The sequence below is a fragment of the Oncorhynchus mykiss genome, chromosome 23 (assembly GCF_057628025.1).
Source record: "Oncorhynchus mykiss isolate SJ-2025 chromosome 23, ASM5762802v1, whole genome shotgun sequence".
NCBI classification, from domain to species: domain Eukaryota; kingdom Metazoa; phylum Chordata; class Actinopteri; order Salmoniformes; family Salmonidae; genus Oncorhynchus; species Oncorhynchus mykiss.
The window spans coordinates 4,168,283-4,744,998 of NC_143044.1; the positions used below are offsets into that span (position 1 = coordinate 4,168,283).

Consider the following 576,716-nt stretch of genomic DNA (forward strand, 5'->3'; position numbering starts at 1 on the left):
GTAAATATATCACTAGCCACTTTAAATAATGCTACCTTATATAATGTTACTTACCCTACATTATTCATCTCATATGCATACGTATATACTGTACTCTATATCATCGACTGTATCCTTATGTAATACATGTATCACTAGCCACTTTAAACTATGCCACTTTGTTTACATACTCATCTCATTTGTACATACTGTACTCGATACCATCTACTGTATCTTGCCTATGCTGCTCTGTACCATCACTCATTCATATATCCTTATGTACATATTCTTTATCCCCTTACACTGTGTACAAGACAGTAGTTTTGGAATTGTTAGTTTGATTACTTGTTATTACTGCATTGTTGGAACTAGAAGCACAAGCATTTCGCTACACTCGCATTAACATCTGCTAACCATGTGTATGTGACAAATAAAATTTGATTTGATTTGATTTGATTTGGATCTTCATAACTAGCTAACTAGCTAACCGCAACCCCGGATGATTACTCCTGGCTAGCTTGAAGCTAGCCCGGACAGAGCTCCTGTGCTACCACCGAAGTATACTCCTGGGCTACAATATCCGGACCCAAAACCGGTCTATCGATGTCACCGCATGAAGAGGCATAAACAGACTCACCCCATCGCGACGTCCCCCAAAGGCTAACTTTCTAGCCCTTGCTATCTGCTTGCATGCTAATTCGGCCTGCTAACAGCTAGCTTGTTTAGCACCGGTCCGCTAACTGCTATCTTGTTTAGCCCCGGCCTACTAACTGTTAGCTTGTCAGCACAGGCCTGCTAACTGTCTGAATCGCCGCGTCCCAAACACTCACTGGACCCATATTTACTTTCAATCTCTTTTCGATTTTTAAATCGATTATACCTTCCGGTAACCTGCCTCACCCAATGTGATACGGAATCGCTAATTATTTTTAATTTTTAGAACACATTCAAGAACCTCCAGAAGCTAACCAGCTAACTAGCTACAATCTATTTAGTCATTGTTAGCCACTGCTAGCGGCTTTTACCTTCTGCACAGCCAGTCAGTTTTGTTTAACCTGGATAATACTCGCCAGTCTAGCTTCCCTGCCCCATCCACCGCTGCCCCCTGGACACTGATCACTTGGCTACATAGCTGATGCAGGCTGGACTGTCCATTAATCACGGTACTCCATTCTGCTTGTTTATGTTTTATCTGTCGGCCCCAGCCGCACTCAGGCTCTGTGTGTAGTTAATCCGACCCTTCCCGCCTAGTCAACGCCATTTTACCTGCTGTTGTTGTGCTAGCTGATTAGCTGTTGTTGTCTCACCTACTGTTTTAGCTAGCTCTCCCAATTCAACACCTGTGATTACTGTATGCCTCGCTGTATGTCTCTCTCAAATGTCAATATGCCTTGTATACTGTTGTTCAGGTTAGTTATTGGTAATAGTAATAATGTGCAGGGGGAATGTAATATCTGATACCAATGTATTCTACTGTTGTAACACAGTGATTGTGGGGATTGTCCATCTCTTCCTGACTATCTCTGTATTACTGTATTTTTCTATCAATCAATCAATCACAGAGTGCTTTACAGATACCCAGCCTAAAACCCCAAAGAGCAAGCAATGTAGAAGCACAGTGGCTAGGAAAAACTGTCAGGTGAACTTGCCAAACACAACATCTACATAGAGACAACCTGGATAGTGGCAAGCCATTTCAAACTGCCTTGTCATATAGTCGAATTAGGTCATTCTGAGATTGCAGCTTGTGCGTGTGCGTGTGCGTACGTGCGGGCGGTGTGTGTGTGTGCGTGCGCATGTGTGTGTGTGTGTATGTGTGTGTGTGTGTACACAAGCTTGAGAGAGAAAGAGGGACCCGCTGGTCGTGGAACCAAATGGCAGTTTGTGTTTGTCAAGAACAGTAGCTGATGCCCCCAGTGCCTCAGCGCTGTCCCCACATTTAAAACTGTTTGAAGAGCAGTGAGAGGGCGAGCACCATTCTATTCCACCCTGAGGATCTTGAGATTCTCTGTTCCAGGCTTTTCAGTCTAATCATAATTAATTTACCCGTGTCATCTGCCACCTTTGAGCATCTACTTATTCCGGTGGTTAAACCTCACATTGTGGATGTGATATGTATTCCACTATTGACTATTGATTAATCTGCCAGTCACGGAGTACAGCTTTCAGGCAAAAACAGTTTAATTGAATCTAAAGAGCAACAACAACCCTGCCAACATTAACAAGTAATAACTGTATCAATCCAAATGTGACCTATTGGCAATTTGTTGAAAGACCACATCTTTTCCCATTAGATTGATTTTGACCGCAAATATAACCAGCCCGGGAGAAAGGGAAGGCAATGCTTGAGTGAGTGAGTGAGTGAGTGAGCAATAATAAATAACATAAAAGGTGGTGGCATAGTAGGTCAACAGAAACATAAGTAATGCATAGGCAGGAACATACATAGATATATCTGTCCTGTCTGTCTGAACTACAGAAGGCTGAGGAACAGAAGGTGAGAGATGATGAATGAGTTACAGGCTGAGGCGATGACTGAGGCAATGACCAGCCTCTGAAATGCTTTACAATTACAGTTAATTTCATCTTTACTGAAAAACTTTGAGAAGGGGTTATACATAAAACATAAAACATCACGTGCCTCACGGACCCAACACGCCCATCAAATAAACATTTTGGGAAAATTGTGTCTCAGTCATTTCTATGGAAGTTACTTAAATGCACATCAGCCTTAAAGTTCACTTCCATATGCAACATCTTTCAAGATCTGTTTGTTTTGCCGATAAACAATACACACTCTTATCTCCAGTGACAAACATGAGCACTCATGTCATCCAGACAGACTTCATTTGATGGTGCGTTTGGATGCTATTGGAAACTCAGACATCTGAGAGCACAAGCCCAAGGGAGCTTAAGTATGAAGTCAGAGACAATAATGATAGTAAAATAAACTAGAACAGATGTGCAGATGTTGCCTGTAATTCATGACTTCTGGTTGGGATAAGTACGTATGGTCACTGTGGGGACGACATCATCGATGCACTTATTGATGAATCCGGTGACTGAGGTGGTATACTCCTCAATGCCATTGGATGAATCCCGGAACATATTCCAGTCTGTGCTAGTAAAACCGTCCTGCAGCGTAGCATCCGTGTCATCTGACCACTTCCCTATTGAGCGAGTCACTGGTACTTCCTGCTTTCGTTTTTGCTTGTGGTAAGCAGGAATCAGAAGGATAGAATTATGGTAAAATTTGCCAAAAGGAGGTCGAGGGAGAGCTTTGTATGCATCTCTGTTTGTGGAGTAAAGGTGGTCTAGAGTTTTTTCCCCTCTAGTTGCACATGTGACATGCTGGTAGAAATTAGGTAAAATGTTGTAAGTTTGCCTGCATTAAAGTCCCCGGCCACTAAGACCGCCGCTTCTGGATGAGCATTTTCTTGTTAGCTTATGGCCTTATACAGCTCGTTGAGTGCGGTCTTAGTGCCAGCATCCTTTTGTGGTGGTAAATAGACAGTTATGAAGAATATAGAAAACTCTTGATAGATAGTGTGGTCTACAGTTATCATGAGTTACTACAATTCAGGTTGGTAATACCTCAAAACTTCCTTAATATAAAGACAGTTTACACCAGCTGTTAATGACAAAGACACCCCCACCCCTTGTCTTACCAGATGTAACTCTTCTGTTCTGCCGATGCACGTTAAACCCAGCCAAATGTATATTATCTGTGTCGTCGCTCAGCCACGACTCGTGAAACATAAGATTTTACAGTTTTTAATATCCCGTTGGTAGGATTGTCTCAAACGGAGATCATCCAGTTTATTTTCCAGTGATTGCACATTGGCCAATAGAACGGATGGTAGAAGCGGGTTGCCCACTCGCCGACTTATTCTAACAAGGCACCCTGATGTCCGCCCCCTGTATTTCCGTCTTTTCTTCATGCGAATGAAGGGTATTTGGATCTGGTCTCAGAGAACCAGTATATCCTTTGCGTCAGATGCATACAAAAAAAAAATGTCAGTCCAGTTTGAGGTCATCGCTGTTCTGATATCCAGAAGGTCATAGGAGACGGTAGCAGCAACATAATGTACAAAATAAGTTACAAACAATGCAAAAAAAAATACACAAAATATTACAGTTGGTTAGGTGCCCGTAAAACGGCAGCCATTCCCTCCGGTGCCATTGCATTCACATACCAGGAGGTAATGCAGTGCTTTCCCTTCTGGGCAAATCCTCTGCACCTCCCTCAGGGTTTCCCTCTGCCCACTGGCTCTGCTGTTAAGGGAATAGTAACAGGTAGCACTAGAAAAATCCCTCTGAAGATACTGTTAAACAACAGAACTCCTGTATCCCCAAGACCCCTTGCCACTGTCATGCCTCCTATAGAGAGCTCCCTACCTAACAAGCTACTTTTCTCCACTTTTGGCAGCCCAGAAGATGATGTTGATCCACTGTTTTTCCTATCTAAGTGTAATGATTTCCTTTCTATCCAGCCCCTTACTGACTTGGAGGTTCTTGCCACCCTCTGCAGTGTTCTCCATGGTACAGCAAGAGACTGGTGGGAGATAGCCCATGAACATGTGTCAACTTGGGAGGAGTTTCAAAAACTATTCCTCTCACACTTCCTCTCAGAGGACTATGAGGATGAACTGGCAGAACAGGTTTGTATCAGAGTCCAGGGTGAAGCAGAGCCAATATGGGACTTTGCCTTCTATCGAGTTCAATGTAGGAAAAGGAATGCTGACATTACTGAGCAGGAGATGGTCAAACTCATTCTTAAGAACATGGTTCCCGGCCTTGCCAGTCAACTTAGGGAACATATGCAGGATGTGGATGATCTGGTGCGTCTCGAGACTCAGTTTGAGAAGGACTGGAAGCACCATGTCTGTCAGATGATGAGAGGTGGCAGCTCTCCCAGATGTTGGAGTTGAACGGTGAGGTCTGTACCTATGGTAATTCTTCAGTATCATATTGTGAAATAATAATGTAATGAAACAGAATCATTAAAAGCTTTAAAAGAACCTGTAACCGCACCTGTATAGCATAAGAAAAGCCATTATACAAAATAAATAGACACACATTGTAATCCAGATGCATGCCTGGATAATAAATGTCATAATCAATATAATGAATATACTTATGACTATAGCCTGGTGGGTGCTGATATAATCTATATAATGAACATACAGTGCCTTGCGAAAGTATTCGGCCCCTTTGAACTTTGCGACCTTTTGCCACATTTCAGGCTTCAAACATAAAGATATAAAACTGTATTTTCTTGTGAAGAATCAACAACAAGTGGGACACAATCATGAAGTGGAACGACATTTATTGGATATTTCAAACTTTTTTAACAAATCAAAAACTGAAAAATTGGGCGTGCAAAATTATTCAGCCCCTTTACTTTCAGTGCAGCAAACTCTCTCCAGAAGTTCAGTGAGGATCTCTGAATGATCCAATGTTGACCTAAATGACTAATGATGATAAATACAATCCACCTGTGTGTAATCAAGTCTCCGTATAAATGCACCTGCACTGTGATTGTCTCAGAGGTCCGTTAAAAGCGCAGAGAGCATCATGAAGAACAAGGAACACACCAGGCAGGTCCGAGATACTGTTGTGAAGAAGTTTAAAGCCGGATTTGGATACAAAAAGATTTCCCAAGCTTTAAACATCCCAAGGAGCACTGTGCAAGCGATAATATTGAAATGGAAGGAGTATCAGACCACTGCAAATCTACCAAGACCTGGCCGTCCCTCTAAACTGTCAGCTCATACAAGGAGAAGACTGATCAGAGATGCAGCCAAGAGGCCCATGATCACTCTGGATGAACTGCAGAGATCTACAGCTGAGGTGGGAGACTCTGTCCATAGGACAACAATCAGTCGTATATTGCACAAATCTGGCCTTTATGGAAGAGTGGCAAGAAGAAAGCCATTTCTTAAAGATATCCATAAAAAGTGTTGTTTAAAGTTTGCCACAAGCCACCTGGAAGACACACCAAATATGCGGAAGAAGGTGCTCTGGTCAGATGAAACCAAAATTGAACTTTTTGGCAACAATGCAAAACGTTATGTTTGGCGTAAAAGCAACACAGCTGAACACACCATCCCCACTGTCAAACATGGTGGTGGCAGCATCATGGTTTGGGCCTGCTTTTCTTCAGCAGGGACAGGGAAGATGGTTAAAATTGATGGGAAGATGGATGGAGCCATATACAGGACCATTCTGGAAGAAAACCTGATGGAGTCTTCAAAAGACCTGAGACTGGGACGGAGATTTGTCTTCCAACAAGACAATGATCCAAAACATAAAGCAAAATCTACAATGAAATGGTTCAAAAATAAACATATCCAGGTGTTAGAATGGCCAAGTCAAAGTCCAGACCTGAATCCAATCGAGAATCTGTGGAAAGAACTGAAAACTGCTGTTCACAAATGCTCTCCATCCAACCTCACTGAGCTCGAGCTGTTTTGCAAGGAGGAATGGGAAAAAATTTCAGTCTCTCGATGTGCAAAACTGATAGAGACATACCCCAAGCGACTTACAGCTGTAATCGCAGCAAAAGGTGGCGCTACAAAGTATTAACTTAAAAGGGCTGAATAATTTTGCACGCCCAATTTTTCAGTTTTTGATTTGTTAAAAAAGTTTGAAATATCCAATAAATGTCGTTCCACTTCATGATTGTGTCCCACTTCTTGTTGATTCTTCACAAAAAAATACAGTTTTATATCTTTATGTTTGAAGCCTGAAATGTGGCAAAAGGTCGCAAAGTTCAAGGGGGCCGAATACTTTCGCAAGGCACTGTACTTATGTCTGCAGCCTGGTAGAGGCCCCTATTATTTTTTAACCAAACTGTCACAGTTGCGCCACCAATATAATCGGTTCAGTGATTTGTAGAGACGGGAAAAAGCCAGCCTCAAAGAAGAACTTAGGGTGGGAAAACAATAGTGGTGCGAAAACAAAAAGAGTTGATCATTAACATAAAGAGGAGTAACTACCATACAGTGCCTTGCGAAAGTATTCGGCCCCCTTGAACTTTGCGACCTTTTGCCACATTTCAGGCTTCAAACATAAAGATATAAAACTGTATTTTTTTTGTGAAGAATCAACAAGAAGTGGGACACAATCATGAAGTGGAACGACATTTATTCTGTGTAGATTACAGGAAGCCATATGCCATAACAGAACGCAATGCCTACCCTCTACCAAACATCAATGACATGCTGGAATCTCTGGCAGGAGCAACCACCTTCAGTAATCTGGATCTGAACAGTGGATATTGGCAGGTGGCAATGGATCCCACCAGTTAAGAGAATACTTTCTTTGTCACCCCTACTGGTTTCTACTCCTTCAAAGTCATCCCTTTTGGTTTGAAGAATGTTCCAGCAACCTTCCAAAGGCTGATGCAGATGTCCTAGGAGATCTGAGGGGGGAATATTGTGTATCTGGATGACATCATAATCTCCACCTCTGTCGCTGATCATCTACAAGACATACAATTCGTCTTTGACAGACTAAAGTCTGTAGGTTTGACCCTGAACTTGAAGAAGTGTCATTTCTGCTTACCGGAACTCAAGTTCCTTGGTCATGTGTTTAATGCAGAAGGTATCCATGTAGATCCAGCAAAAATTGCAGAAGTTTCCAATTCCCACATCCCTGAAGGCTGTTCAGCTCTTCCTGGGTATGGCTGGATGGTACCACAGGTTTGAGCCGGACTTTTCAAAGGTTGCTGAACCACTCAACCACCTTATTGAAGTTCCAATTGACCCCTGCATGCCAGAGCGTGCATGGACATCCTAACCTGAATGCTCATTTCATAGTGTACATGGATGCAAGTCAAAACAGGACTCAGAGCAGTCTTGGCTTAACAAATAGGACCTGGAACAGAAGGTCTTGCCAATGCAAGTCGTACCCTTAATTTTGCAGAGGAATTATTCAACGACTGAATGGGAGTGCCTCGCTGTGGGCTGAGCTTCGGAGAAATGGGGCTGCTACTTGGAGGCAAAGGTCTTCACCGTTGTCACAGACAACACTGCTCTGCAATGGGTTCTGGCATCAGGCAAGACCATATTTGCTGGTCTATCAGACTTCAGAGGTTTGACTTCATCATTGAGTATCGCAAAGGAAAACTGAATGTTGTACCGGATGCCCTTTCTCGGATTACAGAGACCGTGAACTTCTGTCCTCCATTGTGCAGCACTTACACTACCACTAAGTGTCTGGATGATTCTTTCCCTCTGGATGATGAGAGTGTGTGGAGAGCACAGCAGAATGATGCCGCCATCATGGCGATCCACTAGAGTGGAGAAGAAGACTCGAAGAGACGTTTCAATGAGTAGTTCAGCATTTTTTATTTTATTTACCAGGAAGGGCTCATTGAGATTTGACATCTCTTTTCAAGAGCGTCCTGGCCAAGATAGGCAGCACCAAGTCATTACACAATTACAGACAGACAACATGAAAAACTACAGGTAATCTAGTAAAAAAAACATAGAATTCACAAGAGTATAACAAAATCATAAAACAGCTAATTAAAAACATTGACAGGTGAGGAAATCAACATCAAAATCCTTCCTAAAAACACCAATCGGGACAAGTTCTTCCTATTTTGTAAGGCATTCCAAGCCGATGGCGCAGAGTACACAAAGCCCTTTTACAAAATTCAGTTCGGACATTTGTAACAGTTAGCAGGACAATGTCCTGTGAACGAAGAGAGGACCCAACACATTTCTGAACAATAAAATGCCCAAATAAAAAAATTGTAGTAAACTCAAAATGGCTTTGTAAATAAAAGTATACCAGTGACTGAGCCTATGATTGACTAGAGAAGGCCAGCCAACTGTGGTATATAAAGTGCAGTGGTGCAAGGGTTTTGCAGTTTTAAATAAATCTCAATGCTCCATGGTAAAGGGTGTCAATTGATCTCAAACACTGAGCGGAAACATTCATATATAAAATATCCCCATAGTCTAGTATAGGCATAAATGTAGCTGATACTAACCTCCTTCTGGCATCAAAATAAAATCAGGCCTTATTCCTAAAATAATACTCCAACTTCAGCTTCAATTTTTTTGTAAGTCGTTGAATATGCAATTTAAAAGAGAGGACATCATCAATTAAAATTCCAAAATATTTATATGAGATTATAGTCTCACTGACAGATATGTGAAAGGTTCAGAGGTTTATTTCTTGCTTTAGAAAAGACCATTAGTTTAGTTGTCAATTTTAAGGATAAACTTCAATTGACACAAGGCATGTTAAACTGTATAAAAAGCCGTTTGGAAGTTCTGGAAAGCTTCTGTGAGAGACGAGGCACAACAATAAATAACAGTATCATCAGCAAAAAGTGAAGTTGGGCATTTTGCAAATTTTTGTCTAAATTATTTATATAAATAGTGAATAAGAGGGGACCAAGTGCAGAGCCCTGGGGCACACCATTACAGACAGACAATTTAACAGACATGAGCCTATCAAATGTCATGCTCCAAAAGACCTACACTCGACAATCTCTGCCTCAGTATAGCATGATCAACTGTATCAAAGGCCTTTGAGAGATCAATAAAAAGTGAGATGTGGGAAATCGTGAGCTTCTTGCAGTGAGCATGGTGTTGGAGGAATGGAGGCATGGGCTGGAAGGGGTAGAACATCCATTCATCGTATGGACCGAACATTCAAATCTGGAGTATTTCCACACCGCCAAACGCCTCAACTCCAGGCAAGCTAGATGGGCCCTGCTGTTCGTACCTGGAGGAGAGCCTGGTCGGCCCTCCTCAAGACCACCTCCAGGTATCGACAACAAGCGGATCGCCATCGGACCCTGGCTCCCCGGTATCATCTCGGGCAGAAGGTATGGCTATCACCCGGGATCTGCCCCTCTGGGTGGAATCCCGCAAACTCTCCCCCCGGTTTATTGGCCCGTTTCCCATCTCTAAAATTATTAGTCCCTTTGCTATTTGTCTTCTGTTGCCCCGTACCCTTCATATACACCCCACCTTTCATGTGTCCCGAGTTAAATCCATGTCTCATAGCCCTTTGTCTCCTGCTTCCAGGCCCACCCTTCTCCGCCCTCTCATCGACAGCCAACCGAGACACGTCCTGAGTGTTTGACCGCGGGGCAGGGGTTTCCAGTACCTGGTTGACTGGGAGGGTTATGGCCCGGAGGAGAGGTGCTAGGTCCCCGCTAGAGACATCCTGGACCCAGTCCTCATCGCCGACTTCCACCGCCGGAACCAAGGTCAACTAGTAATGCCCCCAGGTAGGGCGCCAGATGGCGCCCCTAGAGGGGGGGGGGGGGGGGTGTACTGACACACCCTGATCTGTTTCACCTGTCTTGGTGATTGTCTCCACCCCCCTCCAGGTGTCACCCATTTTCACCATTATCCCCCGTGTATTTATACCGGTGTTCTCTTTTTGTTCGTTGCCAGTTCATGTTGTTTGTCAAGTCAACCAGCATTTTAGTATCAGCTACTGCTTTTCCCCAGTCTCTTTTTTCACATCCTCCTGGTCCTGAGCCATCCCGCCTGACCACTCTGCCTGCCCCTGACCCTGAGCCTGCCTGCCATCCTGTACCTTTGCCCGATCTCCGAATTACCGACCTCTGCCTGACCTGAGCCTGCCTGCCGTGTTTTACCTTTGTCCCTGTTGCTGTAATAAACATTGTTACTTTGACACGATCTGCATCTCGGTCTTACCTTCATACCTGATAGGACAGAGCAGCCCAGTCGCTAGGGATTGCCTAAATACAGACTCCTTTTGTCATACTGTATTCAATATAAGGCATCCAGACCTTATGAAAGTTGCACAGTTTAGGCTTACTCTTGTAATAAATCAAATATAATGATACCTAACTTGCCATTTCTAACATCCATTGTGACATTGTGGGATGACCAACCTTCAAATGAATGGCAATGCATTTCTTAGCCGCTATAAATGCTTGGTTACATAATTTCTTCTTATAACAGTCTCCAGTATCAACATTTCCAAGCAAACAAAAGCAGGGAGAAGAAAGAACATGTAGACATGCTGAGATAAAATAACATACTCTTTGCCAGAATTCAGCCAGCCTTCACAAGACCATAACATAATGAAATTTGTCCTCTTTCGTGTTTTACAGCTCCAGCAGAGGAATTGCATTTCTGAGTGCATGTAATTCAGTTTCACTGGCATTAACAGTAATACGTTCTATGGATGGTCTTAAACTGCAGAGATGTATGTCTAAGATTATATGAACATGACTAGACATTCAAACATATCTGTATCAATTCATCATCATTTATAGCTTCTACCAGGTCTTACACACATTTTTGTTTTACATGTTTTGTGTCATCGGGAAAAGCCTCTATCAACCCTTGATACAGTTTGGAAATCAACTTTGGAGGTTTATCAGACTGTCTTAAAATGGTTTCCATCTTTGAAGCATATGGCTTGTCCAGTGTTTGCTGCAAAGAGAGAATAAAGTTATGTACCTGCCAAAATTCACCTCACCTCCATCACAGACTGGTCTTCCCTGGCTGCCTGATCCCCCTGAAACCCCTGTCAACATCTGATCCTCCTAAAATAAGCCTTGACAAAAAATGACCTTGCTGTCTTTTTATACAAGAATAGAATCAATGGTTCTATAATTGAAATTACCATTATTCCCAGATCTCAGACTGTAGCTTTACGCTTAAGCTACTGTCCTGTAGCTACTGTACCCATAAACTTAAAATTGAACTTTGTATCATTCACTAATATTGTTAATATACTGTACTGTAATATATACAGCAAAAGTCATATGAGCTCCATAAACTGATCTTCCCTGGCTGTCTGACCCTGCTGGGACACCTGTTACCATCTGATCCTGTTAAGACATGGTGAGCATAGTGTTGTGTACTCAACATGAAAGTGAAGCCTGTAGTGCTGTTTAATACTGTGTTTGTGTGAAAAGTAGGGAATTAGCTAGGGAAACTGACCGATCAATAACGTCACATTGCTATGCTGACTAATAAAAACACATTGCCCTGAAAAAAAGTCAATATCTTTCTTCAATATTTTGGCCGCAATTTCAACATTTGATTCAGGTCTAGTGAATGAGTCCAAAATAATAGCTAACGTTAGCCAACTTTTGGCCAGCTCTCTAACAGTACATCAACTGGTGAAAGCTAGCCAAGTTAATTTACTTCTGTTGAAATGGGACAAAACAAAGGCTACAATTAATTTCCTTACAAACAACAGCTGTTAGATAGTTATAATAGCTAGAGGCTAGAGCTGAACTGGCTATGGTAAGTTAGCTACTAGCTAGCTAATTTATTCACCTCAGTAAAATGTGTATGGATTGGGTCTCCAATCTCTAGAGGGAGCCTCTAACCCGGTATGAATAGCAATGGTGAGAGGATAACATGTACACGGCTCATTTCCATCCATATCTTTTCCTATTAGTTATGTGAAATTTACCTGACTTTTCAAATCTCGGCACTCTGCATGTCTTAGTGCTGTTTTCATTTTAATGCCTCCTCGTTTGCTCTAATGTCCCTATGGAACTGGATCTCTGAGTGGAAAAAACTGTATTCTCACATTCGTTGCTTGAGTTTGATACATGCACTGAGACATCCCCTGAGAGATTACAGGATAAACCTTTTGCCATTTTGCATCTACGCACGCTTCTACTTGTCATCTTCTAGGAAATCACTTTTTTGCTGAGAATTCTAGACTGATTCTCAGACCTATTCATGAGTGGATTTGCTTCAGCGATGGAGATCTCTTTTATTCAAAGTTCATATTGAGATGGTTGAGAAAGAAGTGTTGCTCTATTAAAGTTCAAATCAACACCTCATAGAGATTGGCTGTTTTGAACAGTAGCAAGAGAAAGAAATGTCTTAAACGGTAAAAGCCCACTGGGCACACTGGTTGAATCAACATTGTTTCCACGTAATTTAAATGAAATTACATTGAACCCACATGGAATAGACATTGAATTGACATCTGTGCACAGTGGGAGGTCATTAGATTATTGAGGAACGTGGAATGTGGGGGAAAGTAACAAAGGCCTTAGGATTCTGGAAGATGCATGCATCAATCAGGGAAGTAAGAGTCCTTAGACCCCTAAGCCAGAGGAGCCTGGAGTGAAATGGCATATCGTGTTGCGGGTGATTAACTATTGCAAATGTGTCTCTGAGCAGTGGAAAAAATGGGACATAGTCACGCTTGGATTCTTATGTTTGATATTGTTCCATTTATTTAATTTCAGCCATTACAATGAGCCCGTCATTCTATAATGTAGTTCCTCCCAACAGCCTGACTCTGACAACATGAGGACAGGCTAATCCTGTCTGTCACACTGCCAGAGTCACTGCAGCCCCAAGGACCAGGAGCAGGAAAAGGAGAAGAAAGCAAGCTCTCTTATACGACTCAGAAATGATGTCTAATATAATGCACATTTCCCTCTCCTAAATATTTGTTTGTTTGTACTTGTGTAGCAAGAGGTACATGGGGACATAGTAGGGATGGCTAGTGGAGCAGAGAAATGTGAAGTTGAGGAGGGGCCCGAGTGAGATAAAGGCTTTCCGTGTCCACGGGTGAAAGGGGAGAGTGTTACATTATAATAGGCATGCATCTGCTAGGATACAAATGACAAAAGAGGAGCCTGCTGCTTGAAGGGTGTGTGTGGGGAGGGTATGAAGGGGGCTACAAATAAGTTATTTGGGAAAGCACTGAAACTCTATGATGTCAATCATTTTAGAGTGAGGGATGTGTGTGTGTGTGTGTGTGTGTGTGTGTGTGTGTGTGTGTGTGTGTGTGTGTGTGTGTGTGTGTGTGTGTGTGTGTGTGTGTGTGTGTGTGTGTGTGTGTGTGTGAGAGAGGGAGAGTGATCAGCAGAGATTAAGAGAGAAAAGATAGGGAATGGACATGCATACACAAAAGCAGGCGCCGTAACAGAATCTTTAGAACATCTAGCTCTTTCCGAAAATAACTGTGGGTCACAAGGCTGAGAAAGTCTTCAACGTGTCTGAAAGCACAGCAAGACTGAAATTAATCCACCTTCAAGCTTCTAGCCTAAAAACATGAATGGACTTGCTTCAACCCAACAGATGTGAAAGAAATAAGTACTATTGATAACTTCTCGTGAGAGGTTGCGTTCAGTAAGATATCAACTGACTATGTCGTTTATGATGAGGGGGGACAATTTATGTTTTAATGAGCATGGCCTTATTTCTATTACATCATGTTGGATGACTGTCATTCATATTCCATTCACCAAGTTCATCAACAACATGTCAGTACAAGCTACAAGAGCTCTGATCGGTTGGAGGACGTCCTCCAGAAGTTGTTCCTAATTACTGTGTAAGTCTATGGAAGTGGGGTGAGAACCAAGAGCTTAGATTTTGCATTGAAGTCAATGTACCAAGAGGAGGACAAAAGCTAGCTGTCCTCAGGCTACACCAGGGTGATACCCTACAGAGTCTGTTGAGGCTACTGTAGACCTTCATTGCAAAACAGTGTGTTTTAATCAATTATTTGGTGACGTAAATATATTTATTATAGTTTTAATTAAAAGGGATAACTTTTTTAATGTTTCACTATTTTTCATTTTTATGAAATTCACTGAGGAGGATGGTCCTCCCCTTCCTCCTCTGAGGAGCCTCCACTGGACCCCACAGACCTTAAATTTCCCTTGACAGGAGAGAATGTGAAGGTGCATCTTGTGCTTCGCTGTTGTGATGCCGCTCTCTTTCATATCTGGAATTAACACAGGGAGTTCTATACAAGCAATCTACAATCCAATTTGTTGATGATTTCCCATTAATCAAAAATACCTTGGATGTTACAGTGACATGGTAGATGGGTCATTCCATGAATTGAGTGCCTTTTATGTCTTTCAGACATTATGTGTGTTGATAAAACACTCAATTTAACAATTGGATCATATACATCTACACTCTAACAAAATAACTCCAATAGGGTCGTTCCATGTCATTTCAGTAAGCCATGACACCCACCATCTCAGGTTGTTCTGAAATCGTTTCTGTAGTTAAAAACAGATACGATTTAGCATTCTTGTTACATTATTTTGTTGAAGTATAATTTGATCCCTGAGATATTAAGCTAATTGATTGCACCCAAATTGGCCATTTTAATTTATAGGATTCATATGATATTAAATAAATATAGTAGCTAACATCCAATTTGAACCAAACTTTTCTCTAACAATGAATAAGACATGAGACATCAAAAGCCATCCATGAACCCCCCACGCCAATCCCAACCCAACAACAAGTACACAATAACAGTTCTCTATGTCTGACAAGTAGCATGGCGCTGCAGCTGGGAGTATTGTTTATTCATCATTCCTTTCTTAATTTTCTAATTTAACTGTAAGATGTAAACATTGTGCTTTTTATTGTTCCTGGGGGATGTTGCCATAGTGATGACGAAAAGATACCTGTGTTTCCCGGAGGCTCTTCCTGGAGGCTGTTGCCATAGTGATAACCAAAAGATACCTGCGTTTTGCAATGTTGTTTTACTAATGTTCAGAGAAATTAGTTATAGAAGTTAGGTTTAAGTTCCATCCTACATCGTGATATTACCAGGTTCTAGTTTTTGAAAAACCCAATTCTAACATTTAATCCTATCCAATTGCCAAAATCTGATCAGATAACTTTGAAAAACTGGGCCATGGTGTGGAAATCAGAGATTACTATTCAGGAACACCTTTCTGCTTCACTTGCCGCCCTCTAAACATGCATCAATAATGAACCATCACATAAAGATGGAAACATAAACATATAAATAACATATAAATGTGACACGTGCCAAATGAATACATTTTCTCCCATGAGGAAAAAAGTTGACTAAACAGACTGAACACGCAGTAACCACACTCAGTCCTTCTGTCTCTCATTCAATCTCTAACTCACATATACAAAATGTTTCACATAGACCCATACACACAGAGAGATAGTCGTACAGAGACATGCACTTGTACGCAAGGACGCATGCAAGCACATGCTTGCACACACACACAATCATGGCAGGACCGAGATAAGGTTGACCAAGATGAATAGTTAATTGCTGACTGTTTTAAAATGCACTATAAACTTCAAGGTTTTCATTTAATTTAGTTGTGTGCTCTGAACGCTCAGAGAGCAAAACGCTCTGAATTTAGGAAAGGAAAATCTGACAATGCTCTGAATTTACGAACTTCCAGGGCGCACTCTAAGCTCTGGCACCCCAGAATTTACAAACCCACCCTATGTTAGCTTTATCCTCAGTTAGATATTGTGTTTTCACTTATTGCATCTGCATGCTTGTTATGTTCTCCCTGGTGCACTCGTCCATTTATGACGTGAGATGGCTGCTCGTTCTAAATAGCATAGACCAAATCAGAATGTTTGTAAGCCATTCTGGTAGTTCCGGTTTTCCATTCATTGAGGAAAGGCTAGATACAAAGTTACATTGCCTTGGATGCAGCTGCCCTGTATGCTATCCAGAGCCATGTATTGTATTTGTATGTATTTTATTCTAAATACATAACCAGCCAGCTAGCTCTATTTGCAATGTTGGATAGATAGCTAATCGGTTCCATTTATGGAAATAACAACATTTATCTAACGGCATTTTAATTTTAACTTCACTCACTGACATTGCACAGCATACATGTTTGCAAAAACAGCAGCTAACTAATATTAGCTAGCTCATCAGTTGCCCCCAACTACCTAGCTAGTTAGCTAGCTGAGTTCCAGTTACTGTCTTGTTATTTTTCAACTATCTTGTTGGAACACCGAATGACCACAAGCTGCCTTGCCAGTGGGTGCAGGTAGCAAGTATCAGTGTGTTTGATGCCATTCCATTTGGTCCTTTCCCGTCATTATTATGAGCGTTCCTCCCCTTAGCAGCCTCCACTGATGTCAACCTGTAATCATTGCCATATAAAAGTTGTTTTCCTCTGCTAGCCATCGAGTTACCAGGTTTGTACAAGTTGCCTGCTTACTAGTAGCTAATGTTACACACAGAAAACAACAACATCTGGGCCTCGCGCCCAGGCTCTGTCGGAACTGGCCGCGACCGGGAGGTCCGTGGTGCGACGCACAATTGGCCTAGCGTCGTCTGGGTTAGGGAGGGTTTGGCCGGGAGGGAACATCCTTGTCTCATCTCGCACCAGTGACTCCTGTGGCGGGCCGGGCGCAGTGCGCGCTAACCAAGTGTGGCAAACCTCTTCAAGGTTAGGAGCGTTTGTCACAAATTAAGTGGTAAACTGTCACCAAATCACCCAAGAATGAGAGTTATTTCGAACAGGACAGTACCTGTGTGTTTGTTTTTCCGTCCTGGTCCACCCAGGCCGTAGGCGAGGTCAAGGATAGCAGAGTTCGGTACACAAATCGGGTTCTCGGTAGGTCCAGGTCCAAACGCCAACATGTAAGTCCAAAACAATCCAGCTCATACACGGTAAATCCAGCCAATCTCTATTGTCTCTTTCTCTATTGTTCATAGATCCTTCCAGCACTCTCTCTCCCTCTTCCTGGTTTTTCTTGACCCTTTATCTGTGGGTCGGCTCCACCTTCTGAGGGTTCCCCTTGCTTCTGGGACTTGTAGTTTTGGCGGTCGGCCATTTTGTGATCTGTAGTTCTGACAGGGGTGGCCATTTTAGTGATCTGGCAGAGCCCGTTAATTAGTTCCGCTCTCACATATCTGCCATTTATCACTCAACCCCCTTCTTTGCCACACATCTCTCCCCCTAGATCCGACCCCCTAGGTCGGGCTACCGCAGCAAAATATGTGTGCATGCGGGATAACCCGTCCACGTTTCCCATTTCCTTCCCTGCTCTGTGTTTCAAGTCAAAATGAAACGGTTGGAGACTCAAAAACCACCGCATCACCCGAGCGTTCTTCTCTTTAGCCCTATGCATCCAGGTGAGTGGGGCATGGTCACTGATGAGGGTGAAGTGGCGCCCCAGCAGGTAATATTTCAGGCTTTCTAAAGCCCACTTTACTGCCAGCGCCTCTTTCTCAACGACTGAGTAGTTGGTTTCCCGTGGTTCCAGCTTCCTGCTTAAAAACAGGATGGGGTGTTCCACCCCTTCTACCTCTTGGGATAGCACTGCTCCCAAGCCGACCTCTGAGGCATCCGTCTGAACCACAAACTCTCTCTCAAAGTCGGGTACCACCAGCACTGGATTACAGCAGAGAGCCTCCTGTAATGTCCTAAATGCTTTGGTGGCCCTTTCATCCCATTTGACCATGTTTGGCCCTCTGGCTCTAGTCATGTCGGTAAGTGGGGTGGCCACTGTGGCATAACTTGGGATGAACTTCCGGTAGTAACCGGTCAGCCCTAGGAAGGCTCGAACCTGCTTCTTATTTACTGGTTTCGGCCATTCTCTAAGTGCCTTCACCTTCTTACGTTGGGGTTTGATTAACCCTCTTCCCACAGTGTACCCCAGATACTCTGTTTCCTCTAACCCCACATAACACTTGGCAGGGTTTGCCGTGAGCCCTGCCTTTCTAAGGGCATCTAACACTGCCTGTACCCGGGGTAAGTGGGATTCCCAATCTGGGCTGTAGATCCCCACGTCATCTAAATAAGCTGCGGCGTATGCTTTGTGCGGTTTTAGGACTTTGTCCATGAGCCGTTGAAAGGTGGCTGGGGCCCCGTGTAAGCCGAAGGGCATGACAGTGTATTGAAACAAACCGTCAGGTGTTGCAAAGGCTGTCTTTTCTTTGGCCCTGGGGGTCAGAGGAATTTGCCAGTACCCTTTTGTCAGATCAAGGGTCGTAATGTACCGAGCATTACCAATTTTCTCCAGTAGTTCATCTACTCGGGGCATCGGGTAGGCATCAAACTTGGAGATTTCATTTACCTTCCGAAAGTCGTTACAGAACCGCAAAGACCCATCGGGCTTGGAGACCATCACAATTGGGCTAGACCACTCACAATGTGACTCTTCGATCACTCCAGCTGTCAACATTTTCTCCGTCTCTGCTCTAATCGCGGCCTGTCGAGCCTCGGGTACCCGATATGGCCTCATGCTCACTTTTCTCCCTGGTAGGGAAACGATATCATGAGCCGTAACCTCAGTTCGGCCAGGTACCTCTGAAAACACATCTCTGTTTTTCTGGATCAGGGTCTTTACTTCCTGTACTTGTGCTGGGGACAGAGTGGGTGAAATATTTACTTCGGCTGTCTCCTGAGTGTGTGTGGGGTATGTGACCATTAGTGTTTCTCTCTCTCTCCATGCTTTTAACAGGTTTATGTGATAAATCTGTTCCTGGGGCCGTCGACCTGGCTGTCGGATCCGATAATTGACTTCTCCTATTCTCTCCAATACTTCATATGGTCCTTTCCATGTGGCTAGTAGTTTACACTCTACCGTGGGGATCAGCACTAACACCTTATCTCCCGGTTGAAATTCCCTCAGGGTAGCCTGCCGGTTATAAGTGTGCCGCTGGTGCTCCTGTGCTTGTCTCATGTGCTCTCTGACGATGGGCATGACTGTGGCTATCCTGTCTTGCATTGCCGTGACGTGCTCTATGACACTAGTATACGGGGTGGATTGGTGCTCCCAGGTTTCCCGGGCGATGTCTAAGATTCCCCGGGGATGCCTCCCATATACCAGCTCAAAGGGAGAAAACCCCAGCGAGGCTTGAGGAACCTCTCTAATGGCAAACATCAGATACGGCAACATGCAATCCCAGTTTTTCCCATCCTTCGATTACCTTCCTGAGCATTGACTTCAGGGTTCGGTTGAATCTCTCAACCAGCCCGTCCGTCTGAGGATGGTAAACCGATGTCCTCAACTGTTTCACCTGCCACAGTTTACAAAGGTCCGCCATAAGGCGGGACATAAAGGGGGTCCCCTGGTCGGTAAGGATCTCCTTTGGAACCCCTACCCTGGTGAACAAGAGCACTAATTCCTTTGCAATATTTTTGGAAGCCGTCGTCCGAAGGGGAATGGCTTCTGGGTAGCGAGTGACATAATCTAGAATGACCAGAATGTATTGGTGCCCTCTGGCGGATTTGGGTAGTGGGCCCACTAAATCCATCGCTATCCTCTCAAATGGCGTTTCGATTATGGGGAGTGGCACTAACGGGCTTCTAACAGCTGGTCGGGGAGCTGTTAACTGGCACTCTGGGCACTCTCCACAATGCCGAGCCACTTCAGCTTGAATTCCTGGCCAGTAAAACCTCCTTACAATCCAGTCTCGGGTTTTATCGATACCAAGGTGTCCACCCAGAATGTGCCCATGAGCTAGATCCAGTACTGTCCTCCGGTACCGAGTGGGAACCAACAACTGTTCCACCACATCAACCCCTATTTTCGAGACTCTCTACACCAAACCCTTTTTCATGATGAAGTGGGGAAAACTATTAGGCATCATCCCAACATTTATGGAAGTACCATCTACGACCTGCACATCTGCTCTGGCTTGCTGCAGGGTTGGATCCTGGTTTTGGGCCGTCCCGAAATTAGTCAAGGACCCTGCCAGGTCTGCTGGTTCTAGATCGTCGTCCTCTGGATTCAGATTGACCCCAGCCCCACTAGTACCGGGCTGTTCGTTATCAGCTAGGTTTGCCACTTCATCCTCCTCCTCCCCTACTAGCACCTGTGATGTTGTCCCCTGGGAGACCTATTTTCTTGGCTTTGGTTGAAGGCCCCATGCTTCCTCCTGCTTGGTCAGGGTTGTTGGCTTCTCAAATATGCCATTCTTGTGGCCTAACTTCACAAAGTTAGGAAAGTCTCTACCCAATATTACATCATATGGCATCTTTGGGACCACGCCGACCTCATAATCCAGCAGACCGTCCTCTGTTTGTATGCTCACTAAGGCCGTGGGGTACAGACGGGTATCCCCATGAATGCATGTAACACTGATATCCTGTCTTGTATCCAGTTTATGATTCGGCACTAGGCTTGCAACGACCAGGGTTAGCATACTGCCGGAATCCAGCAGTGCTTCAACCTCTTTCCCTTCAACCTTCACCCTGCACATATGTTTGTTTCTTGATCTTTCAAGTACAGTGGTTACAACAGGACATGCATACCGTATATCATCTTCATTTTCACAGAGGTTACATTGCATTGGCTCTTCTTTAATAGGGCAGTAGGCTGCAATATGTCCCGGTTGATTACAATTGTAACAGATAATAGGGGTTCGGGGGGGGAGACCCCCTCGACACCCAGTCCCGGTTTCCGTTTTTTCCCTTAGTGTCTCTGCCTGATTCTGATTCTTTCCTCATGGCCCCATGCTGCTCTCTTCCCCCTCTATATGTTGGGACAGCCTTACCCTGTCCGCTGGTTCGCCCAGGCCTGGGGAACGGGAATCTTTCCTCCTTTGCCTGCTCAGCTGTTCCTGCCGTACAATACCGTTCCACCAGGCCCACGAGATGGTCGGCGGAAAGTACCTCGTTCTGGCCAACCCATCGTCTCACTTCTTGGAGTAGACCTCGCTGAAACTGGATGAGTACGATGGCCTCGACGATCTCGGCGGATGACCGGGTCTCTGGTCGCAACCATTTCCGTGCCAGGTGAATCAAGTCGAACATCTGTGTTCGTGGGGGTTATCCCGGTCGGTAGGACCTCTGGTGGAAGCGGTGTGCCCTCACGGTATCGGTCACTCCCAGTCTAGTCAAGATCTCTCCCTTTAGTTTATCGTAATCCTGTCAACTCCAGGTCGAAATATGCTTTTTGAGCATCCCCTGCCAGGTATGGTGACAGAAGCCCTGCCCATTCTTCTTTCGGCCACTTCTCCCTCTCTGCCGTCCTTTCGAAGGTGGTAAGATATGCTTCCACATCATCCTGTGCTGTCATTTTTTGAAGAAAATGATTGGCCCGCCTCTGGGTATTTGCAGCTGGTAATTGAGCCCCAATTTGGTCCGCTAGCCCCTTTAGGCCTTCTCTTAACTCCCGGGTGTTTCTCTCTTGCTCTTCTCTGAGCAGCTGGTTGGTGCAGTGCTGGACCTGTAACGTGTCCTGATACATTCGCATTGCATCCTGATGAGCTACGGATGGCACTGTGATAGACTACATCCAGTTTTCTGAGTAGAGTGTTAGAGGCTATTTTGTAAATGACATCGCCAAAGTCGAGGATCGGTAGGATAGTCAGTTTTACGAGGGTATGTTTGGCACCATGAGAGAAGGAGATTTTGTTGCGAAATAGGAAGCCGATTCTAGATTTAATTTTGGATTGGAGATGTTTGATGTGAGTCTGGAAGGAGAGTTTACAGTCTAACCAGACACCTCTATCTGAGAAGTAGTTGGTGAACCAGGCGAGGCAGTCATATGAGAAGCCAAGGCTGTTGAGTCTGCCGATAAGAATGCGGTGATTCATCGAAAGCCTTGGCCAGGTCGATGAAGACGGCTGCACAGTACTGTCTTTATCGATGGTGGATATGATATCGTTTAGGACCTTGAGCGAGGCTGAGGTGCACCCATGACCAGCTCGGGAAACCAGATTGCATAGTGGAGAAGGTACGGTGGGAATTGAAATGGTCGGTGATCTGTTTATTAACTTGGCTTTCGGCGATTTTAGAAAGGCAGGGCAGGATGGATATAGGTATATTACAGTTTGGGTCTAGAGTGTCTCCTCCTTCGAAGAGGGGGCTGACCGTTGCAGCTTTCCAATCTTTGGGGATCTCAGACGATACAAAAGAGAGGTTGAATGGGCTAGAAATAGGGGTTGCAACAATTTTGGCAGATCATTTTAGAAAGAGGGTCCAGATTGTCTAGCCCAGCTGATTTGTAGGGATCCAGATTTAGCAGCTCTTTCAGAACATCAGCTATCTGGATTTGGGTTTAGGAGAAGCGTGGGGGGGGGGGTGCAAGTTGCTGCAGGGGGTGCTGAGATGTTGGTCGAGGTAGGGGTAGCCAGGAGGAAAGCATGGCCAGCCGTAGACAAATGCTTATTGAAATGATTGATTATCATAGATTTATCGGTGGTGACAGTGTTTCCTATCCTCAGTGCAATGGGCAGCTGGGAGGAGGTGCTCTTATTCTCCATGGACTTTACATTGTCCAAAAACTTTTTGGAATTAGTGCTACAGGAAGCAAATTTCTGTTCAAGGTCAGTCAAGTCTGGGGTGATATATCTATATCTGTTCTTAGTTCTACTTATTTAAGATGGAGAGGAAAGCACATTTGAAGAGCAACCAACCATCCTCTACTGACGGGATGAGGTCAATATCCTTCCAGGATACCCGGGCCAGGTCGATTAGAAGGGCCTGCCGGCTGAAGTGTTATTGGGGGCGTTTAAGAGAGATGAAGGATGGTCGTTTGACCGCGGACCAATTACGCACGCAGGCAATGAGGCAGTGATCGCTGAGATCCTGGTTGAAGACAGTAGAGGTATATTTAGAGGGCAAGTTGGTGAGGATGATCTCTAAGAGGGTGCCCATGGTTACGGATTTAAAGTTGTACCTGGTAGGTTCCTTGATAATTTGTGTGAGATTGAGGGCATCTAGCTTACATTGTAGGACAGCCGGGGTGTTAAGCATGTCCAAGTTTAGGTTACCTAGAGGTACGAACTCTGAAGATAGATGGGGGGCGATCAATTCACAAATGATGTTCAGGGCACAGCTGGGGGCTGACGGGGTCTATAGCAAGCGGCAACTGTGAGAGACTTGTTTCTGGAAAGGTGGATTTTTAAAAGTAGAAGCTCGAATTGTTTGGGCACAGACCTGGATTGTATGACAGAACTCTGCAGGCTATCTATGCTGTAGATTGCAACTCCGCCCCCTTTGGCAGTTATATCTTGTCGGAAAGTGTTCTAGTTAGGTTTGGAAATTTCAGGATTTTTGGTGGCCTTCCTAAGCCAGGATTCAGACAAGGCTAAGACATCCGGGTTGGCGGAGTGAATAAAGCAGTGAATAAAACAAACTTAGGGAGGAGGCTTCTAATGTTAACATGCATGAAACCAATGCTTTTACGGTTACAGAAGTCAACAAATGAGAGCGCCTGGGGAATGTTCCAGAGGACAGAGGAGGAGTAGGATAAGAGTACGGCTAAAGGCTAAAAGAACTGGACGTCTAGTGCGTTCGGAACAGAGAGTAAAAGGAGCAGATTTCTGGGTGCGGAAGAATAGATTGAAGGCATAATGTACAGACAAGGGCATAGAGTGACGATGAGAGAGGTTTTGTCTCTATAGGCACCATTTAAGCCAGGTGAGGTCTCCACATGTGTGGGGGGTGGAACAAAAGGGCTAGCTAAGGCATATTGAGCAGGCCTGGAGGCTCTACAGGGAAATAGACAAAAATCACTAACCAAAACAGCAATAGACAAGGCATACTGACATTAGGGAGAGGCATGTGTAGCCGAGTGATCATAGGTTCCAGTGGGTAGCTAGGCGAGCTGGAGGCATGGCGATTCAGACAGCTAGCAGGCAAGGGCTAGCAGGCTAGCTGATGGGCCTCAGGGAGATGTCGCAACGGGAGAGCCTGTTGAAACCCCCTCGGACGGTTAGAGGTATTGAAGCCCAGGAATTGTCTGATGGATCTCTTCGGCTAGCCGGGAGATGGGCCTAGCTTGTGGCTAGCTCCATGCTAACTGGTGCTTGCTTCGGGACAGAAACCCCATCAGACGGTTACGTCGGCAGACCAGTCGTGATGGATCGGTGGGGCTCCATGTCGGCAGCAAAGGGTGCAGGGCAATTGGCAAAAGAGGTAATTGAGCCCAGGAATTGTGTGATGGATCTCTTCGGCTACCCGGGAGATGGACCTAGCTCGAGGTTAGCTCCAGGCTAACTGGTGCTTGCTTCGGGACAGAGATGTTAGCCAGGAATAGCCATTCGGATATCAGCTAGCTAGCTGTGATGATCCAGAGTAAGGTTCAGAGCTTGCGGTAGGAATCCAGAGATGTGGTAGATAAAAAGCAGTCCAACATGCTCTGGCTTGATATCGCACTGTGCAGACTGGCAGGAATTGATCTGGCTGAGGCTGGCAGATGTCTGAGTTAATGGTGATGACCGCTAGCAGTGGCTAACTGACTACTAGCTAGTAGCTAGTTAGCTGGCTAGCTTCTGAATGTGGTTCTGGTTCTACAGTATAAAAAATAGAAGATCCACACCACATTGGGTGAGGCGGGTTGCAGGAGAGTATGTTCAGTCCGTAGATGGAAATTGAGATTAAAAATATAAAAAATATATACAAAATGTGTACAAAGAAAAACGATATATACATGAGTGTACTGATACACCATCCAAAGTTTAATTTAAACTTCACCATGCACAAAGAGATATCGTTTTTTTGACCATACTGTCACGCCCTGGCCATAGAGAGGCTTTTATTCTCTATTTTGGTTAGGCCAGGGTGTGACTAGGGTGGGCATTCTAGTTTCTTTATTTCTATGTTTTCTATTTCTGTGTGTTTGGCCGGGTGTGGTTCTCAATCAGAGGCAGCTGTCTATCGTTGTCTCTGATTGAGAATCATACTTAGGCAGCTTTGTCCCACCTGTGTTTTGTGGGTAGTTGTTTTCTGTTTTGTGTTTGCACCAGACAGAACTGTTTTGTTCCACATTGTTATTTTGTTTCAGTGTTCAGTTTGAATAAATAATCATAAACATGTACCACGCTGCGCTTTGGTCCTCTTCTTCAGACAAGCGTTACACATACCAATAAGGTGCCCTTCTTTGTGAGGCATTGGAAAACCTCCCTGGTCTTTATTGTTGAATCTGTGTTAGTAATTCACTACGCGACTGAAAGACCATGCAGGTAATTGTATGTGTGACTAGGTTATCATTCAAATAATGTTAAACACTATTATTGCCCACAGAGTATGTCCATGCAGATTATTATGTGACGTTTGGGACATTTTTACTCCAGAAATTATTTAGGCTTGCCATAACAAAGCAGCCGAATACCTACTGACTCAAGACATTTCAGCTTTTCATTTTTTATCAAAAAATATTATACTATATCATGTAAATTGGTGGAAAGGAGGGCTTGAGAGGAGGAGATGTGCAATTCTGCATCCTTCTTCTAACACTATGTAATGTATTCCATTGAAACCTTTCATAGGCATTCAAATGCCTGGCCTTCACTTCAGTCTCTTGAGAGGCCAGCATTGTTCACGCTTCTTTGGCCATGTGATTGCAAGTGAATTACAAATTACAGCAGGCCCCACAAACCCATTCAACACGGCGGTGACGGCGCTGTCCTGACATCCTGTGATGAAAAGTTGACACAGGCACATTCGTGTCTGAAAAGAATATGCTAGTACCTTTATCTCGCAACACACTTACACTCAGCAGGCCATGGTCTGTAATCAGCATCCCATACTTAGTGCCTTCAGAAAGTATTCACACCACTTTACTGTTTCCACATTTTGTTGTGTTACAGCCTGAATTTAAAATTGATTGAATTGAGATTTTGTGTCACTGGCCTACACACAAAACCCAATAATATCAGTGGAATTGTGTTTTTAGACATTTAGACAAATTAACCCTTCAGACCCCAATGGAATTTGAGAATGCTGCAATAGATTACTGATCATTTTCAAGATAAGCAAATTTTCTCACACATTTCAAACAGACATAGCTCAAAAACAAAGAACAACTGACAATGACAAGTTAACTTGGACATGACGCCACATTCATGTCAATAGGAATAACACTTATTGTGTCTTCCATTGTCACGGATAGCCCGGTACTGATGCTCATTCTGTTCACCAGTTCCGGAGGTCTACGTCACAGGCTTTCTAGGCTTCACTGAACGGGATTCATTATCATCAACCCCGGACTGTCTTGTCTGAATACACACACCTGGTTCCCATTTCCTCTGATTAGTTTGTTATATTTGTGCCCTCTGTTCCGCCTGTCTGTCGGTTATGGTTCCCATGTCCGTTGGTCGTGTGAGTACCTACGCCTTGGCACAGCTGTTATGCTGCGTGCTATATATATATATTGTGTATTACGGGTATTGTCCCGTGTCGTTCAATGAGGTTAACCCTCACTCTTTTGTTTGGGTACAGCCCAGTGTTTTTGTATACGTGTTTGTTTTGGGCGTATTAAAAACCCCTATTGTGTATTCCTGCGCCTGTCTCCAAAATCCTTTGTACCAGCGTGATATCCATTGTGTAAAGATACTCACTATCAAAAAACAATTAACACTCATTAAAACTAGAGTATTTAGAATGTAGTAAATTTGACCAAATTACTCACTATATTATACTTAAATATTTAAACAATCATCCAAAATGCACGTAAGGATGGTGACAGGTGTGCGTAATAATGAGCAGCCTGGTGACCTCGAGCGTCGGAGAGGGAGTATACGTGACAGCATCCTGTTACCATCCTTGAGATGTTTCTACAACTTGATTGGAATCCACCTGTGGTAAATTGAATTGATTGGACATGATTTAGAAAGGCACACATCTGTTTAAATAAGGTCCCACAGTTGACAGTGCATGTCAGAACAAAAACCAAGCCATGACATTGAAGGAATTGTCCATAGAGCTCTGAGACAGGATTGTGTCGAGGCACAGATCTGGGGAAGGGTACCAACATTTTTATGGTAGAATGGCCAGACAGAAGCCATTTCTCAGTAAAAGGCACATGACAGCCCACTTGGAGTTTGCCAAAAGGTACCTAAAAACTCTCAGACCACGAGAAACAAGATTCTCTGGTCTGATGAAACCAAGATTGAACTCTTTGGCCTGAATGGCAAGCATCTGGAGGAAACCTGGCACCATCCCTATGGTGAAACATGATGATTGCAGCCACATGCTCTGGGGATGTTTTTCAGCAGCAGGAACTGGGAGACTAGTCAGGATTGAGGCAGAGATGAACGGAGCAAAGTACAGAGAGATCCTTGATGAAAACCTGCTCCAGAGCGCTCAGAACTTTAACTCTACCTACATGTACATATTGCCTCAATTACCTCGACTAACCGGTGCCCTCACACTTTCACTCTGTAACAGTACCCCCGTATATAGCTTCACTGTTGTTATTTTACCGGTGCTCTTTAATTATTATAATTTTTTTTTTTTTTTACTTCACACTTCTTTTTCTTAAAACAGACTAAATTTGCTTTTCTTTCAAAAACAAGGACATTTCTAAGTGATCACAAACTTTTGAACTGTGGTGTATTTGGAAAGCTGACAGCTTGAGAGGATCTGCAGAGGAGAATGGGAGAAACACCCCAAACACAGGTGTGCCAAGCTTTTAGCGTCAAACCCAGGAAGAACTCGATGCTGTAATTGCTGCCAAAGGTGCGTCAACAAAGTACTGAGGGTCAGAATACTTATGTAAATGTACTATTTCAGTTCTTTATTTTTTATAAATTAGCAAAAATGTCTAAAACCTGTTTTTGCTTTGTCATTATGGGGTATTGTGTGTAGATTGATGAGGGGATTTATTTTTAAATCCATTTTAGAATAAGGCTGTAAACTAACAAAATGTGGAAAAAGTCAAGGGGTCTCAATACTTTCCAAAGGCACTGTATATCTATTGGCTGGTGGTTATGTTTAAATAACTCTTGTGGTAAACACGGAAAACACACTCAGTCTTTCAATAGATGAAATCCAAGAGCCCTGAATCCACCATGGACCACTGATTCTGTCCTTACATGAGGAGACTTCGACCTCCACAAAACATCCCCCCTTTATCCTCAAATCACTGGCTTGTGCATACACTGGCTGTGCCTGATATGGCAAAACAAGGGAATAACTGGGTTAAATCTAATGGTATAAACAATACCCAATGACAGAAATAAATTGTCTGGTATTTTACTCTTTGGTTATCAGTCATTGACCTTCATTGGAAATCTTAATATTAGATTTTGAGTACTAGGCTGTATCACAATAAATTGGAATGCATAAAGGAGTAGGAAGGAAAAATGTTATGCATCTATCAAGGCTCAAGGCGAGACCCAAATGCAGACACAGGAGGCTGATGATTGGAGTCTTACAATGTGTATTAATCCAAAGCAGTAGGCAAGAGAATGGTCGTGGATAGGCAATAAGGTCAAAACCAGATCAGAGTCCAGGAGGTACAGAGTGGCAGAATGGTCAGGCAGGCGGCTATAAAGTCCAGAAACGAGTTAATTTACAAAATGTATATGTTCCAAATTCTTGCTAGGTGGCTAGTGTCAGAACAGAAAGTCTTGTAATTTCTGTTCTATGTTCTAATACTGTTATTGCATCAAATGGATGTTTTATGCAACAATAGTTTTTTTTAGAACACTCATCTGCGTGTGGACTGAAAGTGGACCTCTGGGAGATTTAACACTGACAGTGGATTTACGATGGAATGGTTATAATACAACATTCAATTCCATGATTAGTGTCTGTGTGTCTATCTGTCGTTAACCGGGAGAACCAATCTCCAGTTTCTTTAAAGAAAGGATTTAGTATTCTAGGTTGCATTAGTATTTTTGTACAAACAAGCAGTAAACGAACTAGAGACAGATATATGGCGCCATTTATATCTTGAGATCTGTTGCATGAGAGCAAAATGTGTCTTTGTATAAATTCTCTCATCTGTGATTTGTCATGAATATTCAGGATGGATTTTGCTATAAAATGCTGTGGCTTAGTCCTGCTGGTTGGGAAGCTCCATTACTGCAGTAATTAAATAATAAAGTTTACTTATTTTGAAGAAATGTAAAAGTCTCTCCTTTTGATTACAATATTTCCAAGACACTAGGTGGCTGTTTGCTAGCTGGCTAACGTTAGCTAGCCTAGGGGTTAGGGGTTAAGGTTAGGGCAAATGTTAGCTAAAAGGGTTAAGGTTAGGCTTAGGGGAAGTGTTATCTAACATGCTAAATAGTTGCAAAGTAGCTCAAATGTAGTAAGTAGTTGAAAAGTTGCTAAAATGCTAAAGTTATCCGTGACGAGATTCGAACTCGCAATCTTTTAGGTTGCTAGACGTTCACGTTATACGTGAAGAGTGCACGACAGAACCTTTTCCCCCTCAGGAGACTGAAAAGATTTGGCATGGGGCCCCAGATCCTCAAACGGTTCTACAGCTACACCATTGAGAGCATCCTGACCGGTTGCATCACCGCCTGGTATGGCAACTGCTCGGCATCTGACCGTAAGGCGCTACAGAGGGTAGTGCAAACGGCCCAGTACATCAATGGGGCCAAGCTTCCTGCCATCCAGGACCTATATAATAGGCGGTGTCAGAGGAAAGCCCATAAAATTGTCAGAGACTCCAGTCACCCAAGTTATAGAGTGTTTTCTCTGCTATCGCACGGCAAGCTTTACCGGAGCGCCAAGTCTAGGACCAAAAGGCTCCTCAACAGCTTCTACCCCCAAGCCATTAGACTGCTGAACAATTCATAATATTGCAACCGGACAATTTACCCCCCCTTACATTTACTATGTTATGTCTAGTCTATGAGAACAGGCTGAGCAATCATCACCCATAAAAACATTCAAAGGTGTATAATTTTTTTATATGAATCTACAAGAACAAATAGGAATAGCTGATAGGCCTAGTGCATCATTGCATATGAAAGAACAGTGAAGACATTTTTTATTTTTACCTTTATTTAATTAGGCAAGTTAAGAACAAATTCATATTTACAAAGACAGCCTACCACGGCCAAACTCGGACGACGCTGTGTCAATTGTGCACCGCCCTATGGGACTCCCAATCACGGCTTGTTGTGATACAGCCTGGAATCAAACCAGGGTCTGTGCCTTAGACCACTGCGCCACTCGGGAGCCCCACAGCTAAAAAATCTTGTTTATGGACAATACAATTATCCTGCCTAGACTAGCCCACAACACCACAATGCAATGAATAATTGCATTAGAGTACAACATCCTAGCATATTCTAGACTGCATTGAAAATGACATTTGAATAATGGCGCAAAAGCCCTGTGATTTGAATGTTTCAATTGATTTGGATCAGTTGTGGTTCTACTCAACAGTATATAAGGTCTTGAAAGATACAGTAGCAGGCCAGTATGGCTGTATTTTTACTTCTGATACTGAATGCGCTGTCTGTTGAAGATCATTCTCCCAAGTCATCCTATAATAATGTGGCCACATATTCTCCAGGCAGGCCCAGTTATTCGGGAAAGTTTAATACAAGCTCTGCCTCCTCTCCAATCCGAGCAGCTATTCCTTGTGCACCTATAACTTAACTCTTCAATATAGCCTAAATATGTATAATTTACCTTTTAAAATGTATTACCTTTTATATGTGGCATACACAACCAATCACAATGATTTCATCTGATTAGGCTACTTGAAAAAATCTCCTGTAGGCATGTTCATCCAAAATATAATTCCAGCGTCCTCAAAATGGCTTGACATTAACTATGGTTCCATCCAACCTTTTAATGTGAGTAAAGTAGCTCACATGTCTGGTAAAAAAAATGTCACCACATCATGGGAAAGCATGCAGTTTATTAGGCTACAGATTAAGTAAGTTATGATGAACTTCACAGGGTGGTGAAATTGCACAGTGATGAGGTTGATGATCCTTTCAACAAATATCTAGGGTCTTATTCTTGCTCACAAGATGATCGATGCTTGGTTGCCCTTTGACAAATAAAAATAACCTCACAATTTTTTTCCATAATAATCTCATCATGTAGTAGGCCATACCTGCACTGTATCTGCAAGCTGTTACTTAGATGGCACGTGCCAATACCAGAGTGGGCACATTCGCTATACCTACGTCAATGCCAGAGTTGAACATGCGATTTAATTCTACTTTAATTTTAAAGCGTAGATTTTTTTTATTCAGTACATTTAACCTCAAAATGTATCTGTGTGTGCACTACATATTTACGCACAGACTTTTATCTGAAACAAGTCAATTGGATGGAAACAGCTCTGATGGGAAAATGCTCCAGGGTTTCCCTTGCCCGGTAATTACCGGGATTTGGCCGATAAAAAAATAAAAGCCAATTTAAATAAAATTGTAGCAGGCCAAATTGTCCAGGAGAGGCTATCTATAATAGCCTACACCCTGGATTCGTGCTTCAGCATCATACTCTCATGCGTTGCACACACATGCGCCTGCTACGGAGGAGAGCGAGAGCAGCAAAGGAGCCTTGGCCTAGGCCACTGTTTATTGTGAAGATGGGGGCCTTTTCCATTGCAGTAAAACATACGTTAGAGGAACAAGAGTATGCCTATAGTGAAAAGCCTACAAGGGGAATTTAATATAAATTGTAATATTGTAGTGGACTAAGATGAGAAGAATGCAGGCTACTGTGCAACTCCCTATTTAAGCAGGATGACATTTTGGAACTAAAATATATTTATAATAATTTGTTTTATCAATAGTATTATCATTGTGTGTCTGTCATGCACGTGATTGAGGACCCAAAAGCGGTTTAACAAAAACAGAGTTCTTTAATGTCGAAACACAGGTAAGACATAGATCCTCTTCAAATGGATATGATGGCAAAATAAACAACCCGCAGAGAGGGCGACAAATGAAACAAAGTCCTTCTGAATATCACAGAAGAGTTCCCCTTCTAGCAGCAGAGGAGAATAGCTGGGTTAGAGTCCTCTTCTAGCAGCAGAGGGGATTAGCTGGGTTGTAGAGGACAGAGGTACCTGATCACACGTAGCCTCAGATGAACAGGCAGATTCCGACAGGACAGGACAAGGTTGAAGCAAACAAGACGATAGTTTGGTTCTGGCATGAGAAACTCAAACGAGAATCTGACAAAGACAGAAGCAGGAACAGAGAGAGAAATAGAGACCCAATCAGAGGGAAAAAGGGAACAGGTGGGAAAATGGTGAACGAGGTAGTTAGAGAAGACAAGGAACAGCTGGGGGAAGGAGGGGAAGAGAAGGCAACCCAATACGACCAGCAGAGGGAGACAGGGTGAAGAGAAAGAACAGGAACAAGACACAACATGACAATACATGACAGTGTCATTGTTATTATTGTAATCAGGCATATTGTACATCTTACTGTAGAAATTATTGTTGAAAAAAAGTATAGGTTGGAACTGTTGTTAAAATACAATAAATCATTTTTATTCTGAACTGGAATAAACTGATTGATCACATCACACAGATGTAGACCAGAAAACACACTTTTGACTGGTGACTGGTTGAAGTTTTCAACAAGCAGGGTTATTCTGGGCTCAGTTTGTGAAAGTGCAACCCTGAGGTCATGCTCAGCATTGAGTCTGTTTCTTTACTTGTTTCTTAAGAATGCTTTCGGAAAGTACTCAGACCCCTTGACTTTTTCCACATTTTGTTACGAAACAGACTCATTCTAAAATGAAATAAATAAATACAAATCCTCAGCAATCTACACACAATACCGCCCAATGACAAATCGGAAAAATATGTTTTTTAAGTTTTTGCCAATTTATAAAAAATAAAAAATAAAACTTATTTTCAATAAGTATTCAAACCCTTTGCTATGAGACTCAAAATTGAGCTCAGATGCATCCTGTTTCCATTGATCATCCTTCAGATAATTCTACAACTTAAATGGACTCTACCTGTGGTAAATTCAACTGATTGGACATGATTTGGAAAGGCCGTGGGAATTGTCCGTAGAGCTCAGAGACAGGATTGTGTCGAGGCACAAGGTACCAAAAGATGTCTGCAGCATTGAAGGTCCCCAAGAACATAATGGCCTCCATCATTCTTAAATGGAAGAAGTTTGGAACGACCAAGACTCTTCCTAGAGCTGGCCGCCTGGCCAAACGGGAGAGAAGGGCCTTGGTCAGGGAGGTAACCAAGAACCTTATGTTAATGCATGCTCTTCAACCGATCGCTGCCCGCACCTGCCCGCCCGTCAAGCATCGCTACTCTGGACGGTTCTGACTTAGAATATGTGGACAACTACAAATACCTAGGTGTCTGGTTAGACTGTAAATTCTCCTTCCAGACTCACATCAAACATCTCCAATCCAAAATTAAATCTAGAATTGGCTTCCTATTTTGCAACAAAGCATCCTTAACTCATGCTGCCAAACATACCCTCGTAAAACTGACCATCCTACCAATCCTCTACTTCGGCGATGTCATTTACAAAATAGCCTCCGACACGCTACTCAACAAATTGGATGCAGTCTATCACAGCGCCATCCGTTTTGTCACCAACGCCCCCTATACTGCCCACCACTGCGACCTGTACGCTCTCGTTGGTTGGCCCTCGCTTCATACTCGTCGCCAAACCCACTGGCTCTAGGTCATCTACAAGACGCTGCAAGGTAAAGGTCTGCCTTATCTCAGCTCGCTGGTCACCATAGCAGCACCCACCCGTAGCGCGTGCTCCAGCAGGTATATCTGGTCACCCCCAAAGCCAATTTCTCATTTGGCCGCCTCTCCTTCCAGTTCTCTGCTGCCAATGACTGGAATAAACTACAAAAATCACTGAAACTGGAGACACTTACCTCCCCCACTAGCTTTAAGCACCAGCTGTCAGAGCAGCTCACAGATCACTGCAGCTGTACAAAGCCCATCTGTAAATAGCCCAAACAACTGCCTCATCCCCTACTGTATTTATTTATTTATCTTGCTCCTTTGCACCCCAGTATTTCTAATTTGCACATTCATCTACTGCACATCTACCATTCCAGTGTTTAATTGCTATATTGTATTTACTTCGCCTACATGGCCTATTTATTGCCTTACCTCCCTTATCTCACCTCATTTGCACACATTGTATATAGACTTGTTTTTCTACTGTATTATTGACTGTATGTTTGTTTTACTCCATGTGTAACTCTGTGTTGTTGTATGTGTCAAACTGCTTTGCTGTATCTTGGCCAGGTCGCAGTTGTAAATAAGAACTTGTTCTCAAATTGCCTACCTGGTTAAATAAAGGTGAAAAAAAAAAAAAAAAAAAAAAAAAAAAAAAATGTTATATTTCACTTTACATTTCTTATAATTTAGCAACCTCAACTGGGGCAAAAGCTAGCCTTCCAACAGGTCAACGACCCTAAGCACACAGCCAAGACAACACCAGAGTGGCTTTGGGACAAGTCTCTGAATGCCCTTGAGTGGCCAAGCCAGAACCCGATGTAACATCTTTGGAGATACCTGAAAATTGCTGTGCAGCAACACTCCCCATCCAACCTGACAGAGTTTGAGAGGATTTGCAGAGAAGAATGGTAGTACTCAGTAAGACTCGAGGCTGTAATCACTGCCAAAGCTGCTTCAACAAAGTGCTGAGTAAAGGGTCTGAATACTTATGTAAATGTGATATTTATGTTTATATTTTTATAAATTAGCAACAAATTCTGAACCTGTTTTTTGCTTTGACATTATTGGTTATTGTGTGTAGATTGATGGGGGGAAAAGGCTGTAACCTATTTCATTTGTCAGTTTTGAGAGACTCATTACTAAGCAATTCCCTGCACAAAACACATTGCTGGCGCTCCTCGTTATTTCTCAACGTGTGTATTAAACCAAGACAGAAAAACTCGTCGCTGTATTTGCGTTTCATGACAATTGAGCTCAGTCAGAACTTGTTGCTAGTTTGAGTCCATTCGATGACAGCGGTGAGTGATGACGAATGGGAATGACAAACCAGTGGCTGACAGCGCATAATAGGTTGATGAACAACAGCACTGCAGCGTGTGGGTCGCGGAGTGATCTTAAAGAAAACTGCCGGAAAAAGATCCGATAATCTTCCACCCACTCGCGCAGCTGCCAAATTGAGCAGTCACCGACCAACCATTAAAATATACGCGCGACCCATACTTTGAAAGGCTGATATAGACTACTGCTCATTACGCACCAAAAAAAAACCATAACAGCCCATAGATGTAGCTATGTTAAAAAAATATTACGTGACCACCGAAAGCGAGATGGAGATCTGTACATTAGAAGTGCATTCAGTCCTTATATTACGGTAGCATATGCTGCAGCAAAAGTAGGGACCACAATGGAATTAACACCCCGATTTTATTGTGCAATCCCGGTCACTTTTACAATTATTTGTGTATACAAACTCAGCAAAAAAAAGAAACATCCCTTTCTTTCAAAGATAATTCGTAAAAATCCAAATAACTTAACAGATCTTCACTGTAAAGAGTTTAAACACTGTTTCCCATGCTTGTTCAATAAACCATGAACAATTAATGAACATGCACCTGTGGAACGGTGATTAAGACACTAACAGCTTACAGATGGTAGGCAATTAAGGTCACTGTTATGAAAACTTAAGACACTAAAGAGGCCTTTCTACTGACTGAAAAACATTAAAAGAAATATGCCCAGGGTCCCTGCTCACCTGGGTGAACGTGCCTTAGGCATGCTGCAAGGAGGCATGAGGACTACAGATGTGGCCAGGGCAATAAATTGCAATGTCTGTACTGTGAGACGTCTAAGACAGCGAGACAGGGAGACAGGATGGACAGCTGATCGTCCACGCAGTGGCAGACCATGGGTAACAACACCTGCACAGGATCGGTACATCCAAACATCACACCTGCGGGACAGGTACAGGATGGCAACAACAACTGCCTGAGTTACACCAGGAATGCACAATCCCTCCATCAGTGCTCAGACTGTCCGCAATAGGCTGAGAGAGGCTGGACTGAGGGTTTGTAGGCTTACGGCAGGTCCTCACCAGACATAACTTGCAACAACGTCGCCTATGGGTTTTGTGTCACCAGGGGTGATGGTCGGATTCACGTTTATCGTCGAAGGAATGAGCGTTACACTGGGGTCTGTACTCTAGAGCGGGATCGATTTGGAGGTGAAGGGTCCGTCATGGTCTGGGGCGATGTGTCACAGCATCATTGGACTGAGCTTGTTGTCATTGCAGGCAATCTCAATGATGTGCGTTACAGGGAAGACATCCTCTTCCCTCATGTGGTACCCTTTCTGCAGGCTCATCCTGACATGACGCTCCAGCATGACAATTCCACCAGCCATACTGCTCGTTCTGTGTGTGATTTCCTGCAAGACAGGAATGTCACTGTTCTGCCATGGCCAGCGAAGAGCACGGATCTCCCATTGAGCACGTCTGGGTCCTATTGGATCGGAGGGTAAAGGCTAGGGCCATTCCCCCCAGAAATGTCCAGGAACTTGCAGGTGCCTTGGTGGAAGAGTGGGGTAACATCTCACAGCCAGAACTGGCAAATCAGGTGCAGTCCACGAGGAGGAGATGCACTGCAGTACTTAATGCAGCTGGTGGCCACACCAGATACTGACTGTTACTTTGATTTTTAACAGATTTTCAATTGTTGTATTACTCTTTGTTGACTCTCATTCGGGGGATTTTAATTATGAAAAGCAGCTCTGTTGTTTGAAAAGGCTTTGTCTGGTATGATTATCAAATTCCATGGTTTTACACACTTTGTTCAGGGACACATTATTCCATTTCTGTTAGTCACTTCTTTGGAACTTGTTCAGTTTATGTCTCAGTTGTTGAATTTGCTGAAAATAAACGCAGTTGACAGTTAGAGGTGTTTTTTTTTCCTGAGCATGTCTTTTTTTTACTGACAAATCAAATCTATCAATCAATCCAAACTGTGCAGGCAATTTGATGAATGGAAAGAGACATCTGTTACAAAACACCAAAAACATTTATTGACATTCAGAGATTGTCAAACAAAGCTTTCGATTTGGGGACGCTTACAAGGTAGGGAGGGGTGTGTTTTCTGTTTGTCGAGATTGACATAGTCTATTTATTGCAGAGTTAAAAACGCAAATCATGTCGGTCTGTTTTGTTTATTGGTTGTGTGGTGCATTGGCACAGAAACCTGTTGGTGGAAAATTTTATTTTCCCCTAGCTGATCATTGCCTGCTACCGGCTCTAATGATGAAGTAATTAAACAGGCAGGGACAGTGAGCTCCTCTGTGGTGGTCTGCGAATCCCGAATTTATTTTTTCTTCGGTTAATTCTACTGAAGGGGAGGGAGTTCAATTTATTTTAAAATACAAGGGGAGGGTCGTGTGAAAATGTAGATATGTCCCGAACACAACTTTACCCGTTTGGAGGTACAGTACAGTGGATGCCAACTAATTATAGTGACGGATGGAGACTGCTGGGGATGTAACTCCTCGAGAAATACTCTACATTTGATCCTTCCATCATCAGGAAAATTGCCCTGTTTTCTCAAAAGAGCTTTCGCACGTTTAACTGGTTTAGAGCAGCTTTAATAATCAAACTGCAGCGCAGAAGATCTTCCCTCCTAGCCACGCTAGACAGGTCATCGCGCACAATGTTTGGGAGCGAAGTTATTCAAGCAATAAATCCTGCGAATTTAGCTAGCACTGAAAAAAATACAGAAGAATATATATTTGCGGTTGGTAATTACAAACTCCTTGCTTTTGCCATCGGAACAATCGGAGTCTTCGGATTTTGCAACAATATTATTGTCATCGTGCTGTACTACAGATTCAAGAGACTCCGGACGCCCACAAATTTGTTAATAGTAAACATTAGTATAAGTGACGTGTTGGTGTCTGTCATTGGAATTAACTTTACGTTTGTTTCGTGCATCAAAGGCGGATGGGTCTGGAACTCGGCAACATGCATTTGGGACGGATTCAGCAACAGTTTATTTGGTTAGTAGTACTTCAGTCCTTTCTGGGTGTCGCGCCGAGATTCACATATTAAAAGCGCAATCTGAAGATCAAACAATAACAAAGCTGATGATATATTCTACAATAATTAATGAGTAGCCTATATATAATTTAAATAAATTGATGTAGAAATTCTGCTGTTGGGACAGCTTTCTGAAAGCCCTAACAGTTTGTGGGCACCATAATAGTGCAATTAATGTATTGTTTAGTGTCGTGTTGTGTAGTGGCTTTGCTGGCATAGCACAACACAATGCCACAGATCTCTCCAGTTTTGAGGGAGTGTGCAGTTGGCATCCTGACTGCAGGAATGTCCACCAGAGCTGTTGCCAAATAATGTAATGTTAATTTCTCCACCGTAAGCCCCCTCTAATGTTGTTTTAGAGAATTTGACAGTGCGTCCAACCGGACTCAACTACAGGTCACCCGACAGCTGATGAAACTGGAGAGTATTTCTGTCTGTAATAAAGCCCTTTTGTGGGGAAAAACTCATTCTGATTGACTGGGCCTGGCTCTACAGTGGCTGGGGGTGCAGACACGGGTGTGCCTGGGAGGGCATAGGCCCACCCACTTGGGAGCTGGATCCACCCATGGCCAGTGTGGAAATCCATAGATTTGGTCCAACAACAACAACTTTAGCATATTAGCAACTTTGCAACTACTTACTACATTTTAGCTACTTTGCAACTACTTAGCATGTTAGCCAACTTTAACCCTAACCCCTAGCCTAGCTAACGTTATTCAGATACCTAACATTAGTTTTTGCCACCTAGCTAACGTTAGCAACAATAAATTGGATTTCATAACCTATCATGGGTTTTTCAAGTTTGTAACCTATTGTGATTTTGCAAATTCGTAACATATTGTACAAATTGCAATTCATAGCATATCATGTGAAATGGATGATGGACATCCACAAATTAATACATATCATACGAAACGTAACATATCATACTAAATTGAGTGTCCTGTATTGTTTTTTCTAAATTGCTTGTATTCTTTGTTGCCTTAAAGCGCTTTGAGATTTTTTTATGCAATGAATAGTGCTATACTAGTTGAATCAATTAATATTATTATTATTATTATTATTATTATTATTATTACTACTATGATCCAAATTTGCTTTTGAACAGATCAGTAAAATGTGAAGGATTTTTTTTAAATGCACAAGAGTAGCCAAAACAGCCCAGAATATCATTCAATACCAGTGTGCCCTACAGAAGAACAGCCTGCACCAATGCAGAGACACTGATAAAGATGCTGTTTACAATTAATTATTATATATAACATATATATATAAAACAATTCATTATAATTAGCCTACAGGCACTCTAAATCCCCTCAGAAAAATAGTTGAATGCTAGAGATTATTGATACCATATTCATTTACTACAGCATGTGAAACCACTCACACATTATTCAACTCTAAATTTAGATGACTATCTAAGGACATCCTGCATCGGTTACACCTATTGCACTCATGCAGCGTGGTCCTGTCAGTTTGACCTGTACTGACACCTTATGTATTAGTTGTGTTATTGTGTCCAGTAACACTGTGCTCAAACAGCTCCCTCTATAATGCAATGCAGCTGTGCTGCAACACTTCAAATCAAATCAAATGTATTTGTCACGTACACATAGTTTGCAGGTGTTAATGCGAGTGTAGTGAAATGCTTGTGCTTCTAGTTCCGACCATGCAGTAATATCTAACAAGTAATCTAACCTAACAATTCCACAACAACTCCCTTAAAGGAAAGGAATTAATATGAATATGTACATACAAATATAGAAATGAGTGATGGCCGAACGGCATAGGCAAGATGCAGTAGATGGTTAGAGTACAGTATATACATATGAGATTAGTAATGTAGGGTATGAGAACATTATATAAAGTGGCATTGGTTAAAGTGGCTAGTGATACATTTAATTACATCAAGATGGCAAGATGCAGTAGATGGTATAGTGTACGGTATATACATATGGGATGAGTAATGTAGGGTAGTTACAGTGACTAGTGATAAATTGATTACATCAATTTTTCCATTATTAAAGTGGCTGGAGTTGAGTTAGTATGTTGGCAGTGATGTTAGTGATGGCTGTTTAACAGTCTGATAGCCTTGAGATAGAAGCTGTTTTTCAGTCTCTCGGTCCCCGCTTGATGCACCTGTACTGACCTCGCCTTCTGGATGATAGCGGGGTGAACAGGCAGTGGCTCGGGTGTTTGTTGTCCTTGATTATCTTTTTGGCCTTCCTGTGACATCCGGTGGTGTAGGATGTCCTGAAGGGCAGGTAGTTGATTGTTGATTGGACCAAATGTCTGGCAAAAGTAATTGCTGTACAATGGAGAAACTGAATGTAATTAAAGGGGATTTACACAAGAAAAATAAGGTGTTCCTTTTTTTCTTCCAGACCTTATGGATGGACTTCTGATGATATTTAAGCATTGACATGGACTCAGACCATCCAGACCACTCAGACCAGCGTTGTTTCTCTATGAATAATTGTAATATTAAGAGTAGAACACAGAATTAAAAAAATCCCAAAACAGGACAAATAAAACAGAGAAAACAGAATTCAGGAAAATACCAAATATTATTTTACGGGTCCCCATTAGAGTTGTTTATTAACCATTAGCTGGGTATATTGACAGAAAACACATCTCTTGTACACCAAGGACCTGGGGAGGTGTTTTGGGGGTGGAGGAGAGAAGAAAGTACCTACTTTAATGGCTATCAAAAAAATTGTAGCTTGTGACAAGTTACATTTTCTATGCTAGAAAAGGTTGGAGACCCCTGCAATAGGATATTTATATTTATGATATTGAATATCGAGTATATTGAGAAAATATTTGATTGAGGACTGAGTAATAACTGTAATAAAATCATCATCAGGTGGGTGCTTACATTGGTCCTATATCACACATAATCATGTGAATTGGAAATTAGTTTTTTGCATATCCAAATCTCCCTGAGACACCCTCTGAGGTTTCACTGTGACCCTGGAGCAATTCATGTTAAGTGTCATGCTCAAGGACACATCGGCAGATTTTTAGACAGCTTTTAGCCGACCTTTCGGTTACTGGCCCAACGCTCTTAACTGCTAAGCTACCTGCCGCCCCCCAAGATAAGGTATACTTTATTAGTCCAGACAGAAATGTATCTTCTTCTTTTACCCAACCCCTCCGATACACACACATACACATACACACAATCGGTTAGAGAGGCTAGAGCAGTGGGCAGCCGCAGTGCAGCGCCCAATGAGCAGTTTAGGGGGTTAAGTTAAGTTCAGATATTGATGCCAGCAACCCTCCCTGTTCCCGGCTCACTCCTGCCAGATTTCTTTCCTCTGTCGGCACTGGGATTCAAACAGGAAACCTTCCAGTTGCTGGCCCGCTTCTCTAACTTCGGGGCTACCGTGTAGAGAACAACAGTGTAATAACCAATAGACAGTAACAATCAGGGCCTACCTATATTATACTAGATTCGCTAGTCATTACTCAGCATCACCACCCATCTCCCTCCTTTCCAGGCATCGTGTCCATCATGAGTCTCTCTGCCCTGGCCTATGAGCGCTACATCCGGGTGGTCCATGCTAAGGTGGTGGACTTCCACTGGGCCTGGAGGTGCATCACTTACATCTGGCTCTACTCCCTGGTCTGGACAGGGGCTCCTCTCCTGGGGTGGAACCGCTACACTCTGGAGATCCACCAGTTAGGCTGCTCTCTGGACTGGACTTCCAAGGACCCTAACGATTCCTCCTTCGTCCTCTTCTTTCTCCTGGCCTGCTTCTTCGTACCAGTGGGCATTATGATCTACTGCTACGGGAACATTCTTTACACAGTGCAAATGGTAAGAACAAGGACAAGGCAGTCTTGCTGTCGCTTTCTCCCATTTTCTTCTATTGCTTCATGTTTTAATATGGTGACCCTTCGCTAAGCCAGTCCCCGCCCCCCTTGGTTACTGTTGCAACCTAGGACAACAATTTCCCGGGAAGCTTAGTTCTCCATTCAACCACTGGCAAAATCCCCTCGCAATGATCTCACACTGTCTTTCTAATACACAATTAAATTAAACACGAACTACCCATTGCTAATCAGGAAACTTTTGGGTGTGATGTGGTGGACTGTCATTGTAGCATAATAGCTGAATATACAAAACAGATGACCTGGGACATGGACTTATCTCAGCAGAGAGGGCTAAAAACATCTGTCAAACTTTGATTTTGGAATGTAATATCCCTTCAACATACTGCACTGATGAACTAAAACAGTCAAATAAACTCTCTGTAAACGTTCACAATAATGTAATTTTGTCACTTGTAGCACTTAATAAATAAAAGGCATACATCAAAGGTAGGCTAGTACTTACATTCATCAAGGATGCAAGACAAACAATGTGAACTCGACCAAACAATGTCAAAATGAGGTAGTAGCCTACAAATGAAATTCTAGTGCATGCGCTTGGGGATCTGTGGCCGATGCCAACATTAAGCACCACTGAATGGACAACGCCTCAGGTGTGGCTCCGCTACGCTGACAGGTATATCAGTAAACCCACTATCTCATGCAAACGGATACGTAGACTACATAATGATGTCATGGGACAATGTCATGGTCCTCTGTGGCCTCATCTTTTTAAGCAATAAGAAAGACTTATTTAAGCAATAAGAAAGACAATAAGAAAGACGATAATAAGAGACTATCTTCTCTCCTACATTAACAACCACAGGATCAAGCATATCATCTTTCATTAAAGATCCTCTCTTTATCTTCTGTAAAGGTCCGACAGAAGTTAGCTGACATTCACATGCAGAGACAATCTTATTTTTTTGTAGGGAGTGCATAATGACATATAACCCACCCCTCAATTCCTCAGGGCATGGACACTACAAGGTGTTGAATGTTCCACAGTTATTGCTGGCCCATGTTGACACCGGTGCTTCCCACAGTTGTGTGAAATTGTCTGGATGTCCTTCGGGTGGTGGACCATTCTGATACACACGGGAAACTGTTGAGCGTGGATAAAACCAGCAGCATTACAGTTCTTGACACAAACCCATGTGCCTGGCACCTACTACCATACCCCGTTCAAAGGGACTTAAATATTTTGTCTTGCCTATTCACCCTCTGAGTGGCATACAAACACAATCCATTGTCTCAAGGCTTAAAAATCCTTCTTTTACCTGTCTCCTACCCTTCATCTACACTGATTGAATCAATCAGGGATCATACTGTAGCTTTCACCTGGTCAGTCTATGTCATGGAAAGAGCAGGTGTTCTTAATGTTTTGTATACTCAGTGTATAACTGGAATGTTTTTTGTTGTTTTTTACATATTCTAATTAGACCATTTTAGTGAATGATGAGATTCTTTCCTATTGTCATTCCCAACAGCTCCACTCCATCCAGGACCTTCAGACAGTGCAGATTATTAAGATCCTGCGCTACGAGAAAAAGGTGGCCGTCATGTTCCTCTTGATGATCTCCTGTTTCCTGGTGTGCTGGACGCCCTACGCCGTGGTGTCCATGATGGAAGCCTTTGGCAGGAAGAGCATGGTCACCCCTGCCGTCGCCATCATCCCCTCCTTCTTCGCCAAGTCCAGCACGGCCTATAACCCTCTCATCTACATCTCCATGAGCAGAAAGGTGATGGGACCTCTCACCTGACACACTAATGCTGATAGCAGAAAGGCTTTGAAACCAGCCTTTTCCCAAATTTAAAGGGAAACACACTTCAAAATCAAAGTTTATCTGATGTTTTCAGACCTCAATGTAGCATAATAGCTGAATATATAAAACAGATGACATGGACAAAATACCACTTTTGAGGGCTAAAAACATCTGACAAACTTTGGAGTGTAATGTCCCTTCAACATACTACACTGATTAACTTCAACAATAAAATAACATCTCTGTAAACGTTCACGATAATGTTGTCACTTAGTTTTGCAGTATGGCTTGAATATTAAATCAAATCCAATTTTATTGGTCGCATACACATATTTAGCAGGTGTTATTGCGGGTGTAGTGAGATGCTTGTGTTCCTAGCTCCAGCAGTACAGTAATATCTAACAATTCACAACAATACACACAGATCTAAAAGTAAAATAATGTAATTAAGAAATATATAAATATTAGGACGAGCAATGTCGGAGTCCGGAGTATAACTATATATACAGTACCAGTGAAAGGTTTGAACACACCTACTAATTTGTACTATTTTCTACATTGTAGAGTAATAGTGAAGACATCAACTATGAAATAACACATATGGAGTCATGCAGTAACCAAAAAAGTGTTAAACAAATCAATAAATATTTTATATTTGAGAATCTTCAAAGTAGCCACCTTTGCCTTGATGACAGCTTTGCACACTCTTGGCATTCTCTCAACCAGCTTCATGAGGTAGTCACCTGGAATGCATTTCAATTAACAGGTGTGCCTTGTTAAAACTTCATTTGTGGAATTTCTTTCCTTCTTAATACGTTTGAGCCAATCAGTTTTGTTGTGACAAGGTAGGGGTGGGATACAGAAGATGCTCTCAATGACAGAATGCTCTCAATGGTTCATCTGTAAACGTTTGTGATCTTGTAGGATCTTAATTTGAGCCAGTTTGCTACAGCAGGAAAGTAATCCTACAGCAACAGGAAATTCACAGTAAACGCTGCATATGCCGTCTCAATCTGAAGCTACCTTAAAATGTCAATCGCCCAACAACGCTTTGAACGAATTGACTCGAACACTTAATGTTAAAGCATTACCATGGTGTCTCTTATTTTTGGAAAAGTGAACAAATACTTCCATTTGAGTAACACCACTCTTCCCTCTCTCTTTTTTCTCCTCTTCCTCCTGTTCCTCTGGCAGTTCCGGCGCTGCTTGCTGCAGCTGTTGTGCTCCCGGCTCTCGTGGATTCAGCACAGCGTCAAGGACCGCCCCCTGGCCCGGAGCATCGAGCGGCCCATCCGCCCAATCTTCATGTCCCACCGAGGGGATGGGGAACGACCAAAGAAGAGGGTGACCTTCAGCTCCTCCTCCATCATCTTCATCATCGCCAACAACGACATTCACCACCTGGACACCACCTCCAAGAGCGGCCGTATGTTGTCAGAGGTCATCCAGGTGCGGCCGCTGTGACAGAGCATTATGGGTACTGCAGTACGTCATGCTACACCCAGGCCACCATGGGAACTGACTAATCACCTCCATCTAACACTCTGTATACCTCAGGACTTCCTCTCATGATGCAGTAAACCTGGAGGTGTTTCCTCTCAAAAGCCAAAACACCTTTTTGACCCAAGACTACTGGAAGTGTTTAATGTCCTGTTCTCAGACTGTCTCGCCAGGAAACACTTTTTCTACCAACAGTTGTGGTAAACAAATTATGTAGCTGTGAATTTGTGACGCATCTCTCTCAACTTGTACCCTGTTATTTTCAACAGCGCCTATGTAATCGTGTCAGCCAGCCTTCGACATAGTCTCATCCTGAGTTTAGTTTTTTTGAACAGGACCTCCTGTGTGATGGCGGAGGCTAGCAGTGTTAATGGATCAGTGATTGGCTGAGGAAGTGATGTTGATAATTATTATTTCCCTGGTTGGCAGCAGTGCAGTGCAGCAGTGCTGAATGACTGATGGGAAAAGCCTTGCAAAATTGCAGCAGCACATTCTGCACAATACTCTCTCCGCCTTTATTGTATCTGGATGTGAGAAAGAGATCCTATTTTAAGAAAGCCACAGATGAGATGTATTTAAAAAAAAATAAAAACAAAAAAAATCTTCCGAATTTAATTGTCACCACACTCGCTAGCGTGATAAGTGCAATCACTGTGAAATGACATTTTGTGGAATTATTTACGTAGAATAATATGAATGTAATTAAAGAGGGAGGAGATTGTGGTCAAGATCAGACTGCTTCCACAGGCGGCAGCGATAAGAAACTCCAGCGGCTCCAGGTTGCAGACGGAGCTCCCTTCATAAGCCTCCCGAGTCATCCCCTATGAGTAGAGTTGATGAGGAGATGATCTTATTCAGCTCTATATAGGCACCATGTCATGTGGTGACCTGAGACTGTCGTAAGAGCAAGCCAATCATCAGCCTAGCTAGTAGCTACCACTTTGAGCTTGACATTTACAGTAGAATTATAGGCCTGGTTTATCCCACAGAAAACGTTTTTCATAAAAATGTGTGCGCCTTAGATGTTTGTCCTTTTTCACTCAAAACATGTTATGCTGTGTGAAGGACTCCTTGATTAAGAAGTGAGCAAGTGTGAAAGAGCTCAAATTCATGAATTAATCAAACAGGTTTTGCAAGCCATAACTCTGCCACAAGCAACTGCAAATTCATTAATTCAATAACACTCACATCAAGGCAAATTGTATTAACAATGTTTATAACTTTAATGATAAATAATTATTTGTCAACACGGGTCATGCAGGCATGCCTACTACAGTTGTATTGTTGGGCAGTAACATTGTGATCATGGCACAGCATTAAGATGAGTGGCAGGGTAGCCTAGTGGTTTGAGCGTTGGTTGAGTAACCGGAAGGTTGCAAGTTCAAACCCCTGAGCTGACAAGGTCCAAATCTGTCGTTCTGCCCCTGAACAGGCAGTTCCTAGGCCGTCATTGAAAATAAGAATTTGCTCTTAACTAGTTAAATAAAAAAGACCAGAGTAACTTATTTTTGCTCATATCCTTGATAACAAAAAAATACTGTGGTTTTAATGTACTGGCCTCGAACATTATTTACTGTATTTATGTTTGATTCAACACACCCACAAAAAAAGCCACTTACAGTGCCTTGCGAAAGTATTCGGCCCCCTTGAACTTTGCGACCTTTTGCCACATTTCAGGCTTCAAACATAAAGATATAAAACTGTATTTTTTTGTGAAGAATCAACAACAAGTGGGACACAATCATGAAGTGGAACGACATTTATTGGATATTTCAAACTTTTTTAACAAATCAAAAACTGAAAAATTGGGCGTGCAAAATTATTCAGCCCCTTTACTTTCAGTGCAGCAAACTCTCTCCAGAAGTTCAGTGAGGATCTCTGAATGATCCAATGTTGACCTAAATGACTAATGATGATAAATACAATCCACCTGTGTGTAATCAAGTCTCCGTATAAATGCACCTGCACTGTGATAGTCTCAGAGGTCCGTTAAAAGCGCAGAGAGCATCATGAAGAACAAGGAACACACCAGGCAGGTCCGAGATACTGTTGTGAAGAAGTTTAAAGCCGGATTTGGATACAAAAAGATTTCCCAGGCTTTAAACATCCCAAGGAGCACTGTGCAAGCGATAATATTGAAATGGAAGGAGTATCAGACCACTGCAAATCTACCAAGACCTGGCCGTCCCTCTAAACTTTCAGCTCATACAAGGAGAAGACTGATCAGAGATGCAGCCAAGAGGCCCATGATCACTCTGGATGAACTGCAGAGATCTACAGCTGAGGTGGGAGACTCTGTCCATAGGACAACAATCATTCGTATATTGCACAAATCTGGCCTTTATGGAAGAGTGGCAAGAAGAAAGTGTCGTTTAAAGTTTGCCGCAAGCCACCTGGGAGACACACCAAACATGTGGAAGAAGGTGCTCTGGTCAGATTAAACCAAAATTGAACTTTTTGGCAACAATGCAAAACGTTATGTTTGGCGTAAAAGCAACACAGCTCATCACCCTGAACACACAATCCCCACTGTCAAACATGGTGGTGGCAGCATCATGGTTTGGGCCTGCTTTTCTTCAGCAGGGACAGGGAAGATGGTTAAAATTGATGGGAAGATGGATGGAGCCAAATACAGGACCATTCTGGAAGAAAACCCGATGGAGTCTGCAAAAGACCTGAGACTGGGACGGAGATTTGTCTTCCAACAAGACAATGATCCAAAACATAAAGCAAAATCTACAATGGAATGGTTCAAAAATAAACATATCCAGGTGTTAGAATGGTCAAAAAGTCCAGACCTGAATCCAATCGAGAATCTGTGGAAAGAACTGAAAACTGCTGTTCACAAATGCTCTCCATCCAACCTCACTGAGCTCGAGCTGTTTTGCAAGGAGGAATGGGAAAAAATGTCAGTCTCTCGATGTGCAAAACTGATAGAGACATACCCCAAGAGACTTACAGCTGTAATCGCAGCAAAAGGTGGCGCTACAAAGTATTAACTTAAGGGGGCTGAATAATTTTGCACGCCCAATTTTTCAGTTTTTGATTTGTTAAAAAAGTTTGAAATATCCAATAAATGTCGTTCCACTTCATGATTGTGTTCCACTTGTTGTTGATTCTTCACAAAAAAATACAGTTTTATATCTTTATGTTTGAAGCCTGAAATGTGGCAAAAGGTCGCAAAGTTCAAGGGGGCAGAATACTTTCGCAAGGCACTGTAAGTTATTTTCTGGCATGTTGACCTCACATGGACCTGGGACAATAATATGCCACAAATTATTTGGAATGTTTAATTACTGCAGCATGACTGACACGAGTTGGATGTTGGTTAATAATGGTTAATAACACTTGAGTAAATGAGGGACACAAAGTATTTTTAAAGTAGGTGCTTCCACACAGGTGTGGTTACTGAGTTAATTAAGAAATGAACAGCCTATTAGGGTTATGTATAAAAATGCCCAGTTGCCCATTATTTTGGTTACCATGGCTAGAAGAAGAATTATCATTAACTTTGAAAGAGGGGTATCATTTTGGCAGTTACCTGTACATTAACACAAAATGTGCCACACAGGCCTTCAATTACAGTCAATAAAATGTACATTATGAAGAAATTACATCACAGAACACTGTATTTTTCCATCTTGTTTGTAGCTCCGTTTTCACCCCTTTATCAAGGGACTCTTGAGGGCCTGCAGCCTGGTCCACAGCTGCTCGATGGAGATGTTTGGCATGTTAGGGGGGTATCTGACAAGAAGGTAGGAGCCCCCCACAACAGATGCAGCCACACATAACAGGCCTTGGTTGATCACCTGAGGGGAACAAAATAATTCAGTTTCTTAAAAATTGGAAATCAAATGATCTTCCATCGTTAAGACTATTTAAATATTGAAAATGTGGGCTACAGAAAAACCAAATAGCACAATTTGAGTTTTAAAAGCACTAGAAATGAGCACAAGGTGAAAGGAAATTAAAAGTGAAAGGAAATGTTATGAGAATAAAACAAGAAAAGTGTTGAAGTAACAACAAAAAAAATCAGATGACTGAAACTTTAGTCTCAGATCGATTGTCTATAAGCCAAGTTAACCTCCCCTTTCATGTAAGAAAGTAATGACAATCATGCTTTTTTGGAAAGAGCATAATTTGGTACATATATTAAACTGTGAGATTGACCAATTCCAGTCCCCTTGCGTAGAAGGACTGAGAAACTCAATTTTGGTGACTTTTTAAGAAGACATTCTATTACAAAATGTATGAAAATCTAACTATACTGACACCATCTAAAATATAATTTCCACCTCCAAAAATGGGCCAAATAACATATTGGACCATGTACAGTTGAAGTCGGAAGTTTACATACACCTTAGCCAAATACATTTAAACTCAGTTTTTCACAATTCCTGACATTTAATCCTAGTAAAAAAATTACCTGTCTTAGGTCAGTTAGGATCACCACTTTATGATTAATTTCAGCTTTTATTTCTTTCATCACATTCCCAGTAGGTCAGACGTTTACATAGACTCAATTAGTATTTGGTAGCATTGCCTTTAAATTGTTTAACTTGGGACAAACGTTTCGGGTAGCCTTCCACAAGCATCCCACAATAAGTTGAGTGAATTTTGGCCCATTCCTCTTGACAGAGCTGCGAGTAACTGAGTCAGGTTTGTAGGCCTCCTTGCTCGCACACGCTTTCTCAGTTCTGCCCACACATTTTCTATAGGATTGAGGTCAGGGCTTTGTGATGGCCACTCAAATACCTTGACTTTGTTGTCCTTAAGCCATTTTGCCACAACTTTGGAAGTATGCTTGGGGTCATTGTCCATTTGGAAGACCCATTTGTGACCAAGCTTTAACTTCCTGACTGATGTCTTGAGATGTTGCTTCAATATATCCATATAATTTTCCTACCTCATGATGCCATCTATTTTGTGAAGTGCACCAGCCCCTACTGCAGCAAAACACCCCCACAACATGTTGCTGCCACCCCTGTGCTTCATGGTTGGGATGGTGTCTTCAGCTTGCAAGCATCCCCCTTTTTCCTCCAAACGTAACGATGGTCATTATGGCCAAACAGTTATATTTTTGTTTCATCAGACCAGAGGACATTTCTCCAAAAAGTACGATCTTTGTCCCCATGTGCAGTTGCAAACTGTAGTCTCACTTTTTTATGGCGGTTTTGGAGCAGTGGCTTCTTCCTTGCTGAGCAGCCTTTCGGGTTATGTGTATATAAGACTCGTTTTACTGTGGATATAGATACTTTGTACCTGTTTCCTCCAGCATCTTCACAAGGTCCTTTGCTGTTGTTCTGGGATTGATTTGCACTTTTCGCACCAAAGTACGTTCATCTCTAGGAGACAGAACACGTCTCCTTCCTGAGCAGTGTGACGGCTGCGTGGTCCCATGGCTCCCAAGGATGAACCAAACTTGTGGAGGTCTCCAATTATCAGAGGTCTTGGCTGATTTCTTTTGATTTTCCCATGATGTCAAGCAAAGAGGCACTGAGTTTAAGGTTGGCGTTGAAATACATCCACAGGTACACCTCCAATTGACTCAAATGATGTCAATTAGCCTATCAGAAGCTTCTAAAGCCATGACATAATTTTCTGGAATTTTCCAAGCTGTTTAAAGGCACAGTCAACTTAGCGTATGTAAACTTCTGAACCACTGGAATTGTGATACAGTGAAACAATCTGTGTAAACAATTGTTGGAAAAATTACTTGTGTCATGCACAAAGTAGATGTCCTAACCGACAAGAAATTTGTGGAGTGGTTGAAAACGAGTTTTAATGACTCCAACCTAAGTGTATGTAAACTTCGGACTTCAACTGTATATAGCCTATGCATGGTCTATATTATCAGATGTGCTATTAGCAATAAGCATTATCACCTGTTGCCCAACTGAGGCAGCATAGTGGTTATAAAATTTACAGGCTGAATCATGGGGTTTGTCCATCTGCATTTACCCTATTGGACACAACATCCTGGTTGTTATTATTAATAATCATTATTTTCAATATGAATATATAAATTATTATGAATTATTATTCACTGGTGGGAAAAATGGGTTTCTATTACAAAGTAGGCTGTCATTGCCCTTTTAAGACGCCATTGCCCCTTTAAGAGCTCTGTTGCACAGCTGCAGGTTCATGCTTGAACTGCATTTGAAAAACAATGCCAGGCACGCAATTAAAAGGAGTAGAGAAATACATGTGGTAGCAATGGAAAACTGGGATCTGCCTCTCTTTTTAACTAAAGGTCAAAACTGCTTTCAAAATAAATGTTCCAAAACTGCTTTTGCATGAACTGTTTGGGCTGCAATCCTGTTAACGGGATGATATGACAACAGCCAGTGAAAGTGCAGGGCGCCAAATTCAAAACAGAAATCTCATAATTAAAATTTCTCAAACATACATCTTATACCGTTTTAAGGGTAGTCTTGTTAACCTCACCACAGTGTCCGATTTTAAATATGCTTTTCAGCGAAAGCACCACAAACGATTATGTTAGGTCACCACCAAACCACAATAAAAACAGCCATTTTCCCAGCCAAAGAGAGAAGTCACAAAAAGCACAAATAGAGATAAAATGAATCACTAACCTTTGATGATCTTCATCAGATGACACTCATAGGACTTCATGTTACACAATACATGTATGTTTTGTTTGATAAAGTTCATATTTATATAAGAAAATCAGAGTTTATATTGGCGTGTTACATTTACTAGTTCCAAAAACATACAGTGATTTTGCATAGCCACATCGATTCAGCAGAAATATGCATCATAAATGTAGATGATAATACAAGTTATACACATGGAATTATAGATATACCTGTCCTTAATGCAACCGCTGTGTCAGATTTCAAAAAAACTTTACGGAAAAAGCAAACCATGCAATAATCTGAGACGGCGCTGAGAACAATAGTCAAATTAGCCGCCATGTTGTAGTCAACATAAACCATAAATTACATGCTAAATATTCCCTTACCTTTGATGATCTTCATCAGAATGCACTCTCAGGAATCCCAGGTCCACAATAAATGCTTGATTTGTTCAATAATGTCCGTTATTTATGTCCAATTAGCTACTTTTGTTAGCGCGTTTGGTACACCTATCCAAACGCTGGTGCTGGTTGACCATTTTTGCGGTTATATTACAGGTCGAAGAAACATTTCAAACTAAGTACAGCATCAATCATTAAGATGTTTTTAACATATATCTTCAATAAAGTTCCAACCTGAGAATTCCTTTGTGTCTTTGGGAGGAACGGAACGCAGGCAGATAACATGTGCTATGCGCGTGACCTGGAACTGGATCTCTGCCAGTAGTCTGATGCATTCTGTTCTTATTCCGTCCCACAACACAGTAGAAGCCTCATTCACATTTCAATAGATGGTTGACATCTAGTGGAAGCTCTAGGAAGTGAATCTTCATTCATATCTAACAGGGATTTCAATAGGCAATGGTTTGAAAATATATCAACCTCAGATTTCTCACTTCCTGTTTGGATTTCTTCTCAGGTTCTTGCCTGCCATATGAGTTCTGTTATACTCACAGACATCATTCAAACAGTTTCAGAAACGTCAGAGTGTTTTCTATCCAATACTAATAATAGTATGCATATATTAGCAACTGAGACTGAGGAGCAGGCTGTTTACTCTGGGCACCTTTCATCCAAGCTACTCAATAGTGCCCCTGCAGCCATAAGAAGTTTTAAGAGTGTTTTCCTGCTATTGCATTAAGAATTGTTGTGCATTGACTGCTTGTCAGAATCAATGATTTATGTATACACTAGATGACTAGTAAGGGGCGCTGAGTCGAATCTACCTTGCCTCCATCTTGGCACTCCCCCACTGTTGTAAAATATATTTGGGAAGCTATAGAAATGTATTTATTAATGTCTACATTCATTTTTACAACATGTATTATATTGGACACACCTGAATGCATATGTTTCAATTATATTATGTGAGCTAAACATAAAATAAAAAAATAAAAAAATACATATATATATATATATATATATATACACAGTGCCTTGCGAAAGTATTCGGCCCCCTTGAACTTTGCGACCTTTTGCCACATTTCAGGCTTCAAACATAAAGATATAAAACTGTATTTTTTTGTGAAGAATCAACAACAAGTGGGACACAATCATGAAGTGGAACGACATTTATTGGATATTTCAAACTTTTTTAACAAATTAAAAACTGAAAAATTGGGCGTGCAAAATTATTCAGCCCCCTTAAGTTAATACTTTGTAGCGCCACCTTTTGCTGCGATTACAGCTGTAAGTCGCTTGGGGTATGTCTCTATCAGTTTTGCACATCGAGAGACTGAATTTTTTTCCCATTCCTCCTTGCAAAACAGCTCAAGCTCAGTGAGGTTGGATGGAGAGCATTTGTGAACAGCAGTTTTCAGTTCTTTCCACAGATTCTCGATTGGATTCAGGTCTGGACTTTGACTTGGCCATTCTAACACCTGTTTATTTTTGAACCATTCCATTGTAGATTTTGCTTTATGTTTTGGATCATTGTCTTGTTGGAAGACAAATCTCCATCCCAGTCTCAGGTCTTTTGCAGATTCCATCAGGTTTTCTTCCAGAATGGTCCTGTATTTGGCTCCATCCATCTTCCCATCAATTTTAACCATCTTCCCTGTCCCTGCTGAAGAAAAGCAGGCCCAAACCATGATACTGCCACCACCATGTTTGACAGTGGGGATGGTGTGTTCAGCTGTGTTGCTTTTACGCCAAACATAACGTTTTGCATTGTTGCCAAAAAGTTCAATTTTGGTTTCATCTGACCAGAGCACCTTCTTCCACATGTTTGGTGTGTCTCCCAGGTGGCTTGTGACAAACTTTAAACGACACTTTTTATGGATATCTTTCAGAAATGGCTTTCTTCTTGCCACTCTTCCATAAAGGCCAGATTTGTGCAATATACGACTGATTGTTGTCCTATGGACAGAGTCTCCCACCTCAGCTGTAGATCTCTGCAGTTCATCCAGAGTGATCATGGGCCTCTTGGCTGTCAGTCTTCTCCTTGTATGAGCTGAAAGTTTAGAGGGACGGCCAGGTCTTGGTAGATTTGCAGTGGTCTGATACTCCTTCCATTTCAATATTATCGCTTGCACAGTGCTCCTTGGGATGTTTAAAGCTTGGGAAATCTTTTTGTATCCAAATCCGCCTTTAAACTTCTTCACAACAGTATCTCGGACCTGCCTGGTGTGTTCCTTGTTCTTCATGATGCTCTCTGCGCTTTTAACGGACCTCTGAGACTATCACAGTGCAGGTGCATTTATACGGAGACTTGATTACACACAGGTGGATTGTATTTATCATCATTAGTCATTTAGGTCAACATTGGATCATTCAGAGATCCTAACTGAGCTTCTGGAGAGAGTTTGCTGCACTGAAAGTAAAGGGGCTGAATAATTTTGCACGCCCAATTTTTCAGTTTTTGATTTGTTAAAAAAGTTTGAAATATCCAATAAATGTCGTTCCACTTCATGATTGTGTCCCACTTGTTTTTGATTCTTCACAAAAAATACAGTTTTATATCTTTATGTTTGAAGCCTGAAATGTGGCAAAAGGTCGCAAAGTTCAAGGGGGCCGAATACTTTCGCAAGGCACTGCATATATTTTATATATATATATTTTTTTTAAATCCTTAAAGTATAATGAGATTACTAATGTTACTGTCCCCACTACAAAAAATATATAATACTTCAAACGTAATTTTGTCCTTTTAATTGAAATACTGTAGAAAGCTTCTCAATGGCCAATACATAGCATCAACAATCCATGGTTTATATACATTGAGTATGGCAAACATGAGGAACAACTTCCTAATAATGAGTTGTACCCCCGCTCTTTTGCCCTCAGAACAGCCTCAATTAGTCGGGATATGGACTCTAAACGTGTCAAAAGTATTCCACAGGGATGCTGGCCCATGTTGAGTCTAATGCTTCTCAAGGTTGTGTCGATATCCTTTGGGTGGTGGACAATTCTTGATACACACAGGAAAGTGTTGAGCGTGAAAAACCCAGCAGCATTGCAGTTCTTGACACAAACCGGTGCAATGTTCAAAGGCATACATCGTTTGTCTTGCCTATTCACCTTCTGAATGGCACAAATACACAATCCATGTCTCAATTGCTCAATTGACTCGAGGCTTAAAATTGATTCTTTAACCTGTCTATGCTTTATCTACACTGAATTGACGGGGATTTAACATTTGATAGGATCATAGCTTCACCTGGATTCACATGCTCAGTCTATGTCATGGAAAGAGAACGTGTTCTTAATGTTTTGTATGCTCAGTGTACGTCATTGGTCAGAATACATGCTTCCCTCAAATGGCCCTCCCAACTTCCTTGAGAAGCTACAGTAGGCTACACACCGCTGTTTGAGTTGAGCACTGTGGTGGTGCACATTATAGACTACTTCATTCCCTTCATCTGAACATCGGAGTGTCAGCAACAATCACGCATGTCAGTTCAGTGCACACAGCATAACAGACTAAATCAAATATTAGAGGATACATTTATTTGGGAATATATTTCGCAGAACATACATGCTTCTGTCTATATTAGGCTATGTCATTTCCAAACCATCTCCAAACCTTTTGTCTATGGCTATTGTCTAAAAGCCAACATGAAATAAAATCAAACAAAAAAAATAATTTCGATTTTCAAATAGATTTCAGTATTCATTGCAAAATCCCTCCATCCTTTTGCAAGTTACATTGATGTGCTGTGCATGATGTTCTCAAAGCCAACAATTTTCTCTTTCTTTGCATCTCTCCCTTCACTGACACATGCCTTTCAGTCTGTACTTCAGTAATGTTTTAACGAACCCCCCCCCCCCCCCCCCCCACATCCATTTGTTATTCTCTTTATTAAATAGATGACACGTCCTCAAAGACGCCAGGTCAGACAATTTGAGGCAGTGCCAGGGCCAACAGGCTCGACGAGTAACCTCAACCCCTGCAAATCATCATGGCCAACCACCATACCAACATCTCTTTGTCAGACAGGGAACTACATCTTCTTTTTGGTTGCAACTAGAAAAGCGCTGTGTCCCTCTGGTTAGAATCAATTCCCTTTTTCTGACCTTGCTTTTGAAAAGATTTTTGTAAAAGCAGTAGTACTGTAGGTTAATGGATTGCGCAGTTTCAAAATGTCAGAAAGGGCACACAAAGAACATTCCAAATGCATGCACTCAAAGACCCTTGTACAATGAAGAATGTACAATGTCATTTCTTACTTTGTCTTGCCAGTGCCAGCGTTTTACTGCCTCATGGTACCTTGTCCTAGTAAATGTAACCTGGGAACAGGGAATGGTGAAACACCGAGAGACATTAAGAGAAACAAATATAGAAACACACAGAAATAGACTTTTAGAATCCTTCACAGTAATGAAAACTTAAAATCGTATTAAATGTACTATCAATTGGAGTGAAATGTATTACGAAAAAACTTGCCATGGTATATAAGGGGATTACTGTCCTTGGCATAATCATGTGGAGGAAATTGTCTACGTATTTTCGGAACAGGAACCATTTGGAATTGACATGTGACCGCATCTAAAAAAAGATACAAAATACATCTGTCAGAAAATCGAGCCACCTGTGCTCTGGATGAATCCGATTCATTACATGTACCCATCATACTGAAAACCCCATTATTTCTCCTGTAATACATGTCATTTTCAAAATGACCATATACCCACCACTTTGACATGCATTACCTGCCCTTTTTAACATTTCACCTCCACAAACACCATGAACAAACAAGCTCATTAAAAAGGGAATTGGGTGCCAATTTTCTCAATTATATCTATAGAGTGAAGGCTACATTTAGCTCTGTAATCAGGTGTTGTTATGGTTCTAATGGAGTCTTGCCAAGGTGCTGCGGCTGTGTGTGTCACGTGCGATCTCGGGGAAGAATGGCTACACAGCTAATGTGGCAGTATACAAGGGGAGGGTAACACTTAAGACCAATTACCGTCTTTGTGCACAGAGGGATGAATTAAAGGATGGACATTTAGTGAGAGCCTGCTTCCTGTCAGCATGTGATGTCGCATTGGCAGCTCGCCTGCTGTCAATTACTCCGGACTCAATCAACTCAATCTCCCCAACCTCTGCCCAAGCAGAGGGAAATGTTTGTACACCCCTCTGCTGTGCCTGTGGACAGTCTCTCTGAACATCTTGGAAGACAGTAATCCTTGATGCTAATTAGATGGCAATAATTGTCATAACCGAGGCTGCAAATCACATGGGATTCAGAGAACCTTTGGTTTTGGTCTTAGTGTTATCTTGTCTTCTTGGTGCCACTAATTCATTCAGTGTGGCATCACTAAATGTTGGAGATTATACAGATTAATCCATCTATTAAATCACACACTGTATAAGCCGTCTTTGAGAAATGATGTTGAATCGATGAGAATGGCCGTTAAAGCTATTGATTGATGCAGACAGAGGCCAAGCTAAGTAGATAACCTATTACAGATATGATGTTCAGCTCACATTATCTCTTTCATTGATTAAAATGGTTGACGCCATGGCTACATTATCTAAACAGAGCTTTTTCATCATAGAGTTCTCCAGATCCAGTGTCGCTGAAATCAGGCGTGCGTGCTCAGAGGTGCGTGCTTAGTCCCCTCCTGTACTCCCTGTTCACCCACGACTGCTTGGCCAAGCACAACTCCAACACCATCATTAAGTTTGCTGACGAAACAACGGTGGTAGTCCTGATCACCGACAACGATGAGACAGCCTATAGGGAGGAAGTCAGAGAACTGGCAGTGTTGTGCCAGGAAATCAACCCCTCCCTCAACGTGAGCAAGACAAAGGAGATGATCGTGGACTACGAGAAAAGGAGGGCCGAACAAGCCCCCATTTACATCGACAGGGCTGTAGTGGAGCGTGTTGAGAGTTTTGGTGTCTACAACACCAACAAACTATCATGGTCCAAACACACCAAGAAAGTCGTGAACAGGTCGCGACAATGCCTTTTCCCCCTCAGGAGACTGAAAAGATTTGACATGGGTCCACAGATCCTCAATAAGTTCTACAGCTGCACCATCGAGAGCATCCTGACAGGTTGCATCACCACCTTGTATGCTACAGAGGGTAGTGCGTACGGTCCAATACATCACAGGGGCAAGTTTCCTGCCATCCAGGACCTATATACTAGGCGGTGTCAGAGGAAAACCCATCAAAATAGTCAAAGACTCCAGTCACCCAAGTCATAGACTGTTATCTCTGCTACCGCACAGCAAGCGGTACCAGAGCACCAAGTCTAGGTTCAAAAGGCTCTTTAACAGCTTCTACCCCAAGCCATAAGACTGCTGAACAATTCATCAAATGGCCACCCGGACTATTTGCATTGACAACCCCCCCTTTGTTTATACACTGATGCTACTCGCTGTTTACTATCTATGCATAGTCACTTTACTCTGACCTACATGTACAAATGACCTCGACTAACCTGCACCCCAACACATTGGCTCAGTACTGGTACCCCCTGTATATAGCCTCATTAAAACGTCATTGTTGGTTAAGGGCTTGTAAGTAAGCATTTCACGGTAAGGTTGTATTTGGCGCATGTGGCAAATAACTTTTGATTTGTATAGTTTGATCACTGTAGTTGTACTGTGCCTGGCAAAACTGGGTTGTATTCATTAGGCACCAAACCGTTGAAAACATACTGAAACAGGGAGTAGCTACTTGGACTTGCCCAATAAGAAATGGTAATTTCCGTTTCTGTTGCAAAATGTTTGAAAACGTCTGCCCTGATGAATAAGACCCTGGTAATGGATCTTGTACTAAGCTAAATGGGTACTCAATTACTTCGACGTAGTTGTACATGGCCAGGTCTGCGATGGCATGGTCGTCTGGGACTCGGACTCGAGTGTACTCAGGCAGAACAGCACCTGAAAGAACCAGAATGAATATAATAAAGTATATTATATCTTTTCCCAACATCCACAGACACACACAGGTACATGAAATGAAACATGTATATTCAGCTCCACCAACAAAACAAACCCCTTTAGCTGGTTGTTGTAGAAGTACTTTGACGTCAGGGGAAATGAATTTGAATGCTATGGTCCTCTGGCTGCCAAAGTACATTTGCTGTGCCATCTGTAATGTGCAGTGTGTTCACTCACTGAAATCTTCGTTGAGCTGGTCCATGATTTCGTTGAAAACAAGGCAGTCTTCAAAGCCCTGGAAATAAGCTTAGTTAACTATTTGTTTCAAATGACGTTGAATCAACAATATTTTGGAAATGACATTAAATCAAGGTGTCATATTTTATAATAAGAATAATAATGTGTGTCCTGTCCAGGGGGTGTACTCGGGACAGAAACAGGCACCCCTGCTGCGTATGTACAGTGCCTTCAAAAAGTATCCATGACTTTTTCCACATTTCATTCGGTTACAGCCTGAATTCAAAATCGACTATTTTTCTCACCGATCTACACACAATACCCCATAATAACAAATAGAAAACATGTTTTTAGAAATTTTTGCAAAAGTATTGAAAATGTAAAAAAAAAAATCCTTTACATACAGTGCCTTGCGAAAGTATTCGGCCCCCTTGAACTTTGCGACCTTTTGCCACATTTCAGGCTTCAAACATAAAGATATAAAACTGTATTTTTTTGTGAAGAATCAACAACAATCATGAAGTGGAACGGCATTTATTGGATATTTCAAACTTTTTTAACAAATCAAAAACTGAAAAATTGGGCGTGCAAAATTATTCAGCCCCTTTACTTTCAGTGCAGCAAACTCTCTCCAGAAGTTCAGTGAGGATCTCTGAATGATCCAATGTTGACCTAAATGACTAATGATGATAAATACAATCCACCTGTGTGTAATCAAGTCTCCGTATAAATGCACCTGCACTGTGATAGTCTCAGAGGTCCGTTAAAAGCGCAGAGAGCATCATGAAGAACAAGGAACACACCAGGCAGGTCCGAGATACTGTTGTGAAGAAGTTTAAAGCCGGATTTGGATACAAAAAGATTTCCCAAGCTTTAAACATCCCAAGGAGCACTGTGCAAGCGATAATATTGAAATGGAAGAATTATCAGACCACTGCAAATCTACCAAGACCTGGCCGTCCCTCTAAACTTTCAGCTCATACAAGGAGAAGACTGATCAGAGATGCAGCCAAGAGGCCCATGATCACTCTGGATGAACTGCAGAGATCTACAGCTGAGGTGGGAGACTCTGTCCATAGGACAACAATCAGTCGTATATTGCACAAATCTGGCCTTTATGGAAGAGTGGCAAGAAGAAAGCCATTTCTGAAAGATATCCATAAAAAGTGTTGTTTAAAGTTTGCCAAAAGCCACCTGGGAGACACACCAAACATGTGGAAGAAGGTGCTCTGGTCAGATGAAACCAAAATTGAACTTTTTGGCAACAATGCAAAACGTTATGTTTGGCGTAAAAGCAACATAGCTGAACACACCATCCCCACTGTCAAACATGGTGGTGGCAGCATCATGGTTTGGGCCTGCTTTTCTTCAGCAGGGACAGGGAAGATGGTTAAAATTTATGGGAAGATGGATGGAGCCATATACAGGACCATTCTGGAAGAAAACCTGATGGAGTCTTCAAAAGACCTGAGACTGGGACGGAGATTTGTCTTCCAACAAGACAATGATCCAAAACATAAAGCAAAATCTACAATGAAATGGTTCAAAAATAAACATATCCAGGTGTTAGAATGGCCAAGTCAAAGTCCAGACCTGAATCCAATCGAGAATCTGTGGAAAGAACTGAAAACTGCTGTTCACAAATGCTCTCCATCCAACCTCACTGAGCTCGAGCTGTTTTGCAAGGAGGAATGGGAAAAAATTTCAGTCTCTCGATGTGCAAAACTGATAGAGACATACCCCAAGCAACTTACAGCTGTAATCGCAGCAAAAGGTGGCGCTACAAAGTATTAACTTAAGGGGGCTGAATAATTTTGCACGCCCAATTTTTCAGTTTTTGATTTGTTAAAAAAGTTTGAAATATCCAATAAATGTCGTTCCACTTCATGATTGTGTCCCACTTGTTGTTGATTCTTCACAAAAAAATACAGTTTTATATCTTTATGTTTGAAGCCTGAAATGTGGCAAAAGGTCGCAAAGTTCAAGGGGGCCGAATACTTTCGCAAGGCACTGTATATATCCCTGAGTGGTTTCCTTCCTCTCCGGCAACTGAGCTAGGAAGGACGCCTGTATCTTTATAGTGACTGGGTGTGACTAGGTTCCCTTCTTTGCAATTTATTGGAAAACCTTCCTAGTCTTTGTGGCTGAATATTGGTTTGAAATTCACTGCTCGGCTGAGGGACCTTACAGATAATTGCATGTGTGGGGTACAGAGATGAGGTAGTTATTAAAAAGTCATGTTAAACAATATTATTGCACACAGTGCAACTTATTATGTGACTTGTTAAGCAGATTTTTACTCCTGAACTTATAACAAAGGAGTTGAATACTTATTGACTCAAGACATTTCAGCTTTTAATTTTTTATAAATAAATAAAAACATACTTCCACTTTGACATTATGGGGTATTGTGTGTAAGCCAGTGACAAAAAATAAAGAATTGAATTCATTTTGAATTTAGGCTGTAACACAAACATTTTGAAAAAAGCAAAGGGGTGTGAACACTTTCTGTTTTTACTTCTTTAAGGCACTGTATGTGCTAAGAGACACAGTGAAACCATGACCTTGGCCCTATGACCTTGCTAGCGCCATGCTCGTAACTGAGCCACACAGGACCGCGCAGGTCTCATATCTTCCATCCTCCTCCCCCTCATGCTGTTCCCCTCTGTATATACTGCATATACTTCGACTTACTGCGTTCATCCCCTGTCCATAGAATGGCACCACAGCGTGGGCTGCATCCCCCATAAGGACACACTTATCACTAAGGTGATATGGAGAGCACTTCACGGACACCATGGCCTGGGCTGGTAGATGGAAATAATCCCTCTTAAGAGCATCCCTGTGAAAGAGGGTAGCAGAGAGACACACAATGACCGCTATGAAATTGATATGCATAGTGTATGGTACATGCTGATTTCTTATACAGCTACACTGCAGGACCTTATCCATGCGCTCTTTTCAACCATTGTATCTAATGAGAGAAGAATATGTTCATACTCTCCGGCCTTGCATTGGCAGAGGAGGGCAGCTAGGATTAAAAAACAAACACATCAGCTAGTTGTGTTATATTGTAGGTGTAACATTCTTTATTTCAAAAGAAATTACATAATTTAACTGTGGATTTAAACAGCGGGTGGGGGGGATCTAAAACCAAACAGCATTTAAGCTGTTTCTCCTGCTGCCTTTCAAGTCAAGTCAACCCTGAAAAGACCTATACAGAGTTACACACCTCAGCTGCAACATTCTGTTCAGCACAATAAAAAACTCAGCTCTCCAGGCTATGTAATGGTGGGTCAGTAACTTCACCCTCGAGATGATGGATGTGGTTTGACCTGCCCTGATGCAATAAAAAAATGTAAGTGGGCCGGAGGGATAAAGGGATAGAAAGGAGGATAGATGGAGGGATGGAGGGACACGGGGAGGGGAAAGTCACTTACGCTCCTATTAGTGGGATGGCGTCGGGAAAGTATTTCTGGAAGAACTCAATGACCTGGTCGCCCGTGGTGACATTTTCAAACTCGTCAAACGGCATGAAGAGTGTGCAGGTGAAAGTCTTGTCCTGAGAACAAACAGAATGGAGATTAATGCAGTAAGCCTAACAAATGGATGCTTCACACGAACTGATGGATGTGGCGCAGCGAGATGGTAATGGTGGGTGTGTTAGCAGGCCAGCCTATCCTAGAAGTCCTAGGAGTGTCGCTACCTTGGCGGCAATGCAATGCATTTTTGCAATGCAATGCATTTTTCACCATCCTCCCAATGCACCCTTGAGCTGTACTGAGTGACAGTGCGAATGTACCCTTGAGCTGTACTGAGTGACAGTGCTAATGTACCCTTGAATTAGGTGCATTAACCTGGCTACACTCAAACAGAACAGCTGTTCCTCTTTCGCTGAATAGGCCAGAACTTTAATAATGGTATTAATAGTAGCAGCGGTGGAGGCTGAGAGGTGGGATTACTGCCTATCTGCTATAAATGCTTTGCTGACATTTTGTGGGAGCGTTCACCTCTGTTAAAAAGTAGGGCTCGACCTGTGGGACCCAGAGTAATTGAGAAGTGAAGATGTTGGTGAAAAAGTTTAGTGGATAAAAGTTTATTTGAGATAAAGTGAATGTATAGATCTGGACCAGGAGAATGATTTTTTATTTATTTTTATTTCACCTTTATTTAACCAGGTAGGCTAGTTGAGAACAAGTTCTCATTTGCAACTGCGACCTGGCCAAGATAAAGCGTAGCAATTCGACACATACAACAACAGAGTTACACATGGAATAAACAAAACATACAGTCAATAATACAGTAGAACAAAAGAAAAGAAAAAGTTTGTATACAGTGAGTGCAAATGAGGTAAGTTAAGGAAATAAATAGGCCATGGTGGCAAATTTTTTTTATTTTACTAGGCAAGTCAGTTAAGAACAAATTCTTATTTTCAACGACGGCCTAGGAACAGTGGGTTAACTGCCTGTTCAGGGGCAGAACGACAGATTTTGTACCTTTTCAGTTCGGGGATTTGAACTTGCAACCTTTCGGTTACTAGTCCAATGCTCTAACCACTAGGCTACCCTGCCGCCCCTCTTAAGTAATTGCAATATAGCAATTAAACACTGGAATGGTAGATCGGCAGAAGATGAATGTGCAGGTAGAGATACTGGGGTACAAAGGAGCTAAATAAATAAATAAATACCAGTATGGGGATCAGGTAGGTAGATGGATGGGCTGTTTACAGATAGGCTAAGTACAGGTGCAGTGATCTGTAAATGGCTCTGACAGCTGGTGCTTAAAGCTAGTGAGGGAGATGTGAGTCTCCAGCTTCAGAGATTTTTGCAATTCGTTCCAGTCATGGGCAGCAGAGAACTGGAAGGAAAGAAGACCAAAGGAGGCTTTGGCTTTGGGGTTTGGGGGTGACCAGTGAGATATACCTGCTGGAGCGCGTGGTACGAGTGGGTGCTGCTATGGTGACCAGTGAGCTGAGATAAGGCGTGGCTTTACCTAGCAGAGACTTGTAGATAACCTGTAGCCAGTGGGTTTGGCGACGAGTATGAAGCGAGGGCCAACCAACGAGAGCGTACAGGTTGCAATGGTGGGTAGTGTATGGGGCTTTGGTGACAAAACGGATGGCACTGTGATAGACTGCATCCAGTTTGTTGAGTAGAGTGTTGGAGGCTATTTTATAGATGACATCACCGAAGTCGAGGATCGGTAGGTTGGTCAGTTTTACGAGGGTATGTTTGGCAGCATGAGTGAAGGATGCTTTGTTGCGATATAGGAAGCCGATTCTAGATTTAATTTTGGATTGGAGATACTTAATGTGAGTCTGGAAGGAGAGTTTACAGTCTAACCAGACACCCAGGTATTTGTAGTTGTCCACATATTCTAAGTCAGAGCCGTCCAGAGTAGTGATGCTGGACGGGCGAGCAGGTACGGGCAGCGATCGATTGAAAAGCATGCATTTAGTTTTACTTGCGTTTAAGAGTAGTTGGAGGCCACGGAAGGAGAGTTGTATGGCATTGAAGCTCGTCTGTAGGTTAGTTAACACAGTGTCCAAGGATGGGCCAGAAGTATACAAAATGGTGTCGTCTGCGTAGAGGTGGATCAGAGAATCACCAGCAGCAAGAGCAACATCATTGATGTATACAGAAAAGAGAGTCGGCCCAAGAATTGAACCCTGTGGCACACCCATAGAGACTGTCAGAGGTCCAGACAACAGGCCCTCCGATTTGACACACTGAACTCTATCAGAGAAGTAGTTTGAGAAACCAAGGCTGTCGAGTCTGCCAATAAGAATGTTGTGATTGGCAGAGTCGAAAGCATTGGCCAGGTCGATGAAGACGGCTGCACAGTAATGTCTCTTATCGATGGCGGTTATGATGTCGTTTAGAACCTTGAACATGGCTGAGGTACACCCATGAACAGCTCTGAAACCAGATTGCATAGCGGAGAAGGTATGCTGGGATTCGAAATGGTCAGTAATCTGTTTGTTAACTTGTTTTTCGAAGACCTTAGAAAGACAGGGTAGGATAGATATTCGTCTGTAGCAGTTTGGGTCTAGAGTGTCACCCCCTTTGAAGAGGGGGATGACCGTGGCAGCTTTCCAATCTTTGGGAATCTCAGACGATACGAAAGAGAGTTTGAACAGGCTAGTAATAGGGGTTGCAACAATTTCGGTAGATAATTTTAGAAAGAGAAGGTCCAGATTGTCTAACCTGGCTGATTTGTAGGGGTCCAGATTTTGCAGCTTTTCAGAACATCGGCTATCTGGATTTGGGTAAAGGAGAAATGGTGGGGGCTTTGGCGGGTTGCTGTGGAGGGTGCCGGGCAGTTGACCGGGGTAGGGGTAGCCATGTGGAAAGCATGGCAGGCCGTAGAGAAATGCTTATTGAAATTCTCAATTATAGTGGATTTATCAGTGGTGACAATGTTTCCTAGCCTCAGAGCAGTGGGCAGCTGGGAGGAGGTGCTCTTATCCTCCTGGACTTTACAGTGTCCCAGAACTTTTTTGAGTTAGTATTACAGGATGCAAAATTCTGTTTGAAAAAGCTTGCCTTAGCTTTTCTAACTGCCTGTGTATATTTGTTCCTAACTTCCCTGAAAAGTTGCATATCACGGGGGCTATTCGATGCTAATGCAGAATGCCACAGGATGTTTTTGTGCTGGTCAAGGGCAGACAGGTCTGGTGTGAACCAAGGACTTTATCTATTCCTAGTTCTACATTTTTTGAGAGGGGCATGCTTATTTAAGATGGTGAGGAAGGCACTTTTAAAGAACAGCCAGGCATCATCTACTGACAGGATGAGGTCAATGTCATTCCAGGATACCCCAGCCAGGTCGATTAGAAAGGCCTGCTCGCAGAAGTGTTTCAGGGAGCGTTTGACAGTGATGAGGGGTGGTCGTTTGGTCGCAGACCCATTACGGATGCAGGCAATGAGGCAGTGATCGCTGAGATCTTGACTGAAAACAGCAGAGGTGTATTTGGAGGGCGAATTAGTTAGGATGACATCTATGAGGGTGCCCGTGTTTACTGATTTGTGGTTGTACCTGGTAGGTTCATTGATCATTTGTGTGAGATTGAGGGCATCAAGCTTAGTTTGTAGGATGGCCGGGGTGTTAAGCATGTCCCAGTTTAGGTCACCTAGTAGCACGAGCTCAGAAAATACATGGGGGGCAATCAGTTCACATATAGTATCGAGGGCACAGCTGGGGGCAGAGGGAGGTCTATAGCAAGCGGCAACAGTGAGAGACTTGTTTCTGGAAAGGTGAATTTTTAGAAGTAGAAGCTCAAATTGTTTGGGTACAGACTTAGAAAGTAATACAGAACTCGGCAGGCTATCTTTGCAGTAGATTGCAACACCGCCCCCTTTGGCAGTTCTATCTTGGCGGAAAACATTATAGTTAGCAATGGAGATTTCAGGGTTTTTGGTGGTTTTCCTAAGCCAGGATTCAGACACGGCTAAGACATCTGGGTTGGCAGAGTGTGCTAAAGCAGTGAGTAAAACAAACTTAGGGAGTACGCTTCTAATGTTAACATGGGCATGAAACCAAGGCTTTTACGTTTACAGAAGTCAACAAATGAGAGCACCTGGGGGGTGGGAGTGGAGCTAGGCACTGCAGGACCTGGATTAACCTCCACATCACCAGAGGAACAGAGGAGAAGTAGGATAAAGGTACGACTAAAGACTATACGAACTGGCCGTCTAGCATGTTCAGAACAGAGAGTAAAAGGAGCAGGTTTCTGGGCACGATAGCATAGATACAAGGCATAGTGTACAGACAAAGGTAAGGTAGGATGTGAGTACATTGGAGGTAAACCTAGGCATTGAGTAATGAAGAGAGAGATATAGTCTCTAGAGATGTTTAAACCAGGTGATGTCATCGCATATGTAGGAGGTGGAACAACATGGTTGGTTAAGGCATATTGAGCAGGGCTAGAGGCTCTACAGTGAAGTGAGACAGTAATCACTAACCGGGACAGTAATGGACAAGGCATATTGATATTAGAGAGAGGCATGCGTAGCCATGTGAACATATGGGTCCAGTGAGTGGTTGGGCTAGCTGGGGACACGGCGATTTCAGACAGTTAGCAGGCTAACAAGCTAACAGTTAGTAGGCCGGAGCTAAACAAGCCAGCAGCTAGTAGACCAGGGCAAGCTAGCAGTTAGCAGACCGGGTTAGCAAGCAAGCAGTTAGCAAGGGCTAGCAGTTAGCAGACCGGGCAGGCAAGCTAGCAGTTAGCAGACCGGGTTAGCAAGCAAGCAGTTAGCAAGGGCTAGCAGTTAGCAGACCGGGCAGGCAAGCTAGCAGTTAGCAGACCAGGGCCCGGCAGTTTAGCAGTTAGCAGACCGGGTTAGCAAGCAGATAGCAGGGGCTAGAAAGTTAGTCTTTGGGGGGGTGACGTCGCGATGGGGGTAAGTCTGTTTTTGCCTCTTCGTGCGGTGATGTCGATAGACCAGTCGTGGAATTAGTAGGGTTCCAAGTTGCTCTAGGTAGCTAGCAGGCCGATATTGTAGCCCAGGAGTATGCTTCGGTGGTAGCACAGGAGCCCTGGCCGGGCTAGCTTCAAGCTAAATTGGTGCTTGCTCTGGGATGGAAACGCTAGCCAGGAGTAGTCATCCGGGATTGCGGTTAGCTAGTTGTGAAGATCCAGATGAAAATGTTCAGTTTGCGGTAGGAATCCGGGGATAAAAATAACAGGTCCGTTATGCTCTGGTTAGAGTCACGTTGTTCGAACTGGCGAGAGCTTTCCGAGCTGAAGGTTAGCTGATGACCGCTGGCAATGGTTTGCTGACTGATATCTGGTAGTTAGCTGGCTAGCTTCAGTTGAGGGATTCCAGATCCGAAGTAAATCTAAATACTTTAGGAAAAAAAAGCAGATCCACGCCACATTGGGTGAGGCGGGTTGCAGGAGAGTATTTAGATGAGGTTTAACAAAATATTTTAAAGGATATGCGACGAAAAATATGTAAAACGATATATACAAGGGACACGACAGGACAAAGACGTCTGACTGCTACGCCATCTTGGATTAATGATTAATGATGTTCAGAGGTCAAGGGTCAAATATCCCTGTTTACACTGTGACCTCCTGCAGGTGATTAGCCAGTTTTGCAATGTGACATATACATTTGGTAAATAGTTTTGGTAAATGGAGCCACAATGCTAAGGCGTCATTGGCACCACTACACTCTTAAACTCTTGATGGTTGCTAGGCAGCGCCAGTTAACCATCCTCCTGCCAGTTCTAAACTTTGCGAGGCATGTCACTTCTCCCATCTCTTTGCATAGCCCACCACTAAGTATGCACTGTTTTCTTAACAACAACTGGATTGTAACGTTTGTCGTCGGAAGGAGACCAAGGTGCAGCGTGGTAGGCGTACATTCTTTTATTTAAATGTGCCACCAAGAAAAACAATACAACGACTGAAACCGCTTCACCGTGCAAACTACATGCACTCACACAGAGACAAGCTCCCACACTGAAGGAGGGGAAAAAGGGCTGCCTAAGTATGATCCCCAATCAGAGACAATGAAAGACAGCTGCCTCTGATTTGGAACCACACTCGGCCAAACACAAAGAAATAGAGAACATAGAATGCCCACCCAAATCACACCCTGACCTAACCAAACATAGAGAATAACAAGGATCTCTAAGGTCAGGGCGTGACAATGATTCAAATATTGGAATAGAGTAGGCTAATGCAATTGAAGGCTCAAATCAAATTGTAGCTTACTGAAACTGCCAAAGTCATTTGAAGCAATATCCTAACCGTATGTGGTCAATTAGATGAACATTTCAGCACTGTTTTGATTGGGACAGCACCATCGTGCTGCTTTGAAACAAGCGTGGGGACTTGTCTTGATAAATCAATGAAGGTCCGATTTCACTGAATCCCCATTTGGACATTGTTTAGGCTATGCTGGTTTGATTTGAATTAGGCTGTGGAAATGTTAGCTAAGTTGAGATGAGTGCTGCTCATGATCATCTTGTCAAGTTTTGCTCTTCACAACGCATCGTAGCCTAGGCCTACTCCTGTCCACACACAAAAAAAAGCCTGTGACTTCACTGACTTGTCTCAATCAATGTGATTTTGATTCACTGAACCTCAGTCTGCATAGGCTATTTGGTTAACTGGTTTCCCGCTGGTCAAATAAGTGGAGGTGGTATAGCTCATCTATTCATTTGCTCATCTATCACTTATCAGAAACATGTAGCATTCCATAATGTAGCCCAAAACAAGTGTAGGCCTCTTATTTTGCTTGATTGCATATAGGCAACTCCAAAAGCCTGCGGAGGTTGTGAAAAATGAACAAAAGTTCCACATGCTTTTGAAAATAGGATTGCTATTATTTTCTTTTGGAATCATGATGAAGACACTCTCAATGTAAGACCCTATGCCTGCTCCCTAACAAACAGGAGTGGGTTAGAAAGAGATGAGGCTTGGACTCGGCTCCACACATTTCCATGACACAGCGGTTCCACACATTTCCATAACACAAGTGGGGAAAAATATTATTTGTATTTTATTCTGATATATTTCATTATATTCTTACAACAAAATATATGTGTGTTGACTACGATTGGGTAGGTGTGTCTTGTCTGTTTAATGAACAAAATAGTGTTACATCCATTAATTTGGACGTAACATAATTAAACTAACAATATACAATTCTATTGTTCTGAAAATAAATGTTATTAGTCTTGTAATGTTTATTAGTACCTGCCAAAAAGCCGGGTGTACACAATGATTTTGGCCTCAATTTTGCTGTCCCAGACAAGCTTTTGAGATGGTAGAAAAAAATCCCTGTGTCGTTGCCTACTCGGGGTACCCGGCCGTCACCAACGTTCATTTAATGTGAGCGAGTCAGAGATGCAATCTGAGGGCTAGTGAGCTAATCTTTGAGCAGTCGCAGACATCCCGATATTTTCAAACATGTCTTCAATGCTCAAAATCTGCACAAAATCTGCAATGCTCTTGTAGTGTGAGATGTGCAACAACAAGTTTTGAGAATGGTTATCCAGCAATAGCCAATGAGAGCTTGCCAGGAAGAAGCCAGTGAGATGACGTTGTTTCACATCCCCCAGAATGTGTAGAATCTCGAGCAGGAGCCATACTTGCCTTTAACCAAAGCCAAAGACAACGTGTTCACAAGCAATGTTATTCAATTCAAAATGTTGGCTATATTTTAACTCTTGTACGGCAAGCGTGAATGTCTGACTGAAAACGTCTAAGAGGCTGCTTTGAGCCACAGCTCATTGTAGCTACGTTAAATCTAATCACATCATTACATCATTGTTTCCTCGAGACAGCGTGGTATTGAGAATCCTTATGTCCAAGTGAAGAATCTTGTAGTGTGTGACGCACTGTCTGTGCCACATTGTTAAGTGCGCGCACCACTACAATGGCAAGTAAAAAAAATATATTAAAAAATACAGGAAAGACGGTTGTTTAATGTGAGAGGCTCAGTGATGTTAGGACTTTGAAAGTCGTGTAACATACACCCGGCTTAAATTAAATAATGGATTTATATTCAATGTATTTATTAAAATATACGCTCACCCACATCTGCACACCAGTGTTACCATTTGTCTCCGGTATGCTGGCATGCTCGCACGGCACATGCAGGCAAGAATGTTGTTAAAATGGGCCTGTTTGTAAGGGGGTTAAAGAAAAAGCAGTATGAGGCCTCCCGAGTGGCGCAGGGGTCTAAGGCAATGCATCACAGTGCTTGAGGCGTCGCTACAGATCCGGGTTCGATCCCGGTCTGTGTCGCAGCTGGCCACGACCGGGAGACCCATGAGGCGAAGTACAATTAGCCCAGCGTCGTCCGGGTTAGGGGAGAGTTTGGCCGGGGTGTCCTTGTCCCATCGCACTCTAGCGGCTGGATTCTGGGTTAAGCGAGCAGTGTGTCAAGAAGCAGGGTCGTGTTTTGGAAGACACATTGCTCTCGACCTTTGCCTCTCCCGAGTCCGTAGGGGAGTTGCAGCGATGGGGCAAGACTAATAAAAAGCACTATATCTCTTTAGTGACATTTTCTTATACTGTATTCACTTCACAAAAGCACCTCTCCAACATGTTACCTTACCTACCTTCTATTATCAAGTAGAGCACATGATAATGAAGCTGAGAGGATAGATAGAGTATGTCGAAGAGGGTAAACAAACACAGTGTTCTATTTATACTCACCAAGTTGGGCAGAGCAATCATCATGAATGTGTTGCGTGGCCATATGTGAAGATAATTAGGCTTCATGGCAAACTGGGAGCAAAGTAAAAGAAATTATGGCATTATAACAGCATAAAGAAGATAAACACATTATACACAACAGACACAGTAGCATTGCATTAACCAAAAGTTGATCAACAAACGAGATGACACCTGATACCCTATGAAATACTATGTTGATACAATGAACATTCTCTGATTAAGGTTGACTGACAGAAAGATAAGTTATTAAAATAAATGTGCATCTGACTGGTAGTGTGCAGAGACTTTTTCCTGTTGATACAATGAACTATAAAAACATATCCGTTCAGATTTAGGTTCAAATAGTATTTCATTTCAAATACTGGTGGGGCGGTTGGGTAGGGAATACACTTTTGGGACTATAGCATTGGTTCCATTGCACCACTAAAGCTCATTGAAGCGTAGCTTAAATATTTGAAAGAACATTTAAAACTATTTGAAACATGGGCTGTATTAAAAAAATTACTTAGAGTAGGAGTGCTGATCTAGGATCAGGTCACCTCTGTCCATATAATTTTATTCATTATTATCTAAAAGGCAAAACTGATCCTAGCACTGCTACTCCGAAACTGTTTTTGAATATGGCCCCTGATCTGATCCTGTGCCATGTTCTGAGCATCAGAGGGCCAACCTCTCCATTGATGGGGGGCATGGTGAGCTCCAGGTACCCATGGGGGATGTAGGTCTGACTGAAGTTGAAACGGCTCTGACGGAGGAACTGTTTCCGAATGGCAGAGAATGCTCCATCACACCCCACAATCAAGTCTGCCTGGATCTCCTCCTTTGCACCATCAGCCCTAAGACACACCATACAGTACCACCAACATCATTGAATTAAATGTGATCATTTAAAAAATTCAATGTCAATAAAGTTGTCAGTTTATAATTCATTTTAAATAGGTAGAATGTTAGTGAATAAGCCCTAAATTAATAATTCACTGTGCGGCAGTGCTAATTCTCACAGCGGTAGGGAGGTTTTACTGCTTATTTGGTTGTAAATTGTATGACACAATTACCTCAAGGCTACCCAATTTCAGACCAATAAAAAAAGTTATGCATAGAGGCTTAAAAGCAACACGTATATTATGACCCTATGACACATATGGTGTTGGACACACACTAGGCACCATGCAATTAAATGCAGGAACAAAGTCCAACCAAAAACAATAAAACCAGAGCAAGGCAACTTTAGAAAGAGAGGGAGATATATATATATATAGAGAGAATGTGTGTGTGTGTGTGTGTGTGTGTGTGTGTGTGTGTGTGTGTGTGTGCATGCGTGCGTGCGTGCGTGTGATTACTAACTATTTACCTGAGAAAGGTCATCGCTCCTGTTTCAGTGCTCCAGTTGAGTAGTTTGTGGGCGAAGTTCAGCTTTGTGGTTGAATACGTTTCTGCCGCTGCAGTTACAGATCAACACATTACAAAAACAGACTTACATGACACAGCAAACATTGGGCAAAACCTTACAAAAAAAGGGGGGGCAAGAATTGACTACATTTAAGCAATAAGGCACGAGGGGATGTGGTGTATGGCCAATATACTATGGCTAAGGGCTGTTCTTAGGGGGGTTGGGGGACCATTTTTTGTTAATTCCGTGCAATTCTACACATTTTGCAATGGGGCGGAGAGAAGATTTCACAATTTTATAGCAGATTTCATGCAATTTTACACATTTTGCAATAGTGTGGAGAGAAATGTTTGCAGTTTTTAATATGATATTTGAGTGAGACTGATCAAAAAAATCTACTGGGGCCGCCATCGACTACGATAACAAGTTTATATTGCTAAATTAGTTTAGTGACCAGCTATCTAAAACATGTAAGCCGACATGGGCTAATCGACTGACTATCAGTGACTGACATAACAAGAGAAAAACTGCTGATTCACAACCATATTTCTAAATTGCACTTTGTGTATTCTACTATTCTAACTGGCAACAAGTTCAGACCCAGACTGATCAGAGGGCCTTCAAAAGGAGGGACGCTGCCAGTTGCCCATCCCTGATATGGACTATTAGAAAACCCATAAGAGAAACCGCTATGTGTCTCATTAGTCAGACGAATCATGCTCTCACTAACCTATTATCTCTACCCCAAGGCTGTGGAGCTTCATTTAACATATTTTTAGGCCTCAAAAAATACCTTACATTTCAAGTTTATTTGTTGTACAGGATAAACATGGTATACACCGTCTAACACTGTGGATTGATCGCAGCATTCGCGCAAAACTGAAAGCGCGAACCACTGCTTCTAATCAGGGCAAGGTGACCGGAAACATGACCGAATGCAAACAGTGTAGCTATTCCCTCCACAAGGTAATCAAACAAGCTAAGCGTCAGTATAGAGACAAAGTAGAATCGCAATTCAATGGCTCAGACACGAGAGGTATGTGGCAGGATTTACAGTCAATCACGGACTACAAAAGGAAAACCAGCCCCGTCGCGGACCACGATGTCTTGCTCCCAGACAAACTAAACAACTTCTTTGCTCGCTTTGAGGACAACACAGTGCCACTGACACGGCCCGCTACCAAAACCTGCGGGCTCTCCTTCACTGCAGCCAATGTGAGTAAAACATTTAAACGTGTTAACCCTCGAAAGGCTGCCGGCCTAGATGACATCCCCAGCCGCGTCCTCAGAGCATGCACAGACCAGCTGGCTGGTGTGTTTATGGACACATTCAATCAATCCTTATCCCAGTCTGCTGTTCCCACATGCTTCAAGAGGGCCACCATTGTTCCTGTTTTCAAGAAAGTGAAGGTAACTGAGCTAAATGACTATCGCCCCGTAGCACTCACTTCCGTCATCATGAAGTGCTTTGAGAGACTAGTCAAGGCCCATATCACCTCCACCCAACCTGAAACCTTAGACCCACTCCAATTTGCTTTCCACCCCAATAGGTCCACAGACGACGCAATCGCAATCACACTGCCCTAACCCATCTGGACAAGAGGAATACCTATGTAAGAATGCTGTTCATCGACTACAGCTCAGCATTTAACACCATAGTACCCTCCAAACTCGTCATTAAGCTCGAGACACTGGGTCTCAACCCCACCCTGTGCAACTGGGTCGTGGACTTCCTGACGGGCCGCCCCCAGGTGGTGAGGGTAGGTAACAACATCTCCACCCCACTGATCCTTAACACTAGGGACCCACAAGGGTGCGTTCTCAGCCCTCTCCTGTACTCCCTGTTCACCCATGACTGCACGGCCATGCACGCCTCCAACTACATCATCAAGTTTGCAGACGACACTACAGTGGTAGGCTTGATTACCAACAACGACAAGACAGCCTAAAGGGATGAGGTGAGGGCCCTTGGAGTGTGATGTGAGGAAAAAATAAACTCACACTCAATGTCAACAAAACAAAGGAGATGATCGTGGACTTTAGGAAACAGCAGAGGGAGCAGCCCCCTATCCACATCGACGGGACAGTAGTGGAGAAGGTGGAAAGTTTTAAGTCCACTTCACGGACAAGCTGAAATGGTCCACCCACACAGACAGAGTGGTGAAGAAGGTGCAGTAGCGCCTCTTCAACCTCAGGAGGCTGAAGAAATTTGGCTATCACTCACAAACCTATACAGATGCACAATCGAGAGCATCCTGTCGGGCTATCATTCAGAAGGCGAGGTCAGTACAGGTGCATCAAAGCGGGGACCGAGAGACTGAAAACTATGGCAACGAATCCTTCAGCACTAACATGCTCCCGGGCAGGCTAACTTAGACCAATGAAATCAGATTCCTCCGTCTCGCAAAGATTGCGTCATCATCCCCTTCATTTGACGACGACGACTGATAAAATATTTTATTAATCAAATGTGTTGTTGTGTGTCAAAAAATGACAATGTTACATAATGCATTTGAAACTTCATGCACATAAAACTTGTAAATAACTTAATATCATTATTTTATCTATAGGAGTGGGAAAAAAGGTGCTTGTGCATTCATAAGCACACCAAAGACGGCGTTAACAATAAGTAATACAATAAAGACGCACTTCAACAAGCCTATTTAACACCATAGCCTGCTGAATTTGCAAGCTAACTTTTCTTTCATTTTGATTTCGGCACAAATTACAAATGTGGCACTGACTCGCCCATAGATAGATGTTTCAGCATTGCCTCAATGAAGAGTCTGGCGTTCGACTAGGTATGTGCGACATCCAGGCGCAGTTCCAAGCCTACTAGAGTTAGCGGCAGGCGGACAAGCAATAGCCACTGTTGTAGTATGGATGAAGCCTAAACTGGAATGTGAATCTAACTGAAGCTGGCAAGCTTTAGAAAACCCAGAGTAGATTTTTCTTCAATCGAAGTACACCCCTCAGGCATTATGGGAATAAGGATTTTCATTCTCCTACCTGACAACAGTTCTTTGTTGAGGTTGGCTCTGTCGACAGACAGGATGTACTGAAAAGAGAACAGGCATTACCTCTCAACTACACAGAATAATGTGACGCTGTAACACTGACACTACCACTTTTTTATACAAAAAAATACTTATGAAAATGTCAACAATGAATACATTTGAAATACATTTAGAAGCAATGCTCGGGAGTCTTAAAACATTCAGTGACTGAAATGTGAGTGGGATTCGGGGAGTCTGTCTATTGTCTAGTAAGAATTACTGAGTTGATAGCTAGAGTAAGCTTTGGTTCAAATCATCTTTTGAAGTGTTGAGTGGATGGGATAATTGATTTAGCGGAACATCCATTGGAAGTGCCCTTTTTTTATCTTGTCCTTTCTACTTGAACAATTTGGTAGAATAAAATCCCTCTCTTTCCCACGGAAGAAATAAATACTTCTCGATATTAGCTACCATGTCTTCTCCCTCCACCCCTCTATCCATCACCACTCTCTGCCTAGCCGACCTCACCTAATTATTTTCCAGAACTTTTTTACAGTATATGTCTGATCGTGTCTTCTCATTTGTTATTCACTTTTTCCTCATCTACATTTTTTCCCTAACATCCTGTCTTCCCACTTCTCTTAATGAAGGATTACTGAGTTTAGTGGGCTACTATGAAGATATTTGCCTAAATAAAGTTCCTCTTTAAAGACAGAATAGAACAGAGGTTAACCCCTTTCTAAAACACGACTCCCAACAGCTCTGTGTACACAATAGGGCTCCCCTCCATCATCATATTGCAGGGTACCTGTCCTGAGCTGAGCATCACCTTTAATATGGGGTGGAATTACAGCTCATGTCATCTATCATAGGTAGAACCAAACGGAAACATGTGACAATGTTGGGAAGTTTACACCACACAGGACAAGACATGTGTTCAAATATTATCATTTCAAAATTTTAGCTGTGCTTGATTTAGCTTGCTTGTTGAAATGGTACCAATAAAAAATTCAGAAATGCAAACATCACGCACCTGGCACTCCAGGCAGTCTGAGGCAAACGCTTAAAGCATCTGAAAAAGTGCAAATACTATTTGAAAAAATGTCTGCAATGGTCACGGTGGGCTGGTGTACATTTTACAGTATTGTCTGAAGTCAAAAGCTTTGTAATAGATGAAAGAGTTTCCTCTCAAACTAAATAACACTTACCTGTGGGGTGACAGGTACAATGTGCTTTGTTTCAGGTCTGTATTATGACCCTCCTTGACCTCAGCAGCCAACCAGTGCAGACATGAGTTCAAATACTAGTTGTACTCTTTCAAATACTTTTAAGCATTTGCTTTAGTCTGCATGGAGTGCCAAGTAGGCAGGGTTTGTACTTTGGCAATTTTTCTATTGGTTCCATTTCACAAAGCAAGCTCAATCAAGTAAAGCTAAAGTATTTAAAATGATAGTATTTGACCACAGGTCTGGTTCATCTCAAATGGTCTAGTCTAGTAAAGTCTAGTAAAGTCTAGTAAAGGCATAAATGTAGCTGATACTAGCCTCCTTCTGGCTTCAAAAGAAAAACAGGCCTTATTCCTAAAATAAAATCCCAATTTCAACTTCAATTTTTTTGTAAGTTATTGAATATGCAATTTAAAAGAGAGGCCGTCATCAATTAAAATTCCAAGATATTTATATGAGGTTACAACCTCAATCCCCTTGTCCTGACAGGTAGTAATAGGTGAAAGGTTCAGAGGTCTATTTCTTGCATAAGAAAACACCATTAGTTTAGTTTTGTCAGTATTGAAGATAAGCTTCAATTGACACAAGGTATGTTGAACAGTATAAAAAGCAGTTTGCAAGTTCTGGAAAGCTTTTGTAAGAGACGAGGCACAACAGTAAATTACAGTATCATCAGCATAACAATGAAGTTGTGCATTTTGGTGCTCAAACACATTAAGAAGGAAAGAAATTCCACAAATGAACTTTTAACAAGGCACACATGTTAATTGAAATGCATTCCAGGTGACTACCTCATGAAGCTGGTTGAGAGAATTCCAAGCGTGTGCAAAACTGTCATCAAGGCAAAGGGTGGCTACTTTGAAGAATCTCAAATATAAAATATATTTTGATTTGTTTAACACTTTTTAGGTTACTACATGATTCCATATGTGTTATTTCATAGTTGATGTCTTCACTATTATTCTACAATGTAGAAGTGTGTCAAAACTTTTGACTGGTACTGTAAAATAGGTGTTAATTTGAAATGAAATTAAATCAAGGATTCTGGGATTTAAATAAAAGCCTGCTTTGTTTAGGGGATTTTTGAGATGATGAATCACACAAACCTCTTTGCCTTTGCTCCTTGTTGCAAAGAAGTGTAATGATTAACAGAGTCCCTTTGGGGTGGAAGAGGTCCTGTTGATTCAGTAAATCTGAGGCCATTGACCATTGTTTGTGTCTCAATGCACTTTCTATGATGAAAGTCTACTAAAGTGGTGAAGTGACATTTGCATCTCTTGCCTTTGCAACCATGATTTTTATGGTTGCAAAGGCAAGGGATGCAAATGCCACTCCGATTCAAGAATGAAGGAGCGCAAGCTTCTTTCTTTTGCACGAGTGAAGTGAGTTCGGAAAAACTGAAAGTATGCATCTTAGAATTAGTTTTCACATACATACTTTATATGTCCGAACTCAGAATCAAATAGTTTTCACAAAAATAACATGGTCGCTGTGTTAGAACGTGTGTTTTGATTGCTGATTTTCTACATTTATCAAAGTCCCATCGGGTAATCTGATTACAGATGTGTCCATGTAAACAGGATTATTAGGGGAATCGTTCTTCTTGCAAAGCATGTAAACGTTTTAAATCAAATAGTTTGATTTAAAACGTTTACATGCTTTGCAAGAAGAACGATCTGACTATTCATAATAATCGTATCATTTTGTGCATGTAACTGTACTCAATGATGTATTTAAGAAACTGTAATTATACATAAATAATACAAAAGGCTGACAGACTACTGTGCTACAAGGTAATGGTCATACTTTGTCTTGCGTGCAGAATTAATTCTTAATCTATCGAATGGGAGTTACAGTGTGGTGTGTCTAGGCGTTGCCGAAGCAGAGTTACCTGTCCTTTCTTGCCATAAGGAATGGGGGACTGTGTCCCATTCAAGGAGTGGATCATTCTGGAATGCATGGGGATTCCTTTGGAGACAATCTAGAGAAGAAATCAAACTGGTCAGATCTGCTCATGGAATTACATTGTCAGTGTATAACATGTGTAATAACATGATGACATGATGAAGACAAGCATATTGAAAAAGGAATCCAGCACTAAATCAAATCAAACTTTGTCACATGCGCCAAAACCATCCCTTAACCAACAATGCAGTTCAAGAAAGAGTTAAGAAAATAATACCAAATAAACTAAAGTAAAAAATCATAAAAATAAACAATAAAATAACATTAACGAGGCTATATACACAGGGGGTACCGGTACCGAGTCAATTTGCATGGATACAGGTTAGTTGAAGTAATTTGTAGTTAGGGATAAAGTGACAGCATATTGTAGATAATATACAGCGAGTGTGTGTGGGGGTGGTCAATGTAAATTGTCCAGGAGGCCATTTGATTAATTGTTCAGCAGTCTTATGGCTTGGGGGTAGAAGCTGTTAAGGAGCCTGTTGGTCCTAAACTTGGCGCTCTGTACCTCTTGCCATACGGTAGCAGAGGGAACTGTCTATGGGTGACTGGAGTCTTTGACAATTTTTGGGGGACTTTCCATTGACATAACCTAGTATTTAGGTCCTGGATGGCAGGAAGCTTGCCCCCAGTGTGGAGTGCGATTGAGACTGCGGATTTGTTGGGGCGGTATGCGAATTGGAGTGGGTCTAGGATATGCGGGATGATGCTGTTGATGTGAGCCATGACCAACCTTTCCTACCAACATGAGTGCTACAGGGTGGTAATAATTTAGGCAGGTTACCTTCGCTTCCTTGGGCACAGGGACTATGGTGGTCTGCTTGAAACATGTAGGTGTTACAGACTCGGTCAGGGAGAGGTTGAATAGGTCAGTGAAGACACTTGCCAGTTGGTTATCTCACAGTCGTCCAGAACAGCTGGTGCTCTCATGTATGCTTCAGTGTTGCTTGCCTCGAAGCGAGCATAAAAGGCATTTAGCTTGTCTGATAAGCTCACGTCACTAGGCAGCTCACGTCTGGGTTTCCCTTTGTAGTCCTTAATAGTTTTCAAGCCCTGCCACATCCGATGAGCGTCAGTGCCGGTGTAGTAGGATTCAGTCTTAATCCTGCATTGACGCTTTGCTTGTTTGATGATTCATCTGAGGGCATGGAGGGATTACTTATAAGCGTCCGGATTAGTGTCCCGCTCCTTGAATGCGTCAGCTCTAACCGTTAGCTCGATGCCGGTGTTGCCTGTAATCCATGGCTTCTGGTTGGGATATGCACATACGGTCACTGTGGGGACGACATCGTCGATGCACTTATTGATGAAGCCGATGACTGAGGTGGTATACTCCTCAATGCCATTGGATGAATCCCGGAACATATTCCAGTCTGTGCTAGCAAAACAGTCCTGTAGCGTAGCATCCGCGTCATCTGACCACTTCCGTATTGAGCGAGTCACTGGTACTTCCTGCTTTAGTTTTCGCTTGTAAGCAGGAATCAGGAGGATAGAATTATGTTCAGATTTGCCAAATGGTAGGCGAGGGAGAGCTTTGAATGCATCTCTGTATGTGGAGTAAAGGTGGTCTATGTTTTTTCCCCTCTGGTTGCACATGTGACATGCTGGTAGAAATGAGGTAAAATGGATTTAAGTATTAAAGTCCCCGGCAACTAGGAGCGCCGCTTCTGGATGAGCATTTTCTTGTTTGCTTATTGTCTTATACAGCTCGTTAAGTGCGGTCTAAGTGTCAGCATTGGTTTGTGATGATAGACGGCTACGAATAAATAGACGGCTACGAATAATATGGATGAGAACTCCCTTGGTAGATAGTGTGGTCTACATTGCGCACCAGTTGTTATTGACAAATAGACATGCACCCACACCCCTCGTCTTACCAAACGTAGCTTCTCTGTCCCGCCGATGCATGGAAAATCGCGCCAGGTCTATATTATCCGTGTCGTCGTTCAGCCCCGACTCGGTGAAACATAAGATATTACAGTTTTTAATGACCCGTTGGTAGGATGGTCTTGATCGTATATCATTAATTTAGTTTTCCAAATATTGCACGTTGGCTAATAGAAAAGATGGTAGTGGAGGTTCATTCACTCGCCTACAAATTCTCAGAAGGCAGCCTAACCTCCACCCCATTTTTCTCCGTCTTTTCTTCATGCAAATGACGGGGATTTGGGCCTGTTCCCGATAAAGCAGTATATCCTTTACATCAGACTCATTAAAGAAAAAATCTTTGTCCTGTTTGAGGTGAGTAATTGCTGTTCTGATGTCCAGAAGTTATTTTTGGTCATAAGAGATGGTAGCAGCAACATTATGTACAAAATAAGTTGCAAAATAAGTTACAAACAACGCGAAAAACCAAACAAAATAGCACAGTTGGTTTGGAGCCCGTCAAACATCAGCCGTCTCCTCTGGCGCCATTATAGTTCTATAGCAACAACAATTGGCAAAACATTTAAAACACATTTAAAACACAAAACCGTTCGGCCATAGTTCAGGAAAGTGGATATTCTTGGCTCTAAATATGGGCTACCTAAGTTCATTCTGTCCTCATCATGACTGACCTTGAAGGTTTACTTGAAAAGCTGGCAAAGCCCAGGCTCTCTTCCCAGGGGGCATGGGCACTTTGAATATTTTAGGAATTCAATTTCCCACAGTGGTAGCCAAGAAGGACAAAACAGAACAACATACCGTGTCTTCCATTCCCACTTGTTTCAATGCCTGGCGACCCCTGTGAGATAGAGCTAGATTGATGCTTCTTCCCTTGACTATTTTGGCTTGGCGGATATCTGGTCAGGATCAGAGATGGAGAGATCAAACATTCAGGTATGAGGATCCTCAAGTCTAACATACACAAGCTACTAGTCAATTCAAATGTAATTTCACTGCATCTGATGAATGCTTGTGAAACCAGTGTTATATGCCAATCATAACTTATATTGAAATACATGTTTAGATTGCTGTTTGATTGCTATCAGGACAGAACAGTGGATCTGGGACGATTCTGGCTGAGCGTCGGGGCACTCGGCTGAGAGTCAGACTTGGCCGACGTCATGTGGCCCGAGAATGGGCCGCCTTCGGCAGTATTACTTATGGCTAGGATGTGGGGATTGAGTTCGGGCCGATTCCGGTGTGAGTTATCTGGCTGCATTATGTAATTAACATTTCATTATTTATTTTTCATTATTTTCTCATTGTTTCTGTGATCAAAAAATAAAATGATCGTTTAAATTAAATACTTTAAGAGTCCTGTGTAGTATTTTAGTATTTTGATACTCTGTGCAAGGCAATTGATAAGCATTAAAAACTTTGTGGATGGAGCCTCCTGAGTGGCTCAGCGGTCTAAGACCCTGCATCGCATTGCAAACTGCATTTATTACAGATGCTGGTACGAGAGCCGTACCGGCCACGTTCGGGAGACCCATGAGGCAGCGCACAATCGCGCTGTAGCGACTCCTGTGGCGGGCCAGGCGCATGCACGCTGACACGGTCACCAGGTGTATGGTGTTTCCTCCGACACAAAATGTTTTTTTTTGTGGATGGGTATAATTTGTATGTATAACATTTAGAATAGTAATATTTCAAATTTCTAAAATCGACTAATTTTGTATACATTTATTTCAATTTGCATCGGGCCGCTTCTGGGGGGATTCTGGAAAGATACCGGCAAAGTCGGCCCGATGTACTTGGGCCGCTTCTGGGCCAATTGCTCATTGCTAGCGGTGATTGTGCTTTGTTGTTAGGAATATTGTAATGACTAATGACTGCATGCAGTGCATACTTCCAAAAATAGATGGACTACTGTGCAGCTGTTCAAAATAAGAGGAAGCACTTTATATGTTGTGTAATCAAGTGTTTACCTTCTCGAGATTCAAAGACCTCTACTTGAAAACCTCTTTTTGCAAAGTAGCAGGCATTCAAGGCGCCGACCTGAGAGAGGGTTGATTGCATTAGTTCATGGTGCAGGCAGCATCTATTTTCATTTTTATCACTTGTGATGAAAATGGAAATGGATTTTAAAAAATGTACATGGTTTCTGCACAGCAATATAAAAGGAAGAGATCAAAACAATCATATTAACCTTAAGGCACTTTGCTTTGTCAATGGTAGGCTACAACAAGGACCGAGTAATTTAAAGTGTCAATTACTGTTAGGCTTTACTCTTCCTTACATGATATTGCTTTAAGAGGCCTGTAAGGAAAGTATAAAAAAAATGATACTGTTTGTTTACAACCAAAATACTGTTAGCTCAGACCTGCCTTTTTCACCATCAACCCTATTGAGTCAATGGGGCCATCTGCAGTTTAGCAAATTGGCAACGCCAAAAATGGTCCTATAACCTCAAGAAAATAAGGCTCAGATTACACTTAAATAGATTACATTTATATTTCATTAATAGATTACACATAGATTAGATAACCTTGTCACAACATGAACAATTTTTCATTACAGCAAATATCAGCAGCCTGTTTACATTATTCACACTTCCATGTTCACTTCTTACCAAACCACCTCCCACCACAGCCACCACTTTATTCTTGCTGGTTGATTTGCTGTCATTGGTTGAATAATCCATTGTAGTTTATGTCGTTATACTGGGGGCTTGCAGTGTCCGTTTTGCCTTTCAGTGATCTTGGACACTGAAATAAATTACTGCCTGAGCCGATTAAATTAAAACGTTTTTACTGTGACACAGGGTTTTGAGGGAGGCGCGACCCGGATCTCATAAATGTCGTCCTCGTAGTGGTTGGTTCGCTTTTCCTCACAATGCAAACAAAACAGAGAGACAGTTCAGAGTTGAGGAATTTCCCATGAGCAGCTGAAGCGCACACACCGCGCAGAGAAACAGAAAGATTACAAGAGCCGCTGGATTTACACACCTTTTACTAGGAACTGCTATGTGAATGATCTGATAGGTGATTATGTTGTAGTAAAAAAAATAATCACTTCAATAAAAAAAATGTCTGTGGTCCAGAGTTAGTAGTTAATCGCTAATCAATCTTGTGAAAAAAAAGAGCATAGATCCCTAATGATGCCTATACAGAGTATAATTTACTCTGAAATTCAACCATTGGAAGCTGGTTTCATTTAAATTGCTCATGCTGTATTATGATGAACTTTTCAGAGACAAAAGAAAAAATATCCACAGAGACAAGGCCTGCGCATTCGCCCATCGCTGGGATCGATAAATATGAGTCTGTTGTTCCCTCTACTGGTCATGTAAGCATAAAGCACCCACACACATTTCAGGGATAGGAACAATTATTTTTCGATTCGTATGGGTTAAAACATTTCGCAAACTATTTGACATTGGAATTTTAAAAGGATACTGTTGCAATAGGCCAGTGATTATGAAACTTCTCCTCGTGGACCCCGGAGGTTTCACAATTTGGTTGTAGGCCTTAATTAGCTCACCTGATTTTTAAACGTTGCGAATGCACACAAAAAATCCCTAGAACATGCGTGCGCCAGTTTATGCAAATGTTGGCATTTATAAAAACTGAAATTGACGTGAGTGTGCTTATCCTCCTGCAAACTTCAGACCATGCGTATGCAGTTTCTAGTGGTTTAACTATTGCGTTGCAAGAAGGAAAAATTGGCCTAGTAGTAATCTTGTGCAAATGAGGAATGTACACTGAGTGTACAAAAAACGGACCCCTGTGATGTAAAATCCACGCCAATCAGTGTAGCTGATGGGGAGGAGACAGGTTAAAGAATGATTTTTAAGCCTTGATACAATTGCCAGAGGGTGTATGGGCAAGACAAAGGATTGAAGTGCTTTTGAACGGTGTAGTATGTGGTGACAGGCGCACCTGTTTGAGTGTGTCAAGAACTGTAATGCTAATGCGTTTTTCACGCTCAACAGTTCTGTGAGTATCAAGAATGGTCCACCACCCAAAGGACATCCAGCCAAATTGACACAACTGTGATAAGCATTGGCGTCAACATGGGTCAGCATCCCTGTAGAACGATTTCGATACCTTGTAGAATCATTTATTGCGCTGTACAAAATGATATGTACGTTGTGTCGCAGCAGTAAAACCGAACGAAGGAAACAGTGCCCCTCTGTCTCAGTATGTGTTGCCCATGTATCTGACGCTGTCTGGACCTAAATATTATAACATGTAGTAGCATTTGATTGATTGATGCCAGCAAGCGTTTAGCCTCCCTTGAAAGATAAATAAATAAAACAATTAGCCAATCAGCGTTGAGCTGAGATCAACTGTAGGTTGTCCTGCTGCATTAAAACGCTCCCCAAGGGAGGCCAGTGTGGATTTGGCTTCAGACCAATCAAATCACTTTCTTTGCGAACCCTCATTTTCAGAGAGTCTGTTTCTGGTCTGCTTAAATTGTTGTCCAACAGTAGCTAGCTTGTTAAATTGGCCCTTTCCTAAGCCATGGATGGAGATGGAGATTTGGGACTTGTGGTTTTGACTTTGTTCTCTGTACAGGACAATGATTATGATGGCGATTCTGATTGAATCATAGATTCATATGTTGTGTCACTGGCCTGAGATACTGAAGTTCGATATGTAGCCCAGACGTAGCCTAGTAGCGTAGCACCCGGATTATCAGCGTATTCAACAGCATTTAAGGAATATATTACCTTCAACAGTGTTAAGGAATATATTACCTTCAACAGTGTTATCTCGAGATCAAGCCATCAATGTTTTGTGATTATTGGTGTTGTAAAAATGTTAGCTAATGGGTTAGCAATTAGCATGTTTGACATTTCAGTGGAAATACTACTACTATCAGCTTTTTGTTAAGTAGTTAAGAAAAATAAATACATCCAGTATTATCGGCATACAGTCCCCAGTTATTGGCCACCTTACTATTTTGTTCAATTACAAGATATATTCATTTAATTTTGTTTAAAAAAAAAGACCCCAACCTCATATCTGAAGTGTTTACTGAATATTTGACTAGTTGGGTAGTATTCTGGTTTAAAAAATTATATATTGCCTAAAATCCGTTAGCTATATTTGAGGTAAAAAGTTGGATATTAAATTATTTGTGGTCTGTCGGCAGTTGTATTTTACAATATACAGTGTGTCTCACTTTTTTTTTTAACTCTTAAAACCTAACTTAACTTACATAAATTGCAATGAAAATCGGTGGTCAGCTAGCTAGAAGGGTATCTTTAGTCGCAAAACTTACCGTTATTTTCCAGTCCACTTAAATATTGAGCTCAAGGTTATTTAATCCTCTAACCCCTAGAGTGTCCGAAGTTAGGGGGTGTCTGATGTTGGGGGAAAATTAGCTAGGCTCTCATTAACTGACTAGCTTGACTTAGCTGGTTCATTGTTGCCCATGCAAGAAAGTCATGCTAGCAAGCATTTTAGCTAGGTAGCCTCAACAAAAACTAAAAGTGTACTGTATAGACCATTTTGCCAACATGAAAGAGAGGAGGGCATTGGCGTTCAAGTAGTAGGGTGAGTCAACATTTTTTGTTTTACTTGTGCATGCAAGTGCATACACACAGAAATCAGTACCATGGACAGCCACATATTTAGCAATATTGATTGGACAACATTTTTTGTTGCCATCTTAAAGTTGTTTTCACTGTATTAAACTAAGCATATTTAGCCTTGTTTATTTGATAATGTTTAAGTTGAAATGGTGCTGGAATAGCAGTGCTCCTGTTGTCTTTGTGATGACTTGCGGTAACTCTGTGGTTCTAAATCAGTACTTGTTTAGTAAACTGTCAAAAACATTAACTTGCTTGACCATGCTGCAGGTGATAACTGTTTGTATGTAATATATGCTTTGTGGACTTCACCGATATTGTGATGAACCAAACGTATGTGTAGTTGCATTTATTCGACCACTGTGTGACTGTCTTTTTGTTGTCACGGCCTTATTGTATATCACAGTGGGGTATGAACCGCTAAGTTATGTAGCAAACAACGCAATTATGACAACATAGTTTGTAATAAGGCTTGTTTACTGGCTTTGCTTGGCTTCCACAGTGATTTTACCTATGCACCGCTACTACAGTTTACACTCAGAGGAGTGTAGCTGCTCATTTGGCGACCCTTATAGAGTGACTCATCAACTTATATCCAATAGTTTTTTTCATATTGCATATTGTACCATAGAAAATGATCTGTACATTGTGTCGCTGTAAAAGGGGGGTATTTTCTACTCAGGAGAACTTCAGCTTTCCAAATCCACAGAGTTTACACCGAGAGGAGTGTCGCTGCTCATCTGTTATTCTTGCTACACTAAATGACCAAACATATGTGGACACCTCCTCGTCGAACATCTCATTCCAAAATCATGGGCATTAATATGAAGTTGGTCCCCCTTTGCTGTAGAAATATTTTCATTTGAAGTTTGTTGTTTCTAATTGAGTTTTTTTTGCAGGATTATTATTGAAATAAGATCATACTTTTCTGCTACCTGCTGTGGTTCTGAACTGTTATACATTACTAAAAGTATGTGCTTATCAAACATCTCATTCCAAAATCATGGGCATTAATATGGAGCTGGTCCCCCCTTTGCTGCTGTAAATAGATGTTGGTCCATTGCTGCGGGGACTCCATTCAGCCACAAGAGCATTAGTGAGGTCGGGCACTGAGGCCTGGCTTGGAGCCGGCGTTCCAATATACCCCAAAGGTGTTCGATGAGCTTGGGTTCAGGGCTCTCTGTAGGCCAGTCAAGTTCTTCCACACCGATCGTGACAAACCATTTCTGTATGGACCTTGCTTTGTGCACGGGGTCATTGTCATGCTATAACAGAAAAAGGCCTTCCCCAAATGGTTGTCACAAAGTTGAATGCACAGGATTGTCTAGAATGTCATTTTATGCTGTAGCGTTAAGATTTTCCTTCACTGGAATTAAGGGACCTAGCCCGAACCATGAAATACAGCCCCAGGCCATTATTCCTCCTCCACCAAACTTTTCAGTTGGCACTATGCATTGGGGCAGGTATCGTTCTTCTGGCATCTGCCAAAACTTGGTTTTGTCCTTTGGACTGCCAGATGGTGACGCGTGATATCACTCCAGAGAATTAGTTTCCACTGCTCTAGAGTCCAATGGCAGCAAGCTTTACACCACTCCAGCCGAAGCTTGGCATTGCACATGGTGATCTTAGGCTTGTGTGTGGCTGTTTGGCCATAGAAACCCATTTCATGAAGATCCTGATGAACAGTTCTTGTGCTGAGGTTGCTTCTAGAGGGAGTTTGGAACTCAGTATGAATTGTTGCAATTGAGGACATGATTTTTACACACTTCGGCAATCTCGTTCTGTGAGCTTGTGTGGCGTACCACTTCACATCTAAGCCATTGTTGCTCTTAGATGTTTCCACTTCACAATAACAGCATTTTGTTGACCAGGAGAGACATTTGACTAACTGACTTGTGGAAAGGTTGCATCCTATGACAGTGCCACGTTGAACGTCACTGATGTCTTCCTGGCTGTGCGCTTGATTTTATACACCTGTGAGGCTGAAATGGCTGAATCCATTCATTTGAAGGGGGGTCCACATACTTTTGTATATTGTGTAGGTCTTGTTCTTGCTGGCAGAACGGAGGTGTTTTTATACTTGTGAAAAAGTATTTCTCTATAGGTCTATGCATAGTCCCCTTCAACCGGAACATTCAGTTGTTAGGGGGCTTGTTCGACAGTGCATGAGCCTGCCGACTGACTGATCTACAAAGAACCTTGCATTATAAATTAACTACTCATTATTATTTGTAGATCAGTCAGTCACAATTACCCATGATACATTACGGTTTTGAGCCTCTCGAACATGGCTGGGGACTCCGCAAGAGCTAGGAAAGGAGTGGCTTGATCCAAACAGGCTGATTAATCGACTTACTGATCTAAACATGACACATCAATCAAAACCATACTTGTCCACATGTTGTATATGTTGTTAGTTTAAAATAATAGTATTTTATTTTAGTAAATACCACTGACATCAAATAAATCACATAATTCATGATCTATTACGTGACTCTCTGGCGTCCATTGCATTTGTCTATTACAACATGGCGCCGTAAAGATCGAAGGTTTCTCTGACTGTTGTCTATCCGAATTATGCTGCAATGTTTTAGCCGACTGGCCCAGTTTACAAGACACCGTCTGATTGCGGGGAATAGTTTGTACTTTTATCAAAGTGTTAGGTGAGTGTTAAATGTCAGATACTATCCACTTCAAAAACTCGCATGTAATGAACAAATATTTACCAGCTAACGGTAGCTGAAACGTTACAGAATGACCCTAGTTAGCTAGCTGAAGGGCTGACTAATTAAGCATTAGCAGAAAAGCATTCACAGCTAGCTACGTATACAAGTAGCATATCAACTTTGATAGCTAGCTAGCTAACCAAGGACACGTATAGTTATGCACTTGATTTGAAACCAGCCAGCCTAGCTAGCTGCCGGATGCACCTGGCACCAACTACACGCTAAATATAGCTAATTTAGCTAAGTAGGACTCAGGGCAGACTAGCCAACGTTAAGGTTAGCCAGCTAATCTATGGCGGTTTCCGGCTATCACAGTGCGGCTTGTTAACTTGCAAATCTTAAACCAGCCTCGTAAAAATGCACTGTTGTGCTGTAAATACATTTTAAAGGGTATATTCGGATATATATTTTTTAGTTTTGTAGCTAGTTAGCTTAGCTAGTTGGAAACATGTAGCTATCAATGCAAAATATCGCCTAGCCCTAGACAGACTAGTATTACTGTTCCAGCTGTAGCCGGTAGCCGATAGTGGGCGCTAGATCTGCACTGTCTAGGTATGAGTGCCCAGCCGGTAATACACTCGTGTCCCCCGTGGGATATAGCATCCTACAATCGGTACGCCATTAAAATTAGGTAAGGAGGAAAATTATGCCTTTGCAGCCTGAATAGAGGATGTACGAGCTGGTCCACGGTAACGCTCCTCATCCAACCTGTATCACAACCGGCTGTGATTGGGAGTCCCACAGGGCGGTGCACAATTGGCCCAGCTTCGTCCGCGTTGTGCCGGTGTAGGCCGTTATTCTAAATAAGAATTTGTTCTTAACAGACTTGCCTAGTTAAATAAAGGTAAAATAGAAGTAAATACACTTCTGTTCAAAAGTTTGGTCACTTAGAAATCTCCTTGTGTTTGGAAGATTTTTTTCCATTTAAAATAACATCAAATTAATCAGAAATAGTGTAGACATTGTTAATGTTGTAAATGACTATTGTAGCTGGAAACTGCTTATTTTTTTAAATGGAATATCTACATAGGCGTACAGAGGCCCATTATCAGCAACCATGGCACGTTAGCTAATCGTGTTCCAATGGCACGTTAGCTAATCGAAGTCTATAAAAAGCCAATTGATAATTAGAAAACCTTTTTGCAATTATCTTAGCACAGTTGAAAACTGTTGTTCTGATTTAAAGAAGCAATAACACTGGCCTTCTTTAGACTATTTGAGTATCTGGAGCACCATCATGTGGGTTTGATTACAGGCTCAAAATGGCCAGAAACAAAGATGTTTCTTCTGAAACTCGTCAGTCTATTCTTGTTCTGAGAAATGAAGGCTATTCCATGCGAGAAATTGCCAAGAAACTGAAGAGCTCGTACAACACTGTGTACTACTCTCTTTACAGAACAGCGCAAACTGGCTCTAACCAGAATAGAAAGAGTGGGAGGCCCCAGTGCACAACTGAGCAAGAGGACAAGTACATTAGTGTCTAGTTTGAGAAACAGACGCCTCACAACTCCCCTACTGGCAGCTTCATTAAATAATACCCGCAGAACACCAGTCTCCACGTCAACAGTGAAGAGGCGACTCCGGGATGCTAGCCTTCTAGGCAGAGTTCCTCTGTCCACTGTCTGTTCTTTTGCCCATCTTAATCTTTTCTTTTTATTGGCCAATCTGAGATGCAGCTTTTTCTTTGCAGCTCTGCCTAGTAGGCCAGCATCCCGGAGTCTCCTCTTCACGGTTGATGTTGAGACTGGTATTTCCAGATACAATAGTCATTTACAACATTAACAATGTCCACTGCATTTATGATCAATTTGATGTTTAACTGGAAAAAATGTGCCTTTCTTTAAAAAATAAGGGCATTTCTAAGTGACCACACTTTTGAACGGTGGTGTATTTGGAAAGCTGACAGCTTGAGAGGATCTGCAAAGAAGAATGGGAGAAACTCCCAAAATACTGTTGTGCTAAGCTTGTAGCGTCATACCCAAGAAGACTTAATGCTGTAATCGCTGCCAAAGGTGCTTCAACAAAGTACTGAGTAAAGGATCTGAATACTTATGTGAATGTAATATTTCCAGTTTTTGTTTTTAAATATTTAATTAGCAAAACTTTCTTCACTTGTTTTTTTTTTTCTTCCATTATGGGGCATTGTGTGTAGATTGAGTTTAAAATTCTTATTTTTTTAACTCAATTTTATAATAAGGCAGTGGAAAAAGTCAAGGCGTCTGAATACTTTCCAAAGGCACTATGTGCCTGTTGAATGTATTTATTTGCAAAAATCACTTGCATATGCTTGTTAGCATGGTATTGGTCCGCTGTCATTCTGTTGACTGAATGCTGACGTCTGCTCGGGGTCTAAATATGGTACTTCAGTTTGAGTAGTTCGTCTACCTTGCGTCATTCAAAATTCTCTCCACTACATTCCCCCTACATGTTAAAATCAGTCATTGTAATTACCATTAATCTGTAAATTGCTTGTCCAATCAATTGAGAATTTAGTGCATAAAATAACAACATTCTTTCCTGTGCTCTACAGGCTTGTGTTGTCTCTACCCCTCAGAATGACAGACCCGGCTGTGAAGAGGGTAGTCAGTGAGATCGTCCGCTCTCCAGAAGACAAGCGGGTCTACAGGGGCCTGGAGTTTAACAATGGCCTGAAGGCCGTGCTCATCAGTGATCCCACCACAGACAAGTCCTCAGCAGGGCTGGACGTCAACATAGGTACAGTATTCACCCACTCCACTTATCTAGGCCGGAGGCAGCCTCCATGACCCATTCTCAATAGAGACCCCCCCCGGTCTCCCCTCTCATTATTTCCCTACAGGTGTCTCCACCCATCTCCTCATCCTGTAGCTTCTTTATCTGTATCTTTTATTTCTTTGTTTCAAACCCCCATTCACATTCTCCGCTATTCCTGTAAATTATGCTGCCACTTCTCTTTTTCGCTCCCTAGTTTATCTCCCATGGGACTACATTGAAGAGGATCCTTTATCACACTCTTTCATCTGCTTCTGTTTTTTATCCCTTATTGTTTCAGGGTTTGAACCACCTCTCCAGTGTTATGGCTGGCAGCGTCTAAACATATTTCACTTTGTTTTCCTTTAAGTGCAGAAGTGTGCGAATGCGAAGCAACGTGTAGATTAACTGTGTTCGACTCTTATGTGTACCAGGTTCTTTGTCAGACCCAGGGAACATATCAGGCATTGCCCACTTCTGCGAACACATGCTGTTTTTGGGCACAGAGAAGTACCCCAAGGAGAATGAGTACAGCCAGTTTCTCAGTGAGCATGCTGGCAGCTCCAATGCTTTCACTAGCGGTGAGCACACCAACTACTACTTTGACGTATCCCACGAACACCTGGAGGGTGCATTGGACAGGTGAGTGAACCAACAGGGTCATGTTCAATAAGGCACATGGTGTAACTTTTTTGCAAAACAATCGTTTCTTATTGGACGAGTTCAGGTAGCCCCGCCCTTTTCAGTTTATTTTCTTCCGTTTGGTGCTTTTTGAATATGACCCCTATTATGTCGTGGTAGAAATTCTCCCATTTTACTTGACGGCTTTGGGTGTGCCACTGTGATTTGATTAGGCGTGTGAAAACCATCTGGACACCAATGCAGATCAATATTTTAAATATTGATAAGCTTTTCAAACACTCATGAACAAAAAAGTAATGTTCCACTGGAATCTGTGACCTGATTTTTGGAAGCTGTTTTTAAATCCATATCATCAACCTTCATACCGTTTTGGGGCTCCTGAGTGGCGCAGCGGTCTAAGGCACTGCATCTCAGTGCTAGAGGTGTCACTACAGACACCCTGGTTTGATTCCAGGCTGTTTCACAACCGGGCCGTGATTGGGGGTCCCTTAGGGCGGCGCACAATTGGCCCAGTGTCCGGGTATGGCCGTTATTGTAAATAATAATTTGTTCTTAACTGACTTGTCTAGTTAAATAGAGTTCCAATTGAAGGAGGGTGGTTGATAACGGGTGTATAGGGCTACCTGATTAGTAATTACAGGTGTATAGTCCAGGGCCACTTGAATATAGAGCTTGCTTATGACATGTCAGATTTCTGTATCTTCCAGCTATGTTGAGTCTGTAGCTGCCTAGCTGCAGAGGGCATTTACTTTGGCCAATTCACTTAATTGCGGTCGTTTTCTTTTGCATGGCAGTTGCTCGTCCTTAGGGCCATTCAAATAGCTTTGCATACAGGTCTGTGAAATGTCACTGCTGTCTATTGAGTCTGCTGACGAACAGCCTAAAGTTGAGAAAAGTACACCTCTGAATTCAGAACGTGGACTTTTCCACATGTTACTGCAATTATTAACCACTGGCCTGGAAAAATAAATAGCACACACCCCTAACCCACCATTTGCTTAATCTTCACTAATGTTCCTGTAGGCCTTCACCAGGACACTCAAGTTAATTTTAAAACAAATCATCCAACAGCCCTTTACAAAAAAAAAAATCTAGGTAGCCGAATCTGCAGTTTTTGCTTATATATGTTAACTTGTTAAATGAATGTCTTGTCCTTTGTGTGTCTAGGTTTGCTCAGTTCTTCTTGTGCCCGTTGTTTGACGAGAGCTGTAAGGACCGTGAGGTGAATGCTGTGGACTCTGAGCACGAGAAGAACCTGATGAATGATGCCTGGAGGCTGTTCCAGCTGGAGAAGGCCACTGGCAACCCCAACCATCCATTCAGCAAATTTGGGACCGGTAAAAACCCCATGCCACCTCGCGTACTATATACGAATTCAACATAACCCAGCATGTATCCACAGTCATGTTCATTAGGAACCAAACAGAACGGGGCTCTACAGTGCGACTATTTTACTCGCATATGAGCTTAATATTTTGCTGTGCGACCTGGAATTTTAATCTGGGAGCACCAGTATGCCCAGAAAAATGCGTGATTCTAGCTTTATTACCAAAATATTTTTCATTGTGCTCCTAAATTTCTTTGTGTGCGCATACATTTTTTGACTTGGGCATGTACGTGCTCGTTGTAAACAAAAAAAAGAAAGGGCAGCGTAGAGCCCTGCGGAAGACAATGGACTGGAACTACCAGGACTTCAGTTTCCTTTTCTGTTGCAAAACATTTTGCTACAGTGTGCCGTTATGAACATTGCGTATAAAACCCCTAAATCCTTCTCAGCCTTTTGTTTTGGAATGTGCTGACTCATCCTCTCCTCCTTAATTGTGTTCTCTTACGATTGGACTCCCAGCCCAGGAGAGCCAGCTGGTGGCAGCGTTTAGTTATATAAGCTTTTTTTCCAGTCTAATAATAGAAACAGGATCAGCTCGGCCGGAACACTTATTAATGAACGAGTGTTGGAGACATCCTTGACAAAAACATAACATTCTTAGAAATGCTTCGAGGGACACTTAACCACACATTAATATTCAGATGTGGACATTATGGGGCTGGAGATAATTAATAATTAGCTTATAAAGTAAATAGTTCAAAGGGAAGTTCAACACATCTCTCCAGATGTTCTAAATGTGGTGTGTGTCTGTTATTTGTTTTAGAGGGAAATGCCCAGCAGCTAGCCTGCCACAGAGAAAGGGCTAGGTTTAGGCTCTGGTTGTGTAACGTAAACTCTCTCACACTTGTAGATCGCCTTGGTCCGTACAATTGGCCTTATTTTAGCGCCCCAAAAAACGTAATACTTCCAGATCAACTGTAATGCCAATACCATTGTAAAGCACAATTTCTCCCCTTTCCAACAAAGTCCATGCCGAGACATCCACGCTGCCCGTTTCTGTATGATTCAAGAAGGCAATGAGCTCCGTCGGGTCTTTTTAAAAATGGCGGGTGGGGAAGCGAAACCAATGCGTGATAGTGAGAAGGAGAGATGTCGTCGTGGGAAATCCAATTTATCACCTTATCGCCTCTAAAATGTAAATAAAACACTATAAAGAGTTTATATAATGTGTCATTACATACCTATTTGAAGGTTTGTGTTGAATTTGAATTGGGTTTTCAGGGTGGTGATAAAGTGATCTTCAGACGTAAACGGTGGCTTTGAGAGTCATGATTGCTTGCAGTGATGACGCAGAAAATGACTAGGTATCCCCCTTATCCCCGTCACTGTCCATTTCTTGTTTTTAAACGATGAGAGAAGTGCAACACCTGGTGGAGAGAGATTGTAAGACTTGTGGAGAGAGATTGTAAGACTTGCAAACTGTTGCTTTATGCGTGATGTACGTTACGGCATGTCACGATGTAACGGAGGGTCAGTTTTTTTCAACTTGTCTCCAGTACTATAGAGCCGTTACCATGTCAGTCAACGGTTGAATAGAAACGTAGTTCACACCCCAGATTTTGAAGTCAACAGTTGCTACAGTCACATTAGTTTTATTTGCAGCCTCGTTTGAATGTCGCGGTTGCGCACATTTGTACGGAATGGGGTGCGTTTGAGGTAGGCTAATTAGCAAAGCGCTAGCCCATAGAGGACAAAAGTGGTCAGTGTCACTGGTGGCCTTACTCAGAATTGTAATCGCATCACTGTGCGGATTCATTTTGTTCACACATTGGTTTTCTTGGAACAAGCTTGTTGCCCTTTTTATAACTGGATGTATTCTCCCTCCCACTGTGTACTGTTTCATGAAGTCTTTGATGGTGACTATTTTGGATCTGTGACAGGGAGTTGTTTTTCCTCCAACGCATCATATGATACAGATTATATTTGTTTGTCCAATAAGGTCAAGCACTCGCTGCACTGTATATTACGAGAACATTCCTTGCTGATGTACATTTAGTTGACTAGCTGGTTAAGTATTATATCTGGTTGATTTTTCAGGTAACAAGTTGACTCTGGAGACTAGGCCATCAAAGGATGGGATCGACATCCGCCAGGAGCTCCTGAAATTCCACTCCACCTACTACTCCTCCAACCTCATGGGACTGTGTGTGCTGGGGAGAGGTGAGTGAGTGTCGTACGTGCCAGCGTCCACATCTGTAAGAGAGCGTTGCTGCTTGGATCAGTGATCTTAAGACTGGTTAAGAGGCAGATGAAATAACCTGTCAGCTGTGCAGATCTAAGATCAAGTAGGAAGTGCTTTTTCTAAACACTTCTGGAACTGAGCCCACAACACTCAAGCCAAGGCCTGCAGTCATCTCTTTGTGCAGCCCCCCCTCCCCATCTCGTAGACTGGAATAGTCTTTTACGGTTGCAGTTATTTCCTAGGGATGTAACGATTCACGAGTACACACTGGTCTGTGGGACCCCAAACCGATCCAAATGTAGCATGCATCGGTCAGTAAATCGATTAAAACGTTAGGATTCGACAGTTAACTTTATTGTTGCTCAAATTACATTCTTTCTACCTCCTGAAATTACCTTTTTATTTTATGTGACAACCGCGTCCTATCATTCAGTGTCGAACTAAGCATGTAATTATGTTGAAAGTCATTGATCTACAAGTTATTTTGTATGCCTAACAACCCCAGGCACGCTGACAAACGAGGGGTAGGCCCATTCCTGATCTGGCACATCTGCATTGTCACCTTCAGGATTCAAATGTTTGTTAATTGGCTTGCGCCATAGCTGCGGGAAGATGTTTAGGGGTGCTGGGAATTCTGGTCTGGGGGGGGGGCATTTCTAGTAGTAAAGGCCCAGTGCACTAATTTTGTGAGAATGTTTTTATTTTTTCCCCCCCAGAGTTGCTGCAGAAGGCTATTGGTCCGCTAAATCAGGCATGGCCGGCCCGCTCATTAGGCAGTATTAGGCGGTGGCAGTATTATGGTGGCAGATTGAAGAAAGAAGCTAATCTGACCAATATAGCACCCCCAACAACACATCAAACCTCACATAATTCTGCCCAAAAACAATAAAACAATTATCTCAACCAGTGGCATATGGGCTTTTTAGGTGACGCTGATGCCGCCCTGTGATAAGCAGTGCAGGGAAGCAAAATATTTTGCTGGTCCATTTCCAGCGCACCTCTGCAACGTTCCATCCAGAAAAATGATCTAACATAAATAATGTAGCAGATATAGTAGGCTATATGGTAGAAAGGGTATGTGACCATTTCTGTAGCCTACAGGTTGGATATAAAATGTATGACAATGTAATGAGACAGACACTTTTTACATCATGCAAGTTTCTCCAATTAAATAGCCTAACTTAAATGGTGCCCAATCAAATAAAACTTATGCTGACATGTTAACACACATATCCTAAAAAGGAAGATGGATAATCAGGCTACTCACTACTGCTGTCCAGGAGTTTCACCTTGTGGGATAAATTGACATGATCAGTGGTTTCAAGTTTGTATCCATCAATTGTTGATGGGCTGATCATAGCAAAAAAGAAAAAAATGTATGCATTTTCCTCTGTTTAAACACATTGCAAATAGGCTCAGGGTAACTCCTGATAAAGTTTTATAGCTGATATTGCGCTTAGATAGCCAAATTGATTAGTCACATGAATCAGGACTAATAAAGCCAATGCCTGTTTTATAATTGTGGAAAAGTGTTAAACAAATCAAAATATATTTGAGATTCTTCAAAGTAGCCACCCTTTGCCTTTGACAGCTTTGCACACTTGGAATTATCTCAACCAGCTTTATCTGGAATGCTTTTCCAACAGACTTGGAAGGAGTTCCCACATAATGCTGAGCACTTGTTGGCTGTTTTTCCTTCACTTTGCAGCCAACTCATTCCAAACCATCTGCATTGGATGTATTTACCATATCATATGGAAACTTTTACCTTATAAGTAGACATAATTGCAATAGATTAAATCCATCCAATAGAGTAAAACATTGTTTTAGTTATGAATTGAACTTTAATTAAATTAGTTGACTCTTCACATTGGATGATTTCACTGAACAACAAAAGAAAGGGAATTATTGAATGATCCATCGCATCTCCCAAAAATGTTTTCAGCATACATCTGGGAAAATTATAGTTTAGAAACTAAAGCTTTAGTTGTCTTCCTCTCAGGCTTCCATGTCTTCTCCCTGGACCTCCTCAATGTCCACCTCTTGAACATCAGACTTTAAGGCCTCATCTTTACTGTCACTTTCCAACCTTGAGGATGGCTTATTGCAGGGGTGTCAAAGTCAAATGGACGGAGGGCCAAATAAAAAAATCAGCTACAAGACGAGGGCCGGACTGTTCGAATGTTCATTGAAAAATTTTTAAATGACGCATATAGTCTAGTGAACCTAATTGAACCTACTGAAAACCTAACAAATATATTACAATATGATCAGATAAATAAAGCAATATTTTCTTATGGCTCTGTCAGTAATCTTTAATTTTCAACAGACACAAAAGACAAATTTCCTTTATATAAATATCCCCATAACATGAACATTAAATGAAAGAAACCGGTATTCAAGGCACCATCAGTAGACTATATTTTCTATTTTAGCAAAAGTGGGCTAAATTTACTTCAAAGAAAAAACAATAATAGCAATTTTCTATCATCCACTCAACTGAAATATTTTAAAAATATAATTGGATTGAAATACAAAAAAATAAAGTGCAAAAATCTATTAATCAAAAACAACACTTTGTTTAAGGAGAAGTAACATGCAGTGAAAACAAATATTAAATTTTAACTTTTAAACTTGAACTGAGTAAAAACTCTAAATATGTGATTGCACAGTAATGTTCACTTGTTTGAGGTTGAGGGTGATACTTGGTGGTGTCCCATCTTTTCCACAAGTTCATCAATGTTCGGGGTAAGGCTCTGAGCTGAAGAAATCCTCAGAATTGAGTGGAGGTGTTCAGCAGTAAGTCGACTTCTGTGTGATGTTTTGTTCAGGTTCATCAAAGAAAACAGTTGTTCACACAGGTATGTGCTGCCAAACATAGACAACGTTTGAGCAGCCTGGATGCGCAGCTGGGGCATTGTGCCGGGGAGGAAACGGGCAAACTCCGCAGCACCCACTGCCGCATATTTTTCCCTCAGTGCATCATTGCATTGGAGGTCAATCAACTCCATTTGGAGGTTTGGTGGTGAGCTTTCCACGTCAACAGCAAATGGGTTACCGAGCAGTTCCAACCTGCTTTTTTGTGCTTCAAAGTCAGCAAATCGGCGTCGAAAGTCAGTGGTAAGCATACCTATTTTATCAGCCAACTGTGTGCTCGGGAACGCACTGGTAGAGAGCTTCTCTTTCATGGTCTGGCAGCTGGGAAAGTGGCTCAAATTTTCTTTCCGCATCTGCGTCTCCCACAGAGTCAGTTTGGTTTTAAATGCCTTCACTGTACTGTACATATCAGAGATGACACGATCCCGACCCTGCAGCTGCAAGTTTATTGCATTCAGATGACTCGTAATGTCACACAGAAAAGCCATTTCACACAGAAACATTTCGTCTCGGAGTTGTGTTGTGTCTTTCCCTTTGCTGTCCAAGAATAGACAAATCTCCTCACGAAGCTCGAAACATCTTTGAAGCACCTTTCCCTGGCTTAGCCATCGCACCTCTGTGTGATAAGGCAAATCACCATGCTCCGTTTCTAACTCCGTCAGAAATGCCTTGAACTGGCGGTGATTCAAACCTTTGGCTCTGATAAAGTTAACTGTGCGCGTGATGATGCTCATTACATGCTCCATTTTCAAGGCTTTACCGCACAACGCTTCCTGGTGTATGATACAATGATAAGCTGTCAGCTCACCTGTCGCGTTTTCCTCTTGCATCTTTTCCCGTATCTTCGCCACCAGTCCGCTCCTGTGTCCACACATCGCAGGTGCTCCGTCGGTTGTCAAACCCACGAGTTTTTCCCAAGGCAGCTCCATCTCATTTACACATCTTGACACCTCTTCATACAAATCATGCCCCGTAGTTGTGCCATGCATAGGACGTAAAGCCAAAAACTCCTCTGTCACGCTTAGGCTGGAGTCCACTCCGCGGATGAAAATTGACAACTGGGCAATGTCAGAAATGTCGGTGCTCTCATCCACAGCCAAGGAATATGCAATAAAATCTTTTCCCTTTTTCACAAGCTGCTCTTTTAGATTGATGGACAACTGGTCTACTCTCTCGGCAATGGTGTTTCTGCTCAGACTCACATTTAAAAAGAGTTGCCTTTTTTCTGGGCAAACTTCGTCACAAACTTTAATCATGCAGTTTTTGATGAAATCCCCCTCCGTAAATGGCCGGGCTGATTTAGCGATCTCTTCTGCCAAAATAAAACTGGCCTTGACAGCAGCCTGGCCTTGTGATTTGGCTTTTTTGAACAGAGCCTGTCGAGATTTGAGGCCTCGTTTTAATTCCTCTGCCTTTTGTAGCCTTTGTTCCATGTCCATATTCTTGTTTTTGTCCGCGTGTTTCGTTTCATAATGTCGTCTCAGATTATACTCTTTCAGTACCGCCACACTTTCTCCACACAGAAGACACACAGGTTTTCCAGCTACCTTCGTGAACATATACTCCGACTCCCACCTTGTTTGAAACCCCCGGTTCTCAGTATCCACCTTCCGTTTTGCCATTTTTGATGGGTATCTGAAAGTTAATTTTACTGTGATGCTGACGACTGCTGTGCCAATAAATATTGAAATGAAGCAGCCTACTGCTCGGTGCGTCACCTTTGCATTGTGGGAAATGTAGTATTGGTGCGTGTAAAAGATCTGCGGGCTGCCGGCTTGCTGCGGGCCGGTTCTAATAATAAATCAAGATCATCCCAGGGGCCGTAAAAAACCTTCTTGCGGGCCGGATGTGGCCCGCGGGCCTTGACTCTGACATATGTGGCTTATTGGCTCAAATTTTTTTTTTGCCTGGATGGCCACCAATTTTTCAATCCTTGTGTTGGTCAGCCTGTTGCGTGCTATATTTGTGTGTGTGTGTTCCCAAACAAAGACCAGCTGCGCTCTGAGGTGGGTGATGTTGGTGGGATTTGGGGGATGATGGAGGAAACAGGGGAAAGAGTCTCAGATCCACAAAGTCCTCCACTTCAGACCAAGCAGGCTTCATGTTCGAAGCAAGGTCATTGACTGCCTTCAGCTCATTTGCAATGTAGAGACCGGTATGTCTGTTGTCCCATGTGTGTGTGCTCTTGTGCAATACTGGTTGAGGGGTGGAGATGATGTAGTTAATTATTCCTTGTCCACAAACATTCAACCACCCATCAGAGAAGATTGCAATACAGTCTGCTTTCTCTATGATTTGCTTGACCTTCACTTGAGCTCTGCATCCAGCCAATGAGTAGATAGAGCATGTCTGGTTGGAGGGGTGTATGCTGGGCAAAGAACATTCAGAAATATCTTCCAATACACATTGCCTGTGAGCATCAGAGGTGAACCAGGTGCATACACAGTTCGAGCAAGACATTCATCAGCATTTCTCATTGAGTCAAAAAAACGTATTTATAAAAAAGTTATTTTGTTGGCATTTACGTATGTCCCCATTACCAGTAAAACATAATCAGAACCTATTTATGTCACAATAGTTGACCGTGTTTTTACATAGTGTAATCAATTTGCAATAACTATCACTCGTATTGCATGTCACAACGATTCATCTATGTATGCTATGATGCTGGTAAAGTTGTCTCGTGCAACTACAGTGCTGGTCATAAAAAAAATCTACTTAGCTCATGGATGCAAACTATGTTCTTCCCCAAAAACATAGCAAAACGACATCTAGGTGTCATCTAAAATAACCCTAATTTATAGGACAGTTCTTATTTGATTAATGGTGGTCAGACCTTCTATGTGAAGCTAGCCACAATAGTGGACTTTGCGGTTAGCCATTAAAAGTATGGTATAATTCTACTATTTGTATTCATTTGCATCACTGTCAATTACATTAGCTTTGGGCAACAGGGTTAAGTAGCTGGCTAGCTATTTATTTTCATGAACTGAAGTTCAATTTAAGTAGGCAAACAAGTGGCAACCTAACTAATAATTACTCACAAGGATTCCTAAATCATTGCTAAGAATAATGAAAATGACTGCAGTGTTTATTGGTCATTGTTTTCAGGCTGCTTGTATTGGTGCTAGCTAGGTACCAAGCTAAAGCTAGCTACCCCAGAAGTTGCGGTTGAACAAATTATGCGTTATTACCAATGCGGTATTGTAAACGCATAATTTGTGGCCGGTGTTTGCTTTTTTGCAGACTTTTTTGTACAGCTTTGACATTGCTAAGGTATCTTTTTTGACACGCAAAGACCCAAACGGCATTCCATAGTATGAATGTGGTGAAGCTAATAGCAGTGACGCTATGACTATGTAACTCTGGTAGGGCAACATCTGAAAAATAGCACACTTGGTAGTGTGTACTGGTGCTTGTCCAGTCAGTGAAGGCCAACATCACCCACGACAAAGAACAGTTGATTGTCAAGGGCAGTGAATTCCATTATCTTCGCTTTTAATGGATTTCGCCTTTGAGTTGTCTCGCCAAAATGATCTTACTCTTTCAAATGACTGCTTGACTTGTGGGCTAGGTTAGGAATGCTGTGTTGCATGTGTAGCACAAACTTTTACGTGTTGGCATTGCGTTATATAGGTATGCACGGTAGCTTTGACATCGGTTTTTAACATTGGCGTTAAACTAGACAGCGGGCCGATACCGATGTTGGCATTTTTAGCTAATATCGGCCGATTTCCGATATGTTCACCGATATTTATTGTGCACCCGCAGACCATCACATTGCCTCCACCATGCTTGACAGTTGGCGTCAAGCACTCCTCCAGCATCTTATTTTTTTCTGGCTCACAAATTGTTTTTTTGTGATCCGGACAACTCAAACTTGGATTTGTCTGTCCATAACACTTTATTCCAATCTTCCTCTGTCCAGTGTGTGTGTGTGTGTTCTTTTGCCAATCTTAATATTTTCTTTTTAATGGCCAGTCTGAGATATGGCGCTTTCTTTGCAACTCTGCCTAGAAGGCCAGCATCCCGGAGTCGCCTCTTCAATGTTGACGTTGAGACTGGTGTTTTGCGGGTACTATTTAATGAAGCTGCCAGTTGAGGACTGTTTCTGTTTCTCAAACTAAACACTAATGTACTTGTCCTCTTGCTCAGTTGTGCACCGCGGTGTCCCACTCTTTCTATTCTGGTTAGACAGTTTGCGCTGGTCTGTGAAGGGAGAAGTACACAGCGTTTTATGAGATCTTCAGTTTCTTGGCAATTTCTTGCATGCAATAGCCGTAATTTCTCAGAACAAGAATAGACTGATGAGTTTCAGAAGAAAGTTCTTTGTTTCTGGCCATTTTGAGCCTGTAATCGAACCCACAAATGCTGATGCTCCAGATACTCAACTAGTCAAAAGAAGGATAGTTTTATTGCTTCTTTAATTAGAACAGTTTTCAGTTGTGCTAACATAATTGCAAAAGGGTTTTCTAATGATCAATTAGCCTTTTAAAATGATAAACTTGGATTAGCTAACACAACATGCCATTGGAACACAGGAGTGATGGTTGCTGATAATGGGCCTCTGTACGCCTATGTAGATATTCCATTTAAAAATAATAAGCCGTTTCCAGCTACAATAGTCGTTTACAACATTAACAATGTCTACACTATTTCTGATCAATTTTATGTTATTTTAATGGTCCAAAAATGTTTCTTTCAAAAACAAGGGCATTTCTAAGTGACCCCAAACTTTTGAACGGTAGTGTATGTATTTTAGAATAAAAAGAAACAGAAAAGAGCTACTAAGCACAGGCAAAGTCCAAGAGGAAAGCCTCGTTGTCTGCTTTCTAACACACTGGGCGATGAATTCACCTTTCAGCAGGACAATAACCTATAACACGAGGCCAAATATACGCTGGAGTTGCTTGCCAAGACGACATGAATGATTTTGAGGTGCCTTGTTACAATTTTGACATAAATCGTCTTAAATCTATAGCCATTATATATCTTGCCATCTAGCAATCAACCACCAACTAGACAGAGCTTGAATAATGTGCAAATATTGTACCATCCAAGTGTGCAAAGTATAGATTCGGGTGTGAATTCTTAAGTAAATTGTTATTTTCAATAAATTGGTAAAATGTTAACATGTTTTCACTTTGTCATTATGGGGTATTGTGTGTAGATGAGGAGAAAAAAGTAAATCAACATTTTCAGGCTGTAACAACAACATGTGGACTAAGTAAAGGTTTATGAATACTTTCTGAAGGGACTGTACACCATATACATCATTTAATCTCGCTTGGACAGATCCAGCTCCGAGAGGCCCAGCTCATGATCTCCATCAGCAGTAGATTTTAATTTAGAATGTAAAATTAATGTGTTTTTTTTTTTCTCCAGAAAGCTTAACGTGTAAATAGTTGTATGAACAAAAGATTCAACAACTGAGACATAAACGGAACAAGTTCCACATTAATTGAATATGTCCCTGAACAAAGGGGGGTGTGGTTCAAAATCAAAAGTAACATTCAGTATCTGGTGTGGCCACCAGCTGCATTAAGTACTGCAGTGCATCTCCTTCTCAAGTACTGCACCAGGTTTGCCAGTTCTTGCTGTGAGATGTTACCCCACTCTTCCACCAAGGGGGAAATGGGGGGGAAATGGCCCTAGCCCTTACCCTCCGATCCAACCGGTCCCAGACGTGCTCAATGGGATTGAGATCCATCCTCTTCGCTGGCAATGGCAGAATACTGATATTCCTGTCTTGCAGGAAATCACGCACAGAACGAGCAGTATGGCTGGTGGCATTGTCATGCTGGAGGGTCATGTCAGGATGAGCCTGCAGGAAGGTTACCACACGAGGGAGGAGGATGACTTCCCTGTAACGCACAGCATTGAGATTGCCTGCAATGACAACAAGCTCAGTCCCCCCCAGACCATGACGGACCCTCCACCTCCAAATCGATCCTACTCCAGAGTACAGGCCTCGGTGTAATGCTCATTCCTTTGACGATAAACGCAAATCCGATCATCACCCCTGGTGAGACAACCGCGACTCGCCAGTGAAGAGCACTTTTTGCCAGTCCTGTCTGGTCCAGTGACGGTGGGTTTGTGCCCATAGGTGATGTTGTTGCCGGTGATGTCTGGTGAGGACCTGCCTTACAACAGGCCTACAAGCCCTCAGTCCAGCCTCTCTCAGCCTATTGTGGACAGTCTGAGCACTGATGGAGGGATTGTGCGTTCCTGGTGTAACTCGGGTAGTTGTTGTTGCCATCCTGTACCTGTCCCGCATGTGTGATGTTCGGGTATACCGATCCTGTGCAGGTGTTGTTACACGTATTCTGCCACTGCGAGGACGATCAGCTGTCTGTCCTGTCTCCCTGTCTTGCTGTCTTAGGCGTCTCACAGTACAGACATAGCAAATAATTGCCCTGGCCACATCTGCAGTCCTCGTGCCCCCTTGCAACATGCCTAAGGCACGTTCACACAGATGAGCAGGGACCCTGGGCATCTTTCTTTTGGTGTTTTTCAGAGTCCGTAGAAAGACCTCTTTAGTGTCCTAAGTTTTCATGACTGAGCTTAATTGCCTACCGTCTGTAAGCTGTTAGTGTCTTAATGACTGTTCCACAGGTGCATGTTCATTAATTGTTTATGGTTCATTGAATAAGCATGGGAAACAGTGTTTAAACCCTTACGAAGATCTGTGAAGTTATTTGGATTTTACGAATTATCTTTGAAAGAAAGGGTTGTGAAAAAGGGATGTTTATTTTTTTTGCTGAGTTTAAGTACGTATCGAATCGTCTTGAAAGGGAAAGATGCACATTTTCTATTTCCCCTCAAATACTCCCCACCTGCCCCAGTATATGATTCCTCAATAACCCTGGTGTTCAACTTTCCACAGATGAGCCATGATCCAATAAGCAACTGGGGATACAGTTGGCTGTGTCACTGCTGTGTTCATTACCAGTTTACATTTAGCATTTTCTGACACCCATGTCCTCTACAGTGAAATGAAATAAGCTGCAATTGGCAGCCAGGCTTATGATGGTATGACCTCAAAATTAATGGCTTTCACAACAACAGACTGTCTGGTTTGTAGCGCATTTTGCTAAGCAATATTGACCTCCCCTGTTGCTGTACATTATTCAAAACTAATTTACAGGATGATAACAGTCCATCCTCATCTACATGTAATTACATGCTAAATTACAACTACAGTAAAGGAAGCGTATCAAGAATGTTATAGCAAACACGTTTGTGCTTTTAAGTGTTTTGAAATTTGAATGGTTTGAGTTTGAACCCAGGAAGATTGTGTATTTTAATAAATTAAACATCTGTCCCCTTTTTCTCGTTTATAGAGTCATTAGATGAGCTCACCACCATGGTGGTCAAGTTGTTTGGAGAGGTGGAGAACAAGAATGTACCTATCCCAGAGTTCCCTGAGCACCCCTTCCAGGAGGAGCACCTCAAGGTGAGCTCCTTAGTTTGTGCGCGCACACACACTCCAGAGTTTCCGTTAGCCGGCTTTTGACCATAAAATACATCAACTGTAAAGCCGGTAAATAAAACTGTTGCTGTCCACAATGACCTGGAGAATTTGTTTTATTAATTGATGGAAATACCAATCGATGTGTATACGTTTGACCATCATGCTTATCGGGCTATAGGTTCATTTGCATAAGTTTGTGGAATTAAATTGGCCTGTGTATTTGCGTTAGTCATTTATCTTTTTTTTCAACAGCTGTCACGTGCGTAGCGCCGATTTTGAGCGGGATTTCTCCAATTCCTCAATTGGTTGCTGCTGCAGTAAAACATGCTTTGATAAGCCCGTTCAGTGCGTAACAATCCTTAATGCAATCACAGGTTAACAGTTTCGGTTCATGATTAAAAATAGATTTTTATTTCTCAACTGGTAAAATTGAAGCACGTCACCCACCACTTTAGGAGCTTTTGATTCTAAACATTCCAAAAAAAATTTTTAAAGGAGCTAATCATTGATTCCTCTGGCTAATTCATGCTTTCTGGTGAATACTTTTGAATGATTTTATTTATGTGTAGACTGGAGTAATTATATAGTTTTGGCAAAGTTACTTCCCTATTGGAACCACCGTTATGGTTTTCATAACTTTCTTTTGTTGTCCAGAAGGCAAAGGGACAATCCTAGTCATATTAGCAACCAAATCCAATTTTTTGGGATCTTTAGATTTCCCCCTCTTTCAAACAGAGATTTTCATCTCTGTCGTATATGGAACTGCTTTCAGGTGCGCTGTTTAGAATGGTGTTTTCCAGCAAATTGCATTTTGGCAAATGTTAGAATATTTGGTTTTGTTGGCTGCTTCATTACATGAGTGGCATGTTCTGTTAGGCAGCATTACCATAATCTAAATGTGATTTATGTCATTCTGAGCACGGTGGCTGGTCACCCCAAATGCATAAGGGTCTGGTAAATTTCTTAAGTGCCTGTAAATCTTCCCGGTCACGTTGTCCGGCACCTCATTGTCCTAACGGAAACCCTGACGCACACCCACACACACTTTAAACTACCTATGCTACTTTGCATACAGTGCATTCGGGAATGTGTTCAGACCCCTTGACTTTCTCCACATTTTGTTAAGCTAAAATCGATTTTAAATGGTTTTTCCCCCACCAATCTACACACAACACCTCATAATGACAAAGTGAAAACGGGTTTGTAGAAATATTTGCAAATGTATTACAAATAAAAGTCAGATACCTTATTTACGTAAGTATTCAGACCCTTTGCTATGAGACTCGAAATTTAGCTCCGGTGCATCCTGTTTCCATTGATCATCCTTGAGATGTTTCTACAACTTGATTTTATTTATTTTGCAATCATTTCTAAACTTCTTTTGCTTTGTCATTATGGGTAATTGTGTGCAGGTTGATGAGGGGGGGGGAGAAAACAATCCATTTTGAGAATAAGACTAATTTAATAAAGTGGAAAAATTCAAAGGCTCCGAATGCAACTGAGTTGTGCAACTGAGAATCCTATTCATAGTCTCAATTCAAATGTCTCCGTCCTAAACCCCCCCTCCCCACAGCAATTCTACAAAGTGGTGCCTATCAAGGACATTAGGAACTTGTATGTGACGTTCCCCATCCCAGACCTGCAGAAGTACTACAAGTCCAACCCAGGCCACTACCTGGGCCACCTGATAGGACACGAGGGCCCAGGAAGCCTGCTGTCTGAGCTGAAATCCAAAGGTAGGCCAGAGGGCTGTGATTGAATCTTGGTTTTAAGATTTAGGGCTTGATGGAATGGTAGAAATATTTGTAAAAAATTGTGAGTTTAATAAATTATGAGTTTATACTGACAATACATTCTGTGTATGTGTAGAATTGTTTATATTTGAATTGACAGCGGTGGCTATGCCCTTTATTCTTGTGCAGGCTGGGTGAACACACTGGTCGGCGGCCAGAAAGAGGGAGCGAAAGGCTTCATGTTCTTCATCATCAATGTGGACCTGACAGAGGAGGGACTCCGTAAGCATTTTAGGATCTCGGGGATTGTTTAGTTTTGTCTATTTTGTTCACGTGTGTGTATGTGCCCACACCCTCAAGTCAGAAAGGTGTTTATCTATGTGTGGTGGTTTCTGTTTCAACCCTGTGAGCTGAAGTGTCATTTTGTTCCTGTAGTGCACGTGGATGACATCATCTTCCACATGTTCCAGTACGTCCAGAAGCTGCGCACTGAGGGGCCTCAGGAATGGGTCTTCCAGGAGTGCAAGGTGAATACTGCACTGTAGTACCATTCACTTCTAATCTGCCTGAGCTCAGTCCACTCACTATACAGATTCATTCAGAAAGTATTCAGACCCCTTTTACTTTTTCCACATTTTGGTATGTTAGTCTTATTCTAAAATGTATGAATTTGAATTTTTTCCCCTTATCAATCTACACACTACAGCATAATGACAAAGCAAAAACAGATCTGGCTGGGCCACTCAAGGACATTCAGAGACCGAAGCCACTTCTGTGTTGTCTTAGCTGTGTGCTTAGGGTTGTTCTGTTGGAAGGTGAACCTTTGCCCCAGTCTGAGGTCCTGTGCGTTCTGGAGCAGGTTTTCATCAAGGATCTCTTTGTACTTTGCTCCTTTCATATTTCCCTCGATCCTGACTAGTCTCCCAGTCCCTGCCGCTGAAAAACATACCCACAGCATGATGCTGCCACCACCATGCTTCACCATAGGGGTGGTGCCAGGTTTTCTCCAGATGTGATGCTTGGCTTTAAGGCCAAAGAATTCAATATAGGTTTTATCAGACTAGAGAATCTTGTTTCTCATGGTCTGAGAGTCATTTAGGTGCCTTTTGACAAACTCCAAGCGGGCTGTCATGTGCCTTTTACTGAGTGGCTTCTGTCTGGCCACTCTACCATAAAGGCCTGATTGTCGGAGTGCTGCAGAGATGGTTGTCCTTCTGGAAGTTTCTCTCATCTCCACAGAGGAATTTTGGAGCTCTGTCAGTGACCATTGGTTTCTTGTTGACCTCCCTAAGGCCCTTCTCCCCCGATTGTTCAGTTTGGCCAAGCAGCCAGCTTTTGGTCGTTCCAAACTTCTTCTAGTTAAGAATAATGGAGGCCACGGTGTTCTCGGGGACCTTCAATGTTGCAGAAATGTTTTGGTACCCTTCCTCAGATCTGTGCCTTGACACAATCCTGTCTCTGAGCTCTAAAGACAATTCCTTTGACCTCATGGCTTGGTTTTTGCTCTGACATGCATTGTCAACTGTGGGACCTTATATAGACGTGTGTGTGCCTTTCCAAATCATGTCCAATCAATTGAATTTACCACAGGTGGACTCCCAAGTTGTAGAAACATCTCAAGGATGTTCAATGGAAACCGGATGCACCTGAGCTCAGTTTAGTCTCATAGCAAAGGGTCTGAATACTTATGTAAATAAGGTATTTCGGTTTCTATTTTAATGTTTGCAAACATTTCTAAACTGTTCTTGCTTTGTCATTATGGGGTTTTGTGTGTAGATTGACGAAATAATTTAATCCATTTTAGAATAAGGCTGTAACGTAAAATAGAATCTGGGAAAAATCAAGGGGTCTGAATACTTTCCAAATGCACTGAAGCTGTCTTAGAAGCCAGAGTATGTGTTGTCAGAAAACAATCCGTCATTAACATTTTATGTATAGCCCTTTTTACAAACAAAATAAAATCAGAACGACGACTGAGAAACTTACTCAAATAGGCCTTTTGTCATCCTCTTAGTTAAACTTCTGTTTTTAACAGTACACGTGGATGAATTATCTTGTGTTGCTCAATTCTCCATTGTATGTAATAGTACTGTATTTTTATGCGATTGACATGTGACTTGTCTCTCTTCTTCTCCACAGGACTTGAACACAGTGGCCTTCAGGTTCAAAGACAAGGAGCGGCCCCGTGGCTACACCTCCAAAGTGGCTGGATTACTTCACGTAGGTGGCGCTCTCTATTTTCTTAAGGTCGTCTCCACAATGATGCACTGCACTTCCGGGGCTCCGTTTGATGACTACGTTGTCTGCCAGTCTCTTATTTTGTGTATAAAGACTTAATAGATTCAGCCCCAATCTAAATTAAACTGACATTCCTGTTATTATCAAAATATTATGGTATTAAGGCAGTCGGACCGGGGTAGGATGTCCAGTGTATTTTTGTCTGTTGGGATTCATTATTGTGTGCATCTTTTTTTTGTGTGAAATTAACACCAGTTCTGTATTCCTGTGCTCCAGTAAAGTGTTCCCCTGCATGTGTTTGTCAAAGGCCTCCCCATTGTTAGCGCCTAGACCTGTTTTTTTTTTTTGTCCTCTGTTTTGCAGTACTACCCTCTGGAGGAGATCCTAGCAGCAGAGTACCTGCTGGAAGACTTCAGGCCAGACCTGATAGAGATGGTCCTGGAAAAGCTGAGGCCAGAATACGTCAGGTCAGTTACAACTCTTCACTGGGTCACTAACCCTGTTTACTCTGCTCTCCTATACCATTTTCACACTATTATACCCATCCGGATGAACCATACTGCTAGCTTGGAGAGAGAGAGAGATATATTTTATTTATTTAAAAAAAAAAAATCATTCCAGCATGGTTTCAGCAACTGTTGGATGCAAAATCAGACCCGCGCAGTAAAGATTGGCTCAGCTAGGTCAGTTTTGCTCAGTAGTGTGACATGGGTACATGATAATACACTTAAGACGCCTCTGTTTTGAAGATCCTTTTATATGGTAACCCGGTGTTTGAGCAGATGTTGCAGTCCATGGTTACAAACATTCAGATAAGATGACACTGTTTAAAAAAATGTTATTTAACTAGGCAAGTCAGTTAAGAACATTCTTATTTACAATGACGGCCTACCAAAAGGCCTCCTGCGGGGACGGGGGCCTGGGGTTAAAAATAAATACAATCACAACAAGCGAGAACACAACACTACATAAAGAGAGACCTAAGACGACAACATAGCAAGGAAACAACACATGACAGCACAACATGGTGACAACACAACATAGTAGCAGCACAAAACATGATACTAACATTATTGGGCACAGACAAGAGCACAAAGGGCAAGAAGAAAGAGACAACAATACATCACACAAAGCAGCCACAACTTTCAGTAAGAGTGTCCATGATTGAGTCTTTGAATGAAGAGATTGAGATAAAAACTGGTTAGTTTTATCGAGTGTTTGTTGCAGCTCGTTCCAGTCGCAAGCTGCAGCGAACTGAAAAGAGGAGTAACCCAGGGATGTGTATGCTTTGAGGCCCTTTAACAGAATGTGACTGGCAGTACGGGTGTTGTATGTGGAGGATGAGGGCTGCAGTAGATATCTCAGATGGGGGGGTGGTGTGTGAGGCCTAAGAGGGTTTTATAAATAAGCATCAACAAGTGGGTCTTGCTGATGCTGAACATCAACTGAGTAGACTTGAATAACAACCAACCAAGGTCATACATGTTGTTATACAATCATTAGGCTAGTAGTGGAGCCATTAAGTCATGTCATTAACCATAAAATCATGTAGGGTAAATCTAAATGCGATCTTACATTTCTCATTAGTCATTTTCATGGCGGATTTACCTCAACATTCACCTAAACTTTCCACTGCTGAATTAACTGCTAGAGAACTTTCAGGAACGGTTTTAACTTAAACACTGGGGGAGTTCAATAACACATTCTGCAGTTTTACTACCACCACAATCGCTGCTTCTCCACTTCAGTCACTGCTAATACTAAAGTCCCTACTTCTACTATGATTACTTCTTCTGATACTGCTAGAATCAATGCTACCATTTCTACAGTCACAACCACTACTGCTACTGCAGTAAAAACTACTACAACTTCTTCCGCTACCATTTCAAATGCTTTTATACAGTTGAAGCAACCACACATTTTCTTTGGGAAATGTAACTTTTCTAGTTATCACATTGGCTGGCTGTCTGCACCACTTATGTTTTAATCACATTGACCCTACAAATTGTAATTGACTGGAGCCTCCCGAATTTTCCTATACCCAGTGTTATTATACAGTTGAGTCGTAAGGGCAGCTAAAAATCTAGCGCCAGCTGCTCAGGGAAAATGGAGTGTGTTTAACTTCTAACCGGTCTGATGTGGGTTTGTAAATGCCGATAATAATGAAACCCGTCTCTGTTTGTCCTCCCATCTGCAGAGTCGCAGTCGTCTCAAAGTCGTTCGAAGGGCAGACGGACAAGACGGAGGAATGGTACGGGACTCACTACAAACAGGAGCCCATATCTGAAGAGATCCTCAAGGTTAGACTGACACACATTCAAACTCGGCAGCTTTTCCATATACTCATGGGTGGTGTGATTTCACACGTCCTCTCCTCATCATGCTTTGTCGGAGATGTTCCTCCCTTCAGACCTTCTCCTTTGGTGCAGGAAAGGAAATGGGGGCACAATGAAATAGGCCAGATTTAAGATTTACCCTGACTGGGCATCTTTGTAAATCGCCCACTGGCAATGCTTGAAGGAATCTTCAATGCATCCACTTGCTGTCACACATTCCAACATTAATCTAAGGTTTATCATACCATGTGTAAGAAAACAAATGGCTTATGGGTAAGGTGCTGTTGATCCACAGTCAACATCCCAGTGGTGAATGATGTTTAAAGCCGCAGATGTTTGCTTAAGAGTTTGCTGACTTTTTTTTCCTATTCGGTGCAAAAGCAGCGTTAGGATGGAAATGTAAGATGTTTTGGAAAAATCCATTTGTAGGCAGGCTGACACTAGCACTGTGAATGTTCTCAATTCACCTTTCTGGAACAATTCCCAGGGCCACAAACTCCCCTGACCTTATGAGGTTCCAAAAGCAGAAAAAGCTTTTGTGGAAGGTTTTAATACTCCCAAAGCCAACGCTGTACATTTCATGACCTTTTAATGGTGTCTTTCTCCTAAAGGTTTCCACACAACTATCTAACCACAGCCAACCCAACAGTCTATGGATGTTTTTTCCTGCCTGGTGTGTTTTAGGATTGAGCAGTATCCAGATTTTCACACCTTTTTATACTGTCCTTGTGCCATACCAGGGTATATGGCGTTAACGTCATAGGTCACAAGGTGGCGCTTTTTGTTTTCAAACTCAAAAAAATCCCAAATAATGTCTACCAGAATGCTAACAAAGTACTAGAGAATTCCCATAGCGGATGCTAGCTAAATCCTAATGACCAGAAGCGAACTACACTGAACAAAAATATAAACGTAACAAGTAGTGTTGGTCCCATGTATCATGAGCTGAAATAAAAGGTCCCAGAAATGTTCCATACGCACAAAAAGCTATCTCTCAATTTTGTGCACAAATTTTTTACATCCCTATTAGTGGGCATTTTTCCTTTGCCAAGAAAATCCATCCACCTGACAAGTGTGGCATATCATAGAGCTGATTGAACAGCATGATCATTACAAAGGTGTGCCTTGTGCTGGGAACAATAAGGCCCCTCTAAAATGTGCAGTTTTGTCACACAATGCCACAAGATGTCTCAAGTTTTGAGGGAGAGTGCAATTGGCATGCTGACTGCAGGAATGTCCACCAGAGCTGTGAGCTGTTGCCAGATAATTTGATGTTCATTTCTCTACCATAAGCCGCCTCCAACATAATTTTAGAGAATTTGGCAGTTCTCCTAACCGGCCTCAACCTCACATTTAACCACGCAAGCCCAGGACCTCCACATCTGGCTTTTTCACCGGTGGGATCATCTGAGACCAGCCATCCAGACAGCTGATGAAACGGAGGAGTATTACTGTCTGTGGGGAAAAACTAATTCTGATTGACTTGGCCTGGCTCTACAGTGGCTGGGGGTGCAGCCATGGGGGTGCCTAGGAGGGCAGAGGCCCATTCACTTGGGAGCTAGACCCACCCATGGCTGCGCCCCTGCCCAGTGGTGAAATTCATAGATTAGGGCCTAATTTATTTCAGTTGACTGATTTTATATATCTATCTATAGTTAGTAAAACTGTTTCATTTATATTTTTTTCAGTGTTTACAAAGACAGACAATCCAGCTCAAAGTTGTACAATGCTATCGGAAAGTATTCAGACCCCTTAACCTTTTTCCACATTTTGTTAGGTTACAGCCTTATTCTAAAATGGATAAGAAAAAAGTCCTCAATCTACACACAAAGCGAAAACATGTTTTAAGACATTGCAGAATTATAAAAAAAAAAATCTGAAATACATTATTTACATAAGCCTGGAGAGGCCTGAAAATAGCTGTGCAGCGACGCTCCCTATCCACTGACAGAGCTTGAGAGGATTTGCATAGAAGAATGGGATAAACTCCCCAAATACAGGTGTGCCAAGCTTGTAGCGTCATACCCAAGAAGACTTGAGGCTGTGAACTTTCTGAATGCACTGCGTTTCAAAAGTCTACTCCGTTTGCTGCACGCACAAAGCAAATATTAGACAGCAGGAATATTGATCCAGGACGGGGAGTTGTTTCTGCTGTTGAACCTTACAAGTTAGCCACTTTGCGAAATTGAACCACAGCTGGACAGTATTCAGTACAATTTAGACGCAGATTAACCTTAATATTTATTGTATCTATTTATCTATTGTAACTTGATCAACTTGTGCCGACTCATGAAGCTAGCTCTCTTTGTAAACAAAATACGTGACTGGTGAACGACGGTAAGCTTCGTAATAAAAAATGTGACTTGTAATTAAGAACGCGATCTGTTATCTCGTAACCTCTAGATAATTACTTAAAAAGAAGCTTGACGGTATTGAAAATTATACCATGTGTACTGTAAAACTTCAATTAATAGCTCTGGCATTAATTTGCTTAAGTCACTGAAAACAACAGGTGCTTATTAGAGACTATTCTATTTGAGTCAGGGATCTATTTCCTTAATGCCCACAGCTTTTGCTCATTTGCATAGTTAATTGTTTTATTCCATCATTCACTTCCAGCATTTTAATACATTTCTTAATTTCCTGCAATGTCATTTACACATTAGCTAGGTTTCCATCCAACAGATTTTCATGCAAATATTCAAAAATCTGCATAAACCACATTTTCTCACCAAAGATGTTTCCATCAAACTCACTTAAAAAGGCTGTGATGATAAAAGGCTGTGATGACGTAGTGCACTTAAATAACTTTTGTGGTTAAAATCCCATGTACCAAAATGGAAATATTTAAATGGGTTTCAATCGCTTTTTCAACTCTACTGATGGTTTTGTCACGAACTGTTGCGTTATAGCAAATGTGCCCACTCTAGCCTTGGCTACCTACCTATATATGTGCACAAGTGCCAAGGCTACCTATATTTTACAATTAATATCATTTTTGTTTGTCAAACGGGAGCCAAGCATCGATCATCATGTCACCAGAATAAGACCCTTGTTTTTTATTGGAAAAGAGCATCAAGCTCATCACCTTGCACATTCACCACCCTGTGAAGTTCATTTATTTATTTAATCTGTAGCCATTTCTCGCGTAATTATTTCACCGACACACAATGATCACATCGTCGAACAAACATTGTCTGTTGGTTATTATAAAATTGTACCGGCGTTTCCTGTTTCCATCAGCCCAGTAGTGACTTTTCATGTGTCAGATAATTCAGCCACATGAAAGGGTTGCCACTAGAGGGCAATCGGCCAATTTTCTGTGGGTCTGTACTACCGAAGTTTACTGTTTTTTTTTTTTTGTGTGCTTGTTAGCAGTTCACAGCTGCTAGCAGTTTTCTTACTGACGCTAAACGGATGATTGCAATTTGTCATTACTGAATTATTTAATTTAACAAATCAAACCATGTAACCTCGTGAACAATTCATTTAAACACCTGGTGTTTATTTGCTGAAATGTGTGCTGTTGCCTGACTATTTAAAAGGAACAGGCAACTATTTGAGTCTGCGTTTTAATTGACTATTTCAAAATACCTGCGTATACACGGTATACTGTCAAAGCCTCGTGTGTAATCCCTTTGGTCATCACTGGACATAGTTGGTCCTGTGTCATGTAGAATCTGTCATGGGCAGTTGGTCTGGAGAAGAACTACCCATTGCATCATCTATAGTTCATTGGCTGTAGTTGGATAGGTGTGCAGAAGCCTTTAGTCACCTATCAATAAACTCCATACCTAACCCTTGACTGAGCAAGGAGGACTCGCTAACTCGTCTGTGTGTTTCAGAAATGGGGAAACGCCGACTTCAATGGCAAGTTCAAGCTACCCATGAAGAACGAGTTCATTCCTACCAACTTTGATATCTACCCTCTGGAGAAAGACTCTCCCTCCGCCCCAACTCTAATCAAGGTAAGCCTCTCTCTGGATAAGAGTATCTGCTAAATTACTCAAATGTAAGATGGCGGGATGTTGCATTATCAAAGTGTTGTCACTTCATTCGCCAAGAAGCTGACAGACCTGAACACGTCGCTGCATGTTTCAAGTGTCTGACTCGGTTCATATGCTTTCATATGGTAATGTGGAAATGGTGACTGAAGTTAATGTTCGGAATTTAGTCAACAACTGTCGTTGTTACGGTGTTCAGATCGGAGGACGTGTGTGGTGGTAACTACTGCTGACCGATTTGGAGTCTCTTGTGGAACAACTCTTTTGAGCTAAGCTTCGGTATTTAATTTTGGGCTGCTGTTCACCCCAATAAAGTACAAAGGCAGTAGTAGAGGTTTGATCGATCTCTTTTCAAAGCAAGTATATGATATCAGACTGCCCAACTTTTTTCAAGCCTTTTCTTATCAATGGCACCTGCTGCTAATGCTCATCTTACCATGTTATTTTTTTTCTAGGACACTGCTATGAGCAAGGTGTGGTTCAAGCAGGATGACAAGTTTTTCCTACCAAAGGCATGCCTGAACTTTGAGTTCTTCAGGTTGGTAGACAAACCACAGCCGTTGAAGTGTATGAGATGTGATATGTAATGTGTTTAAACTTTTGTCTTGTTTTCCTCATACAACCTATTGTAGTTATAGTACTCAAATACTGCAGTTTGAATTCATATTACGAGGAACCCCATGGAACCCCACTTGTCCTGCCGATCCCTAATTTTGAATGAAGGCAACACTAACTGTTTTTCAAGGAAAGCAAATTGGAGGGAGAGTTCTAACTGTGGCGTTGTAGCTACTGTCATTCACCAGTGCCATTTTCTCTACAGCCCGTTTGCGTATGTGGACCCCATACATTGTAACATGGCCTATTTGTACCTGGAGCTCCTCAAAGACTCCCTCAACGAGTATGCATATGCAGCCGAGCTTGCAGGCTTGAACTATGACCTCCAAAATACCATCTATGGGATGTATGTAAGTATTATAATTTCCCATCGCCCTCACGTCGCCGCGACCCCAAACCCACCCTTGTTCCTCCCTCAACCTGGGCCTTTGTGTCAGCCCTGGCTGCAACATCCTCTTAATCTTTTCTTTCCCCCTCCCTCTCTCAAAATCACCTCGTCGGAAACGCTAGAGTTGTCGGTTTCCCCGTTCGTACTGGCACTGTTTTGGATTTGAACGTAAATTGTCATTTGGTGAAGTAGTTCCCTGTCAGAAAGAGGAACAGTATTTTTCTATCAAAACTCTTATACAAAGGAATGGGAAATGGACACCTCAAGATGCGTCCACGCTAGAAGTAGTGGCCTTTAGCGACAAAGTACTCCTTCCCTCCTTGGTGGACAGAAAGGCCGGTCGCGAGGCTGCATATACATACTCTTCTTTATCAGTTTCCCCTGCTCTCTGTCCTTTTTTGACAACCTCATCCCACCTCCCCCACCCAACACTCATGTCTTCTTTTTGTTTGTCTTTTTATTTTTTTTGTTAGTCGCTACCTATACTCAGACCCCCTGCACTGCAACATGACCTACCTGTTTCTCAGGTTATTGAAGGATGATTTAAAAGAGTATACATATGCAGCCCGCCTTGCCGGGCTGGTCTATGGCATAGCCTCAGGGATGAATGCCATCCTCGTAAGTACAGCGTCCGTCTGTCTGCCCCCCTAATGGCTAGGGGGACGAGGGAGGGCGCCAGCTTGAAGCTTTGAGTGTGCAGGACTGGCTTTACCGTTCCCCTCTATCTACGTCCTCTTTTTGTGTGTGTTTCTATGTTAGTCTGTCTGTGTAGGAAGATGGGGATGTACTAGAGCCTCCCTTCCTATTAGTGGTGGGAAGTTCAACTCTTTTTACTGACTCTGGTCTTTTCAACTCATTCAGTGAAAAGAACAACTCTTTATAATTTGATTCATTTGATTCAGTAATGCCCAGAGCATGCAGTCCCCCCTACTTGTTCACCATAGGGGGCTTCTTGGAGCTTTCATTGGTGACTGAGACTTTTATACAAGTGTACTTCTAAGAATGTACATTTTGTTGATTACTAGGCATACAAATACAATTACTTATCTTTTTGAAAAGGTCTAGTCGTGACCGTAACCGGACTAGATTGTCAACCACTCTTGGCGGAATGCAATTGCTTGACTACCAAGGGAGAGCAGCACAATATCGTTCACGAACTGCAGCCGCCCTCCGAAGGAGTTTGTTGAGCTGATGCAGACTGTGTATGTTTTGGTTCTACAAAGCTGTGTCCATTGATAAACTAACAACTAAAATGAACGAGTCTTGAGTCAGTAAAAAGTTGTTCAAAAATAAATAATATTTTGTCGACTGCACATCACTACTTCCTATGTCCTGTCTATGTGCCCACTTGTGGTTTCACTGCAAGGATAGCCACATCTAGTCCTCAAGGCATGCCGTTTAACTGATATGAAGTTGAATATTAACTTTCCATTCATCAAATACGTCTCTGGCAACATGGACTAAATTCAACTGATAGAGTTCATATTTGAATCCAGACCTTGTCAGCAGACTGCCTGTCTTGAAAGACACATGTTTGGCTTTGTTAATTTCACCGAATCACTCCCAAAACACACCACAACTAATACACCCAGATAGAACTTCATACATTCTTTCACATTTTGTTTAGTTTATTTTAATGCATTGTTAGCAGCCAGTTTGAAACTAATTTGCTGTCAATATCAGCCAGATAGTAGAACGGTGTCTCCTTCACAAGTCATAAAGGAATTAAAGCCTCTGACAAATGTATAGGTACTGTGAAATTCTGCTGACTCATGATTCCAAAAGCAAGTTAGACTGGAGCTGGCATTGTACACATAGATAATAGCATTCGCAAGATTTTATTTGAAAATTTGCCCTCAACACTTTTCAGAGGTTAGTATTGGAATGAGGTTTTGGTATGCGTCTGTGAAATTGCGAATCAAGATGCCCAATGTGCTTGTCTTTTCACTGCTCATCTGTAGCTTTGGTTTGTGGTGCTTTTGGTTTCCCTCTTTTAACTTAAGCAACTGACTAATTTCACGACTGACGTTTGCCTAACATCCAAACTAGGCCCACATCTGTGAAATAATAGCTTGTGTGCAGAATAAAGCGGTCCTACTCACTACTGCTATGTGATGTCAAGGTCATAAATAAGACTACTTAAGAATAGGGTTATATAGGCTAATCACTCATGGGTTGATGCTACATACTTAGGAAATAATGCTTTCTACATTCCAGCCAATCACACATGCCTTGCTAACTGTATGGATGGGGTGTTTTTCCTCCTATATATTAGCTCTTCCAAGCTCCGGGAGTAATAGAGTTGAGTCAGCACAAACTGGCTGGGGGCTCGTCAAGGGTAATGATGTTGGAAGAGATTAGAGTTAACTGGTGTCAGTATGTGTGTGTCAGGGAGAACGAGAAAGGGAGGGAGAAGGTGATTTTTTTTTCCGAGAGCAAAACGCTGCAGCCTGAGGCTATTGCGGGTTCATGAAGGGGCCAGAAGGTTTGGAGGATGCACAGCCGAGTTTCATGTAACCTTGACCGGGCTCTGATCACGCACAGTTTGACACACTACAGTCGCATGCACACACACAGCCACTCACTTGCATCGGTTATTGGTAGCTTGTCACTGAGCTAGATTAATAAAGGGAAATGCATTTGCAGTAGATTGTAATGCACAATGCTTGCCGTGTAGACCTTGAGGGACGAGTTGAGTAGTTCACTACAGACCCATAAGGATGTGGCGGTCACTACATTTTGTCGGCCGGCGATTGTCATGCAAATATCTGACGGACTTGCGGTAATTGACTGTTAGTTAACATAAACATGTTTCGCATCTCCGGGTTACACACACAAGCCACCGATGTGGCTTGTCTAATAAATCTATTTAATATAGCTTACACGTCACAATAAAACCATTTTATTTATTTCAGGCAGGTCTAAAGAAACACGATATGAAGAAAATGTAGCCTATTTGAGAAGAACAGAATAGATATAGTACTACATTAAGGAGTCGTCCTTAATGTAGGCCCTGCTATGGCTGTGGGCTACACTAGTTCATTTAGCAGCCCAAGATCTGCTCAGAATTCCCGTGGGATTATTTTATAGCAAGGACAATACAATTGAACGTAGTTGAATAAAATGGAAAGGATATTTTTTTCCCAAACAATGTGGCTGTTCTGTGTTGAGCGATTAACCAAAAGGACAAACAGGTCCTCCTATATGCCCAATTTGAGTTATTTGAGCAACTTTAGTTCTGATACAAACGTTAGGCCATATGTTTTGATTTCTAATACATTCTAAGGCTATCGCAGTTGGAAGATGTTTGTGCTGCCTGCGCTACAGACGTCTATATCGGTCCGCTACAACAGGACTCGTAAAGGCCCAGTGCACTTCTTTTGAGAGATTTTTTTTACTGTTATGATTTTTTGGGGGTTGGGTTCAGGGGGTGCTTCATCACCCGTACTTCCCGCGCTATGTCTAAGGCTGCATGATGCAATGATGATGATGATGCAAGCCCGCTGCTGTTTCTTGCGCAGCCTGCACATAACTCTCGTTCACAAATTTGACAAGCAAATATGCTTGATAATATTCTCACCCATCAGACTATTCTCAATTGAATCTGGTCTTTACATATAGTCGTCTAATATACAGTGCATTCCGGAAAGTATTCATACTTTTTCCACATTTTGTTACGTTACAGCCTTTTTCTAAAATGCATTAAATGCATTTTTTCCTCGTCAATCTACACACAATAGCCCATAATGAAAAAGCACACTTTTTTTGTGCTAATTTATTAAATATGAAATATCTGAAATGCCTTATTTACATAAGTATTCAGACCTGTTGCTATGAGACTTGAAATTGAGCTCAGGTACATCCTAGACAAGCAGGTGAGGGTAGGTAGTTCCTTACTAATTAGTGACCTTGATTAATCAAGTACAAGGGAGGAGCGAAAACCCGCAGACAACTCGGCCCTCTGTGGAATGAGGTTGACGTGTCTTAGACAGAGGATGGGCCAGGGCAGGACTGGAGGTTTGGGAGGGTGGTCTGAAACATTGTTGTCTTTTAGTTTTACTTTAGCTTACTCATCCACACATTTCACGGTTTCCTACAGGTGCTTTGACACTCACATTATGCCTACCTTTTCACTCTTGCCCTTTTCCTTTCGTCTCCTTCCCACAGCTCTCAGTGAAGGGCTACAATGACAAGCAGCACATCCTGCTGAAGAAGATCATTGAGAAGATGGCCAACTTTGAGATTGATGAGAAACGCTTTGACATCATCAAGGAAGCGGTAAGCTAAGCATCCCCACCCACACACACCCACACACACATGTACTCAGGCTATGATATTACCCATTATATCAGATCAAAAGTTTATTTTTATTTTGTGATATTGTGTTTGACCCCATGGCACACCAGAGCTACCTTCATATGGGCGGCAGTTAGCCTAGCAGTCTCAGGGAGAGTGGGATATGCAAAAAAACTATTCACACATGCCTAATAATACAGACTTGTACGTGTGTGAAATGGGACAAATATAAGCACTTACCAAATTTATAATAATATTGTGTTTGACTCTTCAAATGACTGAATTTCGACCCCTGGTTGCCCTTGACCCTTCCTCCAGTATATGAGGTCACTGAACAACTTCCGGGCAGAGCAACCCCATCAGCATGCCATGTACTACCTGCGTCTGCTGATGACAGAGGTGGCCTGGACCAAAGATGAGCTCAAGGAGGCCCTGGACGGTGAGCCATTCTCACACAAACACACACAAGCGTGCGCACACACACTCCCTTCCTATCTCTCTGCCCCTCATTTGAACGCTGAGCCAGTTTTTGAGCTCCTCCCTGAGCTGCAGTCATTTCTCCGCAGTGAAAGTCTCACCGGAGGAAGGGGAGCAGATGTACTGTCTGTACTGTTCAGTATATTATGTTTTCTCGATGGAGCCTCGACAGATGTCCTGTGTGTCACTTGAGGCTCAGTTCACTTTCTGTCTGGGTACAGTGCAATGCAACCTGTTCTCATTTATTACCTCAAATAAACTTGTCCCTATTTCACCTACCCTAGTGCCTATGTGTTGATTTAGTGCCCCTGTTCCCCTTCTCTGGGTCTCCATCCTCAGTACCCTGTGCCTGGTTTTTAGACAGGCTACTGCTCTATCCTCCCTTTCCTTTCCCAGTTACCCTGGCTGCTCATCCATCACCTCTCATCACTAACTGAATGAATCTGGGTCAGAAGATGTGTGAATTCAGATGGACCAACCTACGCAGAGAGGAAGTGTGTTTTCTGCAGGTCTCCAAGCTCGTATGAATGTGTGTGTGTGTGTGTGTGTACATTTCTGCCCTATGTGGTGGCAGGCAGAGTCCACATGACTACAATGCTTTTGATTCTGTTCTAGCCTGATTATGATAACTCTGATTGCTTCCATCTGAATGTGTCTTCTAGATGTCACTCTCCCCCGCCTCAAGGCCTTTATACCTCAACTATTGTCACGGTTACACATCGAGACCCTTCTCCATGGCAACATCACCAAGGAGGTTTGTTTGATGTTGCTACCTTCGTGTGGACAGACTGTTGTATTATTTTGTTCGTTATAGGCAGACAAAGATAGATGCGCGTGCACACACACAGATATTATATGTGTAGAATGTGGATTGGTTCTATAACTGCTTATAAAGTCAGCCTCTCCACTCCTTTATAGGTTTTAAGTGGAATCCGTATGCCACAGAACCGTCACACACCGTCAAACCCTGATAAGATCCTCAGATCAAATCACAGACTTTATATAAGATCCCAGCTGTCCATGAACAGTCACCCTTATCTCTGATAATGATGCCCAGTGGAGAGGTGTCACAGTCTAGTGGAGAGGGAATTAATTGGATGCACCAGCGGGGGCAATGGTCCAGTTCATCACTATAAAGACTCACCGTGCTCTGCAGGGCTCCTATTACCTTAGATGGAGCTTGAACTGCGTGGACAGAATATTGTAGCAGTGTTGTTTACGATTCAGTGGCAGGCCCTATAGATGGGCATCTGCTATTTACCCTAGAAGATGTGGGAAACGAGCGATGCGGATGATAAGAGGAATCTTAACACATTTTAAAGGTGGATTAATACACTGATTTATATCATTTGCACCCCTCTCACGTTTATCTTTTCTCCCTTTCGCCAGTCTGCTCTAGGCATGATGCAGATGGTTGAGGACACGCTTATGAATCAAGCCCACACCAAGCCCCTCTTACCAAGCCAGTTGATTCGCTACAGGGAGGTGCAGGTGCCAGATGGTAGGTCAAGTGCCCTGTCCATCACTCCCTTCGACCTCCTGTACCTGCCAGTCATGCCCGTCCCCATGGTGACCCTGCTGAAGGTTTCTTACCCAACAGTCTGGCCTACATCAGGACCTGTGCTTGTGTAACACCTCGGTGTCAATGACCCTCCAATGTCCTAGGGGGAAAGGCTCACTTAACCAGGGGAAATGGACATCACTGGGAAATACAATACACCCACTTTTTTTTCCCCCTCCCTTAACCTTTTACACACCCTACACAAGACACCGCACAAAAACACACCTGTGCCACACTTTTCCTGATGACATTAGGTAACTTGAGCATGGGGAAGAAGAAAGCAGGGCTGTCTGGGCCACCTGGAAACATCCTGTGTCCTGCTGAGGGATTTGTTTCGGGCCTGGATCCTTCCGGACGCCAGTCGGGGACAGAAACACAATTTATATCTTCCCAACAGAAATGTTTTGAACAAGTTTAGAACTTTCAGACACAGACTTCTACTGCTTCCACTCATCTTATGGGATTGCTAGTGAAAAGCTTTTGGCTCATTCTCTCCTGTCTGGAGACTGGCGTGTCATCAATGTCCTCTAGATTAACTCTATATATAACTTTCCTGTACGATGCCTTTTAAATCTCTCTCTGTCCAAATATGTTCTTTAGTAATTGCATATTTACAGTTAAGCCGGTGATTCATCAACCAGCGAGGTCGTTGCTTATTCCTAAATGCATTTTTTTTTTTAAGCCTCAATGGTTGCCAAGTCATGCATGTAACGTTTTACACTTTGCATTAGGGTTAGCTGTTTGAGGCCCATGACTTCTGTATTGCATGTTTGGTGAATGCGTTGTTTTGAAGATTGTGATGCTGCAACTACATGTGTAAGCCCTGGGTCATGTATTTATTAAGCACCAAAGTGACAAACTGGGAGCGACAACCTGGACAACTTGTCCAATAACAAACACTTGTTTTCCGTTGCAAAACATTTTCCATTGTGCCTTAATGAATAAGATGCTGTCTGTGCCTTCCAGGTGGTTGGTATGTGTACCAGCAGAGGAACGAGGTGCACAACAACTGTGGCATAGAGATCTACTACCAGACAGACATGCAGACAACCCACGACAACATGCTGCTGGAGCTCTTCTGTCAGATCATCTCTGAGCCTTGCTTCAACACACTGCGCACCAAGGAACAGTTGGGTACGACCACACATGCTCTCTCTCTCGCTCACACCGGTGGAGACCGGTCCAGGAAGGCAGTGGGGAATGGACCTCCCTTGGAAATGTCCATCGTAAAGTACTTAAACACACAAACTCAAAACCTTGCTGTGAAAAAGGAACAGTATACAGTGCATTCGGAAAGTATTCAGACCCCTTGAATTTTTCCACATTTTATGTTACAGCCTTATTAAAAGCATACCTTATTTACATAAGTATTCAAATCCTTTGCTATGAGACTCAAAATTGAGGTGCATCTTGTTTCCATTACTCATCCTTGATGTTTCTACAACTTGGAAGTCCAACTGTGGTAAATTCAATTGATTGAACATGTATAGACAGGTGTGTGCCTTTCCAAATCAAGGTCCCACAGTTGACAGTGCATGTTAGAGCAAAAACCAAGCCATGAGGTTGAAGGAATTGTCTATAACGCTCCGAGACAGGATTGTGTCGAGGCACAGATCTGGCGAAGGGTACCAAAAAATGGCTGCCGCATTGAAGGTTCCCAAGAACACAGTGGCCTCCATTCTTAAATGGAAGACGTTTGGCGTCACCAAGACTCTTCCGAGAGCTGGCCGGCCTGCCAAACTGGGCAATCGGGGGAGAAGGTTCTTGGTCAGGGAGGTGACAAGAACCTGATGGTCACTCTGACAGAGCTCCAGAGTTCCTTTGCGGAGATGGGAGAACCTTCCAGGACAACTGTCTCTGCAGCACTCCACCAATCAGGCCTTTATGGTAGAGTGGCCAGAAGGAAGCCTCTCCTCAGTAAAAGGCACATGACAGCCCGCTTGAAGTTTGCCAAAAGGACTCTCCGATGATGAGAAACAAGATTCTCTGGTCTGGTGAAACCAAGATTGAACTCTTTGGTCTGAAAGCCAAGCGTCGAGCTCATCACCTGGCCAATACCATCCCTATGGTGGTGGTGGTGGCAGCATCATTCTGTGGGAATGTTTTTCAGTGGCAGGGACTCTGAGACTTCAGGATTGAGGGAAAGATGACCAGAGCAAAGTACAGAGATCCTTGATGAAAACCTGCACCAGGGCGTTCAGGACCTCAGACTGGGCCGAAGGTTCACCTTCCAACAGGATAACGACCCTAAGCACACAGCCAAGACAAATCAGAAGTGGCTTCGGGACAAGTCTCTGAGTGGCCCAGCCAGAGCCAAGACTTGAACCAGATCGAAACCTGAAAATAGCTGTGCAGCGACGCTCCACATCCAACCTGACAGAGCTTGAGAAGATCTGCAGAGAAGAATGGGAGAAATTCCCCAAATACAGTTGTGCCAAGCTTGTAGCGTAATATCCAAGAATACTCAACTGTAATTGCTGCCAAAAGTTCTTTAACAAAGTACTGAGTGAAGGGTCTGAATACTAATGTAAATGTGATATTTCAGTTTTGTATAAAAAATTTGCAAAAATGTCTAAACATGTTTTTGCTTTGTCATTATGCGGTATTCTGTGTAGATTGATGAGGCAAAAATCAATTTAATCCATTTTAGAATAAGGCTGTAATGTAACAAAAGGTCAAAGGGTCTGAATACTTTCCGAATGCACTGTACATATAGGTAACTGCCAAAATAAAGGAAACACCAAGGCACAACAAAGTGTCTTAATAGAGCATTGGGCCACCACGATCCACCACAACATATTCAATGCGCCCTGGCATAGATTCTACACGGTTCTGGAACTCTGTTGGAGGGATGCGACACCGTTCTTCCGCAAGAAATGTATTAATGGTGGTAGAAAATGCGCTGAGGCGCTGCTCCAGAATATTGTTCAATTGGATTGAGAACTGGTGAAACTCTCTCTCACACACACACACACACACACCCTTTTAATCCCTTTTGCTCATTTGAGATCCCTCTTTCAGAGTCACTAAGATCTCTTCTAGCCATGGAAGCCAAAATAATGGGAAACTTGGATGTTAATTGCTAAATTAACTCAGGAACCACACCTGTGTGGAAGCACCCGCTTTCAATATACTTTGTATCCCTCGTATACTCGTGTTTCCTTTACCTGTACATGCAGTTAAACACCTATAAAGACATGTTCCAGAATTCACAGTGCATTTTTCCTGACTTTTACTTTGCACACTCCTCAGGGTACATAGTGTTTAGCGGTCCACGGCGCGCTAACGGGGTCCAGGGCCTGCGCTTCATCATCCAGTCGGAGAAGGCTCCCCACTACCTAGAGAGCCGGGTCGAGGCTTTCTTAAAAGCCACAGAGAAGTCTGTGGAGGAAATGAACGATGAGGCCTTCCAGAAGCACATCCAGGCCCTGGCCATCCGCCGCCTGGACAAACCCAAGAAGCTGGCCGCCGAGTGCGCCAAGTACTGGGGGGAGATCATCTCCCAGCAGTACAACTTCGACAGAGGTGAGCATGCGTAGACGCTCATTGAGCAACACTGCATACCGTTACCTGAGCTGGAGGCCTAAGATGTTTTTTTCCCAAGTGAAAGCTGTGGGGAGTTTGAGTTACTGTCAACTAAATGGATATTCCTCCTGACACTGCTAGGAGGCCTTGTTATCTGAAAAGGTGTTTTGAGTGAGATGAAGTTATCAGACTATTGACATTCTGGAGGATCTTCGAGTTGAATGTTGTTGCCACCTCAGAGCTACCTGCTGCACCAATTAGCATTGATTAGGCCCCAGAATAATCAGCACCCCGAGCACACCTGAGTGCTGATTTGCTGGAAATTTGCCGTAAACCCCTGTGCGTTCCAAGTAGAGGGTGATGATAACCATGTTTTCATTGTTGGAGGGATCGGAGACTGAGCCGCAACAGTCTGCACACCAAGAAATTGATAGGAAGTGGAGCCTAGTCAATAGTGGAACATTGTACAGCCAGATCAGTGTGGCTGGTGATGCTGTAGAGCTATTGTGTTGCACCTTACGGAAGCTTTTTATATAGATATAAGAAGGTAAGAGGAATTCTTATTTAAGAGTTAAACTATTATTTATTACATGTTATTCTTCTGGTGATGAATATGCAGGAACTTTGCCTCTAGTTCTGTTCTACGTTCATGCAAGCATACAAAACAGTCCCCCCCCCTGTTTAGGTCTAATCTGTAGTGATATCTCAAATCATCCACTGTTAGTCCTAAGTGTTTTCTGTTTTCTAGATAACATTGAGGTGTCCTACCTGAAGACGTTGACTAAAGAAAACATCATGCAGTTCTACCGGGTGAGTAGCGCTCTCTCCCTTTGCATTGCATACCACTTAAATTTCAGGTAAAGTCATACTTTCTCACACAAGCGGTTGCCAGGATGATGCATATGAGTTGCGTGCTGTTTTCTTACACCAATTGAGTCCTATGGTAAAAAGTATGTGTGCACATGTGCGTGCAACTGAAAGATGGCACCCTGTTTTATTTATTCCCCTCCACCACTCTTCAATCAATCAAATGTATTTGTAAAGCCCTTCTTACATCAGTTGTCAAAGTGCTGTACAGAAACCCAGCCTAAAACCCCAAACAGCAAGCAATGCAAGTGTAGAAGCACGGTGGCTAGGAAAAACTCACTAGAAAGGCCAGAACCTAGAGAGGAACCAGGCTGAGGGGTGGCCAGTCCTCTTCTGGCTGTGCCGGGTGGATATTATAACAGAACATGGCCAAAATGTTCATAGATGACCAGCGGGGTCTAATAATAATAATAATAATAATAATAATAATAATAATAATAATAATAATAATAATAATAATAATAATAATAAAAATTGTGGTTGTCGAGGGTGCAACAGGTCAGCACCTCAAGAGTAAATGTCAGTTGGCTTTGAGTGAGTGAGGTGAGTGAGTGCCAACCAAACAAACTTGCAGGATATAACCCCACCCACTTTGCCAAAGCACAGCCCCCACACCACTAGAGGGATATCTTCAACCACCAACTTACCATCCTGAGACAAGGCCGAGTATAGCCCACAAAGATCTCCGCCACGGCACAACCCAAGGGGGGGGGGGGGGGGCGCCAACCCGGACAGGAAGATCACGTCAGTGACGCACCCCGCCTAGGGACCGCATGGAAGAGTGCCAATGACGCAGCCCCTGTAATAGGGTTAGCGGCAGAGAATCCCAGTGGAGACAGGGGAACCGGCCAGGCAGAGACAGCAAGGGCGGTTCGTTGCTCCAGTGCCTTTCCGTTCACCTTCACACTCCTGGACCAGACTACACTCAATCATAGGACCTACTGAAGAGATGAATCTTCAATAAAGACTTAAAGGTTGAGATCGAGTCTGCGTCTCACATGGGTAGGCAGACCATTCCATAAAAATGGAGCTCGATAGGAGAAAGCCCTGCCTCCAGCTGTTTGCTTAGAAATTCTAGGGACAGTAAGGAGGCCTGTATCTTGTGACCGTAGTGTACGTTTAGGTATGTACGGCAGGACCAACTCGGACAGATGGGTAGGTGCAAGCCCATGTAATGCTTTGTAGGTTAGCAGTAAAACCTTGAAATCAGCCCTAACCTTAACAGGAAGCCAGTGTGGAGAGGCTAGCACTGGAGTAATATGCTCAAATTTAATATGCTCAAAGTCAACATTCTGGCAGCCGTGTTTAGCACTAACTGAAGTTTATTTAGTGCTTTAGCCGGAAAGTAGAGCATTGCTGTAATCTAACCTGAAGTGACAAAAGTATGGATACATTTTTCTGCATCATTTTTGGACAAAGTTTCAGATTTTTGCAATGTTACGTAGATGGAAAAATCTGTCCTTGAAACAGTCTTGATATGTTCGTCAAAAGAGAGGTCAGGGTCCAGAGTAACGCCGAGGTCCTTCAGTTTTATTTGAGACGACTGTACAACCATCGAGATTGTCAGATTCAACGGAAGATCTCTTTGTTTCTTGGGACCTAGAACAAACATCTCTGTTTTGTCCGAGTTTAAAAGTAGAACATTTGCAGCCATCCACTTCCTTATGTCTGGAACACAGGCTTCCAGCGAGGGCAATTTTGGGGCTTCACCATGTTTCATTGAAATGTACAGCTGTGTGTCATCTGCATAGCAGTGAAAGTTAATATTATGTTTCCGAATGACATCACCAAGAGCTAAAATATGTAGTGAAAACAATAGTGGTCCTAAAACGGAGCCTTGAGGAACACTGACATTTACAGTTGATTTGTCAGAGGACAAACCATCCACAGAGAAACTGATATCTTTCCGACAGATAAGATCTAAACCAGGCCAGAACTTGTCCGTGTAGACCAATTTGGGTTTCCAATCTCTCCAAAAGAATGTGGTGATCGATGGTATCAAAAACAGCACTAAGGTCTAGGAGCACGAGGACAGATGCAGAGCCTCGGGTAGACGCCATTTAAAGGTCATTTACCACCTTCACAAGTGCAGTCTCAGTGCTATGACGGGGTCTAAAACCAGACTGAAGCGTTTCGTATACATTGTCTTCAGGAAGGCAGTGAGTTGCTGTGCAACAGCTTTAAACATTTTTATAAAGGAATGGGAGATTTGATATAGGCCAATTTTATTTTTTTTAAATGTATTTTTATGTATATATTTTTTATTATTATTATTATTATTATTATTATTATTTAAAAAAAATATTTTCTGGGTCAAGGTTTGGCTTTTTCAAGAGAGGCTTTATTACTGCCACTTTTAGTGAGTTTGGTACACATCAGGTGGATAGAGAGCCGTTTATTATGTTCGACATAGGAGGGCCAAGCACAGGAAGCAGCTCTTTCAGTAGTTTAGTTGGAATAGGGTCAATTATGCAGCTTGAAGGTTTAGAGGCCATGATTATTTTCATCAATGTGTCAAGAGATATAGTACTAAAAAACTTGATTGTCTCCCTTGATCTTACGTACTGGTTCTATTCAAAGCTGTGGCGGTGACACTGACACGGTGCGCTGTGTTCGCGGAATAATAACAGTCATAATGAGGGGTTGCGTCACTGCCAGGGTGTTGTGTGTTTCAAGAGGATAAGGGTGCCAAGGATACAGAGGCAATGAAAGACTTCCCATATTTCTACGTCAGCAAAAGCAGCACAGGCCCCATGCAGAATATTTTCATTGTGTAATACATTTCTAATTGGGGGTTCTGAGTGTGTAACTGAAAAATATAACTGATGCACTGTAGGGAGATGAGTCACAATCGCTCGTGGCTCTCATTCATGCCACTGCTCACTCTGTATGCTACAAATTCTGATCTTAAAGAGATATTGTGAGATTTAGGAAATTAACCTTTTTCTACTTTTTTCTCATAGATACCATTTTTATGTCTGCGTATCGTTTGAAGGAAGTTATCACAATGAGCATGCTAGCTGTTACCATAGACCTCATGGCGCTAACGCTAGTTAGCAATTAGCAACTTCAAACTACACACAGCTATAACAATGGTATTCATGAGTTCATCTGACTCTGGGTATGAAAAGTGCTTACTTGCCAAAAGATCGCACTATCCCTTAGTGTTTCTCGGCAGAAATATTTGTTATAAATAACCATTAGTTATTTAAAAATATATATTTTTGGGAGGGGCAGGAACTATTTAGCAGCAGTGGGGTGCCGCTGCTGAATTAATATAGGGGAAACACTGTAATTAATTTTTCTAGGACAGTGAACTAAATAAAGGCTACTATTAAATGGTCTGTCTCTTTTCTCTGTGTCTATCAAAATCCTGTCCTTTGCAGGATCTGTTGGCGGTGGACGCACCAAAGAGGCACAAGATGTCTGTGCACGTCCTGTCTAGGGAGATGGACTCCTGTGAGTATTGTACTAGTGATGGAGAGTTTTTGGGTTGGAGGATATACATTTAAATTGGTTTGTTAGTGTGAATATTTAGATTTTGACTGTTTTTAACAGTTATGTTGAATTGTCTGTCTTTTTGTTTAGGCCCCGTCGTGGGAGAGTTCCCTGCCCAGAATGATGTCAATCTGGCCCCTGCCCCATCCCTGCCACAGGTAATGTGTATTCACCTTTCTTTGTGTTCCATTAGCACAGCAGTGTTGGTGTGTAACATACTGACCTGTCCATCTCTCTCTCTGCAGCCTACGTTGGTGCAGGACATGACAGAGTTCAAGAGGAGCCTGCCCCTCTTTCCCCTGGCCAAGCCATTCACTCACATCAACTTCATGGCTGCCAAACTGTGAGGACCAAGCAGCATGGGAGGTTGCTGGGGGACCCTGCTCTGTCCCTCTCTGCCCCCTGTGGTAACTGGAGTCTGGAACACACTCATCTGACGTGTGTGTAAACTGGAGAGGCCACTAGAGGTGCTTGGAAGTGCGTGTGATTCATACAACTTAGCTGTGGTTCTCATCATAGCTCAGTGTGATAGTAGAGGTCACACACAAACTCATTTTTGTTTTAGTCTCATCGAAAACCCCACCAACACACATTCCCGACATTGTATAGAATGTTTGTAGAGGAATAGAACTGACTTAAAGAACCTCAAGGCCAGAACCCTGTAAACCAGTACAAGTACCCCTTGATACTTCATGATGGAAGTGTTTTTATTCAGCTTAGCCACAAGGACATGCTGCTGTGGTGAGAATAAACAGTTAGTTAATGATTATGGTGTTGTGAAGCTGTTGAAGTAGGTGGTTAGCTCTGCAAGGGTGCACATTTAATTTCAAACACGCTGGACACATACATTTCTCTTATGTACTCGTGCGATGCGTCGGCACGGTGACAACTGGCCGAATTGTTATCACGAAGACACTTTGTGTTTAAATAATGACTGTGCAACACACAATTTTAGACAATTTCTGTTTTATGGCAAAAACAATGATATCAGCCTTATGGAAATGTTTCTGTTTTAATCCATAATGTACACCTTTTGAGATCTGACTTCTTTTTTATTTAAACTAGTAAAATGTCGGGGCCCTTTTGAGGAGTTGTTTTAAAACTGCTTATTTGGTGGAAAGGCGTGTTCATGAAGCTTTTTTTTAACTAGTGTTTTCCACAGGGTTGTATTATCTGAGCATCATCTCAGGGTACCTCAATCTTTTGCTTTCTGCTTTTATTTGAGATTGAAGAAAAATAAACATTTTAAATGTCTGTATTTAATTGTTTCGGGTCAAATTTGTTTTATAGCTTATATTATTAACATTGTTATTTTAATCAAGTGTTTGACTACTGATTTCTTGCATAGCCCCCCCCATCTTTCTCCATTTTGAGACTTAGCTTGTGACTTTGAAAGGGGGGTGGCGATTGGTCATTCTCTGGCAGTGAAAGTTTTACAAAGCTGGAGCAATAGAGATTTAACTCTATAGCTGGTGCATTCAGCTGGATGCACAGCACAGCAGTGTGTGTGTGGAGTTTGACAGTCAGCCAACTGCACTTTGTCTCTGTGGGTCAGACTTGGAACATGATTGTGGCGGCACGCTTAAAGACCCACTGGGCACACTGGTTGGATCAGCTTTGTTTCCATGTCATTTCAATGAAAATTACATTGAACCAACATCTGTGCTCAGTGGGGATGCTGTCCTTCAGAAAAATGTTAAATAGGACTGTTTTAGAATGTCTGGTGGGGTAAACTGATTTTCAGTCTAGTATTTTCTCAGAAAACCGGTTTTTAAATAATCATGTTTTGGCTGTAGGGGTTCAAAAGAGGCCCATGTATGGAGGGTGAAGTTGTAGTTAGGCCTGTTTCTCAATATGCACTTCTCACTAAGCAATAAACTCTTCTGAATTGGAGAGCAGTGTGGATTTAAACATAAATGGTCTCGGTACTGTTATGTAGAGGGGACACACACTGCACTGCGTTCTCGGGTCCTTGCTCTCATCCAGCCTAAAAACGGACACATTGATATTGAAAAGCGTAACTGGCTGTTTTCTGTGTGGATTTGAGTCATGTCATTGCCATGTCTGTGTAAAGCATAGCCTGGACTCAGGTGTTAACAAGCTTTTCTAAGTCAAGCTGGCGCCAACCAATATAATGCAGCAAATATCAGGTTTATGTGCTCTCCCATACGTTCTCATGTTAACTTAATGCTGCATTGTTTTAAAGGAGGGATGATGATAAGTTATCAGTACAGACTCAAATAAGGGAATAACTAGATGTGGGTTCACTTTGAGAAACTGGGTACTATTCATTTGACTGAAATTACTGAAACCAGAAGGGACTACCTGAACTTGTCAGATAAGAAATGCTTGTTTTCAAATGGTGTGCCCTAATGAATACCAGCCTGATCATTTGAAACTGTCCTAATGGAAGGAGTTTCTGGGAGACTCAGTTGTAGGTAAGCGGTTACCTGTGACATAAAATTTGATTTGAAACTGCTGTCAATTGGCTGATTGGTTGGTGCAGACATGTTCATGGCTCAGTAATGCTGAAACGTTTAGTTTTTATTTCCTCCTGTGTGATTAATAAATGACTATACTGGAACAAATAGTTAAAAGATAGACACCAGTCAATGCAGGATATGTATCCCAAATATGACTGCCTCAGAAGAACACACTATGCTAAAGTAGTATAGACTCATCTTTCACCCATATACTATGAAATAGTGATTAATTCAAGCTGTTTTTGAGCCATATTAGCCCCTTGTTCATGTTTCTGAAATTTGGATTGAATCAGTCCTACAATATATATAAAAATGTTATATTTATACTTGAACTTAGTCGTAAGATAACTTCCGACGGTGTGCTTACGTTTGATTCATAAAAGATACTGAGCATAAAAAACTTTCTTTAGTAGGTTGTAAGATCTATAAATCTCAAATTAATTTACAATCAGTGATTTCCCCTTATAGAATGCTAGCACAAATGAGGGTTTAGTCAGGAATGGACTAAAAGAGAAAAGCAAACTTTTTGGAAGATGAGATCACTTGTGGCAGGATGCGGCTGAATGATGGCTGTGATATCCACGAACTGTCACTCATTTCCTCCTGGAATGTCCCAGTAGCGAGGAATCGCAGAGTGGACAGTACTTGGACAGATACGGGTATAGCATGATGACAGAGTATCTTCCTTTCCAGATTAGGGGCTAAATCTGCGCACAAATCTAACAGAACATTTATTGGGAGACGATAACGATTTATAAGCCATGGATCATCATGCGCAAAAAAGTAATTCCGGTCTCTGAAAACTCTCCCTTCTAAAGCATGGTTTTCAATGTTTTCCAATAACGCAAGAACAGGCATGTTTACTTTTTTTTCTAATTTGACACTATTTATAGAACATCGCATCCCGTTTTTAATTCAAAACACCTTGCATCTGGCAATTAATTCCTCACTTTTAATTGATCATTCCTAACAAATTGTTCATAAAGCTAGTGCAATGTTCACCACAGGCTTGGATGCTTATGGGTCCCAAACAGCAACACCCCTACATAACCAGCAGGTAAATTACCTATGTCAAGTCTAGACTTTAAGTAGAGAAGACCATTTCCACATCAAAGTACGGTTTTCTAAATAACTTAAATCTGATTTATGCAGAAAACCATGTGTAAGATCAAAATTGATCTTAAATCCGTTCTATAAACGAGGCCCCCGGATTTTAGCATGAACACATCCACTTCAAGGTTTGAAAAAATACATTTATTCACAATCCACCACGAAACTATAAATTGAGAAACAATGTCTGTACAATACAATTAATAACTTCAATGTCACTTTTGGCATAATATATTTTCTTTAGAGTTAATGTAAAAGCTGAGTTGACCACAGCAGATTATTGGAGCATGTCTGTCTACCAGGCACAGCTAAAAGAGATGTGCACAATAATATTAAATATTCAAATGATTGGTTTATGGCCTTTTTCACACACGTAATGTACAGTATACTGGTTATACCGCACTTTTAGAAGAAAGAGTAGTTACAGAATGGGTTATTACGTGACTGCCTTGAGCATATATATAATATATATACACACACACTAAAAAACAAAGCAAGTGGTGGCGTCAGCAAGGAAATATGTGGCGGAATATGCGATTTGGGTTAAAAGAAGAGACACAAATCTCACCTTTATTCAGTGGACATGTAATTTTATGCTCTCATTTAGAAGGTAATGCGGCACGTGTCAGGTCTATATCATCCACCCACCTCCACATTGCAGGCTTGCACATCACATTCTCTGTCATCTCATGAGTAGAAGACAATTACACAAAATCAACTACAAACAGAACTAATGACAACACTTCTAGGCATTTGACAACAAAAAAATACCCTTGAATGTTTTAGCTGATACATATTGTGCAATGAATGTATGTACAGACAATCACACTTATGTTTGTACTGTGCTTCTAAATAATTGAGAGTATGTATATTGGATATTTACCAATGGAAACGTGGCAACAGGAGCAGGTAAAAAGTTATTTCCCATTCAAATAATCATCCTTTAGTGATAAAAAAATCTAATTTCTCTTAAAACGCATTCAATACAGGGAAACAATGTTCCTCATTGGCAAATTTCAAAACTGCAAAATTAACAGTAAGACAATTATTTATAAAACTTTCCTGTCTAATAATTACATGTGCCCCAGATGTATCTTTTTAAAGTACAACCAGCACTGGTTACTTGATTAAAACAAACAAATATTGCTACAGCAAAATAGCAGTTACAAGTCACATTCCACAACAAAAAAAAAGAGCTCCTGTGTGGAATATACATGAGCACTCTCTCTGTGTGTGTGTGTGTGTGTGTGTGTGTGTGTGTGTGTGTGTGTTTGCACGCACGCATGTCTGTATCAGTGTTCTTGTCTCGTCTCTTCTCCTTTGAATGTTTTAAAAACAAAATAGAACATGGTGATAATCATACAGCACGAATGTCAGCCGCATACGACGATGACTCCCTAAAGAGCAGAAACAGAACGAGGTGAGGCGAGGCTACTTAGAGAGGTGTAAGAGTTTGGGGGGCGCCAATGATCCCTAAGTCCGTCAATCTGTCTGTCCGACAATGTTCCTGCTCAGAGTTCACCGTCATGCTCCGTCCACTCCCCCTGTGTATCAATATGTCTGTCTGTCCATGCCCCTTCTCAGGCCTCCTCTGCCTCGGTAAAGTTGAGGATCTTGCGGTGGGCTTGCCTCTGGTACTGCTGCTGTTTGAAGTACACCTTGAACGCTCCCTTGACAGCCACAAACGCAATCCCACCCTGCAGACAGGACAAAAATAACTAAGGGTAAAGCAGAGTGCCAAAGAGGGGTCACCAACACTCGGCTCATGCGTCAAATCATTTATCTTGCTGCTCTGTCTGGTTTTTCTATTTGCTACACAAGATACACTGATTGTACAAAACATTAGGAACAGCTGCTCTTTCCATGACAGACGGACCAGGTGAAAGCTATGATCCCTTATTGGCGTCACTTGTTAAATCCACCTCAAATCAGTGTAGATGAAAAGGGAGGAGACAGGTTAACGAAGGATTTGTAAGCCTTGAGACATGGATTGTATGTGTGCCATTCAGAGGGTAAATGGGCAAGGCAAAACATTTGAAGTGCCTTTGGTAGTAGGTTCCAGGCGCACCGGTTTGAATGTGTCAAGAACTGCAACCCCTCTGTGTTTTTACACGCTCAACAGTTTCCCATGTGTATAAAGAATGATCCACCACCCAAAGGACATCCAGCCAACTTGACACAACTAAGTCTACTTTGTAGAGTCCATGGCCCAATAAATTGATGTTCTTAATGTTTTGTACTCTGTGTAGTTCTCTAATACTGTAGTAGCCAGGGAATAAACAGTATATCCTTAAAACGGTTCACTATAACCTGCCCTAGGACAATACATGTACCCCTCTGCATGTCAGTGCCAACAAAGCCTCCATTGAGTAATTTACTAATAGAACCATGAGATCAGGTGGTTTTGTTGCTCTAATGCTAAGTGAGTTTAAAGGGAACTTGAGTGTGAGTGTTTGCGTGGGGCAGGGGGGTTGCAATGTCCAGAGGGGGCAGCGCGGGTCATATGACAGACGAGCTCTGCTACTCTGGTTACCTGGCTGTCAGCGCCCTCTCAGGTGTGTGTGTGGGGCCCACAGGGGTGGCGGATCACAAGGAGACATAAAGTCCTGGTTTTATTTATTTTATTTCACCTTTATTTAACCAGGTAGGCCAGCCGAGAACAAGTTCTCATTTACAACTGTGACCTGGCCAAGATAAAGCAAAGCAGTGCGACAAAAACAACAGTTACACATAAACAAATGTACAGTCAATTGTACAAATGTACAGTCAACACAATAGAAACATCTATGTACAGTGTGTGCAAATGTAGAAGAGTAGAGAGGTAAGGCAATAAATAGGCCATAGAGGCAAAATAATTACAATTTAGCATCAACACTGGAGTGACAGATGTGCAGATGGCGACGTGCAAGTAGAGATACTGGGGTGCAAAAGAACAAGAGGATAAATAACAATATGAGGATGAGGTAGTTGGGTGGGCTATTTACAGATGGGTTGTGTACAGGTACAGTGATCGGTAAGCTGCTCTGACAGCTGATGCTTAAAGTTAGAGGGAGATATAAGACTCAAGCGATTTTTGAAATTCGTTCCAGTCATTGGCAGCAGAGAACTGGAAGGAAAGGCAGCCAAAGGAAGTGCTGGCTTTGGGGGTGACCAGTGAAATATACCTGCTGGAGCGCGTGCTACGGGTGGGTGTTGCTATGGTGACCAGTGAGCTGAGATAAGGCAGGGCTTTACCCAGCAAAGACTTATAGATGACCTGGAGCCAGTGGGTTTGGCGACAAATATGTAGTGAGGGCCAGCCAACAAGAGCATGCAGGTCGGTGTGGTGGGTATTATATGGGGCTATGGTGACAAAACGGATGGCACTGTGATAGACTACATCCAGTTGTCAAGTTGACTACAGCCTGCCTTGCAGGGTACATTCCTACATCCTAAATTCATGAGGAATAACTACTAATTAACTTACAGCCAACTGCCAGCTAACGCACAGTTACATCAAAATGGGCCAGTAGCGGGTAGGAGCTAGTACAGGTATTGCCATTGCAAAAAAAACCTGCAATCACTAATATAGGAAGAATATGTTGTCAAAATAACTACAATGGCCAAGACCCCACGCCTACTGTCTGTGTGTATGCCTGACAGTTTGGGTTACTCACCAGAATGGTCCTCTGCAGGTTGGAGTTGACACTGCTGAACATGAGTTTGCCCACGATGGTGGCGATGGTAGGGAATACCAGGGCACCACACAGGATCCTTGTGGCTGACACGTGGTCTGCCAGGGGGCTGGCCTCCGCCGGGATACGAGGCACCGGACACCCAATCCCTGAGAGAGACAGAGAAGAGAGGGCAAGGTCAGGATGGGTGAGGTGCATTGTGGGTGTTGTTTTGCTAGTACATCTTTACACAGCTGGCTATGTTACACAAGACACACATTCATCAAGTGATGAGAGAAAAAAGGTGTGCCAGCCACTGAGTAATATCTGCACCAGTCTGTGCCAGTATCTTTATTTCGGGCAGCCGAGTGGGGGGTAAAGATGTACGCCTGCTCTTGCCCAGCAAGCTGAGACTGCAGGGAGAAAAGGTTGAAGGTTCCAGCTGAACCCTGGGGTCCGGTTTCTCCCCACATCAATCACTGTCCCTGATGATGAGTTCAGTGGAAAAACTCACTGCTACTGGACCTCCACATCACCACCACAAGCCCCAATGGACAGGACCACCTCTCAGCGTTCTCATATCCCCACACACACACACTGCTCACGCCACAATCATCACACAACATTACAACAACCTTTAACACTGTTAGCATCCTCCATCAAGTACATAATTACATCTTCATCACCCACACTTCATTATACACACACACACACACAACGAATTCACGGAATTCCACCCCATTGTAGTAGAAGACCGTTGCTGCAGAACGGTTTGCATCCCTACCAATGTGTCCGTTCTGACCTGGGAAGATGCTGTTGAGGATCTGCAGCTTGTTGGAGTACTTCCTCCAGAGGCGCAGCACGTAGTCTTCCCAGCGGATCATCTTCCCCAGGATCAGCATGACGGGGATGGTGGGCAGGCCGATGAGCAGGAACAAGGGGTCTGCCCGCTCCATCACATCCAGGCCCTCCTTATGGCCCACCACCTGGGCAACCGGGACAGAGCGGACACCGTGGTGAATATGGATAGCTTGACGATAAGGTGCGTCTGAAATGGCACCCTGTTACCTATGTAGTGCACTGCCATTTCAAAATGCAGCCATAGTCTAAATCGATCAACACGGCCACACTAGGAAGACGACGAAAGCCGTCAGAAGACAATAACGTTAAGGATAAATATTGTGGATTTAACCCTCAGTGTGTGTGTGTGGGTTTCCGTCAGCCAGGTAACTGACAGCTTTTCGCCGATATACAAAATTGTTGCCGGCCAAATTGACTGGAAGAAAAATCCTACCGTTATTTTTTATTCATAGATGGAAAAATCAGTCGATGTAAATACATTTGACATTTATGCTTATCGGTCTATAGCAGGGTTCCCCAACTGGTGGCGTGGGACAAATTTGGCCCATGGGTGGCTTTATTAGCCTCCCCCAGGTTTTCTGAGCAAATTTGTATTTATTTTACAATTGTTGGATATAAAATACTGTAAAAACACCAGGAAATCAGCTCCAAATGATTTACATTTTTGAAATCTGTTCCCAACTATTCCCACGCATAATAAAAAGACGCTTACATTTGTATATGATCACAAGGTCATCGTGCATCTTATTTATCACACGCGCACAGCGTACAGAGCCTATTTTGAGCGGAATATCACTTGTCAGACAGCACTAGAACTGCTGTTGCAGCTCCTCAGCTTGTTTGCTGCTGGAGTGAAACGTGTTTTTAGAAGTCCAGTCATTGCGCAAGAATTTTAAATGCAATCACGTGTTTAACAGTTGTTTTATTTCTCAACTGGTAATTGAAGCGTGCCTCTCAACTGGAGGCAGTATGCATTTTGAAAACATATACTTAAATAGCGACTGCTCCTAAAATGCAACTTGTCATTTACAAATTGGCCTATGTGGCATTGATATGAGCCAGAAGGATTTATTCTAGTGTCAACATTTTCAAAAAAGTGTAAATAGTTTGGTCATGAAGTCAGTCTCGTCCAAAACAGATATATTTGCGAGATAGGAAGAAATTGGAATGAAGGGTATCGTAACAGTTTTCCATGGGTTGGGTTTAATGCTGCCCACAGCTGGAAGCACCTAAGTAATCATCAATTCGGAGCGCAGCTGCATTTGACCCATCAATTTGGTTTGACATTCTATATCCCCATGGGGCTAGTTACATTGTGTAATTTATTGATGTCCCTAACAGGGATTAATATTTTCCAGAAAATCTACCAAGTTTCAATACCGAGAATAATAAAAATGTATCCCTAGAGTCACAGGAAGTACTGCAAAAATCAGATGTCCCCATTTGTTTAGCTTTGTTTAGTTGGATCCCCATTCACTTTTGCAGAAGCATCAGCTACTCTTCCTGGGATCCACAAAACAAAAAGACAAGTAACAAAACACTGACACTGTCACACAAATTTAAAATACAAAGATACAACAAAAACTATGCAAACAATTCAATAAAAATAGCGAGGAGTGTGTGTGTGTGCGTTTGTGTGTGTCCCCTCACAGTCATCGGCGTTCCATAAGATGTTGTTTAATCCGGTTTTTTTGTAAGTAATTTTGCTGTTGCTAGAGTAATTGGAGATGGAAGGGGGTTCCATGCGATCATGCCTCTGTATAATATGGTGCGAGTCCGTGCATTTGTTTTGGACTTGGTGACTGTGAAGAGACCCCTGGTGGTGGTATGTACGGGTGTCTGCGCTGAATGTTATTTGATTATGCAGACAATCTGGAATTTTAGTCACAGTTATATTTCTCATAAAAACTAGAAGAGAAGCAGTTAATCTCTCGTCAACCCACAACCAGGAAAGATTGGTGTGCATGTTGTTGATGTTAGTTCTGTATGTGCAGTTAAGGGCAAGGGCGTGCTGCTCTGTTCTGAACCAGCTGCAGCTTTGCTAGGGCTTTCTTCGCTGCACTTGACCATATTACCAGACAGTAATCGAGATGGGACAAGATCTACAATGTTTGTTCTAATCTACAATGTTTCTTTGGTTACGGTAATTTCTGTTAATGCATTCAATATATTATTATTTCATTCGTTTAATGTTCTCATTGTCAGAGTGGACACTTTTGCAGATCTCACAACATATGCTACACTTGTGAGAAACAAGTTTTGGTTTATTTAAATTAAATTTACGGGTTTTGGCAATTTATTCATTGTCTTTTGTTTGGAGCACTCCTGTCAATGTTGAGTAAGGACACGCACAGTTTGAGATGTCATAGTATTTGACTAGTATTGTGAAACTTCTCAAAGTATTTTTTATTCACCTCAAAACAGCAAGTAAACAAAGCCTGTTAAGAATCCATTGAGAATGACAATAGTTCCTCAATGTATTTGAAAAATATTCACAACTCTCTCCCTTTTGATAACCACTCGGCATGGAAGGGAAAAATGTAATGCTCTGATCCAGTGGAAACGTCATAAAATACCGGATTATTTATTATCCCTTGAACAAATAGCCTTCAGCTGTGTCTGTCCCGAGCTCACTGGCGTGGGAAACTCTAATGGCCCAGAATATTTTATACAATGTCGCAAGTTTGTTTGCGTGAGCTTCGGGCCGACAGTTGATACGTGTCCAGCAATGGGATTTATAGGATATTTATTTTTTTCAGGATATTTTCTACCTGCAGGGTGCAATGTTTTTATTTGTTGGCTTTATGTAGGCTACTTTTACATAGTTGGCAATGGCAACAGAAGTTACTTTAAGATTTTATAATTTTCATTTAGATAGAATGTAGATTAACCACAGACAATGACTTTGAGATAGACTATTATAAATTAAACTGTTCCACAAAAATTAGCATCTGAAAATCACAACAGGCATGCAGATCAATCGAAATGGTAAGATAAATTGACACTCCAAATGGAAAAGGGCGCCAACCCCTGGTGTAGCCTATTCCTGGCAACTTCAGGTGTGTAACGGCAGAATCTGCGAAGGCCAACGGGCAGCGGGAGGAGGAGGGCTGGGAACAGGCTTTTTTCTTCTGGTTAGGCCATCTCGATCTCTGGCTCCCTCTTGAGTCATTGTGGGTTTTATTAAAACACATAGGGTGTCTCTGTATATGGAAAAATACATGTCTTGGTCGACCAATATTTTGTTTTAGTCAGGGACAGCTACTACAGTTGATTTGTGTGTAAAAAACACAGAACATATTCTTATAAACAGGGGTATGTCCATTTTATTTATTTAACCTTTACCTGGTAAAATAAATACATATTTTTATAACAGACATACACCTCCCCATCTTCACAACAACTTTGCCAATATGACTTGACCATGATAATTGAACATCCAATGGTATGCCTATGAATGTAGCTTCCTTAACTTGATCAATGGTCTCAAACTTTATGGAAAACTCCACTTGAGGTTTTAGGTCTTCAAGAATGTTTTGAACCAAATACAATTATTTTAGTTTTATTTAAGACCCGTTTATTATTAATCTCCCATTCTGACACTGACTGTAACTGCTTATTTAGAATTTCAGTGAGCTCACTGACTTTGGGTGCTGACATATAGTGTGGAATAATCCGCATAGTCATTAATTCTAGCTTTGTGTAAGACCAGTGGCAAATCATTTGTAAAAACAGAGAAGAGTAACTGCCCAAGGCAACTGCCCTGCGGGACACTGTACTTTACATACAGTGGGGAGAACAAGTATCTGATACGCTGCCAATTTTGCAGGTTTTCCTACTTACAAAGCATGTAGAGGTCTGTAATTTTTATCATAGGTACACTTCAACTGTGTGAGACGGAATCTAAAACAAACATTCAGAAAATCACATTGTATGATTTTTAAGTAATTAATTAGCATTTTATTGCATGACATAAGTATTTGATCACCTTTATTAACTGCACCTGTTTGAACTTGTTACCTGTATAAAAGACACCTGTCCACACACTCAATCAAACAGACTCCAACCTCTCCACAATGGCCAAGACCAGAGAGCTGTGTAAGGACATCAGGAATAAAATTGTAGACCTGCACAAGGCTGGGATGGACAACAGGACAATAGGCAAGCAGCTTGGTGAGAAGGCAACAACTGTTGGCGCAATTATTAGAAAATGGAAGAAGTTCAAGATGACGGTCAATCACCCTCGGTCTGGGGCTCCATGCAAGATCTCACCTCGTGGGGCATCAATGATCATGAGGAAGGTGAGGGATCAGCCCAGAACTACACAGCAGGACCTGGTCAATGACCTGAAGAGAGCTGGGACCACAGTCTCAAAGAAAACCATTAGTAACACACTACGCCGTCATGGATTAAAATCCTGCAGCACACGCAAGGTCCCCCTGCTCAAGCCAGCGCATGTCCAGGCCCGTCAGAAGTGTTCCAATGACCATCTGGATGATCCAGAGGAGGAATGGGAGAAGGTCATGTGGTCTGAAGAAACAAAAATAGAGCTTTTTGGTCTAAACTCCACTCGCCGTGTTTGGAGGAAGAAGGATGAGTACAACCCCAAGAACACCATCCCAACCATGAAGCAATGAGGTGGAAACATCATTCTTTGGGGATGCTTTTCTGCAAAGGGGACAGGACGACTGCACCGTATTGAGGGGAGGATGGATGGGGCCATGTATCGCAAGATCTTCCAGCACGACAACGACCCGAAACACACAGCCAGGGCAACTAAGGAGTTTTAATGCAAAAATATGATGGTTCACTGTGCAATGTCAATTCACTTCTGAGCTTTTCCACTTCACTTGTGAAATAGTCATGGAAATGATTGGCAATATTGAAAGGTTTTGTTATAAATGACCCATGAACTTAATTAAACGATGGAGATGAACTGGGTTTTCTGCCCATTTAAGGGAGTAGCTTAAATAATATAATTTAAGGTGTGCGTAAAACCAAGATATGGTCATATGCCATGATTCTGAGATAAGAGGGGTTTGGAGCTGATTTCCTGGTGTTTTTACAGTTTTTTATGTCCAACAAATTAGTTTTGCTCAGAGAACTTGGGGGCCCAAATAAAACCAGTTGGGGAACACTGGCCTAGGCTCTAGGACAGGAGATTTCCCTCCTGCCTCTGAATTGTTACAGAATTCATGTCTGTGACAGAGATACCTATGTAGTGAATTGTACATAGGCCTATCAAATGTGATTATCTTAAGAGTCACATTGACTGCTCAAGGAAGCAAGCAAAATGTTATAGGCTATACAGTAGGGGTTTACTAACTGCATTTGGGTCACGTGTGCAGTCCGGCAGTGTCAATAACACATGTGTTTTGAATTTATGGCGACCTTGTACGAAGAAAATACGCTAGGCTAAATGCTTCAACCTGTTTGCATAATGTGCTATACATTTTTGGGGTAATTTGCTGCTGTGCATGCAATTCCACAAAATACATTACGTTAGTTCGACTTTGGGGAAAATGTTGTAATTTCCCAGGTCTTGTCATTTTATTTTTTGGGGAAATGTGACAGGATCCTGGATTACCCATGTTAATCCCTGGTCCCTAACTATCCCTAGAGATAGTTTGACTTTGGATAGCCTAACTTTGCCACAGTCGCACACCACCCGGCTGAAGCTAACTGGCAAAATAATTTGGCTTACCCTTCCCACAGACATCCACATCAAACCACACCACGAAACAAACTCACATTTGAATTCAGTCATGGCCGGTAGCGTTTCTTAATTAACCAAATCTAAAACGAGGCTAAATCAGGAAGTGCAGACACCCTTTAATTGTTTGAAACCTAAACGTATTACTTCATATTATGAGCCTTGCTTCAAAGTAGCCTAGGTAAAAATCTGATCATAGAAAAGTAGAGGCAATTCCTTTCATAAAGACTTTCTCATATGCCATTGAAACCAGTATTTCTCTCCGTTTCTTTTGGTTTTCATATCAACTTTCTTTTGTTGCCCGGAAGCCAAAGGCACAAGCCTTGTTAAACTCAGCAAAAAAAATAATGTCATTTTTTCAGGACCCTGTCTTTCAAAGATAATTCGTAAAAATCCAAATTACTTCACAGATTTTCATTGTAAAGGGTTTAAACACTGTTTCCCATGCTTCTTCAATGAACCATAAACAATTAATGAATAAGCACCTGTGGAATGGTCGTTAAGACACTAACTGTTTACAGACGGTAGACAGGACAGATGGCTGATCGTCCTTGCAGTGGCAGACCATGTGTAACAACGCCTGCACAGGACTGGTACATTCGAACATCACACCTGCGGGACAGGTACAGGACGGCAACAACAACTGCCCGAGTTACACCAGGAACGCACAATCCCTCCATCAGTGCTCAGACTGTCCGCAACAGGCTGAGAGAGGCTGGACTGAGGGCTTGTGGGCCTGTTGTAAGGCAGGTCCTCACCAGACATCACCAGCAACAATGTCGCCTACTGGCACAAACCCACTGTTGCTGGACCAGACAGGACTGGCAAAAAGTGCTCTTCACTGACGAGTCGCGGTTGTGTCTCACCAGGGGTGATGGTCGGATTCGCGTATATCGTCAAAGGAATGAGCGTTACACCGAGGCCTGTACTCTGGAGCGGGATTGATTTGGAGGTGGAGGGTCCGTCATGGTTTGGGGCGGTGTGTCACAGCATCATCGGACTAAGCTTGTTGTCATTGCAGGCAATCTCAACACTGTGCGTTACAGGGAAGACATCCTCTTCCCTCATGTGGTACCCTTCCTGCAGACTCATCCTGACATGACCCTCCAGCATGACAATGCCACCAGCCATACTGCTCGTTCTGTGTGTGATTTCCTGCAAGACAGGAATGTTAGTGTTCTGCCATGACCAGCGAAGAGCCCAGATCTCATCCCATTGAGCACGTGTGGGACCTGTTGGATCGGAGGGTGAGGGCTAGGGCCATTTCCCCCAGAAATGTCTGGGAACTTGCAGGTGCCTTGGTGGAAGAGTGGGGTAACATCTCACAGCAAGAACTGGCAAACCTGGTGCAGTCCATGAGGAGATGCACTGCAGTACTTAATGCAGCTGGTGACCACACCAGATACTGACTGTCACTTTTGATTTTGACCCCCCATTTGTTCAGAGACACATTGTTCCATTTCTGTTAGTCACATGTCTGCGGACCTTGTTCAGTTTATGTTTCAGTTGTTGAATATAGTTAAGTTCAAACAAATATTTACACATGTTAAGTTCGCTGAAAATAAACGCAGTTGAGTGGAGAAGATGTTTCTTTTTTTGTTGAGTTTATTAGCAACCCATTCTAGTTGTTGCATCTTTAGATCCCCCCGCTTTCTAAGTTTCTAATATGGAACTGCTCGCATCAGATGCACTTCGGCAAATGTTTGAAAATGATATTTTATTGGCTGCTTCATAACAGGAGTTGCCTGTTCTGTTAAGATGAGTTACCATAATCTTTAAATGTGATTTCTGTCATTTTGAGTACCATTGGTGGACGCCCTTACGGGTTACGCATCCAATGCATATGTGTCCCGGTAAACTTCTCAAATGGCCGGTAAATTAAAATCTTCCCGGTCACGTTGTTTCCTTACGGAAACCCTAGTGTGTGTGTGTGTGTGTGTGTGTGTGTGTGTGTGTGTGTGTGTGAGATGGTCTCACCTGCATGACAGTGACAGCCCCGTACGTGACGGCGGTCCAGTAGATGGAGCCCACCATGATGCCGGCGGCGGCAAAGGGACAGGCCTTGGAGATGAGCCGGTCAAACAGGTCTAGTACATACACCACTGGCCCTGGAGGGAGACAGGGACATAAGAGTTGAACATAGACTGCACACACCACTTTGTGTGTGGAAAAAGGCTATACAGCATTTGTTCCAAATTGTAAAACAAGGTCGTACAGGCTGTTCCCCCCCCCCTCTATGGCCTGGGTCATATTCTTTAGGGTAGATCGCGAGCTTCCAGCAGCTCTCAGCCCACTTATGAGTAGCTGGTCAATCAAAACTGCAAACTGTCATTAACAAAGCTCCCGGCTACGATCCAATCAAAGCAACATTGACGTTCTCACCCCTGGTTAGCCACTATTGGCTTAAAAAGCCAAACGTAACACAATATCTGCCAATAAAATGTCCAGCAATATTGTTCCCGTCTGTCTGTTTGATGCGCGTGTTTGTCTATCACTCTGTATGTAGCCAGTTAGCGATGCTAATGATAACCATCTTATGGGTAGACAGGTTTTCCCCCCAAAACCTTCTCAATTAAATGTTAGCTGCAAAGGCGGCTTACCTGACAGTACAATATCTACTACTTCTAGATTATTTCATCAAATTGGGCGGCGGATTGTTTTGCAAACTCTGCCACGATGTGTGCTGCAGAAGTAACAGCAGAAAAGTCACTAGACCGACACATTCCTCTCTTGCTAGATGTGTAATTGAAAAAGGGTAATTACACTTTGTGTTTCAACCAAAAGTGGTCTTCTGATGTGACTTAAGCGTTGCCATGGATTCAGAACATCCATTTTTGTTGTTTCTCTCTGAATAATTGTAATATTGAGAAGAAAAACTGGGGGGAAAATATCCCAAATCAGGAAAAATTAAATAGAGAAAACAGAATTCATGAAAACACTAAATATAATTTAATGGGACCCCCTTAGTTTTTTTTACCAGGTATATTGACAGAAAACGCATCTCTTGTATACCAAGGACCTGGGAAAAAGTTGCAGGGAAGAGGTGAAGAGAAGAATGTGCCTATTTGAACGCTATAAAAACTGAGTAGCTTGCAACATTTCATTTTCTCGTGCTAGAAAAAGGTCGGAGACCCCTGCATTAGAGGCACACCGTAGAAAACAGTTTTGCTACAGAAAACCCTGTTTTAATGTTGTTTTCAATCTCAGGCCTTTTCGTGTCAACTCATTTCATTTGAGCATTTTTCCCCACTTATTTTAAATACTAGAATGCTACAAATAGCTCATGCGGAGGCGGAGTAGAGCACCAGTAAAAAAACAGAGTACTAAACAGACAACACCTCTGCAGTTTGGGAACGTCTCGCTCTCCAGCAGGGGTCATAAGATGGTTGCTGCTGTCCTGGTGGTAAAATGCTCAGTGTACGTACATTGTACACCATCCACCCTTCTCTATCTGACCCTACCCCGTGTAATTTACCTCCAATGAAAGTAGCCCTACTTGAAGTGCAATGAGGAAAAACATACACACAGTGAAAACACATGGCAGACACATATGCCTACATACACACTCGTGAGATATTCAACGAGAAAGGCAACTTCAGCAGTAAAGAAAAGCACACTGAATAAACAAAGAACAACAAATACGCACACACCCCCCCGAGACATTCTTAAAGTACAATGAGCAAGGTGACTGAAGTTCAGCCATGAGGAAATGATGAAAAGAATGAGCTTCCTTTAGCATTCCTGTTGTACTCAGAGCAAAAGCATGCGAGGTATTGGGTTTGACTGGGAAACATTGACACTGGAATGTGTAGCGACAGAGGCTCAGGCAGAGAGGAGAGGAATGGATTCTCAATATGTCCTGAAGGACCAAAACTAGTTTTTAGATGAACGCTACCAATCTTACTATGGCTGTGGAACACCTTCACAACGCGAGAGAGAGATAAGTAATCGCTCTACCCTAATAACAAACCTGTGTCAAAGACCAGATCAGGCAGCCACCCTCTGTTATATATAGGCTAGTAACCCATATTTATATATCTTGTATTTTATCCAAATGTTTAAAAAAACAACAGAAAAACAATACTTAGTAACAACTATGTCAACTGTCTAATAATATTAATAATACGACTAAAACTTCGATTAACAGCATAAAACTACTAAATAATAACTACAACTACCTATACAAATGAACAAATATCGTCACATATGTCCCCTTGTCAGACACACAGTCAAGTTACAGCCATGACCTCCATCTTCCCTTATTTTTCTTCCTCATTCCACTCTCGCATTCCAGAGCACTCAGGGGAAACCATGCAATATTTACGGGGACGGGAGACAACCTCCTCTCACCACACAGGCCCATCCAGATACTATTAATACCAGCAGCAGGAGACCAGTGGAGAACACTAAAGGGAGAGAGGGGACATCAGTTCTCTGATGCGATGTAAAGGATTGTCCTTATCAGGGGCTAAAGCTGAGCTCTCGGTTGAAAAAGAACCTAGGCTATACCTCGAAGGCTTTCTTGGACAACATTAATGCTGCGTCATTTTTTTTTGAGCAGGGCTGTGTTCATTTCTTTTGCAACTTAATTCAGGGTCATGTCATGAATTGAAAACCTCAAGTAGAGGTTTAAAATTATTATTTTCTTCTATATTGGGTCGACCGAGGCAACAGCATCAGTTTGACATTGAATGTGGAATGTTTTCGTGATCCTCAACTAGGCCAATGAGCTGATTACGTGGCACTGGTCATCGTGGCACTACAGTCCACTGTTAACACCCTCCGCCCCCATTAACAATGTTCCAGTGCCTTTGCCCTACATCTGGGATTTCAGACAGAGACCAACTCAGTACATTGACCACTCCTCTTGTTACTACGAAGGGAGTCGAGAGACTTTCTGGTATGACAGAATTAAATCCCAGCAAAGCGTCAAGCAAAAATCAGCCAACTAATTTCAATTTTGGGGCGGCAGGTAGCCTAGTGGTTCGAGCGTTGGGCCAGTAACCGAAAGGTTGCTGGATCGAATCCCTGAGCTGACAAGGTAAAAATCTGTCGTTCTGCCCATGAACAAGGCAGTTAACCCACTGTTCCCCGGTAGGCCGTCATTGTAAATAAGAATTTGTTCTTAACTGACTTGCCTAAAAAATAATATATATAATTAAACCCGTTGGTCACATTTGATCAGGTCAATGATTGCGGTGGCAATGTAGCCTAGTGGTTAGAGTGTTGGACTAGTAACTGAAAGGTTGCAAGTTCAAATCCCCGAGCTGACAAGGTACAAATCTGTCATTCTGCCCCTGAACAGGCAGTTAACCCATTGTTCCTAGGCCGTCATTGAAAATAAGAATTTGTTCTTAACTGACTTGCCTAAAAAATAATATATATAATTAAACCCGTTGGTCACATTTGATCAGGTCAATGATTGCGGTGGCAATGTAGCCTAGTGGTTAGAGTGTTGGACTAGTAACTGAAAGGTTGCAAGTTCAAATCCCCGAGCTGACAAGGTACAAATCTGTCATTCTGCCCCTGAACAGGCAGTTAACCCATTGTTCCTAGGCCGTCATTGAAAATAAGAATTTGTTCTTAACTGACTTGCCTAGTTAAATAATGGTACAAAAATAAAAACCACCTGTCCTGGAATTACCCTAACCACCACTGACAATGTAACCAGTGCTGACGTATGTCTTTTATATTGTAAGGAGGTGCCCCCTTCCACTGTGCCAATGAACTACTCCTAGGTCAAAGTGAGTAATGCCAACCAGTCAGTGTCATGCTGGCACATGTCCCTTGTGAATCAGGATCTCTAATTGGCTATGTTTAACTGTGTATTTACTGTTGGCTTCCATGACTGTATGGTGACAGTCTTTCTCCCTCCCTCTGTGATATAGGAGCAGGGTCACATATAGGAAGCCGAAGTCCGGCTCCTTCATGACCAGTATCTGTGACGAGGGGGGCCTGGAGCCGATCTACGCCGCCATGCCCAGCAGGCATTGGCAAACACCTCAGAAGGGTGATTACCAATAAGACAGCGCATGACAAGTATTTAGTAATATCACCCCTTCAATACCTATGTCACGCATCAACTCCTCCTCGATTTTCTACAGATGGACAGAACAGATGCTTTGAAATGGAGTCCTCTGACTGAAATACAGGTTGACACTGATGTCCGAATTGGGAGAGACCTTGCACTTCTTAGCATTAAAATTAAACAAGACACGTATAACTTTTTATATGTATTTTGCTATTATTTAATTGAATGGTACTATCAGTAAGGGGGTTACCCAGTGTATTCCTACAATATTTTAGGGAACTCCTGTCTTATACAGGACACCATACAGGAAGGTGTATTTGTTATATTACATTGTTATATTAGCAGAACACAGCTTCTACAGTATTATGTGAAGTATGGTTTATTCTACATGGAACTGTTACACTTCGTTTAGAATAGCCACATACAGTTGAAGTCAGAAGTTTACATACACCTTAGCCAAATACATTTAAACTCAGTTTTTCAAAATTCCTGACATTTAATCCTCGTAAAAATTCCCTGTTTTAGGTCAGTGAGGATCACCACTTTATTTTAAGAATGTCAAATGTCAGAATAATAGTAGAGAGAATGATTTATTTCAGCTTTTATTTCTTTCATCGCCTTCCCAGTGGGTCAGAAGTTTACATATACTGCCTTTAAATTGTTTAACTTGGGTGAAACGTTTCGGGTAGCCTTCCACAAGCTCCCCAAAAAAGTTGGGTGAATTTTGGCAGATTCCTCCTGACAGAGCTGGTGTAACGGAGTCAGGTTTGTAGGCCTCCTTGCTCACACATGCATTTTCAGTTCTACCCACAAATTCTCTATAGGATTGAGGTCAGGGCTTTGTGATGACCACTCCAATACTTGACTTTGTTGTCCTTAAGCCATTTTGCCACAACTTTGGAAGTATGCTTGGGGTTATTGTCCATTTGGAAGACCCATTTGTGACCAAGCTTTAACTTCTCGACTGATGTCTTGAGATGTTGCTTCAATATATCCACATAATTTTCCTACCTCAGGATGCCATCTATTTTGTGAAGTGCACAGTCCCTCCTGCAGCAAAACACCCCCACAACATGATGCTGCCACCCCGTGCTTCACGGTTGGGATGGGGTTCTTCGGCTTGCAAGCATCCAGCATGCACTTTTCCCACCAAAGTACGTTCATCTCTAGGAGACAGAATGCGTCTCCTTCCTGAGTGGTATGATGGCTGCGTGTTCCCATGGTGATTATACTTGCATACTATTGTTTGTACAGATGAACGTGGTACCTTCAGGTGTTTGGAAATTGCTCCCAAGAATGAACAAGACTTGTGGCGGTCTAGAATTTTTTTCTGAGGTCTTGGCTGATTTATTTTGATTTTCCCATGATGTCAAACAAAGAGGCACTGAGTTTGAAGGCAGGCCTTGAAATGCATCCACAGGTACACCTCCAATTGACTCAAATTATGTCAATTAGCCCAACAGAAGCTTCTAAAGCCATTACATAATTTTCCTGTGCTGTTTAAAGGCACAGTCAACATAGTGTAAGTAAACTTCTGACCCACTGGAATTGTGATACAGTGAATTACAAGATAAATAAACTGTCTGTAAACAATTGTTGGAAAAATAACTTGTGTCATGCACAAAGTAACCTAAAGTAACCTAACCAAGTTGCCAAAACTATAGTTTGTTAACATGAAATGTGTGGAGTGGTTGAAAAGTGAGTTTTAATGACTCCAACCTAAGTGTTTGCAAACTTCCGACTTCAACTGTATGTTCAGCAATTGCACTCTTCTCATATTACTCTGTAGGCTACTGACCAATGCAAAGCTTGGAGGAAGCTTTGAATTGGACAGTTGTCTACAGTGGTATGAGAAGAGTGCCATCCTCCTGCATCTCACATCTGCCTGTAGTTATTGAACTCTGCCTGTTGGACACATGGGTTGAGTGCACTCCACCCCTCCTGCTACCTGACTGCACCTGTCCATAACCCGTAAGGGAGGTGGTGAGGGCCATGGCGGAGTGGTGTCAGGCATATATAACCTCTCCTTCTATGTCAAGGTGCCACCCCAAATTGATGGGGACGCAGTTGGAGAGGGTGAAAAGCTTCAAGTTCCTCTGCGCTCACATTACTGACAGCCTGAAATGGTCTGTCCACACAAACAGTCTGTTGAAAAAGGTGCAAAAGCACCTCTTCAACCTCAGAAGGCTGAAGAAATGTGGCTTGGCACCCAAGACTCACAAACTTCTACAGATGCACCATTGAGAGCACCCTGTCGGGCTGTATCACCGCCTGGTACAGCAACTGCAAGAAGATCATCAAGAACCTCAGCCAAGACAGCCCAGGTGCGTCAAAGCTGGGACCAAGAGACTGAAAATACAGCTTCTATTTTCAGTCCTTCCGACTGTTAAATAGTTACCACTAGCTGGCATCCACCCAGCGCCCTGCCCTGAACTTTAGTCACTGTTATTAGCCGGCTACCACCCGGTACTCAACCCTGCACCTTAGACTGCTGCCCTATGTACATAGTCATTGAACACTGGTCCCTTTAATAATGTTTACATACTGTTTTACCCACGTCATATGTATATACTGTATTCTAGTCAAGGCTTCTGGGAAGGCTTTCCACTAGATGTTGGAACATTGCTGCGGGGACTTACTTCCATTCAGCCATAAGAGCATTCGAGGTCGGGCCCTGATGTTGGGTGATGGGCCCTGGCTCGCAGTTGGCGTTCCAATTCATCCCAAAGGTGTTTGATGGGGTTGAGGTCAGGGCTCTGTCTAGGCAAGTCAAGTTCTTCCACACCGATCTAGACAAACTATTTCTGTATGGACCTCGCTTTGTGTATGGGGGCTTTGTAATGATGAAAAAGGAAAGGCCATTCCCCAAACTGTTGCCACAAGTTGGAAGCACAGAATCGTATAGAATGTCATTGTGTCCTGCAGTGTTAAGATCTCTCTTCACTGGAACAAAGGGACCTAGCCCGAACCATAAAAAACAGCCCCAGACCATTATTCCTCATACACCAGAGTCCAATGTTAGAGCGCTGTACACCACTCCAGCCGACGCTTGCCATTGTTCATGGTGATCTTAGGCTTGTGGGCGACTGCTTGGTCATGGAAACTCATTTCATGAAGCTCCCAACAAAGTTATTGTGTTGCTTCCAGAGGCAGTTTGGAAGTTGATGTTGCAACTGAGGACAGACCATTTTTACATGCTACACGCTTCAGCACTACTGGTCCCGTTCTGTGAGTTTGTGTGTCCTACCACTTCGCGGCTGAGCCGTTTTTGCTCCGGGACATTTCCACTTCACACAACAGCACTTACAGTTGACCGGGGCAGCTCTAGCAGGGTAGAAATTTGACCAACTGACTTGTTGGAAAGGTGGTACCCTATGACGCTGATACGTTGAAAGTCACTGAGCTCTTCAGTAAGACCATTCTACTGCCAATTTTTGACTATGGTGATTGCATGGCTGTGTGCTCGATTTTTATACACCTGTCAGCAATGGGTGTGGCTAAAATAGACAAATCCACTCATTTGAAGGGGTGTCCACATACGTTTGTATATATAGTTAATTTACAGTGCCTTGCGAAAGTATTCGGCCCCCTTGAACTTTGCGACCTTTTGCCACATTTCAGGCTTCAAACATAAAGATATAAAACTGTATTTTTTTGTGAAGACTCAACAACAAGTGGGACACAATCATGAAGTGGAACGACATTTATTGGATATTTCAAACTTTTTTAACAAATCAAAAACTGAAAAATTGGGCGTGCAAAATTATTCAGCCCCCTTAAGTTAATACTTTGTAGCGCCACCTTTTGCTGCGATTACAGCTGTAAGTCGCTTGGGGTATGTCTCTATCAGTTTTGCACATCGAGAGACTGACATTTTTTCCCATTCCTCCTTGCAAAACAGCTCGAGCTCAGTGAGGTTGAATGGAGAGCATTTGTGAACAGCAGTTTTCAGTTCTTTCCACAGATTCTCGATTGGATTCAGGTCTGGACTTTGACTTGGCCATTCTAACACCTGGATATGTTTATTTTTGAACCATTCCATTGTAGATTTTGCTTTATGTTTTGGATCATTGTCTTGTTGGAAGACAAATCTCCGTCCCAGTCTCAGGTCTTTTGCAGACTCCATCAGGTTTTCTTCCAGAATGGTCCTGTATTTGGTTCCATCCATCTTCCCATCAATTTTAACCATCTTCCCTGTCCCTGCTGAAGAAAAGCAGGCCCAAACCATGATGCTGCCACCACCATGTTTGACAGTGGGTATGGTGTGTTCAGGGTGATGAGCTGTGTTGCTTTTACGCCAAACATAACGTTTTGCATTGTTGCCAAAAAGTTCAATTTTGGTTTCATCTGACCAGAGCACCTTCTTCCACATGTTTGGTGTGTCTCCCAGGTGGCTTGTGGCAAACTTTAAACGACACTTTTTATGGATATCTTTAAGAAATGGCTTTCTTCTTGCCACTCTTCCATAAAGGCCAGATTTGTGCAATATACGACTGATTGTTGTCCTATGGACAGAGTCTCCCACCTCAGCTGTAGATCTCTGCAGTTCATCCAGAGTGATCATGGGCCTCTTGGCTGCATCTCTGATCAGTCTTCTCCTTGTATGAGCTGAAAGTTTAGAGGGACGGCCAGGTCTTGGTAGATTTGCAGTGGTCTGATACTCCTTCCATTTCAATATTATCGCTTGCACAGTGCTCCTTGGGATGTTTAAAGCTTGGGAAATCTTTTTGTATCCAAATCCGGCTTTAAACTTCTTCACAACAGTATCTCGGACCTGCCTGGTGTGTTCCTTGTTCTTCATGATGCTCTCTGCGCTTTTAACGGACCTCTGAGACTATCACAGTGCAGGTGCATTTATACGGAGACTTGATTACACACATGTGGATTGTATTTATCATCATTAGTCATTTAGGTCAACATTGGATCATTCAGAGATCCTCACTGAACTTCTGGAGAGAGTTTGCTGCACTGAAAGTAAAGGGGCTGAATAATTTTGCACGCCCAATTTTTCAGTTTTTGATTTGTTAAAAAAGTTTGAAATATCCAATAAATGTCGTTCCACTTCATGATTGTGTCCCACTTGTTGTTGATTCTTCACAAAAAAATACAGTTTTATATCTTTATGTTTGAAGCCTGAAATGTGGCAAAAGGTCGCAAAGTTCAAGGGGGCCGAATACTTTCGCAAGGCACTGTATATTCCAGACTCTGATAATTCTCCTACTCATATTTATATTTCTTAATTTATATTTCTTTGCAATGTCCACATGTACATTAGCCGATATTAGTAGTTCTGGGATTTGTCCCGAGGGAAAGATGTAACAACAGACATAAGGAGAGATGACGCGAGACATAACTAGCCAGTAAGAATAGAATATTGTGTTGAAGGACAGCTGAGCTGACTCATGACCGGGCATTCAACTCGCAGTCGATACCGTTTCCACGGTAACATGCATTTACATGATGTGATGAAACGTCGAAACTAAGTTGCAAGCTACTGTTGTAGCAGGGTGTTGAAGAACGAGTGTCCTATGAAACACATTCCAGACCCTGGCTTTAGCCATCATCAATTTTACAGAGCTAGATAGGATAGCCCGCTGTATAAGCACAAGGTCAGCGCAGGCTTTAGCCGAACTGAATTAGCTGACCATCTTGATGGCGAGACAGGAAGGGAGAAGTCCAACTTGAAAATCCATTCTCTCCATAGTAAAAGCTATCTTAACTGACCTCCCTGTACTCACTACTGCACTTGTTTGTTGTGATTGCATGGCAAAGATGCACCCACATAAAACCACACCCCCAAGATAACATTTTCCTTCTATCATGGCCGCAAACATTTCTTAATGAGCATTTACGAAAAACAGGAAGTGCAGTCGCCCTTTAATACACGATTGCATTTAGAATTGTTGCACAGTGACTGGGCTTATTAAAGCACGTTTCACTCCAGCAGTAATGAGCTGAGGAGCTGCAGCAGAAATCCCGCTCAAAATAGGCTCTGTATGCTGTGCAGGTGTGATAGCTATGCTGGATAAATAAGATAGGCTATACGACGACTAACGAAAATACACACACGCCAATTTTATTTCCACTAAATTATGCAAATGTACCCAATAGACCGATACACACACGACAGTCAAATGTATTTCCATCGACTGGTATTTCCATCAATGATTTTCACTGAATGCCTGTATTGATGGTGCTAATGCTTTTTTGGAGAAAGGCATGACATTAGGTCTCAAATTTAAGAACACTGGTGTTTCAGTCCAAGATGGCGGCTTTCTCCCTCTCAGTCATAGGACTGCAGTGGACTTTTCAGCTGGCTACAGAGACCCGAACGAACAATGGAAGGGTGACATTTGTCACCTCAAAGCTACCAAAGGCTAAACGAGGAACAAAAACTTTTAATTTCCTAAAGTAGTTTCCTGCCTCCTGACAGTTCTGCCACTTTCCAGGATTGTGCCTTAGTGCACCTATGTTTGCTAACCAGATTGATCCCGCTTGAGCACATTAATCTGGGCATATTTTGATGACTGCGTCGGAATCCCTTACGCTTTCTCCATGCCTAAACATTACGCCAACCCCGGCTAGAGGGAACTGGGTCACACTTAATGTCTATTGGCAAAACGGAAAGCTGAGCAATTCATTTCAGCGCTTGGCAGCAGATTCCATAATTAAGATTATTAAAAGAGGGGAGATGGGAGAGAGAGAGAACTGCATCCCACTTCTTAATTGCCGGGCAGGCAGGTTGGCACACTGTTCCAACCCACTTGTTTAACCTCTCCCAGAAGGACCAGCAAGGACACACCATCATTCATTTTACACCACCGGCCAAAACCGCATGATAGGATGGATCGAAATTATCAGTTGCTGATGTAAAAATAGCTATCTTAGCATACCAGTGCTACAGCTAACTGCACTCTCCTCTCCTACTAGAAATCACAGAGCTTACAGCTCACAACTAGCAGAGGAAAAACATGACATGAGTGGTAAACTACATCCAAACACATACACCATGGTGTAAATCCACTATTGTGATGCTGCACCAACCAGAGGCCCGGCCCTGAGAGTAGGAACATGAGTAGGCCTGATGCCCGTCAGGCTAACAAATGAGCTGGGTTCAGCCTGTCAGCACTCGGGAGGGCTCGCGAATGGCACAGCGGAATAAGGCACTGGTTTGATTCCAGGCTGTATCACAATCGGCTGTGATTGGGAGTCTCGTAGGGCAGACCACAATTGGCCCAGCGTCGTCCGGGTTAGGTTTAGGCTGGGGTAGGCCGGCATTGTAAATAATAATTTGTTCTTAACTAACTTGCCAAGTTAAATAAAGGTTAAATAAAATAATTGTAAAAATTAATTAACACCACCCAGCGCCCATACTCTAGCTCCGCCTTTATTACACACATTTAAAGCTGTCCTCCATGTTTGTGTGCAGTTTCCAGGGCTGATTAAAGACAATTAAACATCTTAAAGCCATTGCTAACTGTGGGAAAGTAGACAATTTTAATTTTCTTCCTAAGTTTACTTCTTAGCAGCCCAGTCAGATCAGAAATCTAGACACAGAATCTGTTTATTTTTTATTTATTTTACCTTTATTTAACTAGGCAAGTCAGTTAAGAACAAATTCTTATTTTCAATGACGGCCTAGGAACAGTGGGTTAACTGCCTGTTCAGGGGCAGAACGACAGATGTGTACCTTGTCAGCTCGGGGGTTTGAACTTGCAACCTTCCCGGTTACTAGTCCAACATTCTAACCACTAGGCTACCCTGCCGCCCCATTTAGTCTCGTGTCTGTCTGTAGGCCACAGTGATCAAGTGGCTACACCAGGCTAACGTCTCCGTCCCGAAGCAAGCACCAGTTAGCCATGAGCTAGCCTCGAGCTAGGCCCATCTCCTGGCTAGCCGAAGAAGTCCACCAACTAATTCTTGGACTACAATACCTATTTGCCAATTTGCCTGGACCCTTTCTTGCCGATAAGGAGCCCCGCCGATCCATCACGACTGGTCTGCCGACGTAATCGTCCGAGGTGGTTTCAACAGGCTTTTCCATTGCGACGTCGCCAAAAATCCATCTGCTGGCCACGGCCCGCTAGCTTTCTGAACGCCTTGTCTCCAGCTCGCCTAGCGTAGTAGCGACTACCGAACAGCCCCGACTCACCTTTTGCTGCTCATTGGACCCTATGATCACTCGACTACTCATGCCTCTCCCTAATGTCAATATGCCTTGTCTACTGCTGTTAAGGTTAGTTATTATTATTATATTATTATATTATTTCACTATGGAGCCCCCAGCCCCGCCCTAAATACCTTAGATAGCTCTTTTGTCGCACCCTCCACACATGCAGAGACCTCACCTGGTTTAAATGGTGCCTCCAGAGACGCAACCGCTCTCATTGTCACTCAATGCCTAGGTTTACCTCCACTCCAAATGTCCATCCCCAACTTCAACATTTTCTGACAAGATAGAACTGCCAAAGGGGGCGGGGTTGCAATCTACTGCAGAGATAGCCTGCAGGGTTCTGTCATAGCTACTGTTTACAGGCCTCCTGGGCCATATACAGCCTTCCTCACTGAGTTCCCTGAATTCCTATCAGACTTTGTAGTCATAGCAGATAATATTCTAATATTTGGTGATTTTAATATTCACATGGAAAGGTCCACAGACCCACTCCAAAAGGCTTTCGGAGCCATCATCGACTCAGTGGGTTTTGTCCAACATGTCTCTGGACCTACTCACTGTCACAGTCATACTCTGGACCTAGTTTTGTCCCATGGAATAAATGTTGTGGATCTTAATGTTTTTCCTCATAATCCTGGACTATCGAACCACCATTTTATTAAGTTTGCAATTACAACAAATAATCTGCTCAGACCCCAACCAGAGCCGGAGCATCAAAAGTCGTGCTATAAATTCTCAGACAAAGATTCCTTGACGCCCTTCAGACGCCCTCTGCCTACCCAAGGACGTCAGAGGACAAAAATCAGTTAATTTCTTGGTGATGGGGCAGTATTTTCACTTCTGGATGAAATGCATGCCCAAATTCAACTGCCTGCTACTCATCCCCAGAAGATAAGATATGCATAGTATTAGATAGAAATCACTCTGAAGTTTCTAAAACTGTTTGAATCATGTCTGTGAGTATAACAGAACTTATTTAGCAGGCGAAACCCCAAACCATTCAGGTTTTTTTTTTTAGGTCACTCTTTCAATGGGTTTTCATTGGGAATCTAAGGGACCTTCTTGCAGTTCCTATCGCTTCCACTGGATGTCAACAGTCTTTAGAAATTGGTTGAGGTTATTCCTTTGTGTAATGAAGAAGTACTGCCATCTTGAAGAGGGTCACTTGAAGTGTACTGTTAGATAGAGGCGCGTGACCAGAAAGCATGCTTCAGTTTGTTTTCTTCCTGTATTGAACACAGATCATCTCGTCTTCAATTTTATTGAATATTTACGTAAAAAAAATACCTAAAGTTGTTTTACACAAAAGTAGTTTGAAATGTTTTGGCAAAGTTTACAGGTAACTTTTGAGATATTTTGTAGTCACGTTGAGTAAGTTGGAACCGGTGTTATTCTGGATCAAATGCGCCAAATAAATGGACATTTTTGATATATATCGACGGAATTAATCGAACAAAGGGACCATTTGTGATGTTTATGGGACATATTGGAGTGCCAACAAAAGAAGCTCGTCAAAGGTAAGGCATGAATTATATTTTTATTTCTGCGTTTTGTGTCGCGCCTGCAGGGTTGAAATATGGTTTCTCTCTTTGTTTACGGAGGTGCTATCCTCAGATAATAGCATTGTTTGCTTTCGCCGAAAAGCCTTTTTGAAATCTGACATGTTGGCTGGATTCACAACAAGTGTAGCTTTAATTTGCTATCTTGCATGTGTGATTTAATGAAAGTTAGATTTTTATAGTAATTTATTTGAATTTGAAGCTATTTTTCCTGGCTTTTGGCCAGGTGGGACGCTAGCTTCCCACATATCCCAGAGAGGTTAACCACCTAACTGAGGAACTCAATTTAACCTTGCGCAATACCCTAGATGCAGTTGCACCCCTAAAAACTATACATATTTGTCATAAGAAACTAGCTCCCTGGTATATAGAAAATACCCGAGCTCTGAAGCAAGCTTCCAGAAAATTGGAACGGAAATGGCGCCACACCCAACTGTAAGTCTTCCGACTAGCTTGGAAAGACAGTCCCGTGCAGTATAGAAGAGCCCTCACTGCTGCTCGATCATCCTATTTTTCCAACTTAATTGAGGAAAATAAGAACAATTTTGAACTTTTTGAAACTGTCACAAAGCTAACTAAAAAGCAGCATTCCCCAAGAGAGGATGGCTTTCACTTCAGCAGTAATAAAATCATGAACATCTTTGAGGAAAAGATCATTAGAAAGCAAATTACGGACTCCTCTTAAAATCTGAGTATTCCTCAAAAGCTCAGTTGTCCTGAGTCTGCACAACTCTGCCAGGACATAGGATCAAGAGAGACACTCAAGTACTATATCTCTTGACACAATGATGAAAATAATCATGGCCTCTAAAACCTTCAAGCTGCATACTGGACCCTATTCCAACTAAACTGCTGAAAGAGCTGCTTCCTGTGCTTGGCCCTCCTATGTCAAATAATAAACGTCTCTCTATCCACTGGATGTGTACCAAACTCACTAAAAGTGGCAGTAATAAAGACTCTCTTGAAAAAGACAAACCTTGACCCAGAGAAAAAAGAAAAGAAAAAAGAAAAAAAAATCTGCCTATATCGAATCTCCCATTCCTTTCAAAATGTTTAGAAAAGTCTGTTGTAAAGCAACTCACTGCCTTCCTGAAGACAAACAATGTATACAAAATGCTTCGGTCTGGTTTTAGACCCAATCATAGCACTGAGACTGCACTTGTGAAGGTGGTAAATGACATTTTAATGGTGTCACACCGAGGCTCTGCATCTGTCCTTGTGCTCCCTGACCTGTGCTGCGTTTGATACCATCGATCACCACATTCTTTTGGAGAGATTGGAAACCCAAATTGGTCTACACGGACAAGTTCTGGCCTGGTTTAGATCTTATCTGTCGGAAAGATATCCGTTTCTCTGTGGATGGTTTGTCCTCTGACAAATCAACTGTAAATTTCGGTGTTCCTCAAGGTTCCGTTTTAGAACCACTATTGTTTCAACATATATATTTGACCTCTTGGATGTCATTCGAAAACATGTTAACTTTCACTGCCATGCGGACGACACAGCTGTACATTTCAATGAAACATGGTGAAGCCCCAAAATTGCCCTTCCTGGAAGCCTGTATTTCAGACATAAGGAAGGCTGCAAATGTTCTACTTTTAAACTTGGACAAAACAGAGATGCTTCTTCTAGGTGCCAAGAAACAAAGATATCTTCTGTTGAATCTGACAATTAATCTTGATGGTTGTAAAACTGTGAAGGACCTTGGCGTTACTCTGGACCCTGATCTCTCTTTTGACGAACATATCAAGACGTTTCAAGGACAACTTTTTTCCATCTACGTAACATTGCAAAAATCTGAAACTTTCTGTCCATAAATTATGCAGAAAAATTAACTCACGCTTTTGTTACTTCTAGGTTAGACTACTGCAATGCTCTACTTTCCGGCTACCTGGATAAAGCACTAAATAAACTTCAGTTAGTGCTAAATACGGATGCTAAAACCAAAAGATTTGATCATATTACTCCAGTGCTAGCCTCCCTACACTGGCTTCCTATTAAGGCAAGGGCTGATTTCAAGGTTTTACTGCTAACCTACAAAGCATTACATGGGCTTGATCCTACCTATCTTTCCGATTTGGTCCTGCCGTACATACCTACACATTTGCTACGGTCACAAGACGCAGACCTCCTAATTGTCCCTAGAATTTCTAAGCAAACAGCTGGAGGCAGGGCTTTCTCCTATAGAGCTGCATTTTTATGGAATGGTCTGCCTACCCATGTGAGAGACGCTTAAGTTTAAAGTTAAAGACGTTTAAGTCTTTACTGAAGACTCATCTCTTCAGTAGGTCATTTGATTGAGTGTAGTCTGGCCCGGGGGTGTGAAGGTGAACGGAAAGGCTCTGGAGCAACAAACCGCCCTTGCCGTCTCTGCCTGGCCAGATTCCCTCTCTCCACTGGGATTCTATGCCTCTAACCATATCACAGTGGCTGAGTCACTGGCTTACTGGTGCTCTTCCATGCCGTCCCTAAGAGGTGTGCGTCACTTGAGTGGGTTGAGTCACTGACATTATCTTCCTGTCTGGGTTGGCACCCCTCCTTGGGTTGTGCTGTGGCAGAGATCTTTGTGGGCTATACTCGGCCTCGTCTCAGGATGCGACCTGTCCCAGACCTGCTGTTTTCAACTCTCTAGAGACAGCAGGAGGGGTAGAGATACTCTTAATGGTCGGCTATGAAAAGCCAACTGACATTTACTCTTGAGGTGCTGACCTGTTGCACCCTCGACAACTACTGTGATTATTATTATTTGACCATGATGGTAATTTATGAACATTTGAACATCTTGGCCATGTTCTGTTATAATCTCCACCCGGCACAGCCAGAAGAGGACTGGCCACCCCTCATAGCCTGGTTCCTCTCTAGGTTTCTTCCTAGGTTTTGGCCTTTCTAGGGAGTTTTTCCTAGCCACCGTGCTTCTACACCTGCATTGCTTGCTGTTTGGGGTTTTAGGCTGGGTTTATGTACAGCACTTTGAGATATCAGCTGATGTAAGGGCTGACCAACTTGCCCTCTAAATACACCTCTGCTGTCTTCAACCAGGATCTCAGCGATCACTGCCTCATTGCATGCATCTGTAATGGGTCCGCGGTCAAACGACCACCCCTCATCACTGTCAAACACTCCCTAAAACACTTTAGCGAGCAGACCTTTCTAATCGAATTGGCCCGGGTATCCTGGAAGGATATTGACCTCATTCAGTCAGTAGAGGATGCCTGGTCGCTCTTTAAAAGTGCTTTCCTCACCATCTTAAATAAGCAAGCCCCATTCAAAAATGCAGAACTAAGAGTAGATATAGCCCTTGGTTCACTCCAGACTTGACTGCCCTTGACAAGCACAAAAACATCCTGTGGTGTACTGCATTAGTATTGAACAGCCCCCTCGATATGCAACTTTTCAGGGAAGTCCGGAACCAATATACACAGTTAGTTAGGAAAGCTAAGGCTAGCTTTTTCAAACAGAAATGTGCATCCTGTAGTACTAATTCCAAAAGGTTTTGGAACACTGTAAAGTCCATAGAGAATAAGAGCACCTCCTCCCAGCTGCACTGAGGCTAGGAAACACCGACACCACTGATAATATCATTAAGCATTTTTCTACGGCTGGCCATGTTTTCCACCTGGCTACCCCTACCCCGGTCAACAGCTCTGCACCCCCCGCAGAAACTTGCCCAAACCCCCCCTGCTTCTCCTTCATCCAAATCCAGACAGCTGATGTTCTGAAAGAGCTGCAACATCTGGAACCTTACTAATCAGCTGGGCTAGACAATCTGGACCCTCTCTTTCTAAAATTATCCGACAACATTGTTGCAACCCCTAATACTAGCCTATTCAACCTGTTTTTCGTATCGTCTGAGATCCCAAGATTGGAAAGCTGCCGCAGTCATCCCCCTCTTCAAAAGGGGGAGACACTCTAGACCCAAACTCTTATAGACCTATATCCATCCTGCCCTGCCTTTCTAAAGTCTTTGAAAGCCAAGTTAACAAATAGATCACCGACCATTTCGAATCCCCCCGTACCTTCTCCACTGCAATCTGGTTTCCGAGCTGGTCATGGGTGCACCTCAGCCACGTTCAAGGTCTTAAACGATATCATAACCGCCATCGATAAAAGACAGTACTGTGCAGCAGTCTTCATCGACCTGGCCAAGGCTTTCGTCAATCACCACACTCTTATTGGCAGACTAAACAGCTTTGGTTTCTCTAATGACTGCCACACCTGGTTCACCAACTACTTTTCAGAATTCAGTGTGTCAAATCGGAGGGCCTGTTGTCCGGACCTCTGGCAGTATCTGTGGGGGTGCCACAGGGTTCAATTCTCGGGTTGACTCTTTTCTCTGTATACATCAATGATGTCACTCTTGCTGATGGTGATTCTCTGATCCACCTCTACGCAGACGACACCATTCTGTATACATCAACACTCCATCCGTGACCTCCAACTGCTTTTAAATGCAAGTAAAACTAAATGCATGCTCTTCAACCGATTGCTGCACCCACCCGCCTGCCCGACTAGCATCACTACTCTGGATGGTTCTGACTTATAATATGTCGACTACAAATACCTAGGTGTCTGGTTAGACTGTAAACTTTCCATCCAGACTCACATTAAGCATCTCCAATCCAAAATTAAATCTAGAATCAGCTTCCGATTTCGCAACAAAGCCTCCTTCACTCATGCTGCCAAACATACTAGAGGTCGACCGATTATGATTTTTCAACGCCGATACCGATTATTGGCTGACCAAAAAAGCCGATACCGATTAATCGGTAGAATTTTTTATATTTGTAATAATTACAATTACAACAATACTGAATGAACACTTATTTTAACTTAATATAATACATCAATGAAATCAATTTAGCCTCAAGTGAATAATGAAACATGTTCAATTTGGTTTAAATAATGCAAAAACAAAGTGTTGGAGAAGAAAGTAAAAGTGCAATATGTGCTATGTAAGAAAGCTAACGTTTCAGTTCCTTGCTCAGAACATGAGAACATATGAAAGCTGGTGGTTCCTTTTAACATGAGTCTTCAATATTCCCAGGTAAGAAGTTTTAGGTTGTAGTTATTATAGGAATTATAGGACTATTTCCCTCTATACCATTTGTATTTCATTAACCTTTGACTATTGGATGTTCTCATAGGCACTTTAGTATTGCCAGTGTAACAGTACAGCTCTAGTTAGCGCGCGCTAACTAGCTAGCCATTTTACTTCGGTTACACCAGCCTCATCTCGGGAGTTGATAGGCTTGAAGTCATAAACAGCGCAATGCTTGACACACAATAAAGAGCTGCTGGCAAAACGCACGAAAGTGCTGTTTGAATGAATGTTTACGCACCTGCTTCTTTCTACCACCGCTCAGTCAGATGCTTGTATGCTCAGTCAGATTATATGCAATGCAGGACACGCTAGATAATATCTAGTAATATCATCAACCATGTGTAGTTAACTAGTGATTATGATTGATTGTTTTTTATAAGATAAGTTTAATGCTAGCTTACCTTGGCTTACTGCATTCGCGTAACAGGTAGTCTCTTTGTGGAGTGCAACGAGAGAGAGGCAGGTCGTTATTGCGTTGGACTCATTAACTGTAAGGTTGCAAGATTGGATCCCCGAGCTGACAAGGTGAACATCTGTCGTTCTGCCCCTGAACAAGGCAGTTAACCCACCTTAACTGACTTGCCTATTTAAATAAAGGTATAAAAATATATATATGTTTTTTTTAAATCGGCGCCCAAATATACCGATTTCCGATTGTTATGAAAACTTGAAATCGGCCCTAATTAATCGGCCATTCCGATTAATCGGTCGACCTCTAAAACATACCCTAGTAAAACTTGACTATCCTACCGATCCTGGACTTTGGCGATGTCATTTACAAAATAGCCTCCAACACTCTACTCAGCAAATTGGATGTAGTCTATCTGTTTTGTCACCAAAGCCCCATACACTACCCACCACTGTGACCTGTATGCTCTCGTTGGCTGGCCCTCTCTTCATATTTGTCGCCAAACCAACTGGCTCCTAGGAAAGCACTTGTTTGTTGTGATTGAATGGCTGACACACTCAAGAAACACCCACATCAAACCACGCCCCCAAGACAAATCTAATTTGCCTTCAGTCATGGCTGCTAGCATGAGCTCTTGATGAAAGTGCAGTCACCCTTTAAAACACTACTGACAACCCCTGAGAGACCCACTGATGCAATACTACCACCGCACTATCCTTTGGTCATTCAGTCTGCCTGGCTGCCTGAGCAGAATAATGTGTTGAGTTCAGCTAGAAAAATCACACGTCAGACACAGCGTGACACATCACAACCTCTGGAATCTAAGGACGTCATAATTTGGCTGCAGAAGTATAATGATGGTGCAGTGAAATTAGATAAATGTCATAGGGAAGCGTTAGTTCAGTCCGTTTCCAGTCCCCAGCGCAGGCAGGGTATTAGAGGAGAACGGGGAGTCACCGGGAAGATTGCTGATCCAGTTGGAAGGCTGGCAGCGTCAGTGTGCTGCTGATTTGTCGGGTGCTCTGGTGCTGTCCGAGCAGTCAGCTATTTTTGGGGCCTGGGTTTTTAAGTGATATATTAGCAGCAGTGGCAGGCAGCCCCGGTCTCCTCTCTGCCGCTGGTTGATGAGCTGCTCTCGTCATGCCGTGGCCTAATTTCCTCTCTCCCTCCCTTCATCCCTCGCAATCACTATACACCTCTGTCTGTACATAGGGGGAGGCAAAGAAAGCTTGCTCGGAGGAGCAGAGAGACTAGTGCACTTCAATGTCTGCCACATCACAGAGCCTTCTCTCTCCATCCCTCTCATCCTTACCCATCTCCCAACCATCCCTCCCTTACCTCATCTTTTACCCTGTGATGTCTACATCAGTCTTCCCCTCCCCCATCCCTCTCTCCTCCTAACACCTGGGTGACGACCAGTAGATTGGTTTGGGCCTTAGGAGATAGCGTAAATAAGAATGCCCATCTGTGTGCCTCCTACAGGACGTTATCATTAGTATGGGTACACAGGACTTCCCACGCGTCAGCTCCCACTCTCTCTGTGTGTCGGAAAAGTCTCAGAAGGCTTCCAGAGGTTTTTCATTCACTGTTAAATCAAAGGTAACATAAGCCCCTGTGTGCTGGTGTCCACGACTCAAACAATGAGCGATCGAGGACTAAGCCTACTACACGATTTGCCAAGGGACGTTAGCTTTCAATAGATTAGGGCACATTTAGAGGACCCCTCCAAATAAAACACTGCCTCATGATCTCATCTATCACTTTGTTACTGCCAGACCAAACCACCAGGGTACTCAAAAGAAAAAGGAACACAAACAAACTTGTGGAGGATGTGTGTGTAGGGGAACTGATGAACATGATAATAAACATTGAGGCCACATTTCATGGGTGGCTCATCTGGTGAAGACGCCGGCCAAAAACAACAGACCCTGATTTTTATTTTTATTATCTACCTGCCACAGTGGCTGGTGGACCAAAATGTTCATTTCCCACCCTGTTTGTCATGTGCCATGACTTTATCAACGACATCACTAGTGGTATACCGTACTTGCCATATACGACTAGGACCTGTATCCCAGTGTTCCCAATTACCTGAATGCTCCAGAGACGAGGTAGAATGAAATGCCCTTGTCTCCATGCTCCAGTCCAGCTGGTTTAGCTGAGCCTGCTGCTTATAGTCACACAGAGGTGACTGACAGCACTGCCAGGCCTGCATCTAAAAATACAACGTGGCCTTGCTTACCAGCAGAGCTTGCCCACCCGCCCGCATACATTGTATTATGTCCAGGCCTTACTTCTCAGTTTGCACCTAGTCTCAATGTGGTCACTATTTAGTCAACATTTTAATGGTTAATGACCCACTTGTTCTGGTAGCCACAGTAGCTCAAAGTGCCAACTCCATACTAATTAGACGTCTAGGCAGAGTGATTTAATAGCTTCCCCATATGCTTGAAAATATACAACAAGTGTTATTCCCCAAAGCAGTTTCCAGGGTTTCTGCTTACATAAAAGTTTCCTCCCTCACGGTGACTGACGGGAGCTGAAAGTTCTGTCATCGCTGAATGAACGAATGCTGAGCTGAGGAACAACCGCTTAAGGAAAGTGACAGTTGCAACGCAACACTTTTTGAAGAGGGTTGGCCGTGTTAACTTGATGACTAAGTGCCAGTGTTTGGGAATAATCAGTGCCTCGTCACTCTGACGTGCTTAGGTTAATTAGTGGGAACCGCTCCTCTCTTCACCCCCTCTCCAAATTGCCAGTGAGGCTGAAACTGGCCGGTAATGAGCCGATAGCAGACCTGGGTTCAAATATGATTTGAAATGCATTTTAAATGATTTTCCTGGGCTTGACTGAGCTTTGCCTGGTGAAATGAAACCAATAGAATTAACACAATAGTAACAAGTCCAAAGCCCACACATTTGGCACACCAGGCAGGCTAAAGCAAACTATTAGAAATATGTCTCATACCATTCGAACCCAGGTCTGGTAATGAGCATCTGGCGGGTGTCCTGCCCGCTCCTATTCCTTGTGTAACTTCTCCCTCAAACTGTATATTTACCAGACTCGCCACACATAACCTACCCTGGCTTTGGGAGTAAATAAACATGCAGTGAGTTGAGACAGGCGGAGTGCTTTTTAGAGCTCTCAGGTCCCCCTCCTAATTCACAGCACTGACTCACTGCCCCTGTGCTGCATCCGTTATTAAGTAAAGTGAAAGACTACTGTACTTCAGATTCGGCCATGATTCAGCTGTTATTACTTGACTGTGCTGACACACGCAGCAAAGCTGTCTCAATATAGAAGGTAAGCTGGAACAGAATTACAAAACACTCAAATGACATGGGCCTGAATCATAACTGACTGAAATCATAACACATCACATAAGCAGTTCATTCATGTTAATCTCTCTACTCCTTACTCCTGATGTGTGATAAGCATACAGGTGGAAATCAGGGAAGACATTAGCTTGGACAGTGTGGCGACAATTCAATGATGTAGCCTAGAAACAGCGTGACATCATAAATTCAGGAACAACATCCAGCGCTGTAGCGCTAACTATCTCCTAGCTAATATTCCAGGAAAACTCCCATCTCTTTAACTATCTCCAAGAAACTCCAGTCCGGCCCATATCCACCAGGCCCCCGCCTTAGCCCTGTCATATCATACCCAGCTTGGGGAAGACGATGAGGTACTCGGCGTTGCACTGCGGACAGGACACGCGGGCCGTGCTGTTGCCCCTCTGCTTCTCGTCCACCCAGCGCTGCAGACATGCCTGGTGCACCCACTTGGTGGAGCCTCGGCAGCGACACGGACGCACCCACTCCGCCGTGCGGTCATCCTCATCCGTGGCGAAGCATACCCAGCAGCTCCTGAAACAAACAAACAAACACAGGAGAGAGGTTGTTACACAGGCACATAAAGTATACACAGGCAGAGGTCTCTCTCACACACACACACACACACACACACGTGGCTGAAACACTGGGGCTGTTAGTTTTTGTATCAATCTGTATACCAGTAAATTAAGTATTCTCAGTGCATTTGACAAATGGTTGTGTGTCAGGGGCAGGGTTTGCATTCATTTAGATCATGTGACCTTCCACCCTGTAAACCTCAGAGCTACCCAACACACTGGCTGATTAACAGCACGTTTAAGGGCAAAGCAAACTTGACCAGAGCCAAGGCAGTTCTTCAAATGTAGGCCTTCCATGGCAATAAACACCCTCACCTCTGGTACGAGGAAACACAACTGAAGCCCTGCCCCCTGGGCACTGATTGACAGGTAGGGAGAGAGAGAGTGCTCCTCTGGAACAGGAAGACAGAACAAACAGGTACCCAAGACAAGACAGACTACATGAGACCTTGCATTCACCATGGAATGCAGGCTTAAAAAGAAATAAGGTAAAAGCCTACAAAATCCCAAACTATTGAGTCATACAATCATTCTGTGAAGGTCATAGGAGTGTGTGTGTGTGTGTGTGTGTGTGTGTACACTGTTACACACACTGCAGCTGAAGAAGTCTGATCTGGATCAAACTGAAATCACCCTACATCTGAGGGAGTGCGCTGTCCAAAGCACCGGGCCAAGAGAAGAACGCTTGAAATGCAATCTCAACCCGTGGCCTCAGGGGAACAGCACTCCGAAAGTGGGCAGTCAGCAGAACAGTCACCTCTAATACACTGGAGTCCAAAGGCTTGGCACAGGCTTTTATACTTGGGGTTACATTTTGGATAAAGGTGGTTGGAGGACATTTTCTTAGGTCAGGCCTTGCCCTTAGAACCGACAACGGTGTTGTGTAGTGATCAAAGAATCCTCTGACAGTTGACTGAATAGATGTGTCCTGGAATACAGTGACGGTGCACAACTCAATCAAGATCAATAACGCAAAGAATCTGCTCAGTGAGGAAAATGAACTGAAAAGCGGTGTATGCCAGCAGCGTCAAAGCGTAGGCAGCCTACTAAATTAATAGGGCCTACATTTTCCTGCCATGTGGACACAGCACCTTATACCACTGCGACCTGTATGGTCTAGTCGGCTGGCCCTCGCTACATATTCGTCGCCAGACCCACTGGCTCCAGGTCATCTACAAGTCCATGCGAGGTAAAGCTCCACCTTATCTCAGTTCACTGGTCACGGTGGCAACACCCACCCGTAGCACGCGCTCCAGCAGGTGTATCTCACTGATCATCCTTAAAGCCAAAACCTCATTTGGCCGCCTTTCCTTCCAGTTCTCTGCTGCCTGTGACTGGAACGAATTGCAAAAATCGCTGAAGCTGGAGACTTTTATCTCCCTCATCAACTTTAAACATCTGCTATCTGAGCAGCTAACTGATCGCTGCAGCTGTATATAGTCCATCGGTAAATAGCCCACCCAATTTACCTACCTCATCCCCATACTGTTTTTATTTATTTACTCTTCTGCACACCCGTATCTCTACCTGCACATGACCATCTGATAATTTATCACTCCAGTGTTAATCTGCTAAATTGTAATTATTTGCCTACCTCCTCATGCCTTTTGCACACAATGTATATAGACTATTTTCTTTTTTTCTCTACTGTGTTATTGACTTGTTTATTGTTTGCTCCATGTGTAACTCTGTGTTGTCTGTTCACACTGCTATGCTTTATCTTGGCCAAGTCGCAGTTGTAAATGAGAACTTGTTCTCAACTAGCCTACCTGGTTAAATAAAGGTGAAATAAAAAAATAAAAAATGTCTAGGACCATATGCACAGGCAAGAGAGTCAACCTGAAAGTCCTTCTCAAACATGCCACAGGCAAATACTAACGGAAAACAATGGCCATAATGATGATTTTGATCAATGCAGGAATGATAAATATGATGAATAGTAGCACTGAGATAAGCCTGGTTGATGTTTATAGAGAATGGATAACAAACTGGTCTGTCTTCTGTAGCCTACTAGTTTATCTCCATGCTTGATACAGTGTGTGCTCCTTGGTAAGACATTCCACATATATGCCAGAGGCCTTCTGCCTTAGTATGTAGTAGATCAGGTATTCACAAACTGGGGTACGCCAAATAAAAATGTGATTCACATTTAATAAATAAATACACATATATATATATATACACATACACATATATATATATACACATACACATATATATATATACACATACACATATATATATATATATACACATACACATATATATATATATACACATACACATATATATATATATACACATACACATATATATATATATATATATATATATATATATATACACATACACATATATATATATATACACATACACATATATATATATATATATATATATATATATATATATATATATATATATATATATATATATATATATATACACATACACACTATATATATATATAAATCCAAATTTTCAAAGAGTCCATTTATATTTTCCAACAGGGCTATACATTTGGGTGAGGTTTATTTCCTCGCCTGAGTAGCCTAGTTTCACTGCCAAAAATAAAATGAAACCATCTACTATTCAGCTAAATAAAACAATGTCAAATACAGGTAGCCTAGTCAAATAATTAACATCCAAATCAAATCACATTAACCATTACTCTCTCACGGGATTTCCACTAACGGTCCGTATGTAGCCAAACGTAGCTGCTGCTCATTCTGTTTGCTCGAAAATTGATAAATGGTTAAAAAAAAAGTAAGTCCACAGAGACACATACCAGCTCTACTGGTAGTACTGCTACTACAAGCAGTACTACACCTGCACCTGTCGACGACACAAGTTGTTCTGCTTCAACAAGTACATCCAATGCTAGCATCAGTAATTCTACACTTGTTAGCCCAGCTAGAAAACTAAACAGGCACAGACTGTGTGTGGAAAATGATTTAAGACTGAGACTCTCTCTAATACAACCCAACATTGCAGAGTTATGTGCATCCTTTCAAGCACACCCTTCTCATGAACCTGTGGTGAGTTATTCACAATTTTCGATGAACAAATAAGGTTTTATATTTAAGATGGTTAAATAAAAGAGGAAAATGATTGATTGTTATATTATTATTTGTGCCCTGGTCCTATAAAAGCTTTTTGTCACTTCCCAGGAGCCGGGTTGTGACAAAAACTCACACTCATTGTTATGTTTAATAAATGTATAGTATAGTGTGTGTGTGTGGCAGGCTTACAATGATGGCAAAAAAACAACATTTGAGAGTGCACTGACCCTGGTGCTAGAGGGGGTATGTAGCTGGAGGTTGAATGTTTGAAGGGGTACGGGACTAAAACAAGTTTGGGAACCACTCTAGTTGAGCAATACTCTAAACAACTGTGTTCTTATCAGCGGAGCAGAGAGGGTGACTGAGCATCATCATCTCCCTCCATCTCCGTGACATTCAGACAGATGTGGTGTTCTGATCCGGAGCAAAGCCATAATTGAATAGAATTACTCCTTGCTCTCAGCCCAGCCAGGTATTAGGCCATAACAGGCCATTGATCAACCTGTGAGCCTCTTCCAAAACTCATTTATCCCATCCTCCCTTCTTCCTCTTCTGTCCTCCCACACAAAGACCCTCCTCATGACACTCCCTTTGCATAGGGAGTAAATGGTCCAATCCTACACTTACCAGGGGACTCAAAAAATACTAACTTCAGCCTCTATTCCCTTTGAATGAAGCCATTCAGGTAAACACTTGACCTGCAAGCATTTTACACTGAATAAACTCAAGTTAATCATGCTTCCTGCATGGGCGATGCACTTTACCACATGAATAATTGGTTTGGTTTGCAGCAATGAGCGTAGACGAGGAATAATTAAAGTAACATCAGTCTCAGTGAAACATCTGGGGAGAGATTAGATATCAAAACACCTTGACCTTGTCGGCATAAGTCAAGAAACAGCTCATCATCTTGCCTTTACATCATTAAAATCAGTTGCGTAGGAGAGATGTGTTTCATTACTGCATGTATTAATGTGTGTGGTGTAGTTTGGTCTGAATAATGCAGACCAATCCAAAACCATGCTATTATTCCCACTGATGCTCAGCCATCTACAAGCTTGCACTTGCTAGCTAATTTGTCCTATTTAGCTAGCTTGCTGTTGCTAGCTAACTTGTCCTGGGATATAAACATTGAGTTGTTATTTTACCTGAAATGCAAAAGGTCCTCTACTCCGACAATTAATCCACACATACAACGGTCAACCGAATCGTTTCTAGTCATCTCTCCTCCTTCTAGGCTTTTTCTTCTCGACTTTATATTGCGATTGGCAACTTTCATAAATTAGGTGCATTACCGCCATTGACCTCGTTCGTCTTTCAGTTACCCACGTGGGTATAACCAATGAGGAGATGGCGCGTGGGCATATGCTTCTAAAAGTCAATGAGGAGATGGGAGAGGCAGGACTTGCAGTGCGATCTGCGTCACAAATAGAACGGACTTCTATTTTAGCCCTTGGCAACGCAGACGCTCGTTGGCGCTCGCGAGCAGTGTGGGTGCAATAATTTAATAATATAGATTTCTACATGTATTCTGTAACGCGAGCGGTGTAGTCAGCCTGTTAGTTGACAATAGAAGTTATAGGCCTACTGCTGCATTGGCCTATAGGCTATGAGTTCCATGCGCTCATTTCTTTAGCCGCCGGTATATTAAGGTGTCCATATGGTAGAGGCTGGTGCTCATGCATTTCATGTTTGACATTTGTACCATTTTAATTCAGATTTTTATGATCAACCATGTGACAATGATTTTGATAAACAAAAATGTTATTCTTGAAATGGAACTGTTCCACAAAAATGTGCATATGAAAATCATAACTGGCATGCAGATTGGTAGAAATGGTACGATAAATTGTAAGATTCCCCAAACTTGAAACTCACGCACAACATATTTAGTCTTTATAAAATAATTGCCTTTCATTGTCGGATTTGCCTATAGGCAACTTTGAAGCAAGGTAAGACAAGCCTCATAATATAAAGGAAAACATTCAGGTTTCAAACAATTAAATAGGCCTGTTATTAAAATGCATACTGCCTCCAACTCACATTGTAAAGTGGTGGTGACACACTAATAGCCTGTTACCTGCACTTGTATTACCAGTTGATAAATACAAATAAGCCTAGCTCTTTTTAACCATGCACCAAACCTGTTTAACACACTTTTGCATTTATAATTGTTGTACAATGAATGGGCCTATAAAAGCATGGTTTACTCCAGCAGCAACCAGCATGAAGAGCTCCATGACAAATCCCGCTCAAAATAAGCTCTAGATGCTGTGTTGGATAATTTGTATTTATTTTTTAATAAAAAAAAAAAGATGACTGACGAAAATACATTATGCAAATGAACCCACAGACCGATAAGCATGACGGTCAAATGTGTTTCCATTGACTGGTATTTCCATCAATTAATAAAAAGCCTTATTTGGCAATGGGACGTTTTTTCTCCCGGTCGTTTTTGCTGGCAACAGTTTTGTTTGTGGGCTTTTCATTTATACATTTTTGGCCAAAAGCCGGCAACTGCCGGTTAACGGAAACCCGAAGCCAAAGGTACTGAATGTCAGCTAATTTTTTTTTAAAGTACACCTAATTCAGGCCAATTTTTGCCAAACAATGAAGCTAATGGAAAAACAGCAGGAGACCTATGACTAAAACCAAGTCACTAACTACAGTTCCATTGATGGTTAGTTCTTGTTCATGTTCAATCACCATGTCCCTGTTGCTAGGTGATTTGATAGTAAGAGGAGTGTTGAGGCCTTTTTCCAATCCGTCCATATGACATTTACATGCTTGTTTCCATAATTACACAGAACCTTCAAGAGTTGGCATTTCAATGGGTGAATAAAATAATGATTCATCTCCACCCCTCATAAAATAATGACATAAATCCAGTAAGAAGAGACAGTTGATGCCTGGAGATGTTTTTTTCTCTGGTGATACACTGCTGAGTTTTGGATATAGTTATCAGGCCAGTCTATAATGTTAATACGGCATACCTTTACCCAATCCTAATATGGCATACCTATACCCAATCCCTATAAGCCAACATACAGTATAACAATGATGTAATCACATTATCATAAAAGAAAGGAGCCTAATATCTTTAGTCTTCTCTTTATGGTTATATTTTATGGTGAAATCAACGTACATCGACACTGTTCCAAAGACTAGCCTATCCTGCATTCCTGGCCTGTCAAAAAACTATCCTACAGTTTGACACTGAGTCATGTCAAACACGAGCCAAGTCTGAGGACATACTAGACCCCGTCTAAGAATAGGAAAAATCCTCTCATTGCTTATTTGACCAAAAAAAGGCTGATCTAGTCTACTTCCTGTCCTTAAGAAAACAACAACAGGTACGCTGAGAATGGGCTCCGAGGCTCTTTTGCTTTCCCTTGGAAGCAGGAAATGGCCCAGATCACATCCAGCATTTATGATGAAGCAGAATTATCTTTTCAATGAATAAAGGACATGATCTGCAGAGATTTTCATGGTCAGTTGTCCAGTACTAAAGAATGTCTAGGATATGACTAGTGTCCACTTAAGATGAACTAGTTCTCCAGCTCCCCGCTGTCCTTGACAGAAAAAGAGAGCCGTTATGCCAACTCCATACACAGCACAAAAAATGCCTAGGACTACTTCAAGGTAAGAATCAATAGCTAGTCACTTTGTTTTGATTTCTTAGTATGCTTGTGCTTCCTCAGCCTGCTCCACCCACGTTAAGCTGCGGTTTCATCATCCCGAGCCCCAGCCGGCTGTGTGTGGGGGTGGGATGGGTCCAACGTGGCTGCACCGAATCCCATAATACCACCATGTATAATTAAACCTGCCTGCTCCCAGGCCTGAATAATGGATGACAAATCTCTGGCCATCTCGGGTCATCTGCCTCCAGCCCAGGGTGTGCTCTGTTGCCCGGGCCGCAGGTGGGCGGGATAGGGGCCCTCCCTGAAGGGCCACCGTCAGGGCCCCTGGCTCAGCCGTGCTCAGGAAGCTAAGTATACCTGGTTGACGTTCCATCCTCCAGGTGTGAATAAAACATGAGGCTGTGGGAGAGCTCACTGGAGCCTAGGGGTCGGGGTGCTCAGGTAACGTGGGCCTGTGGACAACCAGGGACAATGTGGCAAAACCGAGTCTGTGATAGAAACATTAACTCTCCTTCCTCCACTCTCCTCATATTAACCTCCTCCATCCTTCCACTGTGACTCTGTCCTCTTGTCTCCTCAATGTGAACCTACACCCTGCTGGGATGTCCACAACCTGCTACACAATACGGTACATCCTCTTGCATTACCTGTGGCTACGGTTACACCACAGTTAGCTACGGTGGACATGATGGGTCAAATGCTCATTTGGCTTTGAGCCAAGAAGGCTACCTAGCTTCCTACTCCAAAATTAGGGGAGGTTGGAAAATAGTCCACACCAGAGAGGATATTTCCTTGTCCAGATCCACAGAGCATGCAGTCACAGAGCAGCCATTTGTAGTGTACAAAACATGGAAAGAGTGGTTGTTCCTAATGAGAGACTGACCATGTGAATCCAGGTGAAAGTTATTAACCTTATTGATGTCACCTGTTAAATCCACATTAAGTCAGTGTAGACGAAAGGGGGGAGACAAAATTAAGAATTTTTAAGCATTGACACAATTGAGACATGGATTGTGTATGTGTGCTATTCAGAGGGTGAATGGGCAAGACAAAAGATGTGTCTTTGAACGGCACACTGGTTTGTGACAAGAACTGCAACACTGCTAGGTTTTTCACACTCAACAGTTCCTCGTGTGTATCAAGAACGGTCCACCACCCAAAAGGACATCCAGCCAACTTGACACAACTGTGGGAAGCATTGGAGTCAACATGGGCATCCGTGTGGAACTCTTTCACCGCCTTGTAGAGTCCATGCCCTGATGAATTGAGGCTGTTCTGAGGGCAAAATCTCAATATCAGGAAGTTGTTCCTAATGTTTTGTACACTCAGTGTATATCTACTGTTCCAGTCAAAGGTTTGGAGACACCTACTCATTCAAGGGTTTTTCTTACTTTTTTATGCATTGTAGAATAATAGTGAAGACATCAAAACTATGAACAACACACATGGAATCATGTAGTAACAAAAAAAAGTGTTAAACATATCAAAATATATTTAATATTCTTCAAAGTAGCCACCCTTTGCCTTGATGACAGCTTTGCGCACTCTGCATTCCCTCAACCAGCTTCACCTGGAATGCTTTTACAACAGTCTTGAAGGAGTTCCCACTTAGGCTGAGCACGTTGGCTGCTTTTCTTTCACATTGCGGTCCAAATCATTCCAAACCATCTCAATTGGGTTGAGGTCAGGTGATTGTGGAGGCGAGGTCATCTGATGCAGCACGCCATCACTCTCCTTCTTGGTCAAATAGCCCTTACACAGCCTGGGGGTGTGTTGGGTCATTGTCCTGTTGAAAAACAAAATGATAGTCCCACTAAGCGCAAACCAGATGGGATGACGTATAGCTGCAGAATGCTGTGGTAGCCATGCTCGTTAAGTTCACCTTGAATTCTAAATAAATCACTGACAGTGTCACCAGCAAACCACCTACACTCCTCATCCCATGCATTATGGTGGGAACCACACATGGAGATCATCTATTCACCTACCTACAGAGTTCCATCGGTCTAATGCCCTTTGCTTGTGTTTCTTGGCCCAAGCAAGTATCTTCTTATTATTGGTGTCCTTTAGTAGTGGTTGCTTTGCAGCAATTCAAACATGAAGGCCTGATTCACGCAGCCTCCTCTGAACAGTCGATGTTGAGATGTGTCCGTTACTTGCACTCTGGCAAGCATTTATTTGGGCTGCAATTTCTGACCTTCATGTCTTAAAGTAATGATGGACTGTCATTTCTCTTTGCTTATTTGAGCTGTTCTTGCCATAATATGGACTTGGTCTTTTACGAAATAGGGCTATCTTCTCTATACCAACCCTACCTTGTCAAAACACAACTGATTGGCTCAAACGCATTAAGAAATTCCACAAATAAACAAGGCACACCTGTTAATTGAAATGCATTCCAGGTGAAGCTGGTTGAGAGAATGCCAATAGTGTGCAAAGCTGTCATCAAAGCAAAGGGTGGCTACTTTGAAGAATATTTTAATATGAAATATATTTTGATATGTTTAACTTTTTTTGGTTACTACATGATTCCATATGTGTTATTTCATAGTTTTGATGTCTTCATTATTATTCTACAATGTAGAAAATAGTAAAAAATAAAGAAAAACCCTCGAATGAGTCAGTGTCTCCAAACTTTTGACTGGTGCTGTAGCTTCTGACTATATGAGCATATCATTGTGACTGTGAGCCCGGTCGAGGTTAACAAAGGCCCAGAAGAAAAAGATCAGTAAAACCGGAGCTGAGAGGCAGCAGAGCGAGCGAGAGGGATGAAACAGAAGGACGGTACGCTGATTGGAACGGTGGACAGACATCTCCACAGGAGCACGGCCGAGGGAACAATGGCGAATGTGGGCGCTCTCCCAGATTCATCGGCTCCTGTACCCGTAACCTTGCCCCTCCATATGACAGGCTGCAATACAACTTGCGAAACGCTATCCTCTCCAAGAAACCCTAACCCCTGGCTCACAAAAAGCTTGAGTCTAGTCTGCCAACCAATAAAGGCTTGAAACAGACAGGTTTGAATTAGACCACACTTGTCAAAAATGTAGCTTAAACATGGCATCAGTCTTGGAAAGACAGACATGCATAATTATGGAAATAGTTCCCCAGAATCAGATGAACTCATGAATACCATTTTTATGTTTCTAACATTAGCGCAATTGCTAACTAGCATTAGCACAATGCCTATAAGTCTATGGTAACAGCATGCTGGTTGTTATCATAGACGCCGGGTCATTGTGCCAATGCTTTTCAGCACTGGCTCGCAAAATTAGCTCTAACTTCCTACATACTGGATGCAGAGATATAAAAATGGTGTCCAGGTGTTTGACTCCGGGGAAGTAGATACATTTCCAAAATAAGTCAATTGACAAAGGAATTAGGCCCTAATCTATGGATTTCACATGACTGGGAATACAGATATGCATCTGTTGGTCACAGACACCTTCCAAAAAAAGGTAGGGGAGTGGATCACAAAATCTGTCAATATCTAGTGTGACCACTATTCTCTTTCACATACAGTTTATCAGGCTGTTGATTGTGGCCTGTGGAACGTTGCCCCACGCCTCTTCAATGGCTGTGCGAAGTTGCTGGATATTGGCGGGAACTGCAACACGCTGTCGTACACGCCAATCCAGAGCATCCCAAACATGCTCAATGGGTGACATGTCTAGTGAGTATGCAGGCCATGGAAGAACTGGGACATTTTCAGCTTCCAGGAATTCTGTTCAAATCTTTGCAACAAGGGGCCATGCATTATCATCCTGAAACATAAAGTGATGGCGGGCGGATGAATTGCATGACAATGGGCCTCTGTGCATTAAAATTGTCATTGATATAATGCAATAGTGTTCGTTGTCCGTAGCTTATGCCTGCCCATACCATAACTCCACCGGCAACATGGGGCACTCTATTCACAATGTTGATATACGCAAACCGTTCACCCACACAACCTCAAACACACTGTCTGCCATCTGCCCGGTACAGTTGAAACCAGTATTCATCCATGAAGAGCACACTTCTCCATCATGCCAGTGGCCATCGAAGGTGAGCATTTGTCCACTGAAGTAAGTTATGACGCCGAAGTGCAGTCAGGTCAAAACCCTGGTGAGGACAACGAGCATGCAGCTTCTCTGAGATGGTTTCTGACAGTTACACTTGTTCTTTATTTGTAAGGCCAGTTGGACGGACTGCCGAGCAACAGCTTGGGTGGACATTCCTGAAGTCAGCATGCCAATTGCACGCTCCCTCAACTTGAGATATCTGTGGCATTGTGTCGTGTGACAAAACTGCACATTTTAGAGTGGCCTTTTATTGTCCCCAGCACAAGGTGCACCCGTATAATGATCATGCTGTTTAATCAGCTTCTTGATATGCCACACCTGTCAGGTGGATGGATTATCATGGCAAAGGAGAAATGCTCACTAACAGGGGAAAAGTGCACAAAATGAGATTAATAAGCTTCTTGTGCGTATGGAACATTTCTGGGGTCTTTAATTTCAGCTCATGAAACAGGGGACCAACACTTTACATGTTGCATTTATATTTTTGTCCAGTATACTGTACTCAGAGGTCAACTGATATTGTGCATTTTAAACAGGACCTCTTAAAAGGACAATTCTGCCACTTTTTTTAACAGTTGTGAACAACTAAGATTTGATACACATTTCAATGTTTTATCGTTTTTTTCAGTCATACTGTACGTTAAGCTTCAAAGATGTCTGCAGAAAGAATGGGGCTCTACTGTAGTGAATACTAATTTTCTTTACTATACCTTCACTCTACTGTGCTGTCCAAACTTGTGAAACAGATGTCTATGATCACTTCAGATTTGGTCTGGCCAGGGTGGACTGACCAAATAGCTGTGCTCAGTGGGTGAGGATGCTTGTTACAGTAAATGGAAAGAGGGTAGGTGACATGGTAGGTGTCAGTAAGAGCCAGGAGAGGTGACATTAACTAGAGAGAAGCGGGAGGCAAAGTGTGAGTGCGAGGTTGTCCAGACTGTTTTTCACAGTCTTGCTTTGACCACTAGACGACAGAAAAAAAGAAAAAAAAGTTTTTACTTGAACATAACAGTATGCCAGTGGAAGGGAGGACAGTAGCAGATGACCCAACTGTGATTTGTGACTACCATGATTTTCCATTGTAGCCAATGCAATTGAAGATTTCTGTTACTGATTTGGTAACAGAATAAGGAGTTTTAAATCAATTCATCAAACTTGAGAAGTAAAAACACTAACTAAATTGGTAGGTCTACCTTTACTTGTTATTTCTGTGAACTTTCATTAGGCCTATTCTCCCTTATGAGGGAGAGAAAATCAAAATGTCTTAAAGATATGTGGGTTTTTGGTAACGAAATTGCAAGGCACAAGGCAATGTTTCTTAAACTAACAGAAGGCAAATAAATCATTCAAACCTAAATATAAAAGTATTGACATTAGTTGGGAGGAGTCTACTTCAACATTGCGCTTTGACATATTTCTAATACCTTTTAAGACTTATTCTTGTAGAAGTTGTCTAACACCCCTTTTCCATCTGTTTGACCAGAAATCAAAGTCTTGCTTATTCCTCATTTTTTTAGATGGAAAATGGTTGAAAAATGTACATTACCAGTCAAAAGTTTGGACACTAAATTATTCAAGGTTTTTTATTTATTTTTACTATCTTCTACATTGTAGAATAATAGTGTAGACATCAACACTATGAAATAACACATATGGAATCATGTAGTAACCAAAAAAAAGAGTTAAGCAAATCCTAATATATTTTATTTGAGATTCTTCAAAGTAGCCACCCTTTGCCTTGATGACAGTTTTGCCCACTCTTGGTATTCTCTCAACCAGCTACACCTGGAATGTGTTTACAACAGTCTTGAAGGAGTTCCCACAAATGCTGAGCACTTGTTGGCTGCATTTCCTTCACTCTGCGGACCAACTCATACCAAACCATCTCAATTGGATTGAGATCGGGTGATTGTGGAGGCCAGGTCATCTGATGCAGCACTCCACCCCTCTCCTTCTTGGTCAGGTAACCACATAGGCGGAGATCATCTGCTCACCTACTCTGCGTCTCACAAAGACACAGCGGTTGGAACCAGAGATTTCAAATTTGGACTCACTAGTCTAATGTCCATTGCTTGTGTTTCTTGGCCAAAGCAAGTCTCTTCTTATTGGTGTCCTTTAGTAGTGGTTGCTTTGCAGCAATTCGAACATGAGGGCCAGATATTGCGACTACACTTGAAGAAAGTTACCTTCATGTCTTAAAGTAATGATGGACGGTCATTTCTCTTTGCTTATTTGAGCTGTTCTTGCCATAATATGGACTTGGTCTTTTACCAAATAGAGCCATCTTCTATATACCAACCCTACCTTGTAACAACAGAACTGATTGGCTCAAACGCATTAAGAAGGAAAGAAATACCCAAAATGTACTTTTAACAAGGCACACGTTATTTTAAATGCATTCCAGGTGACTACCTCATGAAGCTGGTTAAGAGAATGCCAAGAGTGTGCAAAGCTGTCATCAAGGCAAAGGGTGCCTACTATTTAACGCTTTTTGGTTACTACATGATTCCATGTGTAACTTCATAGTTTTGATGTCTTTACTATTATTCTACAATGTATAAAATAGTAAAAATAAAATAAAAAAACCTTGAATGAGTAAGTTTCCAAACTTTTGACTGTCACGGTATATATATATACACTGCTCAAAAAAATAAAGGGAACACTAAAATAACACATCCTAGATCTGAATGAATGAAATATTCTTATTAAATACTTTTTTCTTTACATAGTTGAATGTGCTGACAACAAAATCACACAAATGATCAATGGAAATCAAATTTATCAACCCTGGATTTGGAGTCACACTCAAAATTAAAGTGGGAAACCACACTACAGGCTGATCCAACTTTGATGTAATGTCCTTAAAACAAGTCAAAATGAGGCTCAGTAGTGTGTGTGGCCTCCACGTGCCTGTATGACCTCCCTCCAATGCCTGGGCATGCTCCTGATGAGGTGGCGGATGGTCTCCTGAAGGATCTCCTCCCAGACCTGGACTAAAGCATCCGCCAACTCCTGGACAGTCTGTGGTGCAACGTGGTGGATGGAGCGAGACATGATGTCCCAGATGTGCTCAATTGGATTCAGGTCTGGGGAACGGGCGGGCTAGTCCATAGCATCAATGCCTTCCTCTTCCAGGAACTACTGACACACTCATGCTACCACTAGAGTGAAAGCACCGCCAGCATTCAAAAGTGACCAAAACATCAGCCAGGAAGCATAGGAACTGAGAAGTGGTCTGTGGTCACCACCTGCAGAACCACTCCTTTATTGGGGGTGTCTTGCTAAATGCCTATAATTTCCACCTGTTGTCTATTCCATTTGCACAACAGCATGTGACATGTATTGTCAATCAGTGTTGCTTACTAAGTGGACAGTTTGATTTCACAGAAGTGTGATCGACTTGGAGTTACTTTGCTTTGTTTAAGTGTTCCCTTTATTTTTTTGAGCAGTGTATATATATATATACATTCCTTAATTTCTCAGTAATATAGATGCTTAGCTTTCATTTGACACCCAATTTAACATGCTCATATGAACCTCACGCTGGTGCTCATGGATCCTTTTACATGGAAAGGGCAGGCAGGACATTTATTCATCATCCTTTTTGATGTGCAATAATAAACCTTAGCAGGTTGATTTTGAACGCTCTCCAAGCCCAACACTCCTTGCCAGGGCTGAAAGAATGTTGCTACTGTGGCACAGCAACCTAAGCACTATTGGACAATTGTGTTTGTATACAAGTCCAACCAGCAGGAAGAATACCTGGTTCAGGAAAAGAGCAAGAATGCAGCAACAACTCCTATGATTTAAGTTAACCTACAACTATTTTTCCGCATCATTTCTGGAAATAGGGTAAAAAGGGCACACTTGATTGTGCACGACGGAAGGATTCACTGTCTGGTACAAAGATTGAGGGCGACGTTACAGCTAGTTTTCCTCGTCGTCTCAAAGTCTAGCGTTGTTTTTTAAGAAAGGCCTGAGCCACTTCACAAAGGCTCCTTTCACTCAGCGGCAATCACGTGACTTTGGGAAAACTGGAGGTTCCGCAGCGCTAAGGCAGGCGATCGGATGTTGCCCCACAAAGGTTTTCAATTCAGATTAAGTCCTGGGGGATTCCGCACGGCAGCCTTAGTGCCTCCACTCCATAACAGATTGTACAGGCAGACTGTCTACACAACAAACAATCCTGGGCTGCATCTACTCCACAATAAAACAAGTGATATCTAGCCTAGGCCTACCTCAACTGCCAACAAATCCTTAGTTGGGCCTTTTATTTGTATTTATTTAACTTGGTAAGTAAGTTAAGAACAAATTCTTATTTACAATGACGGCCTACAACAGCCAAACCGGGACGATGGGTCCTATGGGACTCACAATCACGGCCGGTCGTGAAACAACCTGGGTTTGAACCAGGGTGTCTGTAGTGACGCCTCAAGCACTGAGACACAGTGCCTTAGTAGGCCTCCCAAGTGGCGCAGCCGTCTAACACAACACGTCTTCTACTACTAGCCTACACCATAACATTGTGGAACCTACCTCTACTCAATCAGGCTCATACTCTATGGCCCTCGTGTATTGTTACTAGGGCTGTGCCCGACTAAAATCTTAAGTCGACCGAGAGTAGTCTGTTCTTCGGACCAATTGATTGGTCAACATTTTTAAACATGTATAGTTGAAGTCCGACGTTTACATACACTTAGGTTGGAGTCATTAAAACTCGTTTATCCACCACTCCACAAATGTCTTGTTAACAAACTATAGTTTTGGCAAGTCGGTTAGGACATCTACTTTGTGCATGACAAGTCATTTGTCATGCAAAAAACAATCCAAGATGGCGTAGCAGTCGGACATATTTGTCCTTCGTCTTGTCGTGTCCCATGTAGATATATTTTTCTTTGCATGTCTTTTTATATTTTTCTAAACCCTTACTTCAAAATATTCTCCTGCAACCCGCCTCACCCAATGTGGTGTGGACCTGCTTTTTCTCTAACATATTTTTCTTTGCCTCTATTACTGGAATCTCTCCAACATAAACTAGCCAGCTAACGGTCATCAGCTAACCTCAAGCTCGGAAAGCTCTCGCCAGTTTGTACAACACAATTGAACCAGAGCATACCAGACCTATTTTTATCTCCATATCCCCGGATTCCTATCGCAACGTTTGACCTCTGTCATTGCCAACAAAGGGTATATAACAAAGTATTGAGATAAACTTTTGTTATTAACCAAGTATTTATTTTCCACCATAATTTGCAAATAAATTCATTAAAAATCCTACAGTGTGATTTTCTGGATTTTTTTCTCATTTTGTCTGTAATAGTTGAAGTGTACCTATGATGAAAATTACAGGCCTCTCTCATCTTTTTAAGTAGGAGAACATGCACAATTGGTGGCTGACTAAATATTTTTTGCCCCACTGTATATAAATAGGCACCTGATGCTGTGATTAAAAATAAAGACAAATTACTAAAGAGGGACGCAGAGATCTATACAGCCTAACCAGAAAAAGAAAAAAATATGTTGCCAACCCTCCTCCTCTCGCTGGTCTTTGCAGATTCTGCCATTACGCTCCTAAAGTTGCCGGTAATAGGCTACACCAGGGGTCTGCAACTTTTTCCATTTGGAGTACCAAGTTATCGTACCATTTCTACTAATCTGCGTGCCAGTTATGATTTTCATATGCACATTTTCTTGGAACATTTTGATCTTATTTATAATCATAAGTCATTATATAAAAAATATAAAAAATCTTTGGCATGTGGTTAATCAAAATTATATCTAAATGAAAATGATACAAATCTAAAAGTAACCTCTATTGCTTTACCAAAATGTAAAAATAGCCTTCATACAGTGCATTCGGAAAGTTTTCAGACCCATTCACTTTGTCCACATTTTGTTACGTTACAGCCTTATTCTAAAATGGATGAAATAGTTCCCTCCCCCCATCAATCTACATACAATACTCCATAATGACAAAGCCAAAACATTTTATTTTTTTTTGTAAAAAAACAAATCACATTTAAATAAGTATTCAGACCATTTACTCAGTACTTTGTTGAAGCACCTTTGGCAGAGATTACAGCCTCAAGTCTTCTTGGTTATGAAGCTACAAGCTTGGCACACCTGTATATGGGGAGTTTCTCCCATTCTTCTCTGCAGATCCTCTCAAGCTCTGTCAGGTTAGATGGGCAGTGTCACTCTCTCCAGAGATGTTCGATCAGGTTCAAGTCCGGGCTCTGGCTGGAGCACTCAAGGACATTAAGAGATTTGTCCCAAAGCCTCTCCTGCGCTGTCCTGGCTGTGTGCTGAGGGACATTGTCCTGGTGGAAGATGAACCTTTGCACCAGTCTGATGTCCTGAGCACTCTGGAGCAGGTTTTCAAGGATCCCTCTTTACTTTGCTCCGCTCATTATCCCCACGATCCTGACTAGTGTCCCAGTCTCTGCCGCTGAAAAACATCCCCACAGCATGATGCTGCCACAACGCTTCACTTTAGGGATGGTACCAGATTTCATCTAGATGTGATGCTTGGCATTCAGGCCAAAGAGTTCAATCGTAGTTTCATCAGACCAAACCCTCCAAGTTTCCCGCCCCAGCAAGCTCCGGACAGACAGACACAGCTGTAGAGTATTTGCGCAAGGGAAGAAGTAATCAGGTAGGCCTACTTTATTTTTTATTTTTTATTTTATTTCACCTTTATTTAACCAGGTAGGCTAGTTGAGAACAAGTTCTCATTTGCAACTGCGACCTGGCCAAGATAAGGCATAGCAGTGTGAACAGACAACACAGAGTTACACATGGAGTAAACAATTAACAAGTCAATAACACAGTAGAAAAAAGGGGAGTCTATATATACATTGTGTGCAAAAGGCATGAGAAGGTAGGCAAATAATTACAATTATGCAGATTAACACTGGAGTGATAAATGATCAGATGGTTATGTACAGGTAGAGATTGGTGTGCAAAAGAGCAGAAAAATAAAAATAAATAAATAAAAACAGTATGGGGATGAGGTAGGTGAAAATGGGTGGGCTATTTACCAATAGACTATGTACAGCTGCAGCGATCGGTTAGCTGCTCGGATAGCAGATGTTTGAAGTTGGTGAGGGAGATAAAAGTCTCCAACTTCAGCGATTTTTGCAATTCGTTCCAGTCACAGGCAGCAGAGAACTGGAACGAAAGGCGGCCAAATGAGGTGTTGGCTTTAGGGATGATCAGTGAGATACACCTGCTGGAGCGCGTGCTACGGATGGGTGTTGCCATCGTAACCAGTGAACTGAGATAAGGCGGAGCTTTACCTAGCATGGACTTGTAGATGACCTGGAGCCAGTGGGTCTGGCGACGAATATGTAGCGAGGGCCAGCCGACTAGAGCATACAAGTCGCAGTGGTGGGTGGTATAATGTGCTTTAGTGACAAAACGGATGGCACTGTGATAAACTGCATCCAGTTTGCTGAGTAGAGTGTTGGAAGCAATTTTGTAGATGACGTCGCCGAAGTCGAGGATCGGTAGGATAGTCAGTTTTACTAGGGTAAGTTTGGCGGCGTGAGTGAAGGAGGCTTTGTTGCGGAATAGAAAGCCGACTCTTGATTTGATTTTCGATTGGAGATGTTTGATATGGGTCTGGAAGGAGAGTTTAGAGTCTAGCCAGACACCTAGGTACTTATAGATGTCCACATATTCAAGGTCGGAACCATCCAGGGTGGTGATGCTGGTCAGGCGTGCGGGTGCAGGCAGCGAACGGTTGAAAAGCATGCATTTGGTTTTACTAGCGTTTAAGAGCAGTTGGAGGCCACGGAAGGAGTGCTGTATGGCATTGAAGCTCGTTTGAAGGTTAGATAGCACAGTGTCCAAGGACGGGCCGGAAGTATATAGAATGGTGTCGTCTGCGTAGAGGTGGATCAGGGAATCGCCCGCAGCATGAGAAACATCATTGATATATACAGAGAAAAGAGTCGGCCCGAGAATTGAACCCTGTGGCACCCCCATAGAGACTGCCAGAGGACCGGACAGCATGCCCTCCGATTTGACACACTGAACTCTGTCTGCAAAGTAATTGGTAAACCAGGCAAGGCAGTCATCCGAAAAACCGAGGCTACTGAGTCTGCCGATAAGAATACGGTGATTGACAGAGTCGAAAGCCTTGGCAAGGTCTATGAAGACGGCTGCACAGTACTGTCTTTTATCGATGGCAGTTATGATATCGTTTAGTACCTTGAGCGTGGCTGAGGTACACCCGTGACCGGCTCGGAAACCAGATTGCACAGCGGAGAAGGTACGGTGGGATTCAAGATGGTCAGTGACCTGTTTGTTGACTTGGCTTTCGAAGACCTTAGATAGGCAGGGCAGGATGGATATAGGTCTGTAACAGTTTGGGTCCAGGGTGTCGCCCCCTTTGAAGAGGGGGATGACTGCGGCAGCTTTCCAATCCTTGGGGATCTCAGACGATATGAAAGAGAGGTTGAACAGGCTGGTAATAGGGGTTGCGACAATGGCGGCGGATAGTTTCAGGAATAGAGGGTCCAGATTGTCCAGCCCAGCTGATTTGTACGGGTCCAGGTTTTGCAGCTCTTTCAGGACATCTGCTATCTGGATTTGGGTAAAGGAGAACCTGGAGAGGCTTGGGCGAGTAGCTGCGGGGGGGGGGGAGCTGTTGTCCGAGGTTGGAGTAGCCAGGCGGAAGGCATGGCCAGCCGTTGAGAAATGCTTGTTGAAGTTTTCGATAATCATGGATTTATCGGTGGTGACCATGTTACCTAGTCTCAGTGCAGTGGGCAGCTGGGAGGAGGTGCTCTTGTTCTCCATGGACTTCACAGTGTCCCAGAACTTTTTGGAGTTGGAGCTACAGGATGCAAACTTCTGCCTGAAGAAGTTGGCTTTAGCTTTCCTGACTGACTGTGTGTATTGGTTCCTGACTTCCCTGAACAGTTGCATATCGCGGGGACTATTCGATGTTAGCGCAGTCCGCCACAGGATGTTTTTGTGCTGGTCGAGGGCAGTCAGGTCTGGAGTGAACCAGGGGCTATATCTGTTCTTAGTTCTGCATTTTTTGAACGGAGCATGCTTATCTAAAATGGTGAGGAAGTTACTTTTAAAGAAAGACCAGGCATCCTCAACTGACGGGATGAGGTCAATGTCCTTCCAGGATACCCGGGCCAGGTCGATTAGAAAGGCCTGCTCACAGAAGTGTTTTAGGGAGCGTTTGACAGTGATGAGGGGTGGTCGTTTGACTGCGGCTCCGTAGCGGATACAGGCAATGAGGCAGTGATCGCTGAGATCCTGGTTGTAGACAGCGGAGGTGTATTTGGAGGGCCAGTTGGTCAGGATGACGTCAATGAGGGTGCCCTTGTTTACAGAGTTAGGGTTGTACCTGGTGGGTTCCTTGATGATTTGAGTGAGATTGAGGGCATCTAGCTTAGATTGTAGGACTGCCGGGGTGTTAAGCATATCCCAGTTTAGGTCACCTAACAGAACAAACTCTGAAGCTAGATGGGGGGCGATCAATTCACAAATGGTGTCCAGGGCACAGCTGGGAGCTGAGGGGGGTCGGTAGCAGGCGGCAACAGTGAGAGACTTATTTCTGGAGAGAGTAATTTTCAAAATTAGTAGTTCAAACTGTTTGGGTATGGACCTGGAGAGTATGACATTACTTTGCAGGCTATCTCTGCAGTAGACTGCAACTCCTCCCCCTTTGGCAGTTCTATCTTGACGGAAGATGTTATAGTTGGGTATGGAAATCTCAGAATTTTTGGTGGCCTTCCTGAGCCAGGATTCAGACACGGCAAGGACATCAGGGTTAGCAGAGTGTGCTAGAGCAGTGAGTAAGACACACTTAGGGAGGAGGCTTCTGATGTTGACATGCATGAAACCAAGGCTTTTTCGATCACAGAAGTCAACAAATGAGGGTGCCTGGGGACATGCAGGGCCTGGGTTTACCTCCACATCACCCGCGGAACAGAGAAGGAGTAGTATGAGGGTGCGGCTGAAGGCTATCAAAACTGGTCGCCTAGGGCGTTGGGGACAGAGAATAAGAGGAGCAGGTTTCTGGGCATGGTAGAATATATTCAGGGCATAATGCGCAAACAGGGGTATGGTGGGGTGCGGGTACAGCGGAGGTAAGCCCAGGCACTGGGTGATGATGAGAGAGGTTGTATCTCTGGACATGCTGGTTGTAATGGGTGAGGTCACCGCATGTGTGGGGGGTGGGACAAAGGAGGTATCAGGGGTATAAAGAGTGGAACTAGGGGCTCCATTGTAAACTAAAACAATGATAACTAACCTGCACAACAGTATACAAGGCATATTGACATTTGAGAGAGACATATAGCAAGGCATACAGTAATCACAGGTGTTGAGTTGGGAGAGCTAGCTAAAACAGTAGGTTTTATGATGTTTCCACAGGATCAGAACTTGGAAAGATTTTTTTAAATAGGCTATGTCCACTCCTACAATGACAATAATAATATATTGAATGCATTAACAGAAATTACTGTAACCAAATAAACATTGTAGATTAGAAATTATGGGAATTAACTTATTTGGGACTGGGGGGCAGTATTGAGTAGCTTGGATGAATAAGGTGCCCAGAGTAAACTGCCTGCTACTCAGGCCCAGTTGCTAATATATGCATATTATTATTATTATTATTGGATAGAAAACACTCTGAAGTTTCTAAAACTGTTTGAATGATGTCTGTGAGTATACCAGAACTCATATGGAAGGCAAAAACCTGAGAAAAAATCCAACCATGAAGTGGGAAATCTGAGGTTTGTAGTTTTTCAACTCATTGCCTATCATTTCCACAGTGTCTATGGTGTCATATTGCACTTCATAAGGCTTCGACTAGATGCCCACAGTCTTTAGAACCTTGTTTGAGGCTTCTACTGTGAGGTGGGGTGAATGAGAGGGGATTGAGTCAGAGGTCTGGCAGACTGCCATGAGCTGAACACGCGAGTTCACGTGAGAGTTAGCTTGTGTTCCATTGCAATTCTACAGACAAAGGAATTCTCCGGTTGGAACATTATTGAAGATTTATGATAAAAACATCCTAAAGATTGATTCTATACTTCGTTTGACATGGTTCTACGAACTGTAATATAACGTTTCATCTGAACTTTCGCATGGACTTGCCTGCGTGTACTAAACACGCAAACAAAAAGGAGGTATTTGGACTTGAGGTCAACCGATTATGATTTTTCAACGCCGATACCGATACCGATTATTGGAGGACCAAAAAAGCCGATACCGATTAAATCGGCCAATTTTTTTATTTTATTATTTGTAATAATGACAATTACAACAATACTGAATTAACACTTATTTTAACTTAATACAAAACATCAATAAAATCTATTTGGCCTCAAATAAATAATGAAACATGTTCAATTTGGTTTAAATAATGCAAAAACAAAGTGTTGGAGAAGAAAGTAATATGTGCCATGTAAAATATGTACCATGTAAAAAAGCTAACGTTTAAGTTCCTTGCTCAGAACATGAGAACATATGAAAGTTGGTGGTTCCTTTTAACATGAGACTTCAATATTCCAAGGTAAGAGCTTTTAGGTTGTAGTTAATATAGTATTTATAGGACTATTTCTCTCTATACCATTTGTATTTCATATACCTTTGACTATTGGATGTTCTTATAGGCACTATAGTATTGCCAGTGTAACAGTATAGCTTCCATCCCCCTCCTCGCCCCTACCTGGGCTCGACCCAGGAACACATCGACAACAGCCACACTCAAAGCATCGTTACCCATCACTCCACAAAAGCCGCGGCCCTTGCAGCGCAAGGGGAATAACTACTCCCAATCTAAAAGTGAGTGACGTTTGAAACAATTTTAGCGCACACCCAGCTAACTAGCTAGCCATTTCACATTGGTTACACCAGCCATTAGGCTGATAGGCTTGAAGTCATAAACAGCGCTGTGCTTGCGAAGAGCTTCTGGCAAAAGGCACGAAAGTGCTGTTTGAATGAATGATTACGGGCCTGCTGCTGCTCAGTCAGACTGCTCTATCAAATCAGACGTAATTATAACATAATAACACACAGAAATACGAGCCTTTGTTCTTTAATATGATCGAATCCGGAAACTATCATTTCGAAAACAAAACGTTTATTATTTCAGTGAAATACAGAACCGTTCGTTCGGTATTTTATCTAACGGGTGGCATCCCTAAGTCTAAATATTCTTGTTACATTGCACAACCTTCAATGTATGTCTTTGGCTGGAAAAATGTCTGTTTTTCTGTGACTAGGCGCTTACCTAACATAATCGTTTGGTGTGCTTCCGCCGTAAAGCCTTTTTGAAATCAGACACTGTGGCTGGATTAACGAGAAGTTCATCTTTAAAATGGTGTAAAATACTTGTATGCTTGAGGAATTGTAATTATGAGATTTCTGTTGTTTTGAATTTGGAGCCCTGCACTTTCCCTGGCTGTTGTTGAGGTGGGACGCTACCATCCCGAATATCCCAGAGAGGTTAACGGTAAAGTACTACTGGTGATACTGGTGTGCCATTCCTGCGGCCTCTGCAATGGATTAGTCCACTGAGACAGGAGTGAATCAGACAGGTGTCTCATGTGCAATAGATTAGTAATATATATATGCCACTACTCGACTAAAAAAAATCTTGGTCGAACAACAGCCTATCGACCGACCAGTCGACTAAATGGGGTCAGCCTTAATTGTTGCCACCTGTATCGAACAGCAGGAAAAAAAGTCAGGCTGGGAGTGAAGTCACACTGGCCCAATTACACTGAGCTGCCGGAGTCTATATTTGACTGTCTGGCTCGGGAGCCAGAGCCAGTTAACCCAAACCTATCCCTTCAACTCTCTCCCCCAGGGAAAGTTACAAGACTTGCCGCGGCTCATATTTCACGTGAATGTGCAAATGTAACTTCCCCCTAGACCCATCGCACCCACCTCAAACACAAGTCACGGCAACCAACAGCACCGACTTTAGAATATCAAAACACTTTCCGGGGTGTCTACAAGATAGGAAGAGTACGACATAATGAGAAAAAAAGGGATACAAGATATTAAATTGGCTAATGTATGACTAATGCCCAACCAAAGTAAAAGAGTAGAGTGTGTGTGTGTGTGAGCCAGCCAAAGGTCAGGCAGGATTAAAGTATTTCTCCCTCCTCCATTCGTGAGACACTGCATTGCAGTGGGAACCAGCTGCTTGTGGCAGGCCCAGATAAGAGCCTGTGGAGTTGTGTGTTTGTCGCTGATAGAGCCGGGTACACAACCGCCTAAAGGAGGGGAACATGACATACATCCTTCTGCTATCGGTTTCTTCAAACAGACTCATGTTTCGTGCCTTTGCACTGAGCCCGGTTGCTGCATGGCAGCGGGAATGCAGAGCTGTTGCACATTGAGCAATCGCACAGGTTTCCTTCCACCCTTTTCACTGCACAACAGTTAGGCTTATCATCTAAAATAAATATGTTTTCACAGTCCAGAGATCCAATTATGAAAAGTGCAGCATCACACACTTTAGTACAGGCCTACATATGGGCACTGTGGCCTGAACAAGCCAGTTGTCTGTCATGCCAATGTATTTTTTTCCAAGAAAAAAAAGTTATCGTACCACTTCTACTAATCTGCGTGCCAGTTATGATTTTCATATGCACATTTTCGTGGAACATTTTGATCTCATTTATTTTCAAGTCATCATATCTAAAAATACATTTAAAAAAATTAAATCAATGTCATGTGGTTAATCAAAATTCTAAATTAAAATGATACAAATCTAAAAGTAACTTCTATTGCTTTGCCAATATGTAAATATTGCCTTCATACACTACATTCAGAAAGTATTCAGACCCATTCACTTTGTCCACATTTTGCTACGTTACAGCCTTATTCTAAAATGGATGAAATAGTCGTTCCCCCCCCCCCACATCAAGTTTACTTGTTGTGCCCAAAACAGTCCTCATTTGTATTATGGCACTAAGATGCGAGCTGCGACATTCTGGCAAATACGGCCCACAGTGGAAAATAAAACACTGGCAAGATCAGGAACGACAACAGGCCTGCTCTCAACAGGAGCAAATCGATAACTCACTGCTGGATCACCACCACAATCCACAGTCACGGCATTCATCACAGATCTCTCAATTTTACACGAGATTGCAAGGTTTAGCCTAAAAACTATGAAAAATGATCTAAGTCATTTTTTTTTTTCCAACTGAAGGAACTTTGATCCAATATCAAAAACAACAACAAAGTATTGATTGGCATGTAGGCCTAAAGTCATTCAACAACCTTGGCACTAAGTTTGTTTTCCAGTAAAGGTGAAAACATTGATTACACAAGGACAGGATATAGGCTAAGGCTCAAAAGGGTATATAAGGGACTTGCCTAAAATAAACAGCGGTAGCACTAAATTGTAGATCTGAGGATTATCAGAACATTTCTTGTCTTTGAAGACATGAATGAATGAAATAACCTAAATAACAATTTGGGTATAGTTTGCTTGAGATGCACAAAGGGGAGAGGAAAGCAACATATTTAGGAATGAAGAGCAGCTGGCTGCTACTGATTGGTCTATGTATTTCAACCTTCATATTTCACCATGAACACCAACTAACCCAGACTGAATGCCAGATTCTCGCTGAAGGTCAAGCATGCTTGTGACCATGGAAAGCATTGACAAACAAAAACGACTTACTTGACCTAAGCCTACATAGACCTATTAGAATAAAAGTATGAGTGACATACAAGATCAAAAATGTTTGGAAGGTTGTGTTAAAATGTGTGTTAAAATTATAGTGTAAAGTATCACTCAGTCTCAATTTCAGAAATATATTCCACGTCCATGCCCTCTTTAGGATTTTCGATTATGACCTAAAATTGTCTCTCTTTAGTCGTGTGTTGAGGCCAGCATTGCTAGCTCACAACCTCAATATCCAGTTGTTGGCAAACCTCAGATTATTAACTGGTTTACCTCGGCGGTAGGTAGGCTATTTCCCAGGTTGTGTTTGATTGTGAGAGCTGGGGAGAGTAACATTTCCAATGTATACATACCACATGGGAAATAAACATGAATCTTGTTATCAGAATCAGGACAGGAGCATACCCAGGTCAGGGCCAGGGTGACCCTGGCAATCCCTGACTAGTGTGAAGGGCAAAGTAAACATCCCTGTTTCAGGACCCTGTCTTTCAAAGATAATTTATAAAAATCCAAATAACTTCACAGATCTTCATTGTAAAAGGTTTAAAAAATGTTTCCTGTGCTTGTTCAATGAACCATAAACAACTAATGAACATGCACCTGTGGAACGGTTGTTAAGACACTAACAGCTTACAGAGGGTCGGCAATTAAGGTCAGAGTTATGAAAACTTAGGACACTAAATAGGCCTTTCCACTGACTCCGAAAAACACCAGAAGAAAGATGCCCAGGGTCCCTGCTCATCTGCATGAACATGCCTTGGGCATGCTGCAAGGACGCATGAGGACTGCAGATGTTGCCAGGGCAATAAATTGCAAAGTCCATATAATAAAGCGCTACAGGGAGATAGGACGGACAGCTGATCGTCCTTGCAGTGGCAGACCACGTGTAACAACACCTGCACAGGATCGGTATATCCGAACATCACACCTGCGGGACAGGTACAGGATGGCAACAACAACTGCCCGATTATCACCAGGAATGCACACTCCCTCCATCAGACCGCAGACTGTCCGCAATAGGCTGAGAGAGGCTGGACTGAGGGCTTGTAGGCCTGTTGTAAGGCAGGTCCTCACCAGACATCACCAGCTACAACGTTGCCTATGGGCACAAACCGTCGCTGGACCAGACAGGACTGGCAAAAAGTGCTCTTGACTGACGAGTCGCGGTTGTGTCTCACCAGGGGTGATGGTCGGATTCACATTTATCGTCGAAGGAATGAGCGTTACACCGAGGCCTGTACTCTGGAGCGGGATCGTCTTGGAGGTGGAGGGTCCGTCATGGTCTGGGATGGTGTGTCACAGCATCATCGGACTGAGCTTGTTGTCATTGCAGGCAATCTCAACGCTGTGCGTTACAGGAAAGACATTCACCTCCCTCATGTGGTACCCTTCCTGCAGGCTCATCCTGACATGACCCTCCAACATGACAATGCCAACAGCCATACTGCTCATTCAGTGCATAATTTCCTGTAAGACAGGAATGTCAGTGTTCTGCCATGGCCAGCGAAGAGCCAGGATCTCAATCCCATTGAGCACATCTGAGACCTGTTGGATCAGAGGGTAAGTTCCCAGAAATGTCTGGGAACTTGCAGGTGCCTTGGTGGAAGAGTAGGGTAACATCTCACAGCAAAAACTGGCAGATCTGGTGCAGTCCACGAGGAGGAGATGCACTGCAGTACTTAATGCAGCTGGTGGCCACACCAGATACGGACTGTTAATTTTGATTTTGACCCCCCCACCCCTTTTGTTCAGGGACACATTATTCCATTTATTTTAGTGGGCACTCAGATCCTCAAAACGTTCTACAGCTAAACCATAGAGAGCATCTTGACTGGCTGCATCACTGCTTGGTATGGCAAGGCATCAAGCTCCCTGCCATTCAAGACCTCTATATCAGACGGTGTCAGAGGAAGACCACCCAACTCAGACCGTTCCAGCTGCTACCGCACGGCAAGCGGTACTGATGCACCAAGACTGGAACAAAACTGGACCCTGAACAGCTCCTACCCCCAAGCCATAAGACTGCTAAATAGTTAATTATCCAATAGCTACCCGGACATTCTGCATTGACTCTATTTGCAATGAACTCTTGACTCAACACATACGCTGCTGCTACTGTTTATTATTCATCCTGCTACTAAGTCATTATTTTATCCCTACCTATTTGTAAATACACTACATGACCAAAAGTATGTGGACACTTCTTCGAACATCTCATTCCAAAATAATGGACATTAATATGGAGTTGGTCCACCTTCGCTGCTATAACAGCCACCACTCTTCTGGTAAAGCCTTCCACTAATGTTGGACCATTACGGTGGGAACTTGCTTTCATTCAACCACAAGAGCATTCGTGAGGTTTGGCACAACCTTGTCTGCCACGTCCGTAGCCATGAAGTGCTTTGAAAAGCTGGTAATGGCTCACATCAACACCATTATCCCAGAAACCCTAGACCCACTGCAATTTGCATACCGCCCAAACAGATCCACAGATAATGCAATCTCTATTGCACTCTACACTGCCCTTTCCCACATGGACAAAAGGAACACCTATGTGAGAATGCTATTCATTGACTACAGCTCAGTGTTCAACACCATGGTACCCTCAAAGCTCATCGCTAAGCTAAGGATCATGGGACTAACCTCCCTCTGCACCTGGATCCTGGACTTCCTGACGAGCCGCCCTCAGGTGGTGAGGGTAGGTATTAGAGGTCGACCGATTAGGATTTTTTAACGCCGATACCGATTATTGGAGAACCCAAAAAAGCTGATGCCGATTAATCGGCCGATTTTTATTTATTTACAGTGCCTTGCAAAAGTATTCGGCCCCCTTGAACTTTGCGACCTTTTGCCACATTTCAGGCTTCAAACATAAAGATATAAAACTGTATTTTTTGTGAAGAATTAACAACAAGTGGTGCACAATCATGAAGTGGAACGACATTTATTGGATATTTCAAACTTTTTTAACAAATCAAAAACTGAAAAATTGGGCGTGCAAAATTATTCAGCCCCTTTACCTTCAGTGCAGCAAACTCTCTCCAGAAGTTCAGTGAGGATCTCTGAATGATCCAATGTTGACCTAAATGACTAATGATGATAAATACAATCCACCTGTGTGTAATCAAGTCTCCGTATAAATGCACCTGCACTGTGATAGTCTCAGAGGTCCGTTAAAAGCGCAGAGAGCATCATGAAGAACAAGGAACACACCAGGCAGGTCCGAGATACTGTTGTGAAGAAGTTTAAAGCCGGATTTGGATACAAAAAGATTTCCCAAGCTTTAAACATCCCAAGGAGCACTGTGCAAGCGATAATATTGAAATGGAAGGAGGATCAGACCACTGCAAATCTACCAAGACCTGGCCGTCCCTCTAAACTTTCAGCTCATACAAGGAGAAGACTGATCAGAGATGCAGCCAAGAGGCCGATGATCACTCTGGATGAACTGCAGAGATCTACAGCTGAGGTGGGAGACTCTGTCCATAGGACAACAATCAGTCGTATATTGCACAAATCTGGCCTTTATGGAAGAGTGGCAAGAAGAAAGCCATTTCTTAAAGATATCCTTAAAAAGTGTCATTTAAAGTTTGCCACAAGCCACCTGGGAGACACACCAAACATGTGGAAGAAGGTGCTCTGGTCAGATGAAACCAAAATTGAACTTTTTGGCAACAATGCAAGACGTTATGTTTGGCGTAAAAGCAACACAGCTCATCAACTTGAACACACCATCCCCACTGTCAAACATGGTGGTGGCAGCATCATGGTTTGGGCCTGCTTTTCTTCAGCAGGGACAGGGAAGATGGTTAAAATTGATGGGAAGATGGATGGAGCCAAATACAGGACCATTCTGGAAGAACCTGATGGAGTCTGCAAAAGACCTGAGACTGGGACGGAGATTTGTCTTCCAACAAGACAATGATCCAAAACATAAAGCAAAATCTACAATGGAATGGTTCAAAAATAAACATATCCAGGTGTTAGAATGGCCAAGTCAAAGTCCAGACCTGAATCCAATCGAGAATCTGTGGAAAGAACTGAAAACTGCTGTTCACAAATGCTCTCCATCCAACCTCACCGAGCTCGAGCTGTTTTGCAAGGAGGAATGGGGAAAAAATGTCAGTCTCTCGATGTGCAAAACTGATAGAGACATACCCCAAGCGACTTACAGCTGTAATCGCAGCAAAAGGTGGCGCTACAAAGTATTAACTTAAGGGGGCTGAATAATTTTGCACGCCCAATTTTTCAGTTTTTGATTTGTTAAAAAAGTTTGAAATATCCAATAAATGTCGTTCCACTTCATGATTGTGTCCCACTTGTTGTTGATTCTTCACAAAAAAATACAGTTTTATATCTTTATGTTTGAAGCCTGAAATGTGGCAAAAGGTCGCAAAGTTCAAGGGGGCCGAATACTTTCGCAAGGCACTGTATTTATAATAAGGACAATTACAACAATACTGAATGAATACTTATTTTAACTTAATATAATAGATCAATAAAAATCTGTTTAGCCTCAAATAAATAACGAAACATGTTCAATTTGGTTAAAATAATGCAAAAACAAAGTGTTGGAGAAGTAAAAGTGTAATATGTGCCATGTAAAAAAGCTAACGTTTGAGTTCCTTGCTCAGAACATGAGAACATATGAAAGTTGATGGTTCCTTTTAACCTGAGACTTCAATATTCCAAGGTAAGAGGTTTTAGGTTGTAGTTAGTATAGTATTTATAGGACTATTTCTCTCTATACCATTTGTATTTCATATACCTTTGACTATTGGATGTTCTTATAGGCACTATAATATTGCCAGTGTAACAGTATAGCTTCCGTCCCTCTCCTCGCTCCTCCCTGGGCTCGAACCAGGAACACATCGACAACAGCCACCCTCGAAGCAGCTTTACCAATGCAGAGCAAGGGGAACAACTACTCCAAGTCTCAGAGCGAGTGACGTTTGAAACGTTATTAGCGCGCACCCCGCTAACTAGCTAGCCATTTCACATCGGTAACTCCAGCCATTAGGCTGATAGGCTTGAAGTCATAAACAGCGATGTACTTGTGAAGAGCTGCTGGCAAAACGCATGAAAGTGCTGTTTGAATGAATGCTTATGAGCCTGCTGCTGCCTACCATCGCTCAGTCAGACTGCTCTATCAAATCATAGACTTAATTATAACATAACACAGACAAATACAAGCCTTTAGTCATTAATATGGTCGGATCCAGAAACTATAATTTCAAAAACAAAACGTTTATTATATCAGTGAAATACGGAACCGTTCTGTATTTTATCTAACGGGTGGCATCCATAAGTCCAAATATTCTTGTTACATTACCTTCAATGTTATGTCATAATTACGTACAATTCTGGCAAATTAGTTTGCAATGAGCCAGGCTGCCCAAACTGTTACATATACCCTGACTCAGCATGCAAGAGAAGTTACACAATTTCACCTGGTTAATATTGCCTGCTAACCTAGATTTCTTTTAGCTAAATATGCAGGTTTAAAAATATATACTTCTGTGTATTGATTTTAAGAAAGGCAATGGTGTTTATGGCTAGGTACACGTTGGAGCAACGACAGTCCTTTTTCGTGAATGCGCACTGCATAGATTATATGCAACGCAGGACACAGTAGATAAACTAGTAATATCATCAACCATGTGTAGTTAGTTATAACTAGTGATTATGATTGATTGATTTTTACAAGATAAGTTTAATGCTAGCTAGCAACTTACCTTAGCTTGCTGCATTCGCGTAACAGGCAGTCTCCTCGTGGAGTGCAACGAGAGGCAGGTGGTTATAGCGTTGGACTAGTTAACTGTACGGTTGCAAGATTGGATCCCCCGAGCTGACAATGTGAAAATCTGTCATTCTGCCCTTGAACAAGGCAGTTGACCCGTCATTGAAACTAAGAATGTGTTCTTAATTAACTGACTTGCCTAGTTAAATAATAGGTAAAAAAATATAAAAATATATATTTTTTTTAAATCGGCAAAATCAGTGCCCAAAAATACCGATTTCCGATTGTTATGAAAACTTGAAATCGGCCCTAATTAATTGGCCATTCCGATTAATCAGTCGACCTCTAGTAGGTATCAACACATCTGCCACGCTGATCCTCAACACTGGAGCCCCTCAGGGGTGCGTGCTCAGTCCCCTCCTGTACTCCCTGTTCACCCATGACTGCATGGCCAGGCACAACTCCAACACCATCATTAAGTTTGCAGACGACACAACAGTGGGAGGCGGTCAGAGACCTGGCCGGGTGGTGCAAGAATTACAACCTATCCCTCAACATAACCAAGACTAAGGAGATGATTGTGGACTACAGGAAAAGGAGGACCGAGCACGCCCCCATTCTCATCGACGGGGCTGTAGTGGAGCAGGTTGAGAGCTTCAAGTTCCTTGGTGTCCACATCACCAACAAACTAGAATGGTCCAAACATACCAAGACAGCCGTGAAGAGGGCACAACAAAGCCTATTCCCCCTCAGAAAAACTACAAATAACTGGCATGGGTCCTTAGATTCTCAAAAGGTTATATAGCTGCAACATCGAGAGCATCCTGACAGGTTGCATCACTGCCTGGTATGGCAATTGCTCGGCCTCCAACCGCAAGGCACTACAGAGGGTAGTGCGTACGGTCCAGTACATCACTGGGGCTAAGCTGCCTCTACACCAGGCGGTGTCAGAGGAAGGCCACAAAAATTGTCAAAGACCCCAGCCACAGACTGTTCTCTCTATTACCGCATGGCAAGCGGTACCAAGTCTAGGACAAAAAGGCTTCAACAGTTTTTCCCCCCAAGCCCTCTTTAACGCTGCTGCTACTCTCTGTTTATCATACATGTATAGTCACTTTAACTATATCTACATGTACATACTACCTCAATCATCCCGACTAACCGATGCCTGTATATAGCCTCGCTACTGTTATTTTTCACTGTCTTTTTACTGTTGTTTTTATTTATTTACTTAGCTATTGGTCACCTAATACATTTTTTGCACTGTTGGTGAGAGCCTGTAAGTAAGCATTTCACTATAAGGTCTACCTACACTTGTTGTATTCGGCGCACATGACAAATACATTTTGATTTGAGCCAGGTCGGAAGTGCATCGCGTGACACACCCCCATAAGTTAACATATCTTGGTCCCACTGATCCTGCCCCATGGTAACGACAATGTCGCATGAACTTTGTATAGTTTGAATGCTGCATATATGACTAGCAACATTATAACTCACAAGGTAAGAATTAGTATAGTTATTAACCATGGCGCCCTTGCAGTAACCTGGACCCCCCCAGTTGTGTAGCGTTAGCAAGCTAGCTTCGCTAGTAGGTTAACCTAACGTTAAACTCAACTCACCTGTCCAAATTCTGTTGCATTACCAATGCGATATCTTCCGACATATAGCCAATAAATGTAAAACAACACTTCAAAACGTTTTGAGTGTTTAACGATGCAGGTTAGTTGGCTAGCTTGGCCTTGTTGAAAGCGACGAGGCCTTCGAATAGTTTAGCTGGCTGGCTAGCTTGTTGGTTAGCCGAAATAAAGTAACTTCAACTATAAGCCAATTCCTTTGCGGTCATTCTAAATAATGCATTACTACTCGACGCTTCGCCTGCGGTTTCACGTTAATATTTTGCTAAAAAACAAGTAATACTTTGTTTATCATTAATGCATCGCTGTGACAACTTGACTCCATTGACTGCCTGTCTCTGAGGTGTTGCGGTCTTCGTCACCAACAATAACAAGCCCGTCAGAGGCTGCGAAATCATACGTTTACAAGATGCCTGGGATATGTAGTCCGACCACATTTTTTTTCTCCTTCCTGTGGCCAAAGAATTATCAAATTAATGCTCTAACTTGTATAACGGACCTAAGAGGCACTACGGCTACTTGGGCAGACTAGCATCATGAAGATACACATATGGCTACAGAATACTTCATATTGCGGTAGGCTGCATATATTATACCTAGCTGTCAGTAGCGTTTCAGGCCATACGAAGCGTATGAGTGCATGCCACTGAGTGCATCGCATTTATTGGCTAAATTGTATCTCTATTGGCGACATTTTCTCTGTTAAAATGTTGCAACAAGGGCTTTGCAGTCATGGAAGATATTGGGCAAGTGTCGTCTGGGTACAATTTTTCATAATTACATGGGTCTGTGGTTTGGTGAGGAAAAGCAGCCTCGTCTAATGATGATCCAATCAGACTATATTGTTGCAGAAAAATTGACATTTTGAAACCCCATCATTAATTGTCATTAAATAGATGTCCTCGTTAAATACTAGACTACTTTTATGCAACAAAAAAATGCATAGGTCTACATTTAAAATAAAAGATTACCAAAATGATTGTTTTATTTTCGACCAAACTTTGCATTCTGGAGGAGTACACTAAAACTATGAAACTACATTTCCCTGAAGCCTCTGCATCATCCATGCGCTTCAGTCAATCAGCTGTTGAAGCAACTACTGACTACCTCCGCGCAAGGGTAGCTCATTTGTCATATCTAAACCCAGACGAGGCAAACAGAAATAGCCATATTTACAGTCCCAAAAGGTGAACGATTAAGGTAAATTTAATGTCATGTGAAACAAAAACCGACAAGGGTGTGCATGCGGTTGTTGTCGTGTTTGTTTGGTGGTATCTGTACAGTTGTAGATTAGGTGCTGGTGGATATGAATGTATTAATAGCCCGCTTGTGAATGTATTGACTATCTTGTATAACCAACGCGTAGGAAAAATACGACTTTTAGATAGTCAGATTTGGTGTATTGCTTTTCTTTTAGGCTGGTAAACTGCACCTATATTGATTAGGCTACTTGATGACCTTGAATTGGCAACGTTTATGCGTCGAGGAGAAAACAAGGACTAAATGGGTGTCCAGAATGCTGTGCAATATTTTGCATATATTTTGCTGCGATAAGTCTACCTCACACCTCTTAGAAATATTCAGGAAGTCTGAGAATTAAAATAATGTGCTCAACCTAAATTTGACAGCCTACTGCGTGTGTGAGTCGTTTTAGACTATTCCCGAATACCTTCTAAATTCCACCATATGTGGCTTTATTATAGGCCACAGTTGTTATCTCTAATGATTCATACTTAAAATGGACAAAACCATGCAATCTCATAGCTCTCATTCAAGTGTGACTGTACACGGCAGTCAGAATGGTTTTGATATGAGTAAATTGATACTGTTCTCAATTGATCAGCGAAAGACCTAATTATGTTTATAATGATGCAAACGGGACGCCCAGAGTAAACGTATAGTGTATGATAGACCATACACTATTAGGAAAACCAAATGCAATATAGCAGGCTATACATTATAAATATTTTTGTTTTATCAATGCCGACGGAACATAAACGCAGACATGCATGAAAGAAGAGGCGAAATACATAGCCAAGGGTATTCTCTCGAAACCTGAAGAGAATCTGTCATAGTATGAAAAGGGTCTTAGGCTTTTCCAAACGTAGATATGCAGATAGGCGTGGCCTCTGTTTTAGCACCCATTTGCTCAGAAAAGGAGCAAATAAAAAGGAGACAGGCAAATTGACCAAGTAATAATGCAATAATTTAATCTGCCGCTAATCGTAATCTTTATAACGTTCATGCTTGTAGGGTGAAGCTATTAGCCTCCCTATGTAGCAAGCCGTTCTGTCAAGTCACCTAAAATGTAGAACATGTCCAGCCTACTAGGCTGATGTCATACAAAAATAGTCGCCTATAAGTGCGTCATATCTATAGCTACTGCAGCAATCATTGACGCAGAAACTTAAGGAGAAGTGTCTTGCTCGTTCCATACGAAATAGCTATCTCTATTCAGTTTTCTATGAAGTGGGTTGGTCAAGGTGGCGTGTCTCTTTAACCTTTTTTGAAGGACGCAGCAGCTGTATTTATTGACGTATGCAAATTAATTCAGGGGTGGTTCTCGTGAGAAAAAAAACAGGAACAAGAATCAGTTTCACATTGTAGTTCGGAGTTGCTGGGTGAAGGAAAGGAAAACGATACGTGGCGAATATTGGTGAATGTCGGTATCCTCCACGTGTATTTCCCGCACAGCCTACATCTGAGTGGAGCGCTGGCGTCCGAAAGGGTGAAACTATTGAATCTCTTGCTTTAGTGCACTTTATTGTGTCACATCGGTAGTCTTCGATTTTGTTTGCTGAATGGGTGATCACGAATTCGCATTGCAATTGGCTTGCAGCAGAAGAAATACACTCTTGAGTTCTGTAAAATATCATAACAACCCTGCGAGCCTAGTCTATGACATTCTCAATAATAACTCGTCTCTGTTTTCCCCGTTTCAGCTCAGCAAACCATGCAGGATGATTTACTGATGGACAAAAACAAAGCCCAACCTCATCAGCAGCAAGATCCAACTGTAGAACCTCCCTCCACCCCGACCCCCTCGGAACCCACTACATCAGAGGAGAGCCCATCGAGTGTGAGCAACCAAGCAGCTTCAGCTCTCAACAAAGAGAAAGTGCTGATGGAGTCTCCAATCCTGCCGGGTTTAAATTTTCATCAGCCGCAGGAAACCGGTGACACCCTGTCCCCCTCATTTGGTAGCACTTGGTCCACTGGAACCACAAACACCGTGGATGACAATTTTTTTCAAGGAATACCCTCGGTGAACGGAACAATGCTTTTCCAGAACTTCCCCCATCACGTCAATCCGGTATTTGGAGGCAATTTCTCACCTCAGCTTGGCTTGGCACAGTCTCAGCAGCAAGCCCAGCAGCAGCAGCAGCAGCCACCGCCGCAGCAACGGAGATCCCCTGTTAGCCCCAACCAAGGTCCTTTTCCACAGAGGAACGCATACAGTCACCAGTCTGTCATGAATAGCAAGGCTTCTTCACCTGCCTCATCTTCGGGTTGGAATAATCACCAGAATACCGCTTGGAGCACAGCCTCCAATCCTTGGAGCGGTCTCCAGGCAGGCAGGGACCCGCGGAGAGCTGTAGGAGTCGGGGTTGGCGTGGGGGTCGGTGTAGGGGTGCCGTCTTCCATGAACCCCATCTCCCCGATGAAAAAGCCATATTCCAGCAATGTTATAGCACCCCCAAAATTCCCGAGAGCTGGTCCCCTCACCCCGAAATCTTGGATGGAGGACAACGCCTTTAGGACGGACAACAGCAACAATATGATGCCTTTTCAGGTATGTTTGGATGTATAATAAGTAGCCTAACCTTTTAATACAATTTGAAAGATTTTCATTTTCAATTAAACGCAAGTGTGTTAGAAGATGATTATGGTAATGTCTTCATGTCCACATCATGAGAGCGAGAGAGAGCATCTTACACTGCAGAAGTATGTATACTCCCAGAGTGAGCTGGCAAAATATGCAAGAAATGTAACCATTTGTTGCAATAACCATAGCTATAGACTAACAGTTCTCCATCTCTGTCAACAAACTAGGTCTATAGCCTACGGTTTCAAGCATTCTACCAAATAATATCGCAGTTGCAAATGAGAACTGGTTCTCAACTAGCCTACCTGGTTAAATAAAGGTGAACTAATAAAATAAAAATGTACGGGCTGTGTTGAACATTAAGCTATGTTGAATATTCTTCATGTAAATGGTTCAAGAAAAAGAGGAAATACATATATTTTAGTCTCCTGCAACCCATACGGGCACCTGTTCAGATCATTAAAACATTGTAACTCTTAATTATGACAATGTTTAATTTTAAGAAGTGTCACAATGGATTGTTGAGTAGTGATTAATGAATTATGAAGTCATAATATTGATTATGCTATTATGACCTAATAATAAGGTTGTTATGCAGGCTATGCATCATGTCTTATTCTCCATTGGTGGACTGACTACATTGAAAAACGGCTCTGGAGGTCACATCCTACACTATCCTTGTGAAAATCATTGCAATTATTGAGGAAAATGAATGTATGTATTTTGTAATGGCGCTTAAAGGGCAAACTGCTCGTATGTGATTGGCTATTTTTAGTCTAGTGTGTGGTGGGTCTTCGACACACTGCTGAGCTGCGTGCTGCTGTCATATGATGATGGAGTACTTTGTAACCAAATTATTATGAAAGTATCCGCTTCGCTATAAGTTATTAGTCATAATTATGTTGTAACAAAGTGACATTTGAAACATTGTTGCAACTCTCCTATATCAGTTCACCCTCCCCTGTTTTACTAGTTTGTAAATGAATTATGTTCTGACTGCGTAAACTCTTTACTTTGATGTCACTATAGCCTAATGTGCCGTGACAGTATCACATGACTTCAATTATAATATTTGGACAAGTAGTTAATTATTTTCAGTCCTAGTTATTTTTGAAAGCCTGTAGACAGAAATGAAAGAATTGCAATAGGCTTCAGCCGCTTGACAACCAAGTAATGAACCGTGTCTGGTCAGTAAATTGTGACTCTATAGAATATTTAATTGTAGGCAACCTATGTCAAAAAAAAAAGTAATTGTAGGGTATTTTAGCTAGGCCAAAGCTGAAAAGGGTAAGGTGCCTTTTTGAGGCATTAACTGAATTATTTCAAGCAAGTATTTTACTATAGAATGTAAGATTCACATTTTCCATGCCTAGTTTGCTAGCACTGCAGTGGAGATAACCTAGGAGTCATGTGTGCTGTTAGTCAGTGATCGGTGCTGTCTCAGCGCAGCCTTATCAGATGTCTACGGCTTCCTCAGACACAAACCAATTAAATGCTATTCCATCTTCCCATTCTTTTTAGGCTATCACTTGGGCCCGATATATCTCCTTGTTCAAAAGCAGAGACAAAGGCATTGTTTAATGGAGATATATATATATATAGGCCTTGTAGTACTTTACACCGATACCTATACCATTTTTGTTCCTGCTTATTGTGACTGATGGTTTGTGAGTGGGGACTTATGTTAGTTAGCACAAGACTTACCACAAAACCTACAAGCAACGCAGCATTGCTGTCACTGCTAACAATGCAGACTTCATTTCTTTTAAACTCATTGCAGCACAGTTTTCCCATATAGTACTTTGTGTTCTGTGAAGCCCCTTTGTCTCCAACACCCTGAACAGATAGTGAGTGACTCAAGCATTGCAACTACCCAATGTCCAAAATAGGACTCACAGACAACCAGTTATTGGAAAGTATTTTTCAGTGAAAACATTTGAAGTTGTGACAGCCTAGGGCCTAGGCGCTCTCATTTACAGATTCCGTGTCAGAAGAATATTCACAATTACTAGCAGATGCGATCACACAATGGAGTCATCTCTCATTACTAGTTTGTTCTCCAATATTGTGTCGGATATAGTAAATGTGTATTGTACAGTCTGCTTTGAACATGCTCCAACCTCAGAAATAGGTGAATCTACTCACCGAGTTAATCTACTCACTAAATAGTTAACCAAATAGCTACCCCGGACTATCTGCATTGACCCTCTTTGCACTCATCTGATACGCTGCTTCTACTGTTTTATTATCTATTGTGTCGCCTAGTCGCTTTATCCCGACATGGACAGTTGAAGTCGGAAGTTTACATGCACTTAGGATGGAGTCATGAAAACTCGTTTTTCCACCACTCCACAAATTACTTGTTAACAAGCTATCGTTTTGGTAAGGCGGTTAGGACATCTACTTTGTGCATGACACAAGTCATTTTTCCAACAATTGTTTACAGGCAGATTATTTCACTTACTGTATCACAATTCCAGTGGGTCAGAAGTTTACATACACTAAGATGACTGTGCCTTTAAACAGCTTGGAAAATTCCAGAAAATAATGTCATAGCTTTAGAAGCTTCTGATTGGCTAATTGACATCATTTGAGTCAATTGGAGGTGAACCTGTGCATGTATTTCAAGGCCTACCTTCAAACTCGGTGTCTCTTTGCTTGACATCATAGGAAAATCAAAATAATCAGCCAAGACCTCAGGAAAAAAGATTGTAGACCTCCACAAGTCTGGTTCATCCTTTGGAGCAATTTCCCAACGCCTGAAGGTATCACGTTTATCTGTACAATACAATAGTACTCAAGTATAAACACCATGGGACCATGATGTTTTCGCATCAATGTACTTTGGTGCGAAAAGTGCAAATCAATACCAGAACAACAGCAAAGGGCCTTGTGAAGATGCTGGAGGACACCGGTACAAAAGCATCTATATCCACAGTAAAACTTGTCCTATATCGACATAACTTGGAAGGCCGCTCAGCAAGGAAGAAGCCACTGCTCCAAAACAGCCGTAAAAAAAGCCAGACTACGGTTTGCAACTGCACATGGGGACAAAGATCGTACTTTTTGGAGAAATGTCCTCTGGTCTGATGAAACAGAAATAGAACTGTTTGGCCATAATGACCATCGTTGTGTTTGGGGGGAAAAGGGGGGATGCTTGCAAGATGAAGAACCCCATCCCAACCGTGAAGCATAGCATCATGTTGTGTGGGTGCTTTGCTGCAGGAGGGTCTGGTGCACTTCACAAAATAGATGAGGAAAGAAAATTATGTGGATATATTGAATCAACATCTCAAGACATCAGTCAGGAAGTTAAAGCTTGGTCGCAAATGCGTCTTCCAAATGGACAATGACCCCAAGAATACTTCCAAAGTTGTGGGACAACAAAGTCAAGGTATTAGAATGGCCATCACAAAGCCCTGACCTCAATCTATAGAAAATTTGTGGGCAGAACTGAAAAGGCATGTGCGAGCAAGGAGGCCTACAAACCTGACTCAGTTACACCAGCTCTGTCAGGAGGAATGGGCCAAAATTCACCCAAATTACTGTGGAAGGCTACCCAAAACGTTTGACAAAAGTTAAACAATTTTAAGGCAATGCTACCAAATACTAATTGAGTGTATGTAAACGTCTGACCCACTGGGAAGGTGATGAAAGAAATAAAAGCTGAAATTAATCATTCTCTCTACTATTATTCTGACATTCCACATTCTTAAAATAATGTGGTGAATCTAACTGACATAAAACAGTGCATTTTTGCTAGGATTAAATGTCAGGAATTGTGAAAAGCTGAGTTTAAATGTATTTGGCTAAGACGTAAGGAAACTTCTGACTTCAACTGTACATATTTACCTCAATTATCTCAAACCCCTGCACATCGACTCATTACCGGTACCCCGTGTATATAGCCAAGTTATTGTTACTCGTTGTGTATTTATTACTCATTTTATTTTTTATGTTTTTCTCTGCGTTGTTGGGAAGGGCCCGTAAGCAAGCGTTTCACTGTTAGTACACACCTGTTGTTTACAAAGCATGTGATTAATATTTAGTATTTTATTTGATGCTGTGTGCCAGATCAAGTCTACCTGCCATTCTTAATCTCTTTCCCATATACAGTATGTGACATGAATGCAGGGTGAGTCCTGGTTGTGCTGGCATGTGCTCATACCCAACTGTTGTTAGCTGCTGGATAAAAGGTCAGGAATGTGTGGAATTCAACTTAACATGTCCATGAGCATCTCAGAAGACACCTTCATTTGAAATGAGTCAACTTGACATTGGGTTGTAAGTTAACATATGGAATTGTTTTAAGATTGTCATACCATGGATCATTTATCCATTTTGAATTTTAGGACCCCTTAGGTATAAAAACAAAAGGTTGTTAAATATAGAATTTGGCCTTTAATACTATAGCCCATAGAAACGCATTGAATAACACATACATAAATTGGAAAAAAAGGACAGTCGTGAAAATAGTGGCGTCATATTAGTTTGTAGCTTAAACGGTTTGGACGCAGACAAGTTGACATATCAGCGTTATCGACTTCAGACGAGTCCCGTGACACTTTTGGGGATCGCAGAGAAAAAACGGAGAACAACATCGTGTTCATGAGTCTACCCTTTCCGGAAAGTGGTCATAGGTTGTAGGCCAAACCGTTCAGACACTTCAGACGTTTTCGTGAGAAGAAAGATTTTTGAGATGTCTCATGGTCTGACACACCACTGTAGCTCAGCCAGCTTCCACCATAGATGCGGAAGGCTGACATAGGCAGATGCGGTGGATTACGCCGATATCTCTAGCTTAAACTGAAGGATTTTGATTGGGATTTTTGTATTAAGTTACATAGATTGACGCAGGGGTGCTTCAATTGACTCTTAGATCTCTCTAAGACTCTTAGATCTCTCTGTGCACTGTATGGACAAACCATATCCTTTTTGGACAGTGTTTCAAAGGCAGAGCCTCTCCCTCAGTTGATTGCAAAAATCTATGTCTGTCTCACAAACCTGTTAAAGGCCCAATGATGCTGTTTTATATCAATATAAAATAGCGTCTCGGCATAAATTTAAGTACCCAACTGTAGATTTGCCGCAACTCCCGCTCATGCAAACCTGCTGATTAGAAGGTCCTGTGTAGATTGACTTTTCAACCAGCAACTATCAGGAAATCACACTATTTACATTTTTGCTGCAGACATTTATCTACCAAGAGTTCTCATCCTTAATCATCACGGCTGAACCCCCCCCCCCCCCGGCTGTATACAGTGCTGTATATTCATGCACCCCTCTGCCCTCAGAACAGCCTTAATTCGCCGGGCATGGACTTTACAAAGTGATGGCCCATGTAGACACCAATGCTTCCAATAGTCGTCAGGTTGGCTGGATGTCCTTTGGGTGGTGGATTATTCTTGATACAGATGGGAAACTGTTGAGCGTGACAAACCCAGCAGTGTTGCAGTTTGACACAAACCGGTGCGCCTTCAAAGGCACTTTAAATCTTTTGTCTTGGCCATGAATGGCACACACACACAATCCATGTCTCAATAGTCTCAAGGCTTAAAAATCCTGTAACATGTCTCCTCGCCTTCACCTACACTGATTGAAGTGGATTTAACAAGTGACATCAATAAGGGCACGGCCGGCCGTCTCATTAGACAGGATTAGGCCATCAACCATCTGTTGACCAGGAGTTACACCCCATTGGCATGATCAGTAGTTTGTATCTGTTAAAAAATTTGGACATAGTGAAAAATAAAATGCTTCTGCATTTGTCGCTGTGTAAACATGCTGCAAATGGGCTCGCGACAACTCCTGATAAAGTTGAGTCATCTTTAATTGGTCCTGTCCGGATGTTGTTTTTTGGTGTTTTACGAACAGTAGACTTACCACATAGATGGGCATTCATAAAATAAGATTTCCAGCAACACTGTAGGCTACACCTCAGTAAGTACAGACTGACGCTGACGCCTTTTGGACGTCTTTTTTTGGTGCAGTTCCAGACCGGCCTTGATTTCGACATCCACGGACATGAGTTTTTGGTCCCGCCCAAATCTGAACCAATCATTGACGTCAGATTTGGTCCAGACTTCTATAAATATACTTATTTTCAACTTTCATTCAGAAGCAAAAATTTGCCTGATTTCAACATCTGGAAAATACATAATAAATAAAATAAATTATTTTTGATGTAACCTTTTATTTAACTAGGCAAGTCAGTTAAGAACACATTTTTATTTACAATGATGGCCTAACCCGGCCAAACCGGACGACACTGGGCCAATTGTGCGCCGTCCTATGGGACAATCACGGCCGGATGTGATACAGTCTGGAATCGAAACAGGGACTGTAGTGACGTCTCTTGCACTGAGATGCGGTGCCTTTGACCCTGCGCCACTCGGGAGCCCAACATTCTGAAAATACATCATAACTTTCATTCAAAATTGGAAATTAGCCTTTTTTTTACGTACAGAAAATATGCTTTTTCAACGTTCTGGGAAATGTATATTTTAAATGTATGGATAATACCTTTTCACATTCAATTCAGAACCTACATTTAACCTAACTTCAAGCTTTTTGTTTACTGGGACTATTCTAGTTTTGCGGGGGGGGCATTTGTTGGTCTCTCGTATGGAGGTAGAACTGCAAGGACTGGCCCTGAATAACGGATCATAGACTAATCAGGTGAAAGCTATCATGGAACAAGCAGGTGTTCTTAATCTTTTATATGCAGTGTAAATCAGGCAGAGTCGGAGGAAAGCCCCAAAAAATTGTCAGACTCCAGCCATCCATAGTCTGCTACCTTCTGGCAAACGGTACCGAATTTCTCGGTCTAACAGGCTCCGAAACAGCTTCTACACCCAAGCCATAAGACTGATAAATAGCCGTATGACTGCTGTTATCCAGGCTATCTGTACTGACCCAATCTTACATAGACTATGCACACTCAAAAGATTATATATAGGGTTCCTTATGTTATAAAATGCATTTTAACAAGACAAATAGGATTATTCATGTTCTGAATCGTTCAGTGGGGTCTTTCTCTAACATATCAAATTATATTTTAAAAAGTTTTATTTTGTAACCTAATACATCTGATAATAAGCACAAAGCACTTTTGAGGATTTTACATTTCGTGGTCGTCTTCCAAATTGTTATCGTGGGTCGCGAATATCCCCCAAAATTCTGACACGAGAGGAATTAAATGTAAAAGGCTTTGAAAAAGAACAGGAACTTTGCATTTAATATGAACAGTATATGCTAAAATGTCTTACAATTGATATCTCTCATTTCTATATTGTTTTATGTCTTCCGGATTTAGGAAGAAAGATGAGTTCAATGGTAAGCCTGTCAGGTAGCCTTAATTCTCGCGCAGCGATTTTCCAGTTTTTTATTAAAAAAATGTAAGCACTTTTTTAGTCTGGATAATTTTGATAGAGATTTGAGGTTTGGACTATTTGGTTTTCTAAGAGGATTATCAACACAATTTACACATTTTCCCCATTAGTCAAAATGTGTTTTTGATTGGATATCCTACTATCCAAATATATATAAGGTGCCTTGCAAAAGTATTCGGCCCCCTTGAACTTTGCGACCTTTTGCCACATTTCAGGCTTCAAACATAAAGATATACAACTGTATTTTTTTGTGAAGAATCAACAAGTGGGACACAATCATGAAGTGGAACGACATTTATTGGATATTTATTTTTTAACAAATCAAAAACTGAAAAATTGGGCGTGCAAAATTATTCAGCCCCTTTACTTTCAGTGCAGCAAACTCTCTCCAGAAGTTCAGTGAGGATCTCTGAATGATCCAATGTTGACCTAAATGACTAATGATGATAAATACAATCCACCTGTGTGTAATCAAGTCTCTGTATAAATGCACCTGCACTGTGATAGTCTCAGAGGTCCGTTAAAAGCGCCGAGAGCATCATGAAGAACAAGGAACACACCAGGCAGGTCCGAGATACTGCTGTGAAGAAGTTTAAAGCCGGATTTGGATACAAAAAGATTTCCCAAGCTTTAAACATCCCAAGGAGCACTGTGCAAGCGATAATATTGAAATGGAAGGAGTATCAGACCACTGCAAATCTACCAAGACCTGGCCGTCCCTCTAAACTTTCAGCTCATACAAGGAGAAGACTGATCAGAGATGCAGCCAAGAGGCCCATGATCACTCTGGATGAACTGCAGAGATCTACAGCTGAGGTGGGAGACTCTGTCCATAGGACAACAATCAGTCGTATATTGCACAAATCTGGCCTTTATGGAAGAGTGGCAAGAAGAAAGCCATTTCTTAAAGATATCCATAAAAAGTGTCGTTTAAAGTTTGCCACAAGCCACCTGGGAGACACACCAAACATGTGGAAGAAGGTGCTCTGGTCAGATGAAACCAAAATTGAACTTTTTGGCAACAATGCAAAATGTTATGTTTGGCGTAAAAGCAACACAGTTCATCACCCTGAACACACCATCCCCACTGTCAAACATGGTGGTGGCAGCATCATGGTTTGGGCCTGCTTTTCTTCAGCAGGGACAGGGAAGATGGTTAAAATTGATGGGAAGATGGATGGAGCCAAATACAGGACCATTCTGGAAGAAAACCTGATGGAGTCTGCAAAAGACCTGAGACTGGGGCGGAGATTTGTCTTCCAACAAGACAATGATCCAAAACATAAAGCAAAATCTACAATGGAATGGTTCAAAAATAAACATATTCAGGTGTTAGAATGGCCAAGTCAAAGTCCAGACCTGAATCCAATCGAGAATCTGTGGAAAGAACTGAAAACTGCTGTTCACAAATGCTCTCCATCCAACCTCACTGAGCTCGAGCTGTTTTGCAAGGAGGAATGGAAAAAAAATTCAGTCTCTCGATGTGCAAAACTGATAGAGACATACCCCAAGCGACTTACAGCTGTAATTGCAGCAAAAGGTGGCGCTACAAAGTATTAACTTAAGGGGGCTGAATAATTTTGCACGCCCAATTTTTCAGTTTTTGATTTGTTTAAAAAGTTTGAAATATCCAATAAAGTCGTTCCACTTCATGATTGTGTCCCACTTGTTGTTGATTCTTCACAAAAAAATACAGTTTTATATCTTTATGTTTGAAGCCTGAAATGTGGCAAAAGGTCGCAAAGTTCAAGGGGGCCGAATACTTTCGCAAGACACTGTGTGTGTATGTGTGTGTGTATATATATATATATATATATATATATATATATATATATATATATATATATATTTATAACCCAACCCTGATCTGTACTTCTCCACAACTTTGTCCCAGACCTGTTTGGGGAGCTCCTTGGTCTTCATGGTGTAGCTTGCTTGGTGGTGCCCCTTGGTTAGTGGTGTTGCAGACTGGAGCCTTTCAGAACAAGTGTGTGTATATATACTGAGATCATGTGACACACAGATTGCACACGGGTGGACTTTATTGAACTAATCATCTGACTTCTGAAGGTAATTTGTTGCACCATATCTTATTTAGGGGCTTCATAGCGAAGGGGGTGAATACATACACATGCACCACTTTTCCGTTTTTTTATTTTTTTTTAAGCCATGCTTCATGTTTTGATCACGCTGACTGGAATATGTTCTGGTCAGCCTCAGAGAACAACATCGACTTATACGCTGACTCGGTGAGTGCGTTTTTATAAAGAAGTGCATTGGAGATGTTGTACCCACTGCGACTATTAAAACCTACCCTAACCAGAAACCGTGGATGGATGGCGGCATTTGCAAAAAACAGAGCGCGATCCACCGCATTTAACCATGGGAAGAGGTCTGGGAATATTACAATATAAACAGTGTAGTTATTCCCTCCAAGGCAATCAAACAAGTGAAATGCCAGTACAGGGACCAGGTGGAGTCAGTTCAACGGCTCAGACACAAGACATATGTGGCAGGGTCTACAGGAAATCACAGACTACAAAAAGAAAACCAGCCACGTCACGGACACCGACGTCACGCTTCCAGCCAAACTAAACACCTTCTTTTCCTGCTTTGAAGATAATACAGTCGCGGCCCGCTAACAAGGACTGCGCAACCCCCCCCCCCCCCCCCCTTCTCTCCTTTTCCGTGGCTGACGTGAGTAAAACATTTAAACGTGTTAACCCTCAAGGCTGCTGGCCCAGATGGCATCCCTAGCCGTGTACTCAGAGCATGCACAGACCAGCTGGCTGGTGTGTTTACGGACATATTAAATCGTTCCCTATCCCAGTCTGTTGTCCCCACATGCTTCAAGATGGCTACTGTTGTTCCTGTACCCAAGAAGGCAAAGATAACTGAAGTAAATGACTACGGCCCCGTAGCACTCACTTCTGTCATCATGAAGTGCTTTTGAGAGACTAGTCAAGGATCATATCACCTCCACCTTACTGGACACCCTAGACCCACCCTAGAAGCAATCACCATCACACTGCACACTGCCCTATCATGTCTGGACCATAGGAATACATACCTATGTAAGAATGGTGTTCATTGACTACAGCTCAGCATTCAACACCATAGTACCCTCCAAGCTCATCATCAAGCTGGAGGCCCTAGGACTCAACCCCTCCCTGTGCAATTGGGTCCTGGACTTTCTGACAGGCCGCCCCCAGGTGATGAAGGTAGGAAACAACATCTCCACTTCGCTGTCCCTCAACACTGGGGCCCCATAAGGGTGCGTGCTAAGCCCCCTCCTATACTCCCCGTTTACCCATGACTGCGTGACCATGCACGCCTCCAACTCAATTAACACAGTAGTGGGCTTGGTTACCAACAATGACGAGACAGCCTACAGGGAGGAGGTGAGGACGCTCGGACTGTTGTGTCAGGAAAACAACCTCTCACTCAACATCAACAAAACAAAACAAAGGAGCTGATCGTGGACTTCAGGAAACAAGCAGAGGTAGTACACCCCCCCCCCCCATCCACATCAACGGGACAGCAGTGGAGAAGGTGGAAAGCGTCAAGATCTTCTGCGTACACATCACAGACAAACTGAAATGGTCTACCCACACAGACTGTGTGTGAAGAAGGCGCAACAGCCCCTCTTCAACCTCAAGAGGCTGAAGAACTTTTTCTTGTCACCCAAAACCCTGACAAGGTTGTACAGATGCACAATTTAGAGCATCCTGTCGGGCTGTATCACCGCCTGGTACGGCAACTGCATCGCCCATAACCGCAGGGTGTTGCGGTCTGCACAATACATCACTGAGGGCAACTACCTGCCCTCCATCAGCACTCGATGTCACAGAAAGGCCAAAAAGGATCATAAATAACATCAACCACCCGAGCCACTGCCTGTTCACCCCGCTACCATCCAGAAGGTCGATGTCAGTACAGGTGCAACAAAGCTGGGACGGAGAGCGGCTGCTGCCTACATTGAGACCCAATTACTGGCCACTTTAATTAATGGATCACTCGTCACTTTATACAATATCACTTTAAATAATGCCCCTTAGTAATGTTTACATATCTTACATTATTCATATCACGTTTATATAGTGTATCTATACTATCATTGCACCTTGCCTATGTTGCTCGGCCATCGCCCCTCCATATACTTGCATGTACATATTCTCATTCACCCCTTTAGATTTGTGTGTATTAGGTAGTTGTTGGGGAACTGTTAGTGCAGTAATATCTAACAAGTAATCTATCGGAACTAGAAGCACAACCATTTCGCTACATTAACATCTGCTAATCACGTGTATGTGACACATAAAATTTGATTTGTACTTTTATAACCAACCTATAAAGAAATATGTTGTAATGATTAAAAGCCGTGTCCTCCTTTCTTTCCTTCGACATTTTGAAAGTCTTATTGGTAGCCTTTACAAATGCAAAGACTACACTTAAAATGATTGTAAAATACATGTAATTATTTATTAAGAATTCAAAGGCTAATAGGCATATTCGGTGTACTATTTATTGTTGTTGGCTACAGTGTAGTTAGTGTATGTTACTCCCCCTCACTCTGCAATAGTCTGTTGATGTTGCTGCTCAAGGAACCTAATTTCTCAATTGTAATTTATTTTTCTCAAGCTCCACATTTTAAATTTTTCCTCTCAGTTTCTCAGTCTCCGTCTCTCTCTATTGCCTTCTCTATGAACGCCAACTGCATCTCATTTCGCTGGTCTTGTCCCGATGCACCCTGCTCTGGCTCTGCGTTGTGGCTGTAAACGATGTGTCCAGGCAGCTCGAGTCCGTGTCTAAAAGACATAACAAACATTGAAATTATAACAAGTAGCCTTAATAGGAGAGTGGGCAGCTTGTTGCATGCAGACCGTGGTCACAAGAAATAGAAGGACCTAACAAGGGCAAAGACAACATTGGCGCCTTGAAATATCCCGCACATATAGCCTACACTTGGCAGTTAGATAATGATAAATGAATGGTTTTAGTTTGTACTGTTGCTATTAAACGCCACTACTAGGCTGCTGTTAGTGGATGTGGTTCTTGAGCTTTTTTATCATCTTTGTCATTCTGCTGGGTGAATGCGCAGGGTGATGCCATGCTGTCCACACCATCCATTCCCATGAAAGGCAGGGGAATCTGTGCCAAATATACAGTGGGGCAAAAAAGTATTTAGTCAGCCACCAATTGTGCAAGTTCTCCCACTTAAAAAGATGAGAGAGGCCTGTAATTTTCATCATAGGTACACTTCAACTATGACAGACAAAATGAGAGAAAAAAAATCCAGAAAATCACATTGTAGGATTAATGAATTTATTTGCAAATTATGGTGGAAAATAAGTATTTGGTCAATAACAAAAGTTTCTCAATACTTTGTTATATACCCTTTGTTGGCAATGACAGAGGTCAAACGTTTTCTGTAAGTTTTCACACACTGTTGCTGGTATTTTGGCCCATTCCTCCATGCAGATCACCTCTAGAGCAGTGATGTTTTGGGGCTGTTGCTGGGCAACACGGACTTTCAACTCCCTCCAAAGATTTTCTATGGGGTTGAGATCTGGAGACTGGCTAGGTCACTCCAGGACCTTGAAATGCTTCTTACGAAGCCACTCCTTCGTTGCCCGGGCGGTGTGTTTGGGATCATTGTCATGCTGAAAGACCCAGCCACGTTTCATCTTCAATGCCCTTGCTGATGGAAGGAGGTTTTCACTCAAAATCTCACGAAACATGGCCCCATTCAGTCTTTCCTTTACACGGATCAGTCGTCCAGGTCCCTTTGCAGAAAAACAGCCCCAAAGCATGATGTTTCCACCCCCATGCTTCACATTAGGTATGGTGTTCTTTGGATGCAACTCAGCATCCTTTGTCCTCCAAACACGACGAGTTGAGTTTTTACCAAAAAGTTATATTTTGGTTTCATCTGACCATGTGACATTCTCCCAATCTTCTTCTGGATCATCCAAATGCTCTCTAGCAAACTTCAGACGGGCCTGGACATGTACTGGCTTAAGCAGGGGGACACGTCTGGCACTGCAGGATTTGAGTCCCTGGTGGCATAGTGTGTTACTGATGGTAGGCTTTGTTACTTTGGTCCCAGCTCTCTGCAGGTCATTCACTAGGTCCCCCCTAGTGTGGTTCTGGGATTTTTGCTCACCGTTCTTGTGATCATCTTGCGTGGAGCCCCAGATCGAGGGAGATTATCAGTGGTTTTCCATTTCCTAATAATTGCTCCCACAGTTGATTTCTTCAAACCAAGCTGCTTACCCATTGCAGATTCAGTCTTCCCAGCCTGGTGCAGGTCTACAATTTTGTTTCTGGTGTCCTTTGACAGCTCTTTGGTCTTGGCCATAGTGGAGTTTGGAGTGTGACTGTTTGAGGTTGTGGACAGGTGTCTTTTATACTGATAACAAGTTCAAACAGGTGCCATTTAATACAGGTAACGAGTGGAGGACAGAGGAGCCTCTTAAAGAAGAAGTTACAGGTCTGTGAGAGCCAGAAATCTTGCTTGTTTGTAGGTGACCAAATACTTATTTTCCACCATAATTTGCAAATAAATTCATAAAAAATCCTACAATGTGCTTTTCTGGATTTTTCTCATTTTGTCTGTCATAGTTGAAGTGTACCTATGATGAAAATTACAGGCCTCTCATCTTTTTAAGTTGGAGAACTTGCACAATTGGTGGCTGACTAAATACTTTTTTGCCCCACTGTATAAGCTATGTTGCTGTAAGGCAATATTTTAGAAGCAGGACCTCCTAGGTGGGTTTTTCAGGGCACCACATCTTTTCATGCTCGTCATGAGCTCTTTTCCTTTCTTTCGCACGTTCTCCACTGATCTGCAGCCAAACTCCCCATTCTCATCATTTACTTTATTGTACTGAACAAAAATATAACCGCAACATGTAAAGTGTAGGTCCCATGTTTCATAAGCTGAAATTAAAGATCCCAGACATTTTCCATATGCACAAAAAACCTTTCTCTCAAATTTGTGCAGAAATTTGATTACATTCCTGTTAGTGAGCATTTCTCCTTTGCCAAGATAATCCATCCACCTGACAGGTGTGGTATATCTCGATGCTGATTAAACGGCATGATCATTACACAGGTGCACCTTGTGCTGGGGACAAATAAAGGCCAATCTAAAATGTGCAGTTTTGTCACACAACACAATGCCACAGATGTCTCAAGTTTTGAGGGAGCGTGCAATTGGCATGCTGACTTAAGGAATGTCCACCAGAACTGTTGCCAGAGATTGAATGTTCATTCCTGTACCATAAGCCACCTCCAACATCATTTTAGAGAATTTGGTAACTGGCCTCGCAACCGCACACCACGTGTAATCACTCCAGCCCAGGACCTCCACATCCAGCTTCTTCACCTGCGGGATGGTGTGAGACCAGCCACCAAGACAGCTGATAAAACTGGGTTTGCACAACAGAAGAATACCTGAACAAACTGACAGAAACGTCTCAGAGAAGCTCCTCTGCGTGCTCGTCGTCCTCATCAGGGTCTTGACTGCAGTTCTGCGTTGTAACCGACTTCAGTGGACAAATGCTCACCTTCGATGGCCACTGGCACGATGAAGAAGTGTGCTCTTCACAGATGAATCCCGGGCAGATGGCAAACAGTGTGTAGGGTGTCGTGTGGGCGAGCGGTTCGCTGACGTGAACGAAGTTCCCCATGGTGGCGTTGGGGTTATGGTATAGGCAGGCATAAGCTACGGACAAGGAGCACTATTGCATTTTTATCGATGTCAATTTGTGTGCAGATACCGTGACGAGATGGCCCATTGCTGTGCCATTCATCCGCCACCATCACCTCATGTTTCAGCGTGATAATGCACAGCCCCATGTCACAAGGATCTGTACACAATTCCTGGATGCTGAAAATGACCTAGTTCCTCCGTGGCCTGCACACTCACCAGACATGTCGCCCATTGATTATGTTTGGGATGCTCTGGATCGACGTGTACGACAGAGTGTTCCAGTTCCTGCCAATATCCAGCAACTTCGCACAGCTGTTGAAGAGAAGCAGGACAACAATCCACAGGCCACAATCAAAAGCCTGATCAACTCTATTCGAAGGAGTCACGATGCATGAGGCAAATGGTGGTCACCAGATAGTGACTGGTTTTCTGATCCATGGCCCTACCTTTTTTTTAAGGTATCTGATGCATATCTGTATTCCAGTCATGTGAAATCTATATATTACGGACTAATTTAATTTATTTCAATCGATTTTGATTTCCTTTATATGAACTGAAATTGTTGCGTTTATAATTTGGTTCTATGTCGTTAAAGCTTCCAGATTGTATTTTTTGTCTTCTGTTTGTTGCAGTGCTATTGGACTTAACTGTCAGAATCTCTCGATGTTTGCTATACAGCTCTATGGTTTTCCTTATTTCTGAAAATGTGACATATGCTAGCTATCTCGTTATTTACTTTTGGAAACGGATTGTAACGAGAAACGAGCACTGCCTAGCAGCCGTCACTTACGCCGGGCTTAGCTACGACTTGTGTTAGTTTCGGTTGGTGCAACAGGACGTAGCCAGGCCCAAACTAGCATTTAAGACCACTTATTTATTTATTTTACGTCCAACTGGTGCAACCGGCCCCAGATGTGGAGACAATTTTAAGAATAGGGAGCAATGTTAACATGGTCTGTATCCCACATGCTGGTGTATTACCACAATCAAAGCAGTGGTGGAGTGGTCTGATAGATGCAGTATATAATGGGTATCTCCTCAGAGTCCTATTCGTTAGGGCAGAACTTTGCAAAAGGTTTTGCGATGGATAACGAAAACAAGCGTTGCTTATAGGACAAGTTCAGGTCGTCCCTCCCTGTTACCTTCCATTTCGTGTCTAATGAACACAACCCAGGTATTTTAGCCACTGACTGTGAATGATGCCCTTCACTCTCTTTGTTCAGGATCAGGAGAGTGCATGGTGATGGAAAAAGAGGGGAGGTGAATGAAAAACTCAGCATTTTAAATGTTTACCGTTTGTACCAAGTGGGCAGATTTTTATCTGCCGCTGCAGTGCTGTGGATCCAGAGAGACGGGGGAATAACGCTTTTGAATGCACGACAATAGCACTGGTGGCAAACAATGTGGCCCCGAGGCTAGGGCAGTGGACTCACAGGACACATCTGTCAAGGGCTAGGCCTAACTCGAATTCACCAGGCACACGCTGTCACTTGCCTACGCCCTCTTAAACTCATTCACTTACTCGCTGACTTACTCGCCTACAATAAAAAATATATTTTATGATACGATCTACTATAATGTGTCTCCTTCTCAGGTCACAAGTATCAACACATATTGGATCAGTCTCTCCCTCAATGAACCAGGAAGTGGGCCAAAATAATCTCACTGAATCAACTCTGTAGTCTGGGCCCAAATATATATCAAATGGCCCTAAACTTTATAGGCTGAACTTCATGCAGAACGATTTGCCTAATGCCCTACCCTCCTCCCTCTCGCTGTGAACGTTGAGGATTCAGATCAGATGAATGTAGGCTATTGAGTAGAATATGATTTGATTCCACTGCCCAATTGGTATTATATTTAGAAATGAGTCCCAGGCAGCCCAGCAGTTGAATGTGTTCAAAAGGTGGGTTCAGCGGGTGGCGACGTAGCAGGTCAAGCTGGCCAGAAGGACTGACGCACACACAGAGGGAGTGCTTAATCTTTGGCTGAAGGTCAGGCAGGTTTGGTGACAAGCTTCAATGTATTTCTGGCGCGTTCTTCCCTACCATATTCTTATTTGTCAGTTTATTAGGTATGAGGCCATGGATGAGGCCATGGACATATGCTTTTACGCCAAATCCTGACTGCCATTAGCATGACGCAACAGGAACTTGGATTCGTTAGACCAGGCAATGTTTTTCCACTCCTTGATTGTCCAGTATTTGGGATCTGGTGCCAACTGCAGCCGCGTCTTCTTTTTAGCTTCTATGAGTGGACCCAGTGTGGTCGTCAGCTGCAATAACCCATCTGTGACAAGGACTGATGAGTTGTGCTTTCCAAGATGCCGTTCTGCACACCACTGTTGTAGTGTGCTGTTATTTGCCTGTTTGTGGCCCGCCCGTTAGCGTGCACGATTCTTGCCGTTCCCCCACGACCTCCCATCAATGAGCTGTTTTTACCCACCAGACTGCTGATGACTGTATGTTTTTTGTTTGTCACACCACTCTCTGTAAACCCTAGACTCTGTCGTATGTGAAAAGCCCAGGAGGCTGGACATTTCTGTGGTACTGGAACCAGCGCGCTTGGCACCGATGATCATACCACGCACAAAGTCACTTAAGTCACACTTTTTGCCAATTCTAACATTCGTTTGATAAGTAACTGAATGCCTTGATGCCTGTCTGCCTGCTTTATATGATGTGACTCACTGACTCACTCTGGAGGAGTGAACCATTTTTGTTAGTGGGTTGGTGTACCTAATAAACTGGCTAGAGTATGCCACAGGTGATATGTTCAGAAGTGTTAATTTGATGATTTTGGAGGAATGGCTATTATGTGACACTAGCCCAAGGATGGTCGTACACACCATATGGAAACATCTTGAGTGTTTGAGGAAAGAGCACACTCTCAAATCACGCCATACTTGGCACTATCTCTCCTTGATTGGAATGTGTGTCCCTACTCTTGAAATCCTTTGCTTTTTACTTGCCAAGTGACATATAGTTGTAAAGATGAAATGATAAATGTATGTGCAGTGCGCGCACACCTTTTCCGATCAGACCAAGCGAAATGTGCACTGTGCAGTCCCAGCTGCTAAAGTCATACTCCCTCTCTCTCAGTTTCTGTTGGCTAATGTATGATCTTGACTGTGATATTTGCTGCGATTACAAGATCAGCTGGTCTTGGCCTGCTTTGACGCTCCAACAATACCAAGGTGGTGTGTCGCTACATGAAAACATCTGGCTTCGACTCTGCCCTTAAGCAAAGGGAACCAACCAGAATTTGAACAGCGATGCAAATTGCGAACACATGCACGTTTCCCGTGGTTTCTGCTGTGTGATTATAGGCAGTATGGTCTGTGATTTGGGCACGAGAGTTGTACGAGACCCTCATTCAGTTGAAACCCTTGCTCTCCCCTTATCAGGGGTCACTGCTCAACTTTCAACAAATGGATGTGTTTGTATATTTTGTGCGTCTGTGTGGATGACGGGCTTTCCTTATTCTCTCACAAGTCATCGAGCTATTATCTCAAGCTAGTCTTAGGCAAGATGGTGTCGAGTAGTGGTGGTGTTGTGTTCTACTTTGATAACCAGCTGAGATAAGATGACTAACCTCTGACCCCTCTCTTCTCTTGCAGGACCGGAATCGGCCCTTTGATGCATTTAGCTTGCACTCTTTGGAGAATTCCTTAATGGATATGATAAGGACTGACCATGACAAAGGTAAACCACACCCAGCTGGTGGCCCACCAATGACTATCGCTGATATTATATGGAGGAATCATTTTGCAGGTTAGGAGTGTCCATACATCCACGCTTTTTTTTCTTTGTTGTTGGCTTCATATTTGCGCTATTTGCCATCTCTACCACCAATACAATCTAGTTGAGTTGATTTTGCAATCAATGAACCACTGGCCTTACCTGCAAAATCTTACACACTGTTCTTGTAGTCTGTGTGTATTGAATGCTTTAAAAAAAAAAAAAATCGCCCCTCGAGCTGCTTCTCAGCGTTGTCTTCTGACTTTAATCAAGTACTCGTGATGACATTTCTGCTTCTATTTCCTGGGTAAATATTGCTGTCACATGTAAATGTGAATGTTGACAAGATGGCACTTGTGTCATCATGGTGTGCTGTCGCGTTTTGTGGTTTGAGTGACGGCGTGCGATTCGATTGCTCTCATGTATGTGTGCGTGGCCCTTTCGTGTGCCTCCTCGTAGGCGTGTGCTCTTATTGCAACCATATTCTTTGACAGACTTTAATGGCACAGGGAAGGTTATTGTGGTCCGATTTCTGTGCCTCTTTTTTTTTGTGAGTGGGGGGAAAGGATACAAGAGAATGTGAAATTGGTATGAAACCAATCTAAAGTTACCCCTTTATAGGTTACGCCCCTGCTGCGGGATGACAAAAACATTGATTCAAAACTCGATGGGTCCAAACTTACAAACTCTTGATTAAACCTAAACTTATTCTTGAAATAAATGCTACATTTCAGCATTTCACCATAGGCTCTGAAAAAGCACCTGCCGAGTACCAGTCTCGTCAAGTGCCTGCTGGTAAGCTTTTTTGACTTAGGATGCCACCTGGCAATGATTACAAATGACGGTACATTACTGCTATTCAACAAGACCATGAGCCTCTCTGATTTAAAAAAAATAAATTAATTAATGAGTGGGCCAGCATCCTCGTAGAACACTTTCGACACTTTGTAGTCCATGCCCCAGCAAATTAAGGCGGTTCTGAGAGGAAAAACGGTTGGAACTCGATATTAGGACAGAGTTTTGTACGCAGTGTAAACAGGTTTATTCAACATATCTCTTTTTTTTTTAACGTTATTCTAAAATGGATTAAATGTTTTTTTCCCCCTCATCAATCTACACACAATACCCCATAATGACAAAACAAAAACAAGATTTATTGGGGTGTTTTGTTGCACATTTATATATATAAAAAAAAAGTGGGGAATTATCACATTTACATAAATATTCAGACCATTTACTCAGTACTTTGTTGAAGCATATTTGGCAGCGATTACAGCCTCGACTCTTCCTGGGTATGACGCTACAAGCTTGGCACACCTGTATTTGGGGAGTTTCTCCCATTCTTTTCTGCAGATCCTCTCAAGCTCTGTCAGGTTAGATGGGGAGTGTCGCTGCCTAGCTATTTTCAGGTCTCTCCAGAGATGTTAGATCAGGTTCACGTCCGGGCTCTGGCTGGGCCACTCAAGGACATTCAGACTTGTCCCAAAGCCACTCCTGCATTGTCTTTGCTGTGTGCTCAGGGTTGTTGTCCTGTTGTAAGGTAAAGGTCATGAGCGCTCTGGAGCAGGTTTTCATCAAGGATCTCTCTGTACTTTGCTCCGTTCATTTGTCCCTCGATCCTGACTAGTCACCCAGTCTCTCTTGCTAAAAAACATCCCCACAGTATGATGCTGCCACCACCACGCTTCACCGTATGGATGGTGCCATGTTTCCTCCAGACGTGACGCTTGGCATTCAGGCCAAAGAGTTCAATCTTCAGTTCATCAGACTAGAGGATTTTGTTTCTCATGGTCTGAGAGTATTTAGGTGCCTTTTGGAAAACTCATGTGCCTTTTACTGAGGAGTGGCTTGCGTCTGGCCAGGCTTTTGTCCTTTTGGAAGGTTCTCCCATCTCCACAGAGGAACTTCCAGAGCTCTGTCAGAGTGACCATCGGGATCTTGGTAACCTCCCTGACCAAGGCCCCCTCCCTCGTTTGGTCGGGCGGCCAGCTCTCAGAAGAGAATGGCTGGTTCCAAACTTCTTCCATACAAAAATGATGGAGGCCACTGTGTTCTTGGACCTTCAATGCTGCAGAAATGTTTTTGTACCCTTCCCCAGATCTGTGCCTCGACACAATTCTGTCTCGGAGCTCTACAGACAATTCTTTCGACCTCATGGTTTGGCTTTTGCTCTGACATGCACTGTCAACTGTGGAACCTTTATATAGACAGGTGTGTGCCTTTTCCAAATCATGTCCAAATAATTGAAATTACCACAGGTGGACTCCAATCAAGTTGTAGAAACATCTCAAGGATGAACAATGGAAACAGGATACACCTGAGCTCAATATCGAGTCTCATAGCAAAGGTTCTGAATTAGTACGGAAATTCTAGGTATTGTGTGTAGATTGAGGGGATAAAAACGTTTTAATCAATTTTAGAATGAGGCTGTAACGTAACGAAATGTTGAAAAAGTCCAGGGTTCTCAATACTTTCCGAATGGATTGAATATCGTTTCATCCCTGGTATAACCAGTGCACAGGCCTGAGTAGCCTTTGCTAGTTTGCTGTCACATGACAGCAGCAGGCATGCATGCAGCTTTACAACGAAGAAAACGTCTCTTCTCTAACTCAAACGGTTAAAAGAAAATATGACCCATACAACCAGAGTTACCTTTTTTTTCATGTTGCGGGCCATTTTTAAACTAAACCCGGGACGATCCTTTTTGGTTTGATAACAAACAACTTTGTTCAGCCGTGTTACCTAGCTCACTAACAACCTGGTGACGTGACCGTGGGTCTAGGCTAATTTGATTGGCACTGGAAGAAAGGAAAAATGTCTGCTAATCATGAGATGTGCTTCAAAGGTAGGATTCATATAGGCTTAGTGTAAGCCTAAACGAATTATGTGTGTGTGTGTGTATGTATGTATGTATGTGTATATATATAATATATAACGAACACCATATTATATATATTTAACGAACACCATATTATATATCGTGTTTGGTGCCTAACATTTTTTTATGTTGAGCAGCAGCAATGCTAACGCAATACCGACCTGTGGTATCGTGGCCCTACTCGTTATCTTTGATACTTGGCCTGGTATGGTATCATTAGTAAAATGTTGGTATTGTGGAGATAAGTACAATGTTGGTAACACTAGATGGTCATGCACCGGTCATGGTACTACAGGGCTAAGTGTGCCGGGTTATCTCATGGGAAAAGCTCATATGTAGCATTTTAGAGAAAATGTTTTAGGTTTGAGGAAGAGTAAGTATGGACCCCATCGCATCAAACAAATGGGTGCAAATGTGTCTTGTTGGATTGCTGGGAACGGAACATGAGCGAAAAATGCCACTCCAAAGGCTGGCATGGTGATTATTTAATACAAAGAAACAGAAAATCAAAGCAATGGTTCAAATGCCTTATTTCAGGGAAATATGAAGGTAGACCAAGTCTTGGTCTAAGGAGAAAAGAGAGTTTACTGTCAAAAGCAACATGTTGTTTTGGAATGGATCTCCCCAAATTCTTTCAACACCACACGTATGTCCTTGAGATCATTTTGTCAGAGTAGGTCACATTCCTATTATGAAAACTGACTCATGTTCAGTGTTGTTTTCTTAGCCTGCCTGACAGTGGAAGTGTTCGGGGGGTGTATTATGAGTTGCTGCCTGCTGCGCTCTCATGCGTAGATTCTGTTTTTTCAATGTTGTGTCGAGAGAGCATTGTTTCATCGCTACAAAGGTCGTCTCGTTCCCGGCCCGAATTCACTGGAACGAGAGAAGGGGACGGAGAGACCAGAATCTCCTGCAAATATTCCCTTGTTGTTGTAAATCAGCTCGGGCACACAGGGAGACTGGAGAGAGTGGGGGAGACTGGAGAGAGTGCGGGGGGGGGGGGGGGTGACTGGGGCGGGGGGGGTGACTGGAGCGAGGGGGGGCGAGACTGAGCGAGAGCGAGGGGGGGACTGGAGCGAAGGGGGGGACTGGAGCGAGAGAGAGCGAAGGGGGGGACTAGAGCGAGGGGGGGACTGGAGCGAGAGAGAGCGAGGGGGGGAACTGGAGCGAGAGAGAGCGAGGGGGGGAACTGGAGCGAGGGGGGGACTGGAGCGAGAGAGAGCGAGGGGGTGACATTTCCAGAGGGAGGGAGGGAGACTGGAGGGAGGGAGACTGGAGGGAGAGAGGGAGACTGGAGAGAGGGAGACTGGAGAGAGGGAGACTGGAGAGAGGGAGACTGGAGAGAGGGAGACTGGAGAGAGGGAGACTGGAGAGACTGGGGGAGACTGGAGAGACTGGGGGAGACTGGAGAGACTGGGTGAGACTGGAGAGACTGGGTGAGACTGGAGAGACTGGGTGAGACTGGAGAGACTGGGTGAGACTGGAGAGACTGGGTGAGACTGGGTGAGACTGGAGAGACTGGGTGAGACTGGAGAGACTGGGAGAGACTGGGTGAGACTGGGAGAGACTGGGTGAGACTGGGAGAGACTGGGTGAGACTGGGTGAGACTGGGGGAGACTGGGTGAGACTGGGTGAGACTGGAGAGGGGGAGACTGGGTGAGACTGGAGAGGGGGAGACTGGGTGAGACTGGAGAGGGGGAGACTGGAGAGGGAGAGAGAGTGAGTGGAAGGCTGAGTCCCAGCCAGATGGTTCAACATTCATGCCCCATCACTGTTTACTCCCAGTCCTCGTGTCAACAGCGTGGGCCTGCCTTCAGAGAGGCGTGCTGCAGCTAGCCCTGTCACAGCAGGTCTTCCCTGTTGGTGTCCCCCTCCTTTGACTCCATTGGCTGAGGCTGCCCATAGCGCTAGTCTAATACAGCAAGGCACAGGACAGCTAGCTTGGTCCCAGATCTTTTTGTGCTGTCTTGCCAACGGTCATTGACACTGATCAGAGAAGTTAGCAAGATGGCACAAACTGATCTGGGACCAGGCTAAAGGACAGCCACCGAGGTCTGTCACTTGCATGTATCCTTTCCCTTTGTTATTATTTCAAAGTGAGGAAGAATTGTGCTGTTCTTGATGACAATGTAATCAAACTCACCCCCCCCCCCCCCAAATCTAAACTATCATACCGACAATAATAGTGTTCTTTCAAATACTTTTCTCTCATATCTAGCATTTTGTACCCCGAACCTTGAGTGTTGGGATTCCAATCATGTGTGAGAATGAGAGGGGAGGCTGGGTGATTATGAGAATGGAGGGGGGGGGGGGGGGGGAGTTGCACAGAGGGTGTGAATGTAAACCCCTCTCTTCCTGACTATGATGGTGAGAAGGGTGAGACTCTAGCGTTGACTCTGAGAGGAGTCAGTCCAGAGAAAGGGAATGGGGGGGGGGGGGGGGGGGGGGGGGGGGGAACGACGACTACTGACTGCCACTCTGTTCTTGTGATCCTCTTTAACTCCTCAATGCTGATTAATCAGATCGGAATGGCATGCATGGGGAATTTACACTCTGCTTTCAAAGGGAGGGGTGCCGGGCTGGGATATCGTGATCAAACGGGTCCTTTTTTTCTTTTATTTTTGCTCCACACTGGAGCGCATGAAGTGAGTCCCGAAATTGGGTCAGCTTAGCTCACGTGTGGAGAGTCAGTAGTTAGGCTTTCCCCTGCTCCACAGTTCCTCCCCTCGGCCTGGAAAAACACCAGCAGTCTGAGCCTGACAACAGACACCACTGCAAGCCACCAGGCTGTGGCTATGGCGCACACAGTCCTTCTCACACACAACCACATATTCTGATCACTCTGACACGGGATGAACTGCTCCGTAGACGTGTGTGTGTACTGCCACATGCAAATCAGGCACTATTCAAAGCACTCATGTCAGTACGCTGAACACACACACACACACACACACACACACACACACACACACACACACACACACACACACACACACACACACACACACACACACACACACACACACACACACACACACACACAGCTCAGCTCAGCTGAGCTGGTCTGCCTCACATGATCTTATGCCTCAGCTACAAACAAATTCCATTGTCGCTTTGTTTTTGCACTTGAGCTTTTAGAAATGGGCTGTTGTGCGTTTGAGCATTTTTATTTAGGGATGTTTTGAATTAACGTGAATTTCGTCCGTGTGGAGAAACATGTAGCAGCCTCTGCTTCTATGCAAATGTTGTTGATCAGTCGGCTAATATAAGTCTGCAAACGGTTTGTTTGTCATCCGTGGACTCCACGGGTTTAGCCAAAACGAGCTAAAAAATAATCAATACATGCCCACACTCCTATTGAATATACATTCACCTGTAATTGTGAATAGGCCTAAGCCATCTTCATTTTCCCAGTTCATCAAGAGATTTACCATTCAAATAAAGTATTACCATTATGTTAGATTGGTAAAAACAAAGTCACATTTTTTTTTATTTTGTATCTAGGAAATGTTCTCATCCAAATGGTCAAATGTATTGATGTTGAGCGTTGGCCTAAAATATCGTCCATCCGCCTCCTTGACCCCCAAAAATCGGTATTGGCATCGGCCCTAAACAAATATCAATGTTGGTCGTTCTCTACCTTCCAACGCTACCGCTGTCTGGACAACAGCCAGAGTGTGGTCAAGACATCTGCTGCAACTTCATATTTAGTGTGTCAGGTCTGCTGCACCTGGGAGCTGAAGGTATGGCAACACACTCCCAACAGCCATGTATGCTTAAACATACACTACACGACCAAAAGTAGGTGGACACCTGCTCGTCCAACATCTCATTTCAAAATCAAGGGCATTAATGGAGTTGGTCCCCCCCTTTACTGCTTTAACAGCCTCCACTCCTCTGGGAAGGTGGTCTTCTAACTGTAAATACTCATCTCAACTAGTTTAAAGGCCCAGTGCCGTCAAAAATTTGATTTTCCTGTGTTTTTATATTTCTTATATATGTGTATATATATATTTCTAAACTATGAGGTTGGAATGATACATAGAAATTATGATAATGCCGTTTTGGTATATATATCAGCCTGTTTTTGTTGGATTGAGTTTTGGCCTGCCTGGTGACATCACCAAACCAATAACAGAGAGGTTGAGTACAGACCCACTGAGCAATGGTGTTTTGTTGATTTTATAAGTCAATATATGATAAAACCTTACTATTGACTCCCATTTTATCAGGAGGGAAGCTACAACTTCAGAGTTAACAGATGGGGTAAGATGATGAAAGGGCAGTGAAGGCTGGTTCGTTTGGGTCAGAGAGGTGTCACAGCAGCTTGACCTTGAGGTAAAAGGATGTTGAAAGGTCACCCAGACAATCAGGCCCTTTTGGCCAGGCTGACCGATTTTAAACTGAGCTTGACCTAGACCAGAAAAATGACGGCTAACTCAAATGTGCACCTTCAATCATTTGAAGGTGCCGTCATTGTAAGTAAGAATTTGTTCTGAACTGACTTTCCTAGTTAAATGAAATAAAACATTTGCTCAATCGCCGACACCAAGAAGATTCTGCACTTTAAACAGTCATTGTCGGGAGGTGAGGTAAGAGTACTTCGTTGGCGGTGGTAAAGGTTAGACACACACACACACACACACACACACACACACACCAACTAGCTCCATTAGCTTAGTTAAGCCTTTGTCCATCCAGCCTCTACCAGCAGAAGTTGATGAGATGAGCTTTGATGAAAAACAGTCTTGTAGTCTTATTCTATTGGCCTTTCTTTTGAGTGTATTCTTGATTGTTTTTTTGGAGAGAAAGATGTCTCATTTCCGCAACATCTCGGGTAAATAAAGCTGACATTTGTCCTTTGCGGTTTTCAGACAGTAGGGGAGTTGCTCTTCATTGCCTGTAGCCCGAGTGTGAGACCTCATTCTCTAGTCTCAAGGTGTTTTTGTCGGCTGGGTTAACATTTCCACACCTCCCCGTTGACTTGCCAGTCCTCCCCATAACTGCTGCTCTGGCTTTTTCCAAAGGCAGTTATTGGGGAGCTTTAATATGTTCTTTAATGTGGAACAGAGGTTGAAAAACGTGGCTGAGGCAGAGTCTGAGAGAATTCCAGGTGTGAAGCAATGGCTGATGAGCACCTCATGGAATCTAGAGGAAGGTTAACCCTTTAGGAGCATAATATGCTGTACAATGCTTCTCTAAATGCAGCCCATTGAAAACCAGTCCATTTAGGCTAAACCAAACACACCTAGCCTTTCCTAAGACCTAGTCTGGGGAGGTTTCTGCATAAACATCAGAGATGGTTTGGAGAGATAATAGACTAGCGTCTTCACTCTGTCCAGTTCACCAGTAGTGTACAGCAGCTACATTTCTCCAGTCCAGTGCTCCAACACAGTGTTTCTTAATCCGGATCTTGGGGACACCAAGGGTTGCACATTTTAGTCGTTGCCTTAGTGCTAAACCTGATTCAAATCGTCCAAGCTTGATGATTAGTCGATCATTTTGAATTAGCTGTGTAGTGCCATGGCAAACACTAAACATGCACTGCCTTTGGTTCCCCAGGACCAGGACCCCCCCCCCCCCCCCCCCTGCCCAAGCCCTCGGTGAGGAAATGTCACCAGCCTAGCACCCTGAGGCCATGCCACTGAACTGGGGAAGCAGATGGCACTGGCCCAGAGCTATTTTAGGGCTTTTGGGAGCAACTGTCCATTTTGTCACCACTAGAATGCCTGGGAGGTATTAATTAAGCACCAAACGGAAGATAACAGACAAACGGGGATGGAGTACCTGAACGTGTCCACTAGAAACTGTCATTTTCTCCTACCGTCACAAAACATTTTGCTACAGTGTTCCCTAATGAATACAACCCTGGTTTAGGTAGGACCACCATGGACCCCAGCTATTTAAGAGGCAAAATGGAGGCATCACATCGCTCTCCTCCCAGTGCACCTAGAGCTAGGGGGCTGGATATATTCCGTGTTGGCTGTGACCTAACACTCCAGTAATGCTGTGAACATTTGTACGTTTTACTGTACATTGTAAAAAGGTTTGCAAATCCATAATGTTGTACCTGAAGACACAGCACGTTGTGGTTCCTATTGAGTGTCTCGCCACAGTTCAAACCAAACCACACATTTTAAATCTAGAGTACGAGTCAGGGATGTTATTATACCAAGTCGCTATCTTCCATCTCACATTGTTTACCGTTTCGGAGAAACAATGTTGCTATGTCCTCTGGCCTACTGAGTCTGACTATATCGATTAGAATATTATTTTGACACCCTTTTTGACAAGTAGCACAACATGCTCACTCAGGCGTGTCACAATACGGTGATGCTGGCACACGCAATAAGATTTCTTCACTCAAGATAGCCAAACCATGCCCTCATTCAGTTAGAAATAGCAGTATGGGGGGGGGGGGAGGGTGAAAATTGACTTGGTGGGTGTGTGCGTGCGTGCACACACGCTCTTTTTTTTTTTACGGGATTGACTATGCAAAGGATTGCCATATAAGCCCCTCTGTTCTCATGCTGGATTATGACTCGTTGAGAACTGTGAGGAAATGCACATCTGCTCTCATCTGTTGATCTGTTGGATGGTGGTGGCTGTGCTGGTTCCTCCCCTCTCTCTGGTTTTCACCCAGAGAGCACTACAAGTTTCACTGTGGTTTCCAGCCTAGGAGGAGGGGACTGGGCCATATTCATTAAGCCCCGAACGGAAGACTACGGACTGAAAACGAAAGGGACCGTACTCCGTTTCTAAGCATTTGGCTCTTGTCTGCACCTAATGTGGTCCAAACTGTTGAAAATCTTTTATCTGTCTGCTGCGGCTTAGTTTTGAAACGTTTTTGACACGTTTGTGCCGTTCCAGCTTGCGACGGCGGCTGCCACAGTCTCTCTCAGGTTTCTCTCCTATATATAGACACCCACTCGCTAAACCAAGATGTCTGCCCCTGCCATTACCCTTGCTTTGTGGAGATACTGTCGAGACTAAGTGCAGATGTTTAGCACTGCGTTGAAACATGTTGCCCTGTTGGAGCCAACGCGTTAGTTGCACGTTTTCTGTTGGGTAATGGATGTAGAAATATCTGCCATTTAGAGGCAAGGTTGCCTTGCCGGACCATTTCTTTCATTATATGAACCCTGTTTCTCTGCTGTCCATGACGGCATTTTGCTGCTCATGTGTTTGCAAGCCAGCCAGTAGTTTAGTGTTGTTGAAAGGAAGGACTGTGAAATCGAAAGTGTCACTTTAAAATATGGATGCTCATTTGTCTTTGGCTACAGTGACTCATAATCATAACGCAACTGTTCGCGATGAAACAGCCTACACTGTGTGTGTGTGTGTGATTTTATTGTGGCCTTGACAGGTGCCATTTTGTTCCTTCTCTTGTTTCGTGGAAATGAACAATGGAAACGTATTCAGAAGTAGCGTCGTCGTGACGCACCTAGGGCGCATCAGCACCTAGGGCGCATCAGCACCTAGGGCGCATCAGCACCTAGGGCGCATCAGCACCTAGGGCGCATCAGCACCTAGGGCGCATCAGCACCTAGGGCGCATCAGTGGTCGACTTGAGGATCGAGTGTAGGCTTTGACAGCCAGGCTACCACAAACACCAATAATAATCAGTGCAGAGTATCAAGAGTGACATGTTTTATGTTTCCTTCAGTCCTTCCCTATTTGCTGCTTGAGATGAGCTTGGCCGTGTGTGTTGTGTGTTGTGTGTGTGTGTGTGTGAGAGAGAGAGACCGAGCCAGAAGGAGGGGAGATGTACTACAGTTTGTACCAGGAAGTCCTTTCCCTGGTTGGTGTGGAGGATGTCTGGGCATGTCCACACCACACTCTTGTCACCAGAGCAGAATGCATGCTCTGTCACATTCTTTGCGTTGGAATGTGTGTGTGTGAGAGATGTGACACAGGAGAGCGAGATAATTGAATGACTGTTTTCCATAGCCCAGCCTAAATCTTTATTTTGTGTATTACACACGTTTGCCCTGGTTTGGTTTCTCAATGGTTCTAGCTTCATGTTCCGCGGGCGCCTTTTTACCAGGTTATGTAGAACAATATAACGCGTGCTTAGCATGCAACGTTGTATGCTACACGTGTTGTCCCCTCAGAACATTCACATAAGTTCTAGGTTTCGTGTTAGCGTTTCCATGTTTTGTGCTGGTATGGAACACGGTGAGTGTTTTTTTTTGTTTTGTTGTTGTTGTTGCGTATGAGACACTGTTATGTAGGCCGACACGCGCGGGTTATAACCTTTAACATCTTGTTTCTCTACAGGACGCATGGGTCTGAACTTTCACCACCCCGGAGCAGATCACATCATGCCATTGAACAGTGAGTAGCATTTCAAAGCGTATACAATCCTTATCACTCTATGTTACCATGTTATTATGGGCGTGTGTGTGTTTGCTTTAATCGTGGCCACTTTTAAGGGGTTGCCATTGTGTTGCTTCTCTATTTTATGGAAACGAGCGGCAGAAACCGATTCAGAAGTCGTGTCGTCTTAACGCATCTACGCAGGATGACTCGGGGATATGCCCTAGCTTCTAGGGTTGGGGCGGGGATCACCACAGGGCCCATGCCCATACCCATGCTAATCCCACCTCGCACCCCTTGCCAAGTGTTACCCCCTGACACCATAAACCCAGCGTGGACCCCTCTCTCAGCGCAGAGCAGGGAGGAACCGCTGTCAAATACCGTCTGTAAGCCTAGGCCCCCCCCCAACCCCCGTTCCCCCTAGCAGATGGCAAACAGCCCACACCTCTCCGGGTCGTACCATGTGGAAGAGGTCACAGGGTTTGGTCCACACAGGCTCTAGTTGAGGCCGGCAGCAAGAGTTTTTCAATTTTCCGTCTCTAAGAGAGAGAAAAAATCCTCATTTCAGAAATGTCAGAAAATCAATTTTTCTCCCTCTGTCCAGGTTTTAGACAGTGAGTTGTCAAAAGGCTCTTTCTTTCAGCCTTGCCAATTTAATTGACAGGGGAGAGGATTGGGGTGTCCATGGTGACTGGTGGAGCTCAGCTCAAGACATCTGGGAGTGTCAGTCGAGTCCTGGGTCATGTTCATTAGGCACCAATCGAGAGAAAACAGACTGAAACAGGGAGGGACTACCTCTAACCCAGTGTGATTTGAATCAGGTGTAGGGCTAAGGCAAGAACTAAACATTTATTTTTGTTTTCCATTTCAAAACATTTTTGGGTGTTATGGCCTTATGAACACAACCCTGGCTCTCCTTACTTGCCTGTTTGGGGATGCCAGCAGGGAAGCAGTAAGAAAATAGTGGAGAAGAGGATGAATGGAAAGGGAGAAGATATCCAACAAGGCTTATAGTAACTCATTTTACTGCTGTCACAGCTTGACAACACTGTGCCGTCTGTTTTCTCTTCAACTTGTTCTTTTCATCGTCAGTCCTTTGGGGAACGCGTTTGAAATCGGATGTTAAACTGCTCTTCTGGAGCGTTTAACTTAGTCTCCGATCTGCACGGAGCTCCGGCATCTGTCAGAATTGGCGCTCACTGCTGTAGTAGTCTGCCATGTTTTAGACGGCAAGGCTTTGGATGTGAAGAAAGCGGGTTAACGTTAATCTCCTCTTCATTTCTCACCATTGTTTTGCCCAGACTATAGAGACTGGGTCTCCTAACGATTTCTACATCTACCCACTGCTTCTCTTTCTTAGATGAAGGATGAGCCAGTGAGACACCCAGCATGGATTTATGGATAAAGAAGGGCAGGTCTGTGGATAGTTCAAGGAGCTAGCAGGCGTTTTTCCAGTACCGCTCCTCCCCAGGAGATATCCCCCCGTCTTTCCTTCTAAGTCTCCTCTCTGACACTCCTTATTTTTGAGTCTGTGCCAACTCCTGCCATTCCCTCCCTCTCATCCGCCTCCTCGTCTTATTCTCCCTCACCAGGGTGACGGACACACAGTTCCCCCAACACCACTTACTAGTCCACACTAGATCAGTGGGTTCCACTCTTCCACCTTCTTCCCCTTGTTGCTAGGTGCCTTTGTCTCTCCCAAGGCCCATACGGTGGAAGAAGAATGCGGAGAACACCGGTCGGAACAACTCTGCTCTGTGGTGAGAAGAGACCGAGTTTTAATGAAAACCCAGTGAGAGAAGAGGTCTGGATGCAGTGTTTCTGTCAAGAGCAAGGGAGGGAGGGGGGGGGGGGTCACACAATGGCACCATCACAATGGACACCCCCATATTGGTTTCTAGGAGAAGACTTTGTTCTCCGTGACATTTTGACTGTGTGAAGGTCTGTTTAGGGATGCATTACTCACCCCCCACCCACCCACCCACACACTGTCTACTGGCATTAATGTTATAGACTCTTAATACCTCAGTCTGCCTTCTGTCTGCTTTTTTTCTCAGGCACAACCAGGCTCCTATTCAGGCATGTTGGGTGCATTTTTAAAGAAGGTTACGAAATGTCACATGTGAACACACACACACACACACCAAACAACACATTCGTTTAGTTTTTTTCAAGTTAGTGCTTTGCTACCGTATTTCCTGAGCTCGAGCTGATACTCCAAAGTTTTTTTTTGTGAGAGCTCACGCACACGCTAACTAATGAAATGGAGAGAAAGGTCACGACGTCTTATCGCTGCCTGCTGTACCTTTGTGCCTGTTCACTAGATTGCGATCTCCCAGCCAACCCTATCACATGGTAGGGCAGTCCTCCTCTCTCTCTTTTCCTGTCTGGACTCTGAGACTCAGGCTGTCACCTCCATGGCTCCATCCAGGGCAGCTGTGGGTGGAAATTTCCCCACGGGATAAAGACTAATCTTCCACTAGTTCGTGGTAATGGCTAACGACAACCTGTCTAACGTCTCTGCGTGCCGCTTTATCGGTCACATTCATGAATATTCACGCTGCGGAGAAATTAGAGCAAAACGTGAGTTAGGTAGCAGTCCGTGTTTCTTGCCTGAGATTATAACCTGGGTTATAGGGTCTTGTTATTGCAGGTGACTATTTCAGAGTAGTTAGGCCTATTATAACCTCGCCCATTATCCTCTAGTCTAGTCTAGTCTAGCCCGGCTCAGGTACAGTAGGCGCAGCAGGCTTCCTGTGGGATACTGCCAGCCAACCCATAATGACTCCTTGTCTACCTCCATCGCTGATGATTAGGTGTGGCTGTCTGCGTCTGTGGTGTCACTGTTGCCTTGGTGATGTTCTGCCTGGTTGTCTTTCCACGAAACCCATGTCTCTGTCTCTCTCCCTCTCCTTTCCATACCCCTCTGTCTCTCTCTCCCCCCCACCCCTCCCTCTTCCGCTGTTCACAAGCAGCCAGGAGCTATGGCCGCAGAAGAGGTAACGTGTGGAGTTCTACTCTTTCTGCTTGCTAAAATGAACGGGAGGCACGAGCGCAATTGCTTGGCTCTCTCTCCGTACTGGCGTCTCTCTCTCTCTCTCCAAGGCTACCGGGTTCTAGTGGAATGTCACATAATCTGCCTCCATCTGTGCCGTGATTGGATAAAATCCTATTCATTTGTACACGTCTTTTTGTTTTAACGTCATTACATTTCTTTAAACGTCGAGAGGCGGATCATTTTAGTATCTTGAACTTTTTTTTCTCCTCCATTTTTCTTAATGCAACTTTGTTTTCTCTTTTAATATTCTGAGTCATTGTGCTGCTCCTGTATATCGCTATAGGCAACTGCATTGGCTGCTGCTTGTGGATTATTCATGAATTCTCAAGTATAGACCCTCCATATATTATGGACAGTTCCGGAGGAAGTCCATTTGGATTTGGGCCAAAATGTTTAAGTCTAGACCATAAAAACATTGAGGAAAGTACAGTGACTCAAACTGTTTATGTCCTGAATGGCTGAAATGGGTGCTGCGGACATACTCTTCTCTGACTTTTGGAGTGTTCAACTAATTCATACCTTTACTCAGTGAGGAACCCCGGTAACATATGCAACGTTTGTTGCAATGCTTGTATTGTGTGTGTGTGTGTGTGTGTGTGTGTGTGTGTGTGTGTGTGTAACAATTGTAGTACTTTTTTAAGTCTGGCTGTTGGCAGCACATTCGTCCACATGTCGACGGAGCTTATGACTCAGCGATCAGCAAATCGTGCAGTTGTCATCTTCAAGTCAGTACAGCTAATAAAGGGGGAGGCCTCCATCGCCATTTACCACTGTTGTGCACTTACATAGAAAGAGACTATCGCCTTGTACCTGCTGGCATGGTAAATACAACTCTATTTAAAGTAGCCTACGCGTATCTGAGGCTGTAGACGTTGCCTGCAGCACCACTCAGTCAGTGCCATGGAATTAGAACAGAAACGCATAGCAAAATGATATGATCTCTATGGTCAGTACACAGTCCTCTATGTGCTCACATTTGTAATAGGTAATCAACTGCTGTGGCAAATGCCCTCCATCCCTTTGTTCCTATGGCCCGCGGAAACAAGGGTCCATCTGGTGTAAGAAGGCTATGAAGACCCTGTGTTGGTTTGTAATTGGACCAAACTGGATGGACTCGAGGGTGGAGGAGGGCGGGCCCACAAGGTTTTGAAGAAATATAACTCATGAAGAAGCATGATGGTGCTTTGACCTTCCCCTCTAAGGAGGCTATTGTCACCTGTTTTAATAACATGTTTCTCTTCCTTTCTCTTCATGTCCTCCCTGTCTTCTCCTCTTCCGTTCTGTGCCCTTCTATTTTCCCATCTTCTGCCTGTTACTCTTGCTGGTCCCCTCTCTCTATTTCCCCTCCCACCTCTCTCTTTCCAGGTCGCTCTTCACTCTTTCCGTTCGAGGACGGTTTCCTGGACGACGGGCACGGTGACCCCTCTCTGACCCCGGGGTTGAACTCGCCCACGCGCTGTCAAAACGGCGAGAGGATGGAGCGCTACTCCAGGAAGGTGTTCGTCGGAGGCCTTCCCCCTGACATAGATGAAGGTACGGACGGGTGGCAGTGGCACTAGCCTGTGTCCCAGATCTGTTTGGGTTGTCTTGCCAGCCCTTGTGGTCAGTGTTTGTCATGTCAGTGACCATGGAAGTTGGCAAGACCGCACAAACAGATCTTCACTTTACTGTACAATCACTATGTATCCTCACAGAACGTCCATCAACTGCATGGCACGTTAATCAGATGAGTACATGTAGGGTTTTTTGCACTGGTTAGGATAGTGCCAGATGTGGGTCTACAGATGCTGGTAGCCCTTCTGGCTCAGTGGGCTAAAGGGCTGGTTCTGTGTCTGTATGATGCCGCTGTCTGTCATGAAGCCGGTTCTCTGGGACTGTGGACTGACTGGTTATGTTCTGTGGGTTTGAGGCAGTGAGCTGGCAGTCAGTCTGGCAGCAGATCTGATAGTGTGTTATCCCACAAAGTGTGAAGAGGGCCTGACTGCGTGGTAGGACTATGAGCAGTGTCACCATTCCAGATTCCCAATGTGGCTTTCATGAGACACGCACACACACACACACACACTTAAACACACACAGAACACAACACTTGCACAAAACACACACATACATACACATACTAGTACACACATAGAGAACACAACACACACAAAGAGTTTGTGAACAATGCGTGCCCATGACCTCTTGGAATATTTCTGAGTTTCCACAGTACAATGACCCTAGTGAGAACAGAAGCTGTCTGGCCTGGAGTGTGAAGACGTGTTTAATGCAGTAGACTAGTGGACAGCATTTTGGAAAACAAGCAACAATACATTATTTTCCTGGGTTTTGTTGATAGCACACAGTGAGGGGTAGACAGACACATTTTTGTTGTTGTCGGCAGCCTGCTTGTAGACAAATGGTTTCCGTGGGAGAGTGCGCTATGACTGCGTTGACGTGTTGTCTTCATTCATCTTTTTCCTGTAGATGAGATCACCAACAGCTTCCGTCGCTATGGACACCTGGTGGTGGATTGGCCCCACAAAGCCGAGAGCAAGTCCTACTTTCCACCTAAAGGTAAGAAGAGTTTCGCCTTCGCCACACCAGTCTGTAAAATAACAGACCTCAGTCCACAGTAAAAGGTGTTATTGTTCAGTCACTGTCTCAGGGAGATCATGCTGCGCTGCTAAGGCAAAGGTTGTTTGCGAAGGGTTACGTTACCCAGAATTCCAGGGTCAGGTCGTCTCGGGGCATCTGTTTATTAATATGGCGCCCTACTGCTATCTCAGGGATAGAAACACACACACACACACACACACACACAGAGCCCAACTCTGGTCTTGAACCACAGGCTACTGAAGGGCCCAGAGCGCAGTGTTTTTCTGTTTAATACCTGGAGAGTGCAAAGGCTTTCTCCTGGCCCCCCTTCCCTCTTCAGTTTCATTTGGATAGGTGACCATAGCGGAGAAGGCCCTTCCTTTCAGGCCCTGTGCCTGTATCACATCACTCCGCGGCCCATCACACACACAGACACTTCTCTGTGTCATATTAGAGAAACTATTAAAGCAGAAATAGCTGACATTCCTTAGGCCGATGGTAATATGCTGCAGCTGTGAAAACTGCCAGTTTCTTCCCTCTCGCATTTTCAATTTCCCATTTTTTGGGGGGGGATGATCGGCTTTTATTTTCAATAGTCCTCGGCTCTCTATTCCAAAGCTCAGGAGGGGGAAAATGCAGCATCCTTTTAGGGGAATGAGTTACGCTTGAGGCCCGTAGGATTCCTTGTAAGGGAGGGAGGGAAGACTTGGTTAGCCACAAGGAAACCACCACCTCGTGTTGTACTCGCCCATGTGTATTGATGTTGTAATGTAGCATTGGGCCACGTACGTATCTCCCTTTTGAAAACACAGATGCCATGTGAGAATGGCTGAAATCCCTTGTTTACACCATCTTCCTAATTATGCGGTTTGAACTCTGCACGTTGTAGTGGTTGAAAGAGTTAGTGGCGAAGTTCTTAGCAGGAGATGTGTGAGGTTCTGCACGTGTGCTTCTTTGTGTGTGTGTGTGCACGTGTGTGTATCCTATCCTTTCATGCGCTGTAACGGGTGCTTCGCAGATGTGCTATTCCCATCAAGTGGTCATCAATCTCTCCCCGTATTAAAAGTGGTTCCAAGCTGACCTAATGGAAGATGGTAGTCATTTTGTTCCGTCTTATGCCACATTAAAAAGAGCAGTTATGTGTCTCTGTACAATTATGAAACTCTTCTTTTTGGTTTGGAAGATGAGGATAACTCATGTTGTGGCTCCCAGGCCACGCGAAGGGCAGGGCACTGTCTATCTACGGGCTGAACTGGGATCAGTTGCAAGCCCGGGGCCAGATAGGTAGTTAACCCTGATGGACAGGCCTGAGGTCCATTCACGGGCCACTGCACTGTTCCTATACTTCCTAGTACATGTGTCCCATGTCGGGCTTAGTCCCATTCTCTCAGCCTGCCTGTGTCTGTCTGTCGGCCGGATGATGTCACTGACCGGTGAGGTTGCCATGGCGGTGGTGCTGCTCACAACTGCTCATTGAGCCCTGCAGTCCCAGGCGTCACCAACGGTGACGAGCTCCAAACACCACTGAAGTTATTTCTGTCTGCTCCGCACGGCAGTAGCGATGAGCCTGGAAGGGGAGGGGGCTCCTTTGGGGTTTAGAGTGGCTGCTTTTAGGATAATGTGTCTGTGTCAGAGCCTGGATGCTGGGAGCTTATCCATGTTACAGGGGGGTGAGGTGCACATAGGCGGGCTTAGGAGGCAGGGGTCTGACACACAGGCCACTCTAATGATGCCACCGGAGCCCCATTGGCAGTGCCCTCGCCCCTAAGGTTGGTTTAACTCTCTTTACTCATGGTACAGAGAAGGTGTGTGGGGGATGCATCGAGTGATTCTTCACAAATTGAGATGATTAGTGAAGCTTCGTTTCACCTCCTCTGGTCTCAGCTGCCTGTGCTCTCGTCACGCTCCCCTGCCTATTTGTTTTAGGAAAGCAGATATTTGTCTCTCTCTCTCCCCCTCCCTAATTTCTTTCCTCCCTCACTCCCTCCCTCCTTCCTCTCATCATGTAAGCTCCTGTCAGCAGTGCATTTTATTTACTTTCAGTGACAGAGTTCGAGCTCTTAGTGGTTGGTCTGGTTTCTCTCTCTTCACCCATTTTCTCTTCCATATCTCTTCCCCTCCCTCTTTCTATCATTGGTCTGACCAATAGGAACCCACGCTTCAAGATTATTTTGATCACGCGGACTGGGATATGTTCATAGTAGCTTCAGAAAATAACACATATACCGTAATGGTGAATGAGTTTATCAGGAAGTGCATAGGAGATGTTGTACCCACTGTGACTATTAAAACCTACTCCAACCAGAAACAGTGGATAGATGGGAGCATTGGCGCAAAACTGAAAGTGCGAACCACCGCATTTAACCAGGGAAAACAACCTCTCACTCAACGTAAAAAAAACCAAGGATATGTTTTTGGACACCAGGAAACAGCAGAGGGAGCACCCCCCTATCCACATTGATGGGACCGCAGTGGAAAGCTTCAAGTTCCTCGGTGTACACATCGCTGGCAAACTGAAATGGTGCACCCACACAGACAGTGTGGTGAAAAAGGCGCAACAGCGCCTCTTCAACCTCAGGAGGCTAAAGAAATTTGGCTTGTCACCTAAAACCCTCAACTTTTACAGACGCACAATTGAGAGCATCCTGTCGGGCTGTATCATCGCCTGTTACGGCATCGCCTGCCACAGGCAGTGGCTCGGGTGGTTGATGTCCTTGATGATAGTTTTGGCCTTCCTGTGACATTGGATGCTGTAGGTGTCCAGGAGGGCGGGAAGTTTGCCCCGGTAATGCGTTGGGGAGACTGCACCACCCTCTGGAGAGCGTTGCGCTATCATCCAGAAGGTGAGGTCAGTACAGGTGCATCAAAGCTGGGACAGAGAGACTGGAAAACGGCTTCTGTCTCAAGGCCATCAGACTGTTAAACAGCCAACATGTGCTCATCAGAGGCAGCTACCTATAGACATAGATTAGGAATCACTGACTACTCTAAGGAAATTAAACACTAGCCACTTGAATAAACTGTGCTCTATATTCTTCTACGGTATCTTAGTCACTTTAATTGTGTGTAAATATCGTATCACCCATCTCATATGTATATACTGTATTCTATACCATGCCACCTTATCTTAGTCCAATGCCGCTCTGACATATGTATTCTTAATCCATTCCTTACTTAGATGTACGGGTATTTTGGTTATATGTTGTGAAGCTGTTAGATATTACTGCCCTGTCGAAGCTAGAGGCTCAAGCATTTCGCTACACCCACATATGCTAAACTCGTGTATGTGACCAATATATTTGATTTGATTAGGATATAGACTCGGTGGCCAGTTTATTAGGTACAGCCCGCCACCAGCCTGTACTGTTGACACCAGGCAGGATGGGGCCGTGGACTCATGCTGCTTACACCAAATCCTGACGCAACAGGAACCGGGATTCGTCGGACCAGGCAATGTTTTTTTTCACTCCTCAGTTGTCCAGTGATGGTGATCACGTGCCCTTCTTATTTTTAGCTGATTGGTGTGGAACCCGGTGTGGTCTGTTGCAATAGCCTATCCGTGACAAGGACTGGCGAGTTGTGTGTTCCCGAGATGCCGTTCTGAACACCACTGTTGTACTGCGTCGTTATTTGCCTGGTTGTGGCCTGCCTGTTAGCTTGCTCAATTCTTGCTATTCTCCTTCGACCTCTCATCAACGAGCTGTTTTCGCCCACAGGACTGCCACTGACTGTATGTTTTTTGTTTGTTGCACCATTCTCTGTAAACCCTAGACACTGTCGTGCGTGAAAAGCCCAGGAGGCCGGCCTTTCTGAGATATTCGAACCGGGGTGCCTGGCACCGACGATCATACCACACTCAGTCGCTTAGGTCATTAGTTTTACCCATTCTAACATTCAATCGAACAGTAACTGAATGCCTCGATGTCTGCCTGCTTTATGGAGCGAGCCACGGCCACATGACTCACTGTCTGTAGGAGCAAACCATTTTCGTAAATGGGGGGGTGGCATATCTTTACATTTTGCTGCCTTACAAATGTTATCTAAAAATGGATTAGGGTAAGTGTACTTATTAAGCCAACCCCCAAATCTAAGTTTAGACATTTCTATATTTGATAGACATTTAAATATTTGATAAAATGTAAATAGTCCGGACCTTAAGCCCATAGGTGTTCCAAATACCCCCCCCCCCCCTCTGTTAAATAATACATTTTTATTCATTTCCAAATATTCAAAACTTACAAACTGACATTTCTTATGTAAAATTGTATTATATGAATCACCCCTGAAGTTAAACTGATCATTACTATTCATCATGAAATAACATAAGATCTATGTGGAGATCTATTTGGATATCTATGTGGACTTAGGCTTCTGTTCGTTGACAACCAGTACACGCCTGGCTCAACTAATCGTAGACTTTAATCAAGACCTTAATCAGGTGTGTTACTGCTTGGTTAGAACAAAACCCTGCACCAACACCAGCCCTCTGTGGAAAAGAAGCTATGCACACAGACTGTAACACACACTGGCCCTCTGGATAAGAAGCTATGCACACAGACTGTAACACACACTGGCCCTCTGGATAAGAAGCTATGCACACAGACTGTAACACACACTGGCCCTCTGGATAAGAAATCATGCACACAGACTGTAACACACACTGGCCCTCTGGATAAGAAATCATGCACACAGACTGTAACACACACTAGCCCTCTGGATAAGAAGCCATGCACACAGACTGTAACACACACTGGCCCTCTGGATAAGAAGCCATGCACACAAACTGTAACACACACTGGCCCTCTGGATAAGAAGCCATGCACACAGACTGTAACACACACTGGCCCTCTGGATAAGAAGCCATGCACACAGACTGTAACACACACAACTTTCAATTCATTATCTGAAAGGTGATTCACATTTGCTGTACTGCTATTCTTGTTAATTATTTATACTCGTCTTCCTAAAGCCTATCTGAAGACCATTTCAAATCTCCCTCTCTACTGTCTTACAAAGGTACAAGTGGTGGACAAAAAAACTGATGAACAAGGACAACCCCCCCACCCCCCACCCAAAAGTGCATGAGAAGTCGCCCAATAGTTATCCCCTTGCCCCTCGTTTGTTGCCATTTTTGTCCACCAATTGTATGAGAAATATTATTTCTTGCCTATATAAAAGTAAAGTTCCAAAGATATACAAAACCGTATCACAAGTGTGGTGCATTTGCGTTTCGACAGAGCGTCGGGAATAAACAAGAACCTCTGGATTGGAGTTCACACGGAGCCAGCTGCGGTCTGTACGATCATCACCCTGACATCCCTCCCCTCTGATGTTATTCTTCTGTCTCTGCATCAACGACTACCTTGTCCACTCAAAGGGACTTGAGGTTTCTAATTGTTCCTAATAGTTTCCAGTCTTGGTACAGGCACAATGGCTAGATGCATAATGTGCACAACTGTAGTTTTGTGTGTGTTTTTTTTATTCATCAACTTAAATCTGAACAAGAGACATTTATGCTCATGCTCATTGAATATTGGGATATCAACACACTGTCCCCGTGTGTTTCATTGCAAACTCTGCTTAATAAGAGTATACTGGGCTTAATTGGAACAACAGTGATTTATTGTATTAAAAAAAAGACAGAATAGGAAAGCCTACTCATAAAATATTTGGAAACCAATGGTTTGGGGTATAAATACACAGTCTACAAAACATTATGAACACCTGCTCATTCCATGAGATAGACTGACCAGGTGATTTCAGGTGAAAGCTGTTGATGAAGGGGAGGAGACAGGTTTAAAGAAGGATTTTTAAGCCTTAAGACAATTGAGACATGGATTGTGTATGTGTGCCATTCAGAGGGTGAATGGGCAAGACAAAAGATTGAAGTGCCTTTGAACAGGGTATGGTAGAAGGTGCCAGGCACACTGGTTTGTGTCTGTAATGCTGCTGGGTTTTTCACGCTCAACAGTTTCCTGTGTGTTATCAAGAATGGTCCGCCAACCAAAGGACATCCAGCCAACATGACACAACTGTGGGAAGCATTGGAATCAACATGGGCCAGCATCCCTGTGGAACGCTTTCAACACCTTGTATAGTCCATGCCCTGATGAATTGAGGCTGTTCTGAGGGAAAAGGGGGGAGTGCAACTCAATATTAGGAAGGTGTTCTTAATGTTTTGTACACTGTATAGACTACAGTATTATGCAAAGTTAGTTTTCATCATATTGAATAATATTGATTTATTGCCATATTCTGTATAGATGGTGCTTTTTGTGCTACTGTACCCTTTAACCCTTGTACCTGTATACAAGTTGAAAATGGCCGATTTGGGCACTGATAAACATCTAAATTGGAACACAGTGGCTGTACAGTAACATGCTAAACATGACGTCAGAACTCTGGCTCTGCGCTTCACAGCGCTGTATGGGTTTTGACTGACAACTGTTCTGAACTTGAGCACCTCAAGAAGTTGCCCCCCATCCTTCCTTCAGAATTGTTTAAGCTCAGTTAAATCGGTTGTTGATCATTGCTAGACAACTATTTTCAGGTCTTGCCATAGATTTTCAAGTAGATTTAAGTCAAAACTGTAACTCTGCAACTCAGGAACATTCACTTTCTTCTTGGTAAGCAACTCCAGTGTAGATTTGGCCTTGTGTTTTAGGTTATTGTCCTGCTGAAAGGTGAATTAATCTCCAAGTACCTGATGGAAAGCAGACTAAACCAGGTTTTCCTCCAGGATTTTGCCTGTACTTAGCTCCATTCTGTTTTTTTTATTTTTATCCTGGAAGAACTCCCCAGTCCTTAACAATTACACGCATACCCATAACATGATGCAGCCACCACTGTGCTTGAAAATATGGCAAGTGGTACTCATTAATATGTGGTATTGGATTTGCCCCAAACTTAACCTTTTGTAGTCAGGACAAAAAAGTGAATTGCTTGCCCAATTTTTTGGCAGTATTACTTTAGTCCCTTGTTGCAAACAGGATGCATGTTTTGGAATATTGTTTTATTCTGTACGGGCTTCCTTTTCACTCAGTCAATTAGGTTTGTATAGTGGAGTAGCTACACTGTTGTTGATCCATACTCTGTTTTCTCCTGTCACAGCCATGTTCAATGTCTGCTTTTTTATTTTTACCCATTGACCAATAGTTGCCCTTCTTTGCAAGGTATTGGAAAACCTCCCTGGTGGTTGAATCTGTGTTTAAAATTCACTGCTTGACTGCGGGACCTTGGGGTACAGAGATGAGTGGGGTCATAAGAAAATGTTAAACAACTTATTATGTGACTTGTTAAGCAAATGTTCACTCCTGAACGTATTTAGGCTTGCCATAACAAAGGGGTGAATACATATTAACTCAAGACATTTCAGCTTTTCATTTTTAATGAATTAGTCTTTTTTTTTTTTTTTTAAACATAATTCCACTTTGACATTATGGAATATTGTGTGTAGGCAAGCGACAATTTTTTGGGGGGCAATTTAATCAATTTTAAGTTCAGACTGTAACACAACAACAAAAAATGGAAAAAAAGGGGTGTGAATACTTTCTAAAGGCACTGTATCAGCACATTAATATCTTGTTTGCATCAAATATGATCACTTATCTGAGAAGGTACACTTTTTTTTGTTTGTTATTCAAAATGTTTTTCAAGAAGACACTTTCACTTTCAAAATGTGGAATAGGTTGTGTAGATTGGTAGGAGAAAATCTTAATTTAGTCCCTTTTTTTTTAGGTAGAATTTTTAAGGAAACTGAAGATTGTAAGGGTTGTGTAGACTTTCACTAGGCAGTGCTAGGGCAGCTTGGCTTCTGTTTCTCTTCTCTTCCATGTCCTTCCCCCTTCTTTCTGTTTTTAGGATATGCTGTACGTATCAGACATGGTCAGTTGAGACAATTGAGACCGCTTTCTATGTGAGGATTTTGATGATGAGCTGTGAGGGAGCTTTGCCAGAGTCTGCTCTCCACCCTTCACAGATGGGACTCGCTGGCCCATATCCATAAAGGTTCTCAGTCGGTCCAGCTCTAGGATCCGTTTTGCCTTTCAGAGCGTACTAAATAAGACAGTGGGGACCTGCTCCTAGATCAGAACTCTTACTCTGAGATGCTTTATAAATACGGGCCAGACCAGTCTGCAGAGTCGAAGTCCGCACCCCTCTCTTGGCGCTGTAAATCTGGAAAAAAACAAGTTTCCGAATCAGGAAACATTAGCCTTGATAAATTGTCACCCTATTAAATCAACAGACGCATAAACGTTAACCATACTTTGAAATGAGTCTCACCGCTTGAAACGTTATCGTTTAAACTTTTTTCGGAAACTGAAATGTTGGTGGCTATTGATTTGTGAGGGAAGTTTTAGGCTGAAGTTCAGTTGGAGAGCCATAGTGGATGCGCTGTGCAAGTCACTGTTTGTTGGGTAAATTGGTCATCGTTTGTAGTCTTGGAAGTTTTTGAGTCGAGGTGTGAAATTGGAGTGGCTCGTTTGTGAGGTCATGTGTGCCCTGTTTGACACCGTGTTGGCCGTCGGCGAGGGAAAGAGTTTGTTCGTGTCTGAGGTCATTTTGTTGGCCGTAGGACCATGAGGTACCTGTCGTTTTATCTGTAAACAGAATTCTTTACAGTCCAAAACACTGCCTGGCCGTGTGTTTTCTTTTACTCCCTTGGCGCAGTCGGGAGCTCCGCAGTAAAGCTTTTATAAATCTCAGGCACGAGCCACTGCAGATCTGTGCTCCCCTCTCCTCCTCCTCTGGTTTACTAAGCCCCTGCACTGCGGAAGGCTTGCCTGCCTGTCTGGCCCGATTCTCCTTCTCAACTGTGCACTTGCATACTTTCTCACATGGATTTATTAACAATGGTGGAACTTCCCTCCCACCTAATGTTTACACCAATCCTATGCTTTTAAATCCACCACGGGTGTGTGACTGTGCGAGTGCACACGATGGCACCCTTCCTAATGGCGAAGTGTGTGTGTGTGCCTATTCCGCCTGTTGAATGTGATCCTTACAGTTGCTAAAAGGTGACCGAAGTTAATCCTATACGGTGCTTTGACTCTAACAAGGAAGTGAACACTGTGTACTCACTGTGAAAGCCAAGAACTGCCTCCTTCGTTTAGCGGCTCGGCTAGGCTAGCCCCTTCCCTCAACTGTGTAACCCCTAACGCTACCAGTCAACCGTCCAACCCACTATTTTCCTTCCCCAACGTCTCTTCCTCTATTTTTCTCCTCCATACACACACCATTCTCTTTCTCTCTGTCGCTTGCGCGCTCTCTCTCCCTTTGTGTCGCTCTCTCTCTGTCGCTCCCTTTGTGTCGCTCTTTGTCTGTCGCTCTTTCTCGCGCTCTTTCTCTCTCTCTATTTTACACACTCTTGCTCCGGGACAGAACACGCTGTTCCTTTCCCTGACTGTGGCCTCTGGCTGTCGCGGTCGTTTCTGAAGACTGCTGCATGCAGTCTCTCTCTCTCTCAGTGCTTAAACCACATGATTCCCGACCCGATGACACCCTCTTTATTTAATGTGTTTTTTCTATTCTGAGGTTATGACGAAGCACATTGGGCACACACCAGCCTGTTTCCATTATCCTGATTGTCTTAGGTTTTCCCCATGTTGGGCCCAGGAGGAGTCAGTAGCAGAGACACACAGATGGACTAGTCATTTAGTGGTTGTGTTATGGTTGTGGCCTGGGAAATGTGGTTCATTGGTCAGGATGATTTACTACATGAGTGTTAAGTGTGCAACCAGGCTGCACTACTGCCAGTCTGCAAATGAACAATTCCACCTGGTGGTGTGTGTACTTTGAAATGTCCACTTAATGGAGAATCATAGGCCTTGTGTCTTGTTTGCAATCCTTTTCCTTAGATGTCTGTCTTCAAATCATTTTTCCCGCAACTTATTGATACGTCTTGTGATGGCTGAAGTTCCACCTCCTGTGTTTTTGTCCCCTGCGATGAAATCGGTCAGATCGGTTTCCGTCCGTTCATACGTTAGTCACGCGATATCTCAGACAGCACCGGCACGATTTTGACAAAACTGGGGTGAATGATGCCATAAAGATCCGGCATTTACAAAATGACACTGATTGGCCCAAGGCGGGAGCTGTAGTAATTAACAGAAATGTGTGAGTCACACTAGGGAGGAAGAGGCAAAGCGAGAGTGATAACTGGGCACAAAATCTGTAGGTGGCGTTTTTCTGAATGTCAATGAGAGTCGAATTTGGTTTGGTTAATTTGGTTAACAAATCATGTAATGGCTTATTTAATCTAATATAAGTTTTGTAGTGCTTAGTTTGTTACTAGTGTACGAGACGTGACATCGCGGCAACTCTGAGAGAGAAAAAAACACTTTATATCAGAGTTGTGCCTGTTGGTCACACTCGTATCTGCCTTCTTATTGGCTAGAATGGTCTCGCCTCCTTCCGACTGCCTTCTAGTCTGAGTATCAGTCTCTTCAACTAACATTCCACTCCTTGCCACTTCCAAATAGTCTTTTGGCACATGACATGGAGTACAGGAAGTGGATTAGTTAGAGATTGGTACCCAGGCCAACTGCCTTCCATTTTGTAAGACATGTATTTTTAATTGTTAGTGGCCACTTGAGTATCTGGTCAATTTAATGGGTCACACACGATAACAGAAACGTATTAGTCACACGGGATATCTCAATTGTCCCAAGCGGGGGCGCTGCATCACTCGTGGGGGACGACATGTTTACTGTTGCCTTGTTTTTAGTCCTCCTGATGTACTGAAAATGGCCTTGTGCTGACATATAGCAGCATTGACTTCTGGGGCCTCCTGTTTTTGCTCATGGCGAGTGTGATGCACACGGACTCATCTGTTGTGACGCAGGCAGACGGGGGCCAGAGAAGGGGGTACTAACCTGGGAGGAACATGCTGTCACTGACGCGTGTGAGACATCAGAGACACTAAGTCCCCTTTTGAAGGGCCTGGTTGTGCTGGAGAGGTGGACAGCGAGTGCTGGTTGTGACCTCACTGAAGGACCCTAGACACACACGCTCCACTCAGGTGTGTGTGTGTGTGTGTGTGATGATGATGACTAAGCACTGCCGGGGCTCAGTGAGAAAGGCGAAAGGACTGGGGAGTGGAAATACTTGATGCAGCCCTCGTGGTGACATGCATGGACTTGAACATATATATACTGTCATTCGTGTATACGTTCTTTCTCACACACACACACACACACACACACACACACACACACACACACACACACACACACACACACACACACACACACACACACACACACACCTTCATTTGCACAGACTCTCTCACACACAGACACACACACACACCTTCATTTGCACACACACACACACATACATACTTTCACGATGTACTGAGTCAGTGTATGTTTCTTTCATCTTTCCTCCTCTTCACCTGCTGCAGCAGTTCCTTTGAGGAATGTCTGAGAGTAAACCGTGACAGTTGCACATTTCTCTGTTCCCCTAATTGCCACTCCGTTCCCGGCCAGGCGCTCTGCGTCCCGCAAATACGCCTGAAAAGCAGTAGCCCCGTCACAGTCAGCTGACACAAGAAAGCACACGCAGCGGCAGGCGGCGCCTCTGCCAGCCTTCTGCACCATAAATGTACGTTCTGTCTGCGTGTGGGCCCGGCTTCCCTCCCTCCACCCCGCCACTCTGCTGCCCGCTCTGCTTTGTGGCTCAGGTTCCCACATCATGTCCCTGGTGGCTCCACAGTTTTGCTCACATGATCACGGCCCTCTAGTTAAGGATATGTCAAATCCTGTGCATCAGAGGTGGAGATGCATGCTACTTGTATGGCTCTGGTCGGTGCTGGCCTATTAGTTGCTGCAAATGTACTCTATTCCACTGAATAGAATACTCCTGTGACACTTTGTCTACCGTTAAATGTGTCATCATTTTCTTGTTCCGTTGTGTTTTCTCATGACCTTTTGTTCACTCTGTTCACACAATTGATACTGTGTTGTTTCCATATCAAATGCTAATACCAGAAGAATAGTGTGATATTAGGGCCATTGGACACCGCTATGCGACTGCTCCTCGAGTGAAACTAGCTGACTCCCATACTCTCAATTACGGAATAGGCATGACCCTAGTTAACTTCCCAACTCTCCCTAACTGACAGAATGGCCTTGACCCGAGGCCAACTCTCGCCTCTCCAACCTGTTCAATAATCGATGATTTAACAATGCACACTGACAAGCCCTCTCCTCCCTTTCTCTCTGTATCTCTCTCTGCTGCAAAGCCAGACCTCATCATCCCACAGGAGGAAATCGTTGCGCACCGTAACTTTCCAAAATGATTTGGAGAGTATTAGGTTGATACATTTTGCACGGGGTACTTTTTTTTTCGTACTGAAACTGAACAGACTTGATTTGAGCTTTTTTAGGCTGGAAGGTACTGTCTTCCGTGGTTCAGGTTTTAGACAGTACACAGTGTACTTACTGTGAACAGGATATATATATTTTTTTCTTTAGTCTAAAAACTCTTCTGTCTCTTCTTCCAGGCTATGCCTTCTTGCTGTTCCAAGAGGAGGCCTCTGTCCAGGCCCTGATTGACGCCTGCATCGAGGAGGACGGGAAGCTTTACCTTTGTGTCTCCAGCCCCACTATCAAGGACAAACCAGTCAGTGAATACCGCAGTACTGTACTGTAATACCGTTTTCACACTACTAAGCTGAGCTAAACCGAGACAAGCCGACCTGTACTGTGCCAGTCTGGTTCTACATTCACCATAGTTGCTCTAACTGGGCTTGGAAGGAAAATAACCAAGGCAGTTCGGTTCCGGTTGGGTATAAGGGTGTGGATTTCACGTCAGACACATTACTTCATTAATGATGCATTTCTTTTTTCCAGGTCCAAATCCGCCCCTGGAACCTGAGTGACAGTGACTTTGTGATGGATGGCTCCCAACCGCTGGACCCCCGCAAGACTATATTTGTGGGGGGGGTGCCCCGGCCTCTACGCGCAGGTAGGGGATTGGTCAAAACGGATGTAGATCAGTGGATAGGTTGGTGGATTTTCTGTGTAAGATCGACTGGCGTAGACCGTAGTCTCTACAGGCTGTAATCAACAATACAGTTTTGCCAGTGAGAAAGAAATCCAATTTGTTTCCAGGCGGTTCGCTAACTGCCAGTCATGTCAAAAGTTCATGCAAGGCTCTTTAGGTGGTTCAGCATTTCTGTGCTTGGGACCAACATCACTGACTGGCTGTCTGCTATGTGGCCTACCCTAGTTAAATCAACAGTCAAAGACGACTACTGTAATGCACACTTTCAGGACAATGTTATTGGCAAAGAATGTTATTCAAGTCGCATCATTCTGCTTGTCTCGTAAAAAAATATGCAAACATTTTTAATTCGACAAATTACGGCATGCGGTCATAACATTCTCTCTCGTCCTCTAGTGGAACTAGCTATGATAATGGACAGGCTGTATGGGGGTGTGTGCTACGCCGGCATTGACACTGACCCGGAGCTCAAGTACCCCAAGGGGGCGGGCCGTGTGGCCTTCTCCAATCAGCAGAGCTACATCGCCGCCATCAGCGCCCGTTTTGTTCAGTTGCAGCACAACGACATTGACAAACGGGTGAGTGAGACCAAACACTGTGTTCATAATGTCTGTCTCCGTAGCAATAGCGCTTCAGGAGTGGCCCTAAAAGTTGGATAACAGGGAGATATCTTTAGCAGATGAATGACTGACTGACTGGGTTGTGTTCGATAGGGCACGGAAAAGAAATGGTTTTGCAACAGGGAACAAAAAGGAGTGTTTCTCATTGGACAAGTCCAGGTAGTACCTCCCTGTTTGTTAGTTTTCTTCCGTTTGGTGCCGAATGAACACGACCCTAGTGTAACCTCCCAGTAGGCCCTAGTGTAGGCTTTCTTATTTTTTTTTAAATGTAACCTTTTATTTAACTAGGCAAGTCAGTTGAGAACCAATTCTTATTTACAATGACGGCCTACCCCGGCCAAACCCGGACGACACCGGTCCAATTGTGTGCCGCCCTATGGGACTCCCAATCACGGCCGGATGTGATGCAGCCTGGATTCAAACCAGGGACGGCAGTGACGCCTCTTGCACTGAGATGCGGTGCCTTAGACCGCTGCGCCATTCAGGAGCCCAATGGTGTGCTGCTGTGGATCTGAACTCTTTAACTCTCATTAAGACCCTATACATAAGAGCTGTCATTATATGCTGGTATCCAACTGACAGTTTGGCGCAGCCTACAATACAGGGAGCCCCGGTTAGGTCTGTGGGATAGAGTTGGCTGTGTAATCACCCTGGCCTTCGGCTGCTGGAGGGCTGACCGACATTTGAAGTCCCAGACGTGGGGAAGGTTTAATTATAGGACTTCCTTATACATGAATATTCACTTTAGCCGTGGCCGGGTTGTTTTGAGCGAGCTAGCCCTATAGAGCATGGCCTATCGTGACCAACCAAGACTGGTCGTCTGCCAGCCCAGAGAGGCTAGTCTCAGTGGGGGCTGCTCATTCCACACTCCCTCTGTGCTGCCATAATCCAATAACCAACCCCAGTGGCTGGTTGAGCAGGCAGTGTCTTTATTCAGACTACTTCCCTGGGTTGGCTCTACTGTCTGACCCAGGGCTATATTCAGTGTCCAACAGTAGGAGTGTGGGGGGGGGGGGGGGCTTTACCCAGAGAAGCCTCTCTGCCTGCCTTCGCGTCAACCACCACCGCGTCACACCCAAGTTCTCTCAGGGTTAGTTAATGTTCGTTCTTGTGGTTCACTGGTGTCCATCCACAACACTTTTGTTTGCACGTTGTAATTCTGTTCCGTCTGGCAACACAATCATTCCGTTAACTGTAAATGGCATCTTAGTATTGTCTTAATGATATGTCAGAATGGTTCAATTACTGTACCTCAAGAACAGCTTCATTGTTGTACTCACCGAGGTGATACTGGTATTTATTGGCCGTATTCATCAGGGCACACCATAGCAAAACATTTTGCAACGGAAAACAAAAACGAGCCGTTGGACATGCTCAGGTACCCTTTTTCAGTCCGTTTCCTACCGTTTGGTGCCAAATGAAAATGAGCCTGGTTGCCAGTCTGTTTCTGGCTTTGGCCATTGCAAGTCATAGTCTTACCAGGGCTGGGGGTTTAAAGAGAACCCTTCATTACACTGTCAGGCTGTAGTGGAGGGATCACTGTATGTAACCAGGGCCTGCTCACACACTGTGTGTCATCTCCATGGAGACACAGATTGGATAGTCTGTCCCTCAGCAACGGTCAACGGACTCCAAATTTTCATGTGTGTGTGTGTGTAAGTATACCTGCTTCCGTGCATAAAGAGTACCAGGCAGAAGAATGTTGTGCAACACTTGGACACATGAGTCATTTTGGCTCTTGAAATATTCACCACATCTGCTTTTACAGTGCCTTCCTTACCCATAGAGAGGAGAATAGGAACAGCTAGAGACAGAAACGTATTTGAGAAGTTGATATTTTTAGCCTCTAGGATGTCACAGTTGACATTAAACGGGCAAATAATACATGTAACAGAAATATACATTTCAGAACTCGGCAATGTCTTGCACTTGGTCAAACATTTAGCATAAAGCATGTGGACTCTGTTTACATTCCGACAATAGAGATTCAAGTTTGAGTTCAATCTACACCTCACGCCAAGAAGATAATAAGCCAGTGTCTCCTTTCTCTGACCTTCCTTCAGGTGGAGGTGAAGCCGTACGTCCTGGACGATCAGATGTGTGACGAGTGCCAGGGGGCGCGCTGTGGGGGGAAGTTTGCCCCTTTCTTCTGTGCCAACGTCACCTGCCTGCAGTACTACTGTGAGTACTGCTGGGCCAGTATCCACTCCCGGGCAGGCCGAGAGTTCCACAAGCCACTGGTGAAGGAGGGGGGCGACCGCCCTCGACATGTGTCCTTCCGCTGGAGCTGAGGGGGTCGAGGATAAGCCCTGCCCCACGGCCCCACCCCCAACAGCCCCTCAACCCCCTTAACCGGGACAGCGCTACACCCCACCCACCCCCCCCTGCTCTGCACCCCCTCCCCACCACCTCAACATCAGTGAAGAGGATAACTACAAATACATGGGTCTTTCATTTTCAAACTACACTGCTTGATTACGAACTCATTGTCCAGTGTACCCTTATGATGACAATAGGGTGGGGGAAAAAAATGAATCGCAAAAGTCTATCTGCTTAGAATTTGCACTTTGGCTCAAAACTCACTAAACACATATGGGATGTAAGCAAAAAACATATTGTGTTCAAGTCCCCTGTTCCATGACTTGGTGGGTCAGGGTCTCCTGATTATACAGTTACAGTACATATATATTTAAAAAGTATATATATATATTTTTGTTTTAAATATATCTATCTAACATATAAAGATAATTAAATTCTATGGGAAAGGAGCATGCACTTATTTAAAAAATGTTTTAGGATATCGCCCCTTATATTACCAAAGGCAAAAATGAAATCCATGCATTCAGAAAACCTAAATAGGTGGCATAAGATGTAGGAAGACTATACATTTATCCAGTAGTCTGGGCCATAGAAGACCAGATTTAAAAAATAAAATAAAAAAATGGCTATATTTGCTCTCCATTTTGACTCTGAAAATAGTAAAATTAATACCTCATAAGACGCAATCAGATTTAGTTTTGCTTTTGATTTGTAGTTCTTTATTTTTGTTAGGACTTTATTTTCTAGTGTTATGTTGATGTAATGCTGCTGAATAGTACTTTATTCAGGCTAGGGCGTTATAACAACTATGATGTCACCTGGTGTTAAGGATGATGACAGGCTATCATAGGGAGAGGGGCGTCCCTTACGATGCCTAGTATGATGTGGGGTGGGGTGGGGGGGAGGGGGAGTCGCCCCTAACTGCATGTTATTTTGAATCAGGTTGCTGCATGCAATAGAATTTCAGTCTCATGTCTACTATTCAATTCTGCCCATGTTTGCACAGCACCCATATAGATGTACGTACAACTAGCATGAAACTGGACTCAACAAGGAAGACAGACTGGTAAAAGAATCCAACACCCCCAGTGAGAAGTTAACAGCCACAGGGGCAGTATGAGCAGGCTGCTTCTGCACAAGGTGGCTAACATAACCAGATGACGAAACCTTAATATTAAACCTGAATCCAAGTAGATGTAGGATATATCATTTAAAACTGTCTACGATGTGGGTGAAGTACTTTTTTTTTTCTCTTTTTTTTTGTTGCAGTGATTGTTAATATAATTGTGCGATTCCTGTTAGTTTTATACCGTACATAGTTGGGTCTGAGTATGCCTATAGAACTGTGATTTCGCTTTAAGTGTTGTTAACGTCCGACATAGAAGTCCTGTGAAACTTCATGAACTAGTGTATGCACACGTGTGTATATATACGTTCTCTCATACACACACACACACACACACACACTCACATTACACCGATGGTTCTCTTTCTCTTAAACATACATACATGTACATATACAGACCTAGTACGCACACAAAGTTTGACCCAAATACACAGAACATATGACGCGCAGACTAAAGTGAGCTTGAATCTGAGAAACACAGAACTGCTGTCTGTACTGTTGACAGGGTCATGTCCCCCCCCCCAAAAAAAAACCAAAGAGCTCACATATGTTCAACTTAAACGAACCAACACATACGGAGACCACAGATGATACTGTGCGAAGCATCAAGCGCTATGCCTGTGGGTTTAAAGGTGCAAGTTAGAAACATTTGTACTGTTGTGGTGACAAGGCATACGAGACAGTGATGAGAAGACAGACAGAACATTGAAGCTACTGGAGACTTGTGGTTTAGTAAACTGAGCTCCTTCTCAGCCTGCACATAAAGTTATCTGGCTACGGGGTTGTGATAGCATTGCCAGAACATTGTGTGCTAGCTGGGATTTACCATATTTATCCAGATTTTCCTGCAAAGCTTGAAGTAGAATAATGACCTGCTAAAATGGTGGACATTTTTTTTTATTTATCAAAAGGCTATGGAATGGGGTGCAGTTGAATAGGATGGGTGGGGTGGGAGGTATTGGGTAGTTATAAATGCAGGACAAATAAACAAAGTATTGGCTGCTGGGGTTGGTTTGGGTTTGAGCGGTGGAGTTTGGGGCTGTTACACTGGTTTTTAGCAGTTTTGTGGACAATCCAGTCTGGATCCTGCAACATTGCGAGTTGATGTGTCGTCTCCTTTTCTGTGTGTTGCGATTGTCCCATGCTGGCACCCCCGCCGTCCTCTCTCTCGGTTTTAGTCGCAAAACGGTTTGCTTTAGGACAAACCATTTAGTTTGTTTTTTGTAAAAGTAAACTAATCTAAACCGAAGATACTTTTTTATTGATAGAAAAGTCTACAACAACAAAAAAAAGAGGCTAACCATGAGTAATAATAAGTCTCCCTATTTAAGTGAATTCTGGGTGTTTTTGTGAGATGTCTTTCCCCGCCCAGAAGGGTTTTCTATGTTTGTTCCTTCTCTATAATAGACGTGTTATGCACTACTCTTTGTATCTGGACAGTTTAACAGTCAGCAATTGTTTTTGTTGGGAGAAAAACAAAAAGTGTGCTTTCTGACTGACATGATCTTTTGCAATACCTCAATTTTGAAATATATTAGGAGAGAAATTGATATTTTCTAAGTTTATTCAAATAAAAAAAATATATATATATTAATTTAATTCTGCCAGAGATGATTTAACAGGTGGTTGATTTTATTTTTGTCATGCTTATTTGCTTTTTATTTTAAATTTTATTTTTTGAAAAAACAACTGAAGGAGCTAGAGCTTTCTAACTTTAATATAATGACGTAGTTAGCTGAAGTACAGAGTCTACCTTATTACAGAGGAGGTTAGAGTGAGTTTCCCACTGGTCTTATACCCGTGGAAGCACGGTGTCACCAAGACAAACATAACATGAGCGGTAGTGTTCCAAGGAAAATATTAGTCCTAAAAATTGTTGTTCTATATAAATAAAAGTCTATCGGGTGAACTGAAGATACTTCCCTTATTTTGTATATTTATAATCAGTCATTTACTATGCTGACCAGAATTGTGAAAGAGATCTTCTGTTCATGTTATTTTTTTAAGAACTTTTTTATGTTTCCTAAAAGTATGCGTTTCATTTTGTTTTGTAAAAGCAACACCCTAATTTTGTTAGCCTGAGATTGTTTAAAAAAAGACTTTAAGCAGATGACGTGGAGAGAAAGGAATGTTTAAAAAATATATATATATTATTAAGAGATACAAGTGTTTCAACTGTAACTTCTTCGAAAGCCCCCAAGGTGCATCAATTGACTGGTAGCCTTCTATTCACGCAAGACTTGAATTAGTCCCATTTTTTTTTTAAGGCTAAGAACCTTGATTCTTTGTTGTAATGTGCAATACTGTTTGTACTGTTTGTAAAAAAAAAAAAAAAAAATAATGAAAAAAGAAAGAGGCAAATCTTTATTGCAGATTTATTTTCATTGCAAGCATTGTGATTCACTAAAATCATTTTCTACTGTGTATTTACCTACTCTACATGCTAGTACCTTCCAGTAGTAATGTAGCCTTTGTACTGAGAAATTTTTCATTATTTTTTAGAGATTTTTGCTAAAAAAGAAAATAATTTAAACATTTACGTATTTTTATTTCATATTTTCTTTACAGACTTATTTCTCAACCATTAATAGTTATTTCTGGGGGAGACTTTCATATCTGGTCAATGTCATTTAATATTATTTTATATTTTTACTTGGAATAAATTCATTTTATGATGCTAATTCTTTAAAAAAAAGTTTTCATTTGTTCACTTTATTTTATTTTTGGAAGCTGAAAAACCTTTAATATTGTTACTTAAGTGTGTAGATTTTTTAAACGCAAAGCTTAATGTGTTAACTCGCTGATGTTGCTTACATTAGTGTGACGATGATTTAAGGAGGGGGGAAATGGAAGAAAACTATTACGGTTGGTATTGTTAAGTGATTGGCAATGTAAAACAAATGAACGGGCAATAAAATGAAAAGGCAGAATGTGGTATGTTGTGATGTTGTGGAAGCTGGACAATGCTTACTTACCACTCCTACTGCTTCTGCTACTGTGGTATAACCCCACCTTGTAATAGTCAATAACATTGTATGGCCAAGATGTCACAACACTTCCACTGATGTGAAACATCACATTAATACCTTTTTAAAATGTTAATCGTGTTACATGACCCTCCCTTTAGTTTCAGATGGTGGGTAAACCCCTGTAGGAACCTGAAAAGTGGCTATGTGCACCAGTGAGATTGTATTTAAGAATGAATGTAAATGTTAAGATGAACTGTATAATTAAGTGGAGGGTGTGACTTGTTGGAATTTATTCCTGATAACAGGAGTCATACATCTAAATCTTTGACATGTTTTCTTTCTGTCCCCAAACCACCTAGATTTCTTTAGTCACAGTTTAGTGTGTACGAACTGGCCTTAGATTTAAATTTGAGCCAAGATACACTAACATTATGTGGTGCGTTCTTCGGGGATGGCATTAACCTGATTTTTGCCCTCATATCCATAGACTATTGGTCCATATGAAGTGTTGTGACATCACCACTTCCTGTACTATAGTATTGTCATCAATAAGCAGAAAAAAACACCAATGCAAATGCTGGTCTGAGAACGTTATTTCTAGCTTGCCTTTTCTACCAGTTTGTACAGGTAGTGTTCTACTAATTAACTTTAATCTCGTACTCACCCAGTGCTTTTTCCCAATGGTCAGTATTAGTTATACCACCAAGTATTTATTACATTTTATTTATTTGTTAAGCATAAACTATGTGCAACTGAAAGGGACAGTTTGGATAAAATGGAAATCATGTGTGGTGGAGGAAATTTCATAACGCTTCATGAATGTTCTCAGTAGGCCCTTCATTTTGTGATCTAAAAAAAAAAGATTTAACTTGCTCAATAGTTTTTTTTTTTCTCAGACAAAATCACTACTTTTTAAAAGTTGTGTTCATTAATTTTTCAAAGTAATACTTATTTGTTTGATTACTGGTTCTATCTTGACAAGGCTTTGAAATTGTTGACTTGGACCTATGCTTGTCTGAATTTGCAGTATAACTAATAAAAAAAACAGAGCTCTATGCTGCTAATGCTTACTACTACTGCTTCAAGGTTGTAGTTCCCACCTTTTCCCTTTTTCTGTACTAATAAGCAAGTCTTATTAAATATAGTTGTATGACGCTGTGAAATATTGTCGTCTTTTGCATGGCCTCCTTTTCCACCTCTTTCTCTCATCCCTTGATGTTCCACCTGGAGTAAGGTGCTTGACTGGAATGGAAAAATGAAGTGTTCAAATAAATCTCAAAAGAACTGAAATACATTTAAGACCTCTGTTACATTAGGGGTTACTGAAGCAATCAATGTAGGTTTATCAGTTACTTGGAGGGATGATGTTTAAATCATAGGGGTTTAGTTGTACTTCAGAACGCTCATTAATTACCGACTGCCTCAGACCACTCGCAGAACAGTGTTCAATGCTTTTTTTTTGCTCTTCCGCATCTCTATACATAGTCAATATGATTCTCTAGTCTTGTTTATACCTGGCACTAAGGGAACGTTTGGAATTTGAGTCCACATTTTCAGAAATACATCTATTTTAATCATCACCTATCAAAAAAAAGTGGGCACAATTTGAATGTGTACAAGACCAGGACAAAGGAGGCATGTTAGAACCAGCACAAGGTGTAATGATCAGGCAGTTTAATCTTCTTGATATGCCACTAGTCAGGTGGATGGATTATTTTGGCAAAGGAGAAACGCTCACAGGAGTGTGCACAAAATTAGTGAGAAAAGACATGTGCCTATGGATTTTTTGGGGAAACATGGGATCAACACTTCACATGTTGCATTTATAGTTGTGTTCTTCATACCAGAGGGCTGGCTCTAGCCTTTTGTGAGCAATTTTTTTTAGTGGCAGAAAGAAAAAGTGATTACAAAACCAACGGGTGCACCCTGGCGGTCGGGCACGTGCCCAGCATGCCCGGTTGACATTCGACCAGGATTACTACACATTTAGATAATTGGTATATTAGTCTAGCCAGTTGACAAGAAACTGCTGGTGCATAGACTAGAATACACAAACTGTTAAAAATAAATTGAGCGCCAGCCCTGGGTAGACTATGAAAGAAGTGAGATCTACTCAGGGTTTTCGAGAGCTAGGCAGCTTCAGTTAGCTTCATATTCCAGCTCAGGTTTCATCACCATGGCTCTTGCGCATCTGCCTGTTTGGAACTGCACGTGGCTAGCCCAATGCCAAACTCATTGAAACAATGCGGAAACGTCAATACATGGGGCGAGTCAGTGCCACACTTTAATTACGTGTCGTTATTGCCGTCTGGTGCGCACAAGCAACTTCCCCCCCAATCGAAAGTTTGTGCATAACGTTTCAGATCCATATTACCGTGTAATGTGATCAGTATTTTAACATTTTTATACAGCTGACCCAGGTTAGCTTGGTAACGCTTGAAACCCAACTCGTAGTATAGGGCTTACATGTGCAGCAGTGAAACGACTAGTTAACCTGTCACCTGGTCAAACTAAAGCTGTAGTATCACTGAATAGGTGGTCATCTTCACTTTAAAGCAACATTTACTTTCTCTTGCTTGTCAACATCATGCACCTCTAAAATGTATCCCGTAATCTGTGCCATCATTCCTAAATGCAAGAACACACCCTCTACTGGCCATGTTCAAAGTTATATACAGTGTTCTTCAAATCAACACGCACAAAACAGGACGCACACTGAAAGGGCTGTAGAATTTATTATAATTCTATTAGTTTAAACAAAAAGCAGAAATTACAGAAATATTTACAGGTCTGCATTCTCTTCTTAAAACTCTGACAAGTCGTGTGTGTGGGGGGCATTTCAGTTTGTCCCTGCAGTGTCGTTCAGAGTAACATTTTACAAGGTTGGGGAGGAGCAGCACTGGCCATGACCATAGCTTTTCCAATCATCTGCCAGGTCAGTCGACAGAGTTCTGTGGTGAGAAAGGTGAAATGAATGTGCTTACACAGGACTATAAGTCCACAACCCAAAACAGCCCCACTAGCCAGCAGCACAGCACAATCCAGTAGCCCGCTATAAAGAGCCAGCACACTGGGGTGTGTTCCTATAGGTCAGCTCACAACGATCACACCTTGTTTTTGACCACATGTCAATGGAGCACTGGTAGTCCTCCAAGAGGGTGAGAGTGCTTTAAGCCTGACGATTATAAGGAGAACCACCACAGGCAGTCCCAAGGACAGACTAGAGGGCCCTCTGTGCCCATGGGAAAAGAGGGCACAGGGCAGACAGGACTGAAGATGGGAAGGCTTTTAGGTGGTCAAGTCAGTAGGCCTTTGGGTGGGAGAATACCGAGGGAGCCATAGGGATAACCATAGGGGGGGGGGGGTTTGAAAACAGAATCCTTGGGGCTTTGGGCAAATGTCAATGTGGCTAAACTTGTGCGTGTGAGGGGGGGGGGACCCCATTCTGAGATTAGCATCCTGAGGGCTGTGTAGAATGACCCTGCTAGGCTGGAGGTGGATGAGCATCATTTAGTCTGGCTGGGTAAGAGGCTAGTGGAGCGTGTGCATGAAGCTATCCAGGTTGTACTCTGTGTCGTACTGCAGCTGATCCCACAGGTCCCCCAGACCGTCCAGCACGTTCTTAATGGAGGCTTTCCCTCCGGACGACAACTCGCCCTTATCATCCTTCCCGTCCTAGACAGAGAGACAAGTTATAGATGGAAACACACACGTCGGACGGGCAAATGGATGCGTGTGTAAAAGAGCAGCATGACCGAGAAACGAAAAGAGTGCACATGCGGAAGTGCGTGTACTTAAGGGAGAGCAACTGACCTTGTCCAGGGTGAAGAGGTTGAGGAGCTGGTCGGTGCCCATACTCTGCAGGCTGGCGTTCTCCTGGCTGATGACCGCATTGGCGATGTTCATCTTGAACTTCTGCAGGCCCATGATCTTCTCTTCTAGAGTGCCCCGAGTGATCAGACGATACACATTCACCACGCGTTTCTGCAACAACAAAAGACACCATTACAAATGTCACTTTTCACTACAGACTGCCAAGCCGGTGCGCATGTTTGAGATCAACTACATTGCAGTCGGCATGCACAGAACCAAGATGAATGATTCTACACCTCAATGGTTGCTCAAACACACCATTGCCTAATTCACACTATAGGGCTGACCCAAACCGCACTGTGTTGGGCCTGGATATCGTCTGTCCATTCCAGCAACTACGGTGGGTGATTAACTAGGCCAGCCAAGTACAGCTTGCCTTGGCTCAGTGTGAAAAGGGGTGTGTGTGTGTGTGTGTGTCCATGGAGGCAATAGTGTACCTGTCCTATCCTGTGGGCACGGTCCATGGCCTGTAGGTCTCGCATGGGGTTCCAGTCATGTTCCACAAACACCACCGTGTCAGCACCAGTCAGGTTCAGACCCAGACCACCCACGTGCGTGGTGAGCAGCAGCACGTCAATGGAGGGGTCATTGTTGAACCTGAAAGCGAGCGTGACAGAGCACAGGAGATGGCGAGAGGGAGAATGAGGGGATGAGGGCAAGAGCACGCGAGATGGAGGCTGAGAGAAGGACAGTGCCTTTTAATTCAGATCAAGTTTGTCGAGTTAGACAATGGGTGATGTTACAGCAAAGGCACGGACTGTGCTGGAGTCTGGTGTAGCAACCTAAGCTCCTGACTACAGACACCTGTCAACGTGGGTTCAAGCCTCGGCTCTGCCTACTGTCTGTGCCCAATACCGGTCTCTTAAACTACTTCTAAGGTGTCTGGTCATGAAAAACAAAATCACATGGAAGGAGGAGATGGGAGTTTAAAATAAATATTTTTTATATGCTGGCGACACTACTAATCAGGGTATTCCATTATTCCCTGTTTGACACCAACACCATTTATTTGCGTCGCCCAAAGACCATGCTCCTCCTTTATTACCTGGAGACGATGGCGTGGCGCAGGCTCGCCTGCACGCTGCCATCAAGTCGCAGGTAGGTGACGGTGGGCAGCTGGAGCTTGAGCAGGTCGTGCTCCACGATGTCCAGCATGCTTTTCAGCTGACAGAAGAGCAACACTCTGTGTTGGGCAACCACCGCCTCTGTGCCCTCCGCTGAGCCACTGCTGCCTAGACCACAGTCCAACAACAACTGGAGAAGGGAAGAGGGGGGGAAGCTCAGGATTACAACATACTCAGTGTTTTGATCTGCAGGTGTTTTAGTATGGAGTTCAGAGTGTAGGCGATAGACCGATATCGGCACCTCACCCCACTATCCCCATCACTGCCACTTCTGAAGCAGAGGAGATTGGGGGGGGGGTAGAATGGTACCTGTGAAGGCTGAGAGGGGGTAGGGGTGGTGCGGGGCTAGATTGGGTTAATTGTGTCAGCATGCTTCAGTTCGACTCACGCCTAAGCAAGCAGAACTCTGCTAGGCAAAAAAAAAAAAACGAGTGTGCTCGCATACTCCCTTAAGACAGTAGCTTAAAAATGAGGATAAAAGCGGCAATAGTACTGTTTGTCCATTTTGAGACACCGTAGCTAGTATACTATTCCTCAAAATAGTCAGAATTAAGCCAACTCAATAAATCTTATTCGTCATTGAAGAATCCCTAATGTTGACTTATCACAGAGGAAGGGGCGTAGACTTCAGGTTGCCCCCCCAAAATAATTTTGTGCACAAGCAACCCCCAAAACAACATTGCTGAAGACCAAAACGTCATGATTTACACAAACCGTTCCAAACCGTTTCAGCTGGGACGCATGCAGACAGACGCCTTTAGTGGTACCCAGAGGTAAGGTATAGGGGAAGAGTGGTACCTGTTTGAGGGCTGAGAGTTTAGGCGAATGCTGGATGTCTCGAAGGCTGGAGTGTTGTGCTGCCAGCTGGTCTGTGATGCGCTTGTACTCAGGGTGCTGTGGCAGCAGTACCAGGCCTGGGTGGTTACACAGCTTCCTCAAGTACTGCAGAGCCTGGAGGGAAGAGGACATTAATAACAAATAGCAAGTAGGGTTTCCACAGACTTAACATGAATGCAGGTCACATTCACATGTGAGAAGCTCAGTAGAGAAAAATACCCGTTTCATGGTCAGGGACAATCCAAAAACTACAAAGGCAGTCACATAATGTGTGTGTACCTGGAACACGTGGCCCGTGGCCTTCAGCTTGGGCTTCTCCTCCTCCTGGGTGGAGGCTGTAGAGATGGTGTCCTCCACACCGACCTTGGCCCGGGACTTGGCAAAGTCCTCATACAGCTGAACCTGGGGACAGAGAGAGGGACAGATTGTTTGAGCAATGGCAGGCACAGAATTGCTCATTTAAAAATAACTTAATGAGTAGTTATTTGGGATGAACATTCTACACAGTCCGTCTGCAACGTAGTCAATATTAAACACGCACGCAGATTGTATGTATACAAGCTACATACAAGGCTTTCATTTAATGGATTGAAACATTACGTTTTGTAGCAGCCTCAGCTTCTATGGTGACTAGAAAGTGGAAAACACACAAGTGAATGCTTTTCTCTCCAAATGAAGACAGTATCTATAGTACCAGTCAAAAGTTGACTCATTCAAGGGTTTATTTATTTTGAATAGTTGAAGACATCAAAAATATGAAAAAATTGAGTAACCAAAAAAAGTTCAATCAAAATATATATTTTATATTTGAGATTCTTCAAAGTTGCCACCCTTTGCCCTGAGCTTTTCACTCTTGGCATTCTCTCAACCAGTTTAATGAGGTAGTCACCTGGAATGCCTTGTTAAAAGTTAATTTGTGGAATTTATTTCCTTCTTAATGCGTTTGAGCCAATCAGTTGTGTTGTGACAAGGTAGGGTTGGTATACAGAAGATGGTATTTTACCAAATAAGTCCATATAAATGGCAAGAACAGCTCAAGTAATCAAAGAGAAACAGTCCATTATTACTTTAAGACATGGTCAGTCAATCTAGAAAATGTCAAGTACTTTGAAAGTTTCTTCAAGTGCAGTCGCAAAAACCATCAAGTGCTACAATAAAACTGACTCTCATGAGGACCATCACAGGAAATTAAATCCGTTACCTCTGCTGCAGAAGATCAGTTCATTAGAGATGCCAGTCTCAGAAAATCTGCAATTGATTGCACCTCAGATTGCAGCCCAAGTAAATGCTTCAGAGTTTAAGTAACAGACACATCTCAACATCAACTGTTCAGAGGAGACTGCGTGAATCAGGCCTTCATAGTCGAATTGCTGCAAAGCAACCACTACTAAAGGACACCAATAATAACAAGAAACGTGCTTGGGCCAAGAAACACAAGCAATGGGCATTAGACTGGTGAAAATCTGTTGTTTGGGCTGATGAGTCCAAATTGGAGATTTTTGGTACCAACCGCCGTGTCTTTGTGAGACGCAGTTGTGTTGTGACAATGTAGGGTTGGTATGCAGAAGATGGTATTTTACCAAATTGTATGTACTGTACGTGACGTTGTAAGTGTTTCAAGGTGGGCCCTCCATGTGGCGTACCTGTAGAGGGCTGAGGTTGCAGTAGTAGTCCTGGATGATCTTGGGGGGCAGGTCCTGCAGCACGTCCTTTTTCATCCTCCTCAAGAGGAAGGGCAGAACTTGGCGATGCAGCGCCTCCATGGCCAGCACCCCTGAAGGGGAACACCGTCATTACAAGATACTAACACCACTGTCAGTGTGAGAGTGTAAAGACAGCATCTTCAGGGTCATGTTTATTAGGGCACACCATATGCTACGGAAACCAACAAGGGTTTCTTAAGTACAGATGGCACTAAACTGAAGAAACGGCGAGGTACTAAATAGGGTTGTGACAATACCAGTATCGCAACACACTGAAATATTGTGGCAATGAAACAAAAACAAAGCAGATTTGAAAGTCTAGGTTTGTTTGAAATTACATGTCACCAATTACTGTTTGAAAAATATTTTAATGAAGGGGGGGGGGGGGGGGGAGTCAGATCTTTTACCTAAATGTGGTGTCGTTCTAAACACTAAATCAACAGCACGTGGAGGAGGCATACAAGGTAATGTGGATGGAGAAGGAAATTAATTGCTTTACAATGACCATCAAGATGTACCCTTTCCATGCACACCAAATATGTTTGCACTTTTGGCAACTTGACCTAGATTGCATACTCGTAAAAATACGACCATAGTGCATGATCTATGGCGGTGGGGGGGATTCTTATGACATTGCCAACCGTAAGATTTGAGTTTGCTTTCCAAAAAAGACTAGGGTCCAGATTAACACACTTCTTACAAAAACTTAATTTAAGGATCCATCCTTTTTTTAAACAAACCAAACCAATCCGATACCAATAAAAGAGTTGTTAAGTGCAATTCCTCAGCAATATCTTTAGATAATGACTTTCTTACGAACTTCTCAAATATCATACTATAAAGATATGTTGCTAGGCAACCGATTTAGCTAGCCATCTAGCTATGGCAATCATGTTAGCATATTTCATACTGAGATTCCTGTTCTAAAACATGTTCTAGGGTTTAAAATAATCAATACTGAAACGTTCAGATGAAGTTTAAGTGAATTAAACATGAATTTATTCTCTCACTGCACTGAGTTTAAGGGTTTAGCCATCTTGGGAATGAAAAACATTTTCAATAAACGTATTTAAGAAACTACATTTGTTCTTGACCTTGCTTAAGGAGAAGGAGAAACAAATAGCACAAGACATTTTTCAAGAACCATTGAGGAATAGCAACTTGCTTACCTTTCTTCTAAAGTCTATCGTTAATTTTTTTTTAATGGAAGTTAAGAAAATTCTTAAGGTTTTGTAAATCTAGGCCCAGGGCTGTACCTTTCAAATTAAGAGTTTAATAGGTTAAAGGAGCAAAGAGTCATCCACATCGGGCTAATTTTTGCCATGGAAAATTGCAATTCTGCTAAATTGCAATTCTCACAACCCATTTCAAGTGCCAAATGAACAAGATCCAGCTTCCGTGCACTCAGGGCTGATGACCACACCAAAATCAGATCTTTACCGGCCTCCTGCTCACGCGATGAGCTCTTGGCATCACGGCTGGCCAGGATGGGCTTGCCGTAGCGGGCAGCAAACTGCCGTTCTGTGCCCAGGAAGCCGGGCATGAGGAAGTCAAAGAGCGACCACAGCTCCAGAACATTATTCTGGGGAGAGGTGGGAGAAGGAGAAAAAGAGAGAGCGAGTTGTATTAGACTGAAATAAACACTAAGATTTACAAGTACTCAATGCTCGGGTTTAACTAATCTAAAATAAATCTGTATCAGAGTAGACAATAAGCACAATCTACCCTACATTACCATTAATGTCACAGGCTTGGCATAAAGTCTTTACTTCATTTCATCGACTAATACACCTGTCAATGTAAAACTAATACATCCAACCAACCCACAGAGTGGAGGAACTGGAATCATTAGGCCAGAATAGAGAAATTATTAGGCAACATGAATCTAATGCAGTGAGGATCATGGTTTGAAGATTAGTACCAAAACAAAACACACTGCAAGTGTGTTAGCAACTTAAAATCAGATGTATTTCCACTGCAGAAGCCGTCGCTCATTCTTCACTGATTAAAATGGAAAACGTTTCATGCCCCCCACCTGGATGGGCGTTCCTGATAGGATAACTCGGAAGTTGGCGGCCAACTGCTTTATGGCTTTTGAGAGCTTGGTCTTCCCGTTCTTGATCACATGGCCCTCGTCGAGGATACAATAATTGAATTTTACATTCCTAAAACAAAAAAATGAAACATAAGTTATTTATAAAATCACTTATCCAGCCTTCCAAATAAGAGAATATATAAATAAATCACCTAAAAAAGTCAATGTCGTTCCGTACAACATCATAAGAGGCCACTACCAGGTTGTGCTTTTTCACTTGATGCTGTAAACTGCAAAACAAAAATGTCAACGTGAATAATTGAAACAAATGACGCTGTGTTCTACTCAATCTCTGTGGTGGAATCATGTGCATGTTTGGGTGGGTCAGGGTCGGTACAGGGGTCTTACCGTGCTCGCTCTGTAGGGGGTCCCGTGTAGTGCAGTGGGTTCAGGTACTCTTTGGTGCAGAACTTGCCCACCTCATCCACCCAGTGACCTGTCAGGGTGGGGGGGCACACCACCAGAGAGGGTAGGGGGGTGCTGTCTGCCGCCTTGGTTTTGGCATACTCCTGTGCCCTGTACACAATATAACAATTAACATGACAACTCCTTTTACAACAGAGGAGCCTCTCCAATGTGCTGACGGTGTACATTTGAAATTCAAACTGTGGGCGCATTTCAAGACAACTACACTGCAGTTGCCTGCCAGATTTCACAATGCCTGGATATGCATTTAGTAGGGATGTAACAATTTAGTGATACAATTGTGTCGGGGACCGATGCGTATCTTAAACATAAAAATACATTTAAAAAATAAAAAATAAATAAAAAATAAATAAAATAGGTCCGTGAACCCCAAACGGATCCAAATGTAGCATGCGTCAGTCAGAAAATCGATTAAAACTTTACGAATCACTGGATCAAATTATTTTGCTTCTTATTCTTTCTACCCTCAAAAATACAGTTCATCTTTAGTCAAAATGCATGTGTCCTCTCCTTCAGTGTCAAACTTCATGTAACCAGGGACCAAATAAAACAAAATAAATGTAATTGGAGGCACTCCCAACCTAAGTCAGGAGCACCAGAAAATAACTAATATTTAACTACTCCATTACTCAAAATGAAAGTAGGTCTAATTAAATGTAATAATCGTAAAGGTAGAATAAACCTCTAGAATGACATAGCTGCCAAAGTTTTTGTATTTATTTTCGGTAATACCAATTATCCCAAAGACATTCTTTAAAAACTATACTCAGACTAAGAGCAAATAACATTTATAGAATACAAAAGGGAACATTTTACATCTTCCTAAGTCAGAGGGTGGTTTTAACCTTAAAATTTGTAATTGTATCAACTAGCTACCCAAGGCTTTAACTCGCGACATCTAGTTAAATGCGTTAAAGAGGAACAATGGGTACATATTGAAGATGCACATGCTCATCTCTAGACTCTAAACCAAAAATCACTCCCTAAAAACACAACCTTACGGAATAATCCTTGGATAGCTTTTCAGAAATCACTTATTAAAAATATCCCATGTGGACCAATTTAAGGCACAAGTGACTTTGTAACAGGAAATACATTTATTTCCATGACAAAATTCAAATGCAATTTTGGACTGACTAATGTAGATTTAGTTAAACATTACATATGAAGACATTCAGAGCAACCTAGAGGTAATCTTGTTTTGAGTCAGAAAAGGATGCTCATGATAGGGAAGGTATACAAAACCTTGCAGAAAACATATCCAACTAACAATCTCTTGGTTCCAATAGTTTATATTTTTATCTAAGACTTAAAAATAACTGATGGCACAAGGAGGGAAAGTTTAAGCATAACTAATAAAATTAGGTTCAAAATGTAGACTTAATCCAATATAAACTAACGTATCAAATGTATTACACAAGACAATTCACATTCTACAGCACAATGTCAGAGTCATGTCTTACAGTGCATTCTGAAAGTATTTGACCCCTTCCTCCACATTGTTACTTCACAAAAATAAAATAAAAACAGAAACACCTTATTTACATAAGTATTCATAAGATCCTTTGCTATGAGACTCGACATTGAGCTCAGGTTTTCCATTCATCATCCTTCAGATGTTTCCACAACTTCCACCTGTGTTAAATTCAGAGCAAAAACCAAGCCATGAGGTTGAAGGAATTGTCCGTAGAGCTCAGACAGGATTGTGTCGGGGCACAGATCTGGGGAAGGGTAACAAAAAATGTCTGCAGCATTTAAGGTCCAAGAACAGTGGTCTCCATTCTTAAATGGAAGAAGTTAGGAACCACCATTCCTAGAGCTGGCTGCCCGACCAAACTGACCAATCAGGGAGGTGACCAAGAACCCAATGGTCACTGACAGAGCTCCTCTGTGGAGATGGGAGAACCTCCCAGAAGGACAACCATCTCTGTAGCACTCCACCAAATCAGGCATTTATGGTAGAGTGGCCAGATGTCACTCAGTTAAAAGGCACATGACAGCCCCCTTGGAGTTTGCCAAAGGGCACCTTAATGGACTCTCAGACCATGAGAAAAGACTGAACTCCTTGGCCTGAATGCCAAGAGTCACATCTGGAGGAAACCTGGCACCATCACTACAGTGAAGTATGGTGGTGGCAGTATCACGCTGTGGGAATGTTTTTCAGGGGTAGGGACTGGGAGACCAGTCAGGATAGAGGGAAAGACCAAACGGAGCAAAGTACAGAAAGATCCTTGACAAAAACCTTCTCCAGAGCACTCGACCTCAGACTGGAGCGAATGTTCAGCTTCCAACAGGACAACAACCCTAAGCACACAGCCAAGACAACGCAGGAGTGGCATTGGGACAAGTCTCTGAATGTCCATGAGTGGCCCAGCCAGAGCCTGACTTGAACATCTCAAGAGACCTGAAAATAGCTGTGCAGCAATGCTCCCTATCCAACTTGACAGAGCTTGAGGGGATCTACAGAGAAGAATGAGACAAACTCCAAATACAGGTGTGCCAAGCATGGTCATTGATCTCCTTTAGAATCTATCCCTTTTCTTTCTGTGCCCCCAAATGTTTGGATATGCTGGTAAAGTTGCCAGGTTGTTAGCTAACCAATTAGGTAACATCACTGAACAACGTCTAAACAATTGTTTAACGACATTGACGAGCGAGTAGTTTAACAACGGCCCACGACATGGTTTAATGCAAAAGGCAGCCCCGGTGATCCGCTATAAGGAAGAAAAACGTTGCGCAGGTAATATGGAGGTGGTCTTTAGATCTTGTTGGGCTAGACTCAAGCCGTTTACACTGTAGCAATGGCGCAACTATGACGCTAACAAATCTGCACTCACTTGTTTCTCTATGGTACTCGGAAACAAAATGGTACAGGGGAAGCCTCGATTATAAACCCCTTAACATAATTATCTAGGATAATTTTCATAGTAACCGTGCGCCAAAAATGAAACCTAAGTATTTTATTGAATATGCAACCAAATTCGTCGCACTTTAGAGCCCTGCATATAATTGTGTGTTGACAATCATTAAATCTACCAGTCATTTTGCATGCCGAACAACCCAAGGCAATATCAGTAGCCTAGTGAAATTGCTCGCTGGGCCCAGCTTCGCATGCCGACCAAAGCAAGGTATGCAGACCGTTTCTGATCTTGCACATGTACGCGGCACCTACAGCATGCAAATATGGCTTGTGAAATTCAGCCTCATGAGTTGTGTAAACTAGGGCTGTGGTGGTCATGAAATTGTCAGCCGGTGCTTGTCCAGCAAATAACTACCGGTCTCACGCTAATTGACAATTAAAACACATTTAGCATCTACAGGCTTCCACGCATAGCCTACAAGCCACTGGAACACTTAACAGTCTACACAATCACAATAAATCAGTTTTACACCGGTCTAAAGAAACATGACATTTAGAAAATGTATATTTCAGAAGAACAGACTAGCATATCTAAGTAGACCTTTGTTAGGTCCTGATCTGGCTATGCCGTACGGCTGTGGGCTACACTAGTTCATTTAGCAGATAAGATTTGCTCACAATTCCGTGGCATTACTTTATAGTATGAAGAATACAATTTAACACAGCTGAATAAAATACAGGATATTTTCTGCAAACTATTTGAAGGAGAGCACACATGCGGCTATTCTGTGTTGAGCGGTTAACAAAGAAACAGGCTCTCCTATACGCTTCATTCGGGAGTCGTTTATGCAACTTTAGTTGCGAGACAAACGTTGGGCTGTGTGATTTGATTACATTCTAAATCTGCATGATGTGACTGAGGATTAGGAAAAAAAAGTCACATGAAAGGCATGAGCTCTGCTTTGTTTTGTTTTTTGCACACACTTCAGCCTCTCATTCACAATCTGACAAGCTCTTTATAATGCCTTGAATTTTCAGGCGGAATCCCCTTTGTATGGCTGTAATACCCCCTTTAAAAAAAATCCCTTTTGCGGCCATTGGCCGCTGTGCTGAATAATTCATTGTAATTCCTTTCTCCTGGCTGCGTGCTCCTCTCACATATCTCAAGTCTTATTAGCTAATGCCCGGCATGTAGTCGGGTCCTTCTCACATGCTACAAAACACAGACATGGTCGGAGATGCAACTGCGCGCGTCATTATCGAATTACGAGGTGCATATTGAAGATGTTGGAAGAACTGTCCAGATTTACTTTGTCAGCCAACAAGATGAGTAGGCCTAACGAACAGCAAAAGCCTATTATTGCCCATAGTACAAAAGTTAACTCATTCTATTGGGCAACTTGTCCTACTGTGCGAGAAATAAAAATTCCAAAACATAGTCTGGGACAGTTGTGGGATGCGATAGATGCCAAGTTACTAACCACGAGCATCAAGACCTTTAAAAGCAATGAGGCTGATGCAACAGCGCAGAACGTTTGTTGATAAGCGCAGCAATGCTCACACAGCAGTAGGCAAAACACCATTCTCAAAAGTGACGGCAAAATCAATTATGCATGTAATTCTTCCCCAAACTTAACTCACGCGCCACCTACGTATGCCAGTCTAATCCACTTTACAACCAGTGCAATGTGCTTAAATTAAGTTATTTGGACACTAGTTATGATACAAGCCTTATCAAAACATATAGGCCTATGGGCTAGGCTACATGAGGTGTGTGAATAGGATTTGAAAAAGGCAGCAAAATGGCATGCGGTATTTGCCTTACTACACACAAGCTGGGCATCATTCACAAGTGACAGTCACAAGTGATAAGCTAATATTGTCACCCATCAGGCTATTCTTGATATATACACAAAATGTGTGCGAAATTAGTTTTGATTTAGAATGGACCAGTAACATGCACCCGTCTCGGAACGGCGGGAGGATGCTTTTCCTGTGGTTCATTTTCATGCCAGGTAAGCTATACTCATTGTGTCGCTTTGTAACATGTGCTTAATATTAGTAAAGTCAATAAATATAGTAGGCCTAGCCTATAGAAAGCTGATGGGATCCTGTTTTTAATAGAGGCGATCAAAAATCAGTTCTCACAAAATTGCATAGCCAATACAAATGTTGCGCAATATGAGCTCTCATGAAGTGTTTGATTAGATTTGATTACATTTGCATTGATGTCAGAGTGATTAGAGGGACAATAGCGTGCCGAGTACCAGGCGGTAGGCTACTGACCATCAGAAAAATCAGCGCTTAGTTACCATGACTAAACGGTGTGGTGGTATAACGGTCACCGCAACAGCCCTAGTGACAACCTTACGTAATTTACTAGGTTGTCATCTACAATGCTTTCAGAAAGTATTCACAACCCTATACTTTTGACATTTTGTTGTGTTACAAAGTGGGATTCAAATGTATTTAAAAAAAAAAAAAATACAATCTACACAAAATACTGTCAGTAGAAGAAAAATGCTAACATTTGTAAAAAATAAAATAAAAACAATCTTGATTCGGTAAGTATTCAACCCCAAGTCAATACATGTTTGAAGTGATGACAGCTGTGAGTCTTTCTGGGTAAGTCTACGAGAGCTTTCCACATCTAGATTGTGCAACATTATCCTATTATTCTTTAGAAAATTCTTCAAGCTCTGTCAAATTGGTTGATCACTGTTTGACAACCATTGAGGTCTTTCAATAGATTTAAGCATATTTAAGTCAACTCTGCCACTTAAGAACATTCACCGTCTTCTTGGTAACCTACTCCAGTGTAGAGTTGGCCTCGTGTTTTAGGTAATTGTCCTGCTGAAAGAAGAATTAATCTCAGTGTCTGGTTGAAAGCAGACAACCAGGTTTTCCCTCTTGGATTTTGCCTGTGCTAACTCCCCAGTCCTTAACAATTACAAGGATACCCATAACAAGATGCAGTCAGCACTATGCTTGAAAACAAGGAGTGGTACTGTTGTATTGAACCCAAACATAATTTGTATTCAGGACGAAAAGTTAATGCTTTGCCACATTTTAAAACTTTAGTGCCTTGTTGCAAACAGGATGCAGGAAGACTGTTTCTGTACAGGCTTCCTTCCACTCGGGCAATGAGGTTAGTATTGTAGCGTAACTACAATGTTGATCCATCAGTTCTCCTATCCCAGCCATTAGTCACCATTGGCCTAATGGAGAAATCAATGAGCGGTATCCTTCCTCTGAAAACAGAGTTCAAAAGGACGCCTGTATCTTTGTAGTGACTGGGTGTATTGATACACCACCCAAAGAGTAATTAATAATTGTGCCATGCGCAAAGGGATATTCAATGACAACTTTTTTATTTAACCATGCAAGGCATTGGAAAATCTCCCTGGTCGGTGTGGTTGAAACGGTTTGAAATTCACTGGTCGACTGACGGACCTAACAGATAATTGTGTGTGGGGTAGAGATGTAGTCATTCAAATATCACCTTAAACACCATTATTGCACACAGAGCGAGGTCATGCAACTTGTGACTTTAGGAAAATATTTAGGCTTGCCTTGAAAAGGTTGATGGCGCCGAAGAGGATGGCTGACATTTCACATGCTCCTAACCAACCGAGCTGCAATACGGAAGTGGTCAGATGACGCGGATGCTACAGGACTGTTTTGCTAGTACAGACTGGAATATGTTCCGGGATTCATCCAATGGCATTGAGGAGTATACTACCTCAGTCATAGGTTTCATCAATAAGTGCATCGATGACATCGTACCAACAGTGACCGTAAGTACATATCCCAACCAGAAGCCATGGATTACAGGCAACATCCGCCATGGAGCTAAAGGCTAGAGCTGCCGCTTTCAAGGAGCGAGATACTCAGCAGGATTTCTTATAAGCGTCCGAATACAGGATTAAGACTGAATCCTACTACACGGACACTCAGATTTGGCAGAGGTTGAAAACTATTAGGAGCTACAAAGGGAAACACAGCCGCGAGCTGCCCAGTGACGTGAGCCTACCAGACGAGCCAAATGCCTTTCATGCTCACGTCGAGGCAAGCAACACTGAAGCACCAGCTGTTCTGGATGACTGTGATAAGTTGGTAGCCGATGTGAGCAAGACCTTTAAACCGGTCAACATTCACAAAGCCGCAGGGCCAGACAGATTACCAGAACGCATACTCAAAGCATGCGGACCAACTGGCAAGCGTCTACGCTGACATTTCCAACCTCCCCCTGACAGAGTCTAATACCTACATGTTTCAAGCAGACCACCATAGTCCCTGTGCCCAGTCCCTGTGCCCACGAAGCTCATCACTAAGCTAAGGACCCTGGGACTAAAACATCTCCCTCTGCAACTGAATCCCAGACTTCCTGACAGGCTACCCCCAGGTGGTAAGGGTAGGCAACAACATGTCTGCCACGCTGATCCTCAACACTGGGACCCCTCAGGGGTGTGTACTGAGTCACCCCTACTGTACTCCCTGTTCACCTAAAACTGCGTGGCCAAACACGATGCCAACACCATCATTAAGTTTGCTGATGACAGTGGTAGGCCTGATCACCGACAGCGATGAGACCGCCTATAGGGAGGTGGTCAGAGAACTGGCAGTGGGGTGCCAGGACAACCTCTCCCTCAATGTGCTCAAGACTAAGGAGCTGATCGTGGACTACAGGATAAGGCGGGCCGAACAGGCCCCCATTAACGTCGACGGGGCTGTAGTGGAGCAGGGTCGAGAGTTTCAAGTTCCTTGGTGTCCACATCACCAACAAACTATCATGGTCCAAACACACCAAGACAGTTGTGAAGAGGGCACCAAAAACTTTTCCCCCTCAGGAGACTGAAAAGATTTGGCATGGGTCCCCGGATCCTCAAGAAGTTCTACAGCTGCACCGTCGGGCACCGGTTGCATCACCGCCTGGTATGGAGACTGCTCGGTATCTGACCGTAAGGCGCTAGAGGGTAGTGCGTACGGCCAAGCTTCCTGCCATCCATACAATAGGCAGAGGAATGAGGAAAGCCCATAAAATTGTCAGACTCCAGTCATACTGTTCTCTGCTACTACACAGCAAGTACCGGAGTGCAAAGTCTAGAACCAAAAAGCTCCTTTACAGCTTCTACCACCAAGCAATAAGAGTGCTGCACAACGGACTATTTACATTCACACCCCCTCCATTTGTTTTGTACACTGCTGCTCCTCACGTTTATTATTTATGCAGTCACCCCTAAATGGAAAATGACTCAGTACCCCACATATATAGCCTCGTCATTTTATTCTGCTACTTTATTATTTTAATTTGATAAATATTTTCTTGACTCTTCTTGAACTGCACTGTTATAGGCTTGTAAGTAAGCATGTCACGGTAAAGTCCACACTTGTAGTCGGCACATGTGACAGTTTGATTTGAATACAGACATTTTTAGAAATTAATTAAATGTTTTGAGTCAATTACTGACATTATGCGGTATTGTGTGTAGGCCAGTAACAAGCAACTTTATCCATTTTAAATTCAGGCTGTAACAAAATGTGGAAAGAGTCAAGGGGTGTGAATTATTTCTGAAGGCATGTGCTGTTGAAAATGGGGCTTTACAATAGATTTGATTTTGATTGTTCAGATTCACCATGAGCAATAGTTTTGGTATTTTTGCAATGTGTATATGGTACAATGTGTATATTGTAATTTTGTAATATGAAAATAAACTTTCCCTGTATAACGAGGACAGCGATCATGTTTGCGAGGCGCACTGCATGGCCGAAGCCAGAGATCACTCTGCAAAGACTTCCAAATGGTCAAAACCATTCGATTTTGAGATGGGGTGAAATCCAAAGTTGTGCTGTATTTTAAAATGGTCTCATCAGTAATTTGTAAACGATAAATATTGATACATTACTAGCTCAAACACTTAATTCAGAGATTAGTGGAGCAGCAATGTAAGGCACTGCATCATAGAGCTAGAGGTATCACAGTCCGGGATCGAACCTGGGTTCTGTAGTATCACAACCAGCAGTGATTGGGAGTCCCATAGAGCAGCTCACAATTGGCCCAGCGTCGTCCAGGTCAGAGGAAGGTTTGGCCGGGGTAGGCCGTCATTGTAAGTAAGAATTTGTTCTTAACCGACTTCCCTAGTTAAATAAAAAAAAAGTACACATTTTTTTTATGTGTTACTTAATTTGCTAAAATTACAAGTTAATTAGTGGGGGAGTAAAACTATAGGCTACATTGACCCCCTAATCTGGTAGAAGGCTGATAGATACCTAGTCTCCCTTGTGTCTCAGCTCCATATATAGTCCATACACATGCATAACTCCCACACAAAACACCCAGCTCATGAGCGCCATATCAGCAGCAGGTTCATTTATAAAGGAAAATTGTGGTTATTCAACAAAAGTTAATGTATTGAATCAGATCGTTCTCTAATCAAACCGAAACGCTTCAAACTAAAAAACATAGTTCCTGTATCGTATTGAGCACATGCATCTAGATAGGCATGGTCTTGAAAAGGAAAGAGGCACATCCCTAGTATTTAGCATATCACCTTACCACATTCTGACATAGTAATATGATGCCGAACTGCGCAGTTGATGACATGCAACCATTTGTTGATAAATGCAGCACAACTGCAATATAGTCGGCCTAGAACGTAAGTAGTGTGTGGTCATGCAGGTCAGTACCTGAGGTAGTGGTCCCCAGCCAGGATGCAGATGGACTGCAGGGTCTTGCCCAGTCCCATGTCATCACAGAGAATACCGTGGAGCTTGTACTTGTTCAGGAAGGACAGCCAGTTCACTCCGTCCTGGAGAGATCAAAGTTATTGAAACTGTCTATCAAATAATTTTACATACTAGCTATGACAGAGCAGACAACCATGGGATGCAATGAGCTGTTGCACTGCGTTTGTGAGTCAAAGGATTCACGCAAACATCTTCACCGTGCTTATATTGATTGTACGAGATGGACTACATAGAAGTCGGACTGCACAAATCACTTTGTATCCCAAACAACTAATCAAACACTGAATGTCACAGTGGCATGCTTATTCTGCACCAGTCTAAATGAGTTTATGCTGGGGTATAAAAGCTGAGCATAGTCCTATCCATTGTTGACCAGCAGAAGTTTTATTCCAAAACTCTGCAGGGTTCCATTACACTAGAGAGATAGATGTTGGGCTCAGCAGGATACCAGCAGAGTACACAAGCCCATCAATTCTACCATTTTTTATTTTATTTGTTCTGTCCAAAAAGTAATTTGTCAGCAGCAGCCGACATCCCTGCAGCATTTAAAAGCAATCCCTTTTTGTAGAGCTTTGCCAAAAAACAACGACACTAAAAATGAAGTGGAAAGTGCTGAATAGGTAACATTTACCATTACTTTTTTTTTAACTTTGCACAAAATAATCCAAAACGAATTGCAAATACATCCAGGTTACCTTCAGAATAATTTGTGCCGTCGGGAAGTATTCAGACCACTTGACTTTTCCAAATTGTTATGTTACAGCCTGATTCTAAAATGGATTTTTTTAAAGTATATCCTTAGTAATCTACGCACAATACTCCATAATGACATAGCGAGAAAGTTTAGCAGATATTAAATAAACACAAATGCCTTAATTACATAAGTATTCAGACCCTTTGCTATGAGACTCGAAATTGAGCTCAGGTGCATTCTGTTTTCATTGATCATCCTTGAGATGTTTCTACAACTTCATTGGAGTCCACCTGTGGTAAATTCAATTGATTGGACATGATTTGGAAAGGCACACACCCATCTCTATAAAAACGTCCCACAGTTGACAGTGCATGTCGGAGGAAAAACAAACCCAGGAGGTCGAAGGAATTGCCTGTAGAGCTCCGAGACAGGATTGTGCTGAGGCACAGATCTGGGGAAGGGTACCAAAACATTGCTGCAGCATTGAAGGTCCAAGGACAGTGGTCTTTATCATTCTTAAATGGAAGAAGTTTGGAGCCTCCAAGACTATTCCTAGAGCTGGCTGCCCGGCCAAACTGACCAATTGGGGGAGAAGGGCCTTGGTCAGGGAGGTGACCAAGAACCCAATGGTCACTGACAGAGCTCCTGAGTTCCTCTGGAGATGGGAGAACCTTCCAGAAGGACAACCATCTCTGCAGCACTCCACCAAGTGGCGAGACAGAAGACACTGCTCAGTAGAAAAAAAAGGCACTTGACAGCCTGCTTGGAGTTTGCCAAAAGGTACCTAGACGACTCTCGGAACATAAAAAAAAGGAATCTCAGGTCTGATGAAACCTAGATTAACCTTGAGCCTGAAAGGCAAGTGTCACATCTGGAGGAAACCAGGTACCGCTCATCACCTGGCCAATACCACCCCTACTGTGAAGCATGGTGGTGGCAGTATCATGCTGTGGGGATGTTTTTCAGCAGCAGGGACTGGGAGACGAGTCAGGATCAAGGGAAAGGGGAACCAAGGAAAGTAGAGAGATCACTGAGGTAAACCTGCTCAAGAGTGGCATTGTCATGCTGGAGGCTCATGTCAGGATGAGACTGCAGGAAGGGTACCACATGAAGGAGGATGTCTTCCCTGTAACGCACAGCGTTGAGATTGCCTGCAATGACAACAAGCACAGTCTGATGATGCTGTGACACCACCCCAGACCATGACGGACCCTCCACCTCCAAATCGTTCCCGCTCCAGAGTACAGGCCTAGGTGTAATGCTCATTCCTTCGACGATAAACGCAAATCCGACAATCACACCTGGTTAGACAAAAGCAAGCCCTCCATTTGGCAAATCTGACCATAATTCTATCCTCCTGATTCCTGCTTACAAGCAAAAACTAAAGCAGGAAGTACCAGTGACTCACTCAATACGGAAGTGGTCAGGTGACACGCATGACACTACAGGACTGTTTTGCTAGCACAGACTGGAATATGTTCCGGGATTCATCCAATGGCATTGAGGAGTATACCACCTCAGGTCATAGGTTTCATCAATAGGTGCATTGACGACAGTCCCCACAGCAACCGTACGTACATATCCCAACCTGAAGCCATAGATAATAGGCAACATCCACATCGAGCTAAAGGCTAGAGCGGCCACTTTTAAGGAGCGGGACACTAATCCGGACGCTTATAAGACATCCCACTATGCCCTCAGATGAACCATCAAACAGGCAAAGCTTCAATACAGGACCTAGATTCTACACCGGCTCTGACGCTCGTTTGATATAGCAAGGCTTGAAAACTATTAGGGACTACAAAGGGAAACCCAGCCATGAGCTGCCCAATGAGGCTGAATGCCTGTTTTGCTCACTTCGAAGCAAGCAACACTGAAGCATGCACGAGAGCACCAGCTGTTCTGGATGACTGTGATAATGCTCTCTGTAGCCGATGTGAACAAAACCTTTAAAGAGGTCAACATTCACAAAGCCGCAGGGCCATGTAGATAAGCAGGACTTGTACTCAAAGCATGTACGGATCAACGGTCAAGTCGCTCACTGACATTTTCAACCTCTCCCTGACTGAGTCTGTAATACCTACATGTTTCAAGCAGACCACCATAGTCCCTGTGCCCAATGAAGCAAAGGTAACCTGCATAAATGATAACCGCCCATTAGCGCTCACTTCAGTAGCCATGAAGTGCTTTGAAAGGCTAGTAATGGTTCACAACAGCATCCTCTGACACCCTAGACCCACTCCAATACCGCCCCAACAGATGCAGTCGCACTCCACACTGCCCTTTCCCACCTGGACAAAAGGAACACCTATGTAAGAATGCTGTTCACTGACTACAGCTCAGCTTTAAACACCATCGTGCTCACAAAGCTCATCACTAAGCTAAGCACCCTGGGACTTAAACACCTCCCTCTGCAACTGGATCCCAGACTTCCTGACAGACCACCCCCAGTTGGTAAGAGGCAACACGTTTGCCACGCTGATCCTCAACACTGGGGCCCCTCAGGGGTATGTGCTTAATCCCCTCCTGTATTCCCCGTTTACCCACGACTGCGTGGCCAAACACGACTCCAACATCTCATTAAGTTTGATGATGAGTGGTAGGCCTGATCACCGACGAGACGGCCTGTAGGTTGGTGGTCAGAACTGGCAGTGTGGTGCCAGGACAACAACCTCTCCCTCAATGTGAGCAAGACTAAGGAGCTGATCGTGGACTACAGGATAAGGCGGGCCAAACAGGCCCCCATTAACATCGACGGGGCAGTAGTGGAGCGGGTCGAGAGTTTCAAGTTCCTTGTTGTCCACATCACCGAACGGTCCAAACATACCAAGACAGTCTGGAAGAGGGCACGACAATGCTTAATCCCCCTCAGGAGACTGAAAAGATTTGGCAGGGTCCCTAGATCCTCAAAAGGTTCTACAGGTTGCACCATCGAGAGCATCACTGCCTGGCATGGCAACTGCTCGGCATTTGACCGTAAGTCACTGGGGCCAAGCTTCCTGCCATACTGGACCTATGTAATAGGCAGAGGAAAGCCCATAACATTGTCAAATACTCCAGTCACCCAAGTCAAACTTCTCTCTGCTACCGCACAGGAAGCGGTACCAGAGCGCCAAGTCTAGGACAAAAAAAAGGCTCCACAACAGCGTCTACCCAAAAGCCATAAAACTGCTGAGCAATTAATAAAATCGCCACCGGACAATTTACATTGACCCCTCCCTTTTGTACACTGCTACTACTCGCTGTTTATTAACTATGCAGTCACTTCACCCCCACCTACATGTACAAATTATCTCAACTAACCTGTACCCCCACACACTAACTCCGTACCGGTGCCCCCTGTATATAGCCTCGATATTGTTATTCTTATTGTGTTACTTTTTATTGTAGTCTACTTGGTAAATATTTTCTTAACTCTTCTTGAACTGCACTGTTTGTTAAGGGCTTGTAAGTAAGCATTTCACGGTAAAGTCGACACTTGTATTCGGCACGTGACAAATAAAGTTTGATATTGTTTTTATGCAGAGTTTTTATGTTAGCATTACAGTCTGTCACCAATTGTAGGCGATTGACATGTTGGCAGTTCGGCAAGGGAATGATAAGTTAATTACCCCAGTGAAATCAGCGTCATGTTTGAAATATCACAAATAAAGGTCTGGGGTTGAGTACTGACGTTAGCTCCAGCTGTACGCTAGCTAGCAAAGTTAGCTAGCTAGAATTACATTCAGCATTCACATAAAACTAACTAGCAAGCTACCGGTATCTTTCTTTGTAAAGTGCTGTATCCTGTCTGGAAATCATTTTGCTGAACAGTAAATTAAGAGTTCAAAGTTCTGCATTAGTCAAGTGTGTTAAATTTGTGCAGCATGAGTGGGTAGGAAGCAAGATGCAGCCTACATGTTCCTCAAGGACAGGCAATGTGTGAGTTGCGCCGGGTGTAGCTTGCCGTAGTTTGACACAGTGCACATGTAGTCAAGGGCTAACAGCGGTTCTACCGATTGTTTATGTATGACTGTTAGAGATGGATCAATAAAACAGACAAGTAAAAAGACAGACGTGTAAACAGATTTGCAAACACACCTGCTGATACTTGCGGAGCTCAGCCTGGATGGGCACAGGGATCTTGTAGTTCTCCAGCTTCCTGCTGTCAAGCAGCTGCTCCAGAAAGTGACGCTCTCTGGCCTTCTGGCGAATCAGATCATCCGACATGGTGGGAGGGTCCGGGATACCAGCCTAAAAAATAAAAAAAGATAGTTTGAGGCCGATAAATTCAAACCCCTTTCACACCCTTAAGCCAAACCAAGCCCAAATATACTTTGCTGGCCTGGTTTAGCATCCACCATAGCTGCTGGAACCTTGCTGGAAAGGACAAATGAGAAAGAGCTATCAATCTGTCAATCCTTTTATGGTAAATTAATCTGGAAAATTACACAAGAACTTTGAAAGTTTCTTCATGTAGTCGCAAAAACCATCAAGCACTATGATGAAACTGGCTCTCATGAGGACCGCCACAGGACCTAGCGTTACCTCTGCTGCAGAGGATAAGTTAATTAGTTACCAGACATCTCAACATCAACTGTTCAGAGGAGACTGTGTGAATCAAGCCTTCATGGTGGATTTGCTGCAAAGAAACCACTACTATAGGACACCAATAAGAAGAGACTTGCTTGGGCCAAGAAACACAAGCAATGGACATTAGACCGGTGGAAATCTGTCCTTTGGTCTGAGTGCAAATTAGAAATGTTTGGTTCCAACCGCTGTGTCTTTATAAGACGCAGAGTAGGTGAACGGATGTTCGCCACATGTGGTTCCCATCGTGACGCATGGAGGTGGTGGTGCTTTCCTGGTGACACTGCCAGTGATTTTATTTAGAATTCAAGGCACTCTTAAACAGCATGGATATCATAGCATTCTGCAGCGATACACCATCCCATCTGGTTTGCATTTAGTGGGACTATCATTTGCTTTTCAACAGGACAATGAACCAATACACCTCCAGTCTATAAGGTATATTTTACCAACAATGAGTGTGATGGAGTGCTGCATCAGATGACCTGGCCTCCACAATCACCCGACCTCAACCCGATTGAGTTTGGGATGAGTTGGACCCTAGAGTGGAGGAAAAGCAGCCAACAAGTGCTCAGCATATGTGGGAACTCCTTAAAAACAGTTGGAAACGCATTCCAGGTGACTACCTTGAAGCTGGTTGAATGTCAAGAGTGTGCAAAACTGTCAAAGCAAAGGGTGGCTACTTCAAAGAATCTCAAATATATTTTGATTTGTTTAACACTTTTTTGGTTACTACATGATTCCATACATCTTCACTATTATTCTGTAATGTAGAAAATAGTAAAAAATAAAAACCCTTGATTAGGTGTCCAAACTTTTGACTGGTACTGTATGTGAATGTGATCGTTTTTTTATTTTTAAATACATTTGCATACATTTCTAAAGCTGTTATTGCAGTGTAGATTGATGACAAAATTAATAAAAAACAGTCCATTTTAGAATAAGACTAATGTAATAAAATGTGGGAAAAATCAAGAGGTCTGAATACATTCCGAAAGCACTGTATACAGCAGATCTAGTGAAAGTTTGAAAGTAACTACATTGCGTCGGACTGTGCAGAATCACAAATCACCTGGCATCCCAAAAAAGCAAATAACTACTCCTAAATAAATACTTGCTAAAAAAAAAAAATCTCCTTAAACGTACTGTTGTGCATTGGTTTATGTGTGTTTACCTCCAGGGGTAGCAAGCGGATGAGGGTGGCGAAGCACTGCGTGGCCATGAAACGGACGCTGTCACTGGGGTCACTCATGCGGCCCAGCACCGGCACCACCAGCAGCACAATGTATGGCACGATGTCCACATCCAACTGCTCCATCACACCTGCGGGGGCCAAGGGGTCAAGGACAACAAACCACACGACAATGACACCCACTTCTTTGATGTCATGACACTCATAGTGAACCCCGAACACTTCAGTTACATCAGGTCTTGGGTTCGATTCCTGCTGGGGTCACATTTACTTAAGTGTATGCACTCAATGTACTGTTTGTCACTTTCGATAAAAGTAGGGCCAAGACGATACCAGTGTCGCAATACTTTTTCCATGGCAAAAATGAATACACAAAGCAAAACCCCCCAAAAAACTAAAAAAAAATAAGGGTGACTCGATAACAATATGTTTGTTTCCAACAGAGCTCTCTTCCTAAAGAAGTTAACTCCACTTTGTGTTTTGTTTCCTTGCCACGATACTAACCAGAATCGCGATACTGGTATCTTCCCGGCCCTAGATAAGTGTCTACTACATGCATATAATATTCCAACCTTATTTGTAAAAAGTCATATTGGTAGGTTGCCCATACACGTAGTATGGGATCATGTCTAACTGCGTGACAGCGTATGAAAGATACAGGCCATGGCTTCGATGGCCCCCTCCTGCTTAGTGCTGTCCTCGATGCACCCCAGCCACGGAAGCACACGCTCCAGGAACAGGTGCATGGTCTCCATGGTAGCGATCTTACTGAGCACGCCCACGCAGCGCGCCGCCATGTGACGAACGGCCGTGTACGGATGCTGCAGACAGGTGAACAGGTGGGGCAGGTGCTCCAACAACTGAAATACACAGAGGGGGAGAAATGACCATCAAATCTAATTTTATTGTCACATACACATGGTTAGCAGATGCTATTGCGAGTGTAGCGAAATGCATTCCAAAAATCCGTTTGTCCAATGTTTCCATGTCAAAGTCCTCTGTCGAGCCAAAACCATGTCGCTGGCCACCTGTTTTGTAGACCAATCTATATGGCACAATCCTAAACACCACCATGTTATTTCCAGATACAGGTGTTCTTCACCATTCATTTGGGCTTGAGGCATATAGTTATAACTACACAGCAGATGCCAAGGGACGTGGACTCATCTTGAAAGACACATTTTTGAGATCTTCCCTTTTAATGAAGACAATAACTTTGATAAGTCCATCTCCCACTGTGGTTTGGTGAATAGGGCTAGTTGGTGTTTCTACTGGGGAGATGGCTGCATGTTCTATTACCAGAGGTTTGAGCTCAGGGGCCATGGCCCCAGCAGTGACCTCCAGGACCTGCAGTGAGTTGACCAGATCCTGGGCCGCAGCATCCCCCTTCTCCATCTGGAGCTTCCAATCTACAACAAAGAGAAAAATAATACACTTCAATCTCTCGTCATTGATGATGCACACGAGAGTTATATGAAGACGCCCATCTAGAAGTGGACAGTGGGTAGTAAACAGCAGTACATCTGGGTCATTATGCACCAAATGGACTGAAACAGGGAAGGGCTACCTGTATTTGTCAATAAGAAATGCTATTTTTCAGATTGCGTTTTGAAAGGTTTTCCTAGTGATCCCAATGAACAAGTCGCACTGGATAAGAATGCCATTTTAGCATACCGATGCCTTTGTTGTCCTCCACCACAGCCCTCAGAGGTCCCACCATGGACTCCCACAGGTAGGGCAGTGACCCTGTCAGCTCCTGGCCAAAGTGCCTGGCAATCGTCATCAGAGAGAACTCTGCACCTCTTCTCTGGACGAGACAGTTTTTTTTATTCTGAAACAGTAAAAATAAAATAAGCAAACAGTCACAGGTAAATGTTCAGGTAACCGTTCACGCCCTCTTTCACCCACCTCATCAGTGTCTGTGGTGATGGTGCTGCCGGGGGGCAGTTCAGTGGTGGGTGTCTTGGCGGTTTTGGGGGTGGGGCCCCTTTTGCTGGTGATGGCAAATGCTGCCCTCTGGTGGCGGTACAGGGTGATGATGCCCTTGGTCTTATTGACCACGTGGTGCATGCATTCTTTCTCCGACATGCCAGCTAGGAATGGTAGAGAAAACAGCAAAGTGAGTAAGAGGGTTTTATGTAGTCACTTCTGGTTGCTTCTACCTCGTTAGGGTTTAATCTGGGATGTGTTCATTTACTGAAGCAGGATGGGAAGGCAATTACAGTTTGTTCTAAAACCATTATTTGGTCAACAGTAATAGCCTATGCATCATGTCGGCTCCTGCTATGAAAGTATCTGCCCTTCGCCGTTTCCGCTGCTGTGTGAGCGAGCCACTCACTCCTCCCACGGTGCGAATGAGGGAGAGATGCAGTCAGGTAAGCACAAGCATATGACCCTTGCTCAAAATGCAATTGAGGGAAAATTGTTTTCAAACTACTCGTTCTACTTAATGAGAGGAGGAGAGTCACAGCTGTTATTTCTCGCCTCTCAACATTGAGTTCATGGTACCACTTCACAACAGGCGGAAGATATGTAGTATGGTTTTGATGCGCGCACGGTGCAGCGTGCGCCATTGTCGCCGATTAGGCCAACATCAAGTATCCTAGGCCTAGCACTGTTTTGTAGGACGTGAATTACTGATTATTTAATCAATTAGCCAACTTGGCTATGAGCAACAGGATCATAGAGTTAGCTAGCTTGTTAAAGTGCTTAGAGTTCACACTTCCTCAGGTGGTGAATAATATTACAGGGCTCCCCTTTGGTGGCACCTGCCCATGATTTGGTTGCACCAATTATGTTATATATTTTTTAACAGTAAATACAATATAGACCATTTGTATCATCTTATAAAGTCACTCGGAGTGCTTTATTAAAATGTGTAATATACGAGTGAGATGTTATTCAACAAATCAGTTATTTCATCAGGCATTTGGGCTGTGTTATATTTTACTGTTAAAATAGAGCTCCAGAATACTCTGATTAATTATTTTTTAAATATAGCGCGCCTGCATCTTTGTGCACAAATGTCATAGGCCAATTTATCACCCGAGTAAGTATACACTCAAAACATCTAAATATAGCCACTGCTAGCAGCCATGTATTAATCTAACAGTAACTGTAAAGTCCCAAAAAACATTGCAGTTGTAGCCTCCCGCCCAATGAGGCCTGTGCAAAGCACCAATGCGCATTTCGCATGTGCTGCATCTTAAAACCATATCAAATATATTGGTTGTAAAATAGTAGAGCTTATAAATAAATAAAACCAACAGAAAACCTCCTCTATTCAAATAAGTCAATTTGATTTTAAAAACATTACAAAATCAGAACACTTTTCTTCCTCCACACGGAGCATCCCCCCCCCCCCCGGGAAAGGAGAGGCTCGCGTGAGTCAGCAGGCCCCAGAGAAAACAGCTACAGGTAGATGCTTTCATTACATGAATCATAAGGATAATGTACTCTACCGTTTGAACAAATGGTTTTAGAATTTCAGTGAGTAAATGGTGCAAGCATGAAGCTAACAATCTGTACAACGGTACAGCGAAACCTGATTACAACAATTACACATACAGCATCAGTCAAAAGTTGACCAACTCATTCAAGGGTTTCTTTATATTTATTATTTTCTACATTGTAGAATAGTGAAGACAGAACAAAACAATCAATTGATATTTAATATTGTTGAAAGTAGCCACCCTTTGTGCAAAGCTGTCATCAAGGCAAAGGGTGGCTACTTTGAAGAATCTCAAATATATTTTGATTTGTTTACAAGATTCCATGTAATGTAGAAAATAGTAAAAAAATAAAGAAAAACCCTGGAATGCGTAGATGGCCAAACTTTGGCTGGTACTGTACATACATACAGTGCATTTGTAGTATTCAGACCTGAACTTTTTCCACATTTCGTTACAGCCTGATTCTAAAGTGGATTAAACTATTTTTTTTCCACAACACGCCCATAATGACAAAGCAAAAACTGGATTAGACATTTTTAGCAAATGTATGTACTACCAAATTCTCTAAAATGATGGAATTAACATTCAATTCTCTGGCAACAGCACTGGTGGACATTCCAGATCTACCATCCCATACCTTTAGCAGTCTCCTGATTCGTGGACACCGGACAGGCCGAGGATGGCGTGAGCAGGGGGTCCACGCAGACCGATGAACACAGGTTCTTGACGATCTTGGAATTGGGACATGGCTGCCTACCAGCACACTGCTGCAGCAGCTTCGCAATGAAGGAGGCAGCGTAGCCCTGCACCAGGGTATTCTCCTCCCGCTTAGCCGCCTCCATCAGAGGACGCACCACCGGGTTCAGCTTGTCTGGCAGCGCCTGCAAATTGGGATGAGAAAACAAGTGCGTTATTGGACTAGCCCAGTCTGTCCATTTGGTGCCTAATTAACACAAGACAGATTTACAAATGCGGTACATTCCTGTTTCCATATGATACCAAGAACATTTCCGGCAGTGTTTCCGTTACCCGGTATTAGTCGGTTTTGGTCAGTTAAAAAGACGGCCAGAGGTCAATTGGTAAAAAAAATAAAACTATCCCATAGCGAAATAATGCATTTCATCCCATTAATTTATTGAAATACCATTCAATTTTGCACAAGAGACACTGCTACAGCTCAAAGTTCCTTGCTACTGGAGTGAAACTTGCCTTAATAAAGCCAATCATTGCAAAACAATTCTAAAGGCAATCGTGTGTAAAAAAAAAAAAATACATGGCTATGATTAAAAAGAGCTAGATCTATTTTTTTCCCCCTCAACTGGTAAATTTAAGCTTGCTTCCCTTCGCAATTCAAGTGCATAGGCAACTAAACAAGTGTCAACGTGTCACACCACTTTGCAATGAGCTGGCGACAGTATGAATTTTGAAACACTTGTTTGAAACGTTTTACCACGAGGCATGTCTTATCTTGCTTCTAAGTAGCCAAAATATAACCAAACTTGCAGGCAATTGTTTTAGAAAGATCCCATATACCATTGAAAACAAGTGGCCTTTCCCCCTCATTTGATTGGTTTTCAAAATCAACCTTCATTGTCCAGTAGCCAAAAGCACAATCCTAGTCATATTAGCAACCCACGCTACTTGTTGCATATTTAAAGATCCTTTAGAAAGAGGGGGATATTTCTGTCACATGAAACAAGTGTTTCCCCCACAAATTGCATTGTGTAATGAACATTTGCACGTAGCCCAATGCCTTGTGCACTTCTGTGAAGAAACTGTTTAGCAACATTAAGCTAAAACGTTCTGATGTGTTGCATGAGCCACAGCTTTTCTTTTGCCTCGTTTTTGGGATGTAGCCTAGGCCTACTGGTTGTATGAATTTGGGATCCATCATCCCAAATGTCCCAGAGTCTGTTTGGAATAGGCCATTTCTTTCTCACAGAAAGGACAAGCTGCCCAATAGTATAAAAGTTTACCTAGTCTATCAAATTTTATTGGTCACACATAATTAGCAGATGTTAAGGAGAAATGCTTGTTCCTAGCTCCAACAGTGCAGCAGTATCTAACAATTCACAAATTAAAACATGATGCGTTGGGCAGACCACACCACACTCAGAAGAGCCTTGTGGTTGCAGGCGGTGCAGTTGCCCTACCAGGCGATGATACAGCCCGACAGGATGCTCTCAATTGTGCATGTGTACAAGTATGAGGTTTTTAGGGCCAAGACAAATTTTGTCAGCTGTTGCGCCTTCACCACACTGTCTGTGTGGGTGGACCATTTCAGATTGTCCGTAATGTGTTCAGAGGAACTTGAAGCTTTCCACCTTCTCCACTGCAGTCCTGTCGATAGGTGTGGATAGGGACGTGCTCCCTCTGCTGTTTCCTGAACTCCACAATCAGCTCCTTCGTTTTGTTGACAATAGAGGTTATTTTCCTTGCCCCACTCTGCCAGGGCCCTTACCTCCTCCCTGTAGGCTGACATCATTGATGGCAATCTGGCCTACTACTGTGTTGTCGTCTGCCAACTTGATTGAGTTGGAGGTGTGCGTAGCCACTCAGTCATGGGTGAACAGGGAGTACAGGGCTCAGTTGCACAGGGTGGGGTTTAGACTCAGGGCCCAGAGCTTAACGAGGAGCTTGCAGGGTACTATGGTGTTGAAGGCTGAGCTATAATCAATAAACATTCTAACGTAGGTATTCCTCAGATGGGATAGGGCAGTGTGCAGTGCAATGGCGTCATCTGTGGATCTATTGGGGCTGTAAGAAAATGTAAGTGGGTCATGACGTTGGCCTGGGGGTAGGTTTATGACAGTCATAAATACCACTTACCCCCTTCCCCCCCCCCTCTCTCTCTCAACCCTACTGATGTTACATTTGCAAAACCCTTGGTTAACAGAGATTCTGGGAACATCAGAAGGTGGGGGGAAATGAACTATATTCTGGTAAACTGACCAATTGAACATATGCAGTGGTACTTAATGAATATGATGTCAGTTCGGTTGTCATCAGAGACATTCTCATCTATGATAAGATGACAAACTCTACAGTGGAAAGTCTACAGAGTTATCGGATTCACATGGAATTGTTGTTCAATTTAAAATGTTTGAATATTAAATTATTCGTGATGGGCTGAAATGTGATTTTAGCTTCTAAAATGTAACATTTGGGTTTTCATAAGATAGGGAGGGCTCTGCTCAATCAGTGGCCCGCCCCTGTGAAGGGACATGGGCTATACAACTTTTCAAACACACCCTCCTCTCCCTTCCTATATAAAGCCTTGACAACAATATAACCTCCTGTTCCAAGGATGACGCTCCAATGTCAGAATGGTTCAGATAATAACTACAGAACAAAGCCAACATCAGCGTGAGCTTTGGTTGCGAATGGTATGAACTTTGAACTCTTATTCACTACAGAAGTGATACCTCCTAGCCATTGAGTTAGCAACAGCCGCTGCAAACGAGGGTTAGGAAGGAACAGAGAGTATCCCATCTGCCACACAACGACATTACTACAACGTATTCAATTTACCAGCAGAGACATTCTTCAAAGGACAAAGGACTCAATTGGACAACATGGCCTTCCATCTACCAACCTACCGAAGCGCAGCTCAGAGTAAATATTTATTGCATTTTCCTTTTCCAAATGGGTGGTAATTTAGAATGCATAAGATACTGTATTTACGATAGCACAGCTTCGCCCTTTGTTCCTCAGTCTTCCCGCGCCTTCACTCAAACCCAGCCCCTTTTCTTTTGTGTAACCAGCTGTCATCTGTTCCACCCGCTAGGGACATTTTCCTTTATGACGTAATTTGTAATCAAGTTATGATTTAAATGTGTAATTAGTTAGGTATTTAGTAAATAAATAAACCCAATTTTGTATTGCTGACTCAACTTGTTAGCCAGGGTTCGTGCAGATAACCAAGAATGTACAACTTTCAGATGAGACTGAATTAAAAACAAATTCTTATTTTCAATGACGGCCTAGGAACAGTGCCTTGTTCAGGGGCAGAACGACAGATTTTTACCTTGTCAGATCGGGGATATGATCTTGCAACCTTCCGGTTACTAGTCCAATGCTCTAACCACTAGTTTACCTGCCGCCTTCTATCCACAGTTTCTGGTTTGTGTAGGTCTTTGTCTCCGTGGGAACAACCCCTATACACCGCCTGATGAACTCAGTCACCGTGTAAGCATCAATGTTATTCTAAGAGGCTACCCGGGAAACTTATCCCAGTCCGTGTGATCAAAATTATCTTGAAGCATGGTTTCCGATTGGTCAGACCCAGCGTTGAATAGACCTTGGCACGTGTACTTCCTGTTTGAGTTTCTGCCTATAGGACGGGAGGAGCAAAATGGAGTTTCTGTTCAATGCAGTGTGTAGTGGCAGAGTAGGCAGGCCATCTAACCTGGAGGAAATTATTGGCCAGACCCAATGATATCCCCGTTGAGTATGCATATTCACTGTCTATTGCCTATGCTCTTCTTCGCTGGGCTCAATAAGACAGGGTACTTTTCACTCAAGTTGAGAATTTTTATAATAAAGAATATTGGGAACCATTCCGCTTTCCAGACTTTCGGCGTGTTTGTATTTTAAATATTGCCACACACACACACCTGGGTCGCTGCTTTGCAAGGACAGTCGCAACGCAACAATAATCTGTGGTATTTGCTGCGCGCTCTGGTCTATCAGTCTGCCTGACTAAAAAGGATAGCCAGCTGGATGTGTAACAACCACACTATCCTTGATTGATTTTAGAGCTGAAATTTAATGTATTTTTCGTTGCGCGCCCTTCCGACTAGACTACGCAATTTAAAACAAAAAGCTAATGATCCTGTGGCCAAATCATGATTTCTGCTGTAGTGTCCTATTGGGAATGAATGGGTTTATTTATCCCCTAGCCTTATGGACTCAATGCTTACGTATTCTAACATCTTCAAATTGCTCATCAGAATTGCTCAAAAATGACACTATTGCATGTTCTGTTAAGACGAATTACCGTTAACTAAATGTGACTTCTGGCATTCTGAGCACTGTAGGTGGAAGCCCTAATCAGGTTGCACAACCAATGCATATGGATCCGGAAAATGTCTTAAAGTCCAGTAAATTTAAAATGCTGCATGGTCAAATGTTCAGAAACCCTGATCTCTGTTTAATGCATACGGTATTGCTCATACCATCTACTGCATCTTGCCTATGCCGTTCTGTATCAGCACTCATTCATATATTTTTATGTACATATTCTTCATCCCTTTACACGTGTGTATAAGGTAGTTGTGAAATTGTTAGGTTAGATTACCCGTTGGTTAGTACTGCATTGTCGGAACTAGAAGCACAAGCATGTGTATGTGACAAATAAAATTTGATGTTGCCAGGTATCAGCAGTATTGATGACATGTGTCGACACACTCATCCCTACCTGCAAGTTGACCACAGCGCAGGCGGTGAACATATGGACTCGCAGGTGCAGCTGCTGCCACTCCACACTGGTCTCGCCCACCGTGGACTGGGCCTGCTGACGCTTGCCATCCAGTGGCTGAAACTGTTTGGACTTCATGTTCAGACCCACGGTGGACTCGGTGAAGATGGTGGTCACCTATAGAGGGAAGAGAAGAGGATGGAGAAGGGTCTATAGTTCTATTTTATTTAGAATCCTGGGGTTTAGGGAAATGGAACTGATGAAGTCTGATAGAGAATGGACAGACTGAGGCAAATAAAATGAATCTCCTTACAAAACAATCTGTCAAGAACAAAAATAGATTGGAGTCATTACATTTTCCTGAGTCCAACTTTGATGCTACATTTAATCTGTATTGAGAATGTGGCCAGTGAAGCAATAGACTTTGTGCAGTCGGAAAGTACTTAAACACCTTCCTTTGTCCACTTACATTACAGCCTTATTCCAAAATGGATTAAATTACTTTCCCTCAATCTACGCACAATGACAAAGCGGAAACAGGTTTATTTATTTGTGCAAATGTATTAAAAATAAAACAAATACCTTTACATAAGTATTCAGGCAATTTGCTATAAGACTCAAAATTGAGCTCAGGTGCATCCTGTTTCGATCATCCTTGAGATGTTTCTACAACTTGGTGTCCACCTGTGGTAAATTAAATTGATTGGACAGGATTTGGAAAAGTACACACCTGTCTATATAAAAAGGGTCCCACAATTGACAGTGCATATCAGAGCAAATACCAAGCCATGCGGTCGAAGGAATTGTCGGTAGAGCTCTGAGACAGAATTGTGTCAAGACACAGCTCTGGGGAATGGTACCAAAAAGAATGGCTGCAGCATTGGAGGTCCCCAAGAACACGCCTCCATTCTTAAATGGAAGAAGTTAAGAACCACCAAGACTCGTCCAAGAGCTGGACGCCCGGTCAAACTTAGCAATAGGGGGAGAAGGGCCTTGGTCAGGGAGGTGACCAAGAACCGGATGGTCACTGACCATGGGAGAACCTTCCAGAAGAATAGCTCTGCAGCCCTCCACCAATCAGGCCTTTATGGTAGAGTGGCCAGACGGAAGCCAGTCAGTTAAAAAGGCATATGACAGCCCGCTTGAAGTTTGCCAAAAGGCACCCAAAGACTAATCAGACCATGAGAAACAAGATTCTCTGGTCTGATTAAACCAAGATTGAACTCTTTGGCCTGAAGTTCCAAATGTTACACCTTGAGGAATCCTGGCACCATCCCTACGGTGAATCGTGGGTGGCGGCAAAATCATGCTGTGGGGATGGTTTTTCAGCAGCAGAGACTGGGAGACTAGTCACGATCGAGGTAAAGATACTTGATGAAAACCTGCTCAGGGACCTCAGACTGGGGCGAAAGTTCACCTTCCAACAGGACAACGTCCCTAAGCATTAGGCCAAGACAACGTAGAAGTGGCGTCGGGACAGGTCTCTGAATGTCCTTGAGTGGCCCAGCCAGAGCCCGGACATGAACCTGATCGAACATCTCCCGAGAGACCTGAATATAGCTGTGCAGCGACACAGCCCAGCCAACCGGATAGAGCTTAAGAAGATCTGCAGAGAAGAATGGGAGAAACTCCAAATACAGGTGTGCCAAGCTTGTAGTGTCATACCCAAGACGACGCAAGGCTGGAATTGCTGTGTCAAAGTACAGAGTAAAGGGTCGGAATACTTTGGGAAATGTGCTAGGTTGCACAGCCTGCGGAATCATGCTCAGATCAAAGAATTTGCGAGTCAAGTTTTGAAAAACGTATGTTACTCAAATTAAAAGCCCAATGAATACTTGCCTTTGTGTAATGATAATTCCAAAATAAATGTCCCACATGCGATTGAAGGCACGTATAAATAACTGCACGAGGACAGACAGTGACTGACAGTTGAGCAAAAATGAGTTAAAAAAAAAAAAAGGATCGCCAGTGAACTTAGGGTGTTCCAGCAAGAGTAGACATCGAAATATTTCTTTGAGGTATCCGTGAAAGCTGTGTGCAGAGAGCATCCATGTCTTGAAAGACTACAACTTGTCCAGACAAAGCATGCAGAAAAATAGGAATAATGTCTTCAGAGCAGAGGGCAAGTGCATCGAAACAGTTGCAAAAGCAGCAAGGACTTTCCACAAAACTGCAATCAGCAAACAGAATTGCGAGGGCTAGCTATGTACTGTCCCACAAAATTGCTAAACATAGCAAGCCAGTCGCTGAGGGCAAATTCATTAAAGAACTTGACTCTGCCCCGACCAGAAAACAGCTGTTTGAAAATATTCCCCCTGTCAAGATGAAGTGACACGGTGTGTTGAGGACATTGTAAAGAATATGGCACAGTTGAAAGACAAGGTAAAGGATTACCTATTTATCCTTGGCCCTCGATTAAAGCAGTGATGTGACACTGTACGTGACATGTACAGTTGATAGTCTTGCAAGGCATAACCCCAGATATTGAAATGAGATGCACAGGGAAATATTTATTGGTGGTTAATAAGTGTGTGGCAAAGCTGGGACTGAGTTTTGAAAAGTAATCCAGTGTGACCACTGATGGGTTCCCACATTTGATAGGGAAAAAAAGTTGTCCTTTTGAAAAGGATACAAGATCAATTAGCTGAGAAAAGTATTTTCCTGCATTGCATTATTCATTAGGTCATTCATAAGAATCAATATTATCGTCACACTGCCATCTGTCTCTAACATGGTGTCATCACACCCTTATGACTCCATGGCAGACAGGCTCAGGGCCATGGCCTTCTACCCAGACAAGCGAACATGTCCCACAAAGCACTAAAGTGACCTAATACAGAGTGCTCCTCAATCTAAATAGTGTAATTGTCAACTTCGCTAAAAGAGCGCACAAGGTGCCGCAGTTCTGTCCAATATAATAAGTTATCATCCCCACTGAGCTTCAACTGAACCGCAGAGTCCTGCATTGGGTCGGATACCCACGGTTCCCGGCGGTTGACCTGCACAAAAACCAGCTGGCAGACGATATGAAAACATTTTTACCCGTGGGTCGTCCCGCAGTTCAGAACTATACTGCAGGTCGGAAAACGTTTTAAAATCAAGATAACATTTTTACAAACCCAGGAGCTGGTGTTCAGAATTCAAAATTTTGCGAGCGGTGGGGAAGACATGGCCTAGGCTTCCAGCCACGTATATGCAGCAGGGAACGGTCTGTTCTGCTGTGCTGAGACATTCCTAATTCATCCATGTGCAGAGCTTATGTTTGCCCCCGCCACAGGATAAATTGAGTGTACAAAACACTAGGAACACCTGCTCTTTCCATGAGACCAGATGAATGCTATGATCCCTTATTGATGTCACATGTTAAATCTACTTCAATCAGCGTAGACGAAGGGGAGACCAGTTAAAGAATGATTTTTAAGCATCGAGACATGGATTGTGTATGTGTGCCATTCAGAGGTTGAATGGGCAAGAATGTTTTTTTTTTTAATAGCTTTTTAAAAAAAGGGGTATGATAGTAAGTGCCAGGCGCATCAAGAACTGCAACACACACACACATTTCCTGTGTGTATCAAGAGTAGTCCACCACCCTAAGGACATCCATACCTTTCATTTCAGTGATTAGCAAGCTGTACACAGTGAAGAAACTGTATGAATGTAGACAGTGGTGTAAAGTACTTAAGTAAAGACAATTGATCTGTACTTTCCTATTTATATTGTTGAAAACTTACTTTTAGTCTACTAGATTCCTAAAGAAAATCTTACCCCATACATTTTGAATGTGCTGTGAGAAGGACAGTGTACCATCTAGCCGTACTCCCAAGTACTTGTATGAGCTGACTACCTCAAGCGCTAAACCCGCAGAGGTAGTAGCCAGGCAAGTTATTTGATGGGTCACAAATCAGCTTTCGGAACAATTCTATATGGGTGTGGAGAAAAATCTGTCATTATGTCTGGAATCGAAATGTATACTTTACAAAAACATAAAAACGCAACACAGATTTTACTGACTTACAGCTCATAAGGAAAAGTCAATTGAAATACATTTCATGGATTTCACATGACTGGGCTGGGGGTGCAGCCACTGGGGAGCCAGGCCCAGCCACTCCGAATGAGTTTTTCCCCCACAAAAAGGCTTCATCACACACACACCATTATTTTATAGAGTATTCTCACCAGTTCGCTGGCCTGGTCGATGGTGAAAACACTGCAGTTGAGGCGGTCGCGCACGTCGATCTGAGCGTCGGCCAGCAGGGAGATGAGCTGCTTACACTCGTTCTGCATGCGTGTGAAGGGAATGGCGATCTCGTCGTAGTACAGCTGCTCTGACAGGATGGCTAAGAGGCGAGGCTGGACCAAGGCTGACACCACCTGACACTCCTGAGGCGAGAAGTGGGGGGAGACTAGGTGTAATTTTACGTCGGCCAGGATTCAATCAAACAGTTTGCGGATATATACTGTTGAAGTCGGAAGTTAACATACACCTTAGCCAAAAATATTTAAACTCAGTTTCACAAAAATGCCCCGTCTTAGGTCAGTTAGAATCACCACTTAAGAATGTGAAGTGTCAGAATAATAGGAGTGATTTATTTCAGATTTTATTTCATCACATTCCCAGTGGATCAGACGTTTACATACTCAGTATTTGGCAGCATTGCCATTACATTGTTTAACTTGGGTCAAACGTGTCAGGTAGCCTTCCACAAGCTACCCACAATAAGTTCAGTGAATTGTGGCCCATTCCTCCTGACAGAGCTGGTGTAACTGAGTCAGGTTTGTAGGCCCCCTTGATCGCACACACTTTCAGTTCTGCCCATAACTTTCCTATAGGATTGAGGTCAGGACTTTGTGATGGCCACGCCAATACCTCGACGGTGTTGTCCTTAAGCCATTTTGCCACAATTTGGAAGTATGCTTGGGGTCATTGTCCATTTAAAACACCCATTTGCGACGAAGCTTTAACTTCCTGACTGATATATTGAAGCAACATCTCAAGACATCCACATCATTTTCTTTCCTCATGATGCCATCTATTTTGTTGAAGTGCACCAGTCCCTCCTGCAGCAAAGCCCCCCCACAACATGATGCTGCCACCCCTGTGCTTCACAGTTGGGATGGTGTTCTTCGGCTTGCAAGCATCCCCTTTTTCCTCCAAACATAACGGTGGTTATTATGACCAAACAGTTATATTTATGTTATGTTTCATCAGACCAGAGGACATTTCTTCAAAAAGTACAATCTTTGTCCCCATGTGCAGTTGCAAACCGTAGTCTGGCTTTATGGCGGTTTTGGAGCAGTGCCTTCTTCCTTGCTGAGTGGCCTTTCAGGTTATGTTGATATAGGACTCGTTTTACTGTGGATATAGATACTTTTGTACCGGTTTCCTCCGGCATCTTCAAGGACCTTTGCTGTTCTGGGATTGATTTGCACTTTTCGCACCAAGGTACGTTCATCTCGAGGAGACAGAACGCATCTCCTTGCTGAGCGGTATGATGGCTGAGTGGTCCCAAGGTGTTTATACTTGCATACTATTGTTTGTACAGATGAACATGGTACCTTCAGGCTTTTAGAAATTGCTCCCAAGGGTGAACCAGACGTGGAGGTCTAAAAAAAAAAATCTGAGGTCTTGGCTGATTTCTTTTGATTATCCCATGATGTCAAGCAAAGATGCACTGAGTTTGAAGGTAGGCCTTGAAATGCATCCACAGGTACACCTCCAATGGACTCAAATGATGTCAATTAGCCTATCAGAAGCTTCTAAAGCTATGACGTTTTTTTGAATTTTCCAAGCAGTCAACTTCTGACCTACTGGAATTGTGATAGTGAATTATAAGTGAAATAGTCTAAACAATTGTTGGAAAAATTACTTGTGTCATGCACAAAGTGGATGTCCTAAACGACTTGCCAAAACTATAGTTTGTTAACAAGACATTTGTGGAGTGGTTGAAAAACTAGTTTTAATGATTCCAACCTAAGTATGTAAACTTCCGAATTCAACTTTACACATACACACACACACCTTGAGACGTTGGCTCAAGCAGAAATGACTAAATCGCCCTACACGGGAAGTTTATACGAGTTTGTTTGAATCCCAGCCATAAAAACCTCTGAAATAAATCCTGACAGCATTATGGTCAACTCCTATCCAAACAGAACAATTACAAAAACACTCAGGTTTTACCTTCTGCACAGCAGCCCACTCACAGAGGACCAGGGCCACAGCGATGCGCTGCAGGGCAGACTTGGAGTTGAGGTGGAAGAGGAGCAGCTGGCCCAGCGACTCAGCCGGTCGGATGTCCTGTGAGGAGGAGTTGACCTGCGGGTCGCACATACACCGACACAAGGCCCCCAACAGTCTGAATAGAAAAATGAATTGTTAGGCATTCATAGTAACTTAGTGCAAATGTTGTAAATGGATTTGTCGCAATTCCACAATCGTGTTTCTTTTTTTTGTCAAGAGAACACAAGTTTCAGTTTGCATACTGGTTTGTTAAATGAGGAGAACAATGCTGGAATGTGTGAAATATTTTTATCACCATACCAGGACTCCAGGCACTAAAGCCTTGTTCACATTGGAAGAAACCGAAATCCTATTTTTTTTGCATATCCCATTCACATATTTAAAAAAAAAAATGTTTTTATTATTTGAGCATTAAGGCCTGCAGTGTGAACAAGGCTTAATAAGCCTTGAGACCAACAATGCCAGATGCAGAGTTGCTCTTGCCTTGACTAACGAACAGTCCAACCAGAGTAGCAGCTGGCTGCAGAAACCATACAGTGCTGCGTTGGGTTTTTAAATCTTAGTCGCTCAGGATCCAACAATGGTCCCAATACTAACATTAGTTTTAGTCTTCAATATCGCACGGGATCAAAATTAGATGCAGAATTATAGAAAGCAAGGGACTAACTTTGCAGCCATGAGGCGAGCCCGTGTCACCACATAGTCTCGCGTAATTGGGTCCTCGGTCACAGTTTCCGCCCCAGCGATATACTCCTGAACAGTCTCCTTCACCTGAACCAAGGCTCCCTGGCGAGGCTTACCGCCAGCCTTCTCCTGTCAAATCACATCAGAGAACACATGGGTCAAAGCCTGGCAAGTGTTCAGTAGGCACGTAACGGAAAATAACTGTCCGGAACAGACTAATACCATCCGAGGTTGTCCAAATTTTCAGTTGCAAAACATTTAGCAAAAATGTTAATTTGGCCTAATGAGTCTGACCTTAGACAACAGGATCACTGCATCATACCAGAGAAAACGCATAAACCTATGCCATAAAGAAGCCCTGTGTAACATTAGCACAAGGACAATTAAGACCACAACCTGTAACTGATGTAACGGTCAGTCCTAACGGAGTCACCACCTTCTTACCTTGCAGCGAGCCTTGACTTCCAGCAGCATGTTGATGTCTATGGGGATGTGAGAGGCTTGCATCATCAGGCAGAGCCAGGCGCCCATCCAGGGACAGCTGGCTGCCACCACGTACTGCTGAGGGGCCTGGCGCAGCAGCTCTGTCCACACCTACCAGACATGCGCTTATTAAAAACATAATCCAGGATATATGACCTCCTGGATCGAGTGTGTGTGTGACAAACCTTTTGGATGAGGTCCAGGATCTCCTGATTGCTCTCCAGGATACAAGACTGGAAGATGTGTCGGAGCATGTCTTGCAGGACCTGGTTGAGCCATAGCGCGCAGCTCTGCAACGCCACAAAACAGACTTCAGTGATGAAATCAGACAAATTGTATAAACAGTTGAAGTCATAGTTTCGCATTTCATGTCACTGGCCCAATCTCAAATGGACTCCTAGTTGTTGAAATCTGAGAGGATTTGATTGGTATAAGCAATATGGTGAAACTTTCACCTAGCCTATCAGGAGGGGGGGGGGGGGGGGCGGCACTATTACCGTATTGCTTACACCGATCCAATCCTCTCAGATCTAGACTAGTGCATAAGGCTCTATTGGCATCTTTCCCTTACAAACCCACCTGGTCGGCTTTGGACAGTAAGGTAAAGAGGGTCTCTAATGCGGCCCGTCTGACTGATGATATGGTGTGTCTAAGGAATGGCCAGACCCGAGGGACAAGGACCGTTAGGGACTGCTGCATGCTGGAGGGGACAAAATATAAAGTTGTTGGGCCTGTTAAACCTTACACAAGTTGCCCTCCGAAACATCTAGTGTGAATTGGCATGTACTATGACCCCCAAAAAACATTTACAACTTTCTACACTGTCATGTTCTTAAATAAAAAGCCAGAAATGTAAATTAGGAATCACTGGTGAGAACGTTGCACAGCCATATCAAAACGCCATAGACTTCAAAATGTTACTCTAACAGTAGTAGTTTTAAAGAACAATTGCCTTGTGAAGTATTGGAATTCCCCTTCGAGATGAAGTGAGAGAAGAGGTTATATCCGTACAGAAAATAAAAAAAAAGATAGAGACTCTCACCTGCACTGTCGGACCTGGGGGTAGGTGAGCAGCGAGGACAGTAGGGTCATGATGCTGTTGGTGGAGGCAGTCAGGTCATCCAGCTCCAGGAGAGCATCCCACAGGGTGTTCACTATGAACGGGACCTGAGCAACACAAAGAAGACACGGAGGTCAGGATTTACACAACATAGAAAAATGCTACAGTTAGCGCGGTACTGGGATTTTTTAAATATTTTTTTTATTCTGCAAATGAACTACCTGGGTTGTGTTCATGTTTTCCCTTGCATCCTCTAATCAGCATTTACTGGAAAAGCCCAGGTGGTTACTGAACACAACCCTACTGCGCCATGAAGTAGTACATGTAAGAATATTTTGAAGATAAATACACAACGCAGAGGAAGAAAAGTCTAATAGTAATAACGAGCAGTGGAAATAGTGTTTCTTCTGTCGTATGGAATTAATGAGCAATGGGAGGAATTTGTCTTCTGAAAATAGGACACTTGCCATTTGGCCATTGGCCCAGTTTTATTGCAAGGAATTCTAATTGGTCAACCACAGGCTCGGGCAAGGTTATAAAACTACATCCTGTCTCTTTGTTCTGTGGAGAGAATCACTGAGGACAGGGGAGCATGAACATCTACCACCCAGGATGATTTGTTATCTTTAAATAAACCCATTTTCCTCCCCCTGATTTGCTGTGAGGTATGTTATTGAAGAATAACATCAACTGCTAACATGCACAATGCCAAGAATGCTAGCCATTAGATGGATAGGACGAGGTGAGGGGTGAGATTGGAGAAAGGCTAAAGGGCAGATCAGGTGACCAGACGTGGAGAGGGCCCGTGGTGAGATGCTCCCGTCTGACCTTGTTGGGGAGTAGCTGTACAAAGCCGTCCACCACAGGGATGAGGGCCGCGGCTGCCACCGCTCTGACGTCATCATCCAGGTCCTGCAGCCCCTCTGTGATGGCAGGGAGCACCCGCGGAAGCATAGCGGAGATCAGGTCCTGAGTGAGAGAAGAGGGGGCAAAAGAAAAGAGCGAGAGAAAAAGTTAGAAAGACATCGAGTCTGTCTATACATGTAGAAAACACTTGTTTTACTGACTTAAAGTAGATCACACACACATCATGCATAGTGGGAATCAGATGCAAGCAAACAGGACACGAGCAGGTGGTTATTGGTACCTTTCGGACAGCCAGGGCATACTTGATGCCCAGAAGACCTCCGTGCCGGACCTCCCACTGGTCCTCCGTCAGCAGCTTCAGCAAGATGTCTACAGTCATGGCAACGCCGCTGTCATTCATGTGGCGCAAGGCCACGCCCAATGTCTGGGCACAAGTCTCTCTGACCGGAGCCACCACCTGAACAGAAAGGAGAGAGCGACGGCATGTTAGACATACAGAAACGCCCAACTCATAAGCGCCCGTAAGTAGGGTAGCAAAATTATGTAAACTGGCATTTTAGAAAATTGTCGGAATTTTCCAACATTACCCCAGAGGGCGTAAATAACATAAAATGTAATTCTGCCATCCCACTCAATAGCATGGTATGCTACAAGACACACCTCATCAGAGACAAAGTCTCCAAAACGGTCCAGAGCAAAGACACAGAGCAGCCTGATAACCACATCCTCCAGCCACTCCTGGTGCTGCAGCGCCATCTGGGAAAGGTCAAAGGTCAGCCATCTATTAGAGGTAAACTGAACTATTCATGTTTGGAGGTTGCATAGAGAAGGGATTTCCCCCAAACTCGGTCCTGCCCCCGCCGCCAGACACAGCCGATTCAAATAACCAACTCATTATCAAGCTTCGATTATTTCAATCCACTGTGTAGTGCTAAGGTAAAACTTGAAACCGTGCACCTGGGGGTGGGGGGAGCCTAGCACAGAGGAGTCAGATACAGTACCTGTTCTGCAGTGCATTCCACCAGCTTCCCTCCTCCAGCACCTTGAGACTTGAGGATCTCCCTGAGGCCTGTGCCTGCACCGTGACGAATCTGGACACAACCAGAGCACTAGTAGCTTCACAGATCTGTGTATATGCTGCCTGTTATACAATGGATCCTTACAGGACAACTACATAAGGAGCTGTAGGATTACAGATGACGTGAACAGGTCTGCTAGGACTCGGGAAAGTCATTACCTCCCATGAGGGGTTGAAGAGGTCATTACAGAGCTCCTCACAGAAGCTCTCTAGGGGCCACTCCTGGGTCTGGAAATAAAGCACAAGATGAATTAGAACTTCAACTATAGTTGAAGTTCAACTATACCGTCTGTTTCTCCAGACGCCTAGTCAATGGATTCTCAAGTTCTGTGTAAAATGGTTTACTTTGATTTATCAAGAATACAGAGATTTATCGTTGGTGACCCATTTCTTACCTCTTCTAAGAGGCTGGAGTTGTCTGGAACATTATCGATTAAGACTTTATGCTCCATTGCCGGTTGATCGATGGTAGTTTTCCTGCGCTTCTCCTCAGGCTCCCCATCAAAACTGTCATTACTACAGAAATAAGAATGGAAATCAAATCACAGATCAATAAACTCAGGTCAACCAATTCAGAAAGACCCATCTCCTACATTACACAATGCCAATGAAAACCAAAGACCTGGGTTATGTTCATTAGAGCAAACATAGCCATCTGTACTTGTCCAATAAGAAATGCTCATTTACACCTTCCACTCAGTTTCAAAAATGTTTCAGTTTGGTGCCTAATGAACACAACCCGGTCTAAAAAGCTTTGGAAGAAATAGGACATACCTTCTCTCGTTGGGATCCATGTCTTTGGATCGCTGCTTGGCCACTAGCTTGGCCATCCTCTTAGCCTTGTTCTTCTGTCGGTTGCTCATGCCAGGTCGAAACTCCGAGTCTATTATCTCTGCCGCCTGCATGGGCTGAAAATGGAACAACTCCAATTGAACATTAGTCTCTAGTGATGGAACAAAACAATTGCCCACTTATTTTTCAGACAAAGTAATAAGTTAGACATCTTAAGATGGGAGTCATTCATTTCTCTGACCAGAGACTGTTCCTCAGACAGGGAGCATAATGTGATGTTTTCTTCACATCCTAAAGTGAAGACGGCACCTGCTGAAAAGGGCAGGTCAGATAAATGGGGTGGACCGGGAACTGCCATATTGGCTTTGCATCTGGTCTAGTTGATCATTAGGATAGACCCATAAATACTTATGACACTTTGCACCACCCCTAGGTTTCCTGCACTCCAACTCAGATGGAAAGATGTCAATGAAAGAAGGCTTGCTTTCTGCAATTTATCTGAGTTCCCCCCCCCAGAATATAGCAGAGTCTGAAAACGTTACTAGCTGTCAAGTCCTTGCTTCCTCCGTCCTCGTTTCCGCAAGGCCTTCCTCAATTTTCTGAGGGACCTTAAACCTCTCCTCCAATGAGCTTTGAGAGGCATTAAGGAAACAAGGACGGCAGAAGCAAGGATTTGACAGCTAGTAACGTTTTCAAATAACATGCTTTGGCTCAGACTATGTCAGGACCTACTCCAAGGTCTTCTTACCAGACATCCCAATCATGGTTGGACAAGTTACAGCATGCCTCCTCAGTCCAAGTTTGGGTACGCAGCCAGGTTGACTGAAGGGTCCAAAATATACCTGGCAAAGTTGAGGTGCTGAAAGAAGCACCAAGCTTCTAAGCCCAGCCTCAAACCGTCTGCCACTGTTGTGACCAGATGAACCCAGACTTAGAAAGGATAGTAGCCTGCACTTGATGCTACCTGGGTGGAGTTCAGTAGGCTTTGAAATGGAGGGATTACCTGGACTTTTCCAATAAGAAATACACATTTGTTTGTTGTAAAATGTTCTAGATTTTTCGTAGCATGGCCTAATGAACGCAACCCTGTGTTAAGCTTCGTAGGATGCTGTTCAAAATTGAATGAAATTACCGACTCAATAACAGCCTAAAGGAGAGTTGGAAATGGAGGTAGTGTGACTGACTCACCACGTGGTTGTGGGAGCTGGAGCAGGGTCCAGAACCCGTCCCTCCCTGTCCCTGGGCCTTAGGGCCACTGGGCGTGGAGATGTACTGGGTGTCCAGGTCCTCATCATTGAACAGCTCCATCGTGTCCATGCCGATTGCGGCACCTATGTCCAGTCCCAGCTTCCTCTGCAGCAGCTTCCTCTGGCGGGTGAGACGCTCTTTAGGGTCCACTTCACCTGGTATGGGTTGAGCAAAGAGATGGGGTATGAAGCTTGTAGAAGATACCAACTATGGATAAACAAGTGTATGTAGAGAATACATGGCCACATGGCTAGTTTCCTGAACACAGATTAAGCCTTTAGTCCTGGAGAAATAATTTTTTCCTCAATGCAGAATCTTCATTGAATGTGCATTTTAGTACGGGACTAACGTGCACATCCCTGAAAGGCAACTTCGATGGGGGCCACAAAACCTGAACTCATGAAGGACCGCAGTTGCGCGCAGGTCTGGCACCCCCCCCCCCCCCCCAAAAGAAGTATAAATTCTACAAATTTTTCCATGGGGCAGAAATACATTAGTTTCTAATATGATAGCTGACCACTAAACAAACTAAGCGATTTCAAATTGTTTTTAGCTGACTATCAGTGACTGGCTTTAGAGAAACTGCTGATGCACAACCACGTTTCGAAATTGCACCTGGTGTAGTCTACTATTCTAACGCAACAGAAAGTTGAGACCACAACTGATCGAAGGGCCTTCAAAAAGTGGGCAGCTTGTCACCAGTTGCCCATCTCTGCCTTAGGGTATGAATATAGGCTTCATTCTCTATGTTTATGGTTACGGGAAATAAGTAGGGAAGTGAACTACAGATCAGGCTGTTGATTCACAGCAGAGTTCAGGTAAACTGTACTTTCACAGGCTGCAGCCACAAAACATCAAAGAGAGCCATGAAAGTCACTCTGGACTAGTGTAGCAAAGCACTAAAACATGAGCTGTCCCAAAACATCTTGACCAGATGAAATACAGTCAGAGTAATGACTACAGGATGCTGGGGGAAACACAGCCAAGGTAAGTCATTACTATGAAGTTGAGAGAGGACAAAAAAGGTTGGAGACGTTTGAATACAATTTTAATTCAATTGAGTCACATGATCATAACATTGTCATGGAAAAGCAAACGAGAGCATACAGATCCAATAGTCTAAAGGAAAATAATATGGGCCCTGGTTCAAAAATAGTGCCATGCCATGCTCTGAACTGTGGTCACTGACACCAAGGGTCGAGCACTGCGAGTGAGATTCAGAATGCAGATGCAACAAATAAAGACCCAACAGCCGGCATAGTCATTGCGCATCTCGAGATGAGTCTCTCGGTAACTTCATTGGCAGCTCGCTGCAATCTGAATTAATGATTTTCTCAGCTGAACGTGCCACTTACTCATGTAACCACTGGTCTATGAAGTAACATTGGATATCCGCTGTAGCGGCCGGAGAAAAACAGACTGGTAAACAGTGGTTTCTAGCGCATATCGAAATGGTTTCCCTACAAATTTGGCTCAAGCTTTTGAATGGTTGGAGCTATCAGCGACTATAACCCCACTATAACCCCATGCCTGAACGCAAAGACTCTGGAACACGTGACATCTGTTTCCATCTATGACAAGCTGTGCAGGACCCTTTAGAATGCAGAGTGACAGATCTGAACATAAGGATATAATAAAATGTTCTCTACAGAAGATCATACAAAGAGCTTGTGTCCCGAGCAAACAAACTTCTTGGTCCACCAGCCACTGTGGCAGGTAAATGGAAAAAATCTTCCAGCCACTTAGATTTAGTAAGAAGTCATGTTACATATTATTGTTGAATTTCATTTGTGACCAGTCTTCCCCCCCAAAAAATAAAATGAAGTCAGATGAGCCAAAAAATGTTCAGCTGACACTTTAAGGGCGGGAGGTTAAAGGTAACAGGGCCACTCAAGTCGTGTTAAGTGTGGAGTGGGAGATCTGACTAGTAGTAGACAATATTTAGTCGGTATCGGTTGAAGCAGACTCAAACTAACATTGAAAAACAAGACTTCAACAAAACTAGCCAAGAAACACAAGGACAAAGTTTCACATTGTAGACTTGAGGAAATTAGACAAACATCTATGCCGGTGAGCAGCACCTTAAAATGAATGTAAGCACAGTGCACAAAGCACCCCAGGCCAGGCAGTGTTGCTGCCCGAGATGGGATATAGATGTATTTCTTTGTGCAATTCGCAGTTATGGAACAAAAATGGCAAAAATAGTTTGAACAGCTAATTCAGCATTTCTGCTATAAATCACAACTCGTACATGTGCGCATACTTGGCTTTATTTTTATTTGCAAATGCAAAGCTTGCACTGCAGAACCCTGCAAATTGGCCACCCGCCTACATGGCTGGTGAAAGACATTAAGGTGTCAGCATGCTTAAGTTCAGCTAGCCGAACGTGTGCTCGCATTCTCTTAAAAATACCTTCACTTGAAAACCTAGAGAAAAAAAAAAGCAGCAATAGTTCTGTTTGTCCACTTTGAGAAGCCGTAGCCAGTATATACACTGCTCAAAAAAATAAAGGGAACACTAAAATAACACATCCTAGATCTGAATTAATGAAATATTCTTATTAAATACTTTTTTCTTTACATAGTTGAATGTGCTGACAACAAAAATCACAAATTACCAATGGAAATCAAATTTATCAACCCATGGAGGTCTGGATTTGGAGTCACACTCAAAATTAAAGTGGAAAACCACACTACAGGCTGATCCAACTGATGTAATGTCCTTAAAACAAGTCAAAATGAGGCTCAGTAGTGTGTGTGGTCTCCACGTGCCTGTATGACCTCCCTACAACGCCTGGGCATGCTCCTGAGGTGGCGGATGGTCTCCTGAGGGATCTCCTCCCAGACCTGGACTAAAGCATCCGCCAACTCCTGGACAGTCCGTGGTGCAACGTGGCGTTGGTGGATGGAGCGAGACATGATGTCCCAGATGTGCTCAATTGGATTCAGGTCTGGGGAACGGGCGGGCTAGTCCATAGCATCAATGCCTTCCTCTTGCAGGAACTGCTGACACACTCCAGCCACATGAGGTCTAGCATCGTCTTGCATTAGGAGGAACCCAGGGCCAACCGCACCAGCATATGGTCTCACAAGGGGTCTGAGGATCTCATCTCGGTACCTAATGGCAGTCAGGCTACCTCTGGCGAGCACATGGAGGGCTGTGCAGCCCCCCAAAGAAATGCCACCCCACACCATGACTGACCCACCGCCAAACCAGTCATGCTGGAGGATGTTGCAGGCAGCAGAACGTTCTCCACGGCGTCGCCAGACTATCATGTCTGTCACATCTGCTCAGTGTGAACCTGCTTTCATCTGGGAAGAGCACAGGGCGCCAGTGGCGAATTTGCCAATCTTGGTGTTCTCTGGCAAATGCCAAACGTCCTGAACGGTGTTGGGCTGTAAGCACAACCCCCACCTGTGGACATCGGGCCCTCATACCACCCTCATGGAGTCTGTTTCTGACTGTTTGAGCAGACACATGCACATTTGTGGCCTGCTGGAGGACATTTTGCAGGGCTCCGGCAGTGCTCCTCCTGCGCCTCCTTGCACAAAGGCAGAGGTAGCGGTCCTGCTGCTGGGTTGTTGCCCTCCTCCACGTCTCCTGATGTACTGGCCTGTCTCCTGGTAGCACCTCCATGCTCTTGACACTACGCTGACAGACACAGCAAACCTTCTTGCCACAGCTCGCAATGATGTGGCATCCTGGATGAGCTGCACTACCTGAGCCACTTGTGTGAGTTGTAGACTTCGTCTCATGCTACCACTAGAGTGAAAGCACCGCCAGCATTCAAAAGTGACCAAAACATCAGCCAGGAAGCATAGGAACTGAGAAGTGGTCTGTGGTCACCACCTGCAGAACCACTCCTTTATTGGGGGTGTCTTGCTAATTGCCTAAAATTTCCACCTGTTGTTTATTCCATTTGCACAACAGCATGTGAAATGTATTGTCAATCAGTGTTGCTTCCTAAGTGGACAGTTTGATTTCACAGAAGTGTGATTGACTTGGAGTTACATTGTGTTTGTTAAAGTGTTCCCTTTATTTTTTTGAGCAGTGTACTTCCTCAAAATAGTCAGAATTCAGCTAAGATAATTGAATGACAGATTTCTTGGAGTTGACGTTTTTGCCAAAGAGATCTTAGTCGTGCAATTTTACATTAACTAAGACGTTTGGTGCAGAACTCTGCAATGAAAGAAATTAGTACGAAAATGAGTTCTCGCGTTGAATGCCTAAGACTTTCAGTCACACCAAAACATACGTCCTTCAGACTGAAATTTGGCATTACCTGATTTGACATTCTGTGCTGAAGCCATATAAAAAGATTATAACTATTTATTTCTGATAACCCAAGTGTCCTTAAAAATCAAGAATGAAATAGCTTGACTGTCCATGTTAATAGTATTTAAAATGGCATTTAAATTAATCAATTTGATATCATGTATGAATTAAATTGATTTTATGACACCCCCAAACCCTGTTCTCTGAGGCTATGGTGGCTTGCCCAGTGAGGTTTCACAAAAGAGCACGAAGACAGCCTAGTAATGTGGTCACATACTAGATTCTCCCATAACATTCCTTTAACTTGATAACATACACACCAACCTATTAGGAGCCTCTTATTACTGAGCACAGGTGTTCGTAGGACAAGTTTTTTTTAAAGCAGATGTATACCAGACTTGTCATCCTGGACCTCAAACTCAGCGCCGGCAGAACCCAGTAGAGAAGCACCATGTTTGAGGAGGCGGGAGATGTCGAATCGGTAGAAACTCAAACGGTCAGAGTAGGAGTCCTCCGGGGAAAAGTCTGCAGATGACTCTGGAAGAGACAAGCATCCCCACAGCACCGTAAGTTACAACATCAAAAGTGAAGGTTATCTTACATTCAGAATGGAACCATACTTTTCACTGTTGAGTGGGAAATATTAGATCAGGAAAAAGTTACTCGCACACTGCACTTGCCGGTATCACGTCTTTATTTAAGCTTGCATGTCACCCTCCCAGCCTACGTCAGAGCTTTGTATAATGAGCGGTTGATTGCTGATGAAATGTAGTGTTTCTTTTCAATGTTAGAGCATAAGCCTACACACACATGCACACACACCTCATCACCTACTGTCAATGGTTACTTAAGAGCAGCTCCGACAGTTGTATAACACCTAGAGCAAACATTTGCCAGTGTGTTCACACACACACACCTACTCAAACCGATTCCTGGTGGTCGAAAACAAAGCTAGAGGCCATGTAACAGGTTTCACGAAGGCCATTTAAATGCTAATCCTGCGAGTAAGGGAACATTAAGGCTTTATTTGTTTCCTACCGTCAGGAGTGCAACAAAACAGAGGCACTTGGCTGTGAATAACGTGGCAGGTTAAGGTTGGGTCACCTTCTTTGGGCTTGGGTGATGGGCTCCACTCTGGGATATTCTTCACAATGGCCTCCACTGCTTGACCCGCAGCGATACGCGTGTCCCAGTTTGGACTTCTCAGGTATGTCAATACCTGTAGGTTGTGGGTGAGCAAAAAAACACAGGACTCGTAGGATGTAACACGTGTCAGATCAGATGGTGGGGAACTTATGCACTACATCAGATCAAACAGTCCACTTGTTTAATAAATCACCTCAACATGCCGAGGAAACGAAGACAGCGGGCTATTCAGCAGTCTATGACCTTCATGGGCCTCCATTTAGATTTTTCCCAGACAAGGTAAATTAGGGTTTGACAATCTGTATGGGTGGTTAAAATATGGATGCCCTTGTGGCTGCACTACAAGCATTAGCACATGCTGTAGCAAAATGAAGACAAACATTTCTCAGACAAGTTCAAGTAGTCCCTCCCTATTTCAGTCTTTTCTTCCTTTTGGTGTCCAATGAATACAACCCTGGTGTAGATAGGGACCCAACTGTGGGCACTCATGGAGGAAGAGACATACCTTTGACAACAGGTTGTTGAGCTCATGTGGGTGGAGTTTGACCACATCTCCCAGCTGTTGGGCAGCAGTCTTCCTCGTCACCGGAGTAGTTCCAGTGTCAAGCAGGATAAAAAGACGATCAAGCCTGGAAGACGAGAGTGGGAGAAAAAAAAAGTAGATACAAATATACTATGCATGCATTGAGCTCCATTGCATATGAGAGAAGAGACTTGAGAAGTTGCATTAGTTTAACATTACATTTGGAAGTATAACAGAACAACGAAATCTGTGGAGCGTTTAGGAAGTTCAAGTTCTACGAGTATACCGTGCGCGAAATAAGAGTATTGAACACAACTCTGCTAAAAATAAAGAGGGACATTTTTTTTTTTTTAATGAAAAAACTGGATTCTGTGCTGTGGCAACATGCCCAGCCACTCAGTAAAACAAATCCAACATCTCTTGACTACCTATTAATGCAGTTCTGGTTGGGGTACATCTTGTTTGGATTAGGAATAGTTTAGGCAGGGCAACAAAAAACATTTTACCCCTTTGAGCATTCATTCAAATGATCCAGGTGGAAATGTTTTGATTTGTTATTGTACTACCAGCTAGGTAATTTGATATAAAAAATATAAGCGGATGTTCAGATACAAAGTACATATCATTGAAATTCAAGATCCAGAAGTTGTCTGGAGCCTGGCTAACAGTCAATGGATCATTGCATCCAGGTAGCCTTCAGGTCACGTTTATGGATATACAGTCACCAGGCAGTTTATTAGGTACACCACCCCGTTCACAAAAATGTATCAATCCTACAGACAGCGAGTCATGTGAATGTTAGAATGGGAAAAACGAGTGACCTAAGCGACTGAGCGTGGTATGATCGTCAGTGCCAGGCGTGCCAGAGCCAGTGTCTCAAAAATGGTTGGCCTCCTGGACAGTGTCAATGATTTACAGAGAATGGTGAGAAACAAAAAACATCCAGTCGGTGGCAGTCCTGTGGGTGAAAACAGCTCATTGAGAGAGGTCAAAGGCAAATGGCAAGAATCGTGCTAACAGGCAGGCCACAAACTGATAAATAACGGTGTAGTACAACAGTGGTGTGCAGATCGGTATCTCAGAGCGCATAACTTGTTGATCCTTGTCACAAATGGGCTATTGCAGCAGACAACCACACCATGTTCCACTATCAGCTAAAACCAATAAGGGGCTCCAGTGGGCAGGCAATCACCACTGCCAATTGAGTATATAGCATGCATGGTTTAAGACTGCAGGGGCTAACCAGAGCCAAATCCACCACTAAAGCATTAGCTGAAGACTTCAAATATGCATCCTCTTGCAAACCCGAACTACTGAATGCCATCAACTAAAATGTGTCTTCCGCATTTAACCTAACCCCCCTGAAGGTGTGGGGGCTGCCTTTATCGACATCCAGTCCGGGGAACAATGGGTTAACTGCCTTGCTCAGGGCCGAATGACAGATTTCTACCTTGTCACCTCGGGGGTTCGAGTTTGCAACCTTTCGGGTTACTGGCCCGACGCTCTAACCACTAGGCTACCTGCCACATGAGATTAAGAACAGAAACCATTGTCCATGTTATTTAGAGCAAACTCCTTTACACATGCTGGATATGACACGTGTGAAACAAACCACCCTACAATAGCCATACGTTTGGGAAAGTCATCTCATTAAAATAAATCTCTGGATGAAACATGAGCGATAATCTAATTCGCAACATGTCATACTGGCACGTTTGCAAGCAGATGGCACATCAAGTAACAGCTAACAGGTAACATGTCTTTAAGACCATATCATCATGATCAATTGCATGCGACAGGTCTGCTGGCAACTAACTAAAATGATCTACTTAACGTTAGCGAATTAGGAATGGCTGTTTTGTAGCTAGTAGCTCAGTAGTAAACTGCCTGGCTAAACTTGCTATATAACTTAGGTAGTTAAAACTGTTGTTTGGCTAGAACGAACGTTACTTAGTTGGAAAACGAATGCCGTGAACCCAAGCGCGGTTGGCCCGGTATCATGAACCACCACCGGCCGTTGTGTGTTAGGCTAGCTAGCCATCAACACCATGCCATTGCTTGTTCATGCTAACAAGCTAGATAACTAGTGGCTAAGTTAATAATATTGGATATAAAATACATAGTTAGGGAATCTCACCTTGAAACGGCCATGACGATTAATGTAATGTGTAAATGTGCTCTTTTGTGATCCGTATTGAACAGGAGCGATCATTTATTTAAAGTTATCCGCTTTACTTGACGCTAATCCAAAGCGCCAGCTAGCCTAGCAAGGGAGGCCGCTATAGTGCGTCTCTTCTCACAGCTCACCACCCGAAACCTGTCGAAATGAGTTCATCAAATCAGGTCTTCAAAGTAGGTCCCTCTTTTCTCTTGAATAATTTCTTCCTCCGAAAAATGTAATTTATTAAACTTATATCACCTTAAACCTTGTATTAACCTTCTGAACTACTCCCAGATAAGTACTTTAATCGAATGAGATTTAAAGAGTAATTTTTGTGTTCGCTAAAGGGAACCCAGGAGGCTGATTTTATATGAGGAGCCATCTTGCATTTATTCCTTCCTCCATAGCAGGCGCCAGCTGATTGGTTACAAGTCATTTCAGCGACCAATCGAAAAGCACATTAAAGAGGAAGTGCACAAAGCGGCAAAAAAAAAAAGAAGCTCCTCGCAGGAATGACTTGTTTCCCCTTTTTAATTGACAAAAGTCCTCCCACGCGCCTGTCATTCAACAGAGAACCTTTACCAACAGTGCCTGTTCAACCTCAGGAGGCTGAAGAAATTTGTCTTGGCCCCTGAAATCCTGACAAACTTTTATAGATGCACAGTTGAGAGCATCCTTTCGGGCTGTATCATCGCCTGGTATGGCAACTGCAATGCCCGCAACCGCAGTGCTCTCCAGAGAGTGGTGTGGTCTGCCCAGCAAATCACAGGTGGCAACTACCTGCCTTCCAGGACACCTACAGCACCCGATGTCACAGGAAAGGCAAAAAGATCTTCAAGGACATCAACCACCCAAACCACGGCCTGTTCACTGTTATCCAGAAGGCGAAATAAGTACAGGTGCATCAAAGCTGGGACCGAGAGACTGAAAAACAGCTTCTATCTCAAGGCCATCAGACTGTTTAATAGCCATCACTAGCCGGCTTCCACCCAGTTAGGCAACCCTGTACCTTAGAGGCTGCTGCCCTATATACATAGACTTGGAATCACTGGCCACTTTAATAACGGAACACTAGTCACTTTAATAATGTTTACATACTGCTTTACTCATCTCATATGTATATACTGTATTCTATTCTACTGTATTTTAGTCAATGCCACTCCGACATTGCTCAATCTAATATTTCTATATTTCTATATTGCATTCTTTTACTTTTAGATGTGTGTGTTTTGTTGTTAATAGTTTTTAGATACTACTGCACTGTTGGAGCTAGGAACACAAGCATTTCGCTACACCCGCACTAACATCTGCTAAATATGTGTATGTGACCAATAACATTTGATTTGATTTGAAAAGGTACAGTATTTTACTCACTCTGTGAAACCAACCTGTTGCAACTCAAACCTCATGGTGATAAAATAAATCATACAATTAATGTAACTGTCCATCAAAGCTTCATCACCATTAAAGTCTTTAAAACTTTTCTTGTGAGTCACAAAGTTGCATCTTTCAAAAAAAATGGTCTAGCTCAAATATATTTTTGAAGTGTCCAGCTGCTAAATTTGTACATTTCACAAAAATGATTATTTCTGCAAGAAGCCACCAGCTGTCATAGCTGAGTTTCAGCATCAGGAGCTGACCAGTGCTGAAACTGTCAGTGCCAGGCTCATGCAAAGAGGATCATGTTTATTTAGCGCACACTGTCTGGTCTGGCAATAGATGGCCATAGCTAGCTAACACAGTGGAGCAGTGAAATTATGGCAAAGTGGAATTATGGGGAAAAAAATCTCAGACTTTTGTTGGGTATAGTATAGAATTAGCTGCTATCTAGCAACAGTTAGGAAGCTGTCTGAAGAAAAGCCTATCAAGTTCTAGCTAGCTAGCATTATGCATTTGGCAGGAACCTAACTAGCAAACTAGCTAGCTATACTGAGACAAATATGATAACTAACCCCTTTCATCTGTGTTGAGAGTCTAGCTAGCTACTTATTTTCCTACATTTTAACCATGATTGTATTACTGGTATTTTATCAGAGTTTGTTTAAGTGTTTGTTCTAGTTTGTTTTAGTTTGGCCACCATGGTGACTTGGCGGCCAGGTCTCACTAGAAGAGGTTTATGGTTATTTAACTGAATTTAAGAAATGCCTATCTCATTTTTGCTCAAATTCAAGGTGAAGCTTGAGGAAATAGGCTATCACTTGGCACTAGTGAAACACTTCTGTATGACACATCCATCTGGCATTTGTTTCGAGGACTGCTTTAGAGAATAAGGAAAAGCTTCAAATTCAAGATGGAGTACACATCCAAGAATGGGGTATTGGCATTTGGCATACCGCTTAAAAAAAAAAAAATCAGTGGTGAATTGTGCATTTGATTGTTGTTGTGTCTGTTTACTGACTCCGCTTGTTGACCAAATTTGAGAGTGTTACCACAGCACCCTCATATCAGGCTCAGCAGAAGTCAAGAAAAAGGTAGACTCATGCTCCAGGAATACAAGGTGAGATATCTAGTTGTGGTTAGAGTCAGTCTATCAATCCTCAATGGACGCTCTAATCATGATATGTGAACCGGCTGGTCTTGTCATTCTTCTTATGTTTCCTCATCTAGGGAAAAACCCTTCAATGTAAAATCAAGAGAAGTGAGAATAAAATAACCTCAAATTGCTGACGAGCAGGTAGGGAAAATACAGGTCTTGTCATTTTTGCATTATGGCTCCCAGGTGGCGCAGCGGTCTAAGGCAGCGCATTTCAGAGCTAGAGGCGTCACTACAGACCCTGGTTTCGAATCCAGGCTGTATCACAACCGGTCATGAATGGGAGTCCCATAGGGCGGTGCACAATTGGCCCAGCGTCGTCCGGGTTTGGCCGGGGTCGGCCGTCATTGTAAATAAGAATTTGTTAAATAAAAAATTACAGACATTACTGACCACCGTATTGTGTCTGGCTTTCATTGTTTGGTTGTACTATTGATTTTCTACAGATTAACTTAAATGAGAGTGCATTTCTCTTATCTGGACTGCCTTTGTGGGCACTTCTTACGTACCATACGGTCAAGCTGCTCCCACAACAGCTCAATAGGGTTGAGATCCGGTGACTGCTGGCCACTTCATTATAGGCAGAATACCAGCTGACTGCCTCCTCCCTAAATAGTTATTGCATAGTTTGGAGCTGTGCTTTGGGTCATTGTCCTGTTGTAGGAGGAAATTGGCTCCAATTAAGCGCCGTCCACAGGGCATGGCATTGCAAAATGGAGTGATAGCCTTCCTTCTTCAAGATCCCTTATACCCTGTAAAAAGCTCCCACTTTACCACCACCAAAGCACCCCCAGACCATCACATTGCCTCCAACATGCTTGACAGATGGAGTCAAGCACTCCTCCAGCATCTTTTCATTTTTTCTGCGTCTCACGAATGTTCTTCTTTGTGATCCGAACACCTCAAACTTAGATTAATCTGTCCATAACTGTTACGGCTTCTATGAATGGTGAGTGGAGGAGTCAAGCGCAGAGAGCAGGTAATTCCGTACGTGGATATTTTATTCCAACGACAGCGGAGACATGGACATGCAAAACACAAGGGCGCATGAAACAACCCGTCCAAAATACACAGGACTAAAACTGTCCGGAAAAATAGCGATCACACTAATACACCAACACCAAATAAACAGAGAACAAGCCCACACAATACCCAGCGGTCCTAGTGCCCTTAAATAGCCTATAAACAAGACTAACTCAACAGGTGTGCCCAATTAGACCCAATTGACAGAAACAAAAGGAAAGGGAATCGATGGCAGCTAATAGGCCGGCGACAACGACCGCCGGGCGCCGCCCGAACAGGAAGAGGCACCATCTTCGGCGGGATTCGTGACAATAACACTTTTTTCCAAACTTCCTCTGTCCAGTGTCTGTGTTCTTTTGCCCATCTTACACTTTTCTTTTTATTGGCCAGCCTGAGATATTGCTTTTTCTTTGCAACTCTGTCTAGAAGGCCAGCATCCCGGAGTCGTCTCTTCACTGTTGACGTTGAGACTGGTGTTTTGCAGGTACTTTAATGAAGCTGCCAGTTGAGGACTTGTGAGGCGTCTGTTTCTCAAACTAGACATTCTAATGTATGGCCAGCGGTCCCAATGCGAGTAGGCTTGAATGGATCAGGGACCTTCAGTTTGACCCCAACTACCCTGCTAACACGAAACTCACAGAACTCATTAGGGTGAGTGGTAACACTGTACTCAGAACATACACTTGTATTCTATCAAAATTAACCCAACGCTGTGTTGTTGATACAAAACACTCAGTAGTTGCTATGGATTCGAATCAGGAAACAGCTAGATTGCTGAAACATGAAAGCTTGCCCAGAACACTTGGTTTGAAGTGGACGTTTGAAGTGAGCATTTCATATTGTTTGACCAATAGCAGGCCTGTGAGCAGAGAGACAGAGCCACGGGTCACTTTCGCCTGCATGCCCTGGAGGAGGAGTTTGACTTCACCACAGAAGAGCAGCTGGAGAAGTCCAGACACTTTGGTCTTCTGCACTTGTGTAGCACTCATGCTGTGGATGTCAGCCCCTCAAACCCCATTCCTCTCCACAACAGAGACATCACTGAACCCATGTTCGCTGTAATGCCCTTCTCATTATTAGTGTTATTCCAGATTAGTCTGTGCTGTCTTGCCAATTCCTACAGCATGGTCATTGTCATGGAAATGTTTGGCTATACGGCACAAACAGATCTGGGACCAGACGGCTTCATCAAATGAAATGTTATTTGTCACATTACATTGAGGTAATATGTACATGTAGCTATCCCTATATAGGAATGTACACGTACATCCCTACATTCTGCTATGTTGGTATATGTTTTGGCTTGGTTTCAGAAATAGTTTCATAGATAGTACATACTTTACTCTCTTCCTACAATAATCTTGTGAGAAGTTTTGAACAAAAGTGGACTTTTGTTGCTCTGTTGTTACTCAGGATTACAGTGCATCCCCAAGTTCAACTGTGGTTATTCTGAAATTACTGCGTCCAAAATACAACAGTCGACTGTAGTTCCTGCACTTTTAAAATTGTAATATTTTTTTCTAAGGGTGCTGCTGCAATGGGTGCTAATGCAAAAGTACAACCCAAGAGCTGCTTCACAGATAGAACAATGAGACAGATATTTCACCGGATGTATATGGTAGCGAGAGGAAGCCCAGTGGCCGGTGTTGAGCCGAAAATCTCCCCCCCTACCAGAATTCCCCCTGCCAGAATCCCCCCCCCCCCCCCCCATTGCTGCAACTTGCTTGCTAGTTGAGATTTCTGCTCTTCACTCTGTTGTCAGTTTAGCCTACATTTCACTTATCTTAGTAGCCCATACTCAAATCCGCTGCTGATTTTGTATTAGTCTATAAATAAATCTCTTTGCCAAAATTCTTCATCTCTCCTATGTCTTATTCAACTAGGTTTTTTGAAAGTGTAAGAATAATAATTTAGCCATGTTTGCTCTGAAATGTTTATTGTTTGACAACATTTTACTCCCTCCTCTATGTTTAATATAACATACATTTATTATTAATTTTGTTTTCCTTTCCTGACTCTGATGTCTGCCACATAAAGCATTTGACTCTAGCCACAAATTATGGAAATTAGAAGGGGGGAGAATTCTGTCAAGGGGGAGATTTTTGGCACAACACCGGCAGTGGGAGAAGATGGAAGAGATGGATTTTGGCCGACATTCTGCTAATTTACTCATCGATGAAACATTTGATTTCAAAATAGTTGTCTGTTCCCAAAACTACAATCTGTTAGGGACAGAGTGGACAAAGTTTTGTAAACTTTACCCTTTGCCAAAGAAAAAAAAAAAGGAGTGCGAAGGCGAATTGAGTTATTGCACACGCGGACTTTACAGAGTAGGCATTCTACAACGGAACCATGCAAATGCATGCTAGAATCTTGTTAGCTCGTGCTTGGCTCTGCCCACCTCCTTGCTTGTTCTGCCCACTATGGCTCATTTGTTTCCCTTTGAAACGACAGGCTGTGGTCTATGTATGTGTAGTTCTAAAAATCTTTGTCTGCTTCTTCTTCTTTAAATTAAAAGGTGCATACACCACCACCTACGGTACTGGAGTGCGAGTCCGGTGTAGAGTTAGTTGCCCTACCAACTAACTCGACACTCAGTAAAACATCACCACTATTCCACTAATGGCCCCATCTGATCCTAGACTAGCATCTGATCCTAGACTAGGCCAGCAGGGTCCGTGTACCTTCTAGACAATGGCTATCCTACATTAACCAGGATGACGGATAGTGAGTGATTCACCACTCGTTATCCATTTTATTTCAAGTTGATCGAAATTGACAGAAAGCTACCTTTTTTAGTTTTTCGCTTCAAATATCGGAAAACAAGCACTGTCAAGGTAGGCGGGAAAGGGTAGGGTGCGTTTTGATTTTGTTCCTAGTGTAACGTTAGTTAACATAAGCTAGCGTTACCGCAACTAGCTAACCACACAGTCTCAAGTGAGTGTAATTTGTGTTTTGTAGCCAAATCACCACAACTGTTGTGGCTAGAGAAGCGAGCTAACGTTATTGCCTAGCTACAAATTCACTGTTCTATGAAGTTTGTGCTCTCAGTTGTGTTTGATTTGACCGTCTATTATTGGCCATGTTGTGTGGTCTATATATGGTCAGAGGGATCTGGGGTGCAGATGGTGGTGGAGGTGTTTGGCGTGGAGAGGACAGTGAATTCAGTGGAGGACATCCCAAACCACTTGACAGTGTTGGCACTGTTACTTCCTACCTGACGGGTAAGTGGACATCACTTCTACTTGTTTATTTATTTTTATTTTATTTTACCTTTATTTAACCAGGTAGGCTACTACTTCCGGCGCCGACAGAGATGGCCGCCTCGCTTCGCGTTCCTAGGAAACTATGCAGTTTTTTGTTTTTTTACGTGTTATTTCTTACATTAGTACCCCAGGTCATCTTAGGTTTCATTACATACAGTCGAGAAGAACTACTGAATATAAGATCAGCATCAACTCACCATCAGTACGACCAAGAATATGTTTTTCGCGACGCGGATCCTGTGTTCTGCCTTACAAACAGGACAACGGAGTGGATCCTATGCAGCGACCCAAAAAAACGACTCCGAAAGAGAGGGAAACGAGGCGGTCTTCTGGTCAGACTCCGGAGACGGGCACAGCGCGCACCACTCCCTAGCATTCTTCTTGCCAATGTCCAGTCTCTTGACAACAAGGTTGATGAAATCCGAGCAAGGGTAGCATTCCAGAGGGACATCAGAGACTGTAACGTTCTTTGCTTCACGGAAACGTGGCTTACTGGAGAGACGCTATCCGAAGCGGTGCAGCCAACAGGTTTCTCCACGCATCGCGCAGACAGGAAAAAACATATTTCTGGTAAAAAGAGGGGCGGGGGCGTATGCCTTATGACTAACGTGACATGGTGCGATGAAAGAAACATACAGGAACTCAAATCCTTCTGTTCACCTGATTTAGAATTCCTCACAATCAAATGTAGACCGCATTATCTACCAAGAGAATTCTCTTCGATTATAATCACAGCCGTATATATCCCCCCCCAAGCAGACACATCGATGGCTCTGAACGAACTTTATTTAACTCTCTGCAAACTGGAAACAATTTATCCGGAGGCTGCATTCATTGTAGCTGGGGATTTTAACAAGGCTAATCTGAAAACAAGACTCCCCAAATTTTATCAGCATATCGATTGCGCAACCAGGGGAGGAAAGACCTTGGACCATTGTTACTCTAACTTCCGCGACGCATATAAGGCCCTGCCCCGCCCCCCTTTCGGAAAAGCTGACCACGACTCCATTTTGTTGATCCCTGCCTACAGACAGAAACTAAAACAAGAGGCTCCCACGCTGAGGTCTGTCCAACGCTGGTCCGACCAAGCTGACTCCACACTCCAAGACTGCTTCCATCACGTGGACTGGGAGATGTTTCGTATTGCGTCAGATAACAACATTGACGAATACGCTGATTCGGTGTGCGAGTTCATTAGAACGTGCGTTGAAGATGTCGTTCCCATAGCAACGATTAAAACATTCCCTAACCAGAAACCGTGGATTGATGGCAGCATTCGTGTGAAACTGAAAGCGCGAACTACTGCTTTTAATCAGGGCAAGGTGTCTGGTAACATGACCGAATACAAACAGTGCAGCTATTCCCTCCGCAAGGCTATCAAACAAGCTAAGCGCCAGTACAGAGACAAAGTAGAATCTCAATTCAACGGCTCAGACACAAGAGGCATGTGGCAGGGTCTACAGTCAATCACGGACTACAGGAAGAAACCCAGCCCAGTCACGGACCAGGATGTCTTGCTCCCAGGCAGACTAAATAACTTTTTTGCCCGCTTTGAGGACAATACAGTGCCACTGACACGGCCTGCAACGAAAACATGCGGTCTCTCCTTCACTGCAGCCGAGGTGAGTAAGACATTTAAACGTGTTAACCCTCGCAAGGCTGCAGGCCCAGATGGCATCCCCAGCCGCGCCCTCAGAGCATGCGCAGACCAGCTGGCCGGTGTGTTTACGGACATATTCAATCAATCCCTATACCAGTCTGCTGTTCCCACATGCTTCAAGAGGGCCACCATTGTTCCTGTTCCCAAGAAAGCTAAGGTAACTGAGCTAAATGACTACCGCCCCGTAGCACTCACATCCGTCATCATGAAGTGCTTTGAGAGACTAGTCAAGGACCATATCACCTCCACCCTACCTGACACCCTAGACCCACTCCAATTTGCTTACCGCCCAAATAGGTCCACAGACGATGCAATCTCAACCACACTGCACACTGCCCTAACCCATCTGGACAAGAGGAATACCTATGTGAGAATGCTGTTCATCGACTACAGCTCGGCATTCAACACCATAGTACCCTCCAAGCTCGTCATCAAGCTCGAGACCCTGGGTCTCGACCCCGCCCTGTGCAACTGGGTACTGGACTTCCTGACGGGCCGCCCCCAGGTGGTGAGGGTAGGCAACAACATCTCCTCCCCGCTGATCCTCAACACTGGGGCCCCACAAGGTTGCGTTCTGAGCCCTCTCCTGTACTCCCTGTTCACCCACGACTGCGTGGCCACGCACGCCTCCAACTCAATCATCAAGTTTGCGGACGACACAACAGTGGTAGGCTTGATTACCAACAACGATGAGACGGCCTACAGGGAGGAGGTGAGGGCCCTCGGAGTGTGGTGTCAGGAAAACAACCTCACACTCAACGTCAACAAAACTAAGGAGATGATTGTGGACTTCAGGAAACAGCAGAGGGAACACCCCCCTATCCACATCGATGGAACAGTAGTGGAGAGGGTAGCAAGTTTTAAGTTCCTCGGCATACACATCACAGACAAACTGAATTGGTCCACTCACACAGACAGCATCGTGAAGAAGGCGCAGCAGCGCCTCTTCAACCTCAGGAGGCTGAAGAAATTTGGCTTGTCACCAAAAGCACTCACAAACTTCTACAGATGCACAATCGAGAGCATCCTGGCGGGCTGTATCACCGCCTGGTATGGCAACTGCACCGCCCTCAACCGTAAGGCTCTCCAGAGGGTAGTGAGGTCTGCACAACGCATCACCGGGGGCAAACTACCTGCCCTCCAGGACACCTACACCACCCGATGTCACAGGAAGGCCATAAAGATCATCAAGGACATCAACCACCCGAGCCACTGCCTGTTCACCCCGCTATCATCCAGAAGGCGAGGTCAGTACAGGTGCATCAAAGCTGGGACCGAGAGACTGAAAAACAGCTTCTATCTCAAGGCCATCAGACTGTTAAACAGCCACCACTAACACTGAGTGGCTGCTGCCAACACACTGACACTGACTCAACTCCAGCCACTTTAATAATGGGAATTGATGGGAAATGATGTAAATATATCACTAGCCACTTTAAACAATGCTACCTTATATAAATGTTACTTACCCTACATTATTCATCTCATATGCATACGTATATACTGTACTCTATATCATCGACGGTATCCTTATGTAATACATGTATCACTAGCCACTTTATACTATACTATGCCACTTTGTTTACATACTCATCTCATTTGTACATACTGTACCCGATACCATCTACTGTATCTTACCTATGCTGCTCTGTACCATCACTCATTCATATATCCTTATGTACATATTCTTTATCCCCTTACACTGTGTACAAGACAGTAGTTTTGGAATTGTTAGTTAGATTACTTGTTATTACTGCATTGTCGGAACTAGAAGCACAAGCATTTCGCTACACTCGCATTAACATCTGCTAACCATGTGTATGTGACAAATAAAATTTGATTTGATTTGAGGCAAGTTGAGAACAAGTTCTCATTTACAATTGCGACCTGGCCAAGATAAAGCAAAGCAGTTCGACAGATACAACGACACAGAGTTACACATGGAGTAAAACAAACATACAGTCAATAATACAGTATAAACAAGTCTATATACAATGTGAGCAAATGAGGTGAGAAGGGAGGTAAAGGCAAAAAAGGCCATGGTGGCAAGGTAAATACAATATAGCAAGTAAAACACTGGAATGGTAGTTTTGCAATGGGAGAATGTGCAAAGTAGAAATAAAAATAATGGGGTGCAAAGGAGCAAAATAAATAAATAAATTAAATACAGATTGGGAAAGAGGTAGTTGTTTGGGCTAAATTATAGGTGGGCTATGTACAGGTGCAGTAATCTGTGAGCTGCTCTGACAGTTGGTGCTTAAAGCTAGTGAGGGAGATAAGTGTTTCCAGTTTCAGAGATTTTGTAGTTCGTTCCAGTCATTGGCAGCAGAGAACTGGAAAGAGAGGCGGCCAAAGAAAGAATTGGTTTTGGGGGTGACTAGAGAGATATACCTGCTGGAGCGTGTGCTACAGGTGGGAGATGCTATGGTGACCAGCGAGCTGAGATAAGGGGGGACTTTACCTAGCAGGGTCTTGTAGATGACATGGAGCCAGTGGGTTTGGCGACGAGTATGAAGCGAGGGCCAGCCAACGAGAGCGTACAGGTCGCAATGGTGGGTAGTATATGGGGCTTTGGTGACAAAACGGATTGCACTGTGATAGACTGCATCCAATTTGTTGAGTAGGGTATTGGAGGCTATTTTGTAAATGACATCGCCAAAGTTGAGGATTGGTAGGATGGTCAGTTTTACAAGGGTATGTTTGGCAGCATGAGTGAAGGATGCTTTGTTGCGAAATAGGAAGCCTATTAGATTAGATTTAGATTAGACTAGATTTAACTTTGGATTGGAGATGTTTGATATGGGTCTGGAAGAAGAGTTTACAGTCTAACCAGACACCTAAGTATTTGTAGTTGTCCACGTATTCTAAGTCAGAGCCGTCCAGAGTAGTGATGTTGGACAGGCGGGTAGGTGCAGGTAGCGATCGGTTGAAGAGCATGCATTTAGTTTTACTTGTATTTAAGAGCAATTGGAGGCAACGGAAGGAGAGTTGTATGGCATTGAAGCTTGCCTGGAGGGTTGTTAACACAGTGTCCAAAGAAGGGCCGGAAGTATACAGAATGGTGTCGTCTGCGTAGAGGTGGATCAGAGACTCACCAGTACGTTGCCAGCCGAGTGCAGGTGGACTCTCCCCTCAACATGAAGCTCCTGCTGCTCCCGCCCCAAATACACACATACACACACACACACACACACACACTATTAAGAGTGTTCCCCTATTTACATGTTTGTGTGTTGTGTATCAGGTGAGGGATGATAAGCCCGTGTTTGAGAAGAGGTGTCTGGTGTGGGAGGACATGCGGATTCCCTCAAAGTTCCTGAAGGTGACATATTAGTCTTTCCCTCCAAGCCATCCGTTACCCCCTACTCTCACCCTAGCCCCTTACTCTTAAACCACTAACCCCTAAGTTTCCAACAGGACCTGACTTGTGTGTATGTTATAGGAGGAGTTGAAGGCGGAGCATGCGTAGTACCTACGGCAACACCCAGGTCTATCTGTCTTCAGAGGGATCTAGGGTGCAGACAGCAGATGTTTGGGGTGGAGAGGACAGTGGATTCATTTGGAGGACATCCCAGCCACTTGGCAGTGTTGGTGTAACAGTATAAGTTTAGACCGTCCCCTCGCCCATACCCGGGCGCCTCTGCACACATCAACAACAGTCACCCACGAAGCATCGTTACCCATCGCTCCACAAAAGCCGCGGCCCTTGCAGAGCAAGGGGAACCACTACTTCAAGGTCTCAGAGCAAGTGACGTCACCGATTGAAGCGCTATTTAGCGCGCACCGCTAACTAAGCTAGCCGTTTCACATCCGTTACATTGGGACTGCTACTTCCTACCTGACGGGTAAGAGGTCACTCTACTTAAACAATCAATAAATCAAGCAAATGTAATTTACATACAAGACACCAGTGCTCCATTCATCTTTCTCTCTTTGTCGTCATATCCGGTTCCTATTTAGGCACCTGGCCACCCGAGTGCAGGTGGGCTCTGTCAACATGAGGCTCTTACTGGTCCTACCACAAGTACACACAGGTACGCACATACACAGGTACACACACAAACCACTAACCCCTAAGTTTCCAACATGACCTGACACGTGTGTTACAGGAGTTGAAGATGCCTTGTACCAGCGGCAGCACCCAGAGCTCCAAGCCATGATGGGTCGACTTCCTGCAGTTCCTGCTACTACGAAAACTGAGCGAGGTCATCATGTTCGCCCGCAAGGACTTCTTTGCCTCCTGCCAACTCCCGGGTGGCACCTTGAACACCTCCTCACCTTGAGGACACACATTGTGGCTGCGTCTGTGTCTCAATAGTCTAGTAGCTGTCTTTGACTGGCACTTTAGTGAGGACAATACTATTCTGGTTGGCACTTGTCACCAGTATGTACAGAGGCCCTCGAGATCTAGAGTATTGATAAAATATGAATGCTTTTATGGATGTTTTTTATTTTGTGATGTTTTTACTGTCTGTTTGTATGAGGTGCACTGAAACAAATTTCTAATCAACTCTGTTATGGAAATCGAAAGAGGTCCAGTTATGTCAGTTATTGTGAATGAAAATAAAATGTATCATTTCATGTCTTGTATGTTTCCCATGCTTAATTTCTGTGGAGTAATTCCAGTAACTGCTTTAACTGCTTTTTTTGCTTTGGCTCTAAGTTATAAATAAAATTATTCTCATGCTTGTCTGACTCCACAAGTAATGCTATTGTTTGTATAAAGTTACTGCCCTGATTTCCTAGAAATGTGACACTTTTGAATAACACAGTTATGTGTGTGTATTAATACTCTAGACCATATTGCAAGGCAGACTGAGAAAGCATTGACTTGACATGCCAAACTCTCTACTTTACAGTGCATTCGGAAAGTATTCAGACCCCCTGACTTTTTCCACCTTCGCCCCAGTCTGAGGTCCTGAGCACTCTGGAGCAGGTTTTCCTCAAGGATCTCTCTGTACTTTGCTTGGTTCACCTTTCCCTTGATCCTGACTAGTCTCCCACCATGCTTCACCGTAGGGATGGTGCCAGGTTTCTTACAGCTTGGCATTCAGGCCAAAGAGTTCCATCTTCGTTTAATCAGACCAGAGAATCTTGTTTCTCATGGTCTGAGAGTGCTTTAGGTGCCTTTTGGCAAACTCCAAGCGGGCTGTCATATGCCTTTTACTGAGGAGGGGCTTCCGTCTGGCCACTCTACTATAAAGGCCTCGGGTTCGTGCCGTGGGGGAGATCTTCGTGGGCTATACTCGGCCTTGTCTCAGCAAGTTGGTGGTTTGAATATATCCCTCCAGTGGTGTGGGGGCTGTGCTTTGGCAAAGTGGGGACCTTCAATGCACAAGTCCGGTTGGAAGGAACCTTCGCCCCAGTCTGAGGTCCTGAGTGCTCTGGAGTAGGTTTTCATCAAGGATCTCTCTGTACAGTACTTTGCTCCATTTAACTTTCCTTCGATTATGAGTAGTCTCCCAGTCCCTGCCGCTGAAAAAGATCCCCAAGCATGATGCTGCCACCACCATGCTTCACCGTAGAGATGGTGCCAGGTTTCCTCCAGACATGAGACTTGGCATTCAGGCCAAAGATCTTGGTTTCTTGTCTCTCATGGTCTCAGAGTCCTTTAGGCAAACTCCAAGTGGGCAGTCGTGTCGTTTACTGAGGAGTGTCTTCTGTCTGGCCACACTACTATTAAGGCCTGATTGGTTGAGTGCTACTGAGATGGTTGTCCTTCTAGAAGGTTCTCCCATCTCCATAGAGGAACCCTGGATTCTTGGGCACCTCCCTGACCAAGGCCCTTCTCCCCCAATTGCTCAGTGTGGCCGGACGGCCAGTTCTAGGAAGAGTCTTGGCGGTTCCAAACTTCTTCCATTTAAGAATGATGGAGGCCACTGTGTTCTTGAGGACCTTCAATGCTGCAGAAATGTTTTGGTACCTTTCCCCAGATCTGTGCCTCGACACAATCCTGTCTCGGAGCTCTACGGAAAATTCCTTCGACCTCATGGCTTGGTTTTTGCTTTGTCATGCACTGTCAACTGTGGTACCTTTATATAGACAAGTGTGTGTGCCTTTCCAAATCATGTCCAATCAATTTAATGTAACATATCAAGTTGTAGAAACAGGATGCACCTGATCATCTGATGTACAGTACATGTAGCTTATCTTGGCATTTTAACTGTAGACTCTTATCGGTGTGTGGATTACGATGATTCACGGCAGACTGAAACACTTACTAAATAATCCTTCCCACTCGGTTTCAACCAGTCCAGACTGATTTAGTCACAGAAGACAGAGCTGTGTCGATAAGATACCAGCAGCTGTATTCAGGACAACACTGGTATTGAAAGCTGTAGCTACACTTTGCATGTAGTCGATGATGAAAATATTAGTAAATGGATCTTTCAAATTTGCCCTTTGACAGAGAAGCCTTGAGTGACGAAATGGACTATTTTTCTCGTGAATATCCCAGCCCCTTATTATCTAAACCAATCACAGCTAGGCAAGAGTCTGTATTTTCTCCATGTCTAAACAACTTTGTAATTTCACATTTTATTCATAGATTACATAAGAGTTTTTAGGCATTTCTGCAACAAAAAAACGCACATTGATGAAAATAAGTTCAAATGCCTCTCCTGTGAAGTAGTAACGTGCGTCACATGCCCAGCTTTCTGTAACGGGTCACAAATAGTTCAACGTCAAAACATATTCAGCCAGATCTAGAATAAAGTTTGATGGGTATTCGTTGGTATCTTCACCTCTCAGGTAGTGAACTAGGGCAGTGTGTGGAAATGCTGGTGTACAGCCTCTAATGAAGAAAGGTGCCCCCATGAGTAATATCAGCTATTACATCAAAACAGGAAATGTCCATTTCAGAATTAATAAACTTCATGTCTGAAATGAATGGCTGGGAAAGTACTGTACTGTGTAGCCTATACTGTGATATTTACCCCATCCTAAAACACCGTATCAGGTTGACCTGTTTCTAATTTGATGGATACTAGCATGGTCATTGTAAATTCATGTCTCCCATTTCAAATACAAAAAAGCTGGAGTTGTTTCAGCTGGATGGTGTTAGATAGGCCTAAGATGTAGCATCCTATGTCATGATCTGGTGGATTTACACAGCAGCGTAAGAGGAATCAGTTTAGGCTTAGGTCAGTATCAGACACCTCTGAGTGTGCATTGTGCAGTGTTGAAGAATGACTGTGTTTGGGATGATCTGTAACCCGCTAGCACCTCCCCCGGTAAGAGGGGAATGAGGCAACCTCACAGAGTTACACACAAGGATACTTTATTGACGACATACAACAGACATTGTTTGGGAATGATGGAAATGGCAGTGGTTTTTAAACATGCCTACTATTGGTCCAGAGATAAAATTGAAATGTCGCTGTCCAGGACAGAGGTGAGCTTGCTGCTCTCTCTCTGCTTGGAGGAGACTGCAAGAAGAGTGACCTGCAGAGCCAGGCTGATGGGCCGATGACTGGACCCCTGGGAATAGCACCTAGCGACCAACCAATGGCCAGTGTATGACCCCCTAGCATGCTAGGCTCCTGCTGGGCGTAGGGGTGCCTACTGAAGAGTCAGAAAGTCCGAAAGTTTGTTGTCTCTGAGGGCTGTGAGATTGTGTTAAGAGTCACTGGCAGGGATTTCGGTAACATCCAGTGTGATAACAAAATGCCTTTAATAAACCCATGAAATGACTGGTGTCCCGACTTCGAGGACTAAGCTGTTTTTATTCGATTTTTATCAAACTATATCTGACCGTATCAACCAGGTATCATTGGAAGCACCTGGAACCTGTGCTTCGAATGAGTACAGATTTGCTCCCCTCCAGTGGATAGTAGTGGTACTACACCCTAAAATGACAAACCTTCCACATTGAATTTGGCTCATGAGATTTAAAGGAAAATTCACTTTTTTTTAAAACCAAATCTATCTTTTTTTAATGTAAATGTAATGTTATAGAAGTGTCCCGACATTGTTTTTCTTATATTTCACTTGCTTTTGAGAAAGTTACCCCACCCTGTACTTGCTTCCCATCTCCCAGCGTCTGTGGTTATAGAACCGTTACAATTACATTTAGTTGGACTCGAGCGATACTCTTCCGTGTGCGAGCATGCGCATGCTTTCTCGTTCCGATTATGGTCATGCAAGACATGAGGAAACACATGCATGCCTGCACACGGAAATGTACACGGACTACCGCACCACTTACAGCCGCATATTTGGTACCAATGTTTTCTTTTCAAACAAGGGATTGCAAATAACCAACGTTCATCATTATAGAACAATACATCAGCCCCCCCAGACCTCCTGGAGACTACAAACAAGAAAAATGCGAATGGGCTGCTCAATATGCATTGTTTTGTGTAGGCCTATTTTTTTGTCAGTGTCTGACAGAGCGGGCCAAAGCTGCAAGTGAAATGAATGGAAGTACTGTTAGTGCCACAGAAATTGTTCCATTTGGTGATTTCGTCACCATTGCTCATAACTTAATAATACGTTTCAACAGTATACGACAAGTAATCCTCCATGTACTTTCATGCAACCTCTGTTTAAAACAATTTCTGGAAATGATTGTAAGGGTGAAAAGACAAATACATTCACATTTAAAATGTTAATAGTCACGAAGAAAACAGGCGCTGCCTCCATTATTCCAGCACCATTTCAACTTCCACATTTCAAAATTCAAAAGGCACTCGCACATCTGAGCTATCTTTTTTGCAGGTGCATGGTAACAGTGAATACAATGAAGAAAAAATAAGAAACCCGTGCACTGCTCTTCATAGTTACACTGCTCTTTATTAAGCTTTTACGTATCGGCCTCATGGCCTTCGTCACACATTTTGTGAGTATTTTAAATTAGCACCATTATGTAAACATATCCACATCCGTTCCGCGCATCGAATGTGGTTGGAGTCGAGAGAAAACAAATAAGTACTACCAAATATAACAATGTGCTTTTCATAGATGTTCAAATAGTGTGTACATAAAACGTATTAACACGTCTGTAAAACCACAATGAGGACATAGACCTACCAAGCAAGTGTTCATACATCATTGGGTACAGCGCAAGAAAAACATCAGAGTAATCTGAAATGAGGGCATAATTAATACTCACAATTACAACATAACGTATAAGCATTTCTGTCTGGAGGGTGAAAATACAGAAACATATTTTGCTCAGAGTATTATTTATATGACACCCTCTGTCTGATATATTAACCTTCTCTATGCCACAAAATCTAAAGTTAGAAATGTCATGTTTCAGGTCATTAAAATATTTTGCGACTGGATAATCCCTGTCGTTTCTCCTGATTGAACTTTTATGTTCACAAATTATGTTTGAAAGAAAGAGAGATTTACCTACATAACTCAGCCCACATGGACATTTAATCGTGTAGATAACAATGGGGTGGATGTAGCAGGTAATAATGTCATTTATTTGGAACCGTTTTCCTGTATGTGGGTGGCAGAAATATTCACACTTCATCATATTGTTGCACTGTGCGCAACCTCTGCATTTATAGCTACCATTCCGAAGAGGGCGTAAAAGAGCCTGGCCGATTTTCTTTTGCGGCTGGCAGTTGGCATGGAACCACTTATCGCGTAAATTGCGACCTCTCCTATAATACAATTAGTGGTGGATTCTTAAATTCTGCCGGCAAAGCTGGGTCCGATGATAAAACATGCCCGTGTTTCTTGACAACATCTCCCACTGTTCGAGAGTTCAACGTAATATGTGGTGGTGAACATTACAGAGTCTTCTTTAGCTCTAGCGGGTCTTTTTTGTAGCAGCTCATCTAGTAGTGTTCTCCCCCAATACCAAACTAAGAGCTTCATCCACACATTGTGAAGAGTAGCCTCTTCTTCTAAATTTATTACGCACCTCCCCTGCTTTTTCTAGATAGTCCTCTGTGGAGTGGCATATCCGGCGCAGTCTGTTTGCCCTCGACTCCAAACACATTCGAATGCTCGGAACGGATGTGGATGGGGCTATGTCTACATAAGGGTGCTAATTTTAAAAACTCACGAAAGCTCTGACGAAGGCCGTGAGGCCGACCGCAAAGCTTATTAAAGAGCAGTGTGCAGGTTTCTTCTTTTTCCTCAACTTCAACATAATCAAATCACCCCTGCTTCGTCTAATACAGTGACAACTAAAAGCTATCAAAAACAATTTGCTCCAATTAGAGAAACATGTTAACTCAACCTACTTGTAGAGAAACGCCAATGCTATCCTCCTCTCTTTCATTTTGACGAAACTGTCTCTCACTCTGTCATACAGTACAGCTTTTATTTTTTGATGTCCTTGGCTACCTAGCTAAAAATCCTTCGTGGCTAGCCTAACTTCTATTCATGGGCAACGTTAGCTAGTTACACTTTGTCTTCTAGGCCTACATCTAGCTACACATTGAACTTCCAACCTCCCGGCCAGGGGCACAACAATATATTAATTAATGTTTGGATCAGAATCGCTGTTATAATTATTGGAGAATTTAGTAAAAACAGTCCAAATCCCTATCTCCTTCGTGACTAATTTAGGAAAAGGGCCAATTTTAGCTAGCTGGCTAGCTAGCCACCGGAAGACAACAACAAAACGAATGTAACAAGTCTACGTTTTTCTGCCAATAACATATGCTCTCAATTGGATTTGATGGGAGTGACGCCAAAATCCAAACACGCTTCCCTTCACACTTTTTTGTTGGTGCGCCAGGACCATTCAGATGCTCAACTTTAGCTCAACCTGATTGGCACATTTGTTATACTTTTTTGTCAAGGTAGCCCAGATGCTCGCTGGCTTCTCTCGCCTTCAATGCTACGGACGGCAACAATGTCATACTCGTTTGAACCAGACAGCATCAGACTGATGGCCTACACGTAGAGGCAGAGGGGCGCTGTTTCGCTCGCTCGGATGCTTTCTCCTGTGAGATACATTCAACCTCTTGCAAATTGAAGGAACATTATGAAACATTGGGACGAAATATACATTTTAGTAGTTTTTTTTTCTTCTTCATGTTTGGTTGCCCTTGGCATCCATGCATACAAGCCACTGATTAGCGCTGTATCCCAAGCATGTCTTCAACCCACATCCTTGATCTGTTAGTCCAAACACCTTTTTCCATTGAGCAAGCAGCAAAGGACATGGGCACGTAGCCTCCTGCTTCCTCCCTCAAGAATCTTTAGTCTCTCATGTGATTTAATCAGCAGGCTTCTTTGGTCTGACTGAGGCACCATCCCTCCCTTAGCAAAGTGGTCAAAAGGGGATTATTCCCCTCCTTTGCTAACAAATATGTTACCCAATTAGCCTATCACATACAAGTGAACATTTACCCAGCAGTAATTACCTTACATCGTATTATTATTATTTTTAAGGGTGCAATCTACATTTTTGTATTTCTTTTTCATAATAATCTTCTCACTGACAGGCTGACAACAAAATACCAAGAAGAGATGGATCAGTGAACAGTGGGCTATTTGGAGGGGCAAAGGAAGTGCAATCTTGTTATGACTCCCTCGGACAGTTATAACACTGTTATAAACTATGGCGCTGCACGTACTGAAAGTAACAGTAAAAAAAGGATTATACCGACTCGCCATATAATAAAACACTTTTGGATAGTATACTCAAGCCGTGTCTCTATCGTGTAGGCTAAACGGTGCAATGAGCAACTATTCATCCGTTCTGGGAGGCTACTCTGTCGTACAGCTCCCGCTCAACTCTGCGTAATCCCCGGATGAAGCTGTCATGGCTGCCATTCGCTGAGCTGTCAAGCCTACAAAAACAAAGGTAAAAGCCAACCGAAGTCTCGAATTATGTCGTCGTTGTCAATCATATCGGAGTTTTACTCAGCGGTAAATACATTTTGGTTGAGCTACATTGATGATATTAACTTTTTTTGTCGTGCAATTTTTCGGTGCACTTTGTCACAACCTAAGCTCTTCGTGTGTATTTAATTCAAATCAGTCAATTGGCAAATCAGCCAGCCGTTCGAAAGCTCACACTTCAGAGTGAATGTTTTACAACTCAGTGAGGTGATGATGAGTGATGGTCGAAGTAAAAATCGGAATTGCTTTCAAACAATACATTAAACGCGTTTGTTTGTTACATGTTAATGAACCTTCTCAGTGTGTTTGTTTTGGTCAAGTCAAATAGCACAATAGAAATGGCTGACAGCTTTGACCTGATGCAAAGTTGACATTCTGTAATACATTTTTTGCGGCCAGCAACCAATTTAGCGTATAATATTTTCTTCTACGGAGAACTATTGGGATATAATTTGAACAGGTGTGCTTTAGCATAGAATCTCTTCTTTGACTGAGATCCATTACAAATGCAATTTTTTGTCAGATTTGGTGGATTATTGCAAGTCCTTTGGTCAGTCACATTGAGAAATGTACATGGCACATCATTTGAGTAAACGATTATGGAGTAAGACATTTCCACTATAGTAAATAGTCTGAAATGTAATTACATTGAATCTGCAACAGGTGGATAAGGTTGACCCATGCTGTTGGTTATGTTGTGAGAACATGCACTACTTAGGCATACACCAAGCAGGTAGGCTGCAGAGTAGTTTTGCATTTTGAAAATTGTAGGCTACAAGCCTTATAGTGAGACTACTGCACTACAAGAGTTTGCACTAATGTGCACTTATTGACTGTGGTAATAAAACACAGCATCATTCTTGTATAAATGATTTTAGATCAGGATAATTTTATCCCCATTTCAGAAATACATCCTAATATGGTATTTTCTCAGGTCTGATCTCTGTAAACTAGATTCCGAGGGGACATTTGCATATATTTGATGGTTGCCGGTTTATAGACCAGGAAATTGTTAAATTGGTGAAAATGTTTTGTGCTGGGCTATTTACGCATCTTCTCTCAAAAATATTTAACCAAGTTAAATCAATATGGTTGACTGTTTATGTTTTTTTACAATGAGGTCAGAGGTTCATTGTCTATAATGAATGTCTGGCTTGCAATCAATTGTTGATTGTTTCTTTTAACTCTGTTACAGAGGCCTGAATTGATATGGATCCAGCACGCGCTGAATTAGATGTCCCTGCTGGAGGTAATATAAAAGTTGTCGAGGATGACAGAAACTGGAACAAACGACTCCGTCTCAGGAAAGCTGCCGTTCAGCCCCCAGCCATGCAAAGTAAAGATAAGCATGGGCCAAAGAAGATAACAGAGGACATGGAGAAAAGCACAGAGCAGACGTATTTGAAGAAGACGCCCCTTAAAGTTCAAGAGGGTCAACATGTGACAAAGGTTTCTGGAAATATACTTGGGTTTAGATGCTCTGAATGCAAGGACAGCACAGTATTCAGCCCTAATGACTTACTGAGGCACTTTCAGGAGACTCACCCAGGAAGCCAACCAATTTTTCCTTGTGACATGTGCAGTTTTATTACACATGAATTCTCCCGCCTTAAAGTCCACCAATTAGGCCACAGAGACACTTTTGTCAGCTGCAACATATGCAATGACAATGTCCAGCACACCCTCTTGCAGCTCACCACACATTTAAACATGCACCACAGCTTGAACGGCCACTACTGTTGTGAGAAGTGCAAGTTCTCCACAAGAGATGTAGGAGCATTTTTGGAGCACCTGTATCTACATAACATTGCGCCACAAGCAGGTTCTGCTGACCAGGATTTGATGAGACATCTCATGGCCAAAACAGCACAATTCCGCTTCAGTTGCCAGTTCTGTGACTATAAATCTCATCGAAAATATATCATCACAAGGCACATGGCCACCATTCATGGTGAAGAGAAGAGCCAGAAAAACAAGCCGAAAATGAAAGATGTTGATCCTAAAACAGTAGATAACTCATCTCCAAGACTGAAGCACACAGTGACGAGTACAGTGAGGGAAAATAACTGGATGTCACAAGGCTGTCTTTCTCTGCCGGGGGAAGGATTCCTGGATAAATATTGCAGATTGTCAAATCCAGAGAGGGCTTTGGAGGAGACAAAGCAATTTTTAGAGAAGTCTGTGGCTGCTGAAACAGGTGGGCAGACATGGAACGAAGCTCTTAAGACTGTACTTTCAAATGTGCCCCAAGCCATCACTTCCTTTTCAAACTCAGAAAACTGCATGATATCCAATCCTGGATTCACAAACACAGACAAAGACCTCACTGTCCTCATGCTCAAAAACAAGATTTCAGTTCCTCCGGATGTCACTACTGAAGCCATTGGTTTCAAAATGGTGGAAGGCAAAAAACATTTGGTTCTCAAGGTTACACCAGCAGCAAAGCAAGAGACCTCTGACACAACAAAGACGTCATTGTGTGTCACTGAGCAGGAATCAGAGAAGATTGCTTGTCAAACTAGTGCTGGGGACTCCAATGCAAACGGATGCCAATTAAATTCAACTATCACCCCAAAGACCAGGCCACCCAGTTGTCCAGAATCATTCTCGACACAAAATGATATTGACACTATTTCAACCCTAAAGTTAGTGGAATATGATCAAACTCAAGAAAATAGAGAAAACCAGGAAACAATGGTTGGCCAGGAACACCAGAGACATGACGCAGAACCCAAAGATGTGAATCACTGTGAAGATACGGCAGAGGACATGAAAGTGCCGAAGTTGACAGTGGAGAAAAGTGAGAAAAAGCTCAAATCCTTTCCTGAAGCTCTGTGCTCTTCCAAGACTATGGGGGACAAAAAAAAGTGGAGCACGAAAGTGGTCAGCCCTAAAACTGTAGAGAAAAAATCATCACCAGCATTAAAGCTCCTCCTGAAGAAGAATCCAGTTAAGGAAATGCAGTGGATGTCACAAGGTACTCTTCCCCTGTTAGGAGGAGGTTTGCTGAACAATTCCCACAGACTAGAGCACCCACAGAAAACTTTGGAGGAGACGCAGCAATTTCTTAAAAGAGCACTGTCAACGGAAAATGGCAAAAAGAAACATACCAAGTCCAAAGTGGTCACACGATTGTCAAAGTCAGAAGGAGGCTTTATTCCAAACCTTGGACATTTCAGCACCAGAGTTAACAACCTTAGTGCCCTCATGGTAAAAAATAAGATTTTAGTTCCTCCCAATTGCACTACAGAGGCCATGGGTTTCAAAATGGTGGATGGCAAAAAGCATTTGGTTCTTAAGGTTACACCATCAGACAAAACAGAGGCATCCTTGCATTCCGTTGAGACAAAGGAAGACAACACTCTATCTGAAAGTTGCACTATGAGCCAGAACAGTTTAGTTGTTGTCGAGAAAAGTCAGCCAAGTTCTAAAATCCCTCCAAGCACCATAACAAAGAGTAACTTAGAATATAATTTTGAAAATGTGGAGCTTCCAAACACTAATGTCAGTTTTGAAAACAGAGAAGGAATGAACAATGGCATGGATTCTCATGTCCTAGGTGGCCAACATTGTCCAAGGGTAGGCCTACCTCATGTATCTAATGGAGCCAAATCAGATGGAAATGATTTGGACCAGATAACGGAAGATAAGCCTGACCTGGAAGGGGTTGGAACTACAGAAGCTCAGGTCATCATGGTGTCTCCCTCCCCTATACTCAATTACCTTACTTCCCCACAAGGTAATTAATTAAATCTGATTTGTTAATTGTATTTCCCTTATTGACTTCTGATTACCTGTCTTGCATGATTCTGTCCATGCCACTCTATGTTGTATGGATAGACATTATTGTAGCAGTTTACTTTCCTTTTTACTGAACTAATTGGGATTTGTTCTCTTTTTGAATATTCCAACAGGTATAACAAACTGGTCAGAGATTCCAGTCCACACTCCAGATGTTTATTCTCAGGACTTCCCTCCCAATACCACACTAAGAAATGGAGGAAAACAGGAGGTCTTTGACAGGATTTGCCTCTCACCACAGCAAAACAAACAGAGAGTCAGAGGAAAGAGGCAGAGCGAACTGTCCACAGAGGACTCTCTTGAGCCCCTCTCAAAAGCCAATAAACCCTCCAGCAAAGTTGTGGAAGAAAAAGAGGCTTCACCAGCAGCGGCGCATCACTGGGAGCCAGGCCCTAGAGATGTGGAGAGGACCCTGAAGCTATTGCCATTAAGTCCCACTCAACTCATTACACGTCCAAGGGGAGACCAGCCTGTTGTAGTGCTAAATCACCCAGACACAGACATTCCCGAGGTTACAAATATCATGGAAACAGTCCACAGGTACAAAGGGGAGGTCCAAAAAGTTTTGTTGTCTCGAGAAACATTGAAGGCCTTTGCAGGCATGGGTTGTAATATGTTTAGGGCAAATGCCCCGACGAATGCCTCCGTCTCTCATCAACGTATGTGGCCTGAGAGCAGAGTGAAAGAGAGATTCATCTTGAAATTGAAGCTGAAAAAGATGAGCAGAAAGAAGTACAAAGTGGTGAATGCAATCTCTCACAGCACTGAGCCTCCATTACGATTTAGCTGCTGGTTTTGTGGCCGAGTCTTCAGTGATCAGGAGGTCTGGATTGGACATGGCCAGCGCCATCTGATGGAATCTACTAAAGAGTGGGATAAGCTGAAATGTGAAAAGTCATAATGCAATCTACACTGGATTCAAAGTTGAGAAAGGTGCTCCTGCACAAAAGCAATGGACAGAAAATATTAAATTAATTTCACTGTCTTGTTAGAGAATAATGTTGATAATGATGACAAAATAATAGTGTACAAAATCTATGTAACAACATGAGTTCTTTGAAAATACAGGGCTCTAACACTCAGGTAAAGTTTGCATTATTGTTATTATTTTTTATGTTAATTTTTTTTCATTTGCTCATATCTAAGTATTTAATTTGAAACCCACTTATGTTTCGGTGCTACCATCGTTTTAGATAGGATGCAATCTATTTGTTGTTTCAGTTATGTCTAACCAACATGCAATGCTATACAAGTTGATGTAAGTACATTGTCATAGGGACTCTTTCACAGAACACTGTAATAAGGACACGAATGAGCCATACTCCTAAAGCTCTCAACATGAACCTTTAACATTATACCGGTATGTATAGTGTGTGTCATATGATTATAGTTTTTGGAGGGGATGGCAGGTTTCCTATGTTACTAGGCTTTATCAACATTTTTTGAAAAGCTATATTATTTGACATTTTATTTCAGATTTTCAGATGTACATTGTGTTTTATCCCCCCCCCCCCCCCCCACACACACACACACAATCCCTGTTAAGGCCCATAGAAAATAGGGAATGTTTTTGTTTGAATGCATACAGTACAATATGTACCAAAAATATTAATGGTTTCGAATATAGTAGTATCCATATGTGGGGCACATTTTGTTAAGATAGTCCTGCACTAGTAGCAGGAGTAGTCCAAAGTATTCACCTTTTTATAATTGAACGAAATCCATAGTATGTTATAGGATGACTCATGGCATGTCTGCATATAGCCTAACAATGCTGGTTTTACATGCAAAATATTGTTTTTCTGAAAGAAATTCCTATTGTGACTTGAAATGATTGTTTTTTAATAGGATTATGAACAGACAGTGACTATTTCTTCCCATTATCTCACTTTATGAAGCTTATGACAATATTGATATGCATGTTACTGTATGTTTCCTTATGTTCTGAAAGTGTCCATGGAAAGGGATACTTTTAGTTAGTCAGCACAGGACCATTGATCAAATGGACCCACATCATAAATACACATAGCACATCTTTCTGACCATACCCTTTCTGCTTGCACACGTCAGCATTAGTCATCCACCATGTATTTCTGCATTCAAACAGATAATTGTCAAAGTGTCTCTCCACATCACAATCACAGTGCATCATTGTAATGGCGCGTATGTTCAGCAGCCCCTCTAGGCATCTCTTTCTCTCTCTCTCTCTCTCTCTCTGGCATGGATGAATTATAGGACGTACCTGGTTTGGAATAGTAGTCAGGGAAAGAGGTACAATTTTGACTTAGGAAATATTTGTTTTTCTCCAAGTGCCTGACCTTTACACAATGAATATGTATTTATCTTGATACACACCTGGTAGCATTATGTGTTGTACAGATCAATAAATACAAATAGTTTGACAATATATGTGTGATTATTGAATATGTATGTAAGTTGGGTAACACAATTAAGAAAGGAAAGGTATATCAATCATTTTGAGTTAATGAACACAACTAAAGAATATAGTAGAAAACTCAATGCTGCAGATATTTTTTTGATCTATTGGTGTTGCTTTCCAGCATCATACACCATTCACACATACTGTAGTTACTTTCTATTTATAATATTTCTACAATATTTTATTCTTTAAGAATACATAATGCCACTATTTGAGGGGCTATGTTTGGTTGGTAGAAAAGACCCCATAGAATGCAAACACACGTTTGAAAATGTACACACATGAACTATTTTACTTAATTGGCACAGTACCAGTCCCGGAAACATGACCCTAGGCAACAGCATTGACTAGGGTCCGGTAATCATGACGGACTGACTTAGTACATTTCGAAAAGAGGGAAAAAAATTGTTCCAGGAGGGTCCTCTTCAGACAGGCACCTCTCCCATCAAACCACGATTCAAAGTTTGCAGGCAAAACCTTTGCAGTGGTTTTAGTGAAGGTAGTTGATGCAATCTAGCCAATTACCAAATGCACTCATTAAAAATAACCTCTGTGATCTTCATCTTGATAGCTTCTATTTTGTGGCCGGGGGATGTTGGCAGGGAGAGAAGGCAGTGATGTAGTTCTTCTATGTCCATCTGACGTTATATGACGTACAGACGTGTTAAGCTGGAGCATTGGTACATTGCCAAAAGCAACCCGTCTGTCTAGAGAGACTAGCACATTACAGTAAGTCAATTTCATTCTGGTCTTGCTTGGATAGCCATGACTGGGTGAATGTGACTAGACTAATCCAACTGTTTGTCACAAACCCTGAACAGATGGTCAGTAATTTCAAACTGAGAGCAGCATCAAATTGCCTGATGACTTGCACACAGGTCTTACACTAGACGCACTGATTTGGAATGTGACTCCCAAGTCCGAACCTTAAATCCCTGATGATCCATAGGACTAGTTAGGATCTAGTGAGGCCTAAGGATTCACAGCATAGCACAGTTTGGTAGAGTCCTTGGAGTTACTCTGGCTGTCAATCAGTACCAAGGGGTTCCTCTGATGGTTCTCAATGATGTGGGAAACACTGGTGAAACGCTGAGGGAATACAATAAGAGGTGTCAGGCCTACAGGTTAGGAATCAGGCCATCTATATTTCATGGATATCAGAAAATTGTTTTGTAGCCCATCAAGATGAGATGTTGTCTACCTCCTCTCCTTTCTTCTCCCTCCCGAGTGCGTATCGCTGCGATGCTTGGATGTAGCGCACTGGGATGTTGTAGACTCTACTGTTGTAAAACACCACTAAAGTGTATGGCTGCTGTGTGTCCTGACCAGAGCTCTTCCTTATGAGGAAGGATCCATCCTGAAACAAAGGAGATGCACAGTACAGTCAGCGGGAGCAATCCAAGTGTCATTCTTATCCTAACACCTGTGATTTAGTTTATTAAAAAAATGCAAGTCGATCTGAAGACTGTGATTATAATAAGAGTATGTTTAATTGTCTGTATTCATGTGAGTGAGACTCGCCTTATTTGAGCGAACCAAGGCATCCTCAGCTGTCTTACGGTCACAGGTGCTGGCATACCAGGGTTTCTTCAAGACATCTGTCCCCTACAACAACCACAAAAATACAGAAACAAGGAAGTGTGTTTAAAGTCAAGTCCATGTGGCCCTAATATGCTTTGCAGTTTTCGCAAACTTTAATAGTGTATTCATCCATGCATTGTGCATGCCATCACCAGTATTTTGAGCTACGTTGTGGTATGTTATAAATAAAATAGTGACATTTAGGTCAACTTTTTATCACCTCTTCAGCATCTGTTAACCCTTTTTCATCTGTGGGTACAGTTCCTCTATCAGGTTCTGGGAATTAGAAAAAGTTTTAAAAAAAATACTAATTTAGTGTTGTGTAGACACAGCAGAATCCATTCACAGAATAAATGTTTGCTGTGCTGTGTCACTGTCAGGGTCGAGGTTATGGTCATCTGCCTGTGGCCGTTTGCATATCATTCATAATCAACATGACTCTCTCAGACCTGTACTTACTGTGAGATGTAAACAACTGTGGCAGAGGAATCCTGCAGTAGAGAAAAGAAGAACATTCCGGAATAATTTATATTGGCCTTGACGCATGTCGGTTTGTGCTGTCTTGCTAACTCTGCAAGACAGTACACACATATCTGGGGCCAGGCTATAAAGAGATATCTGCTCGGCGCAAAATAGAGAGATTTCTTATGAAGACATGATGTTTCTTACTTGGCACACTTGTATTCAGAGGGCTGGGGTGTGGCCGTGAGTTTCTGGTTAATGTGCCTCGTGACCAGTGCTGTGCCTGTGGAAAAGCAGATATAGCAAGAGAGTGTGTTACAGTGGTCAACTATTATACAAGTGGATGACTGCATAAACACTTTCTGGATTTAACAATTTAACAATTTACAGCAATACAATTCATTGAATTGTGTGTTTTATTTACTGTAATGCATTTCATAGGCATAAAAGGTTATGAAATCAAAACAGTTTAGGAATAGGTAACTACCTTCATTTCCCCCGGATGCAATATCTGGCCTCTGAAAAAAGACAAACATGATCACCCTGCACCATATCCCATAGAATTTAGAATTTCACACTTTGTTTTTTTCCCAAAATATATTTTTGAGTTTCCCCTACCGGTCTAAAATATGGCTTCAATGGCTTCCTAAAATAGAGAGGATTATGTGAGTTATGTCATCCCTGAAACCAGACTTTTCCGGTGCTCTTCTAAGTGAACGAGCAGCCAGCAATGAACAGAAAATATGATATATAATTTTAGTGAGTGACACGTACGTCTCTCTGGGCATTGGTTTGGGAAGTGCAGGCAGGGGCTTTTGCCCAGACGCTGAACTGCCAGCTAGGAGAACAGAGATGACATACAGTAAATTCACACATATAAAGTAAGTTCTGTTAAGTAACACAATGTTAAGTTATTTTATGCTCTTTTACAATCTTTTAACTTCCATTCATTGTAATGTATGTTGTGTTGTGTCTCATGTACAGTGCCTCTTCAGAAAGTATTCACACCAATGGACTTTTTCCACATTTAGTTGTGTTACAAGGTGGGATTAAATTGGATTAAAATGTCTTTTTCTTTCAAAGATCTACACAAAATACTCTGTAATGTCAAAATGGAAGAAAAAAAAATGTTTAAAACAAAATATGAAAAATACACACAAATATAACTTGATTACATAAGTTTTCAACCCCCTGAGTCAATACATGCTGGAATCACCTTTGGCAGCGATTACAGCAGTCTTTCTGGGTAAGTCTATAAGAGTTTTGCACACCTGGATTGTACAGTATTTGCACATTATTCTTTTCAAGCGTTGTCAAGTTGGTTGTTGATCATTGCTAGACAGCCATTTTCAAGTCTTGTCATAGATTTTCAAGCCGATTTGTTTAAAATTCACTGCTCGACTGAGGGACCTTACATATAATTGTATGTGCGAGGTACAGTGATGAGGTAGTCATTCTAAAATCAGGTGAAACACTATTACGCACACAGAGTGAGTCCATGCAACAGACTAATGTTCCATTTTTGTTTTGCATCTGGCAATCCACTAGATGGCATAATTAGCCAATTGAAGTAACTACCAACATAGTACATCAAATATTTTGGAGGATATGGAACAATGCTCTTCCTTAATAGTTGTCTGTTTTCTTTTAGAATGTATTATTGCCACATTAATGTTTGAAGGTTTAGTCATTTGGCTGATGGTGGTAATATGGATATATACATACTTAATTCTGGATTGCAGGCTTCATATTCAGCATCATCTATGGGCTCCTGGACCTGGATGACAATAACAAAAACAAATGGTTAACAATTCCAATGCTGATAATATCCCATCTTTACTGTTCTATTACTATCTCATCAAAGAAAGTATTTGGGGTCAGGTACAATGTCCAGAGTCTCTTTGGTACAGTAGAACTTACTGGGATTGGATGACAACTCTTCATGTGCATTCTGGAGAGAGAAGAGAACATATTAATTATTCATGTCAGTGTGGCAACGAAACAGAAGAAAACGACCTCATGTTTATTAAATAGTTTATCGTTCAATTGCAGTCGTGCATAAAATCCATGTTTCCTGGTCTCCAGAAGAAGTTGTAGTCATTGTTAGCACCTTGGGCTGGCTCTAGGGGGCAAACTCTGTCTAGGGACTCTGAGGAGTGGGGAAGGTCTGTAAAAAAAAAAAAACTGTCATTTTTGTGTCTTTTTCCAATAAATAGATATTTAGATACTGTATTTCTGTCAGGGGAAATGTTGATCCCATTTGACCCAGTCTGAAAAGTGCTTCCGTCCCTGAACCAGAACTGACCTGCTCACTGTGGGAGGAGAGTTTTCCTTTAGATGAAAGAGAACATGGGACACATCAAGCATAGTCCTACAGTCATTAACTATACTATTCATTGTAATGTATTAGCCGTTGGTTATCAAACCTACCTCCATGTCAGGGACTTCATACACATCTGAAAAACAAAACAAAAAGACTAAGCCTCAAAATATCTAACTCAGTCGGGCACATTAAGTGCAATAAATGAAATGTGTAGAAATCTGTTGAAATTCAATCAATCCCCACAAACAATTCCATATATTCAGTGCCCCTGCTGAGATGCAGACGCATACCTGGGCTATTTGAGCGCTCTGGCACAGTCTTGGACATTGAAGGACTGCTCGTTATTGGTTTGCCTCTTCCATGCATCAGACGGTCTGAAGGGAGGTTTACATGTGGATTGTATGTTGACATTAAGGTGTCTTGTTAACGTTTGTCTGACGATGATTGGCAACAGATAAAAATGTGCAATGGTTTCATGACACCTGTATGTTGAAGATAAGATCATTCAGGAACATAGTGTACATGGTGCCTGATTCATTTATTGGGACAGCTTACTAGCAGGTGATTCCTCTGTGGGGTTTATATAGTTGTCTTCATCGTCACTTTCTGGGTTGACGTAGTCTTCCTAAAGACAACGATCATACAACGTGTCATGAAAAAGTACGAGGCAAATAATGTGTCAATATGCTGTCATGAAAACAGAAAACAATTTTTGTTTTGCCTAACAACTTCACATTACTTCATCATAGTCCTGCTGGTTGGGTTTAGGGGGCAGTGATGGTGACGGTTTGGTGGTCTTTGGAGGCCAGACGGGCTTCCTGGGGGAGGGGCTTCCCGGCCTGTTGCGGCAGCTGTCTGGGAAAAGAGAAGCAAAAGCAGAAACAGGACATCAGGATTTGCATAACGCTACAACACGTGGTCATTGCGGCGCTCTGTGTCGGTCACGGTCCACTGACTACCCACTGGGCACATACTGGTTCAATCGACACTGTTTCCACGTCATTTCAAGCGGTCACTCAGAAATATTAATCAGCCGTTTCCTTCATGCATGCAAGCATGCCAAATATGTGATTTATATACAGTAGTCCTCCTAACATGAGCTAAACATAGCTTCTACATTAAATAGATACATGTAGATAGAGGAGAGAGTAGTCTTGAATAGCCAGACATGGTATTCTTTCATTTGTTACCTAGAAGCTTGGCATGCATGGCTGCATGATGAGTAGTGTTGTGTGTGTGTACTGTGTGTGTGTGTATGTGTTAGAGAGAGAGTAAGAAAAGGGAAAGGGGGATACCTAGTCAGTTGTACAACTGAATGCATTCAACTGAAATGTGTCTTCCACATTTAAAGTAGTAGTTTTGTGTGGTTGTGCGTGTGGGTGAGTGCCTGCGTGTGTGCATGCCTGCATGGATGCGTGCATGAGTGTGTGTGGCAGAGTGGACGAGATCTCACCTATGTATTCCCCCCTGGGAAAGGAGGCAGACGAAGTGGAGGGGAAGACTCTCTGACAGGGAGGAGGCTCATAGCTGTCATCCTTCTCCTCTTGAGGGAACTCATAAGTGTCACTGTCCTGCAACATCATGATATCGTTAAGATGCTCAGTCCCACAGCTTTGGTTGATGTAAAGTGTAAACACTGTACAGCTGCTGACATGAGTCAAACCTCTGTGGGAGCACTGTCAGATGCAAGTTTATATTAGAAGCATTTCTCTAACATGTTAGTGTTTTAGAATCAATACAGCATGTGGATTGAACTCACAAACTCTTTTTCAGACCACTGTTCTTCCTCCACGTCATTACCTGTAAAGATAAATATTAAATGAGGGCCCCACAGTATGAGATGCAAAGTCATTGGAAATTACAGCATTGGGAAGACATGCATCATAGCTTCTGAAATCATATTCTGAACATATTGCTGCAAAAATATTGCTGACCATTGTCCCCAAAAACAAACTATTGTCACTATTATATACACTAGTTCAAGGGCCACATTGTGAGACATGTAGATAGGTCTTACCGTGATAGTCTTTTACGGGTAGTTTTGGAGATGACTTGTTTTGAAATCTACAGTACAGACAGACCAGTTAGGAGTAAAAGGCAAAGTTTTAGAAACAAGAATGGACTTAACTATTTTTAGACATTCAACTTTGGGCCTGAAGAGTGATTGTACACATGAACGTTACCCCTCCCAGTTCTGTGTAGTATCACCTCCTCATTCTGAAACCTATGTCATTTCTTCATGATCTATTACTGAATTCTTGAATTCTACAGCATGTTAACGTATACAGTTGTGTGCCAGCGGCTCCGTTTCAAGGAGGGAGAGAGAGAGAGAGTAAAATCACCTGTCTGTACATGTTTCTCTGTTTGTCTATTTTCAGATTGAAGAAAGAGGAATAGTCACTTATCACCAAGGTTACTGTAGTAAACTAAAACTGAAACCAATCATGAAAAAACGATTTAGTAAACTGAAATAAAATAATGAACAAACCTGTAAAAAAAAAAACTGTACTGAAACTATTATTTTGCGGGTTAATGTAGCCAGGCGAATGCGATATTTCGATCATAGGCATAGCTTGTGCATTACTATCACTAGCTATCACTAGTTAACCTGCAAAAAAAATCTTCTTGGTAGCTAATTTGATTCTTCTTACAAAAGTTGAAAAGCTTTGGATTGGGTTAAACATGGGCCAGATACGTTTCCACCAAACTTTTTGTCTCGGGGCTATTCCTTTTAAATCCAAGCCACATTGAAATTTACTTTAGAATTTCCACCTAACCTAAAATATATGACATATATTTTTATACAATTAAAACTAGCAAATCAGCTCTCAAAAATAACTGAAACTAAACTCAATTCCAAGTCAAAACCCCAAAACTAAACAAAATAAAAACTAGTTAAAAAACTTGAATAACCTTGTTTATCACCACAAAAAAAACATTGAAGAAATTATACCATGTGGGTGCACTGCACTCTCAGCTGAACTGAGCTGAACCGAGCTGTATTTCCAATGCCATACATACCGTAGTTCTGTTCTTGTTCCCACATATAGAGATGCTGGAATCTCATTCCCCTCATATACTGCATTTCAGATAAATGCCTCTACCTCGTCAGTGTAGTGTATAACTCAATATAATGAACTAGGGGCACAACTGGTGTCCTTGCAAACTTATGGGTAACAGAGAGTAGTGTTAAGCAATGCTCTCTGTTTATGGAGTGTCAAACATTTATTTTTGATAATCTGACCTTCTCAGCCTGTTTAGGATGCTGCCATCAGTCTTCTTCATATCCTGGACCATCTTCTGAAGCTGGCTGGAAGACGCGTTTAAAGCTTCTCATTAAAGGTATCATATTTCACAAAAATCATGCAGTGTTCATAAACGTAATACGGTACATAACTGTTAATACCATTTGGAGACAATAGCACGTGCTAGACAAAATGTTACAGCACACACATACGGTGCATTCGGAAAGTATTCAGACCCCTTCCCTTTTTCCACATTTTGTTACGTTACAGCCTTATTCTAAAATGGATTAAATACATTTCTTCCCTCATTAATCTACACATAATACCCCATAATGACAAAGCGAAAACAGGTTTTTAGATATGTTTGCAAATGTATTAAACTTAAAAAACAGAAATACCTTATTTACACAATTATTCAGACCCTTTACTATGAGACTTGAAATTGAGCTCTGGTGCATCCTGTTTCCATTGATCATCCTTGAGATGTTTCTACAACTTATTGGAGTCCACCTGTGGTAAATTCAATTGATTGGACATGGTTTGGAAAGGCACACACCTGTCTACATAAAGTCCCACAGTTGGCAGTGCATGTCAGAGCAAAAACTAAGCCATGAGGTCAAAGGAATTGTCCGTAGCGCTCAGAGACAGAATTGTGTCGAGGCACAGACCTGGGGAAGGGTACCAAAAAATGTCTGCAACATTGGAGGTCCCCAAGAACACAGTGGTCTCCCTCATTCTTGTGGCCTACCCTCAAGTGGCCTACCCTCCATACAATGACGGGTAGGCCACCATTTTAAATAATAATTTGTTCTTAACTGACTTGCCTAGTTAAATAAAGGTTACATAAATAACAGTAAAAATTCTTAAATTGAATAAGTTTGGAACCACCAAGACTCTTCCTGGTGCTGGCCATCCGGCCAAACTGAACAATCGGAGGTGAAGGGCCTTTGTCAGGGAGGTTAGCATTGTCATTCTGACAGAGCTCCAGAAGGACAACCATCTCTGCAGCACTCCACCAATCAGGCCTTTATGGTAGAGTGGCCAGAAGGAAGGCACCCAAAAGGCACCTAAAGGACTAAATAAGATTCTCTGGTCTGATGAAACCAAGATTGAACTCTTTGGCCTGAATGCCAAGCTTCATGTCTGGAGAAACCTAGCACCATCCCTACAGGGAATCTTGGTGGTGGCAGCATCATGCTGTGAGGATGTTTTTCAGCGGCAGGGACTGGGAGACTAGTCAGGATCGAGGGAAAGATGGACGGAGCAAAGTACCTCAGGACCTCAGACTGGGGGCGAAGGTTCACCTTCCAACAGGACAACGACCCTAAGCACACAGCCAAGAAAACGCATGAGTGGCTTCTCTAAATGTCCTTGCGTGACCCAGCCACGAACATATCTGGAGAGACCTGAAAATAGCTGTGCAGCAACGCACCCCATCCAACCTGACAGAGCTTGAGAGGATCTGCAGAGAAAAATGGGAGAAACTCCCCAAATACAGGTGTGCCAAGCTTGTAGAGTCATACCCAAGAAGACCTGAGGCTGTAATTGCTGCCAAAGTTGCTTCAACAAAGGGTCTAAATTATTATGCAAATTAAATATTTCCGTTTTTCATTACACCCACCGGGGGTACTTGACCTATACACAGGGTGTACTTGAGAAGACTCATGAGACCATAGGCTTTCTGGTAAAATGCACATGAAGGAGTACTTCAAGGGTATTCTGGGCAGAGCTGAATATACTTGATGGTACAGTAACCGAAAAAAGGTTGAGAACCACTGGAGCAGCTGATACAATAGTAGAGACCACTTATGGAATGTATCACTTCTTACCTTACACTAGATGGCAGCATGACGCTATTTCTAAATTCTAAATCCCGTTTTTTGCTTTGTCGTTATTGTGTGAAGATTGAACAATTGAATGCATTTTAGTATAAGGCTGTAACGTAACAAAATGTGGAAAAAGTCAAGGGGTCTGATATGTGTATATGTGTGTGTATATATGGCAAGGTCTAAACATTTGGCTCTGGCAAAAACCATAGTTCCAGTCTTTCAGAGTCAACATTCCATGTTGGCTAGCACTTGGAGGTGAAGATTCACACCCATGCACACTCAGACTCACTCAATCACCGAAGCCTGCATGCAATTACAGATTGAGAGCACGAGGAGACAGGTGTGAGACGTGTAATTACAGTAACATCCACATGAGTCAGTCTTCTCTTACCACATCCCCTCTCACTTTAGAGTTTGATTTATGTAACAGCCTGCCAGAGCCATCAGAAATAAACTGTTTTTTTGCTTTAAACACATTTTTTTTACTGTTTAAAATAATCTGGATGCAACATTGGATGGAATAGTTGCTGTGGCCTACAATAAGGTACAGAGAAAAACATTGTCTGGTAAATGTATTATTGTGAGCATTGCAGAAAACAGATGTACAGTACAACTGGTTGGAACTTAGTGTACACAATTATATATTTACAGTAGTCTTCACTTGCCAGTTGCCACTACGCCATCTATAGAAATAGGTCGTCATTGAATAATAGGCAGAATTTAAATTGTAAAAAAAAAGTTTGGTTTTGATTACAACGGTTAACAACATAACATATTTCCCAGTGTTACAAATACATTGACCAACATAATATTGCATGCAAACATGGGTATCTCTTACCGAAGTGTTGCACTTGCAGGAGCTGTGAACTTGTTCAGTGTATCCATATCTTAATGAGTAAATTGACCCGAGAGGCGACCTGCTGCGTCTAGCCACTGTCCAGCTCAATGTTTGCGTTGTGAATGAACTCACTGGCACTGGCTGCCTGCCTAAAATGTCATCATAGCTGTGGGAAAATAATAATACCTCTGCAAGAGCAAGCACTTCTCCTTTCCACTGCTCGAGTTTGGTCATGAAGACAATTCTGTTTTCAGTGTAATTTGGATTTACACAATAACATTCCCACCACACAACATGGCAGATTAGAAAGATAAATATTGCCCCTGCTGTGACAATACTCTGACCAGCCAGCACAGTAAACAGAGAGGGGAGCCTTTACTGACATTTGTCAATTGTCCAAGAGATGGAAATACACAGAGGTTGCTAAAATACACAAAAAAAACATCATCCAAAGCCACTGTTGAAACGCCTGCCTGATGCTTTTCCTGTGCAATATACAGGCTCAGTCTGTTGGGCAGTCAGGAACATTTTTCAATAAGGGTTCTAGTCAGGATTCACGCTGTGTTTTTAAGTGGTATTAGGCTCAATTGGCATTGGAACATACAGTATAATTAGCAAATTACATGGGTTGACTGTGCACTCTAGTTAATCAATGACGCAACAAAAAAAGCTCACATTCCTATTTCCAGGGGTCTGAATTGTTACAATATTCTGTTTCTTTTTGTGGGGTCATGTGTTCCAACAGGCAAGACAACAGAAATGTTTAATAACATGGCTTTGAACATGGTCATGACCTCTTTGAACGTCTACCCATTAGCCACAAGCCTACCCATATGAGCAGAAATTAGACATAGACTACTACACACTTAGAAAATAAGGTGCTATCTAGAACCAAAAAGGGTTCTGCTATGGAGAGAGCCGCAGAACCCTTTTGGAACCCATTTTTCTAAAAGTGTAATAGTACATTATCGTAGCTCATAAGCAAGTACGGTTTCTGTTTCACATACCTTGACAGTTAACTCATGTTGCTTATTTAGTATAGATTGGAGCTATGTTTAGTTAGCCATGAAGCGTAACATATAAGAATAGTAACTATTACACCACTAGCAGATCTTGATCAGGAGAGGCCATTTTACATTTCCCTCTAGAGCTCTGGCTCCCTAATAATCCATCTGTTTGGATTCTCCATCAGATATCAAACAAACCAAACAATAGAACAACAGTAGAAACACTGAAACAAGGCAGGGAAATCATGAACTTGTTGGTGTGAGGCTCAATTGCTTATTCAACTTCCTTATTGCACAAGTTTATGATTAACCACATGAAAACGGGAACTCATAAGGAAAGAGTTCACAGTAAATGCATCAGCCTAGTAATATAGATTGTCAATTTTTACCTTGGAGAGGAAAGTGAGAGAGGCACACGCACACGCGCACACATGCACACGTGCACACGCACGCACGCACGCACACAGGAAAACAGGAACTCTTAAGGAAAGAGTTCACAGTAAATGCATCAGCCTAGTAATGTAGATTGACCATTTTTACCTCGGGGAGGAAAGTGAGAGAGGCACATGCATGTGAAAACACACGCGCACACGCACACACACACACACACACACACACACACACACACACACACACACACACACACACACACACACACACACACACACACACACTCTCTCTCTTTGTCTTTGCAGTGCTCTCTTGGTACTTGAAAGGGGCAGCAGGTAGGGGTGGCAGGTAGCCTAGTGGTTAGAGCATTGGGCTAGTAACCGAAAGTTTGGTGGATCGAATCCCTGAGCTGACAAGGTAAAAAACTGTTGCTCTACCCCTGAACAAGGCAGTTAAACCACTGTTCCCTGGTAGGCTGTCATTGCAAATAAGAATTTGTGTTCTTAACTGACTTGCCTGGTTAAAAAAAGAGGTATCTGCTGTGTTCACATGAGGGAAGACCACGAGAGAGAAAGACACACACAGAGTATGAAGAGAGGGTTACTCACAGTTGATGGATGAGGCTGAACCTGGTCATATCACTGTCAGACAGATTCTGTATGAGAAGCAGAAAGATAGATATAAAATATTTTTTAAATTCAAATCTCTGTGTTCTTTACTGTAAATTAATGTGTTGTTATGTTGGGTTTTGTAAAATAACATAACAATCTGTCATTCTGATCGAAGGTGGATACAAATAGAGTAGTATATAACTGCGATAGCAGAGTAGATCAGTGTTTTCCGTTTGGGGTACAATGACTTGGTACTTGGCCTATCCACAGGGTGTTCTTGAGAAGACTCATGAGACCATAGGCTTTCTGGTAAAATGCACATGAAGGAGTACTTCAAGGGTATTCTGGGCAGAGCTGAATATACTTGATGGTACAGTAACCGAAAAAAGGTTGAGAACCACTGGAGCAGCTGATACAATAGTAGAGACCACTTATGGAATGTATCACTTCTTACCTTACACTAGATGGCAGCATGACGCTAAAACAGCTAAAAGCTATATGCTTGCTTTTAATGTGAAAAGGATTGTTATTGTATGGCCCTACTTGTGCACATTGATCCAGTGCAGATTACAATCAATCTTATTTTGTCCATAATTTGTTTACTAAATGTTCCATTCCAGTCCCGTGACATGTTACCTTTGAAATAATCCCAATGACATATCTGAACGTCTACTCACGCACACCCCTCAATAAATGTTAAATCCCCTGTGCAGTCTCTTTAATTTAAATCTCTTTAACAAATGTTTATTTACAATGGCAGATAGGATCGTCTAGAGTCTAGAGCCTACCCCGCTTACCCCTTCACAGTAGGAGGATACATATGCAAATAAAAGATGACTGGTCATTGGTCAGAATAATCCGATCAGATTCTGAGGTTCAATGACCAGGTTGCTGTTCTGGAAAGAGCCAAGAATTTGTCTTCCTCAACAACTACTATCCTGAAGCTGTGCGCCAGAAGATAAAATAACTGTCCACCCTCCCTCCTAAAAGCCTGGAAGGGATGAGAGAGCCAAGCCCATGGGTTTGTAGCTTCAACCCCGCAGCTCACACACTTACACACACCAGCTGATTAATGGGCTGCTGAATGTTTATTTATATCTTGCTTTGTTTGTTCTTTTACATATTATGAGACGCTACCCAGGAAAGGGATGAAAATAGCGTAGAAATAAGGTTCATAAAATCAATAACTTGCTAACATCAGATAACATTCAGATATTAGCCATTTCTGAGACTCACTTAGATAATTAATTTGATGATATAGAAGTAGCAATACAAAGATATAACATCTATAGAAGAGACAGGAATGCTTATGGGGAGGTATTGCTATATACACTATATGACCAAAAATATGTGGACCCTGCTCATTGAACATCTCATTCCAAAATCATTGGCATTAATATGGAGTCGGTCCCCCTTTGCTGCTATAACAGCCTCCACTCTTCTGGGAAGGCTCTCCACTAAATGTTGGAGCATTGCTGCGGGGACTTGCTTCCATTCAGCCACAAGAGCATTAGTGAGGTTGGGCACTGATGTTGGGCAATTAGGCCTGGCTCGCTGTTGGTGTTCCAATTCATCCCAAAGGTGTTCGATGGGGTTGAGGTCAGGGCTGTGTACAGGCCTGTCACATTCTTCCACACCGATCTCGACAAACCATTTATTTATGGACCACGCTTTGTGCATGGGGGCATTGTCATGCTGAAATAGGAAAGGGCCTTCCCTAGACTGTTGCAACAAAGTTGGGAACATAGAATTGTCTAGAATGTCAGTGTATGCTGTAGCGTTAAGGTTTCCCTTCACTGGAACTAAGGGGCCTAGCCCGAACCATGAAAACAGCCCCAAACCATTATTCCTCATCCACCAAACTGTACAGTTGGCACTATGCATTGGGGCAGGTAGCATTCTCCTGGAATCTACCAATCCCAGTTTCGTCGGACTGCCAGATGGTGTGATTAGTGTGATTAATCACTCCAGAGAATGCGTTTCCACTGCTCCAGGGTCCAATGGCGGCAAGATTTACACAACTCCAGCAGAAGCTTGGCATTGCACATGGTGATCTTAGGCTTGTGTGCGGCTGCTTGGCCATGGGAACTCATTTCACGAAGCTCCCGACGAACAATTATGATGCTGTCAGAGGCAGTTTGGAACTCGGTAGTGAATGTTGCATCCGAGGACAGACAATTTTTACGCGCTATGCGCTTCAGCACTCAACAGTCCCGTTCTGTGAGCTTGTGTGGCCTACCACTTCGTGGGTGAGCAGTTGTTGCTCTCAGATGTTTCCACTTCACAATAACAGCACTTACAATTGACCGGGGCAGCTCTAGCAGTGCAGAAGTCTTACAAACTGACTTGTTGGAAAGGTGGTATTCTATGATACCAGTGCCACGTTGAAAGTCACTAAGCTCTTCAGTAAGGGCCATTCTACTGCAAAGTTAGTAGAATGGCCCGTACTGAAGAGCTGAGTGGATGAAATAGCAAATCCACTAATTTGAAGGGGTGTCCACATACGTTTGTACATATAGTGTACAGTATATTTTCAGAGCCATTTCCCTATATTGCTTAGAGAAGATCTCAGGTTAAGTGATATTAAAGTTCTGTGGTAGCAGGTTAAACCTGCCTCATCTGAAGCTTATTATTTTGGGGTGTTGCTATAGGCCACCAAGTGCTAACAGTCAGTAACTAAATCATGTGTGTGAAATGCTTCATAGTGTATGTGATGTAAACAGAGAAGTCTACTTTCTTGCGGACCTGAATATTGGCTGGTTTTCATCCAGCTGTCTGCTCAAGAGGAAGCTTCTCACTGTAACCAGTACCTGTAATCTAGTTCAGGTTATTAATCGGGGTGTTTACAAGCACTACAGGGACAAGATCATCCACATGTATTGATCACATTTTAAATAATGCTGTAGAACTTTGTTCTAAAGCTGTATGCGTACCCATTGGAACAGTGATCACAATATAGTAGTTACAGTGCCTTCAGAAAGTATTCAGACTCCTTAACTTTTCCCTGGATCATCGCAGCTAGCTGCTACCGAGTGGCTAGCAAGCAAGTGTAACAGTATAACTTTAGATCGTCCCCTCGCCTATACCCGGGCGCAAACCAGGGACCCTCTGCACACATCAACAACAGTCACCCACGAAGCATCGTTACCCAGATATAGCCCTTGGTTCACTGCAGACTTGACTGCCCTTGACCAGCAGAAAAACATCATGTGGCATACGGCATTAACATCGAATAGCCTCCGCGATATGCAACTTTTCAGGGAAGTTAGGAACCAATATACACCGTCAATTAGGAAAGCAAAGGCTAGCTTTTTCAAACAGAAATTAGCATCCTGTAGCACAAATTCCCAAAAGTTTTGGGACACTGTAAAGTCCATGGAGAGTAAGAGCACCTCCTCCCAGCTGCCCACTGCACTGAGGCTACGAAACACTGTCACCACCGATAAATCGAGAATTTCAAAAAGCATTTTTCTACGGCTGGCCTTGCTTTCCACCTGGCTACCCCTACCCCGGACAACAGCAACTTGCCCAAGCCCCCCCCCCCCCCCCCCGCTTCTGCTTCACCTAAATCCAGATAGCTGATGTACTGAAACAGCTGCAAAATCCGGACCCCTACAAATCAGCTGGGATAGACAAACTGGACCCTCTCTTTCTAGAATTATCCGCCACAATTGTTGCAACCCTTGTTACTAGCCTGTTCAAACTCTATTTTTTATCGTCTGAGATCCCTAAAGATTGGAAAGCTGCTGTGGGCATCCCTTTCTTCAAAGGGGGAGACACTCTAGACCAGAACTGTTATAGACCTATATCCAACCTGCCCTGCCTTTCTAAAATCTTCGAAAGCCAAGTTAATAAACAGATCACCGACCATTTCGAATCCCACCGTACCTTCTCTGCTATGCAATCTGGTTTCTGAGCTGGTCATTGGTGCACCTCAGCCACGCTCAATGTTCTAAACGATATCATAACCACCATCGATAAAAGACAGTACTGTGCAGCCGTCTTCATTGACCTGGCCAAGGCTTTCGACTATGTCAATCATCACATTCTTATCGGCAGATTCAACAGCCTTGGTTTCTCAAATGACTGCTTCGCCTGGTTGACCAACTACTTCTCAGATAGAGTTCAGTGTGTCAAATCGGAGGGCCTGTTCTCCGGACCTCTGGCAGTCTCTATGGGGGTGCCACAGTCTTCAATTCTCAGGCTGACTCTTTTCTCTGTATATATCAATGATGTTGCTCTTGCTGCTAGTGATTCTCTGATCCACCTCTACGCAGATGACACCATTCCTTATACTTCTGGCCCTTCTTTGGACACTGTGTTAACAAACCTCCAGACGAGCTTCAATGCCATACTACACTCCTTCCGTGGCCTCCAACTGCTCTTACATGCTAGTAAAACTAAATGCATGCTTTTCAACCGATCGCTGCCCGCACCCACCCGCCCGACTAGCATCACTGCTCTGGACGGTTCAAATACCTAGGTGTCTGGTTAGACTGTAAACTCTCTTTCCAGAGTCACATTTAGCATGTCCAATCCAAAGTTAAATCTAGAATCAGCTTCCTATTTCGCAACAAAGCCTCCTTCACTCATGCTGCTAAACATACCCTCGTAAAACTGACTATCCTACCGATCCTTGACTTCGGCGATGTCATTTACAAAATAGCCTACAACACTTTACTCAGCAAACTGGATGTAGTCTATCACAGTGCCATCCGTTTTGTCACCAAAGCCTCATATACACTACCCACCACTGCGACCTGTATGCTCTCATTGGCTGGCCCTCGCTTCACATTAGTCGCCAAACCCACTGGCTCCAGGTCATCTATAAGTCTTTGCCAGGTAAAGCCCCGCCTTATCTCAGCTCACTGGTCACCATAGCAACACCCACCAGTAGCACGCTCTCCCAGCAGGTATATTTCACTGGTCATCCTCAAAGCCAACTCCTCCTTTGGCCGCCTTTCCTTCCAGTTCTCTGCTGCCAATGACTGGAACGAATTGCAAAAATCACTGAAGCTGGAGACTGAAGCTGAAGCTGGAGACTCACTAATTTTAAGCATCAGGTGTCAGAGCAGCTTACCGATCACTGCAACTGTACACAGCCCATTTGTAAATAGCCCACCCAACTACCCCATTCCCCAAATTGTCAAATCATCTGCATATCTATCACTCCAGTGTTAATGCTAAATTGTAATTAATTTTGCCACTATGGCCTATTTATTGCATTTGCACACACTGTTTCTAGATTTTTCTGTTGTGTTTTTTTTCCTATTGTGTTATTGACTGTGCGTTTGTTTATCCCATGTGTAACTCTGTGTTGTTGTTTTTGTCGCACTGCTTTGCTTTATCTTGGCCAGGTCTCAAATGTAAATGAGAACTTATTCTCAACTGGCCTACCTGGTTAAATAAAGGTGAAAAAATAAAGTTTTGATATTGAGCTCAATCCTGTTTTTATTGATCATCCTTGATGTTTCTACAACTTGACTGGAATTAATCTGTGGTATATTCAATTGATTAGACATGATTTGGAAAGGCACAGACCTGTCTATATAAGGTCCCACAGTTGACAGTGCATGTCAGAGCAAAAATCAAGCTGTGAAGTCGAATGAATTGTCCGTAGAGCTCCGAGACAAGATTGTGTCGAGGCACAGATCTGGGGAAGGGTACCAAAAAATGTCTGCAGCATTGAAGGTCCCCAAGAACACAGTGGCCTCCATCATTCTTAAATGGAAGAAGTTTGGAACCACCAAGGCTCTTCCTAGAGATGGCCGGCTGGCCAAACTAAGCAATCAGGGGAGAAGGGCCATTGTCAGGGAGGTGACCAAGAACCCAATGTTTTATGACTTTTCAACCTCTGCCATATCGTGGATTCAGAGCTATTTAACTAATAGAACTCAGAGGGTTCTCTTCAATGGAAGCTTCTCAAATTAAACATGTAGGGTGTGGTGTACTGCAGCTCTCTAGGCCCTCGACTCTTTTCTATTTTTACCAATGACCTGCCACTGGCATTAAACCAAACTGTGTTTCTATTTATGCTGATGATTCAACCATATACGTGTCAGCAACCACAACTAATTAAGTCACTGAAACCCTTATAAAAGGAGTTGCAGTCAGTTTTGGAATGGGTGGCCAGTAATAAACTGGTCCTGAACATCTCTAAAACTAAGAGCATTCCCTAAGCTCTAGACCTCACCTGAATCTGGTAATGAATGGTGTGGCTGATTAACAAGTTGAGGATACTAAATTACTTGGTGTTATCTTACATTGTAAACTGTTATGGTCAAAACATTTAGATTCAATGGTTGTAAAGATGGGGAGAGGTCTGTTCTCTGCTTTTTTTGACACCATACTCTAAAAAGCAAGTCATGCAGGTTCTAGTTTTGCATTATCTTGATTATTATCTTAGTCGTGATAATGTGCTCCCAAGAAAAACCTAGTTAAGCTGCAGCTGGCCCAGAACAGAGCTGCACGTCTTGCTCCTCATTGTAATCAGATGGCTAATATGAATACTATGCATGCCAGTCTCTCTTGACTAAGAGTTGAGGAGAGACTGACTGCATTACTTCTTCTTTTGATAAGAAACATTAATGTGTTGCATAGTCATACTCAACTCTGACACACACACTTACCCCACCAGACATGCCACCAAGGGTCTTTTCACAGTCCCCAAATCCGTAACAAATGTTAAAACCCGTACAGTATTATATAGAGGCATTATTGCATGGAACTCCCTCCCATCTCATATTGCTCAAATGAATAGCAAATCTGGTAAAAACAAACAAACAGGTAAGGCAACACAGTACAATGCCTTTCCCATATTTGACCTAGATATTTTGTGTGTATGTGTTGATATGTAGGCTATGTGTTCCATTTTATTTGTATTTATTTAGTTCTGTCCTTGAGATGTTCCTGTCAATTAATGTTCTGTAATATGTCATGTTTCATGTTTTATGTTGACCCCGGGAAAAGTAGCTGCTGCTTCATCCCACCTGAACAGGCAAAAATTCCAGGCATTTTTTCAAACAGCTCTTACACAAAAAGGACATCATCATAATTTTCACAATTTCAGTGTGATTTCGACATCACAGTGCGGAAATATAATCAAAATAACAGAATCATGTTTTTGACTGCACTTCCCCTGAATATGTTTTCATGGTTATCTTTGAAGCAAAGAAGTTGCCTTGAATTCCAGAGAAAAAACTACACCAAAAATTATTAACATAAAATATGCTCTAAATCCTTCTAAATTATGTATTTCTCTCTTCATTCATAATTGATTGCTTCAGGTCCTCCTTTGGTCTCATGCTATATTACGTTTTGTTAGCTCTTGCATGTATTATGTTAAATTGGTTTTCAGTGATTATGAAAACAAATTTAATACCAATTGTAAAATGATGATGAATAGAATACTAATTGTTTTTGACGACTCCTTGATCTTGGTCTATGTGTAGGCTATTCAGTGACCTGTACAATCATGTATTCAGAACAAGGTAGTTTTATCTACACAGTTTTCCAATACTTATAATAACATATGTGAACATGTCAAGTGTAGTTACTAATAATGTACTGTATCTGTGTTTACTGTGTAATGCAAATGAATGACATCATGGTTACCAAAGCAGTTAGAGAGTAATGGTGTAACTGTGAGGTGCAATATTGTATTTCTACATTTTCTTAGATGAGTAACACAGCATGCACCAGAAGGAGAGGTGCCAAGAGGGGAACCTTCTATTTGAAGAAGGCCCTAGCGTGATTAACGTTCGTAAGCAGGTTCATAATTTAATCTTCTGTAAATCAGTTTGATAGAGAGAATGCTGGTGGGAGGAGCTATAGGAGGACGGGCTCATTGTAATGGCTGGAATGGAATAAATGGAACAGAGTCAAACATGCGATTTCCATATGTTTGATTTGTTTGATACCGTTCCATTTATTTCATTCCATGCCATTACAATGAGGCCGTCCTCCTATAGCTCCTCCCACCAGCATTCGCTCTATCAAACTGATTTACAGATGATTAAATCATGAACCTGCTTCTATTATTACTTAATATTACGTAATATGAAAGGGGTCACAGTAGAAACAGACCCCCACGCACATGGTGCAAGCATTCACTCCCTTGCAGCTGGAAAAAAAGTAGCTGCCTAAAACGAGGCTCATCCTTTTGAAACTAAATCGCCTGAGTGCCTTTTCATCTGCTGGTCTCAGATGTAATTATCTATGTCAAGTTTCACCCGGTGTTTGAATGAAACAGAACAGGCCTATGCCCTACAACCACTCCTACATATTGAATACCAGCGGTACCCACTGGAGAAGATACTCGAGCTTCTTCACTCTGCAGTACCTCAAAAATCATAGTCCAACAAGGCTTTGAAGAGACTGGTTTGAATTCTAAATCAGCTCGAGGAAAGATAGAGAGAGGTGGAACCATAATCTGACACAGCATGCCCTCTCCTAAAATCAACATAAGAAACTAAACTATTGTCATTTAGCAAGTAAAAAGGGGAAAAAAGGGAGGATTTCAGATCTGATGGTGTTATTATTTCCCTCTGTGACAAGACACTTGCTCTCTGTCCAACCACATCTTCCATGACTTACATACTATAGTACTTCTCTGCTGAGTAACGTAAGGCACTCCGCCATATAAAGTATGGGGAGAAATATTGAACTGCTACATTTTCAAACAACATCCAGGATTTGCTTCTAGCCAAAGATGGTGTGGAAAGACGGCCCCTCCACTGAACTGCCCTCTGTTGTTCCATTGGAGAAATTATGATATGTCATATAGGAAACATGAGAGAAAGACCTGCTCACTTTCTGAGAGCTGCATGCGCAGCCAACCATATGGTTAAAGCTATAAGTACCACATAAATATGCAAGGCACCCTCAGCACTCACACAGGCTGAAATGAGGTAAAATGGCGCCGGAGACATTCAAAATGGTGCCGGAGACATTAAAAAATGTAATATCATATGCTTCACAGAGTCGTGGCTGAACAACAACACTATCAACACACAGCTGGCTGGTTATACACTGTACCGGCAGGATAGAATAGCGACGTCTGGTAAGACGAGGGGCGGTGGACTATGTACTTTTGTAAATAACAGCAGGTGCACAAGATCTAAGAAAGTCTCGAGCTATTTCTCACCTGAGGTAGAGCATCTCATGATAAGCTGTAGACCACACTATCTACCTAGAGTGTTTTTTGTAGCTGTTTAAAAACCATCACAATGAGCTGTATTCTGCCATAAGCAAACAAGAAAACACTCACCCAGAGGCGGTGCTCCTAGTAGCCAGGGACTTTAATGAAGGGAAACTTAAATCTGTTTTACCAAATTTCTATCAGCATGTTAAATGTGCAACCAGAGAGAAAAAACTCGGGACCACCTTTACTCCACATACAGAGACGCATACAAAGCTCTCCCTCACCCTCCCTTTGGCAGATCTGACCATAATTCTATCCTCTTGATTCCTGCTTACAAGCTAAAATTAAAGCAGGAAGCACCAGTGACTAGATCAATAAAAAAAAGTGGTCAGATGAAGCAGATGCTAAGCTGCAGGACTGTTTTGCTAGCACAGACTGGAATATGTTCCGGGATTCCTCCGATGGCATTGAGGAGTACACCTCATTAGTCATTGGCTTCATCAATAAGTGCATCGTTGACGTCGTCCCCACAGTGACCGTATATACATACCCCAACCAGAAGCCTTGGATTACAGGCAACATCCGCACTGAGCAAAAGGCTAGAGCTGCCACTTTCAAGGAGCGGGACTCTAACACTCATGTCTGTAGTCATGAAGTGCTTTGAAAGGCTGGTCATGGCTCACATCAACACCATTATCCCAGAAACACTAGACCCATTGTAATTTGCATACCACTCCAACAGATCCACAGATGATGCAATCTCTATTGCACTCCACACTGCCCTTTCCCACCTGCCCTGAATGACGGGTCGCCACTGTATACAGGAGTTATGCTACACAACGAGTTGCTCTGCTAGGTGGGGGGATAGAGAGGGTAGAGAGGACCTGTGCTTGCCATGCTGCATGGCCTTTGCATTTCAAATAAAATAAAATAAAATGTTATCAGTCACATGCGCCTGAATACAACAATCTTACAGTGAAATGCTTACTTACGAGCCCCTAACAAACAATGCATATCTATAATAAATATATGAATATGAATAAGAAATAAAAGTACCAAGTAATTAAAGAGCAGCAGTAAAAAATAAATAATAGCGAGACTATATACAGGGGGGTAGCGGTACAGAGTCAATGTGTGGGGGCACTGGTTAATTGAGGCAATATGTACATGTAGGTAGAGTTATTAATGTGACTACGCATAGATGATAACAACAAAGAGTAGCAGCGGTATAAAAGAGGGCACCACTGGACTGAGGGGCGCCTCTGGACTGAGGGGCTGCGACTCTGGCAGCTCCGGACGGGAGGGCGACTCTGGCAGCTCCGGACGGGAGGGCGACTCTGGCAGCTCCGGACGGGAGGGCGACTCTGGCAGCTCCGGACTGTAGGGAGGAGACGGAGAGACAGCCTGGTGCGTGGAGGAGGCACCGGATAGACCGGACCGTGGAGGCGCACTGGAGGTCTCGAGCACTGAGCCTGCACAACCCTACCTGGCTGGATACTCCCCGTCGCCAGGCCAGTGCGGCGAGGTGGAACAGACAGCACTGGGCTGTGCTGGCGAACCGGGGACACCGTGTGTAGGGCTGGTGCCATGTACCCCGGCCCAAGGAGACGCACTGGAGACCAGATGCGCTGAGCCAGCTTCATGGCACCTGGCTCGATGCCCACTCTAGCCCGAGGCGCTGCGCTGTAACGCACCGGGCTATGCCTCCGCTCCGGCCACTGTAAGCATGGGGAGTTGGCTCACGTCTCCTACCTGACTTAGCCACACTCCCCGTGTGCCTCCCCCAATAGATTTTTGGGGCTCGTCCCAGCCGTGCAGCCTCCTCATACCACCGCCGCTCAGCTTTAGCTGCCTTGGGGCGGCGATTTTCCCCAGCCTGTGCCCAGGGTCCCTTGCCTTCCAAAATCTCTTCCCATGTCCATGAGTCTTGAGATTTCTGCTGCCCGTAACCACGATGCTTGGTCCTTTATTGGTGGGTGGTTCTATAATGGAATTCATCTTCTTCAGAGGAGGAGTAGCAAGGATCAGACCAATGTGCAGCGTGGTAAGTGTCCATAATGATATATTTAATAAATCAACAGAACACTGAACAAAATAACAAAAGTACAAACAAATAACCGAAACAGTATGGTGAAAACACTAACACAGGATGCAACCACCCACAAAACACAATAGAAAACAAGCTACCTAAATATGGCTCCCAACTGAGACAACTGACACCTGCCTCTGATTGAGAACCATACTAAGCCAAACACATAGAAATATAACAACATAGAATGCCCACCCCAACTCACGCCCTGACCAACTAAAATAAAGACATAAAAAAGGAACTAAGGTCAGAATGTCTTTTCAATCCTTGTCATATGAAGAAAAATAATGAAGAGAAATTACATATAAAATGTATCGTTGCTCATCGACGATTGGACATAAACATTACACAACAAGTTGGAAATCGTCAAATCAACAATGAGTGGTTTGGAAGGAATCAGTGGCTAACCGCAAACATTGCAAAGCAATCGCTAGCCTGCTATTCAGTGCAGTGGGTGTGTGGTCCAAGTCTGGGTCTAAAGGTCTCTTTTCCAAGCTTAAAAAGGATAAACATTCAACATTGGCCATGCGGTCAATCCAGCATGCTGTTGGGACTCTGCTGTTGGAACAAATTTATGTAGGACCTAACAGTTTGTGAGCCCCGTCTGTCTCCTTTATAGTGCAATTAATTTATTGTTGTAACGGCTGTCTTCGGGTGAAAGAGAGGAGGACCAAGATGCAGCGTGAATATAATCCATATTTAATGGGAATACTTAAACAATGAACAAATACAACAAACCGCCAAAAAACGAACAAAGACGATACAGTCCCGTAACGTTAACACTAAACACTGGCACACTGGAACAGGAATAATCACCCACAAACTACCCAAAGAATTTTGCTGCCTAAATATGATTCCCAATCAGAGACAACGATAGACAGCTGCCTCTAATTGAGAACCAATCTAGGCAACCATAGACTTACAAAACACCTAGATAGGAAACACCCCTATAAACATACAAAACCTCTAGACAGGACAAAAACACATACAGTACATCACCCATGTCACACTCTGACCTAACCAAAGTAACAAAGAAAACAAAGAATACTAAGGTCAGGGTGTGACACTTGTTTAGTGTTGTGTTGTGTTGTGTTGTGTAGTGGTTTTGCTGGCATGCATCCCCAAATGTTTTGTTTGCCCCACCAAGATTTACATGCAAATACCGCCACTGACTGCGTATATAGCACATGATGTAGTATAACACTCTTCAACAGCTCATAGTAGCAACCCCTTAGCAACATAGTCCATATGTTGATTTACTCCTCCAAGCTTCAGCTCACAATCATATTGATCTTCCTCTTGATCACAAACTAGCTCCAAAGCTCGTTTATTGTTTTAAGTCTGTAAACTGAACGGGAGAACTGATACTAGGGCAGTGACTGGGAGCAAGTTGTCTTCCTTTTGAGTTTCATCCTCAAAGCTCCAGAGCTTGAATATGGCAAGTTGGCATGAGAGAGAGTGATGCAGACTCTTTCTAAATAGCTAAATGATAATGTTAACCAGACTCTGGCATTTGTGTTCACTCAGGGCCCGATCCCGACTTAGGAATTTATGTCTTTCCTAAACACGCCTTTCCTACACACACTTTCCTACACAGCCTTTCCTACACACTTCTCAGTATTTGGTATTCAGACTTACCTTATTCAGTCGCTTAACGAGCTCTGCAGTTGTGGCTATCAGGGCCGGCGCTAGAACGAATCAGTTGGACCGGGCCTTTGATTTCCACAGGTGGTCACCTTTTTCACGGGACCTCCTAGGTGTGCACAACTTGCGCGTTCACAACATATTTTAATTGGTGTTATAGTAAAGACCATAGGCAGCTCGCGAGATTCCCAGTTTGGGGAAGCTTACAATTCAACCCACTGTTTCTATCGATCTGCGTGCGGGTTATCATTATTTTTATATGCACATTTTCGTGGAACAATTTAATTTAAATAATAGCGTTTTTGTTTCGCAAAATCAACTGTCACGTTGTTAATCATAAAAATCTCAAATTCAACTAAGGAGTGAGCACCAGCCTCTGCCGTATGGACACATTGATACACTGTGATTCATTGGCAGCTAAAGAAATGAGCACATATAACTCAGAGATGGCCTATAGGCCAATGCAGCAGTAAGCCTATAACTTTATCGCCAACTCAGTAAAATATACTGAACAAAAATATAAACGCATGCACAATTTCAACGATTTTACTGAGTTACAGTTCATATAAGGAAATCAGTCAATTTAAATATATTAATTAGACCCAATCTATGAATTTCAAATGACTGGGCAGGGGCGCAGCCATCCATGGGCGTGGGAGGGCATAGGCCCACCCATTTGGGAGCCAGGCCCATCCACTGGGGAACCAGGCACAGCCAATCAGAATGAGTTTTTCCCCACAAAATGGCTTTATTACAGACATAAATACTCCTCAGTTTCATCAGCTGTCCGGTTTGCTGGTCTCAGACGATCTGTGAAGAGTGTGCCAAGCTGTCATCAAGGCAAAGGTTGGCTACTTTGAAGAATCTCAAAAATAAAATATATTTTGATTTGTTTAACACTTTTTTGGTTACTACATGATTTCAAACGTGTTATTTCATAGTTTTCATGACTTCACTATTATTCTACAATGTAGAAAATAGTAAAAATAAAGACAAACTCTGGGATGAGTAGGTGTATCCAAACTTTTGACTGGTACTGTAGGGGTGGGGTGTTTCTGGCGGTGGCTCCCGATAGTGGCTAATATTTAACATGATACAAATTGTAAAATAAAACTGAGAAAAGCTTGGTTATATAATCAAAACAGTCCATAGCTTGGGTCTCCAAATTCATCTATGCAATTTATGAGGGCACACAATACAAATTCTGAATATTGCCACAGCTATTTATAACATATTTCACTGTGGAAAAGGGGCCCAAAACATGTTGATATTATTTTCAGTTTGCTTCCATATGGCTGGTTTCACATTCATCTCCAGGGATTTTTATTTTACTTTTATTTAACTAGGCCAGTTAGTTAAGAACAAATTCTTATTTACAATGACAGCCTAGGAACAGTGGGTTCAGTTCAGTGGCAGAAGAACAACAGATTTGTACCTTGTCAGCTCAGAGGTTTTGAACTTGCAACCTTCTGGTGACTAATCCAACACTCTAACCACTAGGCTACCCTGGATGATCAGGAAACATAATTGAAAATAATGGCTATGTGTATTTACAGTCCCATTTTCCAAACGGATTACTAATTTACCTAGCTCTTATCAATAGCTATCAATGTATAAATCACAGTGCATGGAGAATGCTGTAATTTCTGTTGATTTTTCCACTTAAAACCGGCAGTTTTGCTCGACTTTATTCATGGCATCCTCGTGTGTAAACGTGATGAAATTAGGAGGGAATTAAGTCAGGGTCAGAATATGGCTTATCTGTAGACTCACTTCCGCCACGCCTTCATTTATTCGAGCTACACGTCAAACAAATAGTGGGTGGGTGAACAGCATGCTATACTCATACTTAAAGTCAAGTTCAGAATACGCATAGAGATAGAAGCGCATTAAAAGGGAATTATGTTCCATTTACACATGCTTAATCGGGTTGATGGGATTATTGATAGCAAGAAATATTTGTGCAAACAATCATCAATTTGTGGGGGGAGAAATGGCAGGAAATGTCCCACAATGTTACACGAACTAGCTCTGTGGCTTTCTCAAAGTGGAAGTTACAATTGTCTTATTCACTCTCACATAAGAGACCTCACTACAGTGCATTCGGAAAGAATTTAGACCCCTTGACTTAAAAAAAAAAGGAGAAATGGATTCTAAATTTTTTTTATTTTAAATCCTCATCAATCTACACATAATACTGCATAATGACAAAGCAAAAACAGGATTTTAGAAATGTTTGCAAATGTATATATATATATATATATATATATATATATATATATATATATATAATTTTTTATATTAAATATAACATTTACATATGTATTCAGACTGTACTTTGTTGAAGCACCTTTGGCAGTAATTACAGCCTAGAGTCTTCTTGGGTATGACGCTACAAGCTTGGCACACCTGTATTTGGGGAGTCTCTCCCATTCTTCTCTGCAGATCCTCTCAAGCTCTGTCAGGTTGGATCGGGAGCGTCGCTGCACAGCTATTTTCAGGTGTCTCCAGCGATGTTCGATCGGGTTCAAGTCTGGCCTCTGGCTGGGCCACTCAAGAACATTCAGAGACTTGTCCCGAAGCCACTCTTGCTTTGTCTTGGCTGTGTGCTTACGATCATTGTCCTGTTGGAAGGTGAACCTTCGCCCCAGTCTGAGGTCCTGAGCGCTCTGGAGCAGGTTTTCATCAAGGATCTCTCTGTATTTTGCTCCGTTCATCTTTCCCTCGATCCTGACTAGTCTCCCAGATCCTGCCGCTGAAAAACATCCCCACAGCATGATGCTGCCACCATCATGCTTCACCATAGGGACATCCTGCAGATGTGACCAGTTCTTAATTTGAGCCGGATCCTCCGTTTTGGGCTGTTTTGTTCCGGAACCTATTTGGCCGGATCAGGTACCTCTCGTGGCGTGAAAAACATGTTTCACTTTTTGCTATGTAAAAACTCTGACAAAAGCGATCAAAGTTCGTTTGAGTTTCCTCTTTGTCAATTATTCTGCCCCTCACAAAAAAACGTAATGTGAAAAAGTAGATTTTCAGCCAGGGCCTAATATTCTAAGAGCTGATTTGGGTTGGGTCGGCCCGGGTTTCTGAATTGGGTTGGGCCGGCCCAGGTTTCTGATTGGGGTTGGGCCGGCCCGGGTTTCTGATTGGGGTTGGGCCGGCCCAGGTTTCTGATTGGGGTTGGGCCGGCCCGGGTTTCTGATTTGGGTTGGGTCGGCCCGGGTTTCTGATTGGGGTTGGGCCGGCCCAGGTTTCTGATTGGGGTTGGGCCGGCCCAGGTTTCTGATTGGGGTTGGGCCGGCCCGGGTTTCTGATTGGGGTTGGGCCGGCCCAGGTTTCTGATTGGGGTTGGGCCGGCCCGGGTTTCTGATTTGAGCAACATTGTGACCTATGTTTGAGACCAACGAGTGGCCGTGTCTATGTGAGAAGCGTGCCAGCATCTCTCACACAACTAAAATAAGATTCACTTTACTTGATCTCTCTAACTCTCTGCTCTGACAGACATGAACCTGCAACTCTCATCTCGCCAGCGTTGCACTTCATCATTTATTTTCTTATCAAATCGAGTGAAGGGTTAAAAAGGAACTGCAGCACCTCTTGATAAATGTAAATACATTTGGCAAAGTTATATAATTACTGCGGTCTGTTCAGAAAAAAACGAAATAATTCAGAATGGCCTACTACACCATGAGCAGGCCTATAGACACAGAGGCCCAATAACAATGCCCGGGCTACCAAAATATTTACAAAGTAAAACAAAAGCGAGATAGGCTTTTGGCATGAGCCCATCAGCAATTTATAATTTCAGTCAATAAATAATAATTTCCTCCTCATATTGTAGCCTACAACATGTATCTCCACACACCTAGGCCTGGGCTATTGATGGATTCAAGACAAAGTTGTTTTTATTGATCTCAGATTTTCAGTTTGTCAGTGTCAAAGTAGCCTGCCATTTCATAATTTATTTGTGCGGCATTAAAAATGTCATGTGTCAATGTCATGTGTCATGTAAAATGATGTATAATTGCATGAACTGTGTTTACAAAAGGCCACATTTGTCACGCCCTGACCGTAGAGAGCTTTTTTTGTCTCCATTTTGGTTTGGTCAGGGTGTGATTTGGGTGGGAATTCTATGTTCATTTTCTATGTTTTGTATTTCTTTGTGTTTGGCCGGATGTGGTTCTCAATCAAAGGCAGCTGTCTTTCGTTGTCTCTGATTGAGAACCATACTTAGGTAGCTTTTTGCCACCTGTGTTTTGTGGGTAGTTGTTTTCTGTTTTTGTGTCTGCACCAGACAGAACTGTTTCGGTTGCGTTCGTTCTCTTTGTGTTTCAGTATTCAGATCTATTAATAAATCATGAACACTTAGCACGCTGCGCTTTGGTCCACTTCTTCAAACAGCCGTCACAACATATTTCTGGGACCCTAGAATACAAAAAATATCCCCCATGTGTGCAACTTCTGTAAGTGCCTCTACTCCACTGCTCTGTGTCACTTTTTTCTCATGTGTTCAAGTACCTCAACCTCAGCGCTCACTTTTCAGCATGGTTTTCTCATGGTCTGAGAGTCCTTTAGGTGCCTTTTGGCAAACTCCAAGCGGTCTGTCATGTGCCTTTTACTGAGGAGTTGCTTCCGTCTGGCCACTCTACCATAAAGGCCTGATTGGTGGAGTGCTGCAGCGATGGTTGTCCTTCGGGAAGGTTCTCCCATCTACACAGAGGAACTCTGGTGCTCTGTCAGAGTGACCATCATGTTCTTGGTCACCTCCCTGACAAAGGCCCTTCTCCCCCGATTGCTCAGTTTGGCAGGGCGGCCAGCTCTAGGAAGAGTCTTGGTGGTTCCAAACTTCTTCCATTTAAGAATAATGAAGGCCACTGTGTTCTTGGGGACCTTCAACACTGCAGAAATGTTTTGGCACCCTTCCCCAGATCTGTACCTCGACACAATCCTGTCTCGGAGCTCTACGGACAATTCTTTCGACCTCATGGCTTGGTTTTTTCTCTGACATGCACTGTCAACTGTGGAACCTTATATAGAAAGGTGTGTGCCTTTCCAAATCATGTCCAATCAATTGAATTTACCACAGGTGGACTCCAATCAAGATGTAGAAACATCTCAAGGATGATCAATGGAAACAGGATGTACCTGAGCTCAATTTTGAGTCTCATAGCAAAGGGTCTGAATAATTATGTAAATAATGTATATCTGTTTTTTAAAATGTTTTAAAAAAATGTCATCTTTTTACTTTAACCCCTTTTCGTGGTATCCAAATGTTAGTATCTTGTCTCATCGCTACAACTCCCGTACGGGCTCGGGAGAGATGAAGGTCAAAAGCCATGCATCCTCCAAAACACAACCCAACCAAGCCGGCATCCAACCCGGAAGCCAGCCGCACCAATATGTCGGAGGAAACACAATGCACCTGGCGACCTGGTTAGCGTGCACTGCGCCCGGCCCGCCACAGGAGTGGCTAGTGTGGGATGAGACAAGAATATCCCTAACGGCCAAACCCTCCCTAACCCGGACAACGCTAGGCCAATTGTGCGTTGCCCCATGGACCTCCTGGTCGCGGTTGCGACAGAGCTTGGGCTCAAACCCAGAGTCTCTGGTGGCACAGCTAGCACTGCGATGCAGTGCCCTAGATCACTGCACAACCCGGGAGGCCTGTTTTGTATTTATTTTGAATACATTTGCAACAATTTCTAAAAACCTGTTTTCGCGTTGTGGAGTATAGTGTGTAGATTGATGAGGGGGGGGAAATAATGGAATCATTTTAGAATAAGGCTGTAAGGTAACAAAATGTGGAAAAAGTCAAGGGGTTTGAATACTTTCCAAATGTACTGTATTGAAATAATTCTGGGAAGTCAGAGTGGGGATTTCTTGACTAATAATGGGCTACTTCCTATAAACTTTCCAGCCTTTGTTTACATTTGCTTTGCTCGTATCTTATACACACTCAGGCAGCATGGAAAGGATTGGATTTTTTTGTCCAATACCAGTTAATTAACAAGGATTTAGTGAGAATGGAAAATAATGTAAACTATTTTCAGCAACAATTGGCAAAAGTAGCATTAGGGAATTGTAATTATTGTACTCCTTTCAAGGCCATAATTGCTGTAGGAATTGCATGGGAATTTAGAGTATCTCCATTGTTCACTCTGACATCATTAGAACACCAAACTGAACATGGCTAAAAGCCAAAAGTTGAAAATGTACCTGTTTATATCAATGCTGGTTTGTTGGGATTGGTGGTGGAATTCTGTGGAAGCATTGGTAGTAGTATTTATGTAGTAATACCTAAATAGAGTGTGAATTTAAAAAATGACTTAAACCTGTGTCCATCAATCCTCATTCTTTTAACAGTTGCAGCACATTCTCGCATTTGATTCTGAAAGCAGTATGACATACATCCTAATGATTAACTCATCATTTGCCGTGGTCTTGGTCAATTCCTTCAGTTGCAAACAATAATGTAGTTGTTATTTTCTTATTGGTGAAACTAGCAATACTTTTACCTGGGTGCATCTCTACTACTTAATACCACCTTCCACATCACTCTCTCTCTCTCGCACACACACACACACACACACACACACACACACACACTTCAATTACTTCCTACTTCTGCACATAGACTCGGTACTGGTACCCCGTGAATATAGCCAAATTATCATTACTCATTGTATATTTATTAATTTATTAATTTTGTCTTTGCCTTGTTGGGAAGGGCCTGTAAGAAATCATTTCACTGTTAGTCTTCACCTGTTGGTCTACAACTGTTGGTCTATTTGACACACACACCTCTCCTTCCACTCACCTGGCAAAGGAAGCTGGCCACCTGAGCTGAACTCCAGTCCTCACACAGCTCCCTGGTTGGCAGGTTCATTACTGTCACCACCAAATGGAGCTCTGAAGTCCAGGCTCTAATTGGAAGTGATGGACTTACCTCTCTCACACTCCGCTACTCCACTACAGCCCACATCAGGAAGAAGACCTGGGGAGGAGTGGAGATCTCTCACTGGGGCAGGCCATTCTCTCTCTTTTTCTCTCTCTCTCTCTCTTTTTTTTTTCTTTCTCTCTCTCGTGTTCTATTTATGAAACCCTTATGGAAAAAAAATGCAGTCAGAGTGCAGTATAACTGCAGTAGGCTGCAAGTACTGCATCAAAAATAACACGTTTCTTTTGCTGCAGTAATTTTGCTGTGCAATTGCAGTTAAAGTGCAGTAGGACTGCAGTTCAACTGCAGTACATTGCAGTTATTCTGCAATTACTGCATCCAAAATACCCCAGTCCACTGCAGTTATTGCACTTTTACTGCAGTTTCAAAAAACTGCAATCTTTTTTTGTAAGGGAACAAATGCCACACTTAATCTGCAGGGAGAAAATGGGAAACAAAGACTTCCTCATAGTCAAAGTGAGAAATTACATTTGAAAGTGAACATTTCTGGCTACATGACAGAATATTGCTTGACAGCATTATCCTTCTCACAGATGAGTCTGACCTCATTTATATTTTGTCAACCTGTATGTGTCTAAAAGTGTCATGTTTGACTTCAACATAATGACAGCCCACTCAATGTTTGACGCCATAGCCCTTGTCGTCACAAGAAAGAGGAGAGGCAACGCTCTCGAAACTCCATTACATTTGACAACAACAACCTTGTAGTTTTTTGCTCAACAATCAGTCACGTTCGATACAGCTGAGGAAAAAAAACGAAGCAATTTCTTTCAGTGAGACAATTATGTAAGGGGAGAGTTTCTTCTTGTATCATCCCCAATATACCCACCAAGCATTTACCAACGGCGACGTCTTTTTTTGGTCCTGTCCGGACTTGTCGTATTTCTTTGGTACAGTCCGGACCAAATCTGAACCAAGCAAATCTGAATCAATCTATGTTTCACAAGTTTGGACAGCACAGTGCAGCATTAGAGCACAGTACAGTAGATATTTCATAGATCATACGATTTCATAGATACACCAGCAGCTTTAATTTGAGGGACCTAGGAAAATTGTGTCGAAGCTAATTTCCTGCAATTCTACGTAGTTTAACAAGAGTCATAACATATTTTAGATAGGCCATTTAATAATAACAATAAAGGAAAATAGTCCCGATTTCCCCAAATGTTCTTCTGCTACCAAATATATATTATTATGATCATTTATAAGAACCCTCAATTTAATTGCACAAATTCTCTTTTACAGAAAGTCAATAGATCAATTGATGGTGACAGTCACACATCGTGTAAGATTACTATAAGATTCATTTCTTTGACGCCTCAACTTTAGAAGGTCATAGCTCAGCTTCTGAATGTTATAGAGACAAACCACACACTGCTCCCTGGTCCACATGTTCATTACTGTCACCAAATCGATCAGATTTAGATCTGGTCTGCACCGACCAAATGTGTACTTGTTTGGGGACGGGGCTCATTAGAATTATTACCCAGCATGCTTTGCAAGTTTTTTTTTTTTACATTAACATTTTGGTCATTCAGCAGACATTCTTATTCAGAGCGACTGCAATCAATTAAGTTACATACAACTTATCACAGTCATAGCATGACTGCTTTTCTATAACTGTTACTGAGAACGTAATTGTAGTTGAATTGGTCCGTTGGTTTATTTTTTGGGAGGTTGGACTAATGTGAATATCTTCACAGCCAGTCTTAACCTCTTACACAGTCTGAAACAAATCTACTTTGAAACAAAAGTATACATCTCACACACATGGTTATGGGCTTAAAAAAAGAATACACCTGTGCCATGTCAGATATAGAGTTGAACTGTATAAAATATTGTATCCCAATATTACATTATTATGTAATAAACTGAGCAAAAAAAAGAAACGTTCCTTTTTCAGGACCCTGTCTTTCAAAGATAATTAGTAAAAATCCAAATAACTTCACAGATCTTCATTGTAAAGGGTTTAACACTGTTTCTCATGCTAGTTCAATGAACCATAAACAATGAATGAACATGCACCTGTGGAACAGTCGTTAATTAAGACACTAACAGCTTACAGACGGTAGGCAATTAAGTTATGAAAACATAGGACACTAAAGAGGCCTTTCTACTGACACTGAAAAACACCAAAAGAAAGATGCCCAGGGTCCCTGCTCATCTGCGTGAACGTGCCTTAGGCATGCTACAAGGAGGCGTGAGGACTGCAGATGTGGCCAGAGCAATAAATTGCAATGTCCGTACTGTGAGAGGCTTAAGACAGCGCTACAGGGAGACAGGAGGGACAGCTTATCGTCCTCGCAGTGGCAGACCACGTGTAACAACACCTGCACAGGATCAGTACATCCGAACATCACACCTGCAGGACAGGTACAGGATGGCAACAACAACTGCCCGAGTTACACCAGGAACGCACAATCCCTCCATCAGTGCTCAGACTGTCCGCAACAGGCTGAGAGAGGCTGGACTGAGGGCATGTAGGCCTATTGTAAGGCAGGTCCTCACCAGACATCACCGGCAACAACGTCGCCTATGGGCACAAACTCACTGTCGCTGGACCAGACAGGACTGGCAAAAAGTGCTATTCACTGACGAGTCGCGGTTGTGTCTCACCAGGGGTGTTGATCAGATTCGCCTTTATCGTCAAAGGAATGAGCGTTACACCGAGGCCTGTACTCTGGAGCAGGATCGATTTGGAGGTGGAGGGTTCGTCATGGTCTAGGGCGGTGTGTCACAGCATCATCGGACTGAGCTTGTTGTCATTGCAGGCTATCTCAATGTTGTGCGTTACAGGGAAGACAGCCTCCTCCCTCATGTGGTACCCTTCCTGCAGGCTCATCCTGACATGACCTTCCAGCATGACAATGCCACCAGCCATGCTGCTCCTTCTGTGCGTGATTTCCTGCAAGACAGGAATGTCAGTGTTCTGCCATGGCCAGCGAAGAGCCCGGATCTCAATCTCATTGAGCACGTCCTGTTGGATTGGAGGGTGAGGGCTAGAGTCATTCCCCCAGAAATGTCCAGGAACTGGCAGGTGCCTTGGTGGAAGAGTGGGGTAACATCTCACAGTAAGAACTGGCAAATCTGGTGCAGTCCATGAGGAGGAGATGCACTGCAGTACTTAATGCAGCTGGTGTCCACACCAGATACCGACTGTTAATTTAGATTTTGACCCCCCCCCCTTTTTGTTCAGGGACACATTATTCCATTTCTGCTAGTCACATGTCTGTGGAACTTGTTCAGTTTATGTCTCATTTGTTGAATCTTGTTATGATCATACAAATATTTACACATGTTAAGTTTGCTGAAAATAAACGCAATTGACAGTGAGAGGACATTTGTTTCCATCACAGAAGAATGAAATATAACAAAACCATTTGGCATAGAAACACTGGATTTTCTGAGTATTTAATTTTTTTAATGTTGATTAATTATGAAATTCAAAAACTATTCATAACATCCCACTCATGAGGCCGCTCATAGGTAGATTTGTGCATTTTACAGCAGGAAAGGTCTACAGCTTTTGAAAAAGCTAACATAAGAGCATGTGCCATGGGCGCACTGATAACTATTCTGTTGCAGTCTTCAGCTGGTTCCTCTTTCCTATATTAAGAGGCTTTCAATCTCTGGAGAAGGCGTCTTTTCACATTTCATTCAGCACCTAAAATGCACCTGACATCACTGTCCAGACGCATCTTTTCAAAGTAATTTTGATTAAAAATGTAATAAAACCAATGAAACAATGGATTCAGGACATATAATTTCCTTACTAACGTCACATGCGAACGGAGAGTAATTCAGATATGATTGAAATTGGGTGTGAACTGTGAATGTGTACCGACTGTGTGAGCCTTTGCGAGTATGTGTATTTCGTCAGATCACACTGTTGGACTTGGGCCAGCACGGCACACAGCTGAGCGATCGGAGGGAAGTGGGCCGACAATTAGGATCAGGCTAATGAGAGCTATAGTGGCTGAAGACATTCCATCAGGCAGACAGGCTGGTAGCCCCATGATTGGTTGGTTCACTCTGATCAAGGCATGACATCACAGATTCCCATCAAACCAACTCCTTGAATGCCCTACTACTTGAAGTTTGCAGTTGTGTCTAAAAAACACTATTTTGCTAAATACCATGTTTTTTTTACCCTTTAGTACAGAAATGTTAAACTAACACCGCACCCAACCAACAACCGCTATGTTTCTTACGAGTCCGGTGGTCACGTGACTTGTATCTGCTCTGTGATTGGATGATGTAGACCACAACGTTATATGGGATTTTTTAATTTGTTTTGGCGGATCGCAACCAACTGAAAGGTGCATACACCGCCACATACTGTACTGGAGTGTGAGGCCTCCCTATTAATCTATTTAGCTTATTTAGCCCTGTGTTTCTGCCTACTGTTCTGGACTGTGAATTCATTACAGTTTGTGACACGAAAGGGAAGGGAAAAAGGACTGGGAAAAGGGAAGGAAAATCAACCAGCTCTATACCCATTATAACCTCACCATTATTCCACTACTTGGCCCCATCTGATCTTAGACATGGCCAGCAGCCTGGGAGGATGGTACACTATCATTCAACACACCTTGTAAATCCTCTGCAGTAAAATCTTGTACACCCAAGTACTTCTCTGCAGCTGCCACCACAATTTCTATTTTCTGTGATTACATTTCTGCAGTACAGTTGATAACCATTTCTATGAAAGCTAAGCCAACCTTCCTGAAACACATGTTATTCCTATCACTCTCTATATGCCATGGCCTACTTACAGGGAGCCTCTTAGGATCCCTCGCCCTGGACCCATCTTCCTCTACTACTCTTTTCACTGCATCATCATACGATGAGTGATCCTGGCAACCTCGACCTGCCTTTCTCTCACCGGACACTTCTGATCTCCAGCACCATGGATACCCCTTCAGTTAACACACACAGCTTTTTCCTCCTGTTGGATTCCATCTTGAAATATACTTACTATACTAGAAGTTAATGATTACATGTACAGTGCCTTGCGAAAGTATTCGGCCCCCTTGAACTTTGCGACCTTTTGCCACATTTCAGGCTTCAAACATAAAGATATAAAACTGTATTTTTTTGTGAAGAATCAACAACAAGTGGGACACAATCATGAAGTGGAACGACATTTATTGGATATTTCAAACTTTTTTAACAAATCAAAAACTGAAAAATTGGGCGTGCAAAATTATTCAGCCCCCTTAAGTTAATACTTTGTAGCGCCACCTTTTGCTGCGATTACAGCTGTAAGTCGCTTGGGGTATGTCTCTATCAGTTTTGCACATCGAGAGACTGAATTTTTTTCCCATTCCTCCTTGCAAAACAGCTCGAGGTCCAAGAGGCTTCTAAACAGATACTACCCCCAAGCCATTAGACTACTGAACGTCTAATCAAATGGCTACCTGGACTACTTGCATTGCCCCCGCCCCCTCTTTTACACTGCTGCTACTCTCTGTTATAATCTATGCATAAGTCACTTTAATAATTCTGCCCACATGTATATATTATCTCAATTAACTCGACTAATCGGTGCCCATGTACATTGACTCTGTACCGGTACCCTGTGTATATAGACTCGCTATTGTTATTTTACTGCTGTTCTTTAATTATTTGTTACATTTTTTTTTTTTTGTTGTTGGTATTTTTCTTAAAACTGCATTGTTGGTTAAGGGCTTGAAAGTAAGCATTTCACTGTAAGGTCTACACTTGTTGTATTCGGTGCATGTGACAAATAAAATTGGATTTGATTTATTTAGTAGGCCCATTGTGTAAATGGTTGGAAATATATGGTTATGGGTAGGTTCCGTAAAGAGGGGTCCCAAGTGGGATTATTCCTCAGCGAGATCCATATAAATACATGGTTTAGGGTGGGTTCCGTTAGAATAGGTCCCAAGTGGAGATAGTTTCTGCGAGATCTGTGAGTGACACTACAGTGTAGGGTACATTCCGTGTAGGACAGGTCCCTAGTGGGGTTATTTCCCTGCGAGCTCTGTAAGTGGGACGAAAGTTCCAGCTGCAGTGACTGTGAGGCCGTAGAGTGTGTGTGTATGGATAAATTGTCATGCTTGTGTACTAATACAAAAGGTTGTAGCGGTGTAGTCCATATAGAAGGACAAAGGAAGGAAGTGCATACTAAGGAGAATAGGAGATATCTGAAAACATCTGTGCTTTAAGATGAAACATTGTCAGTGAGTGGTAATGTGGATGGTGATAAAATGTTGTTTACAAGGTTGCCTACAAGTTCTGGAAAAGAGCATTATTGCTAGTGTATTAGCAGTAGCAATAAGGAGAGAGGTTGACAGATTATGTGGAAATAATAAGATTACTGTAAATAATTTAGGTTATGTGTGTTGTCAACAACAGTGATATTTGAAGCGTGACGCTGGTATAAGACATTAGGTCTCCCGTATTCTCCAGTAGTAAATTGGCAGTCACTTCAGTATTGGTTCTAATACAAGGTATCCGGTGGCTTGACCAATTAATAGGCAGAAATACCATAGATATTCTCCGGGAAAGTGGGTATCCCTACCTTGGAAAATTGTAAATACAGTGCGTGTATTAGAGTCGTGAGTGAGGAAATCTAAACACCCTAGACACAGTCGAGAGAGGCGCATAAATAACCACCATTGAAATGGCATCCGTGGCTTCTGACACTCCCGAAAAAGGGGGAACAGAATAGGAAAACAATAGCAAAACATGGGTGCGCTAAAAGAAGCGCAAGAGCATTCTACCAATTGGGGAAAATTGAGCAAACTGGATCAAATTGGTCAGCATTTCCCTGCTGACGGAAAATTACAATCTAATAAAGAATTCAGATATGCTATTGTGAGTTGGCACAATGACATAAAATAAAAAATGTAAAGCTCAATACACCAGCGTTTTGATGTCGATGTTCTATCAACAGAAAAACAAAACTGATAAAAACAAAATTAGTAGTTGTACTCAACATTAAAAAGACTGGGTACGTGTGTACATTGAGAGAATATGTAAGTCTGCTTTGATGGCAGGTTCGAAATCTGTTATCAAAACGGCTATTGCGGGGGTAGTGACCAACATTTTCAATGGAATGAAATGAAATGGTGCAGTAAGCTTGAGAGTGGAATCTAATTCTGTCTGGACAGGGGAAAACATAACGACATCAATGCTGACACGGGGAACAAACTGAGGAACAGACAGATATAGAGGGGTAACAAAGTGTAGGAGTCCAGGTGAGTCCAATATTGCGCTGATGCGCGTAATGATGGTGACAGGTGTGCGTAATGATGGGCAGCATGGTGCCCTCAAGTGCTAAGAGGGGGAGTGGGAGCAGGCGTGACAGTGCGGGTGGTTAATACAGCCACATTGAAAGCTATTAACAGTGGCTTTAATGGCCAATGTAAGACAAAGAACAGGAAGGAAAGGGCAGTGAATCTGTCTCAAGGCACAGAGCGTCAGAACCCCGTTTTAGGTGTGGGGCCGTTGGTCATTGGAAAAGCGAGTGAAGGGCAGCAGGGAAGCCTACTGCAACCGCTCCCTCTGGAGGGAACGCTGTGATGTAGTTGTTTGCCGCATTAGAAAAAGAAGAGCAGCAGACACTCATGAGGGCAGCGGAGCAAGGGAGCTCGAATTGGCTAAATTTGTGACAGGAAAAAGTCTTACATTTAGCGGGGTAACGGGGCAGATTCGAAAGCAATACGACTAATACCCATGTCTCTGACCATAGAAGTAGTAACAATATCCAGATCATTTTACATGGCGACAGGTGTGAAACCAATTTTGGTGTTGGATAATCTATGCGAAAGGAATGGATTCTAAAATGGATTCTAAAAGGTCAAAAGTAAAAATTCATTGCAAGCTCAGAAAACCTTTAAAAATATGTTTTATCCTGAGACACTTTACAGCTTTATAGAATTGACGAAAGGGAGGAGGGGTCACGAGAAATTAGAGTGGCGTTAAAATTATAAGTAATTGTTTGTAGAGTTTTATGCTGGTGTTAACATGTCTTTGTCTTTGCAGCTGTTTGATCCAGTGGGTGAATAAACTTGGTTTAAGCTTTTATAAGTTGTCCGTTAGGTTTTTCACTCTCTTTGTCAGAACTTAACACACCAATACTACACATTTCTTTGTCTCATGCCCTGCTTCACACTTGTCGCATCTATGAATCTCTCTCCTACACACTGCAGCAACGTGTTTGACATTTTGTATCTAAACCAAAGTAGATCATTTCAAGATTGTTCTATACATCAGTTAGGGTCTCTATAAGCTTCATTGTGAGGTTCTAAACCTAGTGTGAATGTGCCTCCTTGAGGTTGATATACCTGGCCAAGGCTTTCGACTCTGTCAATCACCATATTCTTATCGGCAGACTCAGTAGCCTCGGTTTTTCTAATGACTGCCTTGCCTGGTTCACCAACTACTTTGCAGACATAGTTCAGTGTGTCAAATCGGAGGGCATGTTGTCCGGTCCTCTGGCAGTCTCTATGGGGGTACCACAGGGTTCAATTCTCGGGCCGACTCTTTTCTCTGTATATATCAAAGATGTTGCTCTTGCTGCGGGCGATTCCCTGATCCACCTCTACGCAGACGACACCATTCTGGATACTTCTGGCCCTTCCTTGGACACTGTGCTATCTAACCTCCAAACGAGCTTCAATGCCATACAACACTCCTTCCGTGGCCTCCACCTGCTCTTAAACGCTATTAAAAACCAAATGCATGCTTTTCAACCGTTCGCTGCCTGCACCCGCACTCCCGACTAGCATCACCACCCTGGATGGTTCCGACCTAGAATATGTGGACATCTATAAGTACCTAGGTGTCTGGCTAGGCTGCAAACTCTCCTTCCAGACTCATATCAAACATCTCCAATCCAAAATCAAATCTAGAGTCAGCTTTCTATTTCGCAACAAAGCCTCCTTCACTCATGCCGCCAAACTTACCCTAGTAAAACTGAATATCCTACCGATCCTCGACTTCGGCGATGTCATCTACAAAATAGCTTCCAATACTCTACTCAGCAAACTGGATGTAGTTTATCACAGTGCCATCCGTTTTGTTACTAAAGCACCTTATACCACCCACCACTGCGACCTGTATGTTCTAGTCGGCTGGCCCTTGCTACATGTTCGTCGCCAGACCCACTGGCTCCAGTTCATCTACAAGTCTATGCTAGGTAAAGCTCCGCCTTATCTCAGTTCACTGGTCACGATGGCAACACCCACCTGTAGCACGCGCTCCAGCAGGTGTATCTCACTGATCATCCCTAAAGCCAAAACCTCATTTGGCCGCCTTTCCTTCCAGTTCTCTGCTGCCTGTGACTGGAACGAATTGCAAAAATCTCTGAAGTTGGAGACTTTTATCTCCCTCACCAACTTTAAACATCTGCTATCTGAGCAGCTAACCGATGGCTGCAGCTGTATATAGTCCATTGGTATATAGCCCACCCAATTTACCTACCTCGGCCCCATACTGTTTTTATTTTATCTACTTTTCTGCTCTTTTGCACATCAGTATCTCTACCTGCACATGTTCATCTGATCATTTATCACTCCAGTGTTAATCTGCTAAATTGTAATTATTAATTCCTATGGCCTATTTATTGCCTACCTCCTCATGCATTTTGCACACAATGTATATAGATTCTTTTTTTCCCTTTTTTTCCTACTATGTTATTGTTTATTTTTTACTCCATGTGTAACTCTGTGTTGTTGTCTGTTCACACTGCTATGCTTGATCTTGGCCAGGTCGCAGTTGCAAATGAGAACTTGTTCTCAACTAGCCTACCTGGTTAAATAAAGGTGAAATAAAAAATAAAAACAAAATAAAAATGGTCAAAATGTTTGCCTTGGGGTATGTTGAGCCAATGGTTGAGTCAATGGCAAGTTGAGCAAATTGAAGTGTTTTCTTCCCAGGCGTAATGCAAGGCATTATCGGTGGGATGTGAGCTAAAAACAGGGTCTATGTTAAAAGAGTTTTAAAAAGTACAAAGGGTTTGTTAGGTGTAAGTCTATAAAACTGCTTAAAATTATCAAAAGATTTAAAAAAGCGATTGTGATAGTATTGAATTGTATTTGGGAAATAAAGATAGACATGGTTTTAAAAAGGAAGTGGTAATATTTAATTCATCAGTTTGTGTTGAATGACCTCTGTTCTGACTTTCTGGGACATTCACTCCAGAAAGGCTAGAGACATTGGGTGAGATTTAAGTATAATATTGTTAGGTTCTAATTTCAGAGTAAATAACTCACGGACACTAGAGAAGCTTAATCAAGTTAAATTTTTCCCAAAGGGTCGACACAGCTGTGTCAGACAAAAATATGTCCTCACCATCACAATTATATATACCCCACTTTGGACACTCCTCCTTCTCTCCAATCATTACATCTTATGGTTGTACCATACCCTTATTACTCCCTTCAGGGGATCTGACCTGACCTCCTGACCTCAAACCCTCCTTCGCATAATCTACAGATGGCCATCTGCTCCCCTATTGCAATCCTGTATCTCCTCTCGTCCACCCAGCATATTCCACAGCCACTCTGTCTTTCTACAGATCCCACTCCTTTGTATACTTTGCATCTGATCTATGTCTTTAATGTATGTTCAAATTTAAGCCCGAAACCAACAGTCCCTCCTCTTGAACAATAGCGTCGTAATGTTCAATTTATACAAACTTGGAAATTACTAATGATTGGAGAAACAATAATAAAACATGCATTTAAAAAACGAACAAATTAATATAAATGAATAAACAATGATAACAAATCACAAATTAAAACATTTACAAATGGAACAAACAATGATAACAAACATTCACTGTGAGGTTTACAAACTCAGAGACTTATGGCCTCTGTTCTATAACCACATCCTACACAATTTTATTTCCATCTCTCATCACAAAACAAAATGCCAATCCAGCTGAATCTGCTGTCTTGTTCCTTGTCAGCTGGAACGCTTTTTGTTTCTCCACTTTCTCCTACTGATTCCTAAGACAGTGATAGCATAAGACTTGGAAAGCAACAAAAATACATAAAACATAACAGCATTACTAACGTGATAAGCTATGAATAATTATATATGCATGAATACCAAAGTCTGAGACCATTACAATTCCCACTCTCTCGTCACCTGACTCTATGCCTCCAGGATACTTCCCTGCAGGGTTCCACAAAAATTAAAGCTCTAAAAAGGCTTCCTCATGCTTTCGCCCAGTCGTCCCCTTTCGGCCCCAGGTTCCGAGAGGTGTTCCAAAGTCATGTCATTTTCACTTTGTCCTCATCTCCTCCATTTCACCTGATAGGCACGTCACCTGATATGCAAGCGCGAATCCCTAATCAACGGTACATCCTCTTGAGGTAACTCACATCAATGCCTTCAACATTTTGTTCAGAGTACAATTACCCCAACATCTATCCTCTATCATATGATGCATTAACCAATAAAGTAGCTAACCCCAACCCAACTATGATGTTTAAAGTAGCTCCCAGACCCAACCCATCTGTATGTCTTATAGTGGAATCTAGTCTCTCTCTCTCTCTCTCTCGCTCCGCTTCCTCTGTCATGGTGTCTTCACTCACCCATTATGCAGCTGGACCTCATTTCATGTGAGAACTATGCACCCCCCCCAAGGAGAGTCATGACGATCTTTACCGCTGCAGGTACTGTAAGAAATAGTGTGTGTGGCCCAAACCAACGCTGTTCCAACACCGCCGCCTGGTGTCTCTTGATGTACACGCAATCTCCAGAATTCAGCCCTAGGTTATCTCTGCTTTCACCTGAGAATATACACACTGCAACACATGGATCATTTCCAGACAACATAAACTCTCCTCCTATGGCAAGATCACTAATTTGTGACATTTGAAAACAGCCTCCCCTGTACTCCCATCGGTCTCCCAGTTACCAGTTACCAATCCATGTGGCACGAGTCCTCATAAACTGATATCCCAACAATGCTATTAAAGTAACCCCTGCGAATACTAACATGGCCCATGACTATTGTCTCACAATACCCCTCATTTGCACAGTAGTCCAGTTCCATGCTGTCAATATAGCATCCTTCGCTACTGGTACTGCTCCTTCAGTTGCTGTCCCTACCGCGACTGCCGTGAGAATAACTCCTGCATGTCATCTGTCAAATGTTCACTGGTTGTTAGAAATTGGGAAAAGATGAATGATTTGGGAAAAATATCCAACCTAACAAAACTCTGAGACAGGTGTCCTGAAAGTTTACCATAGGGTCTGAAATGCCATCACTATCTCTTCTACTCTCACCATGCTCTAGGTATGTGTAATGTTCAACTAAATCCCCATATTGTGTACAGTTAGCTGTCCTTCCTCTCCTATGAGCTATCTTCTGTAACAATATAAAGTCTCTGGAAATGATGCTCCTCTATCATTACATCTAACCCATAACACACTAGTCACTACTCCTAACGCATTTTCTACAGTTATAAACATAATAACACATTCTCAAATCAATTAGTCAATATACATCATTCCCTCCTCTGGAACAATGAACACCCTTATGTTCCACGAAACCTAAAAACAAATTGACTTGAAAAGGAAAGAGAAAAAAAGTACATGTTGTCGTGTCTTTGGCTATGCCGGATTAAGTGAATTGACATGCTATTCTATAGAATCCTTTCTCTGTAATTAATATTATCTGATTGAGCTAATCATGTAAACGTAATTAACTAGAAAGTCGGGGCACCACAAAATAATATTTATAGAGCTGTTATCTTCCGAATAAACTCTTAAAGACCTAGTAATATTTTACATCAATAGCAGTCAATATTAATCATCAGCTTATTTCAGTCTCATCTGAAAGTTGTAAATTCTTGGTTATCTTCACGAACCCTGGCTAACAAGTTGAATCAGCAATACAAAATTGGGTTTATTTATTTACTAAATACCTAACTAATCACACAGAATTACATATACACAGAATTAATCATACCTTGATTACGTCATAAAGGAAAACGTCCCCAGCGGGCGGAACAGATATGACAGCTGGTTACACAAAGAAAAGGGGGCAGGGTTTGAGTGAAAGAGCGGGAAGACAGAGGAACAAAGGGAGAAGCCATGTCTCTACCATAAATACAGTATCTTATAAATTCTAAATTACCGCCCATTTGGAAAAGGAAAATGCAATAAATATTTACTCTGAGCTGCGCTTCGGTAGGTTGGTGGTAGATGGAAGCCCATGTTGTCCAACAGAGTTCTTTATCCTTTGAAGAATGTATCTGCTGGTAAATTAGATACGTTGTAGTAAAGTCTTTGTATGGTAGACGGGATACTCTGTCTGTTCTTTCCGAGCTCACGTTTGCAGCTGCTGTTGCTAACTCAACAGCTAGGAGGTATCACTTCTGTAGTGAATAAGAGTTCAAAGTTCATACCATTCGCAACCAAAGCTCATGCTGAGGTTGGCTTCGTTCTGTAGTTATTATCTGAACCATTCTGACATCGGACCGTCGTCCTCACATCCTCGGAACAAGAGGTTACATTTTCGTCAAGGCTTTAGATAGTGGAGGGAGAAGGGTGTGTTTTCACAGTTTTAGAACCCATGTCTCTTCACAGGGGTGGGCCACTGATTGAGAAGAGCCCTAACACTATGAAAACCCAAATCTCTAATTTGGAAGCTAAAATTACATTTAATCTCTTCACCAATAATTATATATTCAAACATTCAAATTGAACTACAATGTGCAGACTTTCCACTGTAGAGTTTATGTCATCCTTTCATTGAGGAGAATGTCTCAGATGACAACCGAACTGGCATCATATTCATTAAGTACCAACACATATGTTCAAGTGGTCGGATTACCAGAATATGGTTCATTTCCCCCCACCTTCTGATGTTCCCAGAATCTCTATGTTAACCAAAAGGATTTTCAAATGTCACATCAGTAGGGTAGAGAGAGGAAAAAGGGGGAAGGGGGTATTTATGACTGTCAGAAACCTTCCCCCAGGACAACGTCATGACAATGTTTAATAACCTCAGGGAAAAGAAAAGAGAACAAAAAACGTTCATGGTCGTCCCAAGCTATCATCCAGTGATTCCCCTAACAAACCACCCCCCCCGGGCCAAATACATTTTTAGTAGCGACCCCACCCCTCATCGTTCTGAAGCAATTCTCTCTCGCCGTCTCCCAATCACAACAATATAAATTATCCAACCCAAATTTAGAATGACATTCCTCAGTGCTTACTTTGAGTCTAGGACTTGAATTCTAGCTTCTCAGTTTAGCCTTTTGTTGCTGGTAATAGCTCTTCTCATTACAGCCCTCCCTTTGACCCTGTTTTCCTGACACGTGTGTCCTGGTAATGAAAGATCAGTATCTCAATGCATCCATAGTCCAAATTGTACTTCACCCGGCACGTATCATTCTAGCGTGTCTTTTTCAGATATCGTCTTCCCAACGGCACATGTAACTTTTGCCTGTCACATTTTGTGGCCCTTGATAATGTCCCGATTTTAATACCCAAGTCGATACTTTTGTTTCTCCCACGTACACAAGTCTCTCACCGGAGCCGCTCTCTCACTCCACGCGCGCTCTCATTACTACGGCCCCGGTTTATTGGTCAGACTCAGATAGAAGTGGTAAAAGTCACTGTCTCTCATTGCATGACTTTGTCGCTCTTTCTTCAGCCGGTTAGGGAGGGTTTTGAGGTTCACACACACTGTTTGTGGGCAAATTATTCCTACCATGCATTAAGACACGATCTGACGTCACCTTCCATCATAACCTCAACAAAGTATAGATCATAACAACAGTTTAATTCATTTCATTTCTGTTTCAGGAAATCCAGACAAACATTGACTATATGACGAATAATTACATTAACCATTTCTTAATAACCTTATCTCTACGACAAATGTCAAAAAGCATAACAACATACTGTTACTGCTAAAACCATTTTGTAAATTAGTCCACACTCCCTCTACTGGCGACCTCTCGGAAGAGTTACCAGATTATGAAGTTAGCACCCTAACCCCTCGCAGAATTCCACACTCCATTATCCCATCTGGTACAATTTGTATGGAAACAAAAACACAAAATGAAATCAGCAAAATATACATCACAATCCCTTTGAAGTAACTGTCATCCCTTATTAACATATACAGTGCCTTGCGAAAGTATTCGGCCCCCTTGAACTTTGCGACCTTTTGCCACATTTCAGGCTTCAAACATAAAGATATAAAACTGTATTTTTTTTGTGAAGAATCAACAACAAGTGGGACACAATCATGAAGTGGAACGACATTTATTGGATATTTCAAACTTTTTTAACAAATCAAAAACTGAAAAATTGGGCGTGCAAAATTATTCAGCCCCCTTAAGTTAATACTTTGTAGCGCCACTTTTTGCTGCGATTACAGCTGTAAGTCGCTTGGGGTATGTCTCTATCAGTTTTGCACATCGAGAGACTGACATTTTTTCCCATTCCTCCTTGCAAAACAGCTCGAGCTCAGTGAGGTTGGATGGAGAGCATTTGTGAACAGCAGTTTTCAGTTCTTTCCACAGATTCTCGATTGGATTCAGGTCTGGACTTTGACTTGGCCATTCTAACACCTGGATATGTTTATTTTTGAACCATTCCATTGTAGATTTTGCTTTATGTTTTGGATCATTGTCTTGTTGGAAGACAAATCTCCGTCCCAGTCTCAGGTCTTTTGCAGACTCCATCAGGTTTTCTTCCAGAATGGTCCTGTATTTGGCTCCATCCATCTTCCCATCAATTTTAACCATCTTCCCTGTCCCTGCTGAAGAACAGCAGGCCCAAACCATGATGCTGCCACCACCATGTTTGACAGTGGGGATGGTGTGTTCAGCTGTGTTGCTTTTACACCAAACATAACATTTTGCATTGTTGCCAAAAAGTTCAATTTTGGTTTCACCTGACCAGAGCACCTTCTTCCACATGTTTGGTGTGTCTCCCAGTTGGCTTGTGGCAAACTTTAAACAACACTTTTTATGGATATCTTTAAGAAATGGCTTTCTTCTTGCCACTCTTCCATAAAGGCCAGATTTGTGCAATATACGACTGATTGTTGTCCTATGGACAGAGTCTCCCACCTCAGCTATGGATCTCTGCAGTTCATCCAGAGTGATCATGGGCCTCTTGGCTGCATCTCTGATCAGTCTTCTCCTTGTATGAGCTGAAAGTTTAGAGGGATGGCTAGGTCTTGGTAGATTTGCAGTGGTCTGATACTCCTTCCATTTCAATATTATCGCGTGCACAGTGCTCCTTGGGATGTTTAAAGCTTGGGAAATCTTTTTGTATCCAAATCCGGCTTTAAACTTCTTCACAACAGTATCTCGGACCTGTCTGGTGTGTTCCTTGTTCTTCATGATGCTCTCTGCGCTTTTAACGGACCTCTGAGACTATCACAGTGCAGGTGCATTTATACGGAGACTTGATTACACACAGGTGGATTGTATTTATCATCATTAGTCATTTAGGTCAACATTGGATCATTCAGAGATCCTCACTGAACTTCTGGAGAGAGTTTGCTGCACTGAAAGTAAAGGGGCTGAATAATTTTGCACGCCCAATTTTTCAGTTTTTGATTTGTTAAAAAAGTTTGAAATATCCAATAAATGTCGTTCCACTTCATGATTGTGTCCCACTTGTTGTTGATTCTTCACAAAAAAATACAGTTTTATATCTTTATGTTTGAAGCCTGAAATGTGGAAAAAGGTCTCAAAGTTCAAGGGGGCCGAATACTTTCGCAAGGCACTGTATGTTCCTTTCTATATGCAGACTGAACACAGTACCACTGTATAAGTACACAAAGACCAGGACCTCAGGGAACTGGTCATTTCTCCTTTCAAACACGTGATTCAAAAACATGTTATTTCAAAAATAAGCATATTCGAATAACTAATCAATTTAGAATTACAACACTTTATAACTCCCTACGGTAATAATAATAATCTCCTAAAGAAATGGTACCATTTGATTAGAGACTGGTGTTTCTCATTCATTTTATAATTAAATGCCCCTGTTCTGTTACTTTCTAGTGAGGTTGATCATTCCTCACGAGAGATTTTCAGGATACAGGGCATTCGACACCATTAAAATGTTTCCTGTCCCTTTTCTTTCCCTGTCCTTCAGAAACCATTTAAAAACCTTTCAAAACATTTCCATCCTTCTACATACCCAATTTTACTGAATTGAATAGACCCCACCCAAATAAATCCCACAGTATCAACACACCACAAACGCATATTCGTAACCAGTAAATGGTGCGTGCTGGTGAACCGTAGGTCCAGAACACACATGAACGGGCCTCACGTATTATCTGGAACTCGTTTATGGCCTAATCCAGATACGTTAATACCTACAACTGCCGAATACTGCTCTCCCCCCTCATTGTCCGGGGACCTTCAAACGAAAAATAATGAAACCCCCTCTTTTGGAAAAGAGAGTTCACATTTCGTTAGCATTCACTATGCAACATTTTAGTCAGCAATCCAAAAGTATTCATTATAAACCAAACCTGTTATTTGTAAATCTGCTGTCCATTATTTAGCATGTACTACCCATAGACATGGCACAATTATTTCTCCACCGAGTGTAACACTGGTCTCCTTACCCCATGATTCTCCATAACCACCACACCACATAAAACAATTGAAGGTTCATTTTAGGTTTGGTAACCCCTATACCAATTCCTCGTGACCCCTCCACCATTTCGACCATTCTAGAATTATATTCCAGAATAAGACGACAGAAAACGTAAATCCATTTAAAAATAAAACCACATAAAATGTCTCACTTCCTGTGGCAAATTTAGCCAATTTCTCATTGCAAGGAATCCGCAATATTTAATCCCTGGCCTAGGTTAGGTAAAACGTGATCTCAAACGTCTTCCTCCACGTAGAAACTGTTATCTCTATGAACTACTTATAGATCGAACAGAGACTATACACCCCTAGGTGAAAGTTCCATTCTTGCTAATCTCAAAACGATTAGTTGTTGCTCTTTTGAAAAAGATGCAAACTCTTGTATAGTGGCATTTCCTTCGAATGCAGTAGGATCCAGTATCACCTTACACTCATTCTTCCAATGCCCGATAGCTCCCTGTTTTAGATGTGGGACTATCTCCTCACGCTTTGATGTTTTTTCGCTACGTTTCTTTTTCTTATCTTGGCCATTGAAACTATAGGTAGTGATTTTCTCCATGGCCCTATTAACCCCTCGCACGCCTGCGAGGTGAGCGGAGTTATATTCCATTCTCAAAACATCGTCTTGAATTAAATCTACTACCCCCGCAAATACCGTTTTGATCACAGGGTTCAAACCTGTCATCAAAGCATAATTGCAAATTCTATCAATACACTCCCGTTCCCAGTCTTTCTGTGGTAGCGTACTGGTACTCATTCTGGGTTTATCGTGATGCATTCTTTGTTGATAGAATGCTGACATCAAAATGTTGGCATATTGAGCTTTTGATTCTGTCTTTATGCCTTTATGCCAAGTCATAATAGCCTCCCTGAATTCTTTATTTGATTTGAATTCTCCGTCAGCGGGAAAATGTTGTCCAATTTGATCTACCTTGCGCAATTTTTCCCATATTCCAGTCGAATTGGTAGAATGCTTGTGCGCTTCTTTCAGCGCCTCCATGTATTTAAAAAAATATGCTAGCTCTACATTACAGGGAGAATCGGAGCTGTTTGTCGCCATACCAATAGTTATTATTCCTTAAACTCTCCCGACGGTGTTCAGGGTATCTTAGATTACTTCACTCCCGTCTATAATACACACCTTCTATTAACTATTTTCTCAGATAGCACTACACACTTCCCCGGTTAATAACTAATTGGTCACGGCACTTAATACCTTGTATTTAGAACCGATACCATAGTGTATGCAAATGTATTACAGGAGAATATGGATGACTTATTTCCTCCAATATCCCTATTATTGAAAACACACATCACCAAAATGATTCACACTTGTCTTCCTATTTCCACATAATCTGCCATGGTTCACCACCCCAACAAGGCACAAAACTAACCTCCCATTCACACACACTGTCACGATCGTCATGGGAAGAAGTGGACCAAAGCGCAGCATGGTACGTGTTCATTCTATGTATTTATGAACCTTTCTAGCGCAGGCGCGACAACATTCCTCTGAAAGGGCAGCGCGCGAAATTCAAAAATATTTTTTTTAAATATGTAACTTTCACACATTAACAAGTCCAATACAGCAAATGAAAGATTAACATCTTGTTAATCTACCCATTGTGTCCGATTTCAAAAATGCTTTACAGCTAAAGCACAACATATGATTATGTTAGATCACCGCCAAGTAAAAAAAAAACACAGCCATTTGTCCAGCCAAAGATAGGAGTCACAAAAAGCAGAAATATAGATAAAATGAATCACTAACCTTTGATGATCTTCATCAGATGACACTCATTGGACATCATGTTACACAATACATGTATGTTTTGTTCGATAATGTGCATATTTATATCCAAAAATCACGTGTTACGTGCAGTAATGTTTTGATTCCAAAACATCCGGGGATATTGCAGAAATACTCATAATAAACATTGATAAAAGATACTAGTGTTATTCACAAAATTAAAGATAGACTTCTCCTTAATGCAACCGCTGTGTCAGATTTCAAAAAAACTTTATGGAAAAAGCATAATCTGAGAACGGCTCTCAGAGCCCAAAACAGCCAGAGGAATATCCGCCATTTTGGAATCAACAAAGTTAGAAACACCATAAATATTCACTCTTCATCAGAAGGCACTCCCAGGAATCCCAGTTCGACAATAAATGACTGATTTGTTCCATAAAGTTCCATAATTTATGTCCAAATAGCCACTTGTTGTTAGCGTGTTCAGCCCAGTAATCCATCTTCATGATGCGCGAGCATTTCATCCAGACAAAAACTCGTGTTCCATTACAGTCCTTTAGAAACATGTCAAGCGATGTATGGAATCAATCGTTAGGATGTTTTTAACATAAAACATCAATGATGTTCCAACCGGAGAATTTCTTTGTCTTCAGAAAAAGCACTGGAACGCGAGGTAACTCTGTCGGTAGGACGCGTCACGAGACCAAGGCTCTCTGCCAGACCACTGACTCAAAGAGGTCTCCTGAGCCCATCCTTTATAGTAGAATCCTCATTCAAGTTTCAAAAGACGGTTGACATCTAGTGGAAGCCGTAATGTGTATTCGGTAGGCCAAGCTTTGAAAAACTACAAACCTCAGATGTCCCGCTTCCTGATTTGATTTTTCTCAGGTTTTCGCCTGCCATATGAGTTCTGTTATACTCACAGACATCATTCAAACAGTTTTAGAAACTTCAGAGTGTTTTCTATCCAATACTACTACTACCAATAATAATAATACTATGCATATATTAGCATCTGGGACAGAGTAGGAGGCAGTTCACTCTGGGCATGCTATTCATCCAAAAGTGAAAATGCTGCCCCCTATCCCAAAAAGGTTAACTGAACACCGACAACAACAAAACAAAATACGAACGTGACGTTCTGCAGGGCAAAATAACAACCCGTGCAAAATTAAGAACCCACAAATGAAAGAGGGAAAAATGACTACCAAAGTATGATTCCCAATCAGAGACAACGATAGACAGCTGCCTCTGATTGGGAACCACACTCGGCCGAAAATAATGAAATAGAAAACATAGAAATAAAGAAACTAGAATGCCCACCCTATTCACACCCTGGCCTAATCAAAATAGAGAATAAAAACCTCTTTATGGCCAGGGCGTGACACACTCACACTCAAACCCTATGCTTTTATGGCCACTGAAACTGGGCCTTTTGTCCTCTCATTACAGTTTTAGCAGGGAACCAACCCCACCCAGAATTTACTCCGCTTGGACTTACCCTTCGCAGGTTTCAGTCTGCGCAGGCTTACCTTCCGGGACTCACCCTATTCTTATAGTAGTCACATGAACTATCCCAATCAGAATTTACCCCCTAGGACTTACCCCACGGGTACTAGCCTGCTTGAGTTTACCTTCCGGGACTTAATCTATACTTATAGTACTAGCAGGAACCAACCAACTAGGAATTTACCATTTACTTTATAGTACTAGCAGGAACCAACCTACTAGGGATTTACCCACTAGGACTTACCCTATAGGTAACAGCCTGTACGAGTTTACCTTCCGGGACTTACCATCTACCATAAAGCTACTACCGGTCGATATACAATGGGCCTATCGAATTAAACTCAGGCTCTCCAAGTCCGTATCCCGTAATTTGTTCAGCCTACGATTCTCATCTCCCAAAGATGTCAGAATAAGTGGAAACAGATATAGGAACTAGCCTACCTTGTTTGTTGCCAGCTCTGCTCCACTGATCTGGACTCTTTGGTTTGACTACAAATCGTGGTGAACCCTGCTCGCAGCACCGTCTGTTAGGTTCTAATTTCAGAGTAAATAACTCATGAAAACCAGAGAAGCTTAACCAAGTTGAATTCTTCCCAAAGGGTCGACACAACTGTATTCAGACAAAAGCATGTTCTCACCATCACAATTATATATATCCCAATTTGGACACTCCTCCTTCTCTCCAATCCTTACATCTTATGGTTCGACAGGAAGAGGGTAACAGGATACTAAACCCTTATTACTCCCTTCAGGGGATCTGACCTGACCTCCTGACCTCAACCCCTCCTTTGCCTAATGCACAGATGCACCCGCTCCCCTATAGCAATCCTGTATCTCCTCTTGTCCACCCAGCACATTCCACAGCCACTCTGTCCTTCTACAGATCTCACTCCTTTATATACTATGCGTCTGATCTATCATGTCTTTAATATCTCAATGTTCAAAGTTTAGCCCTAATCAAACAATATGAAGTGTTGTTGTTTTGGTTGATTTTCTTTTGTCTTTGCTTCAATACAAACCTCACCAGATTGGGTTTGCTGTCTGGTCGGGATTTCTCCCAAAGGGTTAGCCCTCTAACTCCCTGACCCTGTAACTCTGAGGTGAGGTCGCCAATATGATAAGGGAGTATAAGCTAATTTGTTTCAACAGTGTGTTGTATTTGACATTTGTCTTAGAAATATTTGTATTAATAAAATAAAATGTAATAATTTGTCATACAGTGAATAGTTTGTCTTGATTTCCCAAATCAGACATGCCCTATACTGTTCTTGTCGGTCCAGTCTCGAAGTTATGGTGAAAGTGACTCCAGATGGCATCTAGGTGCATGGAAGAAATAATTCGACCAAGAAGAGTGTGAGCCTCACCCCCTCTAACTGACTGAAGTAATGGCGACAATGGCGTTCACTACGGCCCTGTCCTGCACCACTTCTACCTGAGACCTTAATCTGAGCTAGCAAGGAGTGCGGAATGAGTCCTGAGACCGTGCATGTGGAGTGAGTATGGAGAGAGATCATGTCCAAACTCCTCTCATGCTGCTGGTGCACTGGTCGGAAAATGAAAAAGAAAGAATGGACTGTACAGAATGGTGGTGGAGGCTCAGGTGAGACATTCGTTCACTTGGGAAAAACTGATTATTCCCCAGATATTGAAATCGGGACATTATCAAGGGCCATCAACTTTGACAGGCATGAGTTACATGTGTGCCATTGGGAAGATGAACTGTAACGCTATCGGAAGAAGAAAATTAAGAGACGCCAGAAGAATGAGTAACGGGAAGGAGGGGGGTTGTCAACTGTACCCGTAATAGATTTAGGGTTGCTCTAAACTGTGTATTTGGGGTATCAGGTTGATTGTGGGGGTCTGCACACAAAAAATATATAGAGATACCTATCTGTCATTAACATGCCACTCACGACAATGTGAGACAGGGATAAACGGTGGCCGTGATGAGAAAAGTTAATGCTGGTAATATGAGTAGTACGTACTGTATATATATTTCCCCCTGTCTGTAAACGTACATTCTGCCAGTGTCGGTGTGTGATAAGTTGAGAGTCTGGAATTCGATGATAGACTCAAAGTGAAGCACTCAGGACTGTCATTCCAAATTTGGGATGGATAATTTATCAATAGTTCTAATTATGATTTGGAAAGGAGAGAAGGAGAGAGAGAGAGCACTGCCCTTAAGCTGTGAGGAGAGCACAAAGTGGTTTCTGAAACTAATTCAATATTTGTAACAATCCATTGAGTCTAGGGAGGCTTTCCTCCCAGGAAACCTTATCTTTTCGTGTCCTCCGAGAGGGAGGTTATCAGAGAACACACTAGATGGTAGCGTGGGCTAACCGTAATAGGGACATTGATAGTAGGGGCTTTGTTTTACCATTGACCTCCAATGATGAGGAAGAAGAAGACTGGGTACAACTGAGTGGGATAACAAACAATGTTTTCTAGGTGGCGTGGAACATGTGAGTGATCATTGTGCCAGAACTGACTAATTGACTTGAGCAGGTCTTAGTATGTTAATAACTATGTGAGTGGCACAGCAGTAGCGATTAACGTGTTATGGGTTAGATGGAATAATCTAGGTGCAAATGTACTTGAGGCCAGAGGCAATGTACATAGGGGACAGAATGTTTGAGACAGAATGTTTCCATATCGGTGTTGACAGATCCTGGTAGGATCGATATCAGTGCATTCTACGGAGTTCCAAAAACAAAGGCATTAACATTACAGGGATTTGGGAAAGCGGAATTTAATATGACTGGGGCGGAGATTTGTGAGGCTCATAGATTAAGGAAGTGGGAAATAGAGTCTCTGGGGAACAATACCACTCCTTGTGTATATTGATACAGGGGAAAGCACATAGTAGAGGAAGGACAGCTAACAATGCACAATATAGAGACTACTATAAAGGCAAGTGGTGGGAGTAGGTGGGAGTAGCAAAGATAGTGTTGTCATTTCAGACACTATTGTCAACTTTCAGTCAGGGCTTTATCCAAGAAGGTACAACGCTTGAAAGAATAGCCACAGATCCCTGTATACAGGAGGCCACATCACCGGAAGGGAGGTTTGCTGTAATAATAGCATCACATCTCCCGCAGAGTGTGATTCAGAAACATGTGACTTAAGAGTTTTGTACGGTTGGATACTCTTCCAACGCCACTAATATCTCCCCCAATCCTAACAAACCCGCAAACACTTGACATATCTCCCAGAAGATTGGGACCAAGTGACTGTAAAAGGAAAGTGTTAGAAGGTTGCTGCTTATCAACCGTTGGGACCTAAAGTTTACACTGTAAAGAGGGTGTTCACAAAGGGGTGGGGTGTATATCGGCCTTGGGATGGGAGATGTGTCCCTAACCTGAGCACACGGAAGTATTATCCACAGATACCGACTGTGGCAGAACACAGGATATCAGTGGAGATGTTGGTGTCTAGAAAACTGGGTATGGGTTGGGAGACAGTTAGGGAGTATCTGAAAGATTCCATTCTTGATCTATTGGTGAACCACAAAGGCAATGGGAGATCAGGAGCAGGAGACAGATTCAATGCAATAGCTATTCTCACGGCTGTAGGGACAGCAACTGAATGAGCAGTAGTAGTAAAGCTTAACGCATTATTAATACTTGTTATGTTTTGTGTTTTCTTTTCCTTTTCAAGTCTTTCGCTATCACTGGAAAGGGAGAACGTCAAACGCTCCAGCTGAAATGTCATTATCAGTTGTACAATAGGATGGGGAATAAGAGAGTGCATAGTGTGATTATAAATCAGAGGCCATAAGTCTCTGAGGTGTAAATATACAAATCAACTGGGAATGTTAATCATGTTTAATTTTCTGTTAATTTATAAGTAATTTCAAATTGTATATCATGTTGAAAGGAAGGAGTTACTATTAAAAAAGGAGTGACTGTTGGATTCTCGCTTGAAATATACAGTACTTGCTATACTAGAAGTTAATGAGTACATGTATTAGTATATATGTATACATGTATGTATATGGTGGGGTCATTGGAGGGTGGATAAGAACTAAGGGGTATGGAAAGTTACTGAGTTAGGAAAAAGGCAATCACTTGGTTGTGGTCACTGATAAAATCAGGTATGAAGGTAAGACCCAGATGCAGACCGTGTCGAAGTAACAACAGGGGCAAAGTTAAAGGACGGCAGGCAGGCTCAGGTCAGGCACAGGTCGGTAATCCAGAGGTTGGGCAAAGGTACAGGACAACAGGCAGGCTTAGGGTCAGGCAGAGTGGTCAGGTGGGTGGGTACAGGGTCAGGACAGGCAAGGGTCAAGAACCAGGAGAACAGAGAGAAAAGAGAGACTGGGGAAAAGCAGTGTCTGACACAAAAATGCTGGTTGACTTGACAAACAAGATGAACTGGCAACAGGCAAACAGAGGTCACAGGTATAAATACACAGAGGATAATGGGGAAGATGGGCGACACCTGGAGGAGGGTGGAGGCAATCACAAAGACAGGTGAAACAGATCAGGGTGTGGCAGATAAGGTTGGATTGCCGTGGATTAGATAGGAGTGAGGAATTCAGGCCGAGGTCAGGTTAGATGAAGTGAGAAGGAACAGCTCGATTACACACACCACTTAAGTTTCTGCCCAGCAACAGAGTATTGGCTGTCTAGATGTGCAAGGAGTTGACTTCGCCTAGTAGCTGGTGTAAACATGCCTTTGTCTTTGCAGCTGTTTGACCCAGTGGGGAATAATATTATCGCCATCTATACTGGGAGGTGTGAATTGCAGACAATTACCATGTGCCATATGCTCAGATAGAAACCATTAGCCATAACCATTAGCCCAAACAAAGAAATAAATTTTTCAAAGTTAATACATGTGTATCCAGGTATACTTATCCGGGTGAGTCAACTTATTTGAATGAAATGATTTAATACATGCCATTAAAACCTGTTTGGGATTGGCGTCCCACTAGCGGGACACCTCGACAACATCCGGTGAAATGGCAGAGCGCCAAATTCAAATTAATTTACTATAAATATTGAACTTTCATAAAATCACAAGTGTAATACATCAAAATAAAGCTTAACTTCTTGTTAATCCAGCCACCGTGTCAGATTTCAAAAAGGCTTTACGGCGAAAGCAAACCATGCGGTTATCTGAGGACATCCCCCCATCATACAAATGCATGACAAACATATTTCAACCAGGGAGGTGCGACACGAAAATCAGAAATAGTGACATAAAAAATGCCTTACCTTTGATGATCTTCTTCTGTTGGCACTCCAAAAAGGTCCCAGTTACATCACAAATGGTTCTTTTGTTCGATAATGTTCTTCTTTATATCCATAAAAACTCAGATTAGCTGGCGCCCTTCAGTCAATAACCCACTACGCTTCCCTAGATCAAAATGCATACAAAATGAATCCCAAACAATACTAATAAACTTTTCCAAACAAGTAAAACAACGTTTATAATCAAACCTTAGGTATCCTAATACGCAAACACACGATAAATTTAAGACGGAGAATAGTATGTTCGCTCCACGCGCTTGGAAACACTACAGCCAAAATGGGAGTCACCTAGAAAAACTACAATATCTGGGTCATTTTTCAAAAAAACAGCCTGAAACTCTTTCTAAAGACTGTTGACATCTAGTGGAAGCCCTAGGAACTGTGATTTGGGAGGACTTAATTATCGTACTAGCCATTGAAAACAGTGGTAAGCTGAATTTTTATTTTTTGGGATGGTGTGTCCTCGGGGTTTCGCCTGCCATATCAGTTCTGTTATACTCACAGACATAATTGTAACAGCTTTAGAAAACACTCTAAAGTGTCTATCTAAATCTACCAATTATATGCATATCCTAGCTTCTGGGCCTGAGAAACAGGCAGTTTACTTTGGGCACGCTTTTCATCCGGACGTGAAAATACTGCCCTCTATCCCAATGAAGTTTTAACAAAGTCTGCTCTGTTTTGAAGTAGAAATAAAACATTTTACTTTATTACATTTAACAAAATGTTTAATGACTTTGAAACTACAGGAATTAGGTTGTCAACAGAATTGTGGATACTGTGGTCTTTTGAATGTAGAAAAACAGGAACGTCTAAAGCAGTGGTGTCTACTGAGGGGAGGACGGCTCATAATAATGGCTGGAATGGAGCAAATGATATGGCATCAAACACATGGAAGCCATGTTTGATATATTTGATACCATTCCACTTATTCCATTCCAGCCATTACCACGAGCCGTTCTCCCCAATTAAGGTGCCACCAACCTCATGTGGTCTAAAGTTTTCCCATGTGAGGCAGGCATGCGGGAGGGGCAACTGCGAATGTGCAATTCACCGACTGAGCAAGCGAACACGCCCATTGTTTGCTACAAAGAGGGATTTCTGGAATGTATTTATTCCGCCAAAGGTTTCCATTGGACAAATTCAGGTAGGTCCCTCCCCGTTTTGTTCCGTTTGCTTCCATTTAAGAAACGTTTTGCAACAGAATCGGCGGAATGAATACACCCCAGGCCTCTCTTCTCTGTTTCTCACATTTTTTTGTTGGAAAATAGACATTGAATAGCTCAGAGCCATCCATTGCCATTAGACTTGTCATTGGATTAGGGACATTTACTCCGAATTGCCTTGGGATGACCTTTTTGAGTGTTTTTATATCCTTGGACAGGGACTTGAACATCCATTCAAAGACTCAGGCTACAAAATAATGTCAGTCCATTCTAGTGTCTTATCTGAGGAGTTGAGAAACATCTCAAAATTATACTTATGCTTTAATGACCTAATAATGTTTCAAAACTGACCAACATATGCACACCCCCAATTTGGACAAAATAGTCCTAATCATTGACCCCTGGAAAAAGGTTTTGCTCTAACCTGCAGTCCAGAATCATCCCGATTAATAATAATAATAATAATAATAATCTAAATGTAATTTTTTTCTGGGCCCAGTTTCATTGGTAAGGTTAACATGGCTTTGCTTTTCCTCATTAGATTCTATGTAGATACATTTTCAATCCATTCTATGTGGATTCACAAAGCCCCTCTAAGAGGCCAATCATAAGTTATTTATGTTTTTTCCCCTTTGTCATTGTTTGATTGCGGCAGTTGATCTCTGCCTAATAAAATCCAAATCATAAACACCTGTTGCTTTGCCAGAGGCTTCCTGTCTGTCAGCCCCTCACAGACCTCATTCCAACTGCCAGTTTATCCTTGTGTTGACAAATAAGAGACCAACAACTGTGGCATCACCAAAACAAGCATTTTCCTAGAGGCAAGAGGTGCGAGGCACACAATACAGACCTTTGAGAAAGCAAAACGAGTTTCAAGTGTAAGTGCTCCACTTTCTGAAGCTCATCCCAAAGAGATGAACCATGCTGGCATGCTAGCTCTTGTGAAAAAGAGGAAGAGACCGGTTGAGGCTGGTGCTCAGGGTCAGGTAGAGGTCAAGTTCAAGGAGGTGACTCTGTATCTGGTGGAGAGGAAGATGGGCAGCAGTAGAAGGAACTTTCTGACCAGACTGGCCAGGTCAAAAGGCTTTAGGGTGGAAGATGTCCTCAGGTAGGCCAACCAGCACACTGTAATTCTCAAGTCAAATAGATTTTTTTGGTTTCCTTGTTTAACGGTCAAATGAAGGTATTGATCGTGTTATGGTTGGCCCTATGTCATGTTTTTCCATAACCTCCTTGTCATAATGTTGTTGCTCTATGTCTGATTGTTTGAAGTTTCTTTGTTCCAAGCAATGTCATTGTGTATTAAGAAGGAATCGCCCACCAGCCACCACACAATAGCCTGTATAACAGGCGGGTTGTTCCACCTCAAAAAGCACAATAAAGACACAATTTCGACACCCACCATCTCAGATTGTTCTGAAATTGTTTCTGTTGTTAGAAACAGATAAGATTAGCATTCCTAATTAGCATTAGCATTTTGTTGAAATATAATTACATCTCTAAGAAATTAACTCAATTGATTGCACCCAAATTGGCTATTTTAATTTATAGGACTCATATAAAATTGAATATTACCTAACATCCAATTTGGACCAAACAATGAGATAGACATGAGGAATCCAAAGAAATGGTCAAAAGCCACAAACAGACCCACCACAACCCACACCAATCTTGTATTCCATATTATTTTGTTACAGCCTGAACTGCATAATTCGTTTTACAGGCAGAAAATGATCCCATCTTGTCTACCATGTTTTGTTATGTAGACATTTGGAAAGTTTACCAACCAACTTGCTGTTTCCTTCAGGCCTGTTGTGAAAATGTTGTACTCACATTCAAATGTTGGATGGGAGAAAAATGGTCCAAATCGGATGTTAGGTACTATAATTATTAAATATTACCGTGCATTCGGATAGTATTCAGACCCTTTGGCTTTTTCCACATGTTGTTACTTACAGCTTTATTCTAAAATGGATTAAATAAAAAAAAATCCTCATCAATCTATTCACATAACCCATAACGACAAAGCAAAAACAGCAACAAAAAAAAAGTTTTTTATTCAACATTAAAAAACAAAAATACCTTATTTACATAAGTATTCAGACCCTTTGCTTTAAGACTCGAAATTGAGCTCATGTTTCTACAACTTGGTTGTAAATTAAATTGATTGGACATGATTTGGAAATACACACACCTGTCTGTATAAGGTCCCACAGTTGATAGTGCAAAACCAAGCTGTGAGGTTGAAGGAATTTTCTTTGAGACAGGATTGAGTCGAGAAACAGATCTGGGGAAGGGTACCAAAACATTTCTGCAGCATTGAAGGACCCCAAAAACACAGCGGCCTCCATCATTATTAAATGGAAGAAGTTTGGAACTGCCAAGAATCTTCCTAGAACTGTCCGCCCGGCCAAACTGAGCAATCGGGGGAGAAGGGCCTTGGTCAGGGAAGTGACCAAGAATTCGGTGGTCACTCTGACAGAGCTCCAGAGTTCCTCTGTAGAGATGAGAGAACCTTCCAGAAGGACAACCATCTCTGTAGCACTCAACCAATCAGGCCTTAATAGTAGAGTGGCCAGACAGAAGCCACATCTCAGTAAAAGGCACATGATTTCCCAATTGGGGTTTGCCTAAAGGACTCTGACCATGAGAGACAAGAGACCAAGATTGAACTATTTTGCCTGAATGCCAAGTGACACGTCTGGAGGAAACCTGGGACCATCTCTACGGTGAAGCATGGTGGTAATCCATTTTAAAATAAGGCTGTAATTTAACAAAATGTGGAAAAATTCAAGGGGTCTAAATACTTTCCAAAGACAATGTATGTGAATCCTTCAAATGTAAAATGGCCAATTTGGGGGTGAAATCAATTCGCTTAATTTCTCAGAGGTCAAACTATATTTCAACAAAATAATGCTTCCAGGAATGCCTGACTACAGAAACGATTTCAGAAACATCTGAGATGGTGGGTGTCATGGCTTGCTGAATTGACGTGGAGCCAACAGCCAGCCACAGGTTCATTTAATGATCCATTGTGCCATAGCTGGGTGGCAGCGGTAGCTAGCGATACTGAGCTGATCAAGCTCAGCCAGGCAGATAGAGCTGTATAGGTCTGCCTGAGGGGCACCAGTGGGAGGAGGCGAACTGGGAGGCTGTAGAACAGAGCTGCTGCCAGCTCCGCATCGCACCAGGCTGCGGATGATGGCAGCATTCCCAGAAACACAGCTTGAGCGCCTCTACGGTTACACTTGGCTTGATACAATTGTTTGAAACCAACCACAGGAAATAGGCCGTGTGTGCGCCTCGAACTGACATTCTGCCTTAGCAGACAGTTTGATATCAGCGGCAGTTTTGATAACACCTCCCTAACACAGCCTTACACAAACAAGATATTCTCTTGAACGTTATACACACACACACACACACACACACACACACACACACACACACACACACACACACACACACACACGCAAGCAAGCAGGCACACATACATTGTTTGGTGCGGCTGAATGCTGTTTGTGAGGTGGATGAGAGGCACAAACCTTCATTTATAATTTATCAAGTGTGATCTGATCAGTTTAACCACTTAGATAAATCCACCATTCTAATTTCAACTCTGAAACGCAAATACACAACACCTTAAGCATGATCAAGTTTTCTGAATTGTGAGTTTATCGTGGGAGTTTTTGAGTGACGAGCTAGGTTGCGATTTTGGCTTTAGCTGCTGTGAAATTAATGGCATGTCGATAATTCTGTTATCGACACACACCTTCATTAATCTTGATCTTGGATCTCCTAGTGGGATGCAGTAGGATGCAGTGCAGCACAGGCGTCAGCGCTCCCTATCTGAACCCCATTGACTTTAGCCTGTCCTTGCTCACTGCGCTGGAGCTCAGGGTCCCACTGTTCCTGGGAACTCCAATCTGGTGCAGCAGGGCATGCTTGCTCATTTGCATATCTATCTGCCGTGCCATTTTATATTCACTGCTGGTCGCAAGTCAGAAAAATATCAGGATTTTGGCCTAGATTATAGGGGCTGTGTTTCTGTTTAGAGGGCAGTGAGTAAAAGAGTAGTGAGGGAATGAGAGAGAGCATTCAGTTATTTATCCTTGAGAGAGCACTCTATTTTATTTATCCACCATGGCTAAATTCAGTACCTATATATCAATTTAAGCACAGAGTTGAATATCTACATCAGTCCACACTCGATTGTGACATTTTGAAAGGCTTCCTGTTTTTTTGTTAGAATCAACAGATGGCGATTAATCTGAAGGACAATTTATTTTTCCTTTTTCTAAGAGGATGGGTTTCACCACTTCTTTGTCTGTAAATAACAATATTCAGTACACCACAATAACTTCCAAAGTTGATGTTGACAGTGTGTAGAATATTTTTTTCTCTCAGTTTGGTGATAATGTAGTCATATTCACACCTGCGCAAAGATATTGAATGTGATTATATGCTCTATCCACTCATACTGTTTGTGTTATCTTTGATGAGCCTCACTCTGTTGCTGTTATTGTTGTGGAGCCTCTCTAAACCTGGTCTCAGCGGCAGGCCAACCAACCAACCAGTACACCGAGCAGTCAGACAGAGCATAAGATTCACTGCTGATTTGGCCAATTAGGCCTTTGCCTCTCTGCTGAAGTGACGCTCTGTTAGGCTGTTGGGATGTCCTGGGAGGGCCGTAAGGAGCCGTTCCGCTGTTTTACCTCAGCTAGGAGACAGGAGGAGAAGAAGGAGCATGGGGAGGATAATCATGCATGGACAGGTGCTCTGATTGGCTCATTGGTATGGTAGTTACACACTGGTGGAACAGAGAGGGTTTCCGGCTGGGAGAAAACCAGACACGTCTGTTATGAGGATCCCTATGGAGCTGTGGGATACTCTAGGTCAGGGATGGGCAACTTTGAATGGGGTGGGTGCCATAAAAAATCTGAACTCACCATGAGAGGCCGAAATTGCACCTTAAGTTTTTCTACTATTCTAACTTGCAACATTAAGTTTCCCAATCCTGCTGTAGGTGAATGCATATCTTTATAGATCTCAATTGTGAATGCACATCACGACTGGCTTGCCGGTCCTGACATTTTCCTTAGTCCTCAGCTCTCTGTAGCCACTGGACGACTCCTCCGCTAGCGATGTGTAGCCCCCACTTGTAACCACATCATAAGGCTTTATGCAGGCTTTATGTCAAGTTTTACCGTAGTTTTACTGACCTGTGACTCCCTTCTTCCTGTTCCTTGTGCAGTGATGATGTCACTCACGTGGTGGCGGAGGACAATCAGGCTGAGGTGTTGTGGGCGTGGCTGATGGGACATGGTCTGAGGGATGTTTCCAGACTGGCTGTGCTGGACATCTCCTGGTTCACGGACAGCATGAGGGAGGGGAGACCTGTCAGAGTGGAGACCAGGCACTCTATTCAGGTGAGGGGGGGGGGGGGGTGTTGTGTTACACACAAATCCCCAAAATACAAGTAAAGGAATAAAGAAATATCAGGACGAGCAATGACAATGAGTCTGGAAAATAAATATATATGTATATGATGGTGTGTATAGACATTATGGACAGCATATGAATAGAAAATATGTGTACATCAGTAGTTGTGTAGGATGAGCCTTGACTAGAATACAGTATATACATATGAAATGGGTAAAAGAGTAAACATTATTAAAGTGATCAGTGTTCAATGACTATGTACATTGGGCAGCAGTCTCTAAGGTGCAGGGTTGAGTACAGGGTAGTAGCCGGCTAGTAACAGTGACTAAAATTCAGGGCTGGGTGGAGGCCGGTTAGTGGTGACTATTTAACAGTCTGATGGCCTGGAGAAGTGTATGTGTGTAGCGAGTGTGGATGTGTGTGTGTGCAAGAGAGTATATTTTGGAAAACAAAGGAAATACAGTATAGATACTGTAGTTCTGAAAAACACAGACAGTTGAATTAATTTGTCTGAGGAGTCACACACAATATAGCCCTCTCTCCCCACTGAAAGCATTTGCTAGCAGATGGGCATCTTGGTGGGGCTGTTTGTAATACTGTAGTATTTCATTAAAGATGCACTGACAAACTTTTGTATAATTTCAGCCAGTAGTTTTGAAAGTGGTGCTCATGAGCAAAAAGTGGACCCCGTTTTTTGTGTACTACTCATCCATTTAGCAAGATATGTTATGTCCTGCAAAATATATACATGTATATATAATTTAATATAATGTGTTATTCTTAATATCCTGGAGTGCACCTTTAATTGCTGCAGAAGACTACAACATGTCTGTATGATTGGTGCATTGGAGTATTCACGTCCATTTTAGCTATGTTGATTGGTTCAAGTCTATATCATGGCCTCTTGGCCCAAGGTCTTACACTACCGGTCCAAAGTTTTAGAACACCTACTCATTCAAGGGTTTTACTTTATTTTCTTTACTATTTTCTACATTGTAGAATAATAAGGAAGACAACAACACTGTGAAATAACACATATGGAATCATGTAGTAACCAAAAAAGGGTTAAACAAATGTGAAGAGCTGTGTGAAAAGCTGTCATCAAGGCAAAGGGTGGCTATTTGAAGAATCTCAAATATAAAATACATTTTGATTTGTTTAATACTTTTGGTTACTACATGATTCCATATGTGTTTTTTCATAGTTTTGATGTCTTCACTATGATTCTACAATTCATGTTTTAAATAAAGAAAAACCCTTGAATGAGTAGGTGTTCTAAAACTTTTGACCGGTCGTGTCTGTCAAATAGTCCCAGCTGGTATTAATTAGAACATCACAGTCCCACCTGCCTGTGGGGAATACAACCTGAGTGTACCTATGTTACCCCATTGCCTCACACCAAAATCTTGATCTTTTTCAAACGCACATTTTCTTGTCTGCTTGTTTTAGTCATTTAAAAACAACATTTATGAAAAGCACAGCATGTCTAAAGATGACGTTTCAACATTGCCTGCTCCCGAGCATTCTGACTATTTAGAAAAACATCATATTGTATGGCTTACCTCATGCCCCTTTTAATGACAGTGCTAGTGAGTGCTAGCTAGCTACCAAGGCCAACAGCACAAACAATTGGACTATACAGCTACAAGTAGTGAGTGGAGTTACAAACGGACTATACTAAACAAGTTAAATGTCTTACCTGTGATTCCACACGTAGCTACACATAGTGTAGTCTACTTGTACACTGGGTCCCCACATTTCCCGCTCTCCCACAATAAATAGCTTGAAGCCACCAGGCTCTTCTCGCATGCTATATTTCCCTATGCGGGAGCATTACAAACCACAGGTCAGGATTCTTGACCTGGATACGTGTACATTGAACAACACAGCAGCTTTTTGTCATGCTTTGTTATTTCTGTATAACAACACATGTTCAACGAAGTTGGTTCTTTTATAATGTGGGGACAATGTTTTCCCAATTTGTGGGCGTGGTCGAGGGGATTTTCTTCTTATTAGTGAATATTGACTCGGAGTATAGCGCAGACATTTTTTATGTTTGGTTGCTAAGAGCCAGTGTTCATTTAAATCCAGTTTGACCCATTCTAACCATTTCCATGGCAATTCCAAATGAAAATAATACATTACGTTTGGTTGGAACTCAGTTTTGGGGCAACAACCCCAAGACTAGGTGTGCGACTTGTTTCTGCTATCTGAGATTATACATTTATCAAAAATGGACGTCTACATTCAGCAAATTGTCCAGTATTTCCCATGGAAGGGACAGGGACAGGGACATTATCCTCCTGGTCTGGAGGTCTCCTCCACACAGAATACCACCTCAACTCCACCAAGCCCACTTTCTCAGGCATCCTCTGCTATAGGGAGGTGAGGTAGCTTGAGTTCACCGTAAGTGCCACCCTATTACAGTATCTACACTGTTAAAACCTATTCTGTTATCAGGTTTCCATATAAATTTGTTTTATGCGGGTAAAGTACATATCAGATAAAACATTTCATGAGAGGCCTGATAGAAACAGCAAATTTGCCGGGACACTTTCCAAATGTCGACAAGACAAAATATGCTAGGCAAGGTGGGATCTTTTTGTCAGTAAAATTATTTATGCTAGAAATGGCGGTGGAAATGCTTTTATGCTCAAAGATTGATTTAATAACCATCATATTGAAGTAAACTTGGTAGTGTGAATTAGTCCATGAAAGAATGATGTTGGAGAAGGAGAGACAGATAGTAAAATGCAACCTTGAACATTCTGAGTCAATTTTCTCAACGACATTTGCAATGATACTAATTACCATATGGTAACTGATTAGTCGGTATGTCACTGGTGACGCTCAATAAAGGAGTAATAAAATATAAAATCCTTGTCTAAAGTTAATGAATTTAATGCTAACCGATTTTAAGGGGGAGCTTTATTGTGTAGGTGTGTGCGTGTGTGTGTGTGTGTGTTTGTGTGTATGCACGTGTGTGCATGTGCGTGTTTGTGTTTGCGCATTGGTGTGTGTCTGGGTGTGGGTGTATCAAAGAGAGGAATTGTAGAGAGAACACTTAACTTTCTCTAGCCTCCACTCACATTAAGACATTTCAGTTTGCTTGACAGCGGCAGAAGGATCCCCCATATTGCTGTCGCATGTCAAATAGACCCATCGGCGTAACATCAGGACTCGGAGCTCGCTCCTAACCAAAACACAGATTTGTTTCTCCTGGAAGGCACTGTGGAGGCATCTACAACAGAATAAAGAAATATACTGTCTGGTTCTTCTCTTCTTCCTACCATAACTGGGTACAAATGTGATTCGAAATAATTTCAGATACTTTAGCTGGGCTGGATGGAGCTTGCCTGGCGTAATAAAACCAATAGAAAGACCCACATGTGCAAACCCAGTCCATCTGACACTTCAGACAAGCTAAAGCAAATAAAGCATTTGAAATATTTCAAATAGCATTTTGAACCCAGTTCCACTTCCCACCAACCTCATCACAAAAGGGCTTGCAAGCCTGCCTTTCTGACAACATTATGCAAAGATATGACGAGTGTGTGCCAAAGCTATGCAGCAACGGATATGAAAATGTCTATTTCCCATTCCTGCGCAGCCATTCGTGCTATTCCATATGAAATGCTCAAATCTGGCCCATCAACAGATTTCTGGTGGCTATGTCATCAAGAAGCTGAGCTAATGATGCAATGTTAACGTTTATCGACCTGTCTCCTAAGGTAACCACAAGCCTCTTTTACTGCTTACCCCGTGATGTATCCCTATTCTAAATTGCACAAGGCAATACACCATGGCATTTACGTGTGCCACGCTTCCAGTAGAGAGTTATAAATCTATTTAAGAGCCTTGTGTAGAGAGACAATATTCTCAGAGCTGGCTTTTGTAACACTTTTGCCTCAGGGTCTTCCTAACACTATAAAAACATTATGCGTTTTACAACCATAAATATTTCACCCTGTACCCTGCACAGTGTGTCTGAAGGGAATTTTACCTATTAAAAAACTATTGAAATGTAATATTTCTGTTAGGTACTTACCACTAGGAAAACATACACAGAGTATAGAAAACACTAGGAACATCTTCCTAATATTGAGTTGCACCCCTTTTGCCCTTAGAACAGCCTCAATTCCTCGGGACGTGGACTCTACGTCGAAAGCAGGATACTGGCCCATGTTGACTCCAATGCTTCCCAAAGTTGTGTTAAGTTGGCTGCATGTCCTTTGGTGCTGGACCTTTCTTGATACACAAGGGAATCTGTAAATGTGTGCCATTCACCCTCTGAATGGCACACATACACAATCCATGTCTCAATTGTCTCAAGGTTTAAAAATCCTTTAAATCCTCCTGTTCATCTACACTGATTGAAGTGGATTTAACAAGTGACATCAATAAGGGATCATAGCTTTCACCTGGATTCACCTGGTCATGGAAAGAGCAGAGCAATGTTTTGTACCCTCCATAATTGTATTTACTGATATCAATAATTATCATTTTTATATCAAAGTATTTATCAATATTACATTTTTTTTTTTTCTTCAAAAAACACCTTTGTGTAATTGTTCCTCTAAAAAATCTCAGTGTTAGGTTTTCTGAAGACTATGGCAGGTTTTCCTCCAACTTTTGACCTATCCTTTGGTCCTTTCATATATATGTTGATCCTAACATACTCCACAGCCACTATTGGTAACAAGCAGACCCATAACATGATGCTACCAACACAATACTCATCTCATTCAAAATGATTCACACCTGTAATGGCTGGCAATTGTGCTTCAACCAAGTATTAACAATGGCCAGGCTGCCGGAAAACGTGTGGCGAGGCGGTATTTGCCCCAGCACTTTTCAACATACTTTATTATGTATAAAATAGAGTACATCAACACAAATAATTAAAAAGAGGGGCAAAGTAAGTTTTTGTTGTTGTCGATTTGCCTCATGGTTTGTGAACTCATGCACAATTTCTCTGTTCTTCACATTGGAGTGCTGCTGCAGGCTTTGTGTGTGTCTGACCAATCAAATTCAAGGAAAGTGCAGGTCTCTGAAGGTCCACTCTCCATTTTCCTCTAAGTATTTATTTAGCAAGCGTGATGAAACATCACTCCAGGCACCTAAACATTAGTGATCTGACATGCTGTATTGCATGGAAATTATACTTTTTTTTCATTCTGATCAACTCTAGGCTACTAACAACAGCAGCTGCATAGTCTAGCCTGCTCTGCACCCTGGCCAGAGGGACAGGGTGCATAGCAGGCTAGACTATGCAGCTGCTGTTGTTAGTAGCCTACAGTTGATCAGAATGTCCCTCTGGCCAGGGTAAACAAAGCAATAACGTTGTGTAGGCCTAGTTTTAGGCCATTTGTTTGCGAGAAAAAGTGGAGGGGATCAAATTTGGTTTATATTCAAACTTGAGCTGACTAAGCTATCTAGACTTTTTCAATCGAAAATGATGAACTGGAATTAATCAATAAGCACAATAGCTGACATAGACTGTGTGTTGACTTTTATTTAGGCCTACAGTTGCATAAGGCAGGACTACACGATGCAAACCTGCTTAAAGCAAGCTCAGCCCTGTGAGTTTTCAGGGAATTCAGGGGAGAGGGATTTGTGACAAAACTTTTATACAACTAGTCTTTTTTTTTACTGAGGATTTTTTTTTAGACCTGTTGTAAACCAAGGTTTACAGAACCCATCTGCTGCTTTCTTATGTGGTATAACTAAGGGAAAGCAGTGGTGAAATACAGAATTGGACGATGTGAGGAAATTCTGGTAATAAACATTTCCCCATGAAATATCAACGTCTTAAAGTACTCACAATGACTTTTGTTGAAGATTCTGCCTTTAATCATTCCCATATTCCCATATTCCCATATGTTCATTTCCAGCTGGCAAAGATAAGTGGAACATTGGGAAGTGCTCAGAAAAGTCAGTATAAAGGGAACCTGTACTAGTCACATTATTTAATGAATATGCACAAATATTATCAATAAAGGTGCAGATGAACTGATCAATCTTTTGGGTTTATAGACGAGGGGACACAGATGGCTGGGGTATAAAGTATTCAAAAAGCCAGATGTCAGTGAGGGGTTCATCACTTTTAAATACGTTCATGTTGTAATCACCCAATAGAAAACCCATTTTATCTTCATTATTAATCAAATCCAAAGTTGATGCAAGGTTATCAATGAAACTACCAATAAACTATTTACCAGAGAGAATTTCCATGAAAAGAGATTCATCATCACTGTTATCAGATGTAAGTGTGAGGTTCTCTTTAACAAAGAGTTGAAAACCTTTATGAACAAAAATGGACACTCCTCCTCCGACTCTTGAGGTTCCATAGTGGTGAACAGCATTATAAGGAGATGTGATAAAACCATGGTTGTCTCTTCCGTTAACCATGTTTCTGAAAGGGCAACAAAGGAAAATGAAGGATTGAGAGAAGACAGATAATGAACAAGGTGGTCACGATTTTTAAGAATACTGTAACGTTCATCGTCCTCGTCTGAGGAGTATGAAGGACCGGAGGACCAATGCGCAGCGTGGTACGTGTTCATGATGAATTTATTAAACACAGAACACTAAAACAAAAATAACAAATAGAATGACATGAAACGAAACAGTCCTGTCTGGTGACATACACAAAGACAGAAATCAATCACCCACGAAACACAGGTGGGAAAAGGCTACCTAAGTATGATTTTCAATCAGAGACAACTAACGACACCTGCCTCTGATTGAGAACCATACCAGGCCAAACGCAAAACACAACATAGAAAAACAAACATAGACAACCCACCCCAACTCACGCCCTGACCAACCTAAAACAAAGACAGAACAAAAGAACTAAGGTCAGAACGTGACAAATACTGCAAACGTTCAAATGAAAGTTAGAAAATAAGCTTGTCTTGGAATTAGATAAACTGCTATACAGGTTGTTAAATTGCTTAGCATTATAGTAAACACAAGTGATCAAATAATTTCAGGTAAATTTCAGGATATTTGAATCTGTATCAAAACAATCATTATATTTATTGTTCTCCATTAATACCTAATGGGTTTTTACATCCTCAATTCCATCGATTAAAATGTTAATGCTCCTCGATCGGTTTTCGAGGTAGTCTCCTTTGGAAGAGTGCTTGTCAAGTGTTGTTTGGAAATGTGCGAAATCCTCAGACATGGTTTTGAATGCGGTCTGGCAGGTGACATTCGTGACCTTTATCTCCTCCACCTCCGACAGCGTAAATTCCAAACTGTGTTTAAATTCCATTACAGATCATCAACCCTTTGTGTGTAGAATCCATTAAGAGCTGCAGGAAGGACTTAAAGTGATTTTCCTGCAGATCTATTAGATCTTTATAGAACTTTTTTTGCTGATCGAGTAGTTCATCGATTGTAGTGCTTGATACGTATTCCTCTTTCGCATTGAGCTTTGCGGCGTTTTTTGTGTTAGCCATGCTACAAGCTTGTTGTGAGCTAAAAAGAGTTTGTGAACACAACCCACACCCCACCTCCCCAAAAACAAGCTCCGCCAGTGAAATGGCAAACACACTCAAGCAACACACACTTGCACCAGTGAGATCACACATGCACCAGTGAGATCACACTTGCACCAGTGAGATCACACATGCACCAGTGAGATCACACATGCACCAGTGAGATCACACATGCACGATAAACAGTGAGAAAGCATAGAACTTGCTCACTGTATGGACCCCTTAGTGTTGCGGATACAAGCAGTATGCGGGGCAGTAAAGCCAAAACACAGGTCAAAGATGCTTGGGAGAGACAATGGTAGGAGTATTTTCTTACCCATGGAACGAGCAGCATGAACGAGCAGAGTGAACGAGTATCATCCGATGTAGTTATTGATATACAAATATGAAATTATTGATATAAAAAATGCAATTAATATATGTTAAAACGGCTTTCCATCCTACAGTGGCTGTTTTGCGTAAGTGGAGTGGGATGTGGAATAGGTGATGGTGAGAACAAGGAGAGAGGAGACAGTGAGTGAGAGATTGTGGGAATGGTTGCAAGATTGGAAAGAGATGCGTAAGTCCTGTGAACACAGAGACACCTGTTATCCCTGTGCGGTGGCTGTCATCAATCTTCTGTTTAGGAAGAGCTAGTGCCCCCCCCGTAGGAGTGGATGCCTCTGTGACCCCTAACCCTAGTTGGCAGCCCGAACACACCTCTCTGTCTGTGTGGATACCACTAGTCTGTGTAGACACACACACAAAAGCGTTCACAGCCCCGTCCACAAGCCCACACAAACTTTTAGTCAGAGGATTAAAATACCGCAAAGGCAGAAAAAAAATGTATGTTATTTTCTGGTCTGTATAGGAGAGGTGAAATTAAGTTTCACTTTTGATTGGCATAAAATCTGGTGCCATGAAATATATTCAGAGCTATTCAATGTTGTTTTTTTTAAGAACAGGAGAGCCCTCTGGCTAGGGAATAACTGATGATTTTTTTTGTATCCCTTACTGATTTATTCCGTCATCCAGTGTGAAAGAACCTGAGAGATGCCTTCCTTTTAACACCCCTGTTCTTTCTTTAAACGTATCTCCGTCAACACAGCATGGTGGCATTACCTCCTTACGATTCCTCTCTGTCACCGTGTTCCTGAGCCACTAGGTCATTTTCACAGACACAATGTTCCATTTTGTAAATGTCTAATTGTCTGCGAGAACATTAATATTACATCTGTAATCCTTTTGATACATCACACGTAGACAATTTCTTCTTAGGAAATGAAACAGCAATTTACAAAAGGCACATTGGATTATGGGTTTGCAAGAATTCTTTATGTGTTACAGGTTAGCTGGAGTAATGGACTTGGATGCCACCAGACTGTATGATGAGTGTCATTAGACTGTTGCCTTGGTGACATGGGGACTGGGATATTCTCAACCTCCTTTATTGTTGTTCAGCTTTCAGAACTCATAACAATTTCATGTAACTTTTTGAAATCCCCTTTTGTCACATTTTGCATGATCCAGAAACTCTGGCTGATGCGGTGACTTATCATTGGATTGCTGGTGAACATCACTCCCACTGGAGCAAGTATTTCCCGATGAATTCAAATAAACATTTTATTTATTTTTTTGTACACAGAACACACCCACAGGGACAGACTGTTCTCCACCCACTGCTGTGGCCAATGTTTCTCAATATGCATGTCAGAGGCGGACGACCACGGAAAATCACAACAAGATATTCACAGTAAGGAAAAACAGAACACACCCCCATACAAGCACACCTTCTCAATTGCATGTCCCTATCTCTGTCTTTGTGAGGCTATTACACACTCATTGCTCCCACAAAGCATCCATCCTAACCAGTTGTGCTCTGATTGGGGTCTCTTCCTTCACACACCAATGCACCGACGCTGACCCCAATCAGATAAATTAACCTACAAATGAGAAGCATCTGCAGGTAGGCCATGATGAAGGCAGAACAGCTGAGGTGCCCACGAGGACTGACACAGGCTGGTATGGGCTGACCCTGAGGCTAGGCACGCCAGACTGAGATGGGCACTTGACGTAAAGCTTCTCACCAACAATGACGGATCTGTCTCTACGCCATCTGGCCATCGGGCAGCTAGTGGCCAATTCCAGAGGAAAGAGGGATGGGGGGGGAGAGACAGGATGTGAGGGAGTGTGAAGGCTGGTTTACAGTCCGTCTATCGGCATGTCTGTAAACAACACAAAAAAAAACATCAGTTTTAAAAATGAATTTGGTAAATGTCAACCTAGCAAGCCAGGCAACTTAAAGCAATTTTCTAAACAATGTTTTGGTTCATTGCTAGCTAGTTTTCTAGCTAGCTGGCTAGTCAGTTCATATAATGAACAGAGTATAGCTGATGACGTATTTACTTTAGCTACTTTTTGATTAATTATTACAAGAAAATAAACCCCAAGTACATAATTATTTACAAAGTAATGGCAAGTTTACAGAAAATAGCTTACTACTACAGTGTGACGAAATAAAAGGTCAATCTATCAGAGAATTTTAGAACTCCCTGTCACAAGAGGATTTGTTCTATTTGTTGTAGCAGTCCGGCAACCACGACAACGGATGTTGTGACAGTCGCAGATACTTTTTTCATGTCTGTGCGACAAGGAAACGGACAGTTGCAGCAACGGTCTAAAGACATTCCCCTGGAATGACCAGTGCACTGTGAGGGCTGTTTTGTTGACAGTCCAAGATGATCAAAGCCCTTCAAATGAAGATACAGTTACTTAGAGTTAGGGAATACCTGAGAGATACTCTATGGAAGCGTAGTGTATCAACACAAATCAAATCACATTTTATTTGTCACATGTGCCGAAGACAACCTTGCAGTGAAATGCTTACTTACAAGCCAAGGTCAATGCAAATAGTCTGGGTAGCCATTTGGTTAGCTGTTCAGGAGTCTTATGACTTGGAGGTAGAAGCTGTTAAGAAGCCTTTTGGACCTAGACTTGGTGCTCCGGTATCGCTTTCCGTGCGTTAGAAGAGAGAACAGTCTATGACTAGGGTGGCTGGAGTGTTTGGCAATTTTTTGGGCCTTCCTCTGACACAGCCTGGTTAGAGGTCCTGGATGGCAGGAAGTTTGGCCCCAGTGATGTATTGGGCCGTACGTACTACCTTCTGTAGTGCCTTACGGTTGGAGGCCGAACACTTGCCATACCAGGTGGTGATGCAACCAGTCAGGATGCTCTCGATGGTGCAGCTGTAGAACTTCTGACTACCGCTGATCTGATCTCAAACTTCCAGTGGGGCTTGGTGTGTGGGAGGTTGGTGCTTGGTGATGAAGAGTTCCTCCAAGCCTTATTAAGCAGAGCTTACTGGGAGCATATGGAGACATCTGTTTCATAATGACTTTCACTTCTCCCTGACTGACTACACATGCAGACTCTCACACTTGCACACATATTCATGCGACATGTTCATGCAACCCACACACACACACACCCACCCACACAGACAGACAGACCGAGACAGACACTTGAGTGGGAGTGGTGCTCGGTTCCCCTTCCCCTGTTCCTTTCCACTGCATTAGCTCTGTAATCACCAGTCTCCCTTCACTCCTCATCAGGCTGATGTTTCACTCATTATTCCACTTCAACATACATCACTCACAAGTGTTATTTGAGATAATTACTGTAATGTCAGTTCAACCTGTGGCTGTGGAGAAGAGACAGAAGTAATTAAACTAAATCCTAATATCCTGGGAGCATTAGGGTTAAAGACCAGGGAGGTCTGGTGAAATATCAAAGAGCCTGAATGAACTACAGCACCTAGAAGGTTTCTCTACAAGGATGAACACATCTAAAAGGTGTGGAGATTTACAGTGTGGTCTGAAATGATTGACACCCTTGATAAAGATGAAAAACAATTGTTTAACAAATAAATATTTTTTTCTCTCAAAAAGGTAGGGGTCAAAATGATTGACACCCCTGTTTTTAATACCTCACTGTGAGGATAATGGCACTGAGCCTTTTCAAAAATATTTGATAAGTTGGAGAACAGAATCCTTCCATATCCGTGATATCCTTATGGACTTCCCTCTTCATTTAAAACCACAGGTTTACAATGGGTTTCATGTCCGGAGACTGGCCATTGCTAAATGTTGATTTTTATGTTCAATGAACCATTTCTTTGTGGATGTTGATGTGTGGCTTGGGGTTCTTGTCTAGCTGGAAGATCCACTTGCGGTCAAGTTTCAGCCTACTGGCAGAGAAAACTGATTTTTGGCTAAAATATCCAGGTACTGGGTAAAGCTCATGATGCAGAAGAATAATGTTGAAAAAAAAACCTAGTTAAAATACTGTACATTGAAATCATACATTAAAAGCATCTTCATAAAAATGTGTCTTCAGCATGGATTTAAATAGAGCCACTGACTCTGCAAGCCTGATCGCCTCTGATCGCCATGCCAGAGGATCTCAGGCTGTGTCCTGGCTCGTAGGGAGATACAATATCAGAGATATAGGATGGGGATAAACCAAGCCTAGTCTTAAATGTGATTAATACTTTTGTTAAATCTAGTCTAAAAGTGACTGGTAGCCAGTGTAAAGAAGCTAAAATAGGTGCCTGTTAAATGTCGAGTTGCAGCATTTGGGATAAACTGTAGATGACGGAGACATGCATTCAAAGAGGAAATAAAAGCATGTATACCTTTTTCCAGATCAGGGACTGAAGAAAAAGATTTGACTTTAGCTATAATTCTTCGATGACAAAAGGCATAGTGAATAGGTGCTGGGAACGATACTGAACCACCCATGTTCACTGAAAAATAATCTGCCACATCGATATGATCTGAACCAGTCGAGGGCAACTCCTGAGATTCCCACCCACCTCTCCAGCCGGTCAACAAGTATATAATGATCAATAGTGTCAAACGCGGCACTGAGATCCAAAATAATTAGAATAGAGCATTCGCCGGCATCCTCAGCCAACACAAGGTCATTACTGACTTTTAATAAAGCAGTTTCCGTTGTGTGAAGTGAGTGGAAGCCCAATTGGAATTTTTTCCAAATAAGGTGTTCATACTCAAATAAACCAACGTTGAAAACGTCTAAAATCTTGGATAAATAAAACAAGTTGAGAGAGGTCTATATTTGCTCAGTAAAGAGGGGTGAAGATTGAGCTTTTTAAGAAGAGGTTGGATCAGAGCAATTTTAAAGCAGGCTGGAAAGGAGCCATTTACAATTGACAGTATGTTGGGGCCAACAGTAGGCATAACCTCTTTTTGTAGTCTAGTCGAGTATGGAAAGCCGTTTTAACATACAGGTATATTCATTGTATTATTTCTATTAATAATTTCATTTTTTTACAACAATAATGTTATTTTCGATATCAATGACACGTTTTTATATGATTGATTGATATGAAAAATGTCATGTTAATTATCGATATCAATAGTAAGAACTTTTTATATAAACAATTCCCCATAGGATTCAATAGAGAAACAGATATCAAAAGTAACATTTTTTTTTTATATCAATTGCCGAATACTGCACATCTTAGCATGTATTTAGCATTATAAAGACTTAAACAAATCAGCTTCTAGTGCCTTGAATGTCAATGAAGAGGAGGGTACCGAGAGACAGTCATCCCATTTTGTTGCCTTAAAATCTAAAAATGGATTTGTTTCATACTTAACCTACTGTCTTAGGTTTCAGTTAGCATGAAAATATAAATGTATTTGGAAATAACAAATTGCATGTGAACAACTTATTTAGAGATCTTATATTCAATGAACCGATCTTGACATGTTATTTAGGGGAGTTAGAGGAACATAAATTAGGTTACTTAAATTAACTACACTACGGGACATAATATGCTTTCCATGTCCTCTTTTGCTAATTATGACAGGGAGGATTGGAGCACTACCAGACCAAGACCGTCAGTGTCTAAAACAGTTTGCAGTTGCTGGAAATAGGGTGAATCCCATCTCTTTTAAAGATTGCTGGTTGCCCCGAGCAGCAAGTTAAAATTGTTACAAAAGGAGACCTTCTTTTAGGTACCAGTTCAGGGCAATGAGGCGGCTGAAACATTCAGAACCCCTATCATGGTCCAAACAAACTATCATGGTCCAAACACACCAAGAAAGTTGTGAAGAGGGCACGACAACACCTTTTCTCCCTCAGGAGACTGAAAAAATTTGGCATGGGTCCCCAGATCCTCAAAAAGTTTTACAGCTGCACCATCAAGAGCATCCTGACCGGTTGCATCACCGCCTGGTATGGCAACTGCTCTGCATCTGACCATAAGGTGCTACAGAGGATAGTGTGTACGGCCCAGTACATCACTGTTGCCACACTTCCTGCCATCCAGGACCTATATACTAGACGGTGTCAGAGGAAGGACCAAAAATTGTCAAAGACTCCAGCCACACAAGTCATAGACTGCTCTCTACCGGGAGGAAGAGCAGTTCCGTCTTGTCGAGGTTGAGCTTGAGGTGGTGGGACGACATCCAAGTTGAGATATCTGTCAGGCACAGAGAGATGAATGTTGCCACCTGGGTGTCAGAACGGGGGGAGGAGCAGTTATAGGAGAGACCATGTGAGTATATGACTGAGCAGAGTGATTTGGTGTATAGAGAGAAGAGGGCCTAGAACCGAGCCGTGGTGGACACCAGTAGTGAGAGTACATGGTGCAGACACAGATCCTCTCCATGTCACCTGGTAGGAGCTGCCAGCCATGTGGGATACAATTAAAAAATGTGCAGAGCCTGGTGGTTCACCGTGTCAAAGGAAGCCAGATAGATCTAGGAGGATAAGAACAGAGAGAGCTGATCAAAGACAGCATGCTCAAGTGTTTTGGAAAGAAAATAAGGGGATACAAGTATTCAGTTTGTCAGATGAGTGTTGGTTTCTTGAGGGGAGCAACTCATGCCATTTTGAGGTCAGAGGGGTCGCAGCCAGTGGTCAGGGTGAGTTGGAGGGAAGTGAAGACTCCAGAGATGGTCTGGAGAAGGGAGGAGGTGGTCGAGCGGGTAGGATGTCGGGCAGCCAGACTTCACTAGTTGCCGGATGTCATCTGGAGAGAGAGGGGAGAAAGAGGTCAAGGCGTAGGGTTGTTCTGTGTGAATGACACCAGTGGACACAATAGGCTGAATGAATGAGTAGCGGATGTTGTCAACCTTTTCAAAGTGGCTGACAAAGTCGTCCACAGAGAGGGAGGAGGGAGGGGGAGGAGGAGGACTGGAAAGGGGACAGTGCGAGTCATAGGCTGCAGAAGGGAGGAGAGTACAGAATCAGGCAGAATCAGGAGACATCAGGGAGAAGGATTTAGCAGAAGGGAAATATGATATCATAGAAGAGGAGAGAGTAGTAGGAGAGAGGGTGAAGATTGCAATGGAGCATGACCATCTGGGTAGGGGCTGAGTGATTAGGGTTGGAGGAAAGGGAGATAGAAAACAACTCTGCAGAACAGTCTTTGTTTCGGCAATGGTCTTAGTTTTGCATCAAAACTGACACGACTGCCGCTACAGCTGCCGGCCAAGAAACCAGGAGAGACTGAAGAACTAACACAAATTGATAATTGCCCAGCAGAGGTTGAGAGCACACCTCCCTGTACTAATTGTTGATTGCCTTATTGAGGTGAAACCACTCCCCCTCCAATACAGCCACTGACTACCACAACAAGTCACAAATTGCTCTGCCCCTTGATCCTGGTTGATATGTCAACAACTACAGTGCCTTGCGAAAGTATTCGGCCCCCTTGAACTTTGCCACCTTTTGCCACATTTCAGGCTTCAAATATAAAGATATAAAACTGTATTTTTTTGTGAAGAATCAACAACAAGTGGGACACAATCATGAAGTGGAACGACATTTATTGGATATTTCAAACCTTTTTAACAAATCAAAAACTGAAAAATTGGGCGTGCAAAATTATTCAGCCCCCTTAAGTTAATATTTTGTAGCGCCACCTTTTGCTGCGATTACAGCTGTAAGTCGCTTGGGGTATGTCTCTATCAGTTTTGCACATCGAGAGACTGACATTTTTTCCCATTCCTCCTTGCAAAACAGCTCGAGCTCAGTGAGGTTGGATGGAGAGCATTTGTGAACAGCAGTTTTCAGTTCTTTCCACAGATTCTCGATTGGATTCAGGTCTGGACTTTGACTTGGCCATTCTAACACCTGGATATGTTTATTTTTGAACCATTCCATTGTAGATTTTGCTTTATGTTTTGGATCATTGTCTTGTTGGAAGACAAATCTCCGTCCCAGTCTCAGGTCTTTTGCAGACTCCATCAGGTTCTTCCAGAATGGTCCTGTATTTGGCTCCATCCATCTTCCCTGTCACTGCTGAAGAAAAGCAGGCCCAAACCATGATGCTGCCACCACCATGTTTGACAGTGGGGATGGTGTGTTCAGCTGTGTTGCTTTTACGCCAAACATAACGTTTTGCATTGTTGCCAAAAAGTTCAATTTTGGTTTCATCTGACCAGAGCACCTTCTTCCACATGTTTGGTGTGTCTCCCAGGTGGCTTGTGGCAAACTTTAAACGACACTTTTTATGGATATCTTTAAGAAATGGCTTTCTTCTTGCCACTCTTCCATAAAGGCCAGATTTGTGCAATATACGACTGATTGTTGTCCTATGGACAGAGTCTCCCACCTCAGCTGTAGATCTCTGCAGTTCATCCAGAGTGATCATGGGCCTCTTGGCTGCATCTCTGATCAGTCTTCTCCTTGTATGAGCTGAAAGTTTAGAGGGACGGTCATGCCTTGGTAGATTTGCAGTGGTCTGATACTCCTTCCATTTCAATATTATCGCTTGCACAGTGCTCCTTGGGATGTTTAAAGCTTGGGAAATCTTTTTGTATCAAAATCCGGCTTTAAACTTCTTCACAACAGTATCTCGGACCTGCCTGGTGTGTTCCTTGTCATTCATGATGCTCTCTGCGCTTTTAACGGACCTCTGAGACTATCACAGTGCAAGTGCATTTATACGGAGACTTGATTACACACAGGTGGATTGTATTTATCATCATTGGTCATTTAGGTCAACATTGGATCATTCAGAGATCCTCACTGAACTTCTGGAGAGAGTTTGCTGCACTGAAAGTAAAGGGTCTGAATAATTTTGGACGCCCAATTTTTCAGTTTTTGATTTGTTAAAAAAGTTTGAAATATCCAATAAATGTCGTTCCACTTCATGATTGTGTCCCACTTGTTGTTGATTCTTCACAAAAAAATACAGTTTTCTATATTTATGTTTGAAGCCTGAAATGTGGCAAAAGGTCGCAAAGTTCAAGGGGGCCGAATACTTTCGCAAGGCACTGTATCTGCAAGTTATGAGCGGTCAACAGTTCACACACCAAGTAGGACACTGGGAAGACAAGCAGCACTTAAAGTAGATTTCTCTAGCTAGCAAAAAGACAGTACTACACCACAACAGATAAAGACCAACAAATATTATAGTTTGACCAGGTTTTCATCAGGAATCTCTCTGTACTGATACGTTCACCTTTCCATCGATCCTGGCTAGTCTCCCAGTCCCGGCCTCTGAAAAACATCCCTACAGCATGATACTACCAGCTTCACTGTAGGGATGGTGCCAGGTTTCCTCCAGATGCGACGCTTGACATTCAGGCCAAAGAGTTGTTTCTCATGGTCTGAGAGTCCTTTAGGTACCTTTTGGCAAACTCCAAGCGGGCTGTCATGTGCCTTTTACTGAGGAGTGGCTTCTGTCTGGCCACTCTACTATAAAGGCCTGATTGGTGGAGTGCTGCAGAGATGGTTGTCCTTCTGGAAGGTTCTCCCTTCTCCACAGAGGAACTCTGGAGCTTTGGTCACTTCCCTGACCAAGGCCTTTCTCCCCCGATTGCTCAGTTTGTACGCGCGGCCAGTTCTAGGAAGCATCTTGGTGGTTCCAAATGTCTTCCATTTAAGAATGAAGCCACTGGAAGCCACTGTGTTCTTGGAGACCTTCAATACTGCAGACATTTTTTTGTACCCTTCCCCAGATCTGTGCCTCAGCACAATCGTGTCTCGGAGCTCTACAGACAAATTCTTCGACCTCATGTCTTGGTTTTTGCTCTGACATGCGCTGTCAACGGTGGGACCTTATATAGACAGGTGTGTGCCTTCCCAAATTACGTTCAATCAATTCAATTTACTACAGTTAGACTCCAATCAAGTTGTAGAAACATTTCAAGGAGGGTCAATGGAAACAGGATGCATCTGAGCATAATTTCGATTCTCATAGCAAATGGTCTGAATACTTATGCAAATATATATGTAATACACATTGTCATTATGGGGTGCTGTGTGTAGATTGATGAGGATATTTTTAAAAATATATATTTTAGAATAAGGCTGCAATGTAGCAAAATGTTGAAAAAGGGAACGGGTCTGAATACTTTCCGAATGCACTGTAGAACGACAGTTGTGTATTAAAAGCTTCATTCTAGTGGCCTACTGTTAACCAGTGGTGCCATGTTTGTGCAGGTGTACCTTTTTTTGGGGTATCTGAGTTGTGTTTCCATCTCAAAGTCTTCATCTTCCTCATCAACTTAACCCATGTAATCAAAATCTTTACTGATGATGTGCAGAATTTCTCTTGCATGTTGTAATCTGAATACTGGAAGGTTGTTGACAACGTAGGCTAAGTCAAATATTTATGTCCTGTGTTCTACAACTGCCTCAATTAGTTCAGTACTAAATCCAGTACAGGCTGTCTTGATGGTGTAAAGATGTGCTGTGTCCTTGAGCAAATGGCTAATTTACTCCTCTAAGATGTTCCTGATCAAAGTTTCATTCAAAGAAGACAAAACTCTGATTTTGTACTGTGAGAGGGTCTTGCCATGTTACATTCCAATCTGTTGGATTTCAGCCTTATGCTCCTGGTTTCTGTCAACCTACACTCTTGGAAAAAAAGGTGCTAAATAGAACCATATAGGGTTCTTCGGTTTGTCCCCATATGGGAAGCCTTTTAGGTGCTAGGTAGAACCATTTGCAAAGGGTTCCACCTAGAACCCTATATGTAGAGTTCCTCATAGAACCCATTGTACATGTTTATACAGTTGAAGTCAGAAGTTTACATACACCTCAGTCAAATATATTTAAACTCAGTTTTTCACAATTTCTGACATTTAATCCTAGTCAACATTCCCTGTGTTATGTCAGTTAGGATCACCACTTTATTTTAAGAATGTGAAATGTCAGAATAATAGTAAAGAGAATGATTCATTTCAGCTTTTATTTCTTTCATCACATTCCCAGTGGGTCAGAAGTTTACATGCACTCAATTCGTATTTGGTAGCATTGCCTTTAAATTGTTTAACTTGGTTCAAATGTTTCTGGTAGCCTTCCACAAGCATCCCACAATAAGTTGGGTGAATTTTGGCCCATTCCTCCTGACAGAGCTGGTGTAACTGTCATGTTCGTTGTACGGAGGAGTCCAAGGTGCAGCGTTGTATGCGTACATTCTTCTTTATTTAAGAATGAACACTGAACAAACAAACAAAATAACAAAACGAACTGTGAAGCTAATGTGAGTAGTGCAGACAGGCAACTAAACATAGAACAATAACGCACAAACACAAAAGGGAAAATGGCCACCTAAATATAATCCCCTGTAAAACAATTTTTTGGGTGGGGCACACGAGGAGATTAGCTGAGTCAGGTTGGAGACCTGAGCCTCCAATTATTGAGGCTGCCTCTCGGGCTTCCGTGCTAACCGTGTCCCCTCGTATCATCGCCGTTCCTCCTGCGCTATCTCCCCCTGCTCCCATGGCAGGCGATCCTTTCCTGCCAATATTTCCTCCCACCTCCAGGATCCTTTACCGTCCAAAATCTCGTCCCATGTCCATGGTGTCTGCTCCTCCTGAACACGCTGCTTGGTCCTTTTATGGTGGGTTCTTCTGTCACGTTCGTTGTAAGGAGGAGACCAAGGTGCTGCGTGGTATGCGTACATTCTTCTTCATTTAAGAATGAACACTGAACAAACGAACAAAACAACAAAACGAACCGTGACGCTAATATGAGTAGTGCAGACAGGCAACTAAAAATAGAACAAGAACCCACAAACATAAAAGGGAAAAGGGCCACCTAAATACAATCCCTAATCAGAGGCAATGATAAACAGCTGCCTCTGATTGGGAACCATATCAGGCCACCATAGACATATAAATACATAGACCTACAAAACCCCTAGACATACAAAAACTAGCATACCCACCCTTCTCACACCCTGACCTAACCAAAATATAAAGAAAACAGAGATATTAAAGGTCAGAGAATGACAGTAACTGAGTCAGGTTTGTAGACCTTGCTCACTCACACGTTTTCAGTTTTGCCGACAGATTTTCTATAGGATTGAGGTCAGGGCTTTGTGATGGCCACTCCAATACCTTGAATTAGTTTTTACCATTTTGCCACAACTTTGGAAGCATGCTTGAGGTCATTATCCATTTGAAAGGCCAATTTGTGACCAAGCTTTGACTTCCTGACTGATGTCTTGAGATGTTGCTTCAATATATCCACATATTCCTCCGTCATGAAGCCATCTATTTTGTGAAGTGCACCAGTCCCTCCTGCAGAAAATCCCCCCTACAACATGATGCTGCCACCCCCGTGCTTCACGGTTGGGAAGGTGTTCTTCGGCTTGCAAGACTCCCCCTTTTTCCTCCAAACATAACAATGGTCATTATGGCCAAACAATTATATTTTTGTTTCATCAGACCAGTTGACATTTCTCCAAAAAGTACGATATTTGTCCCCATGTGCAGTTGCAAACCGTAGTCTGGCTTTTTTTATGGAGGTTTTGGAGCAGTGGCTTCTTCCTTGCTGAGCGGCCATTCAGGTTATGTCGATATAGGACTCGTTTTACTGTGGATATAGATACTTTTGTACCTGTTTCCTCCAGCATCTTCACAATGTCATTTGTTGTTGTTCTGGGATTGATTTGCACTTTTCGCACCAAAGTACGTTCATCTCTAGGAGACAGAACGCGTCTCCTTCCTGAACAGTATGACGGCTGCGTGGTACCGTGGTGTTTATACTTGCGTACTATTGTTTGTACAGATGAACGTGGTACCTTCAGGCATTGAACCACACTTGTGGAGGTCTATAACTTTATTTCTGAGGTCTTTGCTGATTTCTTTTGATTTTTCTATGCTGTCAAGCAAAGAGGCACTGATTTCGTAGGTCTTGAAATACATCCACAGGTACACCTCCAATTGACTCAAATTATGTCAATCAGAAGCTTCTAAAGCCATGACATCATTTTCTGGAATTTTCCAAGCTGTTTAAAGGCACAGTCAACTTAGTGTATGCAAACTTCTGACCCACTGGAATTGTGATACAGTGAATTGTAAGTGAAATCATCTGTCTCTAACCAATTGTTGGAAAAATGATTTGTGTCATGCACAAAGTAGATGTCCTAACCAGCTTCCAAAACTATAGTTTGTTAACAAGAAATTTGTGGAGTGGTTGAAAATGAGTTTTAATGACTCCAGTCTAAGTGTATGTAAACTTCCGACTTCAACTGTACCTAGAATCCTATATGAAGGGTTCTGCCTAGAACCATATGTTAAAGTTTCTACCGAGAACCGTTTTATCTTTGGAGGGTTCTTCCTAGAAACATCAATGAATGGTTCTAACAGCCTTATTAGTCTTTAAAATAAAAACTTTTATGACAATAATTACACATACTCAACGTGGCCAAAAGTATGCTACTTGAACATCATGGGAATTAATATGGAGTTGGTCACCTTTGCTTCTATAACAGTCTCCACTCTTATGGGAAGGCTTTCCACTAAATGTTGGAACATTGTTGCTGGGACTTGCTTCCAGTCATCCACAAGATAATTAGTGATGTTGGGCAATTAGTCCTGGCTTAGGCCTCAGCATTCAAATTCATCCCAAAGGTGTTAGATGAGGTTGAGGTCATGGAAATGCTGTAGAGTTAAGATTTCCCTTCACTGGAACTAAGGGGCCTAGCCACAACAGCCCCATACCATTATTCCTCCTCCAAAAAACTTTACTGTTGGAACAATGCTTTGGGGCAGGTTGCTTCTCCAAGCATCCGCCAAACCCAGGTTGTCGGGCTGCCAGATGGTGAAGAGTGATTCATCACTCCAGAGAACATGTTTTCACTGCTCCAGAGTCCAATGGCGGTGAGCTTTACACCACTACAGCCGACGCTTGGCATTGCGCATGGTGTTCTGAGGCCATGTAAACCTATTTCATGAAGCTCCCGACAAACAGCTCTTGTGCTGATGTTGCTTCCAGAGGCAATTTGGAACTCTGTAGTAAGTGTTGAAACCGAGGACAGATGCGCCCCCAGCACTCTGCAAACTTCCAATCTGTGAGCTTGTGTGGCCTACCATTTCACGGCTGAGCCTAGATATTGCCACTTCACAATAACAACACTTACAGTTGACCGGGACAGCTTTAGCAGGGTAGACATTTGAGGAACTGACTTGTTGGAAAGGTGGCATCCTTCGACAGTGCCACGTTGAAAGTTATTGAGCTGTTCAGTAAGGCCATTCCACTGCCAAGGTTAGTCTATGGAGGTGCGTGGCTGTGTGCTCAATTTTATACACCTGTCAGCAACGGGTGTGGCTGAAAAAGCCGAATCCACTAAACTAATTTGAACGGGTGTCCACATACACAATTTTGTATATATAGTGTATCAAAAGGCCTTTCTTTGAGGGCCTAGTTATACCCTAACCCAGTGGTGTTAAGAAAATCCTGGTTTACAGGCCAAATCAATTCACATGCAAAAACACAGATATTAAAACAAACAGTTCTGAAAATCACCCTGCAATAAAGCATGCTTGGAAATATGTCTCTATGTAGAAGCCTTGTTGCCTTCCAAACAACACTTGCCTTCCGAAAAATAATTCTTGACTTCCAAAGAAAGAATCATCCTTTCTTTCAAAAACAGTTATTTGGATATTAATCGTTCGATTTAGACCCCTTTGCATTACAAAGAACTCTTGTCTTACAGAAAGGGTACTTCAGATCAAAACAGTTCTTGGTAGAACTATCTCTCCACAAATTACCCTTTTGGAACCCTTTTTTCTAAGCGTGCAAGCATCTTCACCTAGTTCTGCTATAAGACAATCGGCAGTAAAAAAGGATGGAAGACATTGATATCCCCTTGTCTCTGACCTCCTTCACTATCCAATCTAGGAAGTGCAGGTTATCTGTAGCCACTTGACCCAGTCCATGTCTGATGTTTGTCTTGTTGGAGCTCACAGTCACTTAAGTTGCCTTCTCCATATGCAATAGCTTGGTCACCCGGCCTCTGGACTCAACGTCTGCAGATGCTGTCGGCGCCAACACAGGTGTAACTGAAAGACAAATACATGCACCATTGTATCAGTAATCAAGCCATTATAATAGCCTACAGTTCTCAAAGAAAAATCTCTGGCACCTAACATTTTTGAAAATATTACAGACACACTGCAGTATTTCAACATGTAATATTTTTACATTTTTTTACCTGGGTTTATGTGCAAAGCATATACCGTTTTTTTTAATCCATCATTTTATCTAACACTACTCATAACAAAAGTGGACGACTGTGTTCTTGCATGTCCCTCACACAGACCTAGAGGCCCTCAACCCAGCATGACATAGAGATAATGTTCTGTTAAATGATAGGAAGTCATCTGGTTAGGCTTCTTCCGCTTGAATTTGAGGGCTACAGGATAGGAAGTTACAAGACACTTTATGAATATGGGCCCAGGACATGAACTGGCACTGGTTTTATTTGGTGACAAGACAATGTTTACTCACCCTCTTTGGCAATGTATCAGAGTTCTCCCAGCTTTACAAAGCTGTCGTTGAAGGCTGGCCTCCCTTTTGTACTCTCTCTCCTGGTTGAAAGAAAATAAGATCCAACATAAGAGTCTAGATCAGAAAGTGCAATAATAACATACATAGTTATGGATTTACAAAGAGAAGTCATCATATTGTCCATTACTGTCCGTAACGTTGAAATGTTAGGTTAGAGCAAGGCATATGGTCAGCTAAAGTTAGCTAGCTAGCTAGATTTGGGAAACAACATCAAGAGGTTCTGTATTGGTTGGACTCTCTGAGTTGTGAATCGTTCTGGTGGGTTGGGACAGAAAATAACCCTACCATGAAAAAATATTATGTCAACAAAGACATATGTCTAATATCTAAGAACTCTACTTACCGGACGTAAAGTGAAACATGACCCTCAATATCAAATAAACGTCTGAATCCAACTTTTGTCCAAACCACACCCTATTCCTGCTGTGTAGACAGTGGTAGATTTTGTGGCAGGAAGTCTTGCGTGAAGTGTGTGGTCTCATGGCAGCCCACTGTCTAACTCAAAAGTTGGATTCAGACGTTTATTTTATAGCGACGGACACATTTCACTTTACAGCTGGTAAGTAGAGATGCTAGAGATTGGCAAAGCATGGTATAGGTTATTTCAATCGCATTCATCACCCTACTCTGCCTCTGTCTCCTTTTCTGTGTCTTGAGCTCTAGCAAGCAAACCTGCAAAAATTTATCAACTGGGTCCAGCCAAACGTATGAGGACACCCTTTTAAATTAGTGGATACGGCTAGTTCTGACAGGTGTATAAAATCGACTTTCAACGTGGCCCTGTCATAGGATGCCACCTTTCCAGCAAGTCAGTTCGTCAGATTTCTGCCCTGTTAGCACTTACAGTTGGCCGGAGAAGCTTTGTTATTGTGAAGTGGAATCATCTAGGAGTAACAACGGCTCAGCTGCATTACAGTGTTGTATTACAGACTCGGTCAGGGAGAGGTTGAAAATGTCAGTGAAGACACTTGCCAGTTGGTCAGTCCATGCTTTGAGTACATGTCCTGGTAATCCGTCTGGCCCCGCGGCTTTGTGAATGTTCACCTGTTTAAAGGTCTTGCTCACATCGGCTACCAAGAGCGTTATCACACAGTCATCCAGAACAGCTGGTGCTCTCAAGTATGCTTCAGTATTGCTTGCCTCAAAACCAGCAAAAAAGTAATTTAGCTCATCTGGTAGGCTCGCGTCAATGGGCAGCTCGCGGCTGGTTTCCCTTTGTAGTCCGTAATAGTTTTCAAGACCTGCCACATCCGACGAGCATCAGAGCCGGTGTAGTAGGATTCAATCTTAATCAGGTATTGACTCTTTGCTGTTTGATGGTTCATCTGAGGGCATAGCGGGATGTCTTATAAGTGTCCAGATTAGTGTCCCGCTCCTTGAAAGCGGGAGCTCTAGCCTTTAGCTCGATGTGGATGTTGCTTGTAATCCATGGCTTTTGGTTGGGATATGTATGTAAGGTCACTGTGGGGACGACGTTGTCGATGTACTTATTGATGAAGCCGATGACTGAGGTGGTATACTCCTCAATTCAATTGGATGAATCCCGGAACATATTCCAGTCTGTGCAAGCAAAACAGTCCTGTAGCTTAGCATCCACGTCATCTGACCACTTCCGTATTGAGCGAGTCACTGGTACTTCTTGCTTTAGTTTTTGCTTGTAAGCAGGAAACAGGAGGATAGAATTATGGTCAAATTTGCCAAATGAAGGGCAGGGGAGAGCATTGTTTGCATCTCTGTGTGTGGAGTAAAGGAGGTCTAGAGTTTGTTTCCTCTATCAGACATCCCCAAATGGGCTCTTTTATACATTGTGCGCAGGCCAGTTACTATTATGCGTGCTCTGATACACTTACTCAACAATTACAGGACAGAGAAACCAGACACAGGCTCACATGGTGCGCTCCAAACAAAAGACAACAAAGAAATTGACAAAACTCTCAAATGGTATGAAGTAAACTAAAACTTGTTTCTCACAACTGTAGCAAAGGTGGTGAACACACAAACAACGTGTCCACTCCAAGAATGGTAAATGACTGTAATAATACTGTGGGGCAAAAAAGTATTTAGTCAGCCACCAATTGTGCAAGTTCTCCCACTTAAAAAGATGAGAGAGGCCTGTAATTTTCATCATAGGTACACTTCAACTATGACAGACAAAATGAGAATTTTTTTCCCAGGAAATTACATTGTAGGAATTTTTATGAATTTATTTGCAAATTATGGTGGAAAATAAGTATTTGGTCACCTACAAACAAGCAAGATTTCTGGCTCTCACACACCTGTAATCTTCTTTAAGAGGCTCCTCTGTCCTCCACTCGTTACCTGTATTAATGGCACCTGTTTGAACTTGTTATCAGTATTAAAGACACCTGTCCACAACCTCAAACAGTCACACTCCAAACTCCACTATGGCCAAGACCAAAGAGCTGTCAAAGGACACCAGAAACAAAATTGTAGACATGCACCAGGCTGGGAAGACTGAATCTGCAATAGGTATTTTTGGTTTGGCAGCTTGGTTTGAAGAAATCAACTGTGGGAGCAATTATTAGGAAATGGAAGACATACAAGACCACTGATAATCTCCCTCGATCTGGGGTTCCCACGCAAGATCTCACCCTGTGGGGTCAAAATGATCACAAGAACGGTGAGCAATAATCCCAGAACCACACGGGAGGACCTAGTGAATGACCTGCAGAGAGCTGGGATCAAAGTAACAAAGCCTACCATCAGTAACACACTACGCCGCCAGGGACTCAAATCCTGCAGTGCCAGACGTGTCCCCCTGCTTAAGCCAGTACATATCCATGCCCGTCTGAGTTTGCTAGAGAGCATTTGGATGATCCAGAAGAAGATTGGGAGAATGTCATATGGTCAAATGAAAACAAAATATAACATTTTGGTAAAAACTCAACTCGTCGTGTTTGGAGGACAAAGAATGCTGAGTTGCATCCAAAGAACACCATACCTGCTGTGAAGCATGGGGGTGGAAACATCATGCTTTGGGGCTGTTTTTCTGCAAAGGGACCAGGACGACTGATCCGTGTAAAGGAAAGAATGAATGGGGCCATGTATCGTGAGATTTTTTGTGAAAACCTCCTTCCATCAGCAAGGGCATTGAAGATGAAACGTGGCTGGGTCTTTCAGCATGACAATGATCCCAAACACACCACCCGGGCAACGAAGGAGTGGCTTCGTAAGAAGCATTTCAAGGTCCTGGAGTGGCATAGCCAGTCTCCAGATCTCAACCCCATAGAACATCTCTGGAGGGAGTTGAAAGTCCGTGTTGCCAAGCAACAGCCCCAAAACATCACTGCTCTAGAGGAGATCTGCATGGAGGAATGGGCCAAAATACCAGCAACAGTGTGTGAAAACCTTGTGAAGACTTACAGAAAACGTTTGACCTCTGTCATTGCCAACAAAGGGTATATAACAAAGTATTGAGATAAACTTTTGTTATTGACCAAATTCTTATTTTCCACCATAATTTGCAAATAAATTCATTCAAAATCCTACAATATGATTTTCTGGATTATTTTTTCTAATTTTGTCTGTCATATTTGAAGTGTACCTATGATGGAAATTACAGGCCTCTCTCATCTTTTTAAGTGGGAGAACTTGCACAATTGGTGGCTGACTAAATACTTTTTTGCCCCACTGTATATTGATATGTTAACAGAAATTACTGTAACCAAACATTGTAGATTAGAAATTATGGGGATTAGTAGTTCATTGATGTATGTAATGGGGAATTTATAAACACTAACACTCAACAATAATTCAAACAATGAAAGCACACGGATAGGCAGGAAAAAGCGCGTTCTAGAAAGAGATGCGCCTTTTGCATCTTCACTACATCCCCTTCACCTTCATTTAAAAGTACTCTCAAGACACATTATCTTCACACATAAGAAATACTCTCGCGAACGTGGTCAGGTCCAAAGCAGTAGCAATAATGGAAAACCAAGGCAAATTCAAAACAAATGCACTTTCACTTATTTAGTCAATTTTATACAGTTGTTTGGTGTGCTGAGGCAAAGCCTTGGCACAGGTGGCATACGATACCTGTACTAGTCAACCGATGCCTGTACTAGACAAACAGAGCTAAGATGTCTTTCCCCATAATCAGTGGAAAGCTGCCCCACTCTGTACAGTTCTGTTCTAGTTAAATTATGGCTAATTCTCCCCCTGCTACAATACTACCAAGCTAGCTCCTCCAGGCAGACCAACAGTGCAGACAGAGTATCCCAGCGCAGCAGGTGCCTGCCCTCTCACCCCTCTCAATGAAGGCCTCAATCCTCTTGTTATCTCATGCTGTGAAGGGAGCCCAGCTGTGCATGCATGGGAGTGTATTGTGTGAGTGTGTATGCATGTGTGTGAACTACCTGTGTGTTTGTGTTTGTGTGTGTGTCTGTGCGTGCTTGTTGGTGTGTTTGAGGTCATCCTCTCGTTGCATGTTGTGAACGGGTCAGTGGAGCCTCCTGCCAGGCTGGGCTCAGGTCTTGCCTGCTGACCCGAGGCACCATGTCTGGACAGATCACCCATGGCCCGGCCACACTGTTGGTGACCGCACTGATCTAGCTCACTACTCAACCAGACCAGGAGAGAAAAAGCATGCAAACTTTCCCACATTTTGTTGTGTTACAGCCTTAATTTAAAATGAATTACATTGAGATTTTGTGTCACTGACCTACACACAAAACCCCATAATATCAAAGTGGAATTATGTTATTATAAATTTTTACAAATTAATACAAAATGAAAAGCTGAAATGTCTTGAGTGAATAACTATTCAACCCCTTTGTAATGGCAAGCCTAAATAAGTTCAGGAGTAAAAATGTGCTTAACAAGTTACATAATAAGTTGCATTGACTCAATCTGTGTGCAATAATAGTGTTTAACATGATTTTTCAATGACAATCCCATCGCTGTACCCCACACATACAATTATCTGTAAGGTCCCTCAGCTGAGCAGTGCATTTCAAATAAAGATTCAACGAAAAGGACCAGGTAGGTTTTTTCAATGCTTTGCAAAGAAGGACATCTATTGGTATAAAAAAAACAGGCATTGAATATCACTTTTTAAGCATGGTTTAGTTATTAAGTACACTTTGGATGGTGTATCATTACACCCTGTCACTACAAAGATACAGGCGTCCTTCCTAACTCAGTTGCCGGAGAGGAAGGATACCGCTCAGGGATTTCATTATGAGGCCAATGGTGACTTTAAAACAGTTACAGGGTTTAATGGCTGTGATAGGAGAAACTGAGGTGGATCACAACATTGTAGTTACTCCACCAAACTAACCTAAATGACAGAGTGAAAAGAAGGAAGCTTGCTCAGAATAAAAATATTCCAAAACATGAATCCTGTTTGCAATAAGACATTGAAGTTAAACTGCAAAGAATGTGGCAAAGAAATTAACTGTCACAATCTGATCTGTTTCACCTGTCCTTGTGATTGTCTCCACCCCCCTCCAGGTGTCACCCTTCTTCCCCAGGATCCCCTGTGCATTTATACCTGTGTTCTATGTTTGTCTGTAGCCAGTTCGTCATGTTTGTCAAGGCAACCAGCATTTTTGTTATCAGCTCCTGCTTTTCCCAGTCTCTCTTTTTCTCGCCCTCCTGGTTTTGACCCTTGCCTGTCCTGACTCTGAGCCCGCCTGCCTGACCACTCTGCCTGCCCCTGACCTGTACCTTTGCCCCACCTCTGGTTTACTGACCCCTGCCTGCCTTGACCTGTCTTTTGCCTGCCCCTGTTGGAATATTAAACCATAGTCAATTCGACATGTCTGCATCTGGGTCTTACCTTGATACCTGATATTGACTTGATGTCCTGGGGCAAATCCAACACCACATGACCGAGTACCACTCTTCATATGTTCAAGCATGGTGGTAGCTGCATCATGTTATGGGTATGCTTGTCATTGGCAAGGACTAGGGAGTTTTTTTGGATAAAAATAAACGGATTCGAACTAAGCACAGGCAAAAAGCTAGACTTCACGGTGCTTTCCAACAGACATTGGGAGATGGTCATGTATATTGATTTTGTGGTCAATTAACCATTTCTTTGTAGATTTGGATATGTGCTTGGGGTTATTGTCTTGATGGAAGATCCACTTGTGGCCAAAAACCTGGCTGCCTCTGCCACAGTCAGACTTGAACCCCATTGAAAATCGGTGGTCTGATTTCAAGAGGGCAGTCCATAAGCGCAGACAAAGGATATCCAGCAGCTGGAAAGATTATGTATGGAGGTGTGTTCTCCAATCATATAAAACATTTTCGAAAAAGTCACAGTGTTTTTATCCTCACAAGGGTAGGGAGCAGAAATGTTGATCCCTATTTGTTTTATTGGTTGTTAAGCAAAATCTCCTTCTCAAATCACCTTCGCAATTTGATTAGTATAAAATAATATAATTTCCCATTTTTTAGCATGCAATCTTTATCAAGGGTGCCATTAATTATGGACCTCACTATACATACCTACTTTTACCACGAGTCTGTTCTGTATATCAATGCAGAGCAATAGGTATCGAGTAAGGAAGCTTCTCTTCCCTGGAACATGGTGTCCTCTGGGACAGCTCATGCATAAACCCGCCCCCTCCCCCCAGGCCAAATCCTTCTTCTGAAAATAACAAAAGGGAAAACTCCCGACAGTTGCTCTTTACTTTCGTTTGAACCACCATGTTGTGTCAGAAGGGAAAGAGCACTGCAGGCCCCTGAGGAGCCTTTTGTCAACAAGTGGAAAATGACAGTTCCTCTCTGGCGCACACCGACCAAAATGTCGCTGTGCGGTCATCCAGTAGAAGTCCTGTGCGCCTGGGCCTACCACGGCGGGAAGACAGATGGATGGGGGTAAAGAAGGAGAGGGAAAGGAGAGAGGGGGACTGTGTACTCCGATCCCTGTCTGGCTGTCACCACGGGTCAGTGCATCTGATGTTTGAGTGCACACCTGACATATCTCTCTCTCTTTCCCCACACTATCGCTCCCTTTGTTTTTCTCTCTGTCCTCTCCCATCCCTCTATTTCTCTGACCTCATATCACAATTCCTTTGGGTTTCCCTTTTCATCTTTGTTTCTCATCTTCATATTTCTCACATCCCTCTCCTCTCATTGTGCCTCTCTCTCTCTCTCTCTCTCTCTCTCTCCTTCTCTCTCTCTCCCATCCACCCCTCTTCTCTGTAGGATGTGATGGAGGAGCTGGCTGAAAGTTCTGAGTTCAATGAAAGTAAGGGTCCATGCCTGGCATTCCGTCAAGCAGCCTCAGTCCTGAAGAGTCTGCCGTCAGCAGTGCACTGTCTGAAGGCCATCCAGGGCCTCCCCTGCCTGGGGGAACACACCAAGGCTGTCATGGAGGTAATATCATCTCCACTGCATACCACATGAACTAAAGAGTAACATTATTGTTTAAATGTATTTTCTAAACTTTAACATTTAATCTAGAGAAATATAATCTATATTGTTCTCTGTGAAGTGTTCAGTCTTGATTGTATGAAAATGAACCTTTCTGATTGATTGAATTACTTATGCATCTAATTAATTATGTTAAATGTTTAAATTATCCTATATTTATTTTGGAAAAATAATTGGCGTTTCAGTGTCAAGTAATAATCATAGAGACAAATGGAGGACTCTGGATGGATCTAACTTGTTTTAGTATAGACATTGCCATTGAGGGCTTCCACCATTTAGTGATCAGCGAGTATTGTCTTTTTCAAATTGAGTTGCCTACGGTTTGTAAACCAAAGACTAAGGTAATATAAAAGGAGCCAAGACAAAGATTTATACCAGGTCATTGGTCCCAAGATCCAGACTCAGTGAGTTGAGACCGTAATAAGTTCAAGACCAAATTTATGTTGTCTCAAGTGGTCTCAAGATCAAGACCACTAGATCAATAGTCCATGGGCCCTTTCTTCATTTGTAAGAAACTCAAGTACAGTACAGTACAGTACAGTACAGTATAGCACATTGTGTTTTGGCCAAATAGATGTCAATGTTTGGGCTCTTGGAAGATTGGAGTCTCCCCGCTGGCTATGCATCTCAATACTTTAACTCTTTCCTGAAGTGTGTGCACTTGTCCACTACCCACATGTTGGTCCTCTGTAGATCAGTTGGTAGAGCATGGCGCATGCCACTTTAAAATGGATGATAGCTTCAACGGTGTTGCACATGCTGTCACAGATGCCATGATGGCACAGATACAAGTTTTTCCGCTTAGGTTTTCATGTACTAAAAATCGATGTATTTCAATATGTTTCCGTTGCATTTTCAACTCTACTGATTCTGTCACAAAAACTGTTGTGTTAAATAGCAAATGTGTCTACTCTGGTCTTGGCACGTTCTCTCTAAGCCAACAGCTCGCAGATACAGTGCAGGTAGGCTGTGTGGGTAGGCTAGTCTACATGATGGCATTATTATGGATAAGAGCGAGAATATTTCTGTTGTGGTCAAAAGGCAGTCAAGCATCGATCATCATGTCACCAGAATAAGACCCTCAATATTTATTGGAAAGGAGCATTAAGATCATTGTGCACTTTCACCACCCTGTGACACGAGGTCTGGCGGCTTGTCAAAGACGTTATTCACTTCCAACGAACCTTCGATAGCAGAGCTGTGTTGTCTGTTTTCAGACGGGTGACAGCCTTCTCCAGTTCGACAACCCGCTCAGTGTTGTCGGTGGTGGAACCTTCCATTGTAGTGAGACATTGCCCAAAAGTGTTGACTGTTTCTCAAAATGCATCAATGGAAGTTTGGAGAGGTGCCAGCAAGGTGCTGACGAGAGCAGCCATATCCTCTTTTAGGCTACTTTGCTCTTTAGCTAGCTCAGCTACAGGTGTGGTCATAGACAAGGTCTCTGCAGCAGCAGGGCTGGCTGTGGCAGCCATTTTCAGTGCTCAAACACTTGAGTTGGCCTTCGTGGATGCGTTGGTCATAGCAGTAATCTTCAGGTTGGTTTTGACCATGGCACCACAAAAAGTGCTTTGAAGAAAATAGCCAAACAATATGTCAATTGGAAAACTTGATTTGGCATGTTAAATGTTAAAATTAAAAGTTTAATTGGGAGCCTCTCTTAACTTCAATTGCCTGACCGGAGGTTCCCTCAGAAAGATGTTTATGAATAAACAAAACTACTAATTAGATCAGTATATATCAATGTAATAAAAAAAACACTCAATATGTTCTATTAAAATAATAGTGTTAGTTATACTCAAAAAATGTATAGCTTTCTTTTCAAACATGTAGTTTAGGAGTCAGGTTTGGGCTAGCCAACCCCCGGCAAGTAGCCTAGTGGTTAGAGCGTTGGACTAGTAACCGAAGGGTTGCAAGATCGAATCCCCGAACTGACAAGGTAAAAATCTGTCATTCTGAACAAGTCAGTTAACCCACTGTTCTTAGGCTAGCAAGTAGCCTAGTGGTTAGTGCTTTGGACTAGTAACCAAAAGGTTGCAAGATTGAATCCCTGAGATGACAAGTTAAAACTCTTCTGCCCCTGAACAAGGCAGTTAACCCACTGTTCCTAGGCCATCATTGAAAATAAGAATTTGTTCTTAACTGTCTTGCCTAGTTAAATAAAATAGAAATAGGTGTATAAACAATGACTATATTCATCTTATAGTATGTTTGTTATTGCCTTGAATTGAATTAGAACATACCGTGTTTTAATGGTGGGACTGCAATTTGCACCACTTCTGTAGAATCACCCATATACAGTGCCTTGCGAAAGTATTCGGCCCCCTTGAAATTTGCGACCTTTTGCCACATTTCAGGCTTCAAACATAAAGATATAAAACTGTATTTTTTTGTGAAGAATCAACAACAAGTGGGACACAATCATGAAGTGGAACGACATTTATTGGATATTTCAAACTTTTTTAACAAATCAAAAACTGAAAAATTGGGCGTGCAAAATTATTCAGCCCCTTTACTTTCAGTGCAGCAAACTCTCTCCAGAAGTTCAGTGAGGATCTCTGAATGATCCAATGTTGACCTAAATGACTAATGATGATAAATACAATCCACCTGTGTGTAATCAAGTCTCCGTATAAATGCACCTGCACTGTGATAGTCTCAGAGGTCCGTTAAAAGCGCAGAGAGCATCATGAAGAACAAGGAACACACCAGACAGGTCCGAGATACTGTTGTGAAGAAGTTTAAAGCCGGATTTGGATACAAAAAGATTTCCCAAGCTTTAAACATCCCAAGGAGCACTGTGCAAGCGATAATATTGAAATGGAAGGAGTATCAGACCACTGCAAATCTACCAAGACCTAGCCATCCCTCTAAACTTTCAGCTCATACAAGGAGAAGACTGATCAGAGATGCAGCCAAGAGGCCCATGATCACTCTGGATGAACTGCAGAGATCCATAGCTGAGGTGGGAGACTCTGTCCATAGGACAACAATCAGTCGTATATTGCACAAATCTGGCCTTTATGGAAGAGTGGCAAGAAGAAAGCCATTTCTTAAAGATATCCATAAAAAGTGTTGTTTAAAGTTTGCCACAAGCCAACTGGGAGACACACCAAACATGTGGAAGAAGGTGCTCTGGTCAGGTGAAACCAAAATTTAACTTTTTGGCAACAATGCAAAACGTTATGTTTGGCGTAAAAGCAACACAGCTCATCACCCTGAACACACCATCCCCACTGTCAAACATGGTGGTGGCAGCATCATGGTTTGGGCCTGCTTTTCTTCAGCAGGGACAGGGAAGATGGTTAAAATTGATGGGAAGATGGATGGAGCCAAATACAGGACCATTCTGGAAGAACCTGATGGAGTCTGCAAAAGACCTGAGACTGGGACGGAGATTTGTCTTCCAACAAGACAATGATCCAAAACATAAAGCAAAATCTACAATGGAATGGTTCAAAAATAAACATATCCCGGTGTTAGAATGGTCGAGTCAAAGTCCAGACCTGAATCCAATCGAGAATCTGTGGAAAGAACTGAAAACTGCTGTTCACAAATGCTCTCCATCCAACCTCACTGATCTCGAGCTGTTTTGCAAGGAGGAATGGGAAAAAAATTCAGTCTCTCGATGTGCAAAACTGATAGAGACATACCCCAAGCGACTTACAGCTGTAATCACAGCAAAAGGTGGCACTACAAAGTATTAACTTAAGGGGGCTGAATAATTTTGCACGCCCAATTATTCAGTTTTTGATTTGTTAAAAAAGTTTGAAATATCCAATAAATGTCGTTCCACTTCATGATTGTGTCCCACCTGTTGTTGATTCGTCACCAAAAAATACAGTTTTATATCTTTATGTTTGAAGCCTGAAATGTGGCAAAAGGTCGCAAAGTTCAAGGGGGCCGAATACTTTCGCAAGGCACTGTACACTTGTGCATGCACATACATACACATCTCAGACTTCAGCTGCAGTCCATGTAACATCTGTGCAGTCACTCACGCAGTCACACACACACACACACACACACACACACACACACACACACACACACACACACACACACACACACACACACACACACACACACACACACACACACTTTTGAGAAGACTGTCCTGTCACATCGGGTCAATCCACCCCACCCTCCCTGAACACACGTTCACAAACATCTTCAGGGCAGAAATTGTTGCAGGCTGTAGAGTGTCAGAGAATGCCTATTTGAATTGAATGCTAAGCCACAGCTGGGTGAGATCTATGGGCAAATCCATGCAGGTCTGAAATTCAGGCAACGTCTCAATACGAAATGCATGGTGAGAAAGAAGAGAGAGAGGACTGACAGCTAACCTCTCAAAGCTCAGACACAGTCTTTATCCAAAAGGATGACAATTCTTTATGTTAAGTGAAAAAGGATTCCCACTCATACTGTCATTTTGCCTGATATAGGTGTTCGCTGAGAGTCCGTCATTAACTAACCTACTTCTCATAGTGGCTCCTTACAGAACACAATCAAAAAAGCTAAACCAGTGACATGATACAAAACAAAGTGAAACTAAAAAGAGTGAAGCCCAAACGTTTCACATGTCCGTGGACATCGGAGTGACACCCAGTAAGCAACCACTGAGTCGAGTATTGTTGAGTGAACATCAGAGAGGAAAAAGCTAAAAACCAACTTAGTAGTAGCTAGTAGTGAGCACCGAGGCAGTGGTAGTGCTGAACCATGTGTGTGTGTGTGTGCACCCCAATGAGAACGTGTGTCAGAGCAATATCCTTGAGCTTGAGGAGGGTTGGCCTTGGCATGACAGTTGATTACCAGCATTGAGCAGTGAACTCTAGGCAGAAAAGTATATTCTACTTTCAGGTCTTAGCTGCTGTTCATTGTTACAATATTAACCTCAAACTGGTAAACACTTCTCCACGAGCTGTGTCCTCTGAGATGACCAATTATGGTTCTATTAGATAATTGTGATGTTGTTTGGAGTGTTAATCCTACACCTGGGTCCCCCAACAGGTGGACAGCGGGACGATTTTGTTTTGGCCCCCCCACGTTTTCTGAGCAAACAATATTGATACTTTTTTTTCATCATTCTTTTTTTAATGTTGGACATAAAGTGATTTTAATTTTGGAAATCTGTTCCAAAGTATTCCCACGCATAATAGAGAGAGATACAGTATGTGATCATTTGCAAATGTAAGCAGGGTTGAAAATAATTATGTTTTAGTCAAACATTGAAATATCTGTTTTCTATCTTATTGCGGTAATTTTGCTTTTCTGTAATCATTTGTAATTATGTTCTGGCCCCCTGAACATGCAATCGAGAAAAAAAGAATCCCGAATCGGCTGAATCTAGTTGATGATCCCTTTACTACACCCTTTGATAAATGTGATATGGAGACACTTAAAATGTGACCAGCAAATTAGTCCTGCTCCCCAGGGAGGAGAACACTATTAGGCTCGGGAACAAAGCCTGTTCAAAACAAACATTTGGAGCTGTGGAATATAACATCCTGAGCTTTTCATTACAGCTATTATGGAATTAATCCGATGCTTAACCATACCAAATATATCATTTATAGAATAGGAATGGAAATGAGCATCAAAGGGGTACTTGATTGAAGTATAATCTGAAAAGCAATTACTCAAGCTATACAACTGTTTTTAGAGAAATTATTTAGAACTTACCAGCAGTTTGGCAGGTAAAATCAATATATTAATGTAGTCTACTTGATTTCCCACAGGAGATCCTTACATTTGGCCGCTCTTTTAAAGTTGAAGAGATACGGTGTGATGAACGATATCAAGCACTCAAGGTAAGTAGCTCAAAAGGAACTTATTTTGAAATTCCTTTTGAAGTCATAGACATACCATAGCTTTTATTTCCTGTACATTTCCACCAAATGATCATTGTATACACCTTACAAATGCTGCCATTAAGTATTTAAATAGTACAAGTACAAGTAATTCCGCCTCCGAAAGAGGTCCAATCTGACAATATGTTCTCTTGAGTACATCTGTCCTCCCCTGCCAGCTGTTCACCAGTGTGTTCGGGGTTGGACCCAAAACAGCTGAGAAGTGGTACCGCAGAGGGCTGCGCTCACTCCAGGAGATTTTGACCGAGCCCAACATCCAGTTGAACAGGATGCAGAGAGCTGGTATAAACAGGAGTGGCACACAACCTCTTCTCTTTCTTTTGATATCACAACATACATGTATATACAGTATATCTTTTGAAACATCCATGATTGTCAACTCGGAAGAGTGGAGGAGAAAGGTAGAGAGGAAAGGCGAGGCGAGTACAGAAGTGGAGGGCAAGTCAGGAGAGAGAAAATAGCATATTTCTTATTGTCACATGAATTTAGAATAATATCTGTAGTCCTTGAACATCAATTAGGTTATATTCTCACTTTTAATTGTATTTTTTGGGGGGGCTCAGAGAGCTTTAGCACTTAGGTGTGCAGTGTTAAATGCATTCCCCATGTATGAGACATTTAATTTGCACATGAGTATGTCATGCAGCATGATACGTTTCATGTAGCTTTACATCAGCACGTTTAAAACATCAAATATATTCCATGTTGAAATCTTCACATTAAACAGCAAAAGTATTCACTAAGTTGATAGGTTATACTCAGGAGAATATTTAACAGCTTTGTGATTCTAGTTCATATTTATTGTTATTTCATTATATATTTGACATGTTATGAACATCCACAAAATTCTTGAATACTTCCAAAATTACAGGTAAATTACTATACTGTACATCCTCCACAATTCTACTGCAGCTATTGCCCACTTCAGACAGACCGATTTTGACATTTTCCCTTCAGGTTTCCTGTATTACAGTGACATCTCCAAGGCTGTCAGTAAAGCCGAGGCCAAAGCTGTTGGATGCATCATCGAAGAGACAGTCCACTGGATCGCACCCGATGCTATACTGGCTCTGACAGGTGGCTTTCGCAGGTACAGTACAACTCATGTCTCAGCTTGTCAGTGTACATGTATTTGAGTGTTTGTAGAGTTTGACATAGTAGGCCAAATACAACACTGTCTGTACAGTATGCAATAGTCTTAGTTCCTTGTTGTTGTCTGATGAATACAACCCCACTGTTGCAGGAATCAAATGACACTTGGAACATTAAATGAACTATATCTCTAATATTATTGAGCCCATTTTAATTTTTTTAAGAATGATACAAACCATGAGCGGGTCCATGACCCTCTAGCTGTCCAATTTATTCTCTCTGACTTTTTCACAAGCACACACACATGCACACGCATGCACGCACACACGCACGCACGCACATACACACACACACACACACACACACACATTACATAGTGGGGATTCCCTAGAGTCTAGGAAATCCCCTCTGTAATTTGTGTGTGTGTGTGCATATTTGTGCGTGCACATGCATGTGTGTGCATGTGCTTGTGAAAAAGTGATAGAGAAATAAATTGGACAGTTCAATCTGCCTTGACTTACTCCAATATCTGTTATGCACAAGGAGTTCATTCTACATACTTTATGACATACATGGTTCGTTAGTTCCTGCCAAGAGAGAAGAGAGAAGAGTGTGTATAGAAGCATCAAGCATATATGGTGCCCTACAGTAATTACTACAGTAGCTACATTCACATAAATTGCTGGCTAGGCGGCTACAAAGGGAGGCTCTTTATGTCAATTTCCGTTGTGCTCTATTTATGTGTAGCACAGTGTGCTTCAGTGAGTTCGGAGCTCTGGGCTCTATGGTGGTGTAAAAATGTGGTGGTGTGGTGTTAAATAATGCAAGAGCAGTCTTCCATAAGGACATGCGCTGCGCTTCTCTTCTCTACGGGAATGACAGGCCTGCTGCTGGTTAGCCAACGGTCAGTAACACTTACAGTTGAAGTCAGAAGTTTACATACACCTAAGCCAAATATATTTAAACTCAGTTTTTCACATTTCCTGACATTTAATCCTAGTAAAAATCCTTGTCTTAAGTCAGTTAGGATCACCACTTTATTTTAAGAATGTGAAATGTCAGAGTAAAAGTAGAGAGAGAATGATTTATTTCAGATGTTATTTATTTCATCACATTCCCAGTGGGTCAGAAGTGTACATACACTCAATTAGTATTTGGTAGCATTGCCTTTAAATTGTTTAACTTGGTTAAAATGTTTCAGGAAGCTTTCCACAAGCTTCCCACAATAAGTTGGGTGAAATGAATCAGGTTTGTAGACCTCCTTGCTCGCATACTCTTTTTCAGTTCTGCCCACATATTTTCTATAGGATTGAGGTGAGGGCTTTGTGATGGCCACTCCAATACCTTGACTTTGTTGTACTTAAGCCATTTTGCCACAACTTTGGAAGTATGCTTGGGGTCATTGTCCATATGGAAGACCCATTTGCGACCAAGCTTTAACTTCCTGACTGATGTCTTGAGATGTTGCTTCAATGTATCCAGATAATTTTCCTACCTCATGATGCCATCTATTTTGTGAAGTGCACCAGTCCCTCCTGCAGCAAAGCACCCCCACAACATGATGCTGCCACCCCCGTGCTTCACGTTGGGATGGTGTTCTTCAGCTTGCAAGCATCCCTCTTTTTCCTCCAAACATAATGATGGTCATTATGGCCAAACAGTTCTATTTCTGTTTCATCAGACCAGTTGACATTTCTCCAAAAAGTACGATCTTTGTCACCAGCTTTTTTTATGGCAGTTTTGGAGCAGTGGCTTCTTCCTTGCTGAGCGGCCTTTCAGGTTATGTCGATATAGGACTTGTTTGACTGTGGCTATATATTATTTTGTACCTGTTTCCTCCAGCATCTTCACAAGGTCATTTGCTGTTGTTCTGGGATTGATTTGCACTTTTCGCACCAAAGTATGTTAATCTCTAGGAGACAGAACACATCTCCTTGCTGAGCGGTATGACGTCTGCGTGGTCCCATGGTGTTTATACTTGTGTACTTTTGTTTGTACAGATGAACATGGTACCTTCAGGCGTTTGGAAATTGCTCCCAAGGATGAACCAGACTTGTGGAGGTCTACAGTTGTTTTTCTGAGGCTTCGGTTGATATTTTTTTATTTTCCCATGATGTCAAGCAAAGAGGCATTGAGTTTGAAGTAAGCTTTGAAATACATCCACAGGTACACCTCCAATTGACTCAAATTATGTCAATTAGCCTATCAGAAGCTTCTAAAGCCAAGACATCATTTTCTGGAATTTTCCAAGCTGTCTAGAGGCACAGTCAACTTAGTGTATGTAAACTTATGACCCATTGGTATTGTGATACAGTGAATTATAAGTGAAATATCTGTCTGTAAACAATTGTTGGAATAATTACTTGTGTCATGCACAAAGTAGATGCCCTAACCGACTTGCCAAATATATAGTTTGTTAACAAGGACTATGTGGAGTGGTTGAAAAACGAGTTTTAATGACTCCAACCTAATCTCCTTGTTCTCTGTTGTCATCACCCCAACCATCTCTCTCTTTTTTTCTCTATATCCCTCTCTCTTTCTCTTTCTCTCTCTCTCATTCTTTCTCTCTCTCTCTCTCTGACAGTACAGTATAGTCCTTGATAATACAGTATAATCCTTTACACACAGTAGGTAAAATTGGTGGAAAGAGAAACACACTGATTTCTTTTTCTTCAAATGTAGTTTTTTTTTCTACTTTTTCTACTTTTTAGGATGTCCCCCCCCCCCCCCCCCAGGCTATTTCTATAAAGATTCCAGTCACCTTACTGTGGATACTTCCCTCAATAATAAATGGTGGAAGTATAGTTCTTTGTAACGCTCTGGGCAGCCACACTAGCATACTGAATCGATTAGCATTTTCGTCCCTCATAGGCCTGTGTACCAATAACCTCTCCGCTCAAGTGTGGTTGATCTTCTGGAAACAGCTGTAAATGTCCCATGACTCTTGCACCCTATGGAGGGATGACAGCTGGAATGATAATTGATTATGTAAATATCGTCTTCACTGGGGGGAAGAGGGGGAGATTAAAAAGTGATTAAAGCATCATGGGTAGTTAACATGATTGGAGTTGAGAGGAGGAACTGTAGCTGATTTATTTTATTGATTTGCAGCTACAAGATGTGTTTATTACCCAGAAAACTGGGGACGTCCTGAGGACATTCAGCGACATTCCCAGTAGGTCTGTAAGGTTCTGCGTTTCTTTTCTTAGTCAACCTTGTGTTCTCTTTCTTTGTGTTCTTGGACTTAGCCCTGTTTCTTTGTGTTCTGGAACGTAGCCCTGTCTTTCATTTTTGTTCATTGATTTCACCTGTGTTCGTTTCTCACCTGGTCTCATCAGCTCCCTAATTAGTTAATTTCTTTCTTTTTGTAGGGTTGTGAGATATTGTTTGTTTTTGACTGCCTACCTGTGTTTGACCATTGCCTGCCTGTGACCACAATTCCTGCCTTCTGTGAAGGCTTAATAAACTTAAAAAACATCTGCCGCTCTCTGCGCATGAATCTACCCTATTTTCTCCCTGAGCATTCATTACAAGGTCTCCTAAGGGTTTCGGCGCAATGTTATTCATGTGAAGTTCTGAGAATGTTCTAAGAACGTTGTGTGATTGTCCGAAGGGGACGTTCTCTGGGGGACCTTTGTCTAGTTCCCAGTATGTCACTGGGGACAACGTCAGGACTATTTTAGTCTGTTAGAAGGACCTTTATTTTACTAGTCCTTAGAACGTCACATGATGGTCCCAAGGAAACATTCTAAGGGGGACCTTTATGACCTGGGAACGTTTTTAGGATGTTTTTGGAACATTGTGTCATGGTCACCTGAACGTCCTTGGACCATCGTGTCATGGTCCCCTGGAGGTTTCGTCTTGCCCTTTAACGTGTATGAACACAAATCGGTGTGACTAGAACACTTCAGCAGAACGTCTAGTTAACGATTGACGCAACAGGCAGCTTTTGAGCGGGTCAATGTTTCTTCATAGAACATTTTTCAGTCTTGACAAGGTTATGTCCTCAATGGGAGCAGTTTATTTTGAGATGTAATGTTCAGACATTCACAGTAGCAACAGCATAGCATAATTCTCATCCACATCGGAAAATGTAGGCTACATTAGTCCTAGCGCTAACTGAGTAAAAATGAGCTGACACAAGCCGTCATATTTAGCCAACTCTCAGCTGATAGAAAGCATAATATGTATTAGCTAATACCAATTACTATTTACAATTCATCACATCATGGGTGAGCTCACAAGTGATTGAAATAATTGAGCAAAATACTTTCTAAAAGTCTCAAGTAATCCCACGGTGGATAGAGTTTGTGCGAGCCACCATGTTTGTTTTTCTGTGTCAACCAAAGATAAGAGGTGACCAGATGAGTTGGGTCTGCTTGCAGTATGCATGTTAAATGTGACGTGGGTGTGTCGTCTACCATCATTCACTTCTGGTAGTTTACTCGAAAGATGAGTGAACCATCCCTTCACTTCATTTTGCTGTAACATCCTTGGTCTGACAGACGTTTACGTGCCACCGAGACCACATTGAATGATGTCAAGAAACATGGCTCCACACATAGCCGGAAAATGACTTACCATTACCTCATCATAATCCATACAACCATAAAAATATATATTTTACACACATCATATGCATCCATTACAATCTATGCAAGAATCGGATAAAATTACTGATGATTTGTCGCCAGATGGTTTGTTTATCTTTCTAATATTGTCGGTAGAGGGAGTAGCTAGGCCTACAACCACTATATCACGTCGGGGACAACTGTTATCAACAAGGTGTTGATTCTGTCAAGAGAGCACTGGACTAGACATATTTGTCCTAACAACTTGGCAGCTCTCTCTTGCTTCCTTGAAAGTGGCAACTGTCTCTCTGTTTCAGCTGCACATGTTTTAGTGAGAGTAATCTCAATCTTGCTTGTAAACTCAGCAAAAAAACAAGCATCCCTTTTCAGGACCCTGTCTTTCAAAGATAATTCGTAACAATCCAAATAACTTGACAGATCTTCATTGTAAAGGGTTTAAACACTGTTTCCCATGCTTGTTCAATGAACCATAAACAATTAATGAACATGCACCTGTGGAACGGTCGTTAAGACACTAACAGCTTACAGACGGTAGGCAATTAAGGTCACAGTTATGAAAACTTAGGACACTAAAGAGGCCTTTCTACTGACTCTGGGAAAATACCAAAAGAATGTGTCCCAGGATCCCTGCTCATCTGCGTGAAAATGCCTTAGGCACACTGCAAGGAGGCATGAAGACTGCAGATGTGGCCAGGGCAATAAATTGCAATGTCCATACTGTGAGACGGGTAAGACAGCGCTACAGGGAGACAGGATGGACAGCTGATCGTCCTCGCAGTGGCAGACCACGTGTAACAATACCTGCACAGGTTCGGTACATCCAAACATCTGCGGGACAGGTACAGGATGGCAACAACAACAACTGCCCGAGTTACACCAGGAACGCACAATCCCTCAATCAGTGCTCAGACTGTCCGCAATAGGCTGAGAGAGGCTGGACTGAGGGCTTGTAGGCCTGTTGTAAGGCAGGTCCTCACCAGACATCACCGGCAACAACACCGCCTATGGGCACAAACCCACCGTCACTGGACCAGACAGGATCGGCAAAAAGTGCTCTTCATTGACGAGTCGCGAGTTTGTCTCACCAGGGGTGATGGTCAGATTTGCGTTTATTGTTGAAGGAATGAGCGTTACACCGAGGTCTGTACTCTGGAGCGGGATCGATTTGGAGGTGGAGGGTCTGTCATGGTCTGGGGCGGTGTATCACAGCATCATCGGATTGAGCTTGTTGTCATTGCAGGCTATCTCAATGCTTTGCGTTAGCGGGAAGACATCCTCCTCCCTCATGTGGTACCCTTCCTGCAGGCTCATCCTGACATGACCCTACAGTATGACAATGCCACCAGCCATACTGCTCCTTCTGTGCTTGATTTCCTGCAAGACAGGAATGTCAGTGTTCTGCCATGGCCAGTGAAGAGCCCGGATCTCAATCCTATTCAGTACATCTGGGACCTGTTGGAATGGAGGGTGAGGGCTAGGGCCATTCCCCTCAGAAATGACCGGGAACTTGCGGGTGCCTTGGTGGAATAGTGGGGTAACATCTCACAGCAAGAACTGGCAAATCTGGTGCAGTCCATGAGGAGGAGCTGCATTGCAGTGCTTAATGCAGCTGGTGGCCACACCAGATACTGACTGTTACTTTTGGTTTTGAACCCCCCCACCCTTTGTTCAGGGACACATTATTCCATTTATGCTAGTCACATGTCTGTGGAACTTGTTCAGTATGTGTCTCAGTTGTTGAATCTTGTTATGTTCATACAAATATTTACACATGTTAAGTTTGCTGAAAAAAACGCAGTTGACAATGAGAGGACGTTTCTTTTTTTGATGAGTTTAGTTGCAGTATTCTCTCTTCGTTTATGACAGCCTACAGCGAAGTGTTCATTACTGACACATTTGTAACAGTGCCCATTTCTTCCATCAGGGTTGGACTCTTCACACTGTTGACAGCATCTTGGTTTGCTTTTACCATCACCACCATCAGAGTATATTATTTTGTACGTGGCTGGAGTGGTACTTCCCTATCCTTGTCCTATTGGTCTGAGAAAGGCTGGCTACTTCTGTGGTGAGGTATTGAAGAGTATCACAGATGGCTTTGTTTCCAGCTTTAAGCTTCCCAATCAGTGTATTTATTTTAGGTGCGTGACCATTCTCCTTCCTAAGACCACTGGCCTGTTCTGTGCAATCTTTCTCCTCTTCCTGAACTGCAACTACTTTAGCTTCTTTGCTCTTCAATAAGGCTGACATCTTGATGTTCTTTTCCATCTCCAGACTGTAGACAGTATTCATCTTCTCCAGTAATGTCTCGTCCTTCACATTTGGGTCCTGTAAGCAAGGCTTGAGATCTCCAGATATGACGTCATCTTGGAGACCTGTCATCACTGTCTGCAAAAACTGTGTTTGAGTTGTACTGAAATCCAGCTTTAGCTCGTTCTGATGCAAAGAAGACTTTCTGTCTGATGCCCATTGTATGCACTAAGAACTGAATAGGTGTTTCTGTGGGTTCTTGAGTTCTAAGTATTTGTCTCAATGTGTTCAGTGTCAACTCAGTTCTGCTTTCTAGGTAGCATTTCAGTTTAACCTCTGGAGCGATCGACTGAATGACAGCTTCAACAATTTCACCTTCAACAGATTTTTTTCAGATCTTTCAATCTGCATCTCAAGACTGTTGAAGTTCAATGTATCCTTCTGGCCAACTTCACCAATCTGACTACTGATTCAGAACTATTTTATGTACGTGGGGTGTACACCTGCACTCGTCTGGGGTTATTATCTGACTCAATTGCACTGGCTGGTTTGTGAGAAGAAATGCCTGTAGCAGTAGTACTATCATCCACCACAAGAGGGCGTCAACCACAACCGGCTGCCCATGATCCCCATCCTGATGTACTGATGCATCTTCAACAACATCACCCACGTTTCCCAAGCTGTCAATCTGATAATTTACTGCCAAAAGCACTGCAAGTCCATGATATTTCACCTGAGTAACCTCTTCTCCCGAGTGGCTCAGCGGTCTAAGGCACTGCTTCTCTGTCCAAGCGGTCCCAGTGGTCAACAGTCCCTGGTTTTGAATCCAGGCTGTATCATGTCCGGCCATGATTGGGAGTCCCAATTGCGTCATCAGGGTTTGGCTGAGGTAGGCCGTCATTGTAAATAAGATTTTGTTCTTAACTGACTTTCCTGGTTCAATGAAAGATACATCTCTCTCTAAGTACTGAATCATAGCTCTTCTCAAACAAATTAGATGAATTTGCAATGTCCTCACAAATTTTTAGTTTCAGATTCTCGCATATTTTCTTTCAGCTCACTCACTCAGGCAATTTCTTCTCAATTTCAACTACAACATTTTCCCTTTCTGATTACATTTTTATCCTTTACTTGGATTGTTCACAGCTAGAAAACAAGAGTACATCAACTAACGGTTGGTAGTTTCTCTCTCCTCCCTGCAACAAATCCGCCACAGGATCATGCTTGCTAGCTAGCTATGTATTTCTTCCCATTGCAGTCTTCTCTTGTAGATATTTGAACATTTTCACGTCTTGATTTTTGTTTTAGACCGGAAACACCCTTGAAATGACTGACAACTACAGTCCATCTTTGTTTTGGCAACTTTATATGAGGGGCTTGGTTAAATTACTACATCTTTTGTTTTAGTAGTGTAGGTCTTCTATGATAGCAATCACGGAACTGACTGACCTCTTGCATGATGGAATTCTCAACTTGATGTTCTTTTTTGAAGAGACAGTGTACAATTTCCAATGCATTACATCTCAATAGGAAAACAGTGCTTTCACAATTAATTAACAGAATATTCCAATATATTACTTTTACAGGTATTTTACTCAACATTTTAGCTTCTTATAATAACAAATGTCTTTACGGAGTCACGTTAGTTTCTACAGGGTCACATTAGTTTCCAGGGTAAAACATACAGTAAACAAACCATCTGTGGAAACACATCATCAGTATCACCACACTGGCAGCCAATCACATCATTTCACCCCTCTTGGCCCTGCTGTTGGCTTTGACTAGTCCCAGTCTGGAGTGCAAAGCCCCTGGCCATCTCCCTCTGAAGCAGAGTGCTCCAAACTTTTTCTGACAGAGGAGCTGGTGGGAGACATAGTGGAGGAGACCAATCACATACCTTGGAGCTACAGGAGAAGAGAGAGCCACAGGGGTGGACCACCTGACGGGAGAGTGTGCGCTTAGCTATAATTACAAAATGGGGGCAGTGGATAAGGCAGACATGATAAACAGCTTTGTGTGTGTGTGTGTGTGTGTGTGTGTGTGTGTGTGTGTGTGTGTGTGTGTGTGTGTGTGTGTGTGTGTGTGTGTGTGTGTGTGTGTGTGTGTGTGTGTGTGTGTGTGGTTTCTGAAAGTACAGAATAAAGAGGAATTATTGCTAATTAGAATAAAATATCAAGATATAGAAATAAAACAATATTACAAGTACGAACAGTGTAGGGCAGGACAGATCTATGCAGGCCAAATTAATACACAGGCTAATGCAATGGTCACGGTAAGACCAGGGTAGCTTCAAATAATGTGTTTATGATGCTTTCCGGACAACTGGGAACTCAGAAAAGTACGGTCAAATCATGATGTCTGCGATCTTCAGGTCGGAAAGTTGGAGCTCTAGACAGAGGCCTGAGTTCCCTTTTGGAATTCCGAGTTTTCCCAGTTGGAGCTAGTTTTTTCCAGAGTTCCTAGTTGTCTTGAACGCACTGAAGTCGGAAGTCAGAGTTCCCAGTTGTTTTGAAAGCGGCAATAGGATACAACACAAGCTAATGCTGCATTGACGCCATTAGCATTGTTTAACAGAACTAATTATTTTATTTTTTTACTACATAAGCACAATTGAGTATAACACCATAAAGGTTATGAAATCAGTACCTTGTGTGTCCGCTGTTATAAAGGAATACATTATGCCCTATACATAAATATGGTGTGCTACAGTAAAAATGACAACACAATATACATAAATTGTATTATGATAATGTAATAAGGCACTTTGATAGAAACACACACAGTAATTATTAGTAAGGAAAACGACAATGAAGGCAATACAGGCGCCAACTGGAAAATGCACTAGGAGGAAAAGTTCTGCCAGATTCTGTTCTGACTGAAGCACTGGTGGAGTACTTCGTCCGTCATCGAAGAGAAAAATTTGTCTGGCTCATCTAGATAATTCTCACCCTACATTAGCATAGCAAGCCTAAAATGTAAATGATCCGCCACAATGAAATGGGCTTCTTTTATGTGAATTAATGAGGAGGCAGAACATACCTCAATTCAAACTGCTGTTAGAAGATCATGGGAATTGACAAGTTGAACATAGCCAATAGATAATTAACAGAGAGCGTGCCTTGGTTTTAGGGCAGTCCTGTTGTGTAACAATCTCATTTTGGAACTCACATATGAATAGAATAGTTCCAAATTTGTCCCGGGGACATCCCCGAGGACGTTTTAGGATGTTCTTGGGAGGTTGTGTCATGTTTCCCTGAATGTTCTTGGGAAGCAGTGTCATGGTCCCCTGTATTTTTTGTGGTAATTTTTACCCCCTTTTTCTCCCCAAATTCGTGATTATGATCTTGTCTCATCGCTGCAACTCCCCAACGGGCTCAGGACAGGCGAAGGTCGAGTCATGTGTCCTCCGGAACATGACCCGCCAAGCCACGCTTCTTAACACCTGCTCGCTTAACCTGGAAGCTAGCTGCACCAATGTGTCGGAGGAAACAGTGTTCAACTGACGACCGAAGTCAGCCTGCAGGCACCCGGCCTGCCACAAGGAGTCGCTAGAGAGCAATGAGCCAAGAAAAAACTAACTTCCGAGGTACCTTATTGTTTTTATATACCGGTTGCCAACACAGAAAGGCAAGGAACTACACATGTAAATTGAAAATGTTGCTTTAAGAAATAAATTCATAATAAATACATTCCGCCAGAAAAGGTAGTCCGGTCAAAAGTCTTATTGCTAGACTGGCTGCATTGCAACATAACCACAGGCTAGCTCGCAGGCTTACATTAAATGTATGCAAAAACCGAGCATTAGCGCTACTTCTAGAGTGACAAAGACATGGCAATTATTTATTAATGTTGATCTGGATGAAAAATTGTCCCATGTTATCATTTGTTGATGGCTTCCCCATGTAATGGTTTGTTTTTGGTGCCACGCTGCTGGAAATGAATGCGGTTATTTTAGCTGGGGGAGCTGCTGCTGTGTTGTCAGAGAACAGTAAGTGCTCCACCACCTCCTCGCTTCCAGATTTGGCCTCCGGTAATTTTGAAGATGTTGAGTATCTGTGTCCTATGACAGACAATATTTCTCATGCCTCTAGTCAAGCTTCCAGCAGTTTCTGGATCATGGTGGTTCGGAAGCAGTGGTTTATTTAAATCTGCGAAGAGACAGCTTTTTTTTGCAGTCTTTGGCAGCATTGTTGCTTGTTGTGAATTCGTGTCCTTTTGTATACTCCATGCCAGACTGAGAGGGGCGTCGTTGATATGTCAGTTCAAACGAGCACTGTGTCCAGCGTAGCTGCTAATTGCATATTCTTCGCTGTTCATGTTTCTCACTGAACTATAAAAGCCCCGTAGGATGATGTTCAGCTCAGTTTTTGTTGTATTCCCAAACTCACAATGTATCCCTTTTTTCTAAACGCTTATTTTCTACATTGGCGTGTTGAACTATTGTTGATGCAGGCATTTTATTGAGGTGAAAATGTGCAATGATATCAAGGTGAAAAGGATAAACATCATAGTCATGATACAGTCTCACATACTGTACATACGGCTTAATGCTGTTATAGCCAATCAGCATCCAGTATCCAAACTACCCAGTTTATAATACATAATAATTATTGTATGAATAAACATACAGAATCTAATCATTTATGTCAAAGTGTGCTAAATATGTAAGTTAAAAGCACTCTTTGTGTGTAAAGAGCTGTGACTGGATCAGTGGTTCACCAATCAGAGCCTTGATGGGCTTGGCAACAGTATCAAGGAGTGATGTGTTAGGAAACTACGGTGCACGTGCCCTGGGTAGAACATTCTGTTTGTTTGTTGGGAGAAGGTTTCTTTGCGACCATCAGGTGACATCCCCGGGACAAACCTGGAACTAGACAAAAACCTTCATTACACAAAATCCCAAAACCTTGAGGGAGCCTGCAAGGGACCATGATCCAACATCCCAAGAAAGTCCTAAATATGTCCTCAGGGATGTCCCCGGGACAAACCGAGAACTAGACAAAACCTTCAGGGGACCATGACACAACTTTCCAAGAATGTCCTAAAATCGTCCTTGGGGATGTTCCTTGGGACCAACCGGGAACTAGACAAAATCTCCAAGGGACCATGACACAACATCCTGATGACTTTAAGTGACCATTTCGTAATATCCCGGGACGCCACAACGACTCATTATTGTTTGCAGGGTATGAGGAAGAGATTTCAAGTATTCAAAGCTCAAAGCAGCCAGACCTGGGTGACCTTTTTACCTGCCTGGATTGTCGGGTGGGCAGGGTTTGCACTTTTGGGACTTTTCTATTGGTTCCATTGCAAGCTGAAGCAAGCACATCTAAATTATTTCCAGTTGTATTTGAACTCAGGTCTGGAAGTAGTTCAAAAAGCAAATACCATAATCTAATTTACATCATGACTGGTTGCTATAGAGTTGTTCTTCGAGCCAGGTGACCCCCTGAAGTTCATAATCGAACCATCGACTGGCGAGAGAACATGCACATCGCCATGGAGATATTCTCAGGGTTGATGAAACACCTTTGCAGTGGAGACCTATTATACCAAAACTAAATGTTATTATATCATTCAAATGTTCTTAACAGTGAGGGGCTCTCCACTCATCCTCCTCTACATCACATAAAGGTGATAATAATGTAATAGCAAAATATAACGTTACTGTAAGACAAAAAACATCACCTAATTTCTTATGAGATTATAGGATGGTTGTGCGAATGGTCACATTTTTCTCTAATAGGGCCAAAACTCAACAGCACTCACCCCTAGGCAAAATATGTGCTTTGCTAAAAAAATCTAAACAACACTGTACATAACTCAAGAAGAATGGTTGGCATGCAGATTCTGCATGGAAGTTTCACTGGTATAATTTGAATAATTATCAATCATGATTGACAGTGAGAAATGTGAATGGAGGGTGACCACAAATGTGACTGACTGCCTCAATTCGGTCTTATGTAGAAAATTTGAAATTGTGTTTTTTATATTGGATAAAAGTAGAGACTCCAAGCTATACAATTGTATATCATACATTGCAGTTGAGGAACAATGGGGAAGTAATTTTGCTTTGAAACTTGGAACCACACTTTGGATGGAACCCCACTTTTCCAGTAGGTGTCCCAAAATTTGGTACACCTACTGGAGAGCTCTTCTTTGTCTACACCCATTCAGCATCGTTCACACCCTCTTAAGCCCTAGCCCTCCCATCTCTTTAAGGATTCACATGTGAGGCCACATGGTAAACACATGCTATATCAAATCAAATGTATGTTTATTTGTCACATGCACAGGATATAGAAGGTGTAAACGTTACAGTGAAGTGGTTACTTGCATTGTAGCAATTTCAAAAACAGAAAGTGTCGAGAAAAATATGTAATAAATATTTTATCATTACTAGATGATGCGTACCCAACACACTTGTCTAAATTGATGGGTGATGTGAAGGAAATTCTATAACCACCCCCCAGCCACATCTAGCTGGGTGGATGGGTCACGATTGGCAGACTTGGAAAAACATCTTGTTTGGCCAGCATTGTGTCAAGTCACGCCGGTCCACACTGACCGTGGTGGGTGCAGAAAGTAGCCCATCACTTTTTCCAATTGATCTGTCGATAGCGGCTGCTAAATTCTGGGCATCAATGTTGTTGCGAAACGGCGCGGTAGAAAGGACTGTCAACACATACTGAACACCTCATGTTATAGACAGAAGCATGCTACATGGCAGACTAATTCAAACTCATCTCCCGGCATGTCCTGCCCATCCATTATCTCAGCCAGTCATGGCTAGCGGGAAGGTTCCTTTCTTTTTCTGTGGCTAAACCTACTAGGCTCGTAATTTAACAATTTGATTCATATTTATGGATGACATACAAGTTTGTTATTAAGGCACATGAAAGTTCATATGTTCCAGAAGACAATTCAAATGCCACAAATGCCAGGGGGTGGGAGGGGGTGGAACGGGGCGGTTACCTTTGGAAACGCAGCCTCTGTCTAAAATAAAATCTCCACCTAGCATAGATAATAATAATTTGCCATTCAAAGTTTCTGAGAATCTGCACTCCTGCACAATCTATAGCCCATAGCCTTGATGACACTTCAGTTGGAGAAGTTTGTGAGGATTTGTTGGCATTAGTGATTTGATGCTTGTGACGTTCACCTTTATGGAGAGGACAGCTGTGGAAGGAGGGTAACAAGGAAGATTAAAAAGAGATACAGAAAAAGCTGTCTGCCACTTCAGAGTGTGAAAAGACTGAGGTGTCAATAAGGTGCTGTGTTTATTTGCAGTGATGTTATCACAGATCCCAGCCATGACATTTCTTTTTTGTCAATGACTTTTTCACTTAAAAAATGCATTAGCTCAACTTGCTCCATTGAACTGCAACTTTCTCTGTATTGTGGAATCGTATAGGAAGCATTTGAATTATTTATAGTGTTTGTAGAGTTCTCCCTGGCATCCTAAGAATGTTTTTGAGGATAAGTCATCACTTAAATCCTTTGCCAATTTTGTGATACATTTTTGGGAAATAACATATTGCTAGATGCAATTATGCCTATCCTTAAGGATACTGACAGCATGTGGACTCACCCACTACAGTATGTTCAGGTGTATCATCTTAGCCAACAAAACTGTTCCCCAAGATCCTCAAGAATATAGGAGCTGTTAATGAAAACACATTAAAGAATCAGGAAAGTATTATGATTTTCTAGCTGCCATACCGTAGCTAACTTATTAAAATGTGTTTTTTAATAAGATTCTAAGCACAGCCAAACAACCGACAAATCTATTATTCATCCGTGTCGCCCCTGTCATTTACTTGTAAATATCCATTTATATTTTATATGTTCTGCACAATAATATTACAGTTTTTCCCAATATAATAATGTTATAAGCTGTATGTACAGAAACTACAGATCAGGTATACAGCACACAGTAGTAGATGTAGTTGTCTCAGAAACTGTTGTTGCTTAGGCCGGATAACTTGAACACAGCCATGGTGTCACGGCTGATGAAAGGAGAGGACCAGGGTGCAGCGTGGGGAGCGTACATGATCTTTTATTTAAGAAGGACGCCAACAAAACAATAAACAATACAAAACCAAACCGTGAAGCTCAACGGCAAAGTGCCATAAAGAAAGTCAACCTCCCACAAACACAGGTGGGAAAAAGGGTACCTAAGTATGGTTCCCAATCAGAGACAACGATAGACAGCTGTCCCTGATTGCGAACCATACCCGGCCAAACACAAAGACATGGAAAACATAGAACACAAAACATAGAATGCCCACCCCAACTCAAGCCCCGACCAAACCAAAATAGAGACATAAAAGGATCTCTAAGGTCAGGGCGTGACACATGGTTTATGGGTACAGCCTTTAACCAGGGCCTTTAAAACCAGGGTTTATTCAGAAGTATCTGCCGACTGTAGACGAAAGAAAGCCTCTAAACTGATGCCATGACTCAGTGACTGTACTGTAAAAGCTGCCTCTCCTTGGTAATGGAGCTTTCATCCCATTTTAGCAACCTGGACTCAGGGGTAGACGTAACATAGTAAATGGAAATCCATCTCTCTCCATTCAGTATGATATTTTACGTTTCATATGGTATGTATTCATTTGTGGATGTCCATCATCCATTTCGTATGAAATGTTACAAATTACAATTTGTTATGGCTAACCTTTGGCTAGGTGGCTAACGCCAACGTTAGCTAGGTGGCTGACGTTAGCTAGAGTTAGGGGTTATGGTTAGGTTTATGGTTATGTAGTGAGGTAATATTTGATATGCATTTTTTATAGATAACACTATGCAATGAATATGATCAAAGTCTTTTCAACTGAATATCTGACTCCATTTAACATTATAGAAAAACCATGTGCAATCAAGTATTATGCGTTTAGCTGACTAAGATCAAGGAATATTCATAAGAAGTGAATATCAAAGCAAATGTTATTTATTCACTTTGTAAAATGTATTAAATCACATACAAGGCATAACGCTTAAGATACGAAGAATTAACAAGCATTAACAAGAGTTTCCAGGCAAAGCAGGAACAACAAGATGCCTAGAAGCCTAGGAAATGAGAAAAATACTATCCAACCTTTCTTCAATGGACAATATACAGGATAAGAGAACCACAGACCTTCATTTCATTTTTAACTTCTGAAAACCAACCACTATTTATCAATCAAATGATACCAAGTTTACAGTAACCTGATCATCCAGGCCCAATCTCTACAGGATGTCATAGGCTTATGTGAGGGAGACCAATGTAAATAAGAAAAAATGCCTGAGAGGACAATAAATCCCTTTGCGTGAAGTAATTTAAAATGTACCCTGTACAGATTCAAGTTACCACAGAGATCCATATAGATGGCATCAGTCAGGCCGACGTGATTCCCTTTTATCGTTGAGCCGAAGCAAAGAAATTCATCCCAGGACTCCATAGTGTCAGTGATTAGATCAAACGCTAGAAAAATACTTAATAGCAATAGGTTGAGTCAGAAAAAGTCCAAATCTGAAATCAAAGTAATCTTTGTCATGCAAGGGAAAATAGTCAATCATCATTATAACAACAAGCGAACAAATGTAAACATAGGACACTCCTATCAAATATCTTAGACCATCCCGTGGAGCTTATCAAAAAACAGCCACCCGGCTAGCCACTGGCTAGCAGAGGGGTGGGACAAAACTCATAACTCACACATATCTTCACATATACAATGGACTTGGCCATATGAACAATACGCATAGGAATAAAAATCACACTCAACTGATTACCACACAACAATAAAAGGGTTAAATGTTATAAACATATGTTTGAGACTACATTGTCTCAGCCTACCCGGCTATGTTAGAATTACAGTTAGACAGAGCGTCTGAGCTCCAGGCAACTGCATTTTGAGTTGTAAACATTGGGGTGAATCTGCACCATTTCTCAAACAAGTCAGGATATTTATTCCCCGCTCACACCACGCATTGAGAGGATGTTTATACATTGTAATCACAAATGTTTAAACCTGTCCTATGCGCAACCAAGACAACCACAGCATAATAAACACCCACGTTTCCAAAAAACACTGCGGTTAGTCCAATGATCACATTGTCATTTAAAACGTGCTGTTCATGCTAACAAGGAATGGTTCATGAATTACAGTGACTTCACACCTTTTGACTTTACCAACACTTTGTTGAGTTTACAGCCTGAATTTAAAATGGATTAAATAGAGATTTTTGGTCACTGGCCTACACACTATAATGTAGGCTAACGCAAGTTTGTACATCGTGCTGTTCCGTACAGTTGACCTTATTTTAGCGCCCCAAAAACACAATACTTCCAGGTCAACTGTAATATGAATACCATTGTAAAGCACAATTTCTCCCCTTTCCAGCAAAATCAATGACGAGACCTTCATGCTGCCCGTCTCTGCATGATTGAAGGCAATGGAGCTACATCTGGTCTTTTTAAAAATGGCTGGTTGGAAAGAGAAAGCTACTGCATCATAGTGAAAGGGGGAGGTAGTGTGGTGAAATGGCTTTTTTCACCCGAATTTGCCAACTTATCACCTCAAATGTAAATGAAACATTCTAAAGAGTTTATATAATGTCTCATTACATACCTATTTGAAAGTTTGTGTAGGGTTTTTAGGGTGGCGCTAAATTTATCTTCACAATTAAACTGTGGCTGTCACGGTTTTTGAGAGTCATGATGACTCGCAGTGATAAGCCGAAAAATTAACAATTGATTAAATTAACTATTGATGAACTCACAAGTAATTTACACTCACCATTGATAATTTATTGTGTTTAATCTGCGAGAGAAGCGTTACACCTGCTGCAAACAGGCTGTATGGCACAGAATTCGTTGAATAATGCGTGCTGTACGTTACGGGACACGCCACACTTTAACGTACAGCGTCATTCTTTTCAACTTTTCTCCAATAATATTGGCCATTACCATGTCAATCAACGTTGAATCGAAACTTAGTTCACACCCCGGATATTGATGCCAACACAGTCGCTACAGTCCCATTAGTTTTCATTGTAGCCTCATTTGAATGCTGCGGTTGCGCAAATGTATACGGATTGGGATTAGCTACCGTTAGCCCACAATGTCAAAGTGGAATTATATTTTTAGATTAGATTTTTTTTTACAAATTCCCTAAAAAATGAAAAAATGAAATGTCTTGAGTCACTAAGTATTCAACCCCTTTGTTATGGCAAGACTAAATAACTTCAGGAGTAAAAATGTGCTTAACAAGTCACATAATAAGTTGCATGGACTCACTCTGTGTGCAATAATAGTGTGTAACATGATTGTTTTAATGACTACCTCATCTCTGTACCTCACACATACGGTAAGGTCCCTCAGTCGAGCAGTGAAATTTTCCAATACCATTGCAAAGAAGGGAACCTATTGGTAGATGGGTAAAAATAAAGCAGACATTGAATGCCACTTTTAGCATGGTGAAGTTATTAATTACACTGGTGTATCAATACACCCAGTCAATACAAAGATACAAGTGTTCTTCCTAACTCAGTTGCCAGAGAGGAAATAATCTGCTCAGGGAATTCACCATGAGGCCAAAATGACTTTAAAACAGTTGCAGTTTAATGGCTGTGATAGAATAAAACTGAGGATGGATCAACAACATTGTAGTTACTCCAATTCTGGCTATGGCGCCTCAAGATGGACAAACAGTACTATTGTCGCTTTTTTTTCTTGCGTTAGGAATGAGACCAATGTAAATAAGACATAATTCATGAGATGACAAAAAAATACCTTTGCATAGAGTAATTTATTAATTATTAGTAATCTATTAATTATTAATAGTAATTTTAATAAGTTACCACAGAGCTCATACATCCATATACACTGAGTATACAAAACATTAAGGACACCCCTTATTGATGTCACTTGTTAAATCCACTTCAATCAGTGTAGATGAAGAGGAGGAGATGGGTTAAAGAAGGAGTTTCAAGCTTAGAGACAATTGAGACATGGATTGTGTATGTGTGCCATCCATAGGGTGAATGGGCAAGACACAATATTTAAGTGCCTTTGAAAGGGTAGTAGGTTCCAGGCGCATCGCGTTGTGTCAAAAACTGCTAACACTGTTGTGTTTTCAAAACTCAGTTTCCCGTGTGTATCAAGAATGGTCCACTTCCCAAAGGACTTCCAGCCAACTTAGCACAACTGTGGGAAGCATTGGAGTTAACATGGGCCAGCATCCCTGTGGAACACTTTCGACACCTAATAGAGTTCATACCCCAACGAATTGAGGATGTTCTGAGGACAAAAGGGGGAGTCAACTCAATATTAGGGAAGGGAAAGGGAAAGAGAAAGGGGATACCTAGTCAGTTGTACAACTGAATGCATTCAACTGAAATGTGTCTTCTGCATTTAACCCAACCCCTCTGAGGAAGGTGTTCCTAATATTTGGTATACTCAGTATAGATGGCATCAGAGTTCTACTCATACAACTTTCAGATAGATACCAGACATGGATACTATAATATTATTCCATTACACATTCAATAGTCAGTTCTCTGGATACTGTAGAGAGAGATACATTTTGGCCCCTCAGACAACTTTGTGTCAAAGTTTAACAAGGACTCTCTCCTCCTCACCAGTGTCAGTGTACAGTATATTGTTAGGTCATTGTGCTAACACAGAATGAATTGTGAGCAATGCCTCAAAAAAGCTTTATATACCAGAGTTGCGAGAAAAGTTCTATATGTTATTGAAATAATGCTGCGATTGTTTGTGAGAATGCCAACAGGTTTGGTTCACTTGGGGGAAAGATTATTTTGGGGGTTGCCATGGAAGCTAAGAAGGGGAGTGAGGTGTGTGTGTGTGTGTGTGCTCAAACACACATGCATGTGGGAGTCTGGGAGAGGAAGCATGTCCATCTGATGAATGGGTATGTGCCTGAACTAAATGCTACACATTAATTGTAGTCTCACTCATTCATTTCTAATGACCGGTCATTTTTGACCGGGAACACCACAGGTGTACAAAAGCGAAATAAAACACCCCAAATTTAATGAAAATCATCCAAATGTATTTTGTGTGTTCAGATGCCCGGAACCTTATGACAATCATATTAAATAAACTACATTTTTCAGAGAGAAAACTTGTGAATCGGTCCAATTCGAACGGAACACAGCAGGAGGATTAATCGAAATTACGGATTGCAAACTTATTTGCTTGTCAGTCTCCTAATGCCATAGTTTGTACATGTCAGCGTATGCGCTACTGGTGTTGAAGTCAGGTGCAGGAGAGCAGAGAGTTGTCATAAGGCGCACACTTTATTCGGCAGAAGCAAACAACAGACGGACACAAAAGTGTCCAACAAACCTCCAGCCAAAGGCAAAAGTACAAAGTGCGACAAAGTCACAAATAAGCAAAAATGTTTAACAATTAAACATACGCCAGGTTGAAACAAAGTACCCGGGGGGAAAACCAGCCTGGTGCGTCAATACAAAACACATAACAAAACAATCCCACACAAAGACATGGGGGGGAACAGAGGAATATATATATATGCAGTTGATTAGGGAATGTAAACCAGGTGTGCGGGGAACAAGACAAAACAAATGGAACAATGAAAAATGGAGCGGTGATGGCTAGAAGGCCAGTGACTTCGACCGCCAAACGCCGCCCGAACAAGGAGAGGATCCGACTTCGGCAGAAGTCGTGACAGTACATCTCAATTGTCATTAGAAACCACATTTGTTTAAGCAAGTCAGCCATATCAGCTATGTTTTTATAAAGGCAGTAAAATGAGGCTGAATTAACTGTTTCGCTGCCAGACAAGGCTCCTCCTGATAGCCATGTGTAGCAGTGGTAAGATGTTGGGACTGCTGTTGGGACAGCTTTATGTAGGCCCTAACAGTTTGTGGGCACCGTTTGTCACCGTTATAGTGCAATTCATGTATTGTTTAGTGTTGTGTTGTGTAGTGGCTTTGCTGGCATACATTCCACTTTTTTGTCTTTGACCCACAAGGATTTACATGCTAAAATCATCACATGGTATGACTCTACAAGCTTGGCACACCTGTATTTGGGGAGTTTCTCCCATTCTTCTCTGCAGATCCTCTCCAAGCGCTGTCAGGTAGGATGGGGAACATAGCTATTATTTTCAGGTCTCTCCAGAGATGTTCGATCGAGTTCAAGTCCGGGCTTTGGCTGGGCCACTCAAGGACATTCAGAGACTTGTCCCAAAACCACTCCTGCATTGTCTTGTCTGTGTGCTTAGGGTCATTGTCCTGTTGGAAGGTGAACCTATGCCCCAGTTTGAGGTCCTGAGCACCCTGGAGCAGGTATTCACTCGCTGTACTTTGCTCCATTCATCTTTGCCTCGATCCTAACTAGTCTCCTAGTCCCTGCGTTTACTAGGTTAAGACTATAAGACCAGACTGAAATTGGCTTCTGGAGCAACACACTTCGATAAATTCTTGGTGTTTGAGATTTGATTGGAGGCAAACTGAATTTATGCTGATGATATTCCCCCGGCCTCCAGTTTTGCTATTCATGACACACACTTACGTGGTGCAATCAAGTGCATTCTGCTAGCACAGCAGAGGCTAGCTCAGAGATTTACTTAACCACACTGCCTTGGTATTAGGCAGAAGTGTGTTGTGGCATATTTGCATGAAAGTAGTGTCCATTCATTAGATGTGTGTGTATCCAAAAAGGTTACAAATCTTTACTAGCTCTCTCACCTCACAGCTTCTGTCTCTCATTGAATCAGAATGTGGAACTCAGAATGATCGGCCTCAGTCCTTAGTAATTCACTTCAAATTACTCCAACTTTACAATTTGGCACATGATGTCTTAGTTCTAAATCAAAATGTTGCTTAATGGTTAGATGGAAGTGCTTTTCAATCAACCTGAGCAACAGATTGTCCGTGATTGTGTAATTGTGCATCAGACTGGCCATAGCACTTTCAAAGCGTAAAATGCCCCGAATCTATCACAATGAAGCTATGACCTTATCTTCAGTCAGACTAAACATGTGAGCCAGGTACTGTCTATGTCTGCGAGGTAGACCTCCCTGCTGTGCTACAACTGAGCTGGAGAGGCATTAGCATGCCTTGTTGAGCTCTAAGCAGCTGTTGTCTCATTCCTTGCCCACTGAATTAGACACAATGACCTTTTGCTGCAGACTTCTCCCCCTCAGACAGTCTGTTTGTCCTCTCCTTTTTCTTTCTTTGACGCCCTGCTGCTCTGTTACTCCCACCATTCCGATGGCGGCGATGTGGACGAGATCAAACGGCGCTTCAAGACACCGGCCCCGATTTGTTGCTGTGTTGACCGTGTTAACCGTAAGATTTGGGCTTATGACTGTATGACTGTGGGTGCCTGTCAATCAAAGAGGGGAGATCAGGAACTGAAAGAAACGTGTGGTTTGCCTCAGTGCCCTGGGATGACACCAGCAGGGTTACCTAGAGCCACCCAGGCCCAGGTTCTGAGGGGGCATGCTGCTCCTCTATAAACTACCTGCAGGGTGACAATCAGGCATAACTTCCCTATAGGCCTTTGAGGGCCAACTCCCAACAGTCACAGGCAGTGCTTAGGTTCTTTGTATCAGTGTACTCTTTGTGCAACTCACTGTTGATGTCCTCTGAGCCAGAGACTAGTAGAGCTGGTGGGTTTCCATGATTTAATACACTTTTTTGATCATCCTCTCAGGGCAGCTGGTTCCAATTAGATTCATAGCAGAAAAATAGAGACCTCCAGGTCTCTTATTTGATAGGTTGGTAATATAAGGTCTTCGGGCCTTTAGGTCTAGAAACAGGTTTTTGAGGTTGTCCAATTAGGAATCAGTACACTTTCCCTCCACTCATCTGTCTATCTGTTCACTGCTCACATTTCTGCTGACGTTGAGAGACTACATATTGTGTGAGCAGCCATGCTCAGTACGAGTGTTCTTTATTACAGTAATCCAAGTAGAAAGTTATGATTCTTATAAAAGGGAAGGCTCTGCTGACAGCTGAGACAACAAAAAATGAGCTTTTGAACTTAATGACGCAGGACAAATTGCTTGTTTGAATAACAGAAAAAGTCAAACCCAGTAATATACTCCTTTCCCCCAATGGCCAGGCCACAGGCCATCTTACTGTGTAACAGTTATCCAGTGTGACTAACGATATTCTCATTTAATTATTTATGGTGACTCTGTGACAATGGTCTTAAGTCACTTTCTGTCCCCAGGGGGAAAGAGTATGGGCATGATGTGGACTTCCTCTTGACTATGCCTGAGATGGGGAAAGAAGAGGGGCTACTGCTTCATGTGATTGACAGACTGAAGGACCAGGTAAATGAATGTATTATTGCATATACAGTAGACAAAGCTCAATGACTATGATTGTGACTCCTCCCACATCTGTCCTAGTGCACATACACTACCTCAAAGACTGAGTACGATGTGCCTAACTGTAATGAACATGAGGGGAGACAGAGAGCTGGTTTCAAGCGCAGGGCGCAACAGGTGTTTATTGCAAAGGACCACAGGAGGAGGCAGGTAGCTGGGTCCAGGGGCAGGCAGCAAGTCATACACAGGGGGTCAAAAGGGACAACAGTACAGGCAGGGAAAGGCTAGATCGGGCAATAGGTAGATAACAGGAAATCCGAAATACAGGCTAAAATACAGGCAGGGAATATGCAAAAGGCGTCATTAGTGAGGCAGGCAAAAGCTATCATACACGGGAGGAGTAAACTACAGGAAACCCAGCGCTCCGAAAGACATGTGTCACAAAACAAACAATACCTCACAGGGATGGAGTGCAAAGAACTGAACTAAATAGTGTGTGATAATGACATACAGGTTTGTGAACAGGTAATTAGAATTCAGGTGATTGGGATCTGGACAGTGAGCTGCGTTCAGGGGATGTAGGTGTTTGAGCGTGTGAGCTGGAAAGTGGGCTGGAAAGTGAGCTGTGTTCAGGGGATCTACGTGTTTGAGGCTGTGAGTTGGAAGCAGACATTACACTAACCCTCCCGACACCACTATATTTCCACCCCTCAGAAAGAAATGCGTTGAAACAAAACAGAGAAAAAAATTGAGAAAGAATGTTCTCAAAATGCAGTAGAGAAAAAACAAAGAAATGTTTGTAGAGTTGAGAGAGTAATATGAACAGAGAAAAAGAGGAGAGGGCTGAGGAGAATTGGGTTAGTGCCCTACAGTGTGGAGAGGGATAAAGTGATTGTAGGAGAGGATGATTACAGAGCCAAGTGCATATGAGTTGGCACATAAGGAGGCAATAATAAGATGGTCACACCAATATCGAGGGCCTCGGCCCAGAAAATGATTATTTAAATGTGGTTTATACAGTTAACCTGGCTTTGAGGGAGAGAGTCAGAGAGAGAACGAGGGAGAAAGAGATGGGGTGCGGGGGGGACATGTTCTTTGGTACCACCATGCTCCTCTCCTCTGAGACAGTTGATGGATTTCATGTTGGAGGGGCTGAAAAGAGAACAGTGTTTGATGAAGAGCAGGGTTGTGGTGTCTACTGTAGCTGCAGGCCTGTTTTTGTCATTTCTGCCTGGCTTTAACAATCGTTCCCCTTTCCTTCCACCCCCACCCTCTACCCCCAGCCTAAACTTGCTTTAATGGGCCATTCTTTTGATAAAACCTCCTATGCTAACACACACACACACACACACACACACACACACACACACACACACACTGGTTATTGCTGGTTCCTCCCACCCTTTGGTGAGAGGAGGGGAGGGTGGGAAGGAAGGAACTTCCCTAGATAGTGTCCCTGGCATGGGGGAGGAATATGTCCATTGGAAAGGGAGCACGGGAGACCATGATAAAGTGGAGGTAGCAGAGGTTGACTCTAAGTCGTGTAACTTTGTCATCTTCGATCTGGTCACCTGGGGGGGGGCACATGTCGTCAACTCTTTGCCTATGCTGAATATCATGGCTGTTTTTTTCCCCTTTAACCCTGGGGGGAGGTAAAAATCTATCTATCTGGAAATGTCCTTGTGAAAATGGGCTTCATCATTTCTTCTGATGGATATGAAAGCATAACTTGGGGGCACAAGCAAAGGTCAGCCAGACATTTCGATGGTAGACGGATGAGATGCAGCTATTTGCCCTGGTAATAGCAACGGAGAACGTGAGAGGGCGATGCCTCATCCACCATTCACCAATCATCTGCTCTAACTGTCCGGGTGGTAGTGGTAGATACATTTCCATTGCAGTGCGCTATGTAGATCAAGTACTGATGTAATGATATTATATGATTATGGATATGTTGGCCATAGTACTTCCAAAGCAACAACAGTAGCCAGAGGGCACATGCATTAGATATGTTATGAGATTTGAGTCCCATAAACTGTAGACTGTGCAGTTAAGACATGTGCGTAGAGGCATTTTTGAGAGACAGTAATACTGGGATTATTTAAAAGTTAAGGACAATTATTTGGTTTAATCAAGTCACACTCAAAACACACTAAAAGCACCCCAACCTCCAGTGGATTATGCACATAAAGTTATGGCATTTTATTTCCATGACAAGTTCCAACGATCCAATCAAATGAATTGCTCACATGCACATGTTTAGCAGACGTTATTGTGGGTGTAGTGAAATGCTTGTGTTTCTAGCTCCAACATTAATATCTAACAAGTAATATATAACAATTTCACAACAATACACACAATATACACAAATCTAAAGTAAAAAAATGGAATTAAGAATATCTAAATATTTGGACAAGCAATGTCGAAGCAGCTTAGACTAAAATACAGTAGAATAGAATATAGTCATTTATATGCATATGAGATGAGTAATGCAAAATATGTAAACATTATTAAAGTGAAGAGTGTTTCATTAAGTGGCCACGGATATCAAGTATATGTATATAGGGCAGCAGCCTCTAAGGTGCAAGTGATGGCTATTTAACCACCCTCTGGAGAGCCCTGCGATTATGGGTGGTGCAGTTGCCATACCAGGCGGTGATACAGCCCGACAGGATGCTCTCAATTGTGCATCTGTAAAAGTTTGTTTGAGCTTTAGGTGCCAAGCCAAATTTCTTCAGCCTGCTGAGGTTGAAGAGGCGCTGTTGCGCCTTCTTCAGTGTGGGTGGACCATTTCGGTTTGTCAGTGATGTGTTCACTGAGGAACTTGAAGCTTTCCACCTGCTCCACTGCAGTCTCGTCAATGTGGATAGGGGGGTGCTCCCTCTGCTGTTTCCTGAATCAAATTAAATCAAATGTATTTATAAAGCCCTTTTTACATCAGCTGATATCTCAAAGTGCTGTACAGAAACCCAGCCTAAAACCCCAAACTGCAAGCAATGCAGGTGCAGGTGCAGAAGCACGGTGGCTAGGAAAAACTCCCTAGAAAGGCCAGAACCTAGGAAGAAACCTAGAGCGGAACCAGGCTATGAGGAGTGGCCAGTTCTCTTCTGACTGTGCCGGGTGGAGATTATAACAGAACATGGCCAAGATGTTTAAATGTTCATAGATGACCAGCAGGGTCAAATAATAATAATAACAGTGGTTGTTGAGGATGCAACTGGTCAGCACCTCAGGGGTAAATGTCAGTTGGCTTTTCATAGCCGATCATTCAGAGTATCTCTACCGCTCCTGCTGTCTCTAGAGAGTTGAAAACAGCAGGTCTGGGACAGGTAGCACATCCGGTGAACAGGTCAGGGTTCCATAGCCGCAGGCAGAACAGTTGAAACTGGAGCAGCAGCACGGCCAGGTGGACTGGGGACAGCAAGGAGTCATCAGGCCAGGTAGTCCTGAGGCATGGTCCTAGGGCTCAGGTCCTCTGAGAGAAAGAAAGAAAGAATTCGAGAGCATTCTTAAATTCACACAGGACACCGGATAAGACAGGATAAATACACCAGATATAACAGACTGACTCTAGCACCCTGACACATACACTACTGCAGCATAAATACTGGAAGCTGAGACAGGAGGGGTCGGGAGACACTGTGGCCCCGTAGGACGATACCCCTGGACAGGGCCAAAAAGGAAGGATATAACCCACCGACTTTGCCAAAGCACAGCCTCCACGCTACTAGAGGGATATCTTCAACCACCAGCTTACCATCCTAAGACAAGGCCGAGTATAGACCACAAAGATCTCCGCCATGGCACAACCCAAGGGGGGGGGCGCCAACCCAGACAGGAAGATCACATCAGTGACTCAACCCACTCAAGTGACGCTCCCCTCCTAGGGACGGCATGGAACAGCACCAGTAAGCCAGTGACTCAGCCCCTGTAATAGGGTTAGAGGCAGAGAATCCCAGTGGAGAGAGGGGAACCGGCCAGGCAGACACAGCAAGGGTGGTTCGTTGCTCCATTGCCTTTCCGTTCACCTTCACACTCCTGGGCCAGACTACACTCAATCACAGGACCTACTGAAGAGATGAGTCTTCAATAAAGACTTAAAGGTTGAGACCGAGTCTGCGTCTCTCACATGGGTAGGCAGACCATTCCATTAAAATGGAGCTCTATAGGAGAAAGCCCTGCCTCCAGCTGTTTGCTTAGAAATTCTAGGGACAGTTAGGAGGTCTGCGTCTTGTGACCGTAGCGTACGTGTAGGTATGTACGGCAGGACCTAATCGGAAAGATAGGTAAGAGCAAGCCCATGTAATGCTTTGTAGGTTAGCAGTAAAACCTTGAAATCAGCACTTGCCTTAACAGGAAGCCAGTGTAGGGAGGCTAGCACTGGAGTAATATGATCAAATCTTTTGGGTTTAGCATCCGTATTTAGCACTAACTGAAGTTTATTTAGTGCTTTATCCATTAACAGGAAGCCAGTGTAGAGAGGCTAGCACTGAAGTAATGTGATCACATTTTTTGGGTTCTAGTCAAGATGCTAGCAGCCTTGTTTAGCAAGAACTGAAGTGTATTTAGTGTTTTATCCGGGTACCCGGAAAGTAGTGCATTGCAGTAGTCTAAGCTAGAAGTGACAAAAGCATGGATTAAGTTTTCAGCATAATTTTTGGACAGAACGTTTCTGATTTTTGCAATGTTACGTAGATGGAAAAATGATGACAGAAATATGTGCTATGGGGCGATAGTAATTTAGTTCAGTTACCTTTGTTTTCTTGGGTACAGGAACAATGGTGGTCATCTTGAAGCATGTGGGGACAGCAAACTGGGAGAGGAAGAGATTGAATATGTATGTAAACATTTCAGCCATTTCTGAGGACACGGCTAGGGATGCCGTCTGGGCCAACAGCCTTGCGAGGGTTCACACGCTTAAATGTGTTACTCACGTCGGCCACAGAGAATGAGAGCCCACAGTCCTTGGTAGCTGGCTGCGTCGGTGGCACTGTGTTATCCTTAAAGCGGGTGAAAAGGGTGTTTAGTGTGATGTTGGTGTCCGCGATGTGGCTGGTTTTCCCTTCGTAGTTCATGATTATCTGTAGACCCTGCCACATATGTCTTGTGTCTGAGCCTTTGAATTGCGACTCCACTTTGTCTCTGTACTGACGTTTTGCCTGTTTTAGGGATAACTACCCCGTTTGTATTCGGCCACGTTCCCAGTCACCTTGCCATGGTTAAATGTGGTCGTTCATGCTTTCAGTTTTGTGCGAATGCTGCCATCTATCCACGGTTTCTGGTTTGGGTATGTTTTAATAGTCATAGTAGGTACAACATCTTCTGTACAATTCCTGATAAAGTCAGTCACCGTATTCGTGTATTCGTCTATATTATATTCAGTGACTACACAAAACATGTCCCAGTCCGTGTGATCAAAACAACCTTGAAGCATGGATTATGATTGGTCAGACCAGCGTTGAATAGGACTTAACACAGGTACTTCCAGTTTGAGTTTCTGCCTATAGGAAGGGAGAAGCAAAATGGAGTCGTGATCAGATTTGTCAAAGGGAGGGCGGTGGAGGGCCTTGTAGGCATTTTGAAAAGTTGAGTAGCAGTGGTCCAATGTTTTTTCAGAGTGCGTGCTACAGTCAATGTGTTGGTAGAACTTTGGTAGCGTTTTCCACCGATTATCTTTGTTAAGTTCCCCGGCTACAGTAAATGCAGGCTCAGGATGTGTGGTTTCCCGTTTGCATAGGGTCTAGTGTGGTTCTTTGAGGGACGTCGTGGTAAAGGCTTGACGGGGAACATACACAGCTGTGACTACAACAGAAGATAATTTTCTTTGGAGGTAATGCGGTCTGCATTTGATTGTGAGGTATTCTAAGTCGGGTGAACAAAAGGACTTGAGATTCTGTATCTTATCACAATCACACCGAGAGTAGTTAATCATGAAACAGATTTTTATTCCTGTCTGTGCGATGAACTGAGAACCCAGTTTGCTGTATGGACTCAGACAATATATCCCGAGAGAGCCATGTTTCCGTGAAACAGAGTATGTTACAATCCCTGATGTCTCTCTGGAAGGAGATCCTAGCCTTGAACTCGTCAACTTATCCAGAGACTGAACATTAGTGAGTAATATACTAGGAAGTGGTGGGTGGTGTGTGCGCCTACAGAGTCGGACTAGGAGTCGCCTCCGAATACCTCTTCTCCGCTGGCGGTATTTTGGATCAGCCTCTGGAACCAGTTCAATCGCCAAACAAAGGATCCAATTTGGGAAAGTCGTATTCCTGGTCGAAATGCTGTTGAATTACCGCCACTGTGATATTCAAATGTTATTTCCGGTTGTATGTAATAACACCCAAAGAATGCTGGGCTACCAATGTAAGAAATAGCATAAAAAACAAAATACTGCAAAGTTGCTTTGGAGCTAGAAGCATGGCTGCCCTATCTGTCGGCGCCACTAAGGGCAATGCGATTACCTATTACCATCTAGTAGGCTCGGGACGAGCTAGGGCATTGGGGATGGGGTTGAGAATGGCCTTAAACCAAACGCTACGGCTTCGAGCATTGCAGGTTCAATCCCAGTGCTAGGGATTTGTTTTGTTATTTTATTTTTCTGTTTTAACCCTATCCCGAACCTTTACCCTAACCAGTCAGAATTTTTTCCTAAATGTACGTTTCGGTTTCACTTTTGCCCAGTTTGACTGCAAAACATGGCGTAATAAAAACAGCAAGACACTCCATATCTCTATTGCCTGCAGTTATCACAATTGTCTCCATTTGCTTTGGTGGTTGCGTTGTCTAAAAGAAAACTACAGCTGATTTTTGTTCTTTCACTGACATTGGATGAACACACACACACACACACACACACACACACACACACACACAAACACAGTCTTTAATAACTGACATTGTGGGGACACAATCCTATTTTCCCTAACCCCTAAACTTAACCTAAACCCAAAAATCTAACCTTAACCCTAAACCTAACCCTAGCACCTAACCCTGAATCTAATTCTAACCCTAAAACCCTAACCTTAACCTTAAACCCCTTAGAAATAGCATTTGACCTTGTAGGACTAACAAAATGTCCCCAGTTGGTCAAATTTGTATTATTGGACTTCTGGTCCCCACAAGTAGAGTTAAACATGTCTACACAGTACACACAAACACACAGACAGAAGTTTCAAAATGCTCCACTTTAATTTCAGTAATCAGACCGGACTGTTCCGGCAAAGCTTTGAATCAAAGGAAAACACAGTTCAAACATAGCCTGCTAACACACACTAATCTGGGACATGAAGGGATGGTTTGTGCTCTGATTCCGGGAAAATTGACATTAGATCACAGCGGCCCGTGTCTCTGCCACCACTTTGACTGCCGCTCCCTTTGTCCTCTGGGGCAGGTGGCCATGGAGGCAGCCTGCTTGTCCTCTGGGGCAGGTGGCCATGGAGGCAGCCTGCTTGTCCTCTGGGGCAGGTGGCCATGGAGGCAGCCTGCTTGTCCTCTGTGGCAGGTGGCCATGGAGGCAGCCTGCTTGTCCTCTGTGGCAGGTGGCCATGGAGGCAGCCTGCTTGTCCTCTGGGGCAGGTGGCCATGGTGGCAGCATGCTTGTCCTCTGGGGCAGGTGGCCATGGAGGCAGCCTGCTTGTCCTCTGGGGCAGGTGGCCATGGTGGCAGCCTGCCTGTCAGCTGTTTGTCACACACTTGAAAAGAACGAAACAAAATAAATAATGAAATAAGAATTTTATCAATTTGGCAAGCCACAGAATTCCATCACTTGCATTTGTGTTTTTTGTCTTAAAGGCAAAGCTTAACTTCAAAGATTAACTCCCTGCAACATGTCCGCCTCAGTAATTCCCTCTGTAAATAGTTCTGGTGAAATAAGCTTACGATGGAATGCTCTCTGACATTACCTGCTGCATAGAAGAAGATTACAGTGTGGCGTTGCGCTAAACAGCCATCCTAGACAGAAACTGTAAGGCGTCGTTTTTTTTATGGTGGGTTTGTGTACGTGCGGCCATAGGCTTCATCAAAGGAAGGGCACTCATGTTTAGACACTTATGGTCTGTAAAACTGTCGATAACTCATTAATTATTTCGCTCAAGGCATTGTCGTATCTTTGGCTATGAATGATGAAGTGATATGACATGTTATTCTATAAAATCCTTTCTCCGTAATTAATATTACCTGATTGAGCTTATCATGTAAATGTAATTAACTAGAGAGTCGGGGCACCACAAAATAATATTTATAGAGCAGTTATCTTCCGAATAAACTCTTAAAGGACCTAGTAATATTTTACAACAATAGCAGTCAATATTAATCGACACCTTAATTCAGTCTCATCTGAAAGTTGTAAATTCTTGGTTATCTTCACAAACCCTGGCTAACAAGTTGAATCAGCAATACAAAATTGGGTTTAATTATCTATTTACTAAATACCTAACTAATCACGCAGAATTACATAGACACAGAATGAATTATACCTTGATTACAAATGACGTCATAAAGGAAAACGTCCCTTGTGGGCGGAACAGATATGAAAGCTGGTTACACAAAAGAAAGGGGCTGGGTTTCAGTGAAAGAGTGGGAAGACTGAGGGACAAAGGGAGAAGCTGTGCTATTGTAAATACAGTATCTTATGCATTCTAAATTACCACCCATTTGTAAAAGGAAAATGCAATAAATATTTACTCTGAGCTGCGCTTCGGTAGGTTGGTGGTAGATGGAAGGCCATGTTGCCAAACAGAGTCCTTTATCCTTTGAAGAATGTCTCTGGTGGTCAATTGGATACGTTGTAGTAACGTTGTTGTGTGGTAGATGGGATACTCTATCTGTTCTTTCCTGCAACTGCTGTTGCTAACTCAACGGCTAGGAGGTATCACTTCTGTAGTGAATAAGAGTTCAAAGTTCATACCATTCGCAACCAAAGCTCACGCTGAGGTTGTCTTAGTTCTGTAGTTGACATGTTAGTCCTTTTAACGCAGAGGCTGCAGACCTCACGTACTTGGAACAGGAGGTTACATTTTCGTCAAGGCTTTATATAGTGGAGCGAGAAGGGTGTGTCTGAAAAGTTTTATAACCCATGTCTCTTCAAAGGGGCGGGCCACTGATTGAGCAGAGCCCTAACCTTATGAAAACCCAAATCTCTCATTTGGAAGCTAAAATTACATTTAATCTCTCCACCAATAATTTTATATTTAAATTGAACAACAATTCCATGTGAATCCGATAACTCTGATGTGTAGACTTTCCACTGTAGAGTTTATGTCATCCTATCATTGAGGAGAATGTCTCAGATGACAGCCGAACTGACATCATATTCATTAAGTACCACCACATATGTTCAATTGGTCGGATTACCAGAATATGGTTCATTTCCCCCCACCTTCTGATGTTTCCAGAATCTCTATGTTAACCAATGGGTTTTCAAATTTCACATCAGTAGGGTAGAGAGAGGAAAAAGGGGGGAAGAGGTATTTATGACTGTCATAAACCTTCCCCCAGGCCAACGTCATGACAGCATCCTTAGTGATTCAAGGGTAGAAAATAAATGCACAGAAATATTCAGCAGTATTTAAATAAGCGACCTAAATTAAAATATGTACATTTTCTTCATCAACGACTTGTGATAGGAGATTGCCTAAAGGGTTTATCATAGTCCAAAATGTGTACACATATGCACAGCAGTGTTCTAGGGTATTGGCTTTCAAAGTGTGACAAAATGATGACTATCTTAACAATGGAACTCCAGTAGACTCTTTGGTATCATATGCACTTATATCAGTCTCATTAAGACTATAAAACTGGCAGTGTACAAGCTTAACCTTTATTAAAATAGTACAACGTAATACATGAACTGACATGACACTTTAACTCACAGTTGTCCAAACAGAGTTCACCCAAGGCCACGCCTCCAACAAGTCTCACCTCCAGATCAGCTAATGGGCCAGTTGTCCCCGACAACCCCGAAAGCCAACACAAAATCCTGAAACCTGGATAGGGGTCTTCAGAGGCGGAGTCGTGGTTGTCGTCGAGGGGTGCAATCCTGACCTTGAGATGGGAGCCTGCGACAGTGGCTCCCTCGTGACAGCGACGGAGTCCCATTCTGACCTTGCCCCTCAGGTGAGGAAACCGCTGTGCTGTCCAATGATCCAGGGCTGTGAGGAGGAGTAACTACCTCCCTGTCCTCTCTTTCCACTTTACGAGGTGTATGAGGTTGGTAAGGTGCCAGCCGATCTTGATGGAGGACCACAACTCATCCACTAGTCTGAAGCTGGATGCAGTACACCATGTCAAGTCATTCCAGAACCCTGCATGGGCCTTCCCAGTGACTAATTTGTTTTAGGATCAGACCACGCTTGTGCCGGTGCCACACTTTTTGGCCAGGCTGTAAAGGGTGACCTCGGCAGCAGGTGTTGTATGCCCACTTCTGCTTTACCCCTGCTTCTGTCAAGCGATGCCGTGCAAAGTCATGGGCTGTGTCCAGGTGCTGATGAAGATAGTGGAGGTACTCCAAGCCTGAGGCTCCAGGAACAAGGACAAGTCCATTGGAGTGCGTAGTTCTCTGGCCACTTGGTAAAATAGTCCATGGCCACAAGTAGGTATCGATTGCCTGCCTCTGTCATGGGGAAAGGACCCAGGATGTCCACAGGGGCCCCCACCTGATATTACTGCAACGGGGCATGGGAGCGTCTGGTTGGTCCTTTATAGGCAGTGCAGGCGTCACAGGCACGCACGCACATACTGTTATGTGCCTTGGCGGCAGCCAGCCAGTAGAGTTTCCTTCAGAGTTGTTGGAGGGTCTTTGTGTACCAGAAGTGTTCTGCCCCCACCGACCCACGGACAGCCCTGAAGGCATGGGCTCACATGGAACAAGGCACCAGCCGCTACCACACCACCAAGTTGTATGTTGGTTCCCTCCATTTTTTAAACATCACCCCATTGTGAATGGCAAGGTTGTCACACTGGGAGTAGTAGGCCTTGGCTTCAGGGCACACTGTTCAAGGCAGGCCACTGACCGGTTTCCAACCCCGGATAGTCGCCAACACCCGGTCACCTTCCTACTCCCTCTTCAGGTCCTGGTTATTCCAGCTCTCCAAGGGTGCTGAGCTCCTGTCTCCCGTCTGAATTGCCACCAATGTGTGCAGTGCTTGCAGTCATCCTCTTCACATGGCTGGTGAGATAGGAAATCTTCCTGGTCACATAGTTCAGCTGCCTGTAGTCTGTACAGAAGCACTATGAGCAGTCCTTCTTCTTGACAAGGACTACGGTGGGCCTCCCAAGGGCTGTTGGATGGCTTGATGAACCCTGTCTCTGCCATCTTCCGGATCTTCTGCTCTCTCTCTCTTTGCCAGTGGCAAGCGATGGAGTGCTGGACCAGACTGGTTCTCTGGCAGTCTTCATCTCATACTGCAACGACATCCACAAACTCTGCAAACAGTGCTTCCAAACACATCCCGCTGCTCAGGCTCCAGCCCTTCCGAACACCTCTACACTTGTTCCTGCACAGCTTAATCTTGGAACTACCCATCCCGGATCCGGGAGAATTGTCAGCAACTACACTAATTAGCATAGTTAGCATAAAGATCAAATAATCTTACTAGAAAATATTCATATTCATGAAATCACAAGTGAAATATAGCGAAACACAGCTTAGCCTTTTGTTAATCACCCTGTCGTCTCAGATTTTGAAATGATGCTTTACAGCGAAAGCAAGACAAGCGTTTGTGTAAGTTTATCGATAGCCTAACATAGCATTATGTCCAGCTAGCAGCAGGAAGCTTGGTCACGAAAATCAGAAAAGCAATCAAATTAACCGTTTACCTTTGATGATCTTCGGATGTTTTCACTGACGAGACTCCCAGTTAGACAGCAAATGTTCCTTTTGTTCCATAAAGATTATTTTTATACCCAAAATAACTCAGTTTGTTTGTCACATTATGTTCAGAAATCCACCGGAAATAGCGGTCTCGACATCGGCGAAAAAAAAATCCAAATTATATCCATAATATCGACAAACATGGCAAACGTTTTTTATAATCAATCCTCAAGGTGTTTTTCAAATATCTATTAGATAATATATCAACCGGGACAGTTGACTTTTTCACTAGGACCGGGAGGAAAAATGGCTACCTCTCTCTTTTACGCAAGAATCACTCTGAGAGCCATCAGCTGGCCACTTACGCAATGTGTTCGTTTACGCTCATTCTTCAACAGAAAGGCGTGGAACTACGTCTAAAGGCTGTAGACACCTTAGGGAAGACGTAGAAAAAGGAATCTGGTTGATATCCCTTTCAATGTGCAATAGGGATGCATAGAAAGACAGGGGTTTCAAAATAAGGGTCAGTTCCCGATTTGATTTTTCTCAGGATTTCGCCTGCAATATCAGTTATGTTATACTCACAGACAATATTTTCACAGTTTTGGAAACTTTAGAGTGTTTTCTATCCTAAGCTGTCAATTATATGCATATTCTAGCATATGGTCCTGAGAAATAGGCAGTTTACTCTGGGAACTCACCTCTTTGGGGGTCTTTAGTTGCTCCTTCTCATCTGGGGGAAGGATCTTTGTGGGGCTGGCTGTCACCAATTCCTGACGAGTCAGCTGCGGCTACCGGTGTCTTCTTCCACTGCTCCAAAGTCCCATCATGGAGTCTTTCATCTGGAGGTTCCACATTCCACTATCTAGGTACTTGACTGAGTGAATCCAACCCTAGGATGCAGTCATCTTGGATATCGCCCAACCAGAACTTGTGCTCCAACAATACATTGCTGACTCTCACTGATAAGGACCGCCAGCGCTTCATTTCCGCGAGATCCCCTGTCACAGTGTGAAGATAAACCAAGGTAGGGGTCCAACCCAGAGGGGAAGGACCCACTGTGTCTGGAAGAACACCAGGCCGAACAAGGGATATTGTGGAACTGGTGTCAATCATCGCCTGGCAGGCCTCACAGCTGATGCTGCATGGAAGGTAGAGGCCCTGCGTCTCTTTGTGCTAGTGATGGCTGTTTAACAATCTGTTGGTCTTGAAATATAAGCTGCTTTTCAATCTCTTTGTCCCAGCTTTGATGTACCTGTACTGACCTCGCCTTCTGGATGGAAGCGGGGTGAACAGGCAGTGGCTCGGGTGGTTATTATTTTTTGCCTTCCTGTGACATCCGGTGTTGTAAGTGTCCTTGAAGGCAGGTAGATTGCCCCCGGTGATGCGTTGTGCAGACCGCACCACCCTCTCGAGAGCCCTGCGGTTGTGAGCGGTGCAGTTACCGTACCAGGCAGTGATACAGCCCGACAAGATGCTCTCGATTGTGCACCTGTAAAGGTTAGTGAGGTTTTCTGTGGAGAGGTGCATATTCGGGCTGCAGATTGTGGTCTCAGAGACGCTTAGCTATGTCACAACGGGACATCGGACTATCATCTCTCAGCGTCTCAGGACTATGATTCACGCTTAAGGCTATACATTTTGGACGGAAGATTGTTTTAATTAAGTATTTAAGTAATTTCAGTTTATTTGGCTTTATAATCTACAGTATTTTGAAATGTAGTTAATGAGAATGTATGTAGAATGAAGGATGATGTATCCAGTATGTGAGGGAGTTGGAGACTTTCTAATCAGTTCATATCCTTGTGGGAAGTGAAAGGTTACCTGTACAGTAATTGCAGATAGAGAGGGTTTCTGTGGTTCAACAGGGGTGACATCAGGGGTTTCTCTCTCAGTTCTGAGGAGAAGCTGATCGGCGCCTGAAGCTAATTAGAGGAGCTGAGGTGTAAGGGATGAGGGGCAGGGGAAGAGGGACGAGGACAACATCTCTGAGTGCAGTCCACACATGTCACTCACTCAGTCTCTCTGATGTCATCAGTTAATGACTCAATCATCACCTCCTCTCCCGATGCCCTCTGGGAAACGCTGTCTCTTCTAATGAAGCGGAGAAACACGGTCAAACAAGACCAGGCAGTACTGGCTCAGTAGGGTTTAATGTCTCTTGATTGACCTCAGTGTCTTGGTTCGACAGGGGGAGCAGTTACAGCTGCACTTCCTCCTGCAATTATTGCTCTTTGAAGAGAGTCTGGCAGATTAATGGTCAGTTAGAGGAACACAGTATCCCAACAATTACTGTGGGTGCTGGAATTAAATTGACAATTTGTAATGTTAATCACCTTAGCGCTCCTGGACTGGGGGAGCTGCATAATCAGCCGGGCCAAAGCCCAGAGGAAATCAATCCTCTTCTTCTTCCTGCGACTGCCTACTCTCCACTATCCACACCACAAGTCATCTACTCCTCTCCCTCTTTCCCTTTGTCTTATCTAGCCGTATCCTCACTGATTCTCTCCCTATATCTCTCCCCAACCATCTCCTTTCTTTCTCTCTCTTTCTTTCTGTCTCTCTCGCTCTCTCTGCTAAAAAGTAATGTCTTACTTGGGAGTGATTTTCCATGGAGTGGAATTGTGTGCCATTGGGTCCGAATGGCCCCACTTTGTTATGCGTCTTGAAGGTTGTAATTTAGTTGCAATCTCACAGTTGGTATATTACACTAAGTGGCAGACACACTGTTTTTATATGCTTCTACTGCGAGTGTGTATAGAAATCCTTCAAACCCATTGCAGGCTCTAGATGACAGCATGTGCAAATACGCAACTACATTTTCATAATAACATACATCAGGCACTGAAGTACGGTAGCAGCATAAACCAATCCCATGACAAAGTCAATATCTACATTATATTTATAATGTCAATATCTATTTTTATTAGTGGTGACAGTGACAATGTCCACGCTGATTAATATTCTCTCCTCACAAGGGCATTCTGCTGTACTGCGACTACCAGGGCTCCACCTTTGATGTGAGCAAGCTGCCTAGTTGCAGGTTTGAGGACATGGACTGCTTCCAGAAGTGCTTCCTGATCCTGAGGCTGGAACAGGGCCAGGTGGAGGGGGAGAGAGGGCTGCAGAGGGACCCAGGGGACAGCAGGGGCTGGAGGGCCGTACGGGTGGACCTGGTGGCTCCACCTGTTGACCGCTACGCCTTTGCCCTCCTAGGCTGGACCGGCTCCAGGGTAGGCTTGGATCAAATTATTGTGAAATAAATGTGGATGCCAAAACACACAAAGATACATTGACTAAAATTGTTAAAGACAGCTGAGTTTGAATTAGGAAACATTTAATTTGCAAAAAAACAAATGATCCAATTCACATGATGATAATGCTTGACAGAGCAGTCAATAACCAAAAATAAAACATTTGATGATGAGAAATGAATAGCTAAACACTAACAAGAAAGTTACTATCGGAACACATATGATATGGCAGATGTATTCCCTGCTGATAAAAAACAGCATAGACGAGCATAAATTTCAAGCTGGTCTATGCTGGTCCATACTGGTCTATGCTGGCCTTCGCTGTGTTTTGGACACTGGTCTGACCAGCATGGCCTAGCTGGTTCTTCTAGCTGACCAGCATGACCAGTCTAGTTGGCCAAGCTGGTCTGACCAGCATGGTCTAGCTGGTTATGCTTACTTCATTGTGTTTTCGCTGGTGACTGACCTTTCACATCTGCTAAACAATTGTATTTTATTTTATGTGTTTTCACTGATGATCAACTTTCGCTGTGTTTTGGACACTGATGACCACCATAAACTAATACAAAACCAGCATCAAGTAACATCATGCTTGCAAAGTGATGTTTAATTCCTTGTTAGAATCCAGCCAGAGTGGATTCCTACAATCTGTATAAAGAATGACTGCCAGGGTTAGAGAAATGAATAAAGGAGACTACCTAAACCATCTAAACTGGAACAACAATTTCAGTAATGGGTGCAATAATTCCAACTAACAGATTGGATTAGTTTAGAAAGTAAACTACCTTTCAAAAGTTTGGGGTCACTTAGAAATGTGTTTGTTTTTGAAAGAAAATTATATTTTTTGTCCATTAAAATAACATCAAATTGATCAGAAACACAGTGTAGACATTGCTAATGTTGTAAATGACTATTGTAGCTGGAAACGGCAGATTTCTTATGGAATATCTACATAGGCGTATAGAAGCCCATTATCAGCAACCATCACTCATGTGTTCCAATGGCACGTTGTGTTAGCTAATCCAAGTTTATCATTTTAAAAGGCTAATTGATAATTAGAAAACACTTTTGCAATTCTATTAGCACAGCTGAAAACTGTTGTCCTGAACAAAGAAGCAATAAAACTGTCCTTCTTTAGACTAGTTGAGTATCTGGAGCATCAGCATTTGTGGGTTCGATTACAGGCTCGAAATGGCCAGAAACAAATAACTTTCTTCTGAAACTCGTCAGTCTATTCTTGTTCTGAGAAATGAAGGTTATTCCATGCGAGAAATTACCAAGAAATTGAAGATCTCAGACAACGCTGTGTACTACTCCCTTCACAGAACAGCGCATACTGTCCATAACCAGAATAGAAAGAGGAGTGGGAGGCCCCGGTGCACAACTGAGCAGGAGGACAAGTACATTAGAGTGTCTAGTTTGAGAAACAAATGCCTCACAAGTCCTCAACTGGCAGCTTAATTGAAAAGTACCCGCAAAACACCAGTCTCAACGTCAACAGTGAGGCGACTCCGGGATGCTGGCCTTCTAGACAGAGTTCCTCTGTCCAGTGCCTGTGTTCTTTTGCCCATCTTAATATTCTATTGTTATTGGCCAGTCTTAGATATGGCTTTTTCTTTGCAACTCCGCCTATAAGTCTAGAAGGCCAGCATCCCAGAGTCGCCTCTTCACTGTTGACATTGAGACTGGTGTTTTCCGGTTAATCTTTAGTCTTCTTTCACTGTAATATACAAATGGTTGGATATCCCCACTCAGGCTGGATTCCAGTAGGAATTAGACATCCCTTTGCAAGGCAGCATAATATGACTTGATGCTGTTTTTGCTGGTGACAAGCGAAGGCTGGTTACCAGTAAAAATACAGTGAAGGCTGGTCAACGGCGATAACAAAATAAAGGCTGGTCACCAGCGTAAATACAATGAAGGCTGGTCACCAGATAATACACAACGAAGGCTGGTCACCAGGGAAAAGGAAACGAAGTCTGGTCACCTGCGAATTAACATTGAAATCTGGTCACCAGCGAAAACACAACATGGGCTGGTCACCAACCAATGCTGGTCTATGCATTTTTTTCTGCTGCAGGGTTACTGTTGGAGAATACAACAAGGGTTGTACGGTGGCAAGAGGGTGGCAGGAAAGGAGGATAAATAAATAACAAGAGATATGATTATCAATTCTCTTCTTCCACAGCAGTTTGGGAGAGATCTGAGGACATTTGCCCAAAAGGAGAGGCAGATGCTTCTTGACAACCATGCCCTGTATGACAAAACTAAGGTACGGTGTGTTCTCTCATTACAGTGCAATTGAAATTGATAAATACAAGGCTCAACCATTGGTTTTAGACCAGTCTCAATATATCTTTACCACCAAGGCAATTTTTTTGGTCACCTACAGTATTGTGCTGTACTAGTACAAATGTTTTAGTTGTCGTGTTGGTTCTCTCTCTCACACTCTAAAGTCTAGCCTCCAGTGTGTGTTTATGAATCTGGGTGGTGAATTACAGCAAAGCCCTTGTCCTCAAACTTTATTGGAAGGATTAGGCTTGGGTGTTAGAATGCCTGTGCTGGGAATACACAGACACATTATCTTGAGTAATTTTATAACAATGCGATTCTCCTCTGAGTGAGCAGAAACTAGATATTGGCGTGAGGGCAACATTTTTAATTACAGTTCTGCTTGTCGTGAAGGGGCATGATGCACCCCACACACACATGCGCACATACATACAAAGGCATGCACACACAAACAAACAGACAAACACACAGGCATGCACGCACACACCACACCGGCAGATGCATACACGCACGTAAGAAACACACACAAACGCACATACATGTACACACACACACACACACACACACACACACACACACACACACACACACACACACACACACACACACACACACACACACAATGAAGTCGATATCTTATCTAAAGCACTAGCGGCTTGACTGTGAACCTAATTCTAACCCTAACACTAACCCTAACACTAATTTTATAACCTTAACTCTAAACCCCTAGAAATAGCATTTGACCTTGTGGGGGCTAACAAAATTCCCCAAGTTGGTCAAATTGTTTTTTGTTTACTATTCTTGCGGGGACTTCTAGTCCTCACAAGTATAATTAAACACGTCCACACACACACACACACACACACACACACACACACACACACACACACACACACACACACACACACACACACACACACACACACACAATGAAGTCGATATCTTATCTAAAGCACTAGCGGCTTGACTGTGAACCTAATTCTAACCCTAACACTAACCCTAACACTAATTTTATAACCTTAACTCTAAACCCCTAGAAATAGCATTTGACCTTGTGGGGGCTAACAAAATTCCCCAAGTTGGTCAAATTGTTTTTTGTTTACTATTCTTGCGGGGACTTCTAGTCCTCACAAGTATAATTAAACACGTCCACACACACACACACACACACACACACACACACACACACACACACACACACACACACACACACACACACACACACACACACACACACACACACACACACACACACACACACACACACACACTCTAAAATTAGAAGAAATAATGACACATCAGCATTAAGTTATAAGTAAATCAAATCCGTCTATTGGTTTCAATATATGAGGTAGAGGCTTGTTAAGGTGAAGTTAATTGTACTGGGAAGCGCAAGGTTCATTTACACATTTCCAAATAAATTACATTTGCATCTCAGTTTCAGCCAACAGATTGATCGAGAACTGATATGATAAAAGGCTATTATATAAATTTACATCTCATTAGAATTCAAATGACATTAATCCTCACTTGCCCACACAGCAAGAGCTAATTACACTCAGTTTAATACCTCTTGAATGATAGGGCAAAATGTAGATTTATGCATAAATAGACATATCCAAAAGTAATAACAATAACTGGTAATGCTGCATAGTTCTAGAAAAGTCTGGAACGCTCTTCTATTTTTTTTTTAATAGATTGTTGACATGTTCTCACCTTTGACGCCACAAGCGCAGTAGAAGTATTATGAAAATATAAAAATATGAAAAATTATATTTGATTTCCTTCCTGTTCAACAAGAGTGCTGCCAAAAGGGCTTCAAATGACTGAAATTCTTAGTAACAATCAAATTATAAACATCTTTCCATAAAATGTCACCTTTCTTATATCTGTAAAATAAATATGATCATACTTAGTGACATACAATATTTGTACCCTTTCATATTACTGACGAAAGATACTTTTTTCCCCAAACGTCCTCTGAGACGTGCTGAGACACTATTAATATGTGTGCAGTCTAGTTACAACAGGGGTAAACTGATTCCATGGAGGTCTGAGGGTTTTTGTTTTTTCCTTTAAATTTAGACCTAGACAGCCAGGTGAGGGGAGTTTTTTAATGATTAGTGACTTTAATTTGTCAATCAATTACAAGGGATGAGTGAAAACCCGCAGACACTCGGCCAACCGTGGAATGAGTTTGACACGTGTTCTACGTGGTCTTTATGCTGAGCCACACTGGCTGCGTCACAACTTCAGCTTCAAGCACAAAGTGATTTCGTCTGTCTGTGACCAAGAGAAAGTGGTCTTGATTCAATTTTATGAAATTGTTATTTTTTAAATCCTGTTGATAGCTATAAATCCATCTGAGAACATCACTTGTGCAATATGCACTATTGCAAGCGCAGCTGTGAGTTTCACAGGCACAGGAAATCGTTCTATTGTCTGGACAGGCCAGAAAATATGACTTGTCGTTCCTTATGCAAATAGCCAATTTCCTGTGTCCCTGAAACTGATAGCTGAGCTTGATATAGCATATATGAATTGGAACAACCAGTGCTTTTCGAGATTGTAAGGCAATTGATGTTGCACCATTTACAGAGCGCATTGTAAAACAGAATTGTCAGTCGGAACTGGTCCAGAACTGCTCAAAGTCCCAAATACTGTATAGGGGACTAAGAGGTTTTAATTCATGTTTAGATACATGATGTAATTCATTTGTTTTATCACTAAGGGTTACTACTATCACTATTACTATTGCACTACATGCTAAAGACTATGGCATTAATTTATTTTGATTTTTTTACCTTTATTGTTGGGGTTAGATACGTTTTAAATAAGAGTGTCTCTTTTTTTTGATCACTTAATTTCAAGCTTACGCTAAAATCCCTCTGAACAAATATGACATACTATAAGAGAATGTGTCACATGAAAAACATAAATATGTTTATTACAGTCCCAGATGACAGTCAGTGCTGAGGTTATGCATACACTTAGCCTTGCTAAGAGCATGGCAACCTGAAGCAATGCATCTTGGCTCATTTACATGTACAGGGCTGGGGGAGCATGGGGACAGGCATCTTGAGGAGTGAGTGAAGCAGGACAAGGGCACCAGGCATGTCACCTGATTCACCGACAGGGGGACACACTGTCACCACAACGTCCCCATTACATCCTCCCTTGGGAATGGGGGTCAGGACATAGAGAGAGCAGGGTGGCAGCTTTGACACATATTATACAGATGCGGCCATCTCAGAGATTGTTTATTCAAACACAAGGGCAGAGGTAAGCATCTGGGTGCTGGCAGGGACAGGGTGATTGGATCACATGCATTTACACTCAAAATTAGATCTGGGGTCAGGTCAGATGAGTGTGTTGTGTCTGTGACTATCATTAAATGTGAAGACTGTTATTTAATCAAATCAATTCTGTCTGTGTAATTATTATTACGTGATTATACTAATCATGTTAACTTTAATTAACTAGGAAGTCGGGGCACCACGGGAAAATGTTTATGGAGTCTCTATTTCCTGACTCGACTCTTCAGATATTTTCATATCTTATCAAAACAGTCGCTTATTAATGAATTGTACCTCATCAGTTCTCATTACTGAACATCACAAACCCTTGGATATCTGCACGAACCCTAGCATAAATTATGAATCAGCGATATACAAATTGGTTTAATTATTTATTTACTAACTAACTAATCAAGTCACAGAAATACATGAAAACACACACAATTAGGTCATACATGGGGTATTACATGATAGAAAGAAAAGACCGATATAACGGCTTGGTAGACAAAGGAAAAGGGGTGTGGACCGCTCAAGAGCGGGAAACTCATAGCTGATAACTACACTCATAGAAATTGCTAATACTTTACATGAACGACCGCCCATTCTAAAATAAATTGCAATTTACATATTTACAAGTGTTGTCTTGTGGTCGCCGGTTCGTCAGCTGGAGAGTCAATCGACAAAAAGTCTCTTGTTGTGTTCATAATGGATAAGTCAGGTGTACCCATGGTTGTCGCATAGAATAAATATTTTGGAGGTTGTCGGCATTCTTGTCCTAGGCTACATACATTTCCGGCTGCAGACTGGTAGTTTCTTACTTCTGTAGTGAAACGATAGTCTCAGAGTCCTCTAGCGACGAGCAATCCCGTATCCGGGAGCGTAATCATAGCCTCAAGCGCCTTACCATAATGCAACGTTTCCTATTCATGAAAATCGCAAATGAAATGAAATAAATATATTGAAACACAAGCTTAGCCTTTTGTTAACAACACTGTCATCTCAGATTTTCAAAATATGCGTTACAGCCAACGCTAGACAAGCATTTGTGTAAGCCTAGCATGGCATAATGCTATGCTAGGCTGTGCTGGCAGCAGGCAACATTTTCACAAAAATAAGAAAAGCAACCAAATTAAATAATTTACCTTTGAAGAACTTCAGATGCTTTCACTCAGGAGACTCCCAGTTAGATAGCAAATGTTCCTTTTTTCCAAAAATAATATTTTTGTAAGCGAAAAACGTCACGTTTGTTCATCTTGCTTGGCTGAGAAATCGACCGAAAATACTTCATCTATAACGCCAAACTTTTTTCAAGATTTGCTCCATAATATCGACAGAAACACGGCAAACGTTGTTTAGGATCCATCCTCAAGGTGTTTTTAACATATGTATTCGATAATATATCCGTGGAGGCAGTTGGTTTCTCATAAGAAACGATTGGAAAAATGGCTACCTCAGTATTTTACGCAAGGTTTTCTCCGGGAGACACCATGCGTCCACTCGCCCTATATGGTCTCTTACAGCCATTCTCCAATGGAAATGCCTAAAAAGACGTCACAATGCTGCAGACACCTTGGGGAAAACGTGGAAAACGTAAGCTGACTCCTAGCTCCTTCACAGCCATATAAGGAGTCATTGGCATGAAGCGGTTTCAAAAAATGCGGCGCTTCCTGATTGGATTTTTATCTGGGTTTCGCCTGTAACATCAGTTCTGTGGCACTCACAGACAATATCTTTGCCGTTTTGGAAACGTCAGAGTGTTTTCTTTCCAAAGCTGTCAATTCTATGCATAGTCGAGCATCTTTTTGTGACAAAATATCTTGTTAAAAACGGGAATGTTTTTCATCCAAAAATTAAAAGGGCGCCCCCTATATCCAAGAGGTTTTAACCATTTCTAGCCGTGTAGCCAATGCTCCACGCCGTATGGTCTTGTCGTTTGGTAGAGTTGTAGTGCCAACCATTTCAACATGTAGATACCACTTTATATTTTCTGGTCTTAGAAATTCAACCATTTGCAACCTTAGTTTACACCATGGTCGCGTGGTCTGGCGTGAATTGCGTCACAGGGGCTTTTATACTTGGGTAGAAAAGGGGCCATCTCTTCATGTTTGTGCCCAACTGGGCATGGCTACTGACTGTGTATAAGTTACCATAAAACAAGCAATTAAGAAGACTAAATCACATGGTTAACTTTTCAAAAGTATTCTTATATTTATTCATCCATCTTATACAACATTCAGAAGTAAACCTGACAGCTGGGAAATGTACACTTTAAGAGATATACAGTGCCTTGCGAAAGTATTCGGCCCCCTTGAACTTTGCGACCTTTTGCCACATTTCAGGCTTCAAACATAAAGATATAAAACTGTATTGTTTTGTGAAGAATCAACAACAAGTGGGACACAATCATGAAGTGGAACGACATTTATTGGATATTTCAACTTTTTTAACAAATCAAAAACGGAAAAATTGGGCGTGCAAAATTATTCAGCCCCTTTACTTTCAGTGCAGCAAACTCTCTCCAGAAGTTCAGTGAGGATCTCTGAATGATCCAATGTTGACCTAAATGACTAATGATGATAAATACAATCCACCTGTGTGTAATCAAGTCTCCGTATAAATGCACCTGCACTGTGATAGTCTCAGAGGTCCGTTAAAAGCGCAGAGAGCATCATGAAGAACAAGGAACACACCAGGCAGGTCCGAGATACTGTTGTGAAGAAGTTTAAAGCCGGATTTGGATACAAAAAGATTTCCCAAGCTTTAAACATCCCAAGGAGCACTGTGCAAGCGATAATATTGAAATGGAAGGAGTATCAGACCACTGCAAATCTACCAAGACGTGGCCGTCCCTCTAAACTTTCAGCTCATACAAGGAGAAGACTGATCAGAGATGCAGCCAAGAGGCCCATGATCACTCTGGATGAACTGCAGAGATCTACAGCTGAGGTGGGAGACTCTGTCCATAGGACAACAATCAGTCGTATATTGCACAAATCTGGCCTTTATGGAAGAGTGGCAAGAAGAAAGCCATTTCTTAAAGATATCCATAAAAAGTGTTGTTTAAAGTTTGCCACAAGCCACCTGGGAGACACACCAAACATGTGGAAGAAGGTGCTCTGGTCAGATGAAACCAAAATTGAACTTTTTGGCAACAATGCAAAACGTTATGTTTGGCGTAAAAGCAACACAGCTGAACACACCATCCCCACTGTCAAACATGGTGGTGGCAGCATCATGGTTTGGGCCTGCTTTTCTTCAGCAGGGACAGGGAAGATGGTTAAAATTGATGGGAAGATAGATGGAGCCAAATACAGGACCATTCTGGAAGAAAACCTGATGGAGTCTGCAAAAGACCTGAGACTGGGACGGAGATTTGTCTTCCAACAAAACAATGATCCAAAACATAAAGCAAAATCTACAATGGAATGGTTCAAAAATAAACATATCCAGGTGTTAGAATGGCCAAGTCAAAGTCCAGACCTGAATCCAATCGAGAATCTGTGGAAAGAACTGAAAACTGCTGTTCACAAATGCTCTCCATCCAACCTCACTGAGCTCGAGCTGTTTTGCAAGGAGGAATGGGAAAAAATGTCAGTCTCTCGATGTGCAAAACTGAGAGAGACATACCCCAAGCGACTTACAGCTGTAATCGCAGCAAAAGGTGGCGCTACAAAGTATTAACTTAAGGGGGCTGAATAATTTTGCACGCCCAATTTTTCAGTTTTTGATTTGTTAAAAAAGTTTGAAATATCCAATAAATGTCGTTCCACTTCATGATTGTGTCCCACTTGTTGTTGATTCTTCACAAAAAAATACCGTTTTATATCTTTATGTTTGAAGCCTGAAATGTGGCAAAAGGTCGCAAAGTTCAAGGGGGCCGAATACTTTCGCAAGGCACTGTAGTTATGTGTGTTTCCTGTCCTTCATGAGATCACCAAATGAAGCACACTCGACATGACTGTCCCTTCAGTGTCCACGGACCATTCCTACCTTCTCAAAAATGTAAATATTGTTTAATTCTCCAGTTTTGGGGATTAGGAGTTTTGGGAAGAAGAATGTCTTTGTTCTCCATAGGCTCTCTCCCTCCATACTCCATGGCAGCGAAGAGAGAGAGAGTTTCTAGCAGGAATTTATGACTGTTGTAAAACCTGAGAAAGAGAGTGAGAGATGGGGGAGCCACGTGATACACCCCAAAAGGGCCACGTCGTGACATATGTATGGTTGAGTTTGAGTTTGATGAGGAAAGTGGTCGGAAACGTTCTGATTAATTGAGATGTTGACGTTATCTGCACACACACACACACACACACACACACGCGCACTCACACACACACGCGCACTCACACACACGCGCACTCACACACACACGCGCACTCACACACACGCGCACTCACACACACGCGCACTCACACACACACACACACCCACACACACACACACACACACACACACACACACACACACACACACACACACGCACACACACACTGCAGTTTCACTGCTAGTTTCAAGGTCAGCAGATTGCTTAAAAGGGTACTTTCTGACAATATCATTCAACAGTGTGGCCCGTTTTTCAGCTGTCAGCTTGACATTACAGCCATAATTAAGGTAATGAAGATCAATTCACTTTCTAAGTCGCCGGGCGGCCTCCGTCTCCACAGATCATTGACTATTCCTTCTGTTCTTCTGTTCGCTCTAGGCAGGAAGGAGTGGTCCCTCTCTGTCTGGTCCTCGTCACTGTTGCAAAGCCCTCATTAATTGGATGAACGTATGGCCGCCACCACTCAGATAATGGCACTTTTATCTTTGCAGCCGTCATAATTGACCAATCTTTTTCCCCCAGAGAGTCGATGCTCTGCGTCTGACTGATGTCAGGACAAACCGGAGAGATATCGGAATGGGCTGATTAGGAGGGAGGGGGTTTCAGAGAGAGGGGGCGTTACTCGTCGCCACCTGACCATTGAAGACCAAACATGGTCATTTAGAGGACTTCCATCTTGTCATTTGCTTTAAAGAGCTCTTCCTGGATGGATGCACATGACAACGTGCTCTGTCTCACTGTAATATTGAATAGCTTAGAAACTATATGACTAAACTCACACTAATTATCCCAATTAAGGAAGGACAAGCCCAGGGGAATAGCCTTGAAAAGAAAATGCAACAGCTTCCTGAGACAGCTTGTCATAATACAATAGCAATACCTGGCGGACAGTTGGACTTACTATACAAACATCACATCGTTGGAGTGCTACAGTATTACGTCCATATTACGACAGCAGAGAGTCCCAAGGCCTTAGATCAATATAGTACTACTGCAGCTGTATTTAAAGCATACATTAGCCTAGTCTGTGAGTGAGGTGTGATGTGAGGGCCTGTGTTCTATGGGAGAAAGGTTGAGTGTCTGTCCTCTGCTGGTAGGCTGAAGGTGTGGGATAATTAATATGCTTTGTGGCTTTGATGAATGAGGGCAGGTGGGGGATTTCATCAGCCCCAGACAAACTGACTCCCTCCACAATGAGGAGGGCTCTGTGACCTGTCCAACACCTCCTATACAAAGCCCTCTACTGCATGGTGTACCCTTAACATTCTTTACCTGTGGGAGTATGTGTGTGTGAGAGAGTGCATATGTGTCAAGAAAGGTATGTGAGTATTTGTCTGATACAAATGTGTATGCAAATGTAATTCACTACTGTATGTGCTAGTGTGTAAGTATGAATGTGTGCTGCATATGTCATGTATGTGCATACAGTGTGATTATATATTGTATGTGAGTGTCTTTGAGTGTTTGTATGGGTGTGAGTATGTGTGTGTGTGTGTGTGTGTGTGTGTGTGTGTGTTTGTGCGGTAAATTGATTGACAGATACATTTCCTCTTATTTAGGCTACTGTATATCCTGATATTTGAACACTATTAAACACTTATTGTTTTCAAGACTGAAGCAGGGCTGTTTCTGAGTTCAAAACCTGGTATACCCCATGCAAGGTTAGAGGTATGTCTGAAACTCATCACTGCATTTTGCCTTGCAAATATGCAAAGCTCGTGTTAGAATTGACCATTTAAACATTTAATGAACTTCGGCACACTCTGAAAAGAAAGTGTTTCATGACCTAAATTCCCCAATGCGACCTCGTTTTTCACTTATCCCTCAATACGTCACACATTTAGAGGAAATTCTCAGCGTCACATCCAGATGTGACCTCTCTGTTGAGGTCACATCTGTTACAGTTGTAACATTCAGTATCACATCTTTCCTCCCGAAAGACTAGTCAACAGTGAGTTGAACTGCCTGTCCGATTTCAGTCGTAGCATGTGGAGTGTTCACAACTCATCTTCCTCCCCCCTCTCTCCCTCCATCCCTCCCTCCATTCTCAGAGAAGCGGATGGGTAGACAAAACCCGGAGCAATTGCACTGGGCTTTGGGGAGCGTCATTTTTTAATGCTCCCCAGCTGGTGCTGAAAAGCACTGTTTGCAGACAGGATGAAAACGGTCTGGAAAGAGGCCTTTCACAGAAAGGAGAGGAGAGGCGGGAGAGGATGGGGAGGAAAGGCTCTGGGTTTAATTTTGCGACTCATGCCACAGTGCCCTCAGAGCGTCACATGTACACCTCTGAGGTGTGACAGACAGACAGGTGAGAGGACCAAGGAGGGTGGAGTGCCTTTATGCATCATGAGTGGTCGTTTGAGATTTGGAGCGTTAATGTTTTTATAATCCATTTCTTTGGATTTTGATGTGTGCTTTTGGACATGTTTCAGCATTCTGGCAGAGGCGACCAGGTTTTTGGCAAAAAATGTATTAGTATACATTTCACATTTACATTTTAGTCATGCAGCATGTGCTTTTATCCAAAGCGACTTACAGTAAGTGCATTCATTTTAAGATAGCTAGGTGAGACAACCACATATCACAGTCGTAGGAAGTACATTTTTCCTCAATACAAACGTTATCAGCAATGTCAGTGCTAGTAGGAAAAGACAAGTGCACAATTTCTTTATGGGGGTGGGGATACGGTAGGTAGGGTTTCAGTTGTTTTCGGAAGATGGGCAGGGACTCTGCTGTCCTAGTTTCAGGTGGAAGCTTGTTCCACCATTGGGGTGCCAGGACAGAGAAGAGCTTTGACTGGGCTGACAGGGAGCTGACCCCCGTACAGGTGGGACGGCCCAGAGAACAGAGGTGGCAGAACGGAGTGCTCGGGTTCGTCTGTAGGGGTTGAACATATCCTGAAGGCAGGGAGGGGCAGTTCCCCTTTCTGCTCCGTAGGCAAGCACCATGGTCTTGTAATGGATGCGAGCTTCAACTGGAAGCCAGTGGAATGTGTGGAGGAGCGGGGTGACAGTGGTATCAAATTATTTACTTTAAAATTTGTGAGCATACAAAATAGCTCAGTATTTGTATTATTTATTTTATACAGTGTTTTTTGCTCATCTTTATCAAGGGTGCCAATAATTTTGGTCATGACTTGTAACTGTAACTTACAATCTCCACTTAAATGATCTACACTGCATTCAGAAAGGATTCAGACCCCTTGACTTTTTCCACATTTTGATACGTTACAGCCTTATTGTAAAATGTATTAAATTCATTAATCTACTCACAAAACAAAACACATTTTTTTAGTCATTGTTGATAATTTATACATATAAAAAACTGAAATATCACATTTACATAACTATTCAGACCCTTTACTCAGTACTTTGTTGAAGCACCTTTGACAGCCATTACAGCTTTGAGTCTTCTTGGGTATGAAGCTACAATCTTGGCACACCTGTATTTGGGGAGTTTCTCCCATTCTTCTCTGCAGATCCTCTTCAGCTTTGTCAGGTGTGATGGGGAGCGTTGCTGCACGGCTATTTTCAGGTCTCTCCAGAGATGTTTGATCGGGCTCAAGTCCAGGCTCTGGCTGGGCAACTCAAGGACATTCAGAGACTTGTCCCGAAGCCATTCCTGCGTTGTCTTGGCTGTGTGCTTAGGGTCATTGTCTTGTTGGAAGGTGAACCTTCGCCCCAGTCTGAGGTCCTAAGCACTCTGAAGCAGATTTTCACCATGGATCTCTCTCTACTTTGCGCCGTTCATCTTTGCCTCAATCCTGACCAGTATCCCTGTCCATGCTGCTGAAAAACATCCCCACTGCATGCTCTCACCACCATGCTTCACCATCGGGATGGTGCCAGGTTTCCCCCAGACATAACGCTTGGCATTCAGGCCAAAAAGTTAAATCTTGATTTCATCAGACCAGAGAATATTGTTTGTTATGGTCTGAGAGTCTTTAGGTGCCTTTTGGCAAACTCCAAGCGAGCTGTCATGTGCCATTTACTCCATCTGGCCACTCTACCAGAAAGGCCTGGAGTGCTTTTGGTGGAGTGCTGCGGAGATGGTTGTCCTTCTGGAAGGTTATCCCATCTCTACAGAAGAACTCTAGAGCTCTGTCAGAGTGACCATCGGGTTCTTGGTCAACTCCCTGACCAAGGCCCTTCTCCAGGGATTGCTCAGTTTGCTGTATTCGTTGAGTTTTTCTAGTATGGTTTTACAAGAATTGAAATCTCACAGCATCAACTTTGCTGTCCGTTTGAGGCTTATTTTTACAGTCTATGGCTCAAGGAAACTGTGCACACAGTGATCTGAGTTATATGATTGGCCAGTGGTTGGCCTAAAGGCAGTGGTGGAAAACATACTGAATTGTCATACTTGAGTATTTTTACTTAAGTACTTTACACCACAGCCTATAGGTACACTTGATTTGTTCTCTGGTCCTGCTGGGTAGGCAAAGTTCTACCTTCAGACACATGAAATGGTTCAAAATGGGAACACTTTGCCTTTCCTGCGCTAGGGCTGCTGAATCAAGTGCACCTACCGCGAACAGAGCAAAATGTATTTAAAAAATAGGAATGCAAAGCTTTATTGTTTGGATTTTTGCAGAAATGTTTGGTGATCGACTAGGAATGCCTTGGAGAACGCGATCGACCGGTTGCTGACCACTGTTGTACAGGGTCAGCCATAGTAGTACGGCGTCCCTGGAGAAAATTAGGGTTAAGTCAATCAAATCATGAAATGTATTTAAAAAGCCCTTTTTACATCAGCCAATGTCACAAAGTGCTACACAGAAACCAAGTCTAAAATGCCAAACAGCAAGCAATGCAGATGTAGAAGCACGGTGACTAGCAAGTGTCTTGCTCAATTGCACATCGACAGATTTTTTTGTTACTTCACCTTGTCGGCGCAGGTATTTGAACCAGCAACCTTTCAGTTACTGGCCAAACTCTCTAACCGTATTTGTTCAGCTCCTGATAATACTTTTCTCGGACTGACGTCCCCCGTGTAAGGTTTAATTATGCTAATTTATCTTTCTTGGGAAACATGTCTGCCTCAGACATGTCTGCCTGAAGCATGTCTGCCTCAGACATGTCTGCCTGAAGCATGTCTGCCTCAGACATGTCTGCCTGAAGCATGTCTGCCTCAGCTAAGCATTAGGTTGAAGAAGTTTTCTTCCGTTTTCTGTGCCAAAGATTGTGGGTCTCCGAATCTGGATGGACAGACAGTAGATGTTGTTTCCATGTAAATAACACATAATATGACTGAACCCACAAGTCCTAGAGCAGCAATCAAAGTTTTTATGAAGTTGTTGTTTTAAAAAGGAATACTTTTTTTTGTTGCATAATTGGTAACCTTATGCAAAGTCTTTATACTATACCATAGACCCAGAAGAAATTAAATTCAGAGATGAGTTCAGGAATTGCCTGAATAGTTTTTGCAGTTTTTACAGCACACACACACACACACACACACACACACACACACACACACACACACACACACACACACACACACACACACACACACACACACACACACACACAATGAAGTCGATATCTTATCTAAAGCACTAGAGGCTTGACTGTTCAAATATTTTTCAACTTGTGTTGAATTGAGTTGCGAATTCTATTATGCAAGTGGTGAGGCAGACAGCCAAGGCCAGGGTTCCCCAATTGGCACTCCAAGTTTTCTGAGCAAAAAAAAAAAAAAAAAAAAAAAAAAATATATATATATATATATATATATATATATATATATATATATTATATGTTTTATTTTATTTTAATTGTTGGACATAAAATACTGTAAAAACACCACGCATAATAGTATTCCCATACATGATAGAGAAATACTATATGTGATACTATATGTGACAAATATAAGCAAGGTTTGAAATGATTATGTTAGTAATATATTATATATTTTTTAGCTTCTTGTAGTCAATTTGCAGCATTCAGTTTTTTGTAATTATGTTCCGGCCCCCTGATCATCCGCACCAGAAAAATTCCATTCCGCCACCTGACAATATGTTGACAAATGTATATTTCCCTGACTCCTAGTTCATTCATAAATGGCTAATGTAACAGGAGAAATAAAAAATAAAGGTTAGAATGCTGGAATACACCATCGTGGGAACAGGTGCTGCGCGAGTGAAATCCCCGGTTGGATTTTGGAGTCATTGTAGACAAGGAGAACTACAACCCATGGATACAGCCTGCAAAAGTGCAAGCCAGTATTTGTTTACGATAATTAAGTAAACATTATCAGTTCATCATTACATTTATTCAGGATTTCTTTCATTTAGACCATACGCAGGCCATACAAAGTTTAAACCTGTGTGGCATAGCCCATATGTTTCTGGGAATTTATCATTTAAGTTTAAATGAAGTGTGATTGTTTAAACAATATTGAATGTAAATATATTATTTTATTATGATGGCTACAGGCTTTTATTAGGCAAGAAAAAGGCTAATTAAAAGGCTATTTTTCAAAGCGATTTGAGTTTGTCAATGTTATCTGTTATTTTATTAGCATCCCCATTAGCTGTTGCAAAAGCAGCAGCTTCTCTTCCTGGGGTCCACACAACATAAAGAAATGTACATAATACAGAATAAAAAAATAGACAAGAGCAGCTCAAATGCAGGACTACACACATTTACACATACGATGTGCCACATCGCATTGTGAAAATAAGAAGATGGGCCTATCATTCTTAATTCATGGAACATTTATTCAGGAAGGGGAATAGCTTAAAAACGTACTACTCTGGAGTCATAATTATTTTTTGTATAAATTGATGTTCCAGCAAAAATGATTCATGCAAGCTCATTCATGATGTTTGAGCTGGAGTCTTGTAAAATATTGGGTTTAAAGAAGTTGGTCCACTGAAGCCATATTGCAAATCTGCCATCAACATAGTATTCAAGAAAGTAGTCAACATAATAAAAAGCATCAAAATCAAAAGCATATTGCATATTGCATGATCTGTTTGATTTTGAGTTCTAATATTTGGCAGGTGTGGTAAGGAGTACAGAAGTAGATCATCCAAAGGCAATGAGACAAATTTGTCCTGATGGTGGCACTGTGGTGCAATAGGGTTTGAACTGCTTGCAGCTATATTTTCTTGTGTTTTTATAACTATGTAAAGCAACTCCAGGTACTAGAAAAGCTCTATAACAATACCATGTCATTTTATTATTATCTCAGAACTAGATTTTTCTCAGATAGAATGTCATAATCCAAGGTCTCGTTGTCCTCCATCACAGCATATTTATCTTCAATATTATCAATTTTGTTCATGAACTTGCCCTGCATCTTCATGAAGTTTTTGAATGGTCTTTTTCTCTTTCTTGGTTTCATGTGTCCTTTTTCCCTGTCGTGGTCAAGGTAAGAGCAGATTCCTGGACATATGATACAGGAGCCATCATCATCCATCATGGCAGAACTTTTGATGTCATCCTTGTTAGGGAGAAATCAGTTGCTGTGACATGTGAACTTGCACATCTGCAGTTTGTAGCAAAGTAATTTAGTTATAGAAGCCACTAGAACCTCTACCTATATCTCAAAGTCTTGGTTTTGTTTCATGTTCTTGTCATCATTCTCTAGACACTGTTTGAAGCTTTTTGTGATTTAGCTAACCCAATGTTTCCAGCAGACCTTGGCTAAGGCATCAACAGATCTGGCAACCAGGCTAGTTAATGGATGATGATTCGTTTATAAAGTTTATATCAGTGATTCTAACATTTTTATTCCAGCCCATTAATCTGTGGAAATGTTTCCTAAAGCCTTTGTAGTTTAAATAGTATGTTATTTATCTCCACTCCATTTATCTCCACCCAGCCACACAGAAGAGAGAGTAAAAAGTATAACATTTTGATGTGTGAATGAATTAAATTAGTAAAAGTAAGCACTTTGCTGTTCTACGAGAGTTTGCCTGGATGGTTGAGAGAAATTAAGTACATTGTTAGCTTTGAATGCTTTGTGAAACCCACCCCAGGTGGATCAGGTGTGTTTGTACTGGTCTAAAACAAAACGTAAAAAGACAACGTATGTAAATTAAGCTGTCAATTAGAACACGGTATAAAGCATGATGGTGCAATACATCTTGACTCTTGACCCTATATTCAGTGACTGGAGTTGAGAAACGCAGCTCTAAATTGCCTAAGGGTAAATATGTTCCCACAAGGCGTATTGGTGGCTGTGCCTGTAGTTGGTAGGTGATGATTAGTTAAGAGAAACAGCAGTGGTTGACAAAACTTCTAATGGGAAAGTATTTTCACATGAGTCGTTGTTGTGTAGCCAGAATAAGGTATGTACCAGGGAGGCTGGAGAAAGTTTGTTACATCCTACTGCAATTTGCAAATAAGTATGATGTGTTGGGCTTTGTGTGTTCTGGCCCATGTTGGGCTGGTGTGGGATTGGTGTGGGCTAGCTTGTGTTGGGCTGTGATGGCTAGCCCATGTTGGGCTAATATGGCATTGGTGTGGGCTAGCCTGTGTTGACTGGTGATGGAGACCCCGTGTCAGACTCGTGTGGGCTTTGTTGTGGGCTAGCCAGTGCTGGGCTGGTGTGTGCCAGACCGTGCTCACCTAGCCGACTGAATACCCACATAGAACCAATGGGGCCATGTTTGCTGGACTGTTTCTCAACCTCCATGGGATGTTGCTGGTCGGTCCCCGAGATGGCTAAATTACACCAATTTAGTGAGTTCTCAGTGTTTTTTTTATGTAAGAGGTCCCCCGAAGAGGAAAAATAATGCTTATTGAGACCATCTATGAGATGTTCCTTTTGCTAAGAAAATCAGGTGATAAAGGTCAACCCGGTTACGTGCACTGAACTCTCATATACTGTATATCTTGATCTGTTTGAGTCAGTCAAGGAATATGGCACACATGCTAATGCTAAGGGATGTGAGTCTACTGTAGCTAACCTGTATAATATGTGAGCTCATTGGCTTATAGCGACCATAATGTTTGAGATAGTCTTGGTATCTCCAACCCACGTGGCATATTCCCAGAACAGGATTTTCAAAAAATGTTAAAATGTCAGATTTGAAAAGTTGGAGGTTGCGTTTAAGAAAGTCAGCCTCACCCTTAACTCTGCATGTTCGGAATTGAATGGCCCACAGTTAACCTCGGTCTCCTCGGGAAAGATCTATAGGAACAACAGTTTTATTATAAGATTTGCAAAAATGCCTTAAACCATTTATTTAACTAGGCAAGTCAGTTAAGAACAAATTGTTATTTACAATGACGGCCTACACCGGCCAAACTCTAACCTGGAGGACGTTGGGCCACTTGTGTGCAACCCTATGGGACTCCCAATCACTGCCGGTTGTAATACAGCCTGGAATCGAACCAGGGTCCGTAGTGACACCTATAGCACTGAGATGCAGTGCCTTAGACTGCTGCGCCACTCCGGAGCCCAAAACCATTACCAATAATTTTTCAGAGTTGAAAGCTTAACAAACACAGTCGGGTCTCTGCATTTATAGAAAAAGTACAACCTCTTGTCTACGTGGCAGTTCAGTAGATCTGTGTAAACAGGGGAGGAAGATAGTATAAAAGGCGATTGGTTTGTCTGTGCAGATTAAGATACCCCGAGGTTGATAGCATGATGGCTCAACATCGTTTTGTCACAGTTCACACTATAATGTGCTCCTTCCTGCAAGGTTCAACACAGCTGAATTCCTGCAGATAGTAAACCCACGGGATGTCTCACATTGTGCTGTCGCACCTAAACGGATCTTAGCTACAGTATATGCCCAGTCTTATGACTAAATCACACAAAGACAAGTTTGTATCAGGTTAGAAAAAACACTGATGAAATTGGTTATTCTACGTGCTAAGGTTAAAAGACTATATGAACATTGTTTCAAGAGAAAAGGGATATATTCCTTGGTATCCAGAAGTGTGACCTGTCAGATTCACTGAAACTTATGTTCTATGACTAAGTGGAATTTCTTCGAATTGCACTGAATTGAATTTTACTTCCTGTCACTCAAATTCAAAATCTAAATCCTTTGGGGTGTGGCCAATTCAATTAGAATCCTGTTCGCCACAACACCTTGATTGTTTCAACAAGGGGCAGAAAAGTTTCATCAAGTTGTTAAGAGTACATGTTACAAGTTTACACCTCACATACAGTACATGGTTAAGGGCTTTAAAAAAGGAAGACACCTGTACCGTGTCAGATATAGAGTTGAAATGTATTCAATTTGGAGTTTGCATTCCAATATTACACTTTATATACATCACAGAAGACTGATGTTGAAAATGTCAATGAAGTCACTTGCCAGCTGATCAGTGCATGCTCTGAGTAGGCATCCTGGTAATCCATCTAGCAGGGCAGCCTTTAAAAGTCTTCCTCATATTGGTTACAGAGAGCGAGATCACACAGTTGTCCGGAACAACTTGTGCTCTCATGCATGGTTCAGTGTTGCTTGTGAGCAAAAAAGGCATTTCTCGTCTGGTAGGCTCGTGCCACTGGGAAGCTCGCTGCTGGATTTCCCTTTGTAATTTGTGATAGTTGCAAGCCCTGCCACATCCAATGAGCATCAGATCTGGCATAGTAGGATTCGATCTTAGTCCTGCATTGACGCTTTTGCCTGTTTGATGTCTCGTCGGAGGTTGTAGAGGAATCTTTTATAAGGGTTCGGATTAGTGTCTCGCTTCTTGAACGCGGCAACTCTAGCCTGTCATCGAATTAACTTATTAATGGAGCCGGTGACTGATGTGGTAAACTCCTCAATGTTATGAATCCCGGAACATATTTCAATCTGTGCTAGTGAAACAGCAAAACAGTTCTGTAGCTTAGCATCCACTTCATCAGATCACTTCCGTATGAGCGAGTCACTGGTACTTCCTGTTTGAGTTTTCGCTTGTAAGCAGGAGTCAGGAGGATAGAGTTATGATCAGATTTGCCAAAGGGAGGGCGAGGGAGAGCCTTGTATGCATTTCTGAGTGTGGAGTAAAGGTGATCAAGAGTTTTGGTGCCTCTAGCTGCGCATGCGACATGCTGGCAAAAATTTGTTAAAACAGATTTCACTTTCCCTGCATTAAAATCACGGGCCACGAAAAGCGTTGCCTTTGGATTTATATTTTCTTTCTTGCTTATGGCTCTACACAGGTGGTCACGCAATCAGCCTACACCTTATTGTGGTGCCTCAATCCTCCTACACCACTACACACACCCGTCATTACTATGACAACTAGCATAGCAATGTCAGCAAATGACTGCTGTTTGAACACACACAGATCCGATTTGGTCACCTGTAACTTGCTGTTTGGACAGGCAGGATTTTAAAAACAAAACTGATGTGAGCATAAGGGCCTGCAGTGTGAATAAGGATTAATAGTCCATTTAGGCCCCCTCATCCACAGCACTGATTGATCCTCATTTGCTGCCTCCTGAATCCAATCTGAGTGCAGCTGCTGTAACCAGGGCCTACTCTGCTGGCTTGGACCAGAACAGGCCTATTGGCACAGTCAGATAGAAATGCACGTTTCTTTTAGTTTTCCGTAGCGTACCCTAATGAATACAAGCCAGATTAAAACTCTCAATCACTCTCCTTGACCAGGAGAAACTGTCCATTCTGTTTAACAAAGACCATGAGGCAGTTTAGCTTAAAACACGTTCAAACATGTACAGTCTTCAGCCAGTCAAGAGCAGCTCAAGGACTTTGCGGTGTGAAATATTTGCTTTGATCACACCAAATGGTTTTGGACAATTTCAATGGCTTATCCCTGGGTGTTTACTTTCAGAGCGGGTTGGAAAGCTCTGGCTTTGAGAGGGCAGAGTGTCAGGGATTGGAGGAGATGGCATAAAACTAGGTTGAATCTACAGTAGATGGGAAAATGCAAGCTTTGGTATATATTTTTCTTTCAAATCTGGCAATATACTTCACTTAAAAGGGCAATCCACAGTAGAAACAATATCAAAGCGTAATCCCCACCACTGTTTTGGTAAAAAGCTGAGGGATGGGGCTGGAGAAATGATACCACTCTCAAATTCACAGACAGACCTATTGAGGCAAGGACTGACCGTTCTTGATATCAAAATTATAGTTTGAACTATGTTTTGAGGCTATTGAGTTTTTATATTTACTTTGTCTACAAACATCGGAGTAAAACAAGCGTATATATTTTTGGTTTGATTTATTTTGTAATTTTTTGTTGGGGTTTTACAGGCACAATATCAGTTTCAATCAGTGGAGGCTGCTGAGGGGTTAATAATAACGGCTGGAATGTAGGAAATGGAATGGCATCAAACACATGGAAACGATGTGTTTGATGTATTCGATACCATTCCATCGATTCCGCTCCAGCCATTACCATTAAGGTGCCACCAACCTCCTGTGATATCAATTAATATATTTTGGCTGCCACTCAAAAGAAAAACAAAGGTAAGAAATACATTTTTTTTTATAGTAAAATTCAAATCAAATCAAATTTTATTAGTCAAAAGTACAACAGGTACAACCTCACAGTGAAATGCTTACCTACAAGCTCCTAACCAACAATGCAGTTTAAAAATATGAATAAGAAATAAAAGGAACAAGTAAATAAAGAGCAACAGTAAAATAACAGTCGCGAGACTATATACAGTGGGAACCGGTACAGAGTCAATGTGCTGGGGCACCGGTTAGTTGAGGTAATATGTACATTTAGGTAGAGTTATTAAAGTGAATATGCAAATAGTCTGGGTAGCCATTTGATTAGATGTTCAGGAGTCTTATGGCTTGGGGGTAGAAGCTGTTCAGAAGCCTGTTGGACCTAGACTTGGCTCTCCGGTACCGCTTGCCATGCAGTAGCAGAGAGAACAGTCTATGACTAGGGTGACTGGAGTCTTTGAAAATGTTTAGGGCCTTCCTCTGACATTGCCTGGCATAGAGGTCGTGGCTGGCAGGAAGCTTGGCCCCAGTGATGTGCTGGGCCATACACACTACCCTCTGTAGTGCCTTGCGGTCGGAAGCCGAGCAGTTGCCATACGAGACAGTGATGCAACCGGTCAGGATGCTCTCGTTTGTGCAGCTGTAGAAATTTTTGAGGATCTGAGGACCCATACCCTCTCTGCTGAGGGGGAATAGGTTTTGTCGTGCCCTCTTCATGACTGTCTTGGTGTGCTTGGACCATGTACGTTTGTTGGTGATGTGGACACCAAGGACTTTGAAGCGCTCAACCTGCTCCACTACAGCCCCGTCGATGAGAATGGAGTCAACAATCACGTTGAGGGAGAGGTTGTTGTCCTGGCACCACACTACCATGTCTCTGACCTCCTCCACATAGGCTGTCTTGTCATTGATCAGGCCTGCCACTGTTGTGTCATCGCAAAACTTGATAATTGTATTGGAGTCGTGCCTGGCCATGCAGTCATGAGTGAACATGGAGTACAGGAGGGAACTGAGCATGCACCCCTGAGTAGCCCCTGTGTTGAGGATCAGCATGATGGATGTGTTGTTACCTAACCTTACCACCTGAGGGAGGCCTGTCAGGAAGTCCAGGATCCAGTTGCAGAGAGAGGTGTTTAGTCCCAGGATCCTTAATATATTGATGAGCTTTGAGGGCACTATGGTTTTGAATGCTGAGCTGTCGTAAATGAATAGCATTCTCACATAGGTGTTCCTTTTGTCCAGGTGGGAAAGGGCAGTGTGGAGTGCAATAGAGATTGCATCATCTGTGGATCTGTTAGGGCGGTATGCAAATTGAAGTGGGTCTAGGGTTTTTGGGATAATGGTGTTGATGTGAGCCATGACCAGCCTTTCAAATCAAATCAAATTTTATTTGTCACATAGCACATAGCAGATGTTAATGCGAGGGTAGCGAAATGCTATAATAATATCTAACAAGTAATCTAACAATTTCACAACAACTACCTTATACACACAAATGTAAAGGAATGAATAAGAATATGTACAGAAAAATGTAAATGAATGAGCGATGGCCGAACGGCATAGGCAAGATGCAGTAGATGGTCGAGTACAGTATAAACATTTGAAATGACTAGTGTAGGGTCTGTAAACATTATATAAAGTGGCATATTTAAAGTGACTAGTGATACATTTATTACATCCAATGTTTTATTATTAAAAACCTCTTGCAACGAGCAAACCCGGACATAAATACCTCTAGAAACTTTTCCTATTCATGAAAATCGCAAATGAAATGAAATAAATATATTCAAACACAAGCTTAGCCTTGATGACAGTGACAACACTGTCATCTCAGATTTTCAAAATATGCGTTACAGCCAACGCTAGACAAGCATTTGTGTAAGTTTATCATGGCATAATGCTATGCTAGCTCAGCTGGCAGCAGGCAACATTTTCACGAAAATAAGAAAATCAACCAAATTAAATAATTTACCTTTGAAGAACTTCAGATGCGTTCACTCAGGAGACTCCCAGTTAGATAGCTAATGTTCCTTTTTTCCAAAAATATTATTTTTGTAGGCGAAATAGCTCCCGTTTCTTCATCATGCTTGGCTGAGAAATCGACCGGAAAATGCTGCAACTATAACGGCAAACTTTTTTCAAAATTTGACAGAAACACGGCAAACGTTGTTTAGGATCGATCCTCAAAGGTGTTTTTAACATATATATTCGATAATATATCCGTCGAGGCAATTGGTTTCTCATAAAAAGCGATTGGAAAAATGGCTACCTCAGTATTTCACGCGAGATTTTCTGTGGGAGACACCATGTGACCACTTGCTATATATGGTCCCTTACAGCCATTCTTCAATGGAAATGCCTAAATAGACACCTTGGGGAATACGTGGAAAACGTAAGCTCATTCGTAGCTCATTCACAGCCATATAAGGAGTCATTGGCATGAGGCGGTTTCAAAAAATGCGGCACTTCCTGGTTGGATTTTTATCTGGGTTTCTCCTGTAACATCAGTTCTGTGGCACTCACAGACAATATCTTTGCAGTTTTGGAAACGTCAGAGTGTTTTCTTTCCAAAGCTGTCAATTATATGCATAGTCGAGCATCTTTTCGTGACAAAATATCTTTAACGTTTTAACGTTTTAATAATAATTAATTAATAATAACGTTTTTCATCCCAAAATTTTAATAGCGCCCCCTAATGCATAACTGGTTTTAAAGTGGCTAGAGATTGAGTCAGTATGTTGGCAGCAGCCACTCAATGTCACTGATGGCTGTTTAACAGTCTGATGGCTTTGAGATAGAAGCTATTTTTCTGTCTCTCGGTCCCAGCTTTGATGCACCTGTACTGACCTCGCCTTCTGGATGATAGCGGGGTGAACAGGCAGTGGCTCGAGTGGTTGTTGTCCTTGATGATCTTTTTGGCCTTCCTGTGACATCAGGTGGTGTAGGTGTCCTGGAAAGCAGGTAGTTTGCCCCCAGTGATGCGTTGTGCAGACCCCACTACCCTCTGGAGAGCCTTACGGTTGTGGGCGGAGCAGTTGCCATACCAGGTGGTGATACAGCCCGACAGGATGCTCTCGATTGTGCATCTGAGTGTTTTTGGTGACAAGCCAAATTTCTTCAGCCTCCTGAGGTTGAAGAGGCGCTGTTGCCCCTTCTTCACCACACTGTCTGTGTGGGTGGACCATTTCAGTTTGTCCGTGATGTGTATGCCGAGGAACTTAAAACTTTCCACCTTCTCCACTACTGTCCCGTCAATGTGGATAGGGGACTGCTCCCTCTGCTGTTTCCTGAAGTCCACAATCATCTCTTTGTTTTGCTGACATTGAGCGTGAGGTTATTTTCCTGACACCACACTCCAAGGGCCCTCACCTCTTCCCTGTAGGTCGCCTCGTCGTTGTTGGTAATCAAGCCTACCACTGTAGTGTCGTCTGCAAACTTGATGATTGAGTTGGAGGCATGCATGGCCACGCAGTCATGGATGAACAGGGAATACAGGAGAGGGCTGAGAACGCACCCTTGTGGGGCCCCAGTGTTGAGGATCAGCGGGGTGGAGATGTTGCTTCCTACCCTCACCACCTGGGGGCGGCCCGTCAGGAAGTCCAGGACCCAGTTGCACAGGGCGGGGTCGAGACCCAGGGTCTCGAGCTTAATGACGAGTTTGGAGGGTACTATGGGGTTAAATGCTGAGCTGTAGTCGATGAACAGCATTCTCATGTAGGTATTCCTCTTGTCCAGATGGGTAAGGGCAGTGTGCAGTGTGATTGCGATTGTGTCGTCTGTGGACCTATTGGGGCGGTACCAAATTGGAGTGGGTCTAGGGTGTCAGGAAGGGTGGAGGTGATATGATCCTTGACTAGTCTCTCAAAGCACTTCATGATGATGGAAGTGAGTGCTACAGGGCGATAGTCATTTAGCTCAGCTACCTTAGCTTTCTTGGGAACAGGAACAATGGTGGCCCTCTTGAAGCATGTGGGAACAGCAGACTGGGATAAGGATTGATTGAATATGTCCGTAAACACACCAGCCAGCTGGTCTGCTTATGCTCTGAGGAAGATGCTAGGGATGCCGTCTGGGCCGGCAGCCTTGCGAGGGTTTACACGTTTAAATGCTTGACTCACGTTGGGTGTGGGGAAGGAGAGCCCGCAGGTTTTGGTAGCGGGCCGTGTCGTTGGCACTGTATTGTCCTCAAAGCGAGCAAAGAAGTTGTTTAGTTTGTCTGGCAGGAGGACATCGTGGTCTGCGACGGGACTGGTTTTCTTTTTGTAGTCCATGATTGACTGTAGACCCTGCCACATACCCCTCGTGTCTGAGCCGTTGAATTGTGACTCTACTTTGTCTCTATACTGACGCTTAGCTTGTTTGATTGCCTTTAGGAGGGAATAGCTACACTTTTTTTATTCGGTCATGTTTCCGGTCGCCTTGCCCTGATTAAAAGCAGTGGTTTGCACTTTCAGTTTTGCATGAATGCTGCCATAAATCCATGGTTTCTGGTTGGGGAAGGTTTTAATAGTTGCTGTGGGTACAACATCACCGATGCACTTGCTAATAAACTCACTCACCGAATCAGCGTATTCATCAATGTTATTGTCCGACGCAATGCGGAACATATCCTAGTCCACGTGATCGAAGCAATCTTGAAGCGTGGAATCAGAGTGGTCGGACCAGCATTGTACAGACCTGAGCACGGGCTTTTCATGTTTTAGTTTCTGTCTATAGGCTGGGAGCAACAAAATAGAGTCGTGGTCAGATTTTCCGAAGGGAGGGCGGGGCAGTGCTTTGTATGCGTCGCGGTAGTTCGCGTAACAATGGTCCAGGATTTTTTCCGCCCTCATAGTGTATTCGATATGCTGATAAAATTGAGGGAGTCTTCATTTCAGATTAGCCTTGTTAAAATCCCCAGCTACAATGAATGCAGCCTCAGGATATTTATTTTCCAGTTTACATAGAGTCCAATGAAGTTCATTCAGGGCCATCGATGTGTCTGCTTGGGGGGGATATATACAGCTGTTATTATAATCTAAGGGAATTCTCTTGGTAGATAATGCGGTCAACATTTGATTGTAAGAAATTCTAGGTCAGGTGAGCAAAAGGACTTGAGTTCCTGTATGTTGTTATGATCACACCACGTCTCGTTAATCATAAGGCATACCACACGCCCTTCTTCGTACCAGAGAGATGTTTGTTTCTGTCGGCGCAATGCGTGAAGAAACCAGGTGGCTGTACCGTCTCCGATTGCGTGTCTTGAGCGAGCCACGTTTCCGTGAAACAAAGAATGTTACAGTCTCTGATGTCTCTCTGGAAGGTAACCCATGCTCGGATTTCATCTACCTTGTTGTCAAGAGACTGGACATTGGCGAGTAGTAAACTCGGGAGAGGTGCGCGATGTGCCCGTCTACGGAGCTTGACCAGAAGACCCCTTCTTCTGCATCTCCTCCTGCAGATCCGATCCATTGTCCTGGGTGGTAGACCAAACAGAGCATCCGCTTCGGGAAAGTCGTATTCCTGGTCGTAATGTTGGTAAATTGACGTTGCTCTTATATCCAGTAGTTCCTCCCGGCTGTATATGATAAAACTCAAGATTTCCTGGGGTAACAATGTAAGAAATAATACAAAAAAACAACAAAAACTGCATAGTTTCCTGAGAACACGAAGCAAGGCGGCCATCTCTGTCGGCGCTGGATAGACCTAGCACTTCCTGGCTACAGACGTGAGTGTTACGGGTCGGTAGTCATTTAGGCAGGTTACCTTGGTGTTCATGGGCACAGGGACTGCGGTGGTCTGCATAAAACATGTTGGTACTGAGGGTGGAGCTAGCATGTTGGAGTGAATAGCTCTGTTTGAGAGAGGCTCCCACAATCTAACTTAACCTACTTTACAGCACTTTTCACAATGTAAGTCTCTTTCTAATACAATATTGTAACTTTTTATGTGAACATGCCAAGTAATAGGCAACTAAAGGATAATAAATCCTCATTGGCGACCTCCTCCCCACCAAACAATGAGACAGACATGGCGGAAGGCACAGGTAATAGCGTGACAATTTCAGAACTTATTCGGCTTCAAGGAGAACTACGTGTTGCTCTCGCTGAGGATTTTAAGGCTACCATTGCTGAACTGGACACCAAAATGGAGAAGTTACAGGTGTTTTGCAGGTACTATTTTATGAAGCTGCCAATTGAGGACTTGTGAGGCATCTGTTTCTCAAACTAGACACTAATATACTTGTCCTCTTGCTCAGTTGTGCACCGGGGTCTCCCACTCCTCTTTCTATTCTGGTTAGGGCCAGTTTGCGCTGTTCTGTGAAGGGGGTAGTACAAAGCGTTGTACAAGATCTTCAGTTTCTTGGTAATGCCTCACATGGAATAGTCTTAATTTCTTAGAATAAGAATAGACTGACGAGTTCAGAAGAAAATTCTTTGTTTCCAGCCATTTTGAGCCTGTAATCGAACCCACAAATGCTGCTGCTCTAGACACTCAACTAGTCTAAAGAAGGCCAGTTGTATTGCTTCTTTAATCAGGACAACAGTTTTCAGCTGTGCTAACATAATTGCAAAATGTTTTTAATGATTAATTAGCCTTTTAAAATGATACATTTGGATTAGTTAACACAACGTGCCATTGGAACACAGGAGTGATGGTTGCCGATAATGGGCCTCTGTACGCCTATGTAGATGTTCCATTAAAAAATCTGCCATTTCCAGCTACAATAGTCATTAACAACATTAACAATGTCTACACTGTATTTCTGATCAATTGTATGTTATTTTAATGTGCTTGTCTTTCAAAAACAAGTGATCCCAAACTTTTGAACGGAAGTATATGTAATGAATTTAACGTGTTTTTACCCCGGGATAGCCTGCTAATATGACCCATAGTAGGGAAGAACATTTCTTGAGTGCAATTTGATCTACAGTACATCGACACCATGATAGGAAACATTGATTTGAACCTTCTGACCAACTAATTGTATTAGGTGCGTTCACACCATTTTAAGATTTAGCCCCACCCATCTCTTTAAGGATTCATATGTGAGGCCATGTACTAAACAACCAAAGATTGCAAGACTAAAGGCTGGATTATACTACAGGTGGGTTCGTAAATTTTATCTGGAGTGCCAGAGTGTGCTCTAGGCGTTCGTAAACTATGAGCATTGTCAGATTGTCCGTTCATAAACTCAGAGCATTACGCTCTCTGAGCGTTCGGAGAGCACACTGGCCGAGGAGTAGGGTTGATCAGAGCGTCCTAACAGCAGCAGTCAAGCACCCAAGCTAACTGGCTAACATTGACTAGCTTGCTAGCTACTTCCAGACACAAATGAGAGAACAGCTCACTCTGACTATTTTACTCGACCTAGCAGAGTTGGTTAGGCTATTTTTATGTTAGAGTAGGTGACTGCAACTGTGCTCCAATGATGCTTTTTTTGCCAACGTTTGCTGACACTGGCTAGAGTGCTCTGAAATCGGAGAAGATAGCCAGAGCAAATTTACCAGCTATGTCTATTGACAGTTATCGCATTGACATCATAAACATTCGTTTGAATAGTTACTTGCATAGTGAAGTATTTTGTTTAGATGTAGCTAGATAGCTAAAAAATTACCATAATCCCAACTCATAACTTTACCATACTGCATGAATCTGCAGGTAGCTAACCAACCAGGTATGATGTTAGCTAGCTAACATTAGGCTATAACTAGTAAATGGCTCTGAGATACGAATTGTATTACTACACAGATCAAACATGTAAACGTTAGCTAGCCAGCCAGTACACGTTAACTTGAAATGAAAATTACTTTATGACAAAATTAGAAACGTGTAATATCTGAAAATGTAGCTAGATAGACTCTCTTACCCATTTACATGGATGGACACTTCTCCCTCTCTGCCATGGTTGCCCTTAGTTTGAAGATGTAATCCGGAGACAGGTGTTTTATACAACAGCCTTCTGTGTGTTATCTTTTTGACTCCATCTGCATACTTGCAATCAAATGTCAGAATTTTCTTAATTTCCTTAGCTATCATACTCTTATTCCACTGGTTTCAAAACTTGGTCCCTTAGAAAGTTGAGAGCAATACGTATACAGTTCTGCTATGTGATATCTTTCAAAATAGCCACGTTGGAAAGGATTACCTACACATACTGACCAGCTCATATTACAGGCAGACCAATCCAAACTCATTGCTCAGCATGTCCAGCCCACTCAATAAAAACTCCTAGGAGCCAACGTTTGGATTCAAATTTGCCATGACTATATACAGTTCATTCGGAAATTATTCAGACACCTTGCCTTTTTCCACATTTTGTTAAATTACAACCTTATTATGAAATATATTTTCCTCATCAATCTTCACACAATAACCCCAAATGACAAAGTGAAAACAGGTTTTTAGAAATTTTTGCAAACCTATAAAACAAACAAAAAAACGTTTTATTTACATAAGTATTCAGATCCTTTGCTATGAGGCTCGATATTGAGCTCAGGTGCATCCTGTTTCCATTGATCATCCTTGAGATGTTTCTGTGGACTCCAATCAAGTTGATTTGATATGATTTGGAAAGGCACACACCTATCAATATAAGGTCCCACAGTGCATGTCAGAGCAAAGACCAAGCCATGAGGTCAAAGGAATTGTCCGTAGAGCGCAGAGACAGGATTTTGTCGAGACACAGATCTGGGGAAGTGTACCAAAAAATGTCTGAAGCATTGAAGGTCCCCAAGAACACAGTGGCCTCATCCATTCTTAAATGGAAGAAGTTTGGAACCACCAAGAGACTTACTACAGCTGGCTGCCGTGCCAAACTGAGCAATCGGGGGAGAAGGGCCTTGGTCAGGGAGGTGACCAAGAACCCGATGGTCACTCTGACAGAGCTCCAGAGTGTGGAGATGGGAGAACCTTCCAGAAGGACAACCATCTCTACAGCACTTCACCAATCAGGCCTTTATGGTAGACTGGCCAGATGGAAGCCACTCCTCAGTAAAAGGCATATGACAGTCCACTTGTAGTTTACCAAAGGCACCTAAAGGACCCTCAGACCATGAGAAACAATATTCTTTGGTCTGAATAAACCAAAATGTAACTCTTTGGCATGAATGCCCAGCGTCACATCTGGAGGAAACCTGGCACCATCGCTACGTTGAAGCATGGTGGTGGCAGCATCATAATGTAGGGATGTTTTTCAGCGGCATGGACTGGGAGACTAGTCAGGTTTAAGGGAAAAATGAACTGAGCAAAGTACTGCGAGATGCTTGATGAAAACCGGCTCCAGAGCACTCAGGACCTCAGACTGGGCCAAAGGTTCACATAACAACAGGGCAACGACCCTAAGCACACAGCCTTGAATGTCCTTGAGTGGCCCAGCCAGAGCCCGGACATGAACCAAATCGAACATCTCCTGAAAGAACTGAAAATAGCGATGTAGTGACGCTCCCCATCCAACCTAACAGAGCTTGAGAGGATTTGCAAAGAAGAATGGGAGAAACTCCCCAAATACAGGTGTGCTAAGCTTGTAGCGTCATACCCAAGAACACTTGAGGCTGTGAATCGCTGCCAAAGGTGCTTCAACAAAGTACTGAGTAAAGGGTCTGAATACTTACTTATTTTATTTGGCTTTTTATTTGCAAAAACTTCCAAAAACATGTTTCTGCTCTATCATTATGGGGTATTGTGTGTAGATTGACGAGGGGGGAAAAAACTATTCAATCAATTTTAGAATGAGGCTCTATCGTAACAATATGTCGAAAAAGTCAAGGGGTCTAAGTACTTTCCGAATGCACTGCATTGTTTGCCAATTTCTATTGTGAGGAGATTGTCATGCTTTTAATACAGATATCTCTTCAAAGCAAACCCTTCACAATGCCTCTCACTCTTCCTCTCCTTGAACATTGACCCTTTTCTCTCCATCCACCAAAGAAATCACACCCCCAGTGACAGGGGAACAATGCAAATATGGACTCTCATTTCAGGCTACAATTGCTGTGTGATTGGGTCATTTTCCATGGAGGTCAGAGAGACAATTAAGGCTGGTGTAATAGGAGTGATAGGGGAGAGTCAGAGAGAGGGAGCTACAGTGAAATTGATGGTGTGCAATGAGAGAGGGACAGGCGCAGGGTGTTAAACTGATGGCCTGTGGTGGTACAGTACTGTGACTACTGAAAGCTGATTTATGCTTGATCAGGCTATGCGGTCAGAGGCTCTATGGAGGGTGTGCGCAATTGCGTGACTTCGTTCACCACGCTCTACTGGGCGAATTGCACATAGTATGGATACCCTGACTTCTTCCGAGGCCATATCGCCGGAAATGCCACCCGGTTTGACTATAAATCGACTTTGAATGTACATGTGGGCAAAGTGCTGAATGCTCCGGTGGTGATGGTGCTGGTGGCTCTGAGTAATCAAAAAGTTGTGTGTGTCTGCGTGTCTGTTTTGCTTGTACTTTTTTTCAGGGTTGAGATTTTACTTTGACTTTTGATTGGATTCTACTGAAAGATCAGAAGCCACAGATGTATAGTGCACACTTAAATACTGTTGTAACAATATTAAATTGAAATGTACTTTTTACTTCCAGATCTGTACAGACTGTTCCTGGTAAGGCCATGCTAAGCAATGTCTGTGCTGTCTGATCATATTCTATTAAGGGACCGTTATTCACAAGGAATTATTCTGAAGGTCAGTGCCTCTCTGTAGCTTCGTACGAACCATCCGGATCTCGCAAGCTTACATTTCGCTACACGAATCCAAACTGGTCATGACCAGATTTAAATATTTTGAGCCCCTCCCTTCCCTCCAGGGTATGGCTAGACCAATCAGTGTTTTCTGCTAATCTGTGGGGGTGGTTTAGTTGATGATGTCAACGCGAAGCACCTGTATTGGAAACAGAAGTCGAAAATCAGAACAACAATAGTTCCTCTTCAGGAGGTTGGCGTTGATGCTGCTATAGCATCAGTTACTGTATATCAAAACTGGGGGGCATAACTTAATTGAAAGAACAGCAAATAACTGCATTGAAGGATATTCTCAGAGGAAAGATGTTTTCGTTTTCGGGTTTGGCAAGAGCTTGATTTACTAGCTAGCTCTGCTGCAAGTCAAGAAAAAGAGACTGATCAAGGATCCAATTTTCATTGTTGTGTCGCCGTTGGTCGCCTTCATGGAGTACCAGATGAGGGAGGGTGCGAAGCTGTGGATCACTGCTATGCAGCTCAGTGTAAATAATGAGGCGGACATCGTCCATGGACGTTGCCAGGTTGTATCGAGAACCTCATGGGGATGAGGTTCTTGTCACATACAAATGGTAAATATAACTACATAATTTTATATTAAACGAGTCCATGCTATGTTAAACATTAATTGGACTCCTAGCTAGCAGCTCGTTAGCTAGCTAGTGCATAAGTAACAGACTTTCTCAAAGACAGTAAGCTAGTGTAGCTAGCTAACTTTAGACATGCTCAAACCTCACGTTACAATGTTACCGATAGTAATGGACAGTATGATGACTTAATTTTGAAAGTTCGTATGTTATTATGTATGTTATTATTATACTTTCTGATCTAGACTCTAATGTTGGATCTTATTTTCTTTCAACCAGGGGAGAGGGTGCAAAAGGGGATTAGCCTTCAGCGAGAGCTTTACAAAGCTCGGAGAACTTTGATCCAGTAAACATTGTCACCAACTAAAACCAGTGCCAGTTCATGTCCTGGGCTCATATTCCTAAAGTGTCTTAGAGTTGGAGTGTTGATCAATGATCAGGTCCCACCTGTTTGTAACTCCTAAATATGGACCCTGGTAATTTTCACTTCCTTCTCAACCCGATCCTGTAGCCCTCAAATTCAAGAGTAAGCATAACCAACTGATTTCCCAGAATTTAACAGACAATATCTCTGTCATACTGGGTTGATGAGCCCCTATGTCTGTTTCAGGGACATGAAAGAACACAATCCCTGTGCATTTTTGGTATCAGTAGTGTTAGCTAAGATGATGGATAAAACGATTTCAAGTAAGCTTTGTGTTATGTATTGAGGTTGTGCAGCAGAGCATCATGAGAGTTGAATTTGCTGAGATAATCACTTTCTAGATAAAGGTTTGAACTAATTCCTGTCTCCCGTCTAAATTAATTATTGAATTGTTCTAAAGACGTGGTTATGAAACCCACGAGACATAACCAAAGATTGGCGAAGAGGAAGTCTGAACCTGCCGGAGCTATTCTGTCAGGAAGAAGTCATTTTTTACATGTTTAAAACTATTTTCCGTGGAATAGTCTAAGATAATGTTAGCACAGTGTATTGCTAGTAGAGGCTATAGTTGAGCTAGCTAAGAGAGAGAATTTGCATCATCATGGATGGCAGAAACGGATTAGAGACGGATGTCGGGCGGGAAAACAATGTGATTAAAAAGGGAGAAATATACAGTAAGTAAAGGAAAGGACATTTATTCAACTGTGAATACTAACTTTGGAATTAAAAACTGCTGGATGAGCGAACTTGAGGTGGAAATGTCAGTGATTGAAGTAAATGAAGATCACGTAACTGAGGAAAATATTTTTGGTGGTTAAAGACAACATTGAAGTGAGTGATAATCAGGATCCTATTTAGAAAGGAACAATGTCTGGACTTGTTGGAAACATTGGACAGTTTGATGAAAGAATGGAACAGTGGAGCTCATATACAGAACAGTTTGAATATTGTGTCCTTGTAAATTACATCAATGGGGGCAGAACTGTTGAGTGTAATGGGTCCAAGAACATTTAATTTACTAAGTAGCCTGCAACAGCCAGACAGGCCAGGTAATAAGACGTATAGGGATATTGGGAAATGCTGAAAGGACACTTTTCACCAAAACCGCTAGTTATTGCTGAAAGGTTTACGTTCCACAGAAGAAACCAGTTAGAGAGGAATCAGTTACAATGTTTGCTACTTCTTTAAAGAAATGATCAGATCACTGAGATGAATGTTGTTCTAAAATACACCATTAGAGAGAGACTAGTATGTGAACCACAGAGTGAAGCTACACAAAAGAGACTATTGACTGAAAGTAATCTGACCTTGGCAAAGGCCATTGAAATCAGTGTGTCTATGGAACTACTGTAGCTGCTAAAGAGGTTCAGCAGTTAAGTTCATCAGGAAAAGTGCACAGAGTTGCAACTGAAAATCAGAGACAGGGAAATCAAGCTGCCACAGCTTCCGCTGTGGCAAAGTGGTTCATCAGGCGGTCTACATGCTGTTGTGAAGACATGCATTGCCGAGCATGTGGCACAAAATAGCCATGTCAAACGAGCCTGCAGAAACAAAAAGAGCTCAGAGAAAATGTCGAAGACTGGAAACAATAGACATTCCAACGAAAGAAAAAGAGACATGTTCTCGCTGTTTAGCAGAAGAACACAGAGGTGAGTGACTCAGACGAGGAAGTCACACTGAATATACTGACTGTTGCTCGGGGCCGCACAGCTACTATGTCTCTCCCTTGCTAGAGGGGCAGCCGGTGCGTATGGAAATCGACACAGGGGCAGCTGAATCTCGTGTCAGACGCAGTCTGCAAAAAGACAATGAAACACCAACTTCAGCCAGCACACATCTCGTTAAAGACTTTGAACAGGTGAATGTCACCATGAGAGGTATCACTGAGGTCACAGGAAAGGGCCACGTTTATACCGGTGAATGGCTTACACCACATCAGATCGGCACCGTATCATCCATCCACCAACGGGCTTGCACATAGGTTTGCACAGACCATGAAACATGCCTTAAAAGCATCTCAGGGTCAAGGGACACTACACTAATGTTTGAACAGCTTCCTGCTATTCTACAGGAACACACCTCACGCAACCACCAAGGCTTCACCTGCATCGCTACTCATAAAGAGAGAGCTACGCACAAGCTTCAACTTATTCAAACCTCAGAACGCAAAGGAGACAGTGCAACATCAACAGAAGCGTCAAGTCAAACATTGTGAACTGAGATTAAAGGACAGAGCTTTCAATCCTGGAGAAACTGTCTTAGATTGGAACCACCTCAAAGGACCAACGTGGGTTCCTGCTAGTAACTGCTCAGACTGGTCTGGTATCCTACACTGTCCAGACTGAAGAGGACACCATCTGGAAAAGGCACACAGATCAGTTACTGTTGAGTAAAACAACACAGACAGAACCAGTCGTGAGTGGTCCAGAACTGTTAATGGGTGACACCCTGACCCAGCAGTCGTCACATAGGAGCTCACAGTCATGTAACTCAGGAAACTGACCCAGCCGCACCACACAAGTGTGTGACAAGACTGGGACACAGGCGACTCACATGCCTACGCCTGTGTCAATGCCACAGTCTGCAGTCAGGTTGACCGCCATTATCCTACAAGAGATATGAGGGCACCTAGACACTTGGTAGACAGTTCATGTAGGAGGGGAGAAGTTGTTATGTTTTGGGGTTGTACCGCAGAGCATCATAGGAGTTGTATGTGTTGAGATATCACGTTCCAAATAAATTGTTGAACTGAATCCTGTCTCACGTCTTATCATAATTGAATTGTTATTAAGGCGTGGTTATGAAACCCATGAGACATAACACTTCGCACATACACCCCTGTTAAACATTTTTTTTATTTATCTGGAAACACACCAGTGTGTCTATAATATTTTCAAAAACATCCGATAAGACACAGGTATGCCTTTGGGAACTTTCCCGAACTTCAGGCTATTATAATGGCTATTATTACTTATGCATTGGTGCATGTATTTGTCTTTCAGGTACACCAGTGTTGCCACTCACAGCATCAACATGCAAGAGCAATTCTGCACATCATCAGTGAAGTATTTGGTAACATTGACGGTGTAGAGCCTACTTTCCAAAAGGATAGCTTAACTGAGCCAGATGATGATTACATTGGTTAACATGATGAGGAAGATGAGGACTTTGGGATGGAAAAACAACACAGCAGCAGATAAGATAGATAAATAAAAGGGTCACTTAAACAAAAGTAGCACCACTGGTCAGCAGTGGGCCACTAGAACCAAACTGCTATAACACAACTCACAACTGTCATTTAATGGGGGGGGGGGGGGGGGGGGGGGACGACATTGTTCTATATAGATTTAGTTGAGCGAGAGTTAGTTGAACGACTGTTCAGAAATGAGACTATGTTACTATTTGTATGTTGTTACTTGTTCAAAAACTGTCATAATGTCACGCCCTAGCCATAGAGAGGCGTTTATTCTCTATTTTGGTTAGGACAGGGTGTGACTAGGGTGGGCATTCTAGTTTCTTTATTTCTATGTTTTGGCCGGGTATGGTTCTCAATCAGGGACAGCTGTCTATGGTTGTCTCTGATTGGGAATCATACTTAGGCAGCCTTCTTCCCACCTGTGTTTTGTGGGTAGTTATTTTCTGTTTAGCTGCCTGACAGGTCTATGCGCGGTTGTTTTCTACTTTGTTACGGTGTTCAGTTTAATAAATATCATGAACGCCTACCACCCTGCACCTTGGTCTCCTTCAACCCATGAGAGTTGTGACACATAACTGTTGCTCAAAACTATCTGAGGTGTTTCAACTGTTAACATTATGGATTTTTTCAAATTATGATTAGTTAATCAGGAAGTATGAGTTTGAACTTTGTTACAGAATACAGTACAACAGAACAATGATGCATGAAAAAGTTATACAGATAAAAACAGATACAAGTTATTCTGAAATACAAAACTTGAAGAATTTAAAATGCAGATCAATACGAAATATAACAGTGACAACATTAGTTGACTTAGCCTACTCCTACTCCTTAACTCCCCATCGCTATCTACTGCTTGGACAGGGTTCGATAGTCAGAGTAAGCAGCCCACATCCACAGCTAGCCTGGAACATAAGTTGTTTCAAATCAAACTGGAACATTTCTCCACTCCTTCAATTTGAACCTCACCCACCCCCACAACTCACTGTACTTCCCTTTTGAGAGACGGTTTCTGTTAACCAGGGAATGCTGTGAACTCTCTGCCTGGTTGGGTTTTGAACAGCTCTGCCTCCCTGATAACCTCCACAAGAGATAGAATGTCCTCGGTCGGATGAGCAGCATGATGGATGCCACTAGATTTAGATACCTATAACTCAGAGTCTGTGATGTCCATCAAGTACTTGAGGGCACCAATGGATTTGCTAATCCTGTCTCCCTCTTGCTTTGTCATGTTTGGACCCAGACCCTTAAAAACAACTTCTAGAAGTTGTTGAGGTGGTCTAGGTGTAAGTCAACAGGTATATTCTTTCCCTTCCCATTTTAAAACTTGTTCCAGGTAAGACTGTGTGCCATCCGAAGGGAGGAGTGGCATTGACTTGCAAGGTCAGTAGAAGGGTACTGTAGGCTATCTGGACATGACCATAGGCCTTGTAGAACAACAGAGGTACAGTGTATAACTTCAACAACCTCTCCCCATCTCCCTCTTCCTCTGCATCCTGCTTGTTGGACAGGTAGAAGCCAAAGCTGAGTCTTACCTCAGTATGTTGTTGTTTGTGGTCCACCTCACTAGTCCTGGTTGCATCTGGCACTGAATCTATTACCAAGTCATATTTTTTGCATGGTTCTCCCTTGCTTTGCTGTATGTGTAGACATTTCTGCAACCTGGCATAGGGCATGGGATGCTTTCTCTGTAGAGGTTGTGTCATGATCGTCTAAGGTGGAAACAGTGGACCAAAGTGCAGCGTGGGGAGCGTACATACTTCTTTATTTTAAGCTGTCGCCAACAAAACAATAAACATCAAGCGAAACCGTGAAGCCAACGTATTGCTCACAGGCAACTACACATGGACAACTACCCACCAATACATGTGGGGGAAAAAGCTACCTAAGTATGGTTCTCAAAAAAGTGTAATAATGACAATGATAAATACATATCAAAGTGTAAATAATGCAATAGACATGGCAAAATAACTAATATTGAATTGTGTTTGATCGTCAACACAACTGAATATCAACATTTAAAGGGTATCTATTGCTTGGACAGTTTCATCTGAGCCACTGGCTTAATCCTATTCTTTAACTTTTATTTTGGATTTTAGTTGGAGACGTGAATCCAATATAACATTTGATAACTTGTTTTTAATAGGCTATTTACTGTATAGCAAAAGTGATATTGAATTGCGTTTTCAAATCAAATTGTATTTGTCACGTGCACCGAATACAACAGGTGTAGACTTTACAGTGAAATACCTACTTACAAGCCCTTAACCAACAATAGAGTTAAGAAAGATATTTACTATATAAACTAAACTAAAAAAAGAAAAGAGCAACAATAAATAACAATAATAATACAGGGGGCACCAGATACAGGGGGCACCAGAACCGAGTCAATGTGCGGGGGTACAGGTTATTTGAGGTAATATGTACATGTAGGTAGGGGTAAAGTGATGCATAGATGATAAACAGCGAGTAGCAGCAGCTCAAAAAAAAGGGGGGTGTCAATGCAAATAGTCCGGGTAGCCATTTGATTAGCTGTTCAGCAGCCTTATGGCTTGGGGTTAGAAGCTGTTAAGAAGCCTTTTGGACCAAGACTTGGCGCTCCGGTACAACTTGCCGTGCGGTAGCAGAGAGAACAGTCTATGACTAGAGTGGCTGGAATCCCTGGCAATTTTAAGGGCCTTCCCCTGACACCGCCTGATAATAGAGGTCCTGGATGGCAGGAAGCTTGGCCCCAGTGATGTGCTGGGCCGTATGCACTACCCTCTGTAGTGCCTTATGGTCGGAGGCCGAGCAGTTGCCATACCAGGCAGTGACGCAATCTGTCAGGATGCTCTCGATGGTGCAGCTGTAGACCTTTTTGAGGACCCATGCCAAGTCTTTTCAGTCTCCTGACGGGGAATAGCTGTTGTCTTGCCCTCTTCACAACTGTCTTGGTGTATTTGGAGCATGGTCTTTTGTTGGTGATGTACACCGAGGAACTTCAAGCTCGCAACCGGCTCCACTACAGCCCCATCAATGAGAATGGGGGCGTGCTCGGCACTCCTTTTCCTGTAGTCCACGGTCATCTCCTTTGTCTTGATCACGTTGTGGGAGAGGTTGTTGTCCTGGCACCACACGGTCAGGTCTATGACCTCTTTCCTATGGGCTGTCTCATCGTTGTCGGTGATCAAACCTACCACCGTAGACAGCAAACTTACTGATGGTGTTGGAGTCATGCTTGGCCACGCAGTCCTGGGTAAATTGAGAGTACAGGAGGGGACTAAGCATGCACCCCTGAGGGGCCCCCGTGTTGAGTATCAACGTGGCAGATGTGTTGTTGCCTACCCTTACCACCTGGGAGCAGCCCATCAGGAAGTCCAGGATCCAGTTTCAGATGGAGGTGTTTAATCCCAGTGATGAGCTTTGAGTGCACTATGGTGTTGAACTCTGAGCTGTAGTCAATGAACAGTGTTCCTTTTGTCCAGGTGGGAAAGGGCAGTGTTGAGTGTAATAGAGATGGCGTCATTTGTGGATCTGTTGGGGTGGTATGCAAATTGGAGTGGGTCTAGTGTTTCTGGGATGATGGTGTTGTGAGCCAGGACTAGCCTTTCAAAGCACTTCATGGCTACAGACATGAGTGCTACGGGTCGGTAATCATTTAGGCAGGTTACCTTGGTGCACAGGGACTATGGTGGTCTGCGGAAACATGCAGGTATTACAGTCTCGGCCAGGGCAGATTGAAAATGTGAGTAAAGACACTTGCCAGTTGGTCAGCGCATGCTCGGATTACACATCCTGGTTATACATCTAGCCCTGCGGCCTTGTGAATGTTGACCTGTTTAAAGGTCTTACTCACATCGGCTACAGAGAGCATGATCACACAGTCGTCCAGAAAAGCTGGTGCTCTCATGCATTTTTCAGTGTTACTTGCCTCGAAGCGAGCATAGAAGTCGTTTAGCTCATCTGGTAGGCTTATGTACGGTCACTGGAGTCAACGTCATCGATGCACTTATTGATGAAGCCGGTGACTGATGTAGTATACTCCTCAATGCCATCGGATTTGTCCTGGAACATATTCCAGTCTGTGCTAGCAAAACAGTCCTGTAGCTTAGCATCTGCGTCATCTGACCACTTCCGTATTGATTAAGTCACTGGGACTTCCTGCTTCAGTTTTTGCTTGTAAGTAGGAATAGGGAAGATAGAATTATGATCAGATTTGATAAATGGAGGGCAAATCATGTTGTGCCAATAATTTAGTCTGGCTTTAATTCCAATTTGTCTACAAATGTATAATTGGTATGTTGGATTCACATCTCAATCTCAACCAATAATGAAAGTTAAAGAATAGGAATAAATCAAATCCCCATTTTTTTCAAGTGCATTTAAAGTTTTATTTGATTTGGTCTTATTATTTAACTTATACCAAGACCCTGGGCTACCAAAAACAACATGGTAATGTCTTGCATGAGGGCGACCAAAGGCGACAAAACAATGACAATTGGTTCCTCGATCTGTCACATTTTCTTCACTACCAGAGGAGGCAGGTGGTAAATCAAGCTCTTGCCGACCCAGCCAGTAGAAAAGCCTAAATATCTTCTTCCCTGAGAAAAGCCTTCAATGCAGTTGTTTTCTGTTCTTTCAATTAAGTTATGCTCTCCTGTTCTGATATAACTTCTGCTACAGCAGCATCAACACCAACTTCCATCCGCCATACAGTGGAGGGAAGGGAGGGACTCAAATAGTTTGAATCTGGTCGTGGCCAGAACTTATCCGCAGCTGTGCAACCAGTTTTATAGTAAGAATGTGATACAATACGTGCTTTAGAGCCATGCGGACGCCTCCGAGCGGTTGGTTAGGCTGTTTGGAGTGTTTATTCAACTATATATGAAAGAAATATATGTTATGTCCTCCCCACTTCTAAAACCAAATTTGTGCCCCTGTTAATCTGTGTAATGAAACAGAATGTAAGCTCGAAAGAGTTCGTACGAGTCTAGCGTTTCTGAGGGAATCAATGAAACTGAGTTTGAGATATGGATGGAGAGATCAAGAAACCTTGTGAGAGAAAAGAGAGAACAGAGACATAAAGACCGAGACAGATAGGGGGGGAAACACACATTAGAACAGTCCCCCCGCCAGGGTGAACAATACCACACTGAAAGTTCCTCTCACATCCTCTTTCTTTGCCACCCCTCTCACCATCGCCCCCTCACCTTTCCCCCCTCCTTCCCATCCTCCCACACTAGGCCCATTATCACTATCCTGGGAGAGAAAAGGAGTGATATTTATAGATCCTATTCCTTGCAGATGTTTTTGTGTCAAAAATCAATCTCAAGCTATTATCCATGAATACACAACTATTGTTGCAATCTATTATTATGGAATTAGAAAAAGAAAACAAATATTCTGAACTCAGAAGAGAATATGAGGGGGAGGATGAGAGAGATGGGGGGAGTGGATAGGAGTGGGGTGTTGTCAATCGGGCTAACTCTAGAGACAGGTCCTGCTGCATTATTGATGAAAGTGAATGGCAGAGGTTTTCACTCCGGCTCCGATGTTGGGTCTGTCTGCCTGTCATGTAACATTAATTGACATGGCCCTTGGGGTGGGTGGCACCCATCCATCCATCCATATATCCAATTTCAGTTTGGACCATGAATAATTCATGGGACACTCCACTGAACATACATTGAAATGTCCTGCATCAGATGGAACCTCCTGCTTTTGTGTGCAGTACAGTAACCATGACATACATGATCTATGTGTTATGTTACCACAGTGAAACGCTAGAGTCAGACATGTGATGTTTCACATGTACATTTGTCCTGTTTATCATTATTTTTGACCACTTCCAGATGTGTCTGGTCTCCCATCCAGGGACATACCAGGACCAACCCTGCTTAACTTCTGAGGCAAACCAGCAGTGGGATGCAGGGTCCTATGTTGTTGGAATAAATGTGCCAAAACTTGCAACTGGAAAAAAGGCAGTGAAAGCAAAGGCCAATGTAACATAACCAAAGATAGGGAAAATTGCAGGAAAGAGGGAGGCATTTTAATGAATTGCTTTATGATAAAACAATACTCATTTACAATTAATTTGTCCGCTCATTTCAAAATGATTTCCTTGTAATATTTTATTTTGCTATCAATACTTTTGGGTTTATGTTTTTCTTTAAATATCATTATTTTTGTATGCAAAACTCAGAATTTTATTCTCGACTACAGGAGTTTTGCTTGATATTAATGGCACAAAAGTAACTCACTCACTAGAGGATTGCACCATATAATAAGACTATATAATATTTGCACCATATAATATTACTCTATTAAAGGTGTTGAAAGCGGTAGTCCTAATTAAAACATTAATACTCTGTTTTCCCAACCACAGTATCTGTAAAAAGCTGAGGGATGGGGCTGGAGAAATGCAACCCAGTCTACGCTATGGATGCAAGTACTAACCATCTATGATATAAAAATGATAGTTTTAACCATGTTTTTAGGCTATACAGTGTTTTACATTTACTTTGTTTACATTGGAGTACATAGGAGTAAATGTGGAGATTTCATACATGTGAAACTGCTAATTTGATGTTCACTTTCACATGTGGAATTGCAAGTTCACGTTTGAGTAACAATCACGTCAACGTTTTTCATACAGTATATGAAACTACAAATTACATGTGATTGTTTTTCACATGTGAACTTTTAATTCCACATGTGAAGGTGAGATTTTCACGCAGTTTTCTTTTATGGGAAACAGCTAGGCTTGGGCGGTATGCAGACAGTTATACCTTCATTCCAAACTTGTGCCATCCCGGGATATTCGGTAATACTGGCAGTAAACAACAAGGGGCAACATTTTCCAACCCCACTGAGCCTCTGTAATTCGAAGGTTACATGTAAAGTACATGTAAAATCCTAGAGTGAATGCTAACCTTTTATACATTCTTTGACATAAATTATTTGCAGGACATACATCCCAGCTACTAAAATTATACAAGTAACAAAACAAGTTTGCTGCACACACAAAACAAATTTAAGACAGCAAGGCACTTGATCCAGGAAGCGATTCTCTGCTGTTACCAAGAGAAGCTTGATTTTGTAAGAAGCTAACCACTTAGCTAATAACTAGCTACTAAATTAGCAATCCAAATTCGTAACTGCAGAGCATTGAGCACATTTTTGACAATTAACTTAATAGTTATAAGATGTCTAGCTGGCACAACATTTAGTTGTGAATTCCATACTGTAACTACATCACCTGGCACGTGCTGCACAACCGTAAGACATTCACAAGGCTTGTCGTTCACCTGTCATTTTGTGCTTGTAATCAAATACCATGTGGCTAAAGACTACCAGCAAACTTCATAATGAATTATAATGTGACAGGTGAAATGAAGAACGCGATCTGCTTTATCGCCTAACATATTGCAGAAGTTGACTGCCGGTATTTCCTTAAAAGCAGCTACAAATATTCAAATGTATTAAAAAACTTTAATGAAATAGTTTCAACGGTATTGAGAAACCATCCCATGACTACTTCCAAATATGCTAGTATACGGTATAAATGGTATACCGTCCAAGCTTAGAAACAGCAAATGTGATTCTCATTTGTGAATTTCTTTCACTTGAAAATGCTATCACACATGTGGAAGTGAGATTGACACGTGGAGGTTTTTTTACATGTGAAAGGGCAAATGTGATTTTCACATGTGAATCTGCCATTCACATGAGGTGAAAACATGTTATTCTCCTCATATGTGAAAAGGTGGTGATAACATGTGAACTAAATTTAATACATATGATATTATGGTTTTACATGCGACATTAAGATAGGCTCAACATGTGAAAACAGCTATTTCACATGTGAAAATGCGACTTTTACATGTGGAACGTGTTTAATTATTTCAACAGCAACTTTTCAAATACAATAGAATAAACATTAAAATCAGTTATCCCCCTAGAGTCGATTGATACACCTGTGCGTCAATCTAAGTAACATAATAAACAACATTGGATGAATCTCAATCCTCAGCATCCACCTACTATGTACAGTGCCTTGCGAAAGTATTCGGCCCCCTTGAACTTTGCGACCTTTTGCCACAATTCAGGCTTCAAACATAAAGATATAAAACTGTATTTTTTTGTGAAGAATCAACAACAAGTGGGACACAATCATGAAGTGGAACGACATTTATTGGATATTTCAAACTTTTTTAACAAATCAAAAACTGAAAAATTGGGCGTGCAAAATTATTCAGCCCCCTTAAGTTAATACTTTGTAGCGCCACCTTTTGCTGCGATTACAGCTGTAAGTCGCTTGGGGTATGTCTCTATCAGTTTTGCACATCGAGAGACTGACATTTTTTCCCATTCCTCCTTGCAAAACAGCTCGAGCTCAGTGAGGTTGGATGGAGAGCATTTGTGAACAGCAGTTTTCAGTTCTTTCCACAGATTCTCGATTGGATTCAGGTCTGGACTTTGACTTGGCCATTCTAACACCTGGATATGTTTATTTTTGAACCATTCCAGTGTAGATTTTGCTTTATGTTTTGGATCATTGTCTTGTTGGAAGACAAATCTCCGTCCCAGTCTCAGGTCTTTTGCAGACACCATCAGGTTTTCTTCCAGAATGGTCCTTTATTTGGCTCCATCCATCTTCCCATCAATTTTAACCATCTTCCCTGTCCCTGCTGAAAAAAAGCAGGCCCAAACCATGATGCTGCCACCATCATGTTTGACAGTGGGGATGGTGTGTTCAGGGTGATGAGCTGTGTTGCTTTTACGCCAAACATAACGTTTTGCATTGTTGCCAAAAAGTTCAATTTTGGTTTCATCTGACCAGAGCACCTTCTTCCACATGTTTGGTGTGTCTCCCAGGTGGCTTGTGGCAAACTTTAAACGACACTTTTTATGGATATCTTTAAGAAATGGCTTTCTTCTTGCCACTCTTCCATAAAGGCCAGATTTGTGCAATATACGACTGATTGTTGTCCTATGGACAGAGTCTCCCACCTCAGCTGTAGATCTCTGCAGTTCATCCAGAGTGATCATGGGCCTCTTGGCTGCATCTCTGATCAGTCTTCTCCTTGTATGAGCTGAAAGTTTATAGGGACGGCCAGGTCTTGGTAGATTTGCAGTGGTCTGATACTCCTTCCATTTCAATATTATCGCTTGCACAGTGCTCCTTGGGAGGTTTAAAGCTTGGGAAATCTTTTTGTATCCAAATCCGGCTTTAAACTTCTTCACAACAGTATCTCGGACCTGCCTGGTGTGTTCCTTGTTCTTCATGATGCTCTCTGCGCTTTTAACGGACCTCTGAGACTATCACAGTGCAGGTGCATTTATACGGAGACTTGATTACACACAGGTGGATTGTATTTATCATCATTAGTCATTTAGGTCAACATTGGATCATTCAGAGATCTTCACTGAACTTCTGGAGAGAGTTTGCTGCACTGAAAGTAAAGGGGCTGAATAATTTTGCACGCCCAATTTTTCAGTTTTTGATTTGTTAAAAAAGTTTGAAATATCCAATAAATGTCATTCCACTTCATGATTGTGTCCCACTTGTTGTTCATTCTTCACAAAAAAATACAGTTTTATATCTTTATGTTTGAAGCCTGAAATGTGGCAAAAGATCGCAAAGTTCAAAGGGGCCGAATACTTTCGCAAGGCACTGTATGTCGCACTTCCGTATCTGCGGTGAAAGGTGGCAGAGCTAGGGCAGTGTTTGTCAAACTGAGACATCCCAAAAATCGGACTTCTCACGTAAACGTCTGCAGCGTCCGTTTGACCTACAAAACTATGGTGAGCACTCTATGGAAAGAGAAGACTCAAGAACCTGATGGTGGTTTTGTTCTACATCACCCACAAGTGTCACAGGACTCGTCGGAAGGAAACTGGGACCGGTTTTAAAAAATGAATGGAAGTATGAAGGTAGTTTTGTGCCTACCCAAAAAAGGGGTTAAATATGTGTTAAAATAAAATTATGATAACATTTCCTGAGCTTTCTTGTATCTCCTAGATATAGGACAGACACTTTACAAACCTTGTTTCTTATTATACATTTTTTGACTGACTTTTTTGCCATTTATGAATGTGTTATTCAATGCGTTTCTCTGGGCTATATTAGTAAAGTCCAAATTAAAATGTTTATAAAATAATTGTTTTATATATATTTTTTATACCTAAAGGGGTCCTACAATTCTAATCAAATAGCTAAATGATCCCCCCCATCCACCACAGCTTAGACTTTTAAGAATGAACTCATTATAAGATGAAAGCACAGATAAAGAAAAACTTCCAGACAGAGCTCATGTTTTGCAGATACTTTTTTAATTGAGCCGAACCTTCTTTCTGCTGATGCAGCAGCATCGGATCACATTGTGTGAATGCAGAAGGAATTAAATTGGTCATGCAAAACCAGCCCCTTTAGAACAAACCAATTCATTATTTTCAGGCTTCAGTAGACCAGTGAAACGTAATTTATTGTAATCATTAATGGAGCATTCTGTTGGGGTCCGTACAAGAGAGAGCCGAGAAAAACACCCAGGGCTCTATTTTAACAAACCTTATTCAATGGTGAGTCTAAGCGCTAGCGATAGCACTATAGATCTGTGGGTGTGTGCGAAATATTTATTGCTATTTTCACAGCCATTATTATGAGCGCAATAGCTGGCGGTGGCGCGAAAAGGGCTGGGTTTGATGAATAAACAAGTTGTAAGTGTGACGAAGGCTTGGCCACTCACTGGCAATCAAGGTGCAATCAAGGTGCAATCAAGATCTGTATGTTATTGACAGTATTTGCATAGTCATAAACTCCAATTTCGGCAGGGGTAACCGCATATTATCCTCCTAGTCCATTATTGTTACAGGCAGTGGTTTTTCCATTTATATTTCAAGATTGGACGTTAACACATGGGACGCTCACAGGTTTGTCATCTCGTTAGTGGGTAGGTGTTTCACCTCTGCTGACCCAGGTGATATTTAAGAATGGCTGGCCCAGTGCTCCAGTTGTCTTGAGAGATGTAGAGGGTTAACTCCTTTAGTTGTCTCTCCCTATTTGATTTATTGAAAAAAATACCTTTATCTGATCTTCCCTGTTTTCATTTTGCTCCACTTTTTGGTGTGCTTCCTGTCTTTAAGTTTGGCGTGGGTTTTATTTTTGTTTGCCTGTTTTTCGTCAAATTTAGTGGGCACTCATGGTGGGTGTCTTTAAGGTTCCAGATGTTGTTGCTAGTCAACTTTCAGTGGACACCCCCATGAGTCTCTTTCAGAATCCCTCCTAAAACCCCATTGTTTTGGCTGTTGTCAGTGACTCTGTTCGTTCCCCCTTCTGTTTGAGCAACAGTATTTGGTTTTCTTGCTGGGAAACGCAACAATTATGGATTGATACTACAGTTTATTAAATAACATGGGCTCATCTCTCATTTCAAGATGGGCATATAGCCTACATGGAGGGGTTTTTACACTTCCAAAATAATAACAGGAGCTGGCAAAAATAATGTAATAGCTTACATATATTTATAGATAAAAATGGGATGTCCGCTCACTGTCCTGCCAAACTTGATTTTTTTTAATCAAGCTTTGGTTATAAAGGTTTATTTCATGAGGCCTCACGAGGAAAACATTTTATCGATAGTCTTGACTACATGGCGAATGCATTGGGCATGACAAAAAACAGAGGAGGAGAGGCTATGCTTGGTTTTTAATCAAATTCAACAAAATGGGAGAAATCATTAGGTAATGTTTCTAAATATGAGGTTAATGGGCACAAAAAACACTCTTCTTCTGTGTGCATAATGGGCACTGCGTCACAGCTGGATAGGATGAGCTTCATTTGTCAAAATCTATGTGACAACACAGGGTTTTTTGCCCTAACACTACACAGCTGATTCAAATATCCATCTCATCATCAAGCTTTGATTATTTGAATCAGCTGTGTAGTGCTAGGGCAAAAAACTAAACGTGCACCCAGGCGGGGCCCCAGGACTAAGACCATCGATAAAAGGTTTGGCTCGGGAGACCGCTTTGAAATAAATCTTTATCGCCAAAGCTTTATTAAAAGATAAAGTTAGGCAGCAGCAAAACAGTGAGCGGACATCCCGTTTTTATCTATAAATATATGTAAGCTATTACATTATTATTGCCAGCTCCTGTTATTATTTTGGATGTGTGTAAAAACCCCTCCATGTAGGCTATATGATCCAAGACCGAGTTTGGGAAACCCTGCCATAAACCAACTGCTTCACAGCTAAGATCAGCTTTCGATTGGACTTAAATGTCCCCACCAGCTCATACTGAAATTGGCACTTTGGTTGTGCGTTGTTACCTCTGAAATTGTGATGTATTGTTAGCAAGTGTATTTAGTGATATGTTTAACTGCAAGTCAACATGATGTATTGGCTAGTGCTTTAATATAAATGTGGCAGCAATGCATGAATGCAACGACATTCTACATTTATCAACTGGGTTGTGTTTCGGAAGTACAGTTGGAAGTCGGAAGTTTACATACACCTTAGCCAAATACATTTAAACTCAGTTTTTCCACAATTCCTGACATTCAATCCTAGTAAAAAATTCCCTGTCTTAGGTCAGTTAGGATCATCACTTTATTTTAAGAATGTGAAATGTCAGAATAATAGTAGAGCATTATTTATTTCAGATTTTATTTCTTTCATCACATTACCAGTGGGTCGGAAGTTTACATACACTCAATTCGTGTTTGGTAGCATTGCCTTTAAATTGTTTAACTTGGGTCAAATGTTTCTGGTAGCCTTCCACAAGCTTCCCACAATAAGTTGGGTGAATTTTGGCCCATTCCTCCTGACAGAGCTGGTGTAACTGAGTCAGGTTTGTAGGCCTCCTTCCTCGCACACAATTTTTCAGTTCTGCCCACAACTATTCTATAGGATTTAGGTCAGGGCTTTGGGATGGCCACTCCAATACCTTGACTTTGTTGTCCTTAAGCCATTTTGCCACAACTTTGGAAGTATGCTTGGGGTCATTGTCCATATGGAAGACCCATTTGCGACCAAGCTGTAACTTCCTGACTTATGTCTTGAGATGTTGCTTCAATATATCCACCTAATTTTCCTACCTCATGCAGCCATCTATATTGTGAAGTGCCCTAGTCCCTCCTGCAGCAAAGCACCCCCACAACATGATGCTGCCACCCCCGTGCTTCACGGTTGGGATGGTGTTTTTCGGCTTGTAAGCCTCCCCCTTTTTCCTCTAAACATGATGTCATTATGGCCAAACAGTTAGATTTGGGTTTCATCAGACCAGAGGACATTTCTCCAAAAATTACAATCTTTGTCCCCATGTGCAGTTGCAAACTGTAGTCTGGCTTTTTTATGGTGGTTTTGGAGCAGTGACTTCTTCCTTGCTGAGCAGCCTTTCAGGTTATATTGATAAAGGACTCATTTTACTGTGGATATAGATACTTTTGTACCTGTTTCCTCCAGCATCTTCACAAGGTGCTTTGCTGTTGATTTGGGATTGATTTGCACTTTTCGCACCAAAGTACGTTCATCTCTAGGATACATAACGTGTCTCCTTCCTGAGCGGTATGACATCTGCGTGGTCCCATGGTGTTTATACTTGCATACTATTGTTTGTACAGATGAATGTGGTACCTTCAGGAATTTGGAAATTGCTCCCAAGGATGAACCAGACTTGTGGAGGTCCAAAATATTTTTCTGAGGTCTTGGCTCACTTCTTTTGATTTCAAAGAGGCACTGAGTTTGAAGGTAGGCCTTGAAATACATCCACAGGTACACCTCCAATTGACTCAAATGATGTCAATTAGCCTATCAGAAGCTTCTAAAGCCATGACATTATTTTCTGGAATTTTCCAAGCTGTTTAAAGGCACAGTCATCTTAGTGTATGTAAACTTCTGACCACCTGAAATTGTGATACAATCTGTATAAGTGAAATAATCTGTTTGTAGACAATTGTTGGAAAAATTACTTGTGTCATGCTCAAAGTAGATGTCCTAACCGACTTGCCAAAACTATAGTTTGTTAATAAGAAATGTGTGGAGTGGTTGAAAAACTAGTTTTAATGACGCCAACCTAAGTGTATGTAAACTTCCGACTTCAACTGTATACAGTGCCTTCAGAAAGTATTCATACCCTTTGACTTATTACGCATTTTGTTGATACAGCCTGAATTCAAAATATACAGTATAGATTTTTTTCTAAGCCACACACTTCCCCATAATGACAAAGTGAAAACTTTTTTTATATTTAAAAAAAATGTATTTAAAATGTATTTAAAATGAAATACAGATATTAATTTACATAAGTATTCACATCCCTGAGTCAATACATGGTATAATCAATTTGGGCAGCGATTACAGCTGTGAGTCTGACTGGGTAAGTGTCTAAGAGCTTTGTGTTACAAATGCAAGGAGGCTTGTAGTGCAATTAAACTGAACATTTTTACTTCAGATGTTGTCCACTCGTTCAAAACTCACTCATCCAATCCTTACACCTCTGTTTACGCACAACGTGCATGATGTTTCCACCCCCATGCTTCACAGTAGGTATGGTGTTCTTTGGATGCAACTCAGCATTCTTTGTCCTCCAAACACGACGAGTTGAGGTTTTACCAAAAAGTTATATTTTGGTTTCATCTGACCATATGACATTCTCCCAATCTTCTTCTGGATCATCCAAATGCTCTCTAGCAAACTTCAGACGGGCCTGGACATGTACTGGCTTAAGCAGGGGGACACGTCTGGCACTGCAGGATTTGAGTCCCTGGCGGCGTAGTGTGTTACTGATGGTAGGCTTTGTTACTTTGGTCCCAGCTCTCTGCAGGTCATTCACTATTCACTTTGCAACCATTCTTGTGATCATTTTGACCCCACGGGGTGAGATCTTGCGTGGTGCCCCAGATCGAGGGAGATTATCAGTGGTCTCGTGTGTCTTCTATTTCCTAATAAATGCTCCCACAGTTGATTTCTTCAAACCAAGCTGCTTACCTATTGCAGATTCAGTCTTCCCAGCCTGGTGCAGATCTACAATTTTGTTTCTGGTGTCCTTTGACACCTCTTTGGAGTGTGACTGTTTGAGGTTGTGGACAGGTGTCTTTTATACTGAAAACAAGTTCAAACAGGTGCCATTAATACAGGTAACGAGTGGAGGACAGAGGAGCCTCTTAAAGAAGAAGTTACAGGTCTGTGAGAGCCAGAAATCTGTGTAAGTGTACCTATGATGGAAATTACAGGCCTCTCTCATCTTTTTAAGTGGGGGAACTTGCACAATTGGTGGCTGACTAAATAATGTTTTGCCCCACTGTAGGTATTCCTCTTGTCCAGATTGGTTAGGGCAGTGTGCAGTGTGATTGTGATCGCGTCGTCTATGGACCTATTGGGGCAGTAAGCAAATTGGAGTGGGTCTAGGGTGTCAGGTATGGTGGAGGTGATATGATCCTTGACTAGTCTCTCAAAGCACTTCATGATGACGGAAGTGTGTGCTACGGGGCGATAGTCATTTAGCTCAGTTACCTTAGCTTTCTTGGTAACAGGAACAATGGTGGCCCTCTTGAAGCATGTGGGAACAGCAGACTGTGAAAAGGATTGATTGAATATGTCCGTAAACACACCAGCCAGCCAGCTGGACTGCGCATGCTCTGAGGACGTGGCTGGGGATGCCGTCTGGGCTGGCAGCTTTGCGAGGGTTAACACGTTTAAATGTTTTACTCACGTTGCCTGCAGTGAAGGAGAGCCCGCAGGTTTTGGTAGCGGGTTGTGTCAATGGCACTGTATTGTCCTCAAAGCGAGCAAAGAAGTTGTTTAGTTTGTCTGGGAGCAAGACATCGTGGTCCGCAACGGAGCTGGTTTTCCTTTTGTAGTCCGTGATTGACTGTAGACCCTGCCACATACCTCTTGTGTCTGAGCCGTTGAAGTGAGACTCTACTTTGTCTCTGTATTGATGCTTAGCTTGTTTGATTGCCTTCCGGAGGGAATAGCTACACTGTTTGTATTCGGTCATGTTTCCGGTCACCTTGCCCTGATTAAATGTAGTGGTTTGAGCTTTCAGTTTTGCGCGAATGCTGCCATCAATCCACGGTTTCTGATTGGGGAATGTTTTAATAGACGCTGTAGATACAACATCACCGATGCACTTGCTAATAAACTCGCTCACCGAATCAGCGTATTCATCAATGTTATTGTCCGACGCAATGAAGAACATATCCCAGTCCATGTGATCGAAGCAATTTTGAAGCGTGGAATCCAATTGGTCAGACCAGCGTTGAACAAACCTGAGCACGTGTGCTTCCTGTTTTAGTTTCTGTCTATAGGCTGGGAGCAACAAAATGGTGTCGTGGTCAGATTTTCCAAATTGGGGGCGGGGGAGGGCTTTATATGCTTCGCGGAAGTTAGAATAACAATTATCCTGGGTTTTTCCCAGCCCGGGTCGCGCAAGCGATATGCTGATAACATTTAGGGAGCCTCAAAAGAAAGTGCATGGTTATTGATTGCCTTGGTTTCCAAATATTCACATCTGGAATTAGAGGAATTGTTTTAAACTTCTCTACTTTGCTAAGTAAAGTTTTATGGTTAAAATGTTTATTGGGACGTATAGGCTGTGTTTGTTCTGACAATTAGGTTACCTATTTGAAAACAATGGCAGCCTACCTGTGTTGATTTCGAACATAGGCTGGAAATAGGCTGGAAAACTCGAGGAATGAGGTAACTCTGATTTCAAGAGAGAATACAACTGTTTACAATGGCTTTTCATCACAATTACGCTGGCGAACACTACGTTACTCGCGCTTACCCAAAATTCACATAGTTGACGGATGTCCCTCCGTGTGATTTGGGCTTATGTTAGCTGTGTGACAGTGATGTGTTTATGTAGGCCTTATGAAGGATTGAAGGAACGAGTCAGAGGAGATAAATAAAGAATTCTGCTTAATAGACGATGAGATATAGTGAGGTCATATTACACCGGCGTAATGACTTTGTCTTCCTTTGCTTCGGACACTCTAATCAACAATTATGTATTTTTTTACTCATGTTTATGTGGCAAAACCCTGGCGGCCAAATAAACTCATTTTCTGTGTATGATTAAATGGTTGATTATCTGGCACTGTTTCCCCTTACTGCCCAGTTTATTTGGCCGATTAGCAGGCTGAGAGAGTTAGGCCATGTAAACCACATTCAGCTCAATAGCCTTTTTATGGTTCAGAGGGGTTCATGATGCTAACACTAATTGCTGGGTTGATTAGTGAGTCGTCCGAATCGCCTCCTTTCTCTCCCAGGTTCTATGCTGCTGTCCCAGTGTGCCTGGAGAAGGCTAGGTGTGTGCGCGTGTGAGCATGTGCGTGCGTGCTGATCGTGGGTGGATCGTTTCAGTAGGACAGCAGAGGCACTAATCGACTCCCACTTTTCCACCACTGTCAGCCCTTTCCCGTGAGCTGCAATAAAGATAGATTAACTTACAGACAATCAAAACATTTTTCAATTCACCACCCTCTTGGCAATAACATGTTTCCAGGTGATGACAGTAAGAAGAAAAATATCTAAACAAAGAGAGGGAGGAAGGCTGTGGCCCACGCTGGTATGCCTTATGTAATAGTCCTGATGTGATATCTATGGATTTCTAATGGAGAGACCCACGGGAGTAGTACGCTATGGATACGGAGAAATATGATACGGTAGACTATAGGTGGATGTATATGTTCCTCTCTTACAGAAACAATGTGTTCTTTAGTCCTGGGGGATCTTTCAGTGTCAACGAGTTGGACACAAATGTAAATGGGTGATTTTCAAAAGCGGACTATGTCAAAATACTGATTTTCCTTTGAATAATTTAAATTCATTGCTTGCTGTCCAACAGAGGAAAACAAACGCAACAGTCCCGAATTGACATGTCCTTCAGACATACTACCGGTGTATTATAGATTATGAATATCAACACTGAATACAATCAAAAGAAAGTACTCTCTGACAGGCCACCTGTTGTGTGTGTGTTTGTGTAACATCTGTATTTACATGTTCCTATGAGTGGTTCATTTAGTGTGGATTTGCATATTATTCAACTGTGTTTGCATATCACTGTGTCTGAGGATCCACAAGCCAGCAAGTCTGTTCCAGTGTGTGGTGTGTGTGTGTTTTTGGTTTTACTATCCTTGTGGTGACTCACAAACATAGTAAAACATGGAAGAATTCGGACATTTCCCGCACACGGAAAAATACTAGTTTAGGCTTAGGGATTAGGGTTAGGAGTTAGGTCAAACATGTTTTTGAATGGGAATCAATTGTTTGCTCCACACAAATATAGTAAAACAAATGTTTGAATTTGTGCGTGTGCATTAATTTGTGTGTTTGTGTGTGGATGTGCATGGCTCTTCGAGTGGCAGCCAATCATTTCCATCAGACCCTTCCATCAGCCTGTGTGTCATGGCACGGAGGCAATGACAGAAGGCAGATGTTAAGATGGCCTGATGTCTGTGTTCACATCCACGAGAGATGTAAATATGCAGCGGGAAGACGAAATACACAGCTGGTTAGCCGGTCACTAAGTCAAGGACACTGACATGCAGTAACTCGCACTCCAGCTCCTCCTCTGTCAGAAATGCTTACCATAGTTCTGTTTGAATAAAGTAGTACTTATTGTAGTACATGGTAAGTAGGCTTATATTTGGATGGCATATGCTCCTTACGGAGTAAAAGGGTTTAAGTCAAGTAAGGCCAGGCTCAGAAGAGCAACAATATGTTCTTGGTCAAAGCTTTCAGAGAGTTTGCTGTGGTCAAACCAAATCAATTCAAATTGTATTTGTCACACACATACATATATATATGAGGAATAAGAAATAAAAGTAACAAATAATTAAAGAGCAGCAGTAAAACAACAATAGCGAGGATATATACAGGGGGTACCGCTTAGTCGAGGAAATCTAACCAGTGCCCCCGCTATTGGGGCACAAATAACTGACAAGTTAATATAGACATAACTTGTCAGTATGTAATGAATAAATTTCCCCCGTGGGGATTGGTCAGAGTTCACATTTCCTTTGTTAGTTGGATGTTAGAGCTTACCATAGCTTTCTGTTGAGCCTTTTGAACAGTAAGCATGCATCTTGTTAGGGATGCCTGAACATGATGCTCTACGAGCTATATCACCTTCAGATCTGACTGTCCAAAGCTCTCATATGTGACTACTTCACCAGTTCCCCAATCACTGTGTGGGTGTTGTCTTATTTACTTCCTGAGAGGGAAAAACGTCTCTGGTGGTCTGCTCTGGTACAAGGGAGTTGTTGGGAAGAATATACACTGCTCAAAAAGATAAAGGGAACACTTAAACAAAACAATGTAACTCCAAGTCAATCACACTTCTGTGAAATCAAACTGTCCACTTAGGAAGCAACACTGATTGACAATACATTTCACATGCTGTTGTGCAAATGGGATAGACAACAGGTGGCAATTATAGGCAATTAGCAAGACACCCCCAATAAAGGAGTGGTTCTGCAGGTGGGGACCACAGACCACTTCTCAGTTCCTATGCTTCCTGGCTGATGTTTTGGTCACTTTTGAATGCTGGCGGTGCTTTCACTCTAGTGGTAGCATGAGATGGAGTCTACAACCTACACAAGTGGCTCAGGTAGTGCAGCTCATCCAGGATGGCACATCAATGCGAGCTGTGGCAGGAAGGTTTGCTGTGTCTGTCAGAGTAGTGTCCAGAGCATGGAGGCGCTACCAGGAGACAGGCCAGTACATCAGGAGACGTGGAGGAGGCCGTAGGAGGGCAACAACCCAGCAGCAGGACCGCTACCTCCGCCTTTGTGCAAGGAGGAGCAGGAGGAACACTGCCAGAGCCCTGCAAAATGACCTCCAGCAGGCCACAAATGTGCATATGTCTGCTCAAACGGTCAGAAACAGACTCCATCAGGGTGGTATGAGGGCCTGACGTCCAAAGGTGGGGGTTGTGCTTACAGCCCAACACCGTGCAGGACGTCTTTCATTTGCCAGAACACCAAGATTGGCAAATTCACCACTGGCGCCCTGTGCTCTTCACAGATGAAAGCAGGTTCACACTGAGCACATGTGGCAGACGTGACAGTCTGGAGACGCCATGGAGAACGTTCTGCTGCCTGCAACATCCTCCAGCATGACCGGTTTGGCGGTGGGTCAGTCATGGTGTGGGGTGGCATTTCTTTGGGGGGCCGCACAGCCCTCCATGTGCTCGCCAGAGGTAGCCTGACTGCCATTAGGTACCGAGATGAGATCCTCAGACCCCTTGCGAGACCATATGCTGGTGCGGTTGGCCCTGGGTTCCTCCTAATGCAAGACAATGCTAGACCTCATGTGGCTAGAGTGTGTCAGCAGTTCCTGCAAAGAGGAAGGCATTGATGCTATGGACTGGCCCGCCCATTCCCCAGACCTGAATCCAATTGAGCACATCTGGGACATCATGTCTCGCTCCATCCACCAACGCCACGTTGCACGACAGACTGTCCAGGAGTTGGCGTTGTAGGGAGGTCATACAGGCACGTAGAGGCCACACACACTACTGAGCCTCATTTTGACTTGTTTTAAGGACATTACATCAAAGTTGGATCAACCTGTAGTGTGGTTTTCCACTTTAATTTTGAGTGTGACTCCAAATCCAGACCTCCATGGGTTGATAAATTTGATTTCCATTGATACTTTTTGTGTGATTTTGTTGTCAGCACATTCAACTATGTGAAGAAAAAAGTATTTAATAAGAATATTTCATTCATTCAGATCTAGGATGTGTTATTTTAGTGTTCCCTTTATTTTTTTGAGCAGTGTAGCAAATTGCACCTCTGTGGAAAGATTTTCATCTGCTGTAACCATGGGGGTGTTTTCTCTAGAGTTTAATGTATGTGAGAGTTAGTGACCTGTTAGTGACCTGCAGAGAACCAATCATCCACTTAGCTGGTGGAGAGACTTAAAGTGTGTGTGTGTGCCCCTGTCAGACATGCGGGCATGACTGCGTTTAATGTGTGTCAGGTCATAATCAAATTTAGATTATCAAGATTTAAGCCTGGACTGTTTGTGAAATTGATTTTATCAACAGAGACAGAAGTCAAATGAAGACAGAGGGAGTGATATTTACACAGATTGGACCTGGGCTGGACTGACTTATTTTACCCAGCATGCACTCAGGGCCTGTAATGTCCCCCTTGTTATTTGCATTGTAAATAACGGGCTAGAATGGCAGAATACATGCCTAGAAGTCCTAGAAGTTCCCTCTCTCCTACCAGTAAGGGTTGTTTATCATCTGCCTTTAGCTGTCAGAGGGGCCCAACACATGCAGTGGGGAGAGCAAGTTTTTGATACCCTGCCGATTTTGCCGGTATTCCCACTTACAAAGCATGTAGAGGTCTGTCATTTTTTATCATAGGTACACTTCAACTGTGAGAGACAAAAATACAGAACATCACATTGTATGATTTTTAAGTAATTAATTTCCATTTTATTGCATGACATAAGTATTTGATACATCAGAAAAGCAGAACTTAATATTTGGTACAGAAACCTTTGTTTGCAATTACAGAGAGCATACGTTTCCTGTAGTTCTGACCAGGTTTGCTATGCTATGTCTGGTGCAAACACAACACCTCTCATCACCCTGAGAACACCACCCCCACAGCATGATGCTGCCACCACCATGCTTCACTGTGGGGATGTTTTTCATCGGCAGGGACTGGGAAACTGGTCAGAATTAAAGGAATGATCGATGGTGCTAAATACAGGGAAGTTCTTGAGGGAAACTTGTTTCAGTCTTCCAGAGATTTGAGACTGGGACGGAGGTTCACCTTCCGGCAGGACAATGACCATATGCATACTGCTAAAGCAACGCTCATATAGTTAAAAGGGAGACATTTAAATATCTTGGAATGGCCTAGTCAAAGCCCAGACCTCAATCCAATTGAGAATCTGTGGTATGACTTAAAGATTACTGTACACCAGCAGAACCCATCCAAATTGAAGGAGCTGGAGCAGTTTTGCCTTGAAGAATGGGCAAAAATCCAAGTGGCTAGATGTGCCAAGCTTATAGAGACATACCCCAGGAGACTTGCAGCTGTAATTGCTGCAAAAGGTGGCTCTACAAAGTATTGACTTGGGGGGGGGGTGAATAGTTAAGCACGCTCAAGTTTTCTGTTTTTTTGGTCTTATTTCTTGTTTGTTTCACAATAAAAAATATTTTGCATCTTTAAAGTGGTAGGCATGTTGTGTAAATCAAATGACACAAACTCCCCAAAAAATATATTTGAATTCCAGGTTGTAAAGGCTACAAAATAGGAAAAATGCCAAGGGAGGTGAATACTTTCACAAGCCACTGTATAGCGATGTTATCTTTCTGTTCATCTGAGACTAACATGAGTGACCTCTGATTTGCTCATACTTGGGCTTGTTTGGTTTGCAACTTGAGATGTTTCAGTGCGTGCGCGGCATCTTGCTGTCAAGCCATGTCAACTCTCACAGTCTCTCACATGTCTCTTATGTCTACTATATTTCTGAATCCAACCATCAATTTTGTCTTTGTTCTTTCTCCAGAAACTATGCCTACTGGCGACTACTGAGGAGGACATCTTTGCCCATCTGGGTTTGGAGTATGTGGAGCCTTGGCAGAGAAATGCATAAGCATCATCCTCTCACAGACACCCATACAATACCACCTTTATACATACAGTACATTAGGGGTTCCCAACTTTTTAATTCTCAGCCCACCTTCCAACATTGGGAAACACATTTTGCCATGGGGTGGAGAAATATTTTGCTGTTTTAAAGCTAATTTCCTGCAGTTCTACAGATTTTGGCATGTCTTACGTGTGTTTATGTAATATCTGAGTGAGTTAAACATTACAACAAAATTAATGGGCTAAAAACCTAGCTACAAAACATTAGCTGACATGGGCTAGTTGATCTGGACATTTCTGACAAGTTATAAATCGCTATCTAATAACTGACATGACAAAAGGAAAAACTGCTGATGCACTACCCAAATTAGAAATGTCAACTTTCAAGAGTAAGTTGAAAGCCCGAGTTCCTTAAAAAATATATTTTGGGGAACTCCGCGCCACCCCTGCCATCCCCTTGTGCCCCCCGCAGTTTGGGAACCACTGCAGTACATAATTCCCATCTGTCTCCCCCCTCGGCTACACACTACTGCAATCTCATTTCAAAGAGCCTAATCTGGGTTGATTTTTATACTTGTGTTCTGTTGTCAGACTACATACTGATGTATGATTCATGATTATATTCTTTTCATCATGCCTGGCTTTTTTCTCTTAGCCTCTTAGTAAATAAAAATTCTGTTCTGTCATTCAAAACCTGTTTTTCTCTGAGTATTCTTATGTGATTGATACATAACTACATAAATCAAATGGCTATGAGGTAAAAAGGGAAGAGGAGAGGGGCATAAGCGCGGGCAAGAGAGAGAAAGTCCCTTGTTGAGTAAAATGGTTGTAATCACCCTCCTCCTGGCAGGACAGCTCTCGAAGTGAACCGGAGCCAAGCCTCCTGGGAATGGAGAGGAGGGTAATGAGCTGCAGATAGAGGTGCATTCAGCATCCCGTTTAGCCTCCGTTAGTGCCTCCACATCCACTGGAGGGCATTTACAGTAGCAACCGCTCACTACTGCTACAGACTCCTCCCCTCAGTCTGCTGTGTCGCAATGAATCCCTTCCCTAGGTGCAGGAATGAATTGTGCTGATTAAGGCCAATCAACCATACTGGAGATACTGCAATCACCAGGGTTCATATGACAGGTCAGTTTACATTGTAAATACAGTCATTTACAGATGTAGAATTTTAATTTCAGACAGTTTGCTACAGCAGGAAAATAATCTTGCAGCAACAGGAAATGGGCATTATTATGTGGATTATAATTAATGGAAATTTTTGTAAGTCAGAAATTCAAAGTCAGAAATTTCAAAGTGGAATCAAGTCAGAAATGTCAAAGTGGAAATGACAAACTTTCGAAGCCAATTTGGCATTTCCTGCTGTGCAGAACAATTCTCGGCAACAACGGAGTGATCAAATTAACATCCTACATCGGTAGTAAGTGTTGCTGTTTTAAGGGCCTCTTATTAGGAAGCATGCTATTACTCTTCTTACGGTAGCTGTGCTGGGTCATACAGATTCATCTGCTGAAGATATAAAGAGCACAGTCCTCCAGTCGCACAGTAGCATGGCCTGCTGTCCTGTCCACAACCTAGCCCAGTTTCCCATGATGCTCAGATCAAGCACATCCCATGATACCGCTGAAAGATCACTGGGGCTATCACATCCTAGTGAATCACCCTATTTAAAGATCTTTAAGTAGAGCATAACAGGCACTTTGAGGACTCGACCCCAGGGCCTAGCTCTCCCTCTCACCCCCCTCTCTCTCCTATCCTGGCTGAACGGTCAAACAGAGAGTCACACTAACTGCATTCTGAGACAGGCCTACACAGTGGTGTTGAAACTGGAGCTCTATCTGCCTTTCTCTGGAGGCCTGGGTCATTGGGTTGTATAATAATAAAACGATGGCAATGAACGTTTCACTGTCCAGCTGAGGCAGCTTATCTAATACTGCATGGGCAAATACTTTTTAGCTGTGATGTCTTCAGTAACTATGGGAGGAATTCAGACCCGAGTTACCAGTGCGTAAATTGAACTTAATTCAATGTTTATGCACTTTTCTCTCTACCCGTATTCTGACCTTGAACTTGCGCATGGGAAAAGCCAGTGCCAGCAAGGTACACATTTGAATAAGGATACGATGAATAAGGTTGCGCAACCTGTTGATTCCAAGTGGAAAAACAGCAAATACATTTTTTCCTGACATAAATAACACCGTTCTCTATGCACTGTCATTTACTAATTGGTAAGAGCTATTGATTGGGAATTTAGGCTTGGTTTCTGTACAAGCACTTTGACAACTGCTGATGTAAAAATACATTCATAGATACATTTGTTTTATGACGAGAGCTAGCTAAATGAGTCATCCTTTTGGATAAGGGGATTGTAAATATAAATTAAAATGGTTTTAAATCTATTTTACCTTATGATTGTTGGCTACAAATGTGAAACCAGTCATATGGCATCAAACAGAAGCATATCAACATGACAGGCGTGTTGTGTGCCCCTTTCCCACAGGGAAGTATATGAAATGCTGTGCCATTATGCAGAAATTAAATTGCATGTCCTTGCAGGGATGAATCTTGGAGACGCAAGCCAAAAATGAGATGACAAGCCAAATGAGATGACAAGCCAAATGAGATGACAGTCGGGTCAAATGTCATCTTTGTGCAGTCCATAATGTTGTAATCTCAGTCCGGACTATTCTCAGGTTTTTTTTAAAACAATTTGTATCCTGTTTAAATATTAGCCACTATCGGTAGTCACCGTCAGTAATACCCACACACATATATAATTATCACTTTAGTGTTAGTTCCCTTCAATTTGTAGCCTGCATTTGGCATCATTACATTACATTGTTCGTTTCCCTTTCTTTCCTCTGTCATGTCCGTGTGGTTGATACCGAGGGTCGCTAGTAATGACAGTGGAAAATATTTAACGTTTTTACAAGTTGTTCAATCATTTGGGACATGCAGCCCACTTTATGGAATCATCATGGAATGCAGACCAAGCCTGGCAATTTAAACCTGGAGCCTGGCGCATGGTTTACAATGACTGGATCGTTGTCATATCAGTACCATGATCACTGAAGATTAGGGTAGATTTACAGGACTTATTGATCAACCCTTATTGTCACAGTTTTCTCCCCTTCCTATATTTAATGGATCAAACAACTGAATGGCCACTTTTAGAATGAATCAAGGCACTGTATTTTTGACTCACCAATATATTTTGTGCGTAAAGGCTCTCCAAACCTGTTTTTTAGGATGTAGGTAGATTCCTAACCCTAAATAATCTAAAAGATCCAATATTTTTTTTACATCTACCAATCGGTGCTGAAGCTGAGATGTTCATAGGCCTATATTTTGATGGATTTCTTTAATTGATCCCTAATATTCTGAACCTATTCTGAAGCCATTCTCTGTCGAGAAAATACAAATTAAGGGTAAACCGTATTTAAAGGGATGGCTTTAGATAAATGTACTGCAACCCCCATTTAATGAAAACTCCATAAGGAAATCTGTTTGCCAGCCACTGGGAGGGTTTGCAGTGATTACAACAATACACACAAATCTAAAGTAAAGGAATGAAATTAAGAATATACAAATATTTGGGCGAGCAATTTCAGAGTGGTATAGACTAAGATACAGTAGAATAGGACACAATACAGTATATACAGTGCCTTGCGAAAGTATTCGGCCCCCTTGAACTTTGCGACCTTTTGCCACATTTCAGGCTTCAAACATAAAGATATAAAACTGTATTTTTTTGTGAAAAATCAACAACAAGTGGGACACAATCATGAAGTGGAACGACATTTATTGGATATTTCAAACTTTTTTAACAAATCAAAAACTGAAAAATTGGGCGTGCAAAATTATTCAGCCCCTTTACTTTCAGTGCAGCAAACTCTCTCCAGAAGTTCAGTGAGGATCTCTGAATGATCCAATGTTGACCTAAATGACTAATGATGATAAATACAATCCACTTGTGTGTAATCAAGTCTCCGTATAAATGCACCTGCACTGTGATAGTCTCAGAGGTCCGTTAAAAGCGCAGAGAGCATCATGAAGAACAAGGAACACACCAGGCAGGTCCGAGATACTGTTGTGAAGAAGTTTAAAGCCGGATTTGGATACAAAAAGATTTCCTAAGCTTTAAACATCCCAAGGAGCACTGTGCAAGCGATAATATTGAAATGGAAGGAGTATCAGACCACTGCAAATCTACCAAGACCTGGCCGTCCCTCTAAACTTTCAGCTCATACAAGGAGAAGACTGATCAGAGATGCAGCCAAGAGGCCCATGATCACTCTGGATGAACTGCAGAGATCTACAGCTGAGGTGGGAGACTCTGTCCATAGGACAACAATCAGTCGTATATTGCACAAATCTGGCCTTTATGGAAGAGTGGCAAGAAGAAAGCCATTTCTTAAAGATATCCATAAAAAGTGTCGTTTAAAGTTTGCCACAAGCCACCTGGGAGACACACCAAACGTGGAAGAAGGTGCTCTGGTCAGATGAAACCAAAATTGAACTTTTTGGCAACAATGCAAAACGTTATGTTTGGCGTAAAAGCAACACAGCTCATCACCCTGAACACACCATCCCCACTGTCAAACATGGTGGTGGCAGCATCATGGTTTGGGCCTGCTTTTCTTCAGCAGGGACAGGGAAGATGGTTAAAATTGATGGGAAGATGGATGGAGCCAAATACAGGACCATTCTGGAAGAAAACCTGATGGAGTCTGCAAAAGACCTGAGACTGGGACGGAGATTTGTCTTCCAACAAGACAATGATCCAAAACATAAAGCAAAATCTACAATGGAATGGTTCAAAAATAAACATATCCAGGTGTTAGAATGGTCGAGTCAAAGTCCAGACCTGAATCCAATCGAGAATCTGTGGAAAGAACTGAAAACTGCTGTTCACAAATGCTCTCCATCCAACCTCACTGAGCTCGAGCTGTTTTGCAAGGAGGAATGGGAAAAAATGTCAGTCTCTCGATGTGCAAAACTGATAGAGACATACCCCAAGCGACTTACAGCTGTAATCGCAGCAAAAGGTGGCACTACAAAGTATTAACTTAAGGGGGCTGAATAATTTTGCACGCCCAATTTTTCAGTTTTTGATTTGTTAAAAAAGTTTGAAATATCCAATAAATGTCGTTCCACTTCATGATTGTGTCCCACTTGTTGTTGATTCTTCACAAAAAAATACAGTTTTATATCTTTATGTTTGAAGCCTGAAATGTGGCAAAAGGTCGCAAAGTTCAAGGGGGCCGAATACTTTCGCAAGGCACTGTACATATGAGATTAGTAGTGTAAATAATGTTAGCATTGTTAGTGACTAGTGTTCCATTATTAAAGTGGCCAGTGATTTCAAGTCTATGTATATAGGGCAGCAGCCTCTAATGTTTTAGTGATGGCTGTTTAACAGTCTGATGGCCTTGAGATAGAAGCTGTTTTTCAGTCTCTCGGTCCCAGCTTTGATGCACCCGTACTGACCTCGCATTCTGGATGATAGCGGGGTGAACAGGAAGTGGCTAGGGTGGTTGTTGTCCTTCATTATCTTTTTGGCATTCCTGAGACATTGGATGCCCTGGAGGGCAGGTAGTTTGCCCCCGGTGATGAGTTGGGCAGACCGCACCACCCTCTAGAGAGCCCTGCGGTTGCAGATGGTGTAGTTGCCGTACCAGGCGATGACACAGCCCGACAGGATGCTCTTAATTGTGCATCTGTAAACGTTTGTGAGGGTTTTAGGTGCCAAGACAAATTTCTTCAAGTTCCTGAGGTTAAAGAGGCACTGTTGTGCCTTCTTCACCACACTGTCTGTGTCGTTGCACCATTTCAGTTTGTCAGTGATGTGTACGCCAAGGAACTTGAAGCTTTCAGCCACTCCCAAAGAGCTCGGTGCGTACCTGCGCCAGGTAAGTCTGAATATTAATTAGAACCAAAAGCGGCCATCGACGGCTTTTCTTTAAATTACTATAGCAGATGCGAACATCCTAGTTTTTTAAACAATAATATCTGTGTCAATATCGCAAAATGAAATTGCTAACAATCTGTTGTCGTATTCACGTGGTTGTTGTCATCAACCAGAAACCAGAAACAGGACATGCTGTCATTTGAATAAAAAATAAAAATCATTACTCAAAATGACGGCCCTGAAGCAGACACAACTTTTCACTGTGAAAGAGGCTTTATCTATGTTGGCTAGTGATACGGATTCTCACGCGTCCTTGCACTTTGAAAAGTGATGATCATGAGTGAAATAAGTAAACAGATATATGTTTGGTGCTGTCATTGTTTGATGCTGTGAAACTTGGGGAATAGCTCACAGATTAACAAATGCTGTCATGTCATGATAACTTGGTACTTTAGTGGTGGATCTTGAATGATTGCTCTCTGTCTCATAAAAATAGTTGCAGTGCTTAGCCGTATATAATCAGCTAACTAGTTGGATGTTTTGTCTTGTTTATACCGATGTAATTCATTTGGAAACTGTCCCAGCTTCGTAACTAATCAGCTAACATTGGCGAACTTTGTAGTTAGTCTGTCAGGCAAGAGTTGATTGGAGGAGAGAGAGAGAGAGCAAGTGTGTGTGTGTGTGTGTGTGTGTGTGTGTGTGTGTGTGTGTGTGTGTGTGTGTGTGTGTGTGTGTGTGTGGAATGGGAGGCCTGTAACTATATCACACAATTTATTATGGAGAACCCTTATTAGGAAGAGAGTATGTGTATGGTTGAGTAAAAAGAAAGAGGAAGGAAGAGAGAGACAGTGTGAGGGAGAGAGAAAGTTGATATTCCTGACTATAAATGTATTCTATTTGTTGCTCTTCTCCTTTTCCTCTGTTACTCTGCTCCTCTAGGTCAGTGAACGTGAGGTAAGTGATTCTGAGAGTCAGGGCTCAGCAGCAAAAGGCAGGGAGCAAGAGGAGTTAGAGATGATTGGAGGGATAGAGATGTGGCGTGAAGAGGAGGGAGAGTAGAGGGAGAGCAGAAGAGGCGAGTGAAGGAGAGGGAGAGGAGAGTGGAGCGAGAGGAACACGGAGAGGAGAAGGAAGAAGAGGAGGGAGAGGCCGAAGCAGAGGACGAAGCAGAGGGAGAGGAGGAAGAAGAGGGGGATCACATCCAAGAGGGGAGCCTACATTTCCATGGCATGTGTCTGCCCCAAGTCCCACCACTCACCCTTGTATCACACAGTCTGGGCGTAAAGTGCATTCAAAATGCAGCTTTTGCATTCACTTTGTGACATGGGCACAATGGCAGGAAGAGGGGAGCCAAGAATGTGGCACCAGGGTGTGTGGACCGAGTTACAACTCATTTGAAGGCAGGTGAAGTTTGAAGGGCGCAAGAGAGGCTGTGTGGTGTGCATCTGAAGTGGATGCAGGGCGAAGAGTGGGAGATGTGTAAAACCCTCATTTAGGTGCTCTACTGTTCTGTGCCACTTTGCAGGGTGGGGCTGTGCTTCCACAAGTTCCATGACATGCTGTAGGCTAAATGCAAACACTAAAGTGACTGTGTGAAATATGAATTTATCCTACAAATCATTCATTGTCTCTGAAGAGTTATGTTTTGTATCTTCCCTCTTTATCTCTCTCCATCTAATAGTTATTGGATCCACTGAATTGTTGTCAAAGTAGGCTACTATTTCTACATTTCTACATTTTGTGTCAGGCTTGGTCTGTACTAAATCTTATTGAGTGAAGTTACCTACATTTAAGGGATAATGCCCGTTTGGAGGATATATTGGCAGGGGTGTTGTCAGGCCCAAGACTAAGTCTTTTGTGGACAATTCATTTTTTGGACATTTCTGACCCAATGCAATTCCCAATTGTCTGTGCAGTTCAAGTCTGCAGATATTTGCGCAACTCTCGTCAGAACAAGATCTGCACACACGTGTTCATATTTTGCTTCTGTTGTCCGCATCACAGTCATTGTTGTTTGTGTTTCCAATAATAACTTTGGAAATGTGTGCGTTTCTTTCAAAGTAAGTGCCTTATTGCGTTATAATAGTTTCTGTATGTCGTGCTATGCCTTTTTTTTTTTTACTGCAGCTCACTACATGTATGGAGCATAATATATTTGTGTATATTCCTTATAACTGCAGTGTCACGTCCTGACTTTAGTTCAGTGTTCAGTTTAATAAATATATTATGGACACTTACCACACTGCGCATTGGTCTGATATTTCCTACTCCTCCTCAGAAGAGTAGGAAAATCGTTACTCGCGGACACACGAAGTAACGTTACTCATCTCATAACCTTTATGGTGTTATGTTCAAACATGTTTATGTAGCTAGCTACATTATTCTATTAGCACTGTAAAACAATGCTAATTGCATCCGGGAAGTATTATCTTGTGTTGTATTTTGAAGCTACCCTGGCCTTATGACTCCCAAGTGACGCAGCGGTCAGCATCTTAGTGCTAGAGGCATCACTACAGACACCCTGGTTCAAACCCAGGCTACGTTTCTATCAAAGTAAGTGACTTATTACGTTATAATAGTTTCTGTATGTGATTTGTATGTCCATTTACCAAAAATACCTTGTTCAGTAATCATCTCACCTGTTAGATGGCGGTGAACTATGTGGCCATTGAGGGCAGCAGTGGCAATCAAATGGAAAGATATCTTCTTATCCCACTTTGTCATTTTCCAAGTGCATTCCACAAAGCTGTTTATCATGTCCGCCTTATCCACTGCCCCCTTTTTGAGGTTATAGTCAAGCACACAGTCTGGTTTGATGTTTCTCTCTCCCGTCATGTGGTCCACCTTCCCTGTGGCCGACATCGTTGCTGTATGGACAGTGCAGAGAACATGGACGTTTTGTTTGTCATGCCACTTTACTGCCAGCTGTTGACCATTCTCCTTGAACTCCACCTCCCCTCTCCGCATCTTTCTGCATCCGAATGCCGGCATCCCCTTCCTGTTCGACCTGACTGTGCCACAAGCCCCTGTGCTGTTGGAGAGCAGATGCTGGAAGACTGTGGGACTGCTGTAACAATTGTCCACATACAAAGTGTGTCCCCTGCTGAGATGAGGAGCCAGCATGGTCATCACCACGGACCCGACACTCCAAGCCCCTCAAAATGTTGGTTTTCAGTGGTGGACCCTATAATGTCCTGGACAAATCCTGTCTTCACGTCGCACATGACAAAGAACTTGACCCCAAACCTGTGCCTTTTGGAGGGAATATTGACGGAACGCCAGCCTACCTTTCCATAACATCAGGGACTCATCAATCCATAGGTCCTTGTATGGCACAAAGACCCGACCAAATGCTGATGTCAGGCTGGTAAGAACATTTCTTATTTGGTATAACGGGTCATTTAGGATGGCAATAGCATTGTTGACCAAATGTAGGCATCGCAGCAGAACTAGGAAGCGGTCTTGGGAAAAGAGGGTGGCAAAGAAGAGAGTTGCAAACATAGGATCTGTGCTCCAGTATTCTCTTAGGGAGTTCTTCTTTACTATCCCCATGAGAAGGACTGTCACCAAGAAGGTATACATTTCACTAATTATGGTTGTCACCCATTTAGCGAGTTTCCCCCTCACTCCTGGCTCTCTTCTCCTGTAGCTCCAAGGCATAGCGATTGGTCTCCTCTACTATGTCTCCCACCAGCTCCTCTGTCAGAAACAACTTGAAGCACTCTGCCTCAGATGGAAATGGCTAGGGGCGTTGCACTCCAGACTGGGACTCATCAAAGCAAACAGCAGGGCCAGGTTGGGGTGAAATGGCTCAGGCCTTCCAGCTGAACCTTTCCACTTCATCCACTGTCGGTCTGCCTCCATCACTACCAGCATCTTCAAAGGAAACTGGGACTTCGTCAGTGGACAAGGAGTCCTCAGATTCAGGGTTCTCAATGGCTACAAGGTTGGGGAGCAGTTCCTCACTGTCAGAATCTGATTCCTGACTTTCATACTCAGACTCATTGTCAGAATTAAAAACATCTCCAGAATTTCCGCATTTGTGAGTTGTCTCCTTTTGAAAGACATTGCTAATTCTACAGTTTATCTCACTAGCTATAAACATACAGCAATAACAACACTGAATGGCTCAGAGTGGGAGTGAGAGGTTATGTGATTGACTGCCGTCACATGCCACTTGTATCAATAAATCACTATCAGAAAATGTTTAGTGTGGTAATTATTTATATATTTACTGTTTTATTCACATGTTTTCAAGTTCTATTGACAAAGCATTTATTTAGATTCTTGCATAGATTGTAATGGGCACATATTATGTGTGTAAAATACTTTTTTGATGGTTGTACTGATTATGATGAGCTAAGCTAATTCCAGCTATGTGTGGAGCCTTGTTTGACATACAATGCATTCTGGGTATCAGACCAGGTCTGTCGGACCAAAGATGTTATAACAAAATGAGGTGATTAAGGGTTCACCATTTTTTTGAGAACTTCCGGAAGTGAATGGTGGGATGTGAACGATGGTAGACGACACACCCCCTTCAACATGCATACTATAAACAGACCAAACTCATCTTGTCTTCTCTTATCTTTGGTTTCTGTGAGAAACTACCCATTGTCAGATTACTTTAGATTTCTAGAAAGTGTTTTACTCAATTATTTCGATAAATGGTGAGCTCACCCGTGATGAGATTAATTATAATAGTAATAGCTATTAGCTAATTCATATTGTAGTTTATGTCAGCCGAGAGTTATAAAAATATATGACTGCTTGTGTTACATTAATCTTAGCGCTGAAACTATTGGATTATTGTGTTATGCTGTAGTAGATACTTCAGTGAATGTCTGAACATTGCATCCAAAAATAAACTGCTCACATTCTGGACAACTTTGTAACGACTGTGTTTGTGCAAAATGTTTCTGAAAAAAGTGTGGCCAGCTCAAATGCTGATTGTTGCGTCATGTATGAACTTGTATTTTCACTTGTTTAATATTATGATTTTTGTATTTTAAATTTCGCGCTCTGCAATTTCACCAGATGATGTCGAGGTGGGTCACTAGCGCCCCACCTAGCCCAAAGAGGTTGTTTAAGCTGTTTTCTAGTGACATTTATTTGGATACATCCTTAACAATGAGCTAATGAGGAGTGATTTCACCTGGCATAGAAAATGTGCACCCTCGTCAGGACACTGTTGTTCAGAGGAGCTAGCCAACAACAAATGTCTTGTTTGTCAGGTCAACCAACATTTTTGTTCTCAGCTCCTGCTTTTTCCAGTCTCTCTTTTTCTCGCCCTCCTGGTTTTGACCCTTGCCTGTCCAGACTCTGAGCCCACCTGCCTGACCACTCTGCCTGCCACTGACCCTGCCTGCCGACCTGCACATTTGCCCCACTTCTGGATTGTTGCCCTCTGCCTACCCTGACCCTGAGCCTGCCTGCCATCCGGGCCGCTTCGCCCCCGCCGCACCGACCTTATGACTACGGGATTGACCTTCACCCTAGCACGACTCCGCCTTAAGACGACTGTACTCTGTCGGGACCAGAGACCAAGTCGATTGAGAACTACATTGGGGACTCCCTTGCTGCAGGATTCATCCATCCTTCTTCTTCTTCCGCCAGCCCAGGGTTCTTCTTTGTGGAGAAGAAGGACAAGACCCTGTGCCCGTGCATCGACTACCGGGGTCTCAACAACATAACGTTGAAGACCCGCTACCACTCATCTCCTCAGCCTTCAAGCCTCTCCAGGGGGCCACCATGTAATCCAAGCTAGATCTACGTAACACCTACCACCTAGTGCAGATACGGGAAGGGGACGAGTGGAAGACCACCTTCAACATGGCCAGCGGTCACTACGAGTATCTGGTTATGCCATTTGGCCTTACCAACGCCCCTGCTGTGTTCAGCATTCAGGATTAGACCCACCCGTTATATAATTTGAAATAGTCTCTGAATAGTTGTTTGCATTTTTACATTATCTATCTCCGTTTGAGTGTTCCCTGGGGTATCAGCCCCCGCTCTTCCCTAAGCAGGAGGAAGAGGTCGGCGTACCTTCTGCCCAGATGTTTGTCCTCTGCTGTAACAATGTAAAAATGCAAACAACTATTCAGAGACTATTTCAAATTATATAACGGGTGGGTCTAATCCTGAATGCAGATTGGTTAAAATCACATTCCAGCCGGTGTTTTTTCCACAAGTTACCACCGGCTGTCACATCTGGTAATGCCTTTACAGTTTCACAATCTTACCATTAAGGTTATCTGAAATGCTCCTGTTTGCCTGAATTAAAGACGAGTGCTCCCACCTATCACACACATTTTACAGTGTGTATTCTGTGATGCAAGGTGAGAAACGGTGACAGAATCCACTGTATAAGAAAGTGTATTACTGGCTATCTCATTCATACATTGTTGTGTTTGTTTGCTCTGCTTTGCAATGAACCAACAGACCAGAATCCAGGAGTCGCCTTCACTGTTGACGTTGAGACTGGTGTTTAATGAAGCTACCAGCTGAGGAATCGTGAGGTGTCTGTTTCTCAAACTAGACACTCTAATGTACTTCTCCTCTTGCTCAGTTGTGCACCGGGGCCTCCCACTCCTCTTTCTATTCTGCTTAGAGTCCGTTTGTGCTGTTCTGTGAAGGGAGTAGTACACAGCGTTGTACGCGATCTTCAGTTTCTTGGCAGTTTCCCGCATGGATTAGATTTCATTTCGCAGAACAAGAATAGACTTTTAGAAAAAAGTTATTTGTTTCTGGCCATTTTGAGCCTGTAATCGAGCCCACAAATGCTGATGCTCGAGATACTCCACTAGTCAAAAGAAGGCCAGTTGTATTGCTTCTTTAATCAGAACATCAGTTTTCAGCTGTGCTCACATAATTGCAAAAGGGTTTTCTAATGATCAATTAGCCTTTTAAAATGATAAACTTGGATTACCTAACACAACAGTGATGTTTGCTGATAATGGGCCTCTGTATGCCTATGTAGATATTCCATTAACTTTCAACAACAAGGACATTTCTAAGTGACCCCAAACTTTTGAACAGCACTATATATATATATATCTATATATATATACTGCTCAAAAAAATTAAGGGAATACTAAACAACACAATGTCACTCCAAGTCAATCACACTTCTGTGAAATCAAAGTGTCCACTTAGGAAGCAACACTGATTGACAATAAATTGCACATGCTGTTGTGCAAATGAAATAGACAACAGGTGGAAATTATAGGCAATTAGAAAGACACCCCCAATAAAGAAGTGGTTCTGCAGGTGATAACCACAGACCACTTCTCAGTTCCTATGCTTCCTGGCTGATGTTTTGGTCACTTTGAATGCTGGCGGTGCTTTCACTCTAGTGGTAGCATGAGACGGAGTCTACAACCCACACAAGTGGCTCAGGTAGTGCAGCTCATCCAGGATGACACATCAATGCGAGCTGTGGCAAGAAGGTTTGCTGTGTCTGTCAGCGTAGTGTCCAGAGCATGGAGGCGCTACCAGGAGACAGGCCAGTACATCAGGAGACGTGGAGGAGGCCGTAGGAGGGCAACAACCCAGCAGCAGGACCGCTACCTCCGCCTTTGTGCAAGGAGGAGCAGGAGGAGCACTGCCAGAGCCCTGCAAAATAACCTCCAGCAGGCCACAAATGTGCATGTGTCTGCTCAAACGGTCAGAAACAGACTCCATGAGGGTGGTATAAGGGCCCGACGTCCACAGGTGGGGGTTGTGCTTACAGCCCAACACATTGCAGGACGTTTGGCATTTGCCAGAGAACACCAAGATTGGCAAATTCGCCACTGGCGCCCTGTGCTCTTCACAGATGAAAGCAGGTTCACACTGAGCACATGTGACAGACATGACAGTCTGGAGATGCGTGGAGAACGTTCTACTGCCTGCAACATCCTCCAGCATGACCGGTTTGGTGGGTCAGTCATGGTGTGGGGTGGCATTTCTTTGGGGGGACGCACAGCCCTCCATGTGCTCGCCAGAGGTAGCCTGACTGCCATTAGGTACCAAGATGAGATCCTCAGACCCCTTGTGAGACCATATGCCCGTGCGGTTGGCCCTGGGTTCCTCCTAATGCAAGACAATGCTAGACCTCATGTGGCTGGAGTGTGTCAGCAGTTCCTGCAAGAGGAAGGCAGTGATGCTATAGACTGGCACGCCCGTTCCCCAGACCTGAATCCAATTAAGCACATCTGGGACATCATGTATCGCTCCATCCACCAGTCTGTTGCACCACAGACTGTCCAGGAGTTGGCGGATTCTTTAGTCCAGGTCTGGGAGGAGATCCCTCAGGAGACCATCCGCCACCTCATCAGGAGCATGCCCAGGCGTTGTAGGGAGGTCATACAGGCATGTGGAGGCCACACACACTACTGAGCCTCATTTTGACTTGTTTTAAGGACATTACATCAAAGTTTGATCAGCCTATAGTGTGGTTTTCCACTTTAATTTTGAGTGTGACTCCAAATCCAGACCTCCATGGGTTGATAAATTTGATTTCCATTGATCATTTTTGTTTGATTTTGTTGTCAGCACATTCAACTATGTGAAGAAAAAAGTGTTTAATAAGAATATTTCATTCATTCAGATCTAGGATGTGTTATTTTAGTGTTCCCTTTATTTTTTTTGAGCAGTGTATATATAATTTTTATGGAAACACAGACTGGGTCTCAACTTACAATTAAGAGTGAGAATAGTAGAATACATCAGATGCCATTTAGAAATGTGTTTGTGCATCAGCTTTTCTTTTGTTATTCCAGTCACTGACAGTATTTAGCCATGTCAGCTAAGAATTTTTTGATTGGTAGTTAGTCTAGCCAGCTAAATAAACATAGAGTAATCATGTAACCCCCCCCCCCCCCAACCAAATCTCGGTTAGGGACCCCAAAAGGGACACTACACCTTTACAGCTGAAAATGGACTTGGATGCTTTTGTGTGCTGTGTTTGAAATCCTTTGTAAAGAGTATGGGCATACTGGAAGTGTGTTTGTGTATATGCTTGTGTTTGTGTATTACAGTACACTTCCCAAGATCATATAGATTTGCATCATATTATAGCCTAGCGAATAGCTGTCACAGTAACTGTATGGGCTTTCACTCCCAACGCAATGTGACACATTACTGTCCAATCAGCAACACTGTCACAACATCACTGTGCTGCTTTACTTACTGACAGAAGTGTTCTTTCTACTCAACCATCACATAAACTAAAAGAGGAGAGGAGACAGAAATAGATTAGGTTGAAGGCTGGTAATTTCATAGTTGCTTGAGTAAACTCTTCGTTATTGTATTAGAGGACAGTGATTTATTGGATGTGCTGTAAGTGCTAGAACGCATCATGTCTGGGCCAGTTAAAGCCAATGGAGGAGGGTGACAGAATAAGGACACTGTGTATCCTTTCCTCTCAAGTCCTGTCAGGCCGTCAACTCACTCGGAGAGAAGTGAAACCGATACATGTCTGCAGTCGATGTGAAAAAAAATAAGGTAGAGGGGGAAATACTCAGATTGCTTGGCTTCACAGCTCAGAGATATTGGAGTCACCCACACAAGGAATGACAGGCATTTAGAAGGACCTGCTGTTGGCCCTGCAGGATGGTCTTTCATGGGTGAAAACAATCAATCAATCTGATTTCTACTCTAACTCCAACTTTTTCCTCTCGTCTTTTCTCCGGATATCCCCTACATCCACTGAGAATTATTGCCACCACTTACCATGTCACATAAAACATTGTTTTTATATTTAATTCTAGGAAAGGTGCCATTTGGTCTCCATCAATTGTCTTCATCAGTACAAAGAGTAATGATAGTATCAAGGTTTCACATTTTCTTTAGGAATCATATCTTGTTCATGAAAGGGTAAATAAAAGGGAATGAGAAAGGACACCGTGCTTGACCTGACAATGATACTGAGCGTGCTGTGGAGTAAAGTGTGGCATGGATCTACCGTACAGTGTGTGTGGATTTCAGTGATAAATTACCTGCATCCTGGTTCCTGGGGTGGGTGGGCCGAGCTTCAGGAGGTGTCCACCTCCGCAGGTGGGATAGGAGAGAATGAAGAGAGATGGAAAGAAAAAAAGGAGTAAGGAGGAGATACGCCATCTGCTCCACCATGTCACCTTGCTACCCTCCACCTTCTGCTGTGTCTAAAGGAGGGGCTGTGGTGACCTTCTTGCCCTTCCTCAAGCTGTCTTCAACCCCCATTCTCTACCCTCCCTCTCAGCCCACTGTCTGGTCTGGCAGCCACGGTCCTCCAAATGTCCTGATAGGCCCACCACCTTCTGGAGATTGTAATTAGGCAGAGATGCTCATTTTGTCGCTCTTTGAATAGAGGGCCAATCGTTTAACCCCTCCCAAACCCCCCTGTTGACCTGCTGTATTTTTAGACATCACCTCATTTCACGCCATGGTAAACACCTTCGCCTGGAACCTTGGGGGCAAGACCACAATTCGACAAGGTGGATTTTTTAAATAATGGAGTCTCTGATTCAGAGCAATTTTAGAGTTGATTCATGTGAAAATCGAGCCGTTAGCATGTCGGACCAGCAGGGCATTTACTCAGGTGCATTTAGGCTACACAACTGTGTCTGTGTGAGTAAGTGCATAATGTCTATCAGAGCAGGTGAGTGTCTGAACCAGTACTGCTCTGGTAGTTTCTCTCAGGCCAACAATGCCCATGTGTTCTATGAGTAGTAGGCTTCCTGACATACAGTATGTGGCTCCTGCATCAGGGTCAACCTCTTTCCACAGGTCATTCTTCCATCAGGTATTATTTGCTGAGATTCTCTTGGGACCCTTTTTGTCTGTTCTGCCTGTGTTCCACTGACCTGACAACTCAACCAGTTCGACCCCCTAAGCAGACTAGACACACTAAGATAAAAAACAATCTAACAACAATTGTAAATATTGTAACACTAAGTGAAAATAAACAGCCATCAGTTTAAGTTAACTTCAAATGTGATGGTGATAATTAGGCAAGAGAAGACAGTTACCAGCATGAAGAAAAGGCTGCGCACAATTTGTCATGTGTGATGATGGCACCTGATTAACCCCTTTAAGTTCCAAGACTTGAATCACAAAATGAATCTCTGGGGATCTTTAATTGTCAATCTAGTGCTGTGCCTGTCCCTGTCCTAATTCATGTAGCTACATTTTTTAACACACATCTCAATCAATACATGAGAGCTCATCAAGATAATGAGCACCTCATTGGTTCATGCCCAACACTATTCTTCACACTCAAGCTGCATCTTGATTTGACAAATTTCAGTCTGGAGAATGTTATTGTGACTCTCATTATTCAAGGACTTTGAAAAAGCAGTGGTCAGACTTACTGTCCAAAGTAAATATCAAAGCAATCAGAGAGACGGAGACAAACAGGCCTGATTAGTCTGCCTCGTCCTCTCTTCCTCTTTCCCCCCCTCACTCTCTCTCCTTTCCCTCTTGTCTCTCCTCATCTCATATCACCTTCCCTCGCATCTCACATTTGCTCAATTGCATAGGGCTTGCTCATGCTTTCTTCCCGAACCATAGTGTTGTTTTGCAGTTGTGAAAACCCATGACGGGCTTTTGAAATGAGTGGTTAGGACTTTCTCCCCACCCCACTACTCCCTACGGTGCTCTCTGCAAATAACAGGACATATAATAATGTGTGCGATTAACTATAATAAATGGCATCTTTAAATTGGCTACACTTGTTACCTTCCAATTCCCTCTTATCTACACTCAAAACACCGCTCTCACAAAATAACCATGGAGATGTTGAAGCAAAGACGATTGCATGAGATTATGAGAACTAAGTGATCAGAGAAGCAATAAGACGTTGAATCAAACATTCATAACCAGAATCAGCACATTTACTCATGGCATTTATTTTGACAGGGACAGTGCACATTCATCAACATTTCAGTGTTCACATTTATCTAAATCTGCTGGAGTTAAAACAGAAGAGCAAACTGTCATCCGTAACTCAAGCAAGGAATCATGCCAACAATACCAAAAGAAGTGTTAGACCGCTCACTAATTTGCTGTAATATCAGGGTGTGGTCTGGATGATAACCTTGCGGCCTGAGTGAGGTAAAACTCCTGAAGAGATAATGAACACAGTATGACCCGTCACGCTGAGACGGATGACCAACTGCTATGATGTTACTTGGAAGAGGAAATCAAGTTTCCTCCCACCTCACATCACCTCTCACTATTATGAACGTCATAGGCAATGGCGGCGCCGCATAATTCACTTTGCCTCATAGCTTACAGAAGGGGGTTGGAGAATGTAAAAGGTTGTGGTGCTAGATCTTGGTGTAAAATCTATCATCGATCTCCAACCCTAAGTGTCCTGTACATGGTAACATTATAATGATCCATGGCCTTGTACCCTCTCCAGCTAATATAAGTGATATTTTACATTTAAAAAATAAATAAATGATACTTTCTTGGTAGGGCCCGTGCGTTTCGAGTTACAGAAAGCCAGACATGAGTTGTTCCACAGGGGGCTGAGGAGGTGATAGGGACATTTGTTTTATTCTCCCACTGTCACACCCTGATCTGTTTCACCTGTCTTGTGCTTGTCTTCACCCCCCACCAGGTGTTTCCCATTTGTCCTCATTTATATGTGTATTTATACCTGCGTTTTCTGTTTTTCTGTGCCAGTTCATCTTGTCTTGTCAGGTCGTTCCAACGTGTTTCCTGGTTTTCCCTTTTCTCAAGTTTTGTTTTCTAGTCTTCCCGGTTCTGACCATTCTGCCAGCCCTGACCCTGTGCCTGCCTGCCGTTCAGTCCCAGATTGACTCTGCCTTGGATTACTGACCTCTGCTTGGCCTTGACCTGCCGTTTGCCTGCCACCTGTTTTATAATAAATATCTCAGATTCTAACTGTCCGCCTCATGTGTCTGCATCTGGGTCTTATCCTGAGTCGTGACACCCACTCGTTTCTTGCTTCTCTCCTCCTTTTCTCTCTTCCACTCCTCTCCAGCTTGGAGGAGAACAAAAAGATCTCATCTGTGGTAGTGTATAAATAACAGTTACCGTGACGACGGAAAACTAGTGTAACACACCATCTGGCTCTCCACCGATGTGTGCTGCTTCAGACGCAGCAAAGGATGAGGATCACTGGATGGAATCACTCAAGATGGTTTTGTCGCTTTGCTCCTCAAACTCAAGAGGGGTGCCGTGTATGAGCCAAAGTAAATCTATAGCAAGGAGTTTTCGTTCTAATGAGGGGGGAGGGGGGGGGGGTTCTACTACTTAGAACAGTAACATATTTGTTACTGGAATGGTTTAAAAATGGTCATACTGTGGAACATTTAGCTCTTTGAGTTGGAATTTTAGGACACCTGTAGGTATTCCCCAATATTTATATTTTGTATGATTCGATGAAACATTCAACTTGGCCTTACTGCTATTAGCCCCTAGAAAAACATTGAACAGATTCATTCATGTAAAAACATATACTCAGAAAATAAATCAAAAGGAAGTACTGTATGTTTTGAACTGTCTGTCCTATATCTGAGAGTCTTGTGAGGCTTGTGGGCGTCGTATAGCAAAACAACCGAAAAGTATGTGAGAGTCTCAGCTTTCGATGGTGGGGTCTGAAATACACCTCTGTAGCATTGCTACATTCCACTGCAGATTCAGAAGGCCGATATTGTCAGATGCAGTGGATTTTGATGGGGATTCTTTTATTGTAATTAGATTCCCATGCAGGTGCGGACATCGACTCTAGGGGGTACTACTATAAAGTGAGCCTTAGATACCTTAGAAATACTTCATAAATGTTTTGAGTGACAAGTGTAATTTCTGCCATAAAGACAGGCATGCCATTGGTAAACATTCCTGCAGTACCTGGTAAAAGAAGCACAGAACACAGGATGTTTAAGGAAATATGTATACATGTGTGAATAACTAGCTTACTAACATTTACTAATGTGTGAGTAATGATTAATAAACTGCAGCTAAACAAATGCCCTATGAATAGTGTTGTAATGGTTTTCTGGGGAAAGAGAAGCGGACCAAAATGCAGCGTGGTTAGTTTTGTCCATCTTTAATTCAGATGAAAATACAACAATCTACAAAACAAGAAATGTGAAAAAACCGAAACAGTCCTATCTGGTGCCCCAAACACAAAGACAGGAACAATCACCCACAAGAGACCTAAAGAATATGGCTGCCTAAATATGGTTCCCAATCAGAGACAGCGATAAACACCTGCCTCTGATTGAGAACCACTCTAGGCAACCATAGACTTACCTAGAGTACTACTAACCACAATCCCATAATTACAAACAATCCCAGACAAAACAATCCACATAAATCCCCATGTCACACCCTGGCCTCACCAAATACTAACGAAAACACAGAATACTAAGGCCAGGGCGTGACAGTACCCCCCCGAAAGGAGCGGACTCCCGGCCGCCACCTAAATCCATAGGGGACGGTCTGGGTGGGCGTCTGTCCACGGTGGCGGCTCTAGCGCTGGACGTGGACCCCATTCCAACAGTCTCTGTCCACCTCCTTCGCGTCCCTTGATTGGCGACCCTCGCCGCCGACCCAGGCCTACTAACCCCAACAAAGGGCCCACCTGGACTGAGGGGTGCCTCACGACTGAGGAAGCTCAGGCAGGTTGATGGATCTGGCAGATCCTGGCTGACTGGCGGTTCCGGCAGATCCTGGCTGACTGGCGGTTCCGGCAGATCCTGGCTGACTGGCGGTTCCGGCAGATCCTGGCTGACTGGCGGTTCCGGCAGATCCTGGCTGACTGGCGGCTCCGGCAGATCCTGGCTGACTGGCAGTCCTGGCAGATCCTGGCTGACTGGCGGATCTAACGGATCCTGGCAGACTGGCGGATCCTGGCGGCTCTTGGCTGACTTGCGGATCCTGGCGGCTCCTGGCAGACTCGCGGCTCCTGGCAGACGGGTGGCTCCTGGCAGACGGGCGGCACTGGGCAGACGGGCGGCACTGGGCAGACGGGCGGCACTGGGCAGACGGGCGGCACTGGGCAGACGGGCGGCTCAGGCGGCGCTGGGCAGACGGGTGGCTCAGGCGGCGCTGATGGCGCTGGGCAGACTGGTGGCTCAGGCGGCGCTGATGGCGCTGGGCAGACTGGTAGCTCAGGCGGCGCTGGGCAGACGGACCGCTCAGGCGGCGCTGGGCAGACGGACCGCTCAGGCGGCGCTGGGCAGACGGACCGCTCAGGCGGCGCTGGGCAGACGGACTGCTCAGGCGGCGCTGGGCAGACGGACCGCTCAGGCGGCGCTGGGCAGACGGACCGCTCAGGCGGCGCTGGGCAGACGGACCGCTCAGGCGGCGCTGGGCAGACGGACCGCTCAGGCGGCGCCTCTGGAATGAGGGGCTCTGGCACCTCTGGAATGAGGGGCTCTGGCACCTCTGGACTGAGTGGCGCTGGTGCCTCTGGACTGAGTGGCGGAAACTCCGGTAGCGCTGGACAGGCGGGAGCACCTGTATTGATGGGACGGAGAGACAGCCTGGTGCGGGGTGCCGGCACTGGTGGTACCGGGCTGAGGACACGCACCTCAGGGCGAATACCTTGCCTACTATGCCAAACCAACAGCCTTCTCTCTACTCTGTCCAATATATCCTCAACACTCTCAGACTCAGCACTCAGCTTCGCCGACAGCTCCAAATCCATCCATGGCTCCTTACAGTAAACAGGGGGAGTTGGCTCAGGTCTGACTCCTGACTCTTCCACACTCTCCCTGTGCCCCCCCCCCAATACATTTTTGGGGCTGCCTCTCGGGCTTCCAGCCGCTCTGCCATGCTAGCTCCTCACGCTGCTGCTTTTGCTGCTGCTGCTGCTGTTGTTGCTCCTGCTGCACCTGTCACTTCTCCTGCTGTTGCTGCTGCCTCTGTTTACCACGCCGCTTGGTCCTTGGTTGGTGGGTGATTCTGTAACGGTTTTCTTCTGGGGAAAGAGAGGCGGACCAAAATGCTGCGTGGTTAGTTTTGTCCATCTTTAATAAAGATGAAAATACAACAATCTAGAAAACAAGAAATGTGAAAAACCGAAACAGTCCTATCTGGTGCCACAAACACAAAGACAGGAACAATCACCCACAAGAGACCTAAAGAATATGGCTGCCTAAATATGGTTCCCAATCAGAGACAACGATAAACACCTGCCTCTGATTGAGAACCACTCTAGGCAACCATAGACTTACCTAGAGTACTACTCTAACCACAATCCCATAATTACAAACAACCCCAGACAAAACCAACCACATAAATCCCCTTGTCACACCCTTGCCTCACCAAATACTAACGAAAACACAGAATACTAAGGCCAGGGCGTGACAAGTGTATTACGGACAATTTTTAAAAAAAGTATTACCCAATCTTTATACTGTTTCTGAAACAAGCTTAACCATATGGTTCTACCGTTGCTCTAATTCTATCAGTGTGCTAACAATTATTATTATATTTTTTATTTGGGAAACAACTGTTAATGCATAATTTGTGTCACTTAGGCTTAGATACTGTCAAAAAAATGAACTACCTACTCCCTGAATTTTCCTTAGTGTTGATATCACGTGTTAGGGAAGACCCAGACGCAGACAGTGTCGAAGTAACAAAAGTGTATTACTATAACAGGGAGCAGGCAAAATGACAAGTCAAGTTCAGGCAGAGGTCGGTAATCCAGATCAGAGTCCAATAGGTACAGAACGGCAGGCAGTCTCAGGGTCAGGGCAGGCAGAATGGTCAAAACTGTGAAAACAGGAACTATAAACAGACAGGAGCAAGGGGAAAACCGCTGGTAGGCTTGACGAACAAAACAAACTGGCAACAGACAAACAGAGAACACAGGTATAAATACACTGGGGATAATGGGGGAAGATGGGCGACACCTGTAGGGGGGTGGAGACAAGAACAAAGACAGGTGAAGCAGATCAGGGTGTGACAGTTGAGGTATTTTCTGCCTGGATCTCCTCCTCTGTCTCCTCATTCATTTCTCCCATATCCCACTCGGATTGATTTTCATCATTCGCATGAATCCCAATCGATTCTTCTTGCCCGAGCAAGTGCCATTACTGATAATTTCTCATCTACGGCTGTGAGAAAATAAATATTAATCAATGTAAGCTTTGCAACTAGCAACCTTGTTCTTCTTCAAAGCCAAACAAAATGAGAATTTGGCTGTGCTCAGGTCTCATTATTAAGATGAGCATGGGAACAGACGTTATACAGAGCTATTGATCACAGCGTGAAGACAGGCCTACACAGATAATACCTCCATGGAATAAAAATTATCTGTATCCAGCAGAGAAAAATACTTCCTTTCACTTGCTCTTTTGTTCTGTTCCTTTGATTCTCAGTGGCAGTCCAGACTCCATAACTTGTCAGGAAGGCAAAATGTAAAAACCCCAATGGTGACCAACCAATGGTTTTCAGGAATGTTTTAATTAATACATTTTGCCCAAATGTTTTTTTGGTTAGTTTAATAATTAATTTGAGATTCAGCAAAAACAATTTAGCTCACAAGGTTAATAGTTCAATGTTTCCCGTTATATTATTATCCTGATCACAATATTCCAGCAAATAATTCGTCTGATTTCACTTTGCTTCTCAATCCCTTAGTTTGTCCCTATCAAATGTACTCTAATCCAAGCAGACACGGAGACTGACACGTGATCGAGAGGGATAGAAAGCAGTTTGTGAGCCTGAAAATACATGATCTAAGTGATTGATAGGTGATATTCAGCAGTCATAAAAGTATACCTTACTAATTTGAGTGCCTCAACAGCACTAGCTTCCGTCCTCCTCTTGGTACATTGACTTCAATACAAAACCTTGAAGGTTCTTGGTCCCTAGACCTACACAGTAATTGTGACAACTTCCAGAGGATGTCCTCCAACCTATCAGAGCTCTTGCAGCATGAACTGACATGTTGTCCACCCAATCAAAGGATCAGAGAATGAATCTACAGTAGTACTGAAAGCATAATCTACAGCTACCTAGCACTATAGTGCAACAAAAATGTGGTGAGTAGTTGACTCAGAGAGAGAGAAAGACAATAGTTGAACAGTTTTCAACAAATTAATTTATTCAAAAATGAAGGAAAAGAAAGAGCGAGAAAGAGAGAGTGTCTTTTTTTCATATATTTTTTTTTGCCTACTTTTAGCCTACTTAGTTTAGCCTACTCAAACACCCATCAAACAGAGGGATGCTATGTTAGCTAGCTGGCTATGACTATTCAACACAACACTGGAACTCTTCCAAGTCAAGGTCAGCTTTTGGTTTTATGCTTACTGACTGTGCCCTGTAAAGTTACCGCATGACTGTAGTGGGTTTACTAACACATTAGTTCTATTAGCTATGTTAACTAGGACGTTACTTTAGATAATATATGGACCACGATATAGGCTGTGTGTAGCGGTTATAATATGGTTTGTCTTGGAAAGTTTTTTTCACCTAGTCACATACAGCTGATGTGTTGTGCATTGAAGTCCACAAACAAAGGGAAAAGGTGAGAGGAGGAAATGCATAGAGGCGAGAAGGAATACAGGGTGGCAGCTATGAAAGTGTGTGTTCATGCGTAATCAGGGGTGCATTCATTCCAAAATGCTTTTGAAAAACGTTTCTTAAACGGAGGCAAACAAAACGGGGATAAAAATACATTAATTTGTCCAATAGAAACTTTCGTTTGCAACTGTCGGACAAATGATTACACCCTAGATAAGATAGATGCAGGCAAGAGTAACGCAAGGCGTTATTGAATGTGTCACTGTCTGTCAACTCCAATTTGTCTCTCAACCTGTGTGCATCTACGTTGCAAACTTTCCTTCATAGGCTAGGTTGTAGCAACCACATGATGGATATAGGGAAAAATGTTGTATAATGCAGTGGCCTAAACATATCGATTTTACATTGAACTGGGTGAATGGACTATGAATGACAGTCATCCAATATGCTGTAATAGAAATAAGGCCAAGCTCATGAAAAAAAAAAAGTGTCCACCCTCATCATAAACAGCACTGACCGCCACTGAACCCGACAGAATGCCCTCGATGGTGCTCCTGTGGAACACTGTGAAGGCCCTCGGGGATATTTCTGTATATCATTTTCTATACATTTGCAAACGTTTAAAAAAAAAAATGTTATCACTTTGTCATTATGGGGGTATTGTGTGTAGATGATGAGAGAAAAATATATATTTAATATATATTTTTTATTCAGGCTGTAACAATCAAATGTGGAATAAGTCCAGGAGTATAAATACTTTCTGCAGCTCAGTATTAGTACTATTTATACTCACAGTTTATTAGGTACGTCCATCTAGTACCGGCTCGAACCCCTCATTGCATCCAGAACAGCCTGAATCTTTCGGGGCATGGATTCTACAAGTTGGAAACGTTCCACAGGGATGTTGGTCCATAATGACGTGATGGCATTATGCAGTTGCTACAGATTGGACGGCGGTACACCACCGCCACCAGCCTATAACGTTGACTCCAGGCAGGATGGGTCTATGGAGCCATGCTGCTTACATCAAATCCTGACTCTGCCATCAGCATGACGCAATAGGAACCGCGATTCATTGGACCGAGCAATGCAAAAAACCTGTGATGGTCAAACATGAGTGAACACACGTGTGATCAAATCACATGCAAAAAAATATAAATGCTGTTGTTGAAAGGCTGTTGAAATGTTCACATGAGTCGGACACATGTTGTCTTTGGACACGTGTGAAGTTTCACATGTTAATAATTAGTGTTTTCCCTTGTAAAAAAACACACGTAAAAAAAATTTCACACCTTTATTTTTCACCACTTTTAATTAGATCTGGTCTCCTATCCAGGGAGTGACCAGGAGTGACCCTGCTTATGTTCATAATACAGCCAACAGTGGGATGCAGGGTGCTAGGTTGCTGGAATGAATGTGCAAAAACATGCACATGGAAAAAGGCAGCGAAAGCAAGGGCCATGGAAACGTTACCAAAGATAGGGAAAGATGGAGGCATTTAAAAAAAAATCCTTGCAATATTTTTTATTTGAGCTTTTCTTTAACTAAGCAAGTCAGTTAAGAACAAATTCTTATTTACAATGACAGCCTAGGAACAGTGGGTTAACTGCCTTGTTCAGGGGCAGAGCGACAGATTTTTGCTTTGTCAGCTTGATGATTCAATCTAGCAACCTTTCAGTTATTGGCCCAACACTCTAACCACTAGGCTACCTGCTATCAATACTTTTGTCACGCCCTGGCCATAGAGAGGCTTTTATTCTCTATTTTGGTTAGGCCAGGGTGTGACTAGGGTGGGCATTCTATGTTAATTTCTTTGTTGTTTGGCCTGTGTGGTTCTCAATCAGAGGCAGCTGTCTATCGTTGTCTCTAATTGAGAACCATACTTAGGTATCTTTTTCCCTCATGGGTTTTGTGGGTAGTTGATTTCTGTTTAGTGTTTTTCACCTTTCAGGACTGTTTTGGTTATTCCCTTTGGTTTTTTTGTATTTAGTGTTCAGTGTCAATAAATAAACATGAACCCGTACCACGCTGCGCTTTGGTCCTCACCTTCTTCCACCAACCACTGTTGGGTTTATGTTTTACTTTCAATATCACTATTTTTGTTTGCAATACTAAGAATTTTGTTCTTGAATTCAGAAGTTTTGCTTGATATTAATGGCACAAAAGTAACTTACTCACTGGAGGATTGCACCATATAATAACACTATTACTCTTAGCAATCTTTAATTTCAATCCCCGCCACAGTTTCAGTGAAAAGATGAGGGATGGGGCTGGAGAAATGCAACTCACAAATCAATGCACTACGCTATGGATGCAAGGACTGATCATCCATCATATCAAAATGATAGTTCTCACCATGTTTTTAGGCTATACAGTGGTTGTTTACATTCAATTTGTTTACAAACATCGGAGTAAAACAAGCTTATATGTGGAGTTCTGATGCGGTATAACAGTTGAACTAAGGTCATGAGGCATCATTACATCTCAATATGTACAGTAAGTCTAAAAATGGATGTAGCAGCTAAGGATGGCCCCTTTAACAGACCTTCATACAGAAGAACTATGTCGCCATTTGAACGTGATCCATTAACCTGCCCTCCACTGTTCTGTGAACGTTCTGCAAAATCGGTCCCTTGTCCCACATTTGGTCTTTTAAGATGCCGTCACCCTAAGTCCACCGGTGGAAACATTGCCACTGCAACATGTTAACACCATCTTTTTTTTTTACATAGGAGAAGAATAACATTATTGCAATTCCAAATTTGAAAGTGAGATTTTCACAGTTGTAGTTTTCTTACATATGAAACTGCTACTTGTATTTTCACGTGATTGATTTTCACAGATTTTCACATGTGACTGTTGTTCACTAGAAAATGCAATTCCACACGTGAAAGTGAGAATTTCACATGAATATTTTTCACGTATGAAACCTCATATCCAATATTTTCACAGGAGTTTTTTTTTACATGTGAAACCGCACATTTCACATGTACCTGCAATTCGCGTGAGGTGAAAACATATTATTCTCCTCACTGTGAAAATGTGTTGTTAACCTGTGAACTCTATACTTACTACACGTGAAAATATGGTTTCACATATGACATTTAAGCTCACCATGTGAAAACAGCTTCAGTAGTTCACATGTGAAACTGCACATTTAAGGTGTTTGTTTGTTTTGTAAGACTACAAACCTCTTGGGCCCGTTTGCAGGTTGTTTTGGATTATGCTTTGCCCAATAGAACTGAATGTTTAATAATGACTTGTGTCATTTTGGAGTCACCTTTATTGTAAGTAAGAATAGAAGATGTTCCTGAACAGTTCTGCTACTACGATGATGGATAAATTAATTGTGAATTGTAACAGATCATAAAGTACCTCCCCTGTTATTGGTAATGGTGAAATGTTAGCATGTTTTGTTGTAGTTTCTCACATCTTAATCATTAAATGGCATTATCAGAATGTATTTAGTAGTGTTCAGAAACATGTTATCTACTTACTTAGAAATAAAAATTACTCCAGTCATCATTCAGTTATTGGGCAAAAAAACCCCAACCTTAAACACAACCAAAACTGCAAATGCACCCGACGAGTTTGGAGAGCCACAAACTTGACGTAGTCATTGCGATCAAGGAACATGGGTTGTCGTATTCTTTACAATCATATGCCTGGCAATTACGTTCGCCGCTGTCGTCGACGTGGCTGCTGTCGTCGTGGCAGCTGAGCTATAAGGTTGAGCTTCAGTGGGGCAAGGTAAGTCGTAGTCTGTGTCTGAGAGACGATAAAAGAGAGAGCGAGTGTGTGTGGGAGAGTGAAATTAATATTACAATGCACTGCCATAAACTGAAAATTCTGTCTATTATTGTAGGCAGTTGCTATTGAGGATCATTTTTGGCCTCTATATAGAATGGACACCATGGGATTCACACATCACCTGTTATCATCACCAACACATCATCCCCCCTTCCATCACCAATATGCATCTTTCTGTATCACTGGATGCATGTCTTAATAATAGTGTAGTAATATTTCATTTCCCTCCATGTATTGACAATAATACTCTGTCACATTCCCAATAAATTAACCGCTCTTAGAGAGTCGCAATGTGAATGTTTCTCCATAAATGTTTACTTTGTCCTGATAGATGATAGATCATGTTAGTGGATAAACGACGATGATGTGTATTCATGGCAGCAATAATGTATTCGTGAGATTATGTTTTGTGATCCTCCAATGAACCTATTGCAAGTGGCATCATATTAGCCGTGCTGCCATGGTGGGAGGACGTACAACCCTCAATCTCTTTGCTCATCTCATTGACATGCTTTCCCTGATTGACTTGGTTGTAATTAACGGTGGGCAGTAGCCAGTTTTTCCCACTGTCTATAAAGAATCCAGACTGAATATCTGTCTGTTTCACTATTGTTTTACTTTACTGATTCCATCAAAACCACTTCCTATATTTCTAATGAATGGTGTTTTGCAAACCACATCTGTCAGCAATTGGACCACCTTCAACCAATCAGTAGACTGCTGCTGGGTGACAATTCAGCAGAGCAGAAAAGTCAAACAGCACCATACAGGGGAGAAAATAGGAGAAGAAATATCATCGGATTGCATTAACAATTTCATATCCTCTGTATTGATGTTCACTTAACAGAGAATTGTGTTTAATCACATTTCACTACACTATCAATTGTGTGAAGTTGATGCGTCTTTATAAATCTTTACATTTATAGAATTGTCTATTTCACTAATAGTCCACCGAATGATTTAGGATTTGATCATGCCTGCTGAACCAACTTTATGATTTGAGTTATTAATAGTTCCCACTGGGCACAAACGGATTGAATCCTAATTTCCACCTCATGTCAACAGAAGAATGTAATGTGAATCAACGTGGAAAACTGGAATGTATGTCTTTTTAAAAATCTAAATCCAATGACTGGTTAACATTTTTGTTGATTTTCCTTTGAATTCCCATTGGTTGACAATTCTAGATGTTGAACTGACGTCTGTGAACTGAGGTCTGTGTATAGTCGGTTATACTGTATTTGTCAGTGATATTTAAATAACCTACAACATCTAAATGGATTTGATAGCACTGTCAGTAAGGTTTCTGACAGTTATGGTACCAATTATAATAATTATTTTTACTACTATTATTATTATTATTATTAATTATACAAGTAAATAAATTTTTGTTCCCATGGCATTGGTATGCTTACACCATCTCTTCATTAATCTGAGGAAATAATTGCTTCAGTATAAGATTCATAACATCTCTGATCACAGAAAAATAAAGATCTCAGCACAATGATAAACATTCAAACATCCAGTATCCACCTTGTTCTCTTTATCTCTCATCATTTCATTCAGATTATTTGCCCCAGTTTTGCCCACACTAAGTCACTGAGTGACAAAGCTTTGTGAGTGACAACCAACAGTATAACTTGAAGGTTATTAGCTCTGTGATGTACACTTTGATGTACAGTATCCTTCTTTGCAGGCGGTGTAAAGACTTTTACTTTTTATTTTTTACCAAGGGCGCTCTCCTCAAGGTTATTAGCTCTGTGAAGAACTCTTGATGCCACTTTGATGTATCCTTCTTTGCAGGCGGTGTAAAGACTTTTTAATAATTACCAAAGGCGCTCTCCTCCATGCACCATCATGAAATTGGGCATAATTAATGCAGAGGTG

The 576,716-nt window shown here is 42.7% G+C and overlaps 9 protein-coding genes and 2 long non-coding RNA genes across 30 annotated transcripts; 6 read left to right on the forward strand and 5 right to left on the reverse strand.

The window, feature by feature from the left end:
* Positions 1-37,630: 37,630 nt before the first annotated feature.
* Positions 37,631-46,189, forward strand: LOC110502300 (opsin-3). Its single transcript, XM_021580228.3, has 4 exons — positions 37,631-38,399; positions 41,943-42,262; positions 43,806-44,057; positions 45,276-46,189. Exons 1-4 carry the CDS (start codon positions 38,054-38,056, stop codon positions 45,543-45,545), a joined length of 1,188 nt encoding a protein of 395 aa, XP_021435903.2. The 5' UTR covers positions 37,631-38,053; the 3' UTR covers positions 45,546-46,189.
* Positions 46,190-46,780: 591 nt separating this feature from the next.
* Positions 46,781-84,298, reverse strand: kmo (kynurenine 3-monooxygenase). The gene is made up of 15 exons (XM_021580233.3): positions 84,032-84,298; positions 83,388-83,457; positions 82,219-82,316; positions 79,460-79,549; positions 76,356-76,404; positions 73,308-73,395; positions 72,627-72,792; positions 71,936-72,007; positions 63,195-63,316; positions 62,449-62,596; positions 59,755-59,812; positions 59,435-59,517; positions 57,065-57,166; positions 56,848-56,907; positions 46,781-49,390 (listed from the first exon to the last, which is right to left on the reverse strand). Exons 1-15 carry the CDS (start codon positions 84,101-84,103, stop codon positions 49,241-49,243), a joined length of 1,428 nt encoding a protein of 475 aa, XP_021435908.3. The 5' UTR covers positions 84,104-84,298; the 3' UTR covers positions 46,781-49,240.
* LOC110502301 (insulin-degrading enzyme) lies at positions 84,282-133,812 on the forward strand. 5 transcript variants are annotated; one of them, XM_036959922.2, is made up of 26 exons: positions 84,282-84,443; positions 84,653-84,747; positions 92,255-92,439; positions 92,889-93,096; positions 94,264-94,433; positions 96,521-96,643; positions 106,886-106,998; positions 108,590-108,752; positions 108,939-109,031; positions 109,185-109,276; positions 110,889-110,969; positions 111,351-111,454; positions 113,185-113,287; positions 117,169-117,291; positions 117,783-117,865; positions 118,148-118,292; positions 122,498-122,608; positions 122,945-123,065; positions 123,766-123,857; positions 124,493-124,604; positions 125,631-125,798; positions 127,917-128,189; positions 128,938-128,999; positions 132,443-132,515; positions 132,645-132,712; positions 132,800-133,812. In XM_036959922.2, exons 2-26 carry the CDS (start codon positions 84,719-84,721, stop codon positions 132,899-132,901), a joined length of 2,997 nt encoding a protein of 998 aa, XP_036815817.2. In that variant the 5' UTR covers positions 84,282-84,443; positions 84,653-84,718; the 3' UTR covers positions 132,902-133,812. The 5 variants fall into 5 exon arrangements, 4 of the variants coding, with proteins under 4 accessions (XP_036815817.2, XP_090072775.1, XP_021435904.3 ...); XM_090216649.1 differs by lacking the exon at positions 118,148-118,292 and adding an exon at positions 118,804-118,948 and having other exon boundaries at positions 84,306-84,443; XM_021580229.3 differs by lacking the exons at positions 84,282-84,443; positions 84,653-84,747 and adding an exon at positions 89,262-89,661.
* Positions 133,813-136,269: 2,457 nt separating this feature from the next.
* marchf5 (membrane-associated ring finger (C3HC4) 5) lies at positions 136,270-204,818 on the reverse strand. 4 transcript variants are annotated; one of them, XM_021580240.3, is made up of 6 exons: positions 204,373-204,818; positions 171,314-171,516; positions 148,352-148,482; positions 140,585-140,786; positions 139,804-139,970; positions 136,270-137,844 (listed from the first exon to the last, which is right to left on the reverse strand). In XM_021580240.3, the coding sequence occupies exons 1-6, from the start codon at positions 204,414-204,416 to the stop codon at positions 137,728-137,730; spliced, it is 864 nt and encodes a 287-aa protein (XP_021435915.1). In that variant the 5' UTR covers positions 204,417-204,818; the 3' UTR covers positions 136,270-137,727. The 4 variants fall into 4 exon arrangements, with proteins under 4 accessions (XP_021435915.1, XP_021435916.1, XP_090072786.1 ...); XM_021580241.3 differs by having other exon boundaries at positions 140,603-140,786; positions 204,373-204,793; XM_090216660.1 differs by having other exon boundaries at positions 140,603-140,786; positions 202,746-204,751.
* A 28-nt stretch (positions 204,819-204,846) lies between these two features.
* Positions 204,847-265,098, forward strand: cpeb3 (cytoplasmic polyadenylation element binding protein 3). Of its 10 annotated transcripts, none has more exons than XM_021580234.3 (11): positions 204,847-204,963; positions 207,330-208,180; positions 226,941-227,025; positions 238,220-238,276; positions 241,234-241,257; positions 242,682-242,849; positions 243,783-243,872; positions 256,399-256,517; positions 256,748-256,862; positions 257,298-257,479; positions 259,585-265,098. In XM_021580234.3, the coding sequence occupies exons 1-11, from the start codon at positions 204,924-204,926 to the stop codon at positions 259,810-259,812; spliced, it is 1,959 nt and encodes a 652-aa protein (XP_021435909.3). In that variant the 5' UTR covers positions 204,847-204,923; the 3' UTR covers positions 259,813-265,098. The 10 variants fall into 10 exon arrangements, with proteins under 10 accessions (XP_021435909.3, XP_021435911.3, XP_090072777.1 ...); XM_090216651.1 differs by lacking the exon at positions 204,847-204,963 and adding an exon at positions 205,453-205,587; XM_090216653.1 differs by lacking the exon at positions 204,847-204,963 and adding an exon at positions 205,476-205,574.
* LOC149972472 (uncharacterized) lies at positions 251,268-253,372 on the reverse strand. Its single transcript, XR_016490914.1, has 2 exons — positions 252,975-253,372; positions 251,268-252,068 (listed from the first exon to the last, which is right to left on the reverse strand). It is a non-coding gene; the product is annotated as an uncharacterized LOC149972472 (long non-coding RNA).
* Positions 265,099-266,651: 1,553 nt separating the features above from the next.
* LOC110502306 (TATA-binding protein-associated factor 172) lies at positions 266,652-319,980 on the reverse strand. 3 transcript variants are annotated; one of them, XM_036959678.2, is made up of 40 exons: positions 319,743-319,980; positions 319,461-319,640; positions 317,306-317,429; positions 316,759-316,873; positions 316,048-316,191; positions 311,320-311,534; positions 310,114-310,247; positions 309,735-309,855; positions 309,499-309,567; positions 309,263-309,352; positions 308,922-309,017; positions 308,542-308,718; positions 308,223-308,363; positions 307,377-307,501; positions 306,914-307,034; positions 306,520-306,624; positions 306,296-306,445; positions 305,835-305,980; positions 305,108-305,282; positions 303,103-303,306; positions 298,927-299,103; positions 294,145-294,388; positions 291,964-292,148; positions 291,730-291,886; positions 291,355-291,464; positions 290,714-290,915; positions 290,038-290,186; positions 288,375-288,527; positions 283,541-283,662; positions 273,916-274,083; positions 273,720-273,797; positions 273,508-273,637; positions 272,913-273,054; positions 271,413-271,543; positions 270,049-270,171; positions 269,731-269,883; positions 268,854-269,062; positions 268,246-268,405; positions 267,749-267,919; positions 266,652-267,610 (listed from the first exon to the last, which is right to left on the reverse strand). In XM_036959678.2, exons 2-40 carry the CDS (start codon positions 319,472-319,474, stop codon positions 267,467-267,469), a joined length of 5,574 nt encoding a protein of 1,857 aa, XP_036815573.2. In that variant the 5' UTR covers positions 319,475-319,640; positions 319,743-319,980; the 3' UTR covers positions 266,652-267,466. The 3 variants fall into 3 exon arrangements, 2 of the variants coding, with proteins under 2 accessions (XP_036815573.2, XP_036815571.2); XM_036959676.2 differs by having other exon boundaries at positions 319,461-319,911; XR_016490911.1 differs by lacking the exon at positions 283,541-283,662 and having other exon boundaries at positions 319,461-319,911.
* An 11,428-nt stretch (positions 319,981-331,408) lies between these two features.
* Positions 331,409-332,669, forward strand: LOC110503051 (uncharacterized). Its single transcript, XR_005039243.2, has 3 exons — positions 331,409-331,811; positions 331,927-332,000; positions 332,076-332,669. It is a non-coding gene; the product is annotated as an uncharacterized LOC110503051 (long non-coding RNA).
* A 6,971-nt stretch (positions 332,670-339,640) lies between these two features.
* On the forward strand, positions 339,641-345,989 carry LOC110502307 (zinc finger protein 518A). Its single transcript, XM_021580243.3, has 3 exons — positions 339,641-339,745; positions 340,979-343,522; positions 343,698-345,989. Exons 2-3 carry the CDS (start codon positions 340,993-340,995, stop codon positions 344,483-344,485), a joined length of 3,318 nt encoding a protein of 1,105 aa, XP_021435918.3. The 5' UTR covers positions 339,641-339,745; positions 340,979-340,992; the 3' UTR covers positions 344,486-345,989.
* LOC110502308 (B-cell linker protein) lies at positions 345,406-356,458 on the reverse strand. Its single transcript, XM_021580244.3, has 22 exons — positions 356,303-356,458; positions 353,635-353,700; positions 352,408-352,454; positions 352,150-352,190; positions 351,844-351,961; positions 351,130-351,245; positions 350,946-351,015; positions 350,681-350,764; positions 350,498-350,523; positions 350,373-350,398; positions 350,178-350,234; positions 349,988-350,018; positions 349,793-349,844; positions 348,842-348,905; positions 348,686-348,713; positions 348,555-348,585; positions 348,275-348,350; positions 348,065-348,096; positions 347,826-347,881; positions 347,546-347,629; positions 347,226-347,381; positions 345,406-347,113 (listed from the first exon to the last, which is right to left on the reverse strand). Exons 1-22 carry the CDS (start codon positions 356,347-356,349, stop codon positions 346,997-346,999), a joined length of 1,425 nt encoding a protein of 474 aa, XP_021435919.3. The 5' UTR covers positions 356,350-356,458; the 3' UTR covers positions 345,406-346,996.
* A 49,818-nt stretch (positions 356,459-406,276) lies between these two features.
* On the forward strand, positions 406,277-547,324 carry tdt (terminal deoxynucleotidyl transferase). 2 transcript variants are annotated; one of them, XM_021580065.3, is made up of 11 exons: positions 406,277-406,564; positions 410,711-410,885; positions 420,028-420,135; positions 441,405-441,575; positions 447,368-447,439; positions 447,658-447,781; positions 448,457-448,589; positions 471,650-471,752; positions 486,540-486,794; positions 489,004-489,087; positions 546,549-547,324. In XM_021580065.3, the coding sequence occupies exons 1-11, from the start codon at positions 406,371-406,373 to the stop codon at positions 546,633-546,635; spliced, it is 1,506 nt and encodes a 501-aa protein (XP_021435740.1). In that variant the 5' UTR covers positions 406,277-406,370; the 3' UTR covers positions 546,636-547,324.
* Positions 547,325-576,716: the final 29,392 nt, after the last annotated feature.

Bases quoted from the DNA above. Each gene is read 5' to 3' on its own strand.
- LOC110502306 (XM_036959678.2), bottom strand. The intron at 306,446-306,519 runs GTTTGTCACACA...CATGTCTGGTAG, and splicing joins TCCTGGACCTCATCCAAAAG to GTGTGGACAGAGCTGCTGCG. The intron at 283,663-288,374 runs GTGTGTTTGCAA...TGATCTCTCCAG, and splicing joins AGCTCCGCAAGTATCAGCAG to GACGGAGTGAACTGGCTGTC.
- cpeb3 (XM_021580234.3), top strand. From the start codon at position 204,924: ATGAAGATACACATATGGCTACAGAATACTTCATATTGCG. The intron at 208,181-226,940 runs GTATGTTTGGAT...CTTCTCTTGCAG, and splicing joins ACAATATGATGCCTTTTCAG to GACCGGAATCGGCCCTTTGA. The intron at 257,480-259,584 runs GTGAGTGAGACC...ACCTTCCTTCAG, and splicing joins ACAACGACATTGACAAACGG to GTGGAGGTGAAGCCGTACGT.
- LOC110502301 (XM_021580229.3), top strand. From the start codon at position 89,576: ATGCTGCAATGTTTTAGCCGACTGGCCCAGTTTACAAGACACCGTCTG. The intron at 117,866-118,147 runs GTTGGTAGACAA...TTTTCTCTACAG, and splicing joins CTGAACTTTGAGTTCTTCAG to CCCGTTTGCGTATGTGGACC. The intron at 123,858-124,492 runs GTTTGTTTGATG...CCCTTTCGCCAG, and splicing joins ATGGCAACATCACCAAGGAG to TCTGCTCTAGGCATGATGCA.
- kmo (XM_021580233.3), bottom strand. From the start codon at position 84,103: ATGGATTATTCAACCAATGACAGCAAATCAACCAGCAAGAATAAAGTG. The intron at 63,317-71,935 runs GTGAGTATAAAT...GTTTGTTCTCAG, and splicing joins TGATTGCTCTGCCCAACTTG to GACAAGACTTTCACCTGCAC. The intron at 59,518-59,754 runs GTGAGTGAACAC...TGGTTCTTTCAG, and splicing joins CCAGCTCAACGAAGATTTCA to GTGCTGTTCTGCCTGAGTAC.
- LOC110502307 (XM_021580243.3), top strand. From the start codon at position 340,993: ATGGATCCAGCACGCGCTGAATTAGATGTCCCTGCTGGAGGTAATATA. The intron at 343,523-343,697 runs GTAATTAATTAA...ATATTCCAACAG, and splicing joins TTACCTTACTTCCCCACAAG to GTATAACAAACTGGTCAGAG.
- marchf5 (XM_021580240.3), bottom strand. From the start codon at position 204,416: ATGTCGGAAGATATCGCATTGGTAATGCAACAGAATTTGGACAG. The intron at 171,517-204,372 runs GTGAGTTGAGTT...TGTTTGTTTCAG, and splicing joins ATGCAACAGAATTTGGACAG to GAGCTGCTGGGTATGCTTCG. The intron at 137,845-139,803 runs GTGAGTAACCCA...TCCTGTCTGCAG, and splicing joins ACCTGCAGAGGACCATTCTG to GGTGGGATTGCGTTTGTGGC.
- LOC110502308 (XM_021580244.3), bottom strand. From the start codon at position 356,349: ATGGATACACTGAACAAGTTCACAGCTCCTGCAAGTGCAACACTTCG. The intron at 350,399-350,497 runs GTAGGTTTGATA...TTTCATCTAAAG, and splicing joins ATGAAGTCCCTGACATGGAG to GAAAACTCTCCTCCCACAGT. The intron at 347,114-347,225 runs GTAGACAACATC...GTATTCCCTCAG, and splicing joins GGGAGAAGAAAGGAGAGGAG to CGTTTCACCAGTGTTTCCCA.
- LOC110502300 (XM_021580228.3), top strand. From the start codon at position 38,054: ATGTTTGGGAGCGAAGTTATTCAAGCAATAAATCCTGCGAATTTAGCT. The intron at 38,400-41,942 runs GTTAGTAGTACT...CCTCCTTTCCAG, and splicing joins ATTCAGCAACAGTTTATTTG to GCATCGTGTCCATCATGAGT. The intron at 44,058-45,275 runs GTGATGGGACCT...TTCCTCTGGCAG, and splicing joins ACATCTCCATGAGCAGAAAG to TTCCGGCGCTGCTTGCTGCA.
- tdt (XM_021580065.3), top strand. From the start codon at position 406,371: ATGAACCATGCTGGCATGCTAGCTCTTGTGAAAAAGAGGAAGAGACCG. The intron at 410,886-420,027 runs GTGAGGGGGGGG...TTTTGTACACAG, and splicing joins AGACCAGGCACTCTATTCAG to AACACACCCACAGGGACAGA. The intron at 471,753-486,539 runs GTAAATGAATGT...TCTCCTCACAAG, and splicing joins TTGACAGACTGAAGGACCAG to GGCATTCTGCTGTACTGCGA.